At 46.8% G+C, this 566,723-nt stretch overlaps 2 protein-coding genes and 1 pseudogene across 2 annotated transcripts; 2 read left to right on the top strand and 1 right to left on the bottom strand.

The window, feature by feature from the left end:
* Positions 1-73,355: 73,355 nt before the first annotated feature.
* LOC130885584 (40S ribosomal protein S11-like) lies at positions 73,356-73,870 on the bottom strand. Its single transcript, XM_057787145.1, has one exon. The coding sequence runs from the start codon at positions 73,853-73,855 to the stop codon at positions 73,379-73,381; it is 477 nt and encodes a 158-aa protein (XP_057643128.1). The 5' UTR covers positions 73,856-73,870; the 3' UTR covers positions 73,356-73,378.
* Positions 73,871-87,773: 13,903 nt separating this feature from the next.
* On the top strand, positions 87,774-557,484 carry Spock1 (SPARC (osteonectin), cwcv and kazal like domains proteoglycan 1). The gene is made up of 11 exons (XM_057787144.1): positions 87,774-88,014; positions 88,582-88,770; positions 290,316-290,361; positions 411,565-411,679; positions 435,980-436,106; positions 477,875-477,989; positions 539,224-539,340; positions 542,646-542,867; positions 547,609-547,671; positions 553,291-553,428; positions 554,174-557,484. Exons 1-11 carry the CDS (start codon positions 87,775-87,777, stop codon positions 554,362-554,364), a joined length of 1,563 nt encoding a protein of 520 aa, XP_057643127.1. The 5' UTR covers position 87,774; the 3' UTR covers positions 554,365-557,484.
* LOC130885585 (nucleophosmin-like) lies at positions 302,267-303,113 on the top strand (annotated as a pseudogene).
* Positions 557,485-566,723: the final 9,239 nt, after the last annotated feature.

The following is a 566,723-nucleotide window of genomic DNA, read 5'->3' as shown; positions in this document are numbered from 1 at the left end:
TACACGTGTCTGAAGGGGAATCGTAAGGCAGAGGTGGAGGAGACCCATGTAAAGGGCACTGAACTTTGAACCTTTGTTTGAGTTTGGGACTCAGTCTGAGGAGAGGCCCCAGGATGCAGTTGCTTTGAACATAACAATTAGCATTTACTGTACAGTCACAGTGTGCCGTGCCCATTTTGAAGAGGCAGGTGACTTTGTATTTCTCTGCTAATTCACAGCCCACAAGGGTTAATTATAGACCCTTGAGAGAACTAGTCCCCCCATCCTCCTGACGCTGCCTGCCAAGTTCTGTCATAAGGCTGGTGGCTATGTTCGGTAGGTGCTCTTCAGAGAAGTGGGGGTCATCAATGCCTGAACCTCAGAAACTTTTCCAAACTCCCAGAGAGATATTGATTTCTCGCCCACTGTCCCCAGCTAGAAGGAGGCCCTGCGTATGGCTTTGTTACTCGTAGGCATTCACGTGCCCTCTGTCTTCTTGTTTGTAAAATGAGGGTCCCTTGTCTTTTTCTGAAGACACAAAACAGAGTGAGACACACAGAGCCAGAGAGGAGTTACCACTTCCCTAAAAATATGGGAGAAGGGTTCTGTGGTGGTTTGAATAGGTGTGCGGTGTGGGACTCCTCTCTGTATGCTGTGAATACCATTGGTTAGTAAAAAAAAATTGTCTTGGGCCTGCACAGGGAATGGAGGTAGGTGGGGAAAACTAAGATGAATCCTGGGAGAAAGAAGGGCAGAGTCAGAGAGAAGCCATGGAGCCCTGCTGGAGACAGACACACTGAAACCTTGCTGGTAGTCCGGTGATGCACAGATTAATGGAGATGGGTTAAATTACTATGTAAGAGTTAGTCAGAAATATACTTAAGCTATTGGCTAAACAGCATTGTAAATAATATAGTTTCTGTGTAATTATTTTGGGAACCAACAAGCAGCCTCCTTCAACAGGTATGACCCCCATAGACTCATGTGTTTGAGTGCTTGGCCTATAGGGAGTGACACTATTAGGAGGTGTGGCCTTGTTGAAGTAGGTGTGGCCTTGTTGGAGGAAGTGTGTTACCGTGGAGGCAGGCTTTGAGGTCTCATATGCTCAATCTCTGCCCAGTGTGGTACACAATTCACTTCCTGTTGCCTGCATATCAAGATGTAGAACTCTCAGCTCCTTCTCCAGGACCATGTCTGCCTGCACGCTGCCATGTCCCGCTATGATGATAATGGACTGAACCGTTGAAACTGTAAGCCAGCTCCAATGAATGTTTTCCTTTATATGAGTTGCTGTTGTCATAGTGTCTCTTCATAGCAATAGAAACCCAAACTAAGATAAGGCCCAGCAGGACTGAGGTTCAGGGAGAAGGGGACCAGAGGGAGCTAGAACCATTTCTTAAAATCCTGGAGATTGACCAGTGTGATGATGCGGATAGAAGCTTTCAGAGCAGCAGAGACACATTCAAAGCCTCATGCCTACAAAGGGGTCAGGTACCTTCGGGTCAGTCTCTTGCTTCTCAGTCAGCCCTCAATCTGTGAGATACAAGGGAAACACCTGCTGGTGACCTTGGAGAAACTGAAAGTTCCCTGAAGTGGAGAAGGCAGATTCTTCAGGCCTTAGGAGCAGCTGTGGCAGCGCCAACCTTTGGACTAGGAGGCAGAGTCTCCTGCAGGATGATTGTGTGTGCCCACGCATGCCCACGTATGCCCACGCATGCCCACGTATGCCCACGTATGCCGTGCCTGAGCCTGAGGTGCTGGGGGTGTGCAGGAGGGGTGAGGCACACAGAAGGGGAACAAGTTGTCTGTCTCTGGACCTTGGCTGGCGAGGCTTCAATTTTGCAGGAAGCCCAGTGAGGCCATCTGGAAAGACTTGGTTTCACTTGAAACCACTTGAATTTTTTTAAAAACTTTTTTTCAAGGGGCTGGAGAGATGACTTGGTGGTTAAAAAACACTGGGTGTTCTTCTGGAGGACCAGGGTTGGATTCTGTGAACTCACATGGAGGCTCACAACTCTAACTACAGACCCAGGGGATTTACGCCCCCTTTGGCCTCCTTGGGTACTGCATGTGCGTGGTGCATATATACACATGCAGGCAAAACACTCATGCATGTTAAGTAAATAAAATGTAAGGTATCAGATGAGTTTATTTGTGCTCTAAAATGGTTAGCTATGAGTGCACATCTTTCCACCCTGTGACTTTCTGGGTCATAGCCAGTGCAGAGTTTTTACAGGAAATCCTGTGGCCCTGGTGTTTCTCCTTTGGGGCAGAGCTGCCCAATTATGTGTCCACTGCTTCCTCCAGTTCTGTACCTCCCTTCAAGCCCATAGATCACCCACCCTGGAGGCCGTGATGTGATGTGAACATCCTTCACAGGCTGTTCTTAGTGATATCCACCTGGGGCAAGTATACAGCATTCTACACTCCCAATACGAGGCACGGTGGGACTAGAGCACCATGCTTGACCTCACCGACGTGCAGGCACAAATGGGCTTCCTGGAGATGCTGCTTGCCAGGTACCTGACAACAGGCTGCCACCTGGCCCCGCTTGGCTTCTCCATTCATCCTGCCATGTGGTAATTCTTCCTTCTGAGTAGGCATGAGGTTCCTACCCTCACTGGAAACTTCTCATGGTTTCCAGTCCTTTTGGCTAGGATCAAGTATTCCCCATGTGCTCATCTTCATCCAGTCCTTGACTGGCAACTCAGAAACGGGGCTTTGGAAGCACCTGAGGGACAGGGTTACATCAAGGCCAGGGCTTACTTGATCCTCACGGACATCTTGTGAGGCAGTGGGCATAGATATCCTTGCATGCACTGTCTCTGCTTGCTGTATATGGTGGCTGCATTCTTGATGCGGTGGATAACAAGTGCCGAGGGCTCCTCAAGGCGCCTGCGCACAGTGTGTGATTCGCTACTGGCATTTATTCTTGTCTTCTTTATATAAATGGAATACAGCTTTGAGAGGCAACACGGTTTGCCTGGATTCTCAGAAGAGCCTTCCCCACCAAACAGGATTGTGCTTGTCTCTTTGTGACAGCACTCCAGGGACTTAACTAAGGAGTGGGTTATTTTGCCCATATAACCGCAAGCCCAGGGGTTCAATCCTGGGGCTGGAGCAGTCATTCCATCCTGGGGCCGGAGCAGTCATTCCATTCTGGGCTGGAGCAGTCATTCCATCCTGGGGCTGGGACAGTTATTCCATTCTGGGGCTGGAGCAGTCATTCCATTCTGGGGACGGAACAGTTATTCCATTCTGCCATCACTTCCCAGATCCTTTTGTTCGTTTTTCCATTTTTAGCATGTTGCAGCGTAGATGCCCTAACGACTGTTTTCATATTAGAAAACAGGTATAGAAAAGAAGCGGTCCGAGGGGTGGAAGGGGCAGGGTCTATAACGGGAACACTTCGCTAGAAATCCCAGAATCCCAGTGGACTAGCGCAGATAGCTCCTGCACTGTTGCACATGCAAGTGAGGCAGATGGCAAACTCAGCCTGGGTGGAGGGAGGGAGGGAGAGAGAGAGAGAGAGAGAGAGAGAGAGAGAATGAATTGGTATTAGGCGGGCATTTAGCACAGTCAATAAACCTGCTGGCCACCTGCCTCTTAAGACTGTGTGGTTTCCTCTCTACTGACCCCCTTGGACTTTGCTGTCTTGGCCTCTGGCGTCCTCCCTGAAGGTTATTCTGTCTGGGCACCGAGTAAATCCTGGGCTCCTTGTCACTAGTGAGAATGATGTTCCCTGTGTTCTTGGCTAAAGGGACGCAGCACAGGAAGGTGAGGCGGAGGACTTCTCAGAGCCCCAATTCTGCCGTCTCGCTGGCTCTTCTTGGCATCAAGAGAGTATGTCCCTTTTGCAGGATAAATGAGAAACCCTGAGCAATGGAGACCTTTTGGGTCTGAGGCTGGGGCTTGGAGACAGCTCATTTATCAGCTCTGGAAGTTTCCCTGAAGCACTGATTGAGGAGCCCTGTCAGCAGCAAGATCTAGGACCTTTATCTCAAGAATGACCCATCTGTGCAGCACCATAAATCTGAGTAACAACTGGAAGGTGGAGGTGGCTGAGGTTTGGTGTTGGCCTCTAGGAGGCAATTTTCTCCAGTTATTGGTCCTCCAGCCTTCTAGAACACCCTTGCATTTCATGGTAGCCCCTGACGGTCGTCCTGCACCAAACTAAACTGAAGTCAGTCACAATAGAGATGTGGACAGCCTCTTTCCATGACGCTGTCCTATGCTGTTCCTCCCAGATGAGGCCTTTTCTCCAGACACGGAGCAGGGAGGAAGGAGTGTCAGTGAAGGGGTCGGGCTTTGCTTCGTATCCTGCGGGGAGGATGGTGGCGGCTGAAAGGTTTAGTATTCTAGTGAGGCCATGTGACATTACACATGCAGGTGCTCATTCTGACTCACCAAGATGTCAGTGCTACCTGGGCAGAAGAACAACACACCCTAGGCAGACAGCTCTGTACAATATCACCCTGGGGGAGGGAGCCACACCAAGGAATGCTCAGTTTCCTCAAGGACCTTCCTGCCATCCTAGGTCTTCCCACAATCCTTCTTGCGGTGGCTTAGGTCTGAGATAAGGGGACTGAGGGCAGGGCTGAGGTCCCACAGGGGATTCCAAATGCGTTTTCTAGCCACAGAATCCATCACTTTAATGTGATCTGGCCTCCGGTTAGGATGATTAACCAAGGGACCCCCTGTTCTGGTGCTGGCGGCTGCTGCAAAATTCTGATAAGGAAGCCCATAAAACCATCTCTTAGCAGCCAAACGAGGCCGCACATGCGTCCTGCAAAGGTGGCTTGGTTTCTAGTGGCCCCTCGGGACATCTTCTGCCTGAATTTGCCTGAAACAGCTGCCTCTGGGAAGACTGCAGTGCTCTGGGGAGAAGCGAGTTGGGTGGATGAAGGACCCTGGAGTGTTGGAAGCTGCGAACCCCCCATATCCTGAATTTCTGGTAATCAACTTGTAATGCTTGCAGCTGCTCTGAGCACGAGACCCTCAGGAGTTCCTGATGGCAGGGGAGTGGTTTCTGGTGGGTTTGGCTGGGACGTGGCTATCAGTTAAGGATCCCTATATAAGCTGCCTGACCCTGGACACAATAAAGGGGGCATTCTTGTATCAAGGATGACCTATGTCTCTGTGTGTTTCAATCTCCAGCCCCTTGCCCAGTTCACGGACTGTATGGTAGTGCATAGAGTTCAGACGGGTGTGGTGCGCTACACTGGAGGTCTGCATGACTCCAGCGGAACTCTCCCACCAGGCCTGAAGACTCTGGGCCACTCTGAAGGCCCGTGAATAGCAGCAATCTGCAGCCAGTCGCTGCCTTTTCTGGGCTACTTCTGTGACACGCATGTGCCGTGAAGTGCCTGCTTTGGAAATGCGACTTAAATGGCAGAGTCCGTGTTTGTCCTAGGCTCAGTGGAGCTGCGAGACAACACGGTAAATAAGGCATTGAAGCCGCATGATGAGCGTGAGGTTGGGGAGGAAGGCGATCTGTGGGGTAAGCAGGGTGTGTGTGCAAGTGACGACGGTGGGCGTCCTGGAGAAGAGGTGGGTGGAATGCTGGGAAGGGAGGAGGAAGGCAGTCCATGGAGTTTGCAGGGTGGGTATGTGTCCTAAGGGAAGAGGAGGGTGGAATTCTGAGAGGAGGTGTGAGAAATTAGTTCAGCCCAGCTGACTATTGACGTATAAGGAGAAAGCAGGGAAAGGAAGCTAGAAAAGGGTTATGTCAGGGTAGGCTGTGAAACCACGAGCACACGGTGCTCTCTGAGGGCTGTGGAAAACACGAGTGGCTAATGGTGAGGTCCCAAGAGCTTGTGTTAGTCAGGGCACTCTAGAGGAACAGAGCTGATAGAACGAACCCACGTATAGACAGGGTCATCGTTACCGTGAGTACCAGCCTGCAGCAGCACAGGACTTGGTGGGGACCCATGGAGTCCGCAAACTAAGACTATCTGAGGGAATGAGGGGCAAGACACACACACTCACATAACACACAGACACACACGCATGCACGCACACACACATGCACACACACACAAACACACACATATTCTTGATTTCCTTCTGACTTCTGTTTTTATACTCCTTATTTTTCCTCTATATCTATCCTGGTGTTTTTCCTCTCATTCTTCCTTCTTTTATTTTTTTTCCTTATAGCTTATGTACCCCAGCGAAATACTTCAAGAAATATAAAAATTACAATGTGGTTACATTCTATTTTTCAAGTGAATGATTGCATCGAACACAAGTAAAACAGCATGTTTTCCGTCTCCCTCACGTGATTAAACATTTTCCATCTTACAGGTGAAAAGTTGTCCCAAGAACCCCATGCATTCATGGCCAAGCAACTTGTTATAGATGAACAGAGTGTGAGCAAGCAAGGCATTTTTCTCAGCCAGTTCTTTTGCTGGCAGGCTGTATTTTGCAGTTACAAGGAAAGGACCAATATTTTATTATTTATTTCAAAAGGTAACCTTATAAGAACTCTTAGAAGAGCCACAAATCTAACTTCTATATATGAAAAGAATCAGCCAGCTCTATTTTAAATCCTTGGGGTGCACACCCGCTCATCAGCAGTTTTACATCAGGAAGCTGAGGGCAGAAATGGACCCAAGGAATTAATTGCCCTCCCTTCCTAGCGAGAAAGAGAGGCTCGTCAGCTGATAATAACTGGGCTGCTTTGTTTTTCTTCTCTGACCTAAACGAGTCCCTCACTCAGCTCTGTGCCTTTCGAAAACTTTAGATTGTCTTCTTGGGTTTTTCACCTCAAAGCCATTTGACAAAAACATCTTAGTCCTACCTTATTTTCAAAGCTTCGTTTCAGCTATGATGCACCTGGAACCTGTGAACACATCTCTCTACATTAAGATGAAAAGAATTTAAGCCAGCTGGGCTACTGGGACTCAATTGTTTTTCTTAATCATTAGCATAAGGCTCCTCCACAGAAACCCATGTGTTCTAGCTGTGACTTCCTTGTTGTGTATCCTCTGCAGCCTTTGCTTTACCAGAGGCGGGGGCAACATTTTTATCCGACCTTTACCTGTGTTAACTTTCCCACTAAACTAACTTCTATTATAATTTCTTACTATATTTATTAAAAATCCTCAATCATCAAAACCTTAAACTGATACTATCATTGTATAAAATCATTGCTTCAGTTAAACAGTACAGTTTTGGAGGAAATCATTTTCATAATTATCCACAGGTAAAAATGCCCAGTGAACAGGATATTTCCATGTGATGATCGTACTGCATTAAGGGCAGTGGGGATCTTCCCCACACCCATTCATCCCACAAGACAAATGGCAGCAGCAACCATACAAAGACACAGCAGTAGCAAGAAACATCCTGGGGCCAAGGGTCTCGGGTCTTGTCTGAGATTCCCCCACCAGGCTTTTGTTTCCTGGTGGGCCGATCCCCTGGAGTCAGTTACCATGTGCTGCTCCTCCGACATGGCCAGCTGCAGAGGGGTTACTGGGGTGACTTACAGGCTGTGGTCTGCTGGTCCTCCAGTGGCGGAGAATCCACATGGCTGGATGTCTCAGCTGGTCTTCAGGGTACAGCAGAATCTCGAAGAAGCCGGCTCCAATGCCAGTGAAGAACGCTAGTCAAGGAATGGACCTGCCAGCCAGAGCGAGCGCCAGCAGGCAAAGGGAGGGAGCATCCTTCTTCCATGTTCTTTATATAGGCTGTTGGTAAAACGTAGGGCCCAGCGATCTTCCTACCTCAAAAGATCCAGATTAGAAGTGGGTTTTAAAATGAAAAAAAAAAAAATCCCCCACAGGTATATCCAGTATCTTGGGTTCTAGTTAATTCTAGAGGTAGTCAAGGTGACAGCCAAGAGCAGCCTTCCCAGAGCTCCACTCAGATCCAGGCAGAGCCTCCGGGGAGAGAATGAGATTGAGAGGCAGAACCAAAGCATGGCTGTAGAGAGGCCTCAGCCGTCCTGCGGGGAGCTGTGTGGTTGGGTGGCCTTTCACTATTGTTTCGACACATGGGACCAACAGTTTGTGTTCCTGAAACATACAAAGACACAGCAGTAGTGAGAAACATCCTGGGGTCAAAGGTCTTGGGCCTTTCCTATGTGAGATTTGCCCCAAAATCACAGGCGACAGAAGAAAATTGGACTTCAGAACAACAACAAAAATACATGAAAAATGTGTAAAGATAAACAAGCAGATGTCTAAATGGGCAGCCGACCTGAGCAGGTGCGTTCCCAAAGCAAACATGTGAATGGCCAGTACACACTCTGAAGCCTGGTCTGCACCAGGAACCATCAGGTATTGCGACAGGAACTGCAGCAGGGAGCTCTGCTGCCACGTGGTCACCGGCACAGCTGCGACCAAGGACAGTGAGGACTGACAAAGGCCTGTGAGAGCAGAACCTTCATCTGTGGCCAGTGGGACCGAGCCATGGTAAGGTTTCTCTGGGACCAGCCTGGCGGTTCCTCAGAATTTAACATAGAACTACAATATTGCCCAGCAGTCCTGCTTCCGGGGACGGAAGACACGACCATGCAAAAGCTTGTCTAGAAAGTTGGATGTGGTGGTGCATTTCTTAATTATCAGCACCTGGGAGGCAGAGGCTGGCCTCGAGCTCAGAGATTTGCCTCTTTCTGCCTCTGGAGTACTGGGATTAAAGGTGCATGCCACCATGCCCCTGGAATCAAAGGTGCGTGCCACCATGCCCCTGGAATTAAAGGTGCGTGCCACCATGCCCCTGGAATTAAAGGTGCGTGCCACCATGCCCCTGGGATCAAAGGTGTACACCCCATGCCCCTGGGATCAAAGGTGAACACCCCATGCCCCTGGGATGAAAGGTGCACACTCCATGCCCCTGGGATGAAAGGTGCACACCCCATGCCCCTGGGATGAAAGGTGTACACCCCATGACCCTGGGATCAAAGGTGTACACCCCGTGCTCCATGCAGCATTATCTCTAATAGCTCAAGAGAGTTGTAAAAACAACTGACTACTTGCCCTTCATCTGATGAATAGATAAGCAAATTTTTGATCAGCCATATGGACTAATATTTAAACATTGAATAATATTGTGAATTGTAATGATCTGGGTATGGCTAAAGCATGTATTGGAAATATAATCCCCAGGGACTGGGGCTGTGCAAACACTAGCACCTAAGTTCATAGACCACACCCACACACGTCTGTAACTCCAGTGATGGGGTGGGGGTGGATACAGGAGGATCCCAGGAGCTTGCTGGCTGCCAGCCTAGCTTAAAAAACAGCAAGCTCTGAGGGCTATGTCTGGATCTATGGCCCTGTCATAGCTAGGGTCTGCGTTGATGTCTGTGGTTCCTGTTTCTACTCTCAACCATGAGGATACCTGGGGTCTGGGCTACCCCCTAGGGCCATGTTGGTATCCAAGGACCATGACACCATTGGGGCCAGGCAGATTTAGTGGTCTGTGTTGTCTTCTGGGGCCATGTTGATGTCCAGGCCTAAGTTGCTGCTGAGAGCCATGTCTGGGTCTGTGGACCTGCTGCTGCTGGAGTCTGTGTTGACGTCTGTGTTACCACCTGGAGCCATTCGAACTGTAAAATCTGAGCTGCCATCCTCCCTTCACTGGCACTGGGAGATCTGACCCTGAAGACCCACCAGTTCTGAGGGAGCTGGCCCAGCACTCTAGAGAGCTGACCCTGATAGTGTTGGCACAGGAGAGCTGGCTTCACCCCTCACCTAGAGGGCAGCAAACCCACTGGAGGCCCAGACTGACCAACTCAGCTACCCCCAGGCCCACATCCAGTGCTTTGAGTTAACCCACCCCAACATCCACCCCATCATTGACCTGCTGGAGCTTGTGAAGGGACTGGTTCTGTGGAACCATGGATAGTCACAGGATCTCCACAACTCAGGATAACGGCAGAATCTGGAGGAGTTTCGGTGAGGGGCCAGTACTGATTGTGTCACAGAAGCCAGAGGTCTTGAACCAGACCAACAACTCCTTTCTGCAGGTGAAGCTGTTTGGACAAGAGGATGGAGCTGTGTGACAGAATGCAGTCCCCAGTGCCACTGTGACGAGGGAAGAGGTGTTGGAGAGGCAGAAAAGAGGAGTGAAGTGGTTTTTTTGTTTTGCAAGTTCTTTTTTTAAAAAGAAACTTTATTTTTATTATTTTCCCAGTCCAATCACAGTTTCCCCTCCTTTCCTCCTCTCATCCCAATTCTCTCCCCTCGCCCTACAAACCTGCCCTCTTCCCCCACCCCTAATCCACTCCTCCTTTCTCTTCAGAAAAGGGCAGACCTCCCTCCTGTGTAGACCAGTCAGCCATGGTACATCAACTGACAGCAAGACTGGGCACCTCCTCTCCCATTGAGGCTAATGGGGAAATCCAGGAGGAGAAAAGGATCCCCGAAGCAGGCAACAGAGTCAGACACAGCCCCTGCTCACTCTGTTAGGAGTCCCACAAGGAGACCATGCTACCAGCTGTAACATGTGCAGAGTGCCTAGGTCAGTCCCATGCAGGCTCCCTGGCTGGTGTCAGGGTGGGCTCCCACTCCCGGCGTGTGTCTCAAGCTGGACCAGTCATCGGTTGGCCATTCCTATTATTTCTGTGCCACCTTTGTCCTAGCGCATCTTGTAGGTAGGAAAAATTGTGGGTTGAAGGGTTTGTGGCTCTGCTGGGGTCCCAGTCTCCCCGCTGGAAGTCTTGCCTGGCTACAAGAGATGGCCAGTTCAGACTCCGAATCACCCATCGCTAGGAGTGTTGCTAGGGTCACCCTCATAGATTCCTGGGAGTTTCTATTGCACTAGGTTTCTAGCTCATCCCAGAGATGCTCCTGATTCCAGTTGTTTTTCCCATTACTCTCTTCCTCCAATCTCCCCTGACCTGATCCCTCCTATTCCCATGCCTTCTGTGCAGACCCATCCCCATCCACCTGTGATATCTGGTCTATTTCTCCTTCACAGTGGGAGTCATGTGTCCCTGCTTGAGCCCTCCTTGTTATTTAGCTTCTTTGGGTCTGTAGATTATAGCATAGTTATCTTTTACTTTAAGGATAATATCCACTTATGAGTGAGTACACACCATGTGTGTCTTTCTGGGTCTGGATTTGGTTCCTGTTCCCTGTTTGTGCAGAGGACTGTGATCTGTGAGTCTACCCCTAAATAAATAACCCTTTATTACACATAATTCTGAACTAGTATGGGATTATTTTGTAACTTCTGTCATCATCTGGCACCAGAACGTGGGGACCAGTCCCCCATTTTTTTGGGTCAATTCACCAGCTGCATGGCGCATTGGACACTGACTCTCCTGCCTGAGGCTCTAGCCGGCATGCAAATGCAGCAGGCTGCTGCTCAGCATTCCCTGGCTCTCAATGCACACGCTGCCTCTCTGTTCCATGCGAGCCCACACACTGCTGCCTGCGATCCCCGCGGTGCACACAGTCTGCAGCTCACACTGATGGGAAACTTTGGGTGTAGTGGGCACAGCGGGCTGCGTTCCTGCCACCCAGCTCCCGGCCGCTTGGCTAGCTTATGCCCCGAAATAACAACACACAAACTGTATTCTTTTAAACACTGCTTGGCCCGTTATATCTAGTCTCTTCTTGGCTAATTCTCACGTATTAATTTAGCCCATTTCTAATAATCTGTGTAGCACCCCAAGGTGCGCTTACCGGGAAGATTCTAGCCTACGTCCATCCTGGGTTGGAGCTTCATCGCGTCTGCCCCAGAGAGGAGAGCTATCGAGTCTGAGCTCACTTCCTCTTCCTCCCAGCATTCTGTTCTGTTTACTCCACCCACCTATGTTCTAACCTATGAGGGCCAAGCAGTTTCTTTATTATTTAACCAATGACCTTCCTTCATCATTTGGGTTTTCTCTTTATCCTGGGCCCCAACTCTCAGAGTCGTTTAGTTTTTTTTTTTTTTTTTAATTTAAAACCATGAGAGTTTCCATATTAAACTTAGAATATCTACTCAGTGGTCCCGTATCAATAAACTCGGCCCGATCTAGTTTTATGTCCCTCCCACCATTATCTCACACCCTTAAAACCCATTTTACACACATCCCCCAGACTTCCACTTGAACGAATTAGCAAACTCATTAAACTCTTTAGTAGCGTCGAATACCTCCTCATGAACTATGCTTCCTACCTCTCTTCCAGCAGCCTGCTTGACCTTAAGTCTAGTAATAGTCTAGAGGCAACCAGTGCTGGGCCCTAGGGGATATCAGTACTGTCTTGCCTGGCATTGCCTTCAGAAAAAGCCATTACTGATTTAGTAGACAATAAAGGGTGAATTCCCTTAAAGATGAAAGAACGTAACATTCCAGGTGTTGGGTGTGAGTGCATCTGCTGAGGGTGGAGAGGCTGCTTCCTCAGCTGCAGTGAACCCTGGAGGATCTGTGGGTTTGAAGTTTTCAGTTCCAGTGGGGTCCTGTCCCACATCCCCATCCTGTTAGAGGACCCCTTCCTTTAACAATGAATGCTCCTGCTTTAACCGCTGACAACCTCCAAGGCAAGGATTTGAATTTTTACTGTAATTCAGCCAACCTTATAATGAGGACTTTGGTTTGATTTTCTGAAACTTGAGCTCTGTGACTGCTGGAGAGAAGAAGACTGTCTTCCAGGGCTTTAGTCTGAGCCTGGTGGTGGTGGAACACACCTTTAGTCCCAGCACTCAGCAGGCAGAGGCAGGTGGATGTTGAGTCCTGATCTATGGAGTGGGTTCCAGAACAGCCAGGGCTACACAGAGAAACCTTGTCTCAAAAAACAAAACAAAACAACAACAAAAACCCTTTAGACTGTTTATGCTCATTTGGAGCTGGTCAGTTTTATCACTGAGTTAATTATTGTCCTCCGCTCTCTGAGATGCTAGAACTTGGTTGATGTTGTCACTGTGCTCATCTTTTCCTTGGTCAGTTTGCCTAGAGATGCTTGGAGGAGCCAGCCGACATTGTCACTGACTGTGACATTGTCACTTTCCCACAGACTGTTGAAAGTTCTGTACACAGAGTCACTGAATCTGTTGCCTCTCACGATTGGTGAGTCGGGATGATCAAGTGCTTCCGTCTCCTTAAGTCTGTAACACACTTCCCACCGTGGCTCTCAGTACTCTCCAAGTCCAGGAGAGGCTTCAGCAACTGAACAAATTTCAGTAACTTTAGGGGTTGGCAAATTGGAAAGTCTATGGAGGTAACCCAGACCCAAAAAGACAATTATCATATGCACTCACTCCTAAGTGGCTTTTAGACATAAAGCAAAGAAAACCAGCCTACAAATCACAATCCCAGAGAACCTAGACAACAACGAGGACCCTAAGAGAGACATACATGGATCTAATCTACATGGGAAGTAGGAAAAGACAAGATCTCCTGAGTAAATTGGGAACATGGGGACCATGGGAGAGGGTTGAAGGGGAGGAGAGAGGAAGGGAGGGGAAGAGAGAAAAATGTAGAGCTCAATAAAAATCAATAAAAAAAAAATTTATCATTGTACTTTGTTGATCTAGAACTGCTTCTTTTCCCAAATCTGTACTAGTTAGGGTTCTCTAGAGGAACAAAACTGATTATATAGTCACACACACACACACACACACACACACACACACACACACACACCATACACACATGAATGAATTTATTAGAATGGATTCCAGTTGGGGTGGTTCAGTTAGCCCGACAATGCCTGTTTACCCACCGAAGGGCCAAGAATCTAGCAGTTGTTCACTAACCTAAGGGCCAAGAATCTAGTCGTTGCTCAGTCCGGGAGGCTGGATGTATCTGCTGGTCTGCAGTAGATGCCAGAATCCTGAAGAAGTAGGCTCCAATGCCAGCGAAGAAATGGGTTTGCAACCAAAGCGAGAGCAAGCAGGCAGACAGCAGGCTCCTTTCTTCTGCATCCTTTACAGAGGCTGCAGCAAGCAGAAGGTGTGGCCCAGATTAAAGGTGGATTTTGCCCCCTCAAAAGGTCTGGATTAGAAGTGGGTCTTCCCACTTCGGATGATTTGAAAAAAAAAAGTACAAAGGTGTACCCAGCCACTTGTGTTTTAATAATTCCAGATGTGGCCAAGTTGACAGCCAAGAATAGCCATCACAACCTCCTTATGTGGTATTGGTCATAGTTACACAAATGGACTATGGCAATAGGGTAAATTTGTAACTGTGCTAAGTGAAAGAAGCCATATTGTAAGGTTCTGTTTACATGAAGAGTCTTAGTGGGCAAGGCCATAGAGACATAAGGTAGAGTGGTTGCCAGGAGCAAGAGAAGATGGCTCAGTCCATAAAGCATCAGGACCTGAGTTCCCATGCAAAAAAACAGGTGTTGCAACTCACATCTGTAATTCCCAGATCTGGGGAGTGATGGGGATAAGGGGATTCCCAGAGTTTATCAAATCAAAGAGCTTACGGTCTGGTGAGAGACCCTGTCTCAAAAACTAAGGGAAGAGGGTAATTTAGGAAGATACTCAAGAGTAACTTCAGGCCTCTCCATACATGTACATATGTTTACGTGTACACAAACACATGCACCCCACACATATGCCCACATATATGTACATACACGCAAACCACACCATACACACATATAACATGCACAAATACAAAGAAAAGAAAGTGTCACACTCAAGTAAAGGGTTCCCATTGCACTTGCTGAAGGCTCCATAATACCAGGAACTTTGGGCAGGAATCCTCTCCTGCGGTTGCAGGGAGCTAATGGATTACCAGAATTTTGTTTTCAGATACATATTTTTGCTTATGCATTGACAACTCATTTGTACTAAAAGTCTAGTATCAGAAGGCATCTTATTTATAAAATAATTGTAGACATCAATATTTCAGTTTCCTGTCAACGGTTCCCACACCTAAACACATTCCCTTGATGGCAGGAAGAGAGTTATGGATTCCAATAAGCGGAAGCCGGGGTTGATGGAGACTCTGTCTAATGGCTGTTTGCCTCCAAGCCTCCACACGAAGCCGCTTTGCTGTTGGTGATGGAGAAGCCAGCACACTGTTGGTGACACCTATGTCGTCCGCTCCCCAGACTTGTTGTTCCCAAGGCCCCCGTGTCTGTGTCTTCCTGGTGCCCCATGCCTAAGGTTGCCGGGTGCATTTGTCTTGTTGCCTTTGGCATATTTTCCTCCACAGGGAGAGTGGTGGGAGGTGCTTGGATAGGATCATTTAGCAGGGGACAGAAGGAATTCCTAGAAAGGCACACTGTGCTGTGTTCTGTCAGACTTTAGAAAAACCCACCCATGGAGTGACTTTGCTTATGTACTGTAGTCTGAAGGGTCACCCTCAGCCAAAGAGGCCATCAGTGCCAGCCACGCAGAATTCCCTGTCTGTCAAAGTCAACAGCCCCAGCAGCTGCACCTGTCCTAGGCTGAGTGCCCAAGCACAGTTCAAAGAGGGGAAGCGAAGGGTACCAGAGTGTGAGCAAGAGAGCCATAGCTTCGTGGGGAAAGGACTGAGGAGTAGCTGGTCGGCGGGTTCTGGGGATCTGTCTGTGCAGCCCAGAGCTGTCCTGCTGTTGTGGCTCTGGGCATGGCCTTTCTGCCTCCATTGCCTTGCCTTTGGAATGAGGACAGAGCAGTTTCAATTCTCTGGGTTTTGAGAATACTGCGATGTCATGCATGGGTGGCAGGCATGGAAATGGGGTGTAGTGGTATGAGGGACAGAATGCTGTCTGGGGCTCTCTAGATGTGATGATTCTCCTCACAAGCCTCCCACTTGCTGCCTAGTGGGAGGAAAAACACTTTAATTTTAGTCCAGTCTGGTAAATTTAGTCATATTCCAAAACTAAAGTAATCGTCTTAGGCTGCTCTCAGATATGGATGCTTGTGAGCCACCATCTCAGACGTTGGAAAACGAACCCAGTTCCTCGGCAAGAGCAAGGCGCATTCTTAACAGTTCCCTCTGACAGGTCCCTGTCCTTATTTTACATCAGCCCCATTGGGTCTTTCCTTTCCTCACAAGAGCATCCTGAAAGTCTGCCAATCAACAATGCTTCGTTCTCGCTAGCATAACCTGCTGCGGCATCTGCTGTGTTTCAGAGGAGTTTCCCCCAAGGACGGCTGTATCCAAGGTAGCTCGTTTGGTGTGGTGCTGCCCATCACATCCCAATTGTCCATGCTGTATTTTGGTTCCCTTCTGAGCAGTCTGTCACTGGACAAGCCGACTCCTGCCCGCAGCGTCTCCCTCCAGGACCCCCATCCTTCTTTCTTTACTACCTAGGAGAACCGGTTACCAACATTGGTTCTGTACCCTATCCTGGGTCCCAGGCAGACACCACTAATGAACGGTAGCATTGGGCCACTGGCTCCTATAAGACAAGGCACAAGGTAAACCCCGCCACTCCGCTAGAGTTGGCTTCAGAGACTAAGCCGATTTGCTGAATTGGTTTTACACATTTGCCCTGGGTCTCCTTTGTCTGATGCAAATATAACACAATGTGTTTGTCTGGTACTCCTGATTGGTGAGCTGGGTAGAGGGTGGTAGCATTCCACAGCTGTCCAAAGTGTGAAAAGTGAGATAATCCGTGCCTTCCCTAGAAGAGTGTAAAATCTGCAGTTTGTTTTCGAGTCTGTGAAAGTAGCATGGGCGTATTAGGGGACACTTACTGCCATCCTGTCTTTCCCCAAGCTTTTGCTTTTTTCACATAAAAAGGTATCATTGTCATTACCAGATCTCAAGGAGATTCTGGAAGCTTCCCCCTCTTTATGCAAAGAGGTTCACAAAGATATTTGATGTGAGTGCTATCTCTGGGCTTAAGGACATTTCTTACTATCCACCAGAGCCAACCCCGCCGTGTAACTTCAATATGCAAACCCCACGATCCCTGGATCTTGCATTCCTGATGTAAAGCTGCCATCCTTCTGGATGATGACGTATTTATCTGTGTTAATTCATTTGTTCCCGCAGTGGTCAGGCGACCTTGTGCGGCTAGTGAATGACAATGTTAGGATTTGAACCCGGGGCTGACCGGTGTCTTCAAAGAGCAGGACTAGGGTTGTGTAATGAGTGAATATTTTGAAATAAGGAAATTGGTGTCATGCTTAGTGCCTAGAGGAAGAGATGCCCCTGAGCCGGGCATCCTGGATCCTGCAGCTGCCCACACCTGCTGGTTTTTTTGGCCTGCAGACCTTGCCCTGGGGAGATGGCCCGAGTCATTAGTTCCACGTAGAGCTGTCTTTTCTTGAGGGTTTTAAATTCTACACAGTGAGGTGTAGCTCAGTGGTGGAACACTTACTTCTGTGTGCAGATAGATGTCTGGATCTGTTCCCTAATACCACGGACAAACAGGAAAGCGTCTACTGTATGTGCCTGTGCAGTAGCTCAGGTTATGTCAAGGTACCCTTAGGCAGAGAGAAGAACAAAGCCCACATGCCAGCCTTCATGATTTGCTGAGCTAAGAGAACCTGTGTTTCTCTGTGTGGCCACTTCCCCTCTGCTCACTTCCATCTAGCTGTGGAGGGACCTGGTGTTCTCTTGAGCCCCTGGCTTAGCAGATTTTAACTGCGTGTGCTGGAGCTCTTTCTCCCCACCTCTCTAAATCTGGTGATGTCTTTTTCTGCTCTCAGTTCTCTGGGCCCCCATGACACAAAGATTTTCCTCTGGTCCTATTTTTGTGTAGACTACAGGTCAAATGAAAAAGGGCTGCCATCCAGAGCAGAACCCAACTGGGAGAAAGAGAAAGCGATACCGCGGTTCTTGACCCTGGATGTCTGATTTCCTTGGGGCCCCAGAGATTGGCTCTGACTTCCTTGGCATTGTCCAGGTTCTCTGTTGTTATTAATATTAGGCCCCTGCACACAACTGTAGCACATGATATTAGCTCTGGACCCTGGAGCAGACACCTGTGCTGGGCCACTGGACTGGTACTTGATTTCAGACCAGATCGCTGTGTTACCTGGGCAGGACCGCAGACAGCATTCGGGGCACCTGCAGGCCCAGGGCTCCATCTCTGGTATACACTGGGTGCTGATGAACCCGGCACAGGTCCCACAAAAGAGCCGCCTGCAAGGGACAGGAGAGGCAGAGCACTCCCACAGTCTCAGAATAATTTGGTTTTATTACAAGGGTTTTCATTTTGATGGCGACATTATTCTTTTCATGGAAGAAATTATCTTTGAATTATTTAATCTTCCTCTTTTATCTCTGGGGGTGCTTTGGGGTGTGTTGCTGCAGCCTTTTCAGATTGCTAGAGCAAACTGTTCTATCATTTTACTCTTCAGGGCCCCACTGGGAGCAGGAGGAAGCAGATTCTTGCTCAGAGTCATTTAGTCCCTGAAATAAGCCCAAGATACTTGTGCGTTTTTGAAAGGGGGGCCCTGGGCTGCTTCGCTCCTACCAAGGGAAGTGTTCTCAGCTGGGCAAGAGCTGAGCCCCGCCCCTGCCTGAGAGGCTCTGCTAGCTTTCACGCAGTTATGCATGCACTATGATGAGATGCAGACCCTGGCTACAGGAGCTGCTTTACCCAGTATGTGCCCCGGAGTTTTAGCTTTGTCGGGGTGAGAAGTGGCTGCCACTAATAAGGCAGTTGGATTGCTGTCTTGGTGCAGCCTGGGGAGAACCCTGGAACTGGAGTAGGGGGTGGGGTGTGGGGGTGGGGGCTGACCTCAGGACCAGTGACCTGGTTTAACTTGATTGATGCCACCAGGTCCAGTGGTACCAGGGTGCCAGTTCCCAGCCCAGAAGTAGCCCTGGAGGTAGACACAAGGTCAAAGTTCGAGTTAACTTGAAAACAGTCTGCCTAGGCCTTGTTGGTTTCCCTAGCCAGGGTCAGAAGCTGAGCACAGTCAGGCCACTGTGGCATTAGGTGGCCTGAAAAAGGAGCTGGGGACACTGAGAAGGGAGTAAGGAAGTGTCAAGGACAATGCCCTACAATGCCTTCCCACCTCTGCCCTCTGCTGGCCTGGCGAACTCCTGCACGTGGTTAATGGTTCTGCTTAAGAGTCCCAGTCAGGCCTGCGGTGACCCCAGCAAACTACACCTAGCCGCTTTATTTATTCGTTTGTTTGTTTGTTTTTTTGAGACAGGGTTTCTCTGTGTAACCACCCTGGCTGTCTTGGAGCTCACTCTTTAGACCAGGCTGGTCTTGAACTCAGAGATCCTCCTGTCTCTGCCTCCCGAATGCTGGAATTAAAGGCGTGTGCCACTGCCATCCGGCTCCATTTGCTTTATTAAATGTGAAATTTGTTACAGGAATGAGTTCACCTTTCCCTCTTGCTACAGCTGCAGCTGTTATCTGCATAAGGATGTTTTGGAATTTCTCCACTTCTATAGCACGAAGTCTCCAGGATAGTATTTCCTCAAAGAGACCGGCACACAGTAGGGCACACAGTAGGTTTTCAAAGCTTTCTGCTGAGTAGGATGGACAGAAGTTTGTCCCTTGCCGGGACCCATCCTAGTCTCCTTTGAAACAGCTTGTCTGGGGAGTGTTCCCTTGTAACTTTTGAAAAGTAAAATTTTATCCTGTGCTAAACTGACACTCACAAAAACAAACAAACAAATAAACAAACCACAGATTAACTAGCAAATTCTCCCCACCCTGTGTTTCCTTGGCAAGGGCGGTGGCCCCTTTCCCAGCAGGTTGTTCAGGACCTGCCTCCTTCATAGCAGGATGGCTGAAGGCACACGTTTCTTTTCAGAGCTCAGGATGCCCTGCCACTCTGCCCTTGAAGGGCTTCCTGTCCTTGTGCCATATGGGCACACTAACTTATCAACATCCACGTTGTGAACAGCAGGCACAGCGCCAGGTCCTGGGGCAAATCGTTAACAGTGCAAGCTGTCGGGTCAGAAGGGCTCCGAGTTGATTCTCGTCGCTTACCTGCGAGGGACCATCAGGCCAGAGACCCGGGCTCTGACATTCAGTTCTCTAATCTGGAAAACTGGGACAGCATGGTACCCCAGAGCAGAGTGCTGTGCAGGGGACTGCAAGAGGCAGGGCCTGGGGGGCCCGAGGATGCTACTCCACAGGCTGTGAGGTCCCCAGTTGGTCGCTGCTGTCTTTGTTGGTATTGATGTTGGGAAAAGGAAGTTAACAGTGGGGCCAGACACAGCCCTAAATCCTCTGACGTGTGCCTTGTTCTCTGTACTGTAGGCTCCTTCTAGGAGGAATGGAGGGCTGAGGTAAGTGGGCTGTGGAAGCTGCGCAGAAATCTGGCGACCCTGTGAGGCTCTCAGGATGTTTGTTCTGGTTGTGTATATGGGGCTCCCACTCAGCATATGGGACTACTTGGCCGGGTGCCGCCTTTTCCACGGGAATTCACAGGCTGTGTGCAAGGAACTATGAGCTGTAGTGTCTGGGGGAGGAGAAGAGAAACCTGGTGCAGATTTTAGGGCTTTTGGGGAGCTGATTTCTTCATCTTTAATCCAGAATGCCTACCCAATGATCTCACTGGTGCAAAGCTTTGGTAGAACCATGTGCATTCATGGCAAGGTACAAATGCCCTCTTCTCTCTCTCTTGTGTGGCCTCTTGTGCGCCCACGGGAAGACTTGCTTCTAGAGGAATAATGTTTCCAGAAAAGGTAACAGCGAGAGTCGGGGTGGGAGTTTGCTATGGGCCTTCAGATGGGTCTCAGGGTACATGCGGAATGATGGGTGTGGGGTGGCTTATTCCCACCTTCAGGTTTTCATCTCTTTTGACCTCCTCTGATTTCTATAAAAGCTGGGCACGCCACCTTATATCTCACTCCTGTAATGAGCTTTTTAACCAAGAGTTTTTGAACTGGCTGACTGTAATTCCAGACTTAATGACTGAGAGTGACAATCTGATCCTAATTCATAAGCACGAAGGGCTGATCATGTTGCAGAGGAGTGAAGCCTCTGGTTTGTCCCCAGGAGAAAGGACAGCCCAGGCTGCTGTCTGGGACGCGGCCCTTTAAGACAGTGTCTTTCTTGTGTTCAGTTAATCTTGTCTTTTAGTATTTTTCCTCCAAAGGCTTTTATTCTTTTATCTCCCAGGCATTCTTGGTAGAATTTGTCTCTTCTTTCATATGAACATGTTCATTAATCCTAAAACATTTATTGTGCTTCATTAATCAGGTTAGAGGATTAGCAAAAATTGGGATTTCTTTTTAAAAGCAATTATAACCAACAGGCAGGTTGGAACTGCAAGATGCTTAATTTTAGTGTGTTGATGGCTTCATTACTCAGTCTGGATTTTGCGGATGACGAGAGTGTTCAGTTTCCTTCCTGGGTGTTTGGGGTCTCAGTCCGTGTGGGAGAGGTACTTGTGTTGGCTTCCGCGCATGCGCGCCGTAAGGGCTGCGAGGTCAGTGTCCCCAGAAGTTCCAAGGGGCACAGCTGCTTTAGAGCGTTATCTTTCCGGGCTATCTCGAGACTCTAATGCTCAGGCTCTGCACAGGTGGCAGAGATACAGCGATGGTAGCGCTAGCAACAATGCCAAGGCTTTCCATGACTAGGACGCCGTGAGCCAGGCACGGTGCAAGGCACTCCACAGGAACCTCAGTCGATTCCTTCATGGACTGCCAGACAGAGGTATTAACCACCCCTCTCTATTCAGTCGCTGGGACACAGGAACTGGAACAGACACTGGTAGAGCTGGAACAAACAGAGGTATTAAAGTAAGCACTGGGGAGGGGGTGCGGGTGTCCAAAACAAAACAAGTCCTGAATTGGGGCCAGAAACTGGCACCTCAGCCTCAATCGTCTCCCTCACCTTTCTGGGTCTTAGTCTTTCCTAAAAATTGTTTTTGTGGTTTGCTTGTAAGCGAGAAGATTAGAAAAGACGAACTTGATTTTGACTCCTTCTAGCTCTGACATTCTGGGATCTGAGAAATTATATTCAGAAGAAAAAGAGGCGCCAAAGTGGATTGAATGGCCTCATCTCCCACGCAGAATGCTGCATCTGGCCTTCATTTCCAGCCATGACACCTCCATGCTGGTGCCGGCGATTACGTTGCGGCCGGTCTTTATGCGGCTCGGAGCACTCCTCAGCTGTCTGGCGCTCCAAGTCCCTTGAACATTGCCCTCAATTTTGCGGCTTCTCCTCCCGTGCCCTGCAGCTGGGATGGCACATAAACAACCAGACCAAGAACAATGGCCACTTCTTGGTATTGAAGAGTGTATCAATTTTCTGTAATTCCTTGTAGCCGGCTGAGCATACATTATAGAGTTCAAGTGTTTTGAAAATAAGCTATGAAGAATTGTTAGCTGTGGGGAAAGCTGGCAGTTTATCAGCTGTCAGAGTCTGAGTGCTTGGGTGTGCTCCACTGCACGTGCCAGAAGGGCTGGCCTTGGGAATACATGCCTGCGTGCCTGCCTGCCTGCTTGCTTGCGCAAGGGAGGAGGGTAGCAGGGAGGGAGCGCCCCACAGCCTCTGAAGAGAAAAATAACTTAGCCATTGGAGCTGGATGGAGGCTCTCACACGGATCTGGAAGCGGCTATGTAAAGTGTGACACAGAAGCCCAAATTTGAATCAAAATACACAAGAAAACCCAGGAAAACCTGAACTTATTTCAATCATGTCTGCTCTGCCTGCCTGCTGCCTCAGTCCACCCCAAAGAGACTCACATGTCAGTGAACATCTCTTCCCGCCCTCCCCAACCGTGGGATTCATGTAGTCATGATGGACTGTGGCTTCTGGGTAGCCATTATTTAAACAATGAGATCAAATTAAGAAGTCTTTCTTCCCCTTTGGTAACGTCCTGACACACACACACACACACACACACACACACACACACACACTCTCTCTCTCTCTCTCTCTCTCTCTCTTTCTCTCTCTCTCCTCCCTTTCCCCATTTCTTCCACCCTGTGCTCTCCCCAATAGCCTTTCCCCCTCTTCTCTTAAAAATTATTTATTTATTCTTATCTTATGTACTTTGGTGTTCTGCTGGCATATATGTCTGTGCGAGGGTGTCAGATCTTGGAGTTACAGACAGATGTGAGCTGCCACATGGGCACTGGGACTGAATCGAACCCAGGTCCATCTGGAAGAGCAGTCAGTGCTCTTGACCACTGATCCATCTCTCCAGCCCCTTATGTTCTTCTAGAATCCCTAAAGAGGCTCTGGTTTGGTCAGACAATCCCCACAGGCTGTTTGCTGAGCGGGTCCAGAACCACGGGCAGCACCACACACAGTCGCGTCTGCCTCCTGGGGCTGCTCGGGTTTGTCTTCTTAAAATGTTCTCACCCGCATCGCTTCAGGGTGAACCCCCAAACTGGGGACAGTCGCACACTCAGAAGACATAGAGCCCAGAGTGGGTGATGGGCATGTTCCCCATGGTTTTAGGAGCCTAGGAGTGACATGAACATCAGGCTCCACCCCTGAGACCTTCCTCCCAAAAGTCCCTGCAGTAGGTGTGCAGGCTGAGACGCTGTGCAGCCAGAGAAACTAACTGGTTCCAGTGCCTGGTAAAGCAGGGAGTGGTGGGGGTGTTTTGAGGATCCCGTAGCCTCAGAGGGTAAAAGTATATAACTTTATTTTTTTTGAGTATATGGAATATATAAAAACATATTATAACACTTAAAATGTATGAAAGGTAGAGTTATATATTTATATATTTTACAGAGTCCTTAAATGTTTGGCTATGTACATTTTCCAATTTGTTCTTCTATGATGTTTTCATATTGTGCCATGCTTTAAAGATGCTTTAGGATAATGAAAACTGCAAAATTAAAAAAATGTATTGCGACATATTTTTCTCTAGAACTTTTGTTGTTTAGATTTGGAATGTTCTAAACATTTCAGATTGTCCCTGTTTTATAGCTATACACTCTGTCTTTCCCCAGAGTAATGGTTATTACCAATCTCTCATAAATCCTCCTGAAGGCAGTCCACACAAACAGTGCATATGCCTACCCCGCGACCCCTTCTTCATGCACACACCCCAGCCTGCCTTGTCCTTCAGAACACACCTTAACTGTTCAGTGTCATGGGGTAGCTGGAAAGAGTCCGTAACCAGCTCTCTCGTTCCTTGCAGGCAGTGAAGAACTTTAGTGCACATGCTGTCGGGGAAGCAGGCAGACATCCCTGTGGTACAGACGAGGAGAACTTAGTGGCCCGGAGTTCATCTTACTCAGTGGTAATAGGCAAGCATGTGAATTCAGGCTTTCTGTGTAAGAGTGCGTGTGTGTGTGTGTGTGTGGTGGGGGTGTGTGGTATGTGCAAGTGTGTGCATGTGCAGGTGTGTGTATGTGCAGATGTGCATGTGGTTAAAGACACTGGCTGCTTTTGTGGAGGGCCTGGGCTCAGTTCCCAGCACCCACAAGGCACAACACTCTGTAATCTTAGTTGCCAGAGATCTGATGCCCTCTTTTGGCTTCTGTAGGCTCCTGTATATTCAAGGAAAGACTAATATACACAAAATAAATCTTTAAAAATTTCAGAGCCTGGTAGTGGTGTCACATGCCTTTAATCTCAGCACTTGGGAGGCAGAGGTAGGCAGATCTCCATGAGTCCAAAGCCAGCCTGGTCTACAGAGTGAGTTCCAGGACAGCCAGGGTCCTGAAACCCGGTCTTGAAAAACAAACAAACAAAACAGCAACAACAAAATTCAGGCCTTGATTTCAGTGCCCAAATCTCTCTTACAGGCACACAACATTTACTGGCTATCCCCCGCGAAGATCCCTGCTCCCTGTTCAGTTAGGGGGAAACCTGATTTTCGTTTGTTTTGAGTTCTTCAGATCCAGACTACAGGAGCTGCCTTTAGTGCCCGTGTGGGCCCTCGCCATTCTGCCCACAGCTCAGCTGTCCGCTGCACCCATTTTCTTTGTCGTTTTCCTTCAGCAGTTTTTCTGGTTTTGCGTCCTGGCTTTGGTCTTGTGTGTCTTCGCTGAGTCATGACTTGAGGGGATTTGTTTGTGCACTGCTCCTTCTTGGGTTTGCTTGGTTTCCTGAACCTGTAGATTGAAACTGTTTATAAGATTGGGAGAATTGTCCTCTCAAGTCTGCTCTGACTGAATTTCCCTTCTGCTTTCGGAATTCTGATACCATTAGATCTCTTCACTTCCTTTGTTCCTTTGTTTTTGTAATAAATTTCATTGAAATATAATTTGCATAAAACACAATCAGTCAATTTGAAGTGTGCGATTCAATGATTTCTTAGTATATCCAGCACTGAGAAAGAATCACTACAGTTAGTCTTAGAAGTTTTAATCATTCCAGGAAGAAACTCCATGCCTCTTAGCTTTTGTGGTTTGAATGAGAACGGCGCCCATAGGCTCATAGATTTGAAGGCTTAGTCACAGGGACTGGGACTGGACTTTGGGAAGGATCAGAAAGTGGTTTTGTTGGAGGAAGTGTGTCACTAGGGGTGGCTTTGAGGTTTCAAAAGCCCATGCTAGGACCTGTGTCTCTCTCACTCTGCCTGCTGCTTGTGGACTGGATGTCAGTTCTCAGCTATGTTCCACCACCATGCTTGCCACCACGTTTCCTGCCATGCGGCTCATAGGCTAATCCTCTGAAATTGTAAACAAGCCCCCAGTTAAATGGTTCCTTTGTAAGAGTTGCCTTGGTCATGGTGTCTCTTCACAGCGATAGATAGTAATGGAGACACTCACCAACACTCAGAACATGCTTGCATCTTCGGGACACTTCATGTAATACATGGTCTTTTGTGTGTGGCTTCTTCTGCTTAGTATTGCCAAGATTTATCTTTGTGAAGATGTAACCTAAATACTGTTTCATCGACTAGATAGGCCACAGGTTATTTGTGTCTTCGTCAGTTGATAGCTATGTAAGTTGTTCCTACATTTTGGAAATTAAGAGTAACGAAGCTCTAAAAATCCATCTATACATCTTCTAATGAACATATAACCTCATTTCTCTTGGACATCTATTGAGAAGAGAATTGTTAGGCCAAATGGTGACTCTACATCTGACCTTCCGAGGAGGTTATTGATGATTTTCCAGAGCAGCTGTGCCAGCCAGCATGCATCGCCTGATAGTTCTACTCCTATTCTGACGTTTATTGGCTGACTTTTTGACTACAGCCGTTCAGCCCAAGATGCCATGTGAGGCCGCATCTGTTCGCCCATTTTCCTCATGTCTAGTCATCGTGTACCACGTCACCAGCCGTTTGCTGATCTTCCTTGCTTGTTTGTGCAGATCTCTGTAGTCTGTTTTACAAGGTTTCCCTGGTAGCCCTGGCTGGCCTGGAACGTACTCTGTAGATCAGGCTGGCCTCAAACCCTCAGGCGTCCACATGGCCACACACTCACCTGGATTTCAGCTCTTTCTGGAATTACATTTTCTGGTTTTCATGAAATTTAGCACATTTTTATATATTTAAAGTGTAAATTCTGCGTGAGAAGAGGTTCACACATATTTAATCCCTTTTATGGGTGATCTATCACATCCTTTGGAGCCAAAAGAGTTTACGGAAGTCCAAAATTGACCTTTTGTTTTATTGCTTGTGTGTTTTTCTGTCACAATTTAATGGCATCTAATGTCATAATTCAATATCGTGAATATTTATTCTTGCATTCTCTCCTAAGGGTTATATAGGTCTCTGTGTCGTGTGTGTAGATATTCTATCCTTTTGATTTAATTTTTGCATATGGTGTGAGGAAGAATCAGATTCTGCTCTTTGGCCTGGGCATCACAGGTTATTGTGTGCCCCCGGACTGACACGATATTTGTGGAATGACAGCCTCCCCCCCGATTGAGCTGTCTTAGATTCTTATTGAGAATTATTTGACCATGAATTCATGGATTTATTTTTGGATCTCAGATCTCTTCCAAACTATGTGCACATTCTTGGGCATAACGATTTGTCTTGATAACGTTGGTGGCAAGTTTTGGAATCAGAAAGTGTTTCTTCTAAATTGACTCTCATGCTTCAAGAACTTAGGAGATTCTGGGTGTTCATTTACATGGGGGATTTTTAAGATCAACCTGTCAGTTTCTAAGATGAAACCAGCTGGGAGTGTGAAGAAACTGCATCAAAATCTGTACGTGGCGGGGGGAAGTCTTACCGTCATAAAAATACCATCTGATTCATGAACAGGGCGTGCCTTTTGGTGGAGTTAGGTCTGCATTTCTTTCAAATAAAAATTTCGGAGTGAAAGTTTCGTACTTATTAAACTTATCTCTAAGTATTTTGTTCTTCTCGATGCCACTTTTGTCTCTTTTGATGCTACCATAAATGAACTTGTATTCTTAACTTTTCAAGTTTTGGGTTGTTCATTACTAGCGTGTAAAAACAGAATTGTTTTCTAACACCGATCTTACATTCTGAGCTGGCTTGCTAGTTTTTGTTGTTGCTGGTGGTGGACTCCTTAGTGATTTCTACACAGGAAGACCATTCCATCTGCAAACACAGTTTCAGCTCTTCCTTCACAGTCTGGGCTATTCTTGTTTCCTTTTTTGTCTTGTTTAGCAATCTGATATAATATTGTATAAAACTGGCAGGAGTGGGCATCCTTCCGTTACTTCTCACCTTAGGAGGAAAACACCCATTTGCTGGACCATTAAATATGATGCTAAGTAGTTTTGTTTTATAGAGGCTTTTTTATTACTATGTTCAGGAAGTCTTTTTCTATTCCTAATTTTTTAAAAAAAATAATTTTGCAGTGTTGTATTTTGCCAAGTCTAGGTTTTATATCCGTTGAGATAATCGTGTGATATTTATTCTTAAATTTAAAAAATTATGTAAATTTATGATTTAAACGTTATCCTACATTGACAGCTTTAGGAACTATGTAGCCTCCCTATCCTATCTTTATGGGTATCTTGTTTTTATATTTTCCTTGCTTGCATTTTATGATAGTTGGTGTCTCCCTCCTAAAACATAAGTCTGATGAAGGCACAGATTTCATCTTATAATTAATTATTGACTTTCAGTGTGGACACCCAACTATGTGAGTGGGCAGAAATGAGAGGAAAAAGAGAAAAATTAAGTGTTTTTCTTGGATTGTGGCTCAATCATCAGGGAAGTGCTGTTTTCTTACCTGCCTGTCTACACAGGAAACTTAGATTCGTGCCCCAGCAAAATGGCAAGTACAGACTTCATAACCACCCTGGAGTGGCATGAATTTCCAGGGTTATGTTCTCTAGGGCATGGACCACCGTGGTCACCTCTCTAGCACCTAGCACACACTATAAGAATGGAAATGTTCATTTTATTGGGATTGTGTTCCCTGCCTAAGCACTGGGTTAGATTCTGGAGCCATAGTAAGGTTCATTGTCTTAAGAAGTGCAGAATCAGAGAGTTCAGACAGAGAGAGACAGATAGTAAGAGAGAGAGAGAGAGAGAGAGCGAGAGAGAGAGAGCTGGAGAACGAAGTGAAAGCTCTGGGACACCCATGGAGAAAAGGATGGAGGATGAGGCTCCCTGTAGAGTGAGGTCCAGGCTTTTTCTTCCCTCATCCACTGGCATCACTGGTCTCCATCACTGTCCACTTTCTCCTGGTGGGAGCCTCGTAACTTCCCCACGGGTCATTCTCTGTTGCTTATAGCTCACGCTGATTGTCACCATTCCAGAGTTAAAGCCCCGTCTGCTGCATGGCTCATATCTTCCTACCGGATGTGGTCCCCAGCTCTCTCTGAACGTTCTACAGTGTCCCATTGGATAACATCTCCACATACCTTCTGTCCCTCTTGACAGCATCTCTGCACATGGCCTTCTGATTTTCTTGCTAATCTGTAACTACGTTTCCACCTGGGGCCTTTGCAGGTGAGCTTTTCTCTTTCTGGAATGTTGTTTGCTAGGTGTCAATCAAGCTGGCATCTCTTCAGACCCTCCAGCAAGGCCTTCCCTGAGCCATCTGCAGAAGCTTCTTCTCACCCATACTCCCTTATACCTCAACCTGTTTCCTTTTTGAATCCTTGCCACTTATTAATGTGTTTCTTTATGTTTGTCTTCCTAACTAGATTACAGCTCATCTGAGACATGTTTTTCTAAATCAGTAACTTTGGAGGCAAGCCCAAAGCATGCTCGAGGAGAGAGTCGGGTATTGTTTAAGTTCTGCTGGAAAGGGCAGAGGGTGTGGCAAAGCGTTAGAATCAGGGCCAGGATGTGGAGTGCGAATTTCCGGGACCCTGATGTCCAGGCGAGAGTTGACACTTCCCTGTGGGAACTGGTGCTTTTGAGGAGCAGACAGGGCCAGAGCCACCACCTACAGGAACCGTTCTTAGGATAAAGGACAGGAATTCCACAAGCCAATCTGGTCACACTGTGAACTGTGCTGACATCATCAGTGTGTTAAAGGGCAGCGGCTTGATGCCCTGTGGTGCTGTGAGACACCATGTTTGTGCACGCTGGAGCACTGTGCAGGCCCAAATAAGTAGGCCAGGTGTCACCCCTGCACACACAGGATCTTGTAGCAGTGTTAACTTCAGAAGTGCCCTCAGGTTTGTTTGTGTCTAGAGAGGAATTAACCAAAAGAGGGGTTAGTTTATCAGGATTTCAGAGGGCACTGTCTATCACCTGTCGAGAGCAGCATGCAGCTGGTCACACCGTATCTGCCCATCACCTGTCGAGAGTAGCAGGCCCTTCTCCCTGCCTCCCCTTTTCTCCTCCAGACGCCATTTTTATTCAGAAAAGGGCAGGCCTCCCATGGATATTCACGAGTCATGGCATATCAAGTCATAGTGAGACAAGGCACTTCCTCTCCTATGAAGCCTGGATGAGGTAACCCAGTATGAGGAATACAGTTCCAAAGGCAGGCAACAGAGTCAGAGACAGCCCCTGCTCCCACTGTTAGGGGTCCCACAAGAAGAACAAGCTACATAACCGTCACATATATGCAGTATGCCTAGATCAGAGCCATGCAGGCTCCCTGGTTGTGGGTTCAGTCTCTGTGAGCCCCTGTGAGCCCACGTTAGTTGATTCTGTGGGTTTTCTTGTGGTGTCCTTGACCCCTCTGGCTCCCACAATCCTTCCCCCCATCTTACGCAGGTTTTCCCAAGCTCGGCCTAATGTTTGGCTGTGGATCTGCATCTGTTTCTACTGGTTGCTGGCTGAAGCCTCTCTGATGGGCTAGACACCAGCCTATGAGCACTGCAGAATATCATCTCCTGGGGCCTTCACGGAGGCGGTGCCTCACTCTGCGGAGTAGCTCTGGCCTTTGCTGTCACTGTGCAGCTCAGGGGTGCGGGTCCTGACCATGGAGAGAAAGATCTGGGAGGAGGCGCTGTGGGAACCAGAAGGAAGAGAGAGAAGGGCATGTAGAGGGAGCACCCCCTCTTCTGTGTGGGGAGCCAGGGGAGATAAGTGGAATGAAGGCCACGGTGTGGGGCATGTTGGGCGCTGTGTATATCACAGCTAATTAGGAGAACAGCCTAAGCTGCTTTGGTGTCAAAATAGCTGTGGGGAAAACAACTTTAATAGCGGGCTGCAGGTGAAAGAAAATGAAATGGGAAAGAAATGAGCGCTTTAAAAGAAAACAATCAGGCTGGAGGGACCGAGGACTGGAGGGACCGAGAAGAGACAAAGCAGAGCATTTCAAATATTTGAAAAATTGGCATGGGGCAGCGTAAGCATCGGAGGAGTGACAGGAGGCAGCCCAGTCCCGTGGTTTCCCCAGCCCCAGTTCCAGTCATGTACGAAACTCTGTAGGTTCCCGGAGATAGTTGGAAAGAGAAGTGGGGTGCAAAAGCACTTCTGGGAGATTACCAAAGAGACTCTGGGGGTTATGCCTCGCCTTAACTCCCCTCTGCCACTTCCTACGGCTTCTCTCTCTCCTTTCTTCTCGTCACTTCTTACACTGAGTTCCCTGGACATTCTCACCTTCACATGGCTTCTCTACTGGCTGGTTTTCTTTCAACTTGACAGAAGCAAGAGCCACCAGAGAGAAAGGAGCCTCATTTGAGGAGACACCCCCACCATGAGAGCCAGCTGCAAGGAGCCTGCCTCAGTTGAGGAGACCCCCCCACACCACCATGAGAGCCAGCTGCAAGGCATTTTCTCAGTGCCCATTGGGGAGGGCCCAGCGCATGATGGGTGGTACATCCTTGGGCTGGTGGTTCTGGGTTCTATAAGAAAGCCGACTGAGCAAGCAGTAAGCAGCTGCCCTCCATGGCCTCTGCATCCGCTCCTGCCTCCAGGTTCCAGGCCTGCTTGAATTCCTGTTCTGACTTCCTCCGATGATGGACTTTGATCTAGAAGTGTAAGCCGAAGGAATCCTTTCCTCCCTGTTTTAGTTAGGGTTTCTACTCCTGTGAAAAGACACCATCACCATGGTAACTCATATAAGGAAAACAACGTATTGAGGGGGCTTACGTACAGTTTCAGAGGTTCAGTCCATTATCATAGCGGGAAGCTGGGTAGCAGGCAGACAGACATGGTACTGGAGTAGCTGGGAGTCATGTGCATCTTGCAGTCAACAGGAAATTTACTGAGACACTGGGGCAGTATCCTGAACACAGGAAAGCTCAAAGGCTGGGCCCACAGTGACACACTTTCTCTGACAAGACCACACCCACTTCGACAAAGTCACCCCTCCTAATAGGGCCACTTCCTATGAGATTATGGGGGAAACTATATTTCAACTACCACACTCCCAACTTGCCTTTTGGTCATGGTGTGGCTGACCATGGGACAAGGCTGCCCATGTTCTGGGGAGGATGTGGGAGGACTTTGAAAATTTGGGCTAGAAGAGCTATTGGGTGTTAAGAGCTCTGTGGGAACTTGGAAGGTAAAATTTTTGGAGCAGTGTAGAACACTTGTGGCTTGTGAAGTTTCAGAGGGAAGATTAAAGACTATTACAGCCATTTGTTATTTTGAATTAAGAATCTGTGGTTCTGCATCACATTGAGTGAGGTAACCCGGACCCAGAAAGACAAATATCATACGTACTCACTTCTAAGTGGCTTTTAGACATATAGCAAAGAAAAATCAGACTGCAGATCACAATCCCAGAGAACCTAGCCAACAAAGAGGACCTTAAGAGAGACATACATGGATCTAATCTACATGGGAAGTAGAAAAAGACAAGATCTCCTGAGTAAATTGGGAGCATGGGGACTATGGGAGAGGGTAGAAGGGGAGGGGAGAGAAAGGGAGGGGAGTGGAGAAAAATATATAGCTCAATAAAAACAACTAAAATAAGTATCTGTGGTTCTAGTTAGCTGAGGCTGAAGAATCAGTAATTAATATTAATATACAGATATTAATACATAACTACTAAAGTGAAACCTTATGATATTGGGACAATGGCTGCTGGTCGACTGGAGCTAGGAAATTAGTGGTGAATAAGAAGAGACCAGCATCACTGAGGTGAAATCTTCTGGGATGTGTTTCCAGAGAGCACAGAGAAGCTGTGTTTCAGAGGCAGCCATGGTTGTAACTTGTGTTGGCAGCCCGACTTGGTGATATATAAATAAATATCGCCCAGGTGGTACTGGTTTTGAAGGCATGAAAGGGTCATGGAGAGCATGATGAGAGCCCAGGTGAGGCCATTGGTGAAGAGGCAGCCTCAGTAGCAGATGAAGGCCCAGGACGGAAGGGGTAGTGCAAACAAGTTGGCTTAGCACCATGAAGAGAGTCTATGAGAGGCTGTAGGTGAAGGGCAGCCCAGTTGCAGTAAGGGACCCCAGCGTCTTGGAGATGCTGGTACCATGGGAAGACCACCCAGAAGAGCAGCAGCAGTGAAGTGGAGCCTAGAAGACAAGTCGTATGTGCTGCAGAGGGCAGAGTGGAGAAGCAACCCAAGCCCTTTGCTGGAGTCCAGAAGATCATGAGTGAATCCTATATAATTGGACATTGAGCTATTTATACTGTTGGACTTTGGGTTTGCTTAGTTCAGATTGTGATGCCCTGATTCTTCCCTCTTTAAGAAGGTGTTTAATTTAATTTTGATTTTTAAAGGTGCTCATAGATGAAAGACTTGAAGTTTTAAGAGAGATTGGATATTTTAAAGACTGAAATTTTAATGTGTTTGAGTTTGTAAAGACTGTGAGACTCCTAAAATTATCATTTTAAGGCAGAGACAGGAAGATCTCTGTGAGTTCCAGGCCAGCCTGGGTCTACAGAGTAAATTCCAGGACAGGTTCCAAAGCTACAGAGAAACCCTATCTTGAAAAAACTTCCCCTCTAATTATTTATGATTTTAAATTGAGATCTTGGGGATGAATAAGAAACAAAGGGTTGTGGGATTAAAGGCGTGTGCCACCACCGCCCGGCCAGGAGGAATTGTTTATGGTGGCTGGTGATTCCACAGAGGGAGAGTCCTTAATAGCAGGGGAGGCATGGCAGCAGGAGGCTGGAGCAGGAAGCATGGGGGAAAGGGGTGGGGGGAGAGAAAGGGGGGAAGAGAAAGAGAGAGAGAGAGAGAGAGAGAGAGAGAGAGAGAGAGAGAGAGAGAGAGCGCTAAGCTATGACTACTTAAAGCCTGTCTCAGTGATGTACTTCTTCTAAACAAGGCTCCAACTGGGGACCACGTGTTGAAGCATCTGAGCCTGTGGGGTCATTTCCCATTTAAAACAACGCCATTAGTACTGGAGCTGGTAAGCAGGTTGGCCTTGGCACCACTGTCCCAGCCAGTTGCTTTCTACTGTAATGTGTTTGGAAGCAACATGTGTGTTTGGCAAGGATGGAGGTCGTACTCATTAGTAATGTCTACCACAGGTCCAGCAAGGGAAGAGAGAGCATGTATGCTGTGGACTTTATGTTTATATTCAAGGCTTCTCTGGTTTTAAATCTCCATTCATGCTATAATATAAAAGACCTATTTCTAGAATCCTGGGCTGTAAGAGTTGGAGATTTTCCATGTTGTAATTCAGTCAACAACCTCAATGCTTGAATTAGAAATCTAGGAAACAGTGGAAAATTGATTCATTCCAAACCAAAACTTTCGTCCAAAGTCAGGCCGAACTAATGAGGTAGTTGTTTATTGGAGGTGCAGTACACACTAACCAAACCACAGTTTGATGTTAATTTTCTCTCTTGTATTCTCTGAGTTTTCTGAGGACACGAGGATACGACCAACTGGGCGTCTGCCCTGGATGTTGTCACTTACTAGCAGTGTGCACTTTAAGAAAATTTGCTTCTTCTAAATTTTAGTTTTCTGTGAATTTTGGGCAGCATCCTCTCAGAGATAAGACGATAATGCAAGAACACCTTGTCTCTGGAGTAGAGAAGCCTTTAGGTTAAGACGACTCCACAGTTAACTGGAGCTCTTCCCTGGCTCAGCCTCTGTAGCCAGCACAGAGGCCCAAGCAGTGCTGGGTTGCAAGACGCTGCCTCTGGTCATCTGTGGTGTGGTGGGCTGTAAGGCGTGGCCTCTGGTCATCTGTGATGTGGTGGGCTGTAAGGCGTGGCCTCTGGTCATCTGTGGTGGGCTGTAAGGCGTGGCCTCTGGTCATCTGTGGTGGGCTGTAAGGCGTAGCCTCTGGTCATCTGTGATGTGGTGGGCTGTAAGGCGTGGCCTCTGGTCATCTGTGGTGGGCTGTAAGGCGTGGCCTCTGGTCATCTGTGGTGGGCTCCAAGGGCTGACTTTCGTGAAGGATAAAGAATCTCACTTCCCCCACCCTGAAAGCTTTAATACTGAACTCAGCGGTGAATTGTGGCTGGTCCATGGGAAATGTTTCCCATCTGGACTCCTACACAGAGAAAAGAGAAACTATTTTAACAAGTCAGAGGACTGGCCAGGTGAAGAGACAGACGAAATGGTGAAAGCCAACGTGAAAGAGTTGACTTGAATCTTTCGAGTGGGGACAGCATAAGGAAACATTCCAGTCTCTGATGGGTCAGAGTGATAGTCCTGGGAACATGATGTTTGTCACTGACAACTGAATAAAAATGAATTAAATTGATTGGAAAGTTTAAAAATATACAGTAATGAATTATGAAGTTAGCAGAGTAAATGACTTGGGAAAGTCAGCAGAGGGCAATTATTGCACAGGCCCAGCCATGCACTGAGGACTGGAGGAGCAGCGGGGATGGGGCGGTGGTAATCTGATTTTGGGAGGGCTAATGCATGCCGCTCTCCAAGCGACAGGGACAGATACACCTCTAATCATGCCCGTATCAAATTTAGTACCAAGGAGAGAGGCTCTTCTCTCTCTTCAATTTTACAGGAATGCAATTAACATGAATATGAAAAAAGCGAAAAGAAACAGAATTAGATTTGAAATTCATGGTGTGTCTCGGACGAAAATTAAGATGTATTTGTAGGGTATGAGCACATACGTTTCCCAGGGGCTCTAGATTGCCGCTGAAGCAGTTCCATCCTATCCGTTCTCCTCTCCTTGGTTCTCTCCCGGAGGAGTGAGTTTACCAGAAGGAAGCCAAAGGAGTAGAGACAACCCACGGTGAGGATGACATGCCTGGGACAAAGAGGAGAGCTGCACGGTCAACATAGAAGAGTGAAAGATCAGGCTGGTTGTACACAGGGGGAATGGACCTCTTATCAGCCATGCAGCCTTTGTCATCAGGACACTGAGGAGTGACTCACAGTTCTACCCCCACATGGGGGACTTTGTCCTCCCCTTTCCCCTACGGGACAGGTTTGAATCCCAACACTGAGAACTTGGCCACCAGCATCTGGAAGTATCCCTTTCTAGTTTCTCCTCTCAATTTTAATGAATTTTGAACTCAGGAAAACAACCAAACGAACCAAACCATTGTGAGGGGGTCTGAGAGCTCTTCCTGACTGACAGTGAAGTCACTGTGTCTTGGTAAGTGGCTGTACTCGGTACAGCACGGTGTTTTGGACATATTCATTCTTTTTTAGATTTATGAAGTTTTATTTTTATGTGTATGAGTACTTGACCTATGGTTGTGAGCCACCATGTGGGTGCTGGGAACTGAGCCCAGGTCCTCTACAAGAGCAGCCAGAATTCTTGACCACTGAGCTGTCTCCCCACTCCATCATACATATTTTTAATAGAAGAGATGTTTTTGCTTTTACGCACACAGATTTGTCTCCTTTGTAACATATACTCTCCCTTCAGACAGGAGTTAAGAAGCAAGTTATCCCTTGGTCTGGATAAACATCAGAAAACAGCAAAATTAAAAGAATGGGTTTAATTGGAAAATTGATCCAAAGCCCCATTTAGCATCCCCCTCCCCCACCAGACAGGGCAGGCCTTCTTGATGGAGCCCAGCTGCCTCAGGAGCTGGGGACAGAGCTTGCTTGATTAAGATGTTTCTTGGGAAATGGAATTAAGCCTAATGATTTCCAATGGAAAGGACTGCTAATTGGGGAGGCAATGTTGCTTAATTGGGACACCTGCGAGTAATTAAAAGCTCTCTCCCAGTGGCCTTCCCCGCTTCTGGCTCTGGGAGGCTAAGGCAATGCCACGGATCCAGGCATTCTCAGGCCTTGCTCTCTGTCCAGACTCAATGAGGTCTTCCTTTCTGGCCTTTGGCGTACAGTTCTTAGAGCAATGCCCTCCACAGACCAGGGAGCCTTGGTGAGTTAAGATCTCTGGGTCCGAGTTGCTTTTGGGGCGACTCATGAGCTCACACAGGAAAGGGGAGGAACAGGAAGAGAAGGTTGGGTGTGGTCACATGTGATCTCACAGTTCAGAGAGTGTGAAGCAGGGGAGGCAGGGGTCCAGAGCTGGCCCTAGTTATAGAGCAAGTTTGAGACAAGCCTAGGAGGGGTAAGAGGACAGCACCTAAGGAGTCCCTGGCCCAGGTGACCACTGTACCATAAGGTCCTGGGTGCGAAGGACTGGGGCAGATGGTACTTTCTACAGTGAGAGGTGCCCTGCTCCAGTATGGGAGGCCTCAGAAAATGCTCTGAATTACCTGGGAATACAGATTTCTGCTTCCCATCTGGAGCTGGGATTGTGACTCTAATCTCTTCCCTAAGCTCCGGTTTCCTCAACTCTGTCTCTAAAAAGGGGATGACTATACTCCCTTACAAGATACAAGGAGACACGGTACTGGATTATGAGCCACTAGCAGGGCCTTTATTTCTGGGTGTGAGGCGGGAAAGGTGGATTGCTTTTGGTGACGGTGGTTCATTCAGGTTAGCTGTAAATTCATGGTCCTCTTGCCTTAACCCAGTAGGACAGGAGGGTGTTTTGTGCGGTGGATCCTCCTGGCAAAGAGGAGCTCACTCTGGAGAGAGGTGACACTGGAGAAGACAGTTTATCAGGAAGGCATGTCATGCTGCCTAGGCAGAGAGAGGAAGAGTGCTGGGTGGAGAGACTCTAGAATGTCCTGGGAGTTCTTGCTGGCATGTCTTCCTGTGGGGCAAGAGAAGTGCTTTGGGTTTGGGGCCACAGAGGCTGTAGGGTTATAGAGGACCAGTGAAAGAACATCCTGGCCCTGAGACCAAAGCCAAGGAAATACATCCTGCTCTAACCAACTCAGGAACTGAACTCCAACCAATCCCTGAGCATGAAATCCAACCAACCCCTCAGCATGAAATCCAACCAATCCCTGGGCATGAAATCCAACCAATCCATGGGCATGAAATCCAACCAATCCCTGAGCATGAACGCCAACCAATCCCTGAACATTAAATCCAACCAATCCCTGAGCATAAAAATCCAACCAATCTCTGAATTTGTCCAAGCTCAGGAATTGAGATCCTACCAGGTTCTACCTTGAAAACCTTTGCCCTGGAAAGCTCTGCAGTGACATTTCATTTATATTTAGTAAGTGAGGCTTACCTGAAGATCAGAAATGCAAAACAGCCTGTCACTGGTTCTTACCTCGACCTTAGACTGAAAATGGTGATTCTGCCTCCAGGAAACCTCTGAATAAGACTGAGACTGAGATCTGTCTCCTCCCGTCTTATAATCTTCTCTAGTTCTGGGATTAAGGGTGTACACCACTACCGCCTGGTTTCTATGGCAAATTAGTGTGGCTACAGGGATTAAAGGTGTGTGTCATTGTGATTATTGGGATTAAAAGTGTGCGTCATTGCTGCCTTTTCTGTAAGGCTGGCCAGTGTGGCTATTTTACTTTTCTGATCTTCAGACAAGCTTTATTAAAATACAAATGCAATGCCACTGCATTTCCCTTTTTTCTCTAAAATAAAAACATGGCTGTAACTAATATAAGAAAAACTATATACAATAAGTACAATAATTATATACAATATATACAGGCAATAAATACATCAAAAATGTCTAGTCCATTTGCATTTGATGAATTCAGAGAAAAAACTCCATATTTATCTTAACTTGATGAGTTCAAAGTCTTGTACCTAATTTACTTTCTATAACTTGCTTTCTATATCAGATAAACAAGGAAAACTATAACTATCTAGTCTTCAACTCCCTCAGAGACCCAGAAGGAAATATTAACTGAATAAGCAGGAACTGCAAGCAAGCAACTCCCACAAAATATGAGTAATGATAGAAACAGCTGGTTGCCTGGACAGACACCCAAAGTTCCTCTGTAACATTGGAGCATCCATTTTTGGCCTACAGGTCTAACATATCTGACAGACTTCTCTGTGAGCACTATGTTCTGAAGGGTGGTTCCTCCTTGTCTTGACAATGTTTGGCAATCACTTTCTTTTGTGTCCTGCTTTTCTAATTAGGACAGTTTACTGTCAGCAGTTGAGGCAGGGTCATTTTCTTGCCCAGTGGCTTACTTTTATCACAAAGAAAATAAACTTCATGTGAAGTTTCTTAGAAGCCTGTTATCTTCTCTGAAGTAGATTGGTGCTGCCAGGAGCAGACACGTCTCAATGGCAAAAAAAAAGAGCCTGTGTTATTAAAACACCTTAAATGCCATATTCTGTAAATCCCTGAAGTATTTGATGACGTGGGATTCCCCTCTGTATGCTGTAAATACCATTGGTTAATAAAGGAACTGCTTTAGGCCTATAGAAGAACTATAGCAAAACAGAGCTAGGTGGGGAAATCTAAACTGAATGCTAGGAGAAAGGAGGTGGAGTTAGAGAGAAGCTATGGAGCTTCTTGAGGAGGGTAAGGGGAGAGAGCTCTGGCAACAGACAGGAAACCAGCCTGGTGACAGAGAGGAAGTCAGCATGGCACTCCACTTTTCACTTTGAGAAGTCGCAAGATTGAATAGCAGCCAGGCTGGGAGATCAAGGTGAGTTGGAGCATGGGTGATTACGGCTTTCCCTGTGACAACCTTCTCATATGTTCTCCTCTCCTTGTGGTTTGGGTGACAGGCACAGGATTCATGTGCAATGGGTAAAGTAGGGTTCCAATTCCAGTCTTTTCTGAAACGCTGTTCTCCAAAGCTGGGTCAGTACCGGCTGCTGGTACTGATGCAGAGCCTTGGGACTGAACCTACTACCATCTACCCCATCAAAAGCATCTTCAGTGTTAAAGTCTGCTGAAGTGCTTAGCTCTTATTCCCTGTAGAGTGCTTCCATGAACAGCTACTTTACAGAGCATCAGTCGATGTGGTCGAGGTCAACTAGGTGGGAAAGCCTCTTGATTTTTTTCCTAAAACTTCCAACAACGCTCCTTTCTGAGCCCTTGTAGCACAATGCTGTGTCACCACTCAGCAGAGAGTGCCTTAGGCTGACATTGAAACATGCCAGTATCCACATGAGGGGCTTCTGGAAGTGTTCTCAGAATTCTCATTCTAAACTTCGAGTTCCATTCCTTCCAACTCATTTGGCTTCCTTTCGAAGTCCTACTGGAGAAGGACAGGGGTCTGGAAGGATCTTTTTCAGTGTGGGAGCCACTGTGGCCTGCTTTTTCCACGTGGCCTCCAGGGCAGGACTTGTTTCCTCCCCTGGCCTCCGTGTCTCTGTGAGGAGTGAAGCATGAGTGCCAGCTTTACCACCGAGACAAATTTCCCCAGCCATGCATAAGAATTGGTGCTGTTCCCTTGGTACGCCTCAGGTGGGTGGGTGAGCACGTGAGCTTTATTTCCTGGAAGGGTTCCCCCAGAGAGGAAGTGGGGCTTGAGTCACAAAGCACAGTTTTCAAATCTGTGGGTTATGACGCTGTATGGGGGTGTCACAGCTGAATGTGGGGATCGTGAACACTTTAGCAGATGGTAAAAGGTTTCTGAGCATGCAATGACCAAAACTGAATTCAAAACCAAACACGAAATGAATCCTGGGTGCTTCCGGCAGCGCTCACCTTCATTGTGTGATGTTACTTCACTGTAGCCTTGGTTCTAGGCACACAACACGTGTGCTTTGCAGTGTGCACGCCTCCATGCCATACAATGCCAGTGAGCCATGCCTGGATCACCTCAGCTCAGATTTGTGACTATATCCTACAAATTGCACTATTAATATTGCATGCATAATTTTTTTCTCTCCTGATAGACGCATAATGGTTTAATTATGAAAAAAAGCCTTTTAGTATTTCCCTGCTGTCATCCTTTACATGCAAGTATCAAATTAATCTCTCTTTGGGTTGTCTGGTGTTAGGATATTTGGTTTTAAAAATTACCATTTGAGTTGCTGACTTTTTGGCTTAAAATTGGGACAGACTTTCCAACAATTTCTGAACTGGTTGTCTTAGTTACTTTTCAATGATGTGGCAAAACACCATGATCAAGGCAACTTATGTTTAATTTGGGACCCACAGTTCCAGAGGGCTAGAGTCCATGACCATCATGGTGGGGAGCATGGCAGCAGGCAACCAGGCATGGCGCGGGAGAGTAGCTGAGAGATTAAATCCCAGTCACAATCATAAACTACAGCGCTAACTGGGAATCATGTGGGCTTTTGAAACTTCAAAGCCCGTGACACACCTCTTCCAACAAGGTCACACCTAATTCTTCCTAAACAGCTCCACTGACAGGGGACCAAGCATTCAAACACATGAGCCTATGGGGCCATTCTCATTCAAACCACCACACTGGCCCTAAACATACTTCTGCCATTTGGTACCAGGTGTATATATGAAGCAATATTCTCAGCTCTGACGACCATAAAACAAAAATACCAGCCGGCTCTGGAAAACACTGAAGTTGCTCTGTGTCCTGCTGTATCAAATATTCAGATGGGATTTTGCTTTTTATGTAAAAATAAGTAAGCACGTCCAACTCACTAGTATACAAATGTCCATATCATGAGTATGCAATTATGCTTTCATTTTGAATAAGTGGTAAAATATATGTATACCATGGACTTGGTCTGGGGAAGTTTAAAAATATTTACTTATGTGTCTATTTATTTGTGTGTGTGTGTACCTATGCATGTGTGCCCATATGTGTGGGTGTGCACACGTGTGGGTGTGCGCACGTGTGTGTTTTAAAATAAATTTGTGTATGAATTATTCTTGTAAAATGGTTCATATTTAATAAATGATTTCACGAATGATTCATTCATCTCTCTATTTTATAAGCCTATATATCCAGGGTCACTTCCTTTAATAAGAAGTCTGCTACAAAGTGTATCTTCCACCACCTTCTCCAGACTGTAGAAAGAACTTTCCTGCATAGGTAACCTCCATGTGCCAACTCCCTCACCAAGGAAGGCTTACATGGTCTGGCATAGGGCTTTGTTTCCCTGCACAGCTAACCTCTGTGTTCCAACTCCCTCACCGTGACTTCTGTGGTCTGGCATAAGGCTCTGTTTTCCTACAGAGCTAACCTCCATGTGCCAACTGTCATCATGACTTACGTGGTCTGGAACAGGGCTCTGCCACCCCCATCGCTGGTCCTGGTTAAGCAGCACTCACAGCTGGGCACAGTCCCACCTCAAGGATACAGCAGCACCTGCACTGGACTGGGATGGTCTTTTCTTCCCGTCCAGCCGGTCTGGGACTCCCTTACTGACCATTACTTCACACTGGCAGTTGAGGAGGGCAGAGCTGGGGGCATCTCCTGCAGCTAAGGCATGCCTAAGTATAGGCAGTCCCAGAAATCATGACTGTGATGTTTCTAGAACTTTATTCCTTCTATTCCCCAGAAGCCATGCATTTGGGCAAAGAGGTCTATGATCTTAGCTCCCCTTGAATCGGTGGTTGGGCCCTCCCTTCCGTATCCTCTCAGAGTCCTGAAAACACTGTGGTGTTTTCTTCTGTCCATGCAGGGATGGTGTCTGGAGCTGTCAGGATGGAAGAGCAAGGACCTGTTTGGCCAAATTGGAGGCCGGCAAACAGTTTGCTCAGCAGGGTATCTGTTGATAAAATAGCTGGAACCACTTGTGAGAGGCCATTAATCTCAATTAGACCTGATCCTGACGTGATTGGATTTGGGTTTAGGCTTTCCACACCAAACCTAGTCCACTTGCTGGTCTCTTCTACACCAGGACTGTTTCTATAAGCTGGCGCCCACACTGATGGAACAGCCTTTGGCACCTCTGGGGAAGAGATGAGATACTGTGGCTATTCTGGGTCCCAGCCCAAGGGACCTTACAGTGTCCAACTGCTGGCTGCTAAAGGAAGATGTGACCTTCATTCTGGAGAAATTATTAATCACTGCCATTATGAGATCGTTACTCTGTAAAGCGCTTCATATCCCCAGTGAGGCTGTGTTGGGAGAGGAAGTTGGCCCTCAGTGTTGAGCCAGGGGGGAAAGCTAGCAGCCTGACTTCCCAGCCTCTGTTGTGGGTCAGACAGGAGGATCAGTCTGGGTTGGTGGTTTGCTCAAGGCTCCTACTGTTGAAAATCATGGCTCAACCTGTTACGATAGGGAACAACAAAGGGGTCATTCATTTGTGGGCCAGGCCTGGCTGGATTCAGGCTGCAAAGAGCTGGCAGCTCTTAGTGATGGCATAGTAAGAGAAGTAACAAGGGGAGCTCGGCTTTGAAACATGCACAATGCCTTGGACTTCAGGAGAAAGCTGAATGGGTCCAAGCTGGATGACAGGTTTATGTGTTATAAAGAAGAATCTGTTTATAGAACAGAAAACATCACAACTCCCTCAAAATAGTTAACTGGTTTTCAACATTTGTAATTTTTAAAAATATTGTCCTTGTATTTATAGATTATATTCTAATACTTCTTCATATCTTCATTCTGGACATCGCTGGATTTTTTTTTAGAGATGAGCAGGTGTGGCTGATTATATACTCTTTCTGGCTTACCTTCCATCCCCAACCTCACTACTGCTTCCTTATCTAGTAAATTACAGTGGCGCTGTGCTTGGGTCGGGTTGTGACTCTATATCATGTCATTATGATTGTGGGATGTAGCTCAGGGATACGGTAAGCATCACACTGTTTTCTTCTGGGAGGCTTATGATGTTTCTCATAGAGTACATATCTTTTGGTCTCTTCATTTTCTACTACTAACTTATTTTGTTTTTATTGGATATCTCCATAGTTTTATCAAATCTGCAAAAGTTGCACATAGTAGTATTCTAGTTTACTTTCCTATAGCCATGATAAACACTGTGACCAAAAGTGACTTGGGGAGGAGAGGGTTTATCTCATTTGCTAAGTTATAGCTCTTTGCCAAGGGAAGCCAAGACAGGAAGTCAAAGAAGGAGCTTACAGTAGGAAACATAGAGAGCACTCTTTACTGGCTCTCGCTTCCTGCCTAGGCTCACCTGCCTAGGGATGGTGCTGCCCACAGTGGGCTGGGTCTTCCTACATCAATTAGTAATCGGGAAAAAAAATGTCTTGTGGACATGCTCAGGGGCCAGTCTAACAGAGGCAATTCTTCAATTGAAGTTCTGTGTTCCCAGCTGTGTCAAGTTTACAGCTATGATTAGCCATTATACATAGATATCCATTTGGTGGTGACGTTTTTCTCTTAGCGTTCTCTTCCTTAGATACTTTTCATCTTCCAGTTTCTAGTTTGGACTGATTGTGCATTTTTCAGAACTATAACACAGAATCACTAGTGGGCAGTGTATCTTCTGATTTAGATTCTCTGTTTATGTTTTGAGTCCTTTCAAATCTAAAATGTATTTACGCTCACTCAAACAATAATTTAGATGGCTATAAAATCGAAGTACTTCATTGAAATGGCTTTTACACTGCATCTTCAATTCTTGCCACACAAATGTCAGCTTAGCTGGCTATAAAAGCTAAGTACTCTCTTGAAGCATTTTGCATTGCATATTCAATTCATGGCACACAAATGATAGTTTAGCTGGCTATAAAATCTAAGTACTCCATTAAAGCCCTTTGCACTGCATCTTCAATTCACTACATTTCTTTATCTATAAAAAAGGAACATAAAGTTGAAAAATACTTTCAGGGTAAATTCTTTTTTTCTTCCAACAATTCCATTGAATTTTCAATTTATAACTTTTTGCCGCATCTCAAAGGTCTTTCTTGAACTCTGTTCTCTTAAAAATTGTCAGAATTTTATTCTTGTTTCTTGGATGCTGTATCTTAGATTTTATGAATAAACTAAGGCGTACTTTTTTTTTTCTGTTTTGTTCTGCTTTTCATACTGGAGAATTTTGTCAAATGTTCGTTGGTCATCTGTTAGCTGTTAAAAAGGTGTTTGAAGTGGTGTGTGGTGGGGGATGGGAGAGGGTAAGAGCTGCTAGCTTGATCAAGTAGTTTGCTCTGGTGTAATGACTATAAACAGACGTATCTGCTGTCTTTGCTGTAGGTAACAATGATTTCATCTGCAGTCTGGGAGGAGAATGACTCCTTGCAGTGTTTTGGGGACTGAGAAAGAAGATGAGAACTGCAGATACCAATATAATCCTTTATATCTAAATATACTAATATTATTTCAGTTCTGGTCTCTCTAGTCTCACGTACATGTTCCAAGAACAAACCTTTGGTTTCCTTGGAAAGAAGTGGGTGGAGTGAGTCACCTGGCTGTGTGGTCTGGGGAGGAAGCTTGGGCACAACATTTCTGTGTGACAGTTTTCAGTAGACCCCATTTCCCGTTATTCCAGCCTCATATCCCCGCCCCCCTGCTCTTTTGCCTTTCAATGACTGAGAGCCCTAAGACATGAGCCTGCCTGAGATTCTGTATAAGTTGGAGACCAAAAGAAAGGAATTGGCTTAAGTTGTATCTGTCTCCATCTTGAGGGTGTAGGGATGGTAGCCTCTCCTGCTCTGATGTGGACGTTACCTATCCTCTATCTGTGTCTCTTCCTAACAGTTGTGGAAGCATCTCTTTGTCATTGGATGAAAACATAAAAATCCTTACTAGTATTTAAGTAGGTTTTTCTGAGGGAGAGGTGATAAATACGTTATGAATTAGTTATATCTAGCTAATGGTCACACATAAACATAAGGAAGTGTTTATGTTGTTGCTCTTTTTAAAAACTGAACACGTACATGACCGGCCTAAGTCCTTGTCAGGACCTAGAATGTGTACTTTTGGCTCACCAAATAAGTCACACCCTTTCCCTCTAAACTGCACACACTGCATGCTTTTCCCACAGTAGCACGCCTTATTTCTTTCACTGTACTCTCGTAGTCAAGTATTGTAAAAGTAGGTTATTACACTTAAGTGTAGCAAAGCTATCCAAGATTGAACAATTGCTAGGTGAGAAGGGCTGCCCACCAACAGCCTGAAATATTCCCCGTCAATTAGGAAAGTCCAGCTTTAAACTCGTTAAGGGACAGTTTGAGTCGCCATTACCTCCTTCTCCTCTGGAGTCCAGCCCAGCGCCCAGCTGCTGCAGGCATCAGTCGGTGGACCCAAGCCGAGTAGCACAGAATCTATCTTGGCAGTTTTGCAGTATGGAGACTTTGCAAGTGCCCCATGCTTTAGTTATTTAGTAAAAACAAAAAAATAAACACTGAAAATTCTGTGAACCACAAATCCTAAGGAGTTCACAGATGGATTTATTGAATTTGTGAACTGTTTGAAATCATGCATGTGAGAAATCTCCTGTACATTTGATCCATGTGACTTCTTCTGGGGGAGAGTTTTGTACGATCAAAAGCTTGAGAGTCACCGAATTAAGCGAGCCTGGGCTGTCAACAGATGCACTGTAAGGTAGAAGGTGGTGTCTGAGCCAGGGTGGGGGTGGGGCTGTCTTCTGGTCTTCAGGAGTCCTGTGCTTTAGAATACCTGGTCTGGCGTCACCAAGCTTTGCTGTCACCATTCTTTCCACGTGACCACAGCTTTGGTTACAGGATTCAGTTCCTGGGGGACAAATTCTGAGCTCAGTGTATGAACCCTGAAGCTCCAGGTCCTCTAAAGACATTTGCATGTTCATGACTAAGTGGACCGACGAAACATCTTGTTCATAAAATAACCATACTGTAGTCGTTCTTACCTGTAAATTACAAGTGATTATCCAATCAGTTTTCTCCTTTTTTTTTTTTTTTTTGGCTCTCAAAAATGTTACTTTAATAAAATAAAACTCAAAGCAGATGTGGCAGTGGTGTGTAACAGGTGAACTGTAATTAAGAGCTGCAATTATTCCCAATTAGGCATTTGGAATGCCAGCATTGGAACCCCAGTCGAGTCAAGCCAGGCAGGGGAGGATCAGGCTAAAGACTAGAGCCAGCCACGGGGAGGGGGTGTAAGGAGCAGGGGAGACACAGACAGGGACGATCTATTTGAAGCCCTTGAAGTGCCTGGCCCTTACTTGTGGTTGAATCATGGAGGGAAGGCCTAACTTCTCTTGCTTAGAAAGAAAGCTGGCTCACAGGAAGCTGTTTCCCTGAAGACTTCGGAGAGCAGGCTCCCATGTAGTGAGGTTCCTCCCCCCCCACACACCCCCCCCCCCCGAGGGCTAGTCGGGGGCCAGTCTTCCTCCTAAAGCTCAGGGGACCAAGGATTCTAGCCTACCAATTCCTACAGTTTTGTTCTACTTCGGATTCCCCCAGAATCCTTTACTACCCATTTTCACAGTCTGACTGGGGTTCTGGGTTCCTCACTCAGTCTAATGCAGGACGGTTGTCAGTGCCTGTGATGTGTGCCATGTGGGGTGGTTCCCCTGGTGATATTACTTCCTGTTGAGCCTTATGCCTGCAATCGAGTAACGGCAATGCTTGGATCAGTGTGGGAGTAGAAGGCCTACTGTGTGCCCTGAAGACCTACCGGCTGCAGGCGCATCGCATGTGGCAGAGCCATGACGGAATGGGGTTGGAAAGATGTCTTAAAATCAGTTCACAGCAGTGGATTTTGACGCTTGGATTTTAGCTAGCAGCGTCGGCTCATAGGAACCCACTGGAAAAGCCTGGTCAGAGTTGCCCTTTGGAAGATACATTAGATATTCTGTTTGTGGGTATTGACAGGCAGGGGAAGCCTGGGAGCAGGGAGATGTACTGGTGTCCACTCCTGTAGGTCAAGGGAGAACAGCAGTGAACTGGGAAGCAAGCTAACCGTGGCCAGGAGACTGATGACCAGCAGAGGGGCCCAGGTGCCTACAGAGGTGATACAGTACAGGGGAGGGAGGAGGAGGAGGGACTGAGTCCGCAATGTTGGGGTTAGAATACAAGATTTTGAAATTAGATAATTATCAGAAGACTAGAAGATGAGGAAAAGAGGGATGTTATAGTAGCATTTTATTTATGTTTTAATAAATAAAGCTTGCCTGAGAATCAGAGGGTAAAACTAAGCCACTAGAGGTCAGACAGTGGCATCTCACACCCTTAATCCCAGGATTTGGGAGACAGAGACAGATGGATCTCTGTAAATTCAAGGTCACCCTGGGCTACTGAAGATCAATGCAGAAACAGATCCAGGTGGTGGCGGCTCACACCTTTAATCTCAGTCCTAGGGAGTTACATGCCTTTAATCCCAGTACTAGAGGGAATAAGATTGGAGGAGACAGAGGCTCAGGGCTCAATCTACAGTTGCCCAGCCTTGGTTGAAGTAAGACTTCTCTAGTGGCTTGGTTGTTTTGTTTTTCTGATCTTCAGCTTGAACCCCAATATCTGTGTGTTGGTTTTTGCTACAGAATGTTGAGAGAGAGAGAGAGAGAGAGAGAGAGAGAGAGAGAGAGAGAGAGCGAGCCAGTAAGTCTTGGTTTTCGGGAGAATATCTATCTGGGTGTGTTCAGCAAACATTAGGAGTATCAGAGCTAAGCAGGGCAAGGCTGGGAAGAAGCTCTGGGTGCAGGACCTGTTCCACACATTGTGTCTTTGGATCTTCATCCATAGGAACAGGTGGATAGAGGCTGTGTATGCCTCAGAGCTCTCTGGGCTGTCATTGTGAGAGGAAAGCTCTGTACTGGAGCTGGGGGCTCTGACTGGAGAATGAGGCAGATCTAACCCCATGGGTGATGCTGGCTGATTCCTCTCACCCTTTGCCACTTTCTTTAATCAGTAAAATCAGGTAATAACAGGACTGGCTTTGTGGGTCCTTTTGGCCAACATCGAGCGCCTTTGGTGCCAAGCACAGCAGTTTTCTAGAGCTGATTCATCCCTGCCTTCTTCCCCTAGAGGGAAGACAGATGAATACAAACTAATGAACAAAATGTGGCAGGTGCTAGAGACCAGCCCAGGGTCAGGGGCTCAGGAGTTGCTCCTGGGTCCTGGGGGGTAGGGCAAGTTTTGGCTTTTGTGGAGGGGGTGTGGCAGGTTAATTCTGAGGTTGAGTAGGAACATGTTTGGGTTTCTTTGTTCTGGAGAATCTCTGGGGAGCCTGGTCTACACTGATGGATTAAACCAGACTCTGAGCAGGAAGCAAATGTGAGGCACGTGTAAGTGTTGCAGCTCCGGAGGAAAGGTAACCCAGCCATTGGAAGCCAGGCTACACCTACAATTCTGTTCTGGTGGGGCACGGTTTTCCCACAGGAATGTAGCAACCCTGCTCCTCCCTGAGAGAGTGGTTACTGCTCAGCTCTGCTCCATCTCCTAATGGGGTTCCCTGCAGAAAGGTAGCAGTTTGCTGCTGCCCTGCAAAAGTTGTTACTTCTCTGCCCTGCTACACTCTGGTGAAAGATTGTCTTTATGTAAACTTCAGTCAAGAGATTTATTGAGAGGGAGGAATCCAGGATAGTGACGGCCTCTGCCACGGTGGAAAAGGGAGCTCCCAACCCACAGATACAGGGCTTATGTAGGATTTCTTAGGGGGTGGAATGTTTCCAGGGTGGGAATTGGTCAAATTTCAATCCCTGAGCTTCGATAAGCTCAGAGATTGGCCAGTTTTCATGCTGAGTTGGTCAGGGGCAGAGTGTGTTTGTTTGGCTCTGGTTTCAGGGTCAGGGTGTGTTTCTTTGACTGACCCTTTTACCTTACAAAATGGGCCCAGTAAAAGAAAAGGGAAAAGGGGATTGAAGACATGAGGGTATGCTTCATGTGTTAAGGGCCAATGTTTACAGGAACATGGATGTTTCTGAGAAATGTTAGCTCACAGGACCTAGTTCAGGGAGGTGATGGAGAGATGGCAGGCACACAGGGCAGTGAAACACACCCAGGCTCTGCCCCTCTGACAGTGGGGCGAGTTTAAAGCGTTTTCAGTAGGGAGAAGCAATGCATTACAGAGTGACCCATCTCTCCCTTGCAACACAGGAGGTTCGTAGCAGGTAGAGAGGTTGCTGCTGCAGTGAGGGTCACGTGAGAGGTGACATAAATCAGGCAATGAGTCAGAGGCACACGGAAGGACCACGCCAGAGCTGACCATGCACTGAGGCCTCTGCCCTCAGCTCTTTTCTCACACGGTCTGTCTGTGACAGGTCTTCACAGGGGACCAGCTACAGGAGCTAATTCATAGCTCTCGGCAGCATCTCCTCCATAGCTTTCTACCTGCTTGGTGTTTCCATCTGGAAGCTCAGCGTCACTCAAATGACTCAAGCCCAGGAAAGAGAAGCCTCCGGAATCTTTCTCTAAATCAAGGCACCGTTCTGGTTTCCTGTTCCCCTTGATGCGAAAATAGCAGAGCAGATGTGTCTAATCCTCCGGGAGAAAATTTCCTTTTAGCTGATATCAAACGTAAATGCTGGGACCTGAAGGAGATGCTGAGAGAGTTCTGGCTTGGAAAAACATTTCTTTAATGAGTGATTGGTGCATGTGGGCCACACTCATGGGCCGGCTCACTTGCCAGTTCTCCGTTCAGAAGCGCTCCTTACTGGTTTTGTGCGGCAGTGTTTGTGGACTGTAAGCAAACAGCATTTTCCCCACGGCTGATACTTTCTTCTTGGAAGGTACCCTGCTTCTTTGGCGGCTCTCAGGTAACCGTGGTGGTTTGTTCTGGAGCCTTTGAGTAGGGGTCCAGTTACTAACTGACATTAATATGTGAGTTCCATCCAGTAGCCGCTGATGTCCTGGCCCTAGGGCTCAGGACACATCCCATTCTCTACTCGCGTGTTTGGACCACACTGCCTCCTGTATGTTCCCAAGGATTCCTCCTCTGTGTGGGGGCTGAGAAACCCTACCTCATTTCTTTGCCCTCTTTGTCTTTCTGTCAGCTAGATTTGATGCTATTGGGAGGCTCAGGTCACAAATTCCAAGGTGCATCTGTCTCATTTCCCATGTTCATCCTCATCCTACCGGGACCCATGTCCAGTCATTCTTGGGTCTTGTCTCCCTGACCATCCTCTAGTAAGTAGCAGATGCTAGGTTTCAGGCAGTGCCAAGGGCTTGGGAGGGTTCTGGCCCCCGATCTTCCATCCTGCAGCTGGGAAGCTGATTTCCATCCTTCCACTCCTGGAGGCCTGCTGTGTACCGTTCCTTCACCACATTTGAGACTCCCAAGCCTAACAGGTCCCCTGCCGCACTGGAATTTTGTTCCCAGTGAGCACTGACCACTTAGGTGCTTACAAAGAGAAACTGGACCCTCTGTGTCTGTCCTGAGAGCCCAGCTTATCTAGCCTGCTTGGTCACAGGGATCATTATTATGTAAAAGGGTAAGCAATCTCACTCATCTAGAAGACCAAATGTCAGATAGACCAATAACTCTGGCCATTGGGAAAGAGCGGAGACAGGCGTGCTGAATGATGCTGGAGGCCATCTAGGGCAGAGGGGAGTTTGGTAACCCCCTGTCTGGAACGTGGACTCATTTGAGAGCTCACTCTGGTGAGAAACTAATCCCGATTCCATACAAAGCTTAGGCAGTCAACCCCGCTGTCAATAGAAGAAAGCTCCAACTTGAGCCGCTGAACTCTGAAGGACTTTAAAAACTGTGCTAGGCTATTTCTGTAGGCTGCCTACCCCCTGCTGCTGGCCTGACCGGAGAGCGTGGGCTTCGCCTGCTGTAGCCCCTTGGCACAGCTCCTCTTTGTAACAGTGCATCGCTTTGAAGTATAATGTAACAAGTTCACCTGTGACAGGCAGGAGCGGTTCCTCCATTGTCGCCCCCAGCTCTGCTGCTCCTGCAAAGAGGCACGTTAGATTCCGACCCCAGAGAAAATGGATGCGGAGCTGAGTGAAGACGGCAGGTGCTTTTTATGGCTTTCGGTGGCTGCCAGAAAAGCCCAGAACTGACAAAGCACTCTGAGGCAGTGGCTCCTCTGGACATACTGTTTTGAAAGGGAGTCAGTTCCATTTAAATGATGGTATTTTGAATATACTTTTTGTCACATTCAGCACCCCCTGTCTTCCTTTTTATTTTCCATAGGAAAACCGTAAATGTGAATTAAAATTGCCTGGGAAAGTCTAGGCATAAATATTAAAACATTTGGCTGCTGGTTAGAGAGAATTTATGTCTCTAGTTTCTGTTGCAGGAACTTGCTTTTTATTTTTGGTGGTAAAGCGTTGCCCCAGACTCCATAAGATACCTTTTTTGTTGTGTTCTCAGGCTTTCTTTAGCAATCCCTCTGCTGTCTGTCTGATCCTCTTCTGTCTCTGGTGGTCCAGGAACAAAGTGTGTATAGTCTACAAAACAGAAGGCCGGACTCTAATGCCAGCTGGCCCAGCAGGCGCACAAGTAGGTGATCCAGGCTGCGGGGTCTGGGATGCGCACTGGTGGGTGTGCAGGTCGGGAAGGGCGTGCACAAGCACAGTGGCCAGGCCTCTGGGCTTTCAAAGAAGCCAGCTCCAGGTTTTCAGGTAAAAGATTTTGATTCTTAAATGCACACAACTGAAGCCCAGTTGCCCCGTGGGGTAGAATGAAGTCCGCCAGACTCTGCTGCGGCTGTCAGCAGCCTCTGCGGTGGATGCCTCAGGCTCTTCCGGCCACCAGGAGCTGAGCTGTTAATGGGAGGGGCGTCTCCCCAGGTTCAAGGCTTGGTGGCAAGCAGCTTCTTTCAGGATTGTTTTAGTTTGAAATAGTGTCCTTGTCACACAGCAGGGACAGGCTCATCCAGAGAGACAGGGTCCACAGCACTCACCATGTTATATATTTCTAGGGCTGGGTCACTTGAGTAAGCTGTGTGAGCCCTGCAGGCCTTCCTTTCCTCTGTCCCCTCTTCCCCTGTAGCCCACGCTGACCTCAAACTCGTGATCATTTTGCTTCAGCCTTCTGAGTATTGGGATTACAGGCGTGAGCCACCATGCTCAGTTCTAATCTTTCTTATGTTAAGTCAGTATCTGAGGTTACCATGCAAAGCACACAGGGTATCATCATGGGAGCTTCACACATGTGTCTTTATAGTGTGCTCTCATCCCAGATTGCTGTCCCACAATCTCCTTCCCCACCTCCAGCTGGTTCCCTTTCTTCCTCTGATTAATCCCAACTTCTGCTCTCCTGGGGGTAGACACTCACCTCCCTCAAGATCTCTTCCTCCCCTCTCATGCGTCCCTTGGTAGTTCCATGCATGAAACACACACGTATTCTTTTAAGCTCGGATTTATGTCTGACCCCACCTACTAGGCTTCTTGAGAGATGAAAGGATGGTGCAAGCCACCTGGATGGGAAAGTGAAGACAGAGTGTGCTGTTCTTCCTCCCGTGTGAAGAACTGTCACCTTGTTGGGCTGCAGGAAGGCACGAGGCTTTTGTCTACACCCACCTGTGTAGATTGCTGAGGGTGGGGTAGGAGTGCACCCGGTGGCAGCTGGGGTCCCATCCCCATGCCTTCACAGAGTTCTTCAAGGCATCGGTTTCTCTCTACAGAAGGTTTAAACAGAGGCATGCTTCTGAGTAGGGCTTCCAAGCCAGCACCCAGGAGCTCTGCGGGAGGGAAACAGCCTTCCTTTTAGGACTCCCTTCTCCCTGTTGCTTATTTTAAGTAGGCTCGTGCTCATGATGAAGTGAGCGCAGTCTTACTCAAACATTGCCATTTCCCGACAAGGTCATATGGAGCCAGGCCTCCCAGTCATTAGTTCTCTCTGCAGATCTTTGTTTATTGCTGCCGAGGGCCAACCAGGGACAATAGGGAGCCTGAACACACCACCTCTCAGCCTGACCTCTTGACCTTGACAAGAAGAGGCTGGAACAGGTGGGAGGGGTGTACAGGTGGGAGGAGCTGGGACAGGTGGGAGGGGCTGGGACAGGTGGGAGGGGTGGGGAGGTGGTCTGCTTGGTCATTCATTCAGAGGTTGGTGAGATCTCCAGAATCTTTATTTGGAAGGAGGGGGCAGATCAAGGTCACCTATTTTGCTATTTTTGGGGTTTTGTTTTGTTTTCTTGACTTAGAGTGTTGCTCTGCAGCCCAAGGCAGCTTCAACACCTGTGAGGTCCCCCCCCCCCCGTGCTGGTAGTGATAGTTGTGAACTAGCGTGCCCAGAAAGGAGAACTAGAGGGAACTGGTATGTGTGTGTGTGTGGGTACTGAGGCCTCCTTAATTTACAGGTTGGTTTGATGAGGTCATGGGGGTATTCGGGTGGGAGCTCCTGTTGAAGTCAGTGCTGCTGTCTGAGTTTTCTGTTGCAGTGCCACTCTGCATTGCTGTGTGGGTACAGGTAGCTTTCCATGCAGATGGCAATGCATGCTGGGAAGGGTGTTATTGCTGGCTGGGACACTGGTGCTGGGAGCCAATCACAGTCTTGATTGCTTTGGAATCAGGAATTTGATAATTGTAGCTCAGGGGAGCAGCAATTCCTGAATTCCACATTACCCAGCCAGGGATCATCATCAAATACCTTCCATGTGTTCACCACATTACCAGCCAGGGATCATCAAATACCTTCCATGTGTTCACCATATTACCAGCCAGGGATCATCATCAAATACCTTCCATGTGTTCAAAATTCATTCATCAATATTTACTACAGATCTTGCCAGGTCTGGAAGACAGCGGGTGAACAAGACAGAGGAGGCTCGCTACAAGGTAGAGGGTGGGTAGGAGGACAGACAGACGTGTCTGAGGGGTCTGAGTCCTCATCCCAGTCACAGGCTTGAGGGAAGCATGCTGCTCACTGTGAGGAGGAAGTAGTTTAGCAGGCGAGGTAAGGGTGATGAGACGATCTGGGCGGAGACAGTCGTGGAGGGGAGCGAACAGCACCAGCTGGTATGCTCAGTCTGCACAGTCATAACACAGATACAGGTCCTGACAAAGGGACTCAGAAGATCTCCTTTTCCTCCACCTTTGCTGGAAGAACTTTCTGTGGCGCGTGCACACACGCACACAGGCACGCACGTGTGTGTGTGTGTGTGTGTGTTCCTGAACGGTTTTGGTCGTGATCACTCAATACAGTTACATTATCTTCTCCTTCTGTGCACAAATACCCTCTCTCCCCATGTCCACCTATCTGTTTTTCAGATGTTGCCCACACAAAGGTATGGTACAATGCCAGAAATCGCAGGAAGTGAGTTAGCGAACACGGAGAGCTAAAAAAGCCTGTGCACGGTGCCCCGAGCCCTGCACCCGACGCCTTGACAGAACCGCAGTGGCAAAGGACAGCTTTCCTCATTTACCGAGAAGGATGGGGGTGGTGGAGACCTATCGGGTGCAGTGACCTTTCACGGCGGGCAGACTGTGTGCCAACACTGAAACAATTATCTCAAGAGCCCGTGGGCACCAACTTCCTGTTGATAACATGTGGAGCTAATTACCTTGAAGAACTGACGGCAGATGCTGGTGCCTGCAATTAATTGGCCCTCGGGAAGGCCTCGCTTGGCTCAGGACCAGGAGCGAAGGCATCCGTCTCCACCAGCACCAAGCCCCCGGAGTTCCACCTCCTCACCTCCTCCTCCCGCCACTGTGGGAGCTGCTCCCCCGTCCACCGGTGCTTTGCTGCATTCTCAAAACCTTTTCAGCAAACCATAAACTGGATCGGCCGACCACTCTCCCTGCTCTCTGTTTAAAGCCTCCTAGCCCCGCAGGGGAGGAACCAGTGGCCAGTTAATAAACTATTCTGTGTGGAAAAGGTCAACATGTACAGGCCTCTACATATATTCCCGCGGAAGGAGCGGGCATTAACATTCTGCTTCCGTGCCCCTTTTGCTATTGCCCAAATAGAGCCACGTGGTCCACGAATTAATCAGCAATGTGGATTCTTGACGCCTGTGATTTCCATAGAAGATGTCTGGCGTGTTGTCTCACTCGACCACCGTGTCCTGCGGAGGGAGGTGGTGAAGCTGGGAAATGCTCGTGGCTGAGCCGCTGTGAGCGCCAGTCTCTGCTCTGCAGTTTCGTCTCCCATGACGGTTACTCCAGAGTGTGACTGCCGATGACAATACGAATTAGCCTTCACTCAGGTTGTGCTCCAGGCCCTTTGCCATGGGCACATCATCTTGTTATATTCCCACACACCCTCCTGAGTTTATTGTGCCCATTTGTCAGATAGGGAGGCTGAAACCCCGTATGGCGAACTACACTGTAGCGGGTTACCCACAGAGAACGTGGAGAGCCAGGACTTGAACGCACAGGGTTTGACTTCGGAATGTCTGTTTGTTCTTTTGCCCCGCAGATCCTAAGTGGCAGGGGACAGAGGCTACTCTTGCTGGCCTCTCGGTACAGTTCCCAACGGAAGAGGAGCACACAGCGGATAGTCCTGCAGAGCCTAAGGGGAGGAATGAAACTAAAACCCAAATCTTGTGCGGCTGTAAGAGCAGGCAGGACTCCTGGACTGGGGTGACCCTCTCACATCCCCTTCGTGTGCTGTGCAGTCTGGAGGGACGGTCTGCATCCGGGGTTGGGGGCTAGCTGTGGAGCCTGAGGACGCTATTGTAGCGTCTGACACAAATGTGTCCAGTTGTCCAAGAAGCTTGCTTTTGAACATGAGAAAGTCTGCTGTCGTTGAAGGTGGCAACCACAGACCATCCCCCATCTTTTCTTATTTTCCCAAATCTTCAGCTTTCACACGAGTTCAGCCTGGTTCACAGTTGTTGGAGAACCCAAAGTGGAGCAGCACCTAGACACTGCCTTTTGCTCCAGGAAACCATTAGAGAAAGTGTTTCCCATGGGAACAGGTGTGTGCATGTGCGTGTGTGTGTGTGTGTGTGTGTGTGTGTGACTCCACCCCTGAGTCCAACATGCTGAACGACTCATTTTCACCATGGAAATCTGTTTATAGAAACAAAATAGAAGAGAATAAAAGATAGGTAAAATCTGTCTGAAAGCCTTCACCTGAAGTTAACTGATACATTCTTCAAGTGTGTGTGTGTGTGTGTGTGTGTGTGTAAAATACAGTTTTCCAGGGAGAAAAGCCCTGTAGACAGTCCTTTGCAATACCATTGGCCACTTCCATTTTGACGGACTAGAGATTCTTCCCAAGTCAATGAATATGGAGTGCCATCATTCTCTCTAATGGCTACATAGGACTCTATTGTGTGGCCATCCCATGATTAATTTAACCTGTCCCTTACAATTCACATTCATTCACATTCATTTGGCAGCATAAGTATCGTTTAATCACCTGTCTCTGTCTAGGCTGTGTGCTCATTGAACACAGGGACATATCTAAAGCCCACAGGCAAACAGAGAGCACCCAACAAATGTTCACACACACAGATGAGTAAGTTACTGAGAAAGGGAGAAAGGGGTTTTACTTCGTTGGTGCTGTGGATTGTTTCTGGCTACACCTATGTTTTGAAGGACAGTCTATTAACCCAGGGCTGGCGAGGGCACTGTAGTGATTTTACAGCTGACAGTTGCTGTGTTCTCAGTGCAGTGACTTTAAATCCCTGTGCTACAAAGAAGAATTAATTCATGATCTTCCCGAAGAAAAGTCCTTGGTTTCCTGAGCCCATGGGCTGCTTTGCCTGTAGCGACAGCCTCTCACCGGCTCATGTCTTCTGAACCCACAAACACTGGGAGAGAGAGGCCTTTTTACATCTAGGAAAACGGGGGCTGGCTTTTTGTGGGGTATTTGTGGGGGGACACCAGGGGTGATGACCTCTCTGTCTTTCAGAGTTCTGGGCAGGATACCTTAGTCCTTTATCTCCAGTGAGGAATACGACCCAAAGGAAAGATGTAAACAAAGCTCAACTGCCTCTAAGATATTAGATGCAAAGAATTAAATACTGGTCACTTGCTTTGGGGGGAGGGAAGGATGTTAGGCTTCTGCACCAAGCCTTCTCGGTGTCCTTAGCTATTGTCACAGACCCTGTGCTGCCTAGTTTTGTGTCAAGTTGACACAAGGTAGGGTCATCTGGGAAGAAGGAATCTCCATTGAGAAAATGCTTCCACAGGAGTGACCTATGTAGGTCAATCTGTAGGCTGTAGTAGGGCAAGTCTGTAGGGCATTTGACTAATTGATAATTAACGTGGAAGGGCCCACCCTTTGTGAGTGGTGCCAGTTCTGGGCAGGAGGTCCGGGGCTCTCTAAGAAAGCAGGCTGAGCAAGCTCTGAAGAGCAATCCAGTGAGCAGCACCCTCCATGGCCTCTGCATCAGCTCCTGCCTCCAGGTTCCTGCCCTGACTTCCCTCAGCGGTGGAGTGTGACCTGGGAGCAAGCTGAAAAAAAACCCCTTTCCTCAGGGTTACGGTGCTTCATCACAGCAACGGAAACCCCAGGGAAGACAGCCTTCTAGTACTTAGCACCTTGAACAAATTCTAAATCTTCGTCTTTGGAAGAAAAGTAACTGAAGAGTTAAAAAACCTCACTTTCCTCGTCTGCAAAATGGAGCCCCAGTTCTGGCCTCTGAGAGGTAGTGCAGACTGATAAATTCCTGTCTGCAGCGTGGCATTAGCTGCAGTTCCCAAGGATCTGTAGACATGCTGTCTGTCGATGCTTCTGCTGCTGTCCTTGCTGCTGGTATTGCTGCAGCATTACCATGGCTTGTCCACTGCAGCTGCCAAGCTGAATCTCTGCAGCAGCCAAGGCTGAGCAGGTCCCTGGCTATGTTCTGCCACTGCTGAGGCAGAGGCGTTGTTCTCCCTCACTTTAAATGTGCTCCTTACTTGTAGGCCTCTCTATATAAGTTCTTTATATATTAAGGCTATGAACCCATTGGTTTATGCTTATCTCATAGACATTTTCCAAATTCATCATTTTAGCTCCTATGGAGAATATTTTAATATAACTTCTATTGGTATATCTTTATTGCTCACAGTGACAGGGTTCATGAAGATATTTTGATATAAACATGTCGTGTACTTTGACCTAATTTACCCCCCCTCCTGCACCATTCCCCATCCCCTCCTGGTTTTCCCAGTCCATTGCTTCTGCTTTTATGTTGATACATAGGAACTGGAAAGAGGTGAAAGGTCAAGTTGGTTGAGTTCTTTTTTTATGACATCCCACCTTCCTAATTTGCAGCTTTTGATTGTGTAAAAATGGCTGTTGTGAGACAGAGTCTCACTGTGTCACCCACGATGGCCTTGAGCTCTTTCCATCCTCTTGTGAAGATCCCACGTGCTGCGGTTACAGCCATACGTGCATGTATCCAGAATAAAATTCCCTTTTGAACAAGAATGAGTGAGTGAGCCTATAGTGTGATCCTGTGGGATTTCTGGGCATCTGATGTGAGCTGGGCAATGGCTGTCTCAGTCCTTTCAGAATGATTGTTTTCTGTGCTTATTATGGTAAGGAGATTTTAACATCCACTGCATGATAGAAAAAATATATATCTACAGAAAATATATAACACTCAAATTTCCCATGCATTCAGTTACCCCAAAGAGAATTGGCAATGCATCAATTACCATAACACTTGTCTGTTTTGAGACTCAGGGTAAAGCGTGTATTCTGCTTACAGGGAAAGCTTGACATGAACTTGGATGCTTGAGCTCACAGTAACCTCAAAGCCCTGTGGACTGGGGAGCCTTCCCCCCAAGCCTTCACAGGGGGGGGGGCAGAGACTCAGGTATGCTGCCTATGTTCCTTCCTCTAAGCTGTTTTTAGTTGGGAACTGCAGGGATGTGGACTTGGGTCTTCTCAGAAGTCTGAATTTGGAATAAATAAGGGCATTGATGGGCTTCTACAAATGTTTCTGGGGTGGTTTGAATGAGAGTAGCCTCTATAGGCTCTTCCATTTCCATAGCTGGTCACTACAGAGTGGAACTATTTAAAGGATTACGATGACCTTATTAGAGGAAGTGTATCACTGGGGGTGGGCTCTGAGGTTTCAAAAGGCCCATTCCAAGCCCAGAGTCTCCCTCCTCATGCTGCCTGCAGATGTGGATATAGAACTCTCAGCTCCTTCTCCAGCACCATGTCTGCCTGCGTGCTGCCATGCTCCCTGCCTTGATGAGAATGGATTAAACCTCTGAACTTTAAGCCAACCCAGATGAAATGTTTCCTTTTTATAAGAGTTACCATGGTCATAGTGTCTCTTCACAGTATTGGAACACTGACTAAGAGTCTCCAGTCAACCCTCTGCAGTTTTGAAGGACAGTTTTAACCATGTTCTTCTCAGCCACTTCCTTCCTGAAGGGAAATGTTCTTTGACCACTATATAGTCAGTGTGTGGCTTTCCTAAGTCCCTTTGCTGTTCCTCTCAGGGGACCTGAAAGACACCTTCTAAAGGAGACAACCCATGTGGAACACATCATAGGTGACTTGGTCTATAGTCCATGCTCAACAAAAATTTTTCTTTCCTCCTTTCTTTTGTGGGGTTGCAGATTCCAAACTCACTTGCCAGCGTAGCATGAGAGTCACAGCGACTGTGGTCTGGCCTGGGGAGGGAGAGTCCTGGTTAAGTTATCGAAATACCTTAATCCGTAAACTTCTATGAATGCTGTTTTGAGCTAATAGTCTTATGCACTTTGGCTCCCAAAGTGTTCCATCTTCCGGGGTGGTTAATGTCTCTGGCTAAATCTCTCTTGCTTTCAACACTTGAGAACAGGCTTTTGGAAATTTTCTTTTGTTTTAGATTTGCAGTGGAGTATTAGATTGCTTGGTTCATTTTTTTTTAAAAAGCCCTTTATCAAAATGTTAAGTTTGGCTAATTTGCATAAAATATTTCCTCTGCAATTTCCTCTCTATTACTTTTGAAACGCAGATTGCCTCTGCTGCCTCTGGGCGGTTGTGATGGCGTGCAGACTATGAGTGCTTCCCATTCCAGGGACGAGCAAGTCTCAGGTTTGAAGCTCAGGGAAATAAATTAGAAATCTTTCCTTTCTCCGACTCTCTCGGGTGATGTGTGTTGATCTGAGGAAGGGGAAGGAAGAGAAGCAGAGGTTCAAGGAGAGGGTCCAAAGGTGGATGTGGAGACTGCTGTAGTTGGAGGAGAGGATGCTCAGAGAGTCCTTGGGGCGTGGCTGGGAAGAAATTCGTGGCAGCAAGCCTAGTGGCTACCTCAGGCAGCTCCCTCTGCCCAGACAGCTCCCTCCCTTCCCTGTCTCAGCTGCACAGCGCTCTTCTTGCTTCCCAGTGAGTTTAGGATCCGCTCTACATGCAAACAGGGACTCAGAGTAAATGGTCCACGTCAGCGTCGACAGAAATAGACAAGCTTTATCACATCGAGCAAGCTACCGAGGACGCCTTGGAGCCGTTCCCAGGGCTTGGTGGCAGGTGCCCTGATGGTCTTGCCTTGCCTAGTGACTTCCATCTCAGACCCAAGCGTGCAGCTCCATGCAGTTCAGGACCACAGAGGGAGCCTTCTGCACTCAGTGACAGTCCCCCTTTAAGGCATAGCTGCTCAGCCTGAAAAACACTGGCATTCACAAATAGCAGATGGGCAGACTATCATTAGACAGCTGCTGTCTCCTTACACTCCGCTTTCTTAGAAAGGAGTAGACTCAGAGGAAAGATAGGGGGCTTCCTTGTTGGGGAGGGGTCTTCCCTTTGCGCACCAGAAGTTTCTTTCTGATTCACTCCAGCCTTTTCTCTGAAACTAACGTTAGCAGGAGCAAATGAATATGTTAGGCAAAAGGTGGGATTTGTGTGCAAGGAGATGGGATTATATTTAGACTCATGTAATTAAAGAGCCATTTATGTCTGAGCATCCTTAAACAGACAAATACAAAACTCATGAATAGCAAATTTTACCTGGGCAACTGGCTGGAAGCTCACATTCTCACATATCAAGACTCTGAGCCCATCTCTGTCTATTCATTTGGGGCCGCACCTCTCAGCATAGGCCTGCAGCCCTGAATCCTGCGTCTGTGTATTCACAGGAGGAACAGGGTAGCTGTCGGAGAGGCACGCTGGCTTCAGTGTATCAAGGCAGTTGGGCAAACAGAATGTGAGTGCCTCCCGCAGCTTCAGTGAGAGAATCCCCATGAGGTCTGCTTCCAATCAGAGTCACCTCTGACCTTAGAGGAGAGCTGATGCTGTTCTTGGCCATCGGAGTCTCCATTGTGGCATGGAACCCTTGTGCCTTGATGGAACCTATGTGACCAGAGGTGGCCGTAGACATGGAAGAGACCAGCATTGCTTTGGAGTGGCTTCTCTCATGGGAGACTGGGAGATGGGTGAGTGATATGAAGATGCCTTAGTTGGTAAAGGGCACGATGCATAGATATGAGGACCCAAGTTTGATTGCCAAGTATCCGTGTGAAAAGCTGGGCATGGTGGTGATTCTTCATGGGTTCCTGAAGCCTTCTGGCCACACAGTCTCACATAATTGGTGAGTTCCAGGTCCTGTTGAGAGACGATCTCACACCAAGGTGGATGGCCCCTTATGAACCGACACCTGAAGGTGACCTCTGGCTTCCACGCGAATGTACTCACACACCAGAACATGTGTCCACCCCAATACATCTGCTAAAAGTCCAATTTGCTTTCCACCTAAAAGTTCTTCCAAAAGACAGAGGAAAAAGTCTCCAAATCCAAATTTCTCAAAAGCACAGTCAGTCTGTGGTGTGAGATTCCCCTCTGTATGCTGTGGATATGTTTTGCTACCATTGGGTCAGAAAGAAGCTGCTTTGGCCTATGGCAGGCAGACTCTAGCTAGGTGGGAAAACTAAACTGGATGCAGGGAGAAAGAAGGCGGAGTCAGAGAGATGCCACGCAGCCACCCAAGAAGCAAAATGTGTTCAAGCCACAAGTGTTGTGGTAAAAAATAGGTTAATTGAAGATGTAAGAGTTAGTTAATAAGAATCCTAGCTATTAGGCCAAAGAATATATAATTAATATTAAGCCTCAGAGTGGTTATTTTATGAGTGACTTTGGGAACAGGTGGGCAGAGAAAACCCCATTCAGGGGGACTAGCGGGAGGGAGAATATTTGTAGCAAGAAGCCTTGAAAATAGACTCCATTTTATTGACTTGGTGATAGTGACAAAATGGCCTAATTGTGGTGGTTACTACCAACTATCACCTAATTGTGGTGGCTACTACCAACCATCACCTAATTGTGGTGGCTACTACCAACCATTACCTAATTGTGGTGGCTACTACCAACCATCACCTAATTGTGGTGGCTACTACCAACCATCACTTAATTGTGGTGGCTACTACCAACCATCACCTAATTGTGGTGGCTACTACCAACCATCACCTAATTGTGGTGGCTACTACCAACCATCACTTAATTGTGGTGGCTACTACCAACCATCACCTAATTGTGGTGGCTACTACCAACCATCACCTAATTGTGGTGGCTACTACCAACCATCACCTAATTGTCGTGGTTACTACCAACCATCACCTAATTGTGGTGGCTACTACCAACCATCAACTTATGAGATCTAGAATCACTGGGCCTCTGAGTGTGCCTGTACAGGACTGTCTCAAATTGGCTCGTTTAAGTTGGAAGACCTGCCCGCTGTGGGTGGCACTATTCCCTGGGCTGCATACAAAGGACAGAAGGAGCTGGGTGTGAGCTCCATTTCTCTCTTCTTCCTGACTGTGAGCATGATATGGCCAGCTGCTTCAAGCTCTGCTGTCCCAACTTTTTTACCACAGGGAGCTATATCTCAAACTCCCAGTCAAAATAGGCCCCTCCCCTTGGCTTTACCAGGGATTCTGCCACAGCAAGGCATACCTCCAGCAGTAAAAAGCATTGGGGTTTATCTGTGCCTCCTGCTTTCTTCATGCCAGAGTTCAGCAGGACATTGTGTTGCTCCATGGAGCTCTGTCCCGTCTTGCCCAGAGCTTTGCCTCGAGAGATAACTTCTGAAGGAGAGAAAGAATGTCTGGTGGGCAGCGTCTCACTCAAATTTCCCCTCATGGGGTCAGGGACTAACATTTGGACACTGGTGACCTAAACAAACTGGCACGGAATTATCACCATCACAGCCCTGGGCGTCCCTTCTTTGCCCACCAGCTGCTTCCCTGGCTTCCAAGGCTCTCTTCTCAGATCCCCGACTTCTGGGTTCTCATAGCGTGGACAATTGTCTCTGAATTTAGAAAATACTCAGATCTTTAGAATGTACTTGGGATCTTATCTTGGGGTCCTTAAATTAGCTGTGACATCTACATACACAGTCACGTTCACAGGTACAGGGATTTGGGTGGGTATATAGTCTGTGATATGTAACCAGGGCAGAATCAAGGAGACTGGATGAGAGTCGTGCAGAAATACAGCCAGGGGATGGGAAGGGCTCAGTCCAGAGCAGCAGCCACAGCAGAAGTCATGAAAAGTCAAAGACTGATGGCATGGGACATAGGAGAGGTATCAGGGATCACCCGAAGGTTTTTATGGGACAGGCTTGAAGGATGGGGTGGGTGGGAAAGGCTGGTGGTGGAGGATGCTTTACTTTGGCTGAGCAGTGTTTTCTTCTCTTTTGGTAGGGAGCAGATCTGGAGCTCAGCTGTGAAGAGGGTCAGTTCAGGGCATATGTGTTAGAGGTCAGGAGAAGATTGCAGGGAGAAAGTTGAGACCGAGGTACATCAGTCCCGGTTATTCCCCGGAACATTGGCATCGCTGGCGAGGGCTTTAGATGTGTAGGAGCCCAAAACATGCCCCGGTCCGCCAACTGTTCCCATGACCCATCGAGGCAGAACCTGTGGAGTAGGCTTAGCTGTTAGACATTCACGACACGGCCTTAAATGGGGTTTTCTCAGAATTCTCTCTCAAGGCTGCTAGGGCCAAAGAATCAGGAGATGATCTATCTACCTACAGGACCATAGGCTAGTAGCACACCTCTCCCTGTGTCCCTCTCAAGAGTTTCCCTGAGGGTGGCCGGGCAAGTCCACCAGCTTCATGAGAACACCGCTCTCAGGAGAGAAGGTTGCACACTACCTCCCTAGATGTTGACATTTGCTCCTGAGCGAGGAATGTCTACATTTTCTGATTAGACAGACACCCCCTTGCCCCCAGCTTGATTGGGGTTCACCTCTTCTATGAGTTCTGACAATGGGTGATGACATAGTCCACCACACAGAGTGATCTCATTGACCTAGGAGTGCAGTGTGCTCCGCCTCCTCCCCTCTGCCCTCCCTTCCCTGCCTTCCCTCTTCCTGGGTGACACTGACCTTTCTAGGGTCCCCACAATCTCTACGTTCTCCAGCATGCCACCTTCTTATTTTGGGTTCTTTCTCTTGCTACCGGGAGTCTAAGGTTCCTCCGTGCCTTTGAAGCACTTCTTTTCAAAATGTTATGTCTTTTAGACATTTTAATTGACATTTAATATTTATGCTCACTCATGAGGTGCAGTGCTATAATTTGACACATGTACATGGTAGAGAGCAATTAAATGGCAGTAGTTAGCGTTTTCTTCTCTTTAAATATCGTTTTCACGTGTTGGGAGCCCTCAAGTTCTTCTGTAGTTGTTTTGAAATGCAGGGGTAATTGTATGCTACGGGACGTTAAAATCACAGCCGCACTCTTGTGCTTTGGTGATCGCTGTCTATCCCTGCCTACCCCCTCCTCCAGCTCTTCTCTCCCACCTCACCTCAAGTTTTCTACTTCTGTGTGACCAACACACACACACACACACACAGACATATACACACACACACAAACACAGACACAGACACAGACACAGACACACACAGACGCACACACAGACACAGACACACACAGACGCACACACACACAGACACACAGACATACACAGACGCACACAGACATACACACACAGACACACACAGACATACACACACAGACGCAGACACACACAGACACACAGACACAGACACACACACACACAGACACACAGACACAGACACACACACACACAGACACACACAGACGCTCACACAGACACAGACACACACAGACACACACACAGACACACACACAGACACACACAGACATACACACAGACACACACACACAGACACACACACACAGACGCACACACACAGACACACGCACAGACACACACAGACATACACACACAGACATACACACACACAGACACACACACAGACACACACAGACGCACACTCTTTTGGTCCTTTGAGATGAATCTTACTCTCAGCCCACGCGACTGCCTTGGACTCCTCACACCCTTCCTGCCTTGGCCTCTTGAATGCCGGGACCGCAGGCATGGAGCATTTTGCTCATTTCTTTTTAGTGTTGAATAATGATCCTTTTATTTATTTTATTTATTTTTTGAGATTCTCTATGTCCACAACCAAAGTCTGTGCCATCTTGAGGAATATGGTCTTATCATCTACTTATGGTGGACAACCAAGAGCAATGGCACAAGCTCGTGTTATGAGGGCACCTCTGGGGTCTCCTTGGCCAGTAATCACAGGGAGGCATCCCGTGTCTGGTACTGAATTTTTCATGTAGTAAACAATGCCTTCTGAGACTAGCATTGCTTACTGTATGAGTTAGTTCCTTTTTTAGGTTTGCTGCAACAAAGCACTAACAAGGAAGTTGTGGAGGAAAGGGTTTATTCGGCTTATACTTCCGCACTGTAGTCCATCACCGAGGAAGCCAGAACAGGAACTGAAACGTCAGGAATCTGGAGGCAGGAGCTGATGCAGAGGCCACGGAGGGGCGCTGCTTACTGACTTTGTCACCATGACTTCCTCAGTTTGCTTTCTCACAGAACCCAGGATTACCAGCCCACGGATGGCGCCACCTGCCATGGGCTGGGCCCTTCCACATTAATTACTAATTAAGAAAATGCCATACAGGTTTGCCGTAGCCGCTCTTATAAATGCATTGTCTTCATTTTCTTACTTGAGACTCCCTCCTCCCAAATGACTTTAGCTTGTGTCAAATTGACATAAAACTTATCCAACATATCCACCCATTTGGGAGCTCTCTCTCCCTCTCATTTAATTTAGGATACTCACTGAGCTAGCTCTCCCTCTCTCTTAACTCCCTTCCTTCCTTCCTTCCTTCCTTCCTTCCTTCCTTCCTTCCTTCCTTCCTTCCTTCCTTCCTTCCTTCCTTCCTTCCTTCTTTCCTTCCTTCCTTTCTCTCTTTCTTTCTGCTTCTGCTTCTTCACCTTCTTTTCCTCCTCCTCTTTTGTCTGATCCAACTGGTCTACCCTGGCTGGTCTGGGTAGAACTTGTTGCATAGATTATGCTGACCTTGAGCTTTAGGCAATCCCCCTGACTCTGCCTGGCAAGCAGTGGGATTATAGGAAGTCAGAGAAGAACCTTGCATGGTGGGCAGGCACTGTTCTGGGGAAGGAAGGGGAGCTGGTGGCCCTGCCAGGAAGGCAGAGGTGCTGCCTTTGCTTGGCGAGTCACTTTGAGAAAGACCTTTGCTGTGAGAGCCTCAGTTTCCTCTGGTGTGAAATGAGATAGAGTGGGATTGGGGCTTTCCTCCAGCTGTTTTATGCTCACGAGACCTGATTTCTCTATGCTGGTGTGCTGGACTTACACTAATGGGGTCTCCCTGCTAGGAGACAAAACACAAACTCTTTTGCTTAACATCCTTTTTCTTGACTTGAAACGATTTTCATATGGAAGGCACAGTGACCCTTGGCTCGCAGAGAAGGGGCCTCCCTGCTGCTTTACCCCATCACAACATCTGTCACACAGCAGGAAGTCTCCTTCCTTTGACAACACTTTATTGAAAATGGAACAGTCCTTGCTAAGGGTGAACCCGGGCCCTTCTGTGGGCTTGGGTTGAACTGGATGGACAGGATCTTAAGTCGAAGTGAGATGTGGGGGTTGGTGTGAGGTTTGGCCCAGCCTCAGAGTTTGTGACCTGTCTTCTGGGCTGGATTTATCTCTTTCTCAGTGTGTTTAGTTCCTTCTTTTGCAATTATCCTGTGGTCCCTGATTTGCCTAGCAACATAATCAGAAACATTAAGTTCGTCATTATCTTCCAAAGTCCACAGCAGAGAAATAGCTGAGACAATTTCTTCTGAAATTGTAATGTACCCACTTGAAGAGCAGTTCTAATTTCCTGAAGCCTAGCTCTATTTTAATGAACTGTCTAGCCTCCCCCCGCCTCTTAAATTGAATTTTGTCATCAGAGAAACTGCCAATACTTACTCGCCGGTGGCGTTATTTTTCTTTACATATTTTTGTCTGAGCTCTCGAGTATAAAAGGCTCTCTCTTCCCTTCCTTTCCAAGGGTCGAGCCTCAACTGCGTGAACAGATTGTGCAGTCTTGTAGGCTTCTGGCTTTGCCGTGAAGTGGAGCACGCTGCCATTGTCTCGTGGTCTATTCTTGCAAATCGACAGGGGGAGGTGAGACAATTCTGCAAAGGAAAGAGGGACTTGAGAGGTCTCTTGCTCCAAACCTGCCCACTGAAAGAATTTTGCATAAGCCATTCCACATGGAAAAGGGTATAACAAAGTCTCTCTCCTTGTTTTCTCAAGAGGTCTTGTAGAAGGTCTTAAGTTTCAAGACAAGCCAGTTAGCAAGTCCAGAGGGCTATGCTATGTAACATCTGGTCTGAAGAACTGAACAGACATGGTGAGGGAGGCTGGTGGACAAATAAGTCAGTGAGGTGCACTGCGAAGATGGGGTAGAGAGGCTGGGGGTGGGTGGACCAGATGAGGCTGGAAAGGAAATAGGTCAGCCAGGGCTGGGATAAGCATATGTGGTCTATAAACTCGATTTGCTTGCCAGGCGCTTGGGTTCCATCCAGTAGACAGAAGAGAGCGGCTGACATCTCTCTGGTGGGGGATCACAGTGTGCTGCACTCACCAATCCTCCATCACACAGAGATGAACACAGGTTATTTTTCTATGCAGACTGTGAAGTAGAAGCTCCTCCCCATTTTTACACAAGAACATGGGAAGGGAGTGATTCCGAAGCTTCTTGTGACCTTGTGTCTGAAGAGAAACGTACTTCTTTTTCCAATATTTATTTTTCATTTTGAATCGTGTGTGTGTGTGTGTATGTGTCAGTGTGTGTCAGTGCACATGAGTGCAGGTATCTGCAGAGGTGAGAGGCATTGGCTGGCCCTGGAGCTGGAGTGGCTGTGAGCAGACAGACATGGGTACTGGGAACGGAACTTTGGTCCTTTGCAAGAGCTGCACACACTCTTAACCATGGAGTCAAGACTCCACCCTCCAACCCTTACTCCCTTTGATGACAACCTTGAGGTTTTGAAACAGGGTTTCTCTGTGTAGTGCTGGCTGTCCTGGAACTTGCTCTGTGGACTAGACTGGTCTCGAACTCACAGAGATCTGCTTGTCACTGCTGGAATTAAAGGTATATGCCACCACCGCCTGGCCAATGTTCCTTTCTTTTGTTCAAAGCTGCACAGGGAGTCGGGGAACCATTTGTTTGACCAGCGTTAGCTAGACAACTGTAGGTCAGTCAGTTTCATGTCAATTTCCCCTCTCTGGACAAATGAGGCTCCCTCAAAAGGTTGTGAGGACTTTATGTATCTGAGTTCAGAATTCTCACTTTGTTATCCCTACCCCTTTAAAATATTTATTTTTATTTTATGTGTATGAGTGTTTTGCATGCATGCATGTATGTATACCACGTGTGTGTATGGTGCCTACAGAAGGCAGAAGAGGGCATCAGATCCCCTGGAACTGGAGTTATGGAAAACTGTGAGCTGTGGTGTGGGTGCTAAGAACTGAGTCCAAGGCTTCTGGAAGAGCAGTCAGTATCCTTAACTGTGGAGCCATTGCTTCAGCCCCCACCCCCTTTTGTGACCACAAGAAGCAGTCTGTGTGGTTGGAGCCCTCGCCTCTCTTTATGAGTTGTCTTCTCCAGCTGTGTGGTGGTGAGCGGGGCCCATGTTCCCCCTGCGGACTGAAGATGGAGTGGCGGACACTGTTCCTTGCCGAGGTCTATCAGGCTCCCTGCAGTGTATACCCCCTCTGGAGGGCCCAGCTCGTAATAAGTGAACACCCACACATTTAGTGCTCCTGGTGCCACCATGCTTGTTACAGTGGGCTTACCGTTGACATTCAGCTGTTTACTACAAAGCAATGAATAAAAAATATTGTTCTTTTTTTTTTCCAAAACTAGGTCAAACAAATCAAATCTGTTATCTGTTATTTAATCTTCAGATATTAACGTCCATCTATTCTGCAGCCTCCTGGGGAGCCAGCAGGGGAAGGGTATTTCACAGCCTGAGGTGGGCTTCATGAGCTGCTTTATTAGATTGGAATAGAACCTACCATTTGTTCCCCGAATAGATATTTGAACAACATGCCATATAAGAGTGCTCTCTGTCACATGTCTCTCTGAGACACATAAACAGTCACGGAGAAATGAAACTTCAAGCATCATCTTAATCTAGTCACCCAAACCTCCTGCTATTTACAGCCCATATTCTAAAGAACCCGGCACATGTGCGTGCTTCTACATCACTGTGGGATTTTGTTTATAGCTGTGTGTTCACACAGAAACTGTAAACTCTTGAAGAAGAAGGGTTTCCAGGTAAATTTCCTACCTTCTGAAGTGGAACTCAGGACATGTACTGGTTTTCCAGAGGCTCCCAGTTCGGCTCCCAGCACACACATTGGGTGGCTCACAGCTGCCTGTAACTCTCTAGGGGATGTGATGTCTCTGCCCTCCAAGGGAAGGACATGAAATGTATATACCCACGTACCTCCACACACAGAGACACACATGAACACACACACAGACACACATAGACACACAGAGACAGATACGCACAGTCACACAGACACACACACGCTCACATTCTTTAAACAAATCTCCCCAAAAGGTCCCAGTTTAGTTCCTTTGGTGTTGTCCTTGGCCCAGACTTCATTTTCCTCATCTGAAAAATGGGGTGAACACTAGAATCTGCCTATTACGTTGCAGATGAGGGTTCAGGGAGCTCAGCTGGGGTCTGTTGGTCAAACTCTACATTCAGCAAGAAGACTTGGAAAAGTCATTTTGTTGAAACTGAGACTATCTTTTTGATTTATGCATTTTATTTACACCAATCCTGTTTTATAAACAGAAAGAAAATACCAATTTTGAGGCATGGTCTCCATCCTGAAAATTGCCCTTCTAGGGTATAAAGCGCACGTTTTCTTCACTGCCAACCATGCTATGACAGGTCCCTCTGCACACTGTAAAGCAGTACCTGGTTAGACACAGAGCATTTGCAATCAGTGTTTCCTTGGAATACTAGATAAGAGGTGTGGTGGTGTCTGGCTTTTCCGTGTGTGACTGACCCAGGGTCCCCAGCCTTCTTCAGTGACCCACTGAGCAGCAGGGTCCTGTTTTTGCTTTTCTAGTTAAAGGTGAAGCTGAGCCAGAGCAGGGCACAGAGTGAAGGGACAGGAGCTATGGCTGGACAGACCTGGGAGATGACGCTACCCATTCCCGGCTGGAAGATCCCAATCAAGTTCCTTAACTCTCCGGACTTCAGGGCCAGTGTTTAATAAGGAAGGCCCAGGTGCCATGGAAGAGGGTTGAGTCTGCAGGTGCTGGATGAGGGCCAAGCAGTGTAGCAGACACACGGGAAATACTTCTGCCTTTATTACTATTGCTTAGTTTGTGGCCAGACAGTGTTGGCCTTCTGGAGACTCAGGGGAAGGTGGGTACGTGGCTAAGATCCAATCAGAACATTGTGCTTGCTCTTGGAAATGTGAGTTTGTCTAACGTCTACAGGGCAGACAGGCTTCCTCCACACACTTTCCTTTGTTGGAGGATGACCTTGATTCAAATTCCATGGAAGTGAAGAAACCTCCTTTTCCATATAGCGTGGGCCCTCATAACAGGACGTGAGATCACTGTTCCACCCAAGAGCCCTGAACCCCAGATGCCACAGTGCCTGGTACCAACACCCAGGTCATGGCCACTCTACCCTGGCTGCCACTCCTGCTCGGATGAGCAGGTTTAACCCTAGACCATGCAGGGTTTTTTCCCTCATGTTTTGTGATGCTCTGGGGGTGGGACATTTAGTGTGAGGAGCAGTTTTCACAAACGTGATACCTGGGGAAGGGCCAGCTGAGAACCCTGTCTCTTCTCAGAAGCGGGGAGATCTTGGAGATCTGACGTGAGAGGTAGGCATGAGAACTAAAAGAATCTCAGACATTGTCTCTCTGGTGGCATAACAGAGCGGGTGGATTTACAGACAAATACGGGTTTTGAGACTTCAAATGAGATTTTTGGGGGCGAGGACTCTTTACTTGCAATGTTTACTCCTGTTTAAGTGTTAGAAACCAAACTAAAGCTTAAATAAAGGGAGAAAACGAGGGAAGTTTATAGGTATTCCCGCTGCTCAATCTCAGCGCTCCCACTCGAGGGCCTCACTGGCCATCTCTTCCAAGAATGGCCGCGAGGCCATCCTGACTGTGACCCTTGTCTTAGTACCCTCAGTGGGAACAGAACCGTCGTTTCTTGGGTAACTCTAACAGGAGTCTCACAACTGAACCCCACGCCCATGCTGAACAGCAGGCCCCGGCAAGAAGAGTGCAGCGTCCCTTAGCATCCTGGGATCTTTAGCTCTGGTGTCCCTCGGTATCCAAATCCACACACGCCCATGGCTCATGTTTCTTACCTAAAGTGGCACAATGCCTATAGGCACATACTCCTAGATACTACAGATTCTTTAAAATGCCCGTCGGTATAAATGCTCTGTGTAAACCACCATGGTGTACTGCTTACAAAATAACAGCTACATCTTAAGTATGGCAAGACAAGAGGCCTAAATACCCAGGAACCACAGCACTTGGAGCCGCTAGTGCCCACAGAAGTCCTGGAGAACCTGAGGATCTGTGGGATGGTGAGCACAGTGGGGAACCTGGGAACCTGTGGGATGGTGGTCACAGCGGGTGTCTGAGAGCCTGTGGGATGGTGATCACAGTGGGTGTCTGAGGGCCTGTGGGATGGTGGTCACAGTGGGGAACCTGGGAACCTGTGGGATGGTGGTCACAGCGGGTGTCTGAGAGCCTGTGGGATGGTGATCACAGTGGGTGTCTGAGGGCCTGTGGGATGGTGGTCACAGTGGGGAACCTGGGAACCTGTGGGATGGTGGTCACAGCGGGTGTCTGAGGGCCTGTGGGATGGTGGTCACAGAGGGTGTCTGAGGACCTGTGGGATGGTGGGCAATCACAGTGGGGAGCTTGTGTGGGCCTTAATTTGCATGAATTCAGTCTTGTACTTCGTGTGCACATTTGGGTTTTACTTTTTGGAAAAAAGCGAGGTCCCCCTTAAGTATTTTGGGGTAACTGGAAAGCTGGCTCAGCAGTTACAAGCACCTGCTGCTTTTGCAGAGCCCTCCGTTTGCTTCCCAGCATCCACATAGTGGCTCATAACCGGCTGTAACTCCAACGTCAGAGGATCTGATGCCCTCTTCTGGCCACCATAGGTACTGCGTGTGTATGGCAAACCGCTACAAACACCCAAGTACATAACATTTTTTTCTCAAGAATTTCAGATATGAGTGTATTTTCATCACAGCTCTTCTCTTTCTTCCTCTAACCCCAATGTCACCCCTCTTAAATTCATGTCTATAATTATTACACACACACACACACAAACACCACATACTGAGTCAAATTAGCATTGACTACATGCACTTGGGTTAGTACGTTTTTCTTTTAGTGTTTTGAGTCCACAGATGCAGATCCCATAGAAATGGGTGACTTCGTGTTCAGCTGGGCTCATGTGCCAAGTTTTAGGGGCACCCGTGTCCTGGGTCCTGTGGCTGAGAAGGGGGTAGGAGATCCCAAGGGAATTCTAGGCCTGTTTAGTACAAGCAAAAGAATTCTGGGCAGCAAAAGCCACACGTCTCTGCAGCGTTTATTCTGAGCAGCTGTTTACTCAGCTGACAATTTCCTTTGTGACATGAAAGGTGCCCCGTGAAAGGCTCGCGTGGAGAGAAAACACCCGGCCTTCATGGGAATATAATTATAATGAATCACCTCGCGCAATTCCCTGCCACCTCCACACACACCACAGACAGAGGGATTGAACACAGCTATTGAGTTTGAGTTCAATAAAAGATTTGTACCACCTGCATTACACCTTTACACACAAGACAGGGCACGTTAACTTAATTACCGTTGGATTCAATATCATAGGCCGTTGCCCTGGGAATTTATCTTGGGCTGCGCCCAGAGAGAGAAAAGTCGGCATCATTTCTAAATGCTGTCAACTTCCAGTTATCCATGCAAATACAAGAGCACTTATACAGAGGCTCTAAGTACAGTTTCCATTTGGCTTAAGGAGAGGCCGTACTTTTCCCATTTCCTACCTGAGTTTTCTGTCTTACCGGCTTATGTAACACTCACGGGAGTCATTGTTACTCGGGGCCAGCGCTTCCCTTTTGTTTCCTCCTCCTCAGCTTTCAGAATGGCAAGTGTGCTTTATTTCATTTCTGGATTTTTTTTTTTTGCCAGAAAATAACTTTATTTGTTCCAGGTCAGAACTTCTGGAACTGTTTCTTGGTGCCAGCGGCCTTGGTGACCTTGAGCACGTTGAATCGCACGGTCTTGCTCAGGGGCCTGCACTCTCCCACAGTGACAATGTCGCCGATCTGTACATCCCTGAAACAGGGCGACAGGTGCACAGACATGTTCTTGTGGCGTTTCTCAAAGCGGTTGTACTTTTGGATGTAATGAAGATAGTCCCTGCGGATGACAATGGTCCTCTGCATCTTCATCTTGGTCACGACACCCGACAGGATCCGACCTCGGATGGAGACGTTGCCAGTGAAAGGGCATTTCTTGTCAATGTAGGTGCCCTCGATGGCCTCCTTGGGCGTCTTGAAGCCTAGACCGATGTTCTTGTAGTACCGAGGGAGTTTTTCCTTGCCGGTTTCTCCAAGCAGAACACGCTTCTTGTTTTGGAAGATCGTGGGCTGCTTTTGGTACGCACGTTCGGTCTGAATGTCTGCCATCTTCCCGGCAGCCTGAGGGAAAGAGAGGTGGGCCAACTCCCGGGTTTCCTTCTTCCTCATTTCTGGATTTTTTAAAATTATTTTTTAACTGTTGGGGAATATTATTTTCAGGGGTGTGACTTTTGTTTATGCTGCATTTGTTTAACTCTGTGAAGCTGTGGTTCTTTGCCTGTCTAAAACACCTGGTGGTCTAATAAAGAGATGAAGGGCCAGTAGGGAGGGAGGAGCAAGGATAGGCAGGGCTGGTAGACAGAGAGGATAGATAGGAGGAGAAACCTGGGAGGAGGGGAACAAGGAGAGGAGGATATCAGGGCCAGCCACCCAGCTACATAGCCAGCCACAGAGAAAGAAGAAAGGTATACAGAAATAAAGATAAAAGCCTAGAGGCAAAAGGTAGTCGGGATAATTTAAGAAAAGCTGGCCAGAAACAAGCCGAGCTAAGACTGCGAGTTTATAACGAAGAATAAGCCTTCAGGTGTGATTGATCTGGGAGTTGGGGGTGGGTCCCCCCAAAAGCCAATAGACTAAAATGTCACACTACATTCAACTTGCAGAGGAGTCCCCTTGCCTTCCTTGCCGACTTTAACGTTAGCATCACAGATAGCTAACTGTAGATGAACTACCATTGTACAGCACCGTGGACAGAGATAAGTTACCTCAGGGGTTGTCTCCCTGTGCCCACATCCTGCCAGCTGCCACTTACCTTCAGATTTCTCCATTTTCTTAACTCTTCACTATCTTGATGTTCCTGGGGACTATGGGCCAGATGTTTGTTTTTCCCTCAGTTTTAGTTTGTGCGATGACTTCTCATGCTTGGGATGAAGTTTTCGGCAAGGACACCAGAGACGTGAGTGACATCCTCCAGGCTTTGTAGTGACATCAGTGTGTCTTGTTAGAAGTGACGCTGGCCTGCAGCACAGGGCAAAGGTTCTTCCTACAGTTTATCCTCTGGAAGGCATCTGGCTTTCCTTTTGCATTAATCAAATATCAGGGGAGACACTTTTTGAGACTGTGTAAATCCCATGTCTCTTCAGACTGCAGCTGCTAATTTGATCACTCACCCACAGACAGACCTTGCCCTACCAGTTAGTGTGGTGTGCTGCTTAGTTTTTATGAACTGGAGGCTGACGAGGTCATCTAGGAGAAGGCAGCCTCAGTTGAGAAAATGTCTCCACCAGATCAGCCTGTCCGTGGGGGGAGGGCCAGACTTGCTGCAGATGGTGCTGCCTCTGGGCTGGAGGTCCTGGGTTCTATGAGAAAGCAGGCAGAGAAACCCATGGGGAGCAAGCCAGTAAGCAGCACCCCCTCCAGGGCCTCTGCATCGGTTTCTGTCTTGAGTTCCTGCCTTGACTTCCTTCAGTGATGAACAGCGATCTCAAAATGTAAGCCAAGCAAAGTCTTTCCTCCCCAAGCTGCTTTTGGTCATGATTTTCATCACAGAGAAACCAAAACAGGACATGATGCTACTAATGCTGGTTTTCTGTCCACTTCCCTTCTCCAGCATTAACTACTGTTCTATTATCCATCCGATCTTCCCACCATGTTTATTAATTTACTGCCCCTGCGCCCCCACCCGGTTAAAATGCAATGCTGTCATTATTTAGTTCCCAAAAGTTTCTCCGGTCTTGACCCCAGGGTCCTCCCAGGTCAGACCACCTCTGCATGTTTCCGGTAGATTCCGGAGAGAGCTCTACAGAGAGAGCAAAGGTGAGGACACACAGAAGCCCTGCGTCCACTCCACTGCCCTCAGGCATGAACCGCCTGCGCCCACCATGAGTGCCGCCTGCCACAGCGGCACCTGCACTCTGTCAGGGAGCTGTATTGACATCCAGTTATTACAGGGGTCCCTCCTGATGCGTCTTTCTGGGTTTGGGCAGAGTTGTCATGGCACGTCCCCTACAGTAGGCATGAATAGCCTCATTGCCATACAAATTCTCCATAGTATATTTATTTATCTCGTTCCTCCTATTTTCTGGAAGCCACTGATTGGAAAATGATTTGTTTTTATTGTGCTTTACCTACACATCTGTGCACCATGTGCATGCATTACCCAAGGAGGCCACAAGATGGCATCAAATTCTTGGGTGCAGGAATTGAACCTGGGTCCTCTGCATGAGCAGTCAGTGCTCTTAACTGCCAATCCATCTCTCCAGCCCACCCACTGATTAAATTTTTTTTCACAGATTGATCTTTCCCAGAGTGCTGTTCAGTTTGACTCATGCAATAGATTGTCTTTTCAGATTGTCTTCTTTCATTTGACTGATATGGCTTATCTCTTTTGTCTGTATAATAGTCCGCTGTCTGGCCGGACTGCAGTTTATTTATCGAAAGCCTCATTCTTTTGATGAGCCATATCTATCCTCTGTGAGAACTTTCCTGCCTTCTGACAGAACAAGATGTCGGGAACCAAGTTCATTTTGTGTTTTTCCTCCCATCACCAAGTCAACCATCTTCCAAGTGGTCCTGAGTCTCTCTATGGCATAATTTCATTTAGAGTTCAAGCTGTTGGCACTAGGAATGCATGTTGCCGTCCGTGTGATGTTCTAGATATGCCAAGGACCAAACTAGGGCATACATGTCCATGTGCTAATCTATGGGCCAACACCCATCTGACTCTTTATTATTTTATTTTATTTTATTTTATTTTTTTTTTGTTTTTTTCGAGACAGGGTTTCTCTGTGGTTTTGGAGCCTGTCCTGGAACTAGCTCTTGTAGACCAGGCTGGTCTGAACTCACAGAGATCCTCCTGCCTCTGCCTCCCAAGTGCTGGGATTAAAGGCGTGCGCCACCACCGCCCGGCTCCCATCTGACTCTTGTACATTGACTGACAGGTGATGGAGCCACAGAGGCAGAGATGAAAACTGTGGACGGTTCTGCCATCACCAGCTCCCCCATCTTTGGCCAAATGTTCCACATGAAACAGAGCATTGCTGAGTCCTTCACACCTTACGCTCTCACCTGTAGGTCATGTCGCATTCTGGCTGCTGCCACCACGTGCAGCCTGCAGGGTCCCAGGAGCAGCACAGCACAGGGCTCAAAGCATAGCCTGTGTGGGCTACCAACAGTGCAAGACCTTTGTCTCCTCACTACCATTATGTAGCATCAGTACCACCTCCTCCTGAGGACAAGAGTCGGCTGTTCCTCTCTGCCTGCGGAGAGGGGCACATATCATGGTGCTTGCTGGTCCTTCCTTATTCCACACATCCCCCATGCTCCTGGCCTGATGACAGTGGATATAGCCTTTTGGAGATGTAGTTTAGGATGCTATCTGTACGCTGGGTCTGCACCTGAAAACCGATAGGTGGTGTGACCACAGGAGACAGAACGTACAAATCTCTGAACCAGCATCCTGCCCCCTCTCGCTCCCAGGATCCACTCGGCGGATTTGTCCTCTCCATTCATACAGCTCCCATCTCTGTTTAGAGATCTCAGGCCCCAGGATGATACTTCCACAGTAGAGAGTTGTTCCTCTAAGCTCAGTTATGGGTGCTTTCTAGTTACCTTTGGCTCTTTGTGCCAGAAGACCGCAGGCAGAGAGGAACAACCGACTCTTGTCCTCAGGAGGAGGTGGTACTGATGCTACATAATGGTAGTGAGGAGACAAAGGTCTTGCACTCTAGTGTCTCTGTACCGAGGACTTCAGTTGTGTTGTGTGCACGAATGGACAGATAGCCATCATAGCCTGGGAAAGGCATGGCAATCAGCCCCAGAACTCCAAAGGTATGGGTCTAGGCCATTTTAACAGGCCAAACAAAAAAGTAAATAATGTAGTCACAGCATGGGGGGGGAGTCAAGAATCTTCATTACCTTGAAACTAACTGTACCAGCAGTGTGTAACCATCTCTGTACACAAACCACATACAGCAGTGTGTAACCTTCTCCTTACACAAACTGTACCAGTGGTGTGTAACCTTCTCCTTACACAAACTATCAGCAACTGTGTAACCTTCTCCTTACACAAACACCCAACCATTAGAAGTTGAGTGGGCAGAGGGACCTTGTAGTTGGTTTCAGATATTCTATGGGCGCCCAACACCCAGTTCTCAAATAAATACATGGAGACTTATTCTTGTGTATGAATACCTGGCTGTAGCTTGGCTTGTTTCCAGCTAGCTTTTCTAACTTAAACTAAATTAAATCTCTCTTCTATGTTTTGCCTCTCGGCTTTTTACCTTTCTTTATTCTGAATGTCCTTTCCTTCTTACTCTGGCTGGTTGTGTAGTTGGGTGACTATCCCCTGGTGTCCTCCTCTCCTTCCTTTCTCGCTTCTAGCTTTTCTCTCTCTGAACACAGATTTCTCCTCCTATTTATTATTTTGGTCTGGTGGCCCTGCCTATCCCTCTCCTGCCTACCTACTGGACGTTCAACTCTTTACTAGACTAATCAGGTGTTTTAGACAGGCAAAGTAACACAGCTTCACAGAGTTAAACAAATGCAATGTAAAAGAATGCAACACATCTTTGCATCATTAAAGCAAATGTCCCACAGCACAAACAAATGTAACATACCCCGCCCTCTATGTTTCTTTGAGACAGGGTTTCTCTGTGTAACAGCCCTGGCTGTCCTGGAACTCTCTTTGTAGACCATGTCTACAAACTCATAGAGATCCATCTGCCTTTGCCTCCCAAGTGCTGGGATGAGAGGCGTGGGCCACCACTGCTTGGCGCACATGTAACACATCTTGAACTAGTAGTCCACAGCAGGACCTGGATGTGATAGGGTGTAGGTGCGAGTGGTACCCATCCTCGGAAGCCTTGTCCTTGATGCACAGGCTCGAAGGATCATACTCGCCCCACATCTCCCCACCTGCCCCTAAGCATCTAGTGGGGTCTGAGACAAATCTCTCAGGGGACACCAATTAGGGTTCCCATTCTGTTTCAGAGCTCCCTGGGGACTACCCTGAAACTGATGTCCAGTGGAGAACACAGTCTTGCTTGGCTTTCTCTCTTTTCACTTTTCTTGGGAGTCAGGGATTTGGTGTAGGGTCTCATTATATAACCTAGTGTGGTCTTAATGTGTGACCTTGTCTCAGACTTCCCACTGCTGGCATTACAGGTGTGTACCAGTGTTGGTGGCTCTTGCTTGATTCTCTCATCCTGCACCCCTCTTCCCACCATTCCTATTGAATCCCTTCCTCATGAGTCCTCACCCCAGTCTCTGCTTAAGATAATACTGATCAGTCATTTGTATTCCATAAATGTCACTCTCCTAAACAGAATGACTTTCGATGACCACGTGGTACTACAGAGCTAGAGTTCACTGAGCCAGTCTGCTGCTTCTAGACACTGAGATGGTTTCCACTGCTGATAAAGCTTTGTGAAAATTCTTAATTGTATTTTAGATTACATTCCTATGGGGGAAATCATGAAGCCAAAGGTTACCAACATTTTTATGGCTCTTAACAAAACTGTCAAGAATCTGAACTCTGGGTCGCACCAAGCAGTCCCCACGGGCAGCACAAGAGAGAAACTCTTCATATAAGTCAGCCAGGGCATTAGGATTTTAAAAACTCTGAAAATTTGATAGATTACATTTTATTTTAATTGTTTATTATGGTTGCTAGGCAGATGTCACATTTATAGTTTGATCATTTATATTTCTTTGGTAAATTGCCTTTTCAGGGCATTTGGCTGTTTTCACATTGATGTATTCTTTCCCCCATCGATTTGTCTGAGCTTTCTTCGCAGCTGATTCAAGGCATACAGAACTTTCCATTGTAGGAGCAGAGGGTCCTGCAGACCTGTGTGTGTGTGTGTGTGTGTGTGTGTGTGTGTGTGGTAGAACTGGAGAGTACCAGTGCCATGGTCCTCTTCCCTCCCCCTAAAGGAGAAGAAATTGAGCCAGGCATAACCAGGAGGACAATCGCCCTAACGGAGATCAGGCCTCTGACTCTCAAAATCACCCTTCCCTCCACTGTAGTCAGAGGAGGGGTGGCCAAAAGGCATGGGTGTAGCCCGAATAATAAAAACCCAGAGACAGATATTGGGGTTCAAGGTGAAGACCAGAAAAGCAAGTGGTCAGCCGCTGGCTCTTACCTCTACCTCAGACTAAAATGGGCGAGATCCTGTTTCCACAACTCCTCAGACTGAGGCTGAGACCTGAAATGAGGGTATTACAGGACAATAAATGAAACTGGAGATTTTCACATTAAGCAAAGTAAGCCAGGCTCAGAAAGAAATACATCACATGGCTTCCCTCATTTGCAGAATCCAGACATAAGGGGTATGGTGGTTTAGTGTCGACTTGGCAGAGTCTAGGAGATGGTCCTCTAGGCATGCCTGTGGGGCATTAGCTTGTTATATTGAGATGGTAGGACCTGTCCACTGTGGGCGGCACCGCTCCCTGGCTGGGTCCTGATAGTACGATGGAGCTGAGGAGCAGCGGCGTCCACCCCTGACTCTCGGCTTCTGTCCTGCTGATGCAGTGCACCTCTGTGAAGTCCCCTGATGATGGACTTGTGACCCTGGAGGAACTGAAATAGACCCATCTTCTACGTCACTGTAGTCAGTGTTTTATCACTGGAAGAGAAAAACTAAAACGAGGGTGTGCATTGAGAATCAAAGGATGTGAGATGTGAGGAGACTCCACAGAAAGGCAGCCAGAGGTCCCACCCAGCGCTGGCAAGAAGGCACGAGGTCCCCTTGCTCTCGCGGATACTCTGCTAACACATAGACTCAGCGTATATCAGATGTGTCGTCTCATCGTCCTTTGTCCTTGGCTACACATCACGGCCGTCTCGTTTTTCAGCTAGAGAGCACAGCATCATCAGGATAAAATCTTTGGAGGTCCACACAGTACCTTGGTGATGCAGCCGAGTTCCAGATATCCCCGTCCTCAAATCTAGAGCTAACATCTACATTGCGGCCCTCCTGGAAGACCTAGAAGTCGTCACCCCTGGTTGTGCTCCGGCAGCCACCACTCATCCCCAGCTGTTTTCTCAGCTCCACTCTGCAGAACTCTGCAGGCCTACTTCTCTTCTATCACATGATCATTTCGATCCACATCTCCCCATGTTGGATTTTTATAGCAGTCATTTTAATGCTCTGCATAATACTCCTTTGTTGGGCAGATGCTAAATTCCGGGATTTAGTGTTCTCTCCCTGAGGATGTTGGGAGAGTGTCTACGGACCCCTGCTGACTCCCCTGCAGTTCTCCCTGGATGCGTAATTCCCTTCTCACTTCATTCTTTGAGTGAATGGTGCAGATTTCACTTGCAAATTGCCTCCGATGCCTTTCATAGTTGTAGGCATCTGTAAATTATGTGAACGTGTGTCACCAGAAAAATTTTTCCTAACATTTTGACCCTAAAAAAAAATTCTAGTGGGGATGGATGCCTGGGTAAGTGCTTAAAACTTGTTCCCTAGGCCTCAGTGCCTTTGTCTACTCAGGGATGAACCGACCTGCCTTGTAAGCTTCATCCACATGACTTATGATTTACACAGTAAGCTGAAAAGCATTGAATAAGAGCAGCATTGGGAGTACCATATCATGTACAGACTTCTGAGGCACAGGTACTAGGTGCTATGAGCTACGTTTAGCTATCTTTCCCAAAGTCACTTAAAAAAGGCATGTCACTTCCATTCCAATCACACAGAGAAACAGATGGGCAGAGTCTTGACTCAACTTGTTTTCAACTCCATAGATAGTAGGAGACGAGTTAGGGTTCTGTGAGAACCCCGTCCTGATGGTGTGTGTCTTCCCACAGTCTTCCAAGGGTACCCCAGATGACTTAGTCCTGAAATGTCCTTCTTGAATACATAAGTAACTCCTGTAACTCAAGGGCAAAAGAATAGTAATTTGAGAAGGAACACGAGCGGACATATGCCCAGATAACACATATAAACGGCCAATGGGTGTAAAGAATGGTCAGTGTCCCCAGTTATTATGGAAACGAAGATGAAAACCAAAATGAGAGAGCCCCTCACAGCTCTAGCATGGCTGTTATCAACAAAACAGGCTATGAGCGCTGGTGGGCTGTGGGGAGTACGGAGAAGGTGGGGAGGCAGAATGGTGCGGCCCTGGGCAGTTCTATGCTGCTCTCCATCTTGGGATCCTGGTAGAGCTGGGTTCCTGCAGCGCGATACCTTTCAGGGGTTGACCAAGCTCTCTGTTGACTCTGCATCCGGGGTCTGAGTCCTTAAGGTGTGAACCTGTGCGTAAAGAAGCGGTATCTGTTCTTAAGGCGTTGACCCTGAGAGAGGGTGGAGCTCCTCCCAAAGCTGGGTCAGGTACCCGGAGGTTGAGAATATGGCTGCGTTTCTCTTCTTGAAATAAACACAAAGCTTATGAAACAAAGAAAAGGGATCTGGATAGCTTTTCCAAGTGGGGTGAGGGAGAGAGAGAGAGAGAGAGAGAGAGAGAGAGAGAGAGAGCAGCCTCCACATGTTGGAGAGCCTGTGACTTAGCTACAGATGTGTGATGTCTTTATTGTCCATCTTGGGTTATTGTGGGAGGGGAAGAGAGCATCAAGGCATAGACCCACGGTGGAGGGATAATATTGTTTTGAGTTCTGATGCCTTAAAATATTGAGCAGGTCATTTACTCTCTCCAAACTTCAGGGTTTCTCCTCAGAAAGGGGCAATGGTAGCCTCTTCTGTAGGGGTCTAGGCAAGGGACTTTATATCCCTTGAGGAGCTTTTGAACTGCATGTATTGTGAGGGAGACGGTTCTAAGCACAGTACAGATGTGGACTTGTTTAACCCTCTGGATGATCCCTGGTTACAGGCTGTTTCAGACATTCTCGGATGCTACTTTAGCTTCTCCGAGATTGTTATGCATTTGATAACCGACAATGACTGCTTCAGCCTTTGGGGAATAGGAAGTCAGAACATTTCAGAAACAAGGATATTGGAATTTATTGGGAACCAGCTGCAGCCCAGAGGAGTCAAACCAAGATGAATTTTTGCTTGCTGTGTGGGACAGCCTGGCTCTAGTACTGCAGACACATTGAGATGTTTTCTGTTGAAACATCCCTCATGGAGTATGCCTGACTCGGTCATCCCTCATGGAGTATGCCTGACTCGGTCCCTGTGTGTCCCCAGCAGCGTCTGGCTGGACACAATGAGCCAGCTTAGTAGCTCCTGGTCTAATGGTTGGGGATGATCCCGAGGTCCCTTCCCCCAGTGCAGCCTGGTTCTCCTCTCCCCAGCCATTGTCACCTCTTACCAGTCATTAGACCCAGGAAGAAATTCTCCCAGGATTTCTGGCCACCTTGTTAGTTGGCTGGAGGGCAGAGAGACTGGACTGAGACTCAACCTCACAGGACCTCAACAGACACCTTGTGAGAGTTATCACCATTAGAGGTGAGGAGAACCCCAGTTCTCGGAGGGGAGAGGCTCAGACGCTGGTCCTGGAAGCAAACCTTATTTTATTCTTCCAGGATGACAGGTTTCACGATCTTCATGAGTGTGAGTCACACTAAGTTGGTACATTTTGCTTTCTGAGCCACGGTTGCCTAGGTCTTTTGCTGTGCAGTAATTGAGAACAGCCGAGTACCTTGCCCAGTAGATCATATGCTTTATAGGAACAGATACTGAACCCCTGGAGAAGAAAGAACACACACACACAAACACGCGCACACACATGCACACACACACGTCTATGCGTTAGTAAAAATTTATTTATATCAAATAATTTTCTACTATGATGTTGACATGTTGAGGCAAGTGAGGGGCACCACAAATCTCGGTGAGAAATGGCACTGATGCAGCCGGTGTTCTTAGCTCAAATCCTGACTCTTTCCTTGACCTGGTGACTTGGGATGAGCGATACTGTAGTTCAGACATCTCCCCAAAAGTTTGAGTCCTGGAGGTCTGGTGCCCACTGATGTAATTTTGAGAGGGCACAGCTGTAAGAGGCAGGGTCTACTGGGAGGTAACTAGGTTACTGGGGTCAAAAAAAAAAAAAAAAAGAAAAAGAAAAGAAAAGAAAAAAAGAAAACCCTCTTAATGGATGAATGCTCAAGCAAATGGGTTGTCAAAAAGTAAGGTCACCCTCTGCACATGGATTTTCTGCACTACGTATTTCCTTTTCATGTGTCCCCTGTATTTTGACATAGATGGGAAACCTCACCAGAAACCAAACGGATGTGGGCACTCAATTCTGCACTTTAAGCCTCCAAAACAAAGTTAACGAAACTCATTTTCTTTATATATTGCCCAGTCTCAGGTAGAATGTGCTAATACAATGGTTCATACAACTTGGGACTCCGCGGTTTCATCCAATCAAGGAGACCTACTACCACGCCCACTTCACAGTGGTTTGCCTAACATGAGGTGGCTTTGACATGTGTGCATTCTCATGCCGTGTTGTCTGCTACTGGCAGGATTATTTTCCTCTTTCATTATGACTTTGGACCCCTCTGCTTTGACCAGATCAGCTACTAGAGTTCTGGCACGTCTTGTCTTCTCTTTTCTTTGTGCTATCCCCATTTGCCTGAGGTCAGGCATCGCTGTGCTAGGTCACCCATTCACTGTGGCTCTGACGAGACAAAAGCAAGAAGACGTGTGTGTGTGTGTGTGTGTGTGTGTGTGTGTGTCGGGGGGAATGGCTGTGGGGATGTGGGAGATGGAGTGAGCCTGACTCTGCGAACACATATAATCAATAGGGGAAATCGATGTGTTCATAGAAATTACAGGCCCTGCTGGGTGAGCTGTTTTCTATGGTGACAAGAAATGCATCTATTCCACTCCTCCTTTCTTAGGGCAGGATAGACTACAGCATCACTTTTACGACAGAATGGCCCAGGAAGGCAAGGCCAGGTCTCTCTCACTGTGCCCAGCCTCCCCTGAAAGGAATTTTTGTGGTCTAAAATCTCCAACATAAACCTGAGAGCTTCTTTGTTTTTCAGATGCGAAGGAAATAAAAACCACAAAGACTTGTGCCTTTGCTCATTCAGTTGGCATTGACTGTTTCCCTATTATGTGCAAAACTTTGAGCTTGCAATTCTGATTAAGTCGGCATTTCTAGTGTACCTACTATGTGGGTGGGGCTTTGGAAAGCCCTACGGACTCAATAGTAAGTAGAATGGATTCGAAAGAGACCATGACTTCATTCTGCAGAGCGTGTCCAGGGAAAGATGGATGGGAAGTAGTTCCGAGGACTTCGAGGTTGTGGGAGCTCAGGGAAGCTGTGTCTGAGGACCAGGAGTGATGCTGTGGTCTGAGGGGAAGGTCAGGCTGTTAGCAGAAGGGTGGGCAGAGAGGAGAGCATGCAGGCTGTAGGAAGTCCGCAGGAGAGGTTCTGCAGAGTATAGGGTGGATGATCATAGCAGAAGGCAGGAATGGGGGAGGCGGGGGTAGCAGGAGGCCTAGGACATGAAACTGAGGTGCCAGGTGTTCGTCCTGAAGGAACAGCAAGCGCTGTAACTATGGAAAAGCAGGTCCCCTTTTATGGAGAGAGTCCTCTGAAGTGCCTGTGTAGAGTGATTTTTTTGTGGTGGTCGAAATATGGAGGCCCTGGACAAGTGTGACATACAGGTGAGAGGTACCGGGAGGCAGCTTTGTGTGTGTGCGTGTGTGTGTGAGTGTGTGTGTGAGTGTGAGTGTGTGTGTGAGTGTGTGTGTATGTGTGTGTGTGTGGTGACTGGTCAGAATTCATGGGTCCTAGACAATGAGGTCGTTCAAGGTGGGGCAGAGAAGGTCAGAGTTGATGCTGAGGCAGGGCAGGGGCGGGTTGGGGACACAGGCTGGGGAGGGCTTGACCAGAGATGAGACTCAAGCGTCCCACTGCCATTTTGAATGCCGAGCAGCAGAGGCAATGAAGTGGATATGCCACGTCAGAGAGACATACGATGTCGTTAAAAGGGATCCAGGCTGCCAGCAAAGCGGTGCCCCCTTCCATCAGGTGGAGCCCTTCCTGGCCAGCAGAGCATCTTGGGGGGGTGCTACCCCTAGACTTTGCAGACGTGGCCATCACTCTGCGACCTCCACAGTTCTCCTCGGCAGAAAGTGGCAATAGTTCTGTCTGCTTCAGTCTGGCCAGGAGCACATGTTTGAGGATCCACTAAACTGAAATGAGACACGTGGGCTCCTTGGGAGTGAGGACTATGTTAAAACAAGGAGTTAGTATACTTGTGTGTGCGCCAGCGAAGAGCAGAAATACAGCCCCAAGGCACAGTATTGATTTGGTCCTGGGTGCTTCTCATAGCCGAATGAATCTGACATTCCTCCCCACGAGTGCCAGCCAAGTGAATGGCAGGAGTCCAGCTGCCAGCCTCCTCACCTACTACAAGGTTAAGTCCATTCTTGGCTCAGGCCAGCTACACCCTGTCTCCCGCCTGTGCGGTACTGGCTGCCCTTCCTACACACCGTGGTTACAGGGACAATTCCAGTTGTGACGCTGGCACCTGGCCAAGAGCAGATGTCCTCTAATTAAAGCAGGGACAGGTCTTCCCAGAAAAGTCACAGATTTGTGCCACAGAACCAAAGATTGGGGATGGGAGGTTAAAATTTTGAGATACATTAGGGCTATGGAATTTGCTTGCTCCATCCATCCAATCAGCAGATTTATTGAGCGTCCAATGAATGTTAAGTTCCGAGATAAGCCTGGGGATGCAGGTGTGAAGCAGTGTGTCCTGTGGGCACCGTGGGATGCTGAGCATGAAGCTGGGTATATGGCGACAAGCCTTCAAACCACTGTGGCCTGGGGTTGACTTGCAGGCTCTCAGCATGAGACCACAGGCCATACAGACGTCTAGAGTAAGGGTGCTGTGCTGATAGAACTGAGTCTAGGACGCTCCTGTCGGGTGCAGGAATGGCACTGAGGGCCAGTAAGCAGGAACGCATAGCAGCAGCCCAGGGTCGAGCAGGAAAGGCTGTGGACGAGACAGATCACTCCAGGTAGTTCGCTCAAAAGCAGATTAAGATGAACTGATAAAAGGGTTGGATGTGAGGAGGCTTTAATGACATCTGGGGGGTGACTCTTCATGACGGGGTTGCTGAAAGGCAGGCCAGAGGTGATGCTTGCACATCCCTCTCGAGGTAAAGTTCATTTGCCTTGACATCCCAAGCCCACCTCACTCAGGCTATGATACCAGACACTCACTATACCCCTGTGGTGAAGGGCTTCCCCGACGTCTCTCCTGTTACAGCTTTTCAGAGTGCACAGTTGCTGCAATTGAGCCTACGCTCAAAACAAACCACAGTTCAACTTAAACTATGTCATCCATAACCAGACTATTACAGCACAGTTCACAACTGACCGCATCGTTGTGGTGACACCTTGGAAAGTGTGGCTCAGACTTCATCTGCTACTAAGTGCTTGTGTGTCGCCAATGGTACCCTGGGCACCAAGGAACAGTCAAGAGTGAGACAGCCAGTGCCAATATGCAGGTCTAGCACCCCAGGAGGGTAAACTTGGAATATATATATAAACAGTCCCGGGCATTGACTGCAGCTGTACAGAGAAGCAGACAGGGGAGGTACCGGTTTTCAGGCAGGGCAATGTGTTAAGTCCCTTCCGGCCCTATTTAATCAATAGGCTGAGTATTTGGGAAGGGGCATGAGGGCCAGAACAAGGCCAGCCTCCTGCTTCTGACTTCTATCCTGTCCCTGAAGCTGGAGGATGGTTATGCAGGATTCCCACGAGTGGTCGTGGGTGAGAACCAGACTTCAGAGATGCTAGGCGTATGGCTTGGACGAGGGAGTGGAGAAATTCACTCAATTCCGTGCACAAGAAGCATCCGGGACTCGTTTAAAGTGTAGACTCTTGGAGACCCTGTTTAGCGATGCTGATTCAGAAAGTTGCGGGGGGTAGCTCCCTCCCCTCTCCACAAAAGTGATTCTGAGCCAGGTGTCCCGACCACCTACCCTTTGAGAGTCCCTCAACCCTAGTGACTTCTTGGCCTTATAACCTCCTTCCACTCAGCCTGAAATCTGTGTCAGTCCTGCAGAGAGCCTGGAAATGAATCATGCTCCGGGATGGGTCCGCGCAGCGTCGCGCAGCCGCCAGGGGGCGCCAGAGGCCTCGGCTACGAGCTCGGGTTTCTCCGCCCGTGGACGCCGCGCCCGAGCCGAGCCAGAGCGCTGCGGGCTCACAAAGCGGCGGGACGCGCGGAGGCGGCAGGTGCGCAGGGGAACGAGCCGGGCAGCAGCCTTCCCAGTCACCGCGACACAGTAGCGCCAGCAACTCGGTCGCCGGGACTCGAGCGGGCCCCCAAGGTACGTGTCCGCAGAACCCTGAGCCCCAACTTGGCGTATTGGCATAGTTGGGACCTTCAGGAGGCCATCCCCGGGGCCGGCAGGGTCAGGGCCTGGGGGCATCTCTGCGCGACCCTGTTGCACTGAAGCAGCCGGCCGGGCTCAGGGAGACCTTTGCCTTAGGGGGGAATGAGAGGCCCGGCTTGAGGGCACCCTCAAAGCCCCCATCTACCAAAACCTGGGATAATGCTCAGAGCCCCGTTATCCCTATCCCTGCCCCATAGCTGTTGGCCCCGTCTGTGGGAGTGCAGCTGGCACATTGAGCCTCCGGGTTTTGGGGAGGGGTACTAATGCAGGTGAGAGGGTCCTCAATAGTTTGACAGAGCCCCGAATCCGTGACTTGGCCTCTGCGTTTGAAGCTGTCTCCAGGTACAGCCTCCAGCCTCCGTCCCAGATGTGCGAGGGACCACCCTGATCCTAGGCGTCGCAGTTGGTGCGCTCCCCAGGCGCCAGAACTCCCCTGGTGGGAGCGAGGGGCTCGAGGTCGTCCTGTTGTCGCCGACTCACGCCCGTGTTCCCTGCCCCCAGATGCCAGCGATCGCGGTGCTCGCCGCGGCCGCCGCGGCGTGGTGCTTCTTCCTCCAAGTGGACAGTCGGCACCTGGACGCTCTCGCAGGCGGCGCGGCCCACAACAACGCCAATTTCCTAGACAATGACCAGTGGCTGAGCACCGTCTCCCAGTATGACCGTGATAAGTACTGGAACCGTTTCCGAGACGTGAGTACGGCTGCCACCCGCCCCGGGAGTGGAAAATAGGGGTAGCTCAGAGGCTGGTGAGGGGGTGGGGGTGGTAGAGTCAAACCCCCCACGGAGGTCCACAGTCCATAGGTCTAGCTTGAGAGGAACTTTAAAGAGAACTTGGAAGGCTGGATGCTCTTGTGTGCTACCTGTGGTCCTGGTGTGTACACTTGTAGGATTGATGCAGCTGTCTGCAAGGGAACAGGGCACGAACCTTAAGCAACGTGGGGAGAGGGGCTCCCGATGTGTCTGAGAGCTCCCGATGGCAGACTGACTTTACTGAGCCCCAGAGAGAAGCTCCCAGGAGCGGCCTTGATTTGGACGTCTTTCGGGTGTGCCAGAAAATAATCCCCACTGGATGAGTGTAGCTCATTTATTAGGGAGCCAGATGTGGCAGGCATGAGGGGGAGATTTTGGGGGTTCTCATGGTAATGATCTTGAGATGTTAGGGAACAGTGCAGTGGCTTGGAGTCTTCCGGACTTTAGTGGAGAGGAAAAAGGAGCAGGCATTCTGTCCCTTTTCAGATGAGAGTGCTGGGATATGGAGGAGAAACTCTTGGGCATGGGGGCACTTCTGTCCTTTGCTTCCACCCCAGTCCTGGCTCCCACGGACCTCTGTGCCCCTAGAAGAAGCGCCTGGTACAGTCATTCCAGCAGACAGCTCCCCTCAGCAGAACCAGTTCACAGCTTCTTCAGAGACTGTTGAGTGGCGGGGGTCAAGCTCTTCCAGGGGACGTTAGGAATCCCTGTCCCCAAGATACTTACAATATTGCAAGAATGTCCAAGACTTATAATGAGTAGAGCTTTTATCTTCAAATGCTTTGCTGTTATATGTGTGTATGTGTGTATGTGTGTGTGTGTATGTGTGTGTGTATGTGTGTGTCTGTGTGTGTATGTGTGTGTGCATGTGTGTGTGTCTGTGTGTGTGTCTGTGTGTGTGTATGTATGTGTGTGTGTATGTGTGTGTGTGTATGTGTGTGTGTTTAGGTGTTAGGACATTTTTAAAAAAGCAGCATATACATTTTAAAGGGCTAGCCTGACCCATACCACCAAACCCCGTGTTCTCATCACAGGGCATGACTTAAATACAGAGGTGGAGAGAGTTGGCTGCACACTTCTCTCTGTTGGGTTTCTCAGAGCCCAATCTCCAGCCTCACAGGGAGCAGGTCTCTGAGGAACTGAATGGCTTCTGTTTGCCTGTGCTTCCTAAATGGCAGCCTCTCCAGGGCTCCCTCCCAGAGAGGCAGATGCAACTTTAGCCTTGAGTGGGGGACTTGCTTATATGCTCTTTCAGCCCCCATCTCCTCTCTAGAGTGGATGGTGAGCAGCTTCTGGGAAGAGTTTTTCAAACATACACTGAGTATCCTTGGTTATTTGGGGCTGTTTGCAGCAGATCTGCCTCCTGCTGAACCCCACCAGGCAGCTTACGGCTGCCTCTCACTAAGTTCTCTTAGCCATCTCTGGCCCCTTTCCGGTTTTGATGACCAGAGCGTCACACTTCCATTCCTAACCGGGTTGGAGTGCAGCATGGGGGAAGTATAGACGTAGTTTTGTTTTTGTTATTATTACATTTTGGCTGGAGTTGAGGAGCCAAGCACATGATGGATTCTCAGAGACCTGGGCAAATTGGGCTTGGTTTAGAGGACAGGCCACCTTTACTCCCTTGGAACAGGGAGTGGCTGCGGTGAAGACACTTATGCCTGCTGGGTCTTTGGGTTGTGTGCGGGTCTGTACCCTCAGTTCGTCATGAATACTAAAGTCCTGATTCCCATTTAGCTTCACATTTTAGGAATATGAATGGCTTTCTTCCTTCCTTCCTTCCTTCCTTCCTTCCTTCCTTCCTTCCTTCTTTCTTTTCTTTTTCTGGATAATCTTGACTTTTAGAAAGTAGGTCAAATTCTCCCCGTCCTCCAACCATGACGGATGGTGAAACCCAGGTTACTTGCTGAACTACAGCATCCAGGCTTTTTGTTTTGTCCTTACTAATTAAATTATTTATTTATTTTACACCCTGACCACATTTTTTTTACCCTCACTCCTTTCCTCCCATTCCCTCTCCCACTCCCCTCTGTCCCCCATCTTCTCCTCTGTTTCTGTTCAGAAAGGGGCAGGCCTCCCACTGATATCAACAAAGCACGGCATATCAAGTTGCTGTAGGACTAAGCATCTCCCTTTGTATTAACGTTGGACAAGGTAACCCAGTGTGAGGAATAGGTTCCCAAAAGCCAGCTTAAGTGCCCCTGCTCCTACTGTTAGGAGTCCCCAAGTGGACCAAGCTACGCAACTGTTGATATGTATGTAGAGGGACTAGGTAGGCTCTATGCAGGCTCCCTGGTTGTTGGTCCGGACTCTGTAAACCCCTATGAACCAAGGTTAGTTGATTCCATGGTTTTTCTCATGATGTCCTTGACCCTCTGGCTCCTGCAATCTTCCTCCCCTCTGTTCAGCAGGATTCCCCAAGCTCTGCCTAATGTTTGACCGTGGGTTAGCATCTGTCTCCATCAGTTACTGGATGAAGCCTCTCTGATGACAGCTGGGCTAGGCACCTTTCTGAGGACAGGTGGTTCATCCCTTAAACAGATGGACTAGACAGTCCTCAGAGTGACTAGGGACTCTGCCTTGATGGTTGTTTGGAAGAAAGCTCTGAGGCTTAAGCGTGGAAGAAGAAGGCCCCTGGAGCAGAGTTCGGTGCTAAGGTAGTGCATTTAGCAATGTGCCGTTTGTAAGAATGACAATTTGGTTCAGCAAGCCATTAAAAACATCCAAAGATGTTAAAATATTGGCCGACATCATCAGTCACCAAGCATTTTCTATGCTTCATTTGGAGTCATCTGACCCCCACAGTGACTCAGGTATAATTGAATGCCATTAACCTCTTCAAGTGACATGAACTCAGTGTCCTTTGGGGCCAAGTCTAAGTATCTTTAGTTGGGTCATTTATGTGGAAAAGCCTGGACCCTCAGACACCAGGGAGAAAAAGGTCGCTTTCTCTAGAAACAGGCCACTCTGGAGATAATATAGAAAGCCTAGCTAGAATGCAATGGCTTGGCCAGCCTGGTCACTTTCAGTGAACCAGGCCTTGTTCCAGGTTGACAAAACCTTAGCTTCTTGGCTGTTATTGTTATTTTGCCCCCCCCTTTTTTTTGGAGACAGGGCTTCTCTGTGTAACAGTCCTGGCTATCCCTGCAACTCATTTTGTAGATCAGGCTGGTCTTGAACTGAGTGAGAACTAGTTTTGGAATTAAAGGTGTGTGCCACCATGCCCAACTGCGGCTTTTTGTTTGGAAGTTGCTGATCACTTAAAAGAATATGGGAATGAATGCATGTCAAGTTTTTGACGTTCACTATGATTTGCTACTTTGAAAAGCATCTTGTCACTCAGCACATGAACCATTAGAACTACCTCATAAGTTGTTGGTTAGAGTTAGGGATTCAGTCAGGACACAAAAGCTTTCCAATGGCTGTTCCTCCATGTACTTGTGGTTTCTGGAACTAACTCTTGTAGACCAGGCTGACCTCGAACTCACAGAGATCTGCCTTCCTCTGTCTCTCAGTGCTGGGATTAAAGGTGTGCGCTACCACTGCTTTCTTTATAAAGTCTAGAAATTGGGGTGTCTTGGCCAGGAGGAAGCCTTGGCTTCTGAACAAAGACAGCATCAAGAAGGAAGCTGTGAGCAAGGCCTCTGCACATGTGAGTTCACAGCTGTTGTGACGACATGTCCAAAACCTGACCAGACCCCAGCGTGCAGAGAGTAACTGGGCACACAATCCCACTCCAAGCCTCAGAGTTATAGGCAATTGTTAGCTGCCAGGAGAAGGAGAGACTGTTAGTGTATTCCCTGGGAAGTCAACCCCTCTCTAGCTGAAGATGGCCTAGTCAAGAATATTTCAGCAGCACAAATTTGTCCTGAAGGATTAAAAGCAAACATAGTGGGCTTGGTGGATGGGGAATGGGGCAAGTCTGATAAGCAACACCAACAGAAGGAGGAAGGGCAGGAGGCAAGCGTTTGTCTTGAGTCGCACAGCCCTTTCTCATCTCCAGCTGCCCTGGTCCTGCTTCCCCACGGCTTGAGTTTGAGACATCAGAATGGCCACAAATCTGATTTGGCTTTGTCCAGGTTCCCTCTATTCAATCCTACATTTCATTCATCCTTGTAAATGTTTGACTGCTTCGTGAGCATGGGCTCTGACCTATAAAAGTGCGCAGGTTTAATGTAATTCTTTTCTCCTACAACCTCTGGCGTGCCGCTAGCTCGGGCTCTTCACGATTCTTTCTTATTCTACATTCTTTAAAAACTAGTAAGTTTTTTTTTTCCTCTTGGAGATAATACCCACTGGCTGTAAGGAAAAAATTTAGCGTTGCATAAATAGATAATAGCAAACACTTGTGGAGCATTCAGCGTGTCGAGCATTGTTCAAGGCACTTCCTGTGCATTATTTAATATAGCAATCCAACGAAAAAAGTACTGCTATCCTTGTCTGTTTATTGAGAGCTGAGCTGCTTCGCCAGGCTTCCGGAGACACCAGGGTGTGGAGGGACCTGGGTCTCGCAACCAAGAGGGCTGAGTGGCTCTCAGGTGTGTACCCTGTCCGTAGCTCCATCCATATCATGGTGCAAGTCTCCCCCCACTTCATGTATGAGGGCACTCAGCCAGGAACTTGAGCAGTGGGAAGCCAGGTAGACACAGCTTATTGTCGGGGTCATGTCAGGCTTTATCTTCTAATAATGAGCTTCTGATTTGATTAAAATAATATTGTTGCTTACACTAAACATGACATTTCCTTTCTTCTGCACACACGAAACCAGCCTTGACATTTAACTCCAGGATAATTACCTCGGCTAAGCCCGAGGTGTCAGAAGTGTTGCTTTTGCTGGCATTTACCCTACTCCATAGTGACCAGGGTTTATAATTCTAATGAGAGCGCGTGGACCACGCTCCGTGGGATGTGGCGGTCTCCTAGCAGAAATGGGGGGCAGTGATCGTCTGATGGTGACATCGCACTTACAATGAGTTTCAAGGACCACTGGGGCTTCCAGCTAGCACAGGGTTTGACTTGGTTGGTGGTGCTGGTGACCAGAGGTGGTGTGGCTTAGCAGATGGGTCATTCATTTGTAACCACACGAGGTTGATTTGTGGTGGAGTGTAGCAGAAAGTCATCTTTGATTAAACAGGCTCAAGGAGCTGTCAGTGAGCCATGGCCCTAACTCCTTTACTGAACCCACTGTCTTAAATCCCCTAAACCCCAGGACCACTGGTAGACATAATCACTTCCCTGGAACAGCTCAGAGGTGGACAGGCCTAAGCACATCCTGTCTTCTCTGGCCTTCCTTTCGGTCTGTCCTTGGATAAGAGAGGCTAAGTCTTTCTTTGCATATAAGGTAGAACCTCTTGTCTCTGCTGACCTTATGAGCTGAGTTTTCCCACCTCTCCCTGATCTTGGCAGCCCTGCGACACAGGACAGGACTGGACTGTATTTCTGGGAGTCCAGGCACTTGGTACATGCCAGCAAAGCTATTTTCCCAGCCAAGAAGCCGCTCCCAATAGAGCTCTGGATCTGCGAGAGTCCCCAAAGGATAAGCCTTAACCATTAGTTCAACTGTTATTTTGCTTGAGGAGACAGAGGAAAACTAGAAATTAGATATTTTATAAAGATCATATTTATTTGCTCAATATGACATATTTCAAACCAAACAATTATATATCTAAACTCAGAGACTTTCAGGAAGTCCGAGTTTACATTTTTGAAAAAATATGTATGTGTATGCACCTGGATGGGTTTGTGTGTCCTGCATACCTGCAGGAGCCTAGGAGGCCAGAAGTGGGCGGGGCCTCTGGAACTGGAATCAGAGATGCAGGCCAAACCCAGGTCCTCTGTGTGTGCAGTACGTATTCTTGACTGCTGAGAATCTCTCCAGTGCCAGCTCCCTTCTTACTGTGCGGTGTCCCTGTGCCGTATGTCAGATGGCAAGTCACTTGGATGCTAACACGTGGCCTTATTTCCCCACATTAGATAATTAAGACATTTCCTGTAAGAGATTAAATAGTTTGCCAAGGTTGCAGGTACTTTTCCAGGCTGTTTTCTAGTCTAAGATACCATTTCTTATGAGATTTGCCATTTTCAATGCACTATTAACCAGGTCTATGTCCAGGATAGAGTTTGGCAGACCTCTGAAGAAAGCTGAGGTAATCTCAGCCCAGATAAAACACTTAGAAATGAGACATAGTGGGGAGAGGTCTTTATTTTCCATTTCAGCTGTACACATTCTGTCTCTCCACGTATACAGAATGATTCCACCCCAATGCAAAGAAAGGCCAGACCAAGTCAGCAATGACCAGTTACGGAGGAGCCTAAAACAGCAGGATCTAGAGAGCTGTGCAGGGCCAACACACCCTGGCCTTACAGCTTGCAAAGTCACTGGTGGGGCTTGCTTCAGATGCAGATCTGAGCCTGCTAGTCTAGACCACAGTGGCCACCATGTAGCAATGGCATCCAGGAGCCTACATTTGTTGCCCAGTCTAGGTAATTTGGGTGTAGGTGGTTTCCAAGCAGCATTTACAAAGAAATCCTGGAGAATTGTCATTCATCCCAAATAACTAGCACCACGTTATTAAGCAAAGAGTGATGTTTTCACCGTATACCAGCAGGGCTACCACTGACATCAGGGGAAGGAAAGACCCCATTTCCACTGCACAATTCTGCCTCAGTTTGAACAACAGTCATCGCTAATCTGTGGACTGGAATAACGTTTAACTTTGGTTGGTGTGGGGACGTTTGAACTCATGAGCACAGTACTCATGACGGGGACTTTCTTTAATCACAGAGTGGCTATGATTTATGCACAGGTGAAGGAAGGAATTGACTCTGACATTGGCTTGAGTTGATAGTGAACAGACATGGAGGCAGAAGAAATGATAAGGCCGTAGAGAAGACAAAGAATGACAGATGCGATGAAGTTGATTTCTTTAGGGGATGTCCCCTCAGATACAAACTGCATGCCAGTTGGAGGCATAGAAAAGAAATGTGGATCAGGCTCAGGGACCTGCTTGCTGCCTTCTCTTTGGTATACTAAACCATTTTGGTTGGCCAGATTATTCTGGAAAGATCATGGACCATCAAACAAGACTCATCTAAGCTTAGGGAATTCACGACCAGCAGGAGCAGACCGGATTCTGGGTTTTGAAGCGATTCTGTTGACCTCCCACCCAGGTCTCGAGCTTCACTCTCCTCCACCTGGGCGAGTTTTCTGTAGTCAGTGGTAACTCCACGGTGCCTAAACTTGGTAAACCTATGGCCCAGAGGGAGAAAAATCTATTGAAGAGGTGTGTGGCTATCCAGGGAGGGGGATTTCCTCATTGTGCCATTTTTCTGAGGTGTCTGGGTTTTTCTAGATCTTTCAATGCTCAGTGGGCATGCTGAGCCTCTTGGGACTTTTGAGGGTCTCCGTGGTTAGTTCCTGGCACTTTAAACAGGATACAACATTGCTTTCTTTATAACCAGCTAGCCTTGCAGTAACCCGGGGCCTGGTCTGTACCATCTTCCTGAATGAGTCCTGTGTGCCTTCCAGTGAGTAAGAAATATCACTCCCAGGGAAAATAAAACTGCAGAGTGGTTGGTAGCTGGGAACTTGTGAAGTCTTGTGTTCCAGGGCTGTTGGTTTAAATAGCTCCACAGAAGAAGATCCTTGGTACATATTTTGTAGAAAGATTTACCTATTTGTGTTTTATGTGTATGAGCGTTTGCCTGCATGTAGGTATGTGTACCACATGCATGCAGTGTCTACAGAGGCCAGGAGAGGGCATCACGTTCACTGCCACTGGACGTACAGGCAGTTGCGAGCTGAGCACCATGTGGGTATTAAGAGCTGAACCTTGTCCTCTGCAATAGAGTGCATGCTCTAACTGCTGAGCCACCTCTCCAGCCCCTTGCACACAGTTTTGGATATTTTCTTTGTATCTTTCTGTGGCCATCTGAGACCCATCTTCTTGCTTCCCAGAAACCAGGTCCTGATATACTGATTTAGTAGGTTGGTTAGTTTTTCTCTGTGTTCATTACTCAGATACTAACTGACTAAGCTGTAATGAGTCTTTCTCTGTCCCATCAGTCAGCTCCCAAATAATGACAAGGAGACTTCTTATTAATTATGAAAGCTTGGCTGATAGCTTAGGGTTGTTACTAACTAGTTCTTATAACTTAAATTAACTAATTTCTATTAATCTACATCCTGCCATATGGCTCATGGCCGTTACTTCTTTTCCTGTGTGTCCTGCTTCCTCTGTATCTGGCTGGTGACTCCATCCTTTTTGTCCCAGAGTTCTCTCTCAGCCTGTAAGTCCTGCCTATACTTTCTGCCTAGCTCTTGGCTGTTCGGCTTTTTATTACACCAATCACAGCAATACATCTTCACATAGTGTACAAACATCCCACAATAGCAGGCTGTGCTTAGATACAGCCTGGAGACAAATATGGCTCCTGCCGGAGACAAGCGGAAGTAGTGCACAGTGGTTGGAGAACCCTGCATGAAGTCATTCTGAAAAGAACATGCCCACAAGTGGACCACAAAGCCCGACGACACACTGGGCTCTCTGACACCCTCTACTTCTTGTGACTCTGGGCCATGTCTCTAGGGGCAGTTGATTCAGTGTTTGTGTGTGTGTTTGTTGTCAAGTTAGCTCATCTAGGTTTGTATAGAAATAGGTGGACAACCACTACTATTTTGCCTGACTCTGGTGACCTAAACATTGCCACCATGGTGTGCGTGTGTGCATGAGTGTGTGTGAGTCTGGTGTGAGTGTGTGTGTGTGGTGTATGTGTGCATGCATGTGCATGTGTGTGCACACTCTAGTGTGTCTGTTAGTCTTGTGTTGTTTTAATAGAGACCCAACCTGACGTGCCCACAGGCGTTTAGGTGTGGTGATGGTGACATTAGCCTTGTGAGGACTCTAGGCTGAGGCCCGAAGTGCATAGAGAAATACCACAGACCTACATTAGTGGGGTGGGCATGTTCCATAGAAGTGAGGCACACACAGATTATAGGTGATCCAAAGCAAGCACAGTCACACAGTTGTGAACTGAGAGACAATGTTGGGAGCGTTGAGAAGTTCATCCTGTGGACCTTGGGATCACTGCCTGTCCCTCTCCTAGTAGGAACTCTCTTGATATCTAACAGCATGTGACTTTTGCCTGCTTTTATGTTGTTACAAATGGGTCTCAGAGGATTCACTCTGTTGTCTGTTTTTCATTCACCGAACTGGCTGTGTGCTTTGAATAGGTGACATCTTTTCCTTTTCATCGTGCTATGAATACCCCACATGTGTCAGACTTGTTATCAAGGCCACTTGGGAGGTCATCTGGTTTTATTAATATGAACACTGTCATGAGCAGATTCTCGGGTGAGCCTAGGTTCCCGGGAACACACCTAGTGTGGGATCTAGTGGTCACCAACAGACAAGTGAGCATTCAGCTTTAAGAGAAGTGGTTGGACCATTTCCCACAGTTGTTAGGCCAATTTCTTTTGCTACTACTGAATGAGAATTCCATGGTAGCAACACATGCAATTAAAAATAAAACCCAGAAGTAAACCTATAATCAACCCACAGATCCAAGTAAGAACTGTGCTGAGCATCTATTGTTTCTCAGGCACTCGCCTGGCCTTATGGAACACGTGTCTGTGTGTGTGTGTGTGTGTGTGTGTGTGTGTGTGGTGTGGTGTATATGTGTGTGTGAGGTATATATGTGTGTGTGGTGTTTGTGGTGTGTGTGTGATGTGTATGTGTGGTGTGTGTATGGTGTGTTTGGTGTGTGGTATATGTGTATGTGGTGTGTGTGTGTTTGGTGTGTGTGTGTGAGAGAGAGGAGAGAGAGAGAAAGAGGAGAGGAGGGAGAGGAAGAGCCAAACTTAAGAGTGAAAGCAGTTAAAGTCATGGCAGTGTTCTGAGTGTCATGGATAAAACGTAGGGTAAGGGGAATATAGGAAAGATGTGTTTACTCCGTAAGTGGAGGATTCTGCTATTCTTTTGACTTTACAGTGTTCTTTCCCCAACTTAAAGGAATAGACAATTTTAAAGAAAAGTTAAATGGTACAGGAAAAAAAAGAAGTAAATCACTCACTTTTGTCCAATGTGAAGGTGACATTAACTCTTTGGCTGGCATCTCTGTGTATCCAGTATGACTTAAGCACTTAAAAAAATAGTTATTTGTGGGGATGGACACGCTCCCAAAGGCAAATTTCTAGAGGTCAGAGGACACCTTGAAGGAGTTTGTTCTCTCCTTCCCTTATGTGGGTACTTGCCAAACCATATCAAACCAGTTAGACTTTTTAATGCCAAGGATTTTTTTGTGTGTGATTTGTAAGCCATTTCTATGATTTAATACACACACATTCTCTCATTCACTTAACAGCACAGCATAGTTTTAAAATTTGATATCGAACTTCAAAAACAACATTTTAATTTGTTGATCATTCCTGTGAGTATATTCCTTCCATGATAAATAAAGCCAGGGTTCTGATGAGAGTCAAGTCATCATTTTTGTTTTTCCTTATTTTGGAGCATATGAGTTATTCTGCATCTAAAATGGATTTGTTTTCATACGTTTCAATAAGTAGAAATGCCTGGTGTACTCATACATGCACTTGTCCTGGACAGGAACTCTCAGAACTCATGACTCTTCCCTAGGCCTGGCGGTAGTGTTCCGTAAAGGACGGGAACCTGGCATGCCTACCAAGACACACGCAAGTGGTAGCTCTACTCAGGGAAGGTCAGGGTCTTCTGCAGCCTGCTGGGAGGCCTGATTCTCGGTTTCCCTGGATTCTGCCAGGGAGTCAGCCTTTGAGAAGCGCCACTAACTCCAAGTCTGGGGGAGAACACCTCTCTGTTCTCACATGAGCACCTGGCTTTGGGGATGTCTGCAGAGCCAATTCTCTGAGGATGTCACTGAACTCATTGTGGCAGTATTAATGAACCCTAGCCTCACTTGTAATTGGGAGCAGATGCTCCAAGCCGGGTTTTAAGTGCGATTGTGGCTGATGGATCCCTAGCTGCTTGCACATCATATAGCGGCTTTAATGCCCTTGTGGTGGAGGAGGGGCGAGAGGAGATCATTAAAAACCAAGTCTATCTTCACCACGGCGGCACCGCGGCTTCTCCTATAGAATACAGACGAGGCCTGGGCCCCAGCTCAGTCCTGGTTTGCGTCTGCAACATCTGCCTGCCTTTCGTTGCCCGCCCTTCCTTCCTACCCACTGCTCTCACCAGGCCCTGGGCGTACCCACTACAGAGCAGGCAAGGGGAAGGGCACCATTGACGCCATTTCAGCATCAACAATGAGCTGCAAGCACAAAGCCTCCTCTCTGGGTCTGGTCAGTGGAGTGGGAACATTTTGTAGGCTCTTGATTCTCAGCTGCAGAAGACTGTGTCTTCAAAGACGTTTGGCACATCTGGCCACATGTTTGAGTTCCCGAGGTGGACGGGCAGGGACTAATGATCGTCAATGATCAATGATGCCTCGTGAGAAGGTGCTGTGCAGGAAGTCTGCAACCCCCAAAGAGAACTGACACTCAAGTCAAGGTTGTTAAGGTGATGGCCTAGAGGTAGTCATTCCTCTTACGATGAACTTATTTGAGAATTTTATACGTTTGTATACAGTGCACTTGGATCACATCTGTACCTGACTCATGTGCTCCAACTCCTTCAGCCCCTCCCACCACACCTTCCTCCCACTTCATGTTCTCTGCATCTTATCTCTTTCTAATAAACCACTGCTTCCAATGAATACTGCACTGTGCACATGGATGTAGGGAATGCCATCCCCGAGGCATGGGAAACCTGCCAGGATCCACTCCCCTGGAGAGAACTGACTCTCCCTCCCTGTCTTGGTTTCTATTGCTGTGAAGAGACTCCACAGCCATGGTGACTCTTATAAAGGAAAATGTTTAATTGGGGTGGCTTACAGTTTCAGAGGTTTAGGCCGTTATCTTCATGACAGGACACGGTGCTGCGTAGGCAGACATGGTGCTGGAGAAGGAGCTGAGAGTCCTACACCTTGATCTGCAAGCAGCAGAAGGAGATGATGTACCATATTAGGCTTAAGCATATGAGACCTCAAAACCTGCCCCACAGTGACAAAGCCCTTCCTCCAATAAGGCCACAACCACTCCTACAAGGCCACACCTCCTAATAGTGCCACTTCCTATGAGCCAAACACACACACACATGAGTCTATGGGGGCCATGTTCAAACCGCCACACTCCCCTATCAACACTGCCAGTAGTCGGTCAGCTAATGACTTTAAAGGCGAGTTATAGCGACGGACAGGGGAGCTGAGAGCAGGGACCTTTGCCCAGCCACTCTCTCCTTTGTTCACTTAAGTTTCAGTGTGCAGATAGTTTCCTAGGTCCTGGGAGGTGAGACAATAAAGTCCCTGCCCTCTGGGGCTTACACTCTAAGACACAATGTGTGGCTTCTCTAAAATTAAAGTCAGGATTAATTGAATAAATATACTTTGTTTCATATCCCTGAAGATGTGATAAGCTACTGTAACAGTCCACTGTAATAAAGGTCATATGATGCTTACTGTTTTTGTTGAGATAAAGAGCTGCTGGGAGTTTTACAATATGTTCCTTCAAGTTACAGGAAACGTCTTCTCTGTGAACCAGAGGGTTCTTCAATCTTTGTTTTCCTCAGAGTTAGGGAATGCAGATAAAACACTTTCATTCCCTCAGAGAGCTGACAGTTTCCAGATGGACAGGCTAGCAACCCCCTTGACCCCTGTTTCACCATCCAGCTTGGCAACATGCCTTCTGTCCAACAAGAGGGTCCTTGCTCACAACCGTTTCTTCCATTACTTATCTCAGGTAAGTTCTTCCCATCACTTGGCTGAAGTAAAATGTTGAGCTTGAGAGACACAGTGATCCTAATTACTGAGGTTTTCTTATCAGGCATTGTGACGTGCTGGAGAGGGTGATGCTGGAGAGGGTGGAGTTCTGGCCTCACCTTGTTTCTCAGGTGCTGACAGTATTCGACAAAACAGACACGTGGAGGAAACGCAAGGTGATGGGAGTTGCCTAGAGATCATCCAGTCCCAGGGTAGAAGCTAGGAAACTTGCCGGGAGAAGGCGTCTGCTCTGACTTCTACAGCGCCTTTTGGAAGGGAGAGGGCAAGGGGAAGGGTGCTGAGCGGAGGTGTCTGCAGAAGCATCTACGCCCAGACGAGCTCAGAACTCAACTCAGCCAAGGCTGTGGGTGCCTAATGCCCCATTCACGGACGTACTGTCCAGCAGACAAAGGAATTCAGAAAGAATTTCAGTCTCTGCTCTTATTTTTCAAGAAGGGCCAGAGAAGCCTGACTTCTAACCCAGAGCCGTGCATCTCAAAAGCTTGAGGCTCTCCTCTTTATTGTTTGTTTTTGTTTTTTTTCTTTTCTTTTCTTTTTTTTTTTTTGCCCTCGATGAGCTTCTACAACAAGACATCTTTTCTCTTTCTCAATCTTTGCCACTTAATATAATCAGCGTGGTCTGTCTGGCCCCAGATGTCCCACTTTCTATAGGATTCTTAGGTATTCTCCTGCCCTATTAACTTCAGGCAGGAACACAGGCAGAGCCATCCTTTAGAGGGTAAGCATGAGGACCGGGCTACACTGGGGAGCTCCAGTGTGTTGGCTCCCCTTGGCCATACTGTCTGTTCAGTGCTTACCCTCCTATGTGTGTAGTTGGATGATAATCCACTTCTCCAGGCTGGGTTATTTCCAGACGTCCCCGTCTCTCTCTGCGAGGCACACTCTCTCTGTACAGAGCGATACAGCCCTGACTCTCAGGGAGCAGGAAGGCACAAGCTGGGATTGACGTACTGAAGTTGCGAGCGCTGATTAGAGCCGATTGTCTTAGGGCAGTATTGATTGCCTTTTGAAAATCAATGCAGTAGTGTGTGCATGCACATGTGCGCCTTAAGGCATGCAGGGGCGGATAGCTGATCCTCTCTGAGACCAGTCACAAGCATGTGGCCCTGCTTACTAAACATGTATGAGCCATTGGCTTTTTTGAGAAATTTCAGTCTTGGAAATAAACATGAAGCAGTTTTGTTTATTTTTCTGTCCTGCTTTCTGTAAATGACGTAGATTCATTTTCTGTCATTTTAAGATTTAAAACCAAGTCTGATTGAGTTTGAAGCTTCCATCTGGTATCAGATTTGGGGTTTTCTATTCTGTTGCTTTGAACAGTCTTTGAGACCTTTGCATGCTGGCGGATGCACACTTGCTTGTTTAACCCCTTCCTTGCCAAGCTAGAGGTCAAGATTGGCCCTCTTGAGGGCTAGTAATCCCTTGGTGTGGTTGGTTCCCTCATGGCCAGCGCCTTCCTCCTATCCTCCTTTGTCACACTGTGGGAACAACTCCAAAAATAATATTTTTGCCTTAAAACCATAAAACCTGATTTCTACGCCACAGCCATCTCTCATGGACAGGAAGGGCCCCATCAGGGTTGTTCCAGGGTGTGCTGCTGTAGACATGGTGGCAGTATTGTCAAACTGTGGAGATCTGCCTCAATAGCGGTGCCTCTCAGGTAGGATGCCAGTTTTGAGAGATTCCATCCCTTAAGATCATTCCTACCATGTACCCAGAAAGGGGAGAAAATCCATGCACGCCAATGGCATTAAAGAGACATGTCAAATCCCTCTCTCCTGGTAAGTCATCCCACAGAGGGGAGCATTAGATGCATCCCTGTGCTGTCTGGGACTTGTTCCTTTGTCTCCTAAACTCTCTTCCCTCTCTACTAAAGGGTGGGGGCACAGGCTCCCTAAGGCCGTTCTTTCTCTAGATTTAGCTAGTCCTCTCAAATACTCCTTTTTTCTGTGTGGTTAGTCACAGCACAGAAGAGCAGTCTTACCAGCAGAGAAAACATCTTCATCAAGAACTCAATGTCTTTTGTTCTTTATTAAAGCAGTTTCTTTATAATGACTCCTGATGGGAACTGAGGGCTAATGCGCTTCTCAGGAGGAACCTGGCCAGTCTCACATGTCCCCAAATGATGGCAGCTGTCATTCTCTCCTCTGGTAACCCACACGTGTAGAGTGGGGAGCAGAGAGGCATCTTCACTTTAGGAAGTCTCCAGCTAAGAGTCATGCTTTACCTTGTCACCCAGTGTCCCCTTCCTGCTGTGTAAGAACCTGTAGAAGTTTGGTGTTGAGCTTTGGTCATTGTGACAATGTGGGGGAGGGGCAGGTAAAAAATCCCCCTGTTTACTGATGAAATAAGGGCCCTGACCTTCTGCTTGGCAGCATAGAAATTTCTTGTCACTATGAGCATTTATAGCCCGGATGCTGCTTGTTCTGTTTATCTCCCGTGCACACCCTCCCCTGAATCTGTGTCCCAGGCACTTTATGCGTTTAGCTCCGTGGCTCTCCTAGGAGAGCAGGTGGAAGTCCAGGAGTGGTTAAGAGGGTTGCCCAGGCAGAAGAGCTAACGTGAAGGAGGGAAGCTTCAATTCCGCTGTCACTCCGGTCCTCTGTCCCTGAGGATGAGGTAAACACCATTGTGCTCGGCAGGAGTCGGGCTCCCTCCCCTATGGTGTCTGCCCCTCTTCCCAGAGTCCCAAGGGTATACTGGAGTGGGCATCCTCGGGCAGCTTTTAGCAGTGGTCCATAGTGCCCTGTGCTGCCTGAGGTGACAGGTGATGTTTAATGGGGGGCTGTCACTCTGTTGAAAGTAGGCTGTCTCTCCTTCAGATGGAACCCTTCCCCAGGGAGTAGCCAGGGACAGTGCTGTCATGGTCCTGCTCCCGTGCTGAAGTGCTTTTAGAGGTGGTTGGCAGCTGACAGGTTTGTTTTGACCTCCTAGCGGCATCTGCTCCTCCTCCCTTCTTCTCAGTGAGCCACACCGGGCAGTGTCACAGCAGCCAAAAGCCAGGGGTGGTGATTCCCAGCTCAGCAGGGTCTTAACAGTCTTCCTGACCTTGAAATATTAGTGCGATGGACGTCCGGATCTATCTTTCTCTCCCTCCCTCCACGCGCACGCACGCGCGCATACATACACACACACACACACACACACACACACACACACACAGACTCCAGAGCTTTCTGTGCATTTCCCCTCCCCCCCCACAACTTGTAAAAATAGATTCACTACCTATAAAGAAACAGAAAATAAAAGAAATAAACTGAAGGACGAGAAAAACATCTGTTCTCAATTCCTCCCAGAGAGCTGTGTTGCTGTATGTCTTTATACGCGCACATACATGCTTTGTGTAACATGGTGTGCTGTATATGTCCCTCCCGTTTAAAAAGCTACAGAAATACCTTTCTAGGTAGTCCTTTGGGGGATAACCCAATGTGTATTTTAAAATGTTTTTTTTTTTTGAAAGAAGTTTTGATTAAACATTTGTGTTATTTCTCACATTATCTTATTGTGATGGACATGTTTGGGGATTAATCATTGAGCGTCTTTAGAATTATTTTCTTAGGAAAGATTTTCAGAAAAATGATTTTAGAAAATTGCTGTTAAATAAAAATACACAAGACTGGAGGTCTTTGGATATATGCTGAGGGGTGGTCCCAGGGCCCCTTACAGGCTGGCTAAGTGTTCTTTTGCAGAGCTATACCCCAGTGCACAGAACATGCTGACCTTCCCAAGGATGTCATCAATACCTCCCAAAACCTCCATGGTCTCTCCCCCGAGGATCCTAAATTCTTTCATGAACTTAGATCTTTCACTTCTTAGGCCTTTGCATTTCTTTATTATAAAAACAGTTTCCCCTGGTGTTTTCGAATCAGTGTCTTTGTGTAGGTCACAGTACTTTTGTTTTAAACACATAAAGTGTGTCTGTTCTCGGTCCAGTGAGGTGCACAGCAGGCAAAAGTGCTTGCTGTACAAGTCTGGGAATTTGAGCCTGGTCCCTGTGTCCCACAGAGGAGGGAGAAACTCAGTCCTAGGGGCTATCCTCTGACCTAGGGGCTATCCTCTGACCTAGGGGCTATCCTCTGACCTAGGGGCTATCCTCTGGCCTAGGGGCTATCCTCTGACCTAGGGGCTATCCTCTGGCCTAGGGGCTATCCTCTGGCCTAGGGGCTATCCTCTGACCTAGGGGCTATCCTCTGGCCTAGGGGCTATCCTCTGACCTAGGGGCTATCCTCTGGCCGAGGGGCTATCCTCTGACCTAGGGGCTATCCTCTGACCTAGGGGCTATCCTCTGGCCTAGGGGCTATCCTCTGACCTAGGGGCTATCCTCTGGCCTAGGGGCTATCCTCTGACCTAGGGGCTATCCTCTGGCCTAGGGGCTATCCTCTGGCCGAGGGGCTATCCTCTGACCTAGGGGCTATCCTCTGGCCTCCATGTATGTGCTATGCCAGCATGGCATACTACAACTACTACTAATAATAATTATAAATTAGTAATAAATGGAATGTGTTTGCTCTTGCCTCTAATTTGGCCTCTCTTGCTCTTTTATCCTCTTTGTTACCTAGCACAGACAGCCACTTTTCTTATCATATTTATATATATGTCTGTAAGTATATTTCTACAATAAAATGAAATCATATAATTATCTGACTACTTCCAACATTTTAGACCAAGGTGTCAGGCTCAAGAGGGTTTTGGCACCAGATGTATAAACTGAGGACACAATCATTTGAAGGGATAGTTGAGGGGAAGGTATTTTGTTTTGTTTGATTTGGTTTCTTGAGAAGGTTTCTCTGTAGCTTTGGAGCCTGTCCTGGAACTAGCTCTCGTAGACCAGGTTGGCCTCAGACACACAGAGATCCACCTGCCTCTGTCTCTCAAGTGCTGGGATTAAAGGCATGTGCCACCACCACCCGACTGACAGGAAGGTTTTTGTTGTAGATGTGAGGGACAATACAGCCAGAGGTATCTGGAAGAGTCTATAACAGAGGGAGAAAGTAGTAGGCGGGACCTGGCCATGAGAGGAGCAAGATGGGGAAGACAAGAGAGGAAGACAGAGGACCAAGTGAGGAGCACATAGATGCAATGGCAGGGATATATGGGAATGAGAAGTTAGGGGAGGGAAGCCCCGAGCATGTAGGGTAGAGGGAAGGTTGACATGACCTCAGGAGAGCCAGGATGCCAGCATGGACTCTGTAACAGGTGCTTACAATACTGAGAGATCCTGGAGGCCACCACGTGCTTTGACATGCAAATATTCACCACAGATGATAGCCATTTGTCTTTTGACCCTGACACAAGTTAGGATCCTATGAATATTGTTTATATCTTAATTTTTATATCAGATATACTGAAAAAGCTCTTAAAATAACAAAACATAGACACTTTTGTCCTTTGTGTTTAAAGATACTCTGGGTTGACCTAAGAATACTACATTTTCAATAGTTAACAGATCCAAGAAACTGAGCAGGAATACAATACAATAATGGTATTCAGCCCACATTGAAATTGCTATTTTCCCACAGGGTTGTGAGATCTGCGTCTCACTTCAGGAGCTGGTTTGATATTGAACGTTGACTCTGGTTCTCATGTCCAGAAAAGGCAGACACACGTTAACTTCTTTTGAGAGGGAGGCATCTTTTGGAACATGGAAATTTTTGGAGCCCTGAGACCCACTGTTCCATTGGATGCCACCTAGTCCCTGTATCTGATTGCTTCTTCACAGTTTGGTCATCCCACCACATCTCACAAGGGCCCCAGTGCCAGCTGGTTTTACTGATCACAGGATTAATGCAGTGTCTGCTACATCTCTCATTGTGGACATGTGTTAGCTCCTTTGTATGTATGTGATAAATCTTTGGGACAAGATTCCGAGGCCATGTGATTGTACTGTGTTTCAACAACCTCCCACCCAATGATTTTAGCATCCTTTGATAGTCTTGCCTATATCAGAGGCACCATTGGGAGCTGCAAGTGATGATGTCCAGTCCTACTGTCCTTCCTACATCTAAATAAGTAACATCCTTAAAGGAAAGAAGAGCCTTGCCTCTGCCCTTTTGGACACTGTAAACACATGGACTTCATTTGTGACCTCAGTGTTAGCGTCCATTGCGTGATTATTATTACTGCTGTCCCCTGGTGTTGTGGTTGTCCTCTGTTCAACTTGGGAACCCTCTAAAGCTTGTGTTTATGTTCATTTGGACATTCCTGTTTCTTTGCTTATGAAATTCCTCTTGGTTTATCCTTCATTCTTTCAGGACAGGAATCAGACCTTTATCCAGAAAGTTGTATAATGAGAGCTGATGTCTGTAAGGCTGGCCTGGGCATACTCACTACTGCTGGGACCCATCAGTACCCTGGCATGGATACTGGGTGTTCTCACTACTGCTGGGACTCGTCAGTACTCTGGTATGGGTACTGGGTGTGCTCACTACTGCTGGGTCCCATCAGTACCCTGGCATGGATACCGGGTGTGCTCACTACTGCTGGGACTCGTCAGTACTCTGGTATGGATACCGGGTGTGCTCACTACTGCTGGGACTCGTCAGTACTCTGGTATGGGTACCGGATGTGCTCACTACTGCTGGGTCCCGTCAGAATTCTGTGCATTAAGTGCACAGAATTGCAGAAATCACCAACTCGCACTGGCAGCTTTAATGTAACTCTAGCGCTGTTCCAATAGATTGCATAAATTTCTGTTTTACCCAGAGTAAGAACCTTGATTCTCAATAACATCAATAATCATAGTCATATGTTTTAGTCTATAGCTTAAAAGGGGCCTAGGAATTATATACCAGCACTCTTAAAAGAATCCCACTGAAGCTTCAGACAGCGTAGCAGGCCCTTCTGTTCAGACATTGCGTACTGTCTAACATAATAGTGCAGGGTGTTCCAAAGTACTTGGGCAAGCTCGTTTTCTTTTTTTTTTTTCTTTTTTGGTTTTTCGAGACAGGGTTTCTCTGTGGCTTTGGAGCCTGTCCTGGAACTAGCTCTGTAGACCAGGCTGGTCTCGAACTCACAGAGATCCGCCTGCCTCTGCCTCCCGAGTGCTGGGATTAAAGGCGTGCACCACCATCGCCCGGCGCAAGCTCGTTTTCTAACCAAAACGATTCTATTAACATCTTAATTTACACTTAGATTTATTGCTGCTTGTATTCAGTTTAGTTTATTGCCATTTAAAAACTATATCTTAAACTTTTACAGGGTCACAAAAGACTACATGCAGATGACTCCTTAGGCACCTTTGACTTCTTAAGTCATCTGGAACACCCTGCTGCATTAACTCTGGATGCCAGAAATGTTAAAGCCACCTAAATATTCATCTACAGGAGCGAGTGACTGCATAAAGCACTCAGGTCTACACAGTCACCAAAAGAGGGGGAAAGGCCTCAGTGGACACTGTAGAAATTACAAACGAGACACTCACCTACATAAAACATACTTATGCACCCACATTCACACACACACACACACACACACACACACACACACACACACACGCACACACACGCCATGTAATGTTTTGATCAGTGAGGGAGAATATATGGGACCCTTGAGGTTATGTCACCTGGTAATATCCTAACCTTCTTAGTTTATATCACACAATGATATCTGGACACCTGAAGAAAAACCCATTTCACAAAGACTTCCATCATGAAGTAACAGGTGACTATACACAGCCAAAACAAAGAGGCAACATAAACATGGCTGTATTTGTCTGTAGCAGGAAACACGATATAAAGGTTGTAGGTCGTGGGACAGCTGGGACACAGAGGAGAGAAAAACTTTGTACACTTGTTTCCTATGGCCGAAGCACAGCTTAAGAGGAAGCTCTTCGAAGAGCAGTTTTGTGAGCTCAGATCCACCCCTCCACCGGGCTTCTGCTGCACACCGACCAGCGACAAGGAGGGCGCTTGCTTCCCCACAGCCTCACCCATGGGGAGGTGATGAAACTCGCGAGTGTTTCCAAGTGTGATAGACGAAAAGTGGTGTGTAGCAGTGTAGAGTTTAAAAAACAATTATTAAAATTTATTTTTATTTTACATTTGTTTTGCCTGCATGTATTTATGAGTATCATGTGTGCAGTGCCCACTGAAGCCAGAAGAGAGTGTTGGATCCCCTGGACCTGGAGGTACAGATGGTTGTGAGCCCTTGTGCCGTGCTGGGAATCAAACCTGGATCCCTTGCAAGAACAGCAAGTACTCTTGACCTCTGAGCGTCTCTCCAGCCCCAGCAGTGAAGTAGGGCATCTCCTCAAATATCCTGCGAGTCCTTTTGTGTGGAAAGCTTAAGAATTTTGCCCAGTTTTTTCATTGGTGCTTAATTCACATTTTCCTTTTTGAAAAGAAGCTATCTAGCACGTCATTGCTTAGCTATGCTTACCTTTCCTCATGGCCGACTAATGGTAGAGGCTGGATTTGTTAATTTCTTTTGGTTGGCTGTTAGAATATCACAATGAACGATCTCATGGAAACCTCATTTATTCATGTGCTGCTAAGAATCGAGGTTCTTGTTTGTTCCAAAGGCATATGTGTTAGTCACATCCACTTCTAGCCCCACTCGTGGCTTGCCTGATTAGCTTCCACCCAGTCATGAACAGTATAGTCCCTGTTTCTGCTAAGCCCCAGAGCCAACTGGGTTTTGTTTGTTTGCCAGCTTGGTATTTTTAGAATCAGCATAAGAAGTAATGGGTTCATTAGGGCCTTTTCATGTTTGTTCGATATTATACTTTCTCTTTTTCACTTTTACTAAATTTATTTTTATTTTTAAAGAATTCCATACATGAGTATTGTATTTGCATCATTTCCACCCGGATGCTCCCTCCAAGTCCTCTTGCCCCTCCCTCCCTCTCCCCACTCTAATTCCCAGCGCCTTCTTCTGTAGTTAGTACTGTTATAAACGCACCCTGGTACCCTGCTTCTTAACTCTTCTTCCCGCACTGCCCTCCCCAGGCCTCCGCCTCGTGTTGTCCCTTCCTCATCCAATTAGTCTGCTCTTCTGCTTTCATCCCTTTGCCTTTGAAGTCCCCCCTTATACTGCTTCTCTTTTCCCTGTTCCCCCAGACCCTTTCTCTCTCTCTCACACACACCACCCATACACATATATACACATTCCACACACACACATACACACATCACACACATACATGCATACCACACACATATACACACACGTACACATACAGATACAAATATACACACACATACACACATACCACACACATGAACACACACATGTGCACAATACACACACCACACATACATACATACACACTACACACACACACATATATACCACAGATACACATACACATATCACACACACACACAGACCACATACACACACACCACACATACATACACTCATAAATGCATGCACACACATAAACACACATGCACACACAGATGCACACACCTCTCTCTGAGCTGGCTCTTTCCTTTTCACACATGATCATTCAAGAGCTGATGAACTCCTCGGCTTAATCCCAGACTTGATTGCTATGAAAAGGGCAGCAATGACTGAGGGTGTGGGCGTCCTTCTGACCGAGGAGCCCAGGAGCAGGGTGCCTGGGAGGAACCTCCACGCTGACTTCCATAGGGGTCACTCCTACAGAGCGAGCGGTCTTCTTTCCTTGGCATCTGTTGGCCATATCTCCCTTGCCGGTGCTTTCTGACTGAGAGTTCTTACTGATGGTTCCCCTGATGGTAGAAAAAGGAGTGCTCACTAATATGTGATTGTGCACTGGGTTATCTACCTAGCTTTCCTTATTTTATCACTCTTATATATATTCTTTCCAGTGTAGGCCTACTGTTCCCTAGCAGTAGCAAGGGCATCCCAGGACAAACATCATGGCCAGGCCCTCCTACCACCTGCACCTCACCTCTGGGAGATTAGGGTCACAGACCTATGCTCCCGAAGAGTCCTTGCTGCTGTGTCCTCAGTCATCATGGCCTTGGAGAGCTGCCATGTGGATGTCTTGAGCCTCTGACTTGAGGAATGTCATCCCCTGTCTCATTCTGCTCACCCTTGTCAGCTGCTCCCTCTCTCTCCTGCCCAATCTACTCAACTAAATCATGCTGCCCTGTTATTTTCCCCGCCTGCAGGCACGGTGGCGGGTGATTACCTCTCTACTGATTGCAAGTTGCAAAGGCCCTTGATGGCCTTGCTCCCAGCCTCCCATTTCTCTGTCGGGAGGTGGAGTGAGCGCCATCTTGTTAAGTGAGGTGCTCCTTTCCCTGCTGTGGCTCCATGTCTTCCCAGACAAAACCATGGATAAGATGCAGTTCTCCACAGGTCTCACCTGCTGGCTTCTGGCCCCCACCAAATCTGGGTAACGAGAGGAGCACATCTGGGTAATGAGAGGACCACATCTGGATTTTCACATTTTTTTTGAGAAGCCACAGGTTAAGTGTTAAGGTCTGTAGTCTCAAGCAATGTTTGTTAGTCATGTCATGGCAGCCAGAGCATGGCCATGCCTTTCTCTTCGTTCTTGTGTGTATAACCACACAGTGACACAGGCATCACTGATCAAAAATTCACCACATGCTGAGGGCTTTGGTCCAATCTTTGCTGAGCCTTTTTGAGAGCTGAGTAAAGTGAGTTGCATCATTATCTACTTTGTTCTAGTGAGGAAGCTGCTGAAAATCCTCACTCTTTGGAATCGCAGCAAGAACACACACAAACACATCATACATACACATATCACACACACCACAACATATACCACACCACACATCACACACACCACATATACCACACTTACCACACAGTACACACACATATACTATACCACACATACCACACAATATAACACACACACATCGCACCATACACACCACACCCATCACATATCATACATACATACACCACGCCATACACCTCTCTCTCTCTCTCTCTCTCTCTCTCTCTCTCTCTCTCTCTCTCTGAGACTGGCTATAATTTGGTGGAGAGGACAGCAAAGCCCACTCATCCAATTATATGGAAAAGTAATATTGACTTCTTGAACGTGTATCCTCTGCATAGACTATTCTGGGGTCACCCCATCTGGACGCTGAAAAACAGGTTTTGGTGAACTAAGAGCAAGCTATAGCTGAGTGACGCCAGTGTTTGGTGGGCACTTACTCTGTGCCCAGCTTTGGTCTGAGGGCTGCCCATCCGCTTTCCAGCAGCCCTGTGGAAAAGACTTGTTTTCAGTCCTGTTTTCACCCAGGCCTGGGGGAGCGCTGTACAGGATGCCCAAGGACAGAGAACCACCACTAGAGAGCCAGAGTCCAGGCCTGGCTGTTTTTCCTCCTGTTACCCATGGTTGCATGGCCCATCATGAACGCCTTTCTTCATAACACTATTTTGTACATTAATACACATTTTCTTGTTATACAGCAAGGATTTGGGAGTCTGTGTTTTTATAGCCATAGGAAGACACAGAGACTCTGCTCAGTAGCTGGGACTTCTCCCATCCACCCGTGTGTATGGAGTGTCCATGGAGGGTGGAAGAAAAGGAGACACCTAAGGTGTTGTAGACAGTGTCTGGACAGGTGTCAGAAGCAAGGTGTGGCTCCCTGTGCCCTGTGTGCATGCAGAGTCCTTGTGGTGGACAGTTCCTGCAGTGGACAGTTCCTGTGGGTGGACAGTCCTGTGTGAGTGGACAGTCCTGTGTGGGTGGATAGTCCTGTGTGAGTGGACAGTCCTGCAGGTGGACAGTCCTACAGTGGACAGTCCTGTGTGGGTGGACAGTCCTGTGGTGGACAGTCCTGTGTGGGTGGACAGTCCTATGGGTGGACAGTCCTGTCTACAGGAACTGGACCTTCCAGAATGGGTCAGTCTATCAGGTCGATCTTCTAGCTTTCAGGTGCCAGTCATGGGGAGATGTGTTCAGCAGCCCATCGGGATGACTGAAGCCCACAGAGCACAGCACTGGGAGCACTAACAGGCAAGAGGAAACAATGCAGCGTGCTCCTTCCAGAGTGCCTGCCCATGGAACATCTGTCCCACGAGCTGACACCCTGGAGAAGGTCCCATGCCCCCAGACTACTTACCAAGCCTTTGTTTCCAGAGCTTCTGAGAAGCCCTAGTGTTAATCAGTTTATTTAGCTCCATTGTGCCCCATATGCGTTTACTTTGTTCTTACACAACTTATTACACACCCAGCAGAACTGTGTTCACACTTAGACAAAGCATGGATAGCCTTTTCCTTCTGACTGCTTTCTGTCTTAAAAGTACTTACTTGTTAGAGCGTTCTTCTGTGGGAAGATTTAGCTCCTACCTCCCAGGACTGTTCTAATAGGTTCTGGAAAGCTGACCCCAACTTTTCCTCACAATGTTAAGTTCCCTGAGGGTAAGCCATGTACCCTGGCCCTCCTTTGTACCAGCCTGAGAGCATTTCCTCACTGTTGGTTGAATAATAAATACTCAATAATCACTTGTTAATTGATTGATTGAAGATGTTTGTTAAAGGTCAAGGCGGTTAATTAGTTGAGGTGGGAATCCAGTTCTTTCAACTTGTAGCCAGAGGCTCGCTTTGCCAGCCGGCAAACTCCGTGTTTCAGGTCACCCAGCCTCCTGCAGTTTTCAGGATTGATTATCAAAGCTTAACAAACTCCCCATTCGGTTGTTTTCTCTGAGCACATCGTTCTTGCCTTCCCGCCTCCGTCTTCTTCTGGACCTGAGCTGTGCGACAGGCTTGTGGCAGGTGTTTGCATGTGTGTGGGCAGCCCTTCTTCCTCGGTTTTATCTCACTACAGCTTCCTGCCGCAGGAAAGCAAGCAACTTTGATCGCTTCTGCTTTGTTCTGTCCGTAGGTTTTACCTGGGGGATCCATTCTGGGCTTAGAAATAAGAGAAGTGGGGCTGGAGGCGTGCTGCTTCCGGAGCTGGTTTGTGGTCGAAGCTCGATTTTTTTTTTTTAACATAATGAACACGTATTGCCAACCCTTGTGCTTTAATTGCGTTCTTATGTATGTCTTTACCCCTGGCATAGCATTTCCAGTGCCAGTAGGGAAGATGGTCCTCGGCCGATTGGAGTGCAGCGAGGGCCGTTTGTGTCAGCCCAGGCTAACTCTGTTGTAGGGATGTGCATTTCCCCCTTGTAGGTTGTAATAGACTTCGGCTGTATTGAAATGTGTCCTCCTGTAGCTGTTGGACACTGGACCTTGGCTTGTGGTGAGCAGGAGGGCACTGGCTAGGCTGAAACCCTAGGGAAACTCTTTAAGCACTGTCTGGGCTGCCAATTCTCCATCTAGTCTCTAACCTTGGAGATCAAAAGGCAAGCATCTTTATCGTGATATTTCTGTCCTGTTCATGCCGTGGATCAGAATCCACTCTCTGGGAGTCAGTTAGCAGCAATATTTATGGGAAAATTGATTGGGTTTATGGAGTGGAATGAGGCCAGAGTCTTCCTTGTCCTCAGTGGGAAACCACTGGAATGGGATCTGACTTTGGTTAGGGGCAGTGCAGCCTATCATTTAATAATGCCATCATGGATACATTAGTAAAGAAACTCACGCCCCCAGGTCACTGGAGAAGTTTTGAACATTAATACCAAAGTGGATTTTATTAACTTCAGTTATTTAGATAGTGTGTTTGCCTCCCACACCACAGAGGACCGATCTTTGTGTGATGGTTTGTGAATCTGATCAGTTGACTTCCTACCTCCTGGCTTACTAGACATTGTCCATCTGCCCGGAGTCCTGCCCACGTTGGTGTTTGGAACCACTGACATGTTTCATATGCCTCCCACATGCTGCTCGTTATGAACTCTCATTCTTTCGCATATGAACCTTCATCCTCTCTCCTGGTCCTGGCCTTTCTCTGGTCAGTTCTTGCTGGTCCTTTGGTTTCAGATGTATTTGTCCTTAGGGGAGCATTTGGTGCCTCTCATTTCATAGTGCGCTTTCCTTTCTGGAACTCGCCATTACTTTAATTAAATGGTTTAATTAAATAAACATGTCTTATTTCTTTAATATCTGTCTCTTACTAGATCACAGGCTTCATGGGTGCATGAGTTTGTCTGTGTTCTACCAGATTACCGTGGCCTTTGCGGACTCTTTGACAAGGACTAGACATCCTCGGGAGGGTATTCAAAAGGAAAAGGAATGAAAGAGCGAGAAGTTCCCTGCTATGGTGTTGTCTTTTCACATCAAGAAGATGGTCTCTAGGAGACCCACCTCCTGGTGTCCATGTCCTCCACCCCCCCACCCCCCGTCAGCGGAACCTATTAGCTCCCTGATTACAGCAGAAATGATGTCGCGTCTGCAATCAGATTCCTCAGAGGATGTAGCCTAGCTCCTTCCACCTGTCTCTGTCAGCTCCCTGGTCTGTCTGCTGTGACGATGGCCAGCTGCCATTGTGCAGTGCTCAGCAGAGGACCCCGTGGTACAGCCAGGAACCGAGAAAACTTTGCTTGCCGGGCAAGGGCACCTGCCACCTAGGCCAGTTCCTCTGAGTGGTCGAATCCCACCTGTGATGGTGAGAATGATCTTTGGAGCGTGTCCTATCTGTGTGGCTTCAGATGTAATCCTGCCGATGCCTTGCTGGGAGCCTGTGAGAACTCAAGGCAGAGGCTCTGAGTTGAAATGCACTTGGATTCCTGATCAGCTGGGACTGGGATAATATATACTTATCTCTTTAAAGCTGTTACGTTTTGGGGATAATTTCTTACATAACCATAGCTAACTAATACACAGATCCCCCCATATCTTATCAGATATATTAGTAGTGGTCATGGGAATGTACTCTATCCCAAATCTCATGCTGAACGCTCATGCGTACTCTTGCCTGCTGCTGACTTTAGCTCTGTAGATTGGGCTGTTACTACATCCACTTGGTAGATGAGGCATATGGGTTGCTTGAGCCTGCTCAGTGTGACCCTGGAGCACAGCGCCACTCTGAAGCAAGAGTGTGACCTGGTGTTGTGCTCAGTTTCCTCCTTAAAGCATTCTGACCCAGGAGATGACCGGAGAACAGGGCAGATGACATGTATGAGGGCTTGGATGAGCGTTCGGGCAAGGGCTCAGCTTGGAGCCTGCCTAAGGAGCTTCGCTGAACCCTTCTAGGAGAAGACCAGCTGTTGAGTTGTCCAGGTATCACCCTCTCTCCGTGCCCCGAATTAGCATGCTCAGCGGAGAGCCCTAGGAAGACACTCCAAGTCTTCTGATCACTCCTCTTGTGGCCAAGAATAAAATCCAATCAGGAACATAAAAGACGGTGGCTTCGTAGTTAAAGGGCAGTCTCTGCCATGATTGCAGCTTGTTCCCGACTTCTGCATGGTGATATTAAATCAGTCATTGTTTGCTCATTTGACCACATGACTGATTTGCCTGAGGCAGACTGTACTGTGGCAAATGTTTAAGCCAGTGCTACAGTCTGTTAAGCGTATGTTCTTCTTTTTTAATTTTATTTATCTGCAAATGTACAAACCCAACAGAACAGAATGTATAATGTTCTGGGGGGAGAGGATGAGCGTTCTGTAAGATGACCAAGGGTGGGACTATGGAGTTCTAAGATCTTGGACTGGGACTTATTTTGTGTATGAAGTGTTTCTGACCTTGGTAGTGGGGAACATATTTCAGGAGAGATTTTGGAAGAACAAAGTTCTGTTGTTTGTTTGCTTTTCCGTCTTCCAGTTGCTCGTCTGGCTTTTGCGTCAGAATCTATTTTGGCCATTTTTTGAGTGATGTGGAGTTGCATCATAATGGCTCGCTGGGACAGATTCATTTAGAGTGACGGACAAACAGCCAGGCGGTGCAGACTACAAACGAGTGTTGGCCTCGGGATGTATTGAGCATGAGACTGTTGGCCTGTTTCAGACGTGACCTTATAGTCTGCAAATGTAACCGTGTCCCACAGTAAAAACCCTTTGTGTTGCAACAGAGCTTTCCCAGGTAAGATGGGTCCAACCTGGGCTCCTAGGAAAAGACCAGTTTATGATCTTCCAAAAGTCCAAGTCGGCACAGGCGTCTCAGTGCCGTGGGGAAGACACCTGGACGCCGCTTGCATTTTATATTCCTGAGCTCTCTGCTTTGTCCATCCTGTTCTGCTGTCGTTATGATTTTAGTTGGAGTTTTCTAGCCCCAGTGGAAATCATAAATGAATTACACAAGTGTGTTAGATTTGTATTCTCTTCATCAAACTAGATTTGGAGAAATGTGTTAGTATGCATTCATATCTAGTTTCTCCTGTGTTACAAATATAACCAAAGCAGATGGCCTGGGTGTTGCTATTTACCTTACCCGTTTACTCCCAAGTCTCTGATTCTGGTGCTGCCTGGCGCTGCCTGGTGCTGAGTTCTCTTTCTATTGCTTTAAGTGCCACTGCGTTCTCATGGCTCTGGATATAGATTCTCTGATGTCTTTAGTTCTGTCCCACTAACCAGGTCTTTTTATCATCCCATTCTTCAAATACTAGTCATTCCCTAGAATACAGCCTTCAGATCTCTCTTCTCTTTGTTTTATCTATTTTTATTTTATATTTATGAGTGTTTTACCTGTATGTATTTATGTGCACTGTTTGTGTGTCTGGTGTTTGTGGAGGTCAGAAGAGGGCATTGGGTCTCTTGGAGCTGGAGTTAAAATGGTTGTGAGCCACCATGTGAGTATTGGGAACTGAACCTAGGTTCTCTAGCTACCTTTTCTTACTTTGGGGGGGGGTGATTGATTTCATTAGAGAAAAACTTAAATTTTAATTAATTTATGAATTAATTAACTTTTAAAACTCATCAATTCTATTAGTGTTGCCCATACACATATGGGTGGAAGTGACAGGGTTGACAATTATACGTGGCATTATTTTCCTCAGGCTCCCAACTGTTTACAGCGGGTAGCTGTTGGGTGCTGGAGAGCCCCTGTATCTCCCGTGGGTGTGGTATTCTGCATTATTATGACCAAAGGTGTGTATACCTGGCTAGAATGTCCAAGTGCTAGGCTATAGAAAAATTAAGCGGGGGAGTCAAACTAAAGCAGTCTTTGCCTCATAATGAAGTCTCTCTGTCCTGGGAGAGCATCAGTTTGACCGCAGAGAGCCCCTGGGGCCTCAGCCATAGGGAGAACTGTAGGGTAGATACATGATTGCATTAATGGCTCTCTACTTGGTGTCTTCTTTCTCAGTCTAGAAAGTTCTTACTTATTCAAGACTCAGTCAGTAACCGACCTGGAGTTATCCAGATGGAACCTCAGTTCTGATAGGGTGGCAGCAAATCTAACCCTCAACCAGTGCATCTCTGGACACCTTCTGGTGCTGGAGGCTCAAAGAAGTGAGTCTACCCTGAGCGGTTCCCCTTCAGCTTGAGTAAAAGTCTTGTCTATGCTTGGCCATGGTGCATGGCTGTCCAGAATGGCTAGAAATGCAATGCCACACGCATGCTGCCCAAGGAATAGTCAACAACTGGCATTGTCGCCCAAGGAATAGCCAACAGCTGGCATTGCCACCAAGGAATAGCCAGCAGCTGGCTCCATTCAAATTCAGTTTGTCAGCGAAGCCTTCCCTGGGAAGGCACACATGGGGGGTCTTTCTGAGTCATAACGGCTAGGGAGGACCCATCTATATAAGCTGGGATTTGCCAAGCTTTGAGCCCTCAGCATTGTTGGGGCAAGGACTGAGTACAGTGCCCTACAGGTCCATCTCACGTCTGCTCATTCTGCCTGAGTACAGGCTGGGAGTTGGGCCTCCATGATAAAGCCAGAGGACCCTGTTTGTGCCCTCCTTGTCTAGACTTGGGGACAGGCCCTGGTCTGTGAGATGCAGTGTGTCTTTCTGTAAGCTGCTGATGCTGCTGTCTAGCCCCAGCACCAGGGAGCCTGAGAAGCACACGGGTGATGGGATACGTGAGCGTGTGAGTGATCAAATGCTATGGCGGTGCACGGAGTCGTTATCGGATCACAGAGAGGTTGGCTGGAATATGCTTTTCATTATCAGAGGGGTTTTCGGTCCCTGTGTCTGCTCATTAGTAGCAGTAAGTGAGACTTGGCTGTAGTTTGCAGTTTCTAGGCGAGCAGAAAATTTCTTTTACAGGCAGGTCTGCTTTTCATAAAGCCTCATTAGAGCCCGAGGAAAGGGGAAGAACATAGACGCCTGGCGTGTGCCCGACTTACAGCGTGGTCTTCCAGGAAACTCTCATTTCAATCAGAGTGGAATGCAGGGTGTTACCCCTTTCTCTCCAGCCCTTAACTTCAGAGTTAAGGGAGCTTTATTGCAGACACTGACAGTATTTCAAGGGGCTTCCCTCAAAAGCTGCTTCATTAATGAGGATATTTCTAGAAGTTTCTTTGCTCATGGACTGTATATTTAGCAAGTTCCCCACAGCTTTTCTCTGTTTGATGTGAACGTACCCAGTACCCAGCTGTCACTGTGTTGAATGCAGATAGCTTAAAAGAAACTAGAAATTCTATTGTTGCAATCAGCTTGAGTGTCACAGATTTACTGAGCTTCAGGCATTTTCCAAGACATGGACTGATCAATTAATTATTCCATTATTTAGCAAATATTTATTGATTGTATCTATGTACCAAGCATCTTTGTATATACTGGAGAAAAACATAAGAACAAAACAATCCCTTGGTTCTTGGGTCTTATGGTCTAACGGGGACACAGATAACAGACACTATCTTAGCGTTTGTGGCAGTGAAGATGGCGTGGATGGTGTAGTTTGCCTCCTCGAGGAGGGCTTCGCTGAAGACTGGACTTGAGTGGAGGCAGCTGAGTCAGGATCTGAGCAGAGGAACAGCAAGTGCAGAGGTGGGAATGCATTTAGCCTACTTAAGGAGGAAGTCTGGAGGGCAGCAAGGGACAGAAATGTTGTGGGACAGGGAGACAGGGTTGTGGGGATCATGCTGAGCTCTGCATGCAGTGCAAAGAGTTGGCTTTTATTTAAAATCCCCTCCATCTCATGTTCAAGGGCAGCAAGTGGACAGCCAGAGCAGACAGCTCTGGAGAGTCTCTGTAACTCCATGTCAGAGATGGTCACTGATGTCCTCTCTGTGTGTCCAGCATGCAGTCTATAGGTCACGATCAGTCTGTTGGGATAGTGGACAAATGAATTTATGTCTTCTTCAGGATTAGAGCCCAGAGGAGGGCAGGGAAGCCACAGAAATAGACTCCTCTGTATCCCCTATACATTGAATAGTTGGTCTTCTCTGGAGGCCTCGCCTCCAGCTTTAATCCCTACACCAAGGAGATGATTGAGATAGGCAGAGGCAGGGTACACAGGTCAGCCCTGCAGGAGCTGGTCCAGCCTCAGACACTTCTCTAGGCTTTCTTGGCTCTCCAGCCCAGGCTATTTCAGCCCAGACTTGTTTGTAGATCCAGGTTTATTTTTCATGTTACCCTCAAAGGATACGAAGATCACCCAGTTCCAATGAATCAAATTCCAATTAAATTAGCTTAGCTTTCAAGGTCATTTGTGACTTGGTCCTGCGTATTGTCCATCTTCTCTTCTGTGACTCTTCCCTCAAAGGTCATGTTTACTTGCAGTCTCTAAACACATTGGGCTTTCTGTATTGATACCTGCTCATTCTCTCATCACCTCTTTTCTCCTCTCCACCCCTTCCCTCCCTCCCTCCTCCTCTCCCTTTTCCCCTCCCCAGTTCCAGTCCTGCTCCTTCTGTAAAACCTTTCTTGGCTGCCTCAGGTCTCCAGGCTCCTTGGCATGCCGGTGGGTCTCTCTAGTGTGCCTACTGCGTTTATCTTTAGTGGCCTCACATATGGCTCCCCTTTTTCTTCTTGTTTCTCCTAGTTTGTCAGCAGCTCCTGGGGAGCAGGGCTCCTGTCCTATAGATAGTATAGCTAAATATCCCAGGGGTGTAATAGCCTATAAACAACCTGGAAACCACACACATGTGCGTGCACCAACACACACACACACACACACACACACACACACACACACACACACACACACACATCTAAAGGGAAGACTTTAGATGAGACAGCCCAGAAAGGTGGAGCATCACTTAAATTCTGGGTTAGGTTGTTCTTAGCACCATAGGTGATAACATTTAAATAGAATTTAAATTTAGATAGAATTTAAATAACATTCTGAAGGGACTGCATATATGTACAGATGTGCTGGGACTTGAGCCCATGTCACACGTGTTAATCTCAGTCTTGAACCTATGTCACACATGTTAATCTTGGGCGTGAACCCATGTCACATATGTTAATCTCTGGTCTTGAACTCATGTCACACATGTTAATCTCAGGCTTGAACCCATGTCACACATGTTAATTTCGGGTTTGAACCCATGCCACACATGTTAATCTCTGGACTTGAACTCATGCACACATGTTAAGCTTGGGCTTGAACCCTGTCACACACGTTAATCACATTAATCTCTGAGGTTTGAACCCATGGCACACACTTTCATTTCTATCTTGAACCCATACTACCCACATTGATCTCGGGTTGGAATTCATGCCACACATGTTAGTCCCTGGCTTGAACCCATGTATATATGCTAAGCACTGGGACTTGAACCTGTGGCACACACACTAAGTTATGTAGACCAGAGGAGGGTTTCAGATCTTAACTATAAGTTTGAATTAATCACCGTTCCTTTGTTCTTGGATCCTGCTCACTGAAGGGAAATCCCCCAAGGCCTGTAAATTAGAGGTGCCCCTTGTGCCTCATGAGGAATGGCAGTTTTTGAGATGAGTGCGTTTGGCCACAGGGACCTTGCTGCTTGTGGCCTTAGTTTGATAAATGCTCATGTCTGTCTTCAAGGATCTCCCTTGCCCTTGAATTCAGCAATGAGTCTTGCTTTTAGTCCCTAGGAGACTGCATGCTTCATGCACCCACACCCATTCATGGGCAGCAGGAAGCCCTTGTATGGGTCAACACACAGTCACCAACCAACTCGGGGCTGGCTCACAGCACACTGGGTCCCATGGAGCTGTGTGTGTAGCTTCACTGGAGAGCAGCATGATGCAGCTGGGATAGGAAGCACACACTGTAGAGCCTTTTTGGCATGTTGACCAAGTTTCTGTCATTAGCATCATTTACTGCAGTCCATCACAACCAAGTTAGGGGTCCATTTTCAGGGAGTTAGGATATACCCAAACTGTCTGCACCAGCTACTGCCGAAGTTCATTTTGATACATATTTCTGCAGCATTTTAAAATTAGCTGGGAGCTGATCCGTGTGGTTTTGCCTGATGCTTGTGCCTCCCTTATACCCACAGGCTATCTGTGATTCATCAAAGGGACAATATGACACACACACATGAATCTCAGATGTGTTCCTGTCTTTGCTGGGAAATGCCACAAATGCTAGAAATGAAAAGTATTCCCCCGAAGGAATTTGGATGTAAGAAAATGAGATAACTGAAGAAATCAAAATTTCCTAAAATGTGTAGAATGAGTTCTTACTGTGTTAGAAAAACTTGACCAGGAGCCAAGCTTCCCACGCGTTTCGCAAGACCAGAAGACATTTTTTTCAAGATGGAGGCCCCCAGGACTGAAAGATGTTGCCTAAGCAACACTTTGAACTTTTCAATTAAAATTTGCTTTAAAAATCACATACACACACATTCACACATGTCCACACGCATGAACACATGCGCGCACACACACACTTTAGAAAGTATGTTAACTCTTTTTTTCTCCAAGACTCCTCTGGTCTGGGCATGAAAACCTGACCAGAAAGTCACTTTTGGAAATGGTGGGTGAAGTTTGTGGCTTCTTCAAGCGTCGTGCTTTTACCCTTACAAGATGACACCTGTGTGCCTTGACGTAAGTTGCTGGTCTGGTCCCCTCTTCCACGGCTGTTTTCTCTGACGTGTATTTTTGTGACCTTGAAAAGAGAGTTCAGGCTGATTTAGAGTGAGGAGAGCTGATGCTGTGTATTGCCTACGAAGGAACAAGCTCTCTCTAGGAGACACCTCCACATTTCTTCAAGTGCCTGCTCGCATGTCTTGGCAGCAGGCTGGCTACCACTCTTGCCTTTCTTTTTAGTAACCACCAAACAAGATTGAATCATTTTCTTTGGATTTTCTCATTTGGTGCCTTTTTCTTTATTTCCCACATGTTTAAAACTGAAAGAGATTGATTTCATTTAGGGACCAGATCCCTCTTCTAGTTTCTCTGAGATAATCTGAAAAGCCAGCATGTCCTTGTTACAGATAGTAATGCTGTCAGCACGGGCCACATGCATTCCTAAGACTGCTGCACACTGTAGCACACAATAGGTACTCAGAATACCTAAGTGACTTAAACAGTGACACATCCTTACCACGTTAGCTCAGCAGGAGAGGCGTGACTCCAGGGCTCCTGACCCCAGAACCGTTCCTCAGCTACGGGCTGAACATAGCAGCCTGTCTAGAGGTGAGAGCCAATCTACAGTAATTGGCTTAAATCATTCCTTGACTCTGGTATTCCTAAAAATACCTCTGAGAATCTCATGGAGTTTGGAAGGCTGGAGACATCCCATGCTCTCCTGCTGTCTCCCATGGAGAGGGCTCTTTTATCTCCTCAAGCTCAGCCACACCATAGTCTTTTCAAGGTCACCCTGCATAAATATATTTTATCTAAATTCCAATCCACACCAGCTACGCTTCTGCTTCAGCGCATTCTGCTTCTACCCATTCATGTCTATTTTTCCTTTGATCTTCCCTTGAAAGATTCATAAGGACCTCTTCAGGTTGCTGCTTATGTGTGAGTTTCCGCTCAGAAGCAGCCATGTATGAAGCCTCGTCTTCGTGGTTTTTTTTTTCCCCATCAGACAAGTCATTTTCAAATTTAAAGTTATGTTCCTGCGGATATTTAGTTAAATTGAGAATCCCTGAGCTGTTAAATGGATGAGTGTTTTTTTTTCCAGAATTATTGTAGAGTATTTTTTTTTTCTTTCTGGTACACCCACTTGTAGACGGGTACTAGTTAGTGGTGTGTGTGTGTGGACACTGCCTTTCCTTTGCAGCTGTCAGGTTTTCTCATGTTCGAAGCACACAGTTACTACACTTGTGTAGACAAAAGAATATTTCTACAAACTTGTCATTAGTTTGAGGTGATTAATTCTTGTTTGAGATCATCATGGTCTCATTGCAGGCTTGCCATGGTTTCTACAGCACATCATTGTGTTGATTATAGACTCTTAACTCCACCATCTATTATTTGGTCTTAGTGGACAAAGACTTTCTATTTTCATAAATAGCCCTAGTTTTGATAATTGTGGCTCAACCACAGTACTCTTCAGTATGTGTTTGTTGATACGATAAATAAATAAAAAATCTTAATTGAGCCAGTGGTACAAAAACACTGTAAGATTGTTTCCTGGGAAGATACCATCTGGGATCAGGAGTTGTCTACACTTAGCATATGATATAGGGAGGGCATAGTGAACACATTCCTCCTAATTTACCAAAAGAAGAGAAATTATCGTGTCTAAGAATTAAAAGTGCATATAAGCAGCTATGGAAGTGGCCATGCACGGATTATTAGCTAGGTTAGTCCTATGGCAATATATTTTTGGTTGTGAGCCTACCCTTTAATCTCTGAGCCATCTCCCCAGCCTCCCATGGCAATATAAAACCGCACATTCTGTGCTATCGGCATGAGAGCTGTGAGCATTGGGTACGGTAAGAACCCCCTAAAACATGAGAGAAGCATGGATGGGTTAGCACCAGGGACAGCGCCAAAGAGGACTCAGGTCCAGGCCATGGTCTCTCTTGTGCTTACTACTGCTTATTAAAGTGGATTGGGGAAATAAAGTAGTCGTAACCTAAGCTATGAAGGAAGCAGCTGCTTGCAGGGTGGAGTACAGTGTGATTCTAAGAGCAGATCTTCCCACTGTCTCAGATTCCAGGGACTGCAAAAGAGAAGAAGCTGCTAGTTATTGCAGGGACACATGAGCATTAATGCTCATGGATAGTTGCTATTCTGGAACAAGGCTGTGCCTCGGCTATGATCTATTTAGTGTTGTAGTTATTTATTGAGACTCCACGATGCAGCTTTTCCTCTTATATTCACCACTAGGCCAGCAAGGGCCTTGTGACCTAGGAAACCTGTACAGTATCTTGAGAACTACCACCTTGGTTTGATTCAGGTGGGAACAACCACCTCGGTTTGATTCAGGTGGCTTGGTGTCCACAGTGCCTCCCTGGGGTCCCACTGGCACCTCCGGCCAAACAGACTTCTCATTCTGGAGAAAGACAGTTTTCTTGTGATCAGGAGGTCTGTGTGAACACACCCACAGCCTTCGGGGAAAGATGCTGTGGAGGATGAGAGTGAAGCAGGGTGGTCATGTGACAATAAGCAGCATTCTCATGCATAAGGCACACCCTGCTAAACCACAAAGCTTGGCCCCCTTGCTGGTGAGCTGATTGTGCAGAGGTGAGGGGACAGAGCAGGTATGTGACGCAGCATAGTCTTCAGGATCCCTGTGCTAGGGAAGTCTTTTTGGCTGATGTATTTAATTTGGAAAGCAGAGATCATTTTTTTGGACGTTTTTGTTTGTGCAGAAAAACAACGAGACAGATAGATTTATGCTTTACTGTCGGGTGATATTATACAGGCCCATAGTTTTACATTGTATGGCGGCCAGATTTCCAGGCCATAGTTTGCACCTGGCCACACAGAAGTTGGACACCAAGCCTTTCCAGACAAACTGATGCCATCCTAACTAAACAAAGGGACAGCTAATGTTGCTCTGCTCCTTCTTTGTAATTTGGAGATCGCCTGGGAAAGAGGTGTTAATTCAGTCTATGTGACAGAGCAGACATAGATAAAAAGATGTGACAAAAATGGGCATAAAAAAGATGGACATGACCTCAGTCTTTCGCTTGGCTACCTAAAAAAAACAAAATGCTAATAAATTTCACCTTCAGTTTATGTTTTGGTATAAAAGCTGTTTGGAAAATAAACACAGATAAATTTTCAAGATGTAAACTCAAATTTTTTTGAGAGATCCCTAAAATCTCCCTCCCAATAAAGTCATATGAGTTGTGTCTTTATTCCTGTGCCCCCCTGCTGGTCCAAGAAATAATTTATGGTCCAGGCTGGTCCCAGACCACAGCACTTTACTTCAAATGGTCCAAATTACATGTGACAACTTTTCAAAGAGTTGGTATCTGAAGGCAAAAGCCCAATTGGATAGGTAGGATGTGGTGCATTCGTGGCCTGCATCACTTATGACATGTCTTAGCAACTGCGATTTTGGTTGGTCAAGGGCCAAAACAAACAAAGATGAAACAGCATTTCAGTCCTGAAGCCATGTAACTTTTGTGTTTGTTAAGTGTTCCACAAAGAAATCAATATCCATTTTTGAATCAGAGTGCTAATTGTGAGCCCTGAATTACTGCTGGGAGTAACCACTTCTAATTTTTCTGGCAAATCTCTCTGTGTGCTGCCGCCCCTTCCCCGTTTTAGCAGTTTTTTTCCAGTATTTTTTTTTTCTTCAGTAGGCTTTGTGTTGTAATAAGAGCGGCGGGGCTGCGTCCCCGGCACTCGGCTGTCCGCATGGCTTATGCCCTAAAATAATTACATGGAAACTGTATTCTTTTGAACATTGCCTAGCCCATTAGTTTCAGCCTCTTATTGGCTAGCTCTTACATATTGATCTAACCCATTTCTTATATTCTGTGTAGCACCATGAGCTGGCTTACCAGGAAGATCTTAACCTGCGTCTGTCTGGAGTGGGAGAATCATGGCGACTCCCTGACTCAGCTTCTTTCTCCCAGCATTCTGTTCTATTTACTCCACTCACCTAAGGGTTGGCCTATCAAATGGGCCTAGGCAGTTTCTTTATTAATTAACCAATGAAAGCAACAGATTAATACAAGACCCACCTCCATCAGCTTTGGATAGATTTTTCAGAAACATGGCATTTGCTTCAAGGTCTATTGGTGCTATGCATGAGATTTTAAATGCTCCTTCACATGGATTCTCCGAGAAGCCCAGTGATTCTCTGGATATACTTCCAATTCTTCTGGGTATTTGGGAACAGGATGGGAAACAATCTTTGCCATTGGCCCAGACCTCATTTGAATACTGCCAGAGTTGGGGCAGAATCTTTGGGCATCTTTCTTTTTAGGCTTGGCTGCCTGTCACTTGCTGATCTCGCATATCCAATGACATTTGATTGTCACTTAAGCCACACTCAGTTCCCATGGGCTGAGCCACACAAAGACAGACCATGGTGATCCTAACTTGTCCCATAAAGATGCATCTTCACCATTTTTGTCAGCTCTGGCCTTGAATGCCATGGATGGATTGTGAGATTGCGGGTCCCTCACACAGTGTCTTCTAATTACCAATAACTTGTCTTTTACTTTTGTTCGTGACATCATTGTGAGCTGTGATATCTGTTATTCACTCGCAGGGTGGACGTTTGTGCACACCCATGCACAAACAACTTCAATTAGCTTAGAAAAGTAAAACCTGGGGGAGGCGGAGACTCTACCAATGTGAGTCTCCTAGTCAGAATGGGATTTGCGGTCATGATTTTAAATTCACAGCTTCTAAGGAGCTTCCTGCACTGAAATAATATAAAATAGCATTTGATTTCTTTCCATTTATTAAACGGCACTGGCAATGTAATATGGATGCTTCCAGAGCTACGATGACATCCTTAAAATACAATTCTTCCTTTATCTGTTCACAGGGCTGATTGGTTTACGAGGGAATTTTTCTTGAAGCACAAGGCCTTGTATGGATGAAACCTTCCCTGCGCGTACTTCTAGCTGTTCCATGGGTAGACTTTATAACACTGAGAGATGTAGAAAATAGGGGACAATTATTTCGCTGTTTTGAGCAAAAGTGGTTGTACCTTGCAGTGTCTGGATATTTTGAAATCAAGTTCTCTTGGTCTTACACGTAGAGAGAATTTCTCACCATGGGCTGTTTATGGGAAAGAAAGCTGATGTTTTTGTTTTTACTTTCTTGTAGATCCCCAGGAGAGTCACAGGAGCACACAGGGGATTGACAGTTATTTTTAATGAGAGGTGCGGGGGGCAGCTTTGCCCTCCAAGTTTTCTGCGCTGCTCTTCAGTGGAGTCGGGGAGAGCGGATGTGTTTCTGGTGCTGTTTGCATTGACAGTGGACCCAAAGTCTCTCCTGAAGGACGGAATGGGTTTTGGCTCTGAGTTTTATTTAGATGCTTGTCTATTTTGCTTAGCAAACCAGCTATTTGTGATACGTAAGAAAAAATAGCTGGTAACTTTCTAGCATTTGTCTTGGATTTCAATGGAGATAAAGAACGTGTGTCCCAGACAAGACTTCTAAACTGGACTTTTAAGAGTCAAATAACCATCCACATTATTTGTCCTCTGAAGCTTAGACTTGTAGATTTTTCACCTGGAGTTTTAGGGCAACTGGGATGTTTTTAGGAAAAAAAGGGGAGATTTTCTTTTGGCCTCCTGTACCCGTTCCATGAGGACAAAAACACCAAGAACAAAAATGGCGTTCAGCTTAGTGTGTAGCGGTTGAGGAGTTACAACTGGGCTCTTGCAGAGCTGGCAGGGCTTTGGAGAGAAAAACGCAGGGCTCATAATTTCTCATGTGTATGAGGTCATGTAAGTGGCGGAAGGTCTGTGTTTCCATCTGAAATGCAGGTACTAAAACCTTGACTACATGCAGGTTAGAGACAAGTCCTAGAAACTGCTGTTCTTGTTTTTGTTTTAATTAAAGATTATTCCAGAAGTTATTGTATGGTACATGTTACCTATATTCACTACAGTTCAATCAGCAGGATGTCATTTGGACACATGCGAATTAAAGAGGGGAGTTCCTGGGACTGGAGAGATGGCTCAGTGGTGAGAGACCATTTGATGCTCTTGCAGAGGACCTGGGTTCAGTTCCAAGCACCCACATGGTGGCTCATAACCTTTTGTAACTCTTGCTTCAGGGGCTCTAATGCTCCTTTCCAGCCTCTATGGGGCAACAGACCCACAAGTGGTACACATGTATACATGTAGACTATAATAAAAATAAATAAAAAAGCTCACAAAACATATTCTATATGGTTACTAGTCTAAAACACAGATGTTGTGAAATTGGCCTAATCTGTACAACTAGGAAATTGCAGGCGTGCTTAGCTAAAAATTTACAGTGCTCATTGAAGGAAACTCACATGTGCAAGCTCAACAGATCAATGGAGTCTGCCAGCGGTGTGCCGTCCGCGTCTGAATCACTCAACCCAGCAGGATTAAGATTTCAAAAGAAGGCATAAAATGCCTGTGTGGGGCTAAATGCAGCCTGGATGGGCTTGTTATTTTTGTATAGATCAAGGGGAAGATGTTTACTGAGATGATGTTTGTTAAATATTCAAATGAAAAGTCAAGGTATGTGGGTGCTAGGAGGAATGTATTTAGTTGGATTGGTGTAGTTCTTCCATGCTACTCGGGGGGGGGGGGTAGGTTGTTTATGCTTGGTGTAATTGTTCTGTCTGTGTATATTGTCACAAAATAGAATGGAAGAGCAGGGGAGATGGCAGGTGTCCTACAAAATTGAATGCACAGTGGATAACATTGTTAGCATTGAGTTCACCCTAGCATGAATAAAATGTAAGCTTGGGGCAACACTGAGTCTATTCATTATAATTTACTTCTAAAATTTTACTGTGTGCAGGAATGCTTCAGGTAAGCAGAGATGGAGTGGCCAAGCATGGGTTCTGACTTCAGGGAGCATGCAGAATAACAAGGATGCTGTATAAATCAGAAGTGAATGTGTGCACATCGCGGACTGCTCTTAGGACCAGAATGAAGGCAGAGAATGGTCATGGCTCCTGGGACATCTAGGAAGGGTCCATCTCTTTCAGGACTGGCCAGGGGCATGAATCTGTAGCTTTAGACGGAGGAACTTTGAGAGGGAGAGCCCCCTGATCACTTTGCCCTGGCTGCATTGCTCTGGCATGGCTGAACAGGATTGATGAACAGCAGAAGAGCTGCAGGGAGGAAAACCGGTGCTGAGAGAGTTAGAGAAGGATGGAGTAAGAGCCCAAGCAAGCATAATGGGGATGGATAGGAAGACACAGCTGCCAGACACAAAGAGAATTGATACCACCTCCTAGCTTTCAGACACAAAGAGAATTGATACCACCTCCTAGCTTTCAGACACAAAGCATTAATGGTGGCGGGGAGGATCTGTGCTTTTAAACCAGAAGATGGTGATAGTGCTGCCATTATCAGGAAGAGGGGATAAGGAGATCGGGAGGGAGAGGGAAAGTTAAGTATTAAATGTGAATCAGAGGACTGTCTGAGTTATTGCTGGGGCCCAGCATAAGATTAGAGAGATCCTGTTGCTTTTATTTCTGCACTGTGAATTGCCCATCTGGAGTTGGTCTTTAAAATTTTCTTTAAAATATTTATAGTTCCTTTCTTCTTTCAATAGATGTATTTACAATACTCTAAGAACTAACTCAAATAATGTAAGCTATTGTTTTCCTCCGTGGGATGGATAGTTGGAGACCAATGGTGTAGCCCTAGTGTTCCTCTGAGGGTCAGAGTCTGTCCTTGGGTCAGCGGAGACCTCCTGCCTGGGCATGAAGCTTGCGGGAGGTGTGGACTACCTGTGAGGCTGTGGGCTTTAGTCTGCATCAGACCCAATCTCCATCCTGGGGCCAGAGCTTCCACCTCCCTATGCTGTGAAGCCCCTTGTACCTCTGTGCGTTACCCTGGGTTAGAGAGGCCTCCTGCCCAGGTCTGAAGGCCATGGGAAGCGCTGTGGAACTCTGTGTGTGGCTTTGGACCATTACCGTGTCAGACGGAGTCCCTCACCCTGGGTCCAGAGCACAAATACCCACACTAAGATGGAGACTAGCAGATTGGAGTAGAAAACATCTGTCTCTTTCACCGCCAGACAGATGTCATCAAAGTGTATAAGGATGGAAAAAGATAGACCCAAGAGACAAGCAATTGTAGCCATTCTGATATCTGATAAAACAATTTCTAACCAAAACTAGAAAAGGAAGATCACTTCATACTCATCAAAGGACAACTGCACCAGGAGACATGCACCAAACACAGGTGAATTCAGTTCAACGAGAGAAATTCTATTAGACCTGGAACTCAACTCCAACCCGGTGATATTGGGTGACTTCAACCCCCCACTTTCACCAAGGACGGGTCATATGGACAGAAATAAGCAGAGAAACCTTGGATTTAAATGACATTGTAAGGTGTATTTAAAAGGCATTTATAAGATATTCCTTTCAAACACCAAAGAATATGCATTCTCCCTAGAAACCCGCGGAACTCTCTCCAAAACCCATCACATATTAGGGTCCAAAGCAGCTCTCAACATTCAGAAAACAAATGAAATAATATTCGGCAGTTCATCAGGACACAGTGGAGTAAAGCTGGACATCAAGAGCAGTAGAAACTACAGAAAGCCACAATCTCTTGGAGATTAAGCCACACACTATTGAGTGATGTACGGTTCACTGAAGAAAGCAGGAAGGAAATTTTAAAAAAATTCCTAGAATGGAGTGAAAATGATCATATTAAATATCAAAATCTATGGGAGCAGTGAGGGTAGACCTAAGAGGAAGGTTTATAATGCTAAGTGCATAAAAAATTGAGAGCCTTGAAATAAATAAATTAATGATACACTTTAAGGCCTTGAAGAAACAAGAATAACCCAGCTCCAGAAATATATGGTAAGAAGTGATCAAAATCAGGGCAGAAAGTAGTAAAATGTAATGAAAAAACCACAAAGAATTGTGAAATGAAGAATTAGTTTTTTGAAAAGATGAACAAAGTCAACAAATTCTTAGTCAAAAAAAAAAAAAAAAAAAGGAGACAGGAGACCCAAATTAGTAACACTGGATATGAAAAGGGAGATATTACAATAGGTACCAGTGAAATTCAGAAGACTGTAAGGAATTCTCTTAAAAACATGTATTCCAGCCAGGCAGTGGTGGTACACACCTTTAATCCCAGCACTCAGGAGGCAGAAGCAGGTGGATCTCTGTGAGTTCAAAGTTAGCCTGGTCTACAGTGAATTCCAGAACAGCCAAGGCTACACAGAGAAACCCTGTCTCAACCTCCCTCAAAACCCTTTGTCAAACAAAAACAACTCCCCATATGTTCCATTTAATTACAAAACTAAAAAGAAATGACAAGTTTCTAGATGCATATGCATGCCAAGATTAATTCAAGATGAAATAAATAATTTAGAAACATATATAACCAGCAATGAGATTGAAACAGTAATTAAAATATCCCAACTAAAAAAAATCCCAAGATTAGATGGATTCATTGAAGAATTCTACCAGAACTTCAAAGAACTAGTAGTCCATAAACTAGAAAAGGAACGAAGCCTTCCAAATGTATTTTGATAAGCAAGTATTACCCTGATACCCAAACCCAAAATAGATACCACAAAAAAGAAAAATCATGGACCAATCTCTCCAATGAATATAGATGCAAAGATGCTCAATGGAATCCTTGGCAAACCAAATGCAATATCACATCACAAAGATTCATCACGACCCAAGTGACTTTATTCCATCAATGCAGCGATGGCACAATATACATAAATCAATAAATGTAATTTATAATGTAGGTAGACTAAAAGTCAGAAGTCACATGATAATCCCAAGAGGTGAAGAAAAAGCCTTTGACAAAAGTCCAACATCTCTTTGATAAAAGTCATAGAGAAGTCATTGGTAGCCGAGCATACTTCAATATCATGAAGGCTGTAGATGACTAATCTTGGGCTGTAGACGTCCTGCTGTTTTCAAGGGACAGTCTTTCAAATGGCTCTGCTCCCTCCCACCCCAGGCCAATGACAACTGAGGTTTGACCAATTTTTGTGACGCCCAATGCAAATTACTTGGCTTCTTTTTAGCAGCTCTAACCTTTGAAAACAGCTCTTGAAGTCTGATCCTTCTAACAACAACACGTTTTCTAAACCTCTCCACTTGGCTTTCTTGCGGTTCTCATGTAACACTGACTGTGAGCAGCCAGCCGTAACCATGGCACAGCACAAACGCTAGGCTCCCTTGAGACTTCTGCGCCAGCTTAATTAGTCCATCATCTTTAAACCTGGCTTCTCATAAAGTCTCGGAACACGGAGAAGATTCAGGTAAATTCTTTGACATATTGTAACATGAACAGCCTCTGATCTAGCTCCCGGTATAGTCTTCATCCTATCTGAAGCCCTGTGAACATAGTTCTACTCTCTCTGTCTCTGCCAGTACTCTGGTTTTCTTAGCTCCCACTAAAATGAAGCAGGGTCCATCTAAGGATTCCGTAAGCTAGGATTCACTGAAATTGTCGAGGAGGGCCGACAGGATGACTCAGTGGGTAAAGGCACCTGCCCCCAAGCCCGATGATCTGAGTCCAGTCGCTGGGACCTACATGGTGGAGGGCGAGAACTGACTCCTACAAGCTGGCCTCTGCATGCTAGCACACCTTATGTACGCTAATGCACACGCATGAACACGCACATGTGTACGTGTGCAAGCATGCGCACACACACATAGAGCAGACTCTCTGCCACGCAAACTATATCCTTTTTCCCTTATAATAAAGTGGCTACTCCTTGTGGAGTGAAATGTTGGAGCGGAGACCAGGCATGAAGACGGAGTATCTCCAAAGGCTTTTCTCTTGGCTTTGTAGTTTCGGTTCTGACCTCAGCAGGTGGAGGGTGTCAGAACTTCTGTCCTCCCGTGTGAGCTTAGGAGCAGGTCACATGAGCTATTGGGCCTAGCACCAACAGCCAGGACAGAATAGACAATTTCAGTGAATCCTAGCTTACGGAATCCTTAGATGGACCCTGCTTCATTTTACAATGTTTCTGCAGGGCTGAGAGTGCCCAGAAACTCTAATTCCTCATGGCTGGCAGCTGGCAGAAGCGCTCTTAGAAGTTTCCCTTTGTTGGCAGTGAAAACAAATTAATCACACACGCACACACAACACATGCACACACACATGACACACACACACACAGAATCTGACATAGGGTTGGTGTTAAAATTACCATCTGAGAAATAGGCTGGTCTTGTTCTCAGGACCAGCACAGAGACCACAAGGAGTGGTGCATTCTGGGTATAACCCTGATGCAGTGTGCTGTGGTTTGCTGACATGGTGGCCTTGAAGAGTCTGGAGGTGGCAGACTGTGTCTCACCCAGCAGAAGGTGGGGACCTCAGGTGAGTTGAAAGAAATCATTCTCCACTTAGGATTGTTAGCAGCTGGCAGCCTGAGCATCATGGCGTCTGCTCCTGGCCACACCTTTCTCTTCTCAGTGTTGGTTCCGGTGCCTGGGAGCAGGGCTTTTGCAGGGGGACCTTTGGAAGGCCGTAGCTGGGAGGAGGGTACATGAAAACGACTGCATCTCAGAATTCCAAATCTGCCACTTAGTTCTAAATGAAGGTTCAAACTGATTTCTTTTCCTTAAAAAGTGTCTTTAAATTCATTGCTGCTTGAAAAATTAAGTTTATGATATTCTCACTAGGAAAATTATTTTAAAAATAGTTAACTTTTTGCATACAACTCGTATTTGGGTTCTGTATAATGGCTGTTCCTGGTGAAAAGGGGGTCTGTGGCTCCCAAGAGCTCAGGGAGATGGGAGGGCAGGTGGCGTCCACAGGCAATTAGGAGTCTCCTGGGGTACTTCTCACAGTAGGGTTTCCCATTCAACCCCCCTAGCCCTAAGAGAGCAGAGAGAGCTGCTAGGTCCTAATCAAGGATGTCTGTGAGAAGGTAGGCTGCGGAGGGGCAGCCTCAGAGCACACCTCACCATCAGATGAGGTTCTGAGTGCAACACCAGTACGTCTGTGTAGGCTTCTGAACGACAGTGTGTGATGTCTGCCTGGCATCCTAGAGCGAATGTCACTGTCATGCAAAAACAGACACAGCCCATGGACCAATGAACAGACCTAGATGATCCCAGATACAGATCTCACATCCCCTGGGGTTGACGTTCCCGGCTGACCTCATAGAAATGAGCCATTCTTACGAAAATCAACACTGTGTGTGTAACCTTGGTTTTAGAAGCTTTCTCGTTTGTATGAGCGGAAACAAAAACGTGGCACACACATGCGATGATGTACTTACTACTTAGCACACACATGCGATGATGCACTACTTAGCACACACATGTAATGATGCACTACTTAGCACATGCATGCGATGACGCACTACTTAGCACACATGTGATGATGCACTACTTAGCACACGCATGCGATGATGTACTACTTAGCACACATGCGATGATGCACTACTTAGCACACACATGCTATGATGCACTACTTAGCACACACATGCGATGATGTACTTACTACTTAGCACACGCATGCGATGATGTACTTACTACTTAGCCTTTAGAAGAGGCCCGGAATGCTACCACTATGACGTAGATGGACATGGAGGATGCATACACAGGAAAGGTGCCCTTCTTTCATCTCTGGTACATTCCCAGGTTTCTCTTGCTGAGCACCTCACATGCCTCCCTCCTGTGGGAGTCCCTCCGACTCCAGCTTAGACTTATTTCTGGGATCTCCTGCCTGTGGGATCCTGCAGAAACCAGAGAGACTGTCTTCCTGCTGGGTCCCTGTTGGGAGAGGCTTCTCTTCATGTCTGGGCAACATCTAGGGTTTGTTTCTTCCTGGTCCAACTGCTCTCTGGAGACCCTAATGTGGCGTCATTTTCTGCAGCTGCATTGATTAGTTGCATCATTAGGTCTGGTTTAATTGTGGTGCCTCTGTCGTTAACGGGTTTGCACATGGTACAGCAGGAAAAGAAAGGGCTGTGGGTACTTCCATCTCCCCAGAAGATGAAGCGTAACCATTCTTAAACATCATTTAAATGTTTACTGCTAGTGAATTCCTGGCACTGGTGTTTGATGCGATATTTAAGTCCAGGGGGATATTTCAGGGCCTGTATATACATAATTTAATGAGGAACATGGAGTTTTTTTGTTGGAAGAGATTTCTGTGAGCATTTATTTCAGTCCCCCCCCCCCCCACTTAATAGGGAAGAACGTGGAGTCTTGGCTAGTAAGGTGGCTGATGATGGAGACAGAACCAGGTGTGGGTCTCAGTTGGAGTAGCGAGAACCTTTGTTCCTTGATGCAGCTTCTTGGAGTTTACTAAACTCAATTTACTGCCGTGGACCTGAGTACCATTCATGTCCGCATGTCACCTGTGATTAGCTTGAAGAGGCCTCACTCCCGTCTGTCAGCTGCCCTCTCTGAAGATGCCCTTCCGATGCTGGCACAACGTCCAGCTGTTGGACTCTGTTTTCAAGGAGCCGGCTGGTTTAAACCGCCTTGAAAATGGAGAGGGACTTTCTGATATGAGCAAAATGCCCTTAAATTGACCATTTTGGGGGAAATACTGCCTTTGACACCAGGTTGGTTTCCCTACCCCCTTTGTGAGTTATCCTCAGGAGCCACTGAGGTTGCGCGTGTCCTGCAGCCCTGCTGGGTCCTCCAGCTCAGCCTTAGCACACACTAGGCCTGTTTCCTATATGCTGAATTCATGGAGCCCGTCCCAAGGGCTGGAGAAGAAAAAGGATATGAACACAAATGAAAAGAAACTCCCCAAATCTCATGAACAGTGCTCTGTAACTGGAGAGGGTCAGCTCACAAAAATGCGAGTGTGTGAAACCTGATTTCGGTTCTGAAGAGTGGGCAGAGAATTTACAAGATTATTCCTGAGGGAAAATGGGATTCTCCAAGGAAAAAAAGAAGGGTCAATAGGCCCAGGGCCACTCCGTGCTCACAGCCGTGTCCCCTCCGCTCCATCTCGACTGTCCTCAGTTACTCGACCAGGGCTGGGTCCTGACCAGGTTGAGCCAATCAGGCTATATTTTTCTCCATTCCATGGCACAGGTATCTGCAGCCAAGAGGGGGGCTCTTGAGTTCTGAAAGCTGTCCCTCTGGGGGTGATTTCAGCCACTTGGGAAGCGTCATCTCCCCGAGACTTGGCAGTTGTGGACAGAGGTCTCGGTGAAGCCATTAGCCGCTCATCTCCTTCCAGGTTTGCCTGCTGAGCAGACCACGTGACGGCGATTGGAGCTGGGAGCTGTTTCAGATGGAGCATGGGAATCAGTGCCAGTGGTTTAATTGCATCGCGAGTTATGGCCAGAAAAATAACCCAATGACAAACTTATTTTCTGTTGGGCACAAGACACAGAGGATTAGCTACAATTAGTTCTGGCTTTGTTTTCTTTGGCAAAGGCCTCTTTATCTTCTTTCTGATTTCTCACCTTAGTTCAGTTCTAAGTTAGTGGAATGGAAGAGTTTGCCAGGGTCCTCAGTGGGTATGAGCTTGGGCACATACTGCGTCTAAGGTTTATTGAGCACCTACGGTAGGCAAGGTAATACACTTGAGCACCGTACATGCATTATCTTGGTACAGGAGTGTGTACCAAGTCTTAGGGTTCTTTTTACCATTGTGACTTCCCTATTAACCGAAAAGTTAACTGTCTAGAGATCCCACGGCCAACAGATATAAGTTTGAGTCTTAAACGCAGCCCTTTCTGTCCTTACCAGGTGATTCCTACATCTGTCAGGACATCTTATCTGACACAGTCTCTCTGGCCTAAATCTTGGATTTTTTTTTTTTGCCCTAATCTATGATTGCCCTTCAGTAGATAGGTCTAAGGGATGATGACTTGAATGGTCCCTGAAGAGTAGGAAGAAATCTTGCAGAGGCTTGGGCTGCAGCTGGAGCAGCTGACATCTGAGGGTTGACTGTAGCCCTAGCTGCAGCAAGTTAGGAGCTGCAGGAATGGGGTAGAGGGTAGCTCAGTGGGAGGAGCCTGCTCCATAGGCGTGATGGGCTTCACCTCAGCACCCTGCCTTCTTCTGCTTGAGATGTGAATGAGGCTGTTGCAGAGACATAGAAATGGCGGTGCTCTCAAACGCCTCGTGGCCCGAAGGGGCAGCCCTGGAGCTCTTTTTTCTTGTGCCCTGTGCACTTCTGACCCTGCACCTACCCAGCTGTGGCTAGCTCACTGCTCAGCCTCAGCCAGCAGATACAAGTGTCCTGCGTAGTGACACACAGGTAGACGTGATCCCTTTGAGATTTCTGGCTTATGGATTTCCTTTGTCCTTAGGGTCATCCTGTGCTCATCGACTAATGAATTAGCTAGGAAGTAGTGGATTGATGGCATCCATACAGTGGGAGGCACAGCTGCCAGCTCCCAAGTGACCAGAACCTGAGGCCAGAGTTCTAACGTGATTACAAAGCTGGACTGTTAGCCGTGTTCCTGTTCCTTTCCTGTAAGCTGGGCAGGTCGGCAAATGTTCACTTGTCCCTCACCTGTGGTGAGCCGTGGGTTGCACTTAGCAGGAGGCAAAAGCTGCAGATTTGATTTATCTTACTAAGTAGTATGATTTTTTTTATTAAAAACAGATTTTTTTTCATATAATATATTCTGATTATGCCCCCCCCCCCCACATGCTTTGGCCAGTTCTTCCCCTCCTCCTCTCCCATCGGGATCCACATCCTTTCTGTGTCTCCTTAGAAAACAAACAGGCATCTAAGGAATAATAATAAAATACAATAAAAATAAAACAAAAATGAACAAACTAAGAAAACACAAGAAACAAAGAAAACACAAGAAACAAACAAAGCACAAGAAACATATAGACGCAGAGACACACATGTTCAAAAACACAGGAAATCCCATAAAAACCCGAAACTGGAAGCCATAATATATATGCACAGAACCTGTAAGGTAAAAGGAAAATGCCTTGAAGATTTTTTTTTTAAATAAAGTTAACATTATGAGGCACAGAACACCCAAAGATGGCATGAGTTTATTTTGTGTTGGCCATCAACTGTTGGGCATGGGAATCAACCTTTAAGAGTGCGGTTTGTTGGTAGAAACCCGTGCAAGCCCTGTGCATGTTGGAACAGTCACTGTGAGCTCATATGTGTGCCAGCCTTGTATCTAAAAGGTTTTGACTCCCTGGTGACCTCCATTCCCTCTGGCTTACACTTTTCCTGCCTCTTCTTCCATGGGGTTCCTGAGCCCTGAAAGGAGGGATTTAATGGAGGCATCCCAGTTAGGACAGTGTTCCAAGGTCTCTCACTTTCTGCACAATGTCTGGCTGCGTATTTGTTTCCATCTGCTGCAGGAGGAAGCTTCTCTGATAATGACCGAGCAAGGCACAGATCTACGAGTACAGCAAAATGTCATTAAGAGTCATCTTATTACTACATTTTAAAAAAAGAACAGTAATATATGGCTTTGCCCCAGGTCCCTGGTTATATAGTCTCATGTTCTCAGTCATCCAAGCAATGTTGGGTATAGGTTCCATCTTATACAGTGGGCCTTAACTCAAATAAGATACCAACTGGTTACTTCTACAAGCTTCGTGCTAGTATTGCACCAGTGACTTTTGCAGGCGGGTCATTCTTGTAGATTTTTAGCTAGGTTGGTGTATTCCTTTCTCCTCTGGTAGCACACAGAGTGCCTGCCAGCACTCTGAATACTCATCCATAAGGAATGAAGGCTCTAGGTCAGTACCAGCCTGACTACGCAGTGCTCAGTGAGTTGTGTAGGTGTTGTCTTCAACAATAGGGCCTTACCAGCTGTTTTTGGAGGGCTGGCCATAGCTTTGGCACTAACCTGGTTGTTTGGGGGATTCCCATGGAATCCTTTTGGTCAAGAATTCTATTAGAACTTACCCATTCCCAGTACTGGAGGTCTGGTCGGTACTGTCTCCCCTGTTATTTGGGGATTCATTTAGATCACTTTCATATCTGTATATATTTAGGAAGCTTCTACTGTATTAGATTTCCATGCTACCCCTCAAATGGCCCTAAGTTTGAGCAGTCCCTCCCCATATTCCCTCCCTCGCTACTCTCTTTGCTGTTAGATCCTCCAGTTCTAGTTCCCTTCCCTCCATACCTACCTATTCTGTTTCCCCTTCCTAGGAAGACCCATCCCTCCCCCAGCCAGTCCCTTATTCTCTATTCTCTGCCTACCCTCTGTGGTTATATGGATTGTAGCTTGCTTATCAATGACTTAACACTAATATCTACATACAAGCAAATGCATAGCACATTTGTCTTTCTTGGTCTGAGTTACCTCACTCATGATGATGTTTTTTTCTAGTTCTGTTTACCTGAGAATCTTTAAATGGTCTGAGTAATATTTCACTGTATAAATATGCCAAATTTTCTTTATGTTGATGAACATCTTGGGCTGTGATTTGAATACAAGTAAAAAACCCAGCTTTTGGGTGTTGGAATGAATCTCTGTTTATCCTCTTTATCTTTCAAATGGAGAAAACAAAGGATGAAGAAAGAAAATGTCTTTAGTTAGGTTCCAAGGAGAATGAAGGCAGAACCACACATCCTCTACATGCTCCTGTGAGCATCTTATTACACACACCCAGGAGCACCAGGAGAAGATTATGCTGCAGTGACCTCATCAGTGGCTATGGGATGGGGAGAAGATTAAGCTGGAGTGACCTCATCAGTAACCGTGGAATGGGAAGAGGATCATGCTGGAGTGGCCTCATCAGTGGCCATGAGATGGGTTCTTCTGCTGTGGTCTCATCAGTGGCCGTGGGATGGGTTCTTCTGGTGTGGCCTCATCATCAGTGGCCATGGGATGGGTTCTTCTCCTGTGGTTTCATCAGTGGCCATGGGATGGGTTCTTCTGCTGTGGCCTCATCAGTGGTCATGGAATGGGTTCTTCTGATGTGGTCTCATCAGTGGCCATGGGATGGGTTTGTTTTTAGACAACTGAAGTTTCCATGGTGGTGAATCTTCTTGGTCCAGCCTTACACTGATGGTGGTGATGACTGTCAGATGTGTGAGCGAGGAGCAGGTGTCATGGAAGAAAACTTCATTGCTCTTTATGGTAATAAGGGCTCCTTAGTGCCTCTCAGATAGTCAGGCAGCAAACAAAGTCTCTGGAGGCTGGATGACATCACTAAGAAAGAACCAGAGGATTCTCTTGCTCGCTCAGCAGGATCTGGGTCAGTAGACATCACTTTTCTAAGACATTTATCTTCCTCTTCCCATATGAGACAGGCTTAAAAGACAGCTGTGAACACAAAAGCTTGAATCAAACAGGTATACACTGTAACTCTGAGGGAGCCAAGTGGATATAGATTTCTCATTCATATCAACAATTCCCCATAAAGTGGTTTAGATTGGGAATTTACTTCTGAGTTCTGTAAGATGACGACACACAGCCAAGATACAGTTGTGTCTGGTGAGTTGAGAATGCCATCGGAAAGATTGCCTCTCTCCTTGGCATATAGGAATCAACCTCAGCATCCTGTAGGTAACCATGGAGATAGCTTCACACCCATTTTTTTATGGCATCATTGTTGACCATGGCCAAGTTAGAGGGTCAGTCTACATACCCATGAGCAGGTGAACAGAAGAGGAAATGTCGTTTATAGACACAATAGAGTATTATTCAGCCTTAAAGAAAAACAAAATCCCCTCATTGGCGGGAAGATGGGTGGAACGGGATCAACATATAATGTGAAGAAGACAGCCTTGGAGAGAGATTGCTGCATGTCATCTCCTACATGTGTGACTGTATGGGAGAGAAGGAAGAGAGGGGAGAGGACCTGGTATAATTTGAGTGCATGTGACCATAATTAGCTATATGCACATCTTGGGGTGTCCTGACTGTGTTCTGTGTAATTAATGCACACACTATTTTTAATTTAGAAGAATGTGAATTGAAAGTGTCTGGGCTTACAGCAAGATCAGAGGCTTCCCTGGTGAGAGTCAGTCATGTGGCCATTCCTGTCATGTGACCACTTCTCTAGGTCTTGATTTTAGCCTTTAGTGGGTTTCGTTTCATTACATCTGTGCATAGTCTTCCTTGGGAGAACCTTCTTGGGTGTGGAAAACTCTCCTCCCCTTTCTCTTTCCCTCATCTCTCTTCTATTCTCTCTCTTTGCCACATTCTTGACTTTTTATGAGGATTTCCTGGAAACCGCATGAAATTTTCTATTTCTGTGAACAAATGCAAGCCATAAATTTTACTTTCCAGTTCACTTCTGGAGGAGGTGTTTATTCCATATTTCTTGTAGTATGTCACACTGTTCTTGTTCCATGGTCTTGACATCTTCTGGTATTTCCTTCCGACTTTCCTTCCTTCTTCGAGTTAGACTGCCGCCCCGTGCAAAGGTCCGCTTAGGTGTCTGGTAATATTCAGTCTGGGTCCATAGTTGAGGGAACTCAGAGCCATCCAAAGGCTTCAGTGTGCAGGTGGGCTTGTGGGCCCCCAGCCTCATTGAAGGTGCCCAGCTCTATAAATTAGGCTTGGTTCTCTTGATTTTACAAATAAAGAAATGAAAACTCCATTGGAAAAATTTGCCCCTGGCGCAGAGCAAGCTGGTGGTAGACCCCGGACTGACACTCCACACTTCTTCAGCCTCTGAAGGTATGTGTTGGGCCTTTTCTGCATGTTTGCTGTGTCCTACACCGGCTGTTTGTAGGTGGTTTTACTCAGAGACCTAGTCTTGTCACTGGGATGACCATTTGGTCCACCCCCTAACTGCTCTGGGCAGCTCAACTGTCTGCCCCTCAGCCTCCTTGGCTGGGAGAGTCTGCATTTTCCTTTGTGATCTACTGGTGAGAATTCAGACAGCAGACAGCTCCAGCATTGTGGCTTTCATCTTTGTATGTCTGTGCACACATGCAAACATCTCAAAATATGATTTCGGAGTGAAGTTTTCCCATGAAGGCAAAGAGTGCGAAACTGCCCACACCTCCGGGGGTGGGGGTGGGGATGGGGCGTACTCAGTTGCTTTTGCTGAATTGAATGTTTCTCTTTCTTCCTTGAACTACGTCAGCTGGGCTAGTTGAAGGTCTTCCTTCAGAGCAGCAGCGGCCTGTGACAGTCTTCTTTAGGTCTTTGTCATCATGCCTTCACTGAATAAAGTCAGGGCCTTCATCCTGACGTCTTCAGGTGTGGTTGCTCTGTAGTTTTCCCATCTCCACCTTCCGATACCATCTCTTGTTCCCTTCTTCCTCACTCTTGTCCCCTTGCTCTTTGCTAACAGGCCCCTCCATCTGCCCATCTAGTCCTGCCGTCCTGTCTGTGATAGCGAAGGTGTTGTCCATTATTCTAGGTCAGATCAGCTAGCCAGTCCAGTCACTCTATCTTTTGTTAGTTTTCTTTACTCTGAAACATGTCTTTATACACACCTGTGACTGTCCCTTTATGTCTTTTCTGGAAGCGAGTCATTGTCACTGTTCTGCCTGGGTCAGTAGAGGGCTTCTAACTACAGATCTCCCTTCCCTCTCCTTTTTATCATCCTCTCTTCCTCCCTTTGTCTCCACCCCCTCTTTTCTTGATAAAAGATTATATGGTGTATTCACCCTTAAAATGAAGGATGTTGTGACATGCTTGACAGTATGGCTGAGCCTCAAGGACGTCTGTAGTCTGTCTCACACACAAATAATAACTGCTGGATGAGCTCACTTGTATGATGTAATAGTAAAAAAAAATCGCAGGGACAGCAGAATGGTGGGTGTTGGGTTATGGAAGGGGTAAATGGGGTGCTGGTGTTTAATGGATAGAGAGTGTTGTGATGTTGGGTTGTGGTAAGAGTAAATGGGGTGCTGTTGCTTAATAGATACAGAGTGTTGTGATGTTGGGTTGTGGTAAGAGTAAATGGGGTGCTGGTGTTTAATGGATACAGAGTGTTGTGTGCCCAGGATGACAAAATTTTTGAGGTGGTTTATAAAATGACGCCATCAGACCTACCACTACTGAAACATATACACCACAGTTTTAACTTATAATGGGTACAGTTTCCTCTGGGCATGATGAAAATGTTCTCAAATTGATTGTGCTGGTTGGCACACAAACTACTAAGAACCAGCGAATGGTGTGAATTGTGTTGTATAAGGAGGATGCTACAGGACAATGTGAAAACCCTAAATTCAAATTCTCCCTTTAGCACCCCATTTCTCCTGTGCACTGGGAACGGACTCAGCAGTGATCTTCACAGGAAGAGATCTGGCTCAATCCCAAAGCCAGTGTCAGCCTGTTCAGAGCTGAAGTTCCCTAGAAAGACTTGAGCTGGCTGTGCCCCACCACCCATCCATCTGGAGTAGAGGAGAAGACGCGCGGAGAGTGTTCTCTGATGGCAGAACAGTTAGAGGGTGTCGTGTGTCATTTAGAAATTTTTAATATCATCTTATCACTGGGCATGAGAGCACAGCCCTGGGCACTACACAGACTGCTGAACCCTGCTCTACACAGATGCAGGGGCTTTGGGCTCCCTGCAGCATCCGCATCTTACTCATTCGGGAAACGGGAAACCCTCTCTCTCAGGCCCTGGAGAGTGAAGCTGTGTTTGAAATGTGGACATACCATCTTAGACATTCTGTGCATGGGCTAGTTTGCTTAGGAGTAAAATATATATGAAGCAGACAGAAATAGTATAGCAAGAAATGTGGCTGGATCCATATGAGGCAAATCACAAAAGCTGACTGAGAAGACGCCAGTAAACGGGGATGTGTGATGTGGTTCTCAGAGTGCCACGGAGATGTCAGTTCTCACTAAAGAACTGTGTCATTTTTGCCCCGTCCTAATCAACATCCCAGATTTTCTCTCTTCCTCCTCTTTTTGGAATGTGTCAAGTTGTTCTCAAATACTTGAAGAATAAACTGGCTGAAATTGCCAAGAAAATTTTGAAAATGATGTATAATGAGAAGAAATTTGCATTTCCAGATATAAATGTCCTCAGATGATGCTAATTGGGACCATGTGGTTTTCATTTTAGGACTGTACCCATGCATGGAACAGATCGGTCCATAACTGCCTAGCATAAAAGCCAGGGGAAAGGATAAACTACTAAATGTATTCTAAATTACCTACTTGGAAAAAATATGGTTGAAGCCTTTTCTTATAAAATATCCCAGAAAAAAATTCAGTTGGGTTTGTTTAAACCCAAAAGTTATTTTATTGCGTGTAAAGATCTGCAGTCCTGTAAATCTGAGCCATCTCTCCAGTCCCTGGACCGGAAGTTTAGTAACACTGTTAGAAAGGGAAAGAGGCCCTCCCCGGAGTGGCTGTTCACTACTCGGTCGGTAGAAGTGTAGCTTGGCATCTCTTTGGGTTCAAGCACTTGGCAGATGTTTCTGAAAAGCATAGCAAGCCAGCGAGCACTGTCCCAGGAGGGTCTGAGGACCCTCGTCAGTAGCTGGCACGGAGGTGGCCATAGGTGTCCTGTGCCAGCAGTCGGTCCATTGGTGACAGCTCAGGAAGTGGGAGCATACTATCCATGTAGCAGAGAGGGCTATTAAAGAAATTATTTTAAATTTGATTGATTTGATATACTTTATACAACTTTAGTGAGATAATAAGACAGACAATTATGAAGATGATATGTCCACATTGTGATAAAATGATTTATTCTCAGAAGTACATTGGGAGGATAGACAGCACAATGTGTTCTTTGTGGCTCCGTGTGGTTGTTTGGGTTGTAAATCATCTTTATTTTCTCTGGGCTTTTATGGTTTTCTGTATTTTCTTCATCTCTGAGCTTTTTTTTTCCCTTCCCTAACCAGAATCTTTTCTGGAAGCCCTTAATATTTAAGCAAAAAAAAAAAAATTCTTGGCAATTTCAGGAATTACACGCTCCCGTGGCTATTAATGTTTAACAGCTCACATTAGAGAAGTATTTATTTATCCTATGTGTGACTATTTTCCTGCTTGCCTGTCTGTGTACCACACGTGTATGGTGAAAGGCAGACGAGGGCACTGGCTCCCCGGGGACTGGAGTTATGGATGACTGCGAGCTGCCATGTGGGTGCTGGGAACGGGAGCCTGGGCTGCCTAGAACAGCCGGTGCTCGTGACCGCTGAACCATCCCTCCAGCCTCAGCAGTTCAGTTCTTAAGTGAGGCAGGATATCCTTTTCTCACCAGTGTTGGGATGGCAGACCTGGGTGGCAAACGGTGAGAGAGTCTACATCTGTCTCGGAGTTGACGAGAGATCATTAGGGTGGAAGATGTGTTTTCAGAGCAGTTGAAGTAAGCTCCCTTGTGAGGGCTGAAGATCAATACTGGGATGCCTCTGTTTTTTTCCCAGATGACAGTGAGAAGGAAAGCTAGCTTCTCACTGCCTGTTTAGAGGCTCTTCACGGACCAAGCCGTGCATGGTTCAGCAACACCGCCCTTCCTCAGCTGGTCACTTTTGCTGGATCTATTTAATTAGATTTCTACACAGTGTCTGTAGCCCCAAAATTCAAATAATTAAGCCTCATGATTTCTTGTATGTTATCAATGTCAGTAAAATTGCTGTTGCAGAACTGATCGTCTCTGTGGTAATTGCAATTTCTGTCATGAATTGTTTCTTCTCAGAGTGATTAGGACTTTGAAATAATTTCTTAAAATTGGTCTCAGTTGAATACATTTTTGGGAGGATCAGGTCTCCTGGTGCATATTTTTCTCAGTTTGTACTGTTGGCTTGTCATGGAGGGCTTAAGCAAGTGCTCTCAAGGCTCAGGCTGAGGTCGCATTTTGAACATGGGCCCAGGGCTCCTGTCCATTGTATGCACATGGAGCATGTGGGATGAAGACTTCCTGGGCAGTTAGGATGTGCCTGTGTAGCCATCAATAGCCTGTACCCTTTGAGGTGACTGTGTGTTTGCTGAGGTTGTCCGCATTCTTAGAAGCAACGCAGGTGGCTGGTGGCCTCCCTGCTCATCACCTGAAGACATTGCTTCAGGCTGGAGGAAGAGACAGATATTTAGTATCTTGTGTGTGTTTTGAAGAGTCTTAGCCTCTGTTGCTGGCCACATGTGTGGTCCTTCCCTTTACCCAGTGCATGTCTCTTTTCCTGCCCAACCTAATGCATGATTGTCTCCAACTAAGCAAGGCACTCTTCCTTCTCTACTATGGTGGTTTGAATGAAAACATCCCCCACAGGCACAAGTACTTGAGCCCTTGACCTTCAGATGGGGAGGTTGTGGAACCTTTTGGGAAGGGCAAACTTGCTGGAGGAAGTGTGTCCCTGGGGGCGGGCTTTGAGAGTTTATAGTCCCTCCTCTCTTCCAGTTCACTATCTCTGCTTTGTGATTGGGGGATGTGACCTCTCGGCTTTCTGCTCCAGCCACCTGCTGCCATCCCTCCTCGCTATAGCTCTTCTTCTGGAGCATCATCCAGAATAACCTCTTCTCATAAATCGGTTTTGTTCTCCGTGCTTGTTGCAGCCACCAACAGCTACTACAGCATCGACTCACGAAGCTGCAGTTTCTGTATGGGAACAGTGTAGTGCTTTCTGCTGATCAGAAAAGGCTGCCCTTCTTCAAGTCCAGCCCCAGTTCCATGCCCTCTTTGGAATTTTTATCGAGCCCCAAAGCTGAGCCATGGCTCTGCCTCTGAGGCTGTCCCACATGTCTCTGGCTCACTACCAGCAAGTGTGACACCTGCTTTGTCGCAAACGACTTACAGATGTGTGGCCTTTGCCAAGGCAGGGTATCCTTGCTTTGGCTGGGATTCCTGGAAAAGCACTTGAGTGTGCCAGTTTTGTGACTGAATGAGACTTCTTTTAGAGTGGGTGGGCATCTTGGCATATCACCCAGAGTATTGTCTGACATGCTACCCACAATGCTATCTGCCAACCCGTGAATTGTTATGTTACTATCAATATTAGGGTCAGGATTGGAGATTGTAACTTTATTTTGTTTTTAGTTTAGCAGCATGCATGCACGTGAGCGCGAGCGTGAACTCTCTCTCTCTCTCTCTCTCTCTCTCTCTCTCTCTCTCTCTCTCTCTAAAACAGTCATTTAGCACCTTTTGTGCAGATTTAGTGGCCATAAGTAACATTCACGCTGCTGTGGACCAACCATATCTAGAACAGTTTTCATCTTTCCAAATAGAAACCGTTCTTTTTTTTCTTTACTCTTTCTTTCTCTAGAGATCTTAATATTTTGAGAACTTGTCTGAGCAGGATTATGTAGCAATTCTCTTTCTTGTGACTGATTGACTCTACATAATCTCTTCAAGGTTTCTTCTGTGTTGCAGCCCTAGTCCGGATTTCTTTACTTTTTAAGACTGAATGATATTCCAGTGTGTGTGTGTGTGTGTGTGTGTGTGTGTGCATGCATGTGTGCATGCATATGTATATGTGTACATGTGTGTGTGTGCATGTGTGCGTGTGTGTGTATCACATTTGGTTCATTCAGTCCTTGAGATTTGGTGTTCCCACCGTTTGGCCATCATGACTAATCCTGCTGTGAGCATAGGTGCATAAATATTCTTCTCAATCCAGTTTCTTTCCTCTCAAGAAATTGCTGAATCATATGCTAATTTATATGTAATTTGATGGTTCCAATATTGTTTATCTGGATTTATACGAATGTCTCAGTGGCCGGAAGTAGATTGTGTTATGACTCATCTTGGTGCCTGACTTCCTGAGCTTTTGTGTGAAGAGTTTGAAGGGAGAACAGACTTGCAAAGACCACCTAGGCCTGCCATGGTATGTATTTCTAGAGGAATCCATGATATGGTCTTCTTATTCAAATTCTAACCAAAACTTGGGCAAAGCAAGCTCTTTCTCTAATTCTAACCAGGGGCCACTTTTATGTGTCATCCTTCTTAGACCTGGGGAGGAATTGACAGTAATAATGAAGATGGCCTAAAATATGCTTTGAGAGTCTAAGGAGAATCACTTCTAAGGGGCTGGGCAGCTGTAGTTTGCCTGATGGAAGCCTCCAGGGGGCACATGCTGTCTGATCATTGCTGAAATCATACAATCCAACACTGGACCTGAAATATCAGACAAGGTGGTAAGTGATCACAGAATTTGCCAAAGCATCATTTTGATATCCTGGTGAGAGAAAATGGTCCTAGAATATCTGGCCTTCTTGGGTCAGGTAGGGAGAAGCTTTCTGTGAACTGACAGGCTATGACCTGGAGTTGTCAATTATCTTCTTGCCCCCATGTGAATGGAGCCTTTGGTATATTCAATAATAATTCTAAAGGTACATTTAAATCAAGTTTTAATCCCAGTAAATACACTGCTGGCAGAAATCAGTTAGCTAGCAATGCCGTCTCTTTAAGACGGATCGCCAGCCACCTAGCTCTGAGTGCTGGTGTGTTGAACACAGCTCTGTGGGGTAAGATCAGTATCGTGTTTTATCATCCTTATCAAACACTGTTCGCTGGCAGCCTGGGGACTTCCCACTATGAGATGCTTCCCTGCCTTCCTAACAACGTGGCTATTCCAGTGTTGCAGGAGCAGACACACGGGCATTGACCTGAGATGAAAGGCACAGAGGAGTGGAGAGAGGAAGTGGGGATGGAGAGCACAGGAGTTAGAGCCTTGCTGTGTTTCAGGAGACTGGCGGGTCTGGGGGCGCAGAACTAGAGAAAGGCAGAGGACAACAGAGAGTCAGGGCCTTGTAATAAAGGCCACAGAGACTGGAGGAGGGACCCTGAGCCTAAAGGAAGGCCCCTCACAGTAGGCTGGAGTCCCCTGCTAGGTGTGAACCTTCAGAGAGGACTTTTGATGCCATGAGGAAGGCACTCCAGACAATGTCAGGGGAAGGTTGTGGGGAAGGGTGTGTGAGGACCCCTGTGACAGCTGATGTGGGTGATGGAGATGGGACAGCTGTGGAGACGAGGATGGGAAGAAGTGGAAGGGCTTGGAGAGGTTTGGAGGGAGGTCTGGACAGACATGGTGATTCTCTTAATGAGGGTAATCAGGTGAAGGAATCGCCAGTGGTAACTCACGCCATTTTGGTCTCTGTCTTTGAGAGTTGGGTGTACCAGAGGTCAGGGAGGATATTAACAAGCGAATCTGAGTTTGGCAGCAGGGCACCAACATATGGCTTTAATATCCATGTTAATTACTTGTGTAAGGCCCTGGCAGCTTACAGGGAGGAGCTGTTACTGTCCTTGGCTTCAGAGGGTCCAGTCCGTGGTTGCTTGGCTCTGTGGGTTTAGACTCATAAAGCAGAGCATCACACCATGGACATGTGTAGTGGGGAAAGCTATTCACCCCATGGTAGACAGAGAGTAGGGAGTAAGACTGGAACTGGGGGTAGCTGTAACCGTCTTCTTCCTCCAGCTATGTGCTGCCTACTGAAGTGTCCAGGACCTCCCAAAGCTTGCTACCAGGCAAGTGTTTCCCACGCAAACCTGTGCGAAGCATTTTATAGTCAAGCTGCAATGCTCACACCTGGTCTTCAAAGGCTCGTGGCCACCTTCAAGAGTACTCAGAGTTTTAAAACTCCAATATTGTTCAATAATCCAAGTTCAAAGTCCTTTGAGAGTCAAAGTTCTAGCTATGAGTCCCTTAAAACCCTGTAGATACAAACCCATGCATACACACATGTGCTCATGTTCATACATGTGTGAAGAGGCTGGAGTCAGATCGTATCTGCAACCCTTTCTGTGGGTGGGCATCATTCTGAGGGATTTCAAGAGCACCAGGTTCTGAATACACTTTTGTGATGAGATATGCCCTCACCTGCACCTGTGGCTTCTTACTAGATGTGGTAGGACTTAGCGGCACACCCTCAGTAACCCTAAGAGACCCAACCTTGCTTCTGTGGGACATTGGGGATATATGTGTGCATAGCCCACACGGCTTGGGGACTCAGGTATCAAAACATCAGGTGGTGTTAGACTAGGACCTCGCATCTCTAACTTGCATCCCTGGCAGAAAGAGACTGCAGGGAGAAGGCGATATTCCTACTGCTTGCCCATTTGATCTGAATCACCCTGCTAGCGAGAGTGAGTCCCACCCACCTCCATGCACAGGGGCCATAGAGGAAGGGCTGGGCTTGACAGGTGCTTCTCAGCAGCCCTCGTGCACTATTCAGGTGGGGAACCTGAATCTTTGATGAGCCATTTCCTCTTTTCTGCACACAGCAATATCACAAATGCCATCTGGGAGCTCTGTGGAGACTATGGCCTTGGCAGAGACGTGAGGCTGCTCCGGCTCTGGCTCCTGGTGTTGCCGGGCAGAACTTAGCTGTCAGGCATAGTTATACTTGGAGCCTTTTGCTTTGTCAGCTCGTGCATTTCTTTCCCAGGGACTCCTAGAAAGAACAGGAAGGGATTTCTGGAAGCAGGATGTCATACGTAAACTTGGATTTCATGTAGTAAGTGCTTCTCAGTGTTTTCCCTGGGGGATGGGACACAATCCAAATTCTTCTAATATAAATAGTGTTGAAATATGTCTGAGAGTAACTCAACAGGTTGCCACTGTTATTAGAAGTGTCTTTGGGGGACATGTCTTGGCCCTTCTTTCTGGACCTACAGACGTACCCCCAAGCCGCAACAAAGCTGCTGGCTCAGGTGACTTCTGGCTCTTGATCACAGGTTCTGCTTTGTATATTAAGAAGGTGAGGCATTCTGAATTATACATGGGTCTTATATTCGTTTGGTAGAACTGAGTCCATTCTTCAGCTCATCCCCAGTGCAAAGCTGAACAGCTTGTTTCAGGTTACTTTTTGAAGCTCCGCTACAAAGAACCCTTATTTATTTTTCAACATCGGTTGGCAGCCAACAAGTATAGTATAAGAGTTCCAGAGAAACTGCGTTTGCTCTGGGTTTGCAGAGTCCTCGGTGCTGACGTCTACACTTGAGAACCTTGCTTTGGGGTTGCAGAGTCCTCGGTGCTGACGTCTACACTTGAGAACCTTGCTCTGGGTTTGCAGAGTCCTCGGTGCTGACGTCTACACTCGAGAACCTTGCTCTGGGGTTGCAGAGTCCTCGGTGCTGGTGTCTACACTTGAGAACCTTGCTCTGGGGTTGCAGAGTCCTTGGTGCTGGTGTCTACGTTTGAGATGCAGCAGTCACAATCTGATTACTAAATGGATGGAAACTGATGTGCTTAAAGGCCAAGAAAGAGTTCGTAGAGACTGTCACAGTCAGCGACAGGGACGGTGTTAAGGTTGACCAGTACTTGGGCAGCATGTGCTTGATAACCCAACAACTGTTGGCATCTCCGTTCTCTGGATGTAGAACGCACGGTCATTCTTCCAGCTTCTAAGATGTTGCAGAAATATGGCTAAGTCATATTTGGAGTGCTGGGCCAGATATGTTGGTGGGAGGCTAGGAACATATCCTGGTGGATATTTTAGCTTAATCACTTCAGGGTTTTCTCTAACTTTGGTTCAACTCAACCCTCCTCTCTTTTTCACTCCCTTCCCTTACCCTCCACCCTTTCCCTCCCCCTCCCTTCCCCTCCACACTTTCCTTCCCATCCCCTCCCCTTCTCTCCCTCCTTGGAATGAACCCTTGATGATATACAGAGGGAACTTTTAGTTTTTAAATTTTTTTATTTTTATTTATTTATTTTTAAAAAGAAACAAGTTATCTTTTTTATTTTACATACCAATCCCAGTTCCCACTCCCTCCCCTCCTCCCATTTCCTCCCCTTCCTCCTGACCCACCCCCCATCCACTCCTCAGAGAGGGTAAGGCACATTGCTTTGGGGGAAGGTCCAAGGCCCTCCCTACTATATCTAGACTGAGCAAGATATCCATCCAAAGAGAATGGGTTTCCAAAAAGCCAGTACAAGCAGTAGGGATAAATCCTGGTGCCACTACCAATGGCCTCTCAGTCTGCCCCAGCCATACAACTGTCACCCACATTCAGAGGGTCTAGTTTGGTCCTATGCTGGTTCCTTCCCTGTCAGGCTGGAGTTGGTGAGCTCCCATTAGCTCAGGTAGACTGTTTCAGTGGGTGTCTCCATCATGGTCTTGACCTCTTTGCTCATATTCTCACTCCTCCCATTCTTCAGCTGGACTTTGGGAGCTCAGCCCAGTGCTCTGTTGTGGGTCTTTGCCTCTGTTTCCATCCATTGTTGGATGAAGGTTCTATGATGACATTTAAGATGTTCATCAATGACTACAGGGCAAGGCCAGTTCGGGTACCTTCGTCATTCCTTAGGGTCTTAGCTGGGGTCATCCTTGTGAATTCCTGGAAATTTCTCTATTATCAGGTTTTTTGTTAGCCCTACAATGGCTCCCTCAATCACAATATCTCTTTCCTTGCTTTCATCTCTGTTCTTCCTCCATCTCGACTACCCTGGTCCCTCAAGTTCTTCTCCCCCTTCCTTTCTCCCCTCCCTCTTCCTCTTCCATCCTCCCTTCTCCCCCACCCCCATGCTCCCAATTTTGTCAGGTGATCTTGTCTATTTCCAGAGGGACTATTTACCCCAAAGCTTGAGGGCATTTTCAGGTCTTAAAAGGGAAGCATCTGTAGAAGGTAGGCTCTGTCCTCAGTATCTTTTAAAATCTTAACCAACTCTGTAAGCTTTGCTTTCCAGTGCAGAAATGCTGGATCATAGAACCCCTCTCCCTTCCTAACTTTCCATGTAGAACCCATGCTCCAGAGAGACATGACACTGAGTTGTCTCTGGCTCTGCTCTTGGGTTCAGAGGCAGGGTGCTGCTGGGGCATGTGTGTGGGGGGAGCAGATGTAGATTTGCTGCTCCAGAGGTTTTAGGTGTTCCAGTGTCCCCCAAACCAGTATGCTAATGCAGATGTGGATGTGCCAAGTTCCCCCTAAGGCTGCACTGGTTTGTTATGTGCTGGCGTTGCTGGTGTTGCTGGCGTTGCTGGCGTTGCTTCAGCATTTACTCAATAACTCTTCTGTCAGAGGTGAACTTGGCAGTAGCATCGCAGGCCGTGCTCATTTGGAGGGGAGGTTGAGGGCACTGTGCACACGGTGGCACAGATGGAAGAATCCACAAGGGAGCTGGGGCATATGCCAGGGGGAGCTGGTTTCATAGTCTGCCATTTCTAGTTCCATAGGCTTTCGCCACACCAGGGGCCTGATATGGGAGTCAGGAAAACAACCATCCAGAAGAGATAGATCAATAAGCACGTTAGTAACAAATGTGCACACAGCGTAGCCCATCCATTGCATTAGACCCAATCTGGAGTGCTAGTTTAAAATATTAGCTTTGTGAAAACATTTTAGAAATAGTCAATAGAGACAGGGGCAGCGTGACATTTTTATATCCAAAATGTGTTTTCTCATATTTACAAATGTGGACAGAAGCTCTGTTAGATATTTAGAATAAAATATCCTAAATGAAAACAGGGAGCATTTATTTTTTAACTCAGTTTCATCAAGGGATAATTTATATGCAATAAAACCCACCTATTTAAAGTGTACAGTTTGAGATTCAGCAAATGTATGCAGCTCGTAAAACCCACAATCAAGAGTGAGAACACCTCCGTCACCATCAAGCTCCCTCGTGTCCCTCCGCAATCAGTCCCTCAGCCCTGGGAGGGCCACAGCTCATCACCTCCTTGGCAGAGCAAGTTATACATAGAAATAGGAGCATGTGTGTATGATCATTTTTGTGTGATCATTTTCTGGCTTATTTTTTGGCATGATCATTTTTAGATTTGTCTGTTATTCTGTGTATACATTTTTAAAAATTATTGACAGCTTTCAACAAAATCTGCTTTCTATTCGTCTTTTGTCAGACCTTTGGGTTGGTTCCAGCTTGAGACCATTAGAAATAGGGCTGTCATGGGTATTCAGTTGCAAAGCATTTCTATTGGACAAATAGCTAGGAATGTAATTGCTAGATCACACTTGTAGATCTATTGAACGAAGGAGAGTCTTTAAACAGTTCCATACCTTTATGATCAGTTGAGTTCTTTTTAGCAAAGGTGTCGAGATAATTCACTAGGGAAGGTTCCTCTTCAATAGTCAGACTATAGCAACCATATATATCTGTCCAAATATGATATACTGATATATATTGATATATTGACATATATCAATATACATATGTATGTGAGTGTATGTGCATGTATAGATATAACAAAGAAATATATGTATTATATGAAGAAATAATATAATTTATAACATTCAATAAGGAAATGAATAAGATATTTGAACAACAGAAAATGGGTTCCTCCTCAACACATGTAAAGATATTCAAAGCCGTTAGTCCTCAGGGAAATACAGATGTCACTAGTATGAGATACAGTTACACCTCTGAAAATGGGTAACATTTAAAAAATGATGGCGTGGGTGCAGATGTGGATTGCTTGGAACGCTGGTTGATAGACCCACAGCAAAGAAGTTTTAGGTAGGATTATTTTCCCAACGCAGAGACAAACTCAAGGCAATGCACATGTTAGGCAAGTGCTCTCCTCCTAAGCCACACCCCAGCATGTGTTTTCTTAAGCCAGCAACTCTGATGGTCTTCTGATTTTTTTCTCTCACTTGTGTTTGTTGCTTTTCTGTTGCTAAAACACCACAACCAAAGCTACTTAGAGAGGGAGGTTTGTTGGGGCTTATGATTCTCCTTTACCATCATAGATCCTGCACCTGATGGTTGGAACAGGAAGCTGAGAACTCACTCCCTTTTCCATAAGCACAAGGCAGAGAGAACATTCCAGAAATAGTGTGGCGTCTTAAAGTCCTTAAAGCCTGCTACAGTGGCATGATTCTTCCAACAAGGACACACCTCGTAAATCTTCCCAAACAGCGCTTCCAACTGGGGACTAAATGTTCAAACATCTGTGTCTGTGGGGTCATTCTCATTAAAGCCACCATATTGAGTACTTTTTTGATTTCTCTAGTGTATCATTTATTTTCCCCAGTGTTATTCCTCTTTGGGGAGAGTAATATTTTCTCAGGTTTTGTTATATTTGAGCAGATTATACAAAGCTATTACTTATCTTGGTTTTTAATTCAGGTTATGTTAAAGAAAACAATAAGTATAATTTGGCAAGACAATTAGTTTAGGAAATCTGTCTATATAACATCTATTTCTGTCTATCTGTTCTCTCTCTCTTATTCTTCTATCTATCTATCTATCTATCTATCTATCTATCTATCTATCTATCTATCTATCTATCTATCTAAAACTAATGGTGACTCTAAGCACCTGGGCAGCTAACTCCTTTCCAGAGCTTTTCATGTCTCTACATAGATTCAAGCCTCTGATGCCTTTTTTCTGTCTGAAGGTTTAACTATTCTAATGCATGTCTGCTCGTGGTCACTTACTTACATTTTTGTAAGCCTGGGAAAGTCTTTCTATAAACTTCATTTTCAAGCCGGGCGGTGGTGGCTCACACCTTTAATCCCAGCACTTGGGAGGCAGAGCCAGGCGGATCTCTGGGAGTTCGAGGCCAGCCTGGTCTACAAGAGCTAGTTCCAGGACAGGAACCAAAAACTACAGAGAAACCCTGTCTCGAAAAATCCAAAAAAAAAAAAAAAACAAAACAAAAAAAACCCTTCATTTTCAGAAGACATTTTTGCTAGGTATAAAATTTTAGGTTGACACCTTTTATTGTATTCTTTAAAGATGTTGCTCTTCTGCCTTCTTGTTTATCTTGTTCTACCAAGAAAATTGTTCTTTTCCCTTTCAATTCTCTAATTCTCTCTTTGTCTGTGACAAATCTGTGTTTCTTTCCTACAGCTGCTGTTAAGAATTGTCTCTTTGAGGCCGGGTGGTGGTGGCGCACGCCTTTAATCCCAGCACTTGGGAGGCAGAGGCAGGCGGATCTCTGTGAGTTCGAGACCAGCCTGGTCTACAAGAGCTAGTTCCAGGACAGGCTCCAAAACCACAGAGAAACCATGTCTCGAAAAACCAAAAAAAAAAAAAAAAAAAAAAAAAAAAAGAATTGTCTCTCATCACTAGCTTTAGCAATTTGATCATCATGTATGCAGTTTTGTTCGTGTTTCTTATACTTGATGTTCATTGCAGCTCTTGGATTAGAAGTATTTGTATGTCTAGATTTCTGAGAATTAGCAAAGTAATGTGAGATTTGGGCTGTTTAGCTTTAAATGAGAATTCCGGCTGATGCAGTCTTGGGCTGTTGAGGTTCTGGGATGGAAGTGAATGTGGTTTGGCGAGAGCTGTTTTTGCAGAAGCCGCAAGTGGTTTGTGGCAAGAGTCTAGAAGGTGAAGACCTCCGTTTTAATTTTGATGAATCTGGGCAACCAACTGGTTCGAGGTTTATCGCTGGTCTTTCTTAGTGTCCACTAGGGACAAGCTTCTCTTGTGGATGAAGGAATAATTTGGGACAAGGAATCCAAAGACGATGTCTGCTGACACAGCATGTGGATCCAGACAGCTTTCACCAATGTTTGCACCACCAGTTCTCAACCTGTGGGGTTGAATAACTGTTAGGGGGTTAAATGACCCTTTCACAGGGTCACCTAAGACGATCAGAAAGCACAGGCACTTACGTCACAAACCGTAACAGTAGCAAAATTATAATTATGAAGTAGCAACAAAATAATTTCATGGTTGGAGGTCCCTACAATATGAGCAGCTCTGTATCAAAAGGCTGCAGCATTAGGAAGGTTGAGAACCATTGGTGTTTCGGAAGGGAGAAGGGAGGTCCTGGATTTCATCTTGAACCCACATGTGTCCTTCACATGTGCCCTTGGCCAGGGCCTTTGACAACGCTGAAGTGCCTGGTTTGGATTTATCCCCATCTAATTCCTGTTAATGGTCAGTCCAGAGAAGTGGGGAAGAGATGGTTACTCTGTCTTCTTGTGGGGTAGTGGACGGCTCCTGTCACAAGATCCTTCTCTACCTTCTTGCTTCCTCCCTCATCCAGGAAGTATTTGCAAATCTATTTCCATTTAATCCCAGAATAATACTTTCTTTCCTCGTGTTCTCAGTGACTTATATCCATTAGGTAGGACTCAACTGTCTTCTGTCTTTTGTTCTGATTTGCTTCTAATTGTTCCAGTTTGCATGATTCAAATGCTTCCCTGACTCTAAGTGAGAGCTTCTTCCTTGATTCAGGCCAGATTCAGTATCAAGGTCATCTTGGTGCCGTCTTTGGTAAGCACACCAAGACCAGGACAAGCTCTCCTTGTCAATGAGGGAAAGCAAGGGTGCATTGAGGATTGTTGGCGGTCTATTTAACGCCAGACTGTGCAGCATTTCCACCTGAGGCTTCTGGGTGAAATATCAGGTCTCAGGAAGTGTGTATTTACTAATTCTCATGAACACTCGGCATGCAGGGAATACTGAGAATGTAAATCTCTGGTGTTTCCTTTTTGTAGCGATGTAACTGATAGGTGGTCACATGATCACACCCCAATTTGATGCAATTTCCTTGGTAATAAATCGTAGCCAGAAGGAAGTTTTCAATGTTTTGCCACCAGCAAGTGAGCGTCTTCCACTTAACATAGGGAAATGTAAACAGAGTGAGTGTTCCCTTTTCTTCAGGCTTTAAAATCGTTAATAAAGATGTCTGTACTCTCGGAGGGAAGGGGGGGGGCGAGCAGTCACAGTTTTATTATTCTACTGAATAAGTGAATTTATCCAGCATATAAATTAGCAAATCCGCTTTCTCCCTGCAGCACATGTTGACATTTTCCTGCAGATGGCTTGGCAGAAGGGGATGCTTGGAAAGGTGGTTAGTGACAAAGGACAGATGTGTCTGGTCACTCTCTCCTCCACCCGGAGACCCTGGCCTGTTGGTCCCTGTCACTAAGGCCTGGCTGTGTGAGTGCAGGTGCTGCAGTGGGGGGCATGGAGTTATGGGATGGTGGTCACACCCATCCAGCCCCTTAGAGTCGTGTCGGTGGTCACAACCATCCAGCCCCTTAGAGTCGTGTTGGTGGTCACCACACCCATCCAGCCCCTTAGAGCCACATGGGTGGTCACCACACCCATCCAGCCCCTTAGAGTCACGTTGGTGGTCACCACACCTGTCCAGCCCCTTAGAGTCGCGTTGTGTCCTTTGTGTTCTCGTCTGCTCTGTCGGTCTAAGCCAGGTCAGCGTGGCTCGTGTTTGCTGCTCCAGTTATAACTTAGGATCGTTTATAAATTTATAGTTCATATTCCTTTCCTAGCCAGCTTATCTACTGGTGCTCTCTCTTGAGTGGCTATCTGAGGGTTATCTGAGGGTTATCTGAGGGCTATCTGAGGGTTATCTGAGGGTTATCTGAGGGCTATCTGAGGGTTATCTGAGGGCTATCTGAGGGTTATCTGAGGGCTATCTGAGGGTTAGCTGAGGGTTATCTGAGGGCTATCTGACGGTTAGCTGAGGGCTATCTGAGGGCTAGCTGAGTGCTAGCTGAGGGTTAGCTGATCCGCCTGCAAGTTCTAAAAGTTTGATTTGGTTACTCAAGTAGGAATCAGGATTTTAGAGAACAGAAGGGGTGACCTCTGAAGAGAAAGTGGTTGGAGAGTGGAGTAGTGTGTGCCTCGTCCTCTCCACACCCAGTCAACTTCCGTGGCCACAGACTCCTTGCTGAGGAAGCAGGCTGAGGCTCCGTGGGTGGGTGGGTATTTTAGAATGGTGAGGACCCGACAGTTGGTCTTGAGGTCTACGCACAGGCCAGATTGGTGCTTAGATTATGTCCTCAGGGGATGGGCACCTCCCAGTGGAGATCCTGGCCTCATAGAAGCCTGGAATGTGACTCTGATTGGCCAGCTGTGCCTTGTGCTTGGGTGGGTGGAGCCATTCCAGACCCCACAAAGAAGTGAATGTGGCAAAGGAAATCCATCTTTAGGCAGGACAAGATCTAGGAAGTATCTAGGTGAACGAACAGACACCCCCTCATTTGCCCCCTCCTTACTATGTTGGGAAAACGGTTCTGCAGCAAGGGCAGCACGGAATCAGAATGGAGTGACGATGAGCTACGCCGTATGATTGTTTGGCGTTTGCTTGTGATGTCTTTCCTTGTCACCAGCAACATTGTCAGGGTTCATCTGTGCATTATCATATTCCTTAGACTTCATAGTTGGCATGCAGTGTAGCCCTGGAAAGTACCACTCGGTTTTCCAGAATAAGCTAATGGTGTTTGTACCGGTTAGTGGGGAGCTGAGTGCAGTCACCCAGTTAGCAAAGCCCGAGGAGGGACATCCATGTTAACAGCTTCATTTATAACATGAAGTCGTGGTAGCAGTTGTCCCACAGGTCAGCTGAGATGGCGACTGCCCGTTCTCTGCATCCACCCTTCTACCATTGACTGAGGTCTAAATTTATAAGGTAGAATGAGGCTCTACACATTGTGTGCAAACAGGTACTTCCTGCTTAACTCTAGGTTAAGGTTAGAGCGATCATTTCTTTTGGGGCAGGGGGATCTTTTCTGTAGAGGTGGGGGGATCATTTCTTTCAGGGTGGGGGATTTTTGCCCTTCTGAAAGTATAACTCTCCTGTCACTCATCCAGTGCTGCCTCCCCTCTCCATTTTGATCTCCGAGTGGAAAACTAACCAACCAGGTTTTTTTTTTTTTCCTTTTGGTACACAGGGTGTCTTTGCCTGTGTCTCTGGTGATGCCCATCACAGGGCTGTATGTGGTACCTTCTACTCTTCACTGGATCAGGTGGAAGTGTGAGCTCCCATGCCCATGCCCACCTTGCTAGCCTGTTCTTTGTGATGAGCACTAGATGGAGCTGCCCAGATGTGGGTAAGGTCTCCATCTGATACTTGTTGACTTGATAAAAATGCAAAGATGTCTTCTGGGCCAATTATCTTTGGTCACCAAACAGAGCTCATTTGGAATAATGAAACTAAAAACAGACACGGATGTTGATGATCCGTGCAACCGCCACGATGGCTATCGCAGACAGTCCTTCCCGGGCTGCTCAGAACATTCTTTAAAAAGCCCCGCCGTCATGCTACACCTACATGGTCATCAATTTCCAGAGGCTGGTCCCCCTCTAACATCTTGATCAGTTCTTAAAATTAATTACCTTTGGCAACAAGTGAAATGATACCTGGGAAAGATTTCTGAATACTGGCGCTTGCTGTGGTGGAGTTCCCAGATAAGGGGAAATACATCAGCTGGAAGAGTCTGTAATAAACCAGGAGAGAACCATGATTAAGTGCCTGTGAATGCTGAGTATTGGGAGCCCAGTAATGAGGGTGGAAATGGGAAGACTTGGGAAGGTAATAATGCCTGTGATGATTTGAGATGTGGGCTGGTGACAGCGGGTACCAACTGCGTGATGGTACTGTTGTGTCCTTGCCAGGACATGCCGGCCATCCTTTCTTCTCACTCCAGTCCTTAGCCTTTGCCTGAACACAGTAAATGCCAAGCCAAGCTAGAGTGAATTTCTACTGGACCATAAACTCCCGGAGGGGTTGATGTCCATTTTGTTCAGCATTTGGGCTAAGCCAAGTACTTAAGAAAAGTCCAGTGACTGAATGAACAGTCTCTGTACAGGTATCTGAACCGTGGGAAACAAGGAATGGAAAAAGCAAGGCAGAACTGACCTCCCCGGGCAATAGATAGGAACACAGGTGCTAGTCTACAGTGGCTGGCTGGTGACACTGTGCCTCCAACCCATGTAGCATTCACTGCGGGCTAAATGCTATGGATTTAACGTGTGTTTAAATGCTGCTGATGTCAATTTCATTTGACACCCATGGACAAGCCTATAAGGTATGTATAATCATGGCACTTTACAGAACAAGACAAAGGCATATGCAGCTTGCTGGAAGCAGTTTGGATGTGAGCTGCCAGGCAGATTATCGGCTCCAGATTTCCTGTGGTCCAGCACCCCTCATCCCTTTGATGGAAGCCTTATGTCACTGCGCTAGCCGCAGCCTCTTCTGAATACTGGTTTTTCTCAAACTGTGGCTTTCACTCAGCCTGCCTGCCTAGAGTTGTGAGGGGCATAAGGAGTAGGGTCTGTCTAAGCCATTTCACTGCTTGCAACAGCACCACCTCCTTCTGACATTTAAAAGAAACAGAATATCCACACCATGGATGCCAGGGCTCATGCCTGGCATTTCCTGTAGAGTTAAGAATAGGTTAGAGATTACGTGGGGCCTAGCTTCCCTCAGACTCGGGAGTCCTTTCTCAGGAATCTGGAGGGTGTGCGCTAAGGTGTGGAGCAGAAAATGGAAGGCGATGGGAGGTGTGAATTGCTCTACAGGCACCATGGGTCTAGGAACGATCTTCCCGCTTGCTCAGTGAGGAGGGCAGAGTTTTCCATCTGTTTCTCGGTCAGAGAAACCAAGGCTTAGAGAGCCCAAGAAACAAGGTCAAGTCATGGCCAAGGCCACATCCATAGTGAGTGACAGACCTGCCATGTCCAAGTCTGTGTCGGCAGAGTCTGTGCCCTTCCCTTCATTTCTCTGTGGCTTTCCAGGGAAATCTGATTTTGGCAGAACATGCTGTCTTTCATTATGATTCAACATTTGAAATATTTGAACTTTGTGACACCTTACAAGTTACAGAGGATACCAAATAAACCAAGTGGAGACCAGCGTTGGTAACTAGTTTATTTTCCCATTGACCATATCCCCCGCACCTTTTTCTAAGGACAAATTGTGATTAAAGCTGGAGACCAGCACCTACTTCCTCCGTGGGAAGGTGAGGAGGGAGAGGTTTCCGGGTCAAGGTTTTGGTTTTGCATTCTAGGTGCTCAGAAGTTTGTAATGGTCACAGCAAAGGGATGTGGCCCTTCTTCATCATCCATCAGCTGAGGATACATGTTTAGCTCAGAGAAGTGAGTCTCCCCCCTCCCCATCCTCCTTGCACTGCCTTGCATCTGACAGTCAGTCTATAGACATCATTCACGGTAGAGCCGGAAATCTCTAAAGCTTGCTGTGGTGCACAGTGGTCGCTATAATACAGTTGGGGGCCTTTGTCCTGGGGGGCCCACAGGTTTAGGAGTACAGATCATAAAAGCAAAAATCTCCAAACAACCCAGCAAGCCTGGAAACAAAGAGTGTATTTTCAGACAGAAAACACTCTGAAGGATACAAATTATAATATAGTCAATTAACGGACCAGAGAGATGAACTATGCCTGCAAAGGCTTCTGGGTGGTGTAAAGCTCAGCCTATCACAGGAGGTCCTGCTCTGAGGTGGTCACTGTGGCTGGGACCCAACAAGGTGGGGAGGGGCTATGTGGACACAGGCCCTGTAGACCCCATGTCTTTGCAGAAGGATTTCGATTTTGTCCTGCTCATGGGGACCTATTGGAGGCAGGGTGATGGGACCTGATGATGGTTTCAAGATTTTCTCACATTCCCATGACCTCTGACCTGGAAGGGACACCATGGTTTGTGCTTTTCCACAGAGTATTGAGATTTCTGGCTTAAGTTTGTGTTGGGGGAGATTGAGGTCTTTTTCATGAAGCTTTGGAAGTTGTCTCTGAGATCCAGCATTTATCACTGGTATTTTTTTGGCGGGGTTGGGGTGGGGTGGACTCAAGAATGTTGTGCTTCCTTCTAGGGCCAGGACCCCTTACAGAAGAGAAGGAAGAATAATGTAAGAGCCCTGGGATAGGAAGGGGAGCTGTGAAATGCTCTTCATGTCTTGCCATTGCCCTTTGTGTCTTTGTATCATGGCTATTGCATTCATGCAGCTCTGGTTACTGGCACATGACTTGTATAAGGTTGCCAGTCACCATTCCACAGGGCATATGAATCCTCATCCCTAGCTGAAGAGCTATTGGTGGTTAATGGTTGCTGGGTAAAGATGGAATCATATTCCTCAATTGCGTAGTGTGCGGTAAGTTGTCCTTGCTCAAGTGAATCATGAAGCCATGCTCATGCCAGGGAATTCTGCTTCAATGCAATGGGCCACAAACAAACAGAAGTAGACATTAAAGTGGGAGAGAGTTGTCGAGACGAGGATGGGGAAGGAGATAAGCTAGGGGAATGGAAGGATTAAGATCAGAGAGTACATCATCTATTTATTTGTCTATTTATCTGTCCGTCCATCCACCCATCCATCCACCTGTCCATCCATCTGTCCATCCATTCATCCATCCATACATCTATCCATCTACCCATCCACCCACCCACCCATTCATCTACCCATCCACCCACCAACCCATCCATCCATTCATCAATCTGTCCATCTATCCATCTACCCATCCACCCACCCATCCATCTACCCATCCACCCACCAACCCATCCATCCATTCATCAATCTGTCCATCTATCCATCTACCCATCCACCCACCCATCCATCTACCCATCCACCCACCAACCCATCCATCCATTCATCAATCTGTCCATCTATCCATCTACTCATCCACCCACCCATCCATCTACCCATCCACCCACCAACCCATCCATCCATTCATCAATCTGTCCATCTATCCATCTACCCATCCATCCACCCACCCACCCATCTATTCATCTACCCATCTACCCACCAACCCATCCATCCATCAATTTGTCCATCCATCCATCCATCCATCCATCCATCCATCCATCCATCCATCCATCTGTTCACTCACCCATCCACCCTCCATCCACCCATCCACCCACCCATCTATCCATCTATCTATCTACCCAACTGTCTGTCTGTCCATACACCCATCCATTGTCCATACATGCATCCATCATTCCTTCCTTCTTTCTATCTATAAATCCATTCATCATCTACCCATCCTTTCATCCGTCATCCATCCACCCACCCACCCACCCATCCATCTCTATCTATCTAGGAATGAGGATGTTAAAGAATACTTAAAATTAGAACCAAAAACATTGTTTAATGTTTCTTTGATTATATATTTCCTTAGGTGATATGGAATTACACTCTGTATGCTATTAATATATTTTATTGCCATTGATTAATAAAAAATCTGCTTTTGGTCAATGGCTTAACAGAGTAAAGCCAGGTGAAAAATCCAAACAGAGATGTACAGAGAGAGTAGGCAGGGTCAGGGAAATGACATATATAGCTTTTGGAGGAGTCAGACTCCAGAGAACCTAACCAGTAAACCACAAGTCTTGTGGTAATACACAAAATAATAAAAATAGGTTAATTTAAGATGTAAGAGCTAGCTAAAAATATGCTTAAGCTATTGGGCAAACAGTATTACAATTAATATAGTTCCTCTGTAATTATTTGGGTCTGGGTGGCCGGGAAATGAACGAGCAGTCTCCACCCTCACATAGGGACCTTGAGTAAGGACATAGGTCCAGGAAAAACTTAGGTCCCTATTTGTGCTATCACTGTGGAAGAGCCCCCGAACACCAGGCACATGCTGCTAAGAGTCCCAGGGTCCTGAGTCCCAAGGCAGTGTCATCTTTTCATGACACCCTGCCCTCTGGGTTAATCCCCTCAGTGCTGCCCTTTCTCTATCCTTTGTCTCTTCCCAAGTTTCTTTCCACTTGTGAAGTCTAGCTTAAAGTTTTTAAAAAGGCAGTATTGTGACTTTCCCTAGAGGAGAAAAAGATCAATTGCTCTAAAATTGCTCATTCTCCATGGACACCAGCTGGATAAAAGTGACAGCTATGGAGTTGAAGATCTTATGTCTGCTTTTCCAGATCATAAAATTATATCCTGCTTCAGTATGTATTTCACTGGTATAATTAAGTTGTTATTCTCTCCAGATTTATTTCTACCATATTTTAGCATCATTTCAGGTTGCTGTTAATGTCTCACAGTAGCTGAGGGTATGACCTCAGTTCAAGACCCAGCTCTGCCACTTACTAGCTTTTTGGCTTTAGGCAAATTCCTTTCTCCTACAAGTGTCAGGGCCCTCAATAAAAAATTGATATAATAGCAGACGTTAATGGAAGTGAGCACTCACACTTGGGCTGATGGTGTGTTTGAATTACTCAATCTTCTTAGCAATCCTATGTGGCCATTACTTATTTCTTCCAACCTACAGATGAGAATACCAAGGCACAGTTCGCATCTGCCCAAGGTTACTTACCCAGAAAGCAGAAGAACTGGCACCTGGAGCCACATCTGTGTGCTCACCTGCTCACTAAGCCTGTTTCTGAGGTTGGTGTGAGGCTGAAGTACACATTGTGTGTTGTATGAAGTTTCTGTCCCGCCCAGTCCTGCAGCTGTTAAGCCCCAAAGAATCATACAGAGGTCTACATTAATTATAAACTAATTGGTCCATTAGCTCAGGCTTCTTCTTAACTGTTATAACTTATATTAGCTCATAATTCTTGTCTGTGTTAGCCATGTGGCTTGGTACCTTTTTTGTTGAGGCAGTCACATTTTGCTTGTTCTGTGTCTGGCTTCCTTTGTGTCTGGGTGGCAACTGCAGACTGACTCTTCCCAGAATTCTCCTGTTCTCATTGCTCTGCCTCTACTTCCTGTCTCATTGCCCCACTTATATTTCATGCCTGGCTACTGGCCAGTCAGCATTTATTTAAAATACAAGTGACAGGGTGCAGACCATTGTGTGCCCAGCACAGCAGAGTGCCCCCTTCATCAGTCTGCCAGGAATTCTCAAGAGCTGCCCGCTGGAAACTTTCAGGTACAAGGGCAGAAGCTTTGAGTTCAGATGCCGATGGTGACAGTCCTTCAGCATCCAGTGCTGCAGGCAGCCTGCTTATTAGATGTGCTAGGCATTGATAAGCCAAACTGCTGGGGAAGTGGTGTCTACTGACGGCAGCCGGTCACCTTCATTGTCAAGGGTATGAGACTGCTTCTACAGAGCTCCGATGCTCTTGCTAAGGTCTTGGTTGTCACCCCAGCCCCAGTATCAGTATACACTTTCATGCCATTGGGCTTTTATACAGTTTGATATCAGGGAATGACACTGCTTTCATGTGCTCCTAGGTGTGACCGTCCTGTGGAGAGGCTGCCTTTGTCAGGGTGCCTGGCCTCAGGTTGTCTGTGGTGAGCCTATCACATTCTGGGCTCCTTGGGTGAACAGGGACCATGACATTCTCTTAGCTAGATTGCCACAGGACCTGGATGGTGGCAATTTCACCAGGACAACAGGTTATAGAATGACAGAGTCAGGCAATACCTAGCCATGGACTTTTCTATTTCTCTTTCACTTAAACAGATGGACCGGATTGGTGAGCAAGGGGCTTGGCTATTGTGAGAAATCCATCGTAATCTCAGGTCTCTGGGTTCTTAGATAGGAAACAGGGCTGCACACATGATTCCCAGCATGGCACTGGATGCTGGCTTCTTTTTCTAACCACCAACAAGGACATGTCCTCTCCCGATATGGCTTTCTATATTTGACTACAAGGATTTGCCAGGCTCCTCTCTTACCCTTGTTCTCTGCAGTTTAGATTTTGTTCATATGCTTGGACGTGTCTGTCCATGGGGCCTGGTGGGTATCAGGGCTGCCAAGGCTTGTTCATTGCAGGACTGGTGGATCTGGAGACCATGGCTGTGCCTAGCCCCACAATCCAGGCTGTTTCCAGAGGATCCATGCTGCCTGGAGGACGACAGAGGAAGAAGAGCCACTCTCCTTGCTCTTTCTACTAGCCCTTCTCCCAGGAGGCCACCTCCACTCCCCCCACTCAGTGACTTAGTAACTGGCAGTTCAGCTGATTTATGAGGCTAAGATAAGCTCATTATGTGAGTTGTCAGTAATTATATAAATTGATGAGGAGACTTCCCTGCTCCTTGCCTGGGACGCTTGCAAAATCATTTCAGGTCGACTTTACTTTCTTGACCTAAACAGTGATGAATTTAGACATTAGCCTTTTCCAGTTCAGGATGACTTTTAATCTCCACATCTGTTGTTTCATGGGAACTTGTCTTGGGTAGTATTTCCAAAGAAAATTCTAGCCTTGTGGGTGACCAGGGCTTCCCATATCTTTGAAACAATTGCATCATCTTTATTTCTTAATTATTAAACATTTAAACCATCTTCTGAAGGTGCATAGCCCTTGACTTGCAATCAAACTCAAAGTGAGTGTTTGGGTGTTTGTAGAGGTTCCTGAGGACACCCCGAAGCATGCTGAAGTGGTGTTTCTCTGTGCTGGAGTTACCTTTGCCTGTCTTATCTGAACAGCTGACAGAAACAACCAGAAGAGGGAAGGATTGGCTCAGGCATTGGCTTGAGGATCTGGCTCATGGCTGCTTGGCCATATGGGTTTAGGCAGACCCTGTGGTAGCAGGAGTATTGGAAGAGAACATTCTTCACTATGAATGGGGAAAGCCAGAAGAGGGCCAGGAGCTCCAACCCCAAAAGGAGGCCGGCAAGATGGCTGTTAGTTCAACCCTTCCCTTGCAGACCTGAGGATCTGAGTTCGGATCCGGAACCACAGAAAAACTGGCATTGTGCACACCTGTAGTCCCGGCAGCGGTGAGGTGGGCAGCAGAGATGGCACATTCCTGGAAATTTGCTGGCCTCCTGGCCTAGTCTTGTTGGTGAAGGTCTGGGCCCATGTGAGACACTGTATCAAGAAAATTAGAAAGCACCTGAGGCTGTTTGACCTCCATATGTGTGCCATGAGCATGCACAACTGTATCTACATGTGTGCCCAACAAGAACATAGATACTCATACGTGTGCACATGCAAACACACACACATGCATACGGTTCTCTCCAAATGACCTACTTACTTCGGTTAGGTCTTCTTTCCTAAAGTTTCTAGAACCGTCCAAAACTGCCCAGGTGGGCAGCAAGTGTTTACTACATGAGCTTCCACAGAGTGAAACCCAGTCAGCACCCTTCACAAATGAGCGGGTCTAGCTTCCGAGGCTAAGCAGACTGTTAGTTAAGGAACACCAAAGGTAACAAATGCAGGGGCTAAAACTGTCTTGTAGGTATTCTTTTTCTCATTTGGATGTAAAAAAAATATTTTGACCCTCTTGTTAACATTAGTAAATTAGAAAATCCTTGTAATAATTCAAACATGTGAATTTCCTGCTCATCTGAGAAAATCCTTGGACACAGACGCTCTGGCCACAGTCTCAGAGACAGATGGCCATCACTGAGGAACAGCTGCCCTTCCGCCATCTACCTTTCCTGGGTGCCTACTCTGCCTTGCCTTTTAAACTCACCACACTTCATGTGGCATTTGACTGTGGCGTTCCAGTACCAGGCTAATGAGTGTGGCATGCTCAGGGACTCCAGAGCCCACCAATGCGGTCACACCAACGCAGTCACACCCATTCTGGTCTCAGGGAACCCCTCATCTGGATTGATGCATACACCTTCTGACACCTCTGTGTGTGTCTACCTGTGTCCTATGGCACCATCTCCAGTCTGTGCTCAGCACAGAAGCCGGATTGGTGTCTGTATACTATGTGGAATCCTATTACCCTTTTTCTTAAATATGGCTGGGCTCCCCATTTGTTTTGGAGGCAAAGCCAGACTGCTCACACCACCGATAGGCGGGCGTGATGGTGCCCCCTGTCACCTCTCTGGCTGGCCTCCTTCACTTCTCCAGCCTCAGTGCCCCTGGCTTTTCTTGGAGCATGCCAGACTTTAGGGTCTTTCCGTGTTCTGCCTGGAATGTGCTTCTCTGGGTACCTGTTTGTATCCCCTCTCCTTCAGGTGTTGCCTCCCATCTCCCCATCTTACTTTTGACTGGGCCCTACCCTGCTCCATTCCCTCTGTTTCTTATCTCAGCAGAAAGCCGCACACTTTCAGATTTCTATAGCATTCATCCCCTTCTAGCACAATGGGCACATTCTTTTTAAGAATCATCACGCTTGTCTCCTCCATGTCCGAGTGTGAATTTTGGCAATGCCACTGGTCTCCATTGCGTTCACCATCTCATCCCAGCACACTGAGCGATGCCCGGCCCACAGCAGGCATTCAGAATGTCTGGCAGTGGATGCTATTGAAATAGTCGAGTACATTCTGACTGGAGACTAACACTTAGTATGAGGAGAATCAGGAGATGCCCCTCTGTCTCTGTGTGCTGCCCTGCAGAGGATCCTAGGAGGATGCCGAAGACCCAAGATGGAAGGGCCAGAGTCCCAACAGTTTCCCTCCTTCTTCTTTCCCATGTGGCCTCCTTGCTCCTCTTCTCCTTTTTCTGTGAAGTGCAGGTGGCAGCCTGTGTGCCAAGCGGAGCCAAGATGGGACAGAGAAGATGGAGCGGGCGGGCGGGGCCCCACTTCTGGACTCACCCTGTCTCTCATGCTGCTCACTCTGTTGGTGTGATGAAGCACCGTGACCAAAAGCAGCATAGAGAAGGAGACATTTATTTGGCTGTGGTTCTAGAGGGTTCCATCATAGACCTGCCTGCATGATGTATGTCCTCTAACAAGCTCCTCCTCTCCAAAGTTCCACAACCTTCTCCTCCAAACAGTACCATCAATAGGGGGACCAAATGTTCAATACGTGATTCTGGGGCATTTCCCATTTAAACTGCCGTTCCATGTGACCTTAGGCCCAGTCCTGGATATCCATGAGAGGATGTCTGAGGCCACTCACACAGCCCTGAATGCTCTTGGTCAGTATTTTAACCAGGTCTGGATCCATGTGGGCTGGATTTCAAAAGGGCCCCAGGACAGTCATCTGTGCCTCTCACTTGCGGTGTGCAGTTTACAGCTATTTTCCGAATCCGAATCAATGGTCTTGAAAACATGTTCTGTTTTACTTCTCAGGGTTCTGGTAGAAATTCCTTTTGGCGGGCTGGATATTTACCTCCACTCAACAAAATAATAACATGGTTTGAAGTTTTCATATTGCAGCCTTTGCCGTGGCTGGAGGAGATGGACTGGCTGAGGGCAACCCCGGCAGCTGCTTTGGGGGGCAGCTCTTTGCCACGGTACAGTTCCCACCTCTGTTTCTACTTCCTAATAGAGAAGTTACTGCAGTCAACTATGAAATAATATAGGCCAAGCAGTGCCTCAGCCGAGTGGCATAGTACACACCTCATTCCCACTCCAGATGGTTGTCAATAAAAAGTGACATTTTAAAATGCTGACTGAAGTCAGGCCTACAAAATACCTTTCTTCCATGGTTCACGCTCGTTTGGGGGAGATGTAAGTCTGTTTGCTTTAATGCACCTCAGCATATTAATCTCACCTGAGCTAGAGTAGCTACGATGGTTGTATACTTTGACAAAAGATTTTCTGAGGGGACCCACCAGCTTCTCCTGAAACACACGGAAACCTTCTGGATCAGGAAATGGAAATAAATGGGTTGGTTTCTTTCTAGCACATGTGGCTTAGAGCTCATAGCCCACCTTCCCTGGGTTTTCGGTGCTGGCCGCAAGGTGAAAAAATCTTGATGAATAGATGGGGCTTCTTTGGAAGCAGACAGAAATGTCTTTGAGATAACACTAATAAACGAGCCCTTTCCTCCCTCAGAAACCTTAGGCTCAAATCTTCAGATCTCAGATAGAACAGAAGCTCTTCCTGACACATCTTTACCTTTCCCCTTCAGGGAGGAGGTTCTGAGCCTGGAGGGGGGGGGGAGCAAGAGAGGTGGACAGGGAGTCTGCACGCACAACTGTAGCCATGTCACTGCAGACCCTTGGTGGTGCCAACTCTGTGACCCAGAGAACACACATAACCTCCCTGAACCTTTATTCCCAACGTCAGGAGGAAGGTGTCAGCCCCACTTCCTTAAGGACCATCCTGAGGACCAGACAGGGTAATTTATCAAAAACCGACACTTGCTAAACACCAGCTTCTCTTAGCTTTCATTTGCTGCCTTTCCTGCACCCTGCTACCTCTTGTTGTTGACACGATGCTTCCCAACTGCCATCACTTTTCCTTCGGCTGGAGTGTGTCACCAGTGGGACTGGGTACCGCTCCTCTCACTTCCCAGGCTGTCATTGCCCCCACCCGGTGGATGCAGCAGAAGGGTCCTGGCTTGTATGGTGGCTTTAGGAAGGGGGTGCTTTCTTGCCCCTGTTGGGAGACTAACCTTCCCTTTGTACTGATTCATACCTATCCACTGCCTTTGCTGGAACAAAGGGACACGTAGTAGGTGCTGTGTGGATGACTCTAGATGCACCTATGGAGGGGCCTCTCTGTGAGCAGAGGAAGCCAGGAAGCCACCCTTGACCTCTGTGGCAATGTGCCTTTCCATCCCTCAACTTACTTGGCCCCCTCCCTGGCAGACTTCCTGGCCCTCACGTATTTGGTTGTTGGCACATGAGTTCTGAAAGTCATCAGGCAGGGTGTGGGGTGTGTGCGTCATTTTTAATGATGAAACCAAGGTCTCAAATCTTTTTGTTGTTGCTGCTGCTGATACGTAGAGGTAATGTTTTAGCTGTGCTGATAGTCGTACAAGTATATCCTTCTCCCTGAGCTCATCAAGTTAAATTTCTTAAATATCTATTATTTTTGTGTGTCCTTCCTACCTCATTGTGATTAAAAGAGCAAAGAGGAAAAATTAGCCCACTGGTAGGAGCTGGTTTCCCATAGTTCAGGCTGGGTGAGGGTAGCATGAAACTGGGTACTGGGTTCATGCTTGCGAGAGCCTGCTGCCTGTCACAGTGGGACCTCAGCGTGAGTAATTGCTCATGGTTACATTTCAGTCTTTCCTTGGTATCTCCACTCTGGACATATTTCATCAAATCTTTTCTTGTATTACTTTTGGTGTCTCATATCAGCTACTGTGATTCAGAAAGATATAACTTGCAGGGGAAAAAGAGGCTTAACAAAAGCGTAACTGCAAAATGGCTCTGTCTCAGGAGGCACACATTGTCTCCTTACCTTCCATTTGCTGGAGTTTAGGGGGGTGTCATTTGCATGCAGATGGTCCTTCCCCATCTCATGCATTTGGCACAGAAATTCTTGCCCTCTCCCATTCTCCCTAGCTGCTTGCATTGAGAGGCTTTTGAGAAATCCCAGTGGCTTGATGCATTCCGTACCTACGTGGCTGGTCTCTCTACGCCATCTGTGCACTGCAGGTCACTGCTGGCTGGTCCATGAAGTAGTTCCAGTGTTACTTGTTCATTTGCAGGAGTAAACAAGTGCTATAGGATTAGATTTTTATTGATTACCTAACTAGGGAGAACTCATGGAAATATTATCCATAAACCCCTGTTAATATGCCATACTTTCAAATTAGAAAATCAATTGAATTTGTTGAGTATTTGTTTACTGTGGGCTCATTCCTCACCCAAGGATTTGTTTCTGTCTTCCCGAGAGAAGAATGTGCTCTGCATACCCCATCAGATGCAGCTTGAAGGGCTGGAGGAAGGGAGACAAATTAAGCAAAGACTTCAGATTTGTTACTGTATATTTGTGAGCCATATAAGTTAATGATCCAAGGCCAGATACATTGCTTAATGCCAGACACAATCACATTACGTTCTGCTATTCCTGGGGGACCAGGGGATGGATGGCATTCAGGTTTCTCTGGCTTGTCTCCTGGGGTGATGGGAACCTCGAGCAGCTTTGTCTTGGACCGAGCACTTCATTTCGAGGCACCAATTATTTCCAAAGTGTGAGTGACTGCCATGGTGCCGTCTCGTTGTAACCCATCAGCTAATGAGGCTGCCTTGCTCAGGTTTGCACAGGTCCAGAACCGGCATCAGGCCAGCAGGTGCTCACTCAGGCAGACTGGCCGGTTGGCTGGCCGGCCTCACTGAAAGTCTTTGAAGCCTGCAGCATGCACACAGGCATTGGTATTTTAGGCTGCCGCCTGTATAAGGTGAGCCGACGGTGAGACCGGGTCCTAGCAGTTTCTCTGGGTGGCGGAAGAGCGATCTGTCAACTGCTACTCCAGTAGTTCACCTCCTTTAGGATCTCGTGACCCTCTTTTGTTTGAAAAATCACCATCCCATATTCATTTGCTAGATAAATGTTGAGCATCTGCTGGCTCCTGGGAGTGGGCTAGCCTCTGTGCACAGGGGAGTGTGGTGAGCCAAGAAGTCTCCTGGAGCAAGGGAGCTCAGAGATGAATACTCAGAGATGAAGAAAGGCAGGTAAAAAGGGGACACGGTGACCAAATGGGCCTCACAGAGCCCGGGGTGGTGAGCATTAGTGCTGTTCCCACCAACTGGGGGGAAAATGGACTTTCAGAGAGGCTAACTGTTGTGACCACAGTCAGCGGCTAGTGGTGTGACCTTAGGGAGTTTCTCTCCAGAGACATATACTCAGCTACTGCATATTAACAGTGGACACAGGCAGGGGAGATCCACAGTCTGCCTCAATGTTGGCATGCTCACGGGAGACATGAGGACTGGAGGGACAAAGATCAAAGCTCATCTCCTTCAGCTCTGGCTCTGTGACAGGAGTATAGCTCGGAATAGACAGAAACTCGATCATTGTCCTTAGGGAGTGAACTGTGCTGTTGCAAAGCAAGGCTGGATGTCGTTCTTGGGAGCACATGACGACAGCTGTAGGTGCAGCCTAAACAGTCCCCAGGTAGGCGTGGCACGCAGTCCGTAGCCGCTCCTGTCGACACACACTCCGTGTCTAGGGCACGGCACGCAGTCCATAACCACTCTTGTCGACACGCACCCCATGTCAAGGGATGATCCTCAAACTGGTGGGAGGGACGGACATGGCTCCTTCACCTCTTGTATCAATCCTCTCTGGATGTAATGCCTCTGCTGATCTTAGGCATTTCCCACCTCACTGCCGGCTTCCATGGGACTCCTTGGAAAAGCCGTGGCTCCTTGTCCCAGAATTGTCACAGTGCAGGACTTTGAGCTTTGGGGTTCCAAAGTCTGGGAACCTCAGTTCTGATCATTCTTTTGTTCACTTACCTGGGTGACTTGGGGCCAATTTGCTTAACATTTCAGGGCTGTTTTCTTTCTTCACATGATGTTGGTGAATTGTGTGTTCTGAAAGACTAGAAGCAAGGAAGGGTTTGAATGCTGTGGCGCTGTCCACCCAGGTAGCAGAGGGGGACAGCCCCTGAGGAGTTCTTTGCAGGGGGCAATGAATCGGCCTAGCTAATTAAGGCTAAATTAGACAGGTCATACACAGGATTCAATAGTATGGCAATTTGGCAAATATTTTTCTATTTACCATATTTTCTCCCGCCCCTGAGATGAAGAGACTGGGCTGCTTTGAGAATCAAATGACCACACACAAGAGGAGCCCCCTGTCCCAGAGCAGATGCCCAGAGCTTGGCTGCTCTCCCATCCTTCACACCCAACTCACTCTGTCCTGCAAATACTGCTGTCCTGACCTTTGTCCCATTGTCATACATTTAGACTTACTAAAAATATTTTTTAATAAAATCAGTTCTCTCTCTTTCTAATTTAAGCAGCCATGCATATGAGCTCACAGGTGCAGTACACATTATCATACACTATTTAAATGAGGCAGGTATGTGTACTTCCTCAAATCCTTAGTAGCATGTGTGTCGTCTGTTGGGAAACACCTCGATAACCAGATCCCGGGGAGAGACTTCTTCATTCACAGATGTGTTTTCTTTGCTGCTTCTTGTGAAGAAATGCTCCAGGCATTTGGGTTGAACGGGGCTGTAGAGAGTGCATGTTCCAGCTGTGGCAAGTCAAACAGAGCAGACTGAATCACGATGAGAAATCCCAAATCCACTATGGCATCTGCATCCTAAATTTTGGAAGCTTTGTCTCAGATCACAGCCGGAGAGAGGTGGTGGGCGTGAACTCGCAGTCCTAGCTAAGGAGTTGTTGGTAACTGATGGCTTTCTGGAAGAGGGAGAGTCAGGGCTTTCAAGGGTGTGGCTCCTAGCAGGTTGCCATGCTTCAGTGGAAGGCCACACATCTAAGAATACATGGGCGGCACAAACTACACCTGGTGGGTTAAAAATGAAAGAGGGTATAAAGTTGGATGGGTAGGGAAGAAAGGGGGTGAATGCAGTCAAAATACATTGTAGAAAATTCTCAAAAGACTAATGAAAAATGAGAAAAATAAAAGTGTTGTCTCCTCCCTCTAGGTAACAGAGTCTCAAAGTCTCAGTTGACATAGCCCTTGACAAAGCTGCCAAGATTAAGGATTCTGGTGGCCACATGCTTATATCAGGGAGACACGAAGAAGTTTGATTGGATGCCACTAACTTAGTTTGGATCCTTCAGTGAGGAAATTTAGTGAGTGACCTTGGTTATGTATTCTGTGCACCTTTCTGAAGGAACATGCTTACACTCAAGTCCCACCGAGGACAATAGCATGCCCAGGGCTCACCCAGAATCTGTCTCCTCATTGCCAGGAATGCAGTTTCTGGCCCCGCAGGACCTGACTTAGATCTCCTTCTGAATGCATTGCAGGGACATCATTTCTGCTCCTTAGACTGCTTCCTCTCCCCCATCGCGGTGCTGTGACCTGTGCTCAGTACAGCAGCCACCTGCGGCTTGACAGGTAGATGAGCGATTGCTTTGGTGATTAAGCCTAGTTATTTGGGAGTGAGTCCCAGGTGTAAGTGCCAGGTTGGTGGTACTGATGGAGGACGAGGGGCCTTGGATGTCCTCCTTGCTGATGAAGGGCTCCTCATCCCAGGCCATGAGAAACACATCCTGCTTGTCAGGCCTGCAGTTTTCCTCTCTTTGTAAGAGAAATGTGCTTTTAATTCTGTAGATCAGATGAGATGTTGGTGTTCATGTGGCCGATGCATCATTTTAAAGGAAATTACTTTGGCAGGCTTGACATTTGTATGGATAGCCGATGCCTGAAAGGAAGGGATCCAGATCACGTCAGAAATATTTCACCACCACAGAACACAGTGGTCTGCAGAAAACAAAATTCAATAGTGCAGTAAAACTGTCTGCCCACCCTTCTGAGCTGCAGGAACATAGTGTCGTAGGACCATGTCATTGGTGTAAATAAATGAAGAGAGGACTCCAGGGCAGGCACAAGGTGGTCTGGGTTCAGTCCCAGCTCCACCCATTCACTACCGGTCACCATTGCAGTGAGGCCATTTCATCTTGCTTGACTTCAGTGTTGTTGGGCTGTTGATTCTGCTGAAGTGTCTATGAAAGTTTTTCCATCTCGCTAGACAGCATGTACACACACAAAGAGCGTTTTTCACACAGGGAAAGGCTTGGTGGATCACTAGAAGCCCACTGAGTCCAGCCTGGTAGCAGAGAGGGTAGCAGATTATGGGCACTGGATTTGCTTATCTATGAATAAAACGAAATTATCCCTGTTGGGCAGTGTATTGTCTACAGAGGATACAGGCAAAACCCTTATTCCTAAGAGTGGCCCATTCTATGAGTTGGGGCAAGGTCTTTGCCTATTAAAAGCAAATAAAGCCATAAGCATGAATGACCACATGAGTGTTCAGAGAAGGAAAGCCTTTCTCAGGGTTCATCTAGTGGAGGGAATCTGCCCAAATCTAGGGTCTTCACCTTGACAGATGTAGTCTAAATCATTACGTCATCACCCAAGTCATCCGTGTTAGCTGTAGAAAGGCAGGAAGTGCGGGTTTTAAGGCAGTTCTGATACTCATGCCCCCTATAATTTAAACACCCAGAGAGAGCCATTTTTGATCATTTGATGCGCCACTGAGAGGTTTGGTTTTTGGGTGCATGCACTCACGTAGGAACGTCTCCCATTTCCTCAGCATTTGTCTAAAATGTATAATGCTCCTGCCCTTGGCTTAGGTGTGCAAGTCTGTGAAAGTCCAGGAAGCAGTGGGACTCAAATACATTATCCTCAAGTCTGGGACACAGGCATTATATGGATATTATCATAATCTGTAATTGTAACTATGTCATGTGACGCTCACACATGCAGTTGGAACCATGCTCATTGTGCTGTGTCATCATCTGTATTGTGTATGAACTTTCTCCACCTCCCTGACTGTGTTCATTAGCTCTGAGCTGTAGAACCCATTGACACACAGTGAGTTTTTGTGTCTGTAACTAGCTGGGGCTGATTCATCAGGCCGGTCCTGACCTATCTTGGCACCCATTGGCTCTCACTTGGTCTAAGATGCCATAGCTGACTTGAGTGGGTTCTCACGGTGATGGCTAAGGCATAGGCATAGAAATTAAGCTACCTAGATGCTTTCTCAAGCCTTGTGGTATGGTAAGTCTGCTAACAAGTCACATGGCCATGCCTAGGTGGGAGGTGACCACATCTCTGCAGTGTGGCATGGTCAAAGAAGTACATGTAGGGAAGGGTGAAGAGTGCAGTCTGTCTGCCGCAGTATTGTCTCTAGTCTGTACCTATAGACGTGAGACAAGGTATGTGTTGGCAAAAGTGTAGAGTGGTACCTGGTATTTAGGTCAAAGATGCTGGAGAGAGGGAAGTAAATCCCTGCTAAAGTATCCCCCTGTGAGGCTGGCTGTGGCGGGGAATGGAAGGGAAGCGGTGACTGAGGCTGGCTGTGGATGGAAGGAAAGGGGTGACTGAGGCTGGCTGCCGGGGGTGGGGCGGGGTGGAAGGGAAATGGTGACTCAGACTGTCAGATCTATTAGTGTGACTTTCATGAATTGGATAAAATTGGATGCTGGACACTCTGCCAAGTGCTTTATACTATGGCATCCTCAGAAGAATCTCATTTCCCCTTTTCACAGAGCAGGAAGCGGAGGCGTGGCCTGTCAGAGGGCACACAGCAGGGCTGAGCTGTCAGTGCACACAGTCTGTCTCCTGAGACTGTGCTTCCCCAGGACTCCAGGAGTCACCCCCTTTAACAGAAGGCATCATTGAGGGAATTTTCTGAGTTTCTATTACAACTGATGGGAGAGAAGAGGGACAGAGAGGATGGCAGACATGGCTGAGCCCACTAGTTCCAGGAGCGGTGGGTACTGTCTCAGACCTGGGAGCATCCCGGCATCGTATTGTAGGTGCAGGTTCAAGCAGCCACGCTTGAGATGAGCAGGATGCGTGTTAGACTCTTAGGTGTCCACGGACTGACTGAAAAGAAAGACTGAGGTAGAATTTTCCGTACTAAAGAAGATAAAGATGGAGGAGTGGGAAAAACCAAAAGACAGTCAAGGAGAGTTCGCCAGCCAAGACTTCAGAGGGCTGCTTTCCTGGAGCTGTGGTAGAATAGGCTGTGGAAGCAACCACAAGACAGGAGAAGGGACCTGGTCTAGAGCACATCTTCAGGGAGCCGCAGGTGGGTCGTCAAGGCCAGGAGGCCTATGGGTAGGCGGATCCTCTGCAATCCTTCATGCTTTGGTGAGCAGGAGGGGAGACTGTGGGCATCACTGAGTTCAGAGAAGGGCTAGTTCAAGGCGCAAGTCTTGTGAGACTGACAGGAAGCGGTGGATACAGAACTAGCAGTGGAGGAAGGAACTTAACACACATGGGTAGTGGTGGGGGTGGAGCAGGGAAGCCGTGCAGAGGACCACAGATGCCTGGGGACAGCAGAAAGGTCAGAGCTCTTCAGACACAGGAAGGGAGCCACAGGGCCTTTAGGACTAAACTCACCCCTGCCCCGACAAGATAGACTGTTCCCTTAATTGAGGCTGCCATCATGGCCAGGGCCTTCTGTTTTTTCAGCCCCAGTTTCATCATCCTGAATAACCTTAGCTCTGCCCATCTGACCTGCAGGATTTGTCCTGTATCTCACACCTGCCGGATCATTCCTGCTACCTGGCTTGCGTCCAGAGCATTAAAATCTGTCTTCTCTCCCATACTCCTCCTCTGGAAGGTGCCATGGCCTCTACCCTGACACCATGCCCGGCACACTGTAGGGGCTCAGCACAGGGTTTGAGCACCCTTGTGTGCCGAGAGGAGCCCTGCTACTGTAGAAATTTCCAACATGCATGCGTGTGCCTCGCTGGAAGCTCGCCCTGCTCCTTCGTGGCACGTCCCAGGACAACTGCTGTGTTTTTCAAGCCTGACCACCTGTCTCCTGCCCCACTGTCCCTCTTTCCCTATTTAAAAATGGTAATAGAACAGGCAGAGCGGACCTTACAAGGACCTCTCCCTTAGACAAATAGCCGCTCTTTCTATTAAAATGGTAATTTCCTTTGTTTAAAAAAGGCAGATGTGGTCAAATTAAGCTAATCTAATTTGCAGTTTTTCATTAAAAATATATATGAGTTAGGCTGGGAGGCTGTTCTGGTCCCAGGGGCCATTGCCAGTGTTCACGGGCACAGGAACAAATGTCCTTTATCTCCTTATAGACACATACGCTTTCCAGGCAGGACTGCTTCCTCACATTGACTTCTTCCTGACCTTGTTTTCAACCACAGGGGACTTTTATCTGCGGGCTTGCCTTGTATTATGCCCCCTTTATTAATAGAAAAATCCCCAAGTACCTCCCAGTTGCCAAATCCCACACAGAGGAGAAGAGAAAGGGTCTCCTTTAATGGGGATACAGGACAAAGACTTGGGAATTGTATATGAAATCAAGGACATTGTAAGACCTGCCCATAACTAGTTAGTGTAGCGGCCCCTCCTCTATCCATGGGCTGGGTGGACAGTGCACATAGGACGCTAGTGGCAGTGTGGGAAGGGGCTGTAGGTTTCTCAGTGTTGAAGGGGTTTCCTGGATAGTCTCATATCCCATAATTCGATATCATTGGTATCAGCTGAAACCTGTATGTTCCCATTCAAACTTACGCAAAGACTCACATACCCTTGGCAATGAAGGCATCTGAACTAAGCTATGGGGCTCCTGAGACCATGCGGTCAATTGGGTCTCCTCCTACGTTCCACCCACAAGGGACTTGATTCACATACTTTTCCTTAGAGGTTTTGGCATCTCGGAGACCTGGATTTGGGCATGGCTTTCTACCGTTGACAACTTTGTGGCTCCCAGCCTGTGAAGCGGTGTGATGCTCTGCTGAGCATGGATGGACCTAAACTCGGTGCACAGCGTTTGTTAGAAAACGAGGGCTTTTACCATCGCTGCTAGCTATAGACTCCCTGTCCTAGGCTGGCACCGTATAATTCACATTTTGTTTCAGAGTCCTCTCAGTGGTATTTCAAACCTTGTAGGGGGATGTATTTTTATTCTCTGTGGTGTCAGAGAAAGCCAGGGCAGTATGAGATAGTGGGTTTAAGTGTGTGGGGTCCACAAAGGCAGAGAGTGTCCCTCAGAGGCCTGGACATAGAAACCTATAAAGAACTTACAGGACCCAAGTATTCTTGTAATTCTAGAAGACTTGGCCCTTCCTGTAGTCATGTGTGATTGTAGACCTTATGGGAAGGAGGTAGAATGTCCTCTCTGGAACTGTTTATTTGGGTTGTCACTCACCAGCCTGCAGGACACATCTCTCAGGAAGAGTGGGCAGTATCTGCATGCGTCTTTGCCGCATCCTGTCTGGTTGGGCGTTAAACAGACTCTAGGCACTCCACGGTAGCTGTCCCAAATTATGCCGGTTTCGGCTAAACGCAGCGTATGGCAAGAGGATAGTCAGCGCCGAATCCTCTCCCTCAGCCCTTTCCCCATCCGTCAAAGCAGTGAGCGTTGGCAAGGCTTCCGGATGGATTTTCTTTCTCTTTTAAATGTTTGTCTAAAATTAATTTTGACTGTTTTGAAGAGGCTGAGAATAGAAGCAAGATCTTAAAGAGCAGAGTCTGCGGTCTCAGCAAGGTGTTGAAAGCTTCAAGTTCAGTGTGATCTGTTTGAGTGCTGAACCCAGATGGAAACCAGAGTCGCATCTAGGGAGAGCTACAGCAGGAGAGTAGCCGTCTATTCCGGTGAACAGAACTTGCCAGGGCTGTAAATGCCAACATGCACTTCCCAGGCAGGGCATGACATAGGTGCTGATGGATCCACATAATGCGGGCGTCTGGCTGCACATCATAGACACTGTGGTTTTTATTAAAGAGTTCTGTGACCTTGATGTTGTGCAACAGACACCTTGTGAAGTCAACAACAGCTCGCCTCATGCCCTCTACCCCCAGAGATAGCTTCAAAACGTGCATGGTGAATTTGGCTCTCCATCAGAAAGACCCCTGGTGCACCATGTGGTGGTGTTTGTGTGCTTTCAGTTGGCATCTGATAGACCAGAATGTGGTTCTCATCCCCCTAGGCTGCAGGCACCCTGAGGGACTGAGGCTTTTGTCCTTCCTGTTATGTTCTTACTGCCTCCCCAAGGCCCAGAGCTGGAGCTTCATACACACCTACTTCTTGCATAAACAACCCCTTCCTGCTGTTGGGTTAATACTGTGACTATTTCTCGGTGTCTTCTGACTAAAGCTTTTGGTGCATCAACTCTTTTCCCTGAAGTGGATCTTTTCCTGGTGCTGAGTGGACTGAGTGGGACCACCTGGTGTGTGAGCGACAGCCTGGATTCTGTTCTCAGCAGTATCCCTTTCTCTATGTGAGTGCTAACCATCACTGGGAGAATGTGAGTCCCATTGTATCTCATCCTCAAAATTAGGGGCTACAAACTGCTGTTGCTCTCTTGCTCTGTCTCTCTGTCCTTCTCTCTATCCATCATCCATCCATCCATCATCCATCCATCCATCATCCGTTCATCCATCCGTCCGTCCGTCTGTCCATCCATTCATCCATCCGTATATCTATATAACCTCCCATATATCTATCTGAATGGGGAGGTCTCACAGTGTATCTCAGGCTGATAGTGAACTCTTGGACTCAAGCATTCTCCCACTCTCAGCCCTCTGTATAGGTAGGTATGCTATAGGTGGTATCACCCTGCCCAACTTAGACAGTTTTTAAAAGCAGTTTCAAGTTCATAGCAAGATTGAGAAGTTACAGAGACCTTTCTAGATACTAGATACCCCTATGCATGCTCAACATCTCCACTATCAACTCTTTCCACCAGAGCGCTATATTTGTGAAGTCAAGGATCTTACCCTCAAACATTGCATTATCACACACGACCCATTGTGAGTTTGCATAAATGATGATATAGTTAGCCTCACATCATTGTGGCTAGTGGCTTTATTTACCCTAGAATTCTCTGTACTGTGTGTGCTCATCTCTTTCCACATTCTAACATCTGATAGCCTCCGAGCATCTTAAAGTTTCCATGGTTTTGACTTCCAGAACATTAGAGACTGGAATCACATGGCGTGGTCTTTTCAGATCAGCTTCTGCCATGTACTAGTAAGTGCTTGTGTTTCCTTTGGGTCTTTGCTTGATCTCACAGCTGATTTCTTTTTAGTAATAAATAACGTTCCATTGTCTGGACGTTGCTGCCTCACTTCATACCCATGAAAGATGTCTTGATTGCTTCCGAGTTCTGAGAATTACAAATAGCATTGTAATCACTGTGTGGAGTTGTGACTATAAGCTTTCAGCTCCTGTGGAAGATGCAAGGAGAAGCAGCTGGAAGGTACGGCAAGCGTCTGCTGAGTTTCGTAAGGGATCGTGGAGTTGTCTGCAAAAGTGGCTTCATGTGCTCTTCCACCAGCAATGGGCAAGGGGGACTATTTTCTCACTAGTGTTCTGTGACATTGCTGTTTGGGACTTTGGCCATTCTTGTACGTGTAAAACACGATCTCATCAAAGGTTTTATCTGCCTTCTCGCAGGTTTGGGGCATCTTATGTCTTTTCATTGGGTTGTTTGGCTCAGTATGTCTTCCTTGATATTTGTTCAGAGTCCTGGTCTACTTATTTTCTGGGTTATTTCTTACTGTTGAGTTTTAATGTGTATTTCAAATAATAATAATGTTTTATTTGTGTATTTCAAATAAATAAAGACATATGTAAATATTTTTCCCATTCAGTGGCTCATCTTTTCATTTTATTAGCAGTGTCTTTTACAGAAAAGCAAGTTTTTAAAATAAGTCCAGTTTAATCAGATCTTTCCTTCATGGGCTATACCTTTGGTGTTTATCTGAAAAATTACCATTAAAGCCAAGCGCATACATTTTCTCCTGTGTCACTGGATAAGAGTTTTACTGTTTTAGTTTCTGACTCATTCAGTGTTCAGCTTTGAGTTAATTGTACCCAGGATATAACGTCTTCATGTGGATTTCCCTCCTCCCTTTCTCCTCCTCTCTCATTCCCTCCTTGTCTCCCTCGCCTCTCTCAGACATCTAATACTCTGAGTACCATTTCTGGAAAGGGCTGCATTTTCTTCTCCGTTTCTTTTTAAATATGTTTGACTCTCCTCGTGCGAGTGTTTCTGGGTTCCCTGTTCTCTGCTGTGTTGGTCTATTGTTATAAAGAGACACCATGGCCATGGCAACTCTTATAAAGGAAAACAATTTAGTTGGGGCTGGCTTACAGGTTCAGAGGTTTAGTCCATTGTCATCATGGTGGGAAGCATGGCAGAATACAGGCAAGCATGGTGCTGGAGAAGAAGCCTAGAGTTCTACATGTGGATCAGCAGGCAGCAGGAAGAGAGACACTGGACTTGGTTTGAGCATCTGAAACCTCAAAACCCACTCCAGTGACACACTTCCTCCAACAAGGCCACACTTCCTAGTAGTGCCTCTTCCTCTGAGTCTATGAGGCCATTTTCCTTGAAATCACCACAGTCATGTAGCTGGTTAATGTCTGCTTGTTAGAGTTTGTTTCTTCTCTTGTAATATTGTTTAAATATTAGCTCTCATGTGTCTTTTGCCCACTCACCCCCATGAAAACTTTGGGTGTCAGTGTACATGAAAACATGCTGTATTCTGACTGGGATTCTGCTGTGACTATAGCTCAAGATAGACTTAGTCCACCCCTTCACAGTATTTACTTCCTATCCATGAACATGGACTGTCTCTGTCAGTTGTCCTTTATCTTCAAGGCTGTATAGTTTTCTTCATACAAATTTTTTGTGTAATTTTTGATTTTTGTATCTGGTATATCATTATAGATGCTGATATAAATGTTTTTGTGTTGTTTATAATTTCAATTTCTATATGTCCATTTCTGGTATATATGATTATGATTGCGTTTCATATAATAGTATCCTTATATTCTGTAACTTTCTATAATTGCTTATTAACTACCACCTGTTTTTCCAAGTAAGATTGTATTGGAACACAGCCATGTTCACTTGTGTTTACGGGTTTTCTGTGGTGACTCTAACACTGTGACTGAAAAACTGAGCAACTTCGGCAGAGAGCATATGGTTCAGAAAGCCTAAATCAGTTGTTACATAGCCCTCTACAGAAACATTTGCATGGTATTGGGTGACTGCATGAAGAATGGGTGATGGAAGTGCTTTATCAGTCTGCACACAGCATGTTCATTCTTTGGCTTTTGGGGGAGGTGATGTGGTAAACTCAGATGCAGTCATGTGTCTGAGGGATGTGCATGGCTCAGCCTGCCCCACTGCCTCCATGGGTTTAAGAGGAGTAGTGGTTGGCAGTGCTGCTAGGTTTGGCCACGAGACATTTAATGAGCAAACCGTCACTGAGTAGCACCCAGAGCCATAGTTCTCTTTAGGGAACAGGTGCTGTTTTCTCTTTGGTGCTGGATGTTCATTTCCTGAACTGCCCATGAGTAGCTTATGGAGGAAGAGGTCAAGACTAGAATTAGGTCGCCATAACTGAGGAACTCAAGGTGCTCTCAGAAGCTAGAAGAATTAAACATTAATTATTCTCTAAGGCCTTTGGAGGGAGAGTAGCTCTGCTGGATGCCTTGAGTTCGGACTTCTGGCCTCCAGAAATGTTTTAAAAATAAAGCGAAATGTGCTGCCTGCTGCCTGTTTAGTGTATCAGCCGCAAGAAACCAATGTAGGTGCAACTATTATCCCACTGTGGGTTGAGCCAAGGTGGTTCTACTGTCAGTTCTAAGTGGATGTTTGTGCTTCCCCCAGAGACATCATCCTTAACCATAAGGGGTCTCTTGTAGGAGGATCCGCTCACAGGGAGCTTGCTGCACGCATGTCCCTGCTGGGCTTCTAGCCCCTATTCGTCACCCTTGTGCCCCAGATGGAACCTGTTTGGCTTGTGTCAGCTGAAACCTTGGAGACTGGTCCAAGAAAATGGGTGTGCTAATGCTCAGTGCTGCAGAGAGAGCTGGTCTGGGCTTCCAGGAGCTTCGGTTGGCTGTGACTTAGATTCCCCAGTATGTCATGCCCATCTAGTCAGTGGCCACTCCCATTGTGTCAAGCCTGTGCTGCTACCATCTTCATTCTTAGACTATTGTGTGGCTTTGTGGGGAGACATAGACAAGTATCTCTTCAACCCCGTTGGGTACCAGTGACCACCCACAGAAATCACTCCATCTAGGCTTAGTCTAGTGAACCAGCAGGTTCATTAGGGTTCCTCACAACAGCGTGGATGATTCATAGGCAGCTGTATCACTGAGAGCCACCCCAGAGTATGTGAAGACCAGGGAGAGCTACATTCCCCAGATCCAGCGGAACTTGCCAATTAGGCCATTCCATAGGTCGAGTGTCTTCTCAGTGCTTCTATAACTTTGGAGGGCATTGAGGGAGGTAGGGATTGAGTTGTGGAGTAGGTGGGGTGAATCTTACAAATTTCAGAGACTTATTAAGCCTTGTAAGTTTTCTTTACTTCCCAGACTCTTGAGGAATGCCCCCTCCTGAAGAATGTTTCGGTTTAGAAGACGTTGCTACAGAAAAACTGTGCTGTGCATTTTAGGCTCTAGGGGCTGAGGCTCGGAAAGGGAGGAGCCTCCCTGACTGGACTGAACTTCAAAGCCTGCCTTTCACCTTCTATCAGTGAATATGTGTCTGCATATGTAGGGCGAGGTGTGTTTGCTGAGAGATACTCCGGTTCCTATGGAGCCCGAATCTACTCTTTCGGAAGGATGATGAATGGTTGATGATTGATGAAGGTCAGGTTGGCTAGAAGAAACAGGGAAGGTGGTCCAGAGAGCCGGCTGTGGAGATGACAGAAGCTTCCTCTGGTGAAGTTCTGTCATGTACCAGGCACTGAGGTGGTGTGGGAGGTCCTTCTGTATATTGTTGCTTTTACTGGTTAATGAATAAAGAAGCTGCTTTTGCCTGTGATAGGGCAGAATAGAGCTAGGTGGGAAAACCAAACTGAATGCTGGGAGAAAGTAGACAGAGTCAGTGAGAAGCCATGTAGCTGCCGCAGGGGACAGACACTTTGGCCGGAGCCTGCCGAAATTTTGCCAGTAGACCACGACCTCATAGTGATGTACAGATTAATGGAGATGGGTTAGTGTAGGATATAAGATCTAGCTAGGAATACGCTTAAGCTATTGGCCAAACAATATTGCAAATAATGTAGTTTCTGTGTTATTATTTTGGGTCTGAGCAGCCAAGAACGAATGAATGAGTGAACTGAGGGAAGACATTTGCCTGGTTTTATTAAGTATCACTACAGTTCTTTTGAGATAAGTTACTGTGCTCCCAGTTTACAGATGGGAAAAAAGAAAGTTAGGCTTATGTCAGAGCTAAGAACTCACAGAAAGTAGGCAGTACTGGGATTAGAACCCAGGAACTTTTGGATTAAAACAAAGATTTATTTCACATGTATGGATGTGTTCACTCATTGCATGTATGTGAACCATGTGCATGTAGGTACCCACAGAGCCCAGAAGAGGGCACCAGATTCCCCTGGAACTGGAGCTGTGGTGGTTATGAGTCACCCAATGTGGGTTTTGAGGACAGAGCCTTTGCAAGGCAGCAATTGCTCTTGACTGCTAAGCCATCTCTCCAACTTCCTTTTCTGATGTCTAAGCCATATATTGAGTCACTGCCTGTGAGGACTGATTACAATGAGATTTTATCTCGGCGAGTGCAAAGCCAAACCATGGCCAGTTAAGATGGAAAAGAGCCACGAGCCAAGGAAGCTTTGTTACCTCTGCAGGGAAGGAGAACGCGGGGCTCCTGTCCAAAGTGTGCTGTACCACACACAGGCAGCATGGGGGTTTTCCTCCAGGACCTGTACCTGCTCACATAGGGTGATTCCTAAGCATGCTCAGTTTAAGGTGACAATCGATAAAGGAAAAAAAAAGTAGACACATTTTGGGGGGCGGGGTTTAGCTCAAAGTTTCAAAGCATGTGTGAACATGAAGGACTGAAATGCCTTGGGCATGCTCAGTTAGAACCAGGAAGCTTCAGGTGCCTTAAGGCAGGAGGCTACCCATGAAGGTGCCTGTTGCTCAGTCACTAACAGTAACTGGCATGGGCTCAGCCAACTAGATGTAAGAGCTCTGCCACCTCTTGTGTTCTCCTAAGGTGACTCAAGCTGCTTCCTCCCCTGGGCGGTGCTGCCTGCCTGTTCTCAGGCTGTCTCTCTAATGCCTTGTTTAGAGGCGCACATAAACACATAGTAGCATATTAAACACCCCAGATCATCCCATCCTCTAGTGACTTTACATTGAGTAGAAACGAACCTAGCCCCCCTCACTGAAGGTGTCTGGTGCAGCAGCTCACAAAGGCACCAAGTGTTGAGTTACAACTGTTCTTATCTATGGGTGTCTAATTGCCTCCTCACACCTCTACCCCTGCCTCTCACACCTCTGCCCCTGCTTCTGCTGTGAGTGAAGGCCTGCGAGCACATTGTTCTTGCCTGGAGCCTGAATAACCATGTGGCATTTACTCGGCCTGGCTGTTGGTCTGGTGAGTTGATTTGGTGTGGGTCTAAGGTGTGTGCGTCGTGACTCTCGTAGAGGGAGAAAATGAGAATGATGAATGCTTGCGAAGCTCTTCCCGGACGTTCTAATTCTTCCCCACTAAGTGGGAAAGTGGCAGTATTTATTTGGATGATTCGGCCTGTGGCGGGGAATCGGTGTTAGTATCGTCACCGCTGGTGCTTGTGAATTGATCCACTGCTGATCTCGGCATTACCCGAAAGATTGGTTCATTAGGACTTTAGAAAAAGAAGGCAGTCCTAACTGTACTGGCCCCATGGTTTCTGCTGTCATCTCAGCCCTGGCTAGTGACATAAGTACCAGTGTGGCCAGGCATAGCTTGGCTTCTCCGGAGAGATTTGCATATTCAAATGAGAGGCTGACTTATTATATAATTTAAGGCTGTGAAGCTGAAGAAAGTGGTGAAGTTTAAAAATCATTGGCTCGACTCCTTTGATTTTCCCCAACACCCCTGGACAGGGTTTCTCAGTGTAGCTCACCAGGCTGTCCCGGAACTCACAGAGATCCACCTGCCTCTGCCTCCTGAGTGTTGGGATTAAAGGTTTGTCCCACCACCACATAGTGGCTCACCAGTTTTTTAAGTGACACACAGACCTTCCTGGTGGGCAGAGATGCCCCGAGAAGCAGGTGTGGTGAGGTTGTGGGCGATGGCGGTGGGGTTTGATGAGACCCTCTCACTGAATCAGTGGCTGCCCCACATGAAACTCTCCCGTTTTTTGTTAGTACCACAAGATGCTTCAGCTGCTTCTCTGAGTGTTCCTCAGGATATTGTTTTTGGCAGTAAAGATAAATGTGTATGTGTTTGATCTCTCTTGTGTTTGAAGGAGATTAAAATAGATTAGTTATGATGAAACTGTTCAAACAGTGAATCTGTCTGTCTTGATGGAAAGCCAGGAGGAACTTCCATTCTAGTGGCTTCAAACCACGATCCTGACATTATCAGTCCCGAGGCAGGGATGGAATGACGAATGCTTCTGCTACCCACATCTACACAGCATCCTTCCTGTCCTGAATCCATGCCTCTGAGGTTGGTGCTGATGTTCAGGTCTCTTTTGGGCTCTTAGATGTGGAAGCTTGCTTGAGTTCCTGCAGAAAGCCAGGATATACTGCAGGCCTATGGGGGAGAAGCAGACTTAGAAAATAACACCAGTTGTAGGAAAAGCCATACCTTACCATTGGCCTAGCTGAGCCTGAGAGCAGCTGTGATTATTCCGAGGCATGGCTGCATGGGCAACTCAGAGGGCATCAGGGGCATGGCTCTCCATGGGCATCTCGGAGGGCAGCAAGGTATGACTACATGGGCATCTCAGAGGGTAGCAGGGGAGTGGCCCCGTGGGCATCTCAGAGGGCAGCAGGGGCGTGGCCCCGTGGGCATCTCAGAGGGCAGCAAGGTATGACTACATGGGCATCTCAGAGGGCAGCAGGGGCGTGGCCCCGTGGGCATCTCAGAGGGCCCCATGGGTATCTCAGAGGGTATCAGGGGCTTGGCCCCATGGGCATCTCAGAGGATAGCAGAGGGCAGCAGGGTGTGACTCCATGGGCATCTCAGAGGGAAGCAGCTTGACTCTCTGGTGCTTTTCTGTCTCTCTGTACTTCTCTCTGCCGACTCACCAACTCCTGAGTCTGTCTCCTGCTCCTTTAATATCTTCCCAGTTACCTTGAGGACTTAAGTTGCTGTCTAGTCTACTGAGAACAGCTTTCCCCTTAGTCCCTGAGCCCTGGCCTCATGATAAATCTTAGAGGGACAGCCTAATTCAGAGACCCTGACCTGTGGTCCTGAATCCCATTGAGGTGACTTGCTCAGAAAAGGCTGTCAGAATGGCTGCTTGTGCCTTCCGCGGTTCCCCTCTAGCTCAGGTGGGGACTCTGACTTGATTTTTCTGAGAGACTTTTGTGTTCCCAAGTGATTCTCCCTCAGAGATAGAAGGTGCCCATCTGCACCTGGGGCAGAGTGTTGCCACCTAACTTACCCTTTGCTCTGCACTCTGATCCCCACTTGTCCCCTGTGATCCCATTTGTATCCACAGTTCACTAGACCCATGTCTCTCTTCCTCCACCACAAGAGCCCCAGTGTCTGTGGCCATCACAGGCTGTGCCTCCTTCAGGCAGCAATGGGCTGAGGGGTGGGGTGGGGGCAGGGTCCTTGCACTCCTTCTTCCCGCTTGGTTTCCTGGTTTGCATTAGGTCTTGCCTTATTCCTTTCAACCCTGACTGACTTCTCTGTAGGATCCAGCCCCACTTTCTGTTCTGATTTTTGGCTAAGGCGTTGATGTTGGAATCTGTCCATGGCGAGATGTCAGGGGCTTTGCCTGAACGCACTGTAGGAGAATCCTGAATTCTGCTCCAGCTGGTGGCCATGCAGAAGCATAAGTAGCTGCCCTCCTCCCACGGCTAATCTGTCAGCTTATTTAATTGCTTATGTCTTGTCTTGTTCCAAAAACTTAATTTATTATTCCACAAGTAATACACGTTCTTTGTAGGAAATTAAAAAAAAATGTAGCAAGAACGAATTGTTCCTTGATACTTGGAAAGTAAGACATCACACATTGAAATGACTTCCCTAAAGTCACCCCAACTCTAGAAGAACTTGTTGGCATAGACGAGAAGCTCAGATTCAGCTGTTCTTCAGGGGCCATGCTGTGGGGAGGGCCTGAAAGACTCAGGCGGATGGATGAAGGTTCGGAGCTCCATGGGAGCCAGGCTCCTCCCACTCTAAGGACCACAGCTTACTCCTGCACAACCCCCACACAAATGTGGGTGAGACCATTTCTTGACTACTCACCTAGACCGTTCACCTCTCTGCTCTGGTTAAATTTTCTTATTGGACCAAGGAATTAGAGTCAGGCTTACCTGTTGTCAGCCATTCCTCCCCTAGTTAGCCTTCTGTGGTATAAAGAGAGCCCAGCCCTCAGAAGCTCAAAGCTGGTCCCCAACATAGGAGGAGGGCAGTGACATCTTACTATGACTCTGCAGCAAATGAAAGCGCAGAGAGGCACCAGGAAGATCTCAGTGGCCCTCTCAGCTGCAGGATCACAGAAAGAATGCACAGCCTTGCCACATGCAGCTGCTCACACCTTGTTGGCAGGGTGCACCTGACAGGTGGGTCAGCTCAAAGAGATTCAGGGTGCTGAAGGAGGTAGGAAAGAAACTGACACCTGTGGGGAGAGGGGCCTCAAGATGGAGTGGCTCTGGGATTACATGGCCTTTAAGTTGTGATTTTTCTTTCCTCAGCTCTTGAAGAGAGGTTGGGAAAAAGGACTCTTTCAAAGGCATAGGAGAGAGAAGCCTATTTGCATGGGGGTCCAATTTCTTCTTTAAAAGTCCACCTTCCAAACCCCTGGGAGTTCTGCTGGCTGAGGACTTTGTAATGGCTCAACCGTCATTCAGACCAGAGTGTGACTGTGGTCCAGCCAAGCACACATTGCTCCTGTGCCCCTTGCATGGAACCCTGCCATTGGCAGTGAGCCAAGCTATGCCCCTGCCTGTGCTGCTTGCCAGGCAAGATTCACTTTCGTTAGATGGAAAGTGCAGATGGGAGAGGCCGCCAGCACCAGCTGCCAGTGGATGACGGTGGCCCAGGGTCACTTGCAGTCCTTTCTGCAGGACTTCGGGTTGCTCGCTGGGGCTGTAAGTGGGTGGGTCCCTGGGCTTTTCCCCACTAAGTACAGTTTGCTCTCATGCCTGGGAATAATTGGAGGCAAGGATACACACAATGGTACACGGTGTGGAGAGACTGGCAGGCTGTCAGTTTCTTGTCATTGACGCCCACTTTACTCATGCCCTCGGTCATTGAGATAGCGCACAGTTTCATCTCACTCTGTGCCTTCGAGATTTCTTCTCTGAGTTTCTTGTGGTATCGTCTCAAAAGGCCCGATGCTCCTAAGTGCAGAGAAAGGGAATGTTCTTCTAAGCCCCTCTGAAGTGGCAGGGGTGGCCTTGCTTTGTTCTTTGTAGACATATTTTTCTGTGAATCTCCCAGCGGGGTGGGCTGAGCCGGCGGAAGCTCCTGGGTAGCTGTGCACACCTCGATCACGCAGCTGATTCTACTGCCTGTGTGTTTAGTTACTGAGTTTTCTGGTTGGGTGTTTTAATAACCACCGCCCTTTCTTTATTAAGTACACAAATTATTTGGCAAAGAAATAAGTTTAAATCATGGAAAAATTATTTATATTTTTTAATATTTTATCTCTGCATAGAGATATGGAATATCTCTATATCAAACACTGATTTCTTTATTGGTTGATTCTGAGGGGCTTAGAGAGTGGTTAAGAGCGCCCACTGATCAATCATGAGACCTGAGTTCATACACCAGCGGCCTTGTGAAGTGGCTCCCAAACACGGTCAACTCCAGCTCCTGCGTATCCAAACCCTGTTCTGGCCTCCATGGGGACCTGCACACACCTTAGGTGTACAATCTTCCTAGACCACACACAGAGACACATGCAGCATATACACGTAATAAGACATCTTAAGAAACCAAACAAGAATCTAGACTTTCTTCTCTAAAAGTAGGGTCCTGGATCAAATAAGATATAAAGGAATTGTTTTCAGGTATTATTTTCCATTTTGATTGAGAATCAATATCCATTCAAATACATCATTCATATACAGCTCAGTGAATGTTGACCTCTACATGAACCTCTGTAACCTTAGCCAGGTCAGCGTCTCCCAGCTCCCAGGGCTTCTCCTGCCCCCCAGCAGCCCTTCTTGCCAAGAACCAGTCTGCTCAGTTCTAGTGTTAAGCAGCACTAACAAGGGACTACCTGGCCCTCTTGTATCCTCTTAGGTGGATTGATTGTCACAGTTTCTCAGTTGTGCCATCAAGGGGTATTTTGCTTCATTGTGACATTTTTGCTTCAAAGCTTGGCATATGAGCTGTCTTTTGGTATCGGTCATCATTTATTGCAATGATTTTTGAAAGGTTAATGGGAAATTTCCTATGGAATCCATTCGTGGAAATTAGATTAGGGACCGTTGCAGCTTAGCAGGTCCCATGGAGGACCCCCCCATCCACCCCAGCAAGGGTGGACCTTAGTGAGGTACTGTGGCACGCGGGTTCAGGTCTGGACTTCCTGTCAGATTCTTCACCCTCACTTTCCTTGCCTCTAAAACAGAGCCCAGAGTGCTTATATTCCCTCTAGGGTTGTAGAAACATGGAGGACGGTGAGCGCTGCTGCCTCTAGTGTTCACGTCCAGCAGACACGGGGTGAACGGTGTGGCAGCCGCTCACAGCTGGTAGAGCTCCTGCCGCTGCAGACCAGGTACTCCCTGGAGCACCGCTGGAGGGCATTAATTCATGCTGGAGACAGGACTTTTCCCCTGCTGTCTCTCTAGTCCCTGTGAGGATCTGAGAGGACACAGTCTGTCTGCTGGCGTGTCCCCAGCTTCTCCTTGCTAGTATGTGAGCTCTGAAGGCAGGTAGGTCACTTGTCATGACCTGAAAACAAGCTGACCCTCTCCTGGCTGGGAGAACTGTGTGTCCCCAGAGCTCTCTTTCCCAGGCTTGCCTTTCACTGAGCTCCTGGGTTAAGTGGACTGTTGTTTGCCGAATCAAGACCATCTAAGGTCCATCCATGCTTCTGTGGCATGGATCCTGAAAATCTAGGAAGACATTAGGATATGAAGAATGGTGGCCCCATTGGGCTTTTATTCTGCTCTAGCTTCCTGCCAAATTAGCCTTTTGGAACTAGGCCCAGGCTCTTGTGTAGCTAGGTAGATTAGGCATCGGCATCGCTGCTGCTCATAACAACAGCAGATAACGTTGATTTAGTGCATTCTGTCCTCCCTGGATGTGCCATTTAATCTTCACGACGGCTTTGTGGAGAGGGCACGGCTGCTATATTTGCTTGTATGTGATAACCCGTGTGTTGGCGTGTCCTCCTTCCGGGCAGAACAGATCTGTTTTTTCTTCTGTCGTTATAAGTAGCTAGAGAATGATGGGCACAATAACCAGGGGTAGCATGATTAGAGGGCTCCAGGAAGAGAACATTTGGGCTCCAAGTGGTTAAATGGCCCTCCCAGGACCATACCATGTTCACAAGCAGAGCCAGGTCTACTGGGTACTGAGGTCCGTGTCCCACTTTACAAGAACTGGGACTGTCCCCTTAGCTCATCAATTGCATAGAACTGTGGTGATGAGACTGATGTGTTGTAGGACCCGCTACCCAGGTGAACGCAGGTCTGAGCTTGGGCCTCAGCTATCTTCAGGTGGCCTGGTGGTGCACAAGACGTGCCTTGTCTCTTGGTCTGGACTTCCCCACGGGTCTGTTGGAATTAGGCCCTATTTCTTCCCTGGCCTCTGATGGGGCTGCTGCAAGGATGTTAGCCGGGTAGGAGGAGAGTCTTCCTGGCTCACAGGGTTGTGGATTAATCCTGCATAGAGACCAAGGACTGTCCTTGCTCAGGGACTTTGTATTCTTTATGGTTAAACTCTGGCTGGTTTATTCCCACACTGTGGATTGTGTTAATCTCACAACGGCTTTCCAAACTGTCTTGGTTCTTGGGTCTTCCTTTATTTATGGTAAAATTGGCAGCAACAAATCACCACCATTTCTCATGAGGCAGACCGTGGGTGCAATGAATCCATTCCCGGTCACTCGATTGCCTCTGAAGAGACAATGCAAGCCAGTGACGTGAGACCTGGACGCTCTTTGAGGTTCTCCTCTCCAAGCCCTCTGTGCCCAGTGCTTCCCAACTCATTGCTCTGTCTCTGAATAAATATGCATTTACCTGTTCCCATTAAAGAACATGCTATCCATTTCTCCCAGGGCTCAACTTTCCATTTTCTGTATTTTATAATGGAATCCTTCTCCAATAATAACTAATCTGTGAAACATTCACTCTCTTTCTGAAATTTCTGACAGAATTGGACTTTTGTGTGTGTGACAGTCTCAAAACTATCTTCTGACATCAGCTGGGTGCTGCTGAAAACCTGTCCTTCTTCTCTTCTTCCCTGTTATCACTCCAGGGTCCCTCCCAGCAGGTTTTAGTGATGGTGTCTTCTCAGGATCATATTTTTAAAGTTAAACAGCAGATATGTCTTTATGCCTTCTTAGTGTGTGGGGTGGGTATGCATGCAGTTCCCATAAAGAGGGAGACGCTCCCATTGCTTGCAGAAGATGGCAGCCTGCAGGGTGCGGGAGGGGGGGTTAATGCAGCGAATCAGATAGCAGAGGGGGGAGTGGAGCGAGTTGGCTCTGCTGAGTCTGTGTGGGCCAAGCCACTTTTTTTCTTCAAACCTCAATCTGATTCAGCAATATCTAGCCACATGCGGCTGCTGAACCCTTAGAAGGAAACTGGCTGGGATATGCCAAGAGCCCAGCTCTCCCGGTTTTGAAGTCTCGGAATGAAAGATCATTGTATTTAAAAATATTGATGGCATGGTGAAATACACTTTGAGTACGTTGTGTTAAATAAAACGTTGGAATTCTCATTTGTCTTTACTTTTTAGTGTGATGGGTAGAGAATTTAATTACATACTACAGAGCACACCATTGGTCATGTTATAAGTGACGTATATTTCTTATGAATCGTGCTGGCCTCCGCAGAGGTTAGAAGAGTCCCTGGGCTCAGACACTCCCCTCTCTAGGTTATCACACATTGTGAAACTGCATGAAGCCAATGGGTGAATGATGTCTAATACAACTTTGGTGGGTCGCAGGTGGCTTTAGCCTGTCCTCCTCAGATTCCTGTTGAAGGTGGTGATGTGATTTAAGGGGATGAAAACTGTGGTGGTCATGGTTGGGTTGTGACTTGAGGGGGAGTGATGTCCTTCCTCTGAGAGGACGAATATGATTGTGTGTGTGTGTGTGTGTCTGGAAGGATCTGGTATCACAACTAATCCTGTCTGTGTTTATAATGGGAGGTTGTTGGCATAGTTTAGGGTAAATACTGTTGCCGAAGGGACATCTGCTTACTGCAAACTGCTCTGTAGACTCCCCGACACTTCGTTTGGCCAGCTGTTTTGACTGTTATAATGAAACCAGTTATAAACAGGTTGAGTGTATCACATTTGCCAATACACCATGCTAAGCACTTTCTGTGTATTATTTCATGTCCATGATATCCCTCCAGGGGGGAAGCACTGGCTTCCACAGTCCACACTGGAGTAAGATAGAGCGAGCATTTGCACATGCCATGTGTCCAAGACGAGGGAATATCACCTTGCATCCAGGGCTGTCTGAGCCTGTAGTTACTACATGATCTATTGTGCTTTATTAGGGCCCCAAACAAGCCTCTTTTATTTAGGAAACTCACATAAGACAAAGTGAGTATTTTCCAGTGTGTGGTGCCCTGGAGTGGGCAGCATCTGAAGGTACAAGGAGCCCCCAAAATGGCCCAGAATCCTCAGGTCCAGAGTGAAGAACACAGAGGCCATATTACAAGACTAGCTATGGATTGGTATAGGTTTAGTCCTAGGTTCCTCTTGGCCTCAGCCAGGAAGACCAGATAGGATTGTCCCCTTGAACATAAGTCTTGCCATTAAAGGGTGTCCTACAGTTCCGGTGCTGTTAGGACTCTTGATAAATGCATGAACGTACCCAGTGCAGCTTCTAGGAGGCACCTGAGACAAGATTTCTAAATCCCTGGCATTTACCTGGAGACATCTCAAGGCCACAAAACTATAATGACGACATGTGTCAGTAAAGGACACTCTCTTCCATTCAGGCCTGATGAAAATTTGCTTGTGACTTTGCCACATTGGCTGAATGCCAGGAAAGATACATGTCACGAGGCTGGGTATTTCTGTTGCTGCGGGACACTGCACAGCACCTTCTTTAATGGGTGCGTGTCACTGACAGGCGCGGGAGCCTTTCAGGGGTGCTGATGCTGTTGAATAAAAGATCTATATTTAGTGTCCCAGTTATTTCCTCTTTGGCCCCCTTTCAGTCAAAACATGCAAGGTGTATTCCTCACCCCTGACCTCCGATGGCTGTCAGAGTCTTGTTACTGTTTGTTCTCACAACGTTGGCTGCATTTCAAGGCTGGCAGGGAGGGATGTGATTAGGAGGTGGGACATGAACAGACTGGGTCAGCATCAGACTACCGGATCATGGCATGATGACCAGGTCAGCATTTAATCTCTCTGCCTGTGCTTTCATGTTCATTGCATAGCCCTAGAGGGGCTGAGTCACACCCCTGCTGTGCAGGAGGAGGTGGGGGAGGAGGGGAGAGGAAGGATAGAATTAAATATTATGTCTGTCCTAAGAGGTAAATTTTGCCAGCCATTTATCCCCGAGACACCCACAAGAGTAAGCAGGATGGCAAGACATTTCCATAACAGGGTGTAGGACTTAGCAGCGTACCGGAGGGTGGCCTAGGATCGGTGCCTTAGTCCTAGAGGTTGATGGTTGATAGCTGAGGGTTACGTCTCTGCCCTTAAATGCCTATGTGGAATTCCTAACCCCCAGTGTGAGGGGATTTGGGTGGACTTTGGGGAAGTGGTTCCTGTTAGATGAGGTGATCAGGGTGCGTCCCTCTTGATGGGATTGCTGTCCTCATCAAAAGAGATATTAAAGAGTTTTCCCTCTTTCTTTTCTGTCCCTGTGATGGCATAGCAGGAAGAAGGGAACCATATTCAGGCTATCAAGAGGGCCATCCAAATTGTCCAGCACCACAAGCACAGATTTGCAGTCTCAAACTGTGAGGCAGGCATTCCTATCGCGTCAGCCATCTGTAACAATCTATAAGATTTTAGTTATGAAAGCCCTACATCAATGGTCTACAATTTGGGGAAGCTGACTAGTTAAGTTAGTCACATTCCCAGCCTGTTCGGGAATGCCAATTGCTTTGTTCTCTCCCCAGCTCCTTTTACCTGCAGGTGGACTGTGCCTGCGGCTTCCTGCTTGCTCGTGTTCTCCAAAGAAAGAGCTCACATGGTCTTGCCACTTCTCTATGGGTTCCTCACAAGGACATATTTAAAGTAGACTGCGAATGGACATTTTAGGCTGAGGGTGACAGTCTGGGAGAGAAAGGAAGGGTGGAGGAAGATGGGGGAGGCCACTTTATCTGTTCCCTGTCATGTACCTTGTGAGTGAATCTGTCTGAACAGGGAGTCCCAGACAAAGCTCTGCTGAAGCTGGCCATTCTGAAGGCACCCACCCATACAGGGCCATGGTCTTAGTCTCATCCGGAACAGCTCACAGCAGGGAGGAGCTGGATTGTTCTGCCTCTCCCTCATGTGCCTAGTCAGCACCTGTCTGCTCTCCGGGAGCCAGCCTGGATGGCGAAGACAGAGTTAAAGCTTGGAGTGACAGTCTTTTGTAGAGAGCAGCATCTAGGTCATTCTCCCAGCACAAAGAAATGAGGTCCCGCGTACCCAGCTGCCACCAGGCAGGCAGCAGGCCATTTTAATAAGAAGATGAATCTGGGAGCCCACCGCACAGCCCTCTGCACTACTCAGTCCTGTGCCCAGTGGTTCAGGGAGTGGAAGAGACAGTGGGGTCAAGGAGAGGAAGCAGGGACAGTGGGGTCAAGGAGAGAGAGTTAGCAAGGTCAGTGGGGTCAAGGAGAGGAAGCAGGGACAGTGGGGTCAAGGAGAGAGAGGTAGCAAGGTCAGTGGGGTCAAGGAGAAGTAGCAGGGACAGTAACTCAGGGAACTGTTGGTGTGGGGAAGAGCAGCATTATGGCAGGATTACCCCCCAGGCCCAGGGGCTTCCCAGCTTTCTCTAGCCATATCTTGACATTGTGTGCAGTATGTTCTGCTTGGTAGCCTAGCGGGCTCTGCTTGGGGATATGTGGAGACTTGGTGTGTTCTCCACATACTGACTCATCCTCTTGTCTCTGTGTAGCTAGCTTCTTTCTTCTGTCATGTCTCTTGAAACCTTCCACGACCCCCATATGAGGTCATATGTGACCTCTGTTCACTCTGAGGACCCCTTGGGCCCTTCTGTGCTACTTGCTAGTTTTAGCATAAATTTATAAATGGCAGTGTGATTCCCTTCCTCATTTGCTCACCTGGATTATTCTAAACTCATTCTTAGCAGACTACTACTTCTGGGACTGCATAGCATGTGCAGGTTGCTTTCTGTTTTTATATGTAGTTATTTATATCTCATGTGTGTACATGTTTGCCTGCATGTATGCTTATGTGCCATGTGCATGCAGTGCCTGCCAAGGCCAGAAGAGGGCATTGATTCCCTGGAACTGGTGCTGACCTGTGATGATTGGGAGTCACCATGTAGGTGCTGAGAATCAAACAAGGGTCTTCTGCAAAAGCAGCCAATGTTCTTAATCTCCGAGGCATCTTTCCAGCCCTGGTTGGATGTCCGAGCAGGAATTTGACTGGGTTGTTTCCTTCAGGGTCAGGTATTGCTCTTAAGTAGAGTGTGTCGTCAGAAGAGGGCACACCGATGACACTGTGTCTGACATCTGTTTGGGGAGGCTTGATGGGGCAGGAGTCTGGGCTGGCAGGGTCCTGATGAGAGGCCTCGGCACAGCTGTTGGTGGTTTGTTGCGGCAGCACTGAAGGCAGGAAAGAATCTGGGCCGAGAAGCGCTATTGGGATAAACCATGTCCTCATGAAGAACTGTGGACCTATAGAATAGAAGCCATAGGGAGCCAGAGTCATGTGGGATGGGTCTCGGGGTATTGTCACATGACTGGCACCCCACTGTGGGCTGCCAGCTCTTTGACTTCCTGGGCATGTGTCTCCTGTATGGTCATTTATTCTTTTCCAATTAAGCTGTAAACTTTTTATATGAGAGTGTGACACCTATTTATCTTATCTTGTCAACTGTCCTCCGGGAGCTGCCCTAGAAATATCCGGGGGTGCAATTTCTCCAAACCTCAGCTTTATTTTCTTCCATGCTCTTCTTGCTGACTGGGGCTGAAGGAGGTCTGAGAGGCCATGGCTTTCCCTGGGGCTCATGCATTTTGTACCAGTTGACACCTGGTGACTGGCACTGTTTCCCTATGTGTAGCATGGGAGGTAGAGGACTCACTCAGTGGACAGCTGTCTATGGTGGATAAGCAGGTACCCTCCCCTCTGCCATAGATGGGACAATGGGAGTGTCATCCAGGCAATTCCAGCTCCCTGCTTTAACTCATACGGACAGGTGTCCAGAGAGAGAAGGGTGGAAGCATAGGAACCATCAGACCCAGAGAGTATGTGTGCTCATGCTTTCCCGGGTCTCTGCCTCTGCCCCGTCCTGATGCATGCCACCCTCTCCCTTGTTCAACAAGGCAATCAGACCTTGGCGCTCTCTCTCTCTCTCTCTCTCTGTCTCATTCTCTCTCCCTCTTCCCATCCTTTCCTCTCTCCCTCCATCCCTCCCCTTCTTTCCTCCTTATACACTGCCACTCCTCTCCCTTATTCAGTGAGGTAAACAGATCTTGGGGCTCTCTCTCTCTCTCTCTCTCTCTCTCTGTGTGTGTGTGTGTGTGTGTGTGTGTGTTGTCTGTCTGTCTTTCTCCCTCCCTCCCCTTCTTTCTTCCTTATACACAGCCACTCCTCTCTCTTATTCAGTGAGGTAAACAAATCTTGGGGCTCTCTCTCTCTCTGTGTTGTCTGTCTATCTGTCTGTCTGTCTGTCTGTCTGTCTGTCTGCCTCTCTCCCTCCCTCCCCTTCTTTCTTCCTTATACACAGCCATTCCTCTCCCTTATTCAGTGAGGTAACCAGAATAAGGTCTGGTGTTTGAAAGTTGCAGTCATATGTAGATGGAAGTTTCTGTCCCACCTGGTCCTGTAGCCAATCAGTCTCAAATAAACACACAGAGGCTTATATCAATTATAAACTGTTTAGACCATTGTTCAGGCTGACTACTAACTAGCTCTTATAACTTGAATTAATTCTTACCTATGTTTAGCCATGTGACTTGGTACCTTTTCTCAGTAAGGCATTCTCATCTTGCTTTCCCTGCTTCTGGCTGACAACTGTGTCTCTGCCTTTCCTCTTCCCAGAATTCTCCTAGTTTGGTCACCCCGCCTACCTGTCCTGCCTGGCTACTGGCCAATCAGCATTTTATTAATCCAACGAGTGACAGATCTTTTACAGTGTAAAAGAGCATTATCCCGTAGCTGCCATATGGTTTGGCCGACAGTTGCCACCTGGCTGTCCACAGCACCTGTCCTCTTCCCTCTCATCTTTTTCTCAGAGCTATACTCTCTTCCCCCTGAATCTGACTTTCCCTGCAGCATCTGGGATGGACTTCCCTGCCCATCTGTTTTCAGTTAGGCATTTGTGTCTCTCCACAGCACTGAATTCAGAGGAGCTAAACTCTTTGGATGAGCAATGGCTTGGTGTCCAGTGGTGTTAACCCCCACTTTTTTTTCTTTTTTTTTTTTTTTTACTGGAACTGAATGAGACACAGAAGAAGGAATAGAGGACAGGGAACAACTCAAGCTTTGACCTTCTAGGACAGTTGAGGGAAGGATTTAGGGTACAGGTTTTGGCTAAAGCAGGTCCTGCTTCTACCTGGTTCTGTCCTGGTCATGGATAAGCTTGCGTGCATTTCTGTCTTACCTGAAACAGGAAAATGGTAGCATCTTCCTCAGGAGTGTGTTGGAGATGGAACAAGACTCAAGTCTCCAGGGGCTGGCACATCGCCTGGTGGTGTGAGCTCAATGGTTGGAGCCATTGGAGGCATTATTTTCCAGCTTACAGATTTTAAGGTTTTGTTTGAAAATGTCTAAATTGTCTTGTTTTCCCCCATGATACCTTGGGCATTCATAAGGTTGAGAAATACTCTCTTGTCCCTAGAGCCCGGATGAGATTCCTAGAGGGTTTCTGTGGATGTCTTGATTGGTGTTCAGAGCATCTTTATCTCTGGTTCTGCATGCCTGCTCGCACATTTCAGCTCAGAGCTCTTGTGTGATCCTGGCCCTGGCCTCCTATGGCACTGGTTGGCCCAAGGTCTCATCTGTTCCCTCAGGAACAGTCCCTGAGGCTGTGCCTCTTCCAGTCCTACCAGAAGTCTGGGGTTGTGCTTTTGTGTGTTAACATGTGTAAAAGATGGTACAGAATATTTAATAAGGTCAGCTATAATACATGTTTGAAAACTGTATAAATTGAGTTAGGAAAACAGCTTTGATTGCATGAGTAATATTTAAAGTGGCTGCTTAAAATGCAGCAACTTTTCTGTCAATACTAGAAAACCTTCTGAGCTCTGGAGAGAGTTTTAAAGATCTGGTGGCTCTTGCCGGTCGTGGTGGAAGTTTTCAGTAAACAGCTGATTCGTCCTACGTGCGCGGAATGTCAGCGTGAATCACGGACAAGACGCTCAGACTTGGTCTGATTTATGAATGGATTAGGAGGTAGGGTTCTCAGCCATCAGTCTCCTTCACAGGGGGATTTTGATTTACTGAGACCCTTAAAAGGTTTTTTCTCCCCCATCCTATTGTTGTTTGTTCTAAGGTGACATCTCGGGGTCTTTTATTTAAGGAGGGAACTTTCTGAGAAGAGGACAACTCACTTGTGTCAATTCCCCAGTGTGTTGTAGGTGTCTTCCCAAGCCTGTCTCCCTTGGAAACGTCTGAGGGGTTAGAAATCTCCTTGTGTAGGTGGATATGTGGCTGTGCCTGTGACTCCTGGGCCTTGGCAAAGGGCTCCATGAAACCAAAATGAACTCAAGAGGCCCAAAGCCTCTGACATCGACAAAGGAGATAACTTGGCATTCCTGTCTGCCCAGCTGCATCACACTGGCCTCGGAAGGGTTCTCACAGACTTGGCCTGAGAACCACAGCTTGAGAGGAGAGGGATGCTGAGCCAAGGGACTTGCCGCATAAAGCAGATGCTCGCTCTCTCTCTCTCTCTCTCTCTCTCTCTCTCTCTCTCTCTCTCTCTCTCTCTCACACACACACACACACACACACACACACAGCAGCCACAGATGTGCAGGGGTTACTCAGACTTTAGGGAAAACTGCCTGTGAATCCTGTTGTTTAATTACTATGCTCCTCCAATTAGTCATCTATGCCCCCAAAAGACCTGTGGAGGGGAACAGGTGGAAGGTGGGTTGGGTACTCATCCCTCTGCTGGAGTAAATATGATCGAAGTTTATTTACAGCCAGAAACTGAAGGGAAGCTGCTTGGGGAAATAAATCGGCCTCCGGGGTTTGCTACTCAAGACTGGAGGTTGCAGGGACCTGGGCATCCTAGGTTGTCTGTGCTGCCATCTGTTCTGCTCTCAGAACCAGGCCCTCGTCTCTGAAGATGCGTGTCTGTCCCTCCAGGCTCTCCTCTGTGCTGGCCCTGCCCAGCCTGTCTCTGTAAGACAGCCGCACTGTTCTTCCAGCAATTGCTGGTTGTAATAGAAGTCCCATTTTTCTGCTGTCTTGGGCAATTTCAGAACATCTCCATTTGTAGTTACCTCTCTGTCCATTTCTTGGTGCCCATGCTGTCCACTGCTTTAGATATAACAGTGAGTATAATAACTGCATACCCGGCTCTGCCCGCAGTGTTGTCTTCCAGCCCTGGGGAAACAGTTCTTCCTAACCTTAGTCTATAAGTGTCGGGGGGGGGGGGAGTTGGAGAAAGTTGATCAGTTCCTCAGGGCCTGGCAGAGCTGGGTTTCACCCCAGGTACCCCTAATCTAGTGCTTAGAACACCACGTTTCTAGTAGGGGCTTTTCATGCCACAGTTTATCCCTTGGCTTCTGTACTCAGGACGGAGAATGTGTAAATCAATATTTACAGAGACTCTGAGTAAGCTTGGTTCCTAGCAATATCCTTATGTAGAGCACTCAATCCCTCGGTAAAGAAATCTTTGCACTCAGTGTGTGTCTGGACTGCGGGCTGTGGGCTCCCACTGAGGAGAGGATGCTGGCTACCTTGGGGCATGTGCCCATGTGACACCGTGGGTTCTAGAGGGCAAGGTATGGTTGCCTTTTATTGAGGTCTAGCCTCAGCCCCATGCCAGTGCATGGATATGCTCAATGTGTATTCACCTGGTGGGGAAGGAGTCTCTTTCCCGGTGTGGCCCCTAAAGCCAAATAAACTTAGGGTAGAATGTGGCTGCTTTGGAGTCAAACTGATGTGGACTTGAATCGAACTTTGCCACTTTCAGACAAAGGGTCCTGGGTATGTGACTGGCTCCCTGAGTCTCCATAGCCAAACTCAAGGCTTGCCAGAATGAGAGATTATGCAGATCACGGCTCATGTTAAGCCAGAGGCTGGCAAACTGTGGCCTTGGGCCCAGTCTAACCCACTGGCTGCACTTGTTTGTATAGTAGCCCTTGAATACGACATGGCCCTTCTTTTCCCTTTCCAGGGTTGTGTTTGTACTCTGACGGCACACTTTTGTTATGACTTCTTGTCCTTTTACAGCAAAGGTTGCCACCTGCTGTGGTAAGCCCCGAGCAAACAGCAAGTATGGTTGTCACCACAATTATTGTCATTACTATGGCTTCCTCCCTTCCACTTCATAAGTAAGTCAGCTCTAAAGCCAGGACCTCCTGAGCTTTGAGTCTTGGGAGGGACTTTTCCAGCGTCTGGTGTATGAGTGACTCGCATTGACTCGACCAAATGCTAGAGGGAAGAAAGGCTTACTTTGGCTTGTCCTTTCAGGGGGGTTCAGGCCACCATGGAAACCTTGGAGGTGCGAGAGAGCTAGTTAATACAAGCGCAAGCAGGAGGTGGATGTCACACGGCAGATGGGCCAGGAAGCTGGTGGTGCAGAAGGAAGAAGAGCTTTTAAGACTCTCCTCTAGGAACCCACTTCTGCCAGCCAGGCCTGACCTCCTACAGGCTCCACAACCTTTAACCTTTAACTCCCATAACCTTTAAAATAGTGCCAGAAGCTGGCACCAAGAGTTCTTAACACGGCTGGGCGGTGGTGGCGCACGCCTTTAATCCCAGCACTTGGGAGGCAGAGGCAGGCGGATCTCTGTGAGTTCGAGACCAGCCTGGTTCCAGGACAGGCTCCAAAACCACAGAGAAACCCTGTCTCGAAAAACAAACAAACAAACAAACAACAAAAAAAAGAGTTCTTAACACGAACCTGTGGGGACATTTCAACCACAGCCTGCTGACCACCCGTGGATGCCTGGTCTTCCTGGGCCTAGAGCTCTGGGTGGAATTTCTTGTTAGCCTTTAGCTTCTGCTCTGCTGGTACCTCCAGGTCTGAGCTCTGTCTTTTAAGATGGGACCTGCCTCTCCACATCTGACAAGCCAGGGCTGAAGGTAGCACTTACTTTAATGCTGTCCAGCTAAAGAGCAAACTCCGTGAGTTTTCTTCCTGCTTGTGGGGAGCATGCGGTAGGAGTTTCTGAGTTCAGGGTCCATGGACTCCTCATCGTCCTGGCTGCTTCCCTGATTCTCTCAGCCTTGCTTTGGAAGGTTTAGAAAAGGTGTATCTTTCTGAAATAATTTTCTTTACAAAAAAGTAACCTTCTTTTTGGATTACAAATGCAATAAATACAATTTGTGGAAACGTGGAATAAGAAGAAAACCGCAACAATTAATCTAAATCTCAGCACCCAGGGGGATCACTATTAGCAATCCCAGGCACTTCCTTCCAGATCCCTAAGCAGTGCAAATGCTCACATAATTGAAATCGCATTGTTTGTGTAAGCTTATGCCCCACATTATTACTTATTATATCATAACCATTCCCTCCAGCCTTGAACATTCTTCAAAACTTTAATTTTAGTCTGTGCCTGTACAGATTCACCCTACTTTTCAGTGCTCCTTGCATTCCAAACCCTGTGCTGGGTGCCAGGCATACAGGGGTGAGCCCACTGGTGTCATCATCCCTACACAGAGTCCACAGTGTGCCAGGGCTTTAGGGAGACGACGTCATCCATCCCTACACAGAGTCTGCAGTGTGGCAGAGCTTTAGGGAGACGACGTCATCCATCCCTACACAGAGTCTGCAGTGTGGCAGGGCTTTAGGAAGATGACGTCATCCATCCCTACACAGAATCTGCAGTGTGGCCTGACTTTAGGGGAGATGACCAGGACAACACAGTCTTCCTCGGCTCAGACTTCTTTAGCAAAGTGCCACAGACTTGGCTTACAAAGACATTTCTGCTTTTCAGTTTGGGAAGGTAGGAAGTCAAGGTCCTGGAAGATCCAGCTCTCCAGCAAGGCTCTCTTCCTGACCCACAGATGGCCACTGTCTGGTTGTGTCCACAGGGTAGAGAAAGGACACCAATATTTCTTCTTCTTCCTAAAATTTAGTCAGTATAACAGGTTCTACTCTCATGACCTCATCTCAACCCAGTTCCCTTCCAAAGACTTCTCCAAATCCCATCTCTTGAGGGTCAGGTTTTTTCCACATAATGATTTGAGGAGGAAGGGAGACATGGATGTTCAGTCCACAGTAAGCATCATGTATACTTGCTTTAATGTGGGGGGAAGAGAAGCTCATCCCTGCTCCTGAGGTGGTGAAGCTAGGGTGCTTTTCCAGAGGGAGCCAGTGCCTCTCTGAGGTCCCCTCTTGGGAGGAAGTTTGAGGAACCCTGACTGGCTAGCTCTTTTTGGAATGGCAGAACATCTGAGCCACAAAATAGAATAAAAGAGTATTAGCCACTTTTTTATTGCCGTGATAAAATACTGTAACCAAAACCAACCTAAGGAAGAAGTGAGTTTATTTTAGGTCGCTCTTCTAGAGCATGAGCCCATAAGGGCGGGAGAGGCACAGCCTGCTGGCAGGAGCAGGAAGCTGGGTGGCCATATTTTGTTGGCACATGGAATCAGACAGAAAGAGAACAGGAAGAGGGGAGTTTTACAAACCTTTAAAGCACACCCCAAAGACATACTTCCTCTAGCAAGGCTGCATCTTCTGAAGTTCCTCTACCTCCCCCCCCCAAACAGTGCCACCTACTGGAGACCAGGTGTTGAAGCACAGGTGCCTGTGGGGACACTTCCCATTCAGCCCACCACAGGAGGGGAATCAGCAGCTACAGTCAAGCTGCAGAGCCACAGGTGCTGTTGTAGGGTGCCATCATCTCCCTATCTTCCTAGTGCAAGGCTCCTCAGAAACAGAGGCATGCCCTGTAGAGATGAAAGCGGGCTGATGAGATGGGCAACGGTGGATGTAATTTCGAAAGAGGAGGCAGCTGTCTCTGTGGAGAGCCCTTCCCTAGACAAAGACTCATTCGAGGAGAGGTGTGGCCGAGAGGCTCTCATTCTGGAAGTTTGGTGGTGTTATTGTGCGAGCACGGCTCCTGTCGGCCTCCTGAACGTTTTCCCAGTGTTTCCCAGCCACGTGCAGGCTGCTGAACGGATGTGGAGAGGGTTGCATGCCTTGTGAGGTGGTACAACAGGACACGCTAGTGAGCGCACTGTGAGGTGGGGGACACGACATGCTAGTGAGCGCACTGTGAGGTGGGGGACAGGACACGCTAGTGAGCGCACTGTGAGGTGGGGGACAGGACACGCTAGTGAGCGCACTGTGAGGTGGGGGACAGGACACGCTAGTGAGCGCACTGTGAGGTGGGGGACAGGACACGCTAGTGAGCGCACTGTGAGGTGGGGGACAGGACACGCTAGTGAGCGCACTGTGAGGTGGGGGACACGACACGCTAGTGAGCGCACTGTGAGGTGGGGGACACGACACGCTAGTGAGCGCACTGTGAGGTGGGGGACAGGACACGCTAGTGAGCGCACTGTGAGGTGGGGGACACGACACGCTAGTGAACACGATCTCAGGCCCGCCTCTCTCCCGGCATCTGATCATCTACATGCTGCTCTCACCTGTCTTTCATGGTCACCTGTGGCTTCCTCTATGTATCCTGCCAACAAACAGTGTTACGGAAGACAGATCCTCCAACGGAGTGATCATACAGAGAGTCTTGCATGTTTATGGGTGACAGCAATGCGTGTCTGCAGGGTTCTGTGTCCAATTAGCTCACAGGATGTCAGTGACTGGTATGGAAGTAGGGCCTTTTGTTCGCTGAGTGCCCACGAAGACAGAATTGTGTAGGGACAGATTTCTGGGGATTCAGAAATACATGTGTCTGAAATTGCTGGGGGACGAATCTGTGGGTCACAACCTCCTTCCAGCAGAGGACAAACAGCTGCAAAATTATGTGACCTCGAGAAAGCCCAGCGCCATATCATGTACACCGCAGAGAAAAAATATCCGATTCAGAAAATGAATGCGTCAATGTATTGCTTCTTGAATTTTTATCTTTATCTAAGTTGAGTATGCATATCAAAGCACTAACAGCATTTGCTCTTCAGTATAGACTACAGTGCTTTATTTAAAAAAAAAAAAAGCAAAAATGGCTTTTCATTAGCAGAAGCCTTGCAAACAAGGCAGCAACTAATGCGGTTTGCATCTCCGCACTTTCCTATGTGAGGTGTGGGAATCATCGCTACCCTGTAGGGGCTGCTGTTAGGATTAAATGAGCGAGCACATGTCCTTAACCTACCGCCTGCTATGTAGTAGGCACTCAATAAATGGAAGCTATTATTTTTATTGATATAATAGCTAATTTTGATTCAGGGTTCAAAGTGCTTTGCATGTATTAACTCACTTAATTGATTTTACATGCTCTGGACTTTGGTAGTTTGGTCTTTAATCAGTGGTGGAGTTGTTGATGAGAATGCATGTTTGTGTCTTGTTCATTATCTTGTGTGGGGCCGTATTGTCTCCGTGGAACAGACAGAGCAGGGTTTTATAACAGGATGAGTGTATCCTCCATTCTAATCCCTAGAGGGGCATTGCTGTAAAGTGACTCAAAGTTTTATTCTTCAGAGGGTCCTTTGCCCCAGTTAGAGGGAGAGTTCTTATTTCAAGTAGACAGGATGCTTAAAAGATTGCTACCAATGTAGGTCTTACACCATAGAGTCCCTGGTGGGCTTGGTTTATTTAGACATCCTTTGAGGCTAACTGGCTGTGAGAGACAATTTTTAGCCTTCATCCCAGAAACGATGCCTTAAGAACCTGTCCCCGTTCTATACTGAAGCCTTTGTGATGAGCTTATACTTCCTAAGCTATCCAAAAGCAGCTATTAGAGTTCAGGCTACAAGATTTTTTTATTTGATCTTGTAAGTTTTGAAAGTTTGTCCAGGAGGCACAGAAAGAAACCCTTCAAAGTTTCTAGTGTTTCATCTGTTTGAACAGGAGTCTCAGAAAAGGTTTAGCCAAGGAATATCAGACTCTCAAATAAATGGTTCATCAGAAAACCAACAGAGGATGCTCCTTAAACACACAGCCCCCGGGAACATCCACGTTTTGCAAGAAGCAACTGAATATCCCTTGGATGGCTTAATTTCCGATCATGGTTGGTGGAACGTTAATGTTCTCCGGGAGGTTATTGAGGACAAGCTGGTCTGTCTGTCTGGCTATATTTGTAGTGTGAAAGTAATGAGAGTTAAATAAATTGTGCAGTTGAGCGTGCTGTCCTGTGTTGGTGCCGTGTCACTTTCGTTCATACGGTAAGTCTGAGGGACAATAAAGAGCTGATTTTGTCCATGGGAAAGTGACTGGCTTCCCCAGCCATTGTCCAGGGATCTCTCTCAAGGGCATCACCCAGCTGTACAGTTTGTTTCTCTTCCTTAACATGTGAACTGAGTTGGGTCACCTTCTGGTTTGTGGCATTTGCAGTGATACTCTGAGAGTCTGAGGTGACAGGTACGGTCTTTGGGAAGGAGACAGGGTTTTGGGTGTCTTCATCAGAGGCGATAGTTCTTTTCAATTTTTAGTTGGCTTTTGCACCTTCGTATGAAGTGAACCCAGCAGCGATTTCCTGGTTCCCAGGAAGATCTATAAGGTTTAAATGGAGTGGTACCTCAGGGTATTGATGCTATCTTCTATTGGAAGTTGGCTTATTAGCAGAGAAAGGAGAGGATGCTGTAAGGGTTCCAATTATCCCATTAGGAGCGAATAAGAAAAATTCCATTTCCTTCTAGCTTCACCAAGATTGTGTGACCTACATTAGTCACGGGTGAAGTATAGCCACACTGACCTCCTTACAGGAAACTGTGTGTGATCAGCCTGTCCCAGCCATGTATGCTGAGCTGCCTCATGCCCTTAGATTTGTGTTGTTGTGTGCACATGTTTTACGTGGCTCCCATGTGCATGTTTTCCATGGCTCCCATGTGCATGTTTTCCATGGCTCCCATGTGCGTGTTTTCCATGGCTCCTGTGTGCATGTTTTCCATGGCTCCCACGTGTGTGTTTTCCATGGCTCCTGTGTGCGTGTTTTCCATGGCTCCCACGTGTGTATTTTCCATGGCCCCCATGTGTGTATTTTCCATGGCTCCTGTGTGTGTGTTTTCCATGGCTCCCGTGTGTGTATTTTCCATGGCTCCCGTGTGTGTGTTTTCCATGGCCCCCATGTGTGTATTTTCCATGGCTCCCTTGTGTGTATTTTCCATGGCTCCCATGTGTGTATTTTCCATGGCTCCTGTGTGTGTGTGTTTTCCATGGCTCCTGTGTGCATGTTTTACATGCCTAGGGCCTATGGACATCTTCGTTCTTTTTACCCCTTTCTCCCCAGCAGATCCCTGTTTTCCCTCCATGACCCTCGAGCACCCTTCTCTGTGCAGACTGTCTTACATCTCTTATTCTACAAGGAGAGATGATTGTATGACTTGCTTTCTATTGCTGTGATAAACACCACGATCAAAAGCAACTTGGAGAACCACAGACAGGAGGGAAGACTCAGATCTTCTGAAGTCTCTAACCTCTTTTAACCCTTCCTTGGGACCTCAGGTAGTGCCCAGGCTGTCTGCACTGACCTTGTCCTGGGACACCTTCAGAAAACAGTTTCAAGTCACCCCAAGCTCTGGGATTCCATGTGTGCACCCCCTTTGTAGGTGGCATGAGGCCAACCATTCTACTTCTCTTTGACCAATCCTAACTCAACACTAATTTAGCAGATCAAGGCAAACACACAAAGTCCACTTATTAACTAAGGTAAAGTGCCAAGCGAGGTCAATTCATAATTTAAACCTCCACTGCATAATGCATAAGATGTCGTTATAAATTATTCACCCGCAAATTGCCATCTGGAAATTTATGGAACTTGGTGGGAAATTTAAAAGGGAAAGGATGGATGTCTGCCCAGGGTCTCCAGCGGCAAGGAGCACCACTTCTCTTGTTGCTGCCATTCTTTTGGCTGTGAATCCTGGCAGATGGGTCTCATGCATTTCCAACTGAAAACACTCTAGAGTTGGGTGGGGACCATCTTCCCATTGCCTGTCTTTGCCCCAGATCCCGTCTCAGGCTGACATCCACATTTACAGCAGCCATCCTCCACACTAACCACAGGAGCCCAGAATGTCTGCCAAGAACACAAAACCTTGCCTACTGCTGACCTACCCGGCAACTAGCGGAGACACTGCTCCCCATGCTCCTTCTCTGTCTGTCTGTCTGTCTGTCTGTCTGTCTGTTCATCATCTCTGTCTCTCTTCACAGACATCCACACAAGAACTTATTTATCTCTGCTTACCCAGCTCAATTACCCAGATAGAAGCTCCCCTGTACAGAGGATAAACTCAGGGTGGGAACAAGGGTACTGTTCTCTGCATCTGGCACCCAAAGAAAATACACCCTGAAATTGTTGTGATGAACCTATCCATTTGGTTTATCACAATTAACCGTCTGTAATTATCATCCTGCTGGCTTGCTGTGGACACAGAAATAGGCTCCCATTACAAGCCACTACTTAATGATTATCTCTGATGTCTTCCCTGTTAAGGGAAGAGTATGTGGGGGAGATGAGAACCAGAGGCAGTTGGTGTCTAGGCCAATGGAGATGCAAAGGAATCCACAATCATTAATAGAGACAATCTTATGAGTCAGGTTGACAAAGGATCAATTGTATTAGTTGTGTCTTGTTTTGTTTGTTTTTGTCAACTCGATACTGGCCAGGGTCATTGTGAAAGAGGCAATCTCAATTGACAAAATGCCTCCCTCGTATTGGCCTGTAGGCAAGTCTGTAAAGCTTTGTTTTCTTTATTGATGTGGCAGGGCCCAACCCACTGTGGGTAGTGCCACCCCTGTGCTGGTGGTTCTGGGCTGTCTAAGAAAGCAAGGTGAAAGCCAGGTGGTGGCGCACGCCTTTAATTCCAGCACTTGGGAGGCAGAGGCAGGTGGATCTCTGAGTTCAAGGCCAGCCTGGTCTACAAGAACTAGTTCCAGGACAGGCTCCAAAGCTACAGAGAAACCCTGTCTTGAAAAAAACACAAAAAGAAAAAGAAAGAAAAAAAAAGCAAGCTGCGCAAGCCATTAAGACAGCAGTAGACAGCAGTCCTCCATGGCCTCTGCTTCAGTTCCTGCCTCCAGGGTCCCCTCTTGAATTCCTGCCCTGTCCCCCTCGGTGATGAGCTATTACACTGTGAGATGACATAGACCCTTCCTCTCCAAGTTACTTTTCATCGTGGTGTTTGTCACAGCGATAGAAAACAGAGTCATGAAGTCATCTCTCCTTGTAGAATAAGAGACTTAAGACAGGCTGTGCAGAGAAAAGGTGCCTGAGGGTCACATGACCCGTCACAGCTGGCTGTGGACCAGGTAAGTAAGTCCCTAAGGCTCATCGTCCACTGTATTCAGCAGCTGCTGTCTTAGGTTTTAGGGGCCAATCTTGACTCCACAAGGGAAGTGGGAAGGACCTTCCTGTGTAGGCTCTGACCTGAGACAGGGAAGAAAAAGAGTGGTGGGGGGTGCTGAGGACAATAGAAGCTCTCAGATGAAGCTTTGTGGGGCCTGGTACCATCTGCAGTCCTTATAGGTACAATGGACAGCTGGTCTTTAAAGCATTCTAGGGACAAAATAGATGCGCGCACAGTGGGCAGTTCCAGCCCTGCTCCAGAAACCAGGGCCATGGCCAGCTCCACGGGAGGCCCTCCTCCTGGCTGGCTCTGCATATCTGCTCTTAGAGGTGGTTTTGTTCTGTTTTCCCATTTACCAAACTTCTAACTAAAATTCCCCGAGTAAGCTACCCGCCAGAGATGATGTATCAAATAAGACTTGAAAGAAGGCTATTTAGTTGATATAGTATCGATTGAGTGTAGTATAGAGTTCCGTCTCTCTCCTAGATGCTAAGATTCAGCAGGGAGCAAGAAGATGGTGTCTGTCTTTAGGAATATTATGTTCTTGAGGGCAAACTAAAATCAATCTGTTCACAGAAAAGTCTCTCACGTCTGCGCTGATACCGAGGTTCCCTCACTTAAACCTTGTGCTGTGTGGATCAGCTAGACGGTCAGTTTAGCAGATACTGCTCAACCAGCCTAATGTGCCTTAGACTCTGCACACAGAGCTAGAGAGAAATGCATGGCAGTCACAGCTTCATAGAACTTAGAGTTGGGATTAGCGGAAGGAGGTGGAGCACATGAAGGACATGGGGCAAGACATGGCTCCAGCAGGTCCTGATGACCAACCTGGAGGGTCAAAGGAAAAGCCTTCATTTCCTCCTGGGGAGTCATAAAGGAACCTTAGTGGGATGTTAGACTTGAGGTATCCTGGAGCAGTGGGGAAGTATACCGAAAGGCCAGAAACCCTTACTGGGTGCTCGGAAAAGCTTGGGTAGGCAGGAGTGCAGGACGTAAGGAGAGGAAGGAAGAAGCCTAGAGTGGCAGAAACCAGGGTTGGGGATTTATACCCAGGACAGTGAGGGGCAAGGAGCCAGCTGCTGGTTTGACTGCCGTGGTGGGAATTCCATGCTCCTTGCTGTGATCCGGCACACCTTATGATGCATTTAGGGATGCTATTGGGCAGGGATAGTGCTGGCTCAGAGAGCTTTGTCTTAAGGGCGTCAGCAGGTGAAGATGCTGGGAGGGAGAGGAAAAGGCAGATATGAGCATCCCACAGCAGCGGCTACTTTGAAGTTCTTTTAGAAGACAATGATAGTTTGGGGGTGCTCAGCAGATGTGGGGAGGTCAAGCTGGTGATGACTTGGGGGAAATACATTGTATTAATTTGCCACATGGTCCTCAGGAAGCCAGTGTGTGTCCATAGAGGGAGGATTCTGGCAGGGAATGGAAATATGGAAGGAGATGGGCCTGCCAGGCAGAGTGAAGGTGGCAATGCTTCTACCTATGTCTGCTATGCTTCCTACGTAGGAAGTTTTGTTTGGGATTTGTGCTAGCCGAGCGCTCTGAGGAATCTGTTGGTCAGATTGTTAAATTAGTTCCAGGAAGGATCTGAAAGTAGAGTTTGAAGAGCTGGAATGATCTGTCCTTGTTAAAGGGGAGTCCTCTGTTGAGATGGGGTGGCAGGCACAGGGCCAACAAAGCCATCAGGTATCTTCCTGGTTTATTGGTTTTGCTTCTCACACGAGCTCTTTGCCCTTGTTTCTGCCAATCTCTTTCCTCTGACTTGACTCGGCAAATCCAGAATGTTGTAGACGTTTGTTGTATAAATTCCAAAAAGCCTTCAGGTAAACTTGGTACTTCTTTTTATTTGCAAATGCAAAAAACTGTGTAAAGAGCAAAAAGAGTTTGAAGGGGATCACTGCAGTGCCCATGTCCCCCTTAGCCCCCACAGCTACCATTCCCATCCATGTCTTGACATGATCTCACCAACATGTGGTGGCCCACTCTGCTTGGCTTCCAAGGGTCTCAGTGTGTGGCTCTGAATGTGTTTTCATTTTGAGGAGCTTTGACCTTTCCCCTCTTCTTTCCCTCCTTGCCTCCTTGCGTTCTCTGCCCCTCTCTGCTTTTGCCTCATGGTAAGTTGACACAGCAGCTCTGCCAGGTCTCCTTAGCTCTGTCACAGATGTGGAAGAATAGCTCTGCACATAAAAACCTAGTAAGAGCTAGGTGAGGACTTTAGGAAATTGCTGATGAATCTTCTGTCCAAGAATGGACACCAGGACCAGTTACCATGCTACAACTATCTTGAGCTCATATTTCTATCAACAAAATAGTTGGTTGCATTAGGTGCTGGTGAAATATTTGATGAATGGTTAACTGACATTTAATGATGAAATTTAGTTTTGTACCTTTGAAGCAAAGTTTTAGTCTATTAAAGTATTTTCTGGCGTAATAACAACAGTGACTGTATTCGGTTGGGTCCAGTGGTGGAACAGCTCTCAGTCTAGATGTTTCTTCTAAATTTTCTTGAGATGTCTTGACAGCCCACATTAGTGGATTTTACTCTTAAGGACAAGAGAGAGCTCAGAAAAGTGGGGAGGCTTGTTCTAAGCCACACGGACGTGAGTCACAGAAGATTTGCATCCTGTCCTGTCCATGTGGCCTCCATCTTTTCCTGGGTTTTAGACAAGGAAGCTTCTATTTCAGGTTCACAGCTTTGCCTTCCAGAGAAGGCTGCTGAGAGCTTGTGTTGTGAAGGTCCCTGTGTTTCTCTTTAATTGTGGTTTGCCATTCAAAGATGAACTGGATAAGAGATAGGCAGAAGAGCGAGGCCACTGAGGCTGATTGCCACCTCCCACCAAAGCAGATGGGCCCCAGAGAAAGAGCTGAGGAAGTATGCCAGGCAGTGCCCTCAGCCGCTTACTCAGTGCTAATAAAAAGAAAACACACCACAGGGCTGGGCATACGGCATCTTCTGTGGGAAATGCTCTCATATTGTTGACTCTGATGGCCTCCTGGAAACCCTCAAGCATTCTCAGTCATCTCCCGATGAAGAGACAGACGCGGGTAGTGCCCAGCATCGCCTCCATGAAAGAGATTTCTGAATCGCACCCGTAAGCTCTGGTCAGGTGAATGTCTTGTCTGGTGAGCTGCCTTTCCAAATGGCCTGGCTTTCTGGCTCAACAAACCCACTGACATTATGGTTTTACATTTTGGCCACACAGGGCACACATATTGTGCAATGAGGGGTAATTAGATGTCTCCCCAGCACTCAAGAGTTTGCCATGGCAACAGGATCCTTTAAACTCTGTATAGCTTACTTTTCTGCCTCTGTGGTAAAACACCATGATCAAATGGCAGCTTACAGGAGTGTTTATTTGGGCTTAAGATGCCCGGGGTTAGAGTCCACATGGTGGGGACAGCATGGGCACCGCCTGCACTCAAGCGTGTCAGGATGGAATTATGAATGAATGTGCCCTGAATGTTCCATACACTGGAAGTTCATGTCCCTTGAAGAATAACCAGATATTTGGAAATTGGGGCATAGAGACGGGTGCAATTATTAGTATAGTGGTATTTTACACTCACTCACGAAGGGTGTGCATGTGTTGTATTTTAAATTTTCGTTTAGTATTTTGTTATTATTTTATTTTTATGTGTGGGGATTTTGCCAGTATGTATGTCTGTGTGCTATGTGGCTTCCTCTAGAGGCCCAAAGAGGGCATTAGATCCCATAGGACCGGAGTTACAGACAGTTGTGAGCCCACCACATGGGTGCTGGGAATTGAACCCAGGTCCTGTGGAAGGGTAACCAGTGCTCTGACAGCTGAGCCATCTCTCCAGCCCTTTGTTTTATGATGAGTTTTCTGCTGTTCAAATGAAAGCTCCCACAGGTCTGTGTGCTCCGAGCTCCACAAATCGTTTTGCAGCTAAAGGTGCTGGGAGGAGGTGGAAGGAAACTTGTAAGCCAGAGCGGGCTCAGTCCCTAGCCCCATGCCTGAGGGGTCTTCTGTGTGGAGAAGTCGTCTTAGGTGTTTGGTTAGACAGTAGCAGCTGAGTCCAGCCTTCTAGTAATGAAGTCTTGAACACACCCCAAGGCCAGCAGGTGAGTGAAACAGGATTGGCCCTTCTATCGTCCTCCTGTACCTTCGTGTCTGCACCCCACTAAAGCCATAGTGTCTTCTGGGGGAGTCCTCTGGGTGATCTCAGGTGAGGCCATACTGGTGTAGGAACTCTCTAATCATGCTCGTGTCTTCCTGATACACAAAACTATGAGAGGGACAGTTTAAAGACACAGAAATCTGCATGTGGCATTGTATATCTGGGATGCCATCACCTAAGTAACAGTTCGTTCCTTCACACCACGCTCACCCCTTGACCTTAGTTTGGGTTTTCTCCCAGTCTTTCTGGCAGCTGCTCCTCTCTGCCTATCCCTGGAGTGCCAAGGTTCTCAGCTGTTTCTTTCTTGATTTCCTTTGCTCCCGTGTCTGTGTCTTCATATATGATCTCAGGACCCTGCCCTCAGGAAGCCTGTTCTGTGCAAACCAGTAAATGAAGGTAAATCTCAACTCTCTGTCTCTTGTCATAGTTCCCTTCTGATCTCAGGACTCAAGAATTCACGGGCAGCTGATCTTCACCCTGCTTAATGCCTCACGGGGCGAAGCGTCCTCCTGTACCTTTGTGTCTGCACCCCACTAAAACCATAGGATAGAAACCCAACCCCCTGTATTTCACAATAGGGCCCTTTGTGAAACAAGATTTTTAGAATGGCAGTGTAGTCAAGCCGAGATGGTCAAGGTAGGACTTGTAACCTTGTATCATTAGTTTGCTCTTCATGTAGAGAAATATCTGGACTTAGAGGCACATGTGCACTGATGGAAGACTATAAAGAGATGCAGCCATGTGAGGATGATGTCAAGATGGAGTAATGTGCCTGTAAGCCATGGGGTAAGAAGTGTTGTCAGGTAGTCATGGAGAGGCTAGGACAGAGGCATGGAATGGATTCCGCCCCACAGCTCTCAGAAGAGCCCTCCCATCTAGCCTTACAGTTAGACTGGAGCATCAAGAACTTAGAGACAATACATTTCTGTTGTCTAAGCCACCTGCCTTATGACAACTTTGGTAAGCAGCCCCCAGGAATGAATATGTTTCCCTCTACCATCTATGTGACAGACTTCCCTCTCCACACTCCTGCCCCCAGCCTACTGCTCTGTGATTGCTCCCATGGCTAAGCCTGAAGCCTGGATTCTAGGCTCCGAGAATGGGGCAGGCTCGATGTTAGGCATGCAGAGTGGTGACCGTTTGACAGAGCTTCCCAGGCATTGGGGGCCTTTTGGCCATTACAGGTATTTGTTTGAGGATGTGCAGAGCTGGAATTAAAATGAGTTGCAGACCCAGACATCTTTTATACCCACCCCGTCCCTCTGCACTCGAGGCTTCCCGAGGGGAACTATTGATTTCTTCTTTCAGCCATGGGCCAGGCATACATTGAGAGTCACATGTATGTAAATAAGGACTCCGCAGCTTGCCCGCGTTTCTATTCTTCTGAGAACTATTGATTCTGATTCCGGAGCGTTACCTGCAAGTTCTCTTTTCACTGGTTTCTTCTCATTGTGAGTGAGCCGCACCAGTGTGTGGAGGGGTACAATGTAGGCTTTGTGAAGCGTCTTGCAGGTTTGGCGGAAGCCTTTGCGAGGCTGGGGGCGAGGAGGGCTGCTTCAGAGTTGTATTGATCTGTAGCAGGTTATTGAAGTTGTTGCAAATGCTTGCCTCCATCTTCCCCATTCACTGATCACTGGTCTGCAGAATTAAGAATCAGGCTTCCAAAGGGCTGTTGGGCTGTTTTCTCTTGATGGAGATTTGAGCATGTCCCCGTACTCCATCCTTTGCGCTTGGATTACCCTTGGCAACAGAGGAACAATGTAATTGTTGAAATTTTATCTTGTATTGAAACAACTTTAACACATTTCCTATGCTTGGCCTATTCATAATGTTTAAAAAAAAATAATTTGGGCAGGCAATAATTTAAAAAAAAAAATAGGCAAAGGAATTCTAGTTGTTGGTAGAAACCCTAAGCAGGGCACAACGACATCAAAGTCTGCTGTACTCAGGAAAAGCCCATGCACATCGATCACATTAAAAATGCACAGTTGAGTGCTGGCACTGTCTGTCCCCCTGCCACAAGTGACAATTTGTTTAGCTTTGGTAAAGGGCACAGAGTTCTGCTCTGGTCTTGCACTTGCTTTACTGACTTGATTTAGGCAAACACCCAGTTTTATAAATGAGTGCTTGTGTGTGTCAAGAAGGCTTGAGTTTTAAGAGACAAAGTTGGTTCTATGGATGTTGTTATCACACACTATGGTCCTGATGAGACCTATCTGAACCTCCAGTTTCCTAGCGTGTCTCTTTATCCCTTCTCCATTTCTCATTTATTCATTCTATACTGGTTGGGGACCGCCACCTTCTAGGTGTAGACTTGGCTTTAGAGGTACCTACAGCCCAGCACAGGCACAGACTTGACTCACCAAGCTCTGCTCGGTGTCTGTGGGATGTGGTCTAGAGCCCCGTGGCTTCAGCTCTACCGGAGAGCTGGTTAGAGATGCGGCAGCATGGTCTCCTCTGCAGAGCTCCTGAACCACCCGGAGTTTATCAGGCTCATCAGGCGACTCCCACCCCTAGGCAGGAGGAAACAATGCTCAAGTGTGGCACCTGGAGGGACAAGAGCAGCTCACATACATACAGGGATGGGAAGGGCTCAGAGAAGGCCTGGCAAGGGTGGGACTGTTCCAGCTGAGACCAAAAGTATACTCAAACAGGAGGAAGAAGGCAGAGACCGGTGGCCCCATGAGGTATTAGGTTCCAGGCAAGGATATACCCTCAAACTCAGAGGCTGAGCTTGTTGGAGGAGCTTTAGATGGTGACTTGTCACGCTAGGCGGTGACATGGGAGTCTGAGTGAGGTTTCCAGTTCTCACGCAGGAAGTTTGGGCTTTCCCCAGAAGGTCACTGGAACTGTTGAGGACTTCAAACTGGATTTGGTTTGAGAACATAACTGCACTGTAGACAATACCCCGGGCTAACAGGTAAGGAGGGTTAGTGCAGGGGACAGCGGAGGGCAGTGTGGCTTCGGTGACAGGTCTGGGTAAAGGTAGCCACAGGTGTATTTGCGACCTGCTCTACAGGAAAACCCAAAGGATGTGGGAGTAGAGGAAGGGAGGGTGAATGGATGGAAAGGCCCACTAGAAGGTCCTTTGGCGGATGCTGGAGGAGTCCTGCAACCGAGACTGAATCGGCAGCCCTAGTCTGCGGGGCTTGGATGTTTCTCAGTTCACCTCTGTACCTGACCGCCTTCTTAAGGACAGATCTGTGGCTGTGTACGGAGTCAAACAGATAGCCGGGCACACCGTGCTCGCTGGAACCCTCCTTTACAGGAGACGTTGACTCTCTGACTGGAAAGGTGAGCCTGGGAGAATGTGCTGGAAGAGCCATGTTTTCCCGTTTGATCCTCATTGAGTGATAATCTCTGTGCTGTGCTTTGCAGTCCAGACAGACTTTCCATACCTGGCATCTCGCGTGTACTCCTTGCAGCCGCCACAAAAGTGTGTGGCTTCGGAAAAGGCTGTGCATCCCCATCCCCAGCTCAGTGTTAATCCCAGGCTGATTATCTGCATCCTTGTCTCCTCCCACTCTTGCTTCCTGCCCTTGGCTGGGGACTTGGAGCAGGAAGCAGGGCAGGAGTCATGAAGACGAGTCAAATGTACACTCTCCCTGGAGGCATGCCACTCAGGAAGGTTCTAGTGGCACAGGTGAGCCCACTTCTGATGGCATTGGGGCTCTAACTGTGTCACTGGCTCCCTGGGCTGGGAAGAAACCACAGAGTAGCACATTTCCCACCTCCGGAGCTCACTCTTCCCAACCATTCCACTCTGTTCTAGGAGAGAGTGCTTAGGGAGGGGGGAGCTTGAGCTCCCTTGAAGTTGCCTGAAGAGGTATCCTGTAGCAAGGAAAACCTGGGATGTGTGGGGCACAGAGGAGAGTTTGAACCCTCACTCTGCTACCTCGAAGTCTATGTCATATAGACCTCAAGGTCCAGACGGTGCAGATAGAAGCTGGTTAGTGAGGCGCACTCCCAGGGGCATCTGTGACATCAGTGCTGGTGAGGTTGTGTCTATCCCAGAACAGTCTGTGGCCATCTTGTCAGAGGTCAGACGCCATCTGGGAGGTGGTGGTGCTGTATGGAATCTGCTCACAGAGCGCTTCTCAGTTGTCATGCGTAGCAACCTTAACCAGGAATTCATTTACTATTTCTGGGTTCAGCTCCCCTGCCCCAGATTTGGACTGGTCTGGAATGAGGCCACGATGATTCTTTCAGGGTCTACATTTCAGGAGAGGCCAGAGTTAAAGGCTAGCGAGTACGGTAGAAGCGTTCCCGTCCTAGGTGGGTTATTGTAGGGACTTTCCAGATTCTGCGCCGCATTTAAATTTTATCTGGAGAATTTATTTTTTATCTCATGTATATAGGTGTTTTACCTGTATGTCTGTCTGTGCAACACATACATGTAGTGTCTGCAGAAGCCAGAAGAGGGTATCAGATCCCTTGGGACTGGAGTCGCAGACAGTTGTGAACTACCACATAGGTACTGGGAATCAAACCCTGGTCCCCTGGAAGAGCCATCAGTGCGCTTAACTGCCGAGCCATCTCTCCAGACACAGGGCCTGTGTTTTTGGCAAGCCCCAGGCGATCTTTGGGATAAAACCAATTGGGCATACTAGGTTGTGCAATCCAGCCATGTCCCTCTCTGTGTGAGCCATGGGTACAAAGGCATCGGGGGCCACACACAAAGTCAGATGCACATTCTACCTTCAGCTACATGGAGGCAGCTAGGAGTGGACACAGCTATGTCCCTGGATGATCACTTCCTTTGCTGAACCGAGGCTCTGGGACTGTGTGACTTCCGTTTTTAACTCTTAAGGCGCTTGGCGCTCGAGTATCCAGTATGAATTCAAGGAGGTGGAGGGGACTTTTTGTGAGTGGGCAATCCCCTGTGTCTGGCATTTGCATTCCTGTTAAATCCTGTTTGTGCCTGTGTTTATTCTGGTTTGTACCCAAACAAACCCTGCATTCATTTCATTTGTTTTTGTGGGAATGGAAAGCACATGTGTTTCTTCCAGACTTTACTTGAGAACTTTCTAGAAAGCTTTTGTGACCCAACTCAGCAACATTGTTGTTTGGCTGCAGCTTTTAGAACTGTAAACCAATGTTGTTTGAGGAAATAACAAACATTTGCTGTGCCGTGGCCTGAGGGAAGGGAAGATGTGTGTGTGTGTGTGTGTGTGTGCGCGCGCACGTGTGCGTGCGTGCATGTTTCAAGGAGTCTCCAAACACCTGAGAAACGGAAGCAGAACCTCTTTGGGTAGGATTTATGGCTTGTATTTTAAAACGTTTACTCCAACCAGTGTTGTTTGAAACCACTCTTCCAAGGCGGGTCCTCAGCCTTAGCACTGTGGATGCTCTGGACAGTCCCTGTGTGGGCAGCTGTATGCTGTGTCATGTGACCTCCCACACTTGCTGTCAGCATGCTTCTCTCCCCTCATCTGTGATGATCAGAATATCTCCAGACATTGCCAGCATCCCCTGGAAGGACTGCTGTGGCTAGAGGGCATTGTGAGCCTCCGGCCCGTTTCAATGACAGCTTGTGACACAGGGTCACCGAGAGCTAAGATGTGACAATTCTCTTTCCACAAGGTTATTTAAGGCAACGGTGGAGCGACCTCTGATTTGGAAGTAGACTGTGGCATTCACGTTTTAGCGACATGGTTTTGATGTTTCAAAAGTCTAGAGGAAGCTGTAACGAATGGACTGGCATTCACGGCTCTGCCATGGGCTTTCTTTGGGTAGATGAGACAGCTGTAGCATGCTGGACAGCAGGAGCCTCTGAGTATGTCGCAGGGAGCGAGGGTGTGCAACGTCTTCTCTTAGAAACTCTTCAAGCTGGGCAAATCCGGTTAGCTTTTGTTGTTTGGGGAAAGGGCTGCTATTTGTGTGAAATGTGCTTCCATATAGAAGACACATACTCCAAAGCGGCTGGGCTAAGACTTGCTGTGGAAGAAAGGTCTCTGGGCAATCTTGTGTGTTTTCCGGCCTGACTGCGTGAGTATTGCTGAGCCTGTTGTAGAAGGCAGAACAGAAGTTTCCTGTGTGAGACAGGGTCAGCCACTCCCATCGTGACTGCCGCTGTCCTACCGTATCCACTGCTTTCCTTCCCCCAGCTGCAGTTAGCTTCAGTCGTCCATGGCTGGCAGACATGAAATGGAAACAATTCTTTAAAGAGTTCATAGTTTTTAATGTGTACATTTTGAGTAGTGTGATACACTATCTCATTGCTGCTCTTGGGGTGGAAATCTTCTCTTTGCCCAGTGTTTCCATGCTGTATACACTACCTGCCTGTTATTCACGTAGACATCTTGCTTAGGACACCTTGTGGCCATTATATGATCCCACATGACCATATACGATGAAGGGCGAGTATAGTACAGCCAGGTACTCTCAGAGAGGTATGGGAGGAAGCAGAGCAGCCCACGTTCCTGCACCTTTCATTGCACTACATTGTCATAATTATCTGCTTTACTGTTAATTACACTGATAATCTGCTGTACTAACCTGGAAATGAAACTTTATTATAGGTATGTATGTACAGAGAAAAGAAAGAGTCTAGACAATCCATGGTTTCTGCTATTTCCCAGGGCCCTTGGAATATGTCCTGGGAAGACAAGGAGCATCCTGCTGTCGTGTTTAACTTCCACTAAGGCAGTTAACTAGTTTGACCCCTCAATAGTGCCCTAGCACTGTCTTTCGATGCCTGCCTTCTAATCTTATGCTGGGACAAGCGTTCTCGCTGGGAGACCCAGGAGCTGGAGAACCCAACTGAGGGTAAATAAATATTATAGCAGGGAATTGTTTTTTAAGGTTTATTTTTTATTAAGTGTATGTGCTTGTGTCCGTGTGTGGGCGTGTGATGTGAGTGTGGGTGCCTGTAGAGGCTAGAAGGGCTGGATCTCCTTGCAGCTGGACTCACAGGAGGTATGGACCGCTTGACTTGGGTGCTGGGAACTGAACTTGGATCTTCCGCAAAGGAAGACTGTGCTCCTGACTGTTGAGCTATCTCTCCAACCCTCAGGGGATAACTCTTGCTTTGTAAAGCGGGGGACTGAGACTGGCCCCAACAAAGTCCTGTTTTCTGTGCTTTCTGTATAATGTAGGAGTTTACAGCAACCATTGGTGAATTTTCTGCTTCTGCTCTGGGTGAGACGTGGGCAAGAAAGGTGCAGAGCAGAAGACGGAGGAAATGTTTTAGAGTTTTTGAGCAACTCGTTTTTCCTTCTCACCCACCTTGCCTTCTAAAACCCTGCAGCTGTATCATCATGGACAATAATAGTCAGGGTATAGACAGTCCTCTCCCCTTGGTGACCAGTGCCCTGAAACTTTCTGAGAGATCCACAGGGCTGGGCAGGCATTGGGGGATTCTTTGCATTGGTAGGAGACCTGCTCAAAGTCACCCACCAGCCCTTTGCAGGTATAGCTAGTATTAGTCATCGAGCTCAGCTCATTTTCTGAAGTCCAATTTTGCATGGACAGAACGAACTATCTATCATCTATCTATATCTATCTATCATCTATCTATCTATCTATCTATCTATCTATCTATCTATCTATCTATCTATCTATCTATCTATCATCTTCCCACCCATTTAACTATCTATTAGCCATGAGACCAGACTTCTTAACAATGTAATCTCACAGCTAAGAACGCGATCCCCTCCAGAGTGTTGTTCCACCTTTAAGCTGGACCGGTGCCGGCCTCTGTTGGTGGTACTCAGAGGCAAGCCTGAGGACATACATCAAAGTGTCGAGCAGTAAATACCACGTGGCAGGAACTGAAGTGATGGCTGAAGCCATATGACTGCTTTTACTAAGTATATGCTGTCAGGCAAGCATAAGCATGATATCTACCTATATGTAAATTCCTGAGAGGGAGGGGTAGGAACAAAATGTCAGCAGAAGCAAAGGCTCAGAATGTGGAGACCAGAGTTGATGAAGCAGTCCAGTCCTACAAAATGCCCGGTCCCTTGGCTGCCTCTTTCCTCAGCCACAGGTTGTTTTCTGTGTGTTCCCAGCATTTTCCATCCCACCCTGCTCTCCTATTGGATCCTGGAGCTCTAACCACATTTCCTCACTCTCAGGGCTCTGTGAAGACCCCATTCCCTTCCAGAAGGCTACCGCCTCTCACTGTTCATGACCAGTGCTTCCGTCTGCCAATATTCTATTGGAAATGTATCTGATTGGTCCTGAGTGCGTAAGAAGGAGGTCAGGAAATACCCCTCGGGGTTACACTAACTACTTCCTTCATTGGACAGGCTAGAGATCGTCTGGGATAGCAAATACATGTTTTATTTGTATTTTGAATTAATCATGGTGATCAGTCCCACAGGGTGAGCTGAAAGAAGTACCAGGCAAGGCGTATATTGTAGCGATGGAGGTAGAAAATGCCGCTTAGATTTCTTCATTTTATTTTTCCCATGCAAAGAAACGCTTGTTATAAAGCTGTCCATTATCAGGCAGGGAGGAGAGTGCTCCTAGGTTAGCAGAGATGAGGGAATACTGGTCTGCTGTGCCTGTCGTCGGCTTACTTCGGATATTACTTCAAACTGAAGCATTTTTGCAAAGTGGAGCCTTGCCCCTCACAATGCCCTATGGTTAAGTCTGCTTGGCGACATGCATTATTGCAGGGGCAGCCCTGTGTGCCTCATCCGTGAGCCAGTCACTTCAGATGGCTCACAAGGCAAAGAGTCAGAGAATTCTTTAGTGAGCGGTCTGGGCCACTGGTTTTGAAGCCACCCACTCCCCACTAGTTTGTCTGAAAAGCATTTTGTTTTCTTTCTGTGGCACGTCTGTGGAATTGTTGGCCTGTGGGATGGTTTTTCTCCTGGGATTGGCTGTTACCTTGTCATGGAGAACAGGGAGTTTGTGCAAACTTTCTGTGGATCCTGTGGGTCCTGGTGGAGTCTCCACTCTCACTAGGAGGGCCCAGGCTGTGTGGTCCGGCATCTTCAGGATACAGTTTCCCGTCTATCACCCTGTCTGGCACCTAGGAGCTCAGTGAAAATCAGTGGCACAGAGGGTAAGAGCAGATGTGTTCTGTTCATGATAGTTGTCTGTAATCCTTAGCACACGCTCTCTTTGTTAGTAGGTACAATCTCAAAAGCTAAAGAGTTGAAGCATTTCATTTTCCTCCTTCACTCAGCATCCCCTGCAAACGTGAGACTTGATCCACTCTCCTGATGCCTGAGCCATCCATCCCCAGCAGCACCTTGATGCCCTGAGCCATCCATCCCCAGCAGCACCTTGATGCCCTGAGCCATCCATCCCCAGCAGCACCTTGATGCCCTTAGTTTGGGGTACACCTGCTTCCCTGCTGCAGTTCCCCATCCTTAGGATGAGTAAAGGTCCTGGAAATGGGTCTTATTGACTAAAGACCCTGAATGCAGCTTCTTCATCCATGCATGTCTGCCAGGTACTGTGAGCATGCACACGCATTATGAGGTAGAATGTGTGTCTTGTTTCTGAGACCTGCCTTGCATATGTATAGAACATAGCTTGACATTGTTCCCCCTGAAGGAGACCGTAGCCTGGGTAGTGCTGGAAGCATGAGCAGAGCCAGTTAAGAGCTCATGGGTGTGGTGTTGAATGCTAACTGGCAGAATTATGGAGTGTCTGATGACCAGGCGTGAGTGAGGGAAGGCGAGGGTCCTCATGAGAACTGGGTCTCCATGACCAATCAGCCCAGGAATTGGGAGCATCACAAAGCCACTTTGCACTTCAGTCTCTTTACCTGCGAGATGGCAGTGAGGTCTGCTGTCTATCCAACTGCTTTATTTGGATATAATTCCTGACCGGATCTCAAGGGTGTAGGGTTTAGCTCACAGAGGTAAAATGATTTGTGTTGGGGTGTGGTCTCAGGAAGAGGTGAGGTCAGAGAGCCAGCCTGGTTGTGCCAGATGGGCGGATTATGACACAGACCACTACCCTACACTGTTTCATGGTGAAGACCTGCTTGGACAAGCTGTGGACAGAGGCCAGGGGACTGTGCAAATGGCAAATGTCAGGTAATGCTGACCTGAGCCTCGGCAGAGGAGGAGGGAAAGAGAGATTTTAACCTTTCTTGTTAAAATCCAAGATCAAGATCTCTTCAGGGACAGCATCTTGAGACCCAAAGTCCCTTAGCTGTCTACCTTCTGTGTGTATTTTAACCAAGTATTTTTTTTTTGCTATGAAATTCAATAAAGTAGAATTTATGAGTAGCTCCACACTGTGCTCCAGTGAATGCCCTTGTAAATGTCATGGTCCAGCCCACCTGGAAGGATGAGACAAATAGGAAGTCGGGAGCTGTCACATGAGGGGCTCACTGCGCATCACACCTGGACGGGTCTCCCAGGGCAGGCCTGTGCTCTCAGGCTTGGAGAGTGGCATCTTTATATTAGGAGCACATGTCCCAGGGGTTCAGGTTGGCCATCTGTCAGCCAAGCCTCTTCTTCAGGGCATCTGCTCCACAGACCAGTATGAAATAGGGCTGTGGCTTCAAATCAGAATTACGGCTCATTCAAAGCTCAATATAAGCACGCTCACACTACCCCCTTCCAACCAGTCCCAAACATCTCAATCCAGAAACCAGATGAGAGCATTCCAGGGCTAGGAGAGCAAGTAATTTTCTAAAAAGAAAGTCAGGGACAGGAGATTGTTGGCAGAGGCTGCTTATTTGTTCCTAGCAGCTCATACCTGAAATAATTACTCAGAAACTATATTATTTGCAATACTGTTTGGCAAATAGCTTAAGTGTATTTCTGGCTAACTCTTGTATCTTAAATTAACCCATATCCATTAATCTGTGCATCATCATGACGTCGTGGCCTACCAGCAAAGTTTCCAGCTGGTGGCTCATGTCTTTCTCCTCTAGCGGCTCCGTGGCTTCTGCCTAACTCTGCCTACTCTCTCTCTATATCACTTTCAGCCTGGCTTCACTCTGTTAAGCCATTGGCTAAAAGCAACTTCTTTATTAACCAATAAAAGCAACACATAGACAGAAGGACCTCCCACACCAGGAGATTTTAAAATGCAACTGGGAATTCAATAGGTTGCTCCAGCTTCAATGTTAACTCAGTACAGGGGCTCAGATACCATCAGAACCAGATTCTAAGCCCTGCTTTTTAACCTCAGTTTGGGCCTATTTGGGGCATGTTGTTCTCAGAGGTATCTCACCCACAGCTGCTTCACTGAAACAGCCTATACATTTAGTAGGCGATGCCTTTTAGTTATGAAAACATTTAAAAATTTTCCTTAGCTTTAATTGGATTATGTAATCACAGTATCCAGGAACATATGATTCTTTGGTTGGCATAGGTGTGAATCAGCACTTCACCCTGGAGCTGGGGTGGCCTCTAGCACAAAACTAGGACTAAATGCAGCAGAGGAAGGGTTTCCTAAAGAAACCCACAGAACGAAAAGTGGACGCTGATGGCCATGTTGGCTTTCTCAGACCTGCTTTTGGTGCCAGTTGATGGAGATCCCTTATGTATCTTCATCTCTGTATTTCTGAAGCAGATAGGTATTTGTGCCCTGGCCTTGTGCTTACACTGGCCTGACAGCATGTACTTAGTAAAAGCAGTCGTATGGCTACAGCCATCACTTCAGTTCCTGCCACGTGGTATTTACTGCTCGACACTTTGATGTATGTCCTCAGGCTTGCCTCTGAGTACCACCAACAGAGGCCGGCACCAGTCCAGCTTAAAGGAGGAACAACACTCTGGAGGGGATCACGTTCTTAGCTATGAGATTACATTGTTAAGAAGTCTGGTCTCATGGCTGATATTCCTACTACCAAATCATTACCCCTATCCAGTGGGTATTTATTAATAGTTCTTGACAGACAAGAAGAAAACAGTGAAGCTTATTCATATAGCGACATCAGAAAATAATGCTGTTACACACTGAATTGTGTGTGTGTGTGTGTTTAGTTTTTAGAGTGGGAGACTCTGGTCATACCACGAATTGCTATTCAATTTTGGCTTTCGTTGACTATTGGCTGGAACCAGTGTTGCATGGATACTTATGATTAGAATGTACAGAAGTGGAGGCTACTGTGCAATCAAATGCCAGGGGCTAAGGAGACTTAGCGATTCACGGTACATGGTATAGTAAGTGTGATGCAAAGTCTGGGTCACTAGGGAGATGCAGATGAGTTTACAGCCCTACAAAACTGCAGTGGCTGTGTGTTCCTGGATACAGACCGATCAGGTAGGCGATGGCCTGAGCGGCAGACAGGACTGACTCATTGACCCAGTCAAGGCTTGCTTTCCTAGAGTCCCACCCTACAGTTGTGCGAACAGGCTCAGCTGTCCATCAAACGGGGCTGCTTTCTGTTCCTTGGGCAGTCGCTCCTCTTTCTGACCTCTGCTATTGTATATCTAACAACAAGCCTGTGCTTGGGACTCATTTTTTGTAAAATGCTGATTCTCAGTGAGTATAGACCGAGCCTTCAGTGAGTCCTGGCTCTGTGTATTTAGTGCTGTTGCAGGCACATGGGGCACAGTGGGTACAGAAGCAGATGTTGTCCTTTGTCCTTAGGGAATGTTCCCCTGACCCTGGAGGCTTCATTGGGCCCTTGCCTGAGTGCTGTTTCTCGGGTCTATTGTACGACAGCCTCTTGGCCTCTCAGCCTGGGAGGAGCAGCTTTCATTATCCTGGACTCCTTTTGTTGAGGTCTCCAGGCAGAGAGCCCGGGGAAGAATTTCCTATATTCAGAATGAGATTTTTATAGGTTCCTTAGCCAAGGATACTCTAGATATGAATTACAAAAAGTCATTCACGCTAAAAGGATGGAGAATCAGAAGACTAAAGTGGCAGTTTGTGTATCCTAAGAAGTGTCCTCATAGGAACTGTTGCTCAGACCCAGAGACATACTGGGGGCCAAGACACCCCCCCATAGTCTCTTTCCTGTATTCTCTGCTTAGCCTGACCTCTCCTCAGTGTGCCTTTATAGGTGCATTGGTGGGAGCTGACTATGGTGTGGCTCGGGACTCATAGACCCACGTTTTAAATGACCAACGGAGAGTAGTTGTTTCCAGTCTAGCTCTGGTCACTGTAGGAGAGAATAAGTAGACCGGCGGTGTGCCCACAACCCCAGCAGCTGTGGGCTGGAGGGACGGGTGTTTAATGACGTCAGCCAGGCTATAGGACTCATCACTCTGCTAGGCAGAGCTATGCTGTCAGGCTCAAGGTTTCCGGCTGGGAATCAGCAAGGAATATACCTTTGCCCCAGTTTGAGATACTTTACACTGGCAAAGTGTAGGATTAACCTCAGTGGGTTGACCTTTGTTCTCAGGCTTAACAGAGGCAGAGAAAGCTTCATGCTAGCACAGTAGCTATTGTCTTTGAGAATCCTTGGTCACTGTGCTGCCTAAAGGACAGGGTGCCATATTAATCCCATCATTGGTTGGGTAATACATCCTCTGATATGCAATTCTGTGTATTTCCAGAAAATAACTTTTTTTCCACGAGTGAAAAGCATTTGTACACATACATATGCCTCTCTGAGCTGGGGATGGGTCCTTCAGACTCTTAACAAGGAGGTTCTTATGAGTCTTGTTGGTACAGAATCAAACGCATAGGCATAGGCTACCTGTTTCAGGAGCTGGTTACACGTGCAATGTGGGGCCCATCGTTTCTCTCCCTATTCCAGGCCCAACCCCCATCTGGGAGCACAATTAATCACCGAGCGGAGGGTGTGCTCACTGGAGAGAGGCCTTCACCCCCTCACGGACCCTGAATTGCAGGAACAGCCAGGGTACTGAGTACCTGCTCGTGGCAGTGGCTGGGAGTGTCGCCTCCCGAAGCACCGTTGGGTTTTCCTGCCCTGCTGTCTGTATCCGTTCCTCTGCAGTGCCCTTTGCCAGTTGCTCTCAGTTCTTGGTCATGAAAGCAGTCCACATCCATGCAGAGTTTGGACTTAACAGGGAGGTGAAGAAGAAATACAGACAGCGAGTCCCGTCATTAGCAAAGACATCGCAGGCCTTTTGGTGTGCTTAATTCTTCCTTTCTCCCGGGACTACAAGCGCCTGAGTACGGCCCTGAAACAGTTAGGAGCAAATGATGTGGCGCCTTATGTGCTGTGTTGTTTCATAACTTGCTTCCCCCATATCATTAGCTACTCAATGAATGCATTTCTTTTACAGTTTTATGGAGGCCTAATTTAATATTACAGCATTAGCCTGTTTAAAATGTGCAATTCGGTAGGATTCAGTCAAATTTCCAGGTTGTACAACCATCACACATTCTAATTGGGGAACATTTCCATCAATCCCCAGAAATACAAGTCCCCATTTCTCCCCCCAGGCAACTGCTGTGCCGGGTTGGGCCTCTCTAAATATGGCCCACAAGATTGTATGCATGTATCAGCCCCAGCCATGAGGGGGGTCCCCTGGGGAACAACACTGACATGCTGGCTTCCCAGCAGTGGCTGGTTCAAATGTTACAGGAGATGCACTCCTGCAAGGCCCTGGGCATCGCATCTAGCTGCTGTGTGCAGCTTTCTCTCCACGAAGAGGCAGGAACATGTAGGTGTCTATGGAAGGATGTGATCAGATCTGAGCGTCCAGAGGGCAGAGACTGCAAATGTCACCATGGCCAGCAGGAAATTGAGGCATCTTGTGTGGGCATCTCCTTGACCTCTGCAGGGAACACCTCACAGAGTCTGGGCTAACTGCTTCATTTAGAAGCAAAGACTATCTTCTATTGATTGATTTTTCATATGAAGGTTATCTCTGAAAGCAGAGGACCAGGATAAACATTGTCTGATCTGTAAAAGAACAGGGCAAGAAGCATGGGGCCCAATTCCATGACATTCCTTTGCTCTCCTTTATACTTGGCTAATAAACTTTCCTCAAGCCATTCAAATCTGTACTCAATGCCTAGAGGACCCTGCCCCCCTCCAATAACCACCCTCAAACAAACCTTACTGCAGCGTTTCCAGCTTGGCTGCCTGGGGACAGGAGGGAAGGATGCTGCTCCTGTTGGTGGGAACACTGCTCAGACATTTCAAAGAACACTTTTTAGAAAGTCTCCTCTTTATCTCAGCAGAAAAGAATCTCACTTGGATGCCTCTGCACTCTCTTGTTGTGAGTCCATGTTCAGGGTCTGCACTGTTCTGAGGCAAGCTTGTCTCCTAGAATCCCTTCTGGGGAAGACGGTGGATTCTGTGGACCTCATGGTGTAAGTGTCACATGAACAGAGGGAGGAGGTGTGACTTCTGGCAGAGACCCCAGGGAGGAGACGCACTGGTCCCCAGTGAAGCATCGTTTAAATTCCTCTATTTAATATGCTTGATTTAAATAATGGTGCTTTGGACACTGTGCTACTACATCTTGCCGCTGTTGAGCTTTTTCTTTCTTTCTTTCCCGTGGAGGAGCAGAGGCCCTTTGGATCCGTCTCCCCACATACAGTGTTCACAGAAGAGCTTGTGTATTTGAGGATGCGCTACCTGTGTGCCTGTTGTTTTCAGAAGAGATGCTTCTCGGCTCTGACCAGATTTGAGTGGCTGCCTCTGTGTTTCTAGGGGCTGGAGTATCTGATGTGTTGCATACATTACTGCCAAGTGCCTTCAGAAGCATCTACTCTGGCCTGCCTGAGAAGTCCAGGCCTGGGGATGCCGAAACAAAGAATACAGGGGGGTTCCAGGCACAAGGGAGAAATATCTTATTCATGGGCCAAGTGAGAGATCATCAGCGCTCAAGTGCTCAGGCACAGGTAGTTGGCAGGGAGGCATGCGGTAAGTCAGACACCCCAGTCTCTGGAAACAAAGGCACAGGGGCTGTGATCTGGTGCCAAGAGCTTGCTTTTCTGCAAAAACCTGGTTTGTCCATGTTACGTTATTGCATTGTCAAATATCTGCACATAGTTCTTAAATCTGGCATTCAAATATGCCGTTAGCCTCAACATTAGCATTAAAGTTCAAATGTGTGCCTTCCCTCGTGACTCCATGCTCTCCCGGGTGCTGGTCCTCAGGCATCGCTGTGTGCACTCAACCCCTTTGGTGGGTTTCACAGGCATCAGAGTGCCCAGACTGTATGCTAACAGTACAGCCTCCCTCAGTCACATGCTGTCCATCAGGGCGTTGCATCGTCAGGTGCACTAGCAATTGCCACCTGCAGACCTGTGCAACTGAACTCCCTCCTCCTCGGCAGCCCTCCTGACTCCCTCGGGTGCTCTGCCACCTGAGTTCTGTAACGTGGTTCCTGCATGTAGTGTGGTCTGATTTGGATCTCATTTTGGTCTCAGCAGAAACCCAGGAGGACCCACTGTGCCTGGGCAATGTGTACACTTTGGGGTGTGGAATGAATGCTGCTGTCTTCATCTCATGCCTGACAACGTGTCAGGTTCTTCGTGGCCAGGGACAAGCACAGATGAGCAGTGAGCCCAGATAGAGGAGCTGCCAGTTCTGATTCTGATGTAGGGCATGAACTAGAGATGAACTGCTGAGTAAAGTGTGGGAAGGGAAGAGGGCAGACTAGTCCAAGAAGGGGGAGGCTTGAGAGGAAGGACATGACCCATCACAGACGGGAAGGGCTGAGGCTTGGGGCGGGGGTGCTGGGAAGAATGTGTGGAACTGGCAAGGCAGCAGTAGTGAGATGGAGGTGCGTGTTAACTTTAACATAGAAGAGTGACATAATCCGAGTTACAGAGAATGCTAATCCATACACAGATGAAATGGGAGGGGCAGGAGGCAGGATGAGCGCCTGTCTGGGATGTGACAGAGGCAGGGTTATTGGAGCCAGTCTGTGTCTTGTGAGGCCCTGGCAGGGTCTGGTTGTGGTGTTTTATGCCTAGGAAATGAGCTAGGGCTTGCTGGCTACACTGGCTATCCCAGGCAGGCCCTCCACTTGCAGAGATGTGGAAGAACTGGCCTTGGGATCAGCAGTCACCCCACTGTCCCTTTTACTCAGACTTTTGGACTCAGCTAGAGTAGTCTGAATGGTTTTTATTAATAACCAAGTGAAAAGCAGGCCTCCTGGGAACCACTGGGAACCACAGCAGATGCTGGGAGTGATCAGAGCTTTGCCATGGGACACCGGGGCCTTCCAGTCCCAGTCCACTGCCATTTGATGATTGCAAGACTTTGGGCACATCCTTGGATCTTTCTGGCTCTCATTTGTTTTGTTTTGTTTGTTTGTTTATTTGGTTGGTTGGTTGTTTTGATTTTTCAAGACAGGGTTTTGCTGTAGTTTTAGAGCTTGTCCTGGAACTAGCTCTTGTAGACCAGGCTGGCCTTGAACTCACAGAGATCCACCTGTCTCTGCCTTTCAAGTGCTGGGATTAAAGGCGTGCGCCACCACCGCCCGACTCTGGCTCTCATTTGTAAAATAAGCAATATGAACATCTCTCTACCTTGTGATGTCAGGTGGATTACATGGTATAGTATGTGTAATGGAGCTGGATCAAGAAACGGAACGATGAAAATCACCATAGTTAAGTGACACTTGGCATGTGACTCTTCAGATAAAAGTGTTAATTACCAGGTGAATGTAGGGATGGGGAGAGTCACATGGCTTTCCTTGACAAACTAAACTGAAAGGCTTTGAGGGCTCTGGAGGAATCATGGGCTGTTCTGAGCATGGCCTCATCTCTCCACTGCCTCTGCTGTCCCATAGCTCCTCTCCGTGTCCTTATTGAAGGGTTGCACAGGGGTGTGTGAGTGTGTGTGTGTGTGTGCTTTACTATTGGGACTGAAGACAGGTTACAAACCTGAGCCCACCATGTGCATTCACTTGTGATTTTTACTGTCTGGAAGATAGCAAACTTAGAGCATTGTCATGTCTTAAGATTGGAGAGAGATATGGCTTTAAAACAAGTGTTGATTGATTTAAGGAGTGAGCTGAACTGGCTTCTGCTAACCTGACTGGAGATCAGCACCTGTTTACACTGTGGCTGAAGCTGTTGAAAGGAGAAGGAAGAGCAGAAAAGTTCCAGGGTCAGAGCCCTCCCCTTGTGTTGCCCTCCACCGAATGACTTCCTCCAGAGCGTCTGGGCTTCTTTGAGTTAGCCAGGGGTGTTGAGCAGAGAGAGAAGGTGGGTACATGGCAGGGACATAAATAATACGAACTGGGCCCACAGGTCATCTCTTAGCTCCTGTGCTCTGGGCAACTCATCACGATGAAAGAGCTAATTTTCAGAAGCAGTGCCCAGTGAAAGGCCTGGGAGAGTAGCCGTGAGTTCCCAGCTCGGCTGCCGGTGCAGCATGCTATAGAAGCCGGGGAAGCTCTAAGCCACGCATGAGGAATCGCCACTGAGTTCAGTGTGAGAGCCGGGGAGACTTGACATGGTGAGGGATGGGAACTGACACAGTGCGGCAAATAGAGATGAACTCTAGAGCGGAAGTTTTCCCTTCAGCGCTTGTTCAGGCTCTGCCAGACCTTTAGGCTGGCCGAAGACTGCACACCTCGCCCATCCCTCTTCAAAACTGCAGGATTGTTTAGCATTGGCATGCAAGGTTGGGGTGTGTCGGTTGGATTTCTGTGGTGACTGGCATCTGTATTCATCAGCTATTTTTCCAGAGAAACAAAACTAGTGAGAGGCAGGTAGGTAGATAAATTAGATAGATAAATGATAGGCAGATAGATAGGTGGACAGACTAGACCAGTGGAAACCCCCGGTGAGTACAATCATGTCTCAGAATTTGCTCCCACTTACCAGCAAAGGGCAATTCAGCAATCAGCTGGGTGTTGGGAGCAGCAGAGGCTGTGACAGGCTGATGCTCCTTAAATGGGGTCACGGCTGCTGTGGATAATGGATGGTTAGTTCCAATGTGTGACTGTAAGTGTCCATGAGAACAATACAGTTATGTTCTTTTTATTCTTGATGAGATTTCCCCCTGTTGATTCTGTGGCTCGAGAGTGCACAGGATTTTGCACATGATGAAAACCCACTATAGAGAAGGCAGCTGGAGGTGCCTTCCCTGCTCTGTGCTTGCACTAATGGCAGCAAGTACTCACCGTGTCTGTAGGACTTGTCTGCCATGTGAATTCATTTTCTTTACATCAGGGCTGGAACCTGTCTGTTATTGTACACCTAACAGAGGAAGAAATCAAAGCCTGACTATTTGCTTTGTCTAAGGCTATATAGCTTGTGTATGGAATCTAAGATTTATATTTAAAGAATGTAGCAGCTTATTGGGATGAGAAACCACGAGATATGATTTAAATAATTGTGATAGGCTGGGAATGTTTTCAGTTTCTTTTCTGGGAGTTAAGAGCAAATGCTTTAGGCACTGGTGCCCCCTTTCCCTGACTGACGGGGATATAACTGTGCTAGCTCCTACCATCCTCACCAGTGTGTGACTCTCCAGTACTTTATGCTAATTAGCTATTTATTCTCCTTTTAATCTTGCGAGTTGTTTGTAAGATTGTGAAAGTACATCTTGTTTCCTACCACCAAGTTAAAGCATCATGATGAACTTCTATGTTACAGTCCCATGATTGGGATACAGAAAACAGTATTAATCATTACTGACTGTACTTGGTATAGAGCCAGCAGCACCGGGGCCCTGTGAGACTGCTCTGCCTCAGTGTGGAGCTAGGCTGGAAAATTGGTGTTGTTCTTGGAGTCGGCTCAGCCACAGTGCTCGTCCCTCCCCTATGCTAGACAACACAACACTTGGGTATTAAAAAGTCCCATTTAAGTCAATGATGAGTGGAAATTACTATTTTTTAGGATTTAAGTGAAGTGTATTCAGAGCAAGGCTCTTTTGGACACCGTCTCATCAGAGATAATGAGGTTTAATGCAACATGTATTGAAATACACCCCATTTAAGGACATCCCAAGAGAAATTACATGGTTGATTTTTACAATGGGCATAAACACAAAGGGAGGATAGCCGAGCGAAGTCAGGTAATCTTCGGATTAAAATTCTGAGCAGAGAAATGGCATCTTTCATGAAAGGTTGAATCTCCTGATAAGCCTCAAATCGTATTCCCGCCTTCTTTAAGAATATGTGTTGGCAGGTTTAACAAGATCTTGGCACATTCTAATTTGAGATTTATTACAAGATGTGTGCATGTTTAATAGGGGCTTAATTATTCATATCCACATCTTCCCGACAGTAACTTACCTCAGCTTCAGATAAATTCCTGGCACATGGGGGATATAGGCTTCTGCTGTTAAAAGACCCAGTGGAAGGAAATCAAATGCAGATGCCAGACTTTACCCAGGGCCACATCTCTGCTCAGGCTATGGTCCTCGGACATGTGATCGTCCCCATGGTTCTTCCGCAGCCCGGGATGAGGACACAGCCTGGCCATGTGAAAGGGCTTTGATTCTCAATTCAGGCTTCTCTGGGGTCAACTACAAGCCTGTCTCAAGAGCTGAGCGCTCCTGCTCTCATTTCTTACTGTCTCTTGGCTTCATGGATTTTCTTTTCTTGCTAATGCTTCCCTCAGTATGTTGATGAAGATGAATTGAAACGTCTGTCAAATGGGGTGTGTGTGTGCATGTGTGTGTGCATGTGTGTGTGTGTGTGACATGGGGCATATCTATGGGAAATGCCTCCCTTCCATTTCCTCTCTTGCAGTTCTCATTTCCACGAAGAGGAGTCACCACCGCAGAGTGGTGGTTTTTTAAACGGAAAATGAAGGCAGCGTGGATAGTCAAGGTGGAAGGGAATGGGTTGAGGAGCAGGGAGGCTTTCCAGCTGCGGTTGGTTCAGTGTGACTTGGCACAACCCCTTTCGAGATCACCTTGTTGAAAATCGTGTAAACTGAGAGGCTCTGGGACCTTGGTAGGTGTGCTTTCTCCCGCCTTTGCTTTACCTCCTGCCATGCCCATGCGACCTCCTATGCTAGGCAGGAAAGCTCTTTACCATGGAGCTGTATACTCCCAGTGTTCTCATTATTTTCAACCTTTGCCTCTAAAGTAATTTTCTCAAAGAGGCCATAGCTAAGTGTTCTGCATGCAATATCAGCAGCCATCACTCTGTGGGCCATTGATCTGGCTTTGTTTTCTGCACAACTCTGGTACTCTCGGGCATAGCTAAACATAGGTGAGTCTGTGGGCCCATGTTAACCGTAAATGTGTCTTGTAGAAGGGAAGGGGATTTTCCTAAACCCCGCTATACCTACAGCAGAGCGCCATCTTATATGGAAGAGGTGTGGAATAATTGTTGGAAACCGCATTACAAGCTGCTTGAAGATCTTCCAGTTTGGTGGACAAGTGGAGACCTGGGATCTTGGGAACACATAGGCAGATGTTACACTGACCATGACCATGAGTGCTCTGAGAGAGGAATGTCTGCTTGCAGAGCTGGCTTCCCTGACCGGGTGCAGATGAGGCATTCCACCCTGGCCTCGCTGCCCAAAGGACTGAAAGCAGAAGGGCAGAATCCATATCCTCATCACAGAAAGGTAACATCTTTCTGGTTTGAAGGTGCGCCAAGGAAGGGAGGGATTGATCCCAGTGCTTGGGAGGCAGAGGGGTGAATCTCTGTGAGTTCGAGGGTAGCCTGGTCTACAGAGTGAGTTCCAGGACAACCAGGGCTACACAGAGAAAGTCTGTTTCCCTGTCTTGAAAAAAAGAAAAAGAAAATAAGGATATACTGAGAGAAAGTTTCATAGTGAGTAAGTAGGTTTCTATTTAACCAACAAATTTCACCCCCATTATTTCAAAAGCTATTATTAACTCAACACATTTTTCTTTTAAAATCTTGTATCAATCAAAATATTATTTTGACAAACTCCCCCAGGCCCTGCACTCTGCCCCCGCCATCTCTTGATTTTTCTTCCCATAATAACATAGTTCTATCAGTTTGTTGTCTGTGGTTACAGATGCACTGTGTTTACCTGTGCACACTCCTCATCTTGTTTGGAGTGCAAGTCACCAGATTTGCTCACACAGCTCAATGCTGCTGGCACTCTACCTTCTGTCCCTTTGGGGGCTAAGTTTGGGATGGGGAGGCGTGGCTGTGAAGCTGGCTGTGCTCACATTCTTCGGACTCTTCCTGTGAGTGCAGGAGGTGCAGCAGTCATCAGCGTTGGGCTGGTGAGTGGGTGGTAGAGCAAGCTATGAGCGTCTTCACGGGACTGGTACTTGGGCTTTTCATCTTACGTGACTAAAACTCCAACACACTGGATAGCAACTCCCATTCTACCCTATCCCTGCATGGAACAAATCCCCGCTGGGATCGCGATCTCAATTGTTTTGCGCAAATTCTTGGTGGAGGGAGTGCTTGATGACATGAGAGTTTGAGTTGACGGTTCTGAGGACCCTGTATACTGCTTCCTTTAGTGGCTGTTCTGGTTTGTATTCTCACCCACAATGCACTTCTGTTCTGTTCTCCACATCCTTGCAAGCAATATTGTTTGGGGCTGACCATCCTAGCCAGTGGGAGGCTACATCCTAGTTTCGATTGTCTTCTGTTGGTGATTAGAGATACCAAACCGCTTTCATGCCCCTGTGTGTTGTCAGCACGGCTTCTTCACAGACTGTTCGGATCTTTTGTATGTTTTCCATGTAGGCTGTTTGTTTTCCTATTATTGTATCAGAGATATATTTCTGCTATGTTTCACAGAGTAGCCCTGGTCCAACGATGGCTCACAAACACATTTTCCCACATTATAGGCTGCGCTTTTGCCATATTGACTTGCTTCTTCTATGGCTGGGAAGTTTGATGGAGTTTGATGGAGACCCACTTGTCTGTCTTCAATAGTGTCTTCTGTACCCAACAGTGCTGTGCCATTTGCTCCCATGGTTTCTTCTTGATATTTGCAGGTTTCGCATGATAAAGGTGAATTTTACCCTGTTGCCCGTGAGTTCACTTTTCCATCACTGCTGGTTAAAGAGACTGTGATTGCTATATTGTGTAGTCTTGGTGCCGTGGCTAAAGAGCTCTATTTCTGAGCTTCTCATCTGGCTCCATTAGCACACGTCTGTTCTATAGCCCTGCCACACTGTTTGGTGTACTGTTCCTTTGCAGTATGTTTTGAAGTCAGAAAACAAGATGTCTCCAGGATTGTCCTTTCTCAAGATGATTTTGCTGTCCAGGTGGTTCTATTTAAATGTTAGAGTTTGCCGGGCGGTGGTGGCGCACGCCTTTAATTCCAGCACTCGGGAGACAGAGGCAGGCGGATCTCTGTGAGTTCGGGGCCAGCCTGGTCTACAAAGGGAGTTCCAGGACAGGCTCCAAAGCTACAGAGAAACCCTGTCTAGAAAAACCAAAAAAATAAATAATAAATAAATAAATAAATAAATGTTAGAGTTTTGTTTTCTTATTTCTGTAAAAGATAAAACTGGGGTTTTAGCGCTGATTTTAGAGTTTTCCCTGGATTTCTGTATTGGGGGGGGCAGGGTAGACATATTAACAGTTTTAAGTCTTTTTGTCTATGACTGACTTGTATCTCCCAATTTATTTATGTCTTGCTTTTTTCAGCAATATCAGTGCACACATCCATCCTCCTTTAGTTAAGCTCACTCTAAAGTATTGTTTCTGATGCTGTGCTAAGTGAGGTTTTCTTCTAGCTGTGCACTGGAGGTGTCTTCAGGACAGCTGACTTTCCCTATCTCTTTGCTTTAAATCAAGTTTTACTTTTTCCACATTGCTGAATTTTTTAATTTCAAAAGTCAGTGACATCTACTGCTTTGGAAGCTCAGAAGCAGCAGTAAGGTGCTCCACTTCATTTTCAACATAGTGGGCTTCTTCCTGTATCAGATGGTGCCATCTCTGATTGGCAGTGATCCATGGATCAGGGCGCAAACTTGTCCTTATGAGTCCTGGGCTGATGCTGCCAGGATGCCCCTGGAATTTGGCTGAGGATGGCCTGGCATTCTTGTTGATGTCTTTTGTACCTAAGATGTGGCTAGCTCTGCTTAGATCTTTCCGTCCCACACACCTTAGGTACCCGTCAGGATGCCTGTGCCCCTTGCTGCCAGATCCACACTGAGTCCCTCTCTTAGACAGGGTTTCTAGTTCTGTGAAGAGACACCATGACCACAACAACTCTTATAAAGAAAAAAAAATATTTAATTGGGTGGTTTACAGTGTAGAGGTTCAGTCCATTATCATCATGGTGGGACATGGTGGCGGGAAAGCAGACATGGTGCTGAGGAAGAAGCTGAGAGTCCTACATCTTACAGGCAACAGGAAGTGAGCTGTCTCACTGGGTGCGCCTTGAGCTTGTGGGCGACCTCAAAGCCCCTCCACATCACACTTCCTCCAACAAAGCCGCACATCTCAGTAGTGCCACTCCCTCCGAGGGCCATTTTCTCTCAGACCACATGGTCCCATTGAAGGCTACATGTTGCCTCAGGCTTTTACATTATTTGTCATCTTCATAAGGAGGCGGAAAGGACCAGCTATGCTTTTAATGATGGCTGGGATCTGGGCCAGGTATTTCCAGGCTTCGGGCCTCTTGTTCCAAGTATTGAGAGAAAGGCACACACAGACTGTGAAGTAAAAGCAAAATAATAGTACAGGTCAGAACGGAATACACTGTCAGGAGAGACAACAGGTCACAGGGGTGAGAACACACTCATTTGGGCCGACTGTGTATGGCAGTGGTTCTCAACCTGTGGGCCATGACCCCCCTGGGTGTCAAATGATCCTTTCACAGGAGTTGCTTAAGACCACTGGGAAACACAGTTATTTACATTATGATTCATAATAGTAGCAAAATTGCAGTTACGAATTAGCAATGGAAGTAATTTTAAGGTTGAGGGCAACCACAACATGAGGAACTGTACTAAAGGGTTACAGCATTAGGAAGGTTGAAAACACTGGTTTATGGGATTCAAGAAGAAGAAGAGTCAGGTGGCTAAGGTACACCATGGGTATCTCCATTTTGATTGACAACTTTTAAGTGATATAATCTTTTCTCTGCTGTGCATGACCCTTTCCGGCATGAATCTGACCTTAATCATATAAATGCATAGGTAGACAAGATTGGAGACCGGATAGCCGAGAAACCTAGGGTAGAACCAAACACGACTACCGCGTACCCCAGCCACCACCCCCCTATTTAATGAAATGACTCCTAATGATATTCAGCTACACTCACAGACCTGTGCCCTATCCAGTTGTCATCAGAGAGGCTTCCTTCAGCAGCAGATGGGAGCAGGTACAGAAGCCCACAGCCCGGCATTATGCATAGAAAACATCTAAATCAGAGTGGAGTGTTCCCTCCGCTCAGAGATCAGGGAATCCTGCAGAAGACTGGGAGAAAAGATTGTAGGTCAGAGGGAATGGGGGACATGAGGAAAACAGGAGCCTCTGAATCAACTAAGCAGGGCTCATACGGCTCACAGAGACTGAAGCAGCAAGCATGGGACCTGCACGGGTCTGCACTGGGTCTTCCCAGTATGTGCTGTGGCTGTTAGCTTGGTGTTTCTGTGGGTCTCCTAACAGTGGCAGTGAGGACATCTCTGACTCATTTGCCTGCTCTTGGGACTCTTTTCCTCCCATTGGGTTGCGTTGCCCAGGCTTGACACGAGAGATTTTTGCCTTGTCTTACTGTATATTGTTTTGGTGTGATTGGGGGTTGACTCTTGGAAGCCTGCTCTTTTCTGGAGCGGGAGTGGTTCGGGGGAGAGAGGAGGTAGAGAGAAGCTGGGAGAAGGGGAGGGAGGGGAAACTGTGGTCAGGATGTATTGTATGAGAGAAGAATCTATTTTCAATAAAAAGATTCTCTTAGAGGACAATTTGCATTATTGGGGATGAAGTCAATTCAGTGTCTAGTTGGCTCTTTTTTTTATTCTTTTTTTTTTAATCCATTTAGCCACTCTATCTTTTGTTTGAACAATTAATCTTTTACATCTAAAATAACTGCTGTTAAGAAAGTAGTTACAGTATGTGTGTGGGGGTGGAGAGTGGAGGAGGTGTTACCATAGAGGCTTATGTGAAATAGTCTGTATTTCCTATAATTCATTTTAGGCTAATAACTTGAGTCAAACACAAATTTTATTCTTGATTTCCCCTTCATTTTTGTTATTAGTCAACAAATTCTATCCTCTTAGTTTTGTATCCATTAAAATATTTTGCAGTTTTTTTTTTCACTTCCACTTTCGAGCTCACAGAATTAAGGGCTGTTTTCCGGAGGAGTGTTGCAGAGTTCTGGATCTGGCTGTATGGCTTTCCACTGTGTTCTTTATGTACTTTGTGCTGTGGTTCAGTGCCATGCCTTTTCGACTTGAAGGATGCCCTGTGACTTTTCTTGCAGTGACCTCACTCTCGACTTCTGTTTATCCAAAGAAGTCTTTACTTCATTTTCATTTTTGCAATATATTTCTGGCTGGTTTTATTTCAGTTCTCCGAATCTCCTGTCTTCTGGGCCACCAGGCTGAGGCTGAGAAACACAGCAGCAGCCAGTGGCCTCCCTTATACACAACAAGTCTCTACCCCCCCCCCTTATTTTTAAGGAATTCTTCTCTGATTATGACAGTGTAATTGTCACGAGTGAACTTTGCATGCGTTTGTGCTAGCTGAGGTGTGCTGGGCTTCTTCAAGCTAGAGATTAACTATCGCTTGTTTTCACGCCTCGGGTGGTTTTGGCCATACGTTCGAATTTGTTCTCATCTATAATTTTCATAAGACACAGAGACACACAGTGTATCCTTTAGAAAGATCTTCTTTATTCTTTTAAATTATTTTTTCCTACTATGACTATAGAATTTCAGATGGCCTGTCTTTGGACATGCTTGATATTTCTATTGTCTGATTCTGCTGTTGAACCAGCTTTAGTGAATTTCACTAGTATCTTCTAGAATTCTGAAGCTTTTGGTCTTTTTAAAAATTTCCCAGTTATTATTAATTTTCTTGTTTTGTTTGTCTCATTTTTCTGTATTGATTATCTTCATAATGGTCCTTTAAACTCGTTTCCAGGAAATTCATGTACTTCTCTCTCTTCAAGAGCAGTCCCTGAGGTTTAGTTTCTGGGTTCCTTTGTGGGCCTTTGCACCCACACATTTGAAAAATAGTGGCCTCTTGGTCTCTGTACCCCCACCCCCTATCAGACCTTCTCTGTGCCCAGCTAACTATTCTGGGGTGCCTTAAACATTTTCTGGGGAGATGTCTTCTGTAGGTATGTACTGGGATTTCCGGAACAGTGTGGTCTGTCGGATGAGGCTCCGAGTCAGCTTGTTGTCTGGATTCTCTCCTGTTCTCTGGCTTGAGCTGTCAGTAGCACCCTTTGCTCGGCGGGCTTCTGAGAGAGTGGATGTCATGTTCACCTTCCACCCCAGCAGATGAGCCGTATCCGCAGAGCGTGTTTCTGGCTTCAGCAAGCTTTGCTGGCTTCGTCCTGTGGATTTCTAAGCAGGCCAAACAAGCCATTGAGAGCAATCTTATAAGAAGCACTCCTCCATGGCTTCTGCTTCAGTTCCTGCCCATGATGGACGGTACCCTGTAAGCCACACGAACCCTTTCATCCCCCGAGTTGCTCTGGTCCATGTTTTTATCACAGTGGCAGAAACAAACCAGAGTATCTGATAGCCCCACATCCAATGTGCTAGTTCCTCCTCGGAGCCCCGAGTCAGGCAGGATGGCAGCTAGTCCCAGGATGTTAGAGAGAAATCACAGTTGGCCTTTGGCCTCCCTCAAGCAACTCCTATCAGATATTTTCTCTCGGCGATGAGAATAAGTAACTGGGACAGTCACTCAGGTTCTCTCCTGAGGGGGAATCTACAAGTTAGACTCTTCCCCTGGGTCATAAGCTGCCCTGGCTTTGGGAGAGAGGCTGATGTGACAGAAGGGGTCCTCTCCGCTACCCACTGGGATGAACTTGGTGGTGGCGTTGAGTTGTCTGGTACTGTGGATTCTTAGCTGACTCCTGGAGTCCTCCTCAAGGGGTTTTACCTCTTGCCATCTTGCTAAGACAGCATTTTTGTGGGTGATGCTATATGGGGCCTCCTGCCCCAGCATCTCGTTGCTGTTGCTCAAACCTCATGACTTTTCACAATGTCTATCCCAGCATCCCCTGCTGCACTCTCAGTCAGCTCTTTATCGATATTTCCCTTGTATTAGAAAGACTAAGGAATTAATGGGTGCTTCATTCGAAAGTAGTTGTGGAACGTTACTCTCGAGTCAATTAAAGGGCTGAAGAATCTCTGTCACCAGGTTCTCTCAGGTGTTTCGGTAGATAGTTCCTTTCCAAAACAGTTTTTCTTGTTCCTGTGAACTTTTACTCCCAGGAGAGACGACTCAGAACTCAGCTTGGCGGTTTTGTGATGTCTTGCGCAGGCTTCATAACCTTCATGATATACGGCCTCGGAACGCGTCTGTGTGTGCCCCTCCTTCTTCTGAGACCGAAATTGGGCACATTTATGCTGAGAGGGAGGCCATGGGTTGTTTCAGGATTTAGCCCATAGCTGCATCAGTTGGAAGATCTCGGGCGCTAACGTGTGAGGTGTGTATGCCTGAGGAAGAATGACATCTTCAAAACATTCTCTGTCACTGGGCAAGCCTGTCAATGAATGAAGTTCTACTCCACACAGAGAAGCGGAAGAACTGGTCAGCAAGTCTCCATCACAGGATTCTGCTGCCCTTGGCAGGATGTTTAAGGGCTAAACCAAGATTTTTTTATCAAGCAGGTGAATTGTAGAAGGCAGGCCTTGCTGTGTTCTGTTACACATGCTCTAGGTTTGGAGTCCTAGCTCTCCTCACAGATACCCTACTTGTTAAAGAAGAACGATTAAACAATGAGCAATGATGGATTGAACTTCGATTCTCATTCCACTAAGGGACAAGTTTCTGGACACCCCCGGAATCTGTGTTTCTGTCTCAGATACAGCTGGACAGCTAAACTATTATCTGCTTCATCGTTCACCAGAGACCACAGCAGGGAGGACATTGACATTCTGGCCTCTCTTAGAGGCAGGTTCCTGGAGGTGGGTGGACTGAACAGACAGACCCAGCCCTCACCATGGTCAGGGGGTCCTTCATGCCTGCTGCCTGGAAATAGAAATTCCGCTTGCCATTCTAGACAATGGAGCCGCACTTATTATTATTATTATTACTATTATTATTATTTAAGTACAGCTTTTTCTTTCCTCTCAGGTAGTTGACAGCTAGCAGTTTAAATGAGCCAGGTTTATGGATGGCTGCAGAAATCCTCTCCTCTGGAAACCAGTATCTATCCATCAGCATCTGTGTGCCACTTTACCGCCAAGACAGCGGGGGCACAGCTCATCAGAGTCGCCCCAGTGGAATGTTTTGATGGGAAGAGAGGAATAGATTACATATTTATGTAGTCTTTGAAAATGCAGGGGGACAGCAAGATGGCTTGTAACATATGCATCGACATCAAATGATTCTTAACCTTCCCTGCTTTGCAAATGTTTGGCACGTATACTGGTGCCCACATGTGGTGTGTGCTCAAGACATTAATGAGACTTTAAAAATAATCAAATTAAAAGTGCCTTTTCAGTCCAGGTTCTGCTGAGCTTCAAAATTCCCCTCCAAAGCTAGAAAGAAAAATATGAACAGAGACAGGGAGTTGTGGCTATGCCGGCTTTCGGCTGATGGAGCTGAGTAAGAGCAGGGACGGCCATTGTAACCCAGTCCCCTCGTACGCTGTCCTTTTGTCACAAATGCATCCACTGAGGGACAGAAGCAGTTTTGCGGTGATGTGTGATTTCTGTAGCAGTTAGACTTTCCTCTGATCCTAGGATTGGTTTCCAGACCTGGCGACATGGGATGCCTGACGATTCTTGAACAAATAATCTTCCTGAGAGGTTTTCATTTGACAAGGACAGTCGGATTCTATTTAGTTGCAGCCATACTATCAAACTTAGGTTTGTCTTTTTCCGACATGCTCCTTCACTTTCAACAAGCCACTCTACCTGTTCTTGAGCTACACCCATGCCTGGTCCGCTAACGCCAGCGCTCGCCAGTGTCTTACGCTGGTCTCCTGATGCCAGAGTTTGCCAGTGTCTTGCACTGAACTAAAGCAACAGGAATATAGAACGGCGACCAACCTCCTAAAGGCCCTTAAAGGGGGACCACCAGTTCCCTCTACTGTCATACTGTGGCTATGCAAAAAGAGAGACAGGAGACACAGGGTCCCAGTAGCTTCATGGCTACCAGAAGCTGGGAGCAAAGGGACTTCATGCTTCGTGAGTGCACACGCTCTCCCGAGTCCTGGGTGTTTGTCTAGCTGTAGCTGCAGGAGGGAAAGAGCTGAGCTGTGGTTGTGAGCTGGGGCTTGCCTTCCAGGAGACCCTTTGAGGGATGTTTTTTTTTTCTTCAATCAGAGGTAGTCATCTCTTGAAAGGCCCCCCTTGCCCTTTGTGCTGATCAGCCAAGTGTGACAGATTATGAAGCTGAACTCCCACAAATGGGATGATAAACAATTATCACTTTTATCAGGAGTGAAAGACAGAGGCCAACTTGGCTGAGTGTACTTTCGAGCCCGATTTGGGTACTGACGCATTCGTTTGGAGAAAGGAATTGCCTTGCAGAGTTACTTTCACCTTATTCTTTTCCGGGTACTTGAAAGCAGTTCTGTCAACAGTGAACTGGAGGAGCTACGATGTACTCAGAGCCTGCAGAAGGATGGGCGCTTTGATTCTGTCCATGTTTCTGTGTAAGGATCTTATCAGTGTGGAAAACAGTCTGGGCCTCAGAAGGCCGTGTGTCGTCGCCCCCATTGGAAGGCATGACCCGGAATCTACAGAGCAGGCAGATTTGCTCTCCACTGGGCCCCTGGAGCCCATGCCGAACTCAGAAATGGTATTATTTTAATTGTTAAGTGCGAAAAGCGACAGGTTGTAAATTAGGGTAATTGAGCTGCAGAATTCTGGTTTCCTGCAATTTAAGATTCTATCCTGGGCAGAAATGAAATATTCAGAGAGCAGAGGAGCTAGAGAGGAAACCTGCAGGGGAAAAGTTTGGTTTGGAATAAGGTCTTAAAATTCCAGGGATTTAAAAGTACAGGCTTCTGCCCAGGCCTCGGCTGCTGGGTCCAGGTTGTTAAAGTGACAAGCTATGTAAGCTGTGAGTCTGGCAGTTAGCCTGGAACGTAGCATATAGGGTTTAATCTGGAAGGTTCTTCAGGCCTTAGCTTTTTGGGGTGGAAGCTTTGCTCTAGGTTCCCTCACTCAGATGTCATCTAGCCCCTCGTGGCAATTGTCACAACGGAAGGAATGACCACACTAGGCACCCAGTAGTGGAAGCTGGAAGCTCCTTTCTGAGAATCAGAGGACTGGCTGCAGCCAGCCAGCCGTCCCTCAGCTGGAGCTGGCTCCTAAGAGTTGGTGCCTCTGCATTTTCAGAAGTCTGAACCACTGAGAGCACTAGAAATGTTGGCTCTCGGGCCCCTTTTGCACTAGCTAGTTACATTCTGTTTTCCTGCAGCTGTCTCGGGAGGATTCATATGTATAAGGAAGCCTGAGATGCAATGAGGGGCAGCTAAGAGGCATGGGTAATTTCAATAAATCTAGGGCGGCTCACTGTCTAGGGAAACGATACGCCTAACAGTCACAAACAGGGAGGGCCTCCAGCTACCAGGACACCGGTGAGCAGAAGCCCTGTGTGAGGTTGGCTTTAGTGTGCAGGTTGCCTCTCTGTCATCGGCAAAGCAGAGTGGAGAGAAGTCGAGAACCTCAGCCTCTCCCAGCTGCGGTGTCCTCAAGAGAGAAGGCATTGGGAAGGCCATTTTCCCAGGGCTGGTAGCCTGTTTGCTAAATGCACACTGAACCCATCCTCTATACTCATCACTGGCCCTGCTGCAGAGATAGTCAGGTGCCTGCGCTCACAGCCTCCTGGGATGAGAGAGATAGGAGCAGGGAGTTACAGCCCACCCGGTGGAATCTGAATTGCAGAGCAGAGGCTGTGCTTCGGTGCGGGCTGACTCGTGGAAAGATCTGTGTAGACAGAAGTGGACTTTTAGCTGAGATGATACAGCTCCTCACCGGCATAGCGCCTGCTTTAGCTGTCAATTCCTCGTTCCTGCCTGAGCTGCAGTGGCCAAAGATCAACACTTGCAGCAGAGAATGGGGCTCCAGGGGTTTGGTGGGATATGCAGGGGGAGGCTTTTGTCCGAAGGATGCTGCTGCTGGAAGATTGAGGAAGTAGTCGCATCTGGGACATTCAACAGTTTCAAATATTCCCAAAGATAGTCTCTGCTGGGTGTGAAGACCCAGTCCCTCACAGTGGTGGACAGAGAGCTTTAAATGCAGCTGATCTCACTAGAGCCAATTAAAGGCATAGCGCTGGCTGAGGCTGCCCTGGGAGCTTAATTTATGTAGCAACTGTTGAGTGCTGAGCTCAGGGTGAGGTGCACAGGGGAGTGAAGAAACAATGGAAATATGGTCCAGGCAGAGACCCTTAAATATGGCAGGATCTTGTTTGTCCTTTTCAGCAGAGGCAGACTGTAAATCAGCCCCGAGAGATCCCGGCCCAGGATAAACACCAGACATGTGACCGACAATACTAACTACTTTTCCTAGAGAATGGAGTGTGTTTCTGACCTCCTGCTGGCTGCTTTATCGGTGACATTTCTAATTAATTTTAAAAAGATCCCCAAAGCAGGTTCTATTATCTGTTTTGTACAGGCGAGGAAAAAGCCTCAGAAAGCTCGTTCCTGGCTGAGCTGAGACGCCAGTCTTGTCAAACACTGAGCCCGGCTTCTTTTGACTGAACCGGGTGCTAGAGTTAAAGCCAGGCCTGGGGAAGCTGGTCAAGCCACTTTAGGACCAAAGGGTCTGTGACTTTGGGTTTTCTAGGCCTCAGGATACTCTAGTGTTGATGAACTGTGGAAAGACTAGTGAAGAGCATTAGTGAGTGACCGCTAGAGACTAGTGATGAGCTCTAGAGACTAGTGATGAGCACTAGAGACTAGCTGCCTTAAATGAAGCAAGCCCAGCAGATGGAATGAGGTGGTACTGTGTTCTTTCAGGCTGCAGGGCTTTGAATGATGTGAAGCCCTCACAGAGAGGCCTTGGTGGATTGGCCCAGAGCCTGAGTCTAGGTTTTATTGGGTTGTTATGGGGACAGAGAACTCAGGGAGGGAAAAGAAGAAAAAGAAAAGGAAGCCTGGGTGTCTGCAGGGGTTGGGTTCAAGATTCACCTGGGAGGACAGAGCTGCACCAGTCGGAGGCCATGCATTGCCCTGTGGAGAGCTGCTGTCCACTCCACTCTGTCTTTACTGGGGGCATCTGTGGAAGGTGTTTGATTTCCCCAGGATGTTGAGTCTGCAGAACACTAGGTAAATAACCAGAAACATGCTGGAAAACTCTCTTTTGTCCTGTTATGTATGAACACACGCTATTGTACAAGGCCTGGTCCATGGAACCCAGGGAGACTCGCAGGATGTCTTCTCCAGGGAGGGTGGGCTCTTGACGAAGTGGTGGACAGGGCTGCACGACTCCTCCCAACCCTGGGGCATCCACATTTGTACAAAGCAGAAATGGGTTCTAGAAGATTAGAAGAGTGAGGTCAGGGAGTTGCATGAGTGAAGCCATAGCCTGGCGCTCTCTTGTGGGTCCTCTCCGAGGCTGTTGGGGTGCATTCCCATGGATAGTAGTCTCAGGTGTCAAGCTTCTGGATCATTTTCCAGGGATGCATTGTCAGCAGCAGGATGGTCGACTCTGATCTTTGTGACCTTGCGCTCCCACCAAAGCCTGACTCTTCAGCATGCACACACCTCATCCTGGATGCTAAGCAGGTGACTGGAGCGCCTCCCTTGCAGCTAGTCACATAACACCAGGGACCAGTTGGAGTGTTGCTCTAAAGTGTAGTACTCAGCACCCCTCCTCTGAATTCTGAGAAGAGACTTGTCTTGGGGATTTAAGGGGGTCATTGAAAACTCTTGACAGAGATGACACTTTGGTCCAGGACATGTAAACCACTCTCTGTTGTCCCCTAAAGATAAGAGTACCTGTCTGCATTCAGATGCTGTTGATCTGGGAGGCTGCAAGGCTAAGACAGGATCGTGGGCTCATTTTGGTCAGGTTGGCTAAATGGTTGCTGGCAGGAGACTAGGCCTGCCCATCATGTTCTTCTCTGGAGAGAGCTTGGAGGTGTTGGAGCCACACAGAAGTGGGCACTGGTTCTCCAGAGGCATTTTCTCCTCAGAGAAGACCTTCTGTGACAATGTTTCTTCTTGGTGAGATAGTCACTGTCTGGAAATGGTGCAAGAGACAGTGATGTGGGATTCCCCTCTGTATTCTGTGAATACCATTGGTTAACAAAGAAGTTTCTTTGGGCCTATTGCAGCATAGCGTAGAGCAGGGCGAGAATTCCAAGCAGAAAGAGGAGGAGAGAACAGATGACACAAAAGAGCAGCCTCCAACTACAAGATGGGGAGGAATTAGGAACATAAACATTTATTCTCATAAGGAGAAGCCTTTGGCTTCCCTGGGCTCCTGAACTGAACACATACCCCTCTCAGGGCACACTCTAAAGATGGATTGTTGTTTTGTGAATAACTGGGGGTCCAAAATTACCCATCATTTTTTGGGGGACAGTCTAGATTTTAACTTGTTTCTGAACTTAGTTTAAGAGGAAAGGAGGGAAACTCAAAAACTCAGATCTTGCTCTTTAGTTGCCAGTAGGGTAATAAAGGCTTTGAACAAACGCCTATGGGTGTGGGTTTCCTGAGGATTTGGGGTGAGACCTCCTAAAATCCTTAGCTTAGTCATAGACTCTAGACTCTGCATGGTGGCACCTGGAGCTGGTGTGGCTTCACAACTCCTTGTCTTAGTCTACTGCTAAAGATAAGAGGGAGCTGTGTTTGCATATTGAGCCAGCTCATGGGGGATTTTCAGGCAGGTTTTGAAATGGCATGTGTCTAGGGCCATTTTGTGAAGAACTGCCCTAAAGAATTGACATTTTGGGGCAGTTAATTAGTACTCAGCTGCCTGACTATTGAAGTTTGGGGCTAGAAGGAGAAGACTTTGTCAGACAGTGAAGTCTAATGAATTCAGACACGCTAAGTAAATGAGGGCAGAGAGCTGCTAGACAGCCCCTAAAATGATGCTGTAGAATACGTAATGGCACGGAGAAGAGCCCATGCTTTCTTAACTATAAAAAGCAGGTTACAAAGGAGTGGGTGCAGAACTACTGTATTTGCTTATGATTTAAAAGCAGATACAGACAGACCCAGGCTGACAAGGCAGACATCACATTTTTAACAATGGCTTCCTGGAAATTCAGCTAGTGTGTGATTTCTTTTTTCTTGTTTTTATATGTTCATGCTAACTTTATGCAAAAGCTATAATATTTAGACCAAAGGAGAAAAGTCAGTGTGCATGTGTGTGCTTGTGTGTATGCATGCATGTGTGTATGCTTTTGTATGTGTGTGAAAATCAGATTCAAGAAAATCAGGAGTAAATACTTTAGAATTGTTTAGAATTATGCTAAACAGTTTCAGGAGAAGAAACTGGATTGAGAATAGCTTTGCCTGTTTCTCAGGAGTTTATGAAACAAGATCTTCTGTAAAGAGTCTAAAATAGCATTATTTTTAATATATAACCAGTTCCAAACTAACCAGTAAACAACAAGGACATTGACCATGGGAATAGACGTGAATCTGGAATTACCAGTTTCTCACCCCCAAATCACCAGTAGCAGCTCACACCTGCCCTCCCTACACAGCAGTGTGCTAAGTCTACTTACAGTAAAACCATAACTCTCCATGGCAAACAGCAAAGAAGCCATTCTGAATTCATCCCTCTTGGATGAGCTCTGTTTGTTAAAGCAACACTGGTAGCTCTGGGCTTGTGGTCTGAGAGATTAGTACCCACATTGAAGTGTGTGCTTTCAAGATGAAAACAACATAGCTTTCTAGACTGGCCTATGTGGCCTTTGCTCTTGAAGGAGAGGAGGGCTTCCAAAGGCATATCTTCCAGCTGAGGATGCCTGTGTTTGGGACCAGAGTGACCCTTCCTGCTGTATTGTAGTACCAGCCAAATGGATTTGAAAGTATGTCTCGCCCACCTTTGTGGGAGGGAGTTTCTTCCTCATGTTCAGCATCACAGCCTCTCATTTCCTGGACCACTTTTGCAGTATTTCATGGACATTATTCAGTAGAAAACAGCCACTAAATATTCCCTAAGTTATTAATTCATTAATAAGCCCATTAAGCTCTGGCTGGTTTGCAGTGACTAATGGCTAGGGTCCCTCCTCTGCCCAGCTGCCAGTCTCAGCTGGAAAATGCCATGAGCTGCGGGCTGAAGTGGCTATAGATTTTTGCGAGAATTCGTCTTTGTTGCAGAAGCAAGCTTTGCGGAAGTCAGGGCATCAGATGCACATTGTGTTGGTGATTAATGACTGTAGCGTCCTGGTCTACCCTGCTTTCTCCAGAACGATTATTTTAACTGTACTTTCCCTCAGGGAATTGCTCCTTATGGTTAATAAATCATCAAATGATGTAGAAGTCTTAAATGAAGATGATGGTAGTATGGTTCCACCTAGATGCCAGTATGCTGTGCAGTATGCTGTGGTAGCAAAAATTACAGTGAAGGTTTTTTTTTTTTTTTTTTTTTTTTTAAAACTTGGTCACAACACAAGCCCTGAACGAAGCAGATATCTGTGGCATCCTCTTGTCCCAGGAGCTGTATTAAGCACTTTATGCTTTCCCCCACTTAATTCTTTTAAGAATCCTTTCAGGCAGGCAGTGCCATTTTCGTTTTACAGGCCTCACTAAGGGAGGTCCAGTACATTGTTTGAGAGACACATAGCTAATAAATAGCACTAGACAATCTCACATCGGATCCTGACTTCCAGGTGTATGCCGTGCTTAGTTTTTGTTTGGGGGCGTATCATAGAGAGAGGTGGGCATCATGTGAGGGCTCCTTGGAGACTAGAGTTTTGCAGCAAATGTGGGTGCAGGGGCAGTCCGCAGCTTATCTGTTGTGTGAGGCAGGACCTGTCCACTGTGGGAAGACACAGTGTCTGAGGACCTGGTAGGCATGATGCAAGATTCTTGGTGCTGCTTTCCTAACTTAACTTTTGTGATATTTGTATGTGAGGCTTGCAGTCAGTGTGAGCTCATCACTAAGTCAAGATAAATTGTGTATTCAAGATCACTCAGACCTGATGTGACCAAACCAGGGTTTCTACTCATTTTTGAGCTTATTATAATCAAATACTAATAAGAAGTGAGAATTGAGGCATAGCGGGCTCAGCCCTGGATCTGTGTGTCTGAAAACCATGCAGGTTGCTCAAGGGGTAACGAGTGAGCACACAGTCTCACTGGTAGACAAGCTGTGGACCACTGGAAGCTCTGAGAGGCCTTCTGATCTGGGTATAAAAGTCTCAAAGCGCCTTATGCTGAAGACTTAGTCCCTAGCTGGTAGCAACTTTGTAAAGTGATTGGATTAGAAAGGATCCATCTTCATCACTGATGGATTGGGGGATTGATGAGTCTAGAGCTGAATTGGCTATTGGGACATAGGGCCTGGTTGGAGGAGCAGATCTGTGGACTGTGGACTATGGAGGGGGTGTGACTCTAGAGGGCCTGAGGGGAGCGTGACAGGAATTGGCTGCCTTTCCTGCTGGACAAGGGCAGGAGGGAATGTCCGAGGTCAGGTGTGGGGGCTTTCTAGTGGGAAGCAGGTCTTCCTAGCCGGGGCAGGGAGTGAGGAATGGGAAGGACCTGCTTACTGTGGAGATGCCACTCAAAATGGGCAGGCAAGGCCATAGCAGCTTCCCCTTCAGCTCTCTCCTCATTTCCTATGCAAAAGAAAAAAACCTGCCTTGAGATCACAAAAGTCAGAGGAGTCTGGGCGTGGTCTTGCTCTGACCCAGACACAGGAAGAACAGGGCTTTGCCCTGACCTCACCGGAAGTGATTGGCACTGATGGGAGTAAGCAGGTAGTAATGAGGTTTCTGTATGTTTGAAACAACCTGGAAGGACACGTGGAGGGGTGCGATTTAAGAATGCCTTGTAGTACCTTGTGCTGGACTAAGTCCAGCTGGAGTGCCTGCCAGACATGCCCTGCGCTCCGTGGCATAGTTCAGTGGGCACATTATTCTGACAGCGCTGTCCATCAAGTGTGCACTAACTGCCAGACTTATGCTAGGTACTTTGTGTAGATCAGCATTTTAGTCTCCATGGTCCACAGCACCCTGCCCCATTTCTATATAACCATGGCCCCCTTTCCTCGTTCTATGAACGCAGCTCCCATTCTGTGCAGCCAGTGTTCCTGGAAATGAACACTCCTGCTGACTCAGCCCTCTGCAGGCATGACACCTGGGCCTTCAACTTCAGTCGCCGGCTGCCACCTTTCCCAGCACATTCCCCAAGGCTGTGCGACACATCTATCTGTGCTTCTCCCACTCCTCCCTGGTGACAGTTGTGTGCGTCTCTGCTCTTGATTCAGGGGCTGTTGTGGGATGGGCTGTCACTACTCCCTAAAGGTTGCCTGGCCTTTGTTTCCTGGGTCCTAGAAGTTTCCCTCTGAAAACGAAGACTTCAGCATCACCTGCCCCTTTTTTTTCTTTGCTGTACAAACCCCGTACTCCACTGTGTGTGGGATACCTCAGCAGGAAAAGTGTAGTGAGCAAAAGCAAAGCAAATAGTGAGAGAATAGACCCTGCTGAGTAAATGGGCTTCGCAGAACAGAGTCTGTCAAGGGAAAGCTACGGAGCTCCCTCTCATCAATGGGACGGCGGATCCTGTTCTTGCTGGATGGGGTGTACCTGGGAAAACATTTGAATGTTTAATTGTGCTGTTATGGTTTATTTGGTACATTCTTGGTTGCTAGGTAAAGATTTTGTCATTTTAAGCAGGAGGTCTCTCATGACCTTGGGGCTCCTTCCTCAGCTGACCTCAAGATCCCTGAGAATAGGGCTGAGTCTTCATGTCTGGTTCTACTTAAGACTCTCTGACGCTCTTAGCATCGTGTTTAGCAATGGAGTGATTCTTATTTAAGACAAAATATGTGGTCACATTTAATTTTTATGGTTACTGAGGATGAAGTCCCCGGGTCTCAAGAGAGCTACCATAGCAATCATTACAGACTTCCACATCCAGCCTGGAGGGGATAAAAATATCATCCCTATTTTATAGCTGAGGAAATTGAGGCTCAGAGAGCGTGGATAAGCTACTGTGGGTGGTGGGGGAGAAGGGTAGGTCTGTCTGGAGGATGAGATGACCCGTCTTAGGTGTCTGTGTGTGTGCAGTGTATCAGGAAACTACTGGCTTTTCCAGAGGGGACCGTGAACGCCAAGATCCATGGTCATTCACGCCTGCATAGATCCATGTGTAGTGGGGCCTGAACTTAAGCCTCATGTAGATGTTCTTCATAGAAGTTATTCATAACTGTTTATTCACTGATGTGTAAAATTATTTATTTGGCCTGAGAAAATAATCACAAAATTATATGTTTTCAAAAGCACACACACACGCATTACAAACATGATATATTTGGGAAATTAACTGCCCACCACACCTCTGCAATAAATTTCGCCCCGCATGTTTTTGCAGCCTGCGCTTTGATTGTCTTTTTATGTGACATCAATTTTGTAATATTCTCTACAGAGAGATTAGAAAGATAATTCAGCCTTCCTCTAGTGGCTGAGCAAATTTGTTTTTATATTTGATAATTGGATGCACAAAGCATACGACTTCCAACGCAGATGTGCTCTGCTTGTTTGCGGTGTTCCACCCCTCGAGCACAGGGATTTGAATTATTTCTAGGTCACGTGACTCCCACAGCCTTCGCATCAGTAGTGGCGTGTGCTGCGCTGTCAGGACGCTTGCTGGGAGGGAAGCTCTCCTGTCATGAGAGCAACTCCACGTCTTCACTTCAGCTTTGTTTGCTGGAAGAGTCCAGACGTCTAGACCAACAGCCTAGATTCTAGTTTGGCAGGCTTTCAAACTAGTTTCTTCTTTTCTGTGCTTATGGGCTTCCAGGGCTGGGCATGTTCTGTGGTGATGAGGCGAGCAGGCCTGCTTTTTGTCCCGCCCGACTCCCGCACAGCTAGCTTAGCCCCAGAAATAATAACATGGAAACTGTATTCATTAAAACACTGCCTGGCCCATTATTTTTAGCCTCTTATTGGCTAACTCTCACATCTTGATTAACCCATTTCTAATAATCTGTGTAGCACCACGAAGTGGTGGCTTACCGGGAAGATTCTAACCTATGTCCATCTCGGGGCCAGAGCTTTATGGCGTCTGTCTGACTCTGCTTTTTTTTTTCCCACAATTCTGTTTTGTCTTCCCCGCCTACCTATGTTCTGACCTATCAGGCCAAGTGGTTTTCTTTATTAATTAACCAATGAAAGCAATAGATAGAAGACCCTCCTACATCAGTGTTCCTCTTGTCATGTGACCTCTAGTGATGTTTCTCAGAGTCACCACGACACCAGATGGAAGGAGACATTCCTGTAAGACATTTCTGCACTGCCGTGGCCAGTGATGACTTTAGCTAGCACAGAAGTGACGGCCATTGTGGTTATATGCTCACTGGGTACCTCTTTCCTAGGTTGCAGTGTTTTGCAGAACAAGGTAGAAGGATGCAGAACAAATGCAGGATGGAAGGAGATGTAGGCCTCAGACAATTGTGGTTAGGATCACGTCTCACCTTGTGTGCTTTGTATGATAATGCATGTGACAATCAAGCATATGACTAGGGCCTGTTCTGGGGTCCTGGGGAGCATGTGCAAGGCACGCTTTTAAGCTTCTCTGAAATTCATGGGCCCTTTGGATACCCTAGACTGCCTCAACTGAAGAGGTTCTGAGGGAGACATACATGGGGACACTTGGTTTGAGTCAGCGATGAGGGCAGTGACACTGGTCAGGTGAGCATGCCGGAGGACACGCTGAGTGGTCAGAGGCTGTGGACAGCAGGCTGGAATCCAGTAAATGATGAGTGGCTATGCCAAGCTTGTCAGTGTTACCAGGGGTCACAGTCAGTGTTGCAGGAGTACTTGCTTGTGGAGGGGCAGCACCGAGAACCTTTCTAAGCTAGTGAGTCTCCTTGTGTGTATTGGCCTATAGGCCAATCTGACGGAGATTTTCTCAACTGAGATTGTCTTCCCACATAACTCTAGCTGGTCATGTGGACAAATGAAAAGCAACCAGGACAGACAGGTCTTCTAGAAGGAGGGAGGAGATCTGACAGAAAACTTTGGAAAAAAAAATACCAAAACAGTTCCTGAAACCCTTGGGAAAAGATACAGAAACACAATGCTCCAAAGCAGGCTTTCTGCAAAAATAGCTGTTCCAACATACAGTGTAGTCAAAGTGCTGAAAACAAAGAGGAATTCTGAAAGCAGATGGGGCATGCACTACACAGTATTTATAGTGAAAATGATAACACTTTAGAAAGCCCAGCTCTTTAAGGAACAATGACGCAACACAAGAACGCAATGGTGTTTTTTAAATAGTAAAGGAGCATTACAAACCTGTTGACTCTTAACTCTGTAGCAAACAAAATTTCTATTAAGCAAAAAGATGAAATAGGTATTTTTCAGATAAATCAATGTGGTTTGTTGCTAGAAAACCATGCAGCAATGTACAGTAGAGGAAGCTTTTCAGACCCAGGACTTTATATGTAAGATTTGGGGGCTTGGAGAGATGCTGAGTAGTCAGAGGGCTTGCTGCTCTTACAGAGGAGCTTCAGTTCCTAGCACCCACGCAAGGCTATTCACAACCACCTAACTCCAGCTTTAGGGGATCTCATGCCCTCTTCTGGCTTCCCCAGACACTGCACACATTTGCACATACTCACACACAGACACACTCATGCACATAACCTAAAATAAAAGGATGTGTACTTTTACATATAAAATATATATTCATATATCTATAAATTTACATATAAATTGTATACCATTTCCCATATAATATATGTATAAATTTTATTTTAATTTGATTTACTTAATAGTTACTTTGGAGGGCAAGAGGAATTAGAAGAAGGGGAGTAGGGTTATATATGATCTAAATGTATTGTATAAATGTATGAAATTACCAAAAAAAATACATAAGAAAAGGGAGCAAACACAAAAATAGCAAAAGCATTATTGGGTTTACTATATATGTAGATTATATGACATAATGCATGCATGTTTATTCTTACATATGAGCAGTGCCTGTGGCCCAAAGGAATAGGGTAACAGAAGTCTAATTTTGATTCTTACATTAGATGGTACAATGTAAAGTGACTGGGTTGTTGTAAGTTAAGGCCACATATCTGTATCAATCACTCACCAAAAGTGATAGAGCAAAGATGTACATAGGTCAAACAGAAAACAGAAAGATATACAAGGCATGCTGAAATTTTAGTTTACCTAGAAAATGGAAGAGAAAGCAAACTAAAGAGCAGATGAAACACACACAGCACTAGGTACTAGCTACTTGGAGGGTGAGGTGGGGGATTGCTTGAACTAAGGAGTATGAAGTCAGCCTAGATGACGTAGAGACCCCCATCTTAAAAACAATAAATATGAACATGCTAGATCCAAATCTCACTGTATCCATGGTTATATTGAAGATGAATGTCAACGGAGAGGCTGTCATCTGTAGAAAGTGATGACCCTAAATGTCATCTACAGGAGGTTCACTTGAATTACAGGGGGGTGAGGAGGTTGCTGGTTGGCAGAGAAAGAGATTCCATGTAAGATAGCAGAATAATTAAACTGGGGTATAGTGTTAGTGCTGTAAGTCCAAGAGTGTTAACCTAGAGCCGGGGTGGGGGGCATCTTAGTCCATAAGACCATGATGGGTATGTGGCTTACCACAGAAATACAACACAATTGATATAAAGAACAGGCTAATCAAAGGAAGATACCTTCCCAGCTGTGCCTGGAGACTTCAGTGTGCTGGTCTCAGCAATTGATAGCCCTCCTAGGAAAATAAAGCTGGCATGATAAAGGTTTGGGATCTTACTCTTGTCTTGGTCCACACTTGTATTTAATTAGAAATCATTATCAGTATAATAGAAACAAAACTCCAAATGAAATCACAGTGTGTCCACAGACCCGTGGGAGCTCTGAAACAGCCTCATTCTGGTGTCCAGAGCAGGTGTGTGCTCGGGATGGTGGGTGGCTCAGGGTGAAGTTGCTAAGATGCACGCACGCGCACACACACACACACACACACACACACTCCCAGTGCCACTGAAAGTTCCCTGGGATACAATGGATCATGTAATACTTTGTTATCTCAGTTCGGGAGAACAGTCTGTCGAGGCTCAGCAAGCTGACGTCCTTTGCCCAGACTTTCCCACCTTGGGACAGAGACGAGGTGGGGTCAGGTCCCTTTGAGCCCAGACACAGGCCTTCTCAGGGCACACAAGTCACACACCTTTAATTGCATTTGCATAAATGGCATTCCCTTTCCTGAGAGGATGCAGTAGATATGCCAGAATCTTGATCTCTGATGACAATGCCGCTATTCTTTCTGGCCATAGCTTTCCTATTTAGTAGAGCAGCTGTCTCTATTAACTGCTCATGAAGTGCCTTGCTCACACCCCCAGTGAAGACATTCACAGACCCTCCGGGTGGGCGGGGTGAGATGATACCCGACCTGGCTCTGCCTGAACTGCTGCTAGACTCCCAAGAACCTTGTCCCCTGCGCTCTTCCTTCTCTGCGCTCTGTTCCCAAAGGGCTTGAGTGCCCACTGTGTGCCACACACTGCCCCAGGCTAGAGGGAGAGCTCCTTTTCTTTATCAACACAATTCTTACAGGAGGAATTGGCTCTCAGCTCTGAGGTTTTGTTTGTTTCAAATTTGGTTCTTCTGTTTTCTGTTATACATCATAAATGTCCCGTTTCTTCTAACTTATAATTTCATAAAGCCTTCTCATTATCTCAGTCTCTTTGGAAGCACTTTTTAAATGGGTGTGTGATGTACCATGGAATGAATGGATCATTTTACTCAGTTATTACAAAGGACAGAGGTTCTTAGGGATCAACCTCCATTAAAGGGGCGAGAGTAGACACACATGTCTGCTCTCTCTCATCCCCTACCCCACCCTTTTCCTCTTCTTATGTGATCTCACGCTTTGCATTCCTGCCTTTGAAAACAATCTAGATTCCGCACATGAGGGAAAATGGGATATTTGACTGAATGGTTTTGTTTGAATGAGCAATGCCCCTCGAAGGCTCAGTATGTGAACACTTGGCCCACAGTTGGTGGTGCTATTTGGGGAGGTTATGGAACCTTTAGGTGGTGCAGCCTTGCTGGAGGAAGTATGTTGCTCAGGGGGTGGGCTTTGGCCTGTTGTCCACTTCCTGTTCACTCTTTCCTCTTGTGCTTGAAGCTGAAGGTGTGTTCTCTCCGCTTCCTGCTCCGGCTGCCCATCACAGAGCCTCTCCTGCCACAGTGGACTCTCCGTGGAACCACAAGCCCAAATACGTCCTCTTGTCCATGCATTCATTTTGGTCTTGGCGTCTCATCACAGCCACAGAAAGTGCCTTGCTGAGTCTGGCTTATGATTAGCATGATTTCCCACTTGACTTTCCTGCTAATGACGTGGTTTTGTTCTTTATGTGCTGAGTAACAATCGTTTATAGTTTCCAGATTGCCTTTATCCATCCCCCTGTTGATGGGCACCTTAACGGTTTTTATAACTTGGCTCTTGGGCAAAGTGCCGTGGTTAAACATGCATATGTGGGCATCTCCTTGTACTGATTGCTGCAGATATTCACCAGGGAGTGGTGTGTAGTTGGGTCATGGGATAGTTCCTTTCTAATTCCTTGAGTTACCCTCATACTGAGTTCCACCAGTGGCTGGATTAGCCCATATTTCCCAAAAGTGTATGAAGATTCTCCACAGTCAGGCAGTTGTCTTTTGTCCAAGGGCACTTCTCTGTGTACCAGCTGTGCCATGTCCCTTCTGCTGCACAGCTTGGCTATCCTTGCTCCAGGAAGCCTGTTGTGGAGGTGTCTGATCCTCAGTGCATGTGTTGCTTCAGATCCAGCCTCGTCGCTGACGTGAGCCTGCATAATGCATGCATGCATTTCAGCTTGTCTTCTTTGGATGATAAATTATACTGCTGGGGTGTGGTGACACCTTCAGTGACCCTTCCAGGGGACAGCTCTAAACTGATTTATCTGGGCTTGTCACCGGTGTGGGTATTTACTTGTGAGGTCAGTGGGAACCCCCCTCCCCGCCTCCCAAATCACCAGGAAACCTTTGTCAGCTAATAACACCAACATGCAGAACCAGAAGCGTGGTTCATAGCACTGTGGGGGTCATTCTTTTTGTGCATGCTCTGTGGTGCCCATTCTGGCTTCTCTCTCACTGGGGACCTTTCCTGGAGAGTCTGCTCAGCTCTGATAAGTGGATATTGAATCTTTTAACTCAGAACAGGTATAGGTTTGGAACCTGGGCACCAGCTCTGTGTGCCTATGTGACCTGAAGTACCTAGAGAGTCATATTGTCTCTCTGAGCTTCTCAGTTTTAGCCATTATTTTCCAAACTGTCATAAAAACCAATGGCTTATAAAGAGCAGAAATATATTCTCACAGCTCTGCTGGCCAAAAGCTCCAAAACCCAGGTTCTAGTAAATTCTGTGTCTGGCGAGGAACAGTTTCCTCCTACTGGAGTTTCCTGGAGGAACTAAGGAGGCTTGGAGGACTCTCTTGGACTTCTTGTGTAAGGGCACTCTCTGGGCCAAGCTATCTCCAGAGGCCCTGTCTGTCCACACACCCTTATGCTGGGGACTAGGATTTGGCTCATGACTTGAGGTGGGTTCAGGGTATACACAAATAGGTCACACAGCTTATTATTTTTTTTAAAAAGACATTTGTTTTTATTATTCATGTGTACATTTGTGTGCCTGCGTCTCTGTATATACACCATGCATGCATGTGCCCATGAAGCCCAGAAGAGGGTGCTAGAGCCCCTGGAGCAATTGTGAGCTGTCTAATATGGGTGCTGGGAATCAAACCCAGAACCTCTACAGGATTAGTGAGCGCTATTAACCACTGAGCCTCTCCAGCTCCTACACAGCGGCTTCTTCATGATTGGAACAGTGAGGCTTTCTTAGTGGGTTATTTTGGAGCCAGTGAAGTGGCACAGGAGGGACAGCAGTTTGCGAAGCGGTGACAAGATAGAGCTTGCACATTTCTGTTTACAGGTGCTATGGCTCCACTGGCTGCAGATTGCCAGGGCTCAGAGAATACACATTTTTTTCCTTCCTAAAAGCACTGCTTCTCCGTGCTTACTCACCTTAGAGCTAGCTCCTCTGGGTCTGTTTCCTCACCTGTAAGTCCCGAGAGACTTTCCGAGGTCTTGCAAAGAGCAACAGAGACTCCAGATACACTCTCTGGCCTGTATGTACTAATGGGAGAAATCGTTATTCTTGTCACAATGGAAAGAAAATACAGTTTAGTTTGTTAACTTCCTGTTTCTTTTCCTCTAGTTGCTTCTGACCGTATCTAGCTATGTGGTTCCACAAAGAAGCCAAAATGCGTATGGCCATTTAAATAAAGTGAGTGGAAATTAAATACAAATTAGGCACCGATTCCCAAGTCAGCTGCATGGCAGTTACATGTGACTCTGTTTGCTGTTCACTGTCTCCTAGGATGCAACAAATACTCAGAAGGAGACCTTGAGGGAGGAGGGGTCAGTCTGTGCTTGCTTGGCTCTCTGTGTACAAGCCCAGACTGAGGTAGAAGATCATGGCAGCAGATGTATCGTGGCAGAAGATGTAGACACTGTATCTTCTGGAAAGCAGAGAAAGGGGGTGGGGGGGGGGATACAGAAAGAGCCAGGGGGAGATAGAGCATAAGGACACACCTCCAATGATGTACATCTGCTCACGACCTCCCAACACACACACGTTTCCCACCTCTTGGCAACATCATCACGCTCAAGACCCATTCTTCTTCTCAAAGTCTTCAGGGCCAACTGTCTCTGGTGATGTCCTCATAGATGCTTCCCAGAGGCATGCTGGGGTATCCACTTTGCTTGGCAGTCACATTGGCACTGAACAGAAGCCAGCATAGGGCTCTGTTGTGTAGGGAAGGAAGTAGGACATTTCTATCACCTAGCAATGTTCCTTTGGGAGACAGTGTTGTAGAGCTGGTAACACAGTTTGTTCCAAGCTCTGGTCCATGCTGGAAGAGAGCACAGTAATGGGATGTCCTTTCCGTGCCTGGGACACATTTCCTGATCAGATTCTCCAGCGTGAGGCTGAGGGGCCTGCCTCCCTGTACTCCCTCTGGAGCTGTGGTGCAGGCTAACTTTAGAGATTTGGAGATCTAAGGGACAATGGCAGAGTTAACTAGGGCATGCGGCTTTCCCTGAGACGTTCAGCTGCTGCGAGATACAAACCTGCAGACTGCTATTGCTAACTGCACATTGCTTTGGCAGGTCACTTCATGGCAGTCCCTCTGAGATTAAACTCATTTGCTGGGCTCAGCCACCTCCCCCGCAGATAGCATTTCGTGTGCTTCACTGAAAACTGCTAACGCATTGTGTATACCTTCAAAACAGTCTTGAAATAAATGATACTCTGTGTTGGGTTATTAGGTTTAAGCGAATGGACTCAATACCCATTGGCGTACAGTAGATACTGAAAAAGACTCAACAGACCAACCACAAGATTGGATTAAATACAGTGGCCACAGTTTTCTTGAGAGAGAGTGCCAGATGGGCTCTGGCCACAGGGGGGTTACTAGACCGAGAAGATAAACAAGATTAAAACAGAATTATTTCTCATTCCAAATCAGGATTTTCCGCTGTGTTTGCAGCAGTGACTCCCGGGGAAACGCAGCCTGAACGGAGTTTACTGTCACAGGGCCCGTGCATGCGTGTGTGTCCAGTGATAAATCACAGGATTTATGTATTTAATTTCCTCTTATTGCTGACTCTTTTCCGATCTCAAAGATATGAATTTAGAAGTTAGGGGCGTGTATCTACAGGTAGTAAAATGCCATTTTGTTCTTTCTCGCGGCCGAATCCTCCGTGGAATTAAAATAGCAGGAGAATCTTGTTAAAGACGCGTCAGTTCATTATGCAGTGGAGATTCATGTGGTGAAGACGGAACTGGCTGCTGTTAGCTCTGCCGTGGCAGGGATTCCTCCCAACATCTGCGTGCTGGAGGACTGATGAGTGAGTGCCACATTTCCATCCTCAGAACCTCCCTGGCATTGCGAGCCACCCCTCTGCCTCTTTGCTTTTTATCGTTACGTGTTTAACATGACTGCCCTCTGAGCCAAATGACCACCACTGGACGGTTGACATCTAAACCCAGAAAGAGGGTCACCTGAGTATGTAGTCACGCCATGCCACCCGTGTAAGGCAATTCTGTCCTAATGCAGGTGGGCCCCTGGGAGAGACTGGAGTAACAGGCGGAGAAGCCTAGAGGGATGGGGCTCCATCAGCGCTGTGGTGGAAAACCTCTCATCTCTGCTGATAAAGACTTGCCAGGGCTCTCTCATTGGGGTGGGAGCACCCATGCCCTGCCAGAAACCACTCATTCATGCTCTGTAAGAAAGCCCAAGAAACTCGTTGCTTCCCCAGAGCGAGCTAGTGTAGAACCCTTCCTCAGTTTATCACTGGAACCTTAGGGGAACGTGAGATGCCATTTCAGCAACTGCCCCAGTGAGCATGGATAACATGGCTTCTGTGCTTCCCTGCCAGAGGGCCAGTGAGCTCCTAGGGGCCTGCTTAGTGTAGTTCCCACTCAGAACCTTTCCTGCAGCGGTTGGGGCTGCTCACTCCATCCACTGAACAGCCACTCCTGTGGGGTAAATGTTCCTCCATCATCCCTTGCTCAGAGACCTCCGGAGTGCAGGTCATTGACACTGGATTTTGGCCATAGCTTTAACACAAAGCCACATTAACGCTCCCAGCAGCGTGAAATCCTTGCATTGGATCTGAGGCATGACTGCATATGGGCCTGTGTCACTGTCCCTTACATCGTGTCTGCAGCTGCCTGCCTTGCCAGCCTTAGGCTTCATTCTTAAATGTCTTTCTCCAGCAGCAGGAAGGTCACTGGCGGTTCCAACTTAGCCCCTTCTTGTTAGGGTCTGTGGGGAGAGAGCTGCTCTTTCTGTGGCATCTACAGACCCATTATGTCTGCCCTCACTTTCTGCAAGGTTCCATATGCATTCCTGGATGGATCCTGGTACTAAAGAAGGTGATGTTGGTGAAGTCTGAGTGGCCTGGGTTGGCAGGGCTGGGGGCTAATCAGCCCTGACTGAACTCTAGGCAAGGGTTCCCGTTGGAAGAGAGAGGGCCCCTGTGGGACAGGTGAGCTTTGTATCTGTGTCACAGAGAGGGTGGCTGCGGGGTCAGGGAGAGGCATCCCCATCCCCAGACCCCCCTCAGCTTCGTGTAGAGATCTTCAGAACTCAGGATCTCAGTTTCTCAATCTTGGATGTGCTCCATTTGTTTGTATGCTGGCTTTGGAGTGAAGAGACCACACAGATGGGGACTCCTCTCCACACCACACACGTGATAACAGCTTCCTTGCTGCTTCCACAGAGGCTTAATCCTGTCAGCATCCAGCCCGGCTTGTGGGGCCTGGGAGATGTCACTGGCATTTCTGGTGAAGTGGTCTGGACTCAAGTCTTGCCTGGGTCCATCTGTTGCTGGGCATGTGAGGTCCCCACAGTTCTCTGACTTCCTGGTTTTCCTCCACAGCTAGGAGGAAGAGTAGCGCTACAGTCTAGGCCTGTAAAAACCAACACCTTCATGGAGAGTAGTCACACTGGGTGCACCGTGAGCTCATTCATCAGGCCCATCTCCTTAAGGCCTCTGCCCCAGCTTCCACTACTGACCCAGTGGATAGATGACTTCCTCAGAGAGTTCAAAGGTGGGAAGGGGGCTTGTGGTTATGAATGTGACTTCTGGAGCAAAGACTACAGAGGCTGAATCGAAGCTCCACCTCTTTCTAGTGTGTGACCTCAGGCAAGCCTCAGTGCCCGGTCAGCCCGAGCATCTGTGGGAGAAGAGTGAAGGATGTAAACAGACCCCATGATGCTAGCCCACAGCAGCAGTTGGGAAGCCACCGTACATCAGTCACAGTCTGTGGCAGCACTGTTTCCGGTTTCCGTTCAGACCTCCCAACCTTTCCATACTGACTTTAGGCAATGCTCTGTCCCTGGCTGGCTCTGAGTGTACCTTTCCAGGGGTCCACCAGGCACTGGGCAAATGTGTCCATTTTGTCATGTGGCGATTTCCCTGGCTCAACAGCTCTGTCCCTGTCTGAGTGCAATCCTTTATTTCCCAGTAAATCTGAACTTGATCATATATATCAAAGGAAACACTGTTTCTCATATTCCCTCCTTTCTGCATTACACACACATGCACATATGCACACACGTGCACACACACATGCACACATGCGCACACACACACACACACACATGTCAGTGCCCCTACTTCCCCATTTTATTTCTCTACTTCTTTCTGGAGGTTCCTCTGTTATATCATCCATCGTCAGACCTTGCAGTGAAATAACAGGCTTTATACTGATGCTCGTTCTTTCGTACCCAGCCTCCCCCAACGCTGGGGCTGGTCGGGAGATGCTACCCACTCTGGTGTGTGGCCGCTGATCATTTCTTAGTTTGTTGTCTGCTCCTTTCACGCTGAGGACATCTGGACTGTTCAAGTGAGGGCCATGTGAACATGTTGTAGCTGGCCCTCCTTGTGTTTGTCCTTCTGTGTCCCGTCTCGTTTCTGAGGGGGTGTCATCGTGTTGATATGCAGTTGTGCTCTTGGGTATGAGTGTCTTTACACTGTCACAAGTGTTAGTGAGGACACGGTTCCAGCAGGTCAGTTTTTCTCTTACCTGTTAAGGTCAGGGTTCAAATTTCAGCCATCCTGGTATGATATGGCCTGTGAGCATCTACTTTTGTGAAGTGTGATTATTCATACCTTCTTTTCCATTCTTTTAAAAAACACTTATTTTTATTATGTATATGTATCTGTGAGTGCAGTGTCTGTGGAGGCCAGAAGAGGGTGTCAAATGCCCTGGAGCTAGTTACAGACAGTTGTGAGTCACCTAATGTGGTGCTAGGGACTGAAGTTGGCTCCTCTGGAAGAGCAGCAAGTGCCCTTCACTGCTGAGCCTCGTCTCCACCTCCCATGTGCCTCATTCTGAACCGTCTGTCTGCCTATGGCTTTGTGTAAGTCTGATACCTTCCGTCTGCAAGCCACCTCTGTGGTTTAGTTGATGAAAGGCATCTTCTCACAATGATCTTCCGCACGGGAGAGGATGCTTGCTTCTCCTTTACGTGTTTTAAGCAAGCAGCTGGGAGAACCAGGTCTTACTGCTTTGTTGAGCGCTGTAAAGTGCTCTCTCTGGCTTTAGCCGATGACACATTTCCTATTGACAAGCGTGTGGTCTTCTGCCCTAAATCTCTGCCTCTTTGTAAAAGAGCCTTTCTTCATCTGCCCCTGGCTTGTTTAGGGTTGTTGCTCTCTAAAAGAAATTCAGTAGGGCTCAGACTGTGACAGACCACACAGAGTATGGCTCGGATTTGAAGGAAAGGGCCAGGTCAGCCAGACATCCCCTTTTTCCTTTCTCCTCTGAAATGCTTAAGTAGTGAGTATGCCTTGTTAAGAAAAGGAGGGACAGGTCTAAGTGAACCCAGATGAGAGCCAGCTGCTAAACAGCGTTCCCGCCTGAGATCGGTTACTCTTTTTGTTAACGGTTGGCATGGATGAATACTGGTAGAACTTTGTGAACTCTAGAAGTCGAGTTGGAAAGAGATGGTCTCTGACACTCTGGAGTCCCACAGTCAATGGGCTGTAGAGCCCAGGCTTTCGGGAGTTCTGTTGGATGCTTCAGGTTAGAACTCTGTAGCCCTTCTCCTTGGGGGAAGATGAGTCCCTGTGCTTTCCAGCGCGGCTCCAGCCAATGAAGCCACACTTGGAGCCTTGGGCTATGCAAAGCTCAGTACTCTGAGAAATTGGGAAGCTTCTTGTTCTTCTGTTCTCCATCAAAGAAGTGTGTCGGTGACATTGACTTGTGTCCCCGGTGCCTTCTAAGGTCATCTGGTTGTCCAGAAAGGCATCCCTTCTTATCTTCCTGGGGTAGAGGAGGACCTAGGGGTTTCAGTGAAACACGATAGACTTCAACAGTTAACAACAAGCTGGTCATCATCTATCCTCGGCTGTATGAGAAAGCTGAGCAAGTCAGGAAGCTGCATTACCTCCATGTTTTCCTTCAGTTCCTGCTTCCAGGTTCCTGTCTCTGCCCTGACTTCCCTCAGTGATGGATGGTTGGCTGGAAGGGTAGCCCAAATAAACCCTGCCCTCTCCAACTTGGTTTTGGTCATTGTTGTATCATGACAACAGTGACGCAAATGAGTGAGATACTGTGTGGTGAGCCACACCTCGCCCGCGTTCACCTGGGGGAGTTGGGACCGCGGAAGTAGAGAATCAGGGGGTTGCCGATGAGCCCGTCTTGAACTGTTACAGTTCGGTATTTATTTTTGTCGTTTGCTGGTGACTTATTGGGAGCCTTTCTTTCTGTAGCCAGGGTGTTCTGTCTTTCCATGATCCATTTTAAGTATTGATTACCTTTTCAGTGAGATGTCCCTTCACTTTTGACTTGAAAACAGTATTTTCTCAATTTTATGCCTGGTGGCTTCCGCCCACCTATTGCTTCTCTCCCCGTGTAGGTACTGCCTCAAGCATAAACAGCTGTTTTTTTGGGTAATTTTCCACACTGCTGTTTGAGCATTTTGCAGTAGTGAAGGGCCCCGGGAATGATCGCCCCGCCTGAAGCAGCCATCCGTAGACACAAACACAATGGCAGCGTGAAGATGGGCTGACTGAGAGTTCAGAGCGTAGTAATTGCAGCGTGCAATCTCTCTCTCTCCTCACTAGTGTCTGACTGGGGACAATCAGGGGCGGCTGAGGAAAAAAATCTCATCTCATCTCTGGAGTTGGAGATGAGAACAAGAAAATGAACGCAGTTTCTTTCGTCTGTGAGCTAAGTCCTGACAGTTTAACTCAGTCGTCACCGCTGGGGTCTGTGGAGCTGATGTTCTCTGACTGCATGGATGGTGGAGGCACAGCCTCCTAGAGCTGCAGACCTGTCCCTGGCACTGTCACAGAAACGAGGGCCACTACGACAGTTGCCTCAGTTTCTCTCTTACAGGTTAAGAACAGAAAGTCTGAGCCGCAGCGAGGTCTCAGGATATACTGTTAGTCAGGAGACCGGATTCTGTCTGGAAGCTTTGGGGGCAGAAACTATTTATGTGTGGGAGAGTTCAGACTGTAGAGGAGCCCACAAGAAACCCAAGTCTCTGTCACATTGTGGTGAAGGATAGCACCTGTAGAATAGAACTCAGGCTTTTGGAGGGGGCATTTCTTACCTCTTGACCGCCCTTAATGGTCAGAGCTTAGTCAGCCCATTGCGTGGGATCTGTGTAGCATTGCTTTGCAATGTCTGCTCCCTCCCTTCACACCAGGTTTAACGTTGGTTGTCTGTCTGTTCCCATCTGTGTGAGGCAACCAGCAGTCTATATGCTAAGGTAAACTTGCATTCCATGATAGACTGAAGCTGGGTTGCTGGGCTTCTGTCTCTGGTTTCCTCTGTCCACCCTCCCTCCCACTCTGTCCTGGCCCTCATCCCTGCACCAGGCTCCTGGTGAGGCTGCTTCCTCTATTTCTGCCTCCTAGGAGGCTCACTACTACAGTTACCACGGTGCCTTAGTGAGAAACAAGAGGAGGAACCGTCCAGGGAGATGAAGCCTTGCTCCTTATGCTTGGTTACTGTGTGAGAGAAGATGGTACCCAGCCCTCTGGGACAGTGAGAGTCTAACCCTGTGGAGACTCCAGGACCCAAAAAGCAAAGTCTATGGCCAAGGCAATATATGGTCCCTAGTACAGCCTATATCATAATCCAAATATGATTTTAGTTGAACATAGAATTGCCATGTTTAGAATGCTTAGGCCTGTTTTGCAGGCCAAATCCAGCTGAGACCGTGGGTTCAAGGTTTCCATGTTATTAAGGTGAGTGGGGGTGGGAGTGGGGACAGAGCTGTTAAAAGAAGAATGTGAGACAGTTGGGACATAACACAGAAACTTAAAATAGTTGCTCCCTGGCCCTTCCAGGGAAATTCCAGTAGCCCCACCTAGCAAGGGCAGAACTGGATTTCTGTGGCGATCAGCTGGACACGGGGCACTGATAGCAGACATATAACTTTGCTCAGGGTCTTATTTGCCTGGCCATCTGGGACAAGGGTTTCTATCACCAAGATCAGCCACTAAGACCCGTGTGAGCCTAATGTGGAGATCGGTTCCCATTCCCGAGTGGAGACCCACGAAGTCCTGGGTCTCCTGCCATCTTTCCAGTCCCCAGTCCCGAGTGGAGATCCACGAGTCCTGGGTCTCCTGCCATTTTCCCATTTCTCAGTAAGTACAAAGCTCACAGAGGGCCATTTGAGCCTTTACCGAGCTCCCCACTCCCACAGGTGTGAGTGGCTCTTGATATCCCTAATAAATAATCACGCTTAAGTAGAGTACTGGTGGAACATTTTTCTGAAGGTCTTTAAACTAGCTATTTATTTTCTTGGAGAAATATAACCCAAAATGGCTTGGTAATGAATTGCTGCTGTTGTCATGGGACTGGTTCACATGGTAAGGAAGATTTATGCTTCCAGGTAGATGGTGGAGAGCTAAAGAGAAGAAAGGCAGCCCCGATGAGCACAGAAGGTCTGCACGGCTGTGGTCCTGTGTGGCTGTGGTCCTGTGTGGCTGTGGTTCCATGTGGCCGTGGTCCCGTGTGGCCGTGTGACTGTGGTCCTGTGTGGCTGTGGTCCTGTGTGCATTCACTGCTCACTTACTGTGTCATCCAGTTGTGCCTTCCAGGAATAATTGTTACACAGGAATATGGGGACAGCAGAAGGCAAGTCACAGTAAATTTGTCTTTACCCCTGACATTGGCTCATCCCTGCGCTTTTCTAGCATGTGTTCATCCATGCTGTCGGTGGCCAGATGGTGACCAGGGCAGATCTGGGACAGCTGCTGGAGGAGGCACCCTCTCAGGACAAGGCTAGATCCTTGTAGACTGCTGTGCCTTCTTCAGGCACCCTCCACGTGCTGGCCTCTGTGGAACCTATCTGATTAGGAACATTCCTCTGAGGTCCTTTCCCTTGGCGCCAGCTCTACTCCAGGTCCACACAGAAATCTTGTGTGACAATGAGGCCCAGCCAAGTCTGAGCTCTCAGTTCATGCTTTCTCCCCCTTCCCAAGTCACAGAGTTGGTTGCATATTTGAGCCTGCACCCCTTCCCCAAAGAAAAGACAGTGCTCATTGTTCTAGCTGAATGCTGTACCACACACATGCGGAACCCTGAGGACAGGGGTCCCCTGAACCCCTCCCCAGCAGACAGCCTCAAAGCAGCTAACAGCATTTATGTTTTCTCCCCTTATGCAGTCACCACCTCCCAAGGGCCTTCTCTTTTGCTGGCTTTCTCCTGATAGCACTCTGGGGCAAGGCCAACCCAGTGTCTGTTACCTTTTCTCCCAGACAGTTCTCCATTCAGCCTCTTGGCTCCCATCTCAGCCCCGAGGGCTTAGCCCCCTGCTTCTTTGGAGCCATCTCTGTCCTTCCGTGCTCTTGCTTCCTCTGAGCAGGACCTGCTTGGGTTCCACCCACAGCTGTTCTGAGTCCCTGCTTGAGGCAGAGTTGGGCCCAGCACAGTTCACCCAAAGCTGACAGTCTAGACCTTGGTGTGGCTCCAAGAATTTGGATCTGTCGCCAAGAACTCAGCCCTTATCAGTGGTTCCCAATCTTCCTAATGCTGCGGCCCTTTAACATAATTCCTCATGTTGTGATGACCCCCAACTATGATACTTCATAACTATAATTTTGCTACTGTTATAAATCATAAATATCTGTCATGCAGGATATCTGATATGTAACCCCACCCAAGGGGGTCACGACCGACAGGTCGAGAACCACTGCCTTAAGTCTTTCCTTGGAGTTTTCTAGCCTCTTCCTCTAAATAATCCACTTCTGCAGACTGTAGGTAGGTTCTAGAATCTTCTAGAAGGGCCACAGCTCTCCAAGCAAAGTCCATACAAATACACAAGTGATTCTGGTCAAATGGATCTCCAGGAACCAGGGATCCTTGTTATAGGAGCCAGGCTTGAGTGTGGTTGTGCTTGCTTTGTTCCTTCGGTGCAGGCAGTATCTTGGTGTCCAAACAGAATGTTGTACCACTCCTACACAGGCGCAAGAGAGACTGAGCTAGCAGCCCACACTGTTCTGCGAGCCCCTGAGAGCTGAAGAAAGGCCCTATAATGAATACTTAGAACCTGGAAGCTCTTCTCCAAGCAAAGCATGCTGCTTGTATTATCCCCTTATTACAAGGCATTGCCTCCTACTTCCTGAACCTGGCCCCACCGACAGCAGGAGCTCAGGGCCACCAGGAGCTAAGCTGATGTAGTCATTCCCAGCCAGAATGCCTGGAGACAGTTGGATGGATTGCTATGGCAGCCAACAGATAATCCAAAATCCATCACACGCACATGCGGCTCCGGATCACACACGTTAAGCCGAGTAATGGGATTACTTAAGTGGCACCTTATTTACACTTTCTCACAGGGCATAGGCGGCTGCTTTTCTGATGCAGCCGTCACCCAGATTTGATTCTCAAAGATCTCTGGAGCCTCACAGAAGCATCCATCCAGAGGAAGCCAGCAGTATGTTTATAAAACTCCATTATCAGCTCGGAGCAGAGGATAAACAGGGATCAATTAAAACACGACCACCATGTCTGGAGCATTCTACATGCTGGGCACCTAGCAGTAGGCATCTCTGGTCATGCTTCCAAGCACCTTGATAGTGTTGGCACCCTCATTACTCAGATGAGGAAGCTGAGCATGGAAAGGTGGAGTCACTTACACCATGGCAGCAGAAATGACAGAAGAAATTGCCACTTAGAAAAACTGTCACTGGAACCTATATATATTCCGATTTCCAGCTGGGAAGCGTAACCATTGATTTTAGCCCCAAGCTGGGGTAAGAGCTGAGTTTTGTAGAAAGAGAGGTGTGGAAAATGGCCTTCTGAGGCGTTGCTGGGCAATGGGGAAATATGCTGTGTGTTGCTGCCAAACCGTTCCAGCAGGCCGCCCTGATGAGATGCCTATGGTTCCAGCTGTGGTTTGGTGAGCCCTGCTGCCACACCGTATGAGGTTTTCGGCTTGGTTGCCTTATTGAATAGAGCCACAGTGTAGGTTTGTTGTAGATTTGTCATACGCCATTAGGAAATGTGTGATTTCTGATATAATCTCTGAACCTTTCTCCCTCCTGTTTGGGAAGGGGTTGTGGGGTCTGGGCTGGTAGGAGAGCTGAGGGTCAAGCCCTGATTCTTCCATACCCTTCTTTTCTTAATGAGGTAGCAGAAATGCCTGGATAAAAAGAATAAGTGGATGGATGGAGCATTTTGCCACCCTGGAAACAAACTCATGGAAAAGGGCCAGTGTTTTCTTGGGTTGCCGTGGAATTCTTTTGGCTTTTCTTTGACTTGGTCCAGGGCCTCCTCATTCTTGCATGGTGCATGGGTGTGTGTGCCACAGTCTCAGCTCCTAATCCACAGGGATCTTAGGTGAAGCTTTGAATGGAGTGTGGATCTTGGCAAGATAATTTCGTTTCTCTGAGCGTGGAGGTCCCTTGGAGTATAATGTAAGGGGTGCGCTGCTTCAACTCTGCTCGCTCCAAAGACTTTAAATTAGTGAAACGAGCAGATAACCGTCCACCTTGTCTTCTTTTTTCTTTTATGAGATAGGGTTTCTTTGTGTGGCCTTGGTTGTCCTGGAAGTTGCTTTTGTAGACCAGGCTGACCTTGAACTCACAGAGATCTGCCTGATCTGCCTCCCCCAAGTGCTGGGATTAAAGGTGTACACCACTATCTCCTGGCTAGATAACAACCGTCTCCATTTTGTGAACATTTTTTTAAAAAGATTATCTTTAAAAGCAGAAGCAGGAAGGAACCTCAAACCTCAGTTTTCCCAAACTTGACAGCCATTGTCGCCATTTTGAGTTTTCCATAGTCCTTGTGCATATTTCCCTATCTTCTCTCATGGCCCGTGAGCACACCTTCAGGGTGGTTGAGACCCTAGACCATGTGACTGTGAACTTGACTGTGGAAGACATGCTGCGGCCCATAGTTCTGGCATGAGTCATGCTGTCCTGGACCCCAGCATGTCAGTGGGCCTGGCCGCCCCGTCAGTGAGCACTGGGAAGGTGCGTTACAGGGGGAGAGGACGTCGTTAGCAACGGTCACGTCCTTGGCTCTCATCCTTGTGTCTTGGTTTTCTGCTTCTGCCTCCTCCCTCCACTGTTCTACTGCCAGGAGCCGGTAACATGGAGAATGCTTTGCTCTTGAGAGTTTGTCAGGAGTTTATGTCTTCATAGTTCTGGCCATCATGTGGACAAACCAGCTGAGTTACTTCTTAAGGTTCATGAGTTATTTACTAGGTAAGGGACTCGAAGGATCTCAGACATAATAACTTCTTGTGTTCATGCCAGTGCCTTAAAGTGTGAGTGCAAATAGAAAGATCCAAGCAATAGCAGAATTGCTCTGCTTCAGCTTCCATTCTTAGGCATGTTCCAGCCCCTGGCAGTGTGTAAAATGCTACGACTGTATTTACACAGAGCTTGGGGCATATTTGGTTTCTTATTTGACACATTTAGACTCTGAGACAGCTGAGACTTGGATTGTCAGTTTTCAAATAATAAACGAATAAAAAAGCATAAAATCATTCAGTGCTTTGATGGCTGAGTGCATTCCCGCCCCCCAACACACAAGCAACCCATGGCCTGATAGGTGTGTCTGTTACCACAGAAGTGATCTCACTTGAGGGGTTTGAATTGAAAAGATGGGGGCCTGAGAACCCAGGCTGTCCACCTTTCCTCTGTTCTGTTCTCTGCAGGCACAGCAGGATCATTTGAAGCCTGGGTGAGGACAACAGGGCATGCATTTCTGCTCCTGTCTGAGGTTTGGAAGCAGCACCTCCAGGGTCTTGATTTCCATAGTGTGGTCATATGGCATGTCACTCACTCTTGGGGAGCTGCCCTTTGGAGGGGTAGATACTTCCGCATTTGATGCAGGGCAGGTGCAGCGGCTGGCAGAGTGCCTCTTGATGGGGAGCAGTGGCCGGGCAGTTGGCTCTCCTCATGTTTCATAATGACTCACACATGTTCTTAACAGGTGGCGTGGGGACGCTTGCTATTGGCTCAGAAAGGTTGGAGTCTGGGCTTGTTCGCCCTGGGGTGGCAGGTGGTGGGGCTGTGCTCTGCCTTGCACTTGAAGCCCTCATGGTAGTGTCCATCCTGTGCCGTGTTCCTCACCAGCATCTGCAGTAACTGCGGAGTTCCCTGGTCCTCTGGCATGAGCAGGCTGCAGGTGCAGAGAACACTGAATGGAATGGGCTAGAGCTTCTGCTGTTACTGTCCCGGGTTCTGCAGTCGCTGGCTTTTTTCTTTCTGATCCTCCTGAGCTGAGGACATTCACACCAAAGACAGTGCACGTGGACTCGGGCTGGCTCCATACTGTTTGCAAGCCACCCACCACTACACCCCACATAATCTGCATCTGGAATCTTCCTTGACCTTCGAGATCCAGCTGGTTGTGTCTTTCTCATTAGAAACTGCCCTGCTTCCTGGGGTGTATGTACGTGTGCGTGTGTGTGCGCGTGTGCGCATGTGTGATAATAATCAGGGATTTCACCCTTGTGGTTATTACCGCTATCTCTAATGACGACATTGGTCAGGTACATTTGTAAGGCATCCCTACATTTTTGGTTCTCTCTCCACTTGGGGCATCACAAACTTTGTAAACTTATGGGTTAGCTGTTCCTCACATCTGTTTTCTGGTCCAGTGTTGGGGCAGGCATACAGCATGATCATTGTGCATTTAGAATGAATGTTTCCACCAGTCCCTAGGCTCTCACTGGGCTCCCTAGACTCCACAACAGAGCCCAGTGTGTTTAGAAGGCAGCTGGGCATGGGGCTGCTCCCCTGCTGGCTCGTCAGTGCTGTCTGGTGTCCAGCATGGCCAACTATAGCAGCCCAGCTGAGGAGAACGGGGTTGCTAGGTAGTGATGGACGGGCCTGGTATGTAGATATTGGGGTTACATTCCTACAGGGGAACTTGTGGGTGTTGTATTTTGTAGTGGGAGCTGCGGGCAGCATTCCCGCCCGGCTCCTGGCTGCCTAGCTAGCTTATGCCCCAAAATAACAACACACGAACTGTATTCTTTTAAACACTGCTTGGCCCATTAGCTCTAGCCCTTACTGGCTAATTCTCATATCCCAATCAACCCATCTCTAATAATCTGTGTAGCATCAGTCTTACCGGGAAAGATTCAGCATGTCTGACCTGGCAGCTTGCTTCATTGCGTCTGCTCCAGAGAGGAGAGCTATCGAGTCTGAGCTCACTTCCTCTTCCTCCCAGCATTCTGTTCTGTTTACTCCACCCACCTATGTTCTAACCTATGAGGGCCAAGCAGTTTCTTTATTAAACCAATGACCTTCCTCCATCAGTATTTTGTGTTGATATTGGGGTTACATTCCTACAGGGGAACTTATGGGTGTTGTATTTTGGTATGAGAAAGATTCTCTTTGAGCTCTCTGGGCTCTGCCTTGTCCACACAACAGAAATACTTCTGTTCTCTGTAGTGGGCCAGATAAGAATATTCTTAACTGTGGAGTCTGAGTGAGATGCCTCTGATCATGTCCCTGAGTCTCCCAAGTCTATCAGCATCTTTTCTCTGGAAGTTCTGGGGATGGAGGACTGCTTCCCCCATGATGGAGTTACTCTGGTCCCTAAGCATCCCGAATCTATCAGCATCTTTTCTCTGGGTGTTCTAGGGATGGAGAGCTGCCACACCCCTGATTGGGTTTCCCTGATACTTTTCGGGTGACAGGTTTCTGTGACCCAGGTTTCATTGGCAGCTGTGTGGATTCTGGAAACAATATTTAATCACCCTCAGCAGGCAGATTCTTATCCTCCCCCGCTGAGTCCTGGTTTAGTGCTGGGGTGTTCAGGCTCTACTTCATGGAAACTTGTTGGTAATCATGGAGGAAAAGTATGGGTCAAGAGTGTGAGGCCATCCTTTGGCAGGCTTCTTTACTCTGGCCACCTCATGACAGAAATAACGTCATTGGTCACATTGCGTATTTCACAGAAGAAATCACACATCCTGGCTGTAGCACTAGTTTGGAATGGACAGAAGGCCTTGATAGGATCTATTTGGGGGCTTTGTTGACTTTGCTGTATCAGTGCTTCAGTGACAAGGTCTCAGGTCTCAGTGTCATTGGCAGAGTGGCAATAGGAAGCAGGACAGCTTAGGGACTCATTGAAGGGAGTCTTCATCGCTACCCCTAGACTGTGGAAGTAGCAGGGCTAACAGAGGGGTGGAAGGAGCTGTAGCAGAAAGAACGGGGTGGCAGGTGGACACTTCAAGAGACGCTGTGGCTGTGGGTTTCCAGAGGGGAGAGTGTGTCAGAGTGTCACCTTTTGGTCAGCATTTTGATGTCCGCACCACTTTGAGTGGGGCTCCTGGACAGGATGGCAGGCAGGTGTCAGCAGAAGCACAGGACTCACAGGTGCAGGGCATTTCTCTGACCTCATCTTGCTGACTCTTGAAGCTGCTGTTTTTGGCCCGAGAGGGCATCATTATGCCAAAGAAGGCTAAACCTGGGTAGGTGAGGTTCAGGAAGCTGGGACTTGCTGCCTGCCTTACTGGGGCTGGACTAACAGGTTGCATTGCTGTCCAGTCCCTCAGAGACCTAGTGAGGAATAGATTTCTGTTTTCCCATTTTACTGGTAGGAAGCCTCTGATCTGCATGCTTGTCTCCACAGAGCAGACATGCCCACGCCCCTCTCCAGTGTCTCCACAGAGCAGGCATGCCCACGCCCCTCTCCAGTGTCTCCACAGAGCAGGCATGCCCACGCCCCTCTCCAGTGTCTCCACTCTTTACATCCCTTATGTGGTGCCACTGAAGGAGGCTGCATTGTGGCAAGAACATAATCTTCATGTCAAGTGAACAATAAGTTCAGGTCATCTTTCTCCTTCCCACTAGCTATGCGACCTCCTTCTAACATCAGTGTCTGTACCTGTGGTGTGCAGCTGTTTATTGTACTTGTCTCAGACAGTTATCGTAAGGGTCAAATAAAACAGCGTCTGGCCAGGTCAGCACTGGGCCACTCAGACTTGATGGCCCTTACCTGTGTCAGCAGGATCACTATTAGTTTCCACCTTAAATTTTTATTTGAACTTTCGATGTACGCTTCATTTTGGTCCAAGCCTTGGCCCTTCTCCCACTCATTGGACCATTCTGTTGCTGTGACAACATAAATAAGCTTAACATACAGCAATGTAAAGAAGAAAGGGTTTATGTATTTTTGTTTATGGTTCCAGAAGAGAGAATCCATCCTGGTGGGGAAGCTGGATAACAACATTTCATCCACTTGTAAGAGAGCTAGTTAGACAGACAGATGATAGATAGATAGATAGATAGATAGATAGATAGATAGATAGATAGATAGGTGATATATAGAATACAGAGAGATAGAGATAATAGAGATAGAATGAGATGATAGAGACAGAGATACAGAGATGATAGAATAGAGATAGATATATAGATGATAGAGATGTAGCGTTAGAGAAAGCTAGAGATAGAGATGATAGAGATAGAATGAGATGATAGAGACAGAGATACAGAGATAGAATAGAGAGATATATAGATGATAGAGATGTAGCGTTAGAGAAAGCTAGAGATAGAGATGATAGAGATAGAGAATAAAGACATATATACAGGAGGTAGGAAGTGGGGCCAATCTATAATCCCTCAAACTCCCCGCACCCACCACCCCAGTGACATAGTTCCTCTTTGAGACTGAAGTTCCTAAAGGTCCCATACTCTTCCTAAATGGAGCCCTCAACTAAAGATCAAGTGTTCAAATATATGGAGAACATGTCTCATTCAACACACACCAGATTTCAGCTTACACAGGCCGTAAAGTCCACTGGTTCCTGATGATTTGGGGATGCTGGCCATGAGGTAGGGATGCGATTGAGCGCCCCAGTGCTGCACATCCCGACCCGTCCTCCCAAGCCCTCCCTGTGTCATTATTCTGCTTCCTGGGTCCCTGTCTGTCCCAGTTGGAGTCACCAAAGGGAGGCGCCTATTTCATTATTCTCCACTCCAGCCCCGTAGCCCGTGGTCTTGAATCTATGCAGAAACGTGGGGCAGCTGCAGCATCCAGGGAATCAGGCAGAGGTGGGATCATCGTCTACTCATTCCGGCTCTCTTGATCCTTAGGTGTCTTAAACACAAGCGCCATGTTGGCAGTAAGGTCCCACAGTGAAGCCACCCTGCTCAGCCCCAGGGACTGGCCTCTGGAACCACAGAAGAGCAGCCAGTGCTGCAGTGTGGGCTCCGGATCAGTCAGGTGCCACAGAGCTAGGAAGAGTGTGGGTTTCCAAACCAAGCAGCAAGTCGGTCAGGTACCCATGGGCTTCCGGGACAAGCAGCATGACAGTGAGCTGGATGGAGTGAGGGAAGGTAACCTGGGGACAGCGGGGAGTATGTTTCAGGTGGCGAATGGACAGCACGGGCAGCGTTTCAGAAGTTAAGCAGATTTTGTCCTGTTTCAGTAAAAGATAAAACCAAAGCATTCACTCCTGCCTGGAAGGAAGCCTATGGGCTGGAGTGTGGCTGGAGTGAACTACAGGGGGCCGGCAGGGGTTGGGTCCTAGGGGTTCTGTTAGCGGGGCTAGCCACTCTGGGTTGTGCTCTTTAGATGGTTACTGTTGGAGCCTGTGGAGAAGAGCTGGCAGTGCTTGTGGGAGGCAGGGAGGCCCAAGAAGCTGGGGCAGAGGACCTCCAGTGTTCTGTGGCTGGTATGTGTGCCATCTGTGGTGGCCCTGACTTTCCCTCTGTTACCTTTGCTCTGATTGAATTAGTGTTTGGCCCATTTCCTTTGTCCTATTGAGGGCTAAATTATAATCATCGAGGATGCTCTTTAAAAATCCCATGCTGGGTGACATCATGATGAACTTGGTCCCCTAGTCAGCCTCTCCAGGGTAGGATAGAAATCGGTAGTTAGAGTCCTTACCTGCCCCAATACTTAGCCAGGTACCCCGACTTTCTCCTGAAATTACATGAGAGAACTGGTATGGAGGAGAAAATGGTGTGGTGGCATATAGATAGTGCCCTCTTTTTTCTTCCTTTTTTACATTTTATTTTATATGTGTGAGCATTGGCTTGAATGAGTATGTCTGCATCATGTGCATGTAGTACTAGCAGTGGCCAGAAGAGGGCAAGGGCATTGGCTTCTCCTGGAACTGGAGTTGCAGGCTATGAGCTGTTCACTTGGGAGCTGGGAACCAAACCTAGGTCCTTTGCAAGAGCAGCAAGTGCTCCTAAATGCCAAGCCACCCCTTCAGTGCAAACTGTCTTGTTCTTAAATGGAAGCATATTTCTAGAGGCCTGGTAGTCAGGCGTGGGGAGCTATCAGAAATCTATGATACCCAGACAAGACTGAGTCTTGGGCCAGTTAGTCTTTGTGTTTTCTGGGGTGTGACGTTTTCATGCTGTAAGACAGCAAGGGCTTTGTTTGGTTTGTCAGTGGCGCGGGGACTCTCAGGGACCCTTCATCTGCATTCAGTATGCGAATCACCGACTACATAGGAATTTTGCCTGCCGTAGCCCGGTCTCTTTGTTAGGAGACAGTAAATCATAATTGAAACATCTTAGGGTGTGTATGCTGTGAAGCAGAGAGCAGTCCAGCGTCATAATTCTGTCTCTTTCTGCTAGACAGCTCTGTTTTCTAGATGAGGGTCCCTGGACCTTAGAGTGGGGGCGTGGTCTTTAGAGGTAGACCGCAGCTCAGGTTTCCAAGTCACACTGAATGATTTTCTTCATGCGGAGACTAGTAAAAGAGCCCGCATTGAAAATATTTTGTCATAATTTCCATTATAATTGGTCTCCTTTCTGTCAAGTCTAGCTAGAAGTCACATCATAGAAATTTTAAACAAGCCATTTCCACAGGCCCTGCTGGTCCCTACAACCCTGGTTTAAAGTTCTAGATGTAAAGTTCTAGAAGCCTGCTATGCTGGGTACTGTGGTCATGGTAAGGCTCTACGAGCATCTTCAAGGTAGGTACCAGTGATCTCGTTTCATGGGGAAGGAACACGACTCAGAGAGGCCAGCATATGATACAAGGCCCCTCAGCTAAGACCTTCCCTAGCTCCTGCTGCCTTTGAGTGCGTGGTACTGATTTCTCTCTTCCCCGGATATTGACAAGACTGGCTTTCATTAGCTCAGACAACCTGGCAGCCTTGCTAGGGAGGGCAAGGGTCTGGGTGGCATTGGTTTTGCCCTGTGGTTCAATTTGAGTGTATACCAAGGAACCTTTCATCATTTGCATCAGTAGAATGTAGCACAAATTCTAATTGGTCTTAGTAATAAAAACCTGGAGTCAGGTATTAGGGGGTGAAAGCTGAAAGATCAAAGAAGCAGAAAAGACAGTCACTAGTTCTCACCTCTATGAAATGCTTGGATCGAATGGGGTCTCCTGTCTCTACAAGTCCTCAGACTGAATGCCCTCAGTTCCTCTCTCCTCCCGCCTTATATTCCTCTCTCCACCCAGCCATATTCCTTCCTGTCTACACCTTCCTAGTGTCGGAATTAAAGACACGTGATTCCTAAATACTGGGATTAAACATGTGAGCCATCACCACCTGGTTCTGTTTCTCTTTTAGACTGGAGCAATCTTGTGTAACCAGGGTGGCCTTGACCTCACAGAGGTCTGTCTGCCTCTGCTGGGATTAAAGGTGTGTGGCACCACTGCCTGGCCTCTATGGCTAAACTAGTGGTTTAGTTCTGTACTCTGATTTTCTGGCAAGCTTTATTTGTTAGATTACAAACAAGATATCACCACAGCAGAAGAACATAAGAACGGATATAGAACACAGTTGGGAGAAGGAACCACACACACACTTCCCTTTTCTGTTTGGGCAAATAATACCTTGGCACCCCAGTTTGAATGGCTCAATAGAGACATTCAGTCCCTGAGAAGGGAGAGCTCATTAAGGCAGTGGAAACTCTAATTGGCAGGGAAGCAGGGGTGGGGAGGTGGGGGAGTGTGGGAGGAAGATGAGCCAATCCTACTCACCTCACGTATTTCCCAAGGTCCATGACCCTATGTTTGAAGTCCCCTCCAGCAGTGCTGGAGCTTCAGGGCAAATGATGCCTTTTTGGAAATTCAGAAGCTCTGTTGTTCTTGGCCTTTGTTGTTGTCTTGGGATGTTTATTGATTGGGCTGCTGTTGCAGGCAATGAGTCATTTGACATTCCTGCAGATGGGAACAGTGGGTGAGTGTCTGGGTTTCATCAGAGTTCTGCTAATTCTCCTGCAGTGTGCACAGATAACTGAGACATGTCCCCAATCCCCCAGTCATTACCTTTTTACCTAAGTCTTTTCCCGTGGGCTCTGTGGGTGATGGACCTTAGCAAAGGTGTGATAGTAGGCGGCTTAAAATAACTGGTTATGACCTTTATAATGTTTTGAAATTTTGATGCATTTATCAAAAATGTGTACATTCCTTCTCATTGTTTGATGTGATTCTTTTATTTTTTCCCATTCATTATGCTTTCGGACTCAGGAAGTTGAGGTAGGTTTTGCTTTCAAACGTATGTAGACATAGTATCAAAATGGTTGCAAAATAAAATGTAAACTGTATCTCAGATCTTTAATCTCATGTTAAATATTTGCTTGCATTCAGTCAACCAGGAATACAGACGTTTGCTTCTCACGGGATTATGTGAGGGATGTAATTTATCAAATGTATAGAAACAGTCCACTGACTGTGTTATTCTTTCTCATTAGTTACACTACAAGTACGATTGTCAGTTATTATCTGTATTTTACTGGTGGGTTATTTATTGAAAGAGCAGAGAAACCCACATTGTTATTTTCTAAATCATTCTGTCTAAAGCCTGCAGGACTTTACACCAAATGTCAGACCAATTTATCAAAGAATAGCTCTATTCAGGGTGAAAGTGATTTAGAGTGTGTATACAAACATCCACCCACCTGTGTCTACACATACCTAATAGTTATGGGAATTTCTCAGGGGCTGCAGTCTTCTTAAAGCTAGATCGGCTGTCTTATATATGAAGCGATTTATCAAGAATTTATCATGTCCTGTTGAGTGATACCCCAGGGAATAGGCAGGTAAGACTACCCCAGCTCAGACGTCACCTAGGCTCGGGCATGTGTATGTGTTGTGGGGCGGACTCATACATGCGCATTGAAATGCGTTACAGCACACAGCTCCTGTCCCTGGTCAACCCAAGTCCCATGAGTGATGTTTACGATGGTTCAAGTCTCCATCCAATCTAGACTGGGTGCGCAGTTGACCATCTCATTCAGGGTCCCCATGGGGACTATTCCTTGGTGCTGGTAGGGGCAGGCTTGGCAGAGGATAGACACACCAAGAGCATGTTGCTGGTTTAAAGATGTAACAGAACACAGCTCAGGGGTGAGGTGGCTACATGGGGGGGCTATGTCATTTCCCAGCAGAGGAGTGACTTTGTGTCATATCGTGGGTTGACTAGCAAGCATTATCCCTGTGCATAGGTCACAGGGAAGTGTCCAGTTGCACAATAGACAGCCTTACAAAAGCCTGGTCTAGAACTTACTTCTATTAGCCAGTTTAGGGAAACCTCTAACCCCAACAACCTACCTCCTTGCTACTCTACCCAGTCAAATGGCGTGAAAGGGGGGTGATCTGGTTTGTGTTGAGTCACCTTCAGAATGCCTGACTCCCGTCCTTCATGAGCCTTTTCACGGGTGTGTGCTCAGCAAAGCCAGCCTCCCTCTGAGAAGCTAGTAACCCAGAAATGCTATGTCCCTAGGACAGAGAGACACCTTTCTCTGTTGATTGACAGTGGCCCTGCAGAAGACCCTGCACGGACTGTTTTGCCCTCTCTGTACCTTGCTTCCTCTGCTCACAGCTTCCTGGTTCACCCCTGGTCAAGATAAATGAGGCCCTCATTTACGTTCCAGGCTGGTAATTTGTATTGTCTCAGGTAATCCTCAGACGGATCTGCAGGGTTCAAACAGTTTAGCTAAAATATGTATGAGGGAGAAATTATCTGTTTCATGTGCACTCAGTGTCTTTGATCTGTGGCATCTGAAGCTGTTGTCTGTAATAAATTACCCCTCATCTTCATCTCCAGAGCCACGGCACTTGGGTGCTTTTGATTGGCTCTGCCCCCAGCTTTTCCTTGGAGTTGGCTTTAACAGTCTTTGTAGCTGAAATGGGAAATCCCTGGAGAATCTTGGGGCTAAATTGTATCAGCCATTTTGGGGCTGTACTACAAGGGAAGAGAAATCATGTTCAATTGTGATATAGGGCAAGCCCATCCATGGTGAGGGCACTCGATTGCTCAGAGTCTTCAGAGGTTCGGCGTCATTTCATATTAGGCTGACTGCAGGACTTTTTTAGCAGATTTGCAGGAGAATGCGAGGCTCTTGTCCCATGTAAACATCTGTACAGGACTGGCTTTGGGGCCCCAAGAACCCCAAATCTCTGAATGTCCACATCTCCGAAATAAATTGCACCATGTTTGCCTAGAACCTGCTTACATCCGCCCACCACCTAGTTTACATCACCCCTGGATTACACATAATAGTAATGTAGTGTAAATGCTGTGCAATAGACCGCACAGTTTGGGGAATAATTGTAAGAAAGTTGATGGTGTTCAGTGCAAATGCGGGTGTTTTTCAAAGACTTTTGGTACCTGGTTGAATCTGTCGAAGTGGCACCTAAGATATGGAGAGCTGACTGTACTTATGGGTATCGTCCTATACATTATGACTTGTGAATACACACACATTTGTCATTAGATTTTATGATATGTACCATGTGAATATAAAATGCACACATGCATGCGCTTATAAACAACTTTATATATATAATATATATTTGTGTAAGTGTGTGTGCATAGGTGTGGGTGCATGTGTGTGTATATATATGTACAGATTTTCTTTTCACAGGTAGTGATCAGAACAGAATATCTCTAACACAGTTAAAAATTCAGTTAATTCCTTTGCAGCAGCTGTTACCAGCCATTCATTATATGGTGCCCAGTGCTCTGTTTCTGGGGATATTTAGCTAATGAGATGAATGTTTAAATGTGATTTTTTTGTCTCTGTTGATATGATAGCATGGTGCTACAGTACTACCAGGTCTCTGGTTCTTCGTTTGCTCTGAGCACCAACCATCCTTTCCTTCCTCCATCTTAGACATACAACAATTGATTTGCTCTCTGACGGCCAGGCTGGCTCTTCAGAACATCTGAAACACTTCATGATGTCAGTCATCAGTCAGTTTACTCATGCTTGAGCCTCTGCTTAGACTGGTGGGTTCTTGGAGATTCCTAAGTAATGAGAGTTGGGTAGGTCCCTTATGGAATACCATGGGAAAATAGAATTTGCCTTTCATCCTAAGAATTGCTGAACTCCAGCTCAAGGCTGTGTGCCTCCCTGTTCAGAAGCCAACTCTCTTGACCCTGCAGGGTAGACCACTAACTACAGACCCACACTGCCATCCTTGTTGCTCAATGTGCATGATACATTAATGAGAGTTATTGAATTTAATAAATGACTGTATTTCAATATTTACTTTTCCAGTTAGGCTTATGTCTGAAAATTAACCTGTTTCTGGGTCCTTGAAAGTTCCTTTAAAGAATTCTATCATTAGGTCAAAAGGCCAAATCAGACAGACTAACTCAGCAAGTGCCCATCCATCCAACAGCCTTCAACCCTGTCTGAATTTGAATAGGTATCAACTTTCCTGGGCTAGAACAATGGTCAGAGACAAGGTTCTCATGGTCCAGGTCTCAGCTGGCATTGCGACTGGCCTCTGGAGTCCTGGGAGCAGGGATGGGCTGTCACACAGTGCAGCCCTGGGGTGACGTGGAACCAGGCACCCTGCTGCCGGATGAGTCTGCTGCAAATGATGTAGTCCCTGTGTTTTCTTTCTTTTTTTTTTTTTATTCTTTTTTAATTAAAATTTCCACCTGCTACCCGTTTCCCATTTCCCTCCCCTCCTCCCAAATATTGCCCCCTCCCCCCACTTCCCTCCCCCTATCCCCACTCCTCTTCTCCTCCCCCCACTCCATTCCCCCTCCCTCTCGATACTGAAGAGCAGTCCAAATTCCCTGCCCTGCGGGAAGACCAAGGTCCTTCTATCTACGTCCAGAAAGGTGAGCGTCCAAACAGGCTAAGCTCCCACAAAGCCAGTTCATGTATTAGGATCGAAACCTAGTGCCATTGTCCTTGGCTTCTCATCAGTCTTCATTGACCGCCATGCTCAGAGAGTCCGGAATCAACCCATGCTTATTCAGTCCCAGACCAGCTGGCCTTACCTAAGAGAGCCATCTTAGGGTTGGCAAGAGACTTGACTCTTGAGGGGTTCGCAGGTGTCCAGGAATATGTCCCCAGCTGGTACCTTGGACAACTAAGGAGAGGGAACCTGAAATGACCCTATCCTATACTGATGAATATCTTGCATATCACCTTAGAACCTTCATCTGGCGATGGATCGAGGTAGAGACAGAGTCTCAATTTGGAGCAACGGTCTGAGCTCTTAAGGTCCAAATGAGGAGCAGAAGGAGAGAGAACATGAGCAAAAAATCAGGACCACGAGGGATGCACCCACCCACTGTGACAGTCCCTGTGTTTTCATTGAGACAGAAGATAAAAGCCTGGCTTACTCAAAGTGTCTTGAGCCTCAGGGAAGAGATCAGCCCTGGTATTGGTGGAGTGACAGTTTGGGACCATAGCTAGCTGTCTTTAAGTCTCTCAAGGATGGCAATGGTTAGTTAGGTGGGACTAGGATGAACAGATTCCCAGGTGGTGTCTCTAGATACCCCCTGGCTTTTTGTTACCTTGGAGATCTCACCTCATCAACTTTTCTCCTAGAGTGAACCAACTGACGCAGCTGAGCAGTGTGGGCATCTCTGGGGGCACCTGTGCATGTTAGAATAGTGTTTCCCTCATGCCCTGACACCTCAAACTCTGACCCTGGCAGAAGACCCCCCCCCACTGCCCCATGCCCATTTCCCTGATGAGCTTTGTTACATCGAGTACTTCACAGTGCTCATGACCTTGGCCGCTGGTGGAGGGTTTTCCACCAGCTACACTGAAATTCACAATAACCAAAGCTTTGTGAGCTCCCAACTCCTTTACGTGTGTTTTGGTGATCTTCTTTCCTCTAGAAGAGAGAAAGCAATCAGATGCAGGGCGTAATTCCCCATCCCATTTGGCCTGCCTGGGTGAGGGACCATTTGAAGGATTTATTTTCCATCATGAGTTTTCATTCAAGGTGTGCTTATACATTTGCAGTGATTAGGCAGTATTATTACATTTGCAGTGGGTTTTAAATATCCCAAGGCGGATACCAGCTTTTAGAGGCTTTATATTTAAAACTGTGCTTTTCCTCCTGAAAGAAAACCATAAAAACAGCAATTAGAGTTATCCTGCAAAGTGACAAGGTCCAGAAAGAATGCTTCACATTCCATCCGGGTCCTCAAGCGTACAGAATCATTAGGGAGTATTCTCTTCTCGGGACCTGCTCAAGCCTTTCTTGGACATCAAAGAGAATGTAACATGTAAAATTAAAGCAAAGGAACTTACCTTAGGCTCCAGCCCTTCCCTTGGACACATATCCTCTGCCTTCAGAGCTCCCACGGCTTAGGAGAGCACAGCCAAGTGAAAAGATTTTTGAAGATTCACAGTGCCCTTGGACTTGCTGACGTCCCCTTTGCATGAGAAGGGGGCATTGGTGGGCAGCCTGGACAGTTTATCTTTGTCCTCAGGTGATGAGACCATTCCCTTTGGGCTGTCTCTTGCCTTGCTCTTGTGAACAAAAGACTCTTCTGGTAACAGGATTGTCTAAGGCAAAGAGGATATTGAGCATCACACAGAAACATCAAGTGATAAACATCCCACCAACTTCCACCCTTTACCCAAGACCACTTAGCACTGGCTCATCAGCTTTTAGATAGCACAGTGCCCCGAATTTGGATTGTATTTAAAATAATAAGTGTGTGTGTGTCGGGGGTGGATGTTGCAGATAGATTATTCTAGACTTTCTCAGTGATTGCTCTGACTTGATAGATCTCAAGTCAGGTGATCATGATAGTCATGTCGTAAAATTAAAACTGGAGCAAAGTGGACCAGCTCCTTAAAGTTAAAAAGAGCTTAGTGCTTAGTCTCCGGGATCCAGGGCTGTTCGTGCTTATTCACACCCTGTAAAATGGAATCACTAGACATGGAAAATATGTTCTGATTTAACTCTGAATCCAGCTTCCTAATTTTTTTTTGCGGGCTTGGGTGGCCTCAACAAGGATCTCATATTAAGTCAGGTAACTGATTGAGGAGGAGATCAATGACATCCACGGGGGATCATGTGGGAGGTGAACTGCATCGTAGGACAGGGAGGGCAAAATTAAACTAATCGTGCACTTTGATGTAAATTAACTTCTCCAGAAGGGAAGTTGAGGGCTTGTTTCAGACAGCCATTTGGAGGTGTCTGTGATGGGTGGAGTACCTGCCCACACAGCCCCACACAGCTGCCCCACACAGCTAACAGACTATCAGCTGGAAAGGGCCAAATGCCCTAGGGGTGATGTGGTGTAAGACTGAACAGTCTAGCCTTGCTGGTTTGCAAACTGTGGGTGTTCTGGGCAGAGTGAGGCCAAGGATGCTTGTTTAGAAGGGTGAGGGTTGCTAGAAGTGAGGAGAGGTTAACAGAACCCTGAAGAACTGAGTGATGTAGTTTCTCGCAGTTTCAAAGTAATGAAGAACCCACCTTGCCAGGTGCTTGATGCGGACTGCACGCAAGAGTGACGTGGCTGTGGATGGAGCCAAATGGACTCCATCCCTCAAACTAAAGACTTTATGCTAAGCACCCCGGGGGTGTTCTAACGTTTAATGGTCCTCTGGTTTTAGGCTCTGTAAGTGTTGGGGAACTGGAAATGTACACCTCAAGTTATATGTCTCCATGTAAAAGAAATGCTGACAGTTAAATTATCAGCTGTTACAAATACAGGGGTTTAATCGTAAGTGAGAGCCGCCTAGGCATCACCTATGGTACAGCTGATAGCAGATACACCTCACACATAGGAGATGGCTGGGTGGATATGTCAAACCAAGATGAGCAGAGCTGTTTCCATGCCAGGCTGAGATGTTTCTATAACTCCCAGTGTTTAGTATGTACAATTTGAAAGGCGAGAATTGGAGAAGTAAATTGACATTTTTTTTTTTATTGCATTCTCATGCATGTTTGGGGGAAGATTTGTAAGCGGTGAGGGTTCTCCTTTGTGTTTTGGGAAGCTGGACGAAGCAGTTTTTATGCTGGGAGAGGCCTCTGATGTCTGACCTCCGTTTCTACCTTTCTTTCCTAGGATGACTATTTCAGAAACTGGAATCCCAACAAGCCCTTCGACCAAGGTAAAGGATGCATCATGGGAAATACCGACGCATTCTCTCTTCCTTGCATGCATGCAGAATTGAGTCTCTCTCTCTCTGTCTCTGTCTCTGTCTCTCTCTCTCTCTCAGAAGCTACCTTGCTTTCTTATTTTATTGACTTTGGATCCTGAACTAAGTGGGGGTGGTAGAAATATTTTTATCCAGTTGGGTATTTGTCTGAGGTTATTTGTAGACAGATTTAAACAATTTTTAAAACTTGAGTCAGCTAGTGAAATTATTGATTGATTTTGTTTAAAAACATAGCAGAGTAATTATCAAGCTTGTGAATCATGGGGCTGGCTGTACCCTGAAGTTTTATCATATAATGTGATGTGCTGAAAGGTGTTCCGCCATTGAATGAGGGAAAAGAATAATTCTGGGAGATTTTGGATACTTGAAATTGTTTGTTAAATGCATCCCTTTATGGTTTTTATTTAAAAAACAATTTACGTATTGTATGTGTATTCCCGTGTACACACACATATACAGGTGTAAGTGTCAGAGACAACTTTCAGGAGTTGGGTTCCCCCTTCCCCCGTGTGGGATTTGGTATCACAGTTCACTGGGCATGGTGGGAAGTGACTTACCCCTGAGCCATCTGACCAAACTTCATGGTTTCTAGTGAGAAGCTGTTATGGTGTCCACTCACGGACAGGCGGGTGTCCTTGAGTCCTTCCCATCTGTCCCAGCAGATGTGGAACTGTTTCCATGGGGGCAGATAGAAGTCGCTATGTCCTTGTGTGATTTACTGGGACACAGTGAGGGCTGTCCTATTCCTGCTGTCCCTTGAGTGGCAGCTCTCGGCACTGACATCACTACTGAAATGATGCTAAATTGTGCTGTGGATATACGTGTGCCATTAAGCCTGAAACTCAGAGGCGACACCATCTACTGTGCATGTTTCCCAGTGCTCGTGATTCTGAGTATTGACTTCTGTTCAAGCACTTGCCCTGGATGCCATTTTTTCTCATCAGGAGAACTGACGTTCAGGTTTTCATGTGTGCTTATCCCAAACCTTAAAGCAATGCATTATTTTGTTTATGCAGTCCCACATGCCCTTATCCATCCATTCATCTGCCTACCCTGGAAAATTTATTGCTCTCTCACTGTCTGCACAAATGCAAAGCCAAAAATCCAAACAGAGAGCAAATGAAGCATGGTTAGTGTCCACCTGAGGTGCGAGGAGAGAGCGCGGTCATGATTTCCGTGGGATGTGTTAATGACCGCAGTGCAGGAGTGTGCAGGGAAGAGTGCCTGGCTGTGTAGAGGACTGTGGCAGGGGGATTGTGGGTCTGTATGTTCGAGGGAAGGAAGAAGGGTTTGTGCAGAGAGCTTTCCTTTGGAGGCTTTGCCTGGGATGCACTCAATCACCCCAACAATTCACAGTAGCATATATAAAGGTATTAGTCATTTATGCTAAGCATTTCCTTAACTCAAGTGTTCTTAGAAGACTAAACCTTCACTTAGGAAGAATACTCGTGACGCAGAGTGGCGCATCCCTGGCTTGTGTGTGATGAGTGAGTCCGTCCAAAGACATCTGCTTCAGGCTCTTGGTTGTGACAACGGCTCAGCTATGGGGTTCCCTGAGCTGCTGCTTCATGCTGAGATGCATACATACTCCTCCTAGGATCCCAGTAACCACCAGGCTAACTTCCTCCCAGGGCATTCAGACAAATGAATATTCCATGAAGGGAATACACACGAGAGAAGGGACTGCATGAAGGCAAGTGCTGTTTGCCATCTGGATATATAAATGATTGCTCCCCTTGTTCTGATGGTCACACAGGGATTTTGAGTCCCAAGGGAAACATAGCATTTAAGCCCACTTAGGAGAAAACTCCTGACAAGGGTTTTGCCACTGTTCTGAGTGAAGCTCTGCCCTGCCCTGCCCTGCTCTGCCTGCAAACTTAGGTCTGCTGATACTTAGATCTCTCCAAATCTCATGATGCTTAAGGGTACAGCGGAGAGTCCTTCCTGGTCCCTCTGTGTGACTGCTGTGGTCATGTATAGCCACAGCCGCGGGAGAGCAGCGAACGGAGGGTGGCCTTCGCTTAAGTATTAGCTCCAGCAGATGTCGTTTAGTACACTGTGTGCAGCTTAGTAGAGATGGGTGGTTACTGGTGGCGCTGAAACACGGTGAAATAAAAGCCACTGGCACAGATGACATCGGGCATCTCATCCTTGGGAAAGTAGGGGAATCACTGAACTCCAGAGGACTTGTCAGCAACACGAAGTCATTTCCATTCTGTCCTGATTTGCTCTCGGATGCTGTGATCAAACATCACATGATTAAAATCAACTTAGGGAGGAAAGGGTTTATTTGGCTTACACTTCCACATCACTGTTCATCATTGAAGGAAGCCAGGACAGGAACTCAAGCAGGAACCCGGAGGCAGGAACTGACAGAAACCATGGAGGAATGTTGCTTACTAGCTGAATCCTCCTGGCTTGCTCAGCCTGCTTTTTTTTTGGCCGAGGACCACCAGCCTAATGACAGTACCACCCACAGTGGACTGGGCCTCCATGGAAATTATTAATCAAGAAAATGCCCCACAGACATGCCCAAAGGCCAATCTGATGGAGGCAATTCCTTAGCAAGAATCCTTCTTCCCAGGCAACTTTAGTCTGTGTTGAATTGATAAAAATGAACCAGATACTATCCTGATCTGAGGAAGGGTTGAATACAAGGCTGCAGAGGTGGCCCCATGGGTATAGTGTCTGCTTGTGGATATGGGGATGTGGCCCCATGGGTACAGTGTCTGCTGTGTGGATGTGGCCCCGTGGGTATAGTGTGTTGTGTGGATGTGGGGAGGTGGCCCCGTGGGTATAGTGCCTGCTGTATGATGTGAGGGCTTGATTCTGCACTCTCAGAACCTACAGGTGCAGTTGCAAACCTACAGTCCCTGTGCTCCTGGAGCGAGATGAGAGGCAGGGGTGGGACAGTCATCAGAAACGTGTGGGCCAGCTAGCCTTCACACACAGGGGCAGAGAAGACACTCTTCCTCAAGGAAAGTGGACTGCAAAGACCAACACGGAGGTTGCCCTTTGTGTCACATGCCCACTGTGTCACATACATACCAGTACATACATGCATACATGTACGTGCATACACATACATGCACACCCCCACATACACATATTCACATGCACACACACACACGCACACAAAATGGAGGTTACAGGGGGAGAAAGAGAAAGGAGATGATCTCAAAAGGTTTATACCAGGGAGATGTTTATTTGGCACAGAAGGAAGTTTTTGGAAACACTCATTTTGTTAAAGCCACCTAATATTTAATGCTGGTCATAGAAACAGAACAAAGGAAGGCCTCTCTGGTGAGACAACCCTGGTCATATAGATGTGGAGCGTGTGAGCACTGACTGATGGGCACATGGCATGGGTGTGAACAGGGTGAGATTTGGCTCATCAATCCGTAAGCTGGTACATGCTTACACAGATGACAAGGCTCCATCATGGTTGTTGTGACTTTCTTTAGCCTCAGCTTGGCCTCATACAGTCTGTGTTTCTGGTCAAGCTCGTTCCCCATGGCTGCGTACTCAGTCTTGCTGATATCAGTTACCTCCAGTGTGTTGTCAGGAGTATCCCATTCTCTTTCCCGCCTGATGAAATGGGCTTGGTGAGGACAGCTGTCTGTAGAGTCCAGAGGAGAAAGAACAAGATGATCTGGGAACTACAAAACTGTCATTAGGAAAACAAGAGTGTGACTGGGCTGGAGTGGTGCACACCTTTAATCCCAGCTCTTGGGAGGCAGAGGCAGGCGGATCTCTGTGAGTTCAAGGTCAGCCTGGTCTACAAGAGCTAGTTCCATTCCAGGATAACTAGGGCTGTTACACAGAGAAACCCTGTCTCAAAACAAAAACAAAAACAAAAAACAAACAAACAAACAAAAAAACAAATCAACCAAAAGAAGAAGAAGAAGAAGAAGAAGAAGAAGAAGAAGAAGAAGAGGAAGAGGAAGAGGAAGAGGAAGAGGAAGAGGAAGAGGAAGAGGAAGAGGAAGAAGAAGAAGAAGAAGAAGAAGAAGAAGAAGAAGAAGAAGAAGAAGAAGAAGAAGAAGAAGAAGAAGAAGCAAAGAAAGAAAGAAAGAAAATAAAAGTGTGGCTTTGGGGTCCACAGAATTTGGGTTGAAAAGCTATGAAGCAAATTCTAATGAGTTATTTCAAAGGCTCCCAATTGTCCTTTTATAAAAAGGAACACTGAAATTGATTTGCAGTGTTGCAGTGTTGCTTATGGAAAAGCTGGATTGCTGCTATTGTATGGGGGTGAGGAAGGTTTTGCGTGTGTGTAATTGCCCACACTGTTATGTTTAGAATGTAATTCTGATGACTTGAAGATGTCGCAGAGCGATAGAGCAAGATGGATTTAGACCTCTGCTGTAGATGTGGTTCACTCAGGAACGAGCCTGGTGGTCTACGTGGGTACAAAGTCCCAGCTGAAGAAACAAACTGCGTTAGGAGGGATGGCCGTGAGACTCATCAGGGGACTTGTCAGGAGCAAGTGGATTTCTGTCTAGAGAAAGCTGTGGGTGTTTCAGGACAGCACATGGCCATTGGTCTTGGGAATGCTGCCCCTTCATCAGTGAGTGCATCATTCTGGTCTAGCAACCCAGCAAGGGCTTACCCTCAGCCTATGCAGGTGACTTCAGGACACAGCAGGAACATGCAGGAACAGGTCTTCAGATGTAAAAGAAGCCCCATCCACCTGCTGTCAACTCAAATGACAGGAAAGAAGAAATCCCTGGGACTTTGACTTCACAGGTTATCCCAGCATCCCAATAAGCTCAAATCCTGACGCATCATAGAACCATTCGAGGGGAAATTTTCCAAGTGAGAGGAGAGGATGGTTCCCATGCTCCAGCTGCCTTTGGGGTCCCAGAGCCCTGTGAGGGCTACAGCGTGCATGGGGACAAGATGGCTCACTGATGAAGTTGGTGGACCTCTTCCACTTAGATGAATCTGCAAGTTTTACATTCTGGATGAGCTAGAGATGTAAGTCTCTGTAATCTTCTTCTTGGCATAGAAGAGGTTCCAAAGAGCCTCTGATTTGCATTCACTTAGCTTTGAAAAACAATTTTTAAGGCTTCATTCACCTTCTCTGAGCCTGGAAACTGTTATATTTCAGAGACAGCTGGCCTGGTTTGTGGGAGGCAATGTAATAGTTTGCCCCTGGCTGCCTCCCGTTTGGAGGAACAGGCTTCACTTCTCCATTGCCACACAACTTCAGGAAGATGTTCTCCCTCACTCAACACTTCTGATTTTCCTACACCTCATTCCAGATAAATTCATTCTCTTCTCCCATTTCTTGTATGTCTTGACTCTGACAATAAAGTACCTATTATTTTTTTTTCAAATTGGAGTATTGATTTCTAAATGTTGCAACTCAACCCTGGCAGGGAAGAGAACATTATTAATTCAAATATCAGTGTTTTTGGGTTTAACTCCAACTCTTGACTTTGATCAGGTTAAAAGTTTGGTCTTACCTCTTTGACTTTGCCTGTTTGTTTTCCCAAGAGAAATAAACCATCAGATATGTAATATTGGTCCCAGGGAGTCTTCCTTGGTCCTGTCTCCCATTTTCATTTCCCTACAGGTGACAGGACTATTAGCTTTTCTTTCCCTGTCATTTGAACATATGCACAAGGTGTTACACTCAATCATGTATTTCACAGTAGAAACCGGTGTCTCTGTCTCTGGTGTGCTGAAGGCACTGCAGCTCGCCGTTTGACATTTTGTCTTTGTAGCTGTAGATTGAACAATTTCTTTACAATGTAACCTTCCTGCAGGTGCCACATTTTACTCCAGTTCCCCGTTGATGGATGGCTACATTGTCTCTCTTTGTTTTGGTGTGGGGTATTTTTTATTAACAACTTCAACAGGCACACAATGACCTTCCTGTCAAGCCTTTAGACACGCAGAGAGCGGCATCTCCCAGAGGGAATCTAGGATGGGGTGTCTTACTGGCTAGTTTTATGGCAACTTGACACAAGTTGGAGTTGTTTTGGAAGCGGGAACCTCAAGTCAAGAAAATGTTCCTATATGTTGGCCTGTGGGCAAGCTTGTAGTGCATTTTCTTAATTAGTGATTGATGCGAGAGGGCCCAGCCTATTGTGGGCGGGGCCATCCCTGGACTGGTGGTCCTGGGTTGTGAAAGAGAACAAGCCAAGTAAGCCACAAGGAGTAAGCCAATAAACAGCGCCCCTCCGTGGCCCCTTCATCAGCTCCTGCCTCCAGGTTCCTGCCATGCCTGAGTTTCTGTGCTGATGTCTCTGATGATGGACTGTAATGGAACTGTAAGCTGAGATAAACCCTTTCCTCCCCAAGTTATTTATGGTCATGTGCCTTATCACAGCAATAGTAACCAAAACTAAAGCAAACACAGCCATGCCACTGTTAAAATGGCCAACTCTGGCAAATCCCTTGGCCTTTCTTGACTTGAGGTTGCCTGTCACTGATGGAAGGCTTCCCCTTAGCATTTCCGGGTGCTTAGTTCTAAATGTGAGCTTTTATATGTGCTTCTTGTAGAGGAAGTAAAAACGAAGCATTCAAATTGTAATGCTTTTATTTTAAAGTTACAGGTTTACCAATGAGGTATGACTATAACTTCAATAAAACCAGCAGAATTAAATGGACCTTTTAACCACCAGGTTAGGGAGGGACATTTAGAGTGAGCAGGAAGAAAGGCCCAGGCTGGGGCTGCTTCCTTGCCTCAGTGCCCTATGGGAACTTGCAGCGGTGTGGAGAAAAGGGGAGGGGCGAAGGGCTCCTGGTTAGATCTTGCTTACGCCATTATGTGGTGGCCCCATTCACACCCTCGGCTCTCTCATCCGCAGAGAGGCACTAATGTGCGATTCCATCTGGACAGACCTTGTGGAAGTGGCTGTTTATGCTCACAAGGGCCAAGGGGCTGGCTCAGGTAGAGAATCTTTCTAATGAGGCCATGCTCTTTCCAGTGTGTTCTGTAGGTGCCGTGTGCAGGCTCCTCGTAGTGTCATAGTGCTGGGACAGATTGCATAGGACCCTGGGACTGCTTCCTAGGGCCCGTGTCCCCAGAATTCAGGAGCAAACACCACTCAAGGTTGTGTTTCTCCTATTCGGGTGGGATAATGGAGTCGTGAGGACAGTAAAACTCACCTTGCAGTCATGGGCACTGTGGCTTCCATGTACGAGTCTCCCCAGAAGGTCCAGTCTGTTCTGAAGTCATGCTGATCACTTTCCCCCAGATTTATGATATTTGATGCTAGTTTTTATCCAAGGGGGATCTCCTACTATTCCACCTTCTGGGTAGGGTAATAGCCCCTGGATGTGTTGTGTTTGTTGAACTGTAATAAACGGGCTTTGGCTTAGGTGAATTCTCAACAGAGTAAAATATGTCAGCTGAATTTAAAAACAATCCACCTATAAGGCTGGTTCAGCTGGCTTCTTGGAGAGCGCAGAATGGATTCATGTTTTTCTCCATTTGCACAGAAGGGAGATAGCTACTTAAGAAAACGCTAGACCTACTCCATGCCTGAAATCAAAGCATTTTGTTTGTTAATACCCTCACCTGTATTATGTAGCATGGAATCAATGGAGACCTGTTCAGTGTTCTTTTTACATAGTCACCGTGTGCCCAGGAGGTAATGGTGTCTGCTGAGAAGGCGCTGGCTCTGCAGCTTTGGAGACTGGCCTCCTATCCTAACTACCCTTCTGTAACCCTGTGCAATAGGACAGGCATCTGCCTTCCTGGGCCTGGGGATCTGTGTCTGTATGCTAGAGCTTACGGGGTTTTTACCCTGCAATGTGAGGGATCTACAAGATGATCCAGCCCTATCATACAGAGCACCATGAGGGTGGATGCACGATTACCATAATTCCTGAGCCTCGGGTGTGGAAGGATGAGCGAGAAGGTCTGTCAATCACCTAGCCGAGTACTTACTGTAGGTGCGTCCCTCCTTACAGTTTGCTCCCTAGACTGAAACCCAGTAAATATGACCAGCTGGAGGGTGCCTCGAAGGTGCCCCAAAGAAGCTCTCATGGCCAGGGAGCTCAGGTCAGGGGTCATCTTTCCAGGGTGATGTTTGGTAGAGGATCCCAGAAGAAGTACGTGGTGCCTTCCTAAAGATGACCACACATTGGAGGAGAGCTGCACTGGAAGCACATGGTGGGGAGGAGTCGTTTATGACCATGGTTACATGATCAGTCAGGGTTATAGAGTCTACCAGTGTGGAGGACTCAGGGCTGCTATGAACAAGCACAGCAGAGTGAGCCAGCTACTCACATGCGACTGACATCATCAGAGTGAGCCACTCACAAGCCACTGACATCATCAGAGTGAGCTACTCATAAGCAGCTGACATCATCAGAGTGAGCCACTCACAAAAAGCTGACATCAGAGTGAGCCACTTACAAGCAGCTGACATCATCAGAGTGAGCCACTCACAAACAGCTGACATCAGAGTGAGCCACTCATAAGCAGCTGACGTCATCAGAGTGAGCCACTCACATGCAACTGACATCATCAGAGTGAGCCACACACCCGCAACTCACATCATCAGAGTGAGCCACTCACACGTAACTGACATCATCAGAGTGAGCCACTTACAAGCAGTGAACATCATCAGAATGAGCCGCTCATAAGCAGCTGACACCATCAGAGTGAGCCACTCACATGCAACTGACATCATCAGAGTGAGCCACACACCCGCAACTCACATCATCAGAGTGAGCCACTCACACGTAACTGACATCATCAGAGTGAGCCACTTACAAGCAGTGAACATCATCAGAATGAGCCGCTCATAAGCAGCTGACACCATCAGAGTGAGCCACTCACAAGCCACTGACAGCATCAGCTGACATTTATTCCTCATGCTTCTAGAAGCCACAGCCTGAGCTCAAGGTATCTGCATGGTGGGTTCAGTTAACAGTGGTTAGTTTTTCTCCAGTCTTCACAGGGAGGACAGAGCCAGGGCATCTTCTGGGACCCCACAAAGGCACCGGTGCCATTGATTACCCGTAGAACCTTACAGTCAGCTTCCCAGAATCCCCGCTGCTGGAACTCTCATCCTAGGGCTTAGGACATCTCTATAAAAACTTGCAGGGGAGACTGATTCAGTCCCCCCGCATGCCCCCAGGCAGGATGCTTCTCTTGAAAACACACCTCTTAGGAGATGTGAGAGAAAATAGAATCCAATGCTGGCTCTGCTGCTTCATGCTTCGCCCCTCCCCCTTTCCTCTGATTGCTCACGCACCTCCAGCAGGTGAATAAACAGGGAGAGCCAGTGCAGTCATGGGAAGCTGGGCCTGGGCCGCCTGTCACGAGGGCTGCCAGGCTGGACTTCAGCTTTATCAGGAAAGCAGAAGGGAAGGTGTTTGTGTGTGGAGCTTCCTTCTCCGTTGCTGCCACGATGGGTACTTGAGGTCATACTGGAGAGCCAGCATTCGGAAAGGAGGATTCTCACAAATTTGAGGCCAGCCTGGGCTACATAGTGAGTTCTAGGCCTGCCTGAGTGATGATATAAACCTATGCATCAAATTAATCAAAACCACAACACTGGAAAGCAGTGCTTGATGAGGGTCCTTGCATCTTGGGGCTGTTTGTAGATACTGTCCTGCAGGGAGCCAGTGGCCCTGACTAGACTTTGTCTTCTAAGTGTGTGTGCGTCTGTCTGTCTGTCTCTGTGTGTGTGGTGTGGAGGACGAGTGATAGCACCTTCTTTGGACTGTGCTCAGGGAGCACAAAGGAGCGTGAAACAAGCATTAGAGGCTGAAGCCTGGGCAGTGCTGGGGGCAGGAATTGCTATGCCCATGCGGCCTCTTGTCGCTCCTAGAGGTGATTTAACGTGCGCACACACACACACACACACACACACACACACAAACATGATGCTGTTCATACTGAGGAAACCTTCCCGGACCAAGCCTCCCAGCAGGGCCTGCTTGAGCTGGTGAACACTGGCGACAGAACTGACTTTCCCAGCTATTTGGGCAGCAGAGGGCTGAGCAGTTCCTGGCCAGGGCTAGCTGTTTATCAGGGTCAGGAACTGTGTGGATGGCCTCAGCAGCTCCTGTTCTTCACTTCAGATCAGGTGGAAAAGGTCAAAAGAAACCTTTGCCGAGGCAGGAAGGCTCCAATTAGGTGGGAAAGGTTGCATTTCTGTTGCTGTTATAGAATACACGGAAAGAAAGCAGCTTAGGGATGAGCAAGTCTATTTTTCGCTTACAGTTCCAGCTTACATAGGCCATCATTTTGGGGAAGTCAAGGCAGGAACTTGAAACAGCTGGTCACATCACAGTCCTGTTTTGAAGAACACAGAGGAATGCATGCATCCATGCTTAGAGCCCAGCTAGCTTTCTCTACTCTAACACAGTCGAGGGCCCCAAGCCAGGGAGTAGTGCCGCCCACTGCCAGCTGGGTCTTCCTGTATCAGGTAAGGCGATGAAGGCAATTACACACACACACACACACACACACACACACACACACACACGCACAGAGGTAACTCTCCCATTGAGACTCCCTTTCAGGTGATTCTGGGTGGCACCAAACTGCCCATTTAAAGGAACTGTGTATTTGTCTGTGCTGGCTCTGGAGAAAGCCCAACCCTAAGTTAGCATTTCCTACTGCTTCTCACTGCATTCTGCTCCAGCCACCTCCAGCCTCCCTAATGCTCAGACTCGGTGACTAATGTGATTGCCACCTCCTCTTGCAGGGAATGTTCCATTTTCTGCAGACACCTACTTTTTAGGTGTGTAACCAAATTCATGAAAGATATATTTCATTATTATTATTTTTTAATTGACTCCACCTGCTTCATTCACCAAAGGGTAATGTGAAGCCATGTATAAGTATCTGTTTTTTTTTTTTTAAATGACTCCCCATAGGCTCTTGGAAGTGGGCTTAGGAGGACAGCCTTGTTTGTGCTGGCCTCACAGTGACAGGATGTTCCTTCAAGATCTGTCTGTGTGACAGTGCTCACAGGTCTATAATTAACCCAGTAATACCGAGTACACAGTCTTTTAAAGGTCTGGCTTGACGCTTAGTGAAAACTGTGGAGCTGGAGAAGAATAGAAGCCTGCACCTCCATCAGGGACTGCTCTGAGGGCTTGATGCTAGTAAGTGCTTAGCATTGGGAACAAAACGTTCTGGGTGCTTCCTGGCAGGAGCAAGTCCTTTGAATGACCAGCGTTGTCAATTAATGAAAGCAAATGGATCTTCTGCCTTCAGCCAAGGGGCAGCTGAGCCAGACCCTGCTACCGAGATGTTCAGACAGACATCCGGAATCTAATTCCTCAGTGCACAGTCACCTTCCTCCATGTGAGGTAGGAGGCTGGTCACATCCATAAGGCAACTAATCAGGAAAATTGCCTTCATAGACCCCAGAGGTCCAGATAGCTACACAGTGCCACCTGTATTAACAAAGTGAGGTGTGCATTTTGTGTGGAGGGGAATGCTTCCCTTGTACATGTATATGTACACACACGTGCACATGTGTGTGCATTCACATACACATACATGCACATATGTGTACACACACAAGCATATACATACATATTCATAGTTTCATTTTTAAAAATAGGTACACATTTGGCGCTTATACAGATGCCAAGATCTTGAGTCAATCAGAGTTTTATTTAAAGACATCAACGAATTTCTACTTGGTTATGTAGTGATGTTCTTAGCCAGCCACGGAACTTTTAGCGTGGTGACCACATTCAGAGGGTAGCAGAAAGGTGCCGTTTCCAAATTTTTTTTTAATCATTAAAAGAATTCCTTGTAAGAAATGGGAGCATGGCCTGGTGTGATTCCATTCTGCGTGCCTGTTCTGAGGAGCAGCAGGCTGTACCCTCCGTCCGACTTCTGTGCCACCAAAGAACACACCTCCACCTCATGGAAGACTCGATGGACGTGGACATGAGTCCTCTAAGGCCTCAGAACTACCTTTTCGGTTGTGAGCTAAAAGCCGACAAAGAATATACTTTAAGGTGGATAATGATGAGGATGAGCACCAGTTATCACTGAGAACGGTTAGTTTAGGTGCTGGGGCAAAAGACGAATTACACATCGTAGAGGCAGAAGCAGTGAACTATGAAGGCAGTCCAAATAAAGTAACGCTGGCAACTTTGAAAATGTCTGTACAGCCAACAGTTTCCCTTGGGGGATTTGAAATAACACCTCCTGTGGTCTTAAGATTGAAGTGTGGCTCAGGGCCTGTGCACATTAGTGGACAGCATCTGTAGAGGAAGATGCAGAGTCAGAAGACGAAGATGAGGAGGACGTAAAGCTGCTGAGTATGTCTGGAAAGAGATCTGCTCCTGGAGGCAGCAACAAGGTTCCACAGAAAAAAAGGAAAACTTGATGAGGATGAGGAGGAGGATGAAGATGATGACGATGATGAGGAGGAAGCTGAAGAAAAAGTTCCAGTGAAGAAATCTGTACGAGATACCCCAGCCAAAAATGCACAAAAATCAAACCAAAATGGAAAAAGACTTAAAACCATCAACGCCAAGATCAAAGGGTCAAGAGTCCTTCAAAAAACAGGGAAAAAAAAAACCCTAAAACACCAAAAGGATCTAGTTCTGCAGAAGACATTAAGGCAAAAATACAAGCAAGTATAGCAAAAGGTGGCTCTCTTCCCAAGGTGGAGGCCAAGTTCATTAATTATGTGAAGAATTGCTTCCGGATGACTGGCCAGGAGGCTATTCAAGATCTCTGGCAGTGGAGGAAGTCTCTTTAAAAAAATGGTTTAAACAGTTTGAAATATTCCGTCTTACTTAATTTCTGTAACAGTTGATATATCTGGCTGTCATTTTTATAATGCAACTTTACCTACTAGGTTTGATAAATGTTGTCCAGGTTCCATTGCCAAGAATGTGTTGTCTTGAGGCTGGAGAGATGGCTCAGCGGTTAAGACCATTGCCTGCTCTTCCAGAGGTCCTGAGTTCAATTCCCAGCAACCACATGGTGGCTCACAACCATCTGTAATGAGGTCTGGTGCCCTCTTCTGGCCTGCAGGCATACATGTAGAATATTGTATACATAATAAATAAATAAATAAATAAATATTTTTTTTTAAAAAAAGAATGTGTTGTCTAAAATGCCTGTTTAGTTTTCAAGGATGGAGCTCCACCCTTTATTTGGTTTTAAGTATGTATGGATGTTATGATGGGACATAGTAGTACTGGTGGTCAGATGTAGAAATGGCAGGGAGACAAATATACATGTGAAATAAACTCAGTATTTTAATAAAGTATAAAAAAGAAATGTGAGCATGTTGAGACAGAACATAAATATGGGAATATTATTCTGATTATTTTCAATTCAAAGCAAACACTAAACCCTCACTATAACATCACAGAATTCTTAATTGTAAGCCATACCTCTTCTTGGTGATCCAGTTAAGATTAATTATTTATGCAAAAAATACCCATGGGGAAAATACAATATTTGGATACAAGCCATACAAGTGTTGGCAGACATATGCTAATAATTATGATTTTTGCCTTTAGTGGGGTTGATCCTGAGTCATTTCTTTCTGTCTGTGATTAGGCAGGAGGAGAAATTCACACTTGGGGATGATAAAATGAGATTGTCACATTATGGGCAAACCTTTGTCATTCTGTTCTCAGAGCAGAGCCCAGATTTCTCCACACTAAATGGTTTCATTTTATGTGTAGTTTGTGAAGCAGGAGAGATGGCTCAGCGGTCAAGAGCACTGCCTGCTCTTCCAAAGGTCCTGAGTTTAATTTCCAGCAACCACATGGTGACTCACAACCAGCTGTAATGAGATCCTGTGCCCTCTTGAGGAAGAGACCTGGTCAGTCGTCCTCATCAACTTAGACCATGAAACCCAATATGGACAAGTTCAACAGAACCACCATATAAGGGCTGCCCATGCATGCTTCAGCATTGCCGGGGCATACATTTCATTCATTCATTGTGAAGCAGGGGTGAATGTGGGTGAGTGAGCCTCAGCTCCAGCACTGTCATGCATGTGGCATGGTATCTCCTCTGCAGACACAACAGCTGGACTTGGGTGTGTACAAGTTCTCTAGGGATGTTTGGCTTCTGTGGTGGTTAGTTTTAAGGGTCATGTTAACACAACCTGGAACTATCTGGGAAGAAAGGTTTGATGAAGAATTATTTATATCAGGTTGACTTATGGGTGTGTCTATGAGGTATTGCCTTTATGGTTAATTGATATAGAGAAACCTAACCCATTGTGGGCAGCACCATTCCCTAGGCAAGATGTCCCAAACTGGATGTGCGGTAGGAAACTGAGCTGAGCAGAAGCAAGCAAGGATGTAACAATGTGACGAATGACACAACTTCTTGAGTTCCTGCCTTGACTTCCTCGATAATAATTGGAGCATAATTTGGACTTATAAACCAAGTAACCTCTTTCTCCCCCAGATAGCTTCTTGTCAGGGTGTTTTTATCATAGCAACAGAAATGATCAGCTTTCAAGAGTAACTGGATACGGCAGGCAGCAATTATAAAACAGTAGATTTGAGCTTAGCCCAAGTATGAGGTTTTCACAGATCAAGCCCTGAAGGGCAGGTAGCCATGTGGAAACTGAGCAGTGGGTGGGGCCAGGGCTACCACTGGCATTGCTTCTGACCTTGAGCCTGTGGAGTTCTGTGAGAGGAAGGCCGCTGAGAGGGAGGCTGTATTTTATGAAGTGTTTCTTTATAGGGCTCCGCCTGTGCTGTCTGGCTGCTGTGTCTGAGGTGTGTTTCGCTTCCCAAATCTTCTCTAAATAGCATTGAAGACTGACTACCAAGTGGGCCAGAATGACACAATCAAAACAGCATTCGCTGTAGACGCAAAAGACTGTTGAAGAAAAATAGCTGAATTACTCCAATGTGAGGAAAAGTCACAAAGCTAATCAGCTTACAGCTTCAGTCTCTCCAAGGCAGAGCTAACGAGGGCTTGCTCCTTCAGGGATTCTGTTGTCCTCAGTAGGAATGGCAGGAGAGTAAGCAACCCCCAAACCACGCTCTCTCTTTCTAGTCTAAACAGTCACGAATTTCCGAATGCTGTTTGATTTTTTTTTTTTTTTTTGTAGACTTCATGTGACGGCATTGATGTGCTCTGTTGAGGACATGTGTTGCCCTCCTATACTTTGGATAGAAGGTGTGGCTAGAACAGGGAGCCATCTTCTTCTCAGGGTACCCTCTGAGGTCCCGTGGGAACAGATTAGCCTGGTCCCTGACTACAAGGAAAATCCAGGCCCTCCAGTGGGCTCTTATCCTACTCTGAAGGGTAGATTCGCTGCCATGGATTCCAGGCTGCAGCCCCAACGGAACTGCACTTAGAGACTTCTGTCAGCTGTCTTAGCTCTTAGTGAGTGAAGACTCTGGAGCACACGATGGATTAAGAGTGATTTACATCTTGCTAGCTCAGGCACCAAAGGAAATACACTGTAACTGTCAGATAGAGAGGCCCACTGTGTGTTGGGACAGTTGTCCTAGTGGCTGTTCTGGTCGACATTGAACTGAGATGCCCTAGAAAGGACCGAGGGACTCCTTTTGTCTCCAGGGACATTCAGGCGCTCTTGGGTATAGGACAGTCAGAAAAAGATGTCAACTGCCTGGTTAATGGTTCTGCAGGAACTTATCTGTGGAATTTTCTCACTTGACTGGCAAGATGCTTATCAGTTAAGAGCACTAACTGCTCTTGCAGAGAACCTAAGTTCAGCATTTAACACCCACAGTGGGAGGCTCAGAACCATTTCTAAGTCCAATAATTCTGCTCTGCAAGCACCTGCGTGCGTGCATGTGTGTGTGTGTGTGTGTGTGTGTGTGTGTGTGTGGTGCATGTCAACAATGCAGGCACACACACAGACACATCAGTGCAGGCACACATATACATAAATTAGTAGCCTTAAAAACAGTTGCTAAAACAAGAGTACTCCCACTGGATGCTGTGTGTTTGTGACTGAATTATTTACTTTTTCTCTTGGTTTCATTTTTATTGATTCTGTAGCTTCTTACATGTATCTAATTCATTGAATATGCTAAATGGAGAAAATTACCATGTGTCTTAGTTAAGGTTTCTATCGTTGCAAAGAGGTGTCATGACCACTGCAACTCTTATAAAGGAAAACATTTCATTGGGGCTGGCTTACAGTTCAGAGGTTTAGTCTGTTAACTTCATGGCAAGAAGCAAGGCATCTGGGAGCGTGCAGGCAGACATGGTGCTGGAACCAAGAGTCCTACATCTTTATCCAGAGGCAGCAGGAAGTGAACTGAGACACTGGGCATGGCTTGAGCATATATGAGACCTCAAGCCTGCCTCCACAGTGACACATTTCCTCCAACAAGGCCACACCTACTCCATTAAAGCCACACCTCCTAATAGTGCACTCCCTATGGGCTTATGTGGGCAAGTTACATTCAAACCGTCACACCCTGGTACCATAACTGTCCAGATAGTGGGGGCGGAAACCGGAGAGCTGTGGTTAAGCAGGCAGATGATTGGTCTTCCATCTCTTAACTCTAGTACTGTTCCTTTAAGATCTCGTTATACTATTGTAATTCATGTGCCTTAGTATGTGAACTAAATTTGCCCTAGGATTCACACGGTCTCTTACCACAGCTTAGCAAACCCCTGGCCCTGTTTCCTATCCTGTCCCGTAATTCATTCTTGGGGACCTTGATTTATATGCCGTTTGCTGGAGGAAGCCATTCTAATGCTTTGGACTAGATCAGGCTGATCTCCTACGATACTCCATTGTGATAAGTGTTGTGGACCTACTAAGTCACGCTTTAAAGGCCTTCACTGTTTGCCACATCAACTGTTCCCATGCCCCGTGATGGCGGTGAAATTTCAGTTAAGCATGACTTCATTCCTAACCAAAGATGAGAGCCAGAGATGAGAGAGCCTCTGAAGTTTTGAGATATGATAACCTGGAGAGAGAGGAGATCCTCAAGAGATGTGGTGGGCGGAGGCCTCCATCTGTCTCAGTATAGCGCGGCGGGAGTGATGTCTTTCTTGGGAGTGATGGGATGGTCTGGACTTGTTCCCAATGTCTTCTCGTTAATGATTTGCTAGTTTGCTTACTACCTAAAGTTCTGTGTCATACAAGCATCTAAAAACCCCCTGGGGACATCATTCCACTGTTGTCCGCTTAATTAAGTCTCAACCAGGACATTCCCAGGGGTTCATTCATTATGAGAGGACCCTTGTAGCAGCTGCCTCGATCTGCAGTGAGCGCCCGGGAGTGGGAGGCTGTCCAGGGACATTGGCATGTTAGCAGTGGTGGTGCTCTTCAGGAGGACCTTTGGAAAACATGATTTGACCTTTTCTCTGTTGAACAGGAGAAAGGACCTGCTTTTAACCCAGCTAGTTACTAGCCAATCAGGACTAGGCTGCTGAAGTCTGGCTTTTGAGCCAGTGATGAGCTCTCTCAAGACAATGGAATCTTCTCTTTTCAAGTATGTAATGTCCTGTTGTATAGGAGAGGTTGTGTGGTATGTGACTGGGGAGTTGGAAGTATCAAAGGTAACAGGTGGGAGGCCTTCCCTGTGCAGTGCCGCAGGGTATAATCTCTGGTTCACAAAGTGCCCTGGACAGGAGCGTTAATGTCTCTGGAGAACTTGTTCTCTGGCTTCCTTCAGAACTGCTGGATCAGAGGTCATAGGAGAGTGGGGAGTGGCCTGTGAGAATTGTCCCCCTGGGCCTCCTGATGCTCACTGAGATTTGAGAGCTGCTGATAAAATGGAGTGAAGAAAGAACTCTTGCTATCAGCTGTGCTGCACTGACAACTGGGACCTGAGCTATGGTGCAGGACTTTCCTGGGTCTGTGTGGTAGGGGCGCAACACCTTACAGAGAGGCTCCTGTAGGTGAATGACTTACACACTTAGCCAAGTAGTCAGCTTGGGGACTTGTGGTGTCTGCTCCTTAGGGATGGGTCAGTGTTGCTACTGGTTTCTTCTAGGCTCTGTAAACTACAGTTTCTCCTGTTGTCTCTTAATGCAGCCCCTTCTGGAAGGTCACATGTATTCCTCATGTCCTCCAAGTTCACATGTGTTCTTCATGTCCTCCCAAGGTCACATGTGTTCTTTATGTTTTCCCGAGGTCACATGTGTTTTTCACGTTCTCCTGAGGATCTCTTGGAAATCAGAGTGAGCTAGTGTTGCTAGAATAGCTTCTGTAGTTGGTCCTGAAGACTGTAGGGGGACCGGTGTTGTGAGGGAGGGCCGTCCATATATACAGACTCTGGCAACAACATGCGCGCGATTGGCAAATGGATATTAATGAGGATCATAGCTGTAGGTACAAAGCATTCCGTAACCACGGGGGAAGCTCGGGTTTCCTTCCTCTGTCTTGCACATCTTGACTGGCAGGTACAGCAAGTCTTACAAGTGATTATTAAAAAGCAAATCAAGCTGGCATTCTATCCGCTGTTTTAAAAAGTACAATTTCAGTGTTAACTATGAAAACTGGGAGTGCTGAGCATGTCACATATTATTTGATTCTGTCATCACAACATCTCTGTGATCTTGGCTCTTCCTATGTCTGCCTTCCAGAAAAGGGAGCAGAGACTCCACCAACTCAAGCAGTAAATATTTTAGACTTGGAAGTCCACTGCAGTTTGTTGCAATAACTGACTTTTGCCTTAGAGGCAAGTGCAGCCCTGGTCACATACAAATGAGAGGGTGTGGCTACTTTGTAGGCAGCTTTCCTTGTGCACACTAAGCTTGACCTTTGTAAAGTTTTTAGGTTATGCAATAATTTTAATTTTTTCAAGTATTTTTAAATGTAAAGAAATATACTTAGCTAATGGGTTACACAAAACAGGCAGGAGGCCAGATCTGGCCCTAGGACATAGGTTGTTGACCCCTGGTTTAGGGTGATTTGGAGGCCAGGGTCTCTACAGCCTGTATTGTTCTGCACATCATGGGGGGCGACAATGACATGGGGATAGGGTGACAACTGTCCACTCGCTCATCTCTAACAACGCCCTTCCGAGAGCAGCACCTGTCTTAATGGAAGAGTTTGTCAAGTTTTTCAGGAAAGCTTGGTTTTATTTCCACTGAGCTCTTTTCTCTTTAGTCTGATGTTAATTATCATTTGCTTGGTGCATTTTGGTTTTTGAAGTGATAGCTAAGAAATGCAAGGTCTTTTTTTTTTTTTTAAGTTTAAAAAAAGTCATGTAAAATGTAGGAAGAAATCAGGAAAGGTCCCCTATTTTCTTCTGCTATCCTTTAGTCATCTTCCTGGGACCCGGATCCTCAGGCTCCCATGATTCTGTAGTCATCTTCCTGGGCCCAGGGCCCACAGGCTCCCATGGTTCTGTAATCATCTTCCTGGGCTCAGGATCCACAGGCTCCCACGATTCTATAGTTGTCTTCCTGGGCCCCAGATTCAGAGACTCCCACGATTCTGTAGTCATCTTCCTGGGCCCAGGACCCACAGGCTCTCTGAACACACTCTCTGGGAGTTGCTATCAGAAGGCAGTAGTTACATTCATTTTAATTCATACTTGCTTTTTCAAGTCATACATCTTAGAGAACCCTCCACATATGTTATTTCAATATATAATATTCTGTGAGATCTGTGTATGAAATATGCTTATTTATTTATCCATTTCCCATTGTTGCATCTGAGTTCTTTCCTGATTTTGGTTGTTATTAAAAAACAGTCGCTAGACTACCCTGAGATTAAGGCTGTCATACTTCTGTAGGCTACGTCCCTAGCGGTGGAACCACGGCATCAAAGGAAATGTTCAGTTGCGCTAGCTGACTCTCATCTTTTTTCATTATTTACATGGATTTTTTTCTTACATATTTTACATTAACTTCCCAGCGAGTTATTTGCCTGAATGGAGAAGCTCTACAAAGAACGGGATTCCGGTGGGGAGATGGATGGGTTCCTGTCTCCTGTGTGACTTCCCTTGGTCTATTGTTTCTTGTCCTCAGTTCGTGTTCCTCTTTTCAGGCGCTCTGTACAGTTGTCACCGGAGCACACTGGGGTCTGAGGCTCCAGATTTCATCATGATCTTTGACATCTATTTAAAGAACAACCACCTTTTCTAAAGGCAAAAAGAAAGAAAATGTGTGGTAGGCTTGCCTGGCAAGGATTCTCTGGTCCAGGAGCAGCAGTGGCTTTTGAAAACGGTAGTTAATCCCTCTGAGTGCTTCGCAGAGCCTGCAAGAGGATTGTGAGTGGCTTAGGCATGGAAGGGCCTCTGCTACCAGTGTCTGCACGAAGGCCTTTGTATGAGTCATCTCTAAATTTACAAAATGACCATATAAAACTAGGACAATTCTCATCGCCATAATGGAAAGGTCAGAGGGGTCCAGGTCACACAGCAAAGAAAGAGCAGAGCCGGATTCAGAACTCAGAGCTGAATGTAAAATACCCATTCTCCATTCCCAAGGATCTTGTCATTTATTGCTGGTCATCTTGAAATTGTACAAGTATTATTTTGTTCATAGCATAGACCAGCCAATCATGGTAGGGAGCCTACGGTAGGGAGAGTTACCCTGACTTTGTTTCTCAAGTCGTTTTAGAAAGAGTTTTCTTTATACTGAGTTTGAAGGGTAAGAGAGTGGTCACCCACACTTCTGAGCCTCCAACAGAAGGGCACTCAGCCAATAGGGTGGAGCTGAGTCAATAAATGAGTTTGACAAATACACCTCAAGTAACTGAGGAGACATCGGGGAATAAAGATTAAGATGTGGCAAATCTTTAGAGGTGAGGAAGGACACACAGTAACTCTGTTCAGTTGTGAGATCAGAATCTTATTTTTTAATCCATTAGAACTGTGCAGCAATTAATCTTTGACCTCCTAATCATAGGTGTAAAACTGGGTAAAAACAGCTAGGATGATGTCACTTTGGCTAAGTAAAGTAGCTACTGTTTTTGTAAGTATTCTGTGAACTAGGTCTCTGGAACGGCTCTATGTCTGCGGGTCACTTCCCTTCTCTGGGTGCCTGTGCATGACTGAGCCAGAGAACAACTGAAAAGAGTTCCCCAGTTCCCATCAATCCTGCTGTCAGCCTGTGATAATCTCTGCATAAATGGTGGCCTCTTAACCAAAAGGGAGTCTGAATTCCTGTTTCTGCCACCAGTCTGCACAGGGTCGGAACCTTAAGGGGTTCCTCCAGATCTCAGGGTGAGATGTGAGTGCGTCCATGCTGGGTCCTGATCCGCCATCCCCTGTATGTCCACTTCAGTTACCATGTCTGCACAGATGCTATCTTGTTATATCCCGTGCCTCTTTAACTTGGCTGACATTCTTTGGATTAGTCAGGGCTCTCTAGATGTCAGAATTAACTGAATAGACACACCCACACACGCTATAAAAGATCATTTATTAGACTGCCTATGGTACAGGTACTTCATCAATGGCCATCTGAGGATGGAAAGGCGGAGAATCTGGTAGCCATGCAGTCCATCAGGATGGATGTCGCAGGATTCCTGCTCTGGTCCTGGAGTACTGGAGGATTCCTGGAAAGCTGCCGGTCTTTATTCTATATGGAATGCTGGCCATAGCAATAGGATAGATGAACTTGCCAGCAAGAGTGAGCACAGACAGGCAAAAGGCAGAGCTTCTTCTCAGTGTCCTTCTATGTGAGCTACCCGTAGAGGATGTAGCCCAGATTTAGGGTGGGTCTTCCTGCTTCAATAATCCGATTGAGAAAATCCCTCCCAGAGGTGCCCAGCAGACTGGTTGATTGTGGTCAAGTTGACAACTAAGATTAGCTATAACACCCCTTAATTGTTGTGGCACTTTCACGGGTTATCTGTTGAGTGAGCTTAACTTTAGATGCCCTCCTAACTGCAGGATCATGGTCCTCCAACTTTAGTGGCATGTTTAAGACAAGGACAAGAGCTTGATACAATGCTGTCAGCTCCGTTCCCAGGGACTGGGTCCAGTGTGCTTCTGAGATCTGTGATCCAAAGACCCATCTCAAGGACCTGTGTAGCACGATTTCGACGAATGTGTCCGACGTCATAAATCCACTTGGCCACTTTAGGCTTCTCCTTGGGTTATTCCTTTTGAATTTGGTCTTTCATATGCCCCACGTAATATCAGAGAAGACTGCGTGGACAGTTTCAGACTGCTGTCAGATTGTTGTCTGGAATGGTGGGTGAGAACGGCTGTGACAGCCAATGACAGCGTGGAGTCCCTCGAGACCCACTATCACAGACAGAGTTTGTGAGTACCGGCAGAGTTCGGAGTTTGCTTTCCACCTAATAACTGACAAAGCTGGAGCTATGTGGAGGAGACGGTGGAGGACCTGGAAGCATCAGAGAACTGAGAGAACGGACTTGGGATGATCTGGGGGAATCCAGTATGGTGGGCGGAGCAGCAATCAGACTGGTTCTCAAATGTGGAGCTGGTCTCGGGGTGTAAGCTGCAGGGACCTTCACTCAACAGGAGGAGAATTAAAATAAGGACGGCGGTAGCAGATGGGAGGCAGTTTACTGTTTCAGTGCATCTAAGGTTTCCAGCATCTCTGTAAATAATCCTGCTAGCCCCGCTTTGCAGAGGATACAGTTAAAGCTGCAGGTAAACAGAAGGTCGCTAGGGTTACCTGGTGATTACACGGACAGTGCGAGCTCAGATATCGATCCGTTTCACATTAAGACCTGAACTGTGGCCGATTCGGCTCTTTCGATAATTAGAACTCTCTATGGTGGTGGACTGCCTGCTTCGAGCGTGGTAGAGGTGTCCCACGGCTAATTGTTCAAGTAGAACACGGAAACTAGGAAAGCCGCTCTTCCTCTGCTTAATAGGTGCTAATAGTTAACAAGTGCTAGTGCTGCTAAGAGAAGTGGGACATTCGTTAAAACATTGATTAGGCATCTCTATCCTTGGGCTTTTGTGAGCCTTTAATATGCTAATGCCGATGGGGCTCTTCAAAGGCAGGCAGCCTAGGCGTGATTCCCCATACTTATCTGAGCCTAGACCTCATTCCTAAAGAGCATGGCCGGCAGGCGCCTTAGCTACATTTGTAGGGAACGTCTTCTGTGAGGTAACTCAGAAACCGGGGTGAGCTGCGCCAGTATCAGCTTTTTGTTGCTTTATAGCTATGTAATTGATGAGAAAAATAGAATGTCTTTGCCTGGCCACTCTGGAGACCCAGGGTGGGCAGCCAGAACTGGTAAGGGCCTGTAACTCCCTCATGATGGAGAGCGCAATGGCATGTAGCCCTGGGAAGAGGAAAGGGAGGAGCATGGGCAGGTAAACCGCTGCCATCAAGAAAGCACCTTCACGGTTCAAATGCCTCCCACACATGCTTATGCCAATACCGCCATGTGGGAGAATTCAGTCTGTGCCTGAGCTCGCACAGGGACAGGTCATGTTCTAACCTTGGCCCGTTGTCTGACCATAGCTCCTGTGAGGTTGTTAATGTCACTGAAGTGCCAATTCCAGAAGTACCTGGGATTTCTTGGTAAAGCAGAAATCCCTGTTCCACATTCTGGGACCCTATCGCCTGGGACTTGGCAGTTTCTCATTCCTGCAAAGTTCCAAATGCTTGTATTACCTTCAGTTTTCCTCCCATTTATAAGGAACAATATTAAATGTTTAATTATTTCCCTCGTCTGCGTATGTCCTTAACTATTGATTAGAAAAAACAATTGGTATAATAGTCACTCGATGTATAATTATTTCTTATAAATGTTACACAAGGCCCGGGAACGGCCTTGTAAAGCTACAAAGCCGCAGATGGTAACGGGAGGACGCACTCGTGTCTGAGCATTTTCCATTTCTGAAACCAATTATTTTTTTAAAATTGCTTTCCAGATTGGCCATTAAGTTGAAAAGATCATTGATTTCTTTTAATGCTGGCATCAAGGAGGATTCTCAGTAAAGGAGGATGTGTTTATTATTAATTGTGTTAGCTTTGACCTGGAGGCTGATCTCCAGCCGTGTTTACTTCTGCTCCTAGTATGACCAGGGGTCGTGCTAATTCCTCCTCATCTTATGGGAAGCCAGGGTGTGATGGAGAGGCGGATTGTCTTTTTATCGGGATCTGTAGAGGAATGATTTGAGCTACCAAGCCAAGGGTGGTACCTTTAAGTGTTTCAATTACCTCCCTGGGCATGGTGGTACACACCTTTAATCTCAACACTCAGGAAGCAGTGGCAGATTATAGTCCCAGGTCAGGCAGGGTTATATGATGTGACCCTAAATGCAAATAGAAAAGCAAATGTATTTATCCATTTCTTTGAATTATTTCTAATTTTAAATAGAAATAAACTGAACTGTGTAAGTTATAAAAAAAACAAACAAACCCCAAATCCAAACAAAAGACCTCATACTTAAAACAATAGAACAGCCAAAGTCTGTGTGGAAAAGTCTCACTTGCCTCTCTGGCGAGCTCATCTTTAGTGTCCAAACAGAGGACTCTGGGCCAAGGTGAGGCTGCTGTGGCAGGGGACTGAGATAGGGATGGTGGCGAGACTGCTCAGATACCAGCGCTGCCTAGAGCCTTCCCCAGAGGAGATGTGAGGTTGCAGGTGCAGATCAGGTCTTTCCCCTAGATGAGAGAGTAGAGCTAAGCCTAGGTAGCTGGGGTCAGGCGTGATTCTGTCCTCAGGCAGGACCTAGCTGGGACCCACAGACTCGACATCCACACATCTCATTCCTAATTAATTTGTCTCATTATAAAACTTTTCCTTTCGTGCTAGGGCTTTGGGACAGTAACATTTAGGATTCCCCTCTAGTTTGTATTTGTCATAACTGGGGTTTCAGATACCCTGGAAACTTGTTTTCAGACTGGGGCTTCATTTTTTCCTCCTGGAATCTTTCATTTTACAAACTACAGAGTGGAAGGCACAGCAGGTGTTCAGGGACCTGAAGGACAGAGTGTTTCCCAGAGCCATCTCTCCAGACCCCAGCTCACGTCACAATGTCGTCCATGTCGAGGTGTAGGGATTTGTTTCCGTGGGTGCTTCTGCAGCTCTATGCTTCTGTGTACTAACATCAGGCACAACAGCCCCTTTAGAAGCAACGTGTTATTTTTATGTGTCTGACTTTATTACAGGTGAAATGAAACCATCTCTGACATTTTCTGTACTTGCTGAATTTTTATTAGCGTCCTATCTTTCATCAATAATAACATAAGCTATGACATCCCTCTCCTGGATGTTTGCTAAGATTGCTGCCACTGTCGGGACGGAGGGCCATAACCACCTTATTAGAAATAGTTTTGCCCTCGTTGCTTTTATCTCTTTAGATAATCCTTTAATCCCCGCTCATTGCCAGTAAATTCTGCCTCTGTTTGCCAAGGCTGTGAGCCCAAGTCTGCAGAATGGCATGGTGGGTGAGGCTGGTGTGCTAGCCTATCAGTTGTGAGTTATTACAGGATCATTAGTTCTGGTGGCTGCGGTGATGAGAGCAGGAGGTCTCTTACCTGAGGCCAGACATGCCTGTTCATAAGGAGGGACTTAGCAGGCATTTATGCAAGCAGAAAATTGAATCAGCACTGCCATCAGCACATTGAATTATGACTTCTTTTCCCTGCAGAATTCCTATAAAAATGTGATCCTAGATTTGGGCAGAGCCATTATTTCTTACGTGGGCTAGTTGAGGGTCTTCTGGTAATGCAGGGAGATTGGAAGCTTTCTACATGAGTAAGTCTTCCATTATCCTAGGGACGGCAAGACAGCTGGTTCTGGTTGATACCCACATGAGACTATGTCCGCATTTAGATATGAGGCTTACTTTCAGTGACGTTGGGAAAGCCACCTCAGTGGTATCTTTGGTCTTTGAGAAATGAGACTGAAAAGACACCACAATCAAAAGCACTTAGGCTCTATTTAAAGTGTAAAATGCCTTTGCTCTCAATGCCTGTTGCCATTGTAAGAGGTTTTAAAACCAGCCAAATATGGGGCATCTTGAACCCCTAGTGCGTTTCCTCCCAAGCACTGACTGTTATTGCAAAAGAAAATGTGTAGCTTCAAGGGGAACAGGGTTCGGTTGCACCTAGATGAGGCACTTCCCAGGGCATATTTGGATATCAGTTTCCAAACAGCCAAGCCACAGCAGATGCTTATATTGCTTCTGATACCTTCAAAATACAGTTTTTAACTAGGCAATAAATACATTGTTAGTTCAGAAATGAAAATAAACAGGAAGGCGTCTGGTAAAGAGCCTCTGGAGCCCACTTTTCTCGCTCTGTAACCATTGTTATTAGCTTCTTGCATTCCCTTCCAGAGGTGATTTAATAATGCCTGCTAATGCATGCTCCTGCCTGTTCCTTCTCTCGCTAAAGATGTAAATGATCACCCGTTATGAGCAATGTTCCCTGTCCTGCTTTTTGGTAGGGAGCAATAGACCTCCGAGAGACTTCCATATCTAGATGTTGAGCTCATCACTGGTTGCTTTTCCTGCATAGCAGTATGGTGTTTCGGCCTGCAAAGATGGCTGTGCTTACTTCATGTGGTCTCTACTGATGGTCAGTTGTGTGGTTTCCAGTGTAGTGGCATGGTCACCAAGACATCTTGTATAAATGTCCTCACAAATAAAGTGCCAATTATTCGACATGCCTGCTTCCCCAAAGAGGAGCTACTGGATCAGAAGATGCATATATTTATAATTTTGATGGCCACTGTCAAATTCCTATTGTTTTATAAAAAAAAAGTCAGTGTCCAGAAATAAACAAATTTCTAAGCAGCCTTGCTAATACTCTCTCTCTCTCTCTTACACACACACAGTCACACACATGTGCACATGTGGTCACACACACCTTGCATCCATTTTCTGAATGGGTCCTTAAGCCTTGTTAATTAATAAAAACTTTCTATGTAGAGAGACTAGCCTCTGAAATATAATTTAAATGATTAAAAAGAGAAAAGAAAAAATTCTCACTGGTAGTATTTGCCTTTTGATTTCATAAGGTGTATTGCCAGGTAACATTTTACATTTATGAGTTGAAATGTGTTGACTTTTATGGCTTTTGGATGTATTCACATGATTTTAAAAGCTGGTGCCCACCTCTGGGTTCCTAGGGAACACTTCCGTTCCCTGCCCTGATTGTTGATACGACTGGAGTCTGCCTTGCTGGATGATGAAGAGCATGAAGTGGGTTTCTTAAGATGTCATCCGTCTGTCCTGTGTGTGTAAATGTGTGTGCTCATTCCTGAGCTGCTATCTGTCTATCCTTCTGTACATGTGAACATGTGTGACATCTTGAGTTGTCATCTGTCTGTCCTTCTGTGTGTGAACATGTGTGGACGTTCCTGAGCTGTCATCTGTCTATGCTTCTGTGTGTGTAATTGTGTGTGCCCCTCATGCTCACTGAGCTGAGAGAAGCTGTTTCTGTTCCACACCAGCCTCTCATTTGTATTTGGGTTTATTTTTGTACTTTATATTCTGATCCATTTTTCTGTCTTATGACCATATCATAGTAGAACCAGCACAGTATTATTTTAAACATTGCTCTATAATATATGATGTTATCAGACAGGGCTATACAGCCTCATGGCTTTTCAGATTTTTCCTCATTATTCACAGTCTTACATATATTTGTCTTTATGTACATATAATCCTTAAACGAAAAACATTGTTTTTATGAAGATCACATGGCATGTACAAATTTCCCAAAGAGCTGTCCGGGTGATGTCATCATGAGTTTGTCTCTCTGAGCACACAGTATGCCCTCTAGTCTTTGCACAGGTTTTTCTGTTGCTGGTTGGTTGGTATTCCTTAGAACGGTTTGTAAATTTTCTTCTGATAGGTCCTACAAATTCCTTCATCACTCCCTTGCCACTTAATTCTCTGTGTGCTATGTCAAGTGGAATTATTTCCTTGCATAAACGGGTGCTTTGTTCTTAGTGCATGTCAAGAAGCCAGGAATATCTGCAAATTGCATTTGTCTTTTGCCTGTTTCCTGACATGACTTTTAGTTTTCCTAATTAATTGACTTGATTCTTTGAAACTTTCTGAATGTGTAATCAACTTGAGTTTTCCCCAGTCTTAGGGAAATATATTTCTTTAAGTGTTTATACTTTTAAGAATTTCTTTAATTTGTTTTCCTTAATCTTTCATTATCTTTAGATGATGTGAAATATGAGCAGTTATAATGAAAAAGAGAAACACTTTTTCTCTACACAGAGGACATTTCAGATAAGATATCAAATTCTGTTTTTTCTTTTCCTCTTACACCAAGACATTCTCTGCTCTCACTCACGGGGTATTCCCCAGTGAGTTCAGCTCGAACACTGGCTGGAGTTCAGGTCAGGTCCCACAAGTTAATGGACTTGGTCCCACATGACTGCTTCCATTTCAGATGCCAATAGGAAGCCCCAGCTTGGCGCCTGTGCTTCTGATGACTGGGCTGTCCGTTCAGACTTCCCCAGTCCCTGCTTGTGTTCACTCTGCCACGGAGCCTTGCAATAGCTGGGGAAATGTCTCCCGTGCTTTACACTTATGTTGTAAAAGGCAAGGAGTGAAGACACATGCTTGACTCAAGCCGTGGAGCTGCCTTGAGTGTAGAAAGTCCTGTCCCCGTGGAGTTGAGGAGCACTGGCCTCCTGGCACACAGATGCATTAACCTAGCCAGAAACTCTCCTAGGAGACTCATTGAGGCGCCATTACATGGGCACAGTTGAATAAGTCATTGGCCATTGGCAACTAAGTCACTCTCTAGCCCTCCACCCATCTCTGAAAGCAAGGGCTGGGCTGAATGTTCTAGCTTGTCATATGTCATGTCGTTGGTTCCTCTGGCCACCAGGCCATTCTCCCACACTCACCTTGTTAGCATCAACTCAGGAGCGACTGGAAGTGACTCAGTGTGAAGACCAGTAGGGGCATCTTTTACTCTGACCCTTAGGAACGTCCAAGGATCAGAACTCTGCCCCAGGAACCAGAACTTAAGACTGAATGCTTGTTCCTTATTATAGTGACTACCGTGTTTATTTGAGTGTTACAGTAGGTATAATACTAGCGTTGAGGCTGAGATAAATACATTTTTATCACTTCAAGGAAGAGTATATTCTTTCTGTTTCACTGAGTAGCTTGTGTTAATGTTATCGGGAATGCCATAGAACTGAACGTCTTCAGTGATTCTGGGATGGTTATATGATTTTATAACCATAAAAATATGATCTAGTTTGTAGAATTATTAGTGTAGGGAAATCTTTATTTTATTGTAGAAACACTACTTGGTGATGATATTTTATTGCACCCTGAATTCTGTGCTCCTGTTTCTGCAGCATGGCCACTAATTAGATTCATCTTGAGCTTTCCTTTGCACGGAATAGCTCTGAGGTTTTGTTCTTAATTTGAACACCTTACATTTGCTTTTTCTACGAAGGGCAGTGAAGCGTTACTCTAATTATTCTTTATCCGTGAGAATTCGGGAGGCAGGTATCAGAGCAAGAACCTGGTAGATCAGAAGCAGAGAAACCACCAGTCATCCAGACCTGCTCTGGTCCTTCCTCTAAACAGAGAGCCAGATCCTTCTCCGCCTGCCTTACTACTTCCGTTCCCATCTGTACTCAGTCCCCCAAAGCCTCTGTGGTTAATTTTGGTCAGCCAGTGGCTAACTCTGCCCTCTGACTTTAAGCGAGCTTTATTTGTCAGAGCATGTTCAAAATATCACATCAGGGCCATTTTCTACACAGTGCAGACTGAGCAAGAGTCTGCAGAGTGTTTGGCATAAGTGGTTTTGTAGGCTGCTGTGTATTCGTGTTTGTGAGCATGAACTTAAATTAATAATGAAGATAGGGTTTATATCTCTTGGGGGCCAGCATACGGACAATAATTTAGCATTACTACTAGTAGGAAAAATTGTTAGGTAAATGAATGAATTGATTGAGTCTTCTCAAGCCCCGCCCACATCTCCTGCAGTGCAGGGGAGATCCCATAGCATGAGCTCTGAGGAGTCCTCCAGGTGACCCTTGTGTGCCCAGGCGGCTGGGAATAACCTGTTTTTCTTCTCAGCTGCCATCTGAATTAGGAGTTATTAGCTCATTGACTCGGAATAAGGGCAAAATATGGCTTGTTTTCTCGCTTAGCCTCCTGAAGCCAAGGCTGATCATCTCATTGACACTACAGAGCTCATTCAAAGGAGAGTTTTTGTTAAGCCTGCCTCCCTGGGCTTCTAGAAGCTTGTGAGATTCAAAGCGCCTGTGAAATATCAATAGAGCATCGTTTGCTTGGGGCCTCAGTCAGGGCAGAGGTCTTACACAAACTAATGAGGCTTTACCATAGCAGGAAAGTGCTTCACAGACGTGCTCGGTGTCTGCGTGGCCTCTCTGCACAGACGTGCTCAGTGTCTGTCTGCGTGGCCTCCCTGCACAGACGTGCTCAGTGTCTGTCTGCGTGGCCTCCCTGCACACACGTGCTCGGTGTCTGCGTGGCCTCCCTGCACACACGTGCTCGGTGTCTGTGTGGCCTCCCTGCACACACGTGCTCAGTGTCTGCGTGGCCTCCCTGCACAGACGTGCTCAGTGTCTGTCTGCGTGGCCTCCCTGCACACACGTGCTCGGTGTCTTAGTGGCCTCTCTGCACAGATGTGCTCGGTGTCTGCGTGGCCTCCCTTCACAGATGTGCTCAGTATCTCTGTGGCCTCCCTTCACAGATGTGCTCAGTGTCTGCATGGCCTCCCTTCACAAACATGCTCAGTGTCTGTGTGGCTTCTCTGCACAATGTGCAAGCTCTTCTCGGATGAGGGGTGAAGGAGTGAGAGGGACCGGAAGGAAAGCCCAGCACGCTCAGCTCTCTGATGGCCAATGCTACGAAGAAGGTGATGCCGTGGTGGGCTGCCCACTTGACTTCATCTCCACATGATGCCACCCAAACGAGAAACAGATAATTGGCTTAACCTAAGGGCTTAGCCCAATTAATGATTTCCCTGCATTTGCCAGGTGCCTGCCCTTCCCTTCTGGACACTGAATTCATTTAGCTGGCCTCACAGATTTACAAAAGCCAAGCTGCTTACATACTAATTGGGTCAAGTCATTACACAGGGAGGCACGGCCATGAGTTGGAGCGCTCACTGCTGAAATGACTTTCCATAGTGTTCCTGTCATCTCTTCCTTGGTTGTCGTCCCCAGAGTGGTCAGATCTGAATGCCACCAGGCTGAGGCTGTGACGATTCTATGGCTTTGCCAGGCACCAAAGGTATAGTTTGCTGAAACTAGTTCTTAGTTACACTCAGACACCTCATCTTGTTCTGGAAACTCCCAGGCCTGTGTGTTCAGGACCGGATTCTCTTGGGTGTGAGAGTGTGTGTGGCTCTGGGGAACCGTGGTTCTTGGGGAGGAGGAGAGATGATCCATGAGCCCATTGCTAGGGGCTACAGAGTGTGGGGCACTCAGGTCATCATGTGTCTCCAAGTCTAGGGTACCCATCACCATGCGCCATTATCCTCTGCACACAAGAGAAGAACTCAGAGAAGCTCAGGAGACCTGCAGACAAAGATATGTGCACCTCAGATATATGTGGGGCCTGCAGTAAGAGTCACACACCTGTAGCTGAATCATAAACCAAGCCACTTTTTACACGAGTCCCATCTTGCCTTGGCAGATCACCGGTGATGAACTGGGATGTAGTAGTTGAAGCCCTCTCTTTCTCTTTTTCTTCTGGGCTTCATTTTATTCCTCCAGGAACCTGGCATGTGCCCATGCGCAGCAACCAGCTTTCCTGTCCGGGTTCTGACGTTAGTCTCCTCTTCATACCAAACCGTTGTCCTAGGTCCTCTCCCCAGGCCTAGCAGGCTCTCACTGGCCACTCAGGCCTCTTCAAAGGATGGACTAGAGCAGAGGTTCCCAACCTTTCTTTCTTCCATGACCTTTAATACAGTTCCTCATGTTGTGGTGACCCACCCCTGCAACCATAACATTATTTTTGTTGCTATTCCATAACTGTAATTTTGCTAGTGTTTTGAATTGTAATGCAGACACCTGTGTTTTCCTATGGTCTTAGACAACCCCTTTAAAGGGGGTCATGACTCACAAGTTGGTAACCACTGGACTAGACTAAAGGCCCAGAAGTTGGCTTAGGATCATAGAGGCAGAAATTCTGAGGTTCAGGGACAAAAGGCACAGGATGCGGTGTATGTTCTAAGCCGCACAGAAGCCCTGCTGCCTTTGGAGAGGTTCATAGGCGATGTCCTGAGCAGGACCCTCCCTGCTGTCTGAGGACAGTGCCTGGATGGTGACAGGGTTCATTTGCAGGGCTCTACCGAAGGGGAAACTGTAACAGTCTTGTATATGCATGTCTGTGTCCTACACTGTGTCTTCACACTCACGTGCACAATCTCCTCTTCACACTCACATGCATTCTACTCTTCACACTCACATACACACACTCTACTCTTCACACTGACATGCTCTGCTCTTCACACTCACATTCTACTCTTCACACTCACATTCCACTCTTCACACTCACGTACACATGCTCCACTCTTCACACTCATGTACACACTCTCCACTCTTCACACTCATGTGCACACTCTCCACTCTTCACACTCATGTGCACACTCTCCACTCTTCACACTCATGTGCACATGCTCCACTCTTCACACTCACACTCCACTCTTAACACTCATGTGCACACCCTCCACTCTTCACACTCATGTACACATGCTCCACTCTTCACACTCATGTGCACACCCTCCACTATTCAAACTCCTGTACACACGTTCCACTCTTCACACTCATGTACACACGCTCCACTCTTCACACTCATGTGCACATGTCCACTCTTCACACTCACACAAACTGCTCCAGACCTCTAGCAGGTGTACCCTCCTCCCTCTGTTAAATGGATACACAGACCTGGAATGTCATCTATTTGCCTTGCTGTGGCACAGATATTGATATTGTATGGATGGTTTTCTTTTTAATGTTTATATATGCGGGAGAATTGTGTGTGTGTGTGTGTATGTGTGTGTGACCCATACAGTCATGTACAGGTACAGCTTTTCACAGATATACATTTACCTTGCTTTTGCCTGTCTATGTGTCTTCAGAGCCCAGCTTCATTTGGCTACATTCATCTCTCTGACACATACCCAAACCTGCTGTATGGGGCATGTTTTCCTTGTTATTAGCATCCACTGATACTATCAGGAAAGAGGTTGAAAATCATGTTTAGAATGAGACTTTAGGGCTTTAGGGTCTACCTTGTGCTTTAAAATTAACATGTAGTTGTACATAAAAGACACTGTGATGGTTTGATACACATTATGATTAGGTCAGCATAATAATCAAATCTGTCACTTCCTCCAGTTAACATTGCTCCATGATAAGAACGGAGATCTCCTGTCGACTGCTTTGACACACCCAGCACGTGGTCTGCAGTCACCTTTCTCTGCAGTCATCTCTAGGGCCCATACTCTCTGTGTAACTGTCCTGCTGACCCCCGTCTCCCCATTGTCCCCTACTCTCATTATTTTACTTGAGTTCTGCTCAGTGACCATTAGTAGATAATAAAAACTAGTTAACTCAGACCAGGTGGTGGAGGTGCACGCCTTTAATCCCAGCACTCAGGAGGCAGAGGCAGGTGGAGGCAGGTCTACAAGAGCTAGTTCCAGGACAGGTTCCAAAGCTACAGAGAAACCCTGTCTCGAACCCCCCACCCCCAAATAAAAAAAACCAAGCAAACTAGTTAACTCATATTTACTGACAACCATAATGCAGTCTGTGTTTAAATCCCCAGATGTGTGTTGTCTCTGTAAGTGTCATGCTCCCTCTAAAGGTTGGAACTTTATCAAGCAGGGAGATCACCTGGCTGTGGTTCCCTTGTCTAGGTGTTTCAGGAACAGCGTTCAGAATCACTTAGAGCAGCGCCTGTCAACCCTCCTGATGCTGCGACCCATTAGTACAGTTCCTCAGGTCACGGCGACCCCCAACCGTGAAACCATTTAGTTGCTACTTCATAACTGTAATTTTGCTATTAATGAATCATAGTGTAAATACTTTCAGAGAGAGATGTTTGCCAAAGGGGCCAAGACCCACTGTGGAGAACTGCTGACTTAAGCCATTTTTCCAGGGGGAGCCCACGCAGAGAAAGTGCTTCTGGATCCTCTGTGAGCCTCTCTTCCCCTTTAGTAGTAACTCAGCCCCAGGCTCTGACCTCAGGGCAGCCCAGGTAGAGGGAAGGCAGGTGCTGGTGACCCACTCTTCTTTGTGAACATCTGTTTGGCACAGAACACCGTGTGCTTAGTGAGACAGGCTATGTGCAACTTTTGGGGAAAGTCCACTTGGCGTCAGAGTTCTCTCTTCTTTAGATCTAGAGACATCCCACTGTGTAAAGAGCATCTGGGGGGCCTGTTTGGTATTCACTGATGTATTTTATTTGTCAGAGACTAGAAACCAACATTACCATGTTATTACATATCTGGACTGCTGTCACTCGTCTGTGGCTAGAGTTGGGGTTTCTAGGTTTCTCTGTAAAATAGGCATTTTCCCCTTCGCTACCCTTTTTTGGGGGGAAGGTAGCTGCCAAGTCTGGTGCATAAGCAATTCAGAATTTTACTGAAAGAATTTTCTCACCCTGACACTTAAGCAGATAGGCAGGTATTTGGTGACTTCTGGTCTAGACAAGACAGTAGAGGAGCTCCCTCCTCCCTGCTGACCATGCTCCCTATTGCTCACACAGGAGGCAGGGGTGGAGCTCTGGAGGTGGGAAGAGGAGGCTGGGGAAAGAACTCAGATCAGGCAGCCAGATCCTCCCCCCACCCAGCAGGCTTGGCTTTCTCTGACCCATGACTCAGCAATGAGCAGGAGTCCTAGCAGGCCTGTCCCTCCTTGGTACCTTGGTACCCTTGGACATCACTGGGTGTATCCACACAGATCCACTAATCCTGGCATGTGAGGGAAGTGTTGTGCTCCTCCCTAAAGCACAGGATGTTCCTTACTGACTGAGCCCCTGGTGGCCAAAGTCCCCATTCCAAATGTGGTCCAGGCTCTTTCTCCCTGTGATGAGGAAATTCTTTTCCCTACCCACAGCAACTATCTTGGAAGTCACTGGTAAGCCCTCAGAATGCCTTCTCGTCCCCAAGGCCACAGACTCTCCTTCCTAACCAAGTGATACTAGATAACCTGGTCTAGAGAAACCCTCTGTCTTGAGGGACGTGAGAAAGATGTTCACCATTGCCATTCTTATCTGATGTGGTCCTGGAAGTTCTGAGCATAATAAAGCAAGAAAAAGCAGTAAAAGGCAGCAGGAAGGGAGACATTGGACCGCACTTACTGGCAGATGATGTGATTGTCTATGAAGAACATCCCAAGAAAAACTACCTGAAAATAAAGAGGCAAGTATTTCTCAAGGTCAGCCAATAAATACCCTCAAAAAGGTCATGGCCTATAAGATTAACACACAAAATCAGCCGTGTATCTCCAAATGAACAAGGTATATATGGAAAGCAAAATTGACCAAGAAAATGGAATACTCATATACACACTTATGTATGAAGTATCTGTGTACTAAATATCATAAATGATGACTGAAAGAAAGCAAGCAAAACCTAAACAAATAAGACACATGCTGCTCAGAGGTTGAGAAGCTGAACAAAGATGTCCGCGTTCCCTAAGGTGATTTAAGGAAGTGTCCGTCTAAATCCCAGCAAGGGCTAAGTAAGAATATCCCTTGAGTTACATGGGAAGGCACAGGCTCTAGACTATACAAGCTGAGATAAGCAGGAGGCATGGCTATGGGGCTGTGTTTAACTGCACAGCCATGCGTCCGTGTCCAGCATGAGGATCAGAAGGGAAGAGTAGCAACCCAACAGAACACAACCCTGTGAATAAGCTCGACTGGTTTTGACAAAGTTGAAGCAGGAGACCTGTGTCCCTTATATGTAAGGAAGGAAGGAAGGAAGAAGGGAGGGAGGGAGGAAGAAAGGGATGAAAGTAGAAGGGAAGAAAAGGATATGTGTGGAATATCAACTTAAGCATCTTTGTATTTTATTTACAAATTTACTCAAAGTGGATCATAAGTAAGCCATTTTTAACATTTCAAAATTATCCTTTTTAATTTTATGTGTATTGGAGTGTTTTGCCTGAATTTATGTCTGTGTCTGTGTGTGCTTGGTGCCTGAAGAAGCTGGAGAAGGGCATTGGATCCCCTAGAACTGGAACTACAGAGGGTTGTGATCTGCCACAAGGGTGCTAGGAATAGAACCCAAGTCCTCCAGAAGAACAGCAGGGGGTCTTAATCATTGATCTATCTCTCCAGCAAAAAACACTAGGAATCTCACGGAGGTGGGGATTGGGGGGAAGGGGGAGGGGGTGGGAGGGCACACAGGTGACAAAGGAGGGTGTGGACTGGCGTTCAACATCATGGAGGAAATTTGAAATTTTTAAATGAAAGTGAGAATTTGGCAGGGACTTCTCACTCCGTCCATGACAGGGCAGCTGAAATCACCAGTGGTGTCAATGCCTGATGTTGCAAAGGGCGTGGTGGTGAAACCATGCCACCTGTGTGTTGCTGGTGGACTCGCTGGAAGGCAAGTCCACAACCCGGTGACTCCACTAGAGGACATTTATCCCAGGGAAACAGAAACCTGTGCTTGTGCAAAACCCTGCATACAGATGTTTGCACCAGGTTGATCTGTAAGAGCTAAACCCTGCAATCAGGTCCCTCCCTGGGTCAGTGGTCAGAGACTGTGTGGCATCTCACACCCGGAAATGGTACTTGGTGATAAAAACAGACCGCACTATCGATTGATTGATGCAATAACCTGGGGGAATTTCCAGGGAATTTTGCTGAGTAAAACAGACTTTAAAAGGTTACATACTACAGTTCCACTTATATAACATTTCCAGATGCTGAAAATTTAAAAATAGGAAGGAGGTTAGTTGTCAGGGATTCTGGGTGGCAGGAACCACGGAGCAGGCTCAGCAGAGAGGTGGGTGTGGGTGGGAAGAGGCAGGTGCTCTGCAGGCTGCTGCTGCGGGTGCAGAAATGGACACTGTGCTAAGGTAACAATGGACAGATGTACATATACACTCTTACAGAAGTGGGGAAGCCTGCATGAGGTTCGTGGGCCCTCTCAGCGTCTATCTGGATTACAGCATTGTACTACGTGGGGAGGTGTTATCTTTGAAGACTGGGTAAAAGAACCGGATTGTTCCTCTTGTTTTTGAGTATTTCTTATAATTGCACATAAATCTTCTATGTTCCCAGTACAATTTTCAGTGACTAATGCCGTATTATGGAGCAGGATTGGATTTAGCATATTTTGAAGGTATTAACAAGTGACAGCTGGGGAAGTCGGCCAGCTATGCAGAGATTTGCGCTCTTAGAGAGGACCGAGTTCAGTTCCCAGCACTCATGGGATAGTCTGTAGCCATCTGTGATCCCAGTCCCAGAGGATCCAACGCTCTCTTCCAGCTCCACAGGCACCCGCCACACAGTGGTGCCAATACATATGTACAGACGCATCTATAACATACGAATAAGTAAATCTTATATAAATGGTGGGTCTGGGTATGGGAGCGTGTACCTGTCATTCTAAAACTTGGCTTCTTGTTTGTTTCCTCCTCCTGTCATTCATTTTGCAGTGGGCTGCTGGGGTGACCTTGACCCCCAAGCCTCTGGGTATGATGCTCTTCCTGTCACTGAACTGAGCTTGGACCATTAGCTCTAGCTTCTTATTGGCTAACTCTTATGTATTAATTTAACCCATTTCTATTAATCTGTGTATTGCCACATGGCTGTGGCTTACTGGCTAAAGTTCGGTCTGGCTCTGCCAGGGCTACATGGCTTCTCTCTGACTCCACCTCCTTTCTCCCAGCATTCTGTTTAGTTTTCCCCACCTAGCTCTGTTCACCTATAGCTCTGCTATAGGTCCAAAGCAGTTCCTTTATTAACTAATGATATTCAAGCATGCAGAAGGGAATCCCACATCATGCTTGTCACATACATCCGCCCTTGAAGATCCCTGTCACGAACATCCAAGCTGTCTGCTGTACTCTGAGATGTGCCTCTTTTCCATAGCCTTATGATTATTGTGTCATTTTTCAAAAGAATCGGCCCCACTGATTCTGGAGAGCAAAACTAGGGAGCCAGAGAGCTACCAGAGGGTGTGTACCTAGGACTCGGTATGGGCCAATCTTGTGTTCAAAGACCAGCAGCCCATTTGTTTTTATGAACTCATGAAGTGTATTCCTGGGCTAAGTGAGTGCCTGTTGCGTTTCCTTTCCATGCACCTAAGGGTTCACTGATGGTCTCTTTGAGGATCGCCCCTCTGCCTTACTGTTTGTAGCTGTATGCAGAGATTAAATATGTATAGCATTTTTTTCCTGTTCCCTGCTGAATCCCTAGACGGGTCAGCTTCCCAGTCCCTGCATGTCCAACGAGGATCTGGTGCTGCTCCAGTACAGGCTCCAACTGAACCAAATGAGAACCCTGAGAGGCCCAGAGGCTCCCCTGGCTTGGGTGTGTGGCGTGTGTGTGTGTGTGTGTGTGTGTGTGTATGTGTGTGAGCTCATCTTGTTGTTGGAGAGATTGATGTAACCATGGATGCCAAATTCTAATGAGTGCATGGATCAAGACCAGTCTCTGATGGCAGAGGTATATTTATTTGCTCTTCATTTCTCTCATCACTCCCAGGTTAATCCATTACCGTGGTTAGAGCTGCCATGCAGTAACTACAATGAAAATATTCTATTTGTACATGTTTTCGCCCCCTCAGCAGAACGCATTCTTAGAGGTGATTTTGAAAGTCTTGGCACTTTGGTACTGCAGTTTCGCATCAAACATTATCTTGACGATGTTTGTTTTATGGTAGGTAGGGTCTTGCTCAAAGATTTTTCTGTGGCTTAGTCTACTTGAGGCTTCACTTGCGTGTCCCAGGCCAGTCTTACGCCTTGCAGTTAAAGTCTCATTGATTTTGATTCAAGTCCTCTCAGAGGATGAACCAACCATGCACCTGTCATTGTTAAGTCCAAAGTCTTGTTTTGTCCTTCAGGGACACCCACATCAACTCAGGCCAATCAGTCAAGAGGAAGAAAGAGGAGAAACAGGGCTTGATTTTCCCATCACAAGGCTTGGTCTCAGTTTTGTCAGGGAGTAGACTCCATGCTTCGTCTGACTGGCTGTAGATGAGAAGATGCTCAGGTTATAGATTTGACGTCCTACCTGTAGGTTTGTGAATCTCACAACAAGCTCCAAGGAGGAGGACAGAAGGATCCAGAGGCAGGGAGAGTCTGTGAGGCTGGAGCTGCTAGCCCACACCTGCTACCATTGCCTGTGCTCTGGAGGATTGGTGTGCCAGCTGCTGCTGTCCCAGCTGCTGCTCTGTCCCCAAGAGTCCAGAGACGGTGCTTCTTCATCTGTTTCTCAGAGCTGAGGGTCTAACGCAAACCCTCACCACCTTCAGAGTCTTGGGCGCAGATTCCCAGCCAGGTTTCTTCACTGCCCATGTGTCACTGTGTGTACAGGCATATTGCCTTTCCCACAACAGAAGGTTGGTTGTCAGGTGCCTCTGCAGTCCCCAATCCTCACCCTGAATTGGGTCCCAAATGCCAAATTCCCAAGGATTCCTAGTGACTTTTCCTGATGTTACTAGAGACAGAAAGTCAGCAGGCTTGGAGAGCCTGTGACACCTTCTGGCTTTTTCTGTCTCTAGGGTTTTCCCTTAAGAGGCATGGCCAGACAAGGAAGCTGAGGGAACCGAGCTGCTATAAAATACCCATGACTTCCAACTTCCTTGCTCTCTTTTGTATGTGGCACCACCCCCTATTTCTTCAAAATAAAATCTCACCTTGAATCAGGACATAAAATCAGTTAAATCAGTATTTCTCAGCACCCCTGAACATCTGCATCACGACAGTAGATTTACAGATGGTTTCCGGGAGGCCCAAGGTTTGGAAGAGTCCCCTGACGTAGTCTGTACCCTGACTTTCATCTCTTACAGCTGCTCAGAGCTCGTCATTGTGGCCCTGATCACCAACCTTGTTCAAACTCCTACTCCAAGACCCTCATCTGGTGGGGAGATGGAGGTAGGAGGCTCCGCAGAAGGAAGGGAGCTGCTGAGGGTCAGCTGCCCATTTGTTCTGTGGAAATTATTTGTTGAGAGCCTATCGCCATGAATACCGAGTCAAGGGCTTCACTAGATAGGGTTTTTAGCCTCAGAAATCTACGGTCTGGAGGCAAATGATGATCGGCAATAAGACCTTGGAGAGGTGAGACATGAGGATGCTGCTGGGACCTGCACTCATGAGGTGTAAAGTGGCATCTGGTACACAGTAGCAGGTAAACATCTGGATTAGCGGGAAAGGCTGCTCTCCAGACAGGGGCACCAGCCTATTCGAAGGGCCTGAGACTGAAGCCTTGAGCCCTGGATGGAGATGCCTAGTGAGACAGAATGAGCTTGGAGGAGAGACAAGCTGTGCCAACAGGGGAATCTGATCATATGGGGTTCCTAAATCTCGTTAAAGCATTTGGACTTAACTCCAAAGTCTGGGGGACTGGGGGAGGGGGCATGGCAAGGGTAAAGCTCATATAGGAGGTGGCCCTCTGTGCCATTCCCACATCATTAACGACCCTGTCTGTGTAAGTGACTCTTTACTGAGCCTAAAAGCGCATGCCTTGGCAGCATGACACTTGCGCCCCCAGGGCAGGAAGATCAAGCCACAGAGTGTTTGGTTAAACAGATGAATCTGGTCAGTAGTTTAATTCTGGCAGCATCTGGATGATATTATGAAGAAGCAATGACATTTCCTTTGGAAATGTCTGCCATCATTTTCTCTTTGACGTGAGGAAAATAGAGGCTTCCCAACGCCAGCAAGAATTAGCATGAACTGCGCTCATCAATCTCCCAAAAAAGAGCCCTGCAAACCTGGTAAGGAGGAGAAGCTGCTGATAATTGAGCAGGTGGCATGCAGCCCACCGACGGTGATGGCCCTGGGTCAAACACCATGTCTTTTCAGGCTCCATCTCTGCTCTGGGTATCCCTGTTGGCTTGTGGCATTGGGTCAACGAAGTGTTCAAGGTTCAAGGTCATGCTGTAGCCTGTGAGCTTGTGGGAGAGCTAAAGGTCGTTTTGAATGTGGCTGCACATTGTAGCAGAGGAGCTGTGCAGGGATGTGATTCTAGAGAACACTGTGTAATGCTCTAGCACTGCCCGGAGAATCGTAACACGTGTTGGTACCTAATAATGATGTAGATGGTGGTGACTGGCAGCTTTCAGGATATTCTGTGTACCGGTTATGTTGTGAGGCGTTTCGGACTCTCATTCGGCTTCCGCGGTAAACAGTTTTCGGTGGCAGCATTTCCTATCTCTGTGAAGAACATTTAGTGAATCAACTCGCCACCACCCAGCCAAGAGTAGTCGAAATGGAACTCAAGCTGGGGCAGGACCTTGGCCCCGCCAGGAAGCTACTGCAGTACACTACTCCTGGATCTTCTGGGTATGTTTGACTCTTGCAACACCTGGGCTTCCTGTGTGGCACTTGGGCCAGCTTGTTGGTAGGCTTCAATTTTCAACAGTTACTAAGTATGAGGGGCTTCTGGGCTCTTGACATGCAGTGATTAATCCTCCCTCCAAGAGCAACGTTACAAGCACAAATGTGGACCACGGAAGTGAAGTGAGCCAGTAAAGGTAGCAGCCACATAACCCTTGAAATATATTAGTGTGCCTGTAAAACTGGCAGGACCTAGGCCTCAGACTAGTGATGGAGGCCACCAATCTGACGCACTGAACTATGGGAAAAGGGGTCTTCCTAGGTCCGTGGCATAGCCTGCCTGAGGGACCAGGGTCTGTTACTTTCTGTATCTTTATGGAGTTTCCTCATGCCCTTAGCAGGTATCTGAGCTTATTTTAGAGATGAGGGGAACTTGGACTGAGGCTGAGAAGGCTTCCTGAGGCCCTGTCTGTGTGATTCTTCTATATTCTTAGCAGAGAGCTTCCATATTTCAACACAGGGCTTCCAGACTGATGGCCGATGCTTTGTCAAGTTTCATTGCTTCTGAAACCTGCAGTAGATGAGTGTCTGGGGACTCTGGTATGAACCGGCCTTCTGATTCTACACCAGCTCTTCTTTCTCAGCTAGCATTCTAGTATGAACCGGCCTTCTGATTCTACACCAGCTCTTCTTTCTCAGCTAGCACTCTGGTATGAACCGGCCTTCTGATTCTACACCAGCTCTTCTTTCTCAGCTAGCACTCTGGTATGAACCGGCCTTCTGATTCTACACCAGCTCTTCTTTCTCAGCTAGCATTCTGGTATGAACCGGCCTTCTGATTCTACACCAGCTCTTCTTTCTCAGCTAGCACTCTGGTATGAACCGGCCTTCTGATTCTACACCAGCTCTTCTTTCTCAGCTAGCACGCTGGTATGAACCGGCCTTCTGATTCTACACCAGCTCTTCTTTCTCAGCTAGCACGCTGGTATGAACCGGCCTTCTGATTCTACACCAGCTCTTCCTTCTCAGCTAGCACGCTGGTATGAACCGGCCTTCTGATTCTACACCAGCTCTTCTTTCTCAGCTAGCATGATTCATTCAAGGATTTCTATTTGGCTGTTTCCTCCTCCTAGACTCTAACTCCGCAGTCTGTGCCTTAAAAACATGACAGTCACTCCAAGAAGGACCTGTGCCGCCTGTGGGAGCTGCATGCGCCACCTTGCCTCCATGGCAGCTGTCGTGTTATTTCTGGTTTTCAGATTTGTATGGGAGCCATAAAGCCATGGTTTACACTCCCTAAGATTTCTCTCTCCCAATTAGCTTGTAGCCAAGTTCCAATAATGCATTAAGCCAAGAGATCGTCTTGTTAATTTCCCTATAGAAAAGATGTAGCAAAGCTGCAGGGAGGCTGAACTTAGCCTAGGAGCAGTGCTGAGCTAGGCTGTTCTTGCTTTCAGATAATCAGCTGCTCCCTCAGAGAATAGCTTTGTTTAGCATCTGTAACAATGCAGGGGATTTGCAGGGAGCTGGAAGCGCCATGGCATTATTAGTCAGGGAAAAGCCACCCCAGGAGTCAACTTCTGCTTCTCTTACCACCCTATGGATGAGACCCTAAGGAGTCCCAACTTTCTCACATTCAACTTCCACCTAAACCTTACATTAGGAGTCAAAGCCCACGCTTGGCCTCGCATAACTCGTTTTATCTTGCTGTTCAGATGTTCACGTATCTAGGTTCTGGCCTGCCAGCCAGGAGACAATCCCCATTGCTTGTACAAATCTTTTGTGGCTGAGTTATTCCTCAAGCATTTGCCTCCTTCTTTCTCATTTCATAAACATGTGTGATCACATAAGAATAATGGCGTTGAACTTGGGTCTCATGAAAATGGAGACAAAATTGGGAGTCGTTGTTATGTTTGCCCCAGATGGCAGTTCATCCGTCTCAGATGCATGGATCTTGGAATTAAATAGCCACTGGGTACTGAGTTGTGAAGAAAGGGGGAAATTAAAGGACATAGGGAAAATGCTGAAAGCATAGAAAGGATTGTATTTAATTATTGTTGGGTTTTCAGTGCCTTGGGAGCGCATCCCTGTCAAACATATAAAAATGTAGCGTGTTGCACATTTTAGGGCCTTCACACCCCCGTGGACTCAGACATGAACACGGACACGGATCTTATAGCTGCCTATGAACAGGGCCACCCTGGGTTCTAGTTTTTACTAACTCAACTTGCCATGAGAATCTTCTTTCTCTCATGTGGAAGTCACAGCAGCCACGACCGGGAAAAGCAGTGACAGAATAGTCACTGAAAACCTTGATGTTCCTGTGTCTGCCCTGACCCTTTCCTGGCCTGTTTTTATCTCCTTCTCATATAGCCCCCCACACACACTGGTGCTTAATAAATTCCACAGTTTACTTCTTGTTCGTCGTTTCTATGCACCAGCAGAGTTTCCTATGAGGTAACTGCTCTCGCAGAAGATCCTGGTTCAGTTCCCAGCAACCATGTGAGGTGGCTCAAAACCACTGTAACTCCAGCTCCAGGGACTTCTGTACCCCCTTCTGGCCTCCACAGTCACTTGCTCACATGTGGGGCACATATATACACAGGGAAGTGCACATAAGTAAGACAAACAAACCTGAAACATATTTGTACACCTTGAGGGACAGTGTTACCCCGTGAGAATTTTACCCTCTACCCCTTCTGTGCCTAGAGGAGGCACTGTAGGAACTTAACAGATTTATGTTGAATGGACTTTTTTTTTTCTGCCCACACATATGTGTTGTGGCAAGTGTGAGGGCACACACCTTTAATCCCAGCACTAGGGAGACAAAGGCAGACGGATCCCTGAGACCTCATAATATGTGAAAAAAAGAAGTTTATATTTTCCATATTTTTCATGCACCTTGGTCTTAGAATCTTTTCATTTATTTTGCAGTGAGGGTTTAGTGGAGGGTCTTATTTAAACCTCTACCCAGGTCTGTGTTAATCAACACACACAGAAAACCAAATGTGCATTCGCGACATGCTCCTGTCGGTGGTGGGTGTGTCCTCCGTCTCCACAGAGGTTGTGGCACTGAAGCAGAGCAGTCTGGTGAAAGAGCCCCAGGCAGCACATCTGTATCTGCGCCACAGGGTCTGTGTCCACATCAGCGATGTGGGGACCTTGTCCCACGTTTCCCCTGCATTCTCTGTAGTAACACTGGGACAAACAGACAGGTGACCATATCTCCCTCGTGTGCCCCGGGATTGGCTCAGGTCTTTCGTGCAACCTCCCATCCCAGCAAACCATGGAGATGACGTGATAAAAACCAGCAGCTTAAAGCACTTGATGAACCAAGGAAACCAGTGGCCTTGTGCTGTCTCATGTAATAACAGGGATAGTCATTGAGAAGCCCATCTGACTGAGTTGCCCACTCCCCACACTTGGTGCCTGCAGCCTGGAGCAGACGCTGCTGCTTCTCTGATGCCTCACGGGGAGAACTGGTTGTGTACCTTCTCAGAGAGGATTGCGTCTCGTTCTTCATTATAGGTAGGCAATTGCTCCATAGAAATATTTCAGATGCTAATTTCTTGGAGAGAGAAGATTGACGTTCACTGCTCACTTCTATACCAACAACTAAAGAAAATATGAATATTCATACCAAGAAAATGAATTTAATTACAGCCTTGGCAAACATCATAATGAACGGTTCTGATAGTTCAGCCCCCATGGCTGTGGTAAACTTAAGTTACAAAAATTGGTATGTGCTGTTGTTTCTATTATGGACTGAATGTGTCAAGGCTTTGGGGTTTTGTTTTTTCTTTGTTGGACAGATTCCTTGAAGCAAGATGGAACCATGTCCCATATTCTAGTTTGTAGCAATTCTTTTGGTCACATGAGAGAAAGTCACAATGAGAGTGTGACTGGGCACTTACCTGGGCTGTAAATACAATGTTCCATGTTCTACATGGTGTCTTTATCGACTAGATATTTGCTTTAGGACAGACACAGGTTTAAAAGTTGTTTTTTAACTATAATTTTTAAAGATGCCCAGATCAGGCATTTAAAGTTTGAACTTTCCAAGGCAATGGTCTATTTAGAGGAAAATTAGTGTGGCTCCTCTTCAAAACCATTGAATGCTGTCCTTTTGTATTTCCATGTAGATATTTAGATTTTTGCTCCTCATATTTTTTAAAGCAAAGTCCACTTTTCTTAGCAGGTGTGTTTTTGTTGGTTAAGTCATTTTAAGAGAATAATTATAAAAATTATTTTAAAATGCAAATGTCAAGGCAAGCTTCTTGATAAAATAGTTGAGCTTGTTCACTGGTGTTTCTTTTAAATGTAACTCTTGTCTAATCTAGAACTCTCTGAGACATCAGGAGGCTGGGGGATGCCAATGGAGCCTGCAGCGGTCACATCCTTGCTCATTCTTTCAGGCACTCTCACACAGCTGAGTGGGAACCATAGACTGAGTGTCTCCTAGGCTCCAGTCCCTCATCCAGGCACTGGGGAGATTGTTGACTATGACCCAGGCCTGGCTTCCAGTATCTTCAGAGTACAGCTCTGTAGTAACACTAGGGAGCCACACAGTTCACAGTGTTCAGAAGGTAAATGAGATGTCAACCCTACGTGATGCTGGCCACATAGCTTGCGTCCTCTGTCACTTGACTCTCCTGCAAAGTGGTATTAAAATTGTGACAGCCTCATGTTTCCTTGACAGTTAAACCATCTAGATTGATTCCCAGCAAGGTGCCTACCTCCTGGTGGTACTTGGCAAATGACGGTGCTTTCAGCTGAGAGGCACATAGAATGATAACACATGTATGAGACTGTCAGGCTGGGAAGCTCTGAGTCATCAGTTCAAGCACGCACATGGAGTTGGGAAGGATGTTTGATCCTGACACAGAACCAACACCATGCTGTTAAAAATGAGGAATTGTGGGTAGGATATTGTCTTAGGGTTTCTTTTTTTTTTTTTTTTGGTTTTTCGAGACAGGGTTTCTCTGTGGTTTTGGAGCCTGTCCTGGAACTAGCTCTTGTAGACCAGGCTGGTCTCGAACTCACAGAGATTCGCCTGCCTCTGCCTCCCAAGTGCTGGGATTAAAGGCGTGCGCCACCACCGCCCGGCTTGTCTTAGGGTTTCTAACACTGTGAAGAGACACTATAACCACAGCAACTCTTATAAAGGAAAGCATTTAATTGCGGTGGTTCACTTATAGTTCAGAGGTTCAGTCCATTATTCCCATAGCAAAGAGACTGGCAGTGTGCAGGCAGACACAGTGCTGGAGAAGTAGCTGAGAGCTCTACATCTTGCAAGCAACAGGAAATAATCTGAAAGTCCCACTGAGGTAAGCTTGAGTAAAGGAGACCTCAAACCCCACAGTGACACACTTCCTCCAACAAGACCACACCTCTTAATGGCACCATTCTCTATGAGCTTATGGGGGCTGATTACATTCAAACGATCAGATACTGACTTTGATTCATTTCACTCTGAAAGGCTCCGCTTCCAAACTTTCCACTTTCTTCCCCAAAGCATTGGTTCTAGCTCTGAAGTACCACTCTTCAGAGTCAGGAGCAGTAGGTAGCCCCCTGGAGGGAGCAAAGACTATTTAGATACTCTAGACTCACTGTCTAGGATGTGTTGCTAAAACAGATGAGATAGTGGGTGTGTTGCCTGGGGCTTGGACATTCGAGCAGGAATCTCTTGACCTATGTGATGCCATGAAGGTTCAGGATCTGTTGTCCCTCGAAAGGCAAAGCAACACTAAATGATAAGTCTAGGGCCTCACACACCTGTCACGTCTCTTGAAATAAAGCCACCTGGATTTAATAATCTAGGTTAGAAGCTCATTAGCAGCCAAGATCTGAGCTTGCTGTCTAGTCATCAAGGGTCTCATTCTTTGAATGAATGAGTGAATGAATGAATGAGCAAGCAGGGCAATGGATGAATGAGTAGAAGGAGAAATGTCGGTTACTGTGGGTTGCGGAACATTGGGCGAGGCTTTCTGCCAGTTACTGTGTTTGCACATCTGTTTGTCTGGCAATGAGGGAAACTTTCTCACGGAATTCGACCTGAGATTTTGTTTGGCAGTATTTTGAGCTTCTATTCATTTAGAGAAGAAAAGGCATGATTCTTAATTGGTGTAATTTTGCCTTCATGAATTCAGAAATGCAACTCCTGGAATAATGAGTTCCTCTTTTAGAAAGAAACATATTTGCACAAATTCCACCCCTTGGCTCATTAGGCCCATCCTTGAAAGAGATGCATGGCTTTCCCTGGGGCAGGCCCTGCAAGGCTTCGGGTGTTCTTGCTTTTTCTAGTCCTGTGCCCCCAATCAGCTTCACCTCATATAACTAAGAGTTAATATGAAATAAAAGGACCTTCGAGACCCCATTGCCAGGATTCTGCTTACTCGCTACTCTGCAAATGACTTGGGCTGAGCGGCTTTGTCATCTTACCATCGTTATTTCTGCTTACGCAAAGATCCCAGTGTGCTTATGTAAATAGGCCACCGGACAGGTCGATAGAGAGACCATTGCGTCTCCTGGGCACAAATGTGTCTGTCATCACTGTGGAGAGATTCCAGGTCAGTCCCTGGGCAGAACGCTGAGGATGGGACAGACTGCCTGTGAGGCACCTGAGATCCCAACCAGGCCATGTGAAGATGGAGGTCTCAGAGAGCCCTCAGCTCAGTGCAAGCTGGGTCCTGCCTGCTTGGGTTTTGGTTCTTAGTCCATCTTCTGTTGCTTTATCGAACTTTGTGAGGTTGGGTTGTTTATAAAGAGTAGAGAGACACTTGGTGCACACATTAGGCAGCCTGGAAGAGCATGGCATTGACATTTGGTGAGAAGAGCATGGTTTTGTTGTTTGTTTTGTTTTATCTTTGAGACAGTGTTTCTTCTAAGTAGCCTAGGCTGGCTGCAAATTCAAAAGCTTCCTGCCTTGACCTCCCAAACTCTGGGATGGCAGGCATGTGCTGCCTCTCTAGACAGAAGAACAGGCATGCTAAAATGGGTTTTTTATTTTATTTTAAAGCTGCTGGTGCCATTTTGGGGCCCCTGCCCTTGTGGCCTCATCCAATTCTAATTACTTTGCAAAGGTCCCATTTCCACATGTCATTAACATATAAATCTGGGGATTATATTTCCAGTGCCTGAGCTTCATCAGAGCACATGCAAACTGTAAGCATTATCTTTCAAAAGCTGTCTTCCCTGGCTCCATATCTGTGTCTGCCCAAGTTCTGGCAGCTGGGTACCAGTCCTGCCCTTGGTGAGAACTGTACCTCCCCATCTTCCTTGTGTGCCGGTTGGACAAGGAGTCACTTCTCAGAAAGCCCTTGAACCACCTGACTTCATCTGCTTCACATGTAAGGGAGGATTCTTGGTTCCAAGAGCTGGCTTCTGTTGTGTCTCAGGGAGGAGACTGATGGCTTACCCTTCAGATGCAGCTGAGATATACAGCTCGTCAGTTCTCCCGCAAAGCTGAAAGAAACCTAGCTCTCGCAGGAGGAATTATATGAATGGCATTATTGTTCTTTTGTTTAATGCATGAGTTTTCTGTTAGTCCCAGCTCAAATATTTGTTAGCCTGACAAAAAGAAAGTTAATTTCTCAGCATTACAAATTATTCATTTCTTTATGAAGAAAGCAGAAGAGCTGTTTTATAGAGGTCCATTAATTGGGTGACGGGTAATATCCTAGAACCATATGTCAGGGCTGGATCTGGAAGAGCCTCCTCCAGCACTTGATGTAGTCCTCTTTAGTCTATTTATCGGAGTCAATTAGGAAAGGTATCGTCTTTTGCATAAGGAGAGCTTGCCATGAGCCTGTAAGATTGGAAATAGAGAGAATAAGAGCCCAGGTTCCACTGTCACTGGCATGCTGGGTTAAACACATCACATCCCTTCTGATGGGATAGTCTCCCCAGGCAAAAGCGAACATAAAAGATCAGGTTTTATCCTGAACTCTGATTGCATAAGACACAGATCTCTGATCACAGTGGGGAAGGATTCTACGATGGATTAACTATGTCTGCTGCCAATATAGAAAGAGTGAGTGCATAGGATTCTACGATGGATTAGCTATGTCTGCTGCAGATATAGAAAGAGTGAGTGTGTAGCTGACCTGGGTAATGTCAGAGCCACCTCTCCTTCTGACCCACTTCTAGGTTTCTCAGGTAAAGTAGAACACGACAGGGCAGGGGAGTAGAGTTGGAACCATCCATTCAGGTTGGGAGTTGAATAAGTTATTGAATCTCCATGAGTTTTATTACCTTATCAAGTGGGAGAATGAGACTGTTACATGATGGAGGAAGACATTTGAAGCACTTAGCACGGCAGACGGTGAATAAAAATACAATCGGGCCATTGTTTTTATCCAAGAAGTGTAACAGGGGCTGATTTTGCAAGGTGATTCTTGGTTCCAAACAACATTGTGATTGGCTGACATTATGGGTACAGATCTCAGAACAGTAGAGATAGTTGCAGTGCATCTCTGAGAAGGAAACCCCATCTTTTGATGCATAGACTACCTAAGCTGGAGGATGTCCATGTGTTCCTGTAGAGCATGAGACTCTTAATCTCAGGGTCATGGGTTCATGCCCCACATTGGGTGCCAATTTGTAGGAGAGAGTTGCTTGTTAGTTCTGGCTGCCCGGCTAGTTTAGAACTGAAATAATCACACAGATGATGGGGGTGGTTCTTGTATTTTATCTGTTGCTTTCATTGGTTAACTAATAAAGAAAACTGCCTTAGCCCATTTGATAGGCCAAACCTTAGGTGGGTGGAGTAAACAGAAGAGAATGCTGGGAGAAAGAAGCCGAGTCAGGGGTCGCCATGATTCTCCCACTCCAGACAGACGCAGGTTAAGATCTTCCCTGGTAAGCCAGCTCGTGGTACTACACAGAATATTAGAAATGGGTTAGATCAATATGTAAGAGCTAGCCAATAAGAGGCTGAAACTAATGAGCCAGGCAGTGATCAAAAAAATACAGTTTCCGTGTAATTATTTCGGGGCATAAGCCATGCGGGCGGCGGGTGCCAGGGACACAGCCCTGCCGCTCATATTACAACACACAGAAACTGTACTAATTAAACTACTGCTTGGCCAATTAGCTCTAGCTTCTTATTGGCTAATTCTTACATCTGAATTTGACCCATTTCTATTAATCTGTGTATCGCCACGTGGCTGTGATTTATCAGCTAAAGTTTCAGCAGGTCTGACTCTGGTGGCTCCATAGCAACTCTCTTACTCCACCTTTCTTCCTTCTAGCATTCATCTTATCTTTCCTACCTAGCTAAGTTCTGCCCTGCTATAGGTACAAAACAGTCTTTATTCATTAATGGTAATCACATTGCCCCTGCTGTGTAGATGGGCATTGGCACTGGTGGCCCAGGCATCTGTCCAATGGAGTTGGGTGGAGTGGAAACGAAGTAAGACCTGCTGTAAGACTCCAGCATTTCCTGGACCTCCGTCCCTTTTGTCACTACTGCAGCTGCCTGGTACCTGTGAATGCAGGGACTAACAGGACTCCAGCATGGTGGCACTCACTAGCCACCTCCACCCGGCTGGTCCTGGGGAGCTGTCAAGATGGAAGCTAAGTGCAGCTCTGCGGTCACCAGGAACATGTTTACTTTTTTATTCGTTACATTTGGGTAGAGCCGCCAGTACCAGAAAGAAATTCTAGAGTCCACTAAGTTTTGTCTTCTTTGTTGGTTTGTCTTAATTCTCCATGGCTTCCCATAGGCATTCATGACATTTTCTGTTCCTGGTGTCATGCCTGGACTCTTTTCTATGTTCGTTCCTCCCCATAGAAGATTCTCAGTAGTCCACCTCTGAGTGGTCTCCTGTTCTTCCACATATCTGCCTGTCCTCAGGCTTCTGAAGCCCTGTCTGGAGCCTGTTCTGTTGGTGCGTCTGCTTCACACTGGTCCCAGGGCCCCAGGATGAATGACATTGCCATTCCAGGCCACTTTTTCCTGGTTCTTGATACCTTCCTCTCACCTTGGCATGCTTTTTCCCTGATTCTTTCTATTGGTACTTATATTTATCCCAAAAGATAGCGAGTACCTTCTGTTAAAAACTTTTCTCAGGGATCGCTTTATAACAAAACCCTGGAGGTTGGTAGAGTTTTGATTGCCGCTACTCTCTGCTCTCATTCGTACTTATTTATTTTAATACTATATCACGTGACCCTTGGAGAAGCACCCTTTATCAGAAGCAAATGGTTCATGCTCTGATGTCTCAGCGAATGAGTCACAATTGGCATTCAGTGCATGCTTGCCCTATGCTCAGCACTTGGCTGGGTCACCAAAAAACATTCCAGTTGTATAGATTGAGGTCCTTGTGCAAATGTGTCATTGAGGGTCATCAGTTGAGATCTGAGAGGATAAACAGAGTTCAAGGCCCAGCTAGCAGATGGTGAAACTGGGATTTGGTTACAGGCTGTGAGAGCCAAGGTCTCCATGGTGTGGTGACAATCCAAGACAGCAAACAGTCTTTTCCCAAGACCAACTTGACTTGCTGCACCTACTGGCCATTCTCCTGCCTGCATCAGGGGCTTCCTGGTGTTTGTAGACCATCTCAATGCCCAGTTAGAATCACGTTCATCCCCCTGAGCACATCCCATCTTCATCAGGGCTGCTCTGCGATGAGATGATTTCTAATACTAAGTTGTGGGGAAGGGTATGATTTGTCTGTATTTCAGATAGAAAGAGCTTCCTCACAGGTCTCAGATGGGACATCTGTGAAGAGCTTGGTTCATAGAACACAGGGATTGTTCAAGACTGCTTCTTCCATTGTGGTAGTAGCCTTACTGGCCACCCCACTCCCACACTGACCACTATTTACCCAGAGCCTTCTCTGGGTAATACTTGGCTTTCATTTGCATGATCGCAGAGCATGGTTGTGTTTAGGGCATGGCGTTCTTTTGGGCCGTGTCCAATTAAAGGATAAATATTAACTTTCCCCTTGAAATGAATACATGCAATTAAAAAAACATCTTTGCAGTATTATTTGCTGATTAAAACACATTTTTAAAAAGTTATTTTCCACAGAGGAACAATCATGGTTGAATTTGCTGTGATTTCTGCCTCATGTTCTCCATCGTTCTGCATAACTCTGATCTTCTCAAGAGCCCCTGATGCCCTCCGGCATTTCCTCAGACCCCACGATCCCTGGTCATTTGTATCCTGGCACTGGAGCATCTTCGATGAGCTGCTCACTGCTTGTGTTGATCCTTTGCTTTTGCCGCTGTGCTTTGTCTGGTCATCTTAATTGGTCTGAGGGGTGGACCACATCAACAACTGCTTTGTCAGTCGTCTGGCATGTGTTGTCTCTGATGAGCAGTTAGGACGCCCACGTGTGCCAGGATGCAGAGAAGTGAGGGTGAGTGGATCAATAGGCTCTGCCTCTTTCTGAATGGAGAATGATGCCACATGCTTCTGCAAGGGCATGTCGGAGCTGCAGCAGTGGTAGGACTTCCTGATGTCTGGGTGGCTTTGATGTATTGGGGACAGTGCCGTAAACGGCTGCCCACCTGATTTTGACAGGCCAGGGGTTCAGTTCTGGCTCTACTACTCACCTCTGTGACCTTAGCTGTCTCCTCTTCCTCCTTGGAGCCTCAGTTTTCTTCATTTGTAAAAGAAGGATGAAAATAACCCCTTTTGATAGGTTTGGGAGATAAACTGAGATAATGTAGTGCCAAGTTATGCTGTGGGGTAATGCTCTCATATCCTGTAAAGATTTATCACTTGTTTTGGTTTAATAAAACACTTATTGGCCAGTAGTTAGGTGGGGTGACCAGACTAGGAGAATTCTGGGAAGAGGAAAGGCTCAGTCTGCAGTCACCAGCCAGATGCAGAGGAAGCAAGATGAGAATGCCTCACTGAGAAAGGTACCAAGCCATGTGGCTAACTATAGATAAGAATTATGGATTAACTTAAGTTGTAAGAGCTAGTTAATAATAAGTCTGAACTAATAGGTCAGCATTTTATAATTAATATAATCCTCTGTGTGTTTTGTTGGGACTAAAAAGCTGTAGGACCAGGCAAGACAGAAACTTTTGTCTACAAGGTTATACTAGTACATCCTAGCAATTTATTAACTATTTACTAGTATTTAGTAATATTTGTTTTCTAATTGTGTGACTAATAGTCAGTTAAATATTAAGGTTTGGGAAATATAAAGTTGGCCAAGGCCATTGCCTTAAAAGCATCCCCGTAGTGGTTGTCATTGGTCCAAGCCCCTTGGTGCTGGTCTGATTGAGTGTAGGCATGAACAGGTGCCCATTGAATGTGGGGCTGTCTTCAGGGTCATTGTGCTGAGGTAATTCTGGTTTGCACTACACTTGTATTAATGATAGAATGAACGGATATCATTTTGTTGTGCTGAGATTTGGGTCTGTGCTGAAATATCCACTATCAACTGTAGTGTGGATTGCCACCACAGTCATGACCAGACCTGTGTGTGACTGTTGCTGAAATTCCTTCCCAAGGGGAGAATATGGGACATCTATCCCTCCTCCTCATAGCAAACTGAGCATCGTTCTCCCAAAGTTCACTCCGCAGAAGCAATGCATCTATTGTGCTTTCTCACAGAGCATAGGGGAGGGGTTACTTATGTGGGTTTCAGTGCTTCTCCCTCCAAAAGGCTGTAACAAGAAAACTGTTTACCTAACAGGGATCATGGCGTTCCCATAGCCACATAGCTGTAGCCTCACTCCCCACCTACTCTCCTCTGGCCCCTCATCTACACCTGCAGTGATATTTCACTTGTATTTTAATAAATAAAGCTTACTTGAAGATTGGAGAGTAAAACAGCCACACTCTTCAGCCTTACAGACCAGGCAGTGGTGACACACACCTTTAATCCCAGCAGCCACACTAGTTTGCCATAGAAACCGGGCGGTAGTGGTGCATTCCTTTAATCCCAGCACTAGAGAGGAATATAAGATGGGAGGAGACAGCGCTCAGTCTCAGTTTCATTCTGAGATTCCTGGAGGCAGGATCGCCATTTCAGACTGAGGTAGAGGTAAGAGCCAGTGACTGGCTGTTTTGCTTTTCTGACCGTCAGGTTGAACCCCAATGTCTGCCTCTGGGTTTTTATTAATTGAGCTACACAGACCTCGTGCACCTGAGGCAGAGTTGCAGTCAGCAGGTGGTAGGGAGGAGCTCGATGTGCGGGTGAGGGTCTCATGACCAAGCCCTCCTCTCCACAAGGGATTGTAAACAGTGACAAGCCCAGCTGGGATGATCTTCTGCACGGAGGCATGGATGAACTCTCCAAGATGGTGGTTACTCTGCTCAGGGGACAGTCATGCACCACCATGACACTGTTCCCTCAAAGCTTCAGTCATCCTCTACAAGGAGGCACCGTTTGTCACCTCACAGAGGGGCAAACAGGGACAGTCATCACTCACTGTCCTGAGGACCTGTGTCTAGTGACGGTAACAACAAAATCCAAGCCAGACTTCCAGATGCCTCTCCTCACACTCCCAGGACCATGGAGATTAGGGGCAGATGCCAGCCTTGCCACCCATGTGGCAGCCTCGTCACCCGTGCTGCAGGGTTGCCATGGTTTCCTCTTCTGTAAGTCTGTGACAAAGGTTCTTCCTCTTGAGGTTTGGTGGAGAGAAATCAGGAGAATGTGACTTCTCTGGACAGCCTGACTGAAACTGGCAGACAGGAGTCATTGGCAGAGTGTGGTCAGCATGGAAACAGCCTCCACACGTGGGCTGTTTGGGCGCATACTGCACGGCTGTGTGGTAGTGACTCATCCTCCCTAGGCCTCGGTTTACCTATGAGTCACTGGAAGCCATTGCAGTGAACACATGCCATTTAATGGCGTAGCTCAGTCTGGGCCAGTGGCACTGTGGTGGTGGGGATAGTATGCTTTGCTGCTCTGCTTCTCCCTTCATCAAGAACACGGACTGGAGAGATTGCTCAGTGGTTAGGACAGATTTCTGTTCTTTCACAGGACCTGAGTTTGACTCCTGGCACCCACGCCAGGCAGATCACAGATATCCTTAAGTCCAGCTCCAGGGAAGTATCCGGCACCCTCTTCTGGCCTCCCACAGGTTCTTGTACATGTGTACATGCACACTTACATGTGTACACACACACACACACCTAAATCTTTTAAAAAGAGGGAACCAGTTAGCACTAGCCTTTGGTTTTCCTTTCTGTGTTCCCTAGCTACTGCCTTAGTTACCTCTCTCCCTCCTGGAAGGACCCCTTGATCTTCAGAGATTCTTGTGGGCCACCAAATCCAGGCCTCATTGCCTGGACTCCGAGGCTCAGGACATTCTTCCTGGGCATGGAAGCTTGAGCATAGGAGGCGGGGCAGAGCTAGGGGCTGTGGATGTTCTCTCTCTGTTTCTTTTCCACTTCAGCAACTGGGCAGCTTGAGCTGTCATCCGTCTGCAAAAAGACTGTTTCTGACCTTGCCTCCTGCAAGGAAGTCAGGTACACGGAACAATTCCGACAACTCACAGACCACAAACTTACAAACTGCAAATACAGTGGAAAGAGCAAGCTTCCTTGCCCAGGCCCAGGCTCCTCAGCTAACCCTGCACGAAACACAAGGTGCTCACTGGCCAGGACAGCATTGTGAACCAGGCACTGTGCAGGCCACTCTGGCCAAGATTGATCCGTGGTATCTGTTCCATGAGTCTGCACAGCCAAAGCCACAGGCCTGCTATGAAGTGTATGTTTAGTGTATGGCCGCTGGAAATGACTGAGTTGTGAATGGATGCTAAACATCCATTCTGTAATCAGTACTGTATCTTTAACAACAAGCCAGACACCATGAGGAACACTTTCTGTGAATGATGCTCACAGTATAGGAAAGAATCCTGCTTTACCCTCAGTATACCATGCTTCACCTTTGGGTACTGTTGTGGTTTGAATAAAAATGGCACCTGTAGACACATATATGTGAACACTTTGTCTCCAGGTGGCAGAACTATTTGGGAAGGATTAGGAGGTATGGCCTTGTTGGAGGAGGTGTCTCACTGGGGTGGGTTTTGAAGTTTCCAAAGACTACAGTATCCCCAGATAGCTCTCTCTCCCTCATGCTTGTGTTTCAAGATGTAAGCTCTCAGCTACTACTCCAGCACAGCGCCTCCCTGCTGCTGCCGTGCTCCTCAACATGAAGGTTATGGACTCGGCCTCTGAAACTAGAAGCCCCTAATAAGCTTTCTTCTATATTGTCTCCGTCATGATGTCTTATCATGGCGATGGCACAGTGACGAACACAGTCACCAGACTGTGGGCATGTCTCCCCACCACCTGGCTCCCAAGCAGACACCGATTACATTTTTGATAATTTATCTCAGCCTGGGCACTATGTACATAGAATCACAGTCACAGCAACAGGCTGAAGCACTGGTTCCTCACTTTTATTCATAAGCCCTGGTTATGACTTGTGAATTTTACCTGTCAGCTGTAAATCGAGGGTCCCCCAATTCCCCTTCTCAGATTTCATTAATTTGCTATAGGTGTTTACAGAACTCAGGTAGCTTCGTTGCTTTATCTTACCCATATCTTACAGGGTATATTAAAAGGTTTGCAAATGAAACAGAAGAGATATAAAAGGCAGGATATGTGTGAAGGGGTTGGGAGCCTTGGTGAACTTCCGTGTGTTCAGACTGAAAGTGCAGCCTTGGCTTTTAGATGCTTCATTCTGCAGCCACAATTGGTCCTGGCTTTGACCATTGGTAAAGCCATATCATAAAGATATGACTAAAAGTTCCAACCCGCTAACTGTGTCTGGGTCTTTCTGGTTGAGAGGCTCCCATCCTAAATTCCTTCTTGGACTCAGACCCTGGTCATCTCAGTAGTCTATAAGACACTGGGACCTTGGAGGGTCTCAAGGATTCTAAGAAGTATGTTCTGGAAACCAGGCTAAAAATCAAGTAGAGCAAAAGGTCTTCCCCTTACCTGTCTATGATGTTTGTAGGAGCCCTGTCTCAGAAACCATGCCCAGAGAAATACTGCACCATCAGACTTAGCAACTCCCTCCTCCCTTGAGGTAGACGCCAAGTTCCTCTCAGTTTCCATTGTGGACCAGGACCTCAGAGCTGCTTACAGAACTGACAGTCACACTCAAATGGGCAGTAGAGGGAACCCTCAGAGGTGGGTTAGACTCTGAAGATGGGACTCTCAACTCACGCTTTAGAAGGCTAGGATAAGGGATCAAGCGAGTGGCTGTAATATCCTTACTCCTCTGAGCCTCTGTTCCTTTCTCTTCGTGGATATGGTACAGTGGGGACTTTGTAGCTCCGTCCTGTAGCTACCCTGTGCAGTTCTTCCTCTTTGGGTACCAGGGATGTGCCGGATTGTCTGATGCCCTGTGTCTGTCTCCCAGCTATGATGTGCTGGCTGTTGAGATGGAGGGACAATGAGTCTCCGTGTTGCTTTGTCTCATAGAGAAAAAACAGTTAACTGGCTTTTGGATAGTGTGCCAGGGGTGAGGTAGGGTGGTGGAACAACCTTAGAATTAAAGCCCACGGCCTCCAATCACATCACGCCTGCTAATGTCATTGGCAGTTTGGGGTCCAGATACTTCTCTTTTGTAATCAATACATGAAAGGACTAGGAGAATTCAAGCATTAAACTAGAAGACAGAAACTATAACACAGGCTGCCAGACGAGCCATGCCCTCCCCACAGCTGCCTCTGCCTGCCTTGCCTGGTGATGGGGTTGTCTGTGGGATGAAGGCTCGGGTTGCCAGTGCTGACTCATGGGTGAAGCCTCTCCTGTACCTCTCCAGGTGCCTCCCTGCCCTGACTGGGTGATCGAAAAGACTGTAAATAGGGCCTTTTGTTTTGTGTTCTCCCCAATGCCTTCTTGAGTTGATGGAAGGGCCATTGGGAGACTCTAAAGAATAGACACAAACAACTTCTAGACAAAAAAATCTTTCTAAAACATTTTAAAAAATAGCACATATGGTTTATTGTTGATTCCCCAGCAACTAGGGCAAAGTTACTTTAGGTGTGCCCTGCATAAACAGTTTACCAGGTTCTAGATGGGGACGAGGGGTATTGAGATGTCATGAGAGTTCTCTACTTGCTTCTTTCTATTATCCCATTTCCAGAGTTTCTTTGAGATGAAGTCTTAAAACCTTGGCCTGAGTCTTGGCCCCATTGTGTGAAAATGAAGGTGTACACTCAAACCCATCTGTGAAAGAAAGGAGCTTGATGCTAACTGGCACTCTACAACTGTCTGCCTACCTCATTGCTCAATTATCCTATATATAATGGGGTGAAAGTGTCACCCTAAAACTCTATAGAATTGGAAATACAAGGAGAAAATAATGGCCGCTCTGGATCATACATTTGTTCCCAAGCCTCTCAGTTCCCGGCTTTGTAACAAAAAATCAATATCAAATCTAGTTGTGTTGGCCAATACACGAGTTTGAAAAGACTGTATTGGCACGTTGAGAGCCCTGGAATGCTGGAACCTTAGTGCCCGGGAATATAAATATGGAGGTCTCACATTTAGAGTTAAGAGAAAGTTAGTCTTCTCCTGGATTTTCTGTGGCGTTGTGTTTGTGTGCTGGCTACTTTACACCCACCCAACGAAACAAAAACCTGTACTTAGTAACCGTATGGGTCTCTGTTTTCCCCTTCTCCGCCATTCCAGACTGAAAGCCTGGCTTCTTGTGTTGACCTCGTTTGACTGACACGGAGACAGAGTCTCAGGGGTGGGGGTGGGGGCTGATGGAGGCAAAATGCAGTCAAGCAGTGTGTGCTGAGTCTGATTCAACCAAGCCCGGTGGCTTCTCATCTGTCACACAAGCCACTCTCAGGTTCTTGGCTCAAGAAATGATTATGAAAATGGTCTCGCGGTTGCTGCCAACAGTAATGGTAGCAGCCTCCAACTTTAGGAAGGATATTTACAGTGTTTCAATCAGTTGAGCTATATCAGAGCAAAATCAAACTACCTCCACATCTAAATGGCGCTTAGAAGCAATTCATTTTCAGCGTGCAGCTCGTGCGGCCCTGGCTCTGACGTGGTCTGGTTATTTGGGGCTTTGGCAGCCTTAACAGCTTTGAATTACATGATGGAAAATACATTTTGGAAATAGGAAATAGTAAACAGTCTACAAGTAATTCCTACTATGGTGCTGGATTTGAGGCTAAAAGGGGAGAAATGTCATTGCTGTCACATTTGGGGAAATATAGAGGAGGTTTTTGTTGTTGTTATTGTTTTGTTTTTTGAAGATGGTTCGTCTGGTGGAAGGAAGGAACGACGTTTGTTGAGAGTGCCTTCTCTCAGGGATTTTGTGAGACAAACATTCTTATCCCAGTTTTACCAGTGAAGAAATGGAGGTCAAAAGGAGATTTGCTGGCTGATTGCTTTAGGAAGGTCCTATCCTAGGCTTCACTGCTGGCCAGAGCAGACTGCACAGTCCTTTGCTCCTCCCTCTGTGCCGTAGGCTGGAATTCTGCTTTCTTTTGTCTTAGATGCAAGGGTGTTTGTGATGAATTGTTCCCTTCGGGAGGCAGAACAAGTCTGGCCACCATTCTTAACCTCTCTTGGGCTTCACTTGCCTATCTGTAAAGACACAGACAGGACACCAGGCCAAAGTTCACAAGGTCACCAGTACTGACCCTCCTGGCAGAGAGAGGGGGAGGTTCTGGACTGAGCATGTCTGCACAGGTCCCTGCTCCCAGCCACCAAGAGGAATCCAGCAAATGCTGAGCCTCCTTTCTTATACCTAGTGGATGCTTGTTTTGGTTTTGATTTTGATTTCCTGGTTGACAGAGAGGCTAAATCAGTCAAAACAGTTATGGGCAAAGAGGGAAAAGGAACCTTTAGATTGGCCATGGAGAGATTTATTGGGAAGTGCATATAAGAAGGCTGGTCATGCTGTGGATTTAATGAGAATGAATGAATTGGTAGGGTTTGGCTCCACGTTGCTGAGTGATATTCATTTAAATGCTTTTAGGGAAAAAAGGAACAGCATTCTCTGTTTAAATTTATTTAAAATTTAAGCAAGATCTCTGTGTCTCTGTGTGGCACAGGCAGTTCTATAAATCACATAAATTCTATGCTATGAGTTCAGACCACATTGACTGGGATCACAGAATGGGATGCTATTTAGAAACAGTAACTGTGGTTCCAGTAAGTCCCCAAAGCTACCGTGAGTCTCTGTGGAGGATGCCCCTTGCACAGGCCCATTGAATCTCACAGGCCCTCTACCTTCCTGGAGCTGTAGTGCAGGATAGCCCCCACCCTGCTGCCTCTACCTGTGACCCTGCTCTAGGGCCATGGGGCCAACAGTGGCTGAGCAGGTCGTTTGCTGCAATCTAGAAGTCAAACAAAGCCAAAACCCGCTCAGGCCCGAACAAAGCACTGTGGTGGAAGGCAGCACCCTATGGCTGGCAGTTAAAGCGAGACTGAAGGGATTGTGGCAGGCACCGAAGCATGCGATTCTTCATTTGCTACCCTTTGTAGAGAGCACAAATCAAGAGCCGATGCTGCTATATTGGTTTCAACCTACAATGACCCCCATCGGAAAGTCTCTCCCACTGAGCAGACCCAGTGGGTCTAATTTTGGGCATCTGTCATTGCCAATAGTTCAGACAGAGTGACAGAGTGCTGGCTGGTGACAGGCATGGAAGGGATTCTTCAGATAGGCCACTCAGGGTCGCTAAAGAACTTGGGACCAGAGGAGACTCCTGAAGTGTGAGGCTGTATGGAGATCTATGTTAGTGAAGAGAAGGGGCTGCCATTTTAAAAGTACTGATACTCAGGGCCAGACATGCCCTGCTCATATTTCTGATGGGCTCCTGGGGTCTGGTTCAATATGTGGCCCACCAAGTGACCTAGTACCATTCACCTACACGTTTTTCTCACAAGTTCCTGTGAGTCTTCTGCAAGCCTCTTACTCGCGCTGGTTCTCAATTTCCTTGATTGTAAAGGGGGCTAATAATTGTCCTGTCTTTACAGGGCAGTCGAGGATTCAATCCAGCTATATTGCATAAGACATTGCTTGGCATGCCATTAGTGCTTAATAAATGTCAGTTCTGATGATATTTATGTCATGCTTCTCCGGCTTGTGTTAATTATGCTGGTTGTAACATATTAAAAGCAACTTTAGCTTACAGGATTATATTAGCATCTCCTTAATACATCTATTACCTTACATCTCATAACATTCAGGAGAGGCAGATGGGGACACAGACCCAGCAAGTCAGGTCACTTACTTCATGTGTCCCAGGCAGTGTAGACCAGGGATCCAAATGAGTCATAGGCAGGGGTGGGTGCGATGGGGCGATAGTGGGGTGTGAGGTGACTCCCTCCCTTCCTCTGCTGCACACCGCTCTGAAATAATCACCAATTCTCTCTCTCTCTCTCTCTCTCTCTCTCTCTCTCTGACAAGAAGGTTCTTCTCTGTGTGGTTGGAGGTATGATGCCTATTAAATCTCATGCAGGTTAATCTGGCAATGGTAGCCTGGGAGCCACAGCCTGGGGACCAGCAGCTTCAGTGGCTGTCTTTGCACTTGTGGGGAAAGTAAGAGGAGGACAGATTAGATAAGAGCCTGTTTCTTTCTCTTGCCTCTAAATGCACTCTGATTTAGAGGTTGTTATTGATCTGGGGGGAGTGGGAGCCAGACTTAGCCTGGCAGCCTTCACAAGGACATTACGTGTTTGAACATGACCCATGGTTCTGAAGAGAAATCAAAGAGGATGCCGCCTTCAGAATCTTACCTCTGAGGTCCCTCTATGTGAGGGTGTGTGTGTGATATTGTGTGTTCCTTGGATGTTTTACCCTGAACACGGTGCCCCTTGACCTCTCAATATTCTCATTCATGAAATAGTGGCCAGGCAGGGTTCTGACCTCTCTCACAGGGCTGTGATGAATACTGGAAAGATGCTGCCTACAAAACACTCAGGACTGAACCAAGCATTTTTGAATGCTGTGTACAATATGGTTATGTTGATGACAAGGATGAAGCCAGCTCAGCAAGGAGCAGAGGAAATGATCTTTTACTCATACATGGCTTTCATGTGGAAACAAACTGAACATGTTTAAGGAGTAGAGTGGATACTCGTGGCAGAGAGATGGGATGAAAGGTTGCAGGGGTCAGCCGAGTTGTGTTGTGATTTAGGCTTTACCCTAAACTTAGTAGGGAACCATTAAGTGGTTTTTAAACAAACAAATCTTGCTGTCAGATGATGGTGGGAGCCACTGGGTAAGAGAATATCACAGACGAAATTTAAGATGCTGTGCAAGGCTAGTTGCACAGCTTCAGGTGAGCAGATGGGGGTTTGGAAGTACAAGAGAGGACAGAATAGTTAAAACCTTTTGGTACAGGGTGATGGGTTAAACAAGGGAGTGAAATGGGGATGGTTTGTCTACTTCTAAGATGAGAGTTGGTGTCATTTATGTACTTCCTTCCTGCTGGTCCGCACTGAGCCTTTTTTAGCAGGATAGTGACACAGTCACACAGTAGGCATGGGTGATATTCTCGAGGTTTTATTTAGCTCGCTCTATAAAGCTGTGCTTACTTATATGCTACCATGGTAATGACCAGACATCTGTAGTAATGTTAAGAATAAAACTAAAAACAACGTTAGCATCTAATGTTTAGCAAACTGATAGGACTTGATAGGCCTGATCTTTTGTGCCTGTGAATATCTGCTTGTGTGGGCAAGCGTGTGTGCCTGTGTGTGTGTACACGTGAAGACCAGATGTTGAAGGCGGATGCCTTCTTCCCTTCCTACCTTATTGTTGTTGAGACAGGCTCTCTCACTGAACCTGGAACCCAGGTCTCGTGATTCAGCTGGACTGTCCCTGCAGAGAGTCCCACTCACCTCCTCAGCACGAGGATTGCAGAGGCTCAGTGAAGCATTGGGCTTTTAATACCGTGAGTGTGGGGATTAAACTCAGGCCCTTGTACTTGTGCAGCTTAAACAACAGCAGCAGGTGAGATTCTGGGACACCTTCAACTCGCCTACACTGCATCCCTCATGAAGTTCTCAGGGATTAGAGGGGAAAGCATTCTCTCCGTTAACTGATGCATGCAGGTGAACATGGTAATTCTCTTCTAGGGGCAAAAGGAGTGTACATTGTGATAACAATAAGAAAGCCACATGCTGAACATCAGTAATTAGCTGTGGCTTCCTAAGACTTCCCTGGGTGCGGGCAGCAAGATGCTCAGACTGGGATGACATCCCTTGCCCTTGTCACTTCCTCAGAGTAAGTGCCATGCCTTTTACCCAGCCCTTTTGTCTTTGGGAAATGATCTCACATCTGGGTCATGACTGCACTTCCCTCCGATGAGAGGTGGATCTTTCCCTTTCGGAATCATCTCGTGACTGCCAAAGGCCACACCTGAGAAGGGATGAAAGTTGGTCTACCACATCGGTGGTGTCCGTTGTCACATCCGGGGTGTTAACAGAGTGTCATCCGTTAGTTATCTGTTAAATCAGGGTAATTGTTAGCCTAAATGAAGTTGTTTGAGGAGTCATGTACTCATTAGGCAGAAAAGGCTGGAAGACGCTTAACTATCATCATTGCTTAGAATAACTCAAACCTTGGCTAGAGGGTTGACTTTCACCTTTGTGCAACAAGCAATCAACATCTAATGAGTCGAGCACTTTGATTTGTGATTAGAGTACATCAAGGCCGTGAATATGCATGACGCTCTTAAAGCCCCACCATCAGCTCTGCCTCGGCGTTGTGGGAGCCGCCTGTCCAGTGTGTCTAGGGGCTCACAATGAATATGGATGCGGCGGATTATTTATAGAACCACTTCTATTTCCATCCTCAGTCTTTACAAAGTTATTTTTGAATTTACTGTGACCTGATTCTTAATTCCGGGGAAGAATGCTTTGCTGTTTTGTTCCCTTTTGAGATCTGTGTTCCTTCAGCAAAGGAGCCGTTTCAGCCTGGGAACATCTCAATCACTCACTCGCTGGCTGAGGAAATGAGTTTCGAACTCGGACGAAGCCTCTAAGCATTGTTCCATGCAGTTTTTGCTCATCAGCTCTCCTGGCAGCATTTGTGCATGCCAAGAACACCAAGAAATTGATGGAGACTACCCTGGTGGGTCCGTGCGGCTGCGTACGCCTGCCTCAGAATGTAGAAGGGCTGTTCTCAAATGGAGTTGAACGCCAGCTCGTCCCGGGCATTAGTCTGGCTTCTCTGGTTTGTCATGTTGCATGAAGCCCTCTGGGATTCTCTTTATTTCCACTATTAGAGCATTTTTAAAAATCAAATTTGTGTCACTCACGAGTGACAAGTGTTTCACTCAGATTATGAGACCCTTGGGCAGCCATGCATGCCTTCCCCTCTCCCGCTCTGTCTGTTGTTTCTCCCTGGATTTTCACCTTCCCTCACGGGCTGCTGTTGGAAGCTGAGAGGGTTTGTGCAGTGCCCAGAACCTTGTATGTCAAGAAAGGTTGAATCATAAGACTAGGAACAGTATCTCCTGAAAATGATTGCATGCAGGGGCTCAGAGCCCATGCTCTGCCCGGAAGGTTGGCAGTGGCTTGTTCTGCGTCACCCTGGCATGTCCCTGGGTAGCAGCGAGTTCAGGAGCAGACGCAAAGGGCTGGAGGGTCAATCCACTCTGCTGTCACACACACTCTGTGGTACTGATGCCCGTGTGCCCTGCTGTGAGGAACTTGCTACGTGCATTGTCGTCATGGTTCTTATCATTTCATCGCCCCTTTGTGGAATGGAGCTGGTTGTATTTTCTGGGAGGTCATTTGGGTCTGAGGAAGAGTGAGGCTGCTCATGTGACCTGGAAGAGACGAAACATCCCATCTTGTACACCTTGTCCAAGTCGGGACTAAGCCACCTTTCTCAATAGGTACCTGGAATCATTTGGCTTCTCTTTCCATTTTTCTAGCGGAAAGGTCCTTTGCCTTACTTGTTGCATGAGCTGTGCCTACGAGGTATGTTTGAGTTAACTCTGGATTTGGCACCAGGGTCTGGATCACATCCCAAACATGGTATCTCTAGGACGTAGTTAATAAGGTTATGTTTATATTATTGGGAGAATATTAAAATCTCCTCCCAAACAGCTCTGGATGATACAGTGGCTTTGCTCCCGAGTCCTAGCCGGGTGAAGCATGCTGTTAATTTAGAAACAGCTAGGTAGAACGGTCCTTCCTCCCCTTTAGGATTTAATGATGAGAATGGGCATTTGTGAAATTGACTGAGTACTCTTTGGGGAATGCTTATTAAAACCCTAACATCATCGCAGAGTTCTGTAGCGGATTCATTATCAGCTGTAATCTTATTAGGACTGTTTTGTTTTGTAATCTCCACTCCGTCCAGGGGGCCCTAGACACGCACCATGCCTCTGTGCTGGGGCTGCTCTTCTGCTTGCTTTTGTTCTGATGAAACGATCCTCCCCCTTTCCTGTCAGTCAGAGCCTAGCTCATGTCACTCAGTGTTGGCCATTGTCTTGCTGGTGGCTTTTTCCCTTCCTGGGCCAACTCAAATTGGGCATCTGCTTTGAAATTTATCATGTTTTTCTCTCCACACATAACAACACCCTAAAGACACCAGTGGACAATTTTACATTGTGAAGCAGAGCTGGGCTTGCAAAGTCCATTCAGTTTCCAAGGCAGTGCCCCCAGCCTGGGGCCTCCGTTCAGTGTTCTGCACAAAGGCAGAGGTACAGCACCGTTTCTGGTATAGTCAGACCTCGGGGAGGCGTTCTAACCTCTTGAAGCCCGTAATTCCTCATTGGCGAAGGAGCAGTTTGTCCATCTATCCACCTACTCATGTACTCAGCGACTACGATTAGGTGCAAGGCCCAGCTCTTGTTCCAAATGGAACAAGTGTTTATTCTGAGCCGACTGAACCACCATGGCCTGGGCACTTGGGTTCAGGCTACTCTGGATGACTTGATCCATGGTGACAGTGATTACATGGTATGGACTTTCATTGGCCATAGAACACAAGGAACTCATACATCAGCACACTTCTCAAACACATTGGCAGGGACTTGGGGGCAGGTTGTCAAAAAGGGGTGACTTCTGCTGCCGTTTTCTCATGTTGTCTACTGATGCCATCAGTTGCTGAGTTGGAGGAAACTATAGTAGTGATCTGTGCGGCGGGCATCGGGTAGCCACTAAGGGACTAACAGTAGCCCGGGCAATTTGTCTCTGGGTCTGCAACATCCCAGCAATCCTGAGCCCTGGGACAGCTCTACAGATGCTCAGCAAGCAGACAGAATTCCTGCCCTGTGCATCTGATGGGAACACGCAGCAAGCAGACAGAATGCCTGCCCTGTGCATCTGATGGGAACAAGTTAGTAGTCAAGATGAAAACAACAGAGTAAACATGCAGGTGTCAGTTTCGGTGCCTGGGAGAGAACATAAGCTTGGGAGGTGAGGAGAGGGGGGGAAAGTCAGGAAGTAAAGTTTTGTTTTGTTTTTATTTGGAGGTGGCGTTTTAGATTGGACCAAAGAAGGTGACAATGTGCAAAGACCAACAGGGACAAAAGGAACCTGTCTTAGTTAGGGTTACTATGGCTGTGATGAAATACATTGACCAAAAGCAACTTGGGGGGAAAAGGGTTTATTTAGTCTACACTTCCATATCACTGTTCATCACTGGAAGAAGTCAGGACAGGAACTCAAGCTGGTCAGAAACCTGGAGGCCAGAGCTGATGCAGAGGCCATGGAGGGGTGATACTTACTGGCTTGCTCCTCAAGGCTTGCTCAGCCTGCTATCTTTTAGAACCCAGAGCCACCCAGGGATGGCACCATCCACAATGGGCCAGTCACTAATTAAGAAAATGCCATACAGGTATGTCTACAGCTGGATCTTATGGAGACATTCTCTCAATTCAGGCTGTCTGCTCTCGGATGGCCCTAGCTTGTGTCAAGTTGACATAACTAGCCAGGGCAGGGCCTAAGTGGGTAGAAAGAGTCACGTGTGTGTGTGTGTGTGTGTGTGTGTGTGTGTGTGTGTGTGTGTGAGGAATTTCGGGAGCTTCTAGAAGAAGTGGAAGAGTGAGGAGAGCGCCCAATTATGAAAACAGAGGCCACAGGTCTGACAAACCGGCTGAGGATCACCCTGCCTGCTTCTAGGATCAGTCTAAAAGAATACAAAAGAAAGAAGCAGAGTGACAATCCAGATCATAAGAGACTTCATGTAGCCTAGACCAGTGACTGCCCGACAGACCCAGGGGTGGCAGTGAGGGCCCTGAGGTGCGTTCTGAGGGCAGCTTGGTCAGTATGTCCCCAAGGAACTCTGATGGGGGTGGGCACAGAAGCTGGCCAGGAGGGAGAGGCTTTTGGCTTATTTTAGAATATTAAAGGTCCAGACCCGATGGTGAGCAGAGAAAAGTCTCAGCTGAGCCTCAGTCCTAGTTAGCCTTCGCTCGGTGTGACGATCTGAGAAAGTCTCCTGAGGGAGTACCAACCGAGGGGTTGTCCGGAGCAGACTGGCCTGAGGGCATGTCTGTGAGACATTGTCCTGACTGATGCTTGACCTGAGAGGGCACTACCTACTTTGGGTCATACTGCCTCCAGGCAAGTGGGGCTGTATAAGAAAGCTGGCGCGCACACACACACACACACACACAGAGTCTGAAAGCCAAGTCAAAGAAGAAAGTCCACAGGGGGCCGAGGGGAGTCACTGGTCTGAGGGCCATGAATGGCACCGTATGGGCTGCTGAAGCCGTTTGCACTAATGTGCCTGTGGCAGGCCTCTGTTACGTGCAGGAAGGTGGGCAGTCTCCATCTCCTGTCAGGGCCACAGGATCTGCTGACTGAAGCTTGGAGGAAAGTGTGATTCTCCTTAGAGGCTGTGGATGAATGATGAGAAGTCTGTGGGGGAGCGATGGCTAGATCCCCACATTAGAAGTAAACCCTGGGCGTCACTGGTGGGTCTTGGGCACATCCCTGTGGCAGCATCTGAGAAAGAAGGCTTTCTAGAGGGTGCTGGAAATGCTTCAGGGTGGATAGCAACCCGTGACAGCCACCCAAACGCATGCATCCAATCACCGAGTATTCAGAAGAATCACACATCAGCTCTGAACACACAACAAAGAACACAGTCTGAGTTTTCCTCTACCACGAAGAACAGCACATCAGGAAACTACATAATCTGAATATGCAAAACATAGAGTGTTGTAAAGAAATTTAGGGGAAGAAATAACCTCACAAGTAATTCATCTCAAAGTAATGCCACAAGTCAGTCAAAGTGACGGCAGCCATATGTAGGGATAATACTTACAGTTACTAAAGCTAAAGGCGGTGACAAAACCCTTAGAATAGAATAGACTGCAGGAAATGCCGCTCTGCTTTGCCAGCTTTCAGAGAATGTTCTATTACTCATCAGCATTTTTAATGCAGCAATGTGGACAGCAGTGATGTCATCCCCTTGCTGCCTCTGATGTCACGTGATCATGCCCTCAGTATGGCAAGTGTGGTGTCAGGTGCAGGGGGCACATGAATCCTGGAGAATACTTCCTGCTCACTAAACAGTCAACAAATGCGAATCTCTGATAAATGTAATTTATTCTTCAGGGCTTTGTTCTAAGCAAATAACCTGAAATTAGGGTAGGGACATACATAGAACCATACACCTGTCAACATAATTTATAAAACATTGAATCAAAATTTTGTCGGTGGACTATTATGATGGATTAATCTTGTTATTACAAGATAATGGGACATTAAGGAACCTTTTACTTTGTGCATTTTTTTAATGTTCTAAGAAAACTCAAGAAGTCAGTATGATGGCTTATATGGTGTGAACCCCAATTTTGTACATGAAAAGTGTCAGTGTGGATGTGAGAGCAGCTCAGATGTTCACATCTGGGTCCAAGGGAGGCCTTATCTCTCTCTGTGCTCTCAGTGGTTGGGTTGTGTTTGCCGTCTCCTCCGTGCCAGGCCCCATGAAGCCCTTCACTGAGATGAGCTCACTGAAATTCCTCAGCCAGGCTGACCAGTTGTCTCCCGGGTTTATGGCTATGCTGGGTAGAGACAGACCTTTGGGGACTGAGTGATTTACCCGAGATCCCAGAGCTGTGAGGAGCGCACCTGGACAGAGCCAGTTTGGTGCTTACCTCCTGTTCCATATTACCTTTCAAGTGTGGTAATCAGAGGGAAAGAGACTTTACAGTTCCCTTCCTTCCTTTTTCCATGGTGCTAGGGATCGAACTAGGGTCTGGCATATGCCCGGCATAGGCTCTACGGCTAAGCTATAACCCGAGACCCAAGATACCTTTAACACGTAATACTATGGAAGAACCAGTCCTACAAAGTGAGCTTTCCCCCCCGCAGCTGTTGAGAGCCTGGTAAATCACCCAGTACCTGTATCAAAGCAGTCGTATGCGCGTTCCCAAGCCAGAGCTGGCGCTGGCTGCCATGTGGGCTGGTGATCCTGAAAGGTGAAGAAACGACAGAGAAAACAAGACGTATTGAAGCTTGTGTGGGGCGGTGCCTGTGCTGTCCCTGAAGGGGCACAGGAGGACAGGCCACAGCAGCCTGTTTAGCTTGGCTCAACAGGGTCATTTTACATGGTTAGATTGAGAAGTAAATGATAGAACTGATGGATGGCCCCTTGGCTTTGTGGCTGGCTTTCCTGTCTCTCTCATTCATATGTTTGATATGGTCCAAATGGAGTTGGGATTTCTTTGTCTAACTCACGGAGCCTGATCTGAAAAGGCATAGCTTCCCTGTGGTGTCTTTCTAGTGGATGGTGTCCTGTGTTGACTGGGTCTGTCCGAAAACAGGGGCAGGTGGGGGCTGCAATCCCAGGGGATGCTGTGTGTGGAAGGATCTTATGAGATCTATTGCAAAGTGCTGGTTCTGTCCTGGGCCTGGAGTGGGGAGATGGGGGCGCCACATGGGCCTAGAGTGGGGTTCTGGGGGCGCCACATGGGCCTAGAGTGGGGTTCTGGGGGCGTCACATGGGCCTGGAGTGGGGTGCTAGGGTGAGATTCTGAAAGGCAGAGGGAGTACTTGGCTCTGCTCTGCTCTTCTTATGTCTCTGTGCCAAGCATGAGGCAGTTAGGGCTGTGCTCACAGAAAGCCTCCCCTCAGCCCTCCACACTTAGTTCAGAGAAAGTCATTAACACCCTGCCCTCGGCTCTCCACTCTTAGACCAGCTGTTCTTGGCTTACTGCTGGACCACTGACTGCCACACATCCTCTGTCTCCTGCCTCTCGTACAAGAGACACTCCCACTCCCCTTGTCTAACCGACATCCTGGCACAGTTGGCTGATATAATGCATCGTTAGCAAATGGCACTGATGGAGGTCTCCTTGACGCAGGCAGGAAGAGACGCTGCATCTGTGGCTGTGGTCCCCATTTGTGCTGATGCTCTGTTGAGCAGCTGGCCCAGATACTTTACCTACTTCCTGGGAAGACATGGTCTAAAGCAGGTCAGTTGGTGTATCAGGCACACAAAAAGCCAAAACCCCGACATGTTGTGAATTAAAGGAGCAATTAAATACTTTCCCTTCAGCCCAAGAGTGAGCTGTGTGCTTTTATGATGACAGGGAGAGACTGTATGGGGTCCTCGGTGCTGTCTTCAGGGGAAGAGAGTGGATATAGGGCTGGGAGCTGGAGCCTCTTTGGGGACTGGAGGAGCCTGATGGGTTAGCCACAGGTTGTGACGCCTTCTCTCTCACCCTGTCTGATTTCCACACTATTAACCTCCTTTTCCTAACATATCTTTAAAGGGGAAATAAATTACTTGCACCCTGTACCTATGGCCCTCTGTATTATTACCACTAATGTAACTTCTCGGGGGCAGCCAGCCACTGTCCATATTTCATAGTCTTCTGCACCCCCAAAGCTATATTGAACCATCAAGTATTCATGGTACTATGTAGACCTCACTTTTTTCCTCTGCTGACTGTACCCAGAGGTTTGAGGGCGGCATTAGGCATGGGCTGCCTGACTCCTCGGGGCTTCATCTCTACCCCATTCCTCCCACTTCTTTAATTGGGTCATTTCATCAAAGCAAGGCAATGGGCGTGACTTACAAAAGAATCCCCAGAATATTCTATGGCGACAGGCCATTATGGTCTGGGGGATGCCTCGGCCTTGCTTCATTTGTTACAGAACGGTGCATGGTTCTCGATCCATCCCTGGAGTGGGTGGATGCTTCCCTCTATTGCCTCGGGCCTGCTCACGGGCTCCACCACCCAGTTACTGGAGCTGGGAAACTGCTTGCCGAAGTGCTGTCTCCTTCCCATCAGCTCGTAAGCTCCTACCACACCCATGGTCTGGGATCACTTCTAAGGCTGGACTGAGTCTGCCTCCCTGAACTGTCTCCAAAAAAAAACTATTTTCTTAACTCCCCTTTTATCTAAGTCAACATTTTTTCTTTTTTTTAATTTTAATTTATTTAAAAATAACTATCTTTTCTCATTTTATATGGCAAATCCAGTTTCCATTCCCTTCCCTCCTCTCACTCTCTCCACCTTCCCTCCCACCCCAACCCCCATCCTACCCTCATCCACTCCTCAGAGAGGGTAGGGTTTCTCATGGAGAGTCAACATAGTCTAGCACATCACTTTGAAGCAGGGCCAAGGCCCTCCCCACTATATCTAGGCTGAGCAAGGTATCGCTTCAAAGAGAATGGGTTCTAAAATGTCATAACAAGCAGTAGGGAAAAATCCCTGGTCTCACTGCCAGGGGCCCCACAGTCTGCCGCAGCCATACAACTGTCACCCACATTCAGAGGGCCCAGTTTGGTCCTATGCTGGTTCCTTCCCTGTCAGGTTGGAGTTGTTGGGCTTCCGTTAGCTCAGGTCAGCTGGTTCAGTGGGTGTACCATCATGGTCTTGACCTCTTTGCTCATGTTCTCACTCCTCCCTCTCTTCAACTGGACTCTGGGAGCTCAGCTCAGTACTCCACTGTGGATCTCTGCATCTGCTTCCTTCAGCTGTTGGGTGTAGATTAAAGTAGTCCTCAATCTGACTAAAGGGAAAGGCCAGTTTGGGCACCCTCTCCACTGTTGCTTAGGGTCTTAGCTGGGGTCATCTTTGTGGATTTCTGGGAATTTCTTTAGTGCCGGTTTTCTTGCTAGCCCCATAATGGCTCTCTCAATCAAGATATCTCTGTCCTTCCCCCATCTCAACCATCTTGTTCCCTTAAGTTCTCCTCCCCCTCCCCTTCTCCCTTCCTACTCCCCTTCACTTTCCCTTCTCCCCCACCCCCACACTCCCAATTTTTAGTATATATATATATTGGTGGTCAGGTGTGGCTGGAAAAGGACCAGCTAAGCTATGTACAGTGTGAACAAATGCGGTATAGAGCCTTGTTCTGGCTTCTTTGTATTGCTGTGATAAAGCATTATGACCACAAGCAATGCAGGGAGGACAGGGTCATTTGGCTTACGTGTTCCATTGCAATTTGTCACTGAAAGATGCCAAGGCAGGGCAGGAACCTGGAGGCAGGAACTGAAACAGAGACCATGGTGAGGTGCTGCTTACTAGCTGGCTCTCCTCTGCTTGCTTTCTTACACTACCAAGAACTGCCTACCCAGGGGTAGCACCACTACCGACAAACTGGGTCCTCTAACATCTGTCACTCATCAAGAAAATGTCCCACAGATTTGCTTAAAGGCCAATCCAATGGAAGCATTTTCCTCCACTGAGGATCCAAAGTGGCTCTAGCATGTATCAACTTGACAAAAAATTAACCATGACAATTCTCACTGTTTTGATATAGAACAGAGTAATATTAACATATCTAGGAGGCCTATAGCCCTCAAGCTATAGCTTCTATGACCTGGGATACTCTGTGGACTTTCCTATTCTAATTCTGTCCTTGTAAGATCACATTCTTCGATTTTACATTATAGCTGGCAAGAGAGATGTCATTCCCAGACAGCCTGATGCTTGCTGTAACATTTGAAAAGGTAATTACTGTATTAGTCAGTGCTCTCCAGAAAAACAGAAGGACGTGTGTGTGTGTGTGTGTGTGAGAGAGAGAGAGAGAGAGTGAGAGAGAGAGAGACAGAGACAGAGACACAGAGAGGTAAATCCAAAAGCAGAAATGTTCTATCATCTCCAGGATGTAAGCTGAAGAGCCTGAGAAACGAGCAGCATGCATCTCAGCTGACTGCTGGGGTCAGGTCCCAGAACCCAAAGTGCTGAGGAAGCTGGAGTCTCATGCCTAAGGTTAGGAGAGCCTTCTCTGGGAGGAAGAACTACTTCTGTTTCCTGTCTTGTCCAGAATTCCATTCTCTGGGCAATGCCCACCGAGGGCACTTGGAGCTTTAGGAGTTTATAGCCTTGCCCCACTTCCAGTTTACTCTTGGCTTTCTTTGTGTGGTTGAGATATGATTTTCCAGTTTTTATTTTAGGTGCCCACTGCCTTACTTTCCCCACCATTACGGGCATCTTGCTCTCTTGAACTGTAATCCAAAATGAACTTTTTCCTATGAGTTGCTTCTAGTCGTGGTATTTTATCACAGAAAAGTAATTCAAGGGGGAAATAAAACAAGTGTTGCATTGTGTGTGTGTGTGCGTGTGTGTGCGAGAGAGAGAGAGAGAGAGAGAGAGAGAGAGAGAGAGAGAGAGAGAGAGGGCACTTGCGGTCCTCATTTAGTAATCCTTCTTACCTGGGTTGCGGTTCCCCAGTAGCCTTGATCACGAGGCTGTGATATTGAGATGCCCTTGGAGACCTTCCAGCACCCCTCGTTACCTTCATTATGAGGTGCTAGTCCAGTTTCACCGTGGTGGTGTAGCTCTTGGCCAGTAGCATGATTCTATTCTTGAGTGTTACTAAGGGACATGAGGAGCTGAGAGAGAAAGAAGTCTAGTTTGCAGCCCCTTGGAATGGTTGTGCCTCCTGGTAGAAGCATCTCTGTTTTGGAGCCAAGAACTCTGGGCCAGCAGAGAAGCAGGTTACAGGACTGGGAAACACAAGGTTTGCCTGTGTGTCAGGAGGGGTGATGGAGAGTAGTATCACCTGCTTTCTTCCCCTTGATATCTGGATCATGAATCCTAATTGTTCAGGAAACAATCATATAGTGCACATCAATCCAGGACTTCCATGGCCTACTAAAGAATCGTAGCCAAGCCTTGCGAGTTACTGTTGTCATGTAGTTGGTCCTTGTGGGGGTCTGAATGAAAATGGCCCCCACAGGCTCATAGGAAGTGGCACTATTAGGAGGTATGGCCTTGTTGGAATAGGTATGGCCTTGTTAGAGGAAGTGTGCCTGCCACTAGCGATGGACTTTGAGGTTTCAGATGCTTAAGCCAGGCCCAGTGTCTCTATCTTCCTGCTGTCTGCTAACCCAGATGTAGAACTATTGCCTCCTTCCCAGCACTACATCTGCCTGCTTGCTGCCTTGCTTCCTGCCATGACAATAATGGGCTAGACCTGTAGGACAGTCCCAGTTCATTGTTTTCCTTTAGAAGGTTTGCTGTGGTCGTACTGTCTCTTGCAGCAATAGGGCACTGACTAACACAGCCTGCAACTGGATCTTCAATAGACCATTCCACCGTTTTGTCAAGCTGGTTGCTTCAGGAGAGTAAGGAGCAGGGTGTGGCCAGTGATTCCCGAGAGCATGGGCCCACTGAATCTGTGGAGTTAGGTTCTTTAATAAGAAGCAATGCTGTGCAGAATCATCGTGATGATGAACGAGATACTCTTTAAGTCCACCAATAGCTTTAGGAAGCACATCACATGCAGAGAGGCCAAGTATATTTCCAGAGCAAGTGTCTGATCTATTAAAGACTAAGAGGTATCCCCTCCAGGAAGGAGCAATATAGTCAACTCCCAGTGCAGCCAATGGGTTTCATAGTCATTCTCAACCCCTACACCAAGCCTCTGCCTTATCGTATGGAGCTAGAGGGATGCTACCTGTATGACCTGGTCCAATTTGGTCCAGTGTTTTGAAGATGATGTCATGAGTCTTTCCAATATGGTGCTGTTGTGGCAGCAGGTGCCTCCTAAGGCAGATGCTTGGCAACAGTGGCACTAGCCATGGAGTTGCTGTCCAGCCACGGAGTCCCTGTCCAGCATGGGAGCAGTCCCTCTAAACACCCTGGAGGATGCGCTCATGATAAGAGTGTTCTGCGACTGTATGTAGGCCTCAGTGAGAAGGTTGGTGATGAGGGAGAAGAGGAGCTAGAGGCAATGAGGATGAGGAGAAACCCACAGTTGCCTCACTAAAGATGAGGTGGTCCAGGCCCGTTAGCTGTGTGCAGATCTGCTCTGAGGATGGGTTTGTACTGGCGAGGACAGTAGATTTTCAGTAATTTCCAGTAATCGCCTTCATCCTGTGGTGCAGATAGATTTGGGCTGTCTGTGGAGTTGCTTCCACATGCCGCCGTCCCCACATGTGCCTCTTTAGAAGACTCTGTCCCTCGTGACTTATCAGTTTGAAGCACTGTATATTTTTTGCCTCCTATCTTGTCACAATACCACATTCGTTTTGTTTTCAATTACGGGGCTGCACATTGAAAGGCCTTATCTAGCAAAGACACAGCTTGCACCTCCCCTGTGAGGTATTGCTCTATCTTCTTGCGACTCCCTTGGGTGCTGGCCTAGCCCATCTATTTCCTGCCCCTCGGTGCACCAGCCTCCTGTAGTCAGTCTAGTATCATTATATCCCATCACCTAATCACACACTGACCCCCACTGTGGTCAGCTACAGCTCTGGAGGACTTTCTTTATTTCTGTATTTTATTAAGACGTAGGGTCCTCAGAGGCCTCTAGAGAGCAGTGATTGCTACAAAGCTATGCAGTTACTAAAGCCGTGCAGGCTAATTTGTCTGCTCTATTTCCTGAGTTAAAAAGAGAAACTTGACAATTAAAATAATCACTGAGACTCCTTGTCTGCCAGAGCCAAAGTCATCTATGAGGAGGAATTCCAGGCCCTGCCTTGGCACACTGGCCCAAGGGTCTCCCGGAGGCAGTGGGACTGAGGACTGTGACTGCCTTGAGGAAGCTTAGCCCCTGATAAGGTGGTCCCTGCCCCAGAGCAAGCCAAGTTGAAAGGGATAGAGTCCTGGTTTCAAAGATCTGCAAGGCAAAGAAAACACAAAATAAAAATGTCCCTGACCATCCAGGGCACAAGGACAAATGTTCTTGTTTTGCCCTGTCTGTCCTTGCTCCCTCTCTCAGCAGAGTGAGTCCATTCATTCCTCCTTCTGACAAGAGTTTTACCACTGACCCTCCTGTGTTTGTCCCTCCTTCATTCTTCTTATACTGTCTGCTGTGTTGGATGCTGAGATGTGATGGTCCACAAGACACAAGATAATGACACAGGCCACATGACTATACTCTAGAAGGGAGCAAGCCAATTCCCATGATAGAAAGGGAAGGTGACACAGGGATTGGTGACTTGGATAGAGGCATATAAGATGAATCCTGAGGTATGAGAAGGAACCAGGCAAGTTAATTAGGGACAGAGCTCAGAGTGTCCCAGTTCCAAGCCTCCTAAGAACTTGAGTCTCTAGATAGTACAGGAGGCACTGAGAGTGGAGATGAGGAGGCTGTAAAAGCAAGGCAGATGCACAGGTAAGGATGTAGGCAGAAGTTGCTCACTCATTTCCTGGCTGCCCAGACCCAAAACAATCACACAGAAAGTATATCAATTGCAACACTGCTTGGTCTATTAGCCCAGACTTCTTAATAGCTAACTCTTACATTTTAAATTAACCCATTTCTATTATTTTGTATTTTACCATGAGGCTTGTGGTTTACCAATAAGGTTCTTGTTCTCTCGACTGCTTCCTGCTGATTGGGGCACTGTTAATCAGGTCTTTCATGGAGTACCCTGTGTAGTAGGTCCATCTTAGCCAGCAGTCCTAAAGCTGTGACGGATGTTGGACCACCTGGGCAATTAAGGGGGTCTTGTTCCATCAAACTACATTAGCCAGTAAGGAATCCACAGCATTCTATTCTCCGTGGAAAAAAAGCAGAACCTATTTTCCAAAGCAACATATCCTTAGATCCAAATTTTGAAGTGAAGATACCTTTAAAATATGTATATATATATATATATATATATATATATATATACATATATATATATATATATTGGTTTAGCTTAGCAGCCTATAAAATGAAATGTCTCTCTGTACTTAGCTCATTCACAGTCAAAATTTCAAAGAAAACACAATAATATACACAATCCAGACTCTCTGTGTATTTTCCATATTTATGTGACTTATTTTTCTTCACCCCTTTAATCTATGACTGCCTGCATTCTTTTATATTACTTTTACTATCTCTTTAAAGACTTTACTTCTTTTTATAACTGTCTATACTCTTTTTCTTGTCTCTCTCAAGCCTACATACATTTTTTTAAAAACACATTGTGATCCATTCAGAGGTTTGTTTCTGTCTAAATCTGTCTTTATTATATATCTGTTATCATTTTCTGACCAGGAGTACTTTTAAAATGATAAGCAGCTTGGTCACAGTGGCCCTGGATGCTGGCTCTGCCTCTCTCAGCCTTTCAATATGGTGGAGGTACGTTTACTGCTAGGTCTGGGACCACTGGGTGAGAGCCATGCTTACCACCTCAGCTCTGGTAAGCAGGTGGTCCATGCGGCCACCAAATAATTTGCAGCACACTGCCCACAAACCCCATTCGAGTGCTTGGTCTCCTGAAGGAGTCAGAGCTGTTTATGCAACTAGCATGAACCAGGAAGCCTTCTTAAAGGCTTAAAGGAGATGCATAGTTTTACCCCTGAGACAAGAAGCCTTCTCTTAAAGAAACCGTGCCTCTGCTTGCTTCTAGCAAACAGAGCCCACCCAAGAAAATGCTGCTACCATAAAGTCATGCTTAACTCTGTTTTTGTTTTGTTTTGTTGTGTGTGTGTCTAGAATTCCTTTCTAAGTTCTTTCAGGTTTTATGTTGATGTGCCTCATGTTGGCATGCCATTTTGTAGGTAAAAGCTGCTTGTTCATTTCCTGGCCACCCAGACCCAAAATAATTACACAGAAACTATATTAGTTACAGTGCTGCTTGGTTTATTAACTCAGGCTTTTTGTTAACTAACTTTTGGATCTTAAATTAACCCATTTTTATTATTTTGTATTTTACTATGAGGCTTGTGGTTTACTGGTAAGGTTCCGGTGTCTGTCTCCTTTGGCAGCTACATAAAATTCCTCTGAATCCGCCTACTTTCTCTATCTATCACTGTTCAGATTTTTCAACTGGCTTTGCTCTGCTAAGCCATTGGCCTAAACAGCTTTATTCATTATTCAATAAAGCAGCACATATACAGAAGGACATTCCACATCAGAGGGATCTTTTGATTCTCAAGATAAGCAGGTTGGAGCTGGAGAGATGCTCAGTGGTTAAGAGTGCTGCTCACACAGGGAAACTGGATCCAATCCCCAGCATCCACATAGGAGTCCAGGAGCCAGGTATCTATCCAATGCTCTCCACTAGTCTCAAGGGCAGCAGGCACCCACGTGGTATACAGCCATACAGGCAGGTAAAACAACCATACGTGTTTTTAAAGAGAGAAAGAAGATAAGAGCCAACAGGTTGTGTTAGGGGCCTGTACGTTCAAGGCACCTCCCAGAACTGGATTTTAGCTTGGCTGCCCCACTGGTCTTAGCACTTGCTTGGCAAGAGAGACACCTTATTCGGGGTCATCTACTCATGGATCAAGGTGTTGATTTTATTGGAAAACCCCAAGACCCTCAGCAAGAACCTTTATGGCTTCCCCAGCAGCTTGGAAAGAGAGTTCTTTACTTTCTCTCCTACCGATGAGCATGTGCCAGGAGTCGATAGGAGAAGGGTCAACCTATCTGGATTTCTGTGAAGCTGGGGCAAAGCAGGGCTTTCTGTGCCAGGTGCTTGGTTTGTTCGTGAGGGCTACTGAAACACTCCTGTACCAGGCGGTGCTGCCTGCCTGCCTTCCCCTGGATGGACAGCGAGATGCCTATCTTCCATGGGCTGATTTGGCTTGTGTTCCACACAGCTGTGTGCCCTTGGGAGCAAGCCAGCACCCAGACGTTCAATGGAGATTGCCTTCTTTATATAATAATTAAGGAAAACAAAACTGTGGTTTTAAATTGGCAGCATCTGTTCTTGTTCTGGGGCTCGTTGCTCCTGGTAGTCACTGGGGCCACACCACTAGCCAGTGGCAATCTGCATCAGTCACAGGAGAAGTGAAGCATCACCAGGCATCAGCCACCATCCCGTTGGGTCAGCCAGGCTGACTCTTAGGAAGTAAGTAATACTCATGGTCCCTTGCTTTACAGGAGGAAAGCTGAGGTACAGCTGGGGCAACCCCCAGCTGGAAATAAACGGACTGAAACTCCGTCCAGTCATGTTACTCAGCTACACAAGAACGAACATTATTATCCCTTGGTGCTTAGTCACCCTCCAACACTCAGTGAGGACAGACATTTTCATCTTTTGTGCATGGTCTGTGGCACACACTGAGTCTGCAGCTAGGGTCCTTGAGAACAACGTCTAAAATGATCTGGGTGACAAAGTGTCAATGTGCTTACGTAAGGAGCTATCTGTTCTTTACTAGGGGAGCCTCAAGAGATTTTCATGGCACTTTATACCTGACTTCCAGCCACAGATACAGAGAACACAATGCGGGCTCCCTGCACCTTATTCCATGCACTAAGAGTTGTTATTTAAACCACGAGTGGCTCTCCATGAATCCACACGCATCCTTCACCAGGATCCCATGGTTGTTAGTGGTGGTGAATGATGGTGGAGGGTGTTTCGATGAGGAAGATGGATTCAATTTATCCACTTATCCCAATGGTGTCGTGGTCACCTCTATTGACCAGTAGAGCCCTACAGCAGAGGACTGAAGTATCTCCTGGGGGATAAAAGGGAACCATCAAGCAAATTCCACATTGGTCAAAGAGCTGGGTCCAACCATGTGGGACATCCTAATCTAGATGAAATGACAAAACAGAAGCAGAAGAGGCAGTTGTGTGGGAGGAGGTCATCAGGATAAGGTTTCCAAAAGCCAGAGGGCAAGGAGGATCAGTCTTGTCATGCTTATGCAGTCTTCATCAAGTAGAGCTATCAGGGCTCTTTTGTCAGGGGTGGCAATGGCACTTAGTGTGTCCTGACTCAAGAGAAGTAGCGGGGACTGGAAGCACTGATCAAGCTTGATTGAGTAACTGACAGCTGAGATTTTGTCAAGGAGAAGCTTCCCAGAGAAGGAGACTTGCTTGTGTTTGTAAGAGTAAATAGGATTCAGCTGGAAGAGGGTGATTCAGACAGAACCCAGGGCAAGAACAGAGTCCTGGGAGTGTGGTGTGTGTGTGCAAAGATCCTGGTGGCTCCTTCATTATGGGCAGGGACTGTTAGGTGATACAGAGCCGCAAGTGGTGAGGACTGGAGAGTTAAACCTCACACCACAGTTGCTGGTGTTCTTTGAAGGATGTTAAACACAGGCGAGACACCAGTGAGCCTGGGCTTTGTATGTATTCCTTATACACAGAGAGGGTCTGCTCGTATCGTGTGTACATTGATGAAGCTAGGATCTGGCTGCCTGAGTCCAACGCTGAAACATTATTATTTGCAGATTACTTTCCTCACCAGTGGAGGGCTCAGCACCAAAGATGGTTCAGCAAATGAGTGCCTTGGGGCCTAGACTACTTAGGGGGGCATGTCAACTTCGTGGCCTAGACAACTTAAGGGGGCATGTCAACTTCATGGCCAGGTCCTGTCTGCCATACCCTAGGGTCTCCTGAGGGATAAAAGGGAACCACCAAGCAAATCCTAATCAGATTTCCCAGGCAGATGCCCAGCCCGATTTAGATTATCATACATTATCCTCAGCTCAGAGAACTTGTGATGGTGGCAAGATTAGCGCACACTTTGCATTTGCCCTGGGAGTTTACACAGCAGCAGCGGGCGTGTTTGTCAGCTAATGCTCCAAACTTCCCAGCCCCCATGGGGACCATGCTTCAAACTCTGCTCAATGTTTTATTCAAATGCAGTGAAATAGGGGTGCAAAGCTGAAGGAAAGCCAGAAGCTTTGAGGATTAGGGAGATGCCCCTGGGACCCTTCCCAGTTTTCCATCACTCTCTGAATGGAACCCCACATTTTAAATCCTAAGGTGGGAACTTGAGAGAGCCCTGCTTAGGGGATACATGAGTTTTTTTTTTTTCATTGCCATGACAAAGCACCTTAAGAAAGAAAAGGCTCATTGGATTCATGACTTGAGTAGATGCACAGGTAGTAGCCGGCTGGCCACACTGTCTTCACAGTCAGGATGCAGAGAGAAGGAAATGGGGCAGGCTATCAAACCTCAAGTCCTACCCCCAGTGGCTCAGTTCCTCCAATAAAGGTCTTCTTCCTAGAGATTTCATGATTTTCCAGATTAGCATTCCCAGCCTGGGACCGAGTGTGCAATCATATGAGTCTATAGGGCAGTGGTTCTCAACCACAGTGGATTGTGACCTTTTATGTTGTAATATGAGCAGCAGGCTGCGTCCCGCCACCCGGCTAGCTTTATACCCGAAATAATTACACGGAAACTGTATTCTTTTAATCACTGCCTGGCCCATTAGTTCTAGCCTCTTATTGGCTAGCTCTTACATATTGATCTAACCCATTTCTAATACTCTGTGTAGTACCACGAACTGGCTTACCAGGAAAGATCTTAACCTGTGTCTGTCTGGAGTGGGAGAATCATGGCGACTCACTGACTCAGCTTCTTTCTCCCAGCATTCTGTTCTGTTTACTCCACCCACCTAAGGGTTAGCCTATCAAATGGGCCTAGGCAGTTTCTTTATTAATTAACCAATGAAAGCAACAGATTAATACAAGACCCACCTCCATCATTTCCCCTTTTTCTGTTTAAACAAAAAAGAAAGGCTTTCACTTTAACATAGTAAGATTACATATAGCAAAACAGTTATCAAGTAAGAATTACAGTTACAATATTTACATCTATTTTATCTCTTATCATAACTAAGGAAAACTATAACTATCTATCCATTCTTCAACTCCATCAAAGACTCCAGAAGGATATAATATTACCTAAGTAAACAAGAAATCCAAAATTCTAGAAATGACAAAGATATCTTGCTGCCTGGACAGTCACCCAAAGTTCTTTTGTACCGTTGGGGCATCTGTCTTCGGCCTTCAGGCCCATAGTGTTTAGCAGACATTTCCATGAAGCAGGAAATTTCAAAGACAGTTCAGTCACTATCTGCTGTGTCCTGCAGAATGTCTCGCAGACTCTTTCATGAGTCAGGGACCCCAAAAGACCATCTCACCTTCAGGCAAGTTCAGCAGTCCTCTCTCTGCAGGTTCTCTGTGTCCAGCTTATGCATCAGTCCAGGCAAGAGCAGTTTCTTACCCAAATAGCTATCAAACTCCATAAGGAGCCTCTTCGATGCCCATTTTCCTCTTGAAGTAGCTGGTGCTGCCAGGAGCAGACGTGTCTCATTGTCATGAAAAACCCTAAGTTATTAAAACATTTTAAATGCCATATTCTGCAGTCTTTGAAAGATATGAAGAATGCCTATCTAACTGAAATATATCTCTGTATATCCAGAAAATCTAACATGACTACAAGCTTGACTATTATTGATGATTATCCATTAACAACCTATATATGTTACATTTTTACATGAACTACACAATCACAATACCTTAGTCAAGATCAGAAATACATATACATATAACAAAATTGACCTTAAAATCCATACCAATGCAAATTATTTATATCTATATCATATCCCCCTTTAAATGTAAAAGAACATTTACAAACAATATTTGGGAATATGGGCGCAGTTATTTCTCTCCAAACTGCTTCCTGCTGAATGGGGGCGTCATTAATTAGGTCTTTCATGGTATAACCTGTGTGCCCGGGTCATCTCAGTTGGCAGTTGAGTGAAGTAATTTTTTTTTTTTTTTTTTTTTTTTTGGTTTTTCGAGACAGGGTTTCTCTGTGGTTTTGGAGCCTGTCCTGGAACTAGCTCTTGTAGACCAGGCTGGCCTCGAACTCACAGAGATCCGCCTGCCTCTGCCTCCCGAGTGCTGGGATTAAAGGCATGCGCCACCACCGCCCGGCTGTGAAGTAATTTTTTGAGGGTGTTCACAGCAACCTTTCAGGAGGGCGTGGTCTATCATACCATATTGGTATAGACGCAATCCACAGAGTCTCATCCTCTGTGAAAACAAAAGAAGACCCTCTCCAAAGCATCATATCCTTAGACCCAAATTCTGAAATCATAATACCCTTATATCCATTCTGGTTTAGCTTGGCAGCCCATATAATGAAATGTCTCTCTGCACTTAGCTCCTTTACAGTCAAAAATTTTAAAGAAAACACAATAATACAAAGAATCCAGACTCTCTGTGAATTTTCCATTTTTACACATGGCTTATTTTTCTTTATTTCTTTTAATCTATAACTGTCTGTACTCTGTCTCTTTAAAGACTTTACCCTTTTTTTTAAGACATTAACTTTATTTTATATATATATTTTTCTCTCTCTCAAGCCTATGTACATTCATCCAACAGTGTCTGAATCAGTTCTATTGTGAATCTGTAATTTTTTTACTATCCAGGAGCATTTCTTAAAATGTTAAGCACTTCTTAAAAACTTAAGTTGCACCATGTACAGATAATACGGTACCGCCTGTGTCCTGCTCGGTCCAAACCTTAACTGCGCTGTTATTATGGTAATTATGGTAGTTCCTGCCTGAGACCAGCACAGTTCAGCATGGCGGAGCTGAGCCCTCCTGCCTCAGAGCCATTTGGTGCCCCTGAGCCACACACAGTTCCAGGCACACAGCAGTCCACATTGCCATCAAGCAAGCCATAGCACTTTACTCCAAATGCTCCATTTAAAAGCTCTGTCTCCTGCAGGAGCCAGACAGAGATCACGATGGCGGCACAGCCCAGAAAGCTGGCATTTTAAAACAGCCAGTTTTTTCCTGCTGTCGAGTCAGGACAATTTCTTTGCAGCACGCAACCCACAAACAGCAAAAGGCTGTCTTAAGTTCTCTCTCTCTCCTTTTCAAGCCCTCTCAGGTTTTACGTGGAGTTCATCAGCACGTTGGGTGCCACTCTGTTGTAATAAGAGCGGCGGGCTGTGTCCCGCCACCCGGCTAGCTTTATACCCGAAATAATTACACGGAAACTGTATTCTTTTAATCACTGCCTGGCCCATTAGTTCCAGCCTCTTATTGGCTAGCTCTTACATATTGATCTAACCCATTTCTAATACTCTGTGTAGTACCACGAGCTGGCTTACCAGGAAAGATCTTAACCTGTTTCTGTCTGGAGTGGGAGAATCATGGCGACTCATTGACTCAGCTTCTTTCTCCCAGCATTCTGTTCTGTTTACTCCACGCACCTAAGGGTTGGCCTACCAAATGGGCCTAGGCAGTTTCTTTATTAATTAACCAATGAAAGCAACAGATTAATACAAGACCCACCTCCATCACTTTGAAGGGTCAAAGGACCCTTTCCCAGGGGCCACATATCAGATATTCTACATATCAGATATTTATATCATGATTCATAACAGTAACAAAATTGCAGTTATGAAGTAGCAACACAAATAATTTTATGGTTGGGGTCACCACAACACGAGGAACTGTATTAAAGGGCCGCAGCATGAGGAAGGTTGAGAAACACTGCTATAGAGGATGTCTCATATTTTAACCACTCCCTTGCCACTGAGACCCCCCCCCCACATACCATAGGCTCATGTCCATCCATCGTGCAAAATCGATTCATTCTACCTTCCAGTGTCTCCACAGGCTTTAACAGTCTCAACACTGACCAAAGATTCACAGTCTCATAAGACTCAAAATAATTTTATACTGTGACCCATATAAGTAAAAAACAAGTCGCATCCTTCCAATATGAATACAAAATGAGCATCCCATTTGATATGAAAGAATGGGAGCAAAGTAAGAAAAAAACAGACCCAGGAAAGATCAAAATCCATCAGGGAAAATCCCAACCCGACAGCTCCATGTCTACCATTTAGGGCCACTGATAGAATCGTCTGATATCCACCTTGGGCAGCCCCGCCCCTCCAGCTCTGTTGCCCACAGCACATTCAACATTATCTCCTGGGTTAGGACACTACCCGTTGTTGATAACATCCTCATGTTTCTACTGCAGCGGAGGCTGCACTTCATATCTTCATATGGTGGCCTCTCAGGGCCTCCTTGCTGGGACTCTAGGCTTGTCACATGTTGCCTGCCTTTCAAGAATCTTGGCTAAAGCTTCCAAGACCCCCTTTGCCTTGGATCTTTCATGCTACAGCATCAGTACCTTGAGAAAGGCATTGCTGTGTTCTTTCGATGGTTTAAGACGTTCCCTGGCCCCTTGATCCACAGTTAACAGGGTCTGTGCACCTTTACAGTTGGTCTGAGAAAACATTTTACCCAGGCAATTGCTTTTGAGCAGAGGGTCCTTCCCGTGACATTCTTATTTCAGGTTCTTTCTTTTAAAGTGAATTTCTACCAGCTAAAGACATTGATAGGTAGGATCTTATCCCCAGGAATCTCCCTGCCTTCCCAGTAGAGAGTACCTGTTTCTCTTCAGTGATATTGCTCTCCTTAGCAGTTACAACACTTCCTGACCTACTCCGTCTGCACCTTTAACTTGCTTCCGTTCTTTCTGTCACTGAATTGTAGTGTTTTCCAACTTTCCACTATGCTTGTTTCGCTCTTGCTATAAACCTGGGAATAACATTGAGCAGTAATGATGCCACAGCCTGAACGCTATCTTTCTTAAAATGTTTTCTGCCAAACAAATTTGTTCATTACTTCCGAATTCATTCATTCAGATTTTCAGTATAGAGTCCATCCTGGAAGGGAAGGCACAGGAGTAGGAGAGTGAGGGAAACTTGTTACATTGTGTTTGTTGCTGGGATCCAGAAAGTAGAGAGGAGACAGAGTTAGGCTATAAAACCTCTTGTCAGCCCCATATCCTGTGACCTGTTTCTTCCAGTTAGGCTCTCCCTCCTAAAGGTTTCACAGGCTTTGCAAACAGCCCCACCAGCCAATGACAAAGTTTTCAAACCTGTGAACCATGGGAGACCTTCTACAGCTCCCCGTGGACTGGTGCATCCGGTCTACCTGCTTGCTACTTGCTGACAGAATGAAGGGCGTTAAAGCAAAGTCTTTGCATCACACCTATCCTCAAGGACTGGCAATAACTGTTACCAATTGTGGAGTAATATTCACACTCACTAGCACGGTGCTTGTGAGCCCTTCTGCTCTGTTGTAGGACAGTCTGTCCTTACCAGATTTCTAGCCTGTAGCCTCTACTTCCCTTTTGCTATATGTAAGCTCATGGTCACTTCTTCCCAGAATGTTTTCCTTCAACCTGCTGGAGAACTTTTCCCTGTGTTATTCAGCGGTATGGGCCCAACACAATCCTCATCCTTTATTTAGTCTTTGTTTCTGACAGTCGACCTCCTAGAGTCCCCACTCTGGGACTTATTGGAGTCATGTGTGGTGGGTATGCTAACATGGAACATTGAACTTGTGATTTTTTTTTATCACCTCTATCTCTCGACTCTTCTCTGTGTTGAGCACAAGGCCTCATATAGAGTAGGTACACAAGATTGGATTCAATTCCAAGTCAATCCTGTGGGACCATCCATCTGATCATGTGACCATCTACTTGATCATGTGACCATCCAACTGATCTTGTGTTCTGCACTTTTGCACTGTGAGGCCAAAAATTGAACAGCTCCTTGCTGGCTCTTCTGCATTTTCCATCATCCTTGTCCCTAAACCCTGTGCTCATCAGATCGTGGTGGGGAGGACAGCTGAGGAGGAGGAGGAAGGCTCCCTTCAGCTCTGACCTGAATACTCTGGAACTGATGACTTACTTGGTTTTCCTTCAGCCAAGAGAGAAGTGTGGGCATCTTGGCTGTCACTGGAGGTGTGGCAAGGTGAAACTGAGCCAGGGAATCCCCTCAGAGCTGTGACTATAAACTTGGGGAGTCTTGGTAGCAGGGTCATTGGGAAACAAAACTCAATGTTTTAAGTTTGGAGATGCCAGTGAATTAGGTCTCTTTTGTTATATAATGATGGTAGTATCATATACCTCATAGCCACTGAGATAATTGAGGTAGCAAGGTAATAAGCCTGTTAGTTTAGACGGTAAAAATTCCTTCTTTCTATATACCCATCACCATCCCCTTATTTAAAGTGGCTGAGGAAAGACACAAACATTAACTATTGAAAAGAGTACTACTAACCAATGATGTCATCCTAAACCACCATCTTTCTTTTTGTCATATTCAGTACGCTGCATTCAGCTTGGCAGGCATTATCATATTCTGTTTGCCCAGTGGGCCCATCAATCAAAGATTGTGGGAGGGTCCAGAAACAAATAAGGCACTGACTTGGAGCTGGCCTCTCATCTCTGTCATATCTAACAGGTCACTGCTCTCACTTGACTTTTCCTGGTCTTGATTCAGACACTGTACAATTGAGGTAGGGGCAGTTGCTTTGTAGCATAATTCAGAGTGTGAAAACGTTGGTTCTAGGATGCTCTGTCGCTTCAGACTAGTAAGGGCACGAGAAATATCCAGGAATGACACGGTAGGACAAAAGTGGGGCTTAGTCTTTAAGGAACACGTGGCCCAAGGGTGAGGTAGCCCTGCCTATGATCGGTCCTCACAAAAGCCCCATGAAGTGGGTAGAGCCCCTCCTCATTGGGAAAGTCAGGGCCTGCCCCCAGTCTCAGAGCTGGCAAGCTAGTGACTTGAAGTGGGCTTCAAACTCTTGCTACTGAATCTTGGGAATAAACTTCAGTCTCTGCCAGGCAGGGGTGGAACAAGGCAAGCAGTCAGCTGGACTGTGACTGCCTGGTTTAGACTGCACCCCAGGGGTGGCATCTGTTCAGTGCTTAGAGAAATAGTTGTCATGAGAGCGTGATGGGACCCAGGAGTCTGGGATGCTCTGATGAGGTGGAGGGTACGGGATGTCTCCCGCAGGTCAGAAAGCCCAGCAAGCCTGGAAATCAGCTTGTGGGGCAGCTGTGCCAGTTAAGGAAATGGCACCGCCCAGGGCCTAGCAAAGTCTGTGCCTACTCTGCACCACAATCAGAGTGTAAATCAGGTTCCCTCGGAGCAATGCAGAACCCTGCCTTTATTTTTAGATCAAACAGGAAGGGAGGAAGGTTTGGGGCAGCGCGTGGCTAGCAACTGATCCCTTCCTTTCTTCAGAGTCCACCATGGATTTGTTTCTGAGACGATTGGGGCTGGATCCTGCCTTTTTGCATAGTCCCATTTTTATAATAAAAAGACTATTTTAGTATAGGAGGAAAATAGTGCTGGAGTTTAAGTGGCCCAAACAGCCTTCGAAACAGCCAATTCAGAAACAGATGTCCCTACCCGCTACTTGACTCATTATTATTTTCTGCAGAACTGCTCTTTTGATCTGGACACTGAGCTCGTACCTGGAGAAGGGGAGAAGCTGGCAGAAGCTGGCTGAAATCATACTCAGCACCCATCATGTTGGGCTCAGAGACAAGACCAACATCCTTTCTGGTGTGTTCTACACTGGGAGAAAACCAGAATCAAGGAAACATGTCAGCCAGGGCAGAGGCAGGGCAGGGCAGAGCAGGGGTGCTGAATCTGAACAAAAGAAATTCTCTTTTCCCTTTCATCCCTAGAGTGTGCAGAAGTGGCGTGAGGGATGGGGTTCCCAACACTTCCACGAACAGAGGGTCAGTTTGTTGTGTGGTTTTACACTTAGACCCTGCCGGTCCATTGTAACAAACACTGGTCTCGGGGCAGCTTTGTGGTAAAGAAGCTGTGTGCTGGTAGGGGCCCTCGGAACAAGCACACACCTTGCACTGAGAGAGCAGAGAGGAAGCTAAGGCAGGAAAGTCTCTTGCAGGCTGACGCCTCTCGGCCTCTGTGCCAGGTGGTGGGGGGAATTCTGGGAGGGTACTCTGTCAGAGGTCTTGACTTCCTGTTTTGCCTCTCGCTGCCAGGACACTACAGCAGTCTCTCTCTCTCTCTCTCTCTCTCTCTCTCTCTCTCTCTCTCTCTCTCTCTCCCTCCCTCCCTCCTTCCCTCCCTCCCTCCTTCTCTCCCTCCCTTCCTCCCTCCCTCTCTCCTCCCTCCCCTCATCTCTCCTCTCCCCTTTCCTTTCCTCTTCTCCTCTCTTTTTTTGAGAAGCTACAGATTGTTCCCAAGGGTTTATGCACATTGGACTACATCACAGCCTTCTTTTTACTTTTTATTCTGAGGCAAGATCTCATTTAAGTTATTTAGCTGGCCTTGAACTTCCTCCTTAGCCCAAGTAGGCTTGAAACGTGCTATTTTCCTGTACTGTTGGGACCAGGTTAGCAGGGTTTCTCTAAGGCCCTCCAGAGTCAATGCTGGAGGCCATTTTTCATCTCAGCTCTGAATCCACCATTTCTGTCCAAGATTTGTCTGTTTAATGTGTGTTCATTTCAGTGGGGGGTATTTTCAATGTGTTAATTTCAAATACATATACTATGTTAGATGTCCCCTGTCCCCCAAACCCCAGTCCTATTTCTCCTTTCTGTCCTCCTTGAGCCGGTGCCCACCTAAGCCTTCCTTGTTTGTTTTCTCCTTCCTCAAGCCCCTCTGGACTTTTCAGGCCTCCTGGCTGTTCCTCCCTCCCCTAGTTCTCACTCTCTGTTTCTTTCCGCCCACACTGGGCACTTGGACTCCTTAACTCAGCTGCAGCCAGGAGCTATTTGCAGGGAACCCGAGGCCTCTGGCCTCCTCCCACCCAGACCTCTTTGAAGATGTCTTTGATAGTGTGGAATGCTCCCAGCATGGTCATTTGCCCACTGGCTGAAACTGCCCTGATTTCAAAGAAAACAAAAGCCATCTGTAAAACCACATGGAGGATTTTTCTCCAGGAGAAGTTTCTGCAGGGTCTGAAGCACAGCCAGGATTCAATTACTTAAGGGCAGGTGTGGCTTCGAGAGGCACGGGTTCATCTCTGCTCTCGGGTGCTCTTCATCCAGCCTTCTGTCAATTAATCCCATCTTCTAGTCTCTTGGACTTTATTCTTCTGTAAGTTACTTCTTTATACGTTCACCTTGGCCTTTGGGTGCTGGCCAAAAGTTACTGGTAGAAAGGACATGATCTGAAAAAGAAAGGGGAGAGGGAGAGAGGGGAGAACCGGGAGTGTGCTCTTGGATTAACAGACTTGGACACCATTTCTTTGGCCACCATCAATGTCCCTTTGAAGAATATCGTAAGAAGGAGGAAGATCATTAGTTTTTGACATTGCATCAATTGCTGGCTTCATGAACTATCAGCCATCGATTAGCTGCATGTGCAGCTTTCATGCATCAGACTTGCTTTTGGTCTGGGCTGCTTGCACTCTGACCTCTCCTGGTAGCTGATAGACATCGACAAGAGTATCATATTGGGTTGTTACCTTTTCTAATTAGGGATTGATATTTCTAATGAGGTTCTGGAGGCAGTGACTGCTTGTGGACATTATTTATTGATGATATGTGCCTTTTCTGATAAGCAAACACTTGAATATGTATATACATGCATACATATTCAAGGGATGGTGGGGTAGATTTTGCAATCACTACAGCGTGTCAAAATTCTAGGCCTTTCATGTTTACTTTGCCTGGATCTACACAGCCATCATGGTTCTCTTCGCTTTTCCCAGCCTCTAGGTAGGAGATATGGTAATTATTTCCCTTCCCACTTGTCCTGTGTTTGCTGCCTAGAGGAGAGCAGGTGTTCTTCCTTTGGCTGTTTCATGGACACCTGTTTCAGAGCCTGGCCAAGTGACCTTGATGGCAGACATTGAAGAGAACTGAGGACATAGTAGCCATTTGTGTGATTAAGTAGCAGGATCTTCCTTGTTGATGATACAAGGGACCTGCCATGGGACCTACTGGAGGCTGTTCATTTGAGAGGCTTTTATTAGCAAGAGGGTTGGTGGGGCTAATGACTATTGCCTTATATTCATTCGGGCATTAGGAAGATTTGGTGGTGGCTTTACACAGTTATCATTCCCCTGTGTTTGATACCCAAATCTGGACATTTCTATAGTATTAAAGTGAGCATAAACATAGTTGAAAATAGATATGTGGGGCCTGGAAGTAACTCAGTGTTAGAGTACTTGCCTAGTATGTGTGAGGTCCTGAGTTTAATCCCAGCATCATAAACACACACACAGAGATACATACACACAGATATACACACACACACACGTACACAATACACATACAGATTCACAGACACAGAGAGACAGACAGGTACACACACATATGTAGCACGGATAATAAAAACCCAGAGACAGATAATCGGGGTTCAACCAGAAGATCAGAAAAGCAAAGCAGCCAGCCACTGGCTCAGACTGAAAATGGGTGAGAGCCTGTCTCCAGGAATCCTGAAGACTCCGCACCCCACACCCCAAACAGTTCCTGTCTCTTCCCATTTATCTTCCTCTCTCCACCCAGCCATATTGCTCCTGTCTCTACCTCCAAGTACTGGGATCACCTTTGTGTGAGCTCTGTTTCTCTTTTAGACAGATTCAATCTTGTGTAGCCCAGGGTAACCTTGAACTCACAGAGATTCTCTGCCACTAACTTCCAAATCCTGGGATTAGAGGTGTGTGCTGCCACTCCCTGGCCTATAAGGCTGACTAGTACGGCTTCTTTGCTTTCTGATCTTCAGGCAAGCTTTATTTATTAAAATATAAATAAAATACCTGTCTACACATACGTACACAGAGAGATAGACAGACAGACAAACACACACACAAGCACACACACACAAACACACTGACGTGGAACAGTAAAATTCTCCTGTCTTTATTATTGCTGTGAGAGTTTAATTTTATTACAAACTATAAACTTCCCCAAATGAGTCAGTGTTGAGCAATCTCTCTCTCTCTCTCTCTCTCTCTCTCTCTCTCTCTCTCTCTCATATCTCTGTTTCTGTCTCTCTCTCTCTCTCTGTATGTGTGTTGATGTATCCACATACATACCTCTAGTGTTCATCTGAATTTAGGAGGGTAGAGGAGCCTGGTGAGCTGAGGGGAGGAGCCTGGTGAGCTGAGGTGAGGTCCTGACCCTTTCTGCAAAGCACTCCATGTAGATTGCCAGTCATGTTACCTGGCAACCTAGTCAAATAGCTAGACTGACTTTTCCAACTCCGAGCTGGAAAGCCAGTTGCGGAGGGTTAAGGAACCTACCTGGAATCCCACTGCTACCAAGTGGTGGAACAAGGATTAGAACCGAGCCCGGCCTCTTCACTGCTTGGCTCACCGTCACACTGAAGAGAGCAATCCGGCAGCTCTCAGTAGCCAGAAGGCCAGCTCAGAACAAACATTGACTGCTTTCTGACCACACCATTCCCTGCTGTTAGTTCTGAATGTGAGGTTTCTTCCTGGAGGCTCCTGGATTTGAAGGCTTGGTCTTGAATGACGTTCAGAGTTGGGGGGAGTGACTAAGCCATGAAGGCTCCGCCTTCGTTGTGATTTATTTATGTGTGGATTCATCATATAATGGCATTACTAAGAAGAGATGGAAACTTTTGGAAGTGGAGACCAGTTGGAGGAAGCAGTCACCGGGGTTGTGTCTGTCCTGAGACTTCGTCTGTCTCCTCTCTACTCCCTGGCTGTTAGTCTCTGCCCCACACTCTGATCGCCATGGCTGCTGCCTCACCTTGGTCTCAGTGCATTGGATCCAGCTGACTCAGTAAGCTAGAAGAATTCCCCACCCCTGAGTTATTAGACATTTCATCCCAGCTGACTGATACATTAACACAGTCACTCACTCTGTCCATAAACAGCCTACTATAGAGACAGAATATTTGCATCTATAAAGGGTAGCATCCTGTATAGCTCTAGCCATATAATTTTACTAAAAATCCTCACTTTTTCCCTTCCCAATACAACATACCAATACTTCCATTATGGTCCCTGGTCACATGACTCCCTGCCTACAACTTCTACATGCCTCATGCTTTGCTTTTGGGGGGATATTTCAGTGTTTCCACTCCCAGCCCCCACTTTCTGTCGAGGTCCTTGTGCCTGGTGTGGGTAGCAATTTCTTCTCCCCAGCTCACATTTCTAGTTTGCCATCCTTCTCCTGTGATACCTGGCACATTCCTCTGGCTTGTCTTCTAAGCTCATTGAGGGCTAGACTAAATGGTAGAGTTGGGGAGCAGGACTAGAAAGTAGAAATTAGCTCTGCAAGAGCCTGCGGCAGGGATGGGCCTCCACTGGTGGGGACTCTGCAAGAGCCTGCGGCAGGGGTGGGCCTCCACTGGTGGGGACTCTGCAAGAGCCTGCGGCAGGGGTGGGCCTCCACTGTGGGGGACTCTGCAAGAGCCTGCGGCAGGGGTGGGCCTCCACTGGTGGGGACTCTGGAAGAGCCTGTGGCAGGGGTGGGCCTCCACTGGTGGGGACTCTGGAATGCTGGGCAGACAAAATATGAAAGATGGCGGCCTTGGACCCTGGAAGTAGGGCGTCCATTCCCCATTTCTTTTGTCTTGTTTTTTGTTGTTGTTGTTGTTGTTTAACAAAACAAAGTATTTTGTAATTTAATTTATGTGTGGGTACTTGGTCTTCACGTTTGTCTTTATATCACACGGATGCCTGTGGTCTACAGAGGCCGGAAAAGGGCACTGGAGCCCTGGAATTACGACTGCAGATGACGGTGAGCTACCTCGTGGGTGCTGGGAATCATACCTGGGTCCTCTCAAGAAACAAGTACTCTTAACCCCTGATCCATTTTCCATCCCCAATGTTAAATGTTTTTAAGACAAAGTTTGCTATGTAGTCCAGGCTGTCCTTAAACTCTCAACCCTTCTGCCTTCACTTTATGAGAATCACAGATCACCACACCTGGCCCTCTTACTCTTTGCAGTGGTAACTCCTGAAAGAGCACCAAGTTTGGCATCTAGGATGCTAAACTGCGATTCCTTAACTGACCAACACATTGTTGGTTACCATGCACCAGTGCTGTAAAAGCACCTCTGATCCAGACATGCTTACTGTATGAATCATGACTGTGCCCCACATTCTAGAATTTTTTTTTTTAATTCCTGTCCTACCCTCATACCAAGATGCCTATGTCAGGAATGAAAAGATGCTTGAGACCAGGCCCAGGACTGTAGAGGAATTAAGACATTTATGAAAAATACTTAGGAGTTGCAGCCTCAGGTAAAGTAGCCCGCGGGGGGTCTTGAAGCATGGGGAAAGCCAGCTGACCACCGAGTTAGCACAGAGTGGAGAAGTGTGGTCAAGCTTGGAGAGGGAGGGGTCTGGGATATACACATGTTCCCTTCGGGCAAGCTGTTGGGGGATGCTTGAACAGGTCCAGCCGGTTTTCCTCTCTGGAAGGAGTGCTTGACTAGAAGCTCAATCATCTGGGGTGTACATTGTCTTTCCTTTGGTCCCCAGGGCATCGACGACAGATATTCATCAACCTTGTAGCATTTTGACACAGAGAAGATTCTAGATGTTTTGTAGTTAAATATTTAAGAAACGTCTCCTTTATCCTGAAGGAAAGGGTACCCTGGTTAAAGAAATGGAATAAACGCGCATTTGCTTACTGAACAGAGTGGGGAGGAAATGTTAAGATCCCAAGGTTCTGATTTCATGCTCAGTTCTAAATATAAGCTAGACTGTAGTAGGAGCTGTGGGCCTCTTCCCACAGCCCGGCTCATGGCTGCCTAGCTAGCTTATGCCCCAAAATAATGACACACAAACTGTATTCTTTTAAACACTGCTTGGCCCATTTCTATTCATGTGTGTAGCACCCCAAGGAGCGCTTACCGGGAAGATTCTAGCCTACGTCCATCCTGGGTTGGAGCTTTATCGCGTCTGCCGGGGAGAGGGGAGCATGGCGTCTGCTCCAGAGAGCAGAGCTGTCGAGTCTGAGCTCACTTCCTCTTCCTCCCAGCATTCTATTCTGTTTACTCCACCTATCTAAATTCTGCCCTATCAGATGGGCCAAGGCAGTTTCTTTATTAGCCAATGACCTTCCTCCATCACTAGACTAAGTGCAGAAGAGACCCATGTCTGTTGTTACCGTGATCCTGACCCATGGCTTGGTATTGGTTCAGTATTGTTTTCAAAGTACCTTGGAAAAATATTTTTGGTACCCTAATCCCATCCTCAGTCGCTGACAGAGATATGGAAGGGCAGTGGACCAGGCTTCACCTTGCCTTCAGTGAGCAGCTCTTACGTGCTCCATCAGTCAGCATCTTTGTCACTGGAAATGAATCCAGAGATTTCTTCAGATGACGGGGACCCTCCGAACTACCAGTGGAGTTTAGACAGAGGGCAGAAACCAAGGGCCCTGCCCAAGACAGTATATTGCACATGGGTCAGTCCCAGCTGCTGCCATCTTGGCAGTGTATCTGATGTTTGGGTTTTCTTTGAAGCATCCCTGAAGACTCAGCTATCTTGGAAAGCCTGCCCAAAGCTATGCCCTGACTTAGGAAAAAGGAGTGCCTGGTCTCTTCATGTAGCACCTTCAAAGACTACATTCCCACAAATACCACACACCAGATGTCAGTCAGTGGATGGAGGTGAGGAAGGATGGGCACCAGTACGTTCTTTATCTTCCAGGCACCATGCATCATTTGAGCGGTCATTGGTCACACGGGTAGCTGGGGTCTAGTTTACATGGCTTATTTGCCCTTGCGTTTTCTTCTTGTCTGCATTCCACGGGGGGGGGGGGGGGGGGATCCTGGCTTATAAACCCTATATCCCCCAATGTGGCACTCAGTGAGCGACTGGTGATCAATTACATCAGCGCTTATTGAATTCTGAAGTAAGTTTACCTCCGTCAGCACAAACAAGAGGCAGTTAGGGTGTCTCCAGGGAAGGCCTGTATATTAGAATCCGTGAGTGTGTGGTTAAGACTAGAATAGCCCAGGGCTTTAGAAACTGAGCAGTGATGTCTCCCTGATTGCCATCTGACTTCTTGTCTACGGTAGGCCTGGGGTCTCCGGTGGAAAGGCTGAAAAGGAAAATAAACTCACCCCTCAATTGCTTTATTAAATGATACACAGATGACAACACATGAAATATTGATGGGCTGGGAGCTCGCCCTCCTGCAGGGGAGAGGGGCCTTTGTATAATTGGTTTTTCTACGTGGCAGTGGAGATGGCTTGGAAATACTATTACCATTTCCCAGCGCCACATCAAGCCCTGTCTATGCATGGAGGGATGAGCCCCAGTGTTCTATGTTTTTCTAAACCCTTATTACCCTGCCATCACTGAGGCATCAAAATGAATGGAAGGGCATAGCAAGGCGTAGGTGGGTTCATTGAATCAGCTTACAAAATCAGGTACTTCATGTGGGTTGGAGGTGAGGGGCCAGCTCTGAACATCTTTTTGACAATTGGTGGAGTATCTGTTTTTTTTACCTGCCTGGAAGATTTAGGAATGTTGTGGTTTGCCCCTCCCTTTTGTTGCTATCTCACCATGATGGCTGTCGGATTCCTTGAGAGAGTGGTTTTTCTATATAACTGAAGTATGGAAGCCTGCAAGCCAGATGCCAGGGCATTCGGTGGCCAGCAAAGCAAATTGTTCATGGCTTTTTCCTCTGTAAGTCAGGCAGGATATGAGCCATGGACCTGGTACTCTTCATGGCATTGTAAGTCACAGTGACCTTTATAATTGGAGGCCCATGGATGACGCATGTTTATCAGAAAAAGCACAGTGGGAGCCACGCTGCCTCTCGGATGTGGACGGCGATTCAAAGGCCGCTGTAAGCTTTGCTTTGTAGAGTTGTTAGCCGGTGGCTTCGGAGGTCAGGGGACATTAATTGAATGCCTACTGTGTGTCCCCATGAGGTTTCCCTCTCTTGCCTTCATTTTCCTTAGATTTGGTCATTTGTAGTCTTTTTTCTAACAAATGTTTTGGGATGAAAATAAGTTGAAGCTGTCTGGGTATGACTACAGCTAGTTCTTTATCACTTAGATCCCACGAGTACACGTCCCCTCTTTCAGCCACCATTTATGGAACACCTGTTATGCGCTGGATCCTGACCCTGCTTCACACTGACAGTTCACTGTTTTACATGGGGGCTTCTAGTTGGAACTCCCCGCAGCAAATGTTGGCTGATATGTCCAGATTCAGGCCCAGTGCCAGTCTGTGTAAGGATAAATAAGGTCTATTATTTCCCTTGAGTAGCTCACAACTAGGGAGGAAGTTAAGCAAAAATGGAAAAGCTAATCCCACAGGGCTTACCCTCCCATGGGATGGCTTATGGACCCTAAGTTGCATCCAGACCTAAGACTTAGTTTAGAAGTGGGTGTGTCTGTACTAGGCCACAGCCAAGTCATAGCCACACTGAGCTGTGTGGCAGCTGCTTGTGGCTTGCTGTCTACAAAAGGCTCCTGAATTGAGTTTTGTTGAGACTTCACAGGACCCCCCCCCCCCCCCGCACCCAGAATACATGCATTTACATCCTGGCTGTGGTGACAGTCTATGTCACAAGGATGTGGTGAACAAGGATAGCATAAGGGCTTGGCAGTCGCTCGTGCGAGGCTCTGGGTCCGTTTGTGGCTGTGCACTTAGGCGACAGAGACTTTTAGTGGCTCTGAACTTTACTTTCCTTTTTCTCAGAGTAAATGCTTTTCTTACAGACTGAGGTACATTAACAACATGTAATCCTCTGGGTGACTTAACAACAGGAGCATGGCTAGTCGTGATGAGGGCTGCCCCTGGCTTGCAGATGGCTGCCTTCTTCACGACCTTTCCTTTGCGAAGGGAGGAAGGAGGCCATGGGGGAACACAAGGGACTGGAAGTGCACACGCTCTCTGGCCTCTTTATGAGGACAGTGTGGCCATGAGGCTCTGCTCTCTTTCTTTCGTCTGAGATTGGTCCTCAAAGGCACGATCTTAAGACACCATTATGTTCTATCTGGGACTCCACATACAAACTCTGGCGGGGTCTGATTCTGTTCATAGCAGCGCCTGTGCCATCTGCTTCTCTCAGGCATCCTGCCCGTGACCTGGTGCATAGTGGCATTCTGTGAAAGCCCACTTCTGTGCTGCCTGGTTCCTCTCTCTCCTCTAGACAGCTGGCCAGGGCCCCTCTCTGCAACTATTGGTGCAATAGGAGAGCTAGCTAAAAAAGATACAGAACAGAGAATGTGGACTTAGAATGGGAGGCTTGACTCTTGGCTGCGTGTCCCAGGATGATGACCAAGCCTCTCTGAGCCCCACTTTCTCCCCACTGGAGGGATGGAAGCAGTGACTCTTCCTTCTCAGGTTGTCTGAGATGAGCGAAGATGCCGTGTGCTCAGGGCAAGCAACCGTCCCATGAACATAAACCTGGTGAGACCTTTCCGCTTTGATCCGTGGAGTATGGCTAATACCTGTCCTAACTTCCAGGTTGCCCCGACCATGTCCACCTTCATGTGGACTCCCAGGCCCCAGCGAGCGAGGGCCAGGACAAGACATTGTCGTCACTACATGACACTCCTGACGAGAACTGAAAAATAATAAAGAGAAACTCCATTTGGTAGAGGAGTAATGACTTAGATCAAATGTTCACATAGAAAAAAAAAGGCTTATTTTTTAATTTTGTTGGTCCCATTAACAGAATTTAATCTAGTGGTGAGGATTTATGGGGCTGCAACAATCTGTCTCGCCTGGTGTTCGGAGGCGTACATGAGGACTTTGTAGAACTTCCCAGCTTTTCAGCCTTCCACAGCATACGGTCATTTCCATTTCAAACAGTGTGGCCCTTGCTCGTCTGTTTTTTTGTGCTCAGTGTGAGATGTGTGTGTTTTTAAATACGTCACCTGAGAGCCACCTGAATTTTCTTAGCAGTCACTTAGAAGTGCAGCATATCATTTGGCGTGAGAAAGGCCCTGCATTAGCACAGCAAGAAAACAACTCTGTTCAGCCATGCCTGGCATGCAGATGGGGCTATGGCAGAAGAGCCGCTGCCGTGCTGATAGTCTGAGCACTGAGAGACGTAATGCCATCCTGCCTACTGGCTAGAATACAGTCCATGGAACAGCAGGCCTGAGGGTGTGTTCTTCCAGTTAGGTGATGTGGGATTAGTTATTTTATGTAATGGAACCCAAGTCTGTGCACCCAACAGTCAGTGCAATGCTGTCAGCAGCACAGGGTTGCTGTAGAGGTTTAGTGAGCTGGTGTGCGTCGGGTGTGAGGCGTAGTGACCGTGTGTGCCTTTCGTGCCTGGGGATGCTGGACACCATCGCTGCTGCTATTTCTGCTGTTCCTTGCCCAGTGATATAGTAGTTAGTGATTTATAGAATTAGAACCTGGGTCACCCTAGAATACCCTTTGTAAAGGATACCCTTGAATGCTTTTATAGACAGGGGCTTCTTGTGATGTGGAAGATAATTCAGGTTACCAGTCTTACCTTTGACTGCCGTTTCCATGGTGGCTATTGGCACTCAGTCACCCTTGCATGTGTCACTAGACTGGACAGCAAGTCCCAGGACAGCGGAGCATTTCCCTTCCCATCTGCAGCTCCATTTCTAGCTGTTAAATTTGCTCTTGGTGTAGAGTAGGAGCTAAAACTGTATCTGTCGTTTAATATCCCCATTGGCTATGTGTGGGTATTGTTTCTCTTCCAGCCAGAACTGTCTCCTGTGGTCTCCCATTCCAGGAGGCCAATGATCACTTCGGAGATGTTCACCGGAATAGGTGTGGTGGAGTAAGCAGGAGAAGTACTAGGCTGCACAGTGTACGTTGGGTGCCAAAATGATGCCAAAATGATGCGGCATAATAACCAGGCTAGCTTAATATGAAATAGTAAACTTTAATGAGCTTACAACACCAAGGATCCAGCTATGAAACCGGAAGTACGAAAGGGACCGCGGGACTCACGCCCACCAGGTTTATACGTAAACAATAGCCCGAGGCGAACACGCCCCCTTGGGCTGGGCTTCCCCTACCGCCCTCAAGGGTACGTGCACAGGAGGAAGCAGGGAAGCCCCTTCCCCAGCTAAATGGATCATGGATGGTCTCTGGGTGTTCTTAAGGGACTTTCTGGATAGGCCCTCCTTCCTTTGTCGTTAGCTCCATTTAGGACCATGTGTCACCATGTGTCATTACCTACCTTCCCCCTGAGGTATCTGACCCCACAAAGTTTTCTCAGAATCCCTAAACTCAACACTGTTGACGCTTGCCTGGAGAGTTCTTTGCTACAGAGTGCCTCATACTGTTGGGGTTTATACCTTCCTTTGCCCGTTCCTATTAAATGCCCAGGGCCTCACCCTCACCCAAGAGCACACCAGTCATGGCGATTAGAGAGCTCTCCAGATGTTGCCAAATGCCCTCTGGGGCCACAGCATCACTGATGGACGGAGAGCTCCCTCCATGGTCTGCTTGCGGTGAACATCACAGGGGGTGTGCTTAGGTGCAGAGCAGGTGGGAACATCACAGGGGTGTGCTTAGGTGCCCAGAGCAGGTGGGAACATCACAGGGGTGTGCTTAGGTGCCCAGAGCAGGTGCGAACAGTGCGTTGATCAGAGGCTTCTTTTCCCCTAGGGAAAGTGAGATTTAAAAAAAAAAAAGAAAGAAAGAAAAAGAAAACAACTTCTTACCAGCTTGAAAGTGAAAATATGAAACTATCCCCATGCATTTTGCTGGGGACCTGGATTCACGCTGAGATAATCCCACCTCCAGTACATTACCAGAGATGAGAAGGGGGTGACAGCTCTCAGATCTTACCCGGACCTTGACAGCTATTTGGATTTTATTCTTATATTGTGGAAATTGGGGAGTGTGGTTCTGAATAATTGATAAAAAAAGAGATAGGTTTAAGAAAGCCTCCATCACACTGCATCTTAGATGTGAGCAAATCTTGCGGACACATTTTCGTTGGTGTCAGGATATCACAAACAAGGCATTCATTACAAACTTGCTGATCATATTTTGTCAACAAAAGTACGTAGCGGGCTGGCTTCTTTGAGAGACGTAAGAAGACACAAGACAGGAGCTCACAATTTGGCGGGTGACAGACAAAAGCTAGCAAAATCGTGAATCAAATATGAATCGTGACTAACGCTGCAGACTAGAACAAGGCTGGCTCCATGACACACACAGTGGTGTATGTCACAAAGAAACAGAAACCCAACTCAGGTGGATGGAGAGGGTAGAGGCCTGGCAGCACAGGGCTAAGACATCAGGCTTAGTTCTAAGTACTTTAATTTACTAACTCTGGGAGTATTTAACCCTTTGACTTAAATTAGTAAATTAGATGTGATTCTAAGCCAAGAGGTCTTGAGTTTTCTGTCTTCAGCGCATCTGGAGGTTGACATTGTTTGGAGTATTTTCTCAACCCCAAGCTGCCTGCTACCTAGGATATTGCCTGTCATCAAATAAGAGAAGAGAAGATTGGACGGCAATATGGTCCAGATAGGATTGATCTCCTAAGTGTAGGTTCATGTGTTATGAAGATGGTTGGTGCTCAGGCTGGCAGTGTGGAGTCAGAGTGGAACTTGCAGGAGGTGGAGCATAGCAGGTGGTCTGTAGGCAATTGGAGGCATGGACTCAGAATGTGGGACCTTAGCATCTCTGCTTTCTGTTTAATGATGTGATCTCATCTCCCTCATGTGTTCCTGTCATCTGTGGAGCCCTCACCAGGGTTCATCCAACTGAGTATCCAACCTTTGAAACTCTGAGCTAACAAAACCCTATTTTCTTTATGAAATCAGCCTGCTTCAGACACTTTGTTATAGAATGCAAACCAAACTCACACAGGTGGGACTCTGGTAGCCATGTTTGCTCTCTCGACGCTAGCCAACTCTTGGTTCCAGACTATCACAGATTGGGTCAAAGTGAACTCCGGATTTCAACCTGACTAATCCAGTATACTGGATAATTTGATTTAGGACTGAGAGCTTGTTGGTCTCCTCATGTGACCAGGGCTGTCTATATAACTCTAGGAGCCAGGGCAGCCCCATCCCCACCCTCCATGAAGCCTGAAAACTGCATGTACTATTAGTAGGGAGCCATGCCTGGGATCTTCTTACACCCTACTCTGTGTTCTCAGCTTCCCCACACCATCACAATGGCTCTTGGGCTTCTTTCCCAAGAAAGCCACCACCTGTCCCTAGCTGACATGTGTGGGAGTGTTCTACCCAAAGCTCACTCACTCACCTTGATGACTGGGGTAGCATTTTCCAGACTGCATCCTGCAAACTGTGGTACTGGGAAGATCTATTGAACGCACCACCCTAAGCCTTCCTACCAAGTAAGATCCATCACAGTGACAATCTTAGGTCTGGCTCTGCTTCGTGGAAGGTTTCATGTCCTAGAACTGTGATTTCCCATCTCCTTGGGTTGTGTCGGCATTTGAAACCACAGTCTCTGTGGTAGTTTAAATGAGAAAGTCCCACATGAGCTCAGATATTTGAATAGCTGGTTTCCAGGTGCTAGAACTGTTTGGGAAGGATTAAGCAGTATGGCCTTGTTGGAGGAGGTATGTCACTGGGCTGAGTTTTGAGGTTTCAGAAACCTGTCAGGTCATTCCCAGTTAGCTCTCTCTTCCTAATCCTTGTGGAGCAATAGATGAACTCTCAGTTACTTCTGCAATGCCATTCCTGCCTGCTGCCATGTTCCCCGTCATGGTGGCTATGGACTCCTTTAAACTGCTTTCCTGCATGAAGCCATGTCCCCTTGCCATGGTGGCTGTGGACACATCCTTTAAACTGTAAGCCCCAGATAAACTCTTTATTCTACAAGTTGCCTTGGTCATCATGTCTTAAAACAGCAATAGAAAAGCAACTAAGACAACTAAGACAGTCCCTCACGACCTCTGTAAGGGGAAGTGGATTGAAACATGATGTCATCTTCTACAAAGTTCATGGCTGAGAACTGTGTGATTGAGTTAGAAAGGAAACTATAAGAAATGCTTATGTTTTAAGGAAGGTTACGGTCTTACATTGGCCAGTATTTGTAGGGATCCTGGGGCCACATCTGTCCAGTGGGCTGTGGGTGGGACAATCAGCAATCTTAAGTCTAAAACTCAGCATCTACTTTGGGTCATTTGCATCATTGATGTGCCTGTGAATTTTTATGCATAGATTTTAGGTCTGCAAAAATCGATCCTTAACTAAAACTGTCTCTTATGTGATAGGAGTTCCATGCATCCATGTTTTAGGGGTTAGAGCCCAGGAAATGTGTAGAGATCAAGAAACTAGAAGAAAAATCCACAGGAGAGACTCCCAGAGACAATGCTCTTGTTTCTGCCTGGGGCTCCCTGGTGAAAAGAGCTCAACCCAGGGCCAGAATCAGAAACTAAAGGTCCTTGGGCTGTTCCCCTGCTGTAGAGGCACCTCTGGGACCTGGCAGTTAGGGCTGCACAGAAGAGGGATGGGCAGGAAAGCAGTGTGAAGCATTAGGAGAAAGGACTCCTGGGTGGAGGGTCACTAAAGCGATTCCTCGAAATTAGTTGGATAAATAAGTAGAGCTAAGAAAGAAGTTGTTATGTTGCTGAACAGTGAGGCGCAGAAGCTAGGGAATGACCTCTTAAACTGCCAGGACTAATCCTTTCAGAATAGGCTAGCCCAGCCATCCTGGGAGCTCCACGGGGAAAAGCAGTGGCTTGTTTATCTCGTGAAGAGAAGATGTGTTTTTATGGAGTCTTGGTGTACACACTCTGGTGCCTTTGGGACCAGACAGGCAATTAATGAACCGATGGAGGAAGGAGGCTGGCAGTGTGAGCAACAGCAACAGAAACAGCAATGGGGAAAGGAGGGAGAGGAGGAAGGGGAAGGAGACCACCTTGGGGGGGGGGGGGCACACCACAGCCTGTAGACATCCCATGTCTCACTGTTGGCGACTTGAAATACACTATGTAAGTTGGGCAGAGAATTCCTTTGGGGTCTGCTCCCTGTGACCTCTGGCGTAGGTGTCTCTGTGCCCACTTGTGGTTGAATTCTTCTTTGGACCCTTCAAGTTCAGCACACACTTGAATAAATTCTGTATCTCTGTTAGCTTATCTGTGACATGGGAATGGGGGTGAGCCTTGTTCCAGAGGGTTCTTGGCAGGAGTCTATAAAATCAAATATGCTGGGTGCCCTTGACCTTACTGGGCTGGTGTATGCCACAAGCACAGCCATCAGCCTCCCTCAGCACCAGGAGAAGAAGCTGCATGAAGTAGGTGCTCAGTAAACATCTGTGCTTAGGCGATAATGGCTACTGGGTATCACACTACTTCAGAGTGAACCCAATTCCCTTGTTGATGCCCCTATTGAAGTCAAAGGGATGGGTTGCCATGGGAACTCTGCTGCAGGCTGAACTGCAAGCCTTGAAAGCTAAGCTACATAGGGCTAGCTCTGTGGAGAGGATAGTCACACATAAGGCTGAAACCGGAGTTTTAGGGCAAAAGCCCAGTCTCCAGCGGCCCTCACAGGAAAAGCTGTACTCACCCTAGTGTTCCAGTTAAAGAGATGAGCAGTGGTCAAAGCAGAGAGAAGAGGTTTATTCTGTTTATACTGGAACAGATAAAGGGGTCCTAACCAAAGTATGAACTTCAGGTTTAAACAGAGAAAGCGCTCAGGCCAGGAAGCAAGAGGTTTTATGTAAATTGGGCAGTCCTGGTCACCATGTGCTCTGATCCCTCTTTTATCACGGTCTGGTGAAGAAGTTTCTGTTGCCTGAGAAGACAAGGCCTCCCGGGAGATCATTACTCCTGCTCCAGAGTGCAGCTCACCAGGGACAGAGAACTGCCTTCCTCTTGGGGTGTTCTGTTCCTCCAGGGTTCGCTGTTCTTGGATCCGAAGCCAGTGCAGGTTTAGGAGAACTGGAAACCGTTAGGCGCCAGGTCTGGAAAAGAACTGTGTGTGCAGTGGACCGTGAGATGCCTCAGTTACTCTGAGCGTTGTGCCGGTTTCTAGGTGTACGGCTTGAGTGATTGACATGCCCCTGGGCAGAAGGAACCTAAAGGGGACAAAGCGCAGACAGAGACACCTGGCTTTCGTGTTGCTTTTGGTTATTGTTGGACTGAGGAGTCAGTGGGGTTCTGCAGAGGAATTTTAAGTGGCTCCAGAAGGCACACCCCAGGGGTCCCTTCAGCGTTGCCTACCACAACCAGGTGAGAGTCTGCCACAGGCCCACCTCACAGCACAAAAAGCCCTTCTGCCCTGCTAGCGTCCAAGGACCCAGGAATATATTCTGGAGGCCACTTACTTTGTGGTGTCTGGATTTTCTACCCTATTTAATAACCTGGTGAGGCTTTGTTGTGCTGTATCCATGAATGAGACTCCCTGAGATGGTGAAGTTGTCAACATGTTCTTTAGGAATTAGTTAAACACAGCGGTATACACCATCAGTCCATTTTCACGATTCTAGCCTTGGACAGGTCTTCTTATGTGGGAATCTTGTTAGGTTGGAGCCTGAGCGTCCGGAGGCTCTGCCATTGTGATGAGGACTTTGAATTAGCATCCTTGGGGCCTCTTGCTCTTGTTGATTGGACAGAGCCCACAAAGAGCCCAGACAGAGCTTTTGTTTGTCGGAGAAAAGAACACACCAGGGAGATTTGTTGCCCATTTAAAAAACGATTGGGCACGAAACAGATACTGTTTAGATTACATAGAATCACATACCCTCATTAGCGTGTTCAGGATCACAAAAGGCCTGATGGCTGGGTTAGTCCCAGTCAGTGAGATCTGATGCCAGGAATGTCTGTTATACATTTGCAAGGGGAAGGAGTGTTTGGGGAAAAGTGTCTCTATTATTCCACTATTTCTCCCCCTTTAATCCTTTCCTTGTGTTCTCTGAGTGCCAGGTATCGGTTTAGGGTTTAGCATTCAGACACCACTGAATAGAAGCACAGACCCACCAGGTCACCTTTCTCCCACTGGACACCCGAACAGTGGTACCACTGGTTGATCAGGCTTCCAATGCAGGGACAGGCGGAACCAGGCCTCTTCAAGGGGACTCATTGGATAGCCAGGTTCTCACTGATGTGGAGGCCATTTATGGCTCTCCTGGGAGGTAAGGTGATTCTGAGGCAGTGCTTTGGCCTGAAGCTAACCTAGAGAAGAAAGAGCCCCCCTTGGGCTGCTGCAGGTGGAAGGGATGGATGATTTAGTGACATCCTGTGGGGAAGAGGTGGAGTGACCCCTCATGGAGAGCTTGCTGAGGCCAGAACTGGGCTTCACCACAGGGCTCTTGACTGCCGATTCTACCAGACAACTCAAATCCTAATCTTACTTTACCATGCATGACTTTGCTGGCACAGGTCGTGAAGATGAGCCCGGATCTAGAGCAGGGCCTGCATGCTTTTGCCAGTGCTCCCCGCTTAGACATCAACCTGCTAATCAGCTACCCCAAAGCCTCCCTGCTCTGAGGATACACATCTGAGAGCAGACTGTCCTGAGATAAGTCTTTACTGTCCCGCGGTGGGGGAGGGGCAGAGGCACAGCCCCACACCTTTACCCCCAGAATCCCAGGGTGAAACAGAGCCCCTAATCTTTTAGGGATCTTGGCTCAGGCCCAAGCAAGATATGCGACTTCAATGCAGAAAAGGATTGCGGACTAAGCAGTGAGACACAGTGGTGGGGATTGTGTTAAAGATACTTTAAGGTAAAGAAAGGCACTAGAGAAAATAATAAAAGCACAGCCAAGGGCAGGGATGCAGGCTTCTCTAAAAGAGACTTGCAGAAGATAAAATATGCCGGCATGTGTGAGCCCAGGGGGAGAGTCCCAGGGTCCTAGCATCAGCTATATATATCATCTGGAACCTCAAATTATAGCTCAAAGTTTGCTAGGAAACGGTCCCCCTTTTTGTCTCCTTTGAAAAGTTAGAGTCTAAGGTGTCTCTGGGGGTGCCTTTGATGGGATTACAAACTGATAAGGTAAACCAAGGAGTTTCACACCTGCCCTTTCAATGAAAATGGAGTCTCTTGAACAGAGTCCAAGAGGACTGTAGTTTGCAGCAGAGAAAGAAGGAATGTGCCAGAATCCTTGCTTCTCTGGTGTCAAGAGTGTCTTCACCTAGATCCTGGGCAAGAGGCTCTTTCCTCATCCATCACCAAGACCTCCTGTCCTCCCCGCCCACCACATTTATCAAGACCTAATGTCTCTTCCTCACCTCTATGCAGGCTTCTTTTTCCCTGCTCTCTCCTTCCTCCCCGCTTCTTCTCCCCCATTTTATCTCCCGGAAAGCAGGGCCTTTGTCTTAGCCGCCTCTCAAGGCCTAGTCCCGTAGCAGTACGTGACACACAAAATGGGTTTCATAAATTGCACAGTGATTGGAGGGTTGAAACCTTCCCTGTGATGTCAAAGAAGACATTGGTCTGGGGATGCCCGAGAGACTGTCACAGCTCTGGGGCTTTGTGACCTCCGTAGGTTCTTCAATGTCAGTTGTCATTTGTCAGTGGCTTTAAATGAGAGAGCATCCTTTGAGACAGACACATCAGATCACCTGGAGTTCAAAAATGGTACATGAGCCTGACCTCTGACCTCTCAAAGCAGACTAGAGCACTAGAAAAGCCCTGGTTATACCTGGGTACCACCAATTCCCTGAACCTCTTTGATATTATAGACACTGGGGACAGGAACAGGCGCTAGTTAAAAGACAAAGCGCTGTCCCTGGTCTCGGAAGGCTCCTACCATGGACTTCGACAGACTTCCAAGCAGACTCGAAGCTGTGCAATGGAGTGTTGGCTTAGTTGGTGATTTGGGGCAAGCTGTGGTTTTATTTCTTTGGTGGCCAAGTGGAAATGCTAGTTATTTATTTTTGTGTGTCTTCCATGCACAGTAAGGCCTGACCTATGCTTTTTGTCATGTTGATCCCTCATAGAGTCCTGTGAGGGAAGCAGCAGGGAGCGCATTGGTAGAGTAGCAGGCAGGGCAGAGGGCTGGCCGTGGGCAGCTCTGGAGCGCGAACTGATGGGTTTACCAGATGCGCAGGCATACACGTCAGCAGCAATTGAATGGTGCGGGGCACAAGGAACAATGGAAGGAGAAACAAGAACACACAGGACTGAAATGGTCCAGCACTTGTCAAAGCCTGCAGTGGGAGAGACAGCCGCTCTCTCAGCTTGAGATGGTTTCTAAGCACTTAGAAGCTGCCCCCAAAAACCCTAGCTCCACTCAGCACTAACTTTGTGATGATTACTTCAACACTCTCAGTTCAGGAGTGAAATTCAATGACCTTGGGAAGTTTCCCAAAGAATGAGAAATGAATCTACCCTAATTGGGGAAAGAAAGAGCCTGGCAATGAATAGTCTCTGATTGCCCATTTATAAAACCACGGCCGAGCGTATCTGGAAGATTAACATTGGGAGGGGACAAAAGCAATAACAGCTCTAATTAGGATATTAAGTTTGGTACCGAGGGAGCCACAAATGCTTATGTACCTCACCCAGTGTTCGGCACATGGAGACCCTTACCCTCCGAATGCTTTAAGCTATTCAGTCTCTCTCTGAAAAGTCCTGGGTTCTTTCACTAATGGAACTGAGGTCTCTAGAAGGAGGTGGCCTGGAAGTTTGCTAGAGGGATGTTATTGATTAATCGCCTTTAATGGGAGTTGCTTTCTGATCAGACAGAATGAGCAGTTTGCTACTGAGGGTTCTCTGTATGCTCTTTTCCCACTATCGATTTTCCATCTTACACAGCAGACCCTGGAGAGCTCTCGGCCTCTTTCCAGAACCCTCTAAACTCAGTAAACACTTTCAGCACTTTGCAAACTTTCCTCCCAAAGAGTCTCTCAGGGACAGCAAGTGCAAACACCTACTCGGAGGCTCAGTGCAGAGAACACTCTGTCCGCGCATTCCTGGGGTCTCTTCTCTGCCAGTTTGCATGAATCCTGGTTGGTTTACACGCTAGACCAGTGGTTTCTGTAAAGGAAGTTTGGGGCTGTCCACCACAGGGAGATTTGCCAGAGGTCTGCATTCTCCGCGGCCTGCCATGCAGTCTGAGGGACAGGCTTGCATTCTGGGAAACAAGAAATGGAGGCATGAGGCAAGAGGTACTAGCAGCATACAGAATGGGACTTCTCCTTCTTTAGCTGTTTTTGAGATTTCCTCGGGAAGGTGAACAGAGGATGGGTTACTTGTACCCTAGCAGAGCTCTGCACTGAATTTCTGCTTCATAAGATGTCACGTGTCGTCAGAGGAGCTCTGGGTTGGCATTTAGAGCACCCTAACCTCCATTCTGAGGCAGGCTCACCTCACTTTCCTGGTGCCATCTAATCCCTGTCCCTGACCAGTTCAGCAGAGCAGGACAGATGTATCGGGAAGGCAGACAAGTGGTTCTGACCGAGAACAATGACATGCCTTGCTGTGTTTTGTCTATTCCAGTGTCCCTAACCTGCCCCATTTAAATCATCTTAGATCAAGCCTTTGTCTGCTTCCCTTAACCAGGCTCTTTTTCTTCTTGGTCGTTTTCCAGCAGTGCCTGGATGTAAGCCTGGAGGATGTCTCAACTCTCCAACTCCCCTTCTCTCCAGCACAAACGTTTCAAAGCTCGCAGCTCTGCTCTCAGGCACAAATACAGTACGCACACCACTGTGGGGTGTGGCAGTACAGTTTCTTGTGTATGGCTTTGTTGTATGATCCTAGTGCACAGGACTTAGAGAAATGATTTTTTTCTTAATTCTCAGCCTGTTTGGGGAGGAGGCACTGCCTATTCCTGAGATGTGGGAACCGTGTGCTTCACGAGCTGGCATCAACCATTACGTAAGGTTTCTGGACAAAGTCTTTGAACAATTGAACTTGGTGCTCAAAAAGGAGTTTTAATTTGAGTGTAGAGTGGAGACTAGGAAGGCCAAACAGAATCGCCCCAGGGCATTGGGCCTCTGAAGCATCCAGGCTCCCTGCCCTCTGCTGCTCTCTGTGCCTTGGGAGGAAGTGGGCCGGAAGTGGTCAGAACAGACTGACTGGGATGGGCAGCTGAGTCCGCGTGAGCTTGTGCCAGGTCTCTTCCCCATATCCTCTCAACTCCCCCTCCCTCAACCTCAGAGAAGGGGTCCTGCTTCTCTGCATCTGCTCTTAAAAGCCAAGGAACCACCAAGACCCCAGATCCCACGCAGGCAGGCGGCACGGCACACCCCCCTCTCAAACCTCTCTACTCCAAAGCCCTACCTTCTTGACTCACAAAACAGAGGTGGGGGTGGATGCTGGTGACAGCGGGGCGAGCAGCATGAGAATCGCTAGCTCTGCGCACGTCTCTGCTCCCAGGAAGACTCCATGTTTTGCGGGGTTTCCGATTGCATTTGAATGATACACAGATACAAAAGGCAGACGCTCAGAGCAACAGTGATCTTTTAAGCGTACCCTTTTTTTTTCCCCCTGCAAATATTTGATTTTTTTTCTTGTGTTTATTATCTCTCCTGATCCTCTAGGTTATGAACTGGTTCTTTTGTATTTTAAGTAATTCTCTCTCCTTTTTCCATTCATGTCTTATGAATAATTTATATATATAGTCAACTATAGTAAAAAGGGCCCAAGTGTTTTTACTAATAAAGCATTCTAATGAAATTCTGGCCATTCTGAGGGCTGAGAGGCAGTGACTTCTCTGTGGATGGAGGTCTAACCTTTCTCAGGTCCCCTTGTTCCTGCTGCCCTGTCCCTGTTGCTGCCAGGCTTGGCGTCTCTTTCCATCTGGACCGTGGGTTGAAGGCTGTTCAGCACCAGGGTGAATGAGGCTCCCCAGCTCATTCACTGGGCAGCATGACCACACTGGAAAGAACCCACGATTTAAAAAAGAAAAGATTGTAACAACAACACAAGATTATTCAAACACCCTAAAACTTGGCTAAGCTGTTTCTGTTTGTTGTGACAAGGGCTTATATAGCCCAGGCTGGCCTTGAACTCGCTATGTAGCCAAGGGTCACCTCTGCTCCTGGACCTTCCCCCCAGTGCTGACATTATAGGTGGGTAGTACCACACTCAGCATCAGGCTCGGCACGTGGCTGCTTGGTGTTGTGTTTACCATGTGTCCCCATCATGGGACATTTTCCTGGTGTTCTAGTGGCTCTGAGGATCACCTTCGCTGTGACCCTCACCAGGCCTGAAGCCCGGCCTCGCTGACCATGTGACCACAGGCTACTCAATGTCTCTGTGTCCATCACCAGTTGATCGATTAAGAATAAACTGCTTTCTGCATGGGTTTCCTCATTGCTGGGCTAGAGTGTGTGATAGTACGTTATCCTGTAGGTCCATCCATGTCACTCTTGATGTCACCAGCCCCCTTCCTAGCTGAGATCTTATAAGGATTCTCCTTCCCTTTCTCCTCACTTAGACCCAATGTTCTGCTGCCTCATTCTGTTCTTACCCCCTCTGCCCTTCCGTGACCCCACTTAAAGGGCAATCAGTTTTTTGTCAGAATCACTGAAGGATGCTTCTCCCTTCCCCTTTCTGGAACATGTAGGAAGAAGGGGGAAGTTGATGTGAGAGCCTTGGAAAGGAGACTAGCTGGCCAGGCTGAAACAATTCTGTGCCTGCTGACACACATTTATGCAGCTGCTCAAGTCTGTTTCTCTCAATGCTTTGTCTTCTAACAATCAGGATGTGTAAGTGACCATGCTGGCCTCTGCGATGGTTGCTCATGCCTTGTACTGTGTGTGAGCTGAGGGCCCATTCTCTTGCTGGGCCTCTCATTGCTTCTAGCCACTCATGGACTGTTCTTAACTCCTTCGTCTCAGAGACAAACTGCCAACTCTCTCAGGAATGGGCCAGAACCTGTTCCAGCCCTTACTTGTGATCTTAACTTCTATTGTCCCCATGCTACAAAGAAGAGTCTCCAGGAAACCGAAGGGACTAGGCGTCCTGACAGTGGTCCTGGAGCAGGTGGTCACGGGCACCAGTCATGTTAGCCTTCAGTCTGTGGGTGTTTGTTACCGAGTGTCCCGAGGTGCCGCAGAATCTAAAGCAACTACCCAGGAGAAGCTGAATGAGGAGGAGGCTGGGCCTGATGCGAGAGGTAGGGAGGTGAGGTTTCAAGAGAAGCTGGATATGGAAGAACAATGCATCCTCAGAAATGGCGAATCTGGGGCTTAGTCTTGGCCAGGAGGGCTTTCTGGTGCCAAGAAGCTACTTTCCTCCTGACCATCTTTTAAATTTCAAATTGATTTTACCTAATTCATCATAGACATCCACCTATGTGAGTAACTACAGGCCTGTACTTTAACATAGCTGCACGCTGGTTTATACAGATGCTGTGTAATTTAGTTAAATCATTTACCTGTAGATGACATTAAGGGACGAGTGTTGTGTCATCTCTTCCAAATTAGCATGCTAGAGTCTCAACACACAGGTTGGCCATGTTTGGAGATGGGGCTTCTAGGAAGTGATTAAGGTTACATCAGGTGTATGAGCTTTATAGGGTGGGGCACTAATCCAATGGAATTGGTGTCCTTCCTTATCAGAACACACCAGGGAACTTGCTGTGTATCCCTCCAAGTTCATGCAGCTGAAAGAAGGCCACATGAGGACAGAGTGAAAAAGCTGGCTCTCTGCACGGTGGGAGAAACTCTCACAGGCACCGCCATGCTGGAAATCATCAAGGCTCCATCCTGCAGAACCAGAGAAAATCAACGCATTGCTTGAGCACACAGTCTGGGGGCTTTTGCCAAAGCAGCCTGTTCTAGTCTGCCTTCTGTTGCTATGATAAACTCCATGACCAAACCCGCTGGGGGAGGAAAAGGGCGAATCTCACCTTACAGGGTCACGGTTCATCAGGGAGAGAAGGCACAGCAGCAGTCTGGGGGAGGGGGCACCGAAACAGGAGCCATGGAGGAATGCTGCTGTCTGCTTTGGTCCCAGGCCTATGTTCAGCCGCCTTTCTTCTACAATCCAGGCCCACCCGCGTAGGGATGGTACCACACACAGAGGCCTGGCTCCTCCCGCATCAATTAGCGATCAATAAAATGCCCTCACAGACGTGCCCACAGGCCATTCTGATGGAGACAAATCTTTAATTGAGGGTTCCTCTTCTCAGGTGCCTCAGGTTGACAACCGAGATTAGTCATCACGTAAGCCAGACAGACCAATGCATGTGAACGTTTAAATTGTTTATAATTTCCCCTTGTTATAAACCATTGGCGTGATCATTTTTTCTTGTTGCGTAATTTTGACTTGCTGGATCATAAGCTATTTCTTTTTCAACCCTTTAAATTAAAATGTCTTCTATTGTTAAATTTATGCATATCATAAAGTCAAGAATAATAAATGCCCTACATCCTTCCAGCTATCTTTCAGCAATCATCTCTAGTCCTGTGTCCACACCCTTAGGAACTAGGAAGGTGCTTGTCGCTTTGGTGCAGGGAATTGGGAATCTTCAGACCGTGGATCAGGGGAAAGGAAGGAGCACGACTCTCTTTGATCAGTTACATCTTTTGTCCTCTGCCTCTGTGTCATTATTTGTCCTATGCCCTCCTCTGTGGCCATTTTCCAGTCCTTGGGCACACAGGTTCAACCTGTCTCTCTGAAATTAACCGTGTGTGCTACCTAACCACATGCCCAGTAAGTCCCTTTGTTCGGCCTCAAAGAACTTGGGAAGCCCTTGAACGGGAAAGCCGAGAGTAATGAAGGAGGCTTCCAGCCTGCCCTCCTTCCCAGCTTCCAGCAAGATCCAATGAGCACAATTTGTATTCAAGGAGGCTCCGTTGTCAGCTAGTAAGCAAGTGCCTCCAGAGAGGGGGAGGCGCAGTACACACACCAGTTACCATGGGGACAGACAAGCTATAATAAATGTCCAGGATCCTAGCTTGAGGAGGTTTTCACAGTTTGGAGTAATTTCTTTGTCAATCATCTGTGAAGTCCCTCCTAATGAATCACCGGGTCTAACTGTTCTTCAGTCGACTATGGGCCATGGGGATCCTGGGCAGAGGCCAATCTTAAAAGCAAAGTCAAGAGCATGGGCCATCACTAATTTGTACATATTTTGTAAATTGAGTGACCTCTGCACTAGTGAGATTCTGTGAGTCTGCAGAGTGGGGCGCAGTTCACACAGCTTTTCAAGAACGCATTGGCTTCCTGGTTTCAGAGGGTCGCCGTTGCTTCCCAGAATCCTGTGCAGCTGGGGAGAGGAAGTTAGGCGGTTCAGTGAAGGAAGAAAGGGTGTTCCATAGGCACTCCCCTGTCTTAATGGAGAAGAACTTCTCGCTTCTATGAAGCCTATCTGTGCTTGCTTAGTGACACTCCGCACACAAAGTGTGTACCAGGCTCCCTCTTCCTGCTCCTGTACCCACTTAACCATAGAAGGGCATTTTAGGGGTCACCAAGACCTACCATGTTTACAGTTGTTCTGGGACTTGGAGCTTTGGCTCCCCATGGCTTCCAAGACCCTCCATGACTGCGTCATCACCCTCTCTGGGGGATGAGGGAGCACTTGTCACCCCTACCAAACCTGCTGCAATCCTGTGTCCCAAACAGACCAGACTCCTCCTGTCCCTGGGAAGAGTCTCCTCTCCTGCAACATTCTCCCTGTCCTAGCGCCTCACTCAGACCCACTTTTCCATGTGTGCCAGTCTCTCCAAGGGAGTTCACCAGCTCTAGGCAAGGTGCTCAGATGACCTATTTGACTTCTATTGAGTTATGAGCTCCTAGCAGGGAGATGCTGGTCTGTGGCCTGCCAAAAGATACTTCATGTGGAATAAAAGACAGCTGAATTTGGCTGAGTAGACACAGACAGGTGTGAGTGATTGTCCGGGTGACCAGAGGATCTTCTGTGTCAAATTTCAAAGTAACCCCTTCTCCTCTCACCCTCTAGGGAGTAGCTGCAGAATTTCTATAACAGGTGTTTTGACCCTGACCCTTTGTCAGTTAAGACAGTAGGATGTGCCCAAGGAGAGTGATAAGGCTTAATCCTGATTTTTAAAATCAATGTGACTAATTAAAAAATAATTCACTGAACTAAAAAACAAGTTCAGAAACAATTACGATAATTAAAATATCACCACCTTAATTGAGACCAAGCAATGGGCTTGAAAAATAACATTAATTAAAAAAAAAAAACCTACATGAAGCTTGTAATTAACTGGCTTTTGAATTCAATGTGCTTCAGCTCAACAAATCTCTCTATAAATTAATTCATTCTTATTTTTTTCCTTGAAGAAAGATTTCTAAAAGTTATTTTGAAAAATTAATTGGATGTGTGTTCTATACCAGTTGACTCTGGGCTAGTTTCTGCTGGAAGGTGGGTGGATGAGATGGCATTACCTTCACAGTCCCTGCGGTGCCCTCGCTGTGCCCTCGCTGTGCCCTCGCTGGCCACATTTCTGGTTAGCTCCCGGTGAGTCCTGCAGGTGTTGTGACACTGTAGCAGGGACACTGGGTCTTGTTGTCTTGGAGGATGGCTGCTTTCTGTCACCAAGCATGTACACAGAGAGGGTGTGTCTTGGAGAAAACCACCAAGAAATCCCCAGTGCCTTGACAGCAAGGCTCCACACCTGCACAGGGCTGTCCCTGACGTCTGTCCTTCCTTCCCTCCTCACATGAGCAATTCCTCCACCTAGTGGAAGTGATTTTCAAATGTTGATTCTTTTTTTTTTAAAAAAAGATACCTATACTAGTTTGAAACATCACCGTTTTCTAAAAGGTTTGTTTTTACTTTATGTGTATGGGTGGTTTTGCCTGCTTGTTTCTCTATGCACCATGTGTATACAGTGCTCACAGAGACCAGAGGAGGGCATCAGAACCCTTGGAACTGGAGTTACAAAAGGTTGTGAGCTGCCTTGTGGGTGCTGGAACTCAAACTCAGGTTCTCTAGAAGAGCATCCAATGCTCTTAACTGCTGGGCCATCTCTCTGTTCCCTGATCACTGAATTTGGGGATTTCGTACAAGAGTATGCTATAAATACATTCTTTCCACTACCCCTTCTCTGTTCCAACTCCTCCTGTGTTCCTCCAACTACCCTCTCTCAAATTCATGACCTCTTCTTCTATATTTACTACACACTCACATACACACACGCGCACACACCACACACACACACACAGCACCCCGACTGAGTCCAATTAGTGCTGTCCTTTTCTACATGTGTGTAGGTCTGATCCCTTACAACTGAGATCCTGTCTCTCAAAATAAATCTAAACTATTTCTCCCCATCTCAGCAGTTATGATGCAATAGTAACACTTGTAGGTTGAGGCTAATCAACAGCTATACAATTAGACTTAAAAGCCATTCAATAGGAGGGAAGTCAGGCCTGGTACTATCAACCCAACCAAGAACCCATGGCTACAGAGATCATAGGCCCTAGAGGAAAACCTAGTACCAGCATGTTCCCAAAACCACAAAGATTCCTCCTTAAGCCTGCAGACACGTACAGCCCTGGCATCTTACCAAAAAAGTTTCTTTCTTTGGAGAAAACCTTCCAACTAATCAAGACTGCAGAGAACAAATAACTCTGGGGTGCCCATCCCCAAATGGGACATCTACACTAGAACCCCAGAAGAGGCTCAGGAAACATTGAAGGAGCAGGGGCGGAAAGGTGGTAAGAACTCGAGGACCAGGACAACCGCTGTGGGATAGTTTCTTCTGCATAGGATGTGTTGCCTCCATGAACTCCCACCAACATGGCTGCCTGCCAAGACCTGCAGAGACCACACCAGTCAGCATGCTGAACTCTCACCAACATGACTGCCTGTCCGAGACCTGCAGAGACCACACCAGTCAGCATGCTGAACTCTCACCAACATGACTGCCTGCCCGAGACCTGCAGAGACCACACCAGTCAGCATGCTGAACTCTCACCAACATGACTGCCTGTCCGAGACCTGCAGAGACCACACCAGTCAGCATGCTGAACTCTCACCAACATGGTTGCCTGCCAAGACCTGCAGAGACCACACCAGTCAGCATGCTGAACTCTCACCAACATGACTGCCTGCCCGAGACCTGCAGAGACCACACCAGTCAACATGCTGAACTCTCACCAACATGACTGCCTGCCCGAGACCTGCAGAGACCACACCAGTCAACATGCTATGTGGCAGGAGGAAAGTCTCACAAGGCCCTGCCCCTAGATGAAATGCCACTTCTAGGTTGATCTCCTACCCGTCATTTGTTTAGAAAGAGGAACCAGGCAGTACTGTGCTGTGTCAGGGCTGGGAGCCTTGTGGCTTCTGCTCAGAGCACAGTAGACCTGGACTCCATGTCCTTTCATCCCCCGTCAAACCAAGCACGGCTATATTTCAAAGCAAAGCGAGTGCCGGTGATGAAGCGGAGGCTGACCCCTTGATTTGTGAATGTTCTGCTGTGCTGTGAAGTTCATCTACTCCAAACAATTCACAGGCATGTTTGCAGTGCTCAGACCCTCGTAATTACCTTTGAGCTGATCGGACGTCTCTGTGCAGAGCGTTAATATGTGCACGGAGTTAAGTAGTGGGTGGCTGATGGCTGGCTGGCTCTCGTTTGCTTGCGTGATACTGAGGATTCAGCATAGGCGTGATACTGAGGATTCAGCATAGGGCCTCGCAACTGCTAGGCAAGGCTCTACCCCCAACTCCCTTTTTATTTAGAAGTGGGGTTACAGGCAGTTACCCAGGAAGGCCTTGAACTACTTACCATTCTCTCGAGTAGCTGGGGTTTCAGGTAGCACCCTCAGGTTTGGTTGACTGTTGGTTAAAATACTCACATTTGGGGTGGATGTTTTGCTTATTACGGATGTCTGGCTTTTCAGATGGTAAGGCTTATCTACCGTAGTTATCCTAATAGTGGGATGGTGATTATGAGAATGCAGGGAATTGAATGGACATGGGTTAAGTGCCTCTACTAGGGGATGGGGGATGGGTGTCGCCATGTCTAGAGGTAGTAGGCGGAGCGTGCAGCTCACTCAGTGTCCTCTTCTGGTTGAGTTCTGGTGCTGGTGACTGTGCGACTTGGTCCTGAGGGACACATTGGCTGGGTGTGTTGTGGCCTCGCATCACCAGACCCATGGACTCATCTTTTACTCCTTACAGCCCAGAAGGAGTCTAGAAAATGGTGTGGTGGGCTGCCCACTTCGAGTCTGGGCTTGTCTGTCAGACTTCTAGATGATCGGCTCTACCAAAACAAGTAATAGGACAGAGTTTGGGTTGATAGAGCAGTATGCAAATTTCCACCGCGCCTCTCACCCGCCACTCTCTTCAAGAGCAATTTCAGTGTGATATGCATTTTGTCCAGGGCCCCGTCTCTGGATGCTGTGAGGGCTAAGTGAGAGAGGTAACCAGTTAGAGCAGGCTGACCAGAGACACCTGGGAAAAGAGACCCTCGATGGAGACTCCATCAGACTGACTTGTGGGTCTGTCTGTGCAGCTCGGTGAATCCATGAAAGAGAGACTCTCCCACGGTGCATTTTTTAAGAGTGGTGGTTGAACATGAAGCTGTTGGAAGCCAGCCAGTGAAAGGCTCTCCTCTTTGTTTCCTGTCTCTGCTCCTGCTTGAGTTCCTGCCCCAACTTCCTGCAGCATTGGACTGCAGTTGGGGAGATTTAAGCTGAATAAGCCCTTTCCTCCTCCCTAAGTTGTTTTTGGTCTTATTTATTACAGCACCAGAAAACAAACTAGGGTAATGAGCTAATCCAATTTGAGGGCTTAGTGCACCGCCTGCATGTCAGACATACTCGACTGAGTGCCAGTGATTGTTCCTGTAATTATGAAGCCTTGTTACCCACTCTGAGAACAGAACACAAACCTTCAAACCCAGCCCATGTATGGCACGTGCTTACCATCCTAGATGTAAAGACACCTGCATGTATTAACCAATGGCAGCTAACAAGCCCTAACCATCCATAAAGGAGCTGTTAGTAAATTGGGAAATTTTACAGAAGAAGAAATGGAGGCATAGACTGGTTGGAAAACAGCCAAACTAGAATGCCTTCCCAGAAGCCCTGGAGCTGATGTCTGTGCCCTTTCCTGCCTTGCACAGTTGCATTGTTCTGTCCACCTGAGTGGCAGTGTGGACATAAAACATTCGCGGGAAGTCAGCTGAAGAAGCAAGAGTCCAAATTCTGCTCCAGTGTCTGTCACACACATCAGATAGTGTTGCAGAGTCCGGCACCCATCAAGGAGGCCAGCCTGAGATTCGCCATCTCTGAAAGCCTCTGGGGAAGAAATTCCAAGGCCCAGCAGCATTGGCATCTACTGAGGGAAATGCCCTAACTGGCCGCCGTGGTGAGGTTGCCGGTGGTGTAGTCTCCAGGTTCCCTGAGATCCTAAGTGGTGAATGGAGGTGAGAGAAGAGACAAGGAAGGACTGACATTGTCCTCACGGGTGGTCACATGCTAATCTTTACTGGATGTCTTAGTTCTGAAGGCATCGTAGAGAGCAGTTGAAGTTGACTGCACTACACTCCAAGGTATGACGCACAGAGATCACGCCAACCTTCTAACGTCGTCTTCAGAAAACCAGCCATTTCTACACAGGAACAGGAAGCTCTGCCTGCAAATTTCTAGAAGGCTCAGCTCTGGAGGACTCTAGCAGGCCTAGCCTTCTCTGCTACTTGCCTCCAGAGGCTGCTCTTAGCTTAAGACTCCGGAGCAAGCCTGTCTCTGGGGCTCAAACCAACTGCTCGCCTGTTGGCTTGCCTGTTGGAGCCTGTTTCTCTGTTAAGCCCAAGCCTCAGAGCATAACCCCTGGGAAGTAGACTCTACCAGGTGACTCCACTGGGGTGGGAATCGGGGTCTTGCTGCTGCTGTGACTGATAAAAGAACGCTCCCTGCTTGTTCACAGCCGCTACCTCTGCCACAGGGAGGAGCCACCCTGAGATAAACAGCAGTTGCACCTCCTAAGGTTGTGGGTTCAGGACCCTTGAGAAATTCCCAACAACAGCCTAAAGAAAGTGATGTGCGATTTTCAGGCCTGGGTGGCAGAGAAGATCTGTGACTTTCTGTGTGGTAGCCCGAGCCTCATTGGTGGGGTAGACAGTTTTGCAGTTCCTGCTCAGAATGCCAATCTGTTTAGACAAATGTTTGTGTGAGGGTGGTGTGGGGAGTTTCCCTCCCCTGGCTCGGAGAGCAGTTATGAAAGATTTACTGCCTAATAGGCTTTCAGCCTGGAAGCTGGGAGATGGCACAATCGCTTTTGTTTTGCAGAGAATCCCCTGGGGCCTCCTCTGTACCCATGATGAGCACATGTACCTCAGCAAGCAGAGTGCTGATTAGCCAGGGGCCTGCTGCCCAGCCTCGTCTAGAAAATGCTGCTGAATATGACCTTGTGCCTTTGGGAATTCTTTCTGGAGTTATGTGTTTGGAACAACTTTTCCCCTCTCTCATTATTCAGACCCACAGCTCCAGCGAAGAGATTGACTGTCTCGTGATCACCCAGACACGCCGCCCCGCGTTTGCTCAAGCCGCTCTTCCTGCCCGGCTTGTCTTTTCCATCTTTGCTTTGCAAAAATCCTGCCCATCCTTCAAGATTCAATTCAAATATTAATGCTTCACTAATCCTTGCCCTAGAAATTGATCTCTATTTTTCTCTCCAGCTCCGTTATCATTCTCTATGCCCATCACGGTCCTTATCTAATTCTGCCTTGCACAATCAATATTTATGTGTAGACTTTCCCCCACTCCCACTTACATCCGAACTTGGTGTTGTACAAATATCTTGCCCGTTCTGAAGTTTTCAAAAAAATTAAAATAAACTATTCATGTATGAAGTTCATATTTATTGAACAGAAGCAAACAATGTCAGCAAGAATTTGGGGTGTGTGTAATAGGAAATAATTAAAATTAAGCATGGAAGAAGTCACACAAGCCAACAGTAACCAAAGAGGGACAGTCTTGGTATCTCTTGGTCCTTGGATTATGTACACCTGTGAGGGATATCTTTAAAGAGTGCGTAATTCCTGCTTAAAAATCACGGCACTGGAAAAGGCCTAGGACACGAATGGGCTGCTCTCTGGGTGCTTGAGAGCCCTGGGTGACAGACGCAGAGCTCCGCCTGGCTTGGATTCCCTTGCAGTCCCCACCAGCCTCGGAAAAGACACACAGCGCAGATCGGCACAACTGGCCTTTTTCCCACTTGTCTATGTGAGTGGTGACGGAAATTAAATTTCCCTGGAGGTGCTAACCCTGCTCTCCTTGTTTTTATCTCAGCCCTGGACCCATCCAAGGACCCTTGCCTGAAGGTGAAGTGCAGCCCTCACAAAGTGTGTGTGACCCAGGACTACCAGACAGCCCTGTGCGTCAGCCGCAAGCACCTGCTGCCCAGGTAAGTGGGGGGAAGAAGGTGACTAGAAATTTGGGGTGCTCTGTGACTGGGGGATCTGAAGCATCCAGACTGTGCCTGGGAGCAGGGTGGACAGAGGAGAGCAGTGTGTTTGCCTTTAAATACTATCAGGTGCCTGTACTCAGGTGCTGGGATTAGACAGCAAGCACAGGTTTGCCAAAACCAGTAATTTTTTTTAAATGATGATTATTATCATTATTGTTGTTGTTGTTATTTTAGTGTTTGTGGGTTTTTTTTGTCTGCATATCATGTGTTCCTGGTGCCCACAGAGGTCAGAAGAAGGTATTGATTGTATCCTTAGAACTGGAGTTGTAGATGTAGGTGCTGAGAATTGAACCGAGGTCCTTTGGAAGAGCAATCAGTGCTCTTAAATGACAAACCGTCTCTCCATCTCTAAGAATAGAAATCTTAACTTAAAAAATTCTCAATTTTGACTCTGAGCCCTCATCTGAACAGAAAAGCCCCTTTTCATCAACATGAGGGCCGTCCTCTTCCTTGAGTAACCCTGGTACCCAGGAAGGGTACAGTCAAGAAAGCAGGAAGTGGTCCTTCATTTTTTTTGGTTGCCACTGACAGTCTGAGCCCTCCCACAGCCCTGGCTTTAGTAGTTCCAATGTGACAGCCTGGGAGTCTGCAGAATGGGTGCTTTCTCTCTCCAGATGGTAGCCATTCGCACTGGCCCCTTGGCTAATCCTCCTAGGACATGCTGTGATTGATGGTCCTTTCCCTTCTGAGTGACCTCCACTGGATTTTGCTGGGGGTGGGGGGTGGGGGTAGGTAGCACCTCTCCCCTGGCAGCAAAACAGAGCGTCTCATCAGAGCGATGCGCAGCCTCTGTCTTCCCTAGTCTGAGGTCTGATGCCACGACGTGGCCACTGGAATCCGTGCCCGGGGATTGCATTCAGTGTTGTTGCAAGTGCGAAGCATGGAGATGTGCCTGGCGATTTTCTAGGCTGGCGCTTCTTCCCCGGAGTCAGATGGGTCCTGCCCTGGACCCCAGAGTGGTGCTCAGCGATTGCTCTTCAGTTCCTCTGGGTGGTTTTTAAATCAGATAAATTTTTCTGGTCTCTATTCTGCAAATGCAGAGCTGAAGCAGTAAGAAGTATTGATACTTTGCATATACATGTTTAAAAGCCTTTAAATATTACATAAAAATGTACTATTTATTTATTTTAGAATTTCATATACTATATTTTGATCATATTTTCCCCTACCCCAAATCCTCCCACATCCTCTCTCACCTCCTTACCCACCCAACTTCATGCCTTTAAAACAACAACAACAACAAAAAGAACACAAAAACAACAACAACAAAAGCACAGACAAAAAACTAAGCCTGGAGTCTATTTTGTGTTGGCTAACCACTCCTGAGTGTGGAGCCTGCCCTGGAGTGTGGTCTCTCCACTGAAGAAAGCTGATTTCTCTCTCCCAGCAGCTATTAATGACAAATAGCTTCTTGGCTTGGGGCGTGGCTTGTGCCCACCCCCTCTTCTCTGTGCTGGGATTTTGCCAGCCATAGTCATATGCAAGTCATTACTGAGTGGGATGTAAGAATAATTTCGTCGTTATCATTTGAAGCCCCGTTTCAGGTACCCACACTCCAAGAAAACCACCCCAGTCCTCCCACCATGTGAAATCTGCCTTTAGGAGAGAAGGACATGAGCCTTCATTACTGGCAAGGAAGAGAATGCCCCCAATTAGGAATAATCTCCAAAGTGGTTCAACCACTCGGTCTCATGTATATGTGTGTGCACATGTGAATGTATGCTTCAGGGCATCCTTCCCATGCTTTCCCCTAGACTTTGATGAAATACCAAATAAGAGATTTTTAGTCTTAAATTCAAATGCAGTTATCTCCTTGGTTTTCATACCAGGTATACAAGGCATTGTCCTGGGCACACCACACTTCTGAGCCTCATTCTCAGTTTATGTGGCAAGAATAGACCCCAGATCCTACATCCATAAGCTGATAATAGCTTTGGGCATGGATTTAGGAAGGAGACAGAAGTGGGTTCAATTCCTCCGGCCTATGTAAATTTGAGCAATAAGTTTGTGTGTCTAAATTTGTATTTCTTCATCTGTTAAATGGATTTAATGTGAAGACACAGTGTATTTTGTGTGGAAGTTCAATATAGGTGATGGTGCACAATGACGGTTTGATGTCCAACAATGCCAGCTAGTCTAACCATCAGTGAAACAATTGTCGTACTAGTTATTCTCTGAGTAATTCTGGAAGCTCAGCCAGAACTCTCCCTCCCAGCTGTGTATGTTCCTGAGAAAGAAGCAGCTTCCCTTTCTCAGTCTGAGTGTGCTGCCTTCGAGCCTTTGGACCGGATCTCAGGGGTTATGGTGACATTTCTGCTGCCGCTTTGTGCTTTGCAACAGGGAAGACAAAGAAAACGACTGCATTTCTGATCATAGGGTCTATTCATCGCTAGAAAAATAGCACAAGAATGTGCTTTGGTGAAGATGGTACACCTTCTTCTTTAGCAGGAAGGGAGGTGATCTGGCCCAAGGAGACCTGTGGTGTGGTCGCTGTGGTTGTATCCCCAAATATCCTCAGAAGTGGGATTTCTCAGCCCTCGATAGTAGCCATGTGTGTATCTCCCTGAAGGGTCTTGGATGTCTTCCCGGATGAAGCATCTGCCCTTCTACATTAAACTTCAGGGGTCCCCCAGAGTAGAGACAGCATACTGACAACTCTATTTTTTCTTCTGAGAACTGCTTTTTCATTCTGTAAAATATCTATAGAGAATCCTGCTAGCCGAGCTGGCCTCTCGCAGCTCAAAGGGAACATGTTGTCTCTAGACTTTGAGAAGCTGCTGACAGACCAGGAGCAAGCTAGGAGACCTCAGCTGATGAGAACAACCCCCTCCCCAGCGTAGACTGACTTGCAAGTGGATTGGGGGCAAGGCTGGGAATGCCCCAGCGAGAAAGGCTGTGGCCTGAATGTGGACCTCAAGTGGGTAGAGCATTTCCTGGGAGCACAAGACTGTGGACACCGTGTTTCAGGGCTGGCGTCTCCTCCAGCTCTTTGAGGAGGAGGCTTGTGGGGATTTCATCCGGAGGCTCCCGCTGCATTCACATCCTTCTCAGAGAGCTCCTGTGGAAATTCTTTCTCTCCTTCCTGCTGGTAGGCTGTTCTGGCGGTGTGGGAGGAGGTAGATTCGCGGCCATATGTTCCTGCTTCACAGTCTCCATGGGATCACTGGTGAACTGCAGAGTGAAGGATGTGGTCAGAACGGCTTCTTGTTGATGTCTTAAAAATTATTTCTCTACCTTTGGAATGATGGTTGATGCTTATTATAGAAAATATTTTAAAATTACAAAAAATAAGTAGGAAGTAGGTAAAGGCCACAGTGTTTAAATGCAGTAATTAAAGTATTTCAGTAAGTTCTGTCTAGTTTCTAGCTTTTCTTGTCTCTGTTAAAATTTATTTATTTTATGTATATTATTTTGCCTGCATGTACATGTGTATAGCACACGTGTGCCTGATATCCTTAGAGATAAGAAGAGGGCATTGGATCCCTTGGAGCTGAAGTCATAGGTGTTTATGAACTGCCACGAGGGTGCTGGGCACAAAGCCGTCTTGTGGAAGAGCAGCCAGTGCTCTTAGCGTCTGAGCATCCCTTCGACTTCTGTTTTGCTTATTGACTTGTTTTTGTCAAAACTTATTTAGCAAGTGGCCTATGTAACATAAAATTTAGTGTTGATATTTATACATGAACACTTTAGGGTACTGTAAACCAAGCTTAAAATTTTAGTGATTACATAGCATGCTGTATAAAAATTTCACTTGAGAGATGGGTCACATTTGTAAACACACACACTAAGTCTATAAAACTTTCAGAAGAAAATGACGTGAGATTTCTGTCCTTGGGTTTGATTAAGACTTCCTAATTGTGACGTAGCAAATGATATTTTACCCAGATTGAAGATGGCTGACGTTCTGTAGATACTTTTACATTTTTTTTTTTTTAAAAAAAGTCCAATCATGCTGGGAGGGAATATTTCAGAGGGTTTGCTTTACATATATGTACATGTAAAAGTACTCTCATGTGTGTTTATCTCAGCTTCATTTAGAGTCACACCACACACACACACACACACACACACGAGAATGCAAGGTGAGCTGATCAGCCAATTGTGTCCTAACCATTATAATTGAAACTACTCAGCAACAAACACAAGTACGCTATTAGTATACCAAACAATCAAAAAATAATTGAATACCAAAAAGGATCAGACTCAAATAAATATGAGGTGTGCCAGCTCCATTTCCTCTCTTCTGGGGCCAAGCCAGTAATAAGGGACACAGACTCCGTGTCTGGGGTCGCAGGAAACACACAGCTGCCTGGGGAAGAGGAGAATATGAGAGTATAGGTGAAGGCTAAGCATCCTACAACTCATGGCCACAAGGCAGATCCTTTGGGAAACAGAGACGTCAGACTCCATCCTGGGAAACCAGAGCCCCATTTGTAACTGAGTCTGCTAGCAATGGAAAGAGATGTTTAAAACAATGTTTTATTACTCATAATTTTTTTAATCCTATCTGAGATATTCTTAGGAGAATGTTGCCAAGGGACGGAGCCTGCAGAGGGCTCTGCTGTCAGGGTCTCTGCTATTGGGGATCACTGGTTCTGATCAGCTGCTTGTGGAGATGGAGAGGGTGGGGTCTCCTCATGGAGGGATGAACATTGATTTCTCTCTCTCGCCATTGATTTTCATTTGGAGAATAGAAAATTGAAGCATTTGTTTGGGGCCGTCCAGACAAGCCACACTCTCTGATTCTGACGGTGTGTTGTGAATGAGGAGACCGTGTCAGAATGGGACTTGCACTGTCTAAGTGGACCCTCAAAGCCTTGGGGAGCAGTGGGTACTCATCTATTTTTAAGTAAGGAGCAAGACGGCCCAACTTCCCAGAGGCCTGGGCCTCTCTCATGTAATGGCCCTTCATCTCTGCTTCCTCCTTATCTGGAATAACAACTAATTCTCTGCGCCAGCCAAGAATTTAGATGCCGTTGAGGCTCTTGGTACAGTAGACACATCTCAGGGCTTTCTCTCTTTTATGTGAACTTGAAAAAAAAGAATCAAAGTGTTTGAGGTCAGAGAGAAACACATCACAGGATGTGCCTCAAATACCAAACTCTCAGAGGATATTTGAAAGGATGGGGTTATTTCATCTCAGTTTTGTCTTACAACAAAGCACTGCCTCTTGCTACAGGGGCTTTGAACCGGTTGATTATACACATACATAGCTGTGGAGGATTGGGAGGCACATGAGCATGTGGAAGGCGCCAGGCTTCCGGGCGCCTGCCCGACTTTCTGATGCTTCGTCCATCGTGGCATTCTTGAGTTATCATCGGGTCGTGGAGACCACCTTCATTACTAGGAATCTGCACTGCTGTGACTTGTGTCCCTTCCGTGAGGGACCATACACTGCTGTGGGCTTCATTTTAAACTCAGAGATCTCCATGGGCAGAGCTCAAGCCCAAGAACTTGGTGGTATTCCTCTGCTGGCAATGGAACCTTTGAAGCTAAGTTTGGGTTCACTGTCTTCCAAGTCAGTCACTTACTTGATAAACGAGGACTCCACCATGGCCTGTTTTTGGCAAAGGCATACAATTTGTGTATTTAGAGCTTGTACCAAATATATACCTCTGAAGAAGGGGAGAGGGGAGTGCGTGGATGTTTCAAACCAGCGTGGCTGACTGCTTACTGTGTGTCAGAAGAACTTTACGTGGATGGGTCTTCCTCTCATCGCTCTCTCCACTGTATCCCCCAGGTGACTAAAGTCGCTACTCGGGTTACATAAATAATTGTCCCACTTGCACATGACCAATAAGGGGCAGATTTTTATCTGTCTGCAGATTCTTTGTCTTGTACTTAGGTCATACAGCTGCTACTGGAGATGTGAGGCCACCTAGGGATGATCTCCAAGGGGGAGACATTGTTCTTCTGGCCCCTGAGTTCCCATCACGCACAACCCTGGACCCCTTTCTTCTAGTTCTTACACTTTATCAAGCAATTGGTCTCGTCCCTGGTTTTGCACCGATCTCCTCCTTTCTGTGCCCACACCAATTGCTCCTTTGCACTTTTTCCAAAATGTATTCCTGGAAGCACATGTCACTTATACATAGAGATACTGAATTAATTTAAACCCTGAGGTCTTACAGCCCAGACAGAGGTCTACCCAGCCAGCTTCAGGTGACATTGAAAGTATGGCTTTTAAGAGAAACAGAAACAGGGCTACCGTCTACCTGTGCCTAGGATGCAGATGGGACTGATCTTGGGGTCTCCCCTGGGTACAGTTTTGCAGTACAAGCCCCCGCCCTCCTTCCTCTGTTTTCCTTCATGAAACTGAAGGCACTGATGGTCTGATCTGGATGACAGGAGCAGTGGAGAGTAAAAAGCAACTCATATGAGAAGTGTGAGTAATGGCATGGGATCTTCAGTCCCTTGAAGCGGGGCAGCGAGGGGACAGCACCGGAGGCAGACACCGCATGGTGAGGCACGCATTACATGGCAGGGCAGATTTGTAAAGATGCACTTGTTTCTATTTAAATTCTCTGTTTCTTGAGAATGTCATGCAGGAGTGCTGTCTTCACATCATTTCTCCCCTCCCTCCCCCTTCAGTTCCTCCCTTGCTTCCTTCTCAAATTCATGACTTCTTCAGGGGTTATTGTCATGCAAAACACACACACACACACACACACTCACACACAGCCTACCGAGTTAAATTTCATGTTCTATGTACGCATTGGTGTTTAGGGATGATTTTGGGAGGCTGAGTCACCTACCAGAGGCTCTTTTCTGGAGAAAATAGATTCGCCCTTTCTTGGCAGCCGAAGGTAGGGTTTTGTGAATTTCCCCCCCCTGTGTCAATGCATGCTGTCATCATAGAGCTCTTGTTTAGGTGATCACTTCCGTGTCACACACAGAAGGTTCTATCTTCCCACACTCACCCTGGTCTTCACTCTGATCGTCTTTCCCTCCCTCTTGGTTTTTCCTGAGCCTCGGGACGAGGGGCTGCATTGTGGATGCATCAGTTGCAGTTGGACACCCTACATTCACTTTTTTCTTTCTGCATTTGACTGCTTGCTGTCTGCTGCAAAAAGAGGTGTCCAGATGTACAAAGATGTTTTTAATGAACAAATGCAAATTTTCTAGTATAGTATAGCACCCTTGTGTTGCCCTGCCTTGTACTCATTTTTCTTAAAAGCCCACACTTTCAAAGCTACCTGAAACAGGCTAGGTAGGGTAGGCTTAACTATCACAGGCTCCTTGGTAAGTCTCATACTTTGGTGAGGCATTTTCTGGGTGTGGCCCCCAGAAGCCAGAACTCTACCACATTGTTACCCCATTCTTCTTCTAGGCTCCCAGGCCCTCAAAGGTGGCTTCATAGATTCCTTTTGACTCTACAGCACAGCACAGGTTCCTTGTGATTTGTGATGGGTTTTTTGTTGTTGTTGTTGTTTTTTTTTTTGTTTGTTTGTTTGTTTTTTTTGAGCTGACCGCTGTATCCAGGAAATGAAGAATATTTTATGGTTGACTTCCTAGGATGTACCTGGGCCCAGATGTTCACAGGACCCACATCTGTGGCTCTGAGATGACAGGTATTTTACAGGGCTCAGGTTTGCTTGAGGACACCCTCCCATTTCCTGCCTCCATGTCTGATGAAGGCATTCAGAGCTCTGCATGCTGCCTCCAATGCTGGGATTCTAGACGGTGTTTCTGTGTGTCTGTTTATTAAGTCGGGTACCCAGTGGCAAACCTGTAGCTGTAAAATTAAGTGTGTGAGGAAACATTGGCTGAAGTGGGTGTGCCATTTTGAATAGATAATCACTGGTGTGATTTCCTTGCGGGATCATGTCTTGCTGATGACATGCAGGTGTGGATCACGCTAGCGCATCTGCCTCTGCTCATCATGAAATGAACAAGCTTGTACCCTGCAGTACACGGGAGTTGTAAAATGCTCATCGCCCATCCTGAGGACATGGGTTATGGGGCAGATTAGCAATCAGGTATGCCTGACACATGTGGGCCCTCCATGAACAAAAGTTGTAAGATTGAAGTTTCCCATTTTTGTGCCTTTCTGTTTTAGTTTCTTTCATTGTCCTGTATTTCCTGAATCTACTTTGCCTGCTTTGCTTTGCTAAACTCATCAGAATCCCCACTCGTAACGTAGATTTTTAGTTTTGATATCTCATACCAGTTGAATTCAACCAGTGAACCACGAAAGACGTTCTTTATAGGCACCGACACTGTAGTGGAGCTCATTCTGGGCACTGATCTTACAGATTTGTGGACCAGAAAATGGGTTCCTTTAGATGGGCTTTCTATCTTTAGATGGACTTGTGTTCTACATAGAATATCCTCAAGCTAATGCTGTCTTCAGTATTCTTCATGGAGAGGGTGGGTGGCGGCAAGGCCCTCTGTGCACAGAGGAACAAAAGCGATGATATTAATTAGTTTGGGGACCTCGGTTCCTTTCCAGTGCTCTCTCTTGAGAGATGCTTCTCACAGGTCCGCCTCTATTACCAGATGGTAAGCAGACTTCCAGCCTGCCTTGCTTGCCTTTGATGCTTTCATTACCATGGCACTTTGGATGAGCCCATGGTGCTGACTCCAATAGGCAATTCTGGCCCCAATGGGAAGGGAAGCTATGGCTCAGCATAATGTGGCCATGAGAAACCCTAAAGTGGAGACAAGGTGGTGGGGTTGCCTTCCCATCTGGAACAAGGTCCCTTTTGTTGGCAGGTACCATCACTGAGTATGGGGATGGTAAAAGGGCTTGAAGTTAGGGTCCACTTCAAAACACTGCCTATATGCACTAGTGATAGCAAGGTCAAGGTTATTCATCCATATGCTACTACATTGGAGTTGGTAATGAGGACTTTATTCAACAAACAGATGTGGATACCTTTCTCTAGAAACCATGCTGTGTGTTTAGAATTCTGTGATATAAGCGATGTAGTCTGCTCTTGTAGACTTCTAAACAAAAGATTTTTATTTCCCAGAATCCTAGAGTTGGATAAACAATGGCAGGTACCTTTCCTGGTGTGAACTATTTCCTGGTTTTTAGAGGTTCTCCTTTTGCCTGGCCTTCATGTGGCAGGAGGAACCACTGATACCTCCCCAGGCTCGTTTATGAAGTCACTAATCTGGAGAGATGGCTCAGGGGTTAAGAGCATTTGCAGCTCTCACAGAGGACTTGGGTTCAGTTCTCAGTACCCACATCGGGCAGCTCCCGACCAGCTGTAACTCTAATGCCAGAGGATCATCAGGAATCTCCGGGAACGGGGCTTGCACATGGTACACATATATACCTGTCAGCAAAGCACTCATGCACATAAAGTAAAATATTCTAAAAACCAATAAAGCCACTAGTCTCAGTCCTGCTATCCAGACCCAGTCACCTCCCAGGCACTCTACTTTCTAATATCTTAGCATCGGGAACTTGGTTTTAGTCTACAAACTTCGGTGTTGAGGGAGCAGAGGCATTCTTTCTCTGTACTCCATTCTAACCCTGGATCTCTCCAGTTCACGTCCTTCTGGATTTCCTAGCAGTTTCTTTAGCTCATTTCACTGCCAACTTTAAAGTGTAATTCCACACTCAAAAGAAAATGCAGGTGAGACTCCAGTCCACCCTTGGGTGACTGTTCGCTTGCGAGTCTGTGAACTAACGGGCACTTCCTAAACACAGCGCTGGAGCAGAGCCAAGGTGTGTGATAAGTCTTCACGATGACATCAGTCCACTCACTTCGTGTCTCCTGCGCCTGCTTCAGGACTTGACACAGGATAGGTGCTCACCAAATATTTTGTAGGTTAAAGGTCAGTTAAGGGAGAAGCTAGAGACGTGGGACCAGGAGAACTTGCTAGTTAGGAATTGAGATAGTCACTGAGTTACAAAATGCTGCTTAAAATGAGGGTTACTGTGATGTGGGGCCAGGAGCACCCCCTTATGTTTTCTGCACAGAACTTATCCAACTCATGGGCACACAGAAACAACTCAGAAGATGCTCATGGAAGTCCCCAGGGCCCCTGGATGTCATATGTCTGTCTCATTTTGTTCTCTGGGAAGAGCTGGATTCCAGGGCTCTGCCCTTGTCTGACCTGGGACCCACTTCTCTAGATTCTTCTGTCCTTGCCCAACACCCTGTCCCTGTGCACAGTGACTGAACACACAGAAAGGTCAACTCTCCTCTGGAGCGTGGAATGTCATTTGTCTCACAGAGCTGCTGGTTTGTGTTCCTCCTGTGCAGCAGAATGACCTTTACGCCTCCTTAAGAAAGGGACCAGCTTTGAATGCCCTCCAGTCCAGCTGCCTGTGCCAGGCCCTGCATGGTTCTGGCTACCCCTGAACCCTCTTGATTGCCCGGCTTTTATTCCTACGGACTGCTCCAACCAGGAGGCTTGTAGACCACAGACTCCTTCCTAAGGTCAGACTCTTCATTGGTCTGTGGAACTCAGTTCACCTTTCTAGCTCCCACGAACAGGAGTAGATAGAGTTACCTGAGGCCATGTCACCCCGTCCCACCTCCAGCCAGCAGGACACCTGGGACTGGAGTCTGCACCATTCCCATCATTCACTCTGTCTGAGAGGAAGACTTAGAAAACAGAGGAGTGGCGAATGAGACACCCACCTCTCCAAGGGGCCTTAGGATGGTGGTTGCCACTTTCTGCCCATGTGAGCCCAACCTATACCTGCATACCAAGTGGAATAAGCCAGAAAAAGGTTGGGTTCATTGTCTTTGCACCTGCTCTCCACTTCACCAGTTTCTTCAGAAACCAATCCACCCCCTCGTGTTATGAGAGAAAGTGGACTTCTGCTGCGGTGGCCTTGGTGACTGTCAGTGGCCCTTTGGAGGTACAGGCAAACACTTTGTAGCGATGGTTCTCGGGGTGGTAGGTGGTAAAAACTGCTCTAGCAGAGGGTGGGGTAACGGAGGAGGGCTCTACCCAGGGCGCTGTTGCAGCTGTCCCCTAACAAGACTACAGTGCCTGTGGGTTGGTAAAATTCACGGAGAAGAACTGCTCTGGAGAAGCTTTCGGGGAACAGCGTCAGCTTTTATTGCACTGAGCAACCACTGGGAGCCTGTTGACTGCAACCGCTTAGTGCATTGTCTCACAGAGACGAGAGCACCCACGCACCACAGTCTCTGTGCAGGAAAAGCACGTGAAAGGAGGCACAGAGAGGGCAGACTCCTGAGCAGGCCAGTGACCGGCTACTCACACCACTCCAGAATTCAGTGTTCTGACTTTTGGGAATACTCAGGAGCATGGTACACCATGCCTCTTAGTTAGAAGCACAGTGTGCCACCATGTCATGCCTGAGTTTTCTTCTATACTAGTGATCCCTACTTTTGGAGTACAGTTTGGTACATTGCTAACTGATTGACCTTTTTGATTCCATCTTGTCAAATGGAAGAAAAATCAACTTAAAGATTTGTATGTAAGAATGCTCAGTGCACTTGATCACAGCTTTGAAGAAATAAAAATATTCTCTCTTCAAGTGACCTCTGAATTTTGCAGAATTTTGCCCACTCAACGACCTTAAGACAGCACTAATGCCTTTGGCTGACTTTTCTCCAGCAGAGCTAACAGGTTATTGTCTTCTTGGTAACTTGTCCACATTTGTCCAGGTTCTACTGGGAAACAGCATCGTAACAGGCACAGCATGCTGACACGGGTTTGAGCATCCTGTCTCTCCTTGTGGAACAGCTGGGAAAAGAGCTGTGTGTACACTGTGTTCACATGTATGTGTATGTGTGTGTGTGTGTTCACAAATAGTCAGGAACCCCAAGCAAACAGGCTTGGTGATGCAGAGGTACCTGAGACATCTCTGAGAATAATGGCACGTGAGCTGCCGCCCTAGGAAGGGATAGGTAGATTCTGAAAGAAGATAAGTGTAAGCCAAGGAAGCTAGGTTTAGTTTCAGAGAGCATCAGCCAGAGCTCTCTTCCAGTGAAGCCCACAGAGATAAGAAGGCACTGCAGTGCTTCTTTATCTTTCTTCTGCTAGCACCGACTGAGAAGACAGCTTTGAGATCCAGGGGCACGCGGCACAGATGAATGGAGGTTCTTCCTTCCTGCTGCCCTTTCAGAGAATGACCCAGTTGTGATGGTTTGTGGGTAATAGTGTGCAGCTGCCCGAGCTACTCAAATGCCATGTCACAAGCAGATTAGGTTGTTCTTAAACATCTTGTGTGGGTTCTGTCTTGTGGAGTGGGCTTGAAATACAATTAGAAAGTGCTTGGCTATTCACAAAACATTTTGACCACGATATAGCCTGTCATTTCGGTCACTGTTAAATCTCACAGGGTTCATAGCTGGGTACGATTGTCGGTGACGCTCCCTCCCTGGTACAGAACCTTTCATCACTATGAACGTCAGCCAGTGAGGACAAGTCTTCTGGGTTAGAACCAGCTTGCTTTCTCCACAATCTTTCCCTCGGGGGCAGTGGCTTCAGCAATAGTGGGGTCTTCCCATCAAGTTCTAGGGGGTGACCAAGAACAATGGAAATAGCCTGCAGTGTTTTGGGGGAGTCTATGGAACCCCACTGACCAAGAACTTGAAAAGAGGTAACCCATACCTGGTACTGGTCTTTCTATTCGATAGCCTATGGTGTCTGGGTGAGGGGTTGTGCCCCTCTTCTAGGATAATGGCATTTAAACCTCTTCAGGTACATAGTTTAGGATGATTCTACAGTATTAGTTTTCTGTATAGGCTTTCAAAGGTCCTCGGTGTTTGTGCTCTTTTCCTGTCTCCTTCCTCTACCCTGCCTTTACACCTCAATCCATTTAAGTATTACCTGGAACTCAAGCCCAGGACTGGGAGGTCCTCAGCCCTTTGGGAGAAACTAGTACCAGTACTCTTCAAATGGACATGGTAATTGTGCTGGCTGGTTTACGTCAACTTGACATAAGCTAGAGTCATCAGAGAGGAGGGAGCCTCCGTTGAGAAAGTGCCTCCATAAGATGATTTTCTAAGTGATTGATAAGGGAAGACCCAGCCCATTGCGGGTGATGCCATCCCTAGACTGGTGGTCCTGGGTTCTTTAAGAAAGGAGGTTAAGCAAGTCATGAGGAGTAAGTTGGCGAACAGCCCCTTTATGGCTTCTGCACCAGCTCCTGCCACCAGGTTCCTGCCCTGTTTGAGTTCCTGTCCCGACTTCCTTCAGTGACGGACTGTGACCTGGAAGTGCGAGTGAGATGAACCCTTTCCTCCCCGAGTTGCTTTGGTCACAGCATTTCACCGCAGCAATGGTGACCCTAAGTAGCACAATAACAAAGTACACCCTAAGCATGTATCCTTACTGCACCCATAGATTAGGCTTCTCTCATTTTGTTGTGTCATTCATCACAGCAATAGTAACCCTAACTAGTACAGTCATAAACTACACCCTAAGTATATATCCTTACTGTACCCCTAGATTAGGGCATCTTTCAACCTCATTAGAGAAGCTTCTTTTTGTAGTAAGTGGTGATCAGTACAGAGACCCACAGCTGGTGAATATGTGGAGAAGGAGAGACTGTGGCCTGCTCAGCACTCAATGGGACCTCCATATCATGCTCCTTTCCCCAAGGGGCTCATCATGGATGTAAGAGCCGGAGGGAGTGGATGTCTGCAGCGAAACCCTGGTCAGCCGGACATGACAGTGCGGTTGCACGCATGAACTCATAGCAGCCAGGACTGCATGCTTAGGGCCAATGCAAGATGAAGCCACATAAAATCCCAGCATACATGGGACAGAGACCCATGAAGTCCCATCCTGTGTAAGGAGCTACTGGCAATTGGTAACTGCTGCGGAGAGGCAGTTTCCTTTAGGGATGCAGCCCTGACCAGAGATCCAGGTCCCAGAAGATGGTCCCACACCCGTTCATGCACAGCTTACACTAAATGGACTCTGGGTATTTAAAAAGGAGAGAACACATGAGGTTGAGGGGGGAATAGGAACGGGGGATGAGAGAAAAGTAGATTCGATCAAATCCCACTATAGGTATGTATGAATAGTAATAAAATATTTAGTAATCTTCTCGTGTCATCAATGCCACCTCTCCCTTTGGGTGACTTTCTCCTTGCTAAGGCAGACTGCATGCAGCCCTGCCAGGACAGAGAGCCTTGTTGCTGGTGACTAGGAAACACACACGGGCATTCGTTTCTTGCACAGGCTCACCTCATGGTAATTAATTGGCCCCAAGAAATGCAAGCCAGCGTTTTCTAAGATTTAACAGCCAAGCCTAAGGTAGAAATCCACATGCTTCCATGATCCTGGTGCACACTCCTCTGCTTGCAAACACTAACTGAGAGTTGTGTCAGCAAAACCCCTCCCTGATCTTCCTCTCCTGGAAAAGGCAGGTGATGAGTGCATAGGAAGAGGATTCCGTGAAACCACGCATCCTGGGCTTGCTTGTTACATTTGCCTTTTAACCTGTTGGGAGATTGCCAAGAACTCCGTAGGCTTAAAAAGGGACGGATGCTCCTTATTGGGCCCCTGAGCAATGGAGAGCAAGAGGCAGTGGTAACAGTAACAGTTGGGAAGAAATGGATTCTAAAACCACCCTTTCCCTATGGGGATAAGGAAAGGTCAACTCTGCATTTTTCTAGTGACTTTAATCTTTTAGATTTCACTTTTTAATTTTTATTTTATGTGCATGAATGTTTTGTGGCATGTATGTCTGTGAATCCCATGTGTATAGTAACTATAGAGGCCAGGAGAGGATGCCAGGTTTCCTGCAACTGGCATTGCAGATGGTTGAGTCACCATGTGACTGAGAATTGAATGCACACCCGCCTAGAAGACCAGTCAGTGCTCTTAACCACTGAGCCATCTCTCCAATCCCATCTAATATCTTGTTATGCTGCTTGCTGACTTGGTAGTTTTTCTTGACCAAGCACAATTTTAGTTGGGTACTGTAGTGTGTGTGAGGGCAGGGGGACACGTGGGGATGGGCAGTTGGTTTTGAAGTGACAACTGTACTATTCTCTGCCTGGCAGAGCCCTGTGGCCATGATCTGTCACTCTCTTAAAGGCAGGTGACTCTGGCTGGTTGTTTATAGAAGGCTGGTGGCATTTACACTATCAGTCAATCTGTTGCTCTTCTTTACCCAGTTGGGAAATAGTGAGAATGTGTTGGTATGTTGCTGTTGCTGTACTTACTAGGGTCCCAGGACAAATCTATTCGATTTGCAAATCTTAAGAAAACAAACAAACAAACCATGATTCAAATGACGTCCCAAACTATGAACCACCAGAGGTTGGGGTTATAATCAAGCATCCTTTACTTTCTGCCATTTGTGAGCTTTCTCTCTCTCTCTCTTTCTCTCTCTCTCTGTGTGTGTGTCTATATGTGTATATGCTGTGTGTGCACAAGCGTGTACATGCATGCGTGTGTGTGTTGAGGCAGAGTCAAACAGTACAGCTTAGACTGTCATGATACTTACTATATTGTCCAGGAAAGTCTCTCACTCACAATCCTCCTGCCTCAGCATCCTGAACATTGGGATGTAAACAGCGAAAGTTCATGGAAAGTGCCTAAAGCAATGGCTGCAGCCTCTCTGAAGCTCATCACAGGCCAGGCTACTTACTACCAGAGGAGGGTCCTACCCACAGCAATAGCCGTGCAGTAGCTGTGTATTGTAAGGCCCTCGGCAAATATCTAGCAGCTATCCTCATCACATTCCTGTCCTTTTACATCTCCGGCTTCCCCACACAGCTGGTCTTTTGTGCCGCTGAGTATCTAGTACCTCTGGTCCTGCCTTGCCCAGAGATGTATTCACTCTTTTTCTCTAGTCCTGCTGCCTCATTAATAAAGCTGTACTTGTTTGCACAGGATCCTACATCTGGAACCTTCTTCACTCAGAAATGGGGCCTCGCAAGCCCACGCATGCTGGGATGGAGAGTCTGTCACGTGGGAACCTGACGCTTCCATTGGGACAGCTTTCATAAATCACACACGCCATTATGCTGCTCCTGTGTAATTTTATGACACGGGATAATGACTGAAATAACCCTAACAACCGAGAAATCCCAGCATCATTGTACGCGACAGATTATTCCAATGGTTAACATGTTTTCATTTCAATTAACACTCATTATTTTGTCTCTGGTTCAAAATAGCCACCATGTCAACAATCTGGGTATCTCCCATCCCTGCTTTAGAACCAATTAGTTTTGATTTTGCAAACAAATTCAATTTTATTCTTGAATGGGCAGTTTGATATTAACATGAGAATAGATCCATACAGTCCTTTGACGGCAGCAAACCAAGGCTGTTATTCCTGGGGAGAGATTGTCTGTTGATGGGTTCTTACACCTCTGCGCAGACAGGCCCATCTTAGGCAACCAAAGAACAAAGACAAGCCAGGAAATTAGGTCCGTTGATGGGGGAGGATTATGTAAGCCTTGGTTTTGGGGCCTGGGAATGGGTCCTAATGGTGGCTACCCCCAGAGAGCCGCTGTGAGAAGAAGCAGGGAGGTGCATTTGGACCTCTAGATTGGTGTGTGGTGGTTACTCAAAGCAAATGGACTGACCTGGCTGTCATTTACTCTTTGGAGTTGCCTTGCCCCTTCACCAGCTGTTCACACGGAGAGGGAAACCGATCTTCCCATAGACACTCAAGCATGGTAGAATGCTGTGTGACAGGAAAGCTCCTCCTTGGTGACTGAAAGAAAAAAAGCAACCTTTCGACCATGTTTTTTTATTAGCCACCCACTCCCAGTCCTCTCGCCATTAAAATATACTGACTGAAATGGCTGAATTTCGAACAGCGGGATCATGTTGTTAAGTTTATTTATGCACATGTATTCATTGTTGAAAAAATGATGGTTCTGCCAGTTTCTGCGGTGGACCCTGACCATGGCACCACTCTGCAACAGCAAGGAAACAAGATGCCAGGTTGCGGCTGATGTCATCAGGGTCCCTTGGCATCACCTGACTGCAGGTGTGTGATGGGGGAGGCAGTGCGGGAAGCAGCAGCATAGGCGGTCAGAAGTTAAAGGTGACATGTCTGGGAACCTGGACAGGAGCAAGCTGGAAGAGAGTTGCCACGATCTGGTCAGTCTGTCCGACTGCGGTCACCTCGTGAGTGTGTGATTGTGTCTATGACCACCGAACTGTTCTTATACAAACGATGAGTGCATCTTATAGGTGTTCTGATCGGTATTCCAAAGAACGTGTTAGAGCTAAATAGATTTAACATGGTGTCCACATGTGGTGCTGGGTCACCCTCTGAATCTGATAGAAGAGGTGGCTGTCATTTGAGTGCAGCCCACTAGCATTTACTGATGGAGTACACTCTTCATATTTCTGCTCTAGTCCACATTTCTTTATTGATGGCACTAAACAATATTTCTCAATTAATTGAAGGACCGTGTATAACATATGATGAAAATACAGAATAACTGGCCTGTCTTCTTCTCAGAGGCAGGCAGAGGAGGAAGAATTGGTGAGAGTTGCTTTATGGAGCATATAGTATCCTAAGGAAAACAGACATAGGAGAGCCACTTTGTGCTGTAGTTAATGTCACCACTGGGTCTGGTCAAGATGCTGTGTTGGAACAAATATTGCTATGACCAGCTACTTGGTGTCCATAGAAGGCAATGCATTGAAAGCTTGAGTCGGAAGAGGCATCTGGTGTGAAGCTAGGAAGCCACCGACAGACTCAAAGAGAAGAGACGTGGGCACCACCAAGAGCTGGCTGGATCTAGAATCAATAGCCCCAAGTGGACAAGACGGTATAGACAGGAAGGACGGAGGCTGCTTGATGGCTCCCAAGCTTCCATCCTGGTATGTGTGTGCTCCTTTGGGATAGATGTAGACTTTACTATTGGTCAGGTAGAGTCGAGGTGCTTGTTTGGGGCCCCTGACCTGGTAGTGATTACAAGCCATGATGTAGGCATGGACAATGCCGGTGTCTGTGAAGGGTCCCCACCTACGGGGCCCCAGAAGGCTTTTGGGTGAGTTAATGTATGAACCAGTCTTTGAAGAGAGGGGTTGGGGTGGGGGAGACACACATGTAGGCATAAAGACATGTTTGGGAGGAGGGTGATGCATGATGACACAGAGGCCATCATTGAGAGCTCTGGGAAATAAGTGAGTGTAGGTGGAACAAAAACTACTGCACACATGCACACATGTACACATGCACACATGCATATGCACACATATGCATGCATGCACACATGTACACATGCATATATACACAAATGCACACGTGCACACACGTACACATACACACATGTACACACACACATATACACATGCACATATGTACACATACAAGTTGGTGACTGAATCCAAGCAAACAATGAGGCTGTTAAGACCGTTAAGGTAATTTACCACCAAACTAGAGTCTAAAGCATAGCCACAGAGACAGGAGAGTGAGGGTTTCATGAAGGAGGCTCTCATGATCAGATATGTAGTTAAGAGCCATTTTTGTACTCTAGAAACATGAATGATGAGAAATTTGGTAGACCAATAGCAGAAAACTTGAGGAAAAGTGGTTTAATAGACTGAACAGGAGCAGTGGTGATGCTGGCTCTGACTGGCTGTCTATAAGGGGTGTAGTCAAATTCTAACTGGAATTAATAATAAAAACCCGGGGTCAGATATTAGGGGGTGAAAGTTGAAAGATCAGAGAAGCAGAGCAGTCAGCCACTAGTTCTTATCTCTACAAAGTCTTCAGACCGAATGGGGTATCCAGTCTCTGCAAGTCCTCAGACTAAATGCTGTCTCTCTGCAACCTCAGACTGAATCCTGAGCTCCTGCCTCCTCCTACCTTATATACCTCTCTCTACCCAGCCATATCACTTCCTGTTTCCCCCTCCCTAGTGCTGGGATTAAAGATGTGAGCCATCATCACTTGGCTGTTTCTCTTTTAGATGATTCAATCTCATGTAGCCCAGGGTGGCCTTGAACTCACAGAGATCCGTCTGCCTCTGTCTCCCAAGTGCTAGGATTAAAGGTGTGAGCCACCACTGCCTGGCATCTATGGCCAACTAGTGGGTTAGCTCTGCACTCTGATCCTCAGGAAAGCTTTATTTGCTGCAGCACAAACAAAATATCACCACATAGGGGCTTATAGGCTGGGATTTCCCTTGCAGTGTTATCCACCCACATGAAGTGAGGCTGCCCCTCAGTCTTACAAGGCAGAAATGAGTCAGCTCAGTGGCCAGGGAAAGGCTGACCGGACCTACCTCCAGACCAAATTGCTGTGTCTCCCCTGTTGATGAACGTCTGTGACACAGGGCATAGCATTTCCATCAAAAGTGCTTCATCGTATTTCACTCTTCATTGACTCAGACGCTGAAACACTTGAGTTAGAATTCTTAGTCATTTGCCTGGACTGAGCTGGTTATTTTTTTATGATTTGGACCGGATTGGCGGAATCAAATCTACACCCAGTCATCAGGGAAATTCAGGCCCGTTGACTTACATCTAGTGGCACATAGCTTACCAGACTTGGCTTCTGGATAGATACCACAGGTTGAATGCCATCTCCACTGAGCTTCTGCCTGGGTTGAAATAAGTGAACTGCCCTCATCTCACGGGTCTTTGGGACCAGCAGCAAAATGGAATGGTATAAAGGCTTTTTACTAAATGTCTCCCCAACATCTGAGGCAAAGCCTAAACTGTTTCTACCTAAACATGGTCCATGACCACCCACCGCTGGGCATGGCAAGTCCTCTCCTCTGCAGGTAGAGAGCTAGGGACATGCTCTCGGAGAAGCTGTTCTTATGTAACCGCGTCCTTCTAATGATAGTACAGATTCCCAGTAGGAGATTCAAGTCTTACTGATCATTGCCGAGGTTTCCCGGGAAAAGAGCTATGATGCAATTGCCATGTGCTGGTGTGACATCACAAATCGCTTTCCTTCCGTGTTTCTAATTCTTCATTTATATGGCAAAGTTACTCATCTAATTATTTTCAAAAGTATTTTTCTTTTCATTTTGAGATCATAATATAGTTATTTCTCCCTTCTCTTTCCTCCCTCCAATCCTCCCTCTTTACTCTGTTTCAAATTAATGACCTCTCTTTTTATTGATTGTTGTATATATGTATATACATATATATATGTATTTATATTTACACACATAAGCACACACACACATATTCTTAAGTAAACCTGCTTAGTCTGTATAACAGAAAACTGTAACCAACCAAAATGTAGATTTACCAATGAATACACCCACCAAATACTCCCGCACCTAAGGCTCGGGGAACATGGCTGAGCAGGGCTGGAAAGATTGTAAGAACCAAAGGACCAGCGAGTTTTCTGTGAGCCCACGTCTTACTTGCACCCAGAAAGCCTTACCAACATGGCTGCCTACACCAAACTGAGCAAGAGCAAGAGCAATAAACACGCCAAAGTGGACGTGGGAAAGATCACAAGGCTTCAGGTCTGCACAAAGAGCTCTGGGCAACCACGGGATGCTGAGACTGAGAGAAATCATCTTCCCCAGGGACAAGCACACTAAGTGATTCTTCATTACCAAACAAGACTGTTTGGGTAACTGACCACATATGTGCAGGAAACATTATCTAGATTGGTTTTAAGCACTTGCTGCTCCAACATTCTGTGATCCTATGGTTACATGGCAGGCACGGGCAAAACCTCCACCCAACAGGGGAACTTTAAACATCCACGAGGTGCCATAACTCTAGTAGGCAAGAGCCAGCCTCCCCTCCTCGCCTCCCTTAAAGAACTTAATTTACTAGTGAGGTTCAGGTTCAGAGACAGAGAACGCTTGTCCTTAGCTGGTGATTGATTGCTGGCTGCATCTTCGTAGTGTTCACTTCTCCCTCCCAGCCTTTGGCTAAACTCCACGAGGCTCCTTTCTCCTACAGCGTCAGCACTCAGAGGCATGCTCACTCCAGGGAAACCCTGTGGACTTTACTGCTCCTTCTGGAAGCTCAGCACAGGAATTGTCTTGGCCTTCCGGGGTCTCACCCAAGAGAAGAGCGACCACCTGTCAGCGTGTCTCCTTGTTCCTGCCTGTCAGTGACAGACAGGGTGTCGTGTGGATGATGATGAATGTGAGGTGCTCTGAGGAGATTGTGGGCTCGAAGATGAACTGTGCACTGACAGCCCCTTCCTCTGCCCTGGTGAGTCTCACGTGGCTACTTGCGTCAGTTGGCTTAAACAGGCCTTGAAAGAGTCATGTCTGCTGAAGAAGAATAGCAGCCTTCCAGTCCATGTGATTCCTAAACTCAAATGATGAAAAACGTCCATCCCAGATGGAGAGATCAGACCAATGTGGGCAGCTTTTGGGAAGCAGGCAGATTCCCAACAACACAGACAAAGGGTGTTCTCAAAGACTTTTATTTTATTTTTTATTTTTGTTTTTTGTTTTTTCGAGACAGGGTTTCTCTTTGGTTTTGGAGCCTGTCTTGGAACTAGCTCTTGTAGACCAGGCTGGTCTCGAACTCACAGAGATCCGCCTGCCTCTGCCTCCCAAGTGCTGGGATTAAAGGCGTGCGCCACCACCGCCCGGCCTCTCAAAGACTTTTAAAGCTGCTGTTCTAGGTTGGACTGAGATGGGCCATGGTTGTTTGAGAAGAATGGCCTCCATAGCTTCATATTTGAATACTTGGTCTGCAGATGGTGGAACTGTTTAGAAAGGATTGGAGATGTAGTCTTGTTGGATCTATGTCACTTGGGGCAGACTTTTAGGTTTCGAAAGATTAGCACCATTCCTATTGTGTTCTCTGCCTCCTGCTTGAGAATCAAGATGTGAGCTCTCAACTCTAAGCCCCTGAAATGTCTGTCTTATTTAGGTGTCAACACACACCATGACCAAGGCAACTTATAAAAGAATGCCTTGTATTTGAAAACCCACAATTTCTAGATGTTGGTGTCCAATGATCACCATAGTGGGTACCATGGTAACAAGAAGGCAAGCAGGTAGGCATAATGCTGCTGTAGCAGCTAAGAGCTTATAATCTGCAAGTTGAAGAGAGGGAGGGAGGGAGGGAGAGAGAGAGCGAGCGCGCAAGAACAAGCACTAACTAAGCATGGGCTTTGGAAATCTCAAATCAAATCCCACTTCTTCCTACACCTCCTAATCCTTCCCAGACCATTCCACCAACTAGGGACAAAGTATCCAAACATATGAGTCTGTGGGGAGGGGTGCATTTTCATGCAAACCACCACAAAACCTAAGCCCAAGTACATGCTTTCTTTTTTAAGTTGCCTTGGTCATGGTGTATTGTGGTAGTAGCAATAGGAAAGTAGCTAAGACGTGGGCCAAGGCAGAGCTTCGTCCCTGGACGCTCTCTGCAGGCCCATGACTCAGACAGCACTCTGCCTCTCTTGTGCTTCTGGTCCCCTCTTCAGTAAAACAGGGTCAATCCTGGGTGGTCTCTGCCGTCCTAGAACTTTCTTCTCTAATTCTTTGGTCAGACAGGTTCAGAAATGTTTTCTTTCCAGCCTGGATCCCTGTTCGCCCAGGGGCTGTGCTGTGGATATCAGCTGATTCCCTTTGATGTTACTCTCCAGGGATTCTCCACTCTCTCCTCACCCACTGAGGTGTGGCATAAGAACCGAATTAGTGTTTCCTGTGTTCCCCCCTCCTTCCTCTCATTTGGAAGAGGGCAACACACCTCAGTCACCATAGCTGAATTCCTGACGGACTACTGAGGTGGGGAGGGGGTGGGAGGTTGGCGCAGGGGTGTCCTTCACCTGGCTGAGCAGATTTCCTTCTGGCTTCACCAGCTCTTTGTGGCTAAAGGCTCTCTGGATCTAAGTCCCAAGGGTTTATCACACTTCCATGCAAAGGTCACTTCCTTCTTTATGGTCCCATCTATTGGGGAAACAGTTATAATAGCCGCCATTTCTATTGCTTCTTGTTTTGAAGGTTACAGTAGTTATGGTTGTTTCTGCAGAAGCAGATGCCCGAGCAAAGCAACTTGAAGGGAGGAATTGTATATTTTGGGCTCAGGGGTGGAGAGGTTTGAGTTCACAGCATTGCAGAGCATCATGGCAGTGGAAGGAGGAAGAAAGGGGCAATGGCGCCTCAGCTCATGACAGACAGGAAACAGAAAACAAACACAGGAAGGGATCAGACTATATAATTGCCAAGGACATGCCTCTTCCCCAGAGATCCTTCTTCCCCCAAATAGGTTTTGCCTGCTTCTTGTAAATCCATCCTATTTAAATCTCCTTAATGGCTAAATCTGTTGTTGTATCAGACCCCCAGGACTCAATAATTTCCTAAAAACACATCAACTAGCAAACAAACTCTGTTTGGGGTATTTTATATCAGCCTGTTGGGGAATTTCCCCAAACAGGCCCCCAGAATATCATCTAGTGTGGGACATTTCCCACAAACACAGCCCCAGTACATCGGCCCGTTGGGGCATCTTGAATTCAAACCATAACACATTGTGGTTTTCATAATAGCCACCAGAAGTAGTTTCTGTTTGACAGACACTGAACACTGCTGAGTGCTGGGTTGATGGGCAGTGCAGAGGTGTTTGCCCATGGCCCATGGGAATCACTCAGTGAACTGCATGGAGATCAGCTTTGGCTGAGGGAGTAAGGATGGCAGGCACTGCAGGAGCCTCTCTTTCAGTGGCCTGTGATACAGAGATGGGGTTCTTTCTCTGCACACACCCATCACAGTCCCTGACACTTACCATTTACAACCAAGGTGAGATGTGGAAGCGGGAGCTGGAATGGAAGGGAATTCTGATTATGTGAATAGTCGGAAGTGACATCACCCTAGTCTTCACCAAGGGGCAAGTTGGAAGCTATAGGGAAATCGCTTTAACGTATACCCAGAGATGGTTTTCCACAGCCGTGAAAGAGTCTTCTGGTGGCGTTTAGAGTATTTCTGTGTGAAGTGCTCACATAGTGACGTGGCTTGCCCCTACAGAAATGGCCCAGCAGCCCCAGGAGAGTGTAAGGCTGTGGGAAGCTGTTCAGGACGCTTGTGATGTGTTGACCCCGCACAGGGGCGGACTGCACCGCTCTTTCTCTCACTGTTTCTGAGATGACTGCGATGTTTGTTCCATGTGGATATGTGATTTGCACTGTTTTAATGGCTACCATTTTGCTTGGTTCAGCTATTGAATGGAATGCATGCTTTGGAGAGAAAACTCCTGGTACCTTTTAATGACTTGGAACAAATGGGAGTTCTGGCTAGCATCCCTCGGGCCTCTTATCTGCTTTAGGGCTGCTTTAGTGTGTGTATATAGCTGTGTTCTTTGGGAACCTAGGGAGCATCGATGGGGGCAGGGCAGAGTTTCGACTAACTTATCCCCTTTTTTCTTCCTTAGGCAAAAGAAGGGGAATGTGGCTCACAAACACTGGGTTGGACCTTCAAATCTGATTAAGTGCAAGCCCTGCCCCGTGGCACAGTCAGCGATGGTCTGCGGATCTGATGGCCACACGTACACGTCCAAGGTTGGTCTTTATTGTCCGTATTACAAACACCACCGCAGGTCTGTTCATTCGTCAGGTCTCTGTGCTCTGAGCAGCCTGGTTGTTCTGGGGAGGGCAGACTCAGATAACTTCTGACCAAGGAGACCAAAAAAGTGACATGTGATGGGGGTGGCTGAAGGCCAAAGGGGAAAGAGAGATGCACTCTGCCCAAAGACACACACCACATCGCTTGACCCCGGAGAAACAGCCTGGGAGTTGGTGCTTCCGGAAGAGAAGCAGAGCTCTGGCACTTCCCACCTCCTGCTGCAGGGCTGTTTGCCTTCATCTGTCTTCCTGAGTTCCAGGGCAGTTTCATAGGGTGGCGTCTACTGCTTGCTGTTAGGAATTTTTCCTAGCGCAAGCTCTCTGCTGATGCAAAATCCCAATCAAGCCAAATCAAAACAAGCCAAATTAAGAAATATCCAGGTTTAATGGGATTCCTGGGCTCTCGGGTGGTCCCAAGGGGGAACCGGGAGGCCATGAATGATCACCAGGAGGAAGGAAGAGAGACTCCTCTTTTGAGGTTCATTCAAATACCCTGTGGGAGTGGTCCTGACCCCCCCCCCAGGCATACCTCAGTTTCCCCTTCCTTCTTTCTCTTGATCTTGGATAAAATTGATTAGCGACTGAGTTTAGTGATGATTTGACTCTGGTAACTCCAACATGTCTGGGATGCTGGCTTTATAGGCATCACTGAAAATCTATTTTTCTTCCCCATTCTCAAAGGCAAGTCCTGCTTTCATTTTCTTTCACTGTGGTCCAGATGCCAAGTGGACAGTTGCCAGGTGGGCAAGGTAAAAGGAACTCAGGAATAACATTCTGCAGCAGGCATTTCCCAATATTTCAAGCCCAGAGGTACCAGTTGTAGGTGTGACTCCTCAGAACATAAGATCAACGCGCGAGGTTGCAGACTCGAGATAATATATGATGTTACAGGGCAAGACGAAGCCAACCCTGTGGATGACTACAGCCAACACTGCAGTTCACTCTAGTGCCGGTGTGGCTGGCTCACCTGCCAGGGCACGGGGCTGATACAGAAACTCCAGGCCTACGAAGCACACGTACAGTTTCCAAAGGGGGAGGGCATGTTTTCTTCTCCAACAGTCCTTAGCATCACGTCTCTCTCTTCCGTCTAGATGGAAGCGAGCCATTTGCTGACTATAGAGAAACAATGGGCCACATTTAGTAAGCGGAAGACCACAGGAAGGACTTTGGACTTTACTTTGTAAGATTTGGGGGATTCCATTATAGAGTCACGATTTTGCACTCACCTGCCTCCATGTAGGAATGAAGGGTAGGAATGTGTGTTAGGATCAGACACCGGTGGCTGCCAGACCTGCTGGCAGTGTTCAAGACTGGCACAGTGGTTTTTTTTTTTTTTTTCATGTATAGAAAACCATCTACAGTGGCACCAGCGAGTTGGCCTGGTCTTGGTGACTGAGATTTGAAATACAAAGTCATCTCCACTACAAACTCAGATTAAGGACACCTACGTATTCATCTCAGCTGAGTTTACCAATCTCCTGGCAACAGTGTCTTGGCCATGCCTGCAATGCCTGGAGCCCATCACTTACAAACCCCTTTCCTTTGCTGCTGCTCTCCACAGAGCTGGGTGGAAGCTTATGGGATGGGGCAGGGTCCAGGCTGCTGGATTTGGGCTCCATTCAGGTGGGAAGTTTGTGATCATCTTCCATTCAAGTGGGCCAGCTATTCTACTTCTAGAAGAAAAAGCTATTTTAAAAATGGTGCTCCCCAGAATGGTGCTCAGGTCTTGGAAACTCAGAGAGGGCCCATAGAAGAGTTCTGCTCAGACTGTTTCTCATAGAGGAAAATGCTATCTAGTATTACTTCTCCTGTGTGTATGTGATATCCACGATTTTCCCCCAGGTGGGTACATGATTTCCAGGATTGCAGCCCACGATAGTTCGTAAAATGACCTCACACAGGTATATGCTATCCAGTACTTCTTCCAATTCAGATACCTGGGCCAATTTGTCCCATCCCTGGGGGAGTTTCCCTGGCAGGATCTCTCCTGGGATCTTCCACTGGTCACACCAGCAGAAGTTCTGAAGTCCACAACTGCTCCTTTCCGAGCCAGGACCTGAACAGCCTCTGACAAGCAGGGTCTCTTGGTGGCACAGGTTTCTGAAGAGTTAGTGCTGTTCTCTGGCACACGCCTGCTAATAACTGGATAACAAGCAGGGAAACACCAGGCTGGTTTGCCCCTCCCCCACATCTTCTTCTTTGAAAGCTGTTAAACAATTAGCAAATGGCTCATTTATGTCTAGACGCCTGCCCAGAGAGAGATGCGGAGTTAAGAACTGCCTTGGAAGGAAATGTGTTCTTTTGGTTCTGAAAGAACAGGCATGAGGGCGGGGCGGGAGCGCTTGCTTTACAGGGCTGGCATTTCCTCCAGCGCGCTGTCCCACAGATTTTATTATCTTTGCTGAGGCATCTTAATAGTTTCTAACAATCGCTACCAAGTAAAGGTCGTGTTTGAAGTTCTTGGCAAGTGTAGTCTCTGTTGGCCAGATTTTCCAAGAACAGGAAGTTCAGAGGATTGAAGCTGATTCGGGGTGTAGTCTTGTGAGACTCCTCCAGATGGCTGTAGGCACTGTTTTCAGCATCTCGGATGTCTGACCTGTGGGCATTCCCACCATGAAAGCCTTGTTACACTGCTTTGTCTGTCTTTAGTTGAGGCTGGTGGTAGGGGTAGGCCTGTTCCCGGCAGACCTGCAGCCTGTGAATGGCCTTCGCTTGCAAAAGGCTACTGGCAGAGAGCCTTGCTGTTGATGAAGAAGGCAATGAAGCAACTGGGAACTGCAGGCAGGATGCTGCCTTTGCCCAGACAGGGAACTGCAGGCAGGATGCTGCCTTTGCCTACACTGGGAACTGCAGGCAGGATGCTTGCCTCTGCGCAGACCGGAAACTGCAGGCAGGATGCTGCCCTTGCACACACTGAGAACTGCAGGCAGGATGCTTGCCTCTGCCCAGACTGGGAACTGCAGGCAGGATGCTTGCCTCTGCCTACCCTGAGAGCTGCAGGCAGGATGCTGCCTTTGCCCAGACTGAGTCTCAGAGCCTGTTGCACTGGGGCAGCAGTGAAGGCAGGAGAGTGGCAGCTGCCTCCAGAGGCTCCCCAGACAGCACTGAGAGGCTCAGTGATTGTGACCTACTCTGTTCATATTCTTGGAAGCAGGAGAGAGAGAGCAGAGAGACCCCAGTGGAGAGGAGCAGTCTGATAAATGGTCTGGAGTCCAATTCATGGCTTTGATTTTCTGTTGCATAGAAAAGGTCAATCGTAGAAGCTTTGTGACTCTGGAGAGGTACTTGGTGGCTTCTGGCCAACTCTAAGTGATTTTGCTTCATACCTTAGAAAGTTTGCGGTTTCAGGAGAAATCCCGTATGGATGGCAGATGCCCCAGTTTGCCTCCCCCCCCTCAGGCCATGTTCATTTACAACTTCCTGTCTTAGTCTGGGGGAGTCAGACATCATTTGGTAATGAGAGCTCATCCCTGTGGATACCTTCAGCTTTTTTAAATAGACTTTTGCTCTAGTGTTATTGCCCTCTCCAAAGACCTTCCACGAGGAGTGAGCGTAAACAATACCTAGAGAACTAACTACATATTCAGGAGGATATGGGTTCTAGCCGCTCTGACAAAATCCTAGATGAAACAGAAACTTAAGCCCATCAACTCTGGCTTCCGGTCCACACAGAAGCAACCCAGAACTGAGGTACTGCCTCCAGACTGGGGTTTCTCAGGGCCCATTTGGCTTGGTATTCTGTCGTCCACAATAATTAGAATAGTGAAGTTTTGCCTGAGGGTGTAGCATGGCTTCTGGGCACAGCCAGTCCAGTCAAAACAGACAATGAAAGCAGGAACCATCCAGAAGTCACCAGCCTCACCCCTTCATGTGCTATTAGCCAGAATTACCTCATAGGCCCCAGAAAAGCTGCAAAGGTAGGTTAGGAATGTAGCTGTAATACTAGCAGCCATGTGCCCATCTACTGTATGACAGCTATCTGAAGGCCAGATGAACATGTTATCTCACAGCCGCTACCATGGTGACGTTTTTAGCAGAGCTGGGGGGCAGGTGCTACTTGCTGAGGCCATGTTGACTACAATGCCTTGCTTGAGCTTCTGTGCCAAGTGCCATTTTATTCTCTGTTTTTTTCAACAGGTTTTTAAAACACAGTGAGCTGGTTAGTCTTTGTCGCCTTGACACAAACTCTGGTTGTCTGGAAAGAGGAACCTTAAATTTGAGAAGGGGTCCCCATCAGTTTGGCCTGTGGGCAAGGTTTAAGGGCATTTTCTTGATTAATGATCAATGTGGGAGGCCCCAGTCCACTGTGGTGATCCTGGGCGTTCTCCCTCTCTCTCTCTCTCTCTCTCTCTCTCTCTCTCTCTCTCTCTCTCTCTCTCTCTCTCTCTCTGTGTGTGTGTGTGTGTGTGTAAAGCAAGCTGAAAACACTATGGGGAGCAAGGCAACAAGCAGAGTTTGTCCGTGATCTCTGCCTCAGTTCCTGCCTCCAGGTTCCCACCCTGCGTTCCTGCTCTGACTTCCTTGGATATTGGACTATAAACTGTGAGATGAAATAAGCCTTCTCCTAGCCAAGTCCCTTTTGGTCATCACCTTTATAACAGCAAATGACACAAACTAGACACACACTCATGAGAACACACTGTTGTTGGTCCTCAAGTAAAAGTTGGGGGAGGGAGAGAACCAGCTAAAGGATCAGCATGGTCCGGAAACATCTGAGTCAATATTTGAGCCCTGGTCTGACTTGGGTCACGGCTTTTACTTTGCAAATAAAAACCCGCCGAAAAGCTTTAGACCTACCAACTCTGTCATCGTAACACATCTGACTTTACATGGCAGGAGCATGTGCCTCAAAGTTAGCTTAAACTATAAAAAGGAAGTTTCTGATATAGATAGCTTGAGGGGACACTGAGACATGCAGGCCTTGGCAGGAGATGGGAAACTCCTGGGTAGCATGGGGTTCGCCCGTCCCCGTACCACCCCCACCCCCCACTCCCCATCCTTTGGCTCCTCGCTCTGCCTGGCTTCATGCTACAAATAATCCCTTTCTATTTGCAAAGAGTGTGGGTTCTGAAACCCTCGGATTCCCTTGCTTTCGCATTAGGAAAATTGCCCTAACCTGTACTAGGATCTCAGGGAAGGCCTCTAATTGGCTCATTTTGAACCAAACCTCTTCTCTTAATCAAGTCCTTGTCCTGGCTAATGAGGCTATGTGAGTGGCCTGCTCTGGCCTTGTGAGCCCCACTTCTCTATGATTGAGAGAAAAACTTTTTTAACAGCAAAAAGGCAGGGACTACATTTCAGACTAGGAAAGGGGCTCACTTAAAGGTCCTTTCCCGTATCAGAGGTGGTCGCTTCTTTGGGGCCATCAGCTAAGTAGCATTTGTTTGAGCCAGTGTAAGAATATTTAAGACCACGCATGTGCATGCATGTGTGTGTGTGTGGGGGTGTGCGTATGTGTGCATGAGTTTCCACGCCATATGCATGCATTCATGCCTACTTGCTCGAGGCCACATGAGGATGTCTGAGATTCTCCTCTATCACCCTCTGCCTGACAACTTGAGACCATGTCTCTCACTGAGTTGAGGCTTGCTGGTTTAGCTAGACTGACTGGCTGGTCAGCTCCTGGGATTTATCTCCATCTCTTAATGTTGGATACAGGCCCAGGAGCCAGTGCCTGGCTTTTATGTGCATGTTGGGAGTTCAAATTCAGACCTTCTTACATAGCAAGTGTTCATATCTACTCAGTCATCCCCTGAGCTCCATCAGGAACAATGCCTGTAGAAAGACACATGATAAAAAGAGACCTTTATATTGAGAATGTTGTCTAGTTAAAGGGGAAAATCCCTGAAATATGGAGCCAATACTAGTTACATGCAGAATTCTCTGAAGCCATTTGGCCTAATCCTTAAGACTTTGTGCAGAACGCGTCTTCAGTTCTCTGCATCATTTTACTTCTTAGACATGCCAAGATAACGTTGTCTTTTTGGTTCCTGAGGATGAGCTTTTGGGGAAAATCGTTATTATGCTGTTTTCAGGAAACACCGACATTCAGATGCCATCTATAACAAAAGGCATCCGTGGATTTACCCAGACTTCTTTAGCATGCAGATTTGTCAAAGAAGTTAGAGCAGAAGGAAGTGATTCAATTAATTATTTCACCACATTTATCTAGGTCCTTTATGCAAACACATTTAAAGAAGATTTGAAAAAATAATTTTTATTTCTTCTTAGATGCCCCAAGTAAAACATCATATAATTAGTTAATCCCTTTATTAAAAATACATTAGGGATGGGGGCCTTTTTGCTGTCAGTTCTGCTGAACACACAGTTGACCTATTTGATGAAGCACTCATTTGAGCACAGTGGGGCCTGGTGCCCCTCATCAGAAGATGGATGAAGTAAAACTGCAAAGCACCTGAGACCTCTTCTTTCCCACCATTTAGAAGATGGAAAGGTCCCTGGCCAGAATGAGTATGCACAGTGCTATAAATCTAATTAAGTCATTACAAACAACTTTAATTAAGTTATCATGTTGCTGTTTTCTTTAAAGGGAACAAACACAACATTCCCTTTGGCTATATCACTCACCTGGGTAAAGCCATGCATCTTTCTCAGTGTTTTCCAAGAGAATAATTCAGTCTCAAAGTCAGCAGCACCCGGAGAATTCTGTTCATTTCCCGAGCCTTGGACCAGGACCCATACGGCATGTGAGGGAATTAAGGAACTCCTCATTCTGTACTAGAATTTGGTGTGCACTCACCTGCACTGTTCCGTACTTGGATGTTGAAGATAGTGACTGTAAGGGTGATCTCACTTTTACCAAGGCGATTTTATTCCATTTTCTGAAGTCAGTGAAAACTGGGAGAATTTTGTTTTGTCTCCTTCAGTTTAGATGACTGCGCTCAGAGCCTTCTGCAGGAATTAGAAGAGGAAAAGTACTCTCCAAGAGTGGACAGCTCTCCTGGACAGCTAAGTCCAGGTCAGTGAGATCCGCAGAGAGCATACTCCAGGCACTACGGAAGTTCTGAAGCCCAAAGTGTGTCATTCCCCCGAGTTCTCCAAAGCCACTAAGAACTGCTTTCGCACTGACGTCTATAGCTCCAAAATAAATGCACAGAGACTTAATATTGATTACAAAATACTCAGCCGATAGTTCAGACTTATTACTAACTAGTTCTTACAATTTAAATGAACCCATTTCTATTAATCTATGTTTTGCCCCGAGGCTCAGGACTTTTACCTCTCTTGCATGTCCTGCTTCCTTTCCATCTGGCTGGTGACTCCTCCCACTCCGCCCTCCTTCTTCCCGGTGTCCTTAGTCTGGTTCTCCCACCTAACCTTATCCTGTCCAGTTATTGGCCAGTCAGTTTCTTTAATAAACCAATCACAATGACATACATTCAAACAATGTGATGGAATTTTCCACACAAGTCTGTTGATTTTTTTCTCTGTCACCCTAACCCCAGCCTCTCCAGTAGAGTGAACGGCAGATAATGGCGTGTATCAGTCAAGGTGGGGTGTGCAAAAGGTGTCCATGTACAGGATTAGGGCAGTTTCTCTCCTGCTGTTTAACCTTTTCTTGCTGAAAGCTGCGTAGGTCAGCTACTTGGGGTCCCCTTAGAAATAACTAATGCACACCCCCAAATAATGTTATGCAAAGGACAGACAAAGGTGGAACAGACAGCATGCACCTTTTTATTATAATATCTTAACTTTTATTTATTTGTGGCAGACTTCGAACCCAGGGCTGTGTGGATACTAAGTACAACCACCGCTCAGCAGCTTCTCCAGCCAGCTGCTAGGTTTTTGCACTTAACTCACAATGACGGCACAGACTAGACTGAGCCTCCCTAAAGGAGAAACCATGTTCCTGGGATTTAAGCTATAAGGCTCAACCTAAGTAAATCCTTCTGCTCCCTTCAGGCCAGATAACTCTGTCTCTTTCTTCTGAATGCCAACACCACCATGTGTTTCCTTTCTGGAGTGTGTTGATTGCCTTGCAGGAGCTGTCTGCATGCCTGTACTTTCCAAGTGTGTGATAGTCTGGAGGTAACCAAAACCGTCTGATAGAAAGATATCTAGCTCTAATGCACAAATCATTTTGAATGATTAATTTTGGAACATTTAAGCCAAATCCTGGTTCAGGAGCAAAGGGCACTAGAAGTTGGGTAGGATGCCGACCCCTGCTTTGCAGTTTAGGGAGGTAAAATACTAACCCAGCAGAGGAGCACTGGAAATAGACCAGTGTACAGACTGGAGAGAGCTCCTGAGGTTCTAGGTGGGATCAGAGATGAAAGCCCCATCTGGATATTCACCTTGAGTTCGAGGTGGTTTAGTGTTTAGGTTTGTTTTCTGTTTGTCTTTTTTTTTTTTTTTTAATCTGTTTGGTACTGAATCAGGACTACAGGAACACTGTGAGTCTCAGCTTAGACTCTGGATAGAGAACAAGGGTAAACCTGTAATACTGTAACGAAGAGCCCACATGCACTCAGGGATGGCAAGCATGGCACAGACAATGTCTCAAACATACATAGAACAGAGGGACGAAGTAGTGTGAGAATGGGTTAATGGCTGGCAAACTTTCCTGTGGCTCACATGATGTGGGATTTTCCTCTGTATATTATGACTACCATTAACGAATAAAGAACTGCTTTGAGCCTATAGCAGAGCAGGGCTGAAAAGAAGTAGGCAGGAAAACCTCACTACACTAATCTGAATGCTGAGAGAGAGAAGGTGGACTTAGGGAGAAGCCATGGAGCCCCACCAGAGTCTGTCTCTGTTTGGAATCTTGCTGGTAAGCCACAGCCACGTGGTGGTACACAGATTACTAGAAATGGGTTAAATTAAGATGTACGAGTTAGCCAATAAGAAGCTAGAGCTAATGGGCCAAGCAGTGTTTTAAATAATATAGTTTCTGTGTGGTTATTTTGCTTCTGGCTGGCCAGGACAAGCAAGTGGGCTCCTCCTACTCACACACCCCTGGGATTTTAGTGTGTGTAGGCATTTCATATTTATGCTTTTGGCATGCTGTAGGAGATAGATCACTTCAGATGGTCCTGAGTGGGAAAGCATGAGGGTGCCTGGAAGAACTAGCACGAATCCCCACCTTCCACACCTGAAGTCTTCACAGGACTCCCTCCGAACCCTGCCAGGCAGACTGTGATTTTTCAGATGGAAGTAAGCAGCTGTGAGAGATGACATAGGCCATCAAGAGCAGAATTAGAACCCCCAGAAACTGAGTGACAGATTTTCAGATCCAGACTATAAAGTTCAAATGCTCAACATCTTTAAACACAGAAGGCAATTTAAGACTTAGACGATGAATTATACATTTATCAAAGGCTGTCAGGCTAATTTGAAATGTCTGGTATTGAAAGATAGAATCATGAAAAGCACGTCTCGACAAAGAAAACACCCATTTACACCACTACGCAAGGGCTCTAGCTCCTTCTCCTGAATTGCCAAAGTTTAGGTGGTCCCTCAGGAAAGACACTGATCAGTCCGTAAAGGGTTCCCCATAACCTGAGTTCCTCCCACTGGTCTGGATGGAATGTCTCCCCAAGGGTGCTGTGTTGAAGACTTGATCCTCAGCCTGTGCTGTCAAGAGGCCATGGGGCCTTTCAGAGGTGGGACCTGGGGAAAGCAGTTAACTCATGGAGGTCATGATCTTGGAGGCTCCTAGTTCTGCCTTCGGTCCTTTTGCTTTGTGGTCACTCTGAGTTGAGAAACTGCTCAAAAATTCGCCACACCCTGTGAATTCCTGCCTCTCTGTGGTTCCAAAGCAGGGACTCCAGCCACCGTGGACCGAAGCCTCTGAGGACAAGTGCCCACATCAATCATTTCTCCTCCTCTGATTTTCTGGGCATTTGTCACGGCCACAGAAAGCTGGCCTAGTCTGAGACCTTACTTCCCACCGCTACTACAATGAGAAATTACATTCTTGGCATCTGAACTTCTCAGCCACACATTCAAACCAGAATGCCATACAATCTAAAAAATATCCAGAAACAAAAAGGCATCAATTATTGGTACATATAACAACGTAAAGCATATTAAAATAACTATGCCAAGAAAAACCAGATACAAAATAGTATATGTTGATTACATTAATAAAAACTTCAGGGATGGAGAGATGGCTCGTGCTTAAGAGCACTGACTAGTCTTCCAGAGGACTTGGATTCGTTTCCCAGCCCTTACATGACAGCTCACAGCTGTCTGTAACCTTAGTTTCAGGGGGCCCAACACCCTTACAAGGACATACATATAGGCAAGACACAAATGCTCATAAATTAAAAAACATTCTGAGCAGACTAAAATGTATGGCCATCATTAAAATACTACATAGATTTCTTGTGGGGAGGAAGATAGGGGAGTAGAGAAAGATATATAGCTCAATAAAAGCAGTTTTAAAAATAAATAAAAAACATATAAACAACAACAAAAAGAAAACTTCATAAAATGTAAGGTAATCTTTACTGATAATCAGAATAAATCAATGGTTATCTATAGTAGGGAGGAAGTTGGAGAAGAATAAAAAGGAGGAATTTCAAAGGGTACAAAGAAAGCTTGAAGGACAATGGAATGTTAGCTAGATAGATTATAGCAATTATTTTCTCAGTGCATATTATACTTACCAAAGCTCCTTGAAGTTTATACTTAAAATATATAGACTTTTATATATTGATTATACATCAGTATGACTATTTAAATTTTTTTTAAAAAAATTCAGGTCAAGAGGGCTGGAGAGATGGCTCAGTGGTTAAGAGCACTGGCTATTTTCCCAGAAGACCATGGGTTCAATTCCCAGCACCCACATGGCAGCTCACACCTGTCTGTAACTCCACCTCCAGGGGAATCTGATACTCTTACACAGACATACAGACAAAATACCAAAGCACATCAAATTAAAAAAAAATAAGTAAAAATAACAAATAATTTTTTTAAATAAAGGGTTTGTGCCAAGCCTGCGGGGTGTCCAAGGAGCAGCAGGTTCCTGCAGTTGCCCCCTTAGACTCCACATTTCTCAGCTGGTTGCGGGCATCACTCCCATTACTTAGAGAGGCTTTATTCTTCCATCTAGTCTGGAAAAGGAAGAACAGCGTTGATGCTTTCCAAACTTTTTCCCTCCATCCATGCAACTCTGAAACATACAGAAGATGTGACTCCCCATGAGAACGCCCCATCATTCTGGGTTCTCCATGGAGAAAGTGCTTTTGTGGTACATCTTGGATTTTAACATCCTTCTAGGTAGTACACCTGCTTTCCATGTGGTGAGGTTGGGGTTTCCTCTAGCTTTGGGAGAAAGAGGTTTGAAGGATGGAACATCAGCCACAACAGCCACCTGGGGAGTGGCAGGTATGGCAGAGGAAGTCTCTTGAGACCTATGCCGCTGGTGGCCTTTCAGAGAAGGCTCACTTAGGTGGGAAGATCATGAAGTTCTGGCCAGCTAAGTGTCTGAGACAAGAACCTGTGTCTGATGTGGGTGAAGCCAGGCTTCCTGATCAGTGCGAAAGGTGTCATTCATCTTGTAGGTGATAGAGGGGCAAGGGCCACGTGATTGACAGGGGCCGCTTTGTCTTCTGACTCTATGGGGCTCCAGCTCCATTCACTCAGACTGGAAGTCCCCACATCTGGAGAAGACCATGGACTTTTCTGGAGCCTGCCTTGGGCCCCTCTTCACAAGTGGCCCTCTGGAGTCACAGCAACATTTGTTATGCATTGGACACCTGATGGCTACTGGTTCTAGTCCTGCATTGTTTTCTATATCTAGAGAAGGCAGACATGGGAAAAGATTGTGATCTGGACATAAAACGGTAGGAGGAAGTGGGCGCATCAGCCATGGGTCCGGCCTTGTCCAGAGGTCAGTCCACCTCTGTGTTCCAGTCTCCTTCTCTGTAAGTGGAGCTGAAGGGTCTTTGTGAGAAGCTGAATTAATACACACTAAGTTCTCAGCATCTTATGTGTCCTGTAGATCTATTCCTATAGTATTTTCATAGCTCTCCCTACCCGCCTGGGTCTCCCCTCTGACCCTGGGGCTCAGGTGTCCTTTTGTTCCGACATACAGGAAATTTGTCATGCTTCATGCTTTGAATGGGCAGTAGGGACCTCTTGTTGAGGACGTAACCTGCAGCAGTCCTTGGCTGTGGCAAGAATGCTTTCCTCATTGGTGACATCATCTCTCCACCTCAACTTCAACAGGAGAGATGCTCCAGGTCGTCTCTGTAGTGAGTCTCAGGTTCACTGTTGTTCGTTTGGCCAGTATGTAACAAGCAAGGTCAGGTGTGGGAGCTCCGGTGTGAAGCAAGGTCGGCCTGCATTTAGAACTGCCTTGCCTCGTTTTGTGAGTCCATGGCAGGAAGTGGAGAAAGCCCCGCCCAGCTTGGCAGGTGTGAATGTCTGCCCACCTGCAGGCTCTGTGTGGCTTCTCTTCATCCCAGCCTGATGTTTGCTTGGGTGCTTGCTGAGTCCTTCTGATGTGCTCAGCATGTATGCAGGTGCACAGGCTGAGCCAGCTGTGCCTCACGGAGCTTGCAAGCAAGAGTGAGCTGATTGGGTTTTGCTGGAGTTTTTGAGTCAAGCCTCACATACTCCTGTGGTAGCAACCTGGGTTTTTTTTTTTTTTGTTTGTTTGGTTTTTTTTTTTTTTTTTTGCTGTTAGCCATTCCATGTCTGTCAGATGTACAGGGGGAAGCCACGCAATGGAGAACCCTTTTTGGGAAACTTCCTCAGGAGTTGAACAAGAATAACTCTCTACCCACTGGGTCATAGACCAGTGTCTACTCCAGAGCTATCTCCAGGGTTCCTCTTTCCCACCCTTGGTCTGACCATTCCACTTTAGATTGTCCCTGCTGACCAAGTAGAGATGGTCTGTGAATACCAGGAACCAAGCACTCTGCCATGTTTACCTGTGCCACTGCCCTGCTATGCTGCTAGGTAGTTTTAACACCTGTCCTACAGAAAGGGAACTGTCATCAGGTCCCTTCTTCAGATAATGCAGAAGAAGAGAGAAGACACAAAGACAACAAAGAGAGGCGTCAAGAGGAAGAGGCTCAGTAACACTCCCAAAGTCCCTTAGTGTTGGAGGAGGGGCCACTTGTTTTTCCCAGCTACCCAGCTAGCTTAGACCCCAAAATAATCACACAGAAACTATATTAATTAAATCACTGCTTGGCCCATTAGCTCTAACTTTATTGGCTAACTCTTATATTAATTTAACCCATTTCTATTCATCTGTGTATTGCCACGTGTTTGTGGCTTACCAGGTAATGTTCCCAGAGTCTGTCTCTGGCAGCTCCATGGCTTCTCTCTGATTCTGCCCTTCTTTCTCCCAGCCTTCAGCCTAGCTTTCCCTGCCTACCTAAGTCCTTCCTTGTTATAGATCCAGAGCAGTTTCTTTATTCATTAATGGTCATCACAGCACATGGAAGGGACTCCCACATCACCTTAGTCCAAGACAGAAAAGCCAGGTTCCTGTACAGCGTCACCCTGATTCCCGAAGTCTTTATTGAAACAATCTCCATTCAGAGTGCTCTGTGAGGCCAGTTAGTGATAGGAAGTGTGTATGTGTGGGTAGATAGACACAATACACACATATTTTATAAGAAATATCGCCGCTGGCTGAAGTTCTCTTAACCTTGTCTTGGCAGAGAGTTACAATTAACAACACAGGCCAGTTCAGTAGTACTTAGATTCAGTTATGGTCTCCTGATTAGTTGTCCGGGGTCACTGCAGACTGTGTTTCTGAGTGGTAAGAGCTTCTGCTAAAGCTGTGTCTATGTTAACTGTGCCCTTTTTCCTTTCTCAGCATCTGACTGGACTTGCCCAGTCCAGAGCAGGTAGTGGAGATATGGGGAGAGAAAAACAGAAGGCTCTGTCTTGGAAGACAATAACTCCTCCAGTTGTCTGAGCCTCTGTGTGGTGCCACCTGCTGTGTACCTGGCTCAGAAGTGGTTGTCATAGAAACGTGGTTTTGTTTTTATTTTGGTCTTAGGCCATGGTCATTGTCTTATTATAGCAATCCGGAAAGAGAAGAACATGTGCATGGAAAATGAAGACAGTGTACTACCTAGTGACCTCAGGGGTCACTGCAGACAGAGAGGCTGAAGACCAGTGGGCTGCAGCAACCCTCAGGGGAGGTCCCCAGGTATCCCACCCCCACCACCCTATCATAAGCAGAGGACTTCTATCACATAGGCTCAGTGTTGTCAGCCTACCAGGCTCTAGTGCCCCCAGTGAGTCCACCCCCTGGCTATGTAGACTGCCCCTAGCTCCTGGCTGCCCACCGCCCACACAGATGCCTCTGCTCTGTTGATATGGAAGAGTCTGGCTGTGGGAGGAAATGGGGGTAACAGAGGTTGCTTGGTTTTCACAGCTCATAGCCTTCCTTGATTACACGTCTCACAGATCCACATTTTTATCGCCGTATCTGTCATCTCCCCTGGCTTGCCATTTCAGTCTCTCTAAACAGTGTATTGCTTTGGAAGCTCTTGCGCTTTTTTCTTTCGTGAGGTTTGCATCAACCCAAGGGCAATAATAGCTAACGGCAGGGATGGAGAGCCGGGTATGATTGCAGTGTGCTCCCCGCATCAGGGCCTGTCTCTCAAGGGAGCAGTACCCGGAGCAGGGAGTTGGCCATGGGTCCCAGTTCATCCTGTGCCTGGGGCTGCCCATCAGCCAATTCCATCCTCACAACCACCATGTTTTACATGATTCCACCCACATATTAACAGGTAGTGTCACTAACACTCGTGTAGAGGTTTTTCTTTGCCTAAGCGTGAGTGAATGGTGCAGATACGGAATCCAGACTTAACTGAACCAGAACAGTTTTGGCCTCCTGTATCCTGTGGTCTGCAAAAGGTTACCATTCCTGGTTTAATCACAATGAATCAGAATATCCTGGTGCTTGTTTGGAGTGGTGCTGAATGACCCCATTAGAGTCATTCGCTTAGGTATTGATTAGTACCCCATGTGGCTAGACAGAGCTCTTGAGTCTCCTTGTCCCCAGTACTTTCACAAGCTTGCTGATGACCTATGTCCCGAGTCCATTGCACTGTGACTCAGGTCAGGCACCTTGGAGTCATCTTGATTCTTTGTTTTTCCTTTGCCCCCTGTAGCCAACCCTAGGTGACCTTGTCGTCTTTGCCCATAAACTATACATACCATGGGTTTGAATGCTAATCATCATTGCCTCTCTCCCCTTCAGTGTGGTCTCCGTCTCCATCAATACTTGATTGTAGGCTGTTCTTGAGGAGAAGCTGGAGAAGAATGTCCCTATCCTACTCACCCAGGTTCTGACTCCTGCCTTGTAGCCTCTTGTATCCTTCTCTCCGTGACTCTGATCCGGCTGCTATGCAGGCTTCTTTCCTACATGCTGGACTCATCTCTCATACACGCCGTTCCCTCTGTGTCAACACTGCCCTCCCCCTGGAACTTCCTGTATCTGGCTCCTCCATCATGCCAGTCTTAGTTGGAAGTTTGTCTCCACTGGGAGACCCTCCTTAGTTCTCACAGCCTAACTAGCTTCCACTCAGATCCTTTCCCAGCCTCATTTCCCTCCCTTCTCACTCAGGATGCACAGGGTAGGAGGCAATGTGCTCCTTGAGGACCTGATGACTGATTTGTATAAAGAAAGGGCTTCTAGGAAAGTGAGATCGTGTGGAAGGACAGGAAGAGCAAGGTTGGGGTACCACACCCCCTTGCACACCTGCGACCCAGCTCAGCACCGTTGAGCAGGACCTTTATATCTCCAGCACCCACTATAGTGCCTAGCAGCTAAAGGGGCTCATTGAATGTGAGTGAGAGGATGGGATGGGGTAGAGGAGAGTTAGTCTTTGTGAAGATGAAAGAAATGACCTGCAGGCCGGCGGGTTTGAACGTTGAGTCCCTAGACTCATAAAAAGCTGAGTCGTGTATAACATGCATCTGTGTGTCTCATGTTATCTTATTTGGCCAGCTCCCCCCCCCACCCCCGTCCCTTCTCCCGGCTTGACTGGACCATGGAGTGCAGGACACCCAGTTTCGTTGTATGCCTTCTACCTTTCTCCTGGTCCTGGCTCAGCTCCACGGCTGGATTAGTATGTAGAGAGGTGGGCAGGGAGGGAGTTAGACTGGAATCTGAAGCAAAGCCAGAGAGTTGGATAAGAAAGAGAGCGTTTCACGAGCACAGGTGCCCGACAGGCTCAGGAGACTTGCCTTGCATCTTGTCAAAGCTCTTTGCTTAAAAGCCCGAGGGAACAAAGACATTTTCCTTTTAAAGAAATCTGCCTATTCACTGTATGCCATGGCCCCTTTCCTCTCTCAGCTTGGATACTATGGAACGTTTGAGAGGTGGCACATACTTTCAAGATGAAACCCTACATAGCAACTGGACTTGACTGGTTTCTACTGTTCACTACTGCTGCCAGCAGAAAGCCTGCACGCCAAGCTCTGGGCTCAGACTTGGTACCTGTGCTGGAGAAGGAGCTTCAGCTTAGCTTCCATGTTGCTTGTGTTAGCAGGACACCAAGGACCACTGCAACAGAAGGTCAAACACCCCTTTAGCAATCTGTACATGTGTGCTAGATATGAAGTGATGTGATCCACAGGGGAAGGGAGGCTAAAGATGGCCACAGGCACAGCCCAGGGTGCTGTTCTCTCACACAGGCATATTAAAGAGAGATGTTCTGGGCCTCAGAGATGTGTCTGCTGGCTAATTATATCACTGCAAGAAGTTTAGAAATTGCACAGCAATTTTGATGACAAAAGGATGAACTGGAAATTACCATGTCACAGTACCTGGTACTTGCTCTGGAGGCAAGCTCAACCCTCTTTCATTGAAACACAACCTTAAACCAGCAGCCCTGTCTTGAGTGGGATTTGTGGGTTTTGGTAAAGAAAGTATTTCATCCATTCATCTCTGGGTTGGTTCAGCATCTTCACGGGATCATGACCAAGTCAGAGAGAGAAGTTGCCCAGACTATAGTGTCCCTCCCTGGTATCTTTAATAGGCACTGATTGGCACAGGACCATGGGTTTAAATCCTCCCAATAGGGGAAATGTCCATCTTTTCCTCTAGACTGGAGATTGAATCCCTCCCAACATAGCTATCTCATTTGCCTAGAATACAAAGCCTCACCCAGGGAATAGTTTGGGGCTTGAGGCTGCCCCCTGCTTCAGTCAATAGAACTTTGCTGATTCTAGAAGTCCTGAAACAGACGTGTCAAGCACCAGCAAGGGAAGGGAGGGGCCTTCACCCCTAGGATCCAGTAACTATAAACATACTCATATTGAAAATGGACAGCAGGGGTTTAGTTCCTACAATGTCAAAATGTGAAGCCAATTTTAGAACCATAAAGCTTTTAAACACAAGGCTTCCTTTACTCTTCAAAAGGACTATTCTCAATTTCTATACTGATGTCATTATCATTAAAAATAATATATGTCTTGTCTTTTTTTAATATCATGACAATATCCCTATATATGGTCTCAAAACTTTCAGACTGACCACTGTAAGGACAACCGAAGACAACTGACTGATGAGGACACTATCTTCAGAAGTGCTTGATGCTGGTCTCACACAGTGAGTCCTTACAGGGCCACTTAGAAGGCTGCCCACTTGGCGGACCCTGTCTCTCCATGGCCCCTTTCCCTCTCTGTTCCATCAGAAACCAAACCAATGGGGCTACTGATCTTGGACTTTATCCTCCCAAACTATGAGGTACATATACCCTTTATCATTATGAAGTACCAAGCCTGAGGGTTTTTTTTTTTTTGAGATTTTTTAACAGCAACAGAAAATGAACAAATATAAATATTGGCACTGAGAAAGGAAGGCATTTGTTGCTGATATACCTCCTCTACTCCCCTCCCCCGACATTTGTAAGTATTGGATTTGAGTAAGGGCAGAGTTTGGATGGGCTGCAAATGGAGCATTGTGGGTAATTCTGCTGTGACTCAGAAGAGTCTCCGAAGGAGATAAAATGTTTTACAGACAGGGTGAATATCTGTGCCCAGAATGCTAATGAGTCTCAGATGGAAAGGGAAGATGCAGTTCTGAAAACTGGAGCAAAGGCCATCCTTATTATACCATTGCAGAGAGCTCGGGTGAGTGGCATCCATGCCCTAGGCCTAGGGATTTATGGAAAGTGGGACTTACCAAGTCTAAGACCTGGGTACCTTGCAGAAGGATGTTCTAAGGCGAATACTGGAGGAAGTCCCTGATGCTTTTGACAGATACGGTAGGATTCAGGAATAGTAGCAGAATCTAAAAGCTGGATTTATAATTAAAAAGAAAAGAGTATAAGATTTGGTCAGGTCATAGCTTGACTCTGGAAGAAACATAGAAAGACAAAACAAAAATGAAAAACAAAGAAAAGCATGGAAGAGTCCACATGTCAAGGAGCTGGTTGTCTTCTACCTGAACGATAGAGGAAAGGCCTCACAGCCTCTCAGAACTCTACCAGCTTGGACCCAGAGAAAACGATGGGCACAGTGATCCAGGAAACAGGCCCAGGGCATTCTTAAGGGCTCCCTAAATGTCTCTGCCTCAGACATCTGTAATTGGAGACTGTTCTTATGTTTCCTGGACGACAGGAGTGGAATAATCATACAGAAACTACATTAATTACAGCGTTGTTTGATATCTCAGGTGTATTTCTAAATAGTTCCTACATCTTAAATTAGCCCATTTCTATTATTTTATATTTTACCATGAGGCTTGTGGTGTGTTACCTCTTGCTTCTTGGGCAGCTCCATGACATCTGCCTCCTTTTGCAGTTACATGGCATCTCTCTGACTCTGCCTAATCTTTCTATATATCTCTGGTTTTCCCGCCTGGCTGTACTCTGTTAAGCCATTGGCCAAAACAGTTTTATTCATTAACCAATAAAAGAAACACATATAGAGAAGGATATTCCATACCATCTCCCCTTTTCTGTCTAAATAAAAAAGAAGGTTTTAACTTTAACATAGAAAAATTAGAAATAAAAGACAGTAATCAAGCAATAATTAGAGTTACAATATTTAGTTCATTTACATTTGGCAAATTAAGGGAAATACTCTATCATCTATCCTATCTTTGTGAGCCTAAAGTTTTATCTCTAATTTATCTTTTATTATAACTAAGGAGAAATATAGCTATCTGTCTTCAACTCTTCAAAGACTCCAGAAGGATATAATATTACTTAAGTAAACAGGAAGAGTAGAATTGATAGAGATATCTTGTTGACTGGACAATCACCCAAAATTCTTCTGTAATGTTGGGACATCCATCTTCAACTTACAGGAACATAGTATCCAGCAGACTTTTCCATGAAGCAGGAAATTTGAAGATCTGTTCTGCCTATATTGGCAGTTTGTCAGTCACTTTTTTCAGTGTCCTTCAGAATGTCTGGCAGTTTCTTTCATGAAACAGGAATCTTTAAGGGCTGTTTCACCTTCTTTAGGCAAGTTCAGCAGTCATTTTGCTGTGAGTCCTGCATGTCCAGTTTATACAGCATACCATCAAGTAGTCCATGCAAGAGCAGCTTCTTGCCCAAATGGCTAACAAACTCCATAAGGAGTCTCTTCGATGCCATCTTCCTCTTGAAGTAGATTGGTGCTGCCAGGAGATGTATATCATTGTCATGAAAAGTTCAAGTTCTTAAAACATTTTAAATGCCATATTTCATAGTCTTTGAAGTGTTGAAGATTATCTATGTAACTGAAATATATCTCTGTATATCTAGAAGACCTAACTATCATAATTAAAAGATTGGTTATTACAAATGACTATCTATTAATCTGTATTTCTTAACTATGTATTGCATTTTTAAATGAGCTACACAAAGACAATACCTTAAATAAGAGAAGGCATACATATATGCATAGTGTAACAAATTGACTTTAAATTTCTATCAATAAACCAAGATCCATACCAATGCAAATTATTCATCTCAATATTATATCTCCATTTTTTCTTAAGAAAGACCTTGATTGTGATCATTAACAGTTTATAATCAACTCCTTTTAAATGCAAACAAACATTTATAAACAATCATCTTGGGAATTTGCATGTAGTTTTCTCTAAATTGCTTCCTGCTCTTTGTTGGGTGAAGTATTTTTAGGGTTCATGGAGACCTTTCTGTGGGTCTTGTTCCATCAAACCATATTAGCCTGGAAAGAATCCACAGGTTCTTAACTTCTGTAGGAACAAAAGCAGAACCTCTTTTGCAAAGTAACATATCCTTAGACTCAAATTTTGAAGTCAAGATACGTTTAAAAAAATATATATATATATATAATATATATGTTGGTTTAGTTTAGCCGCCCCCAGATTCAAATATCTCTCTATAGTCAAAAAAATTCAAAGAAAATGCAATAATATGCATAATCCAGACTCCCTGTGTATTTTCCATCTCTACGTGGCTTATTTTTCTCTACTCCTTTTATCTATGACTGTCCTACTCTTTTATATTACTTTTACTGTCTCTCTAAACACTTTATTTTATTTTTAAACCTATTTATTTTTATGACTGTCTATGCTCTTTTGCTTCTCTCTTTCAAGCCTACATACATTTATTCAACACTGTGACCCATTCACAGGTATTTTTTTTTTTTAACTCTGAATCTGTCTTTATTGTGTATCTGTCTGTAATCACTTTCTGACCAGGAATACTTTTTTTTTAAACACTAAGAGGGTATGGCTAGGACCAACTCCACTGTCCTGCCTGTTTGTTCTGCCCAGTCCAACATGGCAGAGGCATGTTCACCACCTCTGTGAACCATGCACACTGCCCAAATCCAGGGATGCCATGGGTCTATGTTGCCCAGAGTTTGTTCTGCCAGCACAAACTGCCAGAAAGCTGGATCTTAAAGAAGTCATGCAAATTTTTGCTGCTAACACTAAGTCAGGAGGACTTCTCTTACAGGAGCCTTGCCTCTGCTTGCCAGCAGCAGACAGAAACTATCTGAAAAAAAATGTGGCTACCAAGAAGCTGTGCTTAACTCTGTTCTTTTGTGTCTAGAACTCCTTCCCAAGCTCTCTCGGTTTTTATGTGGATGTAGTTACCCCACGTTGGCAAGACATTTGTGGTTTGAGACTGCTCTTATGTTTCCTGGATGACCAGACCCAAATAGTTACACAGAAATTATATTAATTACAACACTGTTTGGCCAATATTTCTAGCTAGCTCTTACATCATAAATTAACCCATTTCTATTATTTTCTATTTTATCATGAGGCTCGTGGTTTGTTACCTCTCGCTTCTTGGGCAGATTCATGATGGCTGCCACCTTTCGCAGCTACGTGGTGTCTCTCTGACTTTACCTACTATCTATCTATCTATCTATCTATCTATCTATCTATCTATCTATCTATCTATCTATCTATCTATCACTCTATCTATCTATCTATCTATCTATCTATCTATCTATCTATCTATCTATCTATCTATCTATCTATCACTCTATCTATCACTCTATCTATCTATCTATCTATCTATCTATCTATCTATCTATCTATCTATCTATCTATCTATCTCTGTTCGGATTTACCGCCATTGGCTGAAACAACTTTATTCATTAACCAACAAAAGCAACACATTTACAGAAGGACTTCCCACATCAGTCATCTGCTTTACTCTCTGCCTGCCCCAGTTGTGGCTCACGATGGCTCATGTCACTGTCCCTACGGCAGCAAGCAGCAGACCCTGCAATCTACATGGTGCTAATTCTACAAGCATGCTAAATACAAGAGCTATGGGGTTATGGCAGCTTCTACACAGACTTTAAAGGAAGCCTGGGATGCCAGGCAGAGTGGCAGCTGTCGCAAAACTCACCCATCATTATGCTTCATAGAGTTCAGCCTCTCTTTAAGCCTCGGGAAAGCAACGTTTATGCCAGGCATTACCTTGTAAAGCAAGTCTCAGAGAGTGGCCATGTGGCTGTGATTTGACCATGTCATGCAGATTAGAGTTCACCTAAGCTCTGGGGGTGCACTGATGTCACATTGTGCATATGCTGGACTCAGAGCTTTAAGGTTTTATGTCTGTCCTGATGGGTATCTATCTTGCCAAGAGCCTTGGCTCTCTCTTGTTTGCTCGTCTTCCTTTGGGGAGGGATGTTTGCTTTGCTTATCCTGTTTGTTCTCGGTGTCACTGGATCTTGGAGGCATGTGCACGTGGCTTCTATTTGATTTTACAGGCTCAAGAGTTTTTCTTGAGACTCAGATGAGACTTTGGACTGGTTTTCAGCAATGCTAGAACAAAGTAAAGACTTTGGACTTTGGGGAATGGAAGGATTATATTTTTTATTATAAGAACATGTGTGAGGAGGTTTTTAATGTCTGTGACAAGATTATCTGAGATGATCGACTGAAGAGAGAAAAGACTTGGACTTATGGTTCTGGAAGTTTCGGAAGTTTGTATCCATCATCACTTGTCTCTGTTGGTTGGGCTGGTGGTAAAGACAAAATGCCATGGAGATAGAAGCATACAGCAGAGAAAGCTGCTGGGAAGCAGAGAGGGGCAGAGAAAAAGGCCAGAAACAAGAAAGATGGGTGGGCTGCCAAAGGCTGCCTTCCTCTGAGTAAATGAAGTTTCCCCGTTTCTCCCACCTTTCGATAATCTACTTGTAATGAAGCCATCACTCATCTCTCCGTTGGTTAGTGGGAGAATTAGTTCAGCAGCCTAACGACTCAATCATTTCCCAGAAGTTCTGCTTCTGAACATTGCATTAGGGCAAAGCTTCAGAACAGGGACATTTCATCTCCAAACCGTAATAGACATAAATCTTTAACTTCACAGTAAAATGTTATAGTTCGGCTATCATTTGAGTGTGTTTACCACAGGCTTACCTGGAAGAAGCTTATCGCCAGTGTGGCAGATTTGAAGTCATGGAACCATGAAGAAATGGAAATAAATGCCTTGATACACGCCCTCCTACCCTTGTATTTGAGCTTCTCTTTTAGGATCTAGCTCCCCTTAGAAGAATGGGTTCTTATTGGGAGCTTCTGGGTGTACACAGCTCCAGGAAGCCTTTGTGACCCGAGCGGTGTCATTTTCCGAGCAGGACGCTGCTGCTGTACTTCTTAGTATCCAGCCTCCCCTCAGCGAGCAAGAGCGAGACATCATGATTCCGTACCTCTTGTAACTTTCTTGGAGGCTGGCTTACCTTTAGGATAAACCTGGTGATCAGGCAGAGTGAGGGGCACAGGGGGGATGAAGGAAAAACCCAGAAAGCTCTAGCAGAAGCTGTCGGACTCTCGTGGAATTCAGTTCTCTTCTGCCGTCAGGCATCAGATTAACCCAGGAGGCAGCACAGGAAAACACAGGGGTTTCTTCAGTAAGAAAGATGAGGAGGGCTACCTAGGGAATCCCTGTACTAAATACTTGATGAGCATTTTTATCTCATTGGCCTTTAGTTTAATAGCCCTTAAATGAGGTACTGTTACTTTCAGTCTACAGAAGGGACAACCTGACTCAACTAGCATGCGGCACAGTTGGAATCAAGCTGAGGTTTGTCCTGCTATGGAGTCCCTATGGGCCCAGAATGACATGCCTCATGGAGCAAGGAGGAGTAGTTTTCAGGGGTCAGGGAGGTAAACTGAGGCATCTGCAGAAGACAGCTTCCAACTGATCAGTTTGATTGTACACTTAAGAAGTAAAGGACATTATAAGGATCACACAAATGAGTTTGTTAAAACTGTCACTCACTGTGTTTGGTGTCCCTCCCTTACAACCAAGTGATACTGGTGGGTGACAGGAGAAAGGTGAGCCTTGTTAGGTCTCATTCCCAGGACAAATGGCTGAGGTTTAACAGATCAAAACAGAAGCTGGCTGCCAGCTTCTTCCAGTGTCCCTTAGTCTCTGCTTCTTACAGAGCCCTTCTGGCTAGCATATGCCACCCCTACCCTAAACTTCTCCAGTCCAGGGGCTGGGCTGCCCTTCCCTATATAATCCAGCCATTTGGCTATGTCAGTCCTTTCGGCTCTCCAATCTGTTCTTGGTCTGGTTCTCCTTTCTCCCCTCCACACCTGACTCAGGGCCATGCCCACTCTGGACTCTCCCAGTGTCCCTGCCTCTGGCTGTGCCCTCCCTTTTGTCTGTGAACTTCCATCTCCACCACGCCTAGGGGCAGTCATGTTTCTTTTGTATTTCTCTTTTTCCTCCAAGCCTTCCTTGAATGTGGAAGCAAGAGTTCTTCATTTTCCACCAGGAGCCCCAACTATTCCCTAGGAGATACCAGGGTCTTTCTCTTGAGTCCCCAAGTCTCACAGATGGTGGATAAGGACATTCTGCTGTGACCGAGCCACTGGTGGGTGAAATACCAGCAGCTGCTCTTGCCTTTCAAACACAGAATAATGTCTCCAAACTTGAAGCTTCGCTTTTCCTTTTCTTTCTAACAACTTGTAGGTCCTTGCTCACACTCACCACGAGCCCTACTTCTTGTACCACTGTTCTGCCTTGATAGCAGGCGAGGGGGTCACATGGGGGCTGTCCGAGGCAGCCACTGACGGAATGCTTGGATCCCAAGTCTTTCAGAACCTCTCCCATTACCTGTGGTTCTAGGTGCTGGAGGTCACTTCTGTAGAATGACATGCTTGTTCATACATCATGCAAATGGTTTTCAGCCTTTTGACTTTAGGTCTTCTTGCTTTGTTCTGGCTATAAGCAGAGAAGTTGGAAGATGGTGGGATTAAGGGCAGAACTCTGCTTTGTATAAAGTCCTTGCCTCCTTTAGATGGCAGACGTCCCGAGGGGCCTTTCCTTCCTTAGGGATTAAGTGAATGAGAGTGCGGTGGAGGATCTGGTGAAGTGGGCTTGCCATGGGGGACTGGCTTATTGTGCAGCTTAAAGGAACTTTTGATGGAGATCGAAGAGTCAAGTATAGATCTCTCTCTCTCTCTCTCTCTCTCTCTCTCTCTCTCTCTCTCTCCCTCTCCCTCTCCCTCTCCCTCTCCCTCTCCCTCTCCCTCTCCCTCTCTCTCTCTCCCTCTCCGTCTCCCTTTCTCTCTCACATGCACGTGCACACAAGCATAGGCCCGCGCCCTGTGCAGGCGTACGTTTGCACCCTGTGATGTCTTTCTCCTACAGAGTTTTTAGTGAAGCTGTACCTCCACTCTAGCACATCCTACAGAAGACTTCTTTGGGAGGGTCACAGGTTATTCTGTGCATCTTGTCTATCAGGGGCTTCTCAGTGCCCTCACTTCCTGTGCACTCTTCTGGCATCTCCTGTGCCCTGCCAGCACACCTCTTATTAGTGAAGGGAGCAGTCAGCAGTCTCCAGTATAGGAAAGAGTCTAGCTGCCCTGTGGCCCCAGGTTGAGCGGGCAGTCCTGGGTCATGCTATGCTGTCCCAGCCTTGACGTCTTGTATCACGCTGCCGCCTCTGAGCTATGCCCTGGCTGCTCCATGCCACTGTGGTCAAGCAGAGGAGACAAAGCATCTCCTGGGGATGGAACCAAGATGTCTTTGTAAGTGATTGGCTCAGGTGCCCTGGGCTCCATATCAGAAGTGGAACAGAGACCCCATAACATCTGTGGCTTCCCGGGTCTTCGTGGGGATGAAAATAGAGTTGGGTAAAGAGGGACATGACCCAAGCCAGGCAATGAGCTGAACCCAAATCACCATCCCAGGTAACTCTCCCCACTCCAAGCAGGACTCTACTTAGAGATACGTATGGTTGAGCATCAGGGTTAATGGGCCCAAGGCAGACACACAGTAGGCGAGGGCTCAGTGTTGGCCTGAGACTCTTGTGCACATAGTTTCATTATGATTCATACTTTTTTTAATATCTTACTTTTCTGGACTGTAGTAGGTGCTCATCAAATATTAGCTGAATTAGTGGTGTATAACATCTACCAAAGCAGTTATTTTTATTTCCCTTGGGTACAAGAGTCAACTTCCTGGGAAGATCTGAACTGAAGCTGGTATGTTCCCGAGTTTCAGCTAGAGGCTTTCCCCTCTGCCATTCTAAGAAGCAGGAGGTAAAAGATTGCAGTGGCTGACATATTGCTTCCATGGGAGGCCCACAGTGACATTCTTCCCAGACAACACAGGGACAAAAGTAATTGATGAGCTTAATTATCTGTGGAAAGGACATGAGGGGGTGCCTTGCTGTCTGCCATACAGAATTCCCTGAGACAGAACTGCATACGATACAGCGTGGGGTCCACAAAGCCGGATATTCCCCCATCCTACTCCCATTCACAAACTTCCCCTCTCTCAGGGTATGGTGTTATGGTGCTTGAGAAATCACTCTGTATGAAACACAAATTACATTAGTGGAGAGCCGCTAGCTTCCTGCGGATCACAGTTGCCCCGCCTTAATGAACCTGATTAACCCGGTTCAGAGTGATACCAAAATGTGCAGTGGAGAATGGGCAGCGTAGGGGTGTGTGGAGCGGACTAGTCCGAGCTTTCTAACTTTGAAACAGGAAGTCCACAGAGTAGCTTGGAGCCAGCTGAGGGTGGAATTTATCATGAGTATCTGGGGCTTTGAAGCTTCTCCCTTTCCCCAGACCTTCGCAGGCCAAGGCCTGGTCCTGTAGCGGCCTGGGTGGTGGTTCTGCCTCCAAGCACACAGGTAGAAGAGAAAGCCAGACTGCTGGGGTGGTTCCCCTCCTGTCAGATTTCCTTAGAAGCCACATGCCTAGCGTGTGTCATCATTTAAGAATTTCTAGCATTCTTCACCATGCCATCTGGTATCTTCCTGTCCCCAACACCTCTTCCCTCATCCCTGGTTCCTACTTCTGCCCTTCTTGTACCAATTGCTCACTGAATGGAAAGGTCAGCATACATTTTTAGCATCTCACCTCAAGAGTGAGCTTTCTGCAAGGAGTTGCTCCTCCTCTCCTAGTACCCTGGTGGGTAGATCAGATCTGCTCCTTTCTGCACATCCCAAGAAGTTGCGCAGGTCATATTTGGCACCATCAGAGGCCTTGGTTCCACCCAGCTTCGCCAGTTGGTCTTTATCAAGTCATGACCACTACGGGTCTCAAGAGAAAATATCGCAACAAAGGGGAAGGCTCTACATGGAGACATTTTTGGCCTTGTAATGAGCAGTGAGACCGTTAGCCTCTGACTTTTGTCTAGGGAAACATTGATCAGGGTCAGCTCCTGGGCCACCTGGTCTGGCTGGCTCATCACTCATTGGGTTCTGATAAGGATGGGATCAGTCCCTTTGGGGGGAAACCTGTAATCAGAAGGGAGGGAGAGGTGGCAGTCTCGTCTGCCCTCAACAGTTTCACACCTCAGTTCTATCATCAGAGAACAGACTGTTGCAAGGACATTTTATTACTAAATGTGTTTGTCACAGAGATGATGCCAAGCAAAGAAAACCCTCTTTGAACTGTATGCCTTTCTCTGCTCAACACCAAGAGGTCTTTTCATCTCTAAATAGTAAAATCAGGCAGTAATTCAAAGTTCAAGCTGCAGTTTCATTTTAAAACTATTCCCCCAATCTTGCTGCATTTGGCCCAAAGTCTGCTGTGGCATTTTTTTTTTCCTTTGGTCACCTTTTTCTCTGGTTTTATTTCTGCTGACTCTCATGAACATATCCAGGGCTTTATTCAGCAAGACATTTGGGGTGTGTTTTCTCCAGTCAAAGGAGGGGTGGAGTAGAGAAATTACACTAAAGGGCAGCTATAAAAAGCAAGGTTGAATAGTAGCCGATAGTTATCTTGCAAAGGCCCAAGGTGAGATTTTAATGGCTGTTTTGACCTTGGCGGATGTTACCTTGGGGCAAGAGTTGGTGGAAATGCTTGGTGGGCATTTGTTTTCTCATTGTCAGAGCTCATTGAGGGCAACAGGGGTGGAAGCCGTCCTGACTAGCCCGTGAAAAGACCTTTGCATTTCTTCTTCTTCTTCTTCTTCTTCTTCTTCTTCTTCTTCTTCTTCTTCTTCTTCTTCTTCTTCTTCTTCTTCTTCTTCTTCTTCTTCTTCTTCTTCTTCTTCTTCTTCTTCTTCCTCTTCCTCTTCCTCCTCCTCCTCCTCCTCCTCCTCCTCCTCCTCCTCCTCCTCCTTCTTCCTTCTTTCTTCTTCTTTAACCAGTGAAGGCTCTGTAGGTAAGAGAATGCAGATCTTTTAATCCAGAGATTGGGAGTCAAGGTTCTAGGCCCTAGACCAGGACCCAGAAGCCTTTGCCATGTACAGTTCCTGATAATATGGGAGAGGCTATGAGAACAGACGGACCCTGCGGCGGTCATTCCAAAGGTGCCCTGAGTCTGGAGTCTAAGCTGCCAGTCTCAGCTGGAGTCTGAGCATGTCAGCCAGACGTCTGCACAGGCTCCAGTCACTGTGACTTGCTCCCACTGACAAAGTGTCCCTGTCCCCTGCTTTCCCCTGGTTCAGACTCAGGAAACAATGAGTCTGGAGTCACAAAGGAGCCATTCCTGGGACCCTTTGTCACAGTTATAGGTGTAATGACTCTGTCCTTCCTTGTCATGATGGATGTGGTCATCCTACCCTGGTCTTTGCTGGCTGTAGCAATGTTCCGGCCCTCCATTATTTCTTCAATGTACTCCAGGTTTCTTTGGTGATAGATGTGCCAGGCCTTTTGTGGATTCTCTTCCCTTGTTCATTTTTTCTTCAATTCACTAATAACTAAAGGGCCTCTGCCATGGTCACATGGTGTCCTAAGTGCCTGGGATGCTTACAGAAATGAACAGAGCAGGGACCACGAGCAGCCTAGGAACAGGGGTTATGACATCCAGGAGAGGCTGCATCTCTGTGCCTTCTGGATGCAAAGATGACATAACTCTGGGCAAAGTCCCTTGGGTCCATTGTTCCCTTGGGTACATTTCACAGAGATGTGCCACCAGCATGTGACTTGGCTTGGTACGTAAGGCAGTCCCTTTTTCCAGCACTGTGGGTTGCGAGGATGGAGAACTCAACAATAAAACATCTTGACCCAAGAGCACAATCAAGCATCTTAGCACAGAGCAGACATCCACATAATGGAGTAGGGCACGCCTTCTCTCTTTCCTCTCCACAGCGGCTTCCACTCAGCAAGCAGGAGTTCAGAGCCTCAGTTTCTTTGTGTGTTAGATGGGCGTTATAGTTCTTCCTGTGGTGGGGCAGGGTGAAAAGTGAAGGAGAATGCAGAGGTAGAGTTTTAGCATAAATCCCAGGATCATAATTAACTGTCCTGTGCTTCATGCGATTCCTGAAGACTTTGTAAGCCGTGACTACTAGTGCTGTGAGGGACGGAAGCATACGGGGACCTGCGCGACGATGGAAACACAGATACACTCCAGAAAAGTCCCGAAATCCCAAAGCTGCATTCTCACAGGAAAGAGACTGTCAGAGCAGGGATGGGACTGTGTGTAGCTGAGTGAGGAGCCTGCAGGGGATGAACAACGGGAGGAGCATCTCTAAGCAGGAAGGACACTTGGGGTGGGAGAGGAAAGCTCCATCAGTGGGAGAGCACAGGGGTGAAGCAGCTACAGAGGAGAGGGCTCTGTTGACACTCTAGGACCATCTTGTTGGAGAATCTGATCCTGATTAAGGATCAGATGGTGACTGAAGGAAAACGAGGATGTGACCACTCCAAGGTAGGGCGGAAGGGGAGGTTTTTTTATTGGAGATATGATGGAGAATACAGCCAGAGAAGAGTTCATGGCAAGGAGAGAATGTAGCAGATGAAACATGGCCAGTAGACCGACTTGGGCCTCGAGAGAAGAGATTGAGAGAGGAAGAGAAGAGAGACAAATGAAGACACAGAGAGATCCAAGAGAAGAGCCAAGAGAACCAAAAGAGCTTATGGCCCCAAATGGCAAGATTACATAGGAAAGAGAAACGGGGGCGGGAGAAGATGAGCCCCTGGGATGGAGAGGTTTAGGGTACAGGGGAAGGCAAGAAGAGCTGAGAGGAGTCACAGGTGCAGGGTGATGCTGGTGGAGCTTTGGGCATGCGCTTTGGGCGTGTGCTAATAGGCACCTCACTTAGCCATTTGTCTGAGTTCTGGGCCTGATAGTGACTGACCTTATAACTATGGCTTGTAAGGAAGAGCTTACAGTTTTGGACCTGTTTCAGATAGGGTAGGCAGGAATGAATGATCAAGCCTTGAACTTGTTTCTGACCTGGGCCAAGGTGTACGCAAACCTGGAGTCAAGAGGTGAGGGATGACTTAATTCAGGTGTCTCAACTGCCAAGAAGAGCAGCACACCTGTGTAGGATTGCTTAGCTGGCAGTTAGATGCAGGGGGAGAGCGTTCTTCTGTCCATCTACCTGCACAAAACTATTTCCATCTCGATTTTTTTTAATGCCATGTGTGAATTGAAGGTGATTTCTCTAATTTATAAGGATACAGGTAAGAAGTAGCATCCAAATGCAGGGCCCAGGAAACTCAGAGATGGACAGGCTCTGGAGCGTGCGGCTCCCTTCCATGGGCTCCTGGGGATCAGACAGCAAAGCATCAGAGGGAGGCTCCCAGGACATGGCTGAGAGGCCTTAGGTGGACCATGGGGGGACGGATGGGGATGGATGGGGCATCACCAACAGCCTTTTCTACAAGGCACGAAGCTGGGTATCTACAGAGGATGGGGAGCGGAATGGGTATGAGCTGGAGTGGGTGTCTCCAGTAAATCTGCACTTAAGACCACTCAGGTGTGAAGCTGTTGAGGAGAGAAAGAATGGAGGTGAAGGCGGGGCTGGTGGGAGGTAGGGGAAGGGGAGAAGCTGTACTGTCTGCTCACGCCAGGAATGCTGCTAGCCTCTGGCTGTCCATTTGGCCTTCTTGAAGGCTGTAAGCAGGCAGCAGGGTTATCTTTATTTAGTGATAAGGAAGGAGGCTTGGAAGGGTTTTGCAAATCACTTGGATTCTCAGGTCTGGTGGTTCCCAGGAGCTTGAGGCGTCAGATTCCCTTCTAAGCTCACAGTGAGAGGTGTGGACATAGCCCTGACAGACATTACCCCCAACCCCTCCTTGCCAGCATCTCAGCTCCACCTCAGCTTGCCCTCCATCTCCCTTTGACTTCTGACTGTGGAGGACACTGCCCTGCAACCCACTGGTAACCCACTCACATGGGCACAGCCAGCTGGGAGAAGAGGGTCCCTGAGCTTCCCCCCCCACACACACACTACCAGAAAATGAGGACAGGCAGGAAAGAGATGAAATCCCCAGGTCATTTACAGGCCAGAGAGTTTATTTTAAGAATTGTGGGTACTCCAGAACACTGTCTTCATTTTTTCCTGAGCCACCAGGTCCTTACACCCCAAGAGGTGAGAGACGGGTGGCTACTGTCCTGATGTCTACCCTGCCTTTTATACCTCTAGGTGTTCCCTGGTCTGCCTTATGCGCTCTCTCTCTCTCTCTCTCTCTCTCTCTCTCTCTCTCTCTCTCTCTCTCTCTCTCTCTCTCCTTTCTCATCTTTCTTCCTGCCTTCCCTCAGGAGCTTCCAGTGTGACTTCCCTTTCTTCTGTCTTATTTGTGTTCCCGTTCTTGCCTTTGCTCTCATTTGTGACATGGAAGTGTTAGTCTAACCTTCTGCTGCCTCTGGGATGATGGCTGATTAATGAACTTCCAGCAAGCCCACTTTATCCAGGCGCAGACTTGTGCCAATCACCAGGGTTTATCAGCAAGCATAGCTTTCTTAGGAACATGCTGCCGGGCCCTAGTCAGCTTCACAAATCCTGTCCTGTGAACCCAACTGTGTTCTGAGACCCTGGCTGAGCTTCTCTGGATCATAGACTCCTCAAAATGCTCCTCCAGAGAGTTCCCCTGGGAATATCAAAGGTTATCTGTACCCCTAGAATAGCGGTGGGACCTTCTGCCTCAGAAGACTGAGTCTGAGGGACCGAGTTCTATTGTCAGCAATTTCTGGAACACAAGGGCAGGAACTCTCATGATCTGATCCAGGGCTATGGAAGACCAGCTTCATTCTTATTCCTCATAAGCAACCATAGTCAATGTCTTTGTCAGCAGTGAGAGACACGAACTCCATGTTGTGAGGTAGGCCAGCTGCTTCCTCCTTACAGCTCCGTGACTTAGCCTTCAGCGGGGACCTTGTACCCTCCTTCCCTTGCGTGCCTCTGATGTCATGTCTCCATGCTCACCCCTCCTTCCTCATTGAGCCATCCTAGATGCTCTGAGAGACGTTGCCAAAGCTCTGAGCAACGTAAAATACCATGCAGCATGGTGCTGGGGCTTCTTATCCTATAAGAATATAGGATAACATAGCAGCATGCAGTGTTGTGTGGTACATAGCCTGCAGATGAACATGCACTAAGCCTGTGCTGTGCACATGCCAGGCTCCCGAAGGAGATGCCCATTTCCCTCTAGGAGCAGGCTGATATGTCAGAATGGTGTGGGAGTCCAATGGGTTCACCCCAGGTGCAGAGGCAGGGGCCTGGAGGAGGGAAACTGGAGCGAGTGGGGAGTGCTGAGCAGCTCTGGCTCTGGTCTTCTACTGGCTACCCCTGACCACCATCCTTCTTCATTTCTGGGGCAGTCCAGTTTCTTCTCTGAGCTCCTGCCCGTTAGGACTGGGAGAAAAGCTGACCTCGCTTAGTCGGTGCCTGGTCTGAACTGATGGCTGAAGCAGGCATATATCCCCAGCCAGCTCTGCACATAGACTCTTTTTCTTGTCCCTTCATGTGACATTTTCGTCAAGCCCTTGCTATGTCTATGTGCTATTCTTGGTACCAAGAGGAAACAGGCCTGGGAACTTCTTCATCTGTTCTGTCCCCAAAATTCTAGATGGAGGAGACATGCTGTATAAATTTAGAACTATGAATTATCTACAGCCCTCAGAGGTTTCCAGGCAGAGCAGACAGCAAAGAAGGAACTGTCAATGATCATCAAAAGGAAACCCTACAAATGGGGAGCCAAACGCAGAGGTCAGAACTTGGGCTGACTGGGGCGCTGGAGAGCATGCCAGGTAGGGAAGACCTGTGGGGGAGCAACCCTCTTCCCCCAGAAGACATCACACAGAGCGGGTGATCACACAGAAGCTGCGGGAGCTGCAGAGCTGAGCCTGTTACATCGTCTCTGCCCTCCCTGAGGGGTGTTGGCAAAATGTCATTTTCCCTCAGGCCCCCTTGTGTGGAGTCTTGCGTCTGTCTTGGGCATTCACATGTGAGACTCGGCACTGGTTTTGTTATCTACAGCTCATGGTCATTTCTTTGAGTTTTTCACTGGAAAGTAAACAACTGGGGTATGAATTGACTGGAATCTGCACCCCCTCCCTTTATTGAAAGGCTTTGCCAAGTTGTTGACAGGGTCCACAAGACGTGGAGAGGTAAGGTGAAGAGACCAGCCACACACAGTCAGCCATCTTCTAACCTCAGTTTCTCCATTTGTTATGGGAAGGAGATCCCTGCAAGGTCTAAAATATGCGAGATCATGCACACTCATTTAGCCTTCGGCTGAGGCCTGATTATTCCCATCCATTAAAGATTTTATGTCCAGGCAGAGCCTCAGTCGTTGCCTTTTTAACAATTTATTGAAGCCTGTTCTTTCCTAAGGGCTAGCCAGACAGATCCTTGAAGCCTCAGCTAGGATCTGGATCCTGTCACTGCTCATAAAGAGCCCGCCCCCTACTGGGGAACAGAAGCAAGGGAAGTGCTTGCTGGCTTCAGTAGCCTGTGCTTGGGGCAGCCAGGCAATGGATTCTGGGAAGAGTCTCTAGGACCTACTAGGCAAAGCAAGTTAAAATTTCTTCCCAAGCTATTGACTTTATAATTGCTGAGTAAATGAGGAACCTGAGACAGAATGAGATGAGTTCTGTCCATTACTGCCAAGATATAGAAGCTGTCATCCTCCTAGCCTTTTGTGCTCTGTGTGCTTGCATCCGGTCCCTTGAAGCACTTGGAAGCAGACTACAGACATTCTGATGAGTAACCCCTGTTAAAGAAAAGGGTGTTCTTCTATGTAACTGTCTTAGAAAGCATTTACTATTGCAATCATGGGAAGATAATTTCAAAGCATTCCCAATAACATGACTCACACTAAAATCCTGAAAACAGTCTTTTGTAGCTTTGTGTAATTATTATGACCTGAGCACCAAGGAGATTTGCCCATCATGTTTGTTTCCACTTTCTTCAAGTTTAGTATTTGTGACTGTAGTATTAAATAATTTTAGGTTTATTTATTTCATGTGTGTGAGCATATTTTGCCCACATATATGTAAGTGTGTACCATGTGTGTACCCGGTGCAGGCAGAGGTTAGAAGAACATGCCAGTCAGATGGTTGGGAGCTGCCATGTGGGTGCTGGGAACAGAACTTGGGTCCTTTGCAAGAACAACAAGTGCTCTTAACCACTAGGCCACCTGGCCAGCCCCACTGGGCGACAGCATTTTATAGAGCCACTGAAGTTCCCTTCGGTAGCACATCTGCAGGTGCAGGCCAGGCTGCTCCACTGCGGCACTGACTTGGCATCTTGGTCCCTCTACAGCTACAATTTTATTGGAAATGTACCTTCCCTTCTCTTTAAATTTGGCAGGTATTGTTTTCTGAAGAAGGGCTCTTTCTTAGCAGCTTGGTCTCCAGTTAAAATTTCTGCCCCCCTGCCGGGTGGTGGTGGCACACACCTTTAATCCCAGCACTCGGGAGAAAGACAGGCGGATCTCTGGGAGTTCGAGGCCAGCCTGGTCTACAGAGCTAGTTCCAGGACAGGCACCAAAGCTACAGAGAAACCCTGTCTCGAAAAAAAAAAAAAAAAAAAAATTCTGCCCCCTTTTGAAACTCTTAAATCTTACATGAGAGACAGGTGGGCAGAAGACACGAGTAAATAAATATGCATAAAAGACCCACAGTATTCCAGACCTCCCGTTACACACACACACACACACAAACACACACACACGCACACGTCACACACAGGTCAACCATCAGTTTGATCGAGACTGACCCTGGCTGATGGAAAGATGGCTAGCCTTATATCAGGGCTTGAGTGGCTGGGGGCTCTCTGGAAGGAGACAGAAAAACAAGAGAGGGACCTTTGGATCTACCTACCAGGATCTGTGCTGTGGGAGGATTTTCCGCTCCTTCAGCCAATAGCCACTGAAGTTCGAGCCCAATGTGCTGCGGGAGCCCCTTCCGCTCCCTCAGCCAATAGCTGCTGAAATACCAGCCCACGGGGGCGTGGTCTATTTATCTTTAAAAAAGAGCGACAAGCGCTTGGTTCCGGCTCCTGCTCCAGCGACTAGGCTCCTTTCCTGACGGTTGGTGTTTCGTGAGTTTTACCTCCCAAAATAAGTACCCTTTTAAATCCTAACTGGTGTGGGGTTGTTTCGCGCATTAGACTGAGTGGAGAAATGGATGAAGTCAGCGGGGGAGAGAGCTACAGGCAGAGGAAAGTGCAAAGGCCCTGAGGTAGGGGATCTGACTGCTGGAGAAACTGGAGAGGAGCCGAAGCGGCCATCTGACTCCAGCAGGCAGCAGCCGCTCACTGCTTCACGCCCAGTTATTAAAGCCAGCAAAGCCTGGGGATTATTTCCCCCCTCCACTGCGACATGATTTTGGGCAAATGAAAACAAATCAGAACTCATCAACTGTGAACAAAATTGTCAACTGTGAACCGTCAACAGTCTGGTTTAAAAATAGATGATAGGTTGATGAAATACAGTTGGAGAAAGCAATTTAAATAAAATGTTAAAAATAATACCCCAAGCACGCGAGGCCCAGCGAAGAGTGTGGAGACCTGTGTGAGCAATGAACCCGAGAGAAGTTATTAGCTTTGCTTTACAAATCACAGGAGAGAAAGATTTACTGGCCACTTGCAGGAAATGTTCACTCATGCTGACGTATTGGTGGATGCTATGCAAAATGGGAGCAAGGACTGGCTGGGAAATCCGCTAACGTACTTAGTTTTAAGTAGGTCAATGCTTTGAGTGCCTCTACATGGTCATACGGTGCCTTCTTTTCTATGCTCCTAAGATGCTTGGGAAGGCACTTGTGTTCCAGCAGACCCAGGGTCTAGAAACTTCAGGGAGATTTATTTGTGTGAATATGGAGGCTGGTCCATGCTTAAATGATCTCACCTGATTTGCTAGCTTCTCAACTCATTTCCTGTGTTGAGTTAGAGCTAACTATTCATATAACCACTTTTTATAAAATCAGTATAAGACTCAATTTTCATATGCCCCCTGTCCCACCACTGGGCATGAGTCACAGGTGACATAACATGGTTGACTTCTTCATATCCAGCTCCCTGACACCCTAAGATTGCTGTTCTGTGTTTGGTTTGGTTCGGTTCGGTTTGTCTTCTGTTTCTTTCCAATAGACCTGTGCCATCTTGGCACAAAGATTTACAGTTTTAATATCAAACTAGAGCATCTCCTTGTCCTGAAGTCTGTGTCTTTTTAAACACTAGATAAGACGTGTATCAGTTAGCTTGGCTGTCATAGAGAAGAACTAGAAACCGAGCAACGTAAATGATGAAGTTCCCCTGTGGTAGCCCTGGAGGCTGGATGTTTATGATCAAACAACCAACAGAGGCAGGCTCATTGTGAAGCAGAGGGAATTGTTCTCTTCGACCGTGGTGCCTCTGGGGGTCTGAGGAGTTCCTTGGCTTACAGAAGTGTGTCCCATCACTTCGTCCCTCCTTGGTATATCTGTGTCCATGTGGTCCTTCCTTATGAGAACACCAGTAACACTGGCTTCAGGCCTACCCCAGCCTGCTTTTGTGAAGCCTCCACTGGTAAAAAGAAAGGTCTGAGACTCATTTGTACATAGCTTGCACGTGGGATGGAGTTGGGCCCTAGAGGGAGGTGTGCTTTCAGAGAGGGTAAATAGGGCTTCCCAGCAGGCAGCTGCAGAGGGGCTTCTCTGCAGTAGCCTTTTCTGGGGTGTGCGGGGCTGGAGGGATGGTTCTCCAGTGGGCAGTACACACTCAACCTTTCTCCCAGTGGGCATCTTTCAGTCCTTCCCTTAGAGGTCTCCTGCTTTGGCTCTCCTGAGCTGTGAGGAGTCCAGAGGATTTGCTAACACCTGCTTCCCCTGTTTTACACTCAACATCAATGGCTTTTTCTAAAGTGACAGACAAGTTATGCTGGACCCTTTTACTAGCCCCCAAGAAGGTCACACTTTCCAGTCTTGTTTGGTTTTTAACTGCCCTGCTGTGAAAACTGAGCTTGGCTCACCACATTCTGACTTCCTGGCTCCTCCCTCTCTTCCAGGTGGGTGTAGAGACGACTAGACTAGACGGTTCCTCATGGCGTAGCACTCTGCGTCCACACTTGTGTCAGTCTTAGCCCTGCTTTGCACATGCTATAGAAAAGGTTCTCATCCCCTACTATTTGTCCTAAAGTCGGGAGGATGGGGCTGCTGGTACCCCCTGATGTTGGGAAGATGCTTAGGACTCCCTGTCTCCCTTCCCCACATCTCCCCTCAGACTCCTTCATTCTCTTGTGATGCTCCATTCTCTACTGCCTCTTTCCCAAAGAGAAAAGTACCGCTATGCATGTCTTGTTATTACAGCTAAGTTGGGAAGCCCAACATCTCAGGCTATGTACCTGTTTCTAGTGAGGGGCAGTGGAAACGCTTGCTTTAACCTCTCTCCTCTTTGCTCCCATTTTCTTAGCAGGCCTGAACTAAGGGCACGGCATAACTGCGTTGTAATTATTCCTAAACCATTACATGTGTTTGCGCTGTCCAATCAGCTCTGTGCAGTCAGCCGACTCCACCTGGGGGCCATAACCTAAAGCTTAGGAGTGGGAGGCCGCACCAGCTTTGTAGAACTCCCTCAGTAGGAATGGTGTTGAGGCCCCACAGGCTTCCTAGAGCTCCCTCAGCAGGAAGATTTTTCTCCAAGAGTTACCAAACCCCTCTGGGTAAGGTGGCATAGAGCCTAGCTATTGCCTCTGCCCTGGTAACAGCCTGGTGAAGAAGGATGACATTGCATCTGGGAACCTTACTTACCTGCTGAGAGATAGATAAGAGCTACAGAAGGGAACGTTTATGGAGATGCCCTAGTCTCGAGCCGCAGGCCCGGGAACACCTCTGCCCAGTTGCCCCGGGACAGCCTCTACCACATGGTACATCTACCACATGGTACAGGAGCTCCCACAGGTGTGGTTCAGGATTCCAGTTTAGAGTTTCTGAGAAGACAGCCCCCAGTACCAGGTAGTGAGCAGCCTTTCACTGGGGCAGCATAGTTCTGGCTCGGTTACCGCCTCCAGAGAAGCCTGTATATTATAAAATGTATGATGTCTAATATGTGAATCATTTATATAAGTTGTTAAGTCCAGCAGCAAGTTTAAAAAGGAAAGCTGAATTCAAGTGTGAAGCACACATCACCTGTTTTTGTGATGTGTCTGTGTGCCCTGTCCTGCTCCCTAGGGAAGTCACCATTACTTAATGGCATTTGTTGTACCCCTGTTATGAGTTTTTACTGTCTCTGTCTGTATGGATATTTGTATAGCCTGTTTTGAATTTCTAAATTCAAATAGGATTTTAAAAATTCAAATAAAATGGTGAGATTACAGCCATTTAAAATCTCTTAAATTTATTTTTATTTTATGTGTTTAAGTATTTTGCTTACATGAATTGCTTTGCCTGCATGTATGTGTATGTACCATGAGGCTACCTTGTTCTCATGGGAGCCAAAAGAAGGCATCTAATTCCCAGGAACTAGAGTTAAAGGAGGTTGTGAACTACCATGAGGGTGCTGGGAATCAAACCCAGGTCCTCTTGAAGAGCAGCCAGTGCTCTTACCTGCTGAGCCATCCCTCTAGCCCTGGGATTACAGTATTTTGAACTTCTCTTGCATGTCACGAATTGTCCTAGAAGATAAGGTGCCCTTGAACCTTGAATCTGACTGGCACAGGTGAAAACGATTTTCTCAGTGGCTCTTGTCTGGAATACAGAGAAGTCAGTTGTCTCTGCAGATGGTTGCCAGGGGAACACGAGAGGAGATGCTGCCGCTCAGCTAAGCAGGCTTGGTTGCAAGAGGTCATGTCTGGGTCACAGGACACGGGGTTCTGGCTACTAGGAGGCAGGAGGAGAAGGCTGACTCTGCCAGTAGCCCAGGGCAAGCAATGAAACTGGTGCCTCTAGAAGTGTCTGCTGGCGCCTGCTCCTTCAGCTGCTGACCCAGCTGCCTGTCAGAGTCGCTCACGTTGCAGTGCTGAGACCACGGGGAAGGGGAGGCAGGTGTGGGTCATAGAACAAAGAGTCATGGGCACGAGCAATGTGTAGGAATGGTGAGGGAAAATATTTACATCTATAACAGACATGGCAGGAAGTTACAAAAACGAGGAGGCTTTACGATTAATTCAGGCAAAATTTAAACTTTATGAAATAAATTTACACATAAAAGAATTTTTTTGTACCTAAATAAAATTCAGAGAGTCTGTGTGAAAACTAGTTTGTAAACCTCCAATCTGAAACTGAGGGTTGTTTAGAGAGTCAGCCCAGAAGAGGAAGAGGAGATGGAGGAAGAGGGTGGAGAAGAGATGGAGGAAGGGAAAGAGATGGAAGGAGAGGGCACTGGCTGGAGCTGTGCATGTGCTGTGTATGTGGCTTAGTTTACGTCAGACTTGACAAAGCTAGAGTCCCCTGGGAAGAGGAAACCTCAAGTCAGGAATTGCTTGTGTCAGACTGGCCTGTGGACAAGTTTGTACAGCATTTTCTTGATTAATGTTTCACGTAGGGGTGTGCAATCCACTTTGAGTGGTGCCAGGTGGTCCTGGTTGTATGAGAAAGCAAGCTGAGCAAGCCACGGGGAGCAAGGCAGTAAGCAGCATCCACCATGGTCTCTGCTTCTCTTCAGGATGGATTATAACCTGAAACCCAGTTTCCTGTTGTCAGCGTGTATCACAGCACCAGAAATCAAACTAGGGCACAGTGCTGTTTGACACATGTGGCCTTTGGCTTTCCTGCAGTTCATCCTGGTGCCTGCAGACACATCCTGTACCCAGAGGTCTTTCTGCCCTGGCTGCATACACTCATGAAGTCAGCCTTACCATAAAGCCCTGGCCACATGACTTTGGAATTTACTCCCAAGTCAGAGCAAGTGATGTTTGATGCCTGGGCCAGGCTTCGTTTCACAAAGTGCCCCTGTCCTGTGACCACACTGGTCACGTGCTAGGCGTTTCTGGATCATGTATAGAAGGAAGCTTTGCATCGAGATGGAGCTTGCTCTGCCATTGCCCCTTGAATGGGTGACAGCTGGATTTATACCCGAGGATTTCAGAACCTTTGGAGCTGTCTGTAAAGCATCATTTGCCTGGGTTTGTTGTCATTCTGGGGACTGAACATCCTGTTCGCTCACAGTGAGCCCATGTCCACCTGTACTCCAGCGAGTTTCTTTGCAAATGCTGGCGACTTCTTGCGGATGATTTGTGTTTTCTAAGGGCAAGGACTGTGTCTGCTCTTCCCTTTCTTCTAAATGATTCCCCGTGGCACCCGATAAGAGATGCATGCTGAGTGGATGCGGAAGTTCCGTCTATCTCTCCTTTCTTTGAACCTCCACCAGGTTCGCAGGCCCTGGGCCTTTGCAGGAGACTGATTATATGCAAGCCTTGATCCTGAGAAATTGACAGGCAGAAAGCGAGAAAACTCCGATAACTCATCTGGGCCAGAGGCAAAGGGGCAGTAGGTACAGTTTTAGTGCTCTGAGCCCCCAGCCATGTAGCAGAAACTATCTCAGGACTCTTCACAGCTTGGCTCTGAAGCCAGACGTGCATTTGGCTGAGTGCTGAGATCTTTTATGAGGTATTTAACCTCAAAGAACCTCAATTTTTAAAATAATATTAAAAGTAATAAGAATGAGGAACCCACTGTGGTCTAGGACACCTGTAAATACCTTTTCCTACTTCTGCTTTGAGTCTATTGGGACTTCTCCCTTAGGAGAAAGGGACCCCAAAGCCACTGTTGCTATCCATAAGAGACGACAGGAGGTTGTGGCTTCTAACATTGAATCCTAGAATTAGGTAGACTTCCCATTGTGTCCCAGGCCAGTTATAGTACGGCTCCCGCCCACAGAAGACCAATGTAGACTTCAGTTCCAGACAGGGGAGGCATGAGTTTTCATTGCGCTTCGAGAAGAAGGGGCAGCGCACCTCAGGGGCATCATCTAGACCTGGAAAGGAGGTGGCCGTGCATTGCTATGGTTTGAATATGGAATGTCCCTCAGAGACTCAGATGTATAATGTTTGTCTCCAACTGAGGATGTTATTTTCAGAGTCTAGAAACTTTAAGAAATGGAAGCTATGTGGAGGAAGTGAGCTGGCTGGGAAATGCCCTTGAAGCCTGTGTTGTCTTATGTCCGGCCCCGGGCTCCCATCTTCCCTGTTTTGCTTCCTGTCCACATGATGCCAGTATTTCCATGATGGGCTGAAGCCATGAGCAAAACAAATCTTTCTTCCTCTAAAGTTGTTTGTAACAAGCACCTGTCACAGTAATGAGAGAGCTGGTTACTAAGAACGTTCTGGAGCTCTTCCTCCGTGTGGGAGGATTTGTTGGGAAGCCTTCAGCGCTGAAGTGGGAGGGCTTCATGGGTCATATAGAACTCCACATGCATTAAGTTTCAGATAATCTTCGTATTTTATAAATGATGACAGTTGAGCCTATAGTTAATTAAAATTAGCTTCCCGCTGCTTCCGCTGTGGTTTGCAAGTTATCTGGCACACTTTGAAAAAAAGAAAAGCCAATCCCAAGTTAGTGTTCTGAAAGCTAGAGAGGGTAGGCCTCTCCCTTCTCCATCTTTGTCCCCTTAAAGCCAGGATGCCAGCTGCTTCCCGGAAAGCTGGGCAGGAGTCTTGCGAGCTGTGTTTTGACGGTCTGCCCTATCTCTCTCTTGCAGTGCAAGTTGGAATTCCATGCTTGTTCAACAGGCAAAAGCCTCAGCTCCCTCTGCGATGGGCCCTGTCCGTGTCTGCCTGAGCCTGAGCCTCCGAAACCCAAGGCAGAAAAGAACGGTGAGTGGTCAGGGCAGGCTTGCGTGGGCAATCCTGTCTCAGCTGCGAGGGGCCAAGCTTGTAACAGAACTGCTCATGCCCAGGAAGGGAATAGGAACTGAGTTGAGAAGTTCTCCAGCTTCTGCCATTAAAGAGAAAAAGAAGAGCAGAGAAGCTTTGAACACACCTGGTAGACCACGGCATGTGCTAGCTTCTTTCGGTAGTTTAGCTCTGGCATGGGAGGGGCAGGTTTTCAGCATCTAAGACCATGCCTACCCTTGGGCTTATCTTTCTCCAACTGCAAATTCTAGGCTCCTTTGAACCTCTTGAAACCACACATCACAGAAACTGCAGAGATACCAGGCAGAGAAGAATGTTTTCCTCTAAGCATTTCTTCATCAATACACTCTACTGGAGCCCGGTCTAAAGCCAAAGGGCAGATAAAGGGAGCAACTCCCGGGGACCCCTGTTTCTGTCCATGGTTGAGGAGGCTGGGACCTGAGGGCTTCTTGGGGTGCTTTCTAATGGAGAAATCATGTGGCCCATTGACCGTTGTCCTTTCTGAAATCCAAGTTTTGAATTGAATAAGTGATACTGCTTGTTCTTCGCTGTGACTGGCTGCTTCATAGGAAGCACTGCATGTCCATGTAGGCTTGTGTGTGTGTGTGTGTGTGTGTGTGATCACGTGTCTTGCAGAGCTAGAAACTTCTTATGACTAAGGAAATGCACAAGATGAGAAAAAATATGATTTTTATTCGCCAAGTGTGGTCTCTGCTAGGACAAGTAGATAAAGGCTCCAATTCCTGGCCTGGGCAGTTCTACTCCAGAAGCATTACAGCTCTCTGGAAGGCTTGTCTCTAAAGAGCAATGTGGATCATGAACCACCGTGACTGTAAGTTATCAGCAAAGATTACTACGGATTTCCCACTAGCCAATCTCATTGCATTTGGGGCCAATTTATTTATATAATGGCATTAAGAAAACTTCGATATAATATATAATACTGTATTGTTTTTTGGTGGAAAAAAAAAACCAAGGCCATGGTGTTAAAATTGTAGGTATTAAAGAGGTCAGCTGAGGAAGTAAGACCCTTTTAGGTCAGGTCCTCGACCTCATCATTAAAGGAACGTAGGGGGTGTGCACAAAGGCCCAGCAGGGAAAGCATCCTGACAAACCAAGTCCCACCTGTCTCTCTGCCTTGGAATCCTTTCTCATTAACTACACAGTCCAGAGAATTCTACCTAAAATCCTCTGGAGTCTTCTTCTTAGGGAGCTGTGGTAGCCTACACTATGCTAGATTCTGCGCGATTCTGAATCATGCTATTCTAGGTTTATCTTTTTTTTTCTTGGCTCCTCTGTTCTGTGGGAGGGACGGAAACTCTTTGTTTTGCCCATGGTGTTCATAGATGAGGTGAAAACAAGGGCCACCAGATGTGCTAAGGTTTCCTTTTCTTTTTTAAATTGGCGTAACACAGCCCCATTTTCTGAAGACCTTTTCATTTCTCCTATGTTGTTATAATGACATCCACCTCTGATGACAGGGGGCTTTCTTAAGCGTGACCCTCCAGGTATGGCTGTGACCGTGTCATCATCGTCTGTCACCAAGGCAGATGGTCACTGGTAAAAAGTAAAATTCCTCACAAGCCCATGCAAGTGCATTACCATTAAACATAAAAGGACTCGGGGATAAAAAGTGGCAGACCCTGCATTCTGAAAGGTCGGTGAGGATGAGTTAGATTGTTATTTACAAAGTTTCAAGACATGCATGAAAGCCTGTTAACGCCAAGAGACAGTTCAAAAAAGCAGGAAGTTCATCTTAGTGTAGTAGACAAGAGAACATTATAAAATAATATCAGTGATATTCCATTCACATCAGTGCCCTTCGGGTGGCATGCCTGTTTTTCCTTCAGAACATTGCCCCTGGGCTGAAATGGCTCATTCCCTGAGGCCGTCTGGAAGTTGTCTAAGAAATATCACCTTGGAAGCCCCACATCTTTCTCAAACTCTCAGTTGCTTACCCTTGGGGCAAGCTCTTTCTCTGGAGTTCTAAGACTGGCCTTCTGTGCTAACAATCCCGTTTAGAAACTTCAAGGAAATGTAGAAATTTCCATTTAAGAATGAGGTGAAGCAGCATCCAGCTGCCAAGAGCAGGACTGAAGACGGTGTGGTGGGATTTATTGCTGCGTCTAGTGTTGTCCTAGAGGAGAAGAGCACAGCCCCTTCTGAGACAGGATGTTCAATGACTTCAGATGGATTTAATTGGTGTTTCCTCGACAGATAGCAACATGTGTGATGGCAAGAGCGTTGACAATATCTTAGGGTCATCACGTTACATTAACAATGCTTGACCTGAACAAACTTGATCAAGCTCAGGAGCTGACCTTTTCCTTCCAGTGATAATGGTTCTTTCTACAAAGCTCTCAGAGTGACTCGTAATAGGTGACAAGAGTTGGGCTGAGGTTGTGGCAGCTGGAACCAAGACAAAGGATGACGTGAAGTGGAGGGCAGTTCCCAGGTGACAACCGAGGTGCAGTGAAGGGAGGGACAGAGAAGGAAGGCTAAGCCTCAGCCTCCTTCTGTTACCTGTCAGGATGCTGTCTGAAGCAATAGACAGTAGGCATGGCCGGCAGTGGTTGTGGTCAGCAGTGGGAATGGCCAGCAGTAGGCGTGGCCGGCAGTAGGTGTGGTCAGCAGTGGGAATGGCCGGCAGTAGGCGTGGCCGGCAGTAGGCGTGGCCGGCAGTAGGTTTGGTCAGCAGTGGGCATGGCTGGCAGTAGGCGTGACCGGCAGTAGGCATGGCCGGCAGTAGGTGTGGTCAGCAGTGGGCATGGCCGGCAGTGGTTGTGGTCAGCAGTAGGTATGGCTGGCAGTAGATGTGGTCAGCAGTAGGCATGGCTGCCAGTGGGTATGGTCAGCAGTAGGTGTGGTCAGCAGTAGGCATGGCTGGCAGTGGATATGGTCAGCAGTAGGCATGGCTGGCAGTAGGCATGGCCGGCAGTAGGTGTGGTCAGCAGTGGGCATGGCTGGCAGTAGGTGTGGTCAGCAGTGGGCATGGCTGGCAGTAGGTATGGTCAGCAGTGGGCATGGCTGGCAGTAGGTGTGGTCAGCAATAGGTTGTAGCCAGAAGCTTTTCTATGTTTCACCTGGTCTAGTAGCTGCTTCTAAAATAATCACTTAGAGGCTATGTGTTAACTATAATTGTTTGGCTGATGACTCTGGCTAGCTCTTACAACTAAATTAACCCATTTCTATTAGTCTATATTTTACCACAAGTCACATCCTGCTTCCCCAGAGACTGCTATCATCTCCCTTGACTCCACCTTCTTTCTCCCTGTATTCAGTTTGGCTTTCTGGCCTAGGTATATTGTGCCCTGACATAGACACAAGTAACTTTATTCATCAACCAATAAAAGCAACACATATTTGCAGCGTACAGAAGGACATCCCACAGCAGTAGGCATGGCAGACAGTGGGCATGGTCACCAGCAGGCATATCTGGCAGTCACGTGGTTGGCAGTAGGCATGGCATCTACTGGAAGACTTTCTCTAAAACACTTTGCTGCCTGAAACATCAATACTCTCAATTCTTACCAAAATCACATTTTATGGTCTCACAAAACTAGAATGTCCCAGATATGGCAATGCTTTTAAGGGGCATTGTTAATGGTCTATTTCAACACCATTTCTCTTTTGAGCCTCCATGTCCTCTGATAAAGACCATACTGAGGTCACTGCCAGGTATATTCTGTTAACTCAGCCTTATCTCTAAGAAGTAAGGATAGGCGGCGTCTTATGCGCTTCAGTATTGTGGGAGGTAGTTTCTATTTCTACAGCATTAACCCTACTATATGGAGTTCCTGCCATCCTCAGTTAGCTCGTGACCAATGCTTGTTCCTACCAGGCCCAGGAGCTATCTGAGGCTGCTTCCACAACCTCTATGCCCCGTATTGATGAATGTCATATGGAATCCTCTCCTCTGCCAGATGTATCTGTTTCTGCTGGTTCCATTGCCCTCTTCAAAGGTGCAGATAAGACGAGGCAGCCCTTCAGTGGTGTTCTGGCATCAAGAAGGCCATGATAATGATGGAAACCTCAAGTCTCTCTGTGGATCTTCTCACAGCGTTTTCTGTTCTGTGCAGAGATCGTGTACATGACTTCTGCCTCAAACTGGCTTTCAGATCGGCAACACATGTTTCTCTGGGTGGGGGGTCTCCCACTATCTTGTTTTCAGGATTGCCTCTTTCCAATCCAGGATAAGAACTGGATCTGTGGTGTGAAGTGGGGACTATAGGGTGGGCAGCATGGGGTTAGAGGAAGGGGTGGGCAGCATGGAGTTGCGGGAAGGGGTGGGCAGCATGGGGTGAACAGCATCCATCTTGTGTGCTCAGATAGCCGGTCCCTGTTTCCTCCCCTGTGTCCTGCTGGTGCCTCAGTATTGATCAGTATCTGGTGTAGGTGTGGGGGCACCTCTTAATTTAAGAGCCCCACTTTGTCCTGGATTTGATGTTTTCGAGATAAGATGTGTCTAACTTGTAAATTAGAAGTGTCTTGTGTCTCCTTCAGCCTGTTTTGAAGTGAGAACCAAGTGGTTGAGATCTGGCCTCCTTCTTTTGATGTGACCCCCGAGGTGCTGGCGGGGAATGAGAACATCCTCTACCAGCTCTGAATGCTTCTACTGCACTTTCCAGTCACCTTATGACCCTGGCCATCTCTCTGACCTCATAAAGCCAGGCCAGCCTCAGAATCCTAAACTAGCGGTTGTTTGACAAAACAGCAACAGAAATCAAAGGAAGGAAAATGTCTAAAAGAGAGAATGGAGAGGCAGCATGTCCAGCACAGGAGTGGAGCTCCTGCCTGGTGTATGTAGACCTAGAACTGATCTCAAGTGTAAAGATGAAAAGACAGGGAAGGTCCTGAAACTTTTTTTTTTTTTTTTTTTTTTTTTTTTGGTTTTTTTCGAGACAGGGTTTCTCTGTGGTTTTGGAGCCTGTCCTGGAACTAGCTCTGTAGACCAGGCTGGTCTCGAACTCACAGAGATCCGCCTGCCTCTGCCTCCCGAGTGCTGGGATTAAAGGCGTGCGCCACCACTGCCCGGCTGAAACTTTTTTTAAGCCCTAGTTTAGTGTTTCCCAAGTTTAGTGTTTGGTATTTGCCAAGACTAGTAACCAGGACTAGTAACCGGGAAGCCACTTATTAGACTGAGAGTCACCTCTTAGCTGCAGGGTGTTGCAACTGTCCTTTCTTCAGCCCTCAACGAAGGTGTCAGGGAAGGAATAGAACTAGGGGTAAAATTCTCTACAGTGGAGAAAAGTCTAGAAAGTAGAAGTCTCTTAAAACAAGGTTTGAAGACAGCTCTTTGGATATCCAGTGGGTCTCCCTCCCCTTCTAACCTTGCACCCTCCCCGCCTGCTACACCATCTCTCTCCAGTAGAGCTGAACCCTCCTCTCTGAGCTTGGCGGCCTTGCTGTGGGCATCATCCATCTGGAGATGCTTGGAGCTTCCCTGGGTCGGGGAGGGTCTCTGCATGGCTGTCGGCTTCCAGGTCAGAAGGATCTCAGTTACCGCTCACTTTCATACCTGCATGTTTCTGCAACATCCGTTGTTTGTAAAGAGGCCACGTGTGTGAGCCCCATCTCCATGTCCACACCTACAGTAGGTTATATTTGTTCAAAACTGACAACCAGTGTTCTAAGCATGTGATTATGAATGTGTGAGTGTGTGAGCACATGGGTGCACATGCACTTGAATGTACATGCATGTGGAGGCCAGAGGTCAACATCAGGTATCTTCCACAATTGCTCCTCCATCTTAGTTTTTGAGACAGTCTCTCACTGACTCCGAAGCTCGCTGAGTTGGCTGCATTGGCTGGCCAGCGAGCCCTTCAGATCCACCTGTCTCTACCCTGCTCCCCAATGTTAGGGTTACAAATGAACACAGCAGTACCTAGCTTTTATGTGGATGTCACAGATCTGAACTCAGCTCCTCGAGCATGGCACAGCAAGCTTTACCCAGTGAGCCATCCCCTAGTCCCCAGATATCTCTACCCAGTTCCCATAAACCAGAGGAAAACCCTGGAGGCCCCCTGAGAGACTTGTCTAGACTTAGACAAGTAGGTCACTGGATTCCAGTCTCTGCAGCCTTGCGTCACAGCTCTTAGCCTGGAGGAGGCAAGGTTGAGCGGTGGGAGTTTCCCTGGGGTTTGAAATCATTGACTGAGTCTCACAATGTTGACCACAAGGCAGACAGTGTCATTGTACCCTAATACCCAGCAGGATTTTAATGACACCTTACCACAGTGCCCTCTGCCCTCTCTGGAGGAGGAGGTAGAGAGAACAGGGTCGCTGTCTAAGAGCAGCTCCCCCTCCTGCTGTAGGCTCAGCTTAGCTTTTGGAGAAGGGATGAGTTCAGATGCCCTGAGAAATGCTGGGGAAGGCTAGAAAGAACTCACTGCGGGCCTGACATCCTGGAGAAAGGAGCAAGTTGAGTGCGAGCTGGGCTCAGGGAGGCAGGAGAGCTGCAGGTTTGGGCAGTAGGGCTTACTAAGGGAAAAATAACAACTTCCCTCTTGCTGAGCTATTTCCAACAGGAGAAAAATTGTCTACAGTGATTTTCACTTCTTAAAGTGTGTTTTCCATCTGAGAGCTAGATTCTGTGTGGGGGAGGTGGGTCTTGGGATGACAGACGGTTGTCTAATTCTATTACTTATCACAAGTGGATCTGGGGAAATGTGTTTAAATGGGAACAGGAGACAGTGCAAAGGAGACAGAGTAGGGTTCCTCCTAGTGTAATGTCGAAATGGAAAACTCCACAAGGAAAATCCTGCTGCCTAGGCTCCTAGAACAGTGGTTCTCAACCTGTGGGTCATGTCCCCTTTCATAGGGGACACCTGGGACCATTGGAAAACACGCATATTTACATAGTAGCAAATTACAGTTATTAAATAATGAAAACAATTTCACGGCTGGGTGTCACTACAATATGAAGAACTGTAGTAAAGGACCCCAACATTAGGACGGTTGAGGACCACTGTGCTAGAATGCTGGAGATGGTTTTTGCATCTAGAGAGAATGCTGTCCTTAATGCCTGGGGTGTAACAGGGTGAAGGCCCCAGACTTGCAAGTCCATGGTTTATCACACCCTTTCCCTACCCATTCGGCTCACATTGCTTATTATTCTGTTCCACACTTTAGTCAGAAATTAAATGTACGAGGAACATTTAAGTTTTAGGGACCAGTTATTCCAAATGTCAAGATTTTTTAAAAAAAGAAAGAGAAAAACCTTGAGAATTAAATTGGCAACTGCCTAAAAATTTTTAAATACCCTAATCAGGACTCCGAAATAATTGCTGGATTTGGCTTTGATCTCAGCTTCTGTTTTGTTTGACCAACTCTGGGAAGGGAGACCACAGATTTCCCTGGTCCACCATGCCTGTTTGATATTAATTGATCAGAGAGAGCTGGGAGTGAAAAGAGAAAGAGTGGTAAACTGAGGCATGATTGGAGTTCAGAGGACAGGATGTGAGCATGTAACCAGAGACTGTTCATTCATTTCCCGGCTGCCCAGACACGAGTCATCACACAAATCACACAAAAACTATATTAATTACAGCAGTACTTGGCCTATTAGCTCAGGATTCTTATTAACTAACTCTTACATCTCAAATTAACCCATTTCTATCAATCTACTAATCACAATGAGGCCGTGCCCTACTGGTAAGGTTTTCCAGCGTCTTTCTCCTGAGGCATCTCACTGACTCTGCCTACTCTCTCTCTCTATCTCTGTTCAGATTTCCTGCCTGGTTTTGCTCTGCTAAGCTATTGGCCAAAACAGCTTCTTTATCAACCAATGAAAGCAATGCGTATACAGAAAGACATCCAACTTCAGAAGCTTAATCTAGAAATTAAGAACTTTGATAGTTTGCTCAGACTGTACTCTTCGGTTCTTTTCACATTGAATGTCCGGACTGTAGAGATCTCTCCCCTTACAGTGTGCTCCCTGCTCTTCCAAACGGCCTGATTACTGTTCCCAGCACCCACGCTGAGTGGTTCACAGCACCAGGAACTTCAGTGCCCTCTTCTGGCCTTCACAGGAACCCACACTTAAATGCTTGCACTCTTCACACAGACATAAAAACACACTTAACAAAAAGTAAAATAAATATTTAAAAAGAATTATGCAACAATGCACAATTTTATGTAAAATCCAAATCCTAGGTAGAACATGTTTATTCTGACCTGCTTTCTGAAAATACCTCCAACTTTTACACACACACACGCATTCACTTGCATATATACATTCAATATTTTTGTTTTGTTTTTCAAGACAGGGTTTCTCTGTGTAGTACTGTCTGTCCTGGAACTCACTCTGTAGACAAGGCTGGGCTTGAACACAGAGATCCACCTGCCTCTGTCTCCTGAGTGCTGGGATTGAAGGCACGTGCCACAATCGCCTGTCCACACTCTATTTTTTAAACCTTAGTTAAAGTGCGGTGTTTTGTGTCCTGACTTTTGTGTATTGTGTATATTTATTACATAATCATAGATCTTTCCATGTGACTATGTGGATATAGATGCTTCTTTGTTCCTGCCAGCGAATCACAGCCATACTGCCTTGCTATCACCCGGAACAACAGACTATGTACACACTGGCCACTCAGCACCTGCACGTGGATTCCCACAGGCACACAAGTGTGACATGTCCCAAGGCAAACCCCTTCCTCGTGTAAGGTGTGCCACCTTAATTCTTTAGCGCCGTTTTCCACTAGTGACAGTATGGGCCCCTCTCTTCCTGAATGTCACACAAAACCCACCAGCAAATCACACGGGCACCACTTCCTTGAACATTTTCAAATGTACTGCTCTCCTCCCCAACTGTGACTCTGCAGAGGGTTTTATTTTAATCACTTCAAATTGCTCTCCTGGGCCCATGACATCTCTAAACGTAGTAGCCTGGATGACCTGTGAGTGGTTCTGTGCCACTGCTATTCAGGGCACACCAACAACTGGCTTCCCATCTTATTCAGATTAACTGAAAACTAGACGTCTTGGCAGTGTGCGAAGCCCTACATGAACTGATTTATGTCCCTGTCATCTGCTCCTGAACCCTTTGCTTGCTCGGTTGCAAGCTCACAGCCTGCAGTTGGCCCCAGATATGTTCTCCACGCTACTGCGCCCTCACCCCTGTCTTTCTCGAACAGCTGGCTTTTTTCCCCCACCTTAGCAGATGTTGCTTTCTTAGCAAACTTTCTCCAGTTCATTTTGCTCCTTCTCTACCTTATTTTTCTCCCTAGCATTTATCGCCCTCTAGTAGATTCTATTTACTACCTGTCCTGTGCATTGTCTTGCCTTACCAGAATTGAAGCTCCATGAAATCATGTTGTCTAGAGTCTCAGTAACTGTCAAATGTTGGATGAACCTGCTTCTTTTCCTTTGAAGTTACTGTGTATTGTGTATATATGTGTGTATGTGTGTTTGTGTACCATTGACTCCAATGTTTAAAACAGTTCCTAGAAGAGGCTTTATAGTAGCACAAGACAGCTTGTATCAGGTGCTCAACATGCGAACCATGTTTATCTGCTCAATTTTTCTAACAGATGGTGTCATTTGAATTGCTGAGGAGGAAATTTAAGATTTGAATAGATAATAGATAATAATGTGGAGGGTTAAGTCTTTTCTGGAGCTTACTTTCTTACCATCTCATTAGGCTATGTCCTTAACCTAGTTCAAATGTCCATGTACATGAATGCTAAGCTTCCTTTGGAAAGTGAAAAAGATCCACATGCTACAGATGTCCAATACATGCATGCCCTTGCCTACATAAGTTCGTGCCTACGTATGCTCATACACATCCATGACCACAAATATACATACTCTTACACATGCCCATTTATATGCTCACCCTACATGTTCATTCATGTGAAGCATACTCATAAACATGCATATCCATTCACATACATACCCTCACACATACATACCCTCCACATGTGTGCACGTGCATGCCCACATATGTGAGCCACATGCATATCTATGCTTGTAAAACACATCTTATTGTGGTTTTGGTACTGAGAGGATATGACCCTTTTCTGATATCACATTCCTCACTGATGGGCTTTTTCCAAGGTGAGAGACAGGCTGTCCTCACACATTTCCTCCCCTGTCTTTCCGCACGTGTGCGTAGCTTTCTGAAGTTTATCAAAACCCTGGCATGAGCTCATTGTCCCCGCCACCTTGTGCTTTTCTGGTAGTCTCAAGTTTCCGCCCTAGCTCCTTGAAGATAAAATTCCTTTGTAATCTGTCCTGAAGTCAACTGTTCTTCCGTGGCTCAGCTCTCTGCTGCTGTGAGAAAGATAGCACTGCACAATATGAAATAAATTGAAATTAGAATCAAAGGTAAGCTCGTGGCGGCTACACCACCAAGGGGCTGCTTTGCAAAATCCTGCCTGTTTCCTGGGTTCCATGAGTAAGATTGGGAGCTGGGCCTTTGACAGGGTGGGGAATGAAGGATGATGCAGGCCCCACTCTTAGCAAGTGAGATGAAGTGAGCTCTAAATTACCTACAAATGTCACAAACTACAGCAACTCCTCAATCAGCAGCCATGGCATGGTACCAACCTCCTTACCTGAACCACTGTCATGATGATGACCCAGGCATCTTCTGCCTCGATGTCAATCATCAGGATGATGTCATAGTCTGTTACCTGTATATTATCATTGTCATCAATATGACATCACTGTCCTCTGGCTGAGTGTCACCATCCGTATGATGTCATTGCCCTTTACCTGTAGTATTATTAGCATCCTCTGCCTGTGTGTTGTCATCCTCAGTATGACATTGCCATTCTCTGTTCTCTGCCTGCATCTTGTCAACAGGACAAACATGGCCATGATCATAATAATTCTCTTGCTAAACCCAATGTGGCAGCTTGACATGAAGTGCACGGGGATGCCACTCTGATTGGAGGTGAAGGGGCGGGGATGTCATTCCATTAGAGGCAGGGATGCCACTTTGGTTGTTCCACTTAAGGAAGATATATCAAGGCCAGATAAAGTCAAGGCTCACTCTTTTCCTAAGTATATAGTGAGAGATACCCAGGTCCATTGGGACTACAGGCAAAATCAACACACCAAGAGCCACATCCTAACCAGGATGGTGTGGTTCTTCTCCTAGTCCCCATGGGTGGCTCCCAGTGGCCCTTCTGTTTGAAGAGAGTCTTACAGCAAGAAAAGGTGGGTGTTCTACTTAATATTCTCATGATTTCAAGACCTAGAAAGACTCAGAGGGAGAAGTGGCTTCAGAACAGGTCAATGGGCTGTGTGAGGAAGAGGCCAGGGAGTAAGGGGCCAGGACCGTGCGGGTCTGCAGCAAGTGCAAGCCCTGTTTGCCAGATGCCCACAGAGCAACTGCAGGCATGCTGAGGAAGAGACCTTTCTTCATTGCTGGTTGCCTTTACCTTGTGGAAGATCATATAGAGAGCTGTCTAGCTCTCCTGTGGGGCCTCAGCCTAGGCAGCCGGGAGCCTGTTTCCTCTCCTCCCTAGTCCAGAGAGCACCAAGTGTTAGTGCCTCCATGGCCCACCTGTGCTCAGTCTGCCTGAGTCTCCTCAGGTCTCTTGCCATCAGATCATGTGTGGATACAAAGTGAAGCTGGCAAGTAAGCCCTCTCGGCCCATCTTGGAGTGGGGTGTGAATGCAGCCCTGGCCTCAGAGGTCACACAGGCAGCGAGGATTGACTCTGTGAAAACAGATTTAAAAGTTCAATGTCAAAGACCAGAAAATTAGTGCTGCAGGGGGTTTGATTAGAGCACCAGTCATGTCCAGAGCACAGGGCTAGGACAACAAACGTGTCTTAAAATTGATTTAAGCTAAATTTAAAGGGAGCTAGAAAGCCATTTGTATAAGGCCATGCAACTATTACTTTAAAGGGGTCCCCGATGCTGAGCAATGCTGGATCCATGTCCCTGTATCTCTTCAAATCCAGGCATGTATTAGTTCCAGGCTAGGCTTACTGAGGGAGTGTTCAAAGCTCCAGGGCAGAAGCATAGAGGAGCTGGCATCCTGCCTCAGCCTTCTGGCTAGGCTCTGCATCTGAACCCCAGCCTCCAGGAAGGATCTGCCATTTGTGCTGCCCATAGGCCTGACCCACGGCCTCCGTTTCGGTGGTGACTCCTATAGGTTCCCTTGCCTGCCATGTACTGTCTGTGGTCCACGCCTGCTGGTCGGTCCTCTCCACACACCATCCCTGCCTGTGTACACACTTCTGGCACAGGGGATTAGATGAGGTCACCTGTGAGATGAGTTCACTAATCGAATATGTAGGCTCGGATTATTTTCTTTTACTTAATAAGACTTTCCTTTCTTGGGGGTTTCGTACACGTATCTGATGAATGTGAGCAAAGCATCCCTCTCCTCCCTCCCCCAACACCCTCGAAATAGCCCTCAGCAAACTGCACTGCAATATCTGTGTCCTCTTTTGAGTGCTTATAGCTGAGATTCCTGTAGGTGAATGGGTCTCTAGGCTGAGAGTCAGATCCTTCAGCAACACTCTGTGAATTTCATGAACAAAAGACTCTGAACTTGGCCTTGGTCTGGCAGTTCACTGCAGTGTACATCTTAGTGGCTGCTCTAGCTGGAACCAGACACCTCCTTACATCCATGGTGGGTGTGGACAGGTCTGCACCTCCCTGAATTCTGCTGACTTACGGCATCTGGGGAAACATGGATTATTGCTTTGGATTTTGCCTTGGTAGCAGAAGCAGGGAGGGATGACCCGTGGTGATCAGGGCTCCATTGGGCTCCTGTGAGAACATGTCCCATTTCTAGGCAAAGGAGGGAGGACCTGCTGGTTTCTAGAGTTGCCCACTTGAGCTGGGCATTTCCAGTGCAAGAATTATGCACAATTCTATGTGGTAACATGGTTGTGTTCAAATCTGATTAACACTGCACTAAAGCCACAGTGTCCTGTTCCTTCACATCCGTCACTTCTAAAGACCTCTGAGCTCTATTTTAAAATGTAAAGTTTAAGGCAACCTTCCAAACACTTTTCTTTTTGTTTCTCAAAATTGAGGTCAGTGGTTGAATGTACTGGTAGGAGTAATGTATTTTCATCCTTCCATCCATCCACCATCCAGCTATCTGGCCTTAATCAAGTGCTCATTTTGTGCCCAGGCCCAGTACCCTGTCTCCCCTCAGAGGGACCACAAGCATTCTCTACAGCGGATAATCTGTGGTGCCCCTGTTCACTCGTGTCCCAAGGTTACAGTTAGCTGGAGCTGAGCAGCAGCGTCTCTTTATGGAGTTGACTTTATGAGTCTTGGTCTCCACATGGTTTTTAATTGCTTTCTGCTAGAATTTTGACCTATTTTCGTTGTGGCCTTTCTGGTCTTCCTTCATCACAAGTCGTGGAGACATGGAAACTGTGAGATGCAGGCGATCCTCATGCCAGTGGATGTTCAATGGACACTTGGTTGCATCAAGGATGCTGGTAGGCTCTGCCTCCGAAACTGGTGCCTACTTTATCCTTGTATTCCAACCCAGGGGCTGTTCTTTACATGTTACAAGTTACACCAAATGTGAGTGTTAACTTATAATGCATCTGGCATGTGTCTAATGTGACTGATATTTTGACATATAGATATCCAGGTTAAAGGTAGCATCTTTGTATTTTCTGTGTTTCATTTTCTATTCTGTGCTCATGGCAGACTGCTTGCTGTTTGGTTTGTTCTGAGCCTTCTGGTTCATGTCGCCATCTTCAGTCTGGGTTGCTTTCCTCAGTTACTCGAGGTACCAGCTATCAGTGGACACATGACTTTCCGATCTCCACAGAGGCAGAAGGTTTCTCTTTACCTAGCTTCCTATGAGTCTTTACACATATGGATGTACATTTCTTTCTCATTATCATCTCCTTAGTTGCATACAGTCAGACATGGTAAGATGCTGTCTTATCGTCTAGAAATGATGTAGGCTGTGGAATCAGGCAGTTGTGGGATCAAAGTACGCTCTAGAATGATACCTGTGTGGTTTGAAGCAAGTTGTTTGACCTCTCTGAGACTCTGTTCCTTGTTTGTAGGACAAAGTGACTTGGTTTCTCTTGAGACAGCAATATAAAAATGGAATGAATTCGGGGGTAATTAGGAAGACCTCTGACTCCGGAAGGGACTCACGGATCTTGTTGTTGTCGTTGACAATATAGGCACTTAGGCATGCTTCTGACTTGGCTCTATTTTATGAGCAGTTTGGTAATGCACTGTCTTATAGGTGTTTGAATCCCAAAGTCGGTCTTGATGACCTCCATAGACACAGTCAGCTCTCCACTTGTTATCTGTGTAACCCTAGGTATTATTTATTTATTTGTTTGTTTGTTTGTTTATTTATTTTGGTTTTTCGAGACAGGGTTTCTCTGTGGTTTTGGAGCCTGTCCTGGAACTAGCTCTTGTAGACCAGGCTGGTCTCGAACTCACAGAGATCCGCCTGCCTCTGTCTCCCAAGTGCTGGAATTAAAGGCGTGCACCACCACCGCCTGGCAAATATTTATTTATTAATTGTGTATACAGTTTTCCCTGCATGTATGCTGCAGGCCAGAAGGGGGCACCAGATCTCATTACAGATGGTTGTGAGCCACCATATGGTCACTGGGAATTGAACTCAGGACCTCTGGAAGAACAGTCAGTGCTCTTAACCTCTGAGCCATCTCTCCAGCCCTCATTATTATTTAAAATAATCTTGTAAGCTATGTTTTATTCTTCCAGGTTCTGCCAGTTGAGACTGGCCCATGACATTTCAGTGTTCTAGAGCTTTCTGAGGGGGCTTTTGCCTTGGTGGCAGACAGGTTAGGCACAGAATTGGGGTCCTCTTCACTTCTAAGGTCTGCCTAGAGCATGAAAACATTTGTAACTACAAGATGACAAGCCCCAGGACAGCAGCTGACACATGGAAGAAGACAGTTGGGAGACAACCTGGGTCTCTGATGCCAGTGTGGGGTAGCTGGACCCATGTCATTTCTCTGTCTCCCTTAGCTTATGCCACAGAGTAATTTAGCGTGAACGTATGCCACTGTATGCCAGCTAACCGCAATCTCTTGTGGAAATGGAGCATGTCCACTAAAGACCATGTTTGTAGAGCACGCAGCATTGGTTTGAGGCCAGGAGCTCCCAGAGTCAACAACAGTGACATTTTGGCGTTTAGGGAAGGAAGACACCTATGATGGCTACAATACCATCTTCCAGATTAGCACATGTTACTCTGTAGGTCGTGGGCACAGAGAACTCAGTGAGTGTGCTTTTCAGGATGGCCTGGAGTAGAAATTGGCGACCTGTGGGTGTGCCATGCAAGTCGCTGTCCCTCACCTTTATGAAGACAAAGGAGCAGTGGGGTGTACATCAAGCAGACATACCGACCTTTACTCGGACAGGCGAGAGTGCAGAGCAACTGCCCACCTGGAGAAAGCAATGTGCGGCACAAGACAGCAGACACAGGCTGTTAGCGTCCAAAAGAGGCGTTATCATGTTTGTTACAGAACACTATTAAAATACTGCAAATGATAACGAATAAGTTTTAAAAATGACTCAATCTCCCAAACTGAATGTAATCATATACTATCAAAAAATCCTTACTATTAGCTTAATGGTGCTTAATAACACTCCTGTAGTATCAATTATTCTTTTAAAACTTTGCTTTTAATGTCTTCACAGAATTTGATTACATAACTGTAATGTAATTTTTCTACTAGTCCTGTATTATTGAACATTTAGCTTCTTTCTAAGTCACTATTATATCCTTTGCTTTTACGAACATCAAGTATTAATTGCACAGACATCTTAATTATTTTCACGAGATTCATTCCTAGAGGGAGATCTTGTGTGTAACAATCCAAGGCTGTTGTTACACCCTGGCAGGGTTTCTTTCAGAGAAAAGAAACCACACACGCCTGTTCAGAGACTCGCACCCACCTCAGATTTCACAGGTTTTATGGACTTTTTTCCCATCTTCTGAGTTAAGAAAGAAAGTCACTTAACTAGCTAAGATCTGGTTTGGTGTTAGATGTCTGAGACTCTAGGTCCTAAATAATGGGGCTTTGAGCAAAAGAGGGGTTCTTCCATTTGCATGTTACCCCCTACCAAATTGTCCTGGCTTGCTCTCGATGGCTGTGATAATCACCACGACCAAAAGCAACTTGGGAGAAAAAAGGTTTGTTTCATCTTACAGCTTCTGTTCCATCTTTAAGGAAATTCGGGGCAAGACCCTGGACTGGGAACTGCAGCAGAGGCCATGGAGGAATGTGGCTTGCGGTGCTCTCCCAGCCTCGAGTTCAGCTACCTTTTAATACAGCCCAGGGTGTCTAGATCTGTACTGCTCACACGGGCTGAACCCAACCACATCCATGAGGAATCACAAAACGCCCACAGATACACCCACAGTCACTCCAGTCGAGGCCGTCTCTCTTCCCAGGGGACCTAGTTTGTGCCAAGCTGACAATAAATCTAACCAAAAAGCAAGTCAGTGGTAGGACATTGGGGACTCATACGGGCATCCTCTGTCATCAGGGGTCCAGGCTCCTTCCTGTTGCTTCTCTGAAAAGTCCACTCCATGGCGGCCCACGAGGTCCGCTAGAGTGGCCTTTCCGCCTACAGTCCCCAAACAGAAGAAATCAAAGAGCAGATGAAGCCACACGACGTTCTTTCATGTGTAAAATCTGTGAATTTGGACATAATTCCTTTTACATTCAAAGGCCAACTCAGTCTGAGTTTAGTCTGGGTGAGTCAGAAGGTCCCCTTAGATACTGGGAGATGCAGAGTTTGGGGCTTGGGAACAAGAAGCTCGCTGGAGTTGCAAGTTCTCATCATCACAAAAGCAGAACAGCTGTGCCCACTCCACCCGGTTTTGGTTTTTCTGTTGATTATGCTACGGTTCTGACAAGTACTTGCGTGGGGGAGCGCTTGCGTGTACGCTGTTTGTAATTCCTCTTCCAACTGCCCACAGGCCTCAGGATTTCACGCTCATGCCGCCGGTGTCATCAATCTTCCGCAATAAGATATGGATCCTTCATATGTTTTACTTTTCCCCAACATGGCATTTGTTTTAAAGTGTCTCTGCTATTGTTTATTCATTTGCTTGTGTTTTGTTTTTGAAGTAAAGTTTCCTTATGTAGTCCAGACTTGCTTCAAACCCTTTCTCTTCCTGCCTCAGCCTCCCAAGTGCAAGGTTTCGGCTGTTTTCTGAGGCTCACGTCCTTCTCTTTCAGAGTTTCTGGTGTTTACTGACACTTAGCCCTGATTCCACACACTAAGGCTAGGCGTCACTTTTCACTTGCATTCTCGTTCTGTTCCTGTGCTGAATGCATTGGGCCAGTGTCGTTCAAAGAGGGAGCTCCAGCGAGCCTCCGAGTGCCTCCCTCCTGGACTCTCTTCTCTGCTGTAAGGAGGGCTCCTGTCATTTCCACCATTGTGCTTCACGGTACATAGTAAAATCTGAGACCCACTCAGGGATGGAAACCTGTACTCGGAAAATGTTTAACCAACCTAATGCTTCTCAGGACACGATAGGAGAAATGCATCCATGGGGATGTTTTCTGTTTGCTTTGAATCAGCAGTTTTAAGAATTAGTTTTGCCTGGTAATTTATCTTTTTTTTATCTGCCAGTTTTCAAATTTTCCGTGGTTATTCTTACCTATTCATTTCCTAGATGATATTCAAAATCACTTCTGAAAACTCGAAAAATGAGATTTAGATTGGGTTAGCAAAAGTAACCAGACAAGATCCGACTGCACTGGGCTGCGCGGGGCCATCTAGAAGTGCGTTGTGTGTTTTTACCCACATATCCTTGAGAAGGGCTCTGGCTTTCCCTCACGCTAGCTGCATGCACCCACTGAGTGTGAGTAGAGCTGATGTTGCTGACTGCTTTTCGTAAAGGAAGTATGTTATTCGTGTTTGTTAAAAATGATGCTTTCAGATAGTCCATCATCCATCATGATTCTAGTAGTTTTAGGGAATTTAGCTTTTTGGGGATTTTATGTAGAAAATTCTGTCATCTGAAAATAATGGCCATTTTTGTCCTTCTGTCCAATGAAAGTTTAAGAAATAGCTGTCATTTATTTATGATCACCATTGTTAGACACCAGGTGCCTTATCTATCCACTTAGCCATCCCAAGTGCCCAGTAGAGGAGGTGCCATCATCTCTCTTTTAAAGATGAGAAAGTAGAAGGCAAGCCTTTCTGTTTCGAACTGCGCGAGTCATGCATCCGGCCAAGGACAGAGCTGGGCTTGAGGCTAGATCATCCTGACCCCGAATCGGGAGCTATAAGTGCTTCCTTCCACTCTCCGGGCAGCTCTGTTTCTTTTTTAAGTCTTGGCTCTGGCCGAAACTTCTAGAATGAAGTAAACAATTATCTACTCGGCCAAGAAGCCATGGTATGGGTGTTTTCATGAGCCCTGCCTGTCCCTCTATAAATGGACAGCGAAGTCCCCGTGTATCATGTGTGTGTGAACTGACTGGTGAAGTCCCTGTGAATCACTTGTAGCGGCCCCTCCTCATTCTCAGTTTGGTATATGAATGTTTTATTTACATGTATATATGTGTACCACGTATGTGCCTTGTGCCCATGAAGGACAGAGAGAGCATGAGAGCCCCCAGAACTGAAGTTAATAGAAAGTTGTGAGCCACCGTGTGTGTGTTGGGATGCAAGCTCTGTCCTCTGCAAGAGCAGCCAGTGCTCTTGACCACTGAGCATCTCTCCAGCCCCAGAGTCAGGTATTTCCTTAGCTAACTGGCTCTGGGTCCTTCTACTAGAGAGTACTATTATGACCCAAGACCTGGACATCAGATGTCATTGCAAAACAAGGAAATACATGGATATGCTAATAAGTCTCTGTCATCGTCTGTCCATCTATCTGTCTATCTGTCCATCTGTCCATCCATCTTTTCCTTCCTCTCTCTGCCTCCATCCTCATGTAGTTATCTATAGATTCTTCAGTGTCCCATTTTGCCATATGTTTTGAAGTCAGTTGAGTACTTAGCTAGGAGGGCTTTCTCTCTGTTGAGTGTGAGTTGTTTACTTTTACCATAACCTGTAGAAGTTGTATTCTTTTGCATTTCTACCTGAACAATCGTGCGCGTATGTGTGCACACGTGCGTGCATGCGTGTGCACCTGGGGTGTGTGATTCAGGGGATATGTGTATAGGGAGTGAGAAATAAATCTCACATAGCCATATTTTCTCCAACATGGATACATTCACATCTATATGAAATTAGGTTTTGGCTCTTCCCTAGGTCTCCAGCATGGACCCATTATCGCCTGATCATCTGCTGTCATCATGGCCAGTCCCACTCTCATAGTGAGGAATTTGGCTCTGACTATCCTCCACCGGTGCACTTGAGTCTTCTGTCCTGAGTGTATATGAGGGCAAAGTGTTGAGCCTCTCCTCCCTGGGTAGAGATTTCTCATCTAGAGCTCTGGGCTTAAGTAGAGACCTTTGGTTTCCACCTGTAAAGTCACCATTTGTTCCCTAAGCTGCCCAGCTCAGGCCAGCATCTGTGACACATCCAGATGTTTTGTCACCCTCTGCATTTCATCCCAGAAACTTTTGGCACCCTAAACAATTTTTAAAATTTCACATATACAATGTTCATACACTGAACTATGAAGTTGCATGAGCTTTGAAGAATGCACAGTGTCACAGCCTGTCCTTACAGTGTTAGAGAGAATCATCTCTTTAACCACTCTCTCTGCTTCACCTTTTCAATTACTCTCCCTTTCCCACTCCAAGCCCCAGGAACCAGTGATCTGTCTACATTCTCTGACACTTCTTATAGAAGAGCATCCAATGGTGTACCTACGGCATATAGTAGTCTTCTGTAATGGCTTCCTTCACTAAACAATTCTCAAAGAACTTCCAATGGTGTACCCACAGCATCTGGTAGTCACCTGTAATGGCTTCCTTCACTTAGCAATTCTCATCAAGACTCACCACTGTGTCTGCAGTAACCGCTCACCTCTTTTCTATCTCTCATGAGCATGCCATTGTGGACTTGTACAGTTTATCACCCTATTAAGAGACATTAGTGTGTCTATGTGTATCTGGGCATGCACACATGTGTGTTTATAGCATCTTATGTTCTTTTACATTTTCTTAATAACAACTCATACTGGTGATCCTTTCACAAGATATGGCTACTCAGTTAATTTATTTAACAGACTATTCTTGTCCTATTGTTGAGTCTGAGAGTTGTGTTTAAGATATAAATCTGCTACCAGGAATGTATTTTGTGATTTTTTTTCTGCCAACAGTTGCAGTATTTTCTTGTGTTTCCATTTTTAATAACATCACCCACAGAGCATAAAGTTTTGCTTTTAATAAGGTCCAACTCACTCATTTTTTTTCTCTCATGGATTGTGCTGTGGTCTTGTATTTAAGAATTCATCACTAACCTCAAGGTTGCACAGGTTTTTCTCATTTGGTTTTAGATATTTTATAACGTTGCAGTTTGAATTGAGGGGATGTTGGATTCTGAGAAACTTTTGTATAAGGTCTCTAACTAGGTTATTCTTTTTCACTTGTAGAGCTAACCATTTATTGGAAATAATTGCCTCTTTCTGGGTCTGTCGGTTTTTTTCTCCTATGTCATGAGTTTATTTTTTTTCAGTGCTCATGGTATAATTCTGTTTTCCTTAGACATGCGGCAATATACTCTTACTTTTTCTTCTTCAGTATGATAATACTCAGAACATAGTTTATTTTTTAAAGAAAAATGTTTGGGTCATGACCTTTTGTATAAAGCGTGTATTTTAGGTGACCCAGTGCTGACCTAGCACATGCTAGACCCTGGTTTATCGCTTGTTAACTTATATATAGTAAGGGCAGGGAGGGAGAACTTCCGTGACCCCAGAGTGGATCAGCAGGTGTCTAGATATGGCCATATCCGGAGGGCCACTGTGCTCCACAGAGCTCTCACCAGTGGTTCTCAGAGACGACCCAGAGCTGTTAATTAATCTCCAGAGATATAAAAATGGATGACTTTTAACAACAAAAGGAGAACAGATATTTGGGGCAGAACTCAGAGATTATGGTTTAATGAAAATGAGATCGAGATTATTTCTCACTTTACAAAGACATGAAATAGGTTTCCCCAAGAACACCCGTGGGTCATACATTTGCTTGGATATGGTCTGCGAAATCAAGGACTGGGGAGTCTCAGAGGTATCAAGTCCCTCTGCATCCGAGGGATTTCTACTGCAGAATGTTCTCTACAGCACTTCTCTCCTATCTGCAAGGCAGGTACATGCTTTGTAAAGAGCTTTCCAGTCCTGATGGGGTCCTGAAGTGAGGAGCCAGGGCCAGGGTGGATTGGCATCAGATGGAGTGGATCAGGATATGTTAGAACTGCAGTCCAAGTGTCATGGAGTTAGGAGCCCACTGTTAGCTGTCCTGACTCCCTCTGTAGACCTCTGGGTGGGCCCGTGTCGACAGGATGCCAATCAGCACCAAAGGTTCTTTCAGCTCTAGGCTCAAAGCCCAGTCTCTGTTGGCATCGCCATCTAACAGGCACTGGGCAGCTGATGGACAGTGCCAGAGCAGGCGGGCAGAGTGCAGGGAGAATTACAGAGGCCCCAGGGAGCATCTGACTGACCGTGGCGGCTTTGCACTGACCTTCAGCAAATTCTCCATGGAAGACAGTCTTGGCAGGCCCATGCCTGCAGCTGCTTTTACTACTCTTCAAAGTATAGGGACAACCAATGGGCTGCTTGTGGGGTATTTGGTCCTAGCTCATCCAGAGGAAGGTTGGCGTGGCAGGGAAGCCTCGGTCCAAGTGGAGCGCAGCCACCTGTACTGGTGTGGATACCCAGCTTTGCTCCACTAGGCTGCAGCATCCTTTCCCTGTGGAGTTGGTCCAGCAGACGCTACCAGCACCTGAGAGTTTAGAGTCAGACTAATGCATGTTTGGGATCTTGATGCTAGGAACCCCTCCTCCTTGTGGGCTCTGAGCTGGTTCTAGCTGGCTCTGGTGAGCAGAGGAGTAGCTTAAGAGTCTTTGAGAAGTTTCATCTTCCAGCAAACGGGGTCCAATCATAATGAGGAGGAATAGTGAACAATGTTAAAGTACCCAGTGGACCACTGGTGAAAATATGGTCGTTGAGGTACCCGAGAAACCATGCTCCTCATTTACACGTTTCTGGAGTTTATCCCCTTCCTTCTGGGTTCCCAGTGTAAGTGGAACGTCCATGTTTCCAAAAAACAAAGAATGGCACAGCTGGGACATGACTCCATTGTAATGTACTTGCTGTGTTACAGTGAGAACCAGAGTTAGAAACCCTAACACCCACTTAAATGCTGGGCGGGTGGGGTGGCTCGCCTATAATACCAATGCTCAGGAGGCCGAGACAGGGGACCCCAGGCCATGCTGGCCAGCTAGGCTAGCTGAACCCGTGAACTCTGGGTCCAGGCAAGAGGAGACTGTCCCTCAACGTGTGTGTGAGAGAGAGCGATCAGGGAAGACTGTATTAACTCCTGGCACATGCGTAAACATACATGTACACAAACATATGCCTGTATCCATATCACACATGCACATGAACACATGCACACCGCACACATACAGGAGTGACAGGAAAACAGTAGAGCGGTGAGGAGATTTTCTTCTAGACGCAGACAGATCTGCATTTGGCTCTGGAGTCTCCAGGGTGGATCATTTCTGTAAGAACCTGCATGGCTGGATTCGGGCCGTCACTTGTTAGCAGGGAAATGTGTAGTACCACCTCAGCATGGAGCAAGCAGAGGAAATGTTGCTGCCTAGCCTCCCACACTACACACACTACTACTCACGCATACACACTACTACTCACGCATACACACATACTACTCACGCATACACACATACTACTCACACATACAAACATACTACTCACACATACATACTACTCACACAGACGCAGGAAGGCCCGTGTACCAACAGCCCCTCGGATGTCTGTCACCAGTCCCTGTATTAATTCAAACCCAGAATATTATTCTTGATTTCTCCAGAGCATATTTAGGATATAGAACGAGCCACACTGTGTTTGTTCCCATAGAACGTGTACCTTTAAGAGAGGGAAAAAAATCAGTTATTAAATTTTGATAATACATCAAAAAGCAAAGCAATGTCTGATTACTAATTGTGAGGAAAAACAAAATAATTCAGCTGAGGAGTGCGGGGAGCCAGGGAAGACAGGGAGAGCATCGGATCACACCCACACCAGGGAAGACAGGAAAAGTGTCAGATCCGCAGGGAAGCTCTTCACACCCTCACCACGCCTCTGCTCTGGCATTGGTAGATACTCCAGCCTTCTTCCTTCTCTATTGCCTGTTCGCTACCCCATCTGCCCTTCCCTCCCATTTGAACAGGTGGTTTACCTGTGCAGGTGAGCCCTTGACCCTCACAGTTCCTGCAGGATGAGATGGAAGTGAGTAGACTCTCTCTTGTGGTCCTCACCCTACCTGGGCCTGGTACTGGCTCTGCTTCCTCCCCATTGTGTTGCTAGGTATCCAGGCTTGCGATTCCCCGCAAGCCTGAGCAGCTTGGCAGCTGCATGAATCCCAGAAGGGACCTCGAGTATGGCTCTTTGGTGCTGTCATGCACTACCTCTCCATGCTGTGGTGGGAGACAGGTCAGTTGACTTCACCTGCAGAACCATCTTGAGGGCCTTTGTGCAGTGTTCCTCCATAACAACCTACAGGAGAGATGGCGTGGGGCAGTCTTAAGTATCTTGCACTTAAATAGAAAAGTCCGCTTTTCCTTAATGTGCTTCCCAAAGGCATCTTCCTTCCATTCTGACAAGTCTGGTGTGGCCTCTTCCACCTATCCCCACTTATATGATCATAAAATATGTAAATGTGGGCGCTGTCCTAGAGGAATGTGACGCGCCCACCTGGTCACTTCCCCTGCTCACCTGGCCGCACTCCTGATGTCAGGCATTGGGGCGGCTGAAGCTTCACTTCTCTGTTGTTTCTAATGCACATTTATAGCCAGAGACATGTTTTAGGCAGGGATCATAGCCCACTGCAGAGGAAACACATCTGTAGTTGGGGCCCAGGTGGAATGTGTGTGCTGATCTCACACTTGTCTGTTTTATGGGACGGGATGATGGGACATTACACACTTTCTTATACTTAAGCACTGAGGCGTCAGGCAGTGGCTTCTGGGATCCTAAAAAATTAATGCAAAGAATGTTCCCTGTGCACCTGACACGGGGCAGCTGTTGTGCTGTGTGCTGGGGCTGTTGGGACACGGGAAGCAGGGGGCAGCTGGCTCCAGGGAGGCTTGTTCAGGGCTGGCCCTCATCCACCTAGCGTGTACTTTCCGTGTGTTCTGCACAGAGCGGCTACCAGAGGGCCAAGGCCCGTGTTTGTATCTCCCTCCTTGTTTTTGACATCTAGTCCCGTGTCCAACAGCTAGAAAGTATTGGGGAACCCTTGGGGATGGCACCCTGATATGGGTTTACTCCGAATCCTGGCTCCTGGAGATTTGGGTTCCTGTCTTCTTTCCTACACGGTGGGAAGATGCCTTGCAAGTCAGCATCCCTTTGGAGATCAGATTTATTTTACATTGTCTTCTGGAAAAGGGAGTTTAAGCCTCTAATTGCCGGTATCTGAGCCAGAGCGCCCACTGGTTCTAGTGGCTGCCTCCATTAGTAGCTGCCTTTCTCCAGGGCTGAGGGGCTGGTAATCTGAAAGGGAAATTGTGTCTTCTGGTTGGTGGTGCTAACTGCTCTCTCTGTCTATCACTGCCTCGCTTCCCCTCTTGAGGAGAGAAATCAATAGCATTTTAAATGTCTTGCTAAGTAAGTGTTTAAGAAGCACACACTCCCACACCCTCCAACACACACACCCCACTCAGAAAAAGAAACCTTACTGCCATCCTAGGCTTGGCATCTCCTTCCCTCATTCCCCCGCTGAGCCTAGAGGGGAGCAGAACTTGGTGGTTCCTTCTGGGCGCTGTGAGGTGAAGAGCCTCAGCTTGGGCTAGACACAATTCCAACCACACTAGGTTGAGAACTAGTCATGTGTGAGGGGGGAATATGCACCTAGTGATATTCTCTGGAGTGCCACTAAGCTTTCTTCCTGTGGCCGCGGGCACAAGAAGTCTCGTGCTAAGAGCATGCTCAGTCACACAGGACAGACCTGAGGGCATCCACCACCAGCCCGAGGCTAGTGTTGCTTTCTGTCATGGCTAATGCCCGCTCTGTTCACCTACTCATACCCTCTTCTCAGTGCATCTTTCCCCAGTCTTCCTTGTTCTGCCTTGGGACAACATCTGCTGTCTGCTGGGATACGGCTTTTTAGAAGTGGGGAGATCCTATACCTTCCCCCATGTTCTTTGCGGCCGACTGACAGTCCCTCTGGCTAGGAGCAGCTGATAGGCTGTAACTGTCCCTCATGTGGATGCTTCTGGGCTGTGCTTTCTCCATCTCCTTCAGGAGGAGAGCAGCCACAGCGCAGGCACCTGCAGAAATGGCACTGATGTGGCCTGGTTTACATTCAGGCGCTAACTCACAGCAGTTCTGTGTATGCCCGACTTCCGGGCCAGAGGAGAGGCTCCGGGCTTCTGTGTCGGAGAGGGAGACACGGCTCGGGCAGTGTCAATCCCAGGCACAGAGCGAGTCCGCTTGCAGGCAGCTGTCCCTCCCACCCCTGCCAAGCCTTTGCAGACCCGCACCTGGGGCCCTCTGGACCTCAGGCGCATGTGCTTTTTGCTCTCTGCCTTTTTTTCTGGGCAGGCTTTGTCAGCTAGAGAGGGCAGCTGCTGTCATCCAAAGCCTTGCCCACGCCAGCCCTGGCCGCGATCCCCACGCCGCAATGCCCTTTCTCAGCTATTGATCTGCCATCACCATGTGACTCTGTGTGGATTGATTACTTCCCCTAATCACAGCCTAACACTTCTCTGGAGCGCCTACCTGGTTTTCTGTCACTTACTTGGTTTTGTGACCGGATGAATCATTTAACGTCCCTGAGCCAGCCTCAACCCTCTCAACTGTGAAGTGGACATAATGTCAATTCTTAGCCTACTTACAGTGTATAATGACAGGCAGTGGCTGTGAGATTTCCATACAGGACTTGGAGCAGAGCAGCTGTACAGCCATTTCACCTGCCCTGGGGACTGTCACTGCTGCCATAACTCTTGGCCCTAGGCCAGCTCTGGGTCAGAACACTTGGCTGAATTAAGAGAAAATGAAGGTGTATAGCTCACACATACACACACACACGTACACACACGTACACCACACACATAGACGTACACACAATAAAAAAAGTACATGTTAATGTGTTTACAGTTTGGCAAACACTAGAGAGAGAGGGGTTCTCTGTGTGCCTTGGTCTTGCCCATTGCAGCATTTCCATCTATAGAAAGAAGTGAAACAAAGCCAGGAACCCTACCTCCCTGAGAGCCTTGGCTTACCACTCAGAAGAAGGGATCTGCAGCCAAGGCTCTCAGGGTGAGCAATTTTCACTCCAGCGTGGTATTTCCTGCTGGAATCTAGTCCCTAGGATTCCAACTGCCTGGGTACAATGGGTCCTCAACCATAGCAATTCATGGGGATCTGCAGCCCTGCCACAGTGAGTGCCCCTTCTTGTGTGACTTGAAGAGTATTATGGGTATGCCCTGAGGTCATTTTGTTGACTGTCCATCTAAGTTTGGCCCTGCTAAGGACTCACCAATGACCAGTAGTGGTAAAGGTTGCTCCTCAGGTTGTCCATGGCACCACCCTCACCATATTCTCTGCCCACTGGAAGTCCTCCTTCCTCCACAAGGCACAAGGTCAGAGTCACTTGCTCTTTCTCTAGGTGCCCTGCACTTGCTCTATTTATTTGCTTTTCTTTTTACTGAAAATAGGTTCTTTTCTCAGCAACATATCCTGATTATAGTTTCCCCTCCCTCTACTCTTCCAAGTTCCTCCCCACCTCCCCTCCCATCCAGATTTACCCCTTTTCTGTCTCTCACTAGAAAAGAACAAGCTTCTAAGAGACAGCAACCAAATATGATAAAATAAGATATAGGACAACAAAACAAAACCATCACACCAAAGTTGGACAAGACAAACCAAGGGAAGAAAAAGAGCCCAAGAGAAGGCACTAGAACCAGAGACCTACTTGTGTACACTCAGGAGTTCCCCCAAAACACTGACCTGGAAGCCAGAATATACGTGCAGAGGACGTGGTGCAGACCAGTGTAGGCTCTGAGCTTGCTGCATCATCAATCTTGAGTTTATGTGAATTTTGCTTAGATGAGTTAGAGGGTCTTGTTTCCTTGGCCTCTTCTATCCCCTCTGGCTCCTACACCCTTTCAGTCTCCTATTCTGTAAAGGTCCTTGAGCTCTGAGGTGGCGGGTGGGGGAGGGACTGGATGGAGTTACCCCATTTGGAGCTGAGTTTTATGAAGTTTCTGCATCCTGTCTGGCTGTGGGTCTCTGGATTTGTTCCCATCTGCAGCATAAGGATGCTTCTCCCTTGTGTGCTTATCACTTCACAGTTCTGTATCATGTTTTGTAGTTTAAGTAAAACTATCTTAAGGGTTTTTGTTCACTTGTTTATTGCTGTTTTTTTTAATTGATGTTTTTGAGGAAGCTCTACACTGATTTCTAGGTTTTTATTATATAGGAAAAAAAATTTAAATATTTTCAGAAAGGCAATATTTTTTTTAAATAGTCAGATGATTTAAATAGGCCCTTCTCAAAATAAGAAATACAAATGGCCAAGAAGCATCTGGAAAAAAATGCTTGGGGTTGGAGAAGTGGCTCAGTGGTTAGTAATACCTGCTGCTCTTACAGAAGATCTGAGTTTGGTTCCCAGTGCCTACATGGCAGCAGCCTTACTCTCAGAGGATGTGATACCTTCTAGGGGCCTCCATGGGCACAACAGATACACATGGTACACAGGCATGCACGTTGACAAAACCTCATACACATAAGATACAATATACATACTTTTTTCATGATCAGTCAAATTAACTGCCAAATACAAATTGAAACTACAGGGAAACTTCATGTCACCCCAGTTAGAAGGGGTGCAATCAATCAAACAAAAAGTAACGAAGATTGGGGAGCATGTTCAGAAAAGGGAACGTTCCCTCACACATACCTTTATCAGGGATGCTTGCTGTTAACATTGGTGGGGGCGGAGCCTTCTTGTTTGCTCTCATCAACTCAGCAAATGTTTATTGGGTTCAACCATGTGCGGTGTAGTTCCGGAGTCCTCAGTGTGTGAAAAGGTGAGAGAAGAATGTAACAGTCCTCTTGGCTGGAGAATAGAGCACTGGCTGTGTACTGATGTAGTCTGAACTCCCCAACAGTCCACAGCAGCTGCGCTCCCCTCTCTGTGTTTGTTATAGTTGTTCTGTCTGCTGTCATCGCCGCAACCCTCTTAGCTTTCAATGTATAAAAGAGGGTTTGGGTGTTTTTTTTTGTCATAATAAAACTTAGGCTTTGTGAACTTGATTCTAGCTTCCAAAGTACTGTCTTCTCTTTAAAAATAAATAACGTCTAAAATCCCTGGCTACCACAGTGAGGGCTGCCCATTGCAGGCTTACCAAAGGGAACCCCTTAAAGTGGAATCCTGCTGAAACGGGAGGCAGAGCCCAGCCCTTTCTGTTGTAACCGAGCCATGTATGATTAACAAAGAAGAATGCACTTGCCGGGTTCTCAGGGAAAACGCTTACAAACAGAAGTCTTCCTTACTGTGGCGTATTATGACCTTTTTATTGAGAAGCTCTTCAGGAAGAATTAGAATTAAAAACATAATGAGTAGCCATGATGCTTCCCCACTGGGGTGGATTTGCATCCAGAGCAATGGCCTAATTACACTTGCTGCATTCAAGTGTCAGCTGTGGTCCCCCCCGAGAGGTTCACAGGAGGTCCAGTTTATGTGTAAGCCAAAAAATCAGCACTAGTTATGCGCAGGTCCAAGAGCAGCAGAACAGAAGAATTCTGGACCTGAAGTCGGGGTCTGGGATGGATGGTCTGCCTCCTGTGCTTAGTTTCTGTAGAGCCCTGGAAGTCTTGCTTCTCTGTCACGTCAGGGTGACTGTGTGGCGTGGTACCACATCCTGCATGAGTTCAGGAGGTTACTCTCAGTTTAGTTAGTATGACTCGTGCTATTTTTGAGATAAAAATATAAAATATGAATTATCAAGCATTTGGAAAGTTTTTTGAGCACAGAGAAAAGAAATTTTAGTTTCTTGAGACACGGTGAAGATTTTATTTACCCAATAGACTAAATAGATATTTATTGAATGCCAACTGTGTGCCGGGTGGAGCCTGATACACAATAGCCATTCAGTGAGCTCCTATGAAATGAAAGAATGGATGGTTCACCCTTCAAATAGTCCACAGGCTGGACTGGTCTCTGGGGCCCACAGAGAGCACCAGAAAGCGGCTATAGATGGACTACTGTCTGCTGGATGTCCTGTAGTCTCAGGGTTGGCTTCATAGTTCAGTATCAGAGTACAGTCCTACTTCTGAGGACTCCCAGGAGAACCAGGACTGGTGGGAAGGAGGGGAAACAACAGGAAGGAGGAGATTAAGGAAATGACTCTTGAGATTGTGGAGGCTGATGCCTGGAGCCACCTGAGGCCAAGCACAGGTCCAAAGGCCATCTGAAGGCTGAGTCACCAGCATCCTCAGCTTCATCCCCAGCCAAGTCAGCTTCACAGAACCCTAATCACAAAAGGCGTTAGACTAATTAGATAAGACCTGCATACATCGTGGGTGGTAATCTAGAGTATCGATTCAGGTGTTAATCTCATTTCAAACCTTTGCAGATACATCTAGAATTACGTTTGGCCAAGATTTTACCTCCTTCATGTGAGTTAGCCATCGAGTTCAGCTTCCTTGGCCATGTGGTCCCAGGTTGAGGTCCCCTTCCCCAGCTCCCTTCCCTAGCCCTCAGGGAAGGAATGGCAATGTTACAGGTTTGGAGTTAGACATATAGATTACAAGAAACCCTGACTCTATCACTAGCTAACTCCAGCCTCTCCGCAACTCAGTTTCTGCCTCAGCAAAATGGGACCAGCACTGTCTCACGGTGTCCCCTGTGCTACCCGCCCCTCGGTTTTGGCATTTCCTCTTCATCCCTTGCTCCCTTTTGTCTTTGAAGACAGATTCTGTTGTTTGACTTCCCATTTCGTATATTGAACAGTCCTTAAAATATAACAGATGGCCATGGACTATCCGCTGATTAAATGTTGAATGAATTAATTCAGAGGGAGAGATGTTAGCAGAGGTGGCCATGTGTAGCCGATGTTTTAAAAACAGCCATCTTTCCCAGAGTTGACAAGCTTGCTAGTCTCCTTGCAGACCTTAATCTCACTTGTGATGCCTCCAGGAGAGAGAGAGACAGAGACAGAGACAGAGACTATGTCCCAATATAAGGGTTTATTTATTGGTTGGTTGGTTGATCGTATAAGTGTACACCTGCATGAGTTTATGTCCACCACATGTACCACATATGTACAGGATCACATGGAGGCAAGAAGAAGGCATCTGATCCCCAGGAACTAGAGTCACAGACCCTTCTGAGCTGCCATATAGGTGCTGGGAAGTATACATGGGTTCTTAGCAAAAGCAGCAAATGCTCTTAACCACTGAGCGCTCTCTTCAGCCCCTCCCCTACTATGATTTTATATGACTGTTTTCATCCTTCCCCCAGCACCAGGAAGTCACTGCTTTGCCCTTTGATCGTTTAAATAGTTTTAGAGACTTCCTAGAAATGGGACCCTATTTCTGTTTCTGTGTTTGGCTTATTCATGTAGCATAACGTCACCAAGGTTTGCCCATGTTGCCACATTGCAGAAGGCTCCGACTTCTAAGGCTGAATAGTGTTCTGTGGTGCATAGACCACAGTTTTGCATCCATCCATCCGTACACACTTGAGGATGCTACCACATCATGTTTGAACAGCATCAATCATGAGAGTGCTATTATCTCTTTGGATTCCAATTTCACTTCTTTGGGATTACTACTGCCCACAAGTGGAATTGCTGAGGACTCTGAGAGTTGCCTCCAGTCTTATCTCCAGGACCAGTAAAGAAGTCTGGCACATCATGAACTCAGCGTCCAGCGAGTCGCCTTGCATCCTGCCTGCTTTCCAGACCTCCTGGTTTTCTTATATATTAGGTAGTCCCTTGGCTTGGGATTGTCTTCTACAATGGAAAAGACTTTTCACCACCATCAAGTATCCGAACTTCTGGGCAGTAGTAGAGAGTGAGCAGGTTGCTTTGTCCCAGGCTCTGCATGGGTCCCTGAAAACCACGATGATCCAAAGGTGGATGCCCCTTTTATTCTAAAAGCAAGGAGGCCTTCGCTAATCCCAGTGAAGTTCCAGGGTCCTGGTTTTGAAATCGATGTTGTATTTAACAGGAAATGAGCAGTCACTTATTATTCTTTTTCAGCAAAATGATGCCATTTAGAGCTTGTAGAATTTATCTGTCTAGCAGATCAGCAGCTGAACGGAATTTTAATTATGCCTGCCACCCTCGGCCGCACTCTCCCGTTCTGAGCTAACCTTATCAGGGCCGTGGTGCCTACACTGCCCAATCTCGCTGCTCAAAAGCCAAAGTTTCCTTTCTTGTTTGGGGAGCTGGCTGGCATTTCAATTTCAGGGAAAAGCAACCTTATTCCTGTAAAGTGACTTCATAGGATGTGCCAAGCTGCCAGGTTGCATGCCTGACTTAGAAACAAAAAACTAAAATTTCTGTAGATTTTCTGAAATAGCAATAAATAAATAAATACCAAAGTTTGCGACAATACTATATTGATAATTGCTAATTAGATACAGTCTCACTGCATGGCTTGAGCTCCACTGTGCCATGGATACATTGATTACTAAAGATACTCTGTGTATCCAGGGCCATAAACAGAGCTCAGTGGACTCCATTTCCACTCATTCCCTTGAGAACAGAAAGGTTAAGGGGCAGGACCTTTAATTTACATCACATAGGTAGACAGGACATTGGTAGATGTCCCCCAGGGACAAGGAGGGTATTGAGTGTCTGGAGAGGCTGCATCGCTGGTGAAAGGGTGTGTGTCCCACGGTGTGTTTTCCCCACTAGTGGCGTGATTTGAGTCTCACCTTGCAGATGGTGCCTCTAGCTGCTGTCTGGTTTTAAGGCACACTTACATCCCGATCTTTTTGGAACACAGCTTTTGGATTGCGGGCTTCTAAAACCACAGTGAGCTGTCACACCTTTCCTTCAAATCTGTCCCTGGGAGACGGCAGCAAGCACCTGGATTGTTTTACAGACTGTCACGATACAGGCACACAGTTCTCTGAACCAAACCTGGCTCCTGTTTTACTGAGGATAGACTGCCGAATGCGAAGCTGGTGCTTCTGTTTTTATTGGTCTCTTCTTCCCCCCCAGAGAGTCATGCTCTCCATCTAACTGACCAAGGCTTTTCCATGACTACGAGGGCTTTCTGGATCCAGCAAGGCTCCAAGAATGATATGTGTCAACACGTTAAGGCAGTGGACATAGCAGCTCTGGAATGATGTGTGTCAACACGTTAAGGCAGTGGGCATAGCAGCTCCGGGAAATGGATAATTAACTTCCCTCTTGAGGAAGAAGCTGAGGCATGTGGGACAGCCTGTCACCCCAGTTCACATGCTGATGAGAGGCAGAGCCTGGCTTTGGGCTTAGCGCTGTGTTCTAAGCTCCGTTCTCAGCCCTAGCCTGTGTGCTTGCCTTCTGGCCGTGTCTTGCTGCCATGGCCCAGAAATGGTTTTAAGGGTGGAGGAAAAGAGAAAAGTCTGAGAATAAAGTTAAAGCAGTGGTCCCTTCTGTAGCCACAACAAACTGTTCTCAGCCAACATGTTCCCGAGACATCTCTCATAGAAGAAAGGAGGTGACCTAGAGAGGACAGGGCCAGCCAGACATTGGCCTAGTAGCAGGGACTACAACAGAGACCTGCTGCTGTGTCACTTTCTGCAGACAATGAACAATAGGGATGTCAGGTGACCTTTCTCATGTCTGAGAGAGTCAATGACAGTCACCCACAGTCTTTCCCTTAGGGACTTCAAGTTCCAAACAGGTGACAAGACATAGCTAGTTACTGCCAGCTGCACTTGCTGTCTACTGTCTTTGCTTTAGCTGCTATAAACAAGGTCAAAGTCATGGTACCATGTATCTACTACAGTGTAACAGACCACCCCAGTGGCATCTTCTGTTGTTACCTACCTCAGTAGCGCTGGCTGGGATTGGCTGGGCAGTTTGCTCCTGGGATCCCATGGATGGGTACGGTCAGATGGTAGCTGAAATGCTTCTGAAACCCTTGGGTTTGCCATTGATCCTGGCCATCAGCTAGTATGTCAGCTAGGACCATCGGCTGGAGCATCTCTCTACTTATGATTCCTCTAGAGATTTCTCACAGCTGGAACCTAAGAGCAAATGTCCAAAGAGAACTAGAGATCTGGGGACCGGATGAGGAAGAGAGGAGAGAATGGTGGTAGGACCACCTCAAAGACCTAGACCCCAAATCATGGAGCTTCTAATCCCCTATCTGATGTGGAAAGTCCTGTATATGTGTTGTTTTTATTGGCTAATGAATAAAGCTGCTTTGGCCTATAGCAGGGCAGAATATAGCCAGGCTGGAAGATATATATATGCCTTCTCTCTCTCTCTCTCTCTCTCTCTCTCTAGAGAGAGAGAGAGAGAGAGAGAGAGAGAGAAGGCAGAGTCAGGGAGATGCCATGCAGCTGCCGAAGGAGACAGATGTTGGAACTTTACCCAGTAAACCATAGTCTCGTGGTGATACACAGAATAATAGAAAAGGGTTAATTTAAGATGTAAGCACTAGCTAGGAATACACATAAGCCATTAGCCAAGCAGTGTTGTAATTAATACAGTTTCTGTGTGATTATTCAGGTCTGGGCAGCTGGGAATGAACGAACAATCTTCACCTACACCTATCAGGATGCTCTATCCAAGTTCATGGAAAGGAAACAGACTCACAACTCTATTGGAGGTGCCCTGAGGTTAGGCTACAGGAAAGGGGGTGTTTAGGTCTGGAACAGGTGTTGTGCCACCTTGGTTTTTCCTGGAGTGGTTTTGTTTCTGGAGGTGACACACCTGCACAAAGCATTTCTGCCCTCACCAAGATCAGCTGCTCCTTTCTTGGGACATCTGGCATCCAACAAAAACTAATTCTGCATCCTGAACAGCGCCAATTAACAATTAATTTTCTTCTTTGTCCTGTGCAAATGACGAATAGAGTAATTCCAGAGATGTTGAGCAAAGCCACAGCAGTTGATAACTTACCTGCATCCAGGTTAAGACTTTTATAGTTTGTAGTCCAATGTTCTCTTGTCCCAACCACAGTGCTGTGAATTGAGCTACACCCAGACTTACCTTAATGAATAAACATTTCTGCTAGAGTGTTTATTATTTTTAATTTGTTAGGATTGTTTCACATAGAATTGCTACCTTGATTTTATTATTTTAATTGTGGTGTGTGTGTGTGGTGTGGTGTGGTGTGGACAGGCTTTTGACAGGACAGGGGCGGAGGATTCCCGCAGGAGTCTGTTCATCCTTCCTACCTTGTGGGTCCCAGAAATGGAAGCCAGGCTTTCAGGCTTGATGGCAAACACCATTACCTGCTGAGTCATGGAACCACTCCCTTCTCTTTTTTAACTTACGGCACTTGTGTACTGGTTGGATGGTAACATCATAAAGCTCTCCAGCGATAGATAAACAAGGATGTGGCTGTGAACTCTGAAGCCAGTGTGCCTCTTCCTAACCACACTCAGTCTTCCCTACTTTATGGCAACCATTACCCCGACTTGCGTGTTTATTGATGCATTAATTTTCTTTATGGTGTGGTATGTGCTTTCATCCCTCTGGGATGCACATTTAGTTTTATGTGTTTTAGAGCATTTTCATAGTTGGAGCCATACTGTATTAGTCTCTCTTAGTGCTGCTGTCCTAATGCATACCCTCACTACTGCATGCAGATGGATCTCAGTCACCCTCACTGTTAGGACATAGTCAAGACTGATGCCGAAGCATAGACTGTCTCTGGTGGGCAGTTCCCCTTTCCTGTCATAAAGAGCTTATATGTCAAAATTCTTATGTCTCTGCTAAACTGTTGACACATGCTAGCTTCCAACCTTGCTGGAATATTGGATCATGTTCCACAGTGATTTTTCCACTTTATATACTAACACATATAAAAGTTTTGGTCATTGCTCATTCTCTAGCCCAGTTTCTGGTTGTTTGTCTTTGACCACTTGTTGTCACTCTAATGTTAGTTATGAAATGAAACCTGTCACCTCATTCTGGTGGCTGTGAACATCTTTTCTAATATTTTCTGGGTCTTTATTTGTTTTTTTTTATTTTGCTTTTGTTTTTTCTGGATTCTTGCCCAAGGCTCTTTTTGCTTAGTGTATTGAGCTACCCTTTTCTCATTCATCTGTAGTAGCATCCTTTTTTGGCTGTGTCACCAGCCTTCATCAGCCCTGTGCGCTCTCCCTGAGGGTACCTCATAGTCTCTTTGAGCTATAATTTAAAGCACAGAAACTATTAATATTACCCTATCAAATTTGAGTCTTTGTGGGTTGAAAATTCTTCCCTACCTTGAGGTCATATATCATTCTTTATTTTATTTTCTTCTGCAGGCTCTATGGCAGTTTGCTTCATGTGTGGTGTAGCCGGGTTGACCTTTGTTCGTGCACGGCATCGAGATGCACTTTGCGGTGCTGGGAACTTCTTAGTTTCTCTTTATTTGCATTTTTCCTGTCATTTTAATTATTAGGAATTCTGATGTCGGAAGTGTGGTGTTCTCAGGTAGCCATAGCAACTCTCTTAGTATGTGCACAGCGTTTTGATTTCTGTGCCTTTCCTTTGCCTCGTGTATCAGTTAGTAGTGAGGAACTGGATCTTGCTGTTTGTATTTCACGATCTTTGCATCAACAAAGCATTCACCCTGCAGATAGTTATCAGAATTCTACTTTCTGATTAATATTTTCTGCTTTTTATTTGCTTTGCTTTTCCCCATGAATCCCTTTCTTGCCCTTTTTACTCATGTTGGATTCTCGTATCTAACTCCTGTTCATCTAATTTGAAGTTATTCATCGTGTTATTATGTGAACAGTAGCTAGTGTAGGCAGCGAAGGCACGAGCCCGAAGTTTGCATTTTAAACTTAAGGGCTGTTTCCTTGTTTAATAGCGATGGGGCTTGGTGGTGTTTTTGTGGTTTACTGTTGCTGTTTTTTAACCTTGTGTGGAACTGCTGTATGTACTGTCTTTGTGTTTTAACTGCTAACCCTCTACAGGTCCCTTGCCTTCTGCTGAAAGTGTGTCCCATGGGAATTCCTGTATTGTGAACCTGTCATGCACAGTATTTGGTTTTGTTTCTGTCACCATGGCCTCTTGTCACTCTAACTATATCACAATCATTAGAGTTGCAGAAAAGATTGAAACATAGTGACAATGTTGCTCCTGTCTGGCAAAAACCAAAATCAGAGGAGTAAAGACCTGTGTGGCCATAGTAAGGATGCAGCTGCACAAATGCATCCACGTAGAGAGCATAATCACCTGTGTGGTCATAGTGAGGTTGCAGCTGTACAGATGCATCCACGTAGAGCACAAAACCACCTGCATGCGCCATAGTAAGGATGCAGCTGCACAAATGCATCCACATAGAGTGCATAACCACCTGCATGCGCCATAGTAAGGTTGCAGCTGCACAAATGCATCCACATAGAGCACATAACCACCTGTGTGGCCATAGTAAGGTTGCAGCTGCACAAATGCATCCACGTAGAGAGCATAATCACCTGTGTGGTCATAGTAAGGTTGCAGCTGCACAGATGCATCCACTAGAGTGCATAACCACCTGCATGCGCCATAGTAAGGTTGCAGCTGTACAGATACATCCACTAGAGCGCATAACCACCTGCATATGCCATAGTGTAGAGAGCCGTGTGGAGTCACACCTGATGGCTATGTGTAGAGAGCTGCGTGGAGTCGTACCTGATGGTGCTGGCTCCCGCCCTCCGCAATCCCGAAAGCGAGTGCTCTCTGTGATAATCAACTCCTAATATCAACTAGGCCTGACTTATGCTATTATCACACAATGATTGTCGGCTGCTTGCATATGTGTGGACCTATGAGCAGTGCCCACCTGGCAATCCAGGATTGGTAGCCCATGCCTGGGAGAGGTTTGCCCTGGGAGAGAGGAAGAGGGAGAGGAAAAGAGTGAGTGAGTGAATGAGAGAGAGAAAGGGAGAGAGAGATATAATTGTATAAAGGTCCTGAATAAACTGCTTAGCAAGAAGAGCTCCGGTGTTGCGCATCTTCCTTGCTGGATGAGGGGGACCGTGACACCATAGTAAGGTTGCAGCTGTACAGATGCATCCACATAGAGAGCATAACCATGATGATCATGAGTTCAGAAATGAAAGAGGCTGGGAGCAAGGCTCTACTCTGTGTGCACCATAAAGTGTGCTCTTGTGTACATGCCTCAAGAAGCATGAGAAGGCACATAATAAATTCATCAGCCTAGGCCCTCTGCATTTATGTGACGGTTGTGTAGCTTGGTCTATACACGGGACTCCTGCCAATGGGAGCAGGGACTGTCCCTGGCACTTTGGCTCTTGGGAATCTATTCTTCATGCCCAGCCTGAAGGGCAGTCCTTGGTCTTATGGCAGCTTGCTATCCATGCTTTGCTGACGTCCATGGGAGGCCTGCCCCTTTCTGAGCGAATACCAAGAAGGGGTGGATCGGGATGCAAAATAAATAAATTTAAAAAGAAATTCAAGTTCCTTCCCAGATATTGAAATCATAGATTAAAGTTGTGCTTCTGTATTTGAAGTGTGACCTTCCTACATAAGCAAGTGCATCGATTATCATTAGAAACCAACTTTTGCCTCATAAATGATTTCAACTAGACTTTGATTTCCAAGAAGGTTATGTCATTTGCACTCATACCCAACCCCTGTAGTATGGGAATAGCCATTGTATTTTACTGTCTGCTAACTTTCTAGTGTTCTGAATTATTTTATTATTATATCCACTCCCTTTGGTAATTACTACTGAAGTCAATCACTTTTTTATTTCCATGTTTGCTAGTCATTTGTAATTCTTCTTGCTTTAGAGCATTCAGCCCTATCTCTTGTCGATTTTTCAATTATAATCTTAATGGTTTTCTTATTGATTTAAAATAGCTCTTTATATATTAAGAATATTGAACCTGCCTTTTTTCAAATTGTTTTCCTACTTGTCTTAGACTATCATTCATAATAACTTAGGGTTTAATTTTTATATTAAAAATTGATTCCTTATGCATTTTGAAAAAGGCCATGGATTGATATAACAGTTATTCCAGAAAGACTGATTTAAGTCTTGGTGACAAGGAGGGAAAGAGGAAATAAAATAGGCTCCTAAACTAACTTTTACACAAAGATGAACTGAAAGAGGAGGCAAGGCACTTCAGAGTTGGAGCTTGGAAGGTTTTCCTTTTTTTGTCCTGTCTGCCACTCCTATGTAGGACACAGATGGACATCGTGGCATCTGTCTGTCTGATGGCTGGCATGTCCCTTTGTGAGGCTGTGCTTGTTTATTGCTCTTGTCTGATGTGCTCAGGAAAGAGGAAAAAGTGGGGGGAAAGGGGAGGAGTTCAACCCACCTGCCCACAGGGACAGGTTTGCAGAGCTCTTCTTGGAGATGGCCCAGAGCCCTTCCACTTTCCCCAGCAGCTGAGTCCACGCCCTGCCTTGTCCGTCCTTCCTGTCGCCTTAGTGACCTCACCCAAGAATGAAGGCCCTTTCTCTGAGGTCCGGGGTTACCAGTTTGGACATTCCTGGCACACTGGGCTGAACAAATTTGTCTCAGGGTTTCCCTCGGTGCTGTGAGATGCTTAGAAGTACCCCAGGTCTCCACCTGCCAGAGGCCAATATGATTATTTCATTGCAAGAACCAAAAGTCTCTCTAGGTGTTACCTAATGTCCCCTGAGGGACAATGTCGGCCTTGGCTGGCACAGGGCAGCAGGAGCAAGAGACTGTTGTTAGACTTTGGGAACGTAACCGAATTGTGATTTGAGTGAGTCTCAGACTCGGGTGTTTTGACGGGATTGCAGCTGATCGCCATAGTTCCACAGTGCAGGAGTCTGTCCCAGCGCTTTCCAGGAACACATACCTTTCAGTTTCAGAGTTCATTTCATTAATATTATTTCTTTTTATAATATTTATTCCTTCATAACTTCACTCATGTATACAATGTGTCCTAGTCATGTTAACCCCGAACTATCTCCCAACCTTCACCACAAGCCCCGACATTCACTGTGAGCCCCCAATGTGTCTCCTTCCCAAATACATGTCCTCTTTTTAAATTTTGTTATTATTATTATTATTTAACCCACTGGGTCTAATTTTGTGTTGCCTATATGTCCATGGGTGTGGGGTCATCCACTCCAAAGTGGGCATCCTACCAGTGGCCAATGCCCCAAGAAAAGTGGCTTGGCCAACCGCCAACACAGACAATGCACCCATAGCTCCTGAGACAGAGGTGGGTCTCAGTAGCCTCTTCCCCCACCATGCTGGTATTTTTAACTGGCTTGATCTTGCATGGATCTTTGTTTTTTTTGTTTTTTTTTTTTTGTTGTTTGTTTTTGTTTTTTTTTTTGCAATGAGTGAATTCAAGTCAACAACTTTCAATTTCCCAACTCCAACAGCCCTTGCACGGATCTTATGCAGGTAATCAAAGCTGCTTTGACTTTGGGTATACATTAGTCAGATCATGGTCAGACCGTTTGTTTTTTGAGACAAAGTCTCACTCGAGCTAACTTAGGCTGACCCATGGTCATCCTTTTGCCACAGCCTCTGCAGTCCTGGCACCAATGTTAGTGGCATAGACTTGGATCCTGGATCTTGCTGGCAAAGTGATCTAGCTGAAATGGTGAACTCTGTCTCTAAGGACAAGGTGAAGGGGCTGGAGAAACAGCTCAGCAGTTGAGAGTACTGGATGCTCCTCCAGGGGATCCAGATTCAACTCCCAGTACCCACATGGCAGCTCACAACCATCTGTAACTCCAGTTCCAAGGGATCTGACACCCTTTCTAACCCAAAGGCATGCCCAGATACACATGCAAGCAAATACCTATACATAAAAAATAAAATTGAAATTTAAAGGCCACCTGGAAATGACCTCTGACCTTCACGTCTGTGTGTGTGTGTGAGCAGTGCTTGTGTTACCAGTACCTGTGTCGCACTCTGTGAGGATTAGATGGACCCTTTGTGTTTATAGCTGGTGGATATAGTTAGTACACAACTGAGGTGTATGATTTTCCAACTCCCCTGTAATCTGATTTCTACTCTGAAATATTTTCCATATTTCTGGTCTGCTTATTTTGAGGCTGCTGTTTGGATTTGAACACACGGATGTATTTGCTCTTCGCTTACTTAGCAAAGGATAACAAGAGGTACTCAAGCAGAGAACAGTGTTCTAGTGGCCTCTGTTGTCCTGCTGGGGGTATTGTGTGACTGTCAGTATTCTGCCCGGTGGCATGGGACATGAGGATGTTACTCTGGCTGCATCTGCATGAGCTCCAAGGAGAGACCAGCAGGTTGGAAGTGATAGTCACATTCACAAACGTCCAGGGATAGGGTAGCAATGAGTTGCTTCGTTCCAGAGATGCATATGCACCCCCCTTTGTCAGCCTGTCAGCCCAAGGGCCTCTCCCTTTCAGCAGCAAAACTGAAGCTCCAGGCCTGAGACATCTCAACAAGCATATCCTTTAGACTGAACTCGGAATGTTCTCTTTCTCTCTGTAGTCCTTGGGGCTAACAGCATTCCCTTCAAAACTTCCTGTCACTGTCCGACACCTAACTGTCCAGGTCTTTGGAAGTGGCATCCTGATAAAGGTGGCACCATGAACCATTCTGGGCCCTTCTTTCCCCCTTGACTCCCTGCTTCCAGGGGGTCAGGTGACACCTAAGGTCCAGAACAAGTCTGTCATCTCCTGGGCATCTGAGTGCCCCAGGATGGTCAAGAATTCCCTCTGTAGAATATGTTATTGTGTGTGCAGCACAGTGAACTCTATTTTCTTCTGTGCAGAGCTCTGGTAAGGGGTTATGTCATGAGGGCAGGCTTTAGGGGACTCTGCCTATGCTTTGTCACATGCTTGGGATGCCCAAGCTGGCTATTTGGGAGAGGAGAGGTGTGTGGGAAATGGGTCCTCAGCGGGAATATGGACATTAGCAATGCAAGTGTCCACATCCCTGCCCAGAAAAAGCAGACCTATTTTTCTTTCCCAGCCCTAATGCAATAGCCATGCTGTAATTCTTCTCTGTGGCTGCCTCAGCCACCTCTTTCAGAAGCCGTTTTCACCCGCAGAACGTGTGCATTTGCTCCAGCCTCATTCCACAGGAGCAGATCTGTACCTGCTGGTGAACTTGGCCTCCTCACCCACCAGCCCTTCTCACAGGAACCTGGCACATGCACAGTGCTAACCGTCAGACACTGGGTAATTTCTGCTAGAATCATTGGGGTTTTCATATCATTACACAGGATTACAAACACAAAATAAACTAAACAAAAGGCGATGTGTTTTGACCCTCTCAGGAATGTGTGCCTGCCAGGATCCTAATACCCCTGGAGAGAGAAAATTGGATTACTAAGCCTTAGCTATGTACACATCCCATTACAGGTGATAAACTCAGGCGTATTGACACAGACAGGCTCCATTCCTCATGGACCTTAGGGATGGGAAGCCTTCCTCTCAGGTTCTGAATACCTACAATTAGGGCAGTGCAGTCTTGGGGAGCTCTGTAGGTAGATAAATCTCAAGTCATGTTTTCAGGAAGATTCTGAATGGTGATGTCCCAGGACCGCCTCATTCATGACTTGACCAGGATGGGTTTGTAAATATGAATGTCTTCAGGTTACATTGCTGATTGGCATATGGGCAGGGGATAAAGAGTCAACAGGAATTAATGTAAGAGCCCTTGCTGACTGATCACTTCTGTACCAGGCCATGGCTGTCCCAAACACCTAAATGATATTCAGTCTTGATGATATGGCTGCTGAGAAAACTGTCAAAGAGAAGTACAGATCTGAGAAATAACACCCTAATAACACTGGCAGTGGTCACAATGAAAGAACTGTGTTTCGTATGTCACAAACATTTTAACTATGAGCTAGTGAACACAAGTCCAGAAGATTAAGTTCTTCATTGATTTATAATCTGGAAACATTTACAGGAGATACAGATAGGGGAAAATATCATTTGTTTTAATGGCATTTGAGAGAGCAAATTCCTGGGTAAAGAGGTTGGTTGATGTGTAGATTATAGTATGAATTCCTCTAGGAACTCATTTCTCAGCCTGTTCCTCGGGACAACAGGAGCACATCCATTCCTTTACCCGACAACTGCGGCTCTGGCTATGCAAATCAGAAAAACAAAGTTAAATATAGTCCCTGTGGTGCTGGGTTGAGAGGGAATGACCCCTGTGGGCTCACAGGTTTGAGTTCATGGCCCCCAATTGCTGGAAATGTTTAGGAAGGATTAGGAGATGTGGCCTTGTTAAAGGAGGTGTGTCAAGGGTCTAGCTTTGAGGTTTCAAAAGTGTCATTCCCGGAGCTTGCTCTCTTGCCTCATGGTTGTGGATCAGGATGTGAGTTCCCAGCTGTTCCTTCTCTCTGTCATTATGGACCCTAACCCTCTGGAAACACCCGGTAAATGTAATACTGTTTTTCAAAGTTTCCATGGTCAAGGTGTTGTATCATAGTAACAAACCCATATCTAAGACAATTGTCTAACAAGAGTTTGTAGTGTGAAAGACCAGCTTGAGTGGCTAGCATGAGGGACCAGCGTGGGTGACTAGCATGGGGAACCAGTGTGAGGGACCAGAGTGAGGGACCAAAACGAGGTAGAAAATCCACCAGTTGACTTTGGCCATGGAATGCTTTTCCTGAAATGTTGACACACTCTGGAATCTTGGAAATGCCACACTGGTGTCCACTTATGACGTCTTGCTTCTTGATCTGTTTCCTTTCTCCCTCCAAGCTCATAATAGAATTTTTCTGTTGTCCCCTCACCTTCCTTCAGTCCTGCCTCTCACACACACATCCACACTGTCTATTTCAGGTCACATGTGGGTCAAGCCAGACACTTTTCTAAACTGTTTTCCCACAGTCTAATTTATTACAAACACTTCCCATGCCATAGCCTCTTTCTTTACCATACTTTTTAATTGCTGCTGTTCCTTTCCAATGTCTCTGCAAACTCTCATTTAATGCCTAGTATTGGCACTTGTTTCCGGGTGGTGTTTGTTCCTGTGGCATGCAATGGGATTGTCTGCAAGAGTTCTGCACTCTCCTCATCCATTGGTCTATGCCTCTTGGCCGTAAGTTCAGTGTGAAATCCAGTAGATGGCTTGTCTGTACTCGGTATCTCCTGGGTAACTGGTGCCTAGCCTGATGTCTGTCTAGGAGAGTCAGGTGGCCTTGCTGCCAACATCACTCTGCTACTTTAGTGTTTTTTGAGCCTCCCACTGTCAGTCTGCACAGCCTTAAAATGGGGGTGAGAGCAGTGGTGTTGATAGGGTTTTTGTCCGGTCTGGTCCTGCAGTTTTTCAGTCCCAAAGAATCACACAGAGGTCTACATTAATTATAAACTGTTTGGCCTATTATCTCAGGCTTCTTATTAATTCTAATAACTTATATTAACCCATAATTCTTGTCTGTGTTAGTCACGTGGCTTGGTACCTTTTATCAGTGAGGCAGTCTCATCTTAGTTCCTCTGCATCTGGGTGATGACTGAAGACTGTGCCTTTCCTCTTCCCAGAATCCTCCTGTTCTCCTTACCCCACCTATACTTCCTGCCTGGTTACTGGCCAATCAGCATTTTATTAAAGCAATACAAGTGACAGATATTTACAGGGTACAAGACCATTGTCCCACAGCAGAAGTGGTATCTCCGTTGCACTGTGGTGAGGGTGAATGAGTATCCCTTGGAATCACACACATGTGCGTGTACACATACACACACTGGCAAGATCTTGGGAGGAAGAAGTGGAGGGGAAGTGCCACATCATCTCCAGGTCAGCATGACCTCTGGCTACGTGAAGAGCCTCTCTGGTGTCCTCTCATTTGCTGACTCAGAGGACTGTGCTGACTGGTTTTGCGTCAACTTGACACAAGCCAGAGTCATTTGGGAAGAAGCACTCTCAACTTAAAAAAAAATGTTTTATCAGATTATCCTATTGGCAAATGGAGAGGGCTGCATTTTCTTGATTTATGATTGATGTGTGAGGGTCCAGTCCACTGTGGGCAGTTCCATCCCCTGGGCAGGTGGTTCTGAGCTGTATAAGAAAGCAGACTGAGCAAACCACGGGGAGCCAGTAAACAGCACTCCTCCATGGCTTCTGCTTCAGTTCCTGTCTCCGGGTTCCTGTCTTGAGCCCTTGTCCTGATGTCTCTCGGCGATGGAGCATGACCAGAGAGCTGCAGACCAAAATAAACCCTTTCCTTCCCAAGTTGCTTTTGGGTGTGGTGTTTACCACAGCCACAGAAACCCTGATTAAGACAGAAGCCCCCTTTTTAAAGGGGGCAGAGTAGGATGTAGCAGAACAGACATGTCTGTATCCTAGCCTTGAGTATGATGTCCGGCTCTCTTGACACTAGTCCCTTGACTTCATGCGCTGTGCGTCTGCTGCAGCAGATATATTGAGGTTCATACCTTGCACAGAGCTGGTCTGATGATTCAGTGAGGTCGTGTCTGTGTGTTTAGTGCCTGTCGTTAAATGAGCACTCGGCAGCAGCCAGAAAAATCTCACTTAACCTCCTTCAGCCTAATGTCCACATCCGTAAAGCAGAAATAATGACGCGGGCACCCAGAGGCTGTCACTAGCATGAAGTGGAGAGAACAAAGGCGAAGTCCCCGCTTGGGCATTGGTGGCAGTAGATGTTCTACACCTGACAGCTCTTGGGGCACCAGGGCATCTGTGGCATTAGTTCTAGAAAACAAAACCAGCCACACTGCCTTGATACCATCTGACCCCTAAAGCCAGCGGCTGGTGTTGATGACGGTTCTTTACTTGCAGGATTGCAAACCTAAGCTGCCTCTCCTGCAGCAGCCTTTTAGATGCAGGGCTGCAAACCTCAGCTGCCTCTCCTGTAGCCTTACAGATGTGCAGATGCTCCAGCAGGCTTCCTCTCCTACCTGACCCGTCTGGTTCTATGGTGTTGGCTACTAACAGCTACTTTTACCCAAGTAAGGCTTTTAATTACACGTTCAGGTGTAATTGGTGAATGATGAGAGAGGAAAAGGGACAGAGGCAACAGGTCCTGGTGGAGAACGGAAACAAAGTCCCATAGATTGCAGGGCTGCTTTTCCTATCAAAATGCTTTTTAGCTTAAGGCAGACCTAGAATTTTCTCTCTAGGCCCAGGGAGAAAACCATGTCCTGGGAAATTGTGTGAAGCTCACGGGGTCCCCGTGGAATTTGAATGCGAGTGTACGATGTCTTTTTACTGTGAATTCAATCTCAAAACACGTACCATCTATAATTCCTAGGAGTCCTTAGAGTTGCCATAAAACCACTTAAAATTAGACCTGTTCCAATTCTTGTTTCTGCCCGTGCTTCACACTATAAACTGTTATTTTCCATTCCTGTCTGAGCTCTATTCTTCTTCCAAGCCAATAATTCTGCATCCTTTTCGGAAAGGCTCGATTGCACTGAAGTTGTCCTGGAAGACCTCTTTGTTTTCTTCAATGCTCTGAAGTGTGAAGTCTGCATAATTTGCTAAATGCATCATGTTTACATATGCAAAAGCCAGTTATCTCCAAATCGTCAGCCCCTGCCTGCACCGTTGGCTGGATGCTTAAAGAAAATGAAGCTTAATTTTCTGTAAGCAGCCTTCCATGGTTTTCAAATAAGCTTGTAGAGACACTGGCAAACTAAATTACACAGGGGTAACTACCCAGACAGCAATGAGAAGCCAGGGCTGAAAGAAGCCAGGTGTGAGGGGACTCTAGGACCCTGCAATCATGGCAGACAAAGCTGAGGTTGTCTGGGGTCTCCCAGGCTGCTGCAGGAGAGGACTGAGGTCTGAAATGTTAGCACTGGAGGCAACCCCAGCCTAGAAAGTAGAAATCCAGGCTCAGCCTGAGAGACCCTGTACTCATTAAGAATGAGCAGGTGTCCTGGCCTTTCCTTTGTCCAAGCCTAGGGAGTCGGTGTGACGGTGTCTGTGGTCAAATGGTCAGAGCTCCTCTTTCCTTTGTGGGTTCAAGGCACACAAGAATCCTTTGGTCCTGGGTTCAAATGGGTAGGCTTAAATGGGCAAGATGGAAGGTTTGCTATGCTCGGCTATGCAGTGGAGACAAAAGGCCACCCTGAGGCGTTCTGGGGCTTGGCTGAGACAAGGTATCTTCATCCTTGTCTGCTCTCCTGTCCCCTTCAGGTCCATTCACTGTTTGGCAGGGAGCATGTTCCCCTGACTTCAGCTGTCCATTTTGATCTTGCAGGGACTTACTGGCCAGCCAAGGCTTCAGTCCATTCACCAAGCAAGTTCTCAGTGCTTCTGCGGTAGTGGAAGCTGTTTTCACGTCACCAAACATGGTCAGATTTTTCCCTATTATGCCTTTTGTAAACCTACTGAAGTCTGCTTTTGACCAGGCATGTTGCTGGGATCTAGGGATAAATCAGGGGTCCCGCAATGTCCTTCCTGCCCTGATGGCCAGCCCAGAGGTTGGCACATTGTGATATAGCACAGAGAAGTGGGACTCCATGTGCTTCCTCCAGGAGGGTTGAGATTCTCAGGTATTCTTGACCCGACTGAGCCCTGGGTCCCCATCAGGGAGCACTCTGGGAGAGCACTTTTGACTCCATCACTTAAACTCCACAAGCTTGGTGTGAGGGACGTGCCTGTCCATCTTCTACAGATCAGGAGAGCTGAGAGTGAATCCCGGGCATCAAGGGAGGGCTGTGTCTTAATCATCTCTGTATTCCTCAGAGTAGCTTAGGGAGTAGCTTGTTTTAGACTTTCCCCCAGGGTCCCGGGGAACAGTGCAGAACAATACACAGATTATTTGGATTTTAAAAATCCTGCATTTAGGGATGATTTCGCCCCTCTGGGGTCAAAACCCAATTATCAGCACGTAAGCATGAAAACTGGTGGATGGATGGATTGGGTGCACACTGTCTTGAGTTGAAGGTAAGAAGTCTCTTGTGGTCCAGACCCAAGCTTCATCCTTCCTATTGTCCTATCTGTTCATCCAGTTATTTCTCCTCTGTGAAGTCCAACCAGCCACAATTGTTTCCAGACCTTGACTTTGAAGAGATGACTGAGTGTGATGTGCAGTCCCTTGATTCGGGCAGCAGGTGGCTGGGTGAGGAAGATGGGCAAGGACAGTGTCATGGTTTTGATGCTGTGTGTATATTTATATCACACACAAAAGCCATTTAAAGCAATACAGGCTCTTCTCCCAGTGGTCTGGCTTCTGCCCCAAAATAAACTGTCATAACTAATTTTCATGTGTCCTTGAATAGTTTCTTTTTATAAAGATTTATTTTTTATTTAAAAAGTAAAACTAAAATATAGCTATACCATTTCCAACTTTTTTCTCCCTTCATCCCTCTTTACCTTTTCTCTCAAATTCATGGTCTTTTTCTTTGTTATTATTACATATATATGTATGTATAAATGTGTATACACATAAATATATAAATACAGCCTTAAACTACTTAGTGCCCCTCGTACATACATGATTTCAGGGCTAATCAATTAGTATCAGAAAACCAATTAGGGGGCCCTTCCCTGAAAGGACTAATATTCCATCTTGCTGTTGTCATCGGTTACCAGTAGCTCAGTTTACAGATGAGGCCCTGTGAGAGTTCCTTTATCCGGGTCTTGTGTAGGTATCATGGGAGGCTTCTCTGTCATTTCTAGGAGGCATACCCACACAGCAGTTTTTCTGGTCCTTTCACTCATACAGTCTTCCCAGGCCCTGTTCTGCAGTGTTTCTTGAGGTTTAGATGCAGGAGCTGTATTGAAGATGTATCCATGGAGCTGGACAGCCCACAACAGGTTCTCCTCATTCAAACCAGTTGTGTTTTCTTCTGTGATCTCTATCTATTGCAAAGAGGAGCTTTGATGAGGCCCGAGAACTACACTTACCTGTGGGTAGAAGGACATGTATTTAGAATGCCGTTAGGAATCACGTGGTTTAGTTCAAGTGTTCATAGAACATCCATGGCCTCTAATATCCATGGTCTCACAAGGCCCAGGCCTTGGCTCAGTGTCCTGTGCCAGGCCTGATTTCTCTCCTACTGATGGGTTGGGTCTCAAGTCCAATTAGACATCTTTGTTTACTGCCAAGGTGTGAGTGCTGCTATTGCACCCTTAGGGACATCTTGTCATGCTGGTCATTGTTGTGGCCCCTGGGCATCAGTTGGACAGGACTATTGGTTGCTTTCCCCACCTTGGAAGCTTGCATAGCAACTCCTGGTACTATGAAAGCTAGTCCTCAGGGAGGGGGGTTTTCAGGTCAGATCCCTCGAGTCGTGTGTCTGAAGTGCATGGTGTCTTTAGCAATAGGGACTTCCCTCAGCCTCTGGGAGGCAGCCGAGCACAGCAGCAGTAGCCTATACTGTTAGGGGAGTCCCTTGGACTCCATGACTGACAACTCAAGAGACGTTCCTTGTGTGCTGAATCATAGGGTTTTCTTAGATTATCTATGGCTCTTGGGGTCAACCCAAGTGATATAGCATTATTTAAAACTAGATCTATCCATCCGTCTGTCTGTTGGTCTATCTATCTACCTATCTATAGATATATACTTATATGTATTATATGTAATTGTGGTTTAAAAATATTTTTACAACTTTTCCAAATGTCTCTAGCGCTATTTTTCTTCCTCCCTCCCTCTCCTTTTGTATTGACCTTTCATAGTTTCCCAAATTAAATCTCCCCACCCTGTTTTTTCTTTTTTTAAAAAGCATTTCTCCCTTCATTGCTTGTATCTTGCTAGTATCAATTTTTTTTATTTGTATTTTGTGTATATGAGTGTTTTGTTTCATGGGAACGTGTATTGCTGTGGTTGGGTGTAATAAAAAGGTAAACAGTAAATAGCTAGGCAGGAGGTATAGGTGGGACTTCTGGGCAGAGAGGAGGAGGAGGAAGAGGAGGAATCTAGATGCATGAGAGAAATACTCCAGGAGACATTGGGAAGCAGGATGGCCAGTGTATGACAGAGTGTAGGTTAATGGAAACGGGCTAAGTTATAAGAGCTTCTTAGGAATAAGGCTAAGCTATACGCCAAGTTTTCATAATAAGAAGTCTCCATGTCATTATTTGGGAGCTGGTTGGTGGGACAGTTTTTCCTGCATGTATGTATATACATCATGAGCATGCAGTACCCACAAAGTCAGAAGAGTGTGTTTGATTCCTTTAAGTTACAGACTGTTGTGAGCCAGTGTAGATGTACTGGGAACTGAACCTAGGTCCTCTGCAAGAGCAGTAAGTTCCCTTAACTGGTGAGCAATCACTCCAACTCTTAATAGATTCTTGATGTATTATAGAAGCACAGAGAAGGATCCTATATGATGCATATAGAATGTTGTTTATTTTTAAAATTTGTGTCTCAAAGAGTCCTGTACACGATACAACTATTGATTACAATGGGTGAGTGTGTTATAACCAGCTTACAGGGGGTATTAGAATGGTTTCCTGATTTTTGCTATCTCAGACAGTACTGCCATATAGAGCCTTGTATCCTTGACCATAAATGAGCTATGAGTTCCACAGTGGAAATTTATAATGAAAACATCTGGTAGCCTTTCTGAGCCCCTTCGATTCTGTTAAATCTTTTGTAGTCAATATCTAGTTAGATTTTTCTTTGTGACGTGGTTAGAAATATAATTTTATCTTTTTGAGAGATGAATTTAGCTCATTTACATTTATTGCTGTTGAAGTTTGATTGTGTTGGTGCTATTGTTTGCTTTGTTTATTTTATTTTTCAAGATAAGGTTTCTCTGTGTTACCCTAGCTGTCCTGGAAATAGCTCTGTAGACCAGGCTGGCCTTGAACTCACAGTTCAGTCCCAAGTGCTGGGATTTAAGGCTTGCACCGCTGCTACCTGGCTTTGCCACCACCACCACCCAGCTGCTTGTTTTAAGTTGCCCAAGTTGGTCTTACAATTTCTGTTTAGCCGTGGTGTGCTTTGAACCTGTGATTCTCCTGAGTAGCTGAAATTTGGGGCATTTACCAACATCCCCCACCAACACTATAAACAGTGATAAAACCCAGATGATTTTCTTACTCTCTCCCCTACCCTCCGTTTTTCTTTAAAGCTCCCTTCCTTTCTGTCCCCTACTTGGCAATATGTGGATTCTCCTAGCGCTTGCCTTTGCTATATAAAACCCTATATGACTTGATTTGATCTCTCAGTGTTTCTCTCTGCCTCAGCTCTGGCTCAGGCTTTGCTTTCCCACCCTGAATGTTGCTGAAATCTGGAGGCAGCATTGTACTTTTCTCTCTCAGAAGTCCCTAGGATGTATCTTCTACCACCATATTGACTTTCTTTGAAAATCCAGTGATTTGATTAAGATGGATCTTCATATTGGCCATCCTGAGGCCATTCCTTTGGCCCAGATTGTAAAATGGGATTTACTTAAGGAATTGGATTTGCAGCCCACTCTGTTTTATGCTCCCATGGTATCCTCAGGGCCGTCAGTTACCCCCATGAGGAGCATCCTCTGCTTCCTGGCTGTCACTTACCTCTCTGACGTACAGCAATTCCTCCTCTTGTCTTGTTGATCCCTGTGCGCACTCTGACATCCTCCTGCTTACTGTCGTTCCTGTCCATTCTGCTTCCTCCAGTCTCAGCTTTGATGTGCTGCATTCTTCTTATCTTCTTGTTGTTTTCTCCAAAGGCAATTGTTCCATTTCTACTGCTTAACTGGCCCTTATTTTCCGCTCAGTGTTCTCTGGTTCTCTTATCTCCTTTCCCCCCATCTCTATGAAGTCTCTAAACCAACAGGGTCACAGTCTTTAAAACACTAAGAACAATGGAGTCTTCAGGGGAGGGTAGCCAATCTGTCCTCTGTGGACTTCACCATTCCAAAAGCATCCAACCTACCAGGACAGACAGATGGCTCCCTTTTAAAATGGCCCCCTCTGTATGGGCCTAGCTTCCCTGTCTCTGTGAAGTGATCAGGCCCAAGGGGGCTTTGCTCATTACTCCGCTCTGTCGACTTCCAGTGTCCCTGTCACACTCCACTGTGTTTTACAGTGAGCCTCTTGTCTGCACACAACACAAAGAACTATATTGGTGTTTTCTGAGCTCCGCTGCCTCTAGGATTCACTCCCCTTTTTCATGCTTTTTTCTTCCCGTGTGGTTTCTGTTTAATCTGTTTCTGGCCCTTACCCCCACCACATCCCTTAGTTCTTGCTGAGCAGAACATTTGAGTAACTTTAGGGAGGCAGACATATTTGTGCTATTTTATTGTGTTTGTTATCATTTTATAGACCCTTGTGGACATTTCACTTTTCACTTCCATCTGGTAAGTTTCTGGCTTTCAAGACTCTCTCTCTCTCTCCTCTAGTTCTAATGAAAGTGAAATATTCCACCCTTTTCTGTGTACCTTCTTTATTATCTATGGAGAGGAAGGCAGAAGTTGCTGTTTTCCCATGCAGATACTAGCTCACTAGACTGGCAATTTTGATCAAATTGGAAGTAATGGTGGTTGATATCTCAACCTTGTGTCAGGTGTAGTCTTGGAAGGTCTGTGGGGGCTTAGATGTCAGCTACTTCTCATGTCAAGTCACTGTCCACACTCACACCTGGGGAGAGGACAGACTGAGAGGGAGTCTCTACCCTGAAGGGAGAAAGGGTTGGTGAACCGGGCACTCAGCTTGGGGTACCTTCAGTCTTGGGCAGTCTTTTCTTAGATCCTGCTTTATTTATCCTTATGAGTCCCCAGTTTGTCACCTGATGAAAATAAAGATGACAGACTCAGGCATTTCAATGACCCTTTCCTGGGTTCTCAGTCCAGTTCTGGCCTCTATCCTCTTACTCTGGGCTCAGAACTTGGAGATACCACTACTTACTGGTCCTTTGTCACCGGAGGTTGTGGTGTCGCCTCCCTTCCAAACGGCTGCTCTAAGGCACCACCATGTGCTCTAAACTGGGGGTGGGGGAGAGGGACTCTGTCTCATTTCTTTTGTCACTAGATTATGGCTGTGACAGTGTTTAGTGTCCCCTCCCTAAGGAAGCCAAACATAGGTTCCAGGTACCTCCTAGATTTCCTACCCAGCTTAAGATCTCAGCTCAAAGTTTGCCCTTAGCTCTCTGCTGCAGCGCTAACTAGCAGTGGAGTGTTCTCTTGCTTAAGGCTAGAGATGTCTGTGCTCTAGGCATTGAAAACACAAAAATAAAAAAACTATACTTTGTAATACCTAGATTTGAATGTTGAATTTGAGCAGGTTAAACTGGTTTATTTTTTAAGATGGAGATTCTTCATGAATTATCCCTTCCTCAAACACAGAGTTCTGTCTCTAAAGCTACTCACAGGTCTGGGTTATATCATTTGACCTAAACCAATCAGCTTATATCACGTTACCTCGTAGACCGGAAATGTGCTTGCTTATTCAGTATGCAATATAGCAGAGTACGTTATGCTCCGGCACCCTGAGTAATCCAGGTTGAACCCGTCTACAGCCTGTCTGGGGAGAGCACCTCGTTGCGTGTTTAAATGGGAATAGCAGCCGCAATTTCTTCAGCAAGGCTTTTATTCTCTGGGGACACCTAACACCTCTGGGTGGCCCTGAAATCCTTCATTGCAACTGCCAGTTGTATGTTGTCCTCTATAGTCCCATCAGCCTATGCCGAGTCTCCTCTACAGGCAAATGCTGGCTCACCTGCTAGAAATACAATTGAATCCAGAGCTGGCATTTATAGTCAATATTTTGCACATTCAATAATGCATGTTTGCCTCAGAGTATTATGAAAGGCTGTGGATTTTATCCGAAGTTTCCAAAGCTTCTTTAATTTGGCTAACTTTCCCTGCTAGATTGTTCAACGGGAAAACAAGTGTCACTCTGCGAATGCACACTTACAAATGGCAGGCAGACTCTAAACACATCTCCTTTCCCAAATGGAGGGCCGTCGTTAGAATCAAGGGAACGTTGAACCTCCTCAAATCAGGCTACCAAGAATAGTCTTAATGGCTTTAATAGGAAATGCATTCATCCCCGATTGCGCGTTGTGTCATTAGTTAACGTTTCTGCTTCCAGGTTTAATGTCAGTATCTGAAGCTCTTCCAAAGACTGCTTTTTAAGGAGGGTTTTATTAGCAAGCTCCTGAATGACAGAGCCTTAATTCCTTCCTTGTTCCTGCTTTTGCATAAAACGGCACCTTCTCTAAGGATAAGAGAACATGCATATATATTGATGTTTTACGCACTGAAAAGTAAAAGCTAGAATCATGTGTGACACACTTTAAGCACAGCCTAGTCTGTCTAGTGAGCTCCAGTTAGAATGGGATTCATGGTGTGTGTGCTTTCCAAAGATCTTCATGGACCCCCTTTTAGAGTCGCGGGTGGCTTGAAGCGTCAATATTACCCTCTCGAGAGCAGGTACTCTTAGCCCCCAAAGTCCCCCAGCTCAGAAGGTAGTGGCGGCTTCCTGCTGGTTTTGAGACTCAATTCTCCCAGCACTGTGCATCACATCTTCAGCTGAGAGGAAGGCCCAGGCCGCCATTGTCCCCATTTACAGAAAAGGAAGAAGCAGGGGCTCCTGAAGGTTTGCCAGTTGTTTGAGGACACCTGGTCTCCTGGGGGTTGGTACTCAAAAGTCTAAAGAGAGCATAGTCCCTAGCCTGCTGCCAATGCACCACGAGATCATTCCAAAGTGCCGGGCGGGGACTGTGTGGAGGAGCAGAGCAGGAACCACTGGGATCATGGGCTGTAACACGGGAGCCGATGAACGCTGAGTTTGGAGACCCGAGTGTGAATCTCGGGGTCTCCCCTCACTATCTGTAGGACCAGGGAGGGACTTTGGGACTTCTCTGAATGACTGCAGAGAATCAGGGCCTTCTGGGTAGCATTATGAGATGACTTGCGTGCAAAGCACCATGTGTGTAGGGTCTGGCCTTTACAGTTTTCCCATTTGGTCCATCATGGCCTTGCTTTGCGCCTACAAACACAGCAGGGAATCACTGCTGGCTGTGGTAGTCTAGGTGACAGGCCTGTGGTTGAGCGTTTAAGTCTGCTCTGATTTAATTCTTCCTGGAATTCTGCTGGCTAGTTCTGGTTTACCTCCATTACAATGGCAAGGAGACGGAAGACTGGCAGACCCTCCTCCGCAGTCTCATCTGGAAGCCATGCTCAGTCACCTGCCTTTCCAAAAACCACCTCCTCACTCCTGACTTCCTGGTAGCCCTTGGAAGGCAGAATGGTTTTGGTTGTTGCTGCAAAACCTGAATAAGCAGCTTCAGTCTGCTTATTTGTGTTATTAGTTTATCAGAGCCGCATTGGAAGGGAACTCTGGAGTCACTGTGCCCTTCCTCTGTCAAGGTCTTGCAGCATTTCCTCATCAGCCATCCTGTCTATTGCTCAGGCATCGTAACTCCTGCTAAATGCCAGATATACAACAACTAGATCTAGTCCCAGTGGAGGAAGGGGAGCCCAGAGCCCCGTGGGTACCAGCAGCACGAGGCTGTAATGGTGTGAGGGGAAACTAGCCTAGACAGGGTGGGTTAAGAAGGAACCTTGCCTTTGCTCAGATCCTGGCTCTGGGAAGTCTTGTCCCAGCGTCTAATCGTTGCCAGAAAGGCGGCTCAGCTGGACCCTCTGCAGAAGCTGCTAATTGCAAACACTCGGAGCTCAGTGATCCAGAGCTGCTCTGATGAAGTAATTATTCACAACAGTACCTAGGAGGGCTGAGGGAGATTAGCGGGAAAGGACCATCGCACCAGGTCTCCATTGCGGAGAGGCCTCTCGGCTTGCTCCCAAAAAGAACTTGAGTCTGGCCCAACTCTTTAATTACCTTCCGAGGCACTAAAAGTTTAAATTAAATCCGGATTGTTTTCATATTAGCCTCTGCAGAGCCCCGAGCTAAGCATCCGTGAGGCTGGCGTTGGAGGAGGTAGGTTCGGAGCAGGTGGAGTAGGGTTTTAACTTGGGCTCTTGAGCTGGAGAAGTTCATGCAGTGAGGAGCAGACCAGAAGAATCGGTTCCTTGGCAGAGGTTCACAGGTATCCCAGGATGTTGGTGTAATGTCAGAGTTGCCTTTTGCAGACATCCCCCGTGGATGCTCAGATGCAGCTTCAGTTAGGGCTGCTAGCACAGGGACACTGTGCCTATTCCTGTCCCTCAGGTAGGTGCTAGCACTCGATTTGAATAAGAATGTGCATGCAGGCCGGGCGGTGGTGGCTCACACCTTTAATCCCAGCACTCGGGAGGCAGAGGCAGGCGGATCTCTGGGAGTTCGAGGCCAGCCTGGTCTACAAGAGCTAGTTCCAGGACAGGCACCAAAGCTACAGAGAAACCCTGTCTCGAAAAACCAAAAAAAAAAAGTGCATGCAGTCACCGTCTGCATTTTTATGTCACTTCCCCAGCATTTTCTGCACCTCTGCACACCTCCTCTCTGAAGTCGCCTTCTGGAATGGCCATCTTCTCGTTCAGCTGCTACACTCATTAATAACCAGAGGCTAGCTCAGGATAGGGGCTAAGCTCTTGGGTGCATTTTTGAATTTCATGGCTTCTTCTTTGTCAAGACTGCAGCATACTTTAAAGCTTCCTCTTCTGCTCTTCGCCAGGCCATAGTGTTGTCTGTGGGAGGGAAGAGGAGCTGGGAAAGACTAGCCATAGGGGCCCCAGGGCCAGCAGCCAGGCTGGAGATGGGGAGCAGGCATCATGGCTGCCTTTTCCTGATGCCTGCTTCCCTGGCAATCTAACTGCCCCACAAGGTAATACTGGCGAACCAACCATCTCTCTTCCTTCTTGTTGCCCTAAGCTGCAGTGACACAAAGAGGGGCCCTGTCTCTAGTTTTGGCCACAGCACATATCTCCTCTGCCATCTTAGTCACCTGCTGAAAGCCTTCCGTTCCAGCACATTCCATACCCATGCGAGCTCCTTGCCTCTCAGGTGGGGAGGTGAGAAGGCATGTATGGAAAATCACCACGCTGGCTTTCTGGGCGGCTTAGCTTCTGCAGAGCCACCTCTGCTCATTGCAGTTTGGTCATATTTTGCAAGCAGACACAAGTCCATTGGGAGAGCGCCATATTACCTGGGCCCTTCCCCGCCTGCATGCTGTGGTTTCCTGGGGGAGTAAGCTGTCTTCTGTACAGTGTAGAATAATGTGCCATGGTCCTATTCGTTTTCCTAATGAAGCCCTGGTGACTGCGCCTGTGACACAAGGCAGCCTGTTCTGCCGTTCTCCCGAATGACCATCGTTCTCACACCAGCGCTAATGAAGGCACAAACCTCCCTCGCTGCCCCCTCCACCCTGAACTGCTGGGCCAGCTGCTCTCTGTGTCACTGGAGGAGCTTCCATTGCAGGTGAAGGCCTGACCAGATTTATTAATTGCACTCATTACTGCTGGCTACCCACAAGCCCAGTCTATCCAAGGAAGCTGCTTCCCCTAACCCTCCTGGCGTAGAACCGACTCTGCGAGAGAGCAGCCTAGCTTCAAACCCCAATCCTAACACTTAGTGTAGCTCTTGACTTGGGATTTTGTAACCAATGGGTTCAGTCAATCATTCATGTTTTCTTCCCATAAATATATTTTGAACAATTACTGCATAGCTCCTACAATAAGGCTGGGAAGTCACACCAATCACCCATCTCACTGCATATCCAACTAGGAGAAGGCAGACAGAAATTGAAACCCCAGTCTCTTGGCCTTCTGCTCGGCACAGCTATAAAATAAATGAGGGGAGATGTTATTCTTTATATCAACCCTATCTCTTCAGACTTAAAAATAAAGCATAACAATAAAATGCCAACATATCATGCAGACAGTTGGGATATGAGTCCCTGCTATGTGCCAGTCGCTGTGAGCTATGCTTTACCGATATCTGATTTCATGCAATGATGCCAGCAGCTAAGCTTCTATTTGCCATTTCACAGATGGAAAAACCACAGTTTACAAAAGGCAGAGAGAGGGTTATGAGAGTCTATCAATAGCTACATAATGAGAGCATCCTTCAAGCAGGTAGCAAGCTGCATTCCATGCTGAGGGCTAGCAGCACTAGTCTATGCTCTTACAATCAAGGGGGAGATGGCACTGGCCTGGAAGACTTCGGGAAAGAAATAACCTTAAAACTGAGATGTAAGGGAGTCATGGGACATTGAGGTAAAGAGTGGGAGGGGCAGCAAGGCCAGAGCAGGGAAAACCATGGGTTGATCCCACAGGCCACTTATACCATGGACTAAGGCTCAGCTAACAGAGCACCCCAGGAGCCAGAAGTACCAGACAAGAAAGTGACTTGACCCAGTGTCCCATTCAGAATGGTTACTGTGGCTGCTGGGTTGGGAGGTTGTAGAGAGTAGGGGCCTGTTGTGGCTAACCCAGTGGGAGCAACGCTGGTGCCATGGACTGGAGTAGGCAGTGAAGACAGTGACAGAAACAAACCTGTTGTGGCCAGCTGACTGGGAAGGTGAGGAACATGAAGAAATCCAGGGCAGCTTCCAAATGTCTGAAGGTACCACTTCCTGCCTCCTGGCTGTGGCCCTGCTGGAGGGGTTGTTGGAGATTCGCAGGGACACTCTCAACGCCCTGGTCCTGGTAGAGCAGATGGAGTCACCTGGAAAGATGCAGTGACCTGACAGGGAACTAGGGTTGCAGCCGAGGACTCTGAGCAGAGACTTCCTAGTGGAAAAGGGCAACAGAAACACAGGTAGAGACAGGGAGGGAGCAGAACCGAAACGCTAGGCCTTAGTGATGCTTGCATGCTGTTCCTGGTTGTCCTGGTTTAACCAGATGTCTTCAGGAGAGCATCCTTTGCTCTGCAGACTGATTCTCCCACCAGGAGACGTGGGCATGGGGGATGAGGCAGAACTTCTCTGGGACAAGAACTGTCCCTCTTCCTGGCAGACAGGAATGGCAGGTGGGTGTGGCTTGCAGTTCCAGGCTGGAAAACATTACTTTTCTTTGGGAAATACTCGCTGGCTTCCCAGTTCCGAAGCTGTGATTTCCAGTTAGTCCCACCATCTCGGGGCGTGCTAGACACCTTAAGAGGCAGCCAGCCTGAGCTGTGGCTGGAGCACCAAATCCAAACAAAGAGCTCTCTGCAGGCATCTGTCCCTTCTTATTTCCTCTGGAATATATCATGCTCCAGGCAGGCTGCTCCTGGCTTTCTCCTCTCAAAGACCACTCAGTTGAAGATACTGCAAAGGAACTGGGCCCAATAATTGGGTGTCTTCTATCTCTGTTTCCATTCTCTGATCTCCCTCCAGCCATGGCTCCCTGCTGCTGGACTTGGCGGTTGAGTGACATATTCACTCTTTCAAGATTGCCTGGCCTGATTCCTTCAGCCATCCCTGGGCTCTGGGCTCTGAGAAGCCTGGGGCGGGGGTCGACTCCTGCAGGCTTGTGAATATGCAGGTTACCTGCCTGTCTTGGGGTTTAGTTAAACATGGCTGACTAATTTATCTCAGTGTGTGAGTGATTTCATCGCAAGTTGACTTGGCAATTTTCTCTGCTCAGAGAACACTCTAAATAGATGGTGTACTAGCAGTAGAGGGGAAATGAGTGTTTTCAGCTTCCAAATGGGAGACTGACTGGAGAGTTCATATCCTGGTTTTGGACAGTCACACTACCGTTTAGAGCTGGGCAGGTCAGAAAGGCACAGGCTTGGTCCCCAGAGGCTCTGGGTTAGGACTGATAAGCGGATGACTGTGAGCACATCCCTGCAATTATACTCCATACTGGGGCAAAAACAAGAACCTCTCTGCCTTCAGCAGCAACCGCTTCTCTCCCTGTGTGTGAGCACAGGTTAGCAGAGGTGTTGGAAGGGGGCTTGTGGGAGCTTATTGTCTTCCTTCTCAATCTATTTTAAAAGGCCAAAGGGAAGGAGAAGAGACAGACATTTGGGTAGCTAGTTACCATGAGAGCCTCTGCAAGGGTAGAAATCAGAGAATGGAAGCCACCTTTGCCTGGTTCTAACCAGTGTGGCATCCTGCACTGGTGGAAGGATCTGGATCCTGTGCCGCCAGTGCAAGGGCTCAGCCAGCTGGGGAGTGAGCAGCTTGGGATGAGACATGTGCCTGAGGAATTAGTGTGTACGTCTGTTTAATAATATTGAGTCCCTTGTGTAGGGTGACACAGGTGTTCACTTGCACATATTTTGTAGGTAGCCAAAGTCAGTTTTGATGATTTGCATTTGACTTACAGTCTTTATTTTCTGAAATGTACAGCACTTGCTTGCACTAAGCCTATCTCTAAATATTCCATTTAAGATAATAATTATGGAAAAGAACTAAAACTCTATCTGGCACATGTTTCAAACGATCTTGTAATCTGTGAAGGGTTTGTTGTGACCTTATTGTCCTTTGTTTACAGATACGGAAACTGAGGTCTCAGGGGATTTAGGGATAGATCTATGGTGAGTGGTGAAGCTGAGATTTACCCTAGGTAGAGTGACCCCACAGTGTGACATTCTACTACCAACAAGAAAGTCTGCTCACTTCCTACCTGTGTCAGGTCCGTGTGTTAAGGACGAAGGAGCATCTCTGGGTGGTTATTAACTTGGTATCAACATCTGGGCATATGCACAGGATACCATGTGATACCAAAGCCTGCATCCCAGATGAAGTGAAGGTAGAAATGAAACATGGCAGGTCGTACGGAGCCTGGGTCTGCAGTTCCATACCTGTTTGGAAATTGGAGAAAGACCTTTATTGTGTGAGGTTTGCGAAGCTGGCTGCTGCACCAACCCACGGTTCAGTGGACATGAGCTGTAAAATGAGGAAACTGCCCACCATGTGTTACCTTCCTCTGCATTCTCCCCGACAACAAGGCTGTCTGCTGGGGCCGGGCACTGGGATTCAGTCGAGCACTGTGCTTTCTGGAGGCTGGATTGGGCTTGGGATGACAGTTTGTACCTCCATCCTTGCCCTCTGAGACTTCCAGAGGAGATCTTGGGACATCAGCATGTTCTGAATCACCAGCTGTGTCCTCTCAACACTGGGACAGGACCAGATTTAGCTCCACATTGGAATGGTGGTGTGCTCAACTTCTTAGCTTGTTTGCTCTATGCCAGCTTTAGAGCTTCGAAAAGCTAGCAGTCATGAAGGTCAGTTCCTGGTTCCCTCTTGGCCTCATGTGATACCAATTAAACTTTCTCTAATTACTGAAAGACACAAAACAATTGCTTCTTCTCCAGTGTCCTGAGAGCATCCTATTGCCTGGGTCCCCAGCCAGGATTCTCTCCCTTAGAATGAAGTTGGGCGCTGAGAGAACGGCAGAGAGACTCCCAGAGTCTACTCCTGTCTCTCCATCATTATCCCCTTTTGAATTTTCCTTCCCAAGTCTTCTATAGCCTTCTATGAACCCTCAAATAGTTGGCGCCCACTTCATTATCTGCCCCCACCCATCAGCCTGGCTTTCTTCCTATCCTTATCAGTATCAGCCCCCATTACTCTGTCATCCATTATACTGGTGACCAGGCCTGAGGCAGAAAGGGCTCTTCCATGGTGAAGACGCTTACCAGCCATTGTGGAGAGCTGCAATGCGTACCTGGAAGGCAAAAACATGAGGCCAAATCCACAAGTCCACCTTGTCCTAATACAAAATGGGGGATCTGTTCCTCCTGGGCTCTCATGGTGCCCTAGGCATTTTCTCTCTAGGAGCATGAGCTGGTTAATCTCTCAGTGTGAGCACACTGGAAGGTGTCATGTTCTCTGGCTAAACTGCAATAACAAGTTTTATGTGCTTAGCAAAAGGGATGTCAGTCAGAGTTGGAGGACGCTGCACAAATGGGAAGTGCCAGCAGCTTGCTTTATCGGAGACAGTCCAAGTCTGAACAACCTGTCTGTGCTGGGAATCCAGCCTCTTTCCTTGTCCCATGTTTGACTCGTTGACAGTAGCATCCCGTGTGTGTGTGTGTGTGTATGTGTGTGTGTGTGTATGAGTGTGTATGAGAATGTGTGTGTGAGAGAGAGGAGGGGAGGGAGGCGGTGCTTTTAGAGTGTCCGGGCAAGGAGGATCGCCTTGAATGCAGCGTGGCTCATGACCTTGTACACTGAGGGCGGAGAGTCTGGTGTTCACTGTCTGCTCTGTGTGGTTCCCTGCAGCCTGCACAGACAAGGAGCTGAGGAACCTCGCTTCGCGGCTGAAGGACTGGTTCGGGGCTCTACACGAGGATGCCAACAGAGTCATCAAGCCTACCAGCTCTGACACAGCCCAAGGCAGTAAGCCCACTCTGTTCTTGCTAGTTCGCTGTCAGTATCCCTTCTCCGTTATCAGACATGTGGGTTTAGCTAAAGAAAGAGGCTTAAAACAAGTCTCAATTTTAGGAACACTAAATTATTAAAGAAGGGTGATGCTTATAATCAGGAGAAATACGTTTTTTAATTTAGAAAAAAAGAGATCATGATTTCAAAGAGATCATGCTTTATATAGATACTTTAGAAAACATACTATCTAGAAAAAGTTGTGTGTCTATTTGTGTGTAAATATAAACACACACACAGAGTAATGCCTACCCATTTAACAACTTAAGCATGTTACAGTCCTTTTCCATGTTAAATATGGAGATGGCATGTGTGTTGGAAAGTTTGCACACTTATGGATATGCATATGTGTTGAAAATTTTGCACACTTTGCAGGCTAATATACCATTTGGAAATGTAAACACCTAGAAATATCATTATGATTTCATGTTATTGAGTAGTTTCTTGCAGGAGCCAAATAGGATTCTAGTCATGGTTATAACAACTTAAGGAGCCTTTAATTGGGACTTGTGGGCTTTTGCTAATAGGGGCAACAGTGTAGCGAGCAGCTCGGATCATGTGTCTTTTGTGTATACTGGCAGCTATGTTTAACTTTCCCCAGAAACCAAAACAGGCACCCCGCCCCTCTTTCCCCACTAACACTCAAGCTCCTGAAGGAGTCCCCAGAACTCTGGGATGAGCAGAGGCCACACACACTTCTACACCACCTCCCAGTGCTCTGCACTCCAAGGTAGCTGTGCTAACTGCTGCAATAGAGATCCCTGATCCTCTTGGTCCCTCAAACACAGGCACCTTGGCTGTGAGTGCATTCAAGATGCCCCTGTCAAAGTCTTTAGCCAGCCCCCTTCCCTCCAGAGGTTTGGATGGACCTTTGAGGGCAGAGCTCCTGGCTTGCAGGTAAGAGGTGAGACGGTGCTGTGTCAACTCTGTCACCCAGCTGGACCAGTCTCTGAGCTCGGCCCAGTATGGTTGTGCCCATGCTTTCCCATACATTAGGGAAGCAGGAGGATCGTCTATAGACAGGATCCAGACTGGCCTGAGCCACAGGGACACACATAGCTTCCTGGAGAGATCAATGAGGATGGAAGGATGGCTTAGTCTGAAGCCTTCACGGCAGATGACACTTGCTTCTCAGAATGTGCTTTATCTTGGTAGCCCTGTCTGTAGGATGGTGAGGTGAGAGAGGTTTTTGTTTTGTCCTTTTTTTTTTTCCCCTGGTGTTTGGGTTTTTTTTCTCCCCACCCCCCTCCAGTTCTTCCCAGAGGTTCCTTGGCAGTTTGTGAACAAACACTGATTTCCATCTAGAAAGACTTGTCTGTGAGTCCCCAACAGCAGCCCAGCCCAGGCTTTCAGAACAGCTTCTGCACAGAAAGCAGGCTGGTGGGAAGAAACATCCTAGAAGCCTCCAAGTCGGTCCTCAGACTTTCTGTAGACAGGTGGGAGCCTGGGAAATACTAGTATACCTAGGAGCAAACTGAGCCCCTGAAGCCTCTGTGGGTTTGGTGTCCTGAAGCCACCAAGGTGGGCGGGGCAGGGTGGGGTGGGGATGGATGCTGGGGAGGAAAGATACTTTGGTCCTACAAGGCCAGAGAAAAAGAGCAACACATTTGCCAGTCCCTAAGTCCTGAAAGGGCAGCCCCCCAGCCTTGCTCCAAGCTCCGTTCTCTGTCTCTGACAGCTGCAGATGCCAGGTGCCCTTTTCTGAGGAAATGAGGTAGAGCAGGCTTGACCTTTTGACTAAGCCACACATAATTCATCTTCTGCTGATGAATCATAATGGCAACTAAAGAAGAGGCCATGTCCTACCCCATAGTCTCATTTGGAAAAAAAATTTAAAGGATGTTATCCTTTGGTAGCAAAATGAACAAATTTAAATATGTGAAGATTTATTCGGAAGGGTAAACTTAGAGCTGACTGGTAGGGAACTCCTGGAGCTGGAAAACATACTTTTACTGATAATGTGTGCCCAAAGTGCCGAGGCTATTAAAGAGAAAGTGGAGATCTCCCCTCAGAAGGCCTCTTGTGGATCAGCCAGCGTCAGCAGTGGGGGAGGAGGGATAGTCTGGCCTCCGCTAAGAGCTCACAGGTTTGCTGAAGTCTTTGTATAGATTTCTGTTCAAATCTGCCATGAAGATGTTGCTTCCTCTGCAAGTCCCACTAAACCAAGGCCCCCATGGTGTACCCAGAAGTGAAGGGCACACGGGAGCGGACTGTCCGTCTCATCAGGACCCCACACTATAGACACCGGATCCCAGTCATGACACCCTAAGTCAGTTGTATGATTTCAGTAAAGATGTTTCAAAGAAAACAGACGGGGGCGCTTGGGAGAGACTGGGTGGGAACTCTAGAGCTGGACTGGGCTGCCTGGGTTCCAATCCCAATTCTGAAGTCACATGACCTTGCTATCTCTTTATCTACAAAGTACAGATGACAGCATTTCACATGAGTGCCCCTTGGATTTAGTGAGAAAAATGAGGTTTGTAGACTATAGCTTAGAAACATGTTTATCTGTAGCATCCTAGGAAAACAAAGCCAGCCCTCCAGATCAGTGCCTAGGATAAGCCGGGCCTTTGTCATCCCTTGGCTCTGAGAGAAACATGGTCTTGGTGTCTGTCCACAGTGCTGTGCCTTCCAGAGCGTGGAGCTGAGTCTAAGCACCCCTTCCTGTGTTTACAGTCTCCGTGTGGAAACAAAGAATCCTTTAAGACAAACAACGCCCCCTTCCCTGGGGAAATAAGAGACAAATGATTGTCTGAGTTGGTCTGGATTCCATCTCCTGTGGCTCCTTGGGGATTGCAGAAAAGAAGAAAGGGAACAGAGGCAGGACCCGGGTGCTCTACCTTCCAGTCTTCAACTGGGCGCAGGGGCCTCTGGGATAGATGGAGCTTCATTCACTTGCCGTTGTCTCCCCGACCATCACTCCTTTCTCCAGTATTTTGAGTCTTCATTCTTTTTCCTAAAAAAAAAAAAAAGATAAGCTCAGGTTTCAGTATTACACTTTATATTTTAGCGTGCTTGTAGTTTTCCTCCCACACATGTCTTGCAGGCAGATTTGCAGACAATGGAACTCATATCTGTATCACAGATGCATTATCACAGGGAATGGTTTCTCTCTTGAAGATATTTTCCCCAAAGTTGGCTCCTGTTTTTAGGACATGTCTCTGTCTCATATATAAGCCTGGAGGGAGGAGCCCCTCTGGGGCATCAGGTTGGGGAGCAGCCGCATATGGTCTGGGAAGCTGAGTTGTCCCTTTCTCTCGCAGGGTTTGACACCAGCATCCTGCCCATTTGCAAGGACTCGCTGGGCTGGATGTTCAACAAGTTGGACATGAACTACGACCTCTTGCTGGACCACTCGGAGATCAACGCCATCTACCTGGACAAGTATGAGCCCTGCATCAAGCCCCTCTTTAACTCCTGTGACTCCTTCAAGGACGGCAAACTCTCTAACAATGAGTGGTGCTACTGCTTCCAGAAGCCAGGAGGTAAGGTGGGACCCAGAGGCCCGGCAGCCGTGCTGGGCACGGAGGCCATCAGAGATCTGCGCACAGAAAGGCACAGGTATTAAACACCCCGTGGAACGGCAGGCAAGCCCAAAGGTGCCTGTCTGCATTTAACATGACTTTAAGGAAGCTAAGAGTCAAATGACGGTGGCCGTTCACTGAGTAATTCCTTCCTTTGGAAAAGCATCCTTCCTGTACTTAGCATTGTCTGTAAAATGGGTGTGTAAAAGCCTCTGCTGTGTGGTTCTTAAGGTCAGCTTAAGATTCTCAGTGTGAAAAATACTATGCAAACATAAAAGGATCATATTTCCATTGCTACATGAACTCTCCTTAATTACAATGTTTTGCTGGTGACAAACTACAGCTAACAAAAGACACCGATTTAAGGACTATAGGAAAAGATGTCAGGTGTCTCCTGTCACCAAAGTCAGGCAAGGGAGCCAGCCTGCCACAGCATCCCAACCAGTGGCCGTGTTCTGCCTTCCCACGAGTTGCCTTTCCTGTCTGGCTTTCTTTCAGTCTCTGCCTCCTGGGGGCTGTACCCAGTGGACAAGAAGTCTGTCTGTCTACTAATTGTATTAAATTGTGCAGCTCGTATGCATGTGCACCAAGATGCCTGGACACACATCAGAAATGCAGACACTCCGGAGAGCTTTCAGTGACGGAAATCTCGTGTGCACATTCCTAGGGTGGTGGGTCCATCCCCAGGGGACAGCGTGGTGGTGGGTCCATCCCCAGTGCACAGCATCTTCACACCTCAGCGCAGTCTGCCTCTCAGAGGCTGGAGTAGATGTTTCTGGTGAGAGAAAAAAACAGAATACTGTTTCTTCACGGTAGTGTCAGACCTAGTCACTGTTGCCGACGGGGGACAAAAGGATGCCATACTGCCTTCATCGTCTTTATCACAAATGAATCTGGATACCTTGGTTCATCTCTGGGACACTCTTAGGTTTCTGCTTCCTCAAAATAATTTTAATTTCTTTGTATATTTTTTCCTGTTGGAGTTGTGCTTTGTCCTGTCTTCTGTAGGAAAATGTGTGTCTATGGGCTTAGTGCTTGGCCAGTGGTTGGTATTGCAGATTTTTCCCAACTTTGACTTTGTGTATTTTTCTTGTTAGTGAGAAAGTTTTAAAATTTCTACATAATTGCATGTCTCATTTTTTTATTATGCTTTTTTTAGTTATAAAGCTTGCATTAGGCTTTGAAGGGTATTTGCATTAGGCTTTGAAGGGTATTTTTCACTTCAATCCAGTAAGGCGACTTTCTCATGCCTTTGCTAATTCAGTGACTCTGTGTTTGTGCACACAGTCAGGAGGCCTTGGCTCCTGCTCCAAGCTTGAGGATGACTACCTCGCCGCCTTTCTGTCCGTTATTGACTTATCTTTCTTCTGTCGATAGCATGTCTGATATATATGCCCGTGTCTTAGATTTATTCCTGAATACCAAGTTCCACTTTTCTAAATATCCATAAATCAATTCTATCCCATTTAATTCACAGTTAATAAAGCAGTTTAAATCACAGTTGATTGACCCTCGGTCTTGGTATACTGTAGGTCTCTCCTCTCTTGCCATTAATTTTTATATCAGAATGCTCTGGCCAGTCATGTTTTTCTTCCCTCCTCAACCTCAGGATGCATTTGCCCAGTTTATTTGAAATTTCTTACAGCCGCAAGCTGTTGAGGTCGTCATCTTAGAGGCTGCTCACAGCTGTTGGAGGTAGTCTTGAGCTTGTCGCCACGGTTCCCATCTTGGCATGACTATAAATGAATCCTCCTTCCCGTCTGCTCCCTCTCTGAATTCTCGCTTCATTTCCACTTGCTCAGGTTGGCTCTCTTGACGTTTCCAGGTGTAAACAGTGATACATCTTCCTTTAAATATTAAAATGTAATTACGTTCTTTCCCCTTCCCTTTGTGTTTGTTGCTTTCTCCTCCCTGACTGTATTGGCTAGCACAGATTAGAACTAAATAATAGTGATTGTTTTACTTTAGTTTAAAATGCTTGCGGCACAGACCTGACCCACTGTTTCACTTGAGGGTGAGGCGGAGTTTACTCACTTCTGTACCCAAGGTACTGAGCTAGGTGCTCGACCACAGGGCCATCTCCGGACAGGCTCCCCTTCAGCCTGTGGGTGTGGGGAGAAGCTGGGACCCCACTGTGATGTGCCCTGAAATGATATAGCATCCAGGATTAGTTCTGAGAAAAATGACTTTTCATTTTGTATACTTCTCTCTTCATTTTTCCCTCCATGTTAGCTGTTATTGTTTGATTTGCTGCATTATTTCATAAAGAAGCTTAAAGATGGTGGGGTGTCATACCTGGACTTTATAGGCCAATGTTAAGGATGTTCAAGGCTCCAAGCTTTCTCCGGAGCAGAGCTGTAGCTGTAGTTGCTGCAGATGCTGATGTCTGGTAACTTCATGGTTAAGGTTCCGATAGCCTCTGCGACCCAAGGGAAACCTGAGTTACTGTGGTGTTCCCCAGTTTTATGGTTGTTTTAGTTTTCTAAGATTTTTCTCAAAAATTGTCTTGGAAGTCATTTTCTAGAAGATAATTAGTAGAAATATTTGAAAATGTTCCTGCTTTATTCTTGAGAACATGAAGCCTTTGCAGTTTTTTCTATTTTATAGATGATGCAATTTCCATTTTGCCTGGAAACTAGAGGGATTTGTTCTGGCTTGAATGAGAACTGTCCCCCAGAGACTGGACTATTTGAACACTTGGTCCCCAGCTGGTGATGCTGCTTAGGGAGGTTGAGGAACCCTAACAAGGTAGAGCCTCTCCCCATGGCCCGTTGCCTCTCTTGGCCTCCCGTGTGTGGAGGAAATGTCACCAACCATCTTGCTCCACTCTGCATGACATGCCTGCCAGAGCACAACGGACCCCAGCCTCCTGGACTTTTAGGTCAGAATAAGCCCCTTGCTTTCTAAGTCACCCCTAGGAAGCACCATGGGCCAGAGGCAACAGAAGAGAAACATGTGGGATTTTTTTTTCTGCTTTTCAAGGACCTTAATTTCTTAGATGCCACCTTAGCTGTGTTCAGCGTGTGTCACATCGCTGAGATAAGATACTGTGTGCTTCTTTGAACTCCAGAATTAGATTCTTTCTCATTTCCGGGAAACTTTTCTTCATTCAAGTTTATGTTGAGAACTTTGCTCCTTGGCTCTCTGTCTGATCAGCCTCTCTGCCTCAGCAGAGATGTTTCATCTAAATCTCCTGGCTTTGGAGGTGAACTTCCTCCCTCTAATTCTCTACCGTTTTCTTTCTGTGCCACGTTTACCCTCGAGCCTGCACGTCTGCATCCTGAACCCTGCCGTCGCACAGCCCACGATCTCATTAGAATCCCTGACTTAGCGAACCCTTCACTACCTGTTGGCAGCTGCTCGGCGGCAAATCATTTCCAGGATGGATTTTTCATTTTAAAAATGAAAAAAAAATACTTTGTGTGTTTATCTTGTTCTTGTCTGCATTTAAGTAGATTTACATCCGTTTAACTTTTCTTTCTTTAAATAAGCTGTTCTTCCAAACTCTTGCAGGAAAATGTCAAGGAAGTATGGTAAAACTAGACCGCTCCTCTGTTTCAATCAGGCTGACCGTCCTTCTCTGTACCAACTGTCTCTGCTTTGTTGTGGCTCAGAATCTCCATTTACAAAATAGTGATAATATCAGTACCTATCTTGTATGGCGGTTGTAAAGACTTTAAAAAGCTCTAGAACATTCAAACACTTTCAGCAAATGGTAGCTATTCGTCAGAGTAAGTACTACCCTTCCTGGTCACAGTGGGATTGGCTTCAGTCTCTTACTTCTGAATGAAGTAAGAAGCATGTATCTTAGCACCCACTCTCTCTCACCTGGCAGCAGGAGAGCCAGGTGGTGTACAACCCAGACAGTAGCAGACGGAAGTGGGTGCTGCCGAGATGGCTGAGAGCACAGAGGGGCGGGACTTCCTCCTGCGCCACAAGGACGCTGAATCAACAGCAGGACCTGCCAAACCGATAAGACTGACAAACCATAAGATACCAGCGAGGTCATTTGTCACTTTGCTGGTGGTAAATTCTTCTTAGGGCGATGGCACAGGTCCATGCCAGGTCATCTGCATGGTTAGCCGTGTGGTTCCCTGTCTGTCACAGCAGTTCCCTGGTGTTGTTCACACAACATGTATTTCCCGGGTGAGGACTCGGAAGCTGAAGGGAGGGAAGAGATGTTGGGGGTCCTGAGTGTTCAGGAGACAGAACTGTGATGGAGTCAGCCTCTGGAAACTTTGTTTGCTCACTGCTTTTCCACATGGCTCCCGTGTCCATGTGGGCGTGCCTGAGTTCTCGCCCATGAGACCAGAGCTGCAGTAGGCCAAGCGTTGAGACCCCTGGCTAGCTGTCTATATATGCAGAGTTCTTGCCCTCTAGTAAGGCTTAGCATCAATTTTTAGCTCCCAGAGGGCTTTGCTGGATGCCTCCTTTGCCAAAATTGAAAACCTCCTCCAGCCACTCACTCGGCGTTGCCTGGTCGTGTCCTGTATTATATAAGTATTCTCCACATGCTGCTCTAAGTGTCCTGAACTTAGCGGCACCAATGGCTTGGATTTGCTTTGCTGCGCAGTCACCAGCATATGGAGCAATCCCACACCCAGGTGTGTCGTTGCCCACATTTCCCGTCAAGACTGGAGTCAATCATTAGAGATTATATTCCGCGCCATCTGGAAACCGACTTCCATAAATTATTTTCTAGGTCTCCCTTGCCAGAACGAAATGAACAGAATTCAGAAGCTGAGCAAGGGGAAAAGCCTGTTGGGTAAGTACAATTCCTTGCCACTCATTAGAGCAACTAATTAACCCCCCCATCTCTTGTCACATTTGGCTCTATGGTGTTTATTCAATTAGGGACAGAGTCTTGTGGAAGAAGCGCCTCACTCTCCTCCAGCCTGAGCTCTTGCAAGCAGCTGGCCCACAGAGCATGGCCTCTACCAGCAAGAGAAGCCGAGGTCAGGCCAGGGCCAGCGGGCGGCTCGGCCATGCTCAGAGTCCAGCTCTCTGGGGCTCCCTCCCTGATTCTGGCTACACTAACTCTTGGGTTTCTCCCTGTCACGTGAAGCCACCAAATGGAGCACATGAGTATTTTTCCAGCTCTCAAAATGAAAGGCTTTTAAGTTAGACTATTTCTTCTCTCCCCCAGGGCTAGCTGTCCATTTCGTGAACAAGACAAGCCGTGACCCCGCCAGAAAGTATCAGATAGGGTCAAAGGGCATGTGCCTCTTTGGATGGAAGTCTCCCACCTATTTAGACACTGCTTTTTTTCTCCTTCGGGTTTAAGGCAGAAGGAGGTCAGTTGCAGGAGCACCGGCTCCTTTCGGTATCTTAGCTCCTGGATGGAGAGGGCATGTGGTGACCATTCCCGGCACCCTGGCAAACCACAGTTATGAGAAGGGAACCTGCTTTCCCTCCCTGTTAAGAAGAGTAGACAGCTGCAGCAGTGGTCCAGAGTTGTTCTCGCGAAGTGTTCAGAGGCACGCACACTCCCTAAGCAGTCCCATTCCAGAAGCTAACCTAGTTACTTTGCGGGATGAGCACATTTTCCTAAAGACTGCCAAACGCAAGCATTCTGTGAATGCCGGCCGCTTACCTCCTGCAGTTTCGGGTCACGTCATGGCACACAACCCCCTTCCTTCTAACTTATTCCCATGGCTTGCCTCAAACTTTCGCTAGAATGTAAAGCTCGTGGCTTCTGAACTCTTGAAGTCTTGGTTTGTCAGTGGAAAAGACATCTTTCTGGCTGAAGATACAGTGTCTGCCTATCTCCTCCATACGTTTTCTCCACCTCAAGGACTTCTGATGGCTGATTGTATTCTGCTACGTAGGGTGGGGGATAGACCCATGAGCTACTAGTTTATGCTACTATAATATTTTTAAAGCTCCATGGCAATGGTGACTTTGTCGAAGGCATGCCACCTGACACGTCTCCTTTTCATGCTCCTCGATGCACGTGATCCAACAACTGCCCATCTCTCCCCTTCCATAATCTCGCTTGAGTCTTATCTCAAACCCCCCACGTTCCGAGCTCACTCAGATCGATTCATACGAATGTCATCCCTATTGCTTACAAATTATTCTCTGCACGGAGAAAATCTCCAAATACCACAACCGTGTGTGTTCAGGGATATTCAGATTCAAATAAATAAAAATAAATAAACTAAACAAGCAACAACAAATTATAATCAGTTATAATTACTACCTACTTAGAAAGAGCAGTAATCTTATTAAATTATAGATTTCCTACAACACCTGCTTCTCGCCAACCTGAAGGCTCAGCCTAATCTTAATTTATTCTGTGGTCGTCTATTAGGTTCTGTGGTCTCTAACCGCTGCTCAGGGGGACCAGCCCTTCCACTCTCTCTAACCGCTGCTCAGGGGGACCAGCTTTTCCACTCTAACCGCTGCTCAGGGGAACCATCCTTTTTCACTGCTGGATCACCTAGGGAAGATAGCAAGGCACTGGGTACCCCCATCTTTCCAGGGGTGACTGCAGTGGTAGGAACTTCCCCCTCTTTATCTTACTTGGTCTCTTGGAATCTAGATATTCTGAAATAGCCTGGTGAGCACCATGCTCAGGGATCAATTCTGGGGCCTGGAGAGATGACTCTGGGATGAAGGGAACTGGCTGCTCATGTAGAAGACCTGGATTTGATTTGGGTACCACATAGGGCTCAAAACCATCCATTACCAGGAAATCCAACACCCTCTTTGGCCTCTATGGACACCAGACATGCATGTAGTGTACTGACATACGTACATGCAAACCATTCATACACATGAAATGAATAAATACAAAGAAAAACATTTTAAGTAGTGCTTATACTAATCTATATCTAAATTTACTGGCTCAAAGAAAATCTGACCTTCCAAAGTTACATTTGGAGAGGATATTATTCTGTGAAATAGAAGTTAAATTGAGAGCATGCTTATGCCAAAAAGACAACAGGAATAAAATTAAGTAGAAGCCACAGTGATAACCAGAGGCCTTTGCTTCATGATGCAAGGATGTAGTTTCTGAGAGTCTCCCCAGAGAAGATGAACTCACAATCATGAATAAAGATTACCTGCCTTTAACAAGACCAATACTGAAATCAGATTTCCATGAGCAACACTAGTTTAGAAAGACAAAACAGTATTTCTCAAGCGGAGATAACTTTGAATCTAGAATTTTAAACTCAACCCATTATAAGGCAGTAATACAGATACTCAAACTAAGATAATGGCTATAAGTACATCACATATGAAATTGTGCAAAAGAAACAGCATAATACTAAATCTAAACAACAGCGTATAGAACATTTTGATTGCCAGCACTTCAGAAACAGAGGTAGGAAGATCTCTGAGTTCAAGGTCATCCTGGTCTATGTAATAAGTTCCAGGCCAGCCAAGACCACCCAGTGAGACCCTGTTTCAAAACCCAGACCACCAAAATAGTTTGATGGCAACCTAGAATAAATTCTAGACTGTGGAGGGCAACAGAAACACGGGTGCTTAAATGTACTTCAATTTTGATTTACCCCTAAGGAAAGGAAATAGATTAACTTGAGAGTTCCCTTAGAAAAACTATGCTGCTCTGTAGAAAATATCATGGAATCCCCAAGAATGACAGAAATGGAAGAGTTTTAAACACGAAAGAGAGATGTGGAGGAAAGAAAATGTGATTTTCCCAGGAGGCAGGAGACGGGTGCCATGAGAAACATGTGGCACAGGAGTGTGCAGGAGTGTGTCAGAAGCACGAAGTAGTCTGTGATCACAACCAGGGCACGTGGGACATATGGACATGAGACAGAAAGTGCTGTGTCTTCAAAGTCACACCTAAGACATTTGTACAGGAAGTTGAAATTAGAAGATGGAAAATGTTCTTCTTGATATAACACGATAACATCTGGGAAAGCAAATACTTTGCCTTCTGAAAACTAAGGCGTGTCATAGGCTGTCGGAGTGCTGGTTACTTTAAGAGTAAATGTAACAGACGTTCACAAGTAACAATGCAAGGAGACACAAATAGGATATAGAATAATTGGGCGATGTGATGCACATTCATATTTACATATGCAGTCATGCAGGTTTGCATGAAATATCTGTCACGGGCAGCCCCACAGATAAAACACAGCTTTAATAATCGCATCTCAAACTCTCTAGCCCAGACAGTAACGAAAAGAGACGTCAAGGAAGTAAAATAAAATCTAGAGACTATTTTCAGCTGGATGAAATGTAAAAGGGCTATCCACCAGACTCCACAGAAGCAAGGTGAAGCTGTTGAAAACACACATCACTTCAAACACATTATCAGAAATAATGCACAGAACTAGATGTTCAACTCAAAGCCCCAAGAACAAAATAACCAAAAGTAATCAAAGAATAAACCAGTGAGATAAGGGTCACTAACCTTTGATTTCCTTCAACAAGCTAGTGAAAAGCAGAAAGCTTGACAGTATGAGGCAAAGGGTCCCAACTTGGAGCTGAACAATCCAAACTCAGTATAGAAGGAAGGTATCTCTGGCCCTCAGAATCGACCTGGGGTTGGAGGGAGCTGAAGCAATGACTCCCGGGTTAAGAGCCCTGACAGCTCTTGTAGGAAACCCAGCTTCAGTTCCCATCACCCACATGGCAGCTCACAACTGTCTATATCTCCAGTTCCAGGTGATCTGATGCCTCCTTCTGGGCGCCATGAGAACTGCATGCACACAGTTCCGAAACAAGCAAGCATGCAGGCATGGGCGCTTATGAACAGGCACAGGCTTGAGAGAGAGCGCACAAACACACTCGGCCACGTGGGGTAAACACAGATAAATTATTTTTAAAAAGAAAATAAAAATCAACTTTTGACTCATGACCAGAAAAGAAAAAGTCATTTCTAAAGGGGTTCTAGATTATGTTGCTGGACCGTGGGTCAAACTGTCAGATGGAGCTGTAAAATGATTTAAAGAAACAGCACATTTAGCATCTCATCACTGTGACAGAACACCAGAGAGAGCTGCTGAAGGAGAAAATGTGCATTCCGCCTCACAGGTGCGGCGGTGTCAGCCCCTCATGGCAGGGCAGTTTATGTCAAGAACCACCCCCCCTTCACACACACACACACACACACACACACACACACACACACACACACACACACACACACACACACACACACCCCCGCACGAAGATGACACGCCCCCAGTGACGTACTTCCTCTAACTAGACCCCGCCTCCAACCTTTCATCCCCCTCCTGTCAGCAGGAGCACAGTAACCGATGCAGCCCAGCATGGCTGCCAGCAGCCAGAAGCATTCCTTTTCCTGTAGGGACTTCCTCTCAGGTAAGGCCAGACCCCTGATCTCACCACAGAAAGGATTCTTGGGGCCAGCACTCGATGATTACAGATGTGAGTTTCCCCAAGGAGGGTGGCTCTTAACTGTCTTTACAGCAGCCAAAGTTACAGTTTTGGTGGGTTCTGAAGTTACGTCTTCAAAGGATTGCTAGGAATCGAAATGAGATCCCAGGGTGGCTCCTGAGGTATGCCGGAAGGATGCCAGCTTGAGAGAGTAGGAGCCTTGTCCAGTGAGACTCTGAAAATACTTGGAAGAGGCGCTGCATGGGCTCAGACCCTAAGCATGGTTTATTTTAATTTTAAAACCCATACCTGAAATTTTCAGTATAGAAGGAGTATCGTTGCTCTGTGGGCAATCATTACAGAAAATATTAATTGTAGTGGAATTCTTTTTTTGTGATTTTTTTTCTTTTTTTTTAATTTAAATAACATTTTTCTATTTATTTCTTTACTCTCAACTGTCCTGAAGCTTCAGACACTGGACAGAGGGGCTGCTTTGCCATACTGTGCCCCCTTAATTGTCCATGTCCAATAATGCCAGCCTATTACCAATCAATACAGGGATTAGCCCATTGATTAGGTCATGCCCTCAAAGACACCTCTCAGAGATGGGCTTTACTAATATGAATCCAATCAAGGTGATAATTAAGATTAATGATCAGGCTCTGAATTTTCATCACAAGTGTACTTGAGCAAAAACATGAAACTCATTAAAAGTCCTAGTTCTATGTTTATCCAAAGGAAAGAGATGATGTGAACATGTTTAATATATAATGCACATGGTTTAGATTAGTCTCCGGAATATGTGGAACTACACAATGCTCCTGACTATTATCAAGTCTAGTTGGGGAATGAGCTTCTTGGAATCCATTATACACTTCCTAATCAAGGCTTAGGTCCCCATGATGTTTACAAAATAGTAAGCAGTCAGCCCCATTCTTTCCTGGGGCCCTACAGCCAATCTGCGGCTTACGTGTGAGCCCCCCCCCTCCCTGTCTTAAATGGCATGAACCCCACGCCTCCATGCTTGTTTCTCTGACTGAAATTGGCCCTTTTGTCCCCACAGGAGCATTTGTACCTCGGTGTAACGAGGAGGGTTACTACAAAGCCACACAGTGTCACGGCAGCACGGGGCAGTGCTGGTGTGTGGATAAATACGGGAATGAGCTGGCTGGCTCCAGGAAACAGGGCACCGTGAGCTGTGGTGAGTAAAGCCTCCCGCACCAGCCCCGGCTGACCCAGGGGTCCTCACTGCGTAGAGGTCACAGCAGAATCTCAAGAGCCAGCTCTGGCTGTAGTGAGTCTGCCATGGAGATGGAACGCTGGAATTCCATGACCTCATGCAGAGCCAGTTTTGCTAGGAGCAGATCTTCACCAGTACCACTGGGTAGTCAAGAGCTTGTGAGTCAGGGGATGGTCACTGGTCCAGAACTCAGGACTGCAGTCTTCCTAACAAGGCTGAAGCACCCAGGGTACTCTAGGGCTTCCCATTGCTGTGATAAAGATCATATTTCAAAGTAACTCGGGGAGAAAAGGACTTATTGGGAACTCAGGGCAGGCACGGGTAGGAACCTGGAGGCAGAGACTAAAGCAGAAGCCACGGCAGAATGCTGCTTCCTGGCCTGTTCCCCATACCTTGCTCGGCCTGTTTTCTCATACAGCGCAGGACCACCCTCCCCCTTCAATCACTGATCTAGGAAATGTCCCACAGGCTTGACTACAGGGAAGCTGATGGAGGCATCTTCCCGAATGTGTCCAGTTGACAAGACATTAACGAGAACAGGTTTCCATCAAAGCCCACAGGGCCAGGGCTGAGCCCTAGAGACGTTTCAATCTGAGCTCCCACACTGCAGAAGCAAATGCTACAACCCAAGTCACGAGCCTAGGGAGTCCGCGTGGGCCTTGAGGGACAGTGGGAGCTAACCTGAGGTCTTTCCTTCCCCTGCTAGAAGAGGAGCAGGAAACCTCGGGGGACTTCGGCAGCGGTGGCTCTGTGGTCCTGCTGGACGATCTAGAGGACGAGCGAGAGCTGGGACCAAAGGACCGAGAGGGAAAGCTGAGGGTGCACACCCGGGCTGTGCGGGAGGATGACGAGGACGAAGATGATGACAAGGAAGACGAGGTTGGGTACATATGGTAGTGCCCATGAGAGAGAGGACATGCTTTTGGCAGATTTGCAAGTCGCTTCCTTTGCCTGCATTTGTATCTAAGACTCCGAGGCCCACAGGTCTCTCCTCCGCTGTTCTCTCTGTACCAGGGCTAAGGTTTGGAAGACCCCTTCCCAGAGCGTTCTGAATTTGCATACAGTTGTGCGGGAGAAAGGATGTTGTTTGTGTTTCTTGTTTTCGTTTCCACCGGATGAGAGAATGGCTGGCTCAAATAAAGCCACCTTCCCTCCTGTAAGGTTTTTGCAAATAGCATGTGATTTGTGCGGAATCCAGCAGTGCAGGGAGCCCCACCCTCTCAAACGTCAAAGACCCTCTCTGATTACCCACCTCGGTGGTTATTACAGCATGGTTCCCAGCCTTATGGTGTCTAAGTGCTTTTCTTGTGTCCTGTAGATGTTGTGGAAACCACACCACACCACTGCTCCTTTTCCTTCTGTTCCCACCATCTCCGATGTTTATTAAAAATCATTAAATGTATAAAATTATAAAAGTTATAAAAAAATGGCTTCCTACGAATGACAGCCTTAATTCAGTCCAAGTCCCTTTGGAGAAAGAATTTTCTTTTTTAGAAATTAAGGTCTTGATGCTTCCCCTGCCACTTGCACATCCACAAACAGTGTCGTGCTTGCACGACTTACTTAACACACCTCCGAGTATACCGAGATTGTATACTGAGAACACTTTAGAAAAGCCACGGCTTTAATCAGCATCTCCAGAGTCGGAACACAAACTGGGGTGTGAAATCCTCCTGGAGTCGTTTGCACTGACACGGCCGGGGGAGCCTGCAGGCTGGGGAGGTTCCTCTATGCAGTTGCAAAGTGACTAAAGGCCCTTTTGATTTGGATAAGTCTGTTAGCCTAAACTGCTTCTTTTGTCGCCACAGAAGCCATGCAACTCCCACTTGGGCAGCTTCACAAGCCATTCTTTCATTTAGCTAAATGTCCCTCAGGATGCAGCATCCCCACTGTGGCAGCTCCCTTCCCTACCCTCAAGGGCTTTTTCTGAGGCATTCCTACTGAGCTTATGCCCGCGGAGAAGACAGCATCATGATGAGCATAGGAAAAAAAATAGGATTCTTCGTGTTCTTCATGTTTCCTCCCCCACCCCCTTTCTACACAAATCATGACGGGGAGATAAAGGCCCTAAGGGGGTCTCTTTCTCACCCACCATTTAATAGAAATCCCAACGGAGGCCTAGAAAGAGATCCTAGTAGCACAAGAAGCTGGCCTAAGCTCATTATTGGCATTCAGTTTCTGTAACGATATCTCTGTATTCTCCCAGATTTCTTCCACACGAGTACCAAAGAGTAGACTCCAGCGCAGCCCCATTCAGGTCAGGGCCAGCTCCACGAGCTCTGCCTGCTTGCTTCCTACCTAGTCAGTTGCCCTAACCAGCCACAGCCCGCCAACACTATCTCTTCGTTGTCCTTGCCTTCCCCAGTGAGTTTTAGCCGGTCCACAAGACAGATCTATTAACTCAGGCAAAAAGTGTATTTGGTCAAACCCGTCTCCCACCCCAAGCTGGCCTTCTGTATATAGTAAGCCTCCTTCACTAGCATCTCCATCCTAGAACAGGACGGACAAGGTTGCACTGGTCCAGGAATTCTTGTGTAGGAAATGGATATCTCTGTTGCCGTTCGCTCCCTTGGCCTGATAGACACAAGTTCCGCCGGATGCTGAAAAATCTGCATACTTCCTCTCTATGGAGATGCAGACTTGCTCAGTTCGGGGTCTCGATGGCATCCTCCCCAGTCCTGTAGTTTGTTTTTGATTTTTTTCTCACCCTCAAAACTGATCATAATTTAGATCATAATTTAGGAAGCAGGTGTTCAATCGCAGCTAAATTATAATAGGATACATTAAAAAGACATACTAGAAATCTCAGTTTAGGCCGTCATCATAAGCCATTGTTATTATTTCCTTCAAGCTTGGAAAAAAATGCACAAGAGAACAAATTAACAATCGACAAATTGATTTCACTTGGAGAAACTTCTCGGAACCCAATGAACCACTTATTTTGTCTAATTATCGTATGGCAAGTGTCACATTAAGATGACACTTAGAGCTCCTTAACATTATCTTGATGGTGGAGAAGAGTACTCAATAGGCAGTTCCCAGGAAGGTAATGAGATGTCATTTGCAGAGACATTCCAAGAAGATATTTTGATTCATTAAGATATTAAATCAAAAGCCCTCCTACGTCTGGAGCCCATATCAACAGAGCAGCACCATTGCCACAGCTCGTGCCCCACTTGGGGTTTTAAAGACAGTTACTTATAATAGTACTTAAAATTAGACTTTCTGTTACCTTCTCCCGAGACGCAGAGCTTCCATTGCCCTCTTTGTATGGAGCCTTTGATTCCAATAGTAATCCCACCCATCCCAAGCATCATCTGATGCTGTTAGCACCTGTGCTCCTGGGATGACTGACCCATTGTGTAAGCAGGTACTGAGTTGAGCCCTTACTGCCTTATTTCCAGGAATCCTTCCGTTGATGCCGTTACCATCTCTACAAGCAATTATTTTAATGCCATTACTGTGGCATTCAATTGAACCCCCAGAATTCTCTTCCACAGGCTTCACTCTCTGCCATACGAATGTGTTTGGTTTCTACAGATGTTCTCAGCATGGGGATGCCTTCATGTGGCTTTCTCTCAGTTCCTCCTTTATGCCCACGTCCCCACCTTTCGCGGAAATGATGACTCGTCCATCCAGGTCTGCCCTCTGCTCGTCCCACAATGCCATTGGCGTTGGGTTTGCTTTTGTTTTACCTTGACCACACTGTACAGTAACATCCAAGAGCCCTTTCTGCAATGGGCGGTTTTGGTCTTTATACACCTTTTCTCAGTCACTGATGTTTGTCCCCGTTCAATGTGTAGCCGTCTGACAAGAGCCCATCAAATCCAGACTGTCAGTTTGTTGTCCCTATTGTAGGTGAAGTAGTGATGTAGAAAATCTAGTACTCTGAATGCTTTTCCATGTAGACTTTTCTGGAATGTGAACACGACTCTTTGGTTAATAGCAACCGCTTACCTGTAGTCCCAAGTAGGCGCAATTCTGTCTGTCTCAATAAATTTTACTTTGTCTGCAGCATGTGGGTGCTTGTGTTTTGTTAGTGTGGGTGTAAACTTGACTCAACGAGTCCCCAAACAACCAGAGTCTGGGCTGTCAAGTGATGGACACTGTGGCTGTCAGCCAAGGCTGCTGTCACTTAGAGATGACCTGCTGAGCACCTGGTCTCTCTCAGCTGCCCCATCAGCTTACGGCACCTGCTCACAGACGCGCCACGCCAGCCCCCATTTAACTACTTTTGATCCTCTCTAGCCCCAGCTTTGTCTTGGCCACACTGGATTTTGCTTTTGTTATCCCTACTCACACTTACTGTTTTTTAATTTCAGTGACTTGGAGTGAGGCATTCTCCTTTCCTTCAAGAACCCCACCTCTCCATGAAGTAACATACCAGATGCTTGTCAAGCCAGACAGAGCATCCCTACTTGCCCCAGTGTGCCTGTGACTAGCTCATCCTTCTGTCAACATTGCTGCCATTCAGTCGAGTCCCATAGGCATAGCATACTCCCTGGGTGTCCTGAGACTTCCACCTGCAAGCGCCCCCTCCACTCTGGGAAGCCCAGTCTGTATCTCCAGTGCAGGGCTTGAATTTGACTCCATTCTAAAATATCTATCAGCCATTTGAGCTTCTGTTGCATGTATGTCCCACAGACACTTCAAACTCAAACTTCACAAATTACACATGATGGGACATCCAGTCACTCTGCACGGGGGAAGCAGAACCAATAAGGCCTTTTGGGAATCCCTACAAACATCATCCATTAAGGGGAAGATTGACACACTTGACAAATGTGAACCCGTGAAAGATAATAACACATCACAAAGAACAGGTAAGAGGCTGATGGAGATATTGGTGGTATAAAGCAAAGGAATGATTCGGGTAGAAAATATGTTTTACCTCCTACAAACTCTTAAGAAAAGCCCAGTACAACAGACTGGCAAGCAAAAGGTTAAAGGCAGTTCACAGGAGCACAGGAGGCAATGAAACTGCGCAGGCCCACCCAGTGTTAGACGGTGGTAAATACACACCATAATATAGTGCTTATAAATGGGAAGATAATCTTGATTCAAGCCAGGGTTGATGAGAACATGGCCTAAGGGGATTCCTTCACTATATAGGACTACAACAGCAGAGTCGAGGGACGGAAAGAGTACCGACCCATACCGACCCAAGGATGCACACTCAGGGAGCAGAAACCTCAGTTGCCAGCAACCACCCATGGGGGAAGAGAGATAACTTGGAAGGATACATATAAAAGCATTTCCTTTACAGATTGTTCACTAGAAAAGAGAAATTGGAGAAGCAAAACTAAATACCCATCAAGGAAGACACAGAAGGAGCCTATATTTTGGGATACTGTCTAACAGCCAAAGAATGAAGTGACCTACTATGTACTAAGAGAAAAAACCTCTAAGATATTGGTTATATTAGAAAAAAATCAAGTAAAGTGTATCAAATGTGTAAATTATATGTCTAAAACTTGATACTATCTGTTACTCAGAGTACCCAGGGAAGGACAAAACCAAAAAGGATACACTTCAGAATGGTAACACTGGTGCCTTTAGTGTTCAGACATCTGTGCTGGCCTGCCCTTGGGGTCCTGACGGGATGCATCCTCAGCTGCAGCCACTAAGCATAGCAGCTGTGCATGTTCCCTAAGGTCCCTTTTAAAAGCTGGGCCTTTCCCACCTCCTGTCTCTTATTCTTTCTCTCTCTGCTTCTCTGCCCGTCTCCCTCTCCCCCCCCCCTTCTCTTTTGCTGCTCCTGTTCACAGAAGCTGGTCCTCCCTCTCCTTTTGCCCATTCACTTTTCCCAATTAAAACAAACAAAACCTCCACCTGAGCTCTGTAACACGGCATTTTTCTCTTGCATGTCACTTTTTTTCTAAATTATAACAGTGTCCTCTAAGGAAAACAGCCATGGAGTTGGGGCAGGTGGCGGATAGATAGAGGTGTGGACTTCATCTCTAGGTTTCGCTATTTGTATCCCATAGCAATGCGTCACATTGTCTTGTGCGATCTAACAAAGAAGTAAAATAACTGGGTGTGGGAGCTCACAGGAATCTCAGTACTCAGGAGGCAGAGGCAAGAGGTTACCCCGACTGCTTAGTGAGCCTGAGGTTAGCCTCGAATATGGAAGAGAAGGGGAGGAAGAAAAAATGGAGGGAAACAAAATGTATTCCAGCAGCTTTTTCAAAATGCCTTTCCTGTAAGCCCTGCCTCTGCCACCGACGTAACCTTAGCCCGTCTCTGCTTCTCCTCCATCCTGCCGCCACTGCCACCTTCTGACCACCACCCCTCACCCACCCCAGGAGTCATCTTGTTAGATTGCTTCATCTGCCCACTCTTTCGGCGTCGGGCATCAAAGCCAGGACTTTACACATGCTAGGCGAACACCCCACCACTGTGGTACAAACCCAACACTTGGTTCTTGGATGAGTCTGTGGCCTTGAATTTGCAATCTGATCAGGTCACTGCCCCTATTTAATTCCTATTAATTGCTAGCTTTCTTAACAATTATAAAGCACAGTGCCCCTCCCTTCCTTAAATGTGGAGAATACATCTCAAGTTCTCCACTGATGCCCTAAATTCATATTGGACCCTAGATGTACTGTGTTTTTCCATAGGTAACACACTAATGTTAAGCACAGCAGAATATTAGCCATATCTGATGACAGAATACAACATAAGTTTATGTGCATATCACTCCCTCCCTCCTTAAGTATTGAATACTTCTTACACAATTACCCCACAGAGGTGAGGCGGTACAAATGTAGCCAGATGGCTGAGGTGAATGGTCTATGCTGTTATTCTCTGAGAGGTCATAAGCTGATGGTGTATGAGGAGATTATTTTTTTTTTGGTTGATCATGATTAAGATGAGACAATGTTGATGGCTAGATATCCAGAAATATCAACGATCCCAGGACCATAGGTGTCTATCACCCTCTGGAAACATCAGACTGGAAGTTGTTTTCTCTCTTTGGCTCATCAAATGTTTTGAGGTTTGTGGCCCTTCAGTCTTTGTCTGGGTAAATTTGGATTTGTAGTCTAGAGAGAATCACACTCCTCCGTTTTGTCCTATGCTGTCTATGCAATGAAAAATGCTTGGGAAAAAGTGACCATGTCCATACTGCCAGGTCAGCATCAATTTCTTCTTCCTCTGTGAATGAGTCCTTTGGTCCTTCCAATCCATTATCATTAAGAATGAACTCTTGGTGGCCTTTGATATGCTTGTCCGCATCTTCATCAGACATCTGCAAGTCCTTCGCCAACTCTACTGGCTACATGAATGATTTCTCTCACTTCCCCATCATTTCATTCATGACTTAACTCCTTATATCCCTAAGGCATTTGCAGGTCTTGCTTTACTTCATCCCTTGCAGTTTTGATGGCTGTCACTGCATCAGCAGTAGTGAGTGACTTGCTGCCCTGCATCACATCCAGATGAGGGTCTGCGTCAATGGCCAGCCAAATGTGATAAATCACCAGGTAAGAGGAGCAGCATTCTCAAGCCACGTATGTCCCTGGCCAAGTGGCTTCAACTTGACCGTGGTGGTAAAAATACAACCTTAACATTTTCATTTTCATAGCAAACTGATTCAGGATGGCTAGAAGGGCACTTTCTTATTACCAGGACTTTAAATTATGAAGCTTTCCTCTTTGAAGTATTATCCCATTTTCTATGGTAAAGCTTATGTACAACCTTTGCATAAATAAGATGGCCGACACCCATGCTGTCTGAGCTTGTTAGAACAAGAGCAGGTGACTTTTAATTTTTTCAGGGTCTCAGGGTTCTTTGCTCTGGTAACTATAACTGCATTTTTTACATATGCTGTGATATTGCCACACAATGGCAGAGTTAATCTGTCCTTCATGTTTTATGCTATGGTACCTCCTTTGTACTTAAGATTTATTTTATGTGTATGACCTGTTTTGTCTGTATGTATAGCTGTGTGCATGTGCATGTCTTGGGTCCATGGAGGAGAGAAAAGACCATCAGATGTCATGAGCCTAGAATTTCAAATGGTTGTGAGCCACCTTGTGGGTGCTGGGAATCAAACCCAGGTCCTTTGCGTGAACAGTTAGCATGCTTAGCCACTGAGCCATCTCTCCAGCCCCAACTCCTCCATACTTTTTAGGATATAGTTTCTGCCAGGTGTCTTCTTCAGAAAGTGTCTGGTTTTAACACAATTGGGGTTTGCTTGAGTCTCTGTTCTTTTTCCTTAATCAACTTGTTAATTCGGCTGGGAGATAGGCAACATCTGTTTTAGCAAGCCTGGCCTCTCTTGAAATTTTTATACACCTTTTGGTTCCAAACTTGTTTCTGAATCAGTTTATCGATTTGTTACCTAAGTCTCGATGCCACTCACTTCAGGGAACCCTTCACAGAAGACTAAATAGGCTCTGTACTTCATGAAGACACAGTGGAATTATATCGAATCTGTTTCAGCTCACATCTTCCACCTAGACATTTCATGTCTCCTACTGAACTATCACACACTATGTCCATTTTTTTTTAATTTGAGATGACAGCAAAGCTAACCTGATTTGATTTTTTCATGATTTCATGTGCAATCGCTGCACAGGCTGGACAATGCTCACATATACTTCCTTCTGTCCTAGCTCAGAGTGTTCACCTTTTCAATTATAGGAAGCCCTTTATATTACTGTTCTGCATGCAACTAAACTTATTATTTTTAAATGGATTCTGATAACTTTAGGACAAAACACGAATTTCATAGTAGTTAAGGCTCTATGAACATTCACAGAGGAAATGGAAAAATAAGCCAAACATTTTGTTACAAGAAATCAAGTAAATGGAAAAGGAAGCGACAATTGGGAAAATGAGAGAGCATTTGTAAGACATACTGAATGTAATCCCATGGCCAAATATTTTTTAGTTACTAATTTAAATATAACACCTCAGTCAAAGGCAGAGTGGCAGAATGGTTAAACAATCTATGTCTTCTATATGACTCAACTATTTACTGCCTACAAGAGACACTTGAGGTTTAAAAGCACAAATACATAAGACAGTGAAAGATTTGGGGTGGGGGGGAATCTGTAAAAATAGCAAACAAAAGAGGATAGAGATTGTTGTTATTAGATCAATAGACTTTAAGTCAAAAATGATTATAAGGCCCCAAGAGAGACATATGTGATGCCAAAATTGCTAATTATGTAGAAGGCACGGCCAGTAAAAATGTATGTGTGAAAAACTCGCACCTGCAAAAATATATGAAGTGAAAGTTGGCATACTCAAGATGAGAAATAGTCAGCTTCACAATACTAATTGCAGACTTTAATACTCCACTCTCAATAACGGAGAGAACAACCAGACAGAAAATCAATATGGAAGTCTAGGACTTGAGCAACAATATAAACCAATTAGACTCACGGACATTTATGGAACCCCCTACACAACAACAGCAGAATATATTGATTTTTTTCCTTTAGTATATATGAAGCATTCTCCAAGAGAGACCATATGTCAGGCCTCAGGTAAGTCTTGATGTTTTAAGACTTGCAATTGTGTATACATTTTAAAAATCAAATTTATAGGGGCTGGAGAGATGGCTCAGAGGTTAAGAGCACTGCCTGCTCTTCCAAAGGTCCTGAGTTCAATTCCCAGCAACCACATGGTGGCTCACAACCATCTGTAATGAGGTCTGGTGCCCTCTTCTGACTTGCAGGCGTACACACAGACAGAATATTGTATACATAATAAATAAATAAATATTTTTAAAAAATCAAATTTATATAAAATATCTTTCTGGGCAAAGTAGAAACTAGAAATCAGTAAAATTCGCTAAATAATTGATCATGGTACCAAAGAAGAAACTGAATTGGGAAACATTGATTTAAATAAAATGACACCAAAATGCAACACACAAAAAGGCATGAAGAAAGCACAGCTCGTGTTAAGACAAGTTTGTGACTCTTCAGCCTCATTAAAAAAATCCCAAATTAACAACCTAATATTTCATTTTAAAGGAAGAGAAAAATAACAGACTCGAAGCCAGCAGAAGGGTATGAATAACAAAGATTAAAATTGAGAAAAATCAACCAAACCAAAAATTTGGTCTTAGAAAATAATTAAAAATTTGCAAATGTTTAGATTGACAAAAATAAATTGTTTGAGTGGCTAAAATACAGGAATGGTGACATTTTGTGAAATTAAAAAGGAAAATGATGTCATGCCATCAACAACTGTTTGCCAAAAAATCAGGAAGCTTATGTGAAATGGACAAAGTCCTAGAAACACACAACCTACCAAGCAAGGCAAAATCATGAGAAGGGAGAAAATCTGCACACACCTATAACCAGCTATAATAGTGAACTGGGAACTACAACCCACTTGCATAAAAGCTGGGGGCCAAAGACATCACCAATGAACTTTACCAAACACTAAAGAAGAATTAAGTGATCTGAACAAGGGCTCAAAGGTTAAGAGCAACTACTGTTGGGAACCTGGGCTCAGTTCCTAGTACCCCTGTGTTACTGGCAGCCTTTGGGAGAGCTTGTTCCAAGTCTGCCTCCAGGGTATGATAAAGAATCAACACATGTGGCAAGGGCTAGACCTTTCTGTCTGAGGAGTAACTAAGGAAGCACAGTTTCTAATGATAACCTTCCCTTTTACTTCATCTCGGAAAACATTTCTGAAAATCTGTCTCCACACAGCTACATCTCTTTATGGACATTTCTCTCTCCGTGTCTTACAGTTCCTTCTCCATCACAGTTCTCTCCCTATGTCTCCCTCTACAGCAAAACCTCTGGACAAATGTGAATCATGTTATCAGGGTCACACAGCATTTCTTGAGTAAACAATAAGAAACAGAGCTAAACTGATCACAGATTTTTCTTGGGCTGGGGGGGGTCACATTGACCAGCCAGTGAGTAAAGTAAGAGTTCCCAGACAGAAAGTGACATTGAAATTCAGGACTTCTACAATAAATAGGTAGTTGGCTCAACCTTGAGGTTAGGAGTACATGCAGAAAGTTCATTACTACAGGGGGGTTATGTTTACCAAAGTTGCTTCATTGATCCAGTAATGAACTTGTCTTCATGTATTTGTCTCCAGGGTAACAAGATATTCATCTCCAGGGGTAACTAATTTGCCTCAATTTTGTCCTAAAGTCTAAAACCAGCTGTCTTTGTGACTGGGAATACTATTACTTTCTTATGTCAGTCTGAAATGAAAAATATCCTAGTGTTATTTCTATTCGTCAGAATTAAACAATTAAGCAGAAACCATCTTCCTGACCACCCACAGCTATGCATGTGCCCAGTTGATGGAACATTTTCATGAGATAAACAAGCAATTTGCAATCTGATCAGGTCACTGCCCCTATTTAATTCCTATTAATTGCTAGTTTTCTTTATTATAAAGCACAGTGTCCCTTAAATGTGAAGAATACATCTCTCTATATGTATAGTTCATCTTTACATGGCTTATTTTTATTACTCTATTACTTTTTCTACAAGTTTATTTTATTATCTTTATAAACCATTTACTTGCTTTTATAACTCTCAATACTCATTTTCTCCCCTATTTCAAGTCTACATACATTTATCCAACACTGACTCATTTAGAGGTCTTTTATGTCTGAATCTGTCCTATTGTATATATGTAATTCTTTACTCTCCAGGAGTGTTTCTTAAAATGCTAAATGCTTCTTAAAAACCGTAAGCTCTCACATTGCTAAGTCAAACACAGTACTTCCTACTTGCTCTGCCAAGTCCATCATTGCAGAAGTCATTTCACTGCCTCTGAGACTGCTGGGTGGGAGCCATCCTCACTCCCCTCAACTCTGATAATCAGTTGGCCCATGCAGCCACCAAGTAACTTGCAGCAGGCTTCCCACAAACCCTATTTATATGCTTGGCCTCCTGAAAGAGCCAGTTCATGCTGACAGCGTGGCCCCGGAAGTCGCTGTTTCAAAATGCTTCTTTTTCTGATACCCCTGAATCAGAAAAACCTCTTTTAAAGGAGCTGCAACATGCTGCTAGCAAACAGCAAGAAGCTGTGTTAAACTCTGTACTTTTGTGTGTAGAATTCCTTTTCAAGTTCTCTCAGGTTTTTAAGTGGATTTAGTTGGCCACGTTGGCACACCAATTTGTAGGAGGAAGACCGCTTCTTGGTTCCCAGCTGTTCAGCCCCAAAATAATCAAATAGAAACTATATTATTTAAATCTCTGCTTGGCCTATTAGCTCTAGCTTCTTATTGGCTTAACTTAACCCATTTCTAATAAGCTGTGTATTTCCATGAGGCTGTTGTGCTTACCAGGTAAGTTCTGGTGTCTGTGTCTGATGAGGCTACATGGCTTCTCTCTGACTCCACCTTCTTCCTCCTAGCATTCAGTCTAGTCTTCCCCACCAAGCTCTGTTCTACCCTATCAGGCTAAGCCATTTTCTTTATTTATTGATCGTAATCATAGCACACAGAGGGGAATCCCACATCATTTGTATACCCTAGGACACAGTTAACAGAATGAAAAGGCAATCTAGGGAACAGAATAATATTTAAGAATCATTTATCTGGTAGGAAATTAGTAGCCACAATATGTAAGAAATTTCATAACTCAATAAAATAGATGCTTAAAAATAAGCAAAATATATGATTAGAACATCTGTTTGATTCATACAAGCATTCCAAGACATATAAAGGGAATTGCAAACTCAAACCACAGTGAAGTCTCACTTCCCACCAGTTATGATGTTTTCTCCTCAAACCAGTAAATAACGTAACACAAGTTGTGCATTAAGTCTATGGGCAGATCATTGAGTACTAGTGGCAGGAGGTGAAGTGATGTCCTCATGCTAAGGCAGCATGGAGGTTCTTCACAAATTGCGGGCACTTTACAACACAGAAAAATGCTACTCCTCCACATCTACACAAGAAGTCTGAAAGCAGGAACTTAAATTTACATGTCAATATTCACTGTGGCATCACTAGCAGAGCTATAACATGATAGCAAGGCCATTAACAGATTAAACAAGGAGCAAAATGTCATTGTTTGGATAAACAGGCTATTATTCTTCGACCATAAAAAAGGAAGGAATTGAAGTTATGGGCTAAAACATGGATTAATATTGAAAACAACATGCTCAATGAGGTAAATCTATCCAAAAAGACACACTATGTGATTCCTCATATATGAGCTAGCAAGAATCACCAAACTCAGAAGCAGAAAGATGAGTGGTAATTTCTAGAGGATGGAAGCATGAGAAACAGAGATTTCCCATATAAAGTTTTCATT

The sequence above is a fragment of the Chionomys nivalis genome, chromosome 13 (assembly GCF_950005125.1).
Source record: "Chionomys nivalis chromosome 13, mChiNiv1.1, whole genome shotgun sequence".
Classification (NCBI taxonomy): Eukaryota; Metazoa; Chordata; class Mammalia; order Rodentia; family Cricetidae; genus Chionomys; species Chionomys nivalis.
The sequence above is the reverse complement of the archived record's forward strand: the minus strand, read 5'-3'. Positions and strand labels throughout refer to the sequence as shown.

Coding starts and splice junctions, on each gene's coding strand:
- LOC130885584 (XM_057787145.1), bottom strand. CDS start 73,855: ATGGCAGACATTCAGACCGAACGTGCGTACCAAAAGCAGCCCACGATC.
- Spock1 (XM_057787144.1), top strand. CDS start 87,775: ATGGGTCCGCGCAGCGTCGCGCAGCCGCCAGGGGGCGCCAGAGGCCTC. Junction 88,015..88,581: donor GACTCGAGCGGGCCCCCAAG/GTACGTGTCCGC, acceptor CCCTGCCCCCAG/ATGCCAGCGATCGCGGTGCT. Junction 539,341..542,645: donor CTCTGACACAGCCCAAGGCA/GTAAGCCCACTC, acceptor TTTCTCTCGCAG/GGTTTGACACCAGCATCCTG.